Source organism: Scyliorhinus torazame, chromosome 19, assembly GCF_047496885.1.
Source record: "Scyliorhinus torazame isolate Kashiwa2021f chromosome 19, sScyTor2.1, whole genome shotgun sequence".
Classification (NCBI taxonomy): domain Eukaryota; kingdom Metazoa; phylum Chordata; class Chondrichthyes; order Carcharhiniformes; family Scyliorhinidae; genus Scyliorhinus; species Scyliorhinus torazame.
Genome location: NC_092725.1, coordinates 51,464,013 through 51,969,351, shown reverse-complemented (window position 1 = coordinate 51,969,351; position 505,339 = coordinate 51,464,013). Strand labels below are relative to the sequence as shown.

The window sequence follows — 505,339 nt, the reverse complement described above, 5'->3', positions numbered from 1 at the left end:
GCAGGTTGGTTGACCCATTTCCCACATTATAACAGCGACTACACTTCAAAAGTAACCAGTTTGCTGTAAAAATGCTCTGGGACATCTTGAAGTTTTGAAACGCTCCATATAATTCCCAGTCCTTGCTTTTATTTTATTGCATTGAGTGTCCATAGAATTACAATGGGTGGCACAGTGGTTAGCACTGCTGTCTCACAGCGCCAGGGGATCGGGTTTGATTCCAGCCTCGAGTGACTGTCTTTGTGGAGTTTGCACGTTCTCCCCGTATCTGCGTAGGTTTCCTCCGGGTGCTCCGGTTTCCTCCCACAGTCCAAAGATATGCAGGTTAGGTGGGTTGGCCATGCTAAATTGCCCCTAGTGTCCAAAAAGGTTAGTTGGGGTTGCGGGCATGTGTTGGGGGGGGGGGGGGTGAGCCTAGGTGGGGTGCCCCTTCGGAGGGTCAGTTCAGGCTCAGTTGGCTGAATGGCCGCCTTCTACCATGTAGGGATTCTATGACGACCAATATGTTATTTTCCTTTTTTCAAATACATTCTCGGTTTATGGGCATCGCTCCACAAGGGCAGCATTTATTTGCTCACCTCCGGTTGCTGTTGAGAAAGGGGTTGGTGAGGCCCACCTTGTTGAACTGCTGCAGTCCATGTGGTGAAAATGCTTCTGCAGTCAGGAGGGATGTTTCAGGCCTTTTTAAAATCCCAGCCTTGAAGGAACGGCTAGTCAATGACTAGTCAAGATCCAAATATGTTGTGTGACATGGATGCAAACTTGCTGGTGATGGCATGCACGTGGGCTGGCTGCCCTTGCCCTCCTAGGTGGCTGAGTTCAAAGGTTTGGAGGCTGTTTGTCCCGCTGCTTGAGATTTCTTGTCTACCTTTATTCAAAGGCCATTGTCATTACACCTCTCAAAGTGACCCATTGTTTAGTTGTGTGCCCCAGCGTCTGCTTCTTTGGCATTGTCAATTTATGCCTGATTATGCTCTTGTAAGGTTCTCGAGATATTTCCCATAGAATCCCTACAGTGCTGAAGGAGGCCATTCGGCCATCGAGTCTGCACCGAGCTGTCGAAAGAGCACCCTACCTAGACCCACTTCCAGCCCTATCCCCGTAACCCCACCTAACCTGCACATCTTTGGACAATAAGGGGCAATTTAACATGGCCGATCCACCTAACCTGTACGTCTTTAGACTGTGGGAAGAAACCGGAGCGCCTGGAGGAAACTCACGCAGACAAGGGGACAAAGTGCACACAGACAGTCACCTGAGGCCGGAATCGAACCCTGGCACTGTGAAGCAGCAGTGCTAACCACTGTGTCACTGTTAACTTTACCAAGTCAACATTAATGCTAGCTGTTACAATAAGATGACGCTACTGGTTTGTGGAAGTAGTTTATGGTGGGTCACATGACATCCATACTTCGATGGATGTCGCTGTTCCTTCAGTGGTCAAATTTCTGGAATTCCATTGCCGACGCCATTGTTGGAGTACCTTTACTACAACAAGCAGCCCTGCGCTACCTAACCAAAGACAACTGGGAATACACAATAAATTGAGTGAAGCCAACAGAACAGAAATTTACTTAAAAATAAAAATTGGTGTTGTGTCACTGAGGTAGGCATGTTACAATGAACCTGGCACATTGCAAGCTTCCTTCAATGCCTTAGGTTATTAGGAGAGCATATAACTCAACTATTCTCATCAGAAAGGTTCCAGGTTCTGTCCCTGGTGTGCATGATCACAAATAGGATGGTAGAGACAAAAAAAACTTCCATTTGTGTAGTTCCTCTCATAAACTCAGGACATCTGAAAATGATTTTCAGTCAGTTAAGTACTTTTGAAGTGTAGTCACTGTTGCCATAATGTAAACATGATAGGTAATTAAAGCAATGTAACACTGAACAGATCAGCGATTTGTAGCTCTTGACAGATAATCATTAGCTAGGACAACATGGAGAATTTCCCTGTCCTTGTGCCAATAGTAACCATGGGATTTCCTATCTCAATCCAAGAGCACAGACAGGGCCTTGGCCTCACGTATCCTCTGAAAGATCTCTGACTTCCCTTCAGTACTGAAGACAAGTACCATCCTGGATTAAAGTGCACTGCAATTGGCCTCAGTGATGGAGAAGAATTTGGAGTGGTAGGTAAAGAATCCAGTTGTCATGGTCAACATAGGTACCAACAACATAATTGGACTAAGAAAGAAGTTCTGCTGAGGGATTAGGAGATACTCGGGGGTAAATTAAAAGGCAGAAGCGCAAAAGTAATAATCCCTGGACCACTACCTGAGCCATAAGAAAATTGGCATAGAAGTAAATAGTATCAGAGTGGAATGTATGGTTCAAAGATTGGTAAGGGAGAAATGGGTTTTGATTAATGGGGCACTGATATTAGTATTGCGAAAAGGTGGAAACTGTACCATTGGGATGCCCTTCACCTGAGCTATGGACCAGTGTCTTGGTGAATCATATAACTGGGGCTGTAGTGTGGGCTTTAAACCAAATAGTGAGGGGAAGGGATCACGTGAGGGGTTTTGGAAGGATAAAGAGAAAGGACAAGGCAATTGTCCAGGGTCACAATACGGATATGGTAACCAGAGTATTAAAGAAAGGGACATACCATACAAACATAACAGTGCCATAGCAAGAGCAGGGGAAAAGGGTCAATATCTGAATGCACACAGCCTTTGTAACAAGGTGTATGATAGCACAAATAGAAATAAATGAGTATGACATGAAAACCATCACAAAAACATTTCAGAAGGACAGGTAGAAAGAAAAATGAGGTGAAGTTATTCTGTTAATAAAGTATGAGATCAGTATGGTAGTGAGAAATGGTTCAGATGATCAAAATGTAGAATCAGTAGGGTGGAGATAAGAACTAGCAAAGAAAATGAGTCACTGGCAGGCTATTTTAGACTTGGTACTGAAAAATGAGACAGTATCTCTTACTAACATGATAGAATTTCACATTCAGGGTGAGAAGGTGGGTCTAAAACTAGTGTCTTAAACCTAAATAAATGAAATTACAAGGGCATGAAGACAGAGTTGGTGAGACTGGGGAAATAGTTTAAAAGGTAAGATGGTAGAGAGCAATGGTAGACGTAAAGAGATATTTCATAACTCTTAACAAAGATATATTTGTTGGGAAAGAAAATATTGAAAGGGATGCACCTAAGGACACAATAAACATCCCAAGGATTGTCGAAAATATAGACCCAGAAGGGAGGGAAGAATGTGAAACAGTCAAGATCACTAGAGAGGAAAGTATTGGGAAAACCGATGGGACTAAAGCTGTCAAGTCCCTGAACCTGGTGGCCTGAAAACAAGATTCTTAAAAGAAGTGTTGCAGTGATAGTGAATGCATTGATTGTAATCTTCCAAAATTCCCGAGATGGTCTGAGTAGATTGAGAAACTGCAATTTCAAATGTTCATGCTATTTCATGAACATTTCTGTTCATGAAAGGAGGGAGATAGAAAGCAGGAAACTATAGACCAGTTAGCCTAAGATATAAAATTTGGAAAAGGTTAGATGAAAAATAATCCATTATTAAGAAGATTGGAGCAGAAATTTTAGAAAATCATAATATAATCACAAAGGGCTGACATGGTTTTGTGAAAACGAAATTGTGTTTGGCTTAGTGTTCTTTGAGGGTGCAACAAACAGGGTGGATAAAGAAGTACTAGTAGATGAAATGTGGTTGGATTTCCAAAAGGCATTCCATAAGATACCACATAAAAGGTTACTAACTACAGTTCTGCCAGGGCGATTCCTGTCATTGTAATCAAATAAAAACCGTGCTAATTTGGTTGCCAACAATGCTGCTCGTTGCTTTTTCATGCTGATTTTGAAAGTCTGCACTACCTGTCCATCTGGTCCATGTGACGACTGTTGCTAACTTTTGGTTGGTTCAATTGGCTCTGTTTTATAACCTTTGCTCTAGAGTCGCCAGGTATCTTTATGATACCACCACGAGGTTCAAGTTCAAGTAATGATCAATAACTCAACACACCAATTAGTAAGATTCAAATCAAAACACATTTATTGTACACAGTAAATCACTACTCATGCATAAATTCTACTTAATAAACTATCTCTATAACGAACAGGCCTATACTTAGCTTCGGACTGGCCCACCAGGGTCAGGTGAACAAATGGCCTTTCGTTCAGTTCCTGAGTCTATGGGATTCAAAAGCTGGCATGGACTGGTAGCTAGGAGCGCCCATCTCGTAGCGAGCGCTGACTTGAGACTTACTTGCTTGGAGGCAGCTTGGACAGGTCACTCTCACTGGTTGGTTCACGTTGCTGAGTGACCCTGCCAAAGAAGGACGATTTGAACTTGGGGGCTTTGCTTTATAGTCCCCAGGGGCTTTCTACCCTTCGGGGCGGACCCCGTACCTGGTTTCAAGTGATTGGACTTTGTTCCAATCACTTGGTTTGATTTTTCCAATGCTGGAGTGGTTCCATGATCGTTGGGCGGTCTTTGAGTGTCCGTTAACCTATTTTGTGTTGGCTCCTGCTGGCGCCGAGGAGTCTGGCTTGGCTTTGTTTACCTTAAAATATTTTGATTGTTCCCGGGGATCGCTCATTAATATGTAGATGGCTGCGACATTACTATGCAGATGGCTGCTGGTTTCAGTGCTGTCTGGTTCCTTACAGGTCTTAAAACACATGATTTCTGTATTTGCTAGTCTTTGCCTGTGTTGGCTGAACTTCCCTTCAGCCTTTGCGGTTCTCCATTTTAAGTCGGGAAGTGGCCAACTCAGGTAGCTACACGACGGGTGATTATGGTGCTGTTCTAGTATGTCTGATCATTTCATGAAGGCCTGAACCTTTCCACGGTGAAGGCCGTGCTATTGTTGGAAACCAGGAGTTCTGGTATGCCATGAGTGCAAAACTCTGTCGTATTTTCTCGATCAAACGTGAAAGGTTGTGGAGCCCACACACCCATGGCCTGCCTGGCCAGACCCCATGAGTGTAGGGAGGCTAAAGGAGGAAGTTTTGGGTTTTCCTGGCATGAATTTCATTGCTTCACCAAGTCTGTGATATCTGAATCAAAACTGGTTCACCAGACGTAACTCCTGGCGAGAATTTTCATTTTATAGACCCTATGGTGGCCATTATGTAGCTCCTGTAGGTTTGGGCGCCGTCTAGAGTGGGCGACAACTAGAATCATAGAATCATAGAATTTACAGTGCAGAAGGAGGCCATTCGGCCCGTCGAGTCTGCACCGGCTCTTGGAAAGAGCACCCTACCCAAGGTCAACACCTCCACCCTATCCCCATAACCCAGTAACCCCACCCAGCACTAAGAGCAATTTTGGACACTAGGGGCAATTTAGCATGACCAATCCACCTAACCCGCACATCCTTGGACTGTGGGAGGACACCGAAGCACCCGGAGGAAACCCACGCAGACACGGGGAGAATGTGCAGACCCAAGCTGGAATCGAACCTGGGACCCTGGAGCTGTGAAACAATTGTGCTAACCACTGTGCTACCGTGCTGCCCAACTCCGCACAGACAGTGACCCAAGCCGGGAATCGAACCTGGGACCCTGGAGCTGTGAAGCAATTGTGCTAACCACAATGCTACCGTGCTGCCCTATTCAGGACTCCCAAAGAATGATACTGTCGTCAACACTAAGTTCATCTTTCTTGGCCAGATAAGGTTTCATGTCACCGGAGAGTTGTCCTCGGATTCCACCGTTCAGGATCACGTGCTTCAGTTTTGACTGTGTTGGATCCTTTTGTGTCGAGGTCTTGATTTGCTTTTTAGACACTGGGAATGTCTCAAAGAAATTCAGAGTCATCGTGACCTCTTCTGACACCAACAAGGGAGCAGATGGGCAGTGGGAGGCAACTCAAGACATCTGAGTTAAGTATGCGTGTTCCAGGGCTGTTCTCTAAGAGACATTCATAAGCTGCAAGTGAAATGAAAATGAAAATGAAAATCGCTTGTTGTCACGAGTAGGCTTCAATGAAGTTACTGTGAAAAGCCCCTAGTCGCCACATTCCGGCGCCTGTTCGGGGAGGCTGGTATGGGAATTCAACCGTGCTGCTGGCCTGCCTTGGTCTGCTTTAAAAGCCAGCGATTTAGCCCAGTGAGCTAAACCAGCCCCCGGTTTAAACCAGCCCTAAACCAGCAGGGCCAAATGCGGTATGCGGGCGGAAGCAATAGGGAGGATTGTTTTATCCTCCTTAAAACATCCCAATCATGGCTTGTGGTTGATCACTATCACAAAACGCCTGCCATAGACATATTGGTGAAATCATTATAACCCAACATGACTGCCAAGCCCTCTTTCGTGATCTGAATGTACCTCCGCTCGACATCCCAGAGAGCCCTGGATGCATGGGCGATGGGTCTTTCTGTTCTGACTTTCCAGCGGAAAGTACCGCCCAAACCCATAAGGGATGCATCGCACATCAAGATGAGTTCCTCTTTGGGGTTGAAATGGGCCAATAGATTGGACGACATCAGCTGCCGTTTAACTTTTTCGAAGGCCTCCACATATGGCGCCTCCCAAGACCATTCCTGGTACTTTGCAGTAGGTGTGCAGTGAGGCAGGAAGGAATCTAAATACGGGATAAACGTCCCATAATAATTGACTAATTCCAAGAAGGATTTCAATCCCATGGTGTTTCTTGGAATTGGCCCAAACACTGTCCTCCACTAAGTGTAACCCATTTTTGTCCACCCGTTAACCCAATAGGTCACTTCCCTCTCTTGGAAAATGTATTTCTCCCTTTTTAGATGTACCCCTGCTTTTGAAAATCACCACAAGACCTCATCTTGGTTTACCAGGGGCTCTTGTTCTGAAGCCCCTGTGATCAGAACATCATCCAAATACACCGCCACTTTTGGAACCCTTGGAGTATGTTCTCCATGACCCATTGGAATATGCCCCATGCTGATGAGCCCCGGAAGGACAAGCGAGTACACTCATACAGGCCCTTATACGTATTGAGCGTGACATATTCGACTCGTCTAATTCGAGTTGAAGATAGGCATTGCTCATATCTAACTTGGTGAATGTCTGGCTACCTGCTAGTTTGGCATATTGTTCTTCTATTCACGGCATGGGCTACCTGTCCAGTTTTGACACTCGATTGTAAGCTTGTAATCCCTACAGAGGCAGACCAACCTGTCTGGTTTAAGGGACATACTTTGCGAATTGCACAAGTCTTATTATACCTCGATTTTCCTGGCGGCCACGCTCGGTTTCTACCTTCGTCAACAGGTAATAAGGAACCGGTTTGCTCTGAAATATTTAGGCGTAGCATCGGGGTCGACAGAAAATTTTGGCTCTGGCTCCTCTTATTTTCCCAAGGCTCTCTTGGAAGACTTCTGATAACCTTGTATAGTCCTCCAACACACAGTCTGAAAATCTTTAGCCAATTCAGCCTGATACACTGGAACCGATCTCTCCCCATAAGACTTACACAACGGTGAGTGGAAGCCGGGCTTACTGCTGCCTGTGGGTCATTGGGGCTATTTTAGTACCCTAAATCCATAAAGGTTCCCCCGTGTTGATGGCTAATCTGGCTCTAGTGTTTTCCAAGCTCAAGGGTTGGATACCAGTTTGGAGGCGATCAAATATCAGTTTTCCAATGATGGAGACAGCAGCCTCCATGTCCACCTCCATCTCTAATGGATGACCATTTACCATTATTGGGATAACCTTGGTCATGATGATACCGTTTAATTGCATTGTGTCTTCATCTGGGAGTGGGCATTCCTGCATGGAACAAGCCTGTGCTAACCTTGGCTTTTTCCCTTGAGTATTCAGAATAGTAGCACAGGTATTGCTGATTCCACACTAGGTTTACGAGCTTGTCAAAAGTTTTCGAGTCAAGGGCATCTGGGCTATTCAGGCTTTTTATCACACAATGTTGGGGCCCCACATGCTGTCAGCAGAATCACTTTCTGCTCTCCTCTCCCATAATGTTATTAATCTGGAAGAAGTATCGCTTATTGGATCAAGTCTTATCCATTAACGTCATAAGGTTCAAGTTTACCAAAGTGAAGTTGCTTGCATTCAACTCTGAAGGCTGTTTGTAAAAATATGTTTTTACTCCTCATCGCCAATGTAATAACTTCACCAAGGCCAGACTTCTAACAATAACACCCTTTATTAAAGTAACAAAAAGATCTGTAACCATGGTGTTCAACACTTACGTCCCAGCCCGGGGACCTACTGAGATGTTGGAACTGCGGGTTTGAAATCCCTGCCATGCATCTCCTATTGGCCAAACCTCCGCCCGCACAATAGGGGAATTTATATTCCACGAAGCCCACGGGGAGATCTATTGACAATCCCCCATGTCGTTCGTGGCCATTATGACAATCAGCTGGACGAGGTTATTAAGGGACTGGGAAGCATGCAAGCAGGGAAGACCCCAGGACCAGACGGGTTCCCGGTGGAGTATTACAGAAAATATGTGGACTTGTTGGCCCCGTTGATGGTGAGGACGTTCAATGAGGCCAGGAAAGGGGGGACTCTACCCCCGACGATGTCGGAGGCGACGATATCGTTAATTTTGAAGAGGGATAAAGATCCGTTGCAGTGCGGGTCCTATAGACCCATTTCATTGTTGAACGTGGACGCCAAATTGTTGGCAAAGGTACTGGCATCGAGGATAGAGGACTGTGTCCCGGGGATGGTGCACGAAGACCAGACAGGGTTCGTAAAAGGGAGACAACTGAATGTTAACGTGCGACGACTATTAGGGGTGATAATGATGCCCCCAGTGGAGGGGGAGGCAGAGATAGTGGCGGCAATGGACGCAGAGAAGGCATTTGATAGGGTGGAGTGGGAGTATTTATGGGAAGTGTTAAGGAGGTTTGGGTTTGGGAACGGGTTTATTAGCTGGGTTAGACTTCTTTATGGGGCTCCAACGGCAAGCGTAGTTACAGGTCGACATAGATCGGAGTATTTCCGACTATATAGGGGAACAAGACAGGGATGCCCGCTGTCTCCATTGTTGTTCGCGTTGGCAATTGAACCTCTGGCCATGGCGTTGAGGGACTCCAGGAAATGGAGAGGGGTGATTAGAGGGGGAGAAGAACACCGAGTCTCGTTATATGCGGATGACCTATTGTTATACGTGTCGGACCCAGCGGGGGGAATGATAGAGGTTATGCGAATTTTGAGGGGGTTCGGGGATTTCTCGGGGTATAGGCTAAACATGGGGAAGAGTGAATTATTTGTGATACATCCAGGGGACCAGAGTAGAGAGATAGAAGGCTTGCCTCTAAGGAAAGTGGAAAGAAACTTCCGATACCTGGGGATTCAGATCGCTAGGAGCTGGGGAACCTTGCACAGACTTAATCTGACACGGTTGGTAGAACAAATGGAGGAGGACTTCAAGAGGTGGGACATGCAACCTCTATCGCTGGCGGGCAGGGTGCAAGCAATTAAGATGATGGTCCTCCCGAGGTTCTTATTTGTATTTCAATGTCTCCCTATCCTAATCACTAAGACCTTTTTTAATAAAATAGACAGGAGCATCACGAGCTTCGTGTGGGCAGGGAAAGTTCCGAGAGTAAGGAGGGGGTTCCTTCAGCGTAGTAGGGACAGAGGAGGATTGGCACTACCGAACTTGGGCGATTACTATTGGGCCGCCAATGTGGCAATGATACGTAAATGGATGATGGAGGGTGAGGGAGCGGCGTGGGAAAGACTGGAGAGAAAGTCCTGTAAAGGGACGAGTTTAGAGGCGCTGGTGACGGCGCCGCTACCGATCTCACCTAAAAAGTTTACCACGAACCCGGTGGTGGCGGCAACATTAAATATCTGGGGACAGTGGAGGCGACAGAGAGGGGTGCGGGGAGCCCTGGTGGGGTCCCCAATCAGGAACAACCATAGGTTCGCCCCAGGAAGAATGGATGGAGGATTTCAGAGCTGGTTCCAGTTGGGAATTAGGAGGGTGGGAGATTTATTTATAGATGGGACTTTTGCGAGCTTGGGAGCATTGGAGGAAAAGTATAAGTTGCCCCGGGGAAATTTCTTGAGATATATGCAGGTGAGGGCATTTACTAGACAACAGGTGAGGGAATTTCCATTGCTCCCGACACAGGGGATACAGGACAGGGTGCTTTCAGGGGTGTGGGTCGGAGAGGGCAAGGTGTCAGAGATTTACCGAGAGATGAGGGAAGAGGGGGAGGAGTCGGTGGGCGAACTAAAAGGAAAGTGGGAAGAAGAACTAGGGGAGGAGATAGAGGAGGGTATGTGGGCTGATGCCCTAAGCAGGGTAAATTCCTCTTCCTCATGCGCCAGGCTTAGCCTGATTCAATTTAAGGTGCTACATAGAGCACACATAACGGGAGCAAGATTGAGCAGGTTCTTTGGAGTGGAGGACAAATGTGGGAGGTGTGGCGGGAGCCCGGCAAACCACGCACATATGTTTTGGGCATGCCCGGCACTGGAAGGGTATTGGAAGGGAGTGACGGGAGTGATTTCGCGGGTGGTGAGGGCCCGGGTCAAACCAGGCTGGGGGTTAGCTCTATTTGGAGTTGCGGAAGAGCCGGGAGTGCAGGAGGCGAAAGAGGCCGACGTTGTGGCCTTTGCGTCCCTAGTAGCCCGGCGCAGGATCCTACTCATGTGGAAGGAGGCGAAACCCCCCGGACTGGAGGCCTGGGTAAATGATATGGCGGGGTTCATTAAACTGGAGCAGATAAAGTTTGCCCTGAGAGGATCGGCTCAAGGGTTCACCAGGCGGTGGCAGCCATTTCTCGACTACCTAGGGGAACGTTAGAGGGAAGACAGATGACCAGCAGCAGCAACCCAGGGGGAGGGGGGGGGGGGGGGAGGGGGGGTTTAGTTTAGGTCAAAGATAAAGGGGTTTTGTTACTTGTGTATTGTTTAAAATTTCTGTATTGTTATTGTTGCGTTTGCTTTGTAAGAGGGGAAAAATTGTTGTTTGGGGAAAAATTTTCAATAAAACATTTATAAAAAAAAAAAAAAAAAAAAAATTATGACAATCAGCGTCGGTCATCTTGCGCGCTGGCGCATGTGCCACGGGACAGGTCATCTGGGGGCTCATTGAGCTTCCCAGGATGAAACACGATATTGTAATTATAGGTGGAGAGTTCGATTCTCCACCTCAAGATCTTATCATTCTTGATCTTGCCCCGCTGTGTGTTGTTGAACATAAAGGCTACCGACCAATGGTCGATCACGGGGGGAACCTCCTACCGGCCAGGTAGTGCCTCCAATGTCGCACAGCTTCCACAATGGCTTGAGCTTCCTTTTTGACAGAGGAGGTCGAATCTCGGAGGCGTTGAGGGTATGAGAAAAGAAAGCCACGGGCCTGACTGCCTGGTTAAGAGTAGCGGCCAGGTCGACGTCTGATGCATTGCTCTCCACCTGGGAGGGAATGGACTCGTGCATCGCGGCCTTGGTGATGTCTGCCTTGATGCGGCTGAAGGCCAGGCGGGCCTCAGTTGCCAGGGGAAAGATGATGGCTTTGATAAGTGGGCGGGCTTTGTCCGCATAGTTGGGGACCCACTGGGCATAATATGAGAAGAACCCCAGGCATCTCTTCAGGGCCTTGGGGCAGTGGGGAAGGGGGAGTTGCAGGAGGGGGCGCATGCGGTCGGGGCCGGGCCCTAGGACTCCGTTTTCCACGACATAGCCGAGGATGGCTAGTCGGGTTGTGCGGAAAACGCATTTCTCCTTGTTATAGGTGAGATTGAGGGCTTGGGCGGTTTGGAGGAGCTTCTGAAGGTTAGCGTCGTGGTCCTGCTGATCATGGCCACAGATGGTGACATTGTCCAAGTACGGGAACGTGGCCCGCAGCCCGTGCTGGTCAACCATTCGGTCCATCGTTTTTTGGAGGACCGAGACCCCATTGGTGACGCCGAAGGGGACCCTGAGGAAGTGGAAGAGGCGGCCGGCTGCCTCAAAGGCCGTGTAGTGGTGATCTTCCGGGCGGATCGGAAGCTGGTGGTATGCGGACTTCAGATCTACCGTGGAGAAAACCCGGTAGTGCGCAATCTGATTAACCATGCCCGCTATGCGGGGAAGGGGGTACGCATCGAGTTGCATGTACTGATTTATGGTCTGGCTGTAGTCTACAACTATCCGGTTCTTTTCCCCGGTCCTGACGACCACCACTTGGGCTCTCCAGGGGTTATTACTGGCCTCGATGACCCCCTCCCTCAAGAGCCGCTGGACCTCTGACTTGATAAAAGTCCTGTCCTGGGCAATGTACCAACTGCTCCAGGTGGCGACGGGTTTACAGTCGGAGGTGAGGTTCGCGAAGAGCGAGTGAGAGGCGACCTTAAGGGTCGCGAGGCTACATACGGTGAGAGGGGGTAGGGGTTCGCCAAACTTCAGGGTCAGGCTTCTGAGGTTGCACTGGAAATCCAGTCCTAACAAGAGAGGAGCACAGAGATGGGGAAGAACATAGAGTTTAAGATTGGCATACTTGGCGCCCTGTATTGCGAGGTTCACGACACAGTACCCCCGGATCGGCACTGAATGTGATCCGGAAGCAAGGGAGATTGTTTGAAACACGGGGGAAATCTGGAGGGAGCAGCACCTTACCGTGTCCGGATGGATGAAGCTCTCCATGCTCCCAAGTCGAACAGACAGGGCGTTTCGTGCTCATCAACCCGGACGGTCATCATGGAGTTCTTGAGGTGCTTGGGCCGTGACTGGCCGAGAGTGACCAGCTGTGGATAGCCGGCGTGGTCGGTGGTAGCGAGGGGGTCCCAAGATGGCAGCCAAGATGGCGGCCCAGTCGGTCGCACGTTTCAGGCGGCGTTGAAGATGGCAGCCAAGATGGCGGCCCCCATGAGTCGCTCATGGCAGGCTGGGTTGAAGATGGCGGCCAAGATGGCGGCCCCCATGAGTCGCACGTGTCGGGCGGAGTTAAAGATGGCGGCCCCCACGGATAGCACGAGGCGGATGTCACGTCAGAAGGGGGCGTTACCGGCAGGCACGCAGCCACGCTGCGGGGTCTGTGGGCCTGTGAGTCTGTGAGTCGGGCCTGCGATTTTGGAACTTTGGGTCGCGCCAAGCAGACTTTGGCAAAATGTCCTTTCTTGCCGCAGTCGCTGCAGGTCACGTTCCGAGCTGGGCAACGCTGCCTGGGGTGCTGGTTCTGACTGCAGAAATAGCAAGACGGCCCCCCCTACGTATTAAAGGTACATGTATATACAGATATCACTCATCACATTCACCCCCTGTTTAAAAAAATGCATAGTCCGTCGGGGGTGAAGTGGAATTTCAAGTTCAGTTTTTTGGGTGGTCTGATTGCCCGTGTCGACCTTCTCAGCTCCGGCGGTGGTGCGGCAGATACGGTCGTCCTCGGTGGTGGTATATCCGGGAGCACAGTTGTCTGAGCCTTTGCCCACGTTGGAGCAGGGGGGCATCTGGGGTGACTAGGGTGATTGGTGCCGGCGCTGGCTGGGGGGAGTTCCAAGCGAGTACCCTCAGGTCGCGTAGATATTCCTTCAGCGATTCCCCGGGGCGTTGACGATGTGTGGTGAGGAGATGCCGCGCGAACACTTCATTCACCGGCCTCACGTAATGTCGGCGTACGTGGTCGCGTCCTCGATTAGTACAGAGATTTTGTGGCTCACCCGGGCATGGAGGAGACTCAGCTTGTGTGCCTTGGTGACAGTGGGCGTGGAGGAGGCGGCGAGGTAGGCCTCAAAGCAGCGGAGCCAATGTGGGAAGATTCCTTTGGCTTCAGCTGCCTGTGGGTGGAGTTCCAGTCGATCAGGTTTGAGGGCGGCTTCCATTGCGATATCTTAGCTTATTAAATTGATGCGACCATCAATTCACACGAGATGATAAGTAGAAGGGATGAGATACCCTCAATTACGACTCAGGAGAGAAGTTTGATAATACAAAGGCTTTAGGAGGGGATGCGGCAGTTCCTGGACCAATTGAGGTTCCCGAAAGTGGAGGAGCGGGGGGTGGTAGGCCTGGGGGCACCGATTGGGGTGGACGAGGTTATTAAGGGACTGGGAAGCATGCAAGCGGGGAAGGCCCCAGGACCAGACGGGTTCCCGGTGGAGTATTACAGAAAATATGTGGACTTGTTGGCCCCGTTGATGGTGAGGACGTTCAATGAGGCCAGGAAAGGGGGGACTCTACCCCCGACGATGTCGGAGGCGACGATATCGCTAATTTTGAAGAGGGATAAAGATCCGTTGCAGTGCGGGTCCTATAGACCCATTTCATTGTTGAACGTGGACGCCAAATTGTTGGCAAAGGTACTGGCATCGAGGATAGAGGACTGTGTCCCGGGGGTGGTGCACGAAGACCAGACAGGGTTCGTAAAAGGGAGACAACTGAATGTTAACGTGCGACGACTATTAGGGGTGATAATGATGCCCCCAGTGGAGGGGGAGGCAGAGATAGTGGCGGCAATGGACGCAGAGAAGGCATTTGATAGGGTGGAGTGGGAGTATTTATGGGAAGTGTTAAGGAGGTTTGGGTTTGGGAACGGGTTTATTAGCTGGGTTAGACTTCTTTATGGGGCTCCAACGGCAAGCGTAGTTACAGGTCGACATAGATCGGAGTATTTCCGACTATATAGGGGAACAAGACAGGGATGCCCGCTGTCTCCAGTGTTGTTCGCGTTGGCAATTGAACCTCTGGCCATGGCGTTGAGAGACTCCAGGAAATGGAGAGGGGTGATTAGAGGGGGAGAAGAACACCGAGTCTCGTTATATGCGGATGACCTATTGTTATACGTGTCGGACCCAGCGGGGGGAATGATAGAGGTTATGTGAATTTTGAGGGGGTTCGGGGATTTCTCGGGGTATAGGCTAAACATGGGGAAGAGTGAATTATTTGTGATACATCCAGGGGACCAGAGTAGAGAGATAGAAGGCTTGCCTCTAAGGAAAGTGGAAAGAAACTTCCGATACCTGGGGATTCAGATCGCTAGGAGCTGGGGAACCTTGCACAGACTTAATCTGACACGGTTGGTAGAACAAATGGAGGAGGACTTCAAGAGGTGGGACATGCAGCCTCTATCGCTGGCGGGCAGGGTGCAAGCAATTAAGATGATGGTCCTCCCGAGGTTCTTATTTGTATTTCAATGTCTCCCTATACTAATCACTAAGACCTTTTTTAATAAAATAGACAGGAGCATCACGAGCTTCGTGTGGGCAGGGAAAGTTCCGAGAGTAAGGAGGGGGTTCCTTCAGCGTAGTAGGGACAGAGGAGGATTGGCACTACCGAACTTGGGCGATTACTATTGGGCCGCCAATGTGGCAATGATACGTAAATGGATGATGGAAGGTGAGGGAGCGGCGTGGGAAAGACTGGAGAGAAAGTCCTGTAAAGGGACGAGTTTAGAGGCGCTGGTGACGGCGCCGCTACCGATCTCACCTAAAAAGTTTACCACGAACCCGGTGGTGGCGGCAACATTGAATATCTGGGGACAGTGGAGGCGACAGAGAGGGGTGCGGGGAGCCCTGATGGGGTCCCCAATCAGGAACAACCATAGGTTCGCCCCAGGAAGAATGGATGGAGGATTTCAGAGCTGGTTCCAGTTGGGAATTAGGAGGGTGGGAGATTTATTTATAGATGGGACTTTTGCGAGCTTGGGAGCATTGGAGGAAAAGCATAAGTTGCCCCGGGGAAATTTCTTGAGATATATGCAGGTGAGGGCATTTACTAGACAACAGGTGAGGGAATTTCCGTTGCTCCCGACACAGGGGATACAGGACAGGGTGCTTTCAGGGGTGTGGGTCGGAGAGGGCAAGGTGTCAGAGATTTACCGAGAGATGAGGGAAGAGGGGGAGGAGTCGGTGGGCGAACTAAAAGGAAAGTGGGAAGAAGAACTAGGGAGGAGATAGAGGAGGGTATGTGGGCTGATGCCCTAAGCAGGGTAAATTCCTCTTCCTCATGCGCCAGGCTTAGCCTGATTCAATTTAAGGTGCTACATAGAGCACACATAACGGGAGCAAGATTGAGCAGGTTCTTTGGAGTGGAGGACAAATGTGGGAGGTGTGGCGGGAGCCCGGCAAACCACGCACATATGTTTTGGGCATGCCCGGCACTGGAAGGGTATTGGAAGGGAGTGACGGGAGTGATTTCGCGGGTGGTGAAGGCCCGGGTCAAACCAGGCTGGGGGTTAGCTCTATTTGGAGTTGCGGAAGAGCCGGGAGTGCAGGAGGCGAAAGAGGCCGACGTTGTGGCCTTTGCGTCCCTAGTAGCCCGGCGCAGGATCCTACTCATGTGGAAGGAGGCGAAACCCCCCGGACTGGAGGCCTGGGTAAATGATATGGCGGGGTTCATTAAACTGGAGCAGATAAAGTTTGCCCTGAGAGGATCGGCTCAAGGGTTCACCAGGCGGTGGCAGCCATTTCTCGACTACCTAGGGGAACGTGAGAGGGAAGACAGATGACCAGCAGCAGCAACCCAGGGGGAGGGGGGGGGGGAAGGGGGGGGTTTAGTTTAGGTCAAAGATAAAGGGGTTTTGTTACTTGTGTATTGTTTAAAATTTCTGTATTGTTATTGTTGCGTTTGCTTTGTAAGAGGGGAAAAATTGTTGTTTGGGAAAAAATTTTCAATAAAACATTTATAAAAAAAAACAAAGGCTTTAATTACCAGAGAACAAGACAGCTGCCGAGAAGTGTGCTCACTGTACGCTGCCTACTGAACGTAACCTTATATACAGCTTCCTGGGGAGCAGGGGGGGCATCTGGGGTGACTAGGGTGATTGGTGCCGGCGCTGGTTGGGGGGAGGGGGGCGCTATGGGGGCGGGACGCTGTCAGAGTTGACCGCTGGTGCGGGGAGGGGAGCGTCGGTGGAAGGAGGGGGCGTCGGTGGGCGAGCCAGCGGGTGCCAGGTCTCGCAGGAAAACGGTGTCCTGCCTGCCATCGGGGTGCTCGACGTAGGTGTATTGAGGGTTTGCGTGTAGTAGTTGGACCAGTGGATCTGTCTTTTGGCTCCTCATGTGCCTCCAGAGTAGAACTGGTGCCGGAGTCGTCAGCCAACGTGGAAGCGATGCCCCAGAGGTGGACTTCCTGGGGAAGACAAACAAACGGTTGTGAGGGTTCTCGTTCGTGGCCGTACAGAGGAGCGACCTATTGGAGTGTAGAGCATCGGGTAGGACCTCCTGCCAGCGGGCGATTGGGAGACTTCTTGACCATAGGGCTAGAAGAACAGCCTTCCAAACTGTCGCGTTCTCCCTCTCCACCCTGCACGTTTCCCCGTGGGTTATAACTGGTCATTCTGCTTGAGGCGATGCCCTTGTTGAGCAGATATCGACGCAGCTCATCGCTCATGAACGATGTACCCCGGTCGCTGTGGATATAAGCGGGGAAACCAAACAGCGTGAAGATGCTGTGCAGTGCCTTGATTACGGAGGCCGAGGTCACATCGGGGCAGGGGACAGCGAAGGGGAAGCGGGAGAATTCATCGATGACAGTGAGGAAATCACTGTAGCGGTTGGTGGACGGGAGGGGCCCTTTGAAGTCCACGCTTAGTCGCTCAAAGGGCCCAGAGGCCTTTACCAGGTGAGCCTAGTCTGGTCGATAGAAGTTTGGTTTGCACTCCGCACAGATCTGGCAAGCCTTGGTTATGGCCTTGACCTCCTCGGTGGAGTAAGGTAGGTGGCAGGATTTGATGAAATGGGCAAGCTGGGTGACCCCCGGGTGGCAGAGGTCGTCAGGGATGGCCCGCAGACGGTCTTTCTGCGCGTTGGCGCACGTGCCGCGGGAGAGGGCATCTGGGGATTCGTTGCGCTTTCCCGGACGATATGTAATATCATACGGGTAGGTGGAGAGTTCGATCCTCCACCTCAGAATTTTATCGTTCTTTACTTTGCCCCGTTGTGCGTTATCGAACATAAAGGCGACCGACCATTGGTTGGTGACGAGGGCGAACCTCCTACCGGCTTGGTAGTGCCTCCAGTGCCGCATGGCCTCCACTATGGCTTGTGCCTCCTTCTCGACTGCAGAGTGTCGAATTTCCGAGACGGTGAGGGTTCGGGAGAAGAACGCTACAGGTCTGCCCGCCTGGTTGAGGGTAGCAGCCAGGGCGACGTCTGATGCGTCGCTTTCTACCTGGAAGGGAATGGTTTTGTCCACCGAGTGCATGGCGGCCTTGATGATATTGGCCTTGATACGACTGAAGGCCGACTGAGCCTCAGCCGTCAGGGGAAAAGCCATGGTCTTAATGAGTGGACGGGCTTTGTCCGCATATCTGGGGACCCACTGGGCATAATAGGAAAATAGCCCCAGGCAGCGTTTGAGTGCCTTGAGGCTACGGGGAGGGAAAGTTCCTTAAGGGGGCGCATGGGGTCGGGGTCAGGCCCTAGGACCCTATTTTCCATGACGTAGCCGAGGATGGCTAGTCGGGTTGTGTGGAACACGCATTTCTCTTTATTGTATGTCAGATTGAGGGCCCGGGCGGTCTGGAGGAACTTCCTCAGGTTTTCATCATGGTCTTGCTGGTCATGGCCGCAGATGGTGACGTTGTCCAAGTACGGGTAAGTAGCCCGTAAGCCGTACTGGTCCACCATTTGATCCATTGCCCTTTGGAAAACGGAGACTCCGTTTGTGACACCAATAGGGACCCTGAGGAAGTGGAAGAGCCGACCGGCTGCTTCGAAGGCCGTATAGGGGCGGTCCTCTGGGTGGATCGGGAGTCGATGATAGGCCGATTTTAGGTCGACCGTGGAGAATACTCGATACTGGGCGATTTGGTTCACCATTTCTACTGTGCGGGGAAGTGGGTGCGCATCGAGTTGCGTAAAGCGGTTTATGGTCTGACTATAGTCCACCACCATACGTTGTTTTTCTCCGGAGCGGACTACCAGTACTTGTGCCCTCCAAGGGCTGTTGCTAGCCTCAAAGAACAAAGAAATGTACAGCACAGGAACAGGCCCTTCGGCCCTCCAAGCCCATGCTGACCATGCTGCCCAACTAAACTACAATCTTCTACACTTCCTGGGTCCGTATCCCTCTATTCCCATCCTATTCATGTATTTGTCAAGATGCCCCTTAAATGTCACTATCGTCCCTGCTTCCACCACCTCCTCCGGAAACGAGTTCCAGGCACCCACTACCCTCTGTGTCAAAAACTTGCCTCGTACATCTACTCTAAACCTTGCCCCTCTCACCTTAAACCTATGCCCCCGAGTAATTGACCCCTCTACCCCGGGGAAAAGCCTCTGACTATCCACCCTGTCTACCCTCATAATTTTGTAGACCTCTATCAGGTCGCCCCTCAACCTCCGTTGTTCCAGTGAGAACAAACCGAGTTTATTCAACTGCTCCTCATAGCTAATGCCCTCCATACCAGGCAACATCCTGGTAAATCTCTTCTGCACCCTCTCTAAAGCCTCCACATCCTTCTGGTAGTGTGGCGGCCAGAATTGAACACTATACTCCAAGTGTCGCCTAACTAAGGTTTTATGTAGCTGCAACATGACTTGCCAATTCTTATAGTCAATGCCCCGGCCAATGAAGGCAAGCATGCCGTATGCCTTCTTGACTACCTTCTCCACCTGTGTTGCCCCTTTCAGTGACCTGTGGACCTGTACACCTAGATCTCTCTGACTTTCAATACTCTTGAGGGTTCTACCATTCACTGTATATTCCCTACCTGCATTAGACCTTCCAAAATGCATTACCTCACATTTGTCTGGATTAAACTCCATCTGCCATCTCTCCGCCCAAGTCTCCAAACAATCTAAATCCTGCTGTATCCTCTGACAGTCCTCATCGCTATCCGCAATTCCACTAACCTTTGTGTCGTCTGCAAACCTACTAATCAGACCAGTTACATTTTCCTCCAAATCATTTATATATACTACAAACAGCAAAGGACCCAGCACTGATCCCTGCGGAACACCACTGGTCACAGCCCTCCAATTAGAAAAGCATCCTTCCATTGCTACTCTCTGCCTTCTATGACCTAGCCAGTTCTATATCCACCTTGCCAGCTCACCCCTGATCCCGTGTGACTTCACCTTTTGTACTAGTCTACCATGAGGGACGTTGTCAAAGGCCTTACTGAAGTCCATATAGACAACATCCACTGCCCTACCTGCATCAATCATCTTTGTGACCTCCTCGAAAAACTCCATCGAGTTAGTGAGACACGACCTCCCCTTCACAAAACCATGCTGCCTCTCACTAATACGTCCATTTGCTTCCAAATGGGAGTAAATCCTGTCTCGAAGAATTCTCTCCAGTAATTTCCCTACCACTGAAGTAAGGCTCACCGGCCTGTAGTTCCCTGGATTATCCTTGCTACCCTTCTTAAACAGAGGAACAACATTGGCTATTCTCCAGTTCTCCGGGACATCACCTGAAGACAGTGAGGATCCAAAGATTTCTGTCAAGGCCTCAGCAATTTCCTCTCCAGCCTCCTTCAGTATTCTGGGGTAGATCCCATCAGGCCCTGGGGACTTATCTACCTTAATATTTTTTAAGACACCCAACACCTCGTCCTTTTGGATCTCAATGTGACCCAGGCTATCTACATACCCTTCTCCAGACTCAACATCTGCCAATTCCTTCTCTTTGGTGAATACTGATGCAAAGTATTAATTTAGTACCTCGCCCATTTCCTCTGGCTCCACACATAGATTCCCTTGCCTATCCTTCAGTGGGCCAACCCTTTCCCTGGCTACCCTCTTGCTTTTTATGTACGTGTAAAAAGCCTTGGGATTTTCCTTAACCCTATTTGCCAATGACTTTTCATGACCCCTTCTAGCCCTCCTGACTCCTTGCTTAAGTTCCTTCCTACTTTCCTTATATTCCACACAGGCTTCGTCTGTTCCCAGCCTTTTAGCCCTGACAAATGCCTCCTTTTTCTTTTTGACGAGGCCTATAATATCTCTCGTCATCCAAGGTTCCCGAAAATTGCCGTATGTATCCTTCTTCCTCACAGGAACATGCCAGTCCTGAATTCCTTTCAACTGCCACTTGAAAGCCTCCCACATGTCAGATGTTGATTTGCCTTCAACATCCTCCCCCAATCTAGGTTCTTCAGTTCCCGCCTAATATTGTTATAATTAGCCTTCCCCCAATTTAGCACATTCATCCTAGGACCACTCTTATATTTGTCCACCAGCACTTTAAAACTTACTGAATTGTGGTCACTGTTCCCAAAATGCTCCCCTACTGAAACTTCTAGCACCTGGCCGGGCTCATCCCCCAATACCAGGTCCAGTACCGCCCCTTCCCTAGTTGGACTGTCTACATATTGTTTTAAGAAGCCCTCCTGGATGCTCCTTACAAACTCTGCCCCGTCTAAGCCCCTGGCACTAAGTGAGTCCCAGTCAATATTGGGGAAATTGAAGTCTCCCATCACCACAACCCTGTTGTTTTCACTCTTTTCCAAAATCAGTCTACCTATCTGCTCCTCTATCTCACGCTGGCTGTTGGGAGGCCTGTAGTAAACCCCCAACATTGTGACTGCACCCTTCTTATTTCTGATCTCTACCCATATAGCCTCACTGCCCTCTGAAGTGTCCTCCCGTAGTACAGCTGTGATATCCTCCCTAACCAGTAGCGCAACTCCGCCACCCCTTTTACATCCCCCCCTATCCTGCCTGAAACATCTAAATCCTGGAACGTTTAGCTGACAATTCTGTCCTTCCATCAACCAGGTCTCTGTAATGGCAACAACATCATAGTTCCAAGTACCTAATCCCAGCTCTAAATTCATCTGCCTTACCCGTAATACTTCTTGCATTAAAACATATGCACTTCAGGCCACCAGACCCGCTGTGTTCAGCAACTTCTCCCTGTCTGCTCTGCCTCAGAGCCACACTGTCCCTATTCCCTAGTTCTCCCTCAATGCTCTCACCTTCTGACCTTTGCTCCCGTGCCCACCACCCTGCCATACTAGTTTAAACCCTCCCGTGTGACCTAGCAAACCTCACGGCCAGGATATTTATGCCTCTCCAGTTTGGATGCAACCCGTCCTTCTTATATAGGTCACACCTGCCCCAGAAGAGCTCCCAGTGGTCCAGATAACGGAAACCCTCCCTCCTACACCAGCTGTTTAGCCACGTGCTTAGCTGCTCTATCTTCCTATTTCTAGCCTCACTGGAACGTGGCACAGGGAGTAATCCCGAGATTACAACCCTAGAGGTCCTGTCTTTTAACTTTCTGCCTAGCTCCCTGAACTCCTGCTGCAGGACCTCATGCCCCTTCCTGCCTATGTCGTTAGTACCAATATGTACAACGACCTCTGCCTGTTTGCCCTCCCCCTTCAGGATGCCCTCTACCCGTTTGGAGACATCCTGGACCCTGGCACCAGGGAGGCAACATTCCATCCTGGAGTCTCTTTCACGTCCACAGAAGCACCTATCTGTGCCCCTGACTATAGAGTCCCCTATTACTATTGCTCTTCTGCGCTTTGACCCTCCCTTCTGAACATCAGAGCCAGCCGTGGTGCCACTGCTCTGGCTGCTGCTGTTTTCTCCTGATAGGCTATCCCCCCCGACAGTATCCAAAGGGGTATACCTGTTCGAGAGGGGGACAACCACAGGGGATTCCTGCACTGACTGCCTGCCCTTTCTGGTGGTTACCCATTTCTCTGCCTGCACCTTGGGTGTGACCACATTTATATAACTGCTATCTCTGACTCTTTCCGCCACCTGCATGCTCCTAAGTGCATCCAATTGCTGCTCCAACCGAACCATGCGGTCTGTGAGGAGCTCCAGTTGGGTGCACTTTCTGCAGATGAAGCCATCCGGGACGCTGGAAGCCTCCCGGACCTGCCACATCTCACAGTCAGAGCACTGTACCCCTCTAACTGACATTGCGTCAATTAATTAGTAAATTAAAGTTAAAAGTTAAAAGTTTTTTTTAAAAGTTACTGTTAACTATCTGTTTCCTAGCACTAGATTTCTACTATAAATGTGAAAGCTAAATATAGTACTCTCTGATCTCTGGCTTAGATACCCCTCTAAATTATAATTAAGTCTATGACCCCTTCTTTTAGTAGCCGCTGAACCTCTGACTTGATGAAAGTCATGTCTTGGGCACACCTACTGCCAACTCCTGGTGGCGATGGCCTTACAGTCGGGGGTGAGGTTTGCAAAGAGCGGGGTGGTGCAACTTTGAGTGTCGCCAGGCTACATACTGTGAGCGGGGACAGGGGTCCGCAGAACTTCAGGGTCAGGCTTCGGTGGCTGCACTGAAAGCCCAGACCGAGCAGCAGGGGGGGCCCAGAGGTGAGGGAGGACATAAAGTTTAAAACGGGCGTATTTGGCGCCTTGGATAGCGAGGTTCGCAACACAATACTCCGTGATTTAAACCGAATGAGACCCAGATGCGAGGGCGATAGTTTGGGAGGCGGGATAGGTGCACAGGGAGCAGCGTCTTACCGTGTCTGGATGGATTCCGTGCTCCCGGAGTCAAAAAGGCAGGGGGTGTCGCGGCCATTGATTTGAACCTGCATCATTGAGTTTCGCAGGTGCTTCGGCCGAGATTGATCGAGCGTGATCGCTCCTAGTTGCGGGCAGTCAGAGTCCTCAGTTGAATCGGACTCGCAAAATGGCCGCCACCATCGGTCGCACGTTTTGAGTTTTGAAGATGGCTGCCGCCAAGATGGCCACCCCCATGACTCACACGAGGCTGATGACGCGTTGGAAGTAGGCGTGTACGGCTGCCGTGCGGCCACGTTGCGGGGCCTGTGGTCCCGGGAGTTCGATTTCTGGGCCCGATGAGACTTGTTTCTGGCCTTTGGGCCCAGTCAGGCAGACCTTCTCGAAGTGCCCCTTCTTTCCGCATTCGCCGCAGATAGCGGAGCGGGCCGGGCAACGCTGGCGTGAGTGCTGGCCTTGCCCACAGAAATAGCATTGGGGGGCCCCGGTGTGAGCGGGTCGCCGCGCGGCGCAGGCCTGAAGCGTGGCCGAGTCTGGAGGGGATCGAGAGGGGTTCGCAAGTTCCGCGGAGTACGTGCGGAGATTATGGCGGGCTGCTTCCAGGGAAGAGGCGAGCGTTACCGTGCCTTGGAGGTCCTTTGCTCCGTCTTCTAGGAGCCGCTGCCGGATGTACGTGGATCGGATACCGGACACGAAAGCATCACGAATATGTAAATTCATGTGGACTTCTGCCGTCACCTCTTTGTGGTCGCAGTTCCTGGCGAGCGCGGTGAATCTCTCCAAGTATTTATCTAGCATTTCCCCGGAGTGCTGGCGGCAGGCCGAGAGCAAATGTCTGGCGTGTACCTCGTTTATTGGCGTTAGGATTTCGACTGCCGTAGCTTTCTCGATCACGGAGGATAGTCGGTGGCCCACCCGGGCATGTGGTAAGCTCAGCTTGCGAGGTCCGTCAACTTCAGTCTCTGAGGAATTCAGATAGGCCTCAAAGCGCCGGAGCCAGTATTAAAAAATTTCAGTGGGTTCCGGCGACCGAGCGTCCAAATTGAGCTTCTTCGGCTTGACCCTCAATTCTCAATTACAACTCAGGAGAGGAGTTTGATAATACAAAGGCTTTAATTACCAGAGAACCAGACAGCTGCCGAGAAGTGTGCTCACTGCACGCTGCCTACTGAACGTAATCTTATATACAGCTTCCTGGGGGCGGAGTCCCCCAGGGTTCGAAACCCGGTCTTAAAGGGGCCTACGCATTAAAGGTACATGTATATATAGATATCATTCATCACAAGTGAACAGTGGTTTTAATAAGCTAGATCTGTGCCTGCCTGCGACTGCCCTGTACTGAGTGCCGCCTACAGGCTTATATACCAACCCCGAGGGGGCGGAGCCCACAGGGGCATCAACATAGTACAGTACAATACAGTGGTGAATTGCAGTAGCAATACGTGCACCATACAACACTGCCGCACTGAAGGAGTGCTGCATTGCTGACAGTGTGAAGTTAATCCAAGTGGACGTCAATGAATCCAGGGTGCCATTTCAAAGAAAGCTAGATGAGCTTTCCCATGCCTTGGCTAATTTTATCACTCAGTCAATATCACTTGGGGGAAAAAAAATGATCATTGTCTCGCTACTATTTGTGGAATCTTGCTGTGTAGGTGTGGTGAATGTATTCACCATAATGCATGCATGATACCATAACCTGTGACCTATGATCTGGAAGTGGTGATATGAACTGCTTCCAGGTACTGTACTGTAACCCCGGTATGGCTCCGCCTCTGGTTCCGCCCACACCGGGGCATATATAGGCCAGCCTCTTGTGAGCAGCATTCATCTGTACTACTGACCCTGGCTAGGCAAGTTTATGACTAATAAAGCCTTATGTTCACTCGCTCTCGCTGTCTCTCTGTGGATTGAAGGTACATCAGTGGGCAAGGCCTGCGAGGCCTGGATAGAGTGGACGTGGAGAGGATGTTTCCACTTGTAGGAGAAACTAGAACCAGAGGACACCATCTCAGACTAAAGGGATGTTCCTTTAAAGCAGAGATGAGGAGGAATTTCTTCAGCCAGAGGGCGGTGAATCTGTGGAACTCTTTGCCGCAGAAGGCTGTGGAGGCCAAATCACCATGTGTCTTTAAGGCAGAGACAGATAGGCTCTTGATTAATAAGGGGATCAGGGGTTATGGGGAGAAGGCAGGAGAATGGAGATGAGAAAATATCAGCCATGATTCAATGGCGGAGCAGACTCGATGGGCCGAGTGGCCTAATTCTGCTCCTATGTCGTATGGTCTTATGGTCCTATAATGTACACAATGGTCACCCCATTTCCTACATTACAACAGTAAAAACATCTTGGGTGGGATTTTCCGACCACGCCTGCCCGGCGACTGGAAATTCCCTCCTGAGGTCAATGGACCTTTACACGGTCCGGGTCCCGCCCGTGGTGATGTTGCGGCAGGCGGGGCGGAGGAATCCTACCTTTTAAAGTATTTCATTGACTTCAAAGGATTTTTGTGATGTCCAGAAGCTTTGAAAGATGAATTCTAAATACAAGGCTTTCTTATTTAGAAAATAAACGCAAAAAGCTTTGAAAAATAAATATGTTATATGCTCATACTTTGCTCTTGCTGGAAGGTGCTTTTCAACTCACTGGGAAAAGATGTGAACATTGGAAATGCTTTCAGCAAGAATGTGGGTTGGAATAAAGTGGGTGGCGGGTCATCCAAAATATTGTTCTGCTCCATCCCTCTCCTCCAGCTACAGGCTCCTTCCCGCTGGTGTAGAGTTCGCTGACAGCTTAGAATCTCTACAGAGCAGAAGGAGGCCATTCGGCTCATCGAGTCTGCACCAACTTTCTGAAAGAGTACCCCACCCAGGCCCAATTGCCTCACCTAACCCCATAATAACGGGCAATTTCAGAATGACCAAGCCACCTAACCCGCACATCTTTGGACTGTGGGAGGAAACTGGAGCACCTGGAAGGAGCCCACGGAGAGAATGTGCAAACTCCACACAGACGGTCACCCAAGTCCAGAATTGAACCCGGGTCGCTGGCACTAACCACGGTGCCACCCATGCTTGCAGATCTCCTCCAAGTAGCATTGCTTTGCTTTAGCCTGCACAGTCCGAACCAAAAAGGCCAGTTGCCCCATCAGTCATCAGAGCTTAGCCTGATCGCTTCTCACATGACCTTCCAGCAGGTGTCACTTGGTGGTGACAATTACAATTACACCCTGACATTATTTAACTCAACACAGACCAGGGATCAAATCTGAAATTTTTGGCGGGGCATTGTCCCATAGGATAGCTTGTATCGAATGCCTTACCTGAGTTCAGGACATCCAAAGACCTTTAAATTAGATTAGCCAAGGTACCAATACCTCACAGTTATCCAGTGGTGTAAAGTAGGCGATGCAATGACAGGTTTGCATTCTATGATGAATGTAAGTAATTGTTATAAATATTACATTTTATGTCTGTTGCAGTATTGTTATTAACAACCTGGGTTAAGGTATATATTTGTTGCAACAGTATTAATCAAGAACCTAGGTTTGCTGCAGTAATATTAGTCAAGAACCTAGGTTAGGGTATCCAGACTATGGCCGGGATTCTTCGACCCAGCTCCCCGGGGGGTGTTGCTAACTTTCTCCTCGGTTCAATTGCTCTGTTTTATTACCTTTGCTCTCGAGTCGCCAGGTATCTTTATGACACCGCCACGAGGTTCAAGTCCGAGTAATGATCAATAAACCAATAGATCGATCAGTAAGATTCAAATCAAAGCACATTTATTATACACAACAATCGCTACTCATGCACAAATTCTACGTCTAAGCTACTTCTACAACTAACAGGCCTATACTTAACTTCGGACTGGCCCACCAGGTCAGGGGAACAAATGGCCTTTCGTTCGGGTTCTGAGTCTGCGGGATTCGAAGTTGGTACGGATTGGTAGCTAGGAGCGCCTATCTCGTAGCGAGCGTTGAATTACTTACTTTGTTCGGCGGTCACTGCACCGGTCACGGTCAATGTTGGTTCGTGTTGCTGGGTGACCCGGGCAGGACGAAGAGGTGAAGAGAGCGATTTGAACTTGGGGCTTAACTCTTATAGTCCCCAGGGGCTTCCCGTCTTTCGGGGCGGACCCTGTACCTGGTCCCAAGTGATTGGACTTTGTCCCAATCGCTTGGTTCGATTTCTCCAATACTGGAGCGGTTCCCTGATGGATGGGTGGTCTTGAGTGCTCGTTCACCTCCTTTGTGGTGGCTCCTGCTGGTGCCGAGGAGTCTGGCTTTCCTTTGTGTGTCCATAAGACCATAAGACATAGGAGCGGAAGTAAGGCCATTCGGCCCATCGAGTCCACTCCACCATTCAATCATTGCTGATTTCAACTCCATTTACCCGCTCTCTCTCCATAGCCCTTAATTCCTCGAGAAATCAAGAATTTATCAGCTTCTGTCTTAAAGACATTCAACGTCCCGGCCTCCACCGCCCTCTGTGGCAATGAATTCCACAGACCCACCACTCCCTGGCTGAAGAAATTTCTCCTCATCTCTGTTCTAACGTGACTCCCTTTTATTCTAAGGCTGTGCCCCCGGGTCCTAGTCTCCCCTGCTAATGGAAACAACTTCCCTACGTCCACCCTATCTAAGCCATTCATTATCTTGTAAGTTTCTATTAGATCTCCCCTGAACCTCCTAAACTCCAATGAATATAATTCCAGGATCCTCAGACGTTCATCGTATGTTAGGCCTACCATTCCTGGGATCATCCGTGTGAATCTCCGCTGGACCCGCACCAGTGCCAGTATGTCCTTCCTGAGGTGTGGGGCCCAAAATTGCTCACAGTATTCTAAATGGGGCCTTACTAATGCTTTATAAAGCTTCAGAAGTACATCCCTGCTTTTATATTCCAAGCCTCTTGAGATAAATGACAACATTGCATTTGCTTTCTTAATTACGGACTCAACCTGCAAGTTTACCTTTAGAGAACCCTGGACTAGGACTCCCAAGTATGGGGAGTCCAAAATGTTACTTATTGTTCCCGGGGATTGCTCATCAGTATGTAGATGGCTGCTACATTGTTATGCTGATTGATGGTCGCTGATATCGATGTTGTCTAGCCTTTGCAGAGTTAAATACACAGCAAACCTGTACCTGCTGGTTTCTGTCTATGTTGGCTGACTTTCCCATCAGCCTTTGCCGTTCGCCATTTTAAATCGGGAGTTGGCCAATTTAGGTGGCTACAGGGGGAGGCACGAATCCTGCCCCGCTGCCCGGACACCGGCTGCCCTATTCTCTGCCGCTGTTTTTCGGGGGCCGGCGGGATTCCCGCTACGCCGGTCGGGGGCCATTGACAGCGCCCCCCCCCCCAGCGATTCTCCGGGCCCCGATGGGCCGAGTGGCCATAAAGTTTTGCCCAGTCCCACCGGCGTGAATTACCCACCTCACGCATGGCGTTCCCTGGCAGGTGAGTGTGCAGGGGTGGTCCTGGGGGGGGGGGGGGGGGGCAGGGGGGGGGGGGGATCCGACACCAGGGTGGGCCCCCACGGTGGCCTGTCCCGCGATCTGGGCCTACTGATCTGCGGCTGGGCCCCTGTAGGGCTCTGCCATATTGCCCAGGGTCCGGCGAGGAGAAGGGATCCCCCGGGCATGCGCGGAAATACGCCAGCCGGTCTGCGCATGCGCGGAAATACACCGGCCGGTCCGGGCATACGCAAGATCACTTCGACTGTTCCGCGCATGCGCAAACTCGTGCCGGCCTTTCGCCGCTGGCTGGAGCGGCACCAACCACTCCGGCGTCAACCTCGCCCCCGAAAAATTGGAGAATTCCTCACTTTCGGGAGCTGTTGACACCGGAGTGGTTGGCGCTGGTTTCCCTGCCGGCGTGGGGACATAGCCCCATTTTCAGAGAATCCCGCCCTATGTGTCAGCTAGAGCTGTAATTAAGGTGTCGTACTTGGATACAGATAAAGGGCTTTCTGTATAGCCCTTTATCATTTGGATGGTTTCCTGGGGTAAAGATAATTTGAGGGATTGTGTTTAGTTCTAGCTCAGCAGGTCACGGGACATCTTAGTGGGATACAGATTATTTAATTAATGTGAGGAGCCAGGTCTGTCTGTAGTTTGCAGTTTTGCCAAATGCTGTTAGGTTGATCAGAAGGGTCTGACAAGGCAGAAATGTACTAGATCTGCCCTTGAAAGTGTTTCTCTCCAAAAAGTCTACTCAGAGGACAACGAGTAAAATTGTTTTGTTAACTTTATTAATTAATTAATTTATTTATTTATTATTAACAATTTTCCAATTAAGAGGCAATTTAGTGTGGCCAATCAACCTATTCTGCACATCTTTGGGTTGTGGGGATGAGACCCATGCAAACACGGGGAGAATGTGCAAACCATACATGGAGAGTGACCTGGTGCTGGGATTGAACCCGGGTCCTCAGAGCCGTGAGGCAGCAGTGCGGCGCCACCGTACCGCCCTGTTAAATTTATTTATGAATGGCATTTGAAGTAGTGCGTTGCTTGGTTAGAACATTTATATTGAAGGTGCCAGGCATAATTAAGTTATTTATTTAAGAACTATTTATCTGATAATTGTAAAGCTATTTCTTTGAATTTGATATGGTTAATTCTGTGTTTAAATTAAAGTTTGTTTTAATGTAAAAGATGCATATTGGTCAGAGTCATCACTACTGGGGTGAAGTATCCTTTCCTCAAGTGTATCAAAACAGGTTACGACAAACAAACACCCCAGGAAACATGCTTCCCGACAATCAACTATACAGTCTGTACAAAGGCTTTGCCCTTTTTCACCCTCCCCCCTCCTCCCCTACGACGAACAGCTCCTCACACACCGTCACAAACATCCCCCACCTTTTCTCAAACCACTCTGCAGAGCCCCTTAAATCATACTTTATCTTCTCCAACCGCAGGAAGTCGTACAGGTCACACAAGCAAGCCACTACTCCCGGTGGCGATGCCGACCGCCACTTCAGTAAAATCCACCGCCGTGCAATCAGAGAGGCGAAGGCCATGACATCAGCCTTCCTCTTCTCCATGAGCTCCAGCTTCTCTGAAACCCCAAATATCACCACCAAAGGGTCCGGATCCACCTCCTTCCCTACTATCCTGGCTAAGACCGCGAACACTCCCGCCCACAATCTTCCCAATTTTTCTCAACCCCAAAACATGTGCACGTGATTCGCTGGCCCCCGCCCACACCCCTCACACTCATCTGCTACCCCCTGAAAGAACCCACTCATTCTCGCCTGAGTCATATGCATCCTGTGCACCACCTTAAACTGTATCAGGATCAACCTTGCACAAGAGGAGGTCCCATTTACCCTATGCAGTGCCTCACTCAATACTTCCCAATTGATCTCCCCTCCCAACGCCGCTTCCCATTTCTCCTTGATCGGCTCGCCTCCGTACTCCCCCAGCCATTTGCATATATCCCCAATTCTTCCCTCCCCTTACACATCCGGAAGTAGCAGTCGCTCCAGCAGGGTGTATCCTGGCAACCTAGGGAACCCCCTCCAGACCTTACGCGCAAAGTCCCTAACCTGCAGATACCTGAACTCACTCCCCCTCGGCAGCTCTACCCTCTCCCTTAGCTCCTCCAGACTGGCGAACCCTTCCTCCAAATACAAATCCCTCGCCTTGACCAGCCCCACTTCCCTCCAACTCCTGTATACCCTATCCATCCCCCGCGGCTCAAACCCATGATTCTCACACAGCGGCATTAACACCAACATCCTTTCCATTCTAAAATGCCTCCTCAACTGATTCCATATCTTCACCGTGGATTACACCACTGGGCTCCCTGAATACCCACTCGGAGCCATTGGCAATGGTGCTGTCACCATAGCCCTCAAACTAGACCCCTTACAAGATTCCTCCTCTATCCTAACCCACTTTACCCCTTCTCCTTCCCACCACCGCCGCACCTTGTCCACATTCACCGCCCAATAATTATGAAGCAGAATTGGCAATGCTAATCGCCGCCTGCTGCCTCTGTAGCAGAGTCCTCTCAACCCACGGCACCTTCCCCGCCCATACAAAGTCCGAAATGATCATGCCCAATTTCTGAAAAAAGGCCTTTCGTATAAAGTTCGGGAGAGCCTGAAAAATAAACATGAAACTCGGCAGAATATTCATTTTCACCAATTGGACTCTCCCCGCCAACGTCAACTGCAGTGTATCCCACCTCCTGAGATCCTCCCTGACTTCCTCCACCAGCTTCGTTAAGTCCCACTTATGAAGCCACATCCATTCCTCGCTACCTGAATCTTGAAATACCGAACCTATCCCTCGATACCGTAAATGGCAACCCCCCTAACTTAGCGCGCTATCCCTGCAAATTGTTGGGGTTTCTCGTCCAGTATCCTAACAATAATTGGGACCTGGTCCAGTATCCTAACCATTAATAAGACGACGTGACACCCATAGAAATGTAAGCGAGGAAGAATCAGCATTTTCAGGGAGGATAGAGAATGGTGGGGTTGAATGATTTAGGGGAGGTCCGATTGGCATGAACAGGAGAAGTCTTGGAAAAGTCACATTCGTTTTGTAGCACAGAAATTGCATATTGCTGAAAAGAGAAACATGGTGCTGAAGCTTTTCATTTTGCACTCATCAGAACAAATACAATATTGCCAAATTTCAAACCACCATAAAAATTTCTCCATGATATGGAGATGCCGGCATTGGACTGGGGTGGGCACAGTAAGAAATCTTACAACACCAGATTACAGTCTAACAGGTTCGTTTGGAATCACAAGCTTTCGGAGAGCAGCTCCTTCATCAGGTGAGTGACAATTTATACGACAGGAGAAAAGGATGTTGATTGTTTGGCAAGTCACTGTGACTGGCCGAGTCGTTGCCATGGAGAAAGCAACGAGGGATTATAGGCTCCTAATTTCCTGGGTAATTCATAAAACACACAATGCTTGAACATGTTCCTTTGTTTCCAGTGAACAGCTCTCTGTGTATGAATTTATGTTGCTTATAGCAGCGTACATAAGCAACATCATTCACATTATTCTCAATGTCATATTCATGATCAATGACACACTACAGCTCAAGGCTCATTGTAAACTGAGCACAAGTCTGCCATGTTATTAACATTCATTTCGTAACATCGAACTGAAAAACATCAACATTTTTATTTCTAACGGAGTGGCATCCGGTTGATACAAGTCATTGGGGCTAGGAGACGGTGAGCTATCTTGGGCCAAGTAGGTCACTGTTCAAAAGCTCCGGCTGTCCAGTGACTTCCCACGTTAGAGAGTGTCACATTCTCTCGTGGGCTTCATAGTAAGCACTGCTACTTTGATGAGCACATAACTCAGACACTGCAGCACCCGCAGCAAACTAAGCAAAAAGCTAATTTGAACTGAGGCCAGAAATACACATGACGAGAAATCCAAGAGCTCAAACTGAAAATCATTTAAAAAAAGAGTTTAAGGCCTTGTATCTGAATGCCCAAAGCATTTATAACAAAAGGGATGAATTGTTAGCTCAGGTAGAGATAAATATTGATGACTTGAGAAACATTACAAAGACATGGTTCAAAGGGCAGCATGGCGGCGCAGTGGTTAGCACTGCTGCCTGACAGCACCAGGGACCCAAGTTCGATTCCAGCCTTGGCCTCTGTGGAGTTCCCACTTTCCCCCCCGTGTCTGTGTGGGTTTCCTCCAGAGGCTCCAGTTTCCTCCCACAGTCCAAAGATGTGCAGGTTAGGTGGGGTTACGGAGATTGTGGGCCTAAGTAGGGTGGTCTTTCAGGGGGTCGTTACAGACTCGATGGGCTGAATGGCCTCCTCCTGCACTGTAAGGATTCTATGGATTCTAAATCATTGAAGTGAAGAATGAAACGTATAGAAGAAAGAGCTGTTCAATTTAAGAGGGGGAGAAGATAAAAATCAATCTGTGAGATATACACACACAATCTGAATTAAGCTGACAATACAATGAAAGTGTAGGATTCACTGAGCTGAGTGCTGAGCTGTTCTGGATAGAAAGACCCAGGCATAAGATGTACTGGGGAATTTAATATGGGTGTGGTATTGGTGAATTGGAGGCAGGGAAGTGCGACTTTAATTCTTGGGACTAATTTGCATTCCTCTGGTCAGCTGCCTGCTCAGAGTAGTATGAAGCGACAGCTGGCCAGCGGGTAGGAACATGGGGTTTGTGCAGCAGAAGGGTAGTTGATAAGAAGGTAAGGTGTGGGAAGTGGAGGGGAGGGGTGGTGTTTGGGTGTGTGGAATGGAAAGGAAAGGTTGGAGCCCTTGCTATAGAAGCTCCTTGTGGAAATTGCTAATATATTTTCTGCAATGAGATGCCCACATAATATTTCAGATGCAGTCTAACCTTGTCTAAACTGAAGGTCATTGTCAATGTCCAATTATTCAATGTCCTTTAGTGTGGCCTTCCCTGCCCTATACTCAAAAATCTATGTATATCTACACCACAAGATCTCTCTGTTCCTTTGCTCCGTTACAAATCTTACAGTTTAGTTTACTTTCACAGTTCTTTTTTCAAACACGTACTTCACATTTCTCGACACTGAACTATGCCATTAATATCTGCTCATATGGCTTAACATGTTTGTTTTACTGCACTCTTTGCTACACTAATTTGATGAATTGTCAAACTTTAACTATCCTTCCAACTTGCACCTAAAATCAAACTTTTTCCATAGATAGAAAAATATCTCTCGGGCATACTGCAACCTGTGAATCTAAAACAACCCCGCATCCGTTTAATATTACCTTCTGCACTGTTCTCCAACCATCCCTTCAATATCGTGTTCCTCATCTTTGTAACAAACCTTTTACGTGGCACCTTGTCAAACAGCTTATAAAGCCATATATCATTCGCCAGATTCCTTTATCTATAGACTGATTGCCTCCTGAAATTTAATTAAAATAGTCAAGCTTGATCTGCCCTTTACAAACACCATGCTTAGCTTTCCTCATAATCCCATTCTTTTCTAAGTATGCGCTTGTTTCATCTGTATTATGGGAGCTAGAAATTTACCCACAATCGATTGTTTCATTTTATTTTTGTTATTTAATCTTTCATGGGATCGAGGGGCGGCATGCTGGTGCAGTGGTTAGCACTGCGGCCTCACGGCGCCAAGAACCCCCACAACCCAAAGATGTGTAGGGCAGGTGGTTTGGCCACGCTAAATTGGCCCTTAATTGGGAAAAAAAGATTTGGGTACTTTAAATTTATTTAAAATTGTTTTTAAATCTTTCATGGGATCTGAACACACTGGCAAGGTCAGTATTTATTGCCCATTCCTAAATGCATTTGAAAAGCTGATGGTGAGCTGCCTACTTGAACCGCTACAGCAAGTACACCTTGTGTAGACCCCACTTGTCTTCTTTTACAAGGGTTCCTAGAAAATAATATTTGGTGATTTTGCTCTCTTTTCTCCATACTCCTTCACTATTCCAGGAATTCTTACTGTCAACTTTCAGTACCATGAGTTTTAACATAGTTTCATTTTGGATGTTTAGTTTTGATTATGTATCTTTCATGTCCTCCCCAGGTCCTACTTTCTGCTGCTTCTGTAAAAATGGAGACACCTTCTTCATTCTCTTCCATCTCAAATTGGCTTCTTGTCGGGCAGCACGGTAGCACAAGTGGATAGCACAGCGCCAGGGTCCCAGGTTCGATTCCCCGCTGGGTCACTGTCTGTGTGGCGTCTGCATGTTCTCCCCGTGTCTGCATGGGTTTCCTCCGGGTGCTCCGGTTTCCTCCAACAGTCCAAAGACGTGCAGGTTAGTTGGATTGGCCATGCTAAATTGCCCTTAGTGTCCATAAAGGTTAGGAGGGGTTATTGGGTTACGGGGATAGGGTGTAAGTGAGGGCTTAAGTGGGTCGGTACAGACTCGATGGGCTTAATGGCCTTCTTCTGCACTGTATGTTCTATGTTCTATGTTCTTACATTTCCAAGTAGCTTGCCTCATTCCTTGACAACCTGGTTTGTTGGGATTGTGAAAGTTCTATTTCCCTTGATCATGACGGGCAGATTTTATTCATCTTTTGAGCCTTCATATTCTTTCTGCTTTGTTTTTATAATTCTCCGTTATTATCTTCACAATGTTAACCACTTGCCTGTCTTTTTAAAACTAAATATTTGCTTAACTTTCTCTATTCATCTCTGGAACTCAAGTCTTCGACACATGTCCTTTGCTCCTATTTATGTATTTAACATGTCTTTCTTTAATTAATTTAAATATCTTGGACTGCTGTTTGACCCACCCATCTCTTTCCATTTTTTCAGGAAAAGGGCCTCTTTCATATAATTAATATGAGCTAATTTCTGCTCCAATCTCTTTTCCCAAAACATTTTCTGTCAGTTGGGCTTCATGCACAATACAAGTGCTTTTAATTTCTTCCCTTACCCATGGTCCTTGGCAAGTGCCTTTCAGTTTTGCTGATGTTCTTGGATTCCCTCAGGGATGGCCCTATGTCCAAAGTGTTCTTTTTAAGTTAGTTGACCTCAGTCAAGGCATCACTTGGTCGCAACAATGGACGTAAGTGTTCTTGAAGCTAGAGTAAAATGTTTTTTAAAAATCAGCCAAGTTTCCCAGTCTTCGTTTCATATTAGTTGTCAGGTTTTGGGTGTCGCGAGCAAGGAACTATAGCTTTTCTCCAGATTCCCTTGCGAAAATAGTATTGAACCTTCTTCTTAGACTTCTACAGCCCATTTGGTGAAGGTACTCCCATAGTGTGTTAAGTGGAGAGTTCCAGGAATTTGACCCCAAGAATAGTGAAATATGTCCAACTTGGGGTGGTGTGTGAACCATTGGAAAGCTTGGAGATGCAAACATCCAAAACATCTGCTGCCCTTATCCTTCTATGATGTGGAGATGCCGGCGTTGGACTGGGGTGAGCACAGTAAGAAGTCTTACAACACCAGGTTAAAGTCCAACCGGTTTGTTTCAAACACTAGCTTTCGGAGCACTGCAAGCTAGTGTTTGAAACAAACCTGTTGGACTTTAACCTGGTGTTGTCAGACTTCTTACTGTGCTTATCCTTCTAGTTTGTGGAGATGTCAGTTTTGGAAGATGAAACCTGAAGAAGCCTAAATGAACTGCTGCAGTCCATTGTGTGAATGATTCAGATTGATGGAGGGTGGATGGAGTGGTCGTTTAAGCTGGTGGATGAGCTGCCAATCAAGGTGAGTACTTTGTCCTGAATGATATCAAATTTCTTGTTGCAGTTTCATCTATCTAAGCGGAGAGTAATTCATCACATTTGCCTGGGTCACTATTCATATTTTACTGGGAAACGCATGTGCACAGTTGTGAAATGCCCCAATCTGAAGTCCCCTATACTGCCAGCCACTGCGGTTCACCATTGGCAAATGGCTACTTGGTGAACATGTGAGCACCCATCAATTTGATCCCAAGCATTGACAGTGCCTTCAGGAGAGAAAGCTAGAGAGACAGAGGAGAAACAAATGAGACTCACACTTGCTTGAATAGATTGGATAAGACGGAAAACCTCCATTGATTGATAGCTTAAAGGTTCAATTGTCTACCTGTTCAGAAAGCATTGCTCTTCTGCTCTACCCATTGCTAAAGGAACCACTCTGTCCTGTCTGATATATTGTATTTTCACATCAAGCCATTCAATGATTTTCTTTTCTTTTGCTTGACATTTAACTGTCTTCACATTTCAGGTAAGGGATAGAAAAAAACAATCCAAACAGATGTTTGCTGTCAGCCTCATCTGTTTGTTTATGTACTTATTTAAGTGAGGGAACTTTTGGAACCCAGTGTCAGCATCACGTACTCCCAGTTCACATACATCTAATTTAGATGCAGAGTAAAACTATCAGAAGAACACCTCCTACTGCAGAATTGCAGCATTTTCCATATCTGTCATCCTGAGCTTTATCTGAAAATTGCCAAAATAGTGCCGAGTAGTTTTGTGCCTGAGGACTGTGCCTATGAGAAACCAGGTGAAAGTACTTAGAAGTTGTTACCCAGCAACCACAGATGCATATATTTCTTAATTGGGACTTGAACCAAGTAATGGTTAGGAGGAGAAGTCCTGATTCACAGGTCCACATTCAATGATGCCTCCGCTGATTTCACTCTGACAGGCAACTGAACCTGGGGCTTTCTGCTCTGGTACAATGGAGCATATAGTGCCGGATGATTCCTCTGTAAATTGGCCATCATGGGGAGAACTCCAGAGAGCACAACTTTCAACTTTTCTTTTATTCGTTCATGGGAGGTGGGAGTAATTGGGCAAAGCTGTCATTTATTGCCCATCCCTAATTGCCCCTTGGACTCAGTGGTTTGCTCCAGCATTTCAGAGGGGCAGTTCAGAGTTAACCACATTGCTGTGGGTCTGGAGTCACATGTAGGCCAGACCAGGTAAGGAAGACAGATTTCTTGCTCTGAAGGACATTAGTGAACCAAATGGGTGTGTGAATAACCCTCACGAAGACCACAAGGGTTCACGCATTAGTCTCCCCATGGGGCTCGTGGAGTATGAGTTTCCATGGTAATGGCGGTGGCCCGTCCAGCTGAGCCCTTTGGTTGCCGTCCCAGACCCAAACTGGGAGTTCCAGTTACTCCCGGGCTGGGAAACCTGTGTTGTATACCGCAGGCCTGAACCGGGAGTTCCAGTTACTCCCGGGCTGGAAAACCTGTGTTGTATACCGCAGGCCTGAACCGGGATTTCCTGTTACTCCTGGTTTGGGAAACCTGTGTTGTATACCGCAGGCCCGAACCGGGATTTCCTGTTACTCCCGGTTTGGGAAACCTGTGTTGTATACCGCAGGCCTGAACCGGGATTTCCTGTTACTCCCGGTTTGGGAAACCTGTGTTGTATACCGCAGGCCCGAACCGGGAGTTCCTGTTACTCACAGGCTGGGAAACCTGTGTTGTATACCGTAGACCCGAACCGGGAGTTCCTGTTACTCCCGGGCTGGGAAACCTGTGTTGTATCCCGTAGGCCCGAACCGGGAGTTCCTGCTACTCCCGGGCTGGGAAACCCGTGTTGTATACCGCAGGCCCGAACCGGGAATTCCTGTTACTCCCGGGCTGGGAAACCTGTGTTGTATACCGCAGGCTCGAACTGGGAAATCCTGTTACTCCCGGGCTGGGAAACCTGTGTTGTATACCGCAGGCCCGAACCGGGAATTCCTGTTACTCCCGGGCTGGGAAACCTGTGTTGTATACCGCAGACCCGAACCGGGAGTTCCTGTTACTCACGGGCTGGGAAACCTGTGTTGTGTACCGCAGGCCCGAACCGGGAGTTCCTGTTACTCCCGGGTTGGGAAACCTGTATTGTATACCGCAGGCCCGAACCGGGAATTCCTGTTACTCCCGGGCTGGGAAACCTGTGTTGTATACCGCAGGCCCGAACCGGGAGTTCCTGTTACCCCCGGGCTGGGAAACCTGTGTTTTATACCGCAGACCCGAACCGGGAGTTCGTGTTACTCCCGGGCTGGGAAACCTGTGTTGTGTACCGCAGGCCCGAACCGGGAGTTCCTGTTACTCCCAGGTTGGGAAACCTGTGTTGTATACCGCAGGCCCGAACCGGGAGTTCCTGTTACTCCCGGGCTGGGAAACCTGTGTTGTATACCGCAGGCCTGAACCGGGAATTCCTGTTACTCCCGGGCTGGGAAACCTGTGTTGTATCCCGCAGGCCCGAACCGGGAGTTCCTGTTACTCCCGGGCTGGGAAACCTGTGTTGTATACCGCAGGTGCGACTTTACTTTTGAGATAAAATAAATTTAGTTGACCTTTATCTTCGTGCCTCCTGGATTTCTATAGGATTTTGACGACAATGGTCTTTCATTTCAGATTTTTATTGAAATCTTCATTTCACCATCTGCTGTGGGTGGGACTTAAACCCGGGTCCCCAGAGGGTTACCCTGGGTTTCTGGAATGCTCATCCCAGGGCAATAGCACTACGCCACCAATTTTTAATAATGGTTTTATTTTAACGTTGCAATTTAAGGGTAGGTGGGCTGTGGGTTTCCCAGAAGGAAAAAAACAGTTTTGACCAGTTCAAACATGAACTGGCCTGAACAGGTACGAATTCATGCTTCACTGATCTCAACTAGATTATAATGGAACTGGCATATCAACCGGCTCTTCAGTAATCCATTAGGGGCTCCCAGTTTCCGAGAGGCCACCAATATAGGCACCAGTACATCTCAGCCAATTGAAGCTGGTACTTATTGCACTCACTGTCAATTTTTTTCTTATTTTTTTTATAAATATTTTATTGAAAATTTTTGGTCAACCAACACAGTACATTGTGCATCCTTTACACAATATTATAACAACACAAATAACAATGACCTATTTTATAAACAAAAAATGAATAAATAATAAATAACAAAAATGAAAACTAACCCTAATTGGCAACTGCCTTATCACAAGTAACACTCTCCAAAAATATAATTTAACAGTCCAATATATAATTATCTGTCGCAACGACCTATACATATTATACAGTATATATTAACAACCCTGAGAGTCCTTCTGGTTCCTCCTCCCCCCCCCCGCCCCCCCACCCCCGCCCCCCCCCCCCCTCCTTCCCCCCCCGATCCTGGGCTGCTGCTGCTGCCTTCTTTTTTCCATTCCATCTATCTTTCTGCGAGGTATTCGACGAACGGTTGCCATCGCCTGGTGAACCCTTGAGCCGACCCCCTTAGAACGAACTTAATCCGCTCTAGCTTTATAAACCCTGCCATGTCATTTATCCAGGTCTCCACCCCCGGGGGCTTGGCTTCTTTCCCCATTAACAATATCCTGCGCCGGGCTACTAGGGACGCAAAGGCCAAAACATCGGCCTCTCTCGCCTCCTGCACTCCCGGCTCTTGTGCAACCCCAAATATAGCCAACCCCCAGCTTGGTTCGACCCGGACCCCCACTACTTTTGAAAGCACCTTTGTCACCCCCATCCAAAACCCCTGTAGTGCCGGGCATGACCAAAACATATGGGTATGATTCGCTGGGCTTCTCGAGCACCTTGCACACCTATCCTCCACCCCAAAAAATTTACTGAGCCGTGCTCCAGTCATATGAGCCCTGTGTAATACCTTAAACTGAATCAGGCTTAGCCTGGCATACGAGGACGACGAGTTTACCCTGCTTAGGGCATCTGCCCACAGCCCCTCCTCGATCTCCTCCCCCAGCTCTTCTTCCCATTTCCCTTTTAGTTCATCTACCTTCGTCTCCCCTTCGTCCCTCATTTCCCTATATATATCTGACACCTTACCATCCCCCACCCATGTCTTTGAGATCACTCTGTCCTGCACCTCTTGTGTCGGGAGCTGCGGGAATTCCCTCACCTGTTGCCTCGCAAAAGCCCTCAGTTGCATATACCTGAATGCATTCCCTTGGGGCAACCCATATTTCTCGGTCAGCGCTCCCAGACTCGCAAACTTCCCATCCACAAACAGATCTTTCAGTTGCGTTATTCCTGCTCTTTGCCACATTCCATATCCCCCATCCATTCCCCCCGGGGCAAACCTATGGTTGTTTCTTATCGGGGACCCCCCCAAGGCTCCAGTCTTTCCCCTATGCCGTCTCCACTGTCCCCAAATCTTCAGTGTAGCCACCACCACCGGGCTTGTGGTGTAGTTCCTCGGTGAGAACGGCAATGGGGCTGTCACCATAGCCTGTAGGCTAGTCCCCCTACAGGGCGCCCTCTCTAATCTCTTCCACGCCGCTCCCTCCTCCTCTCCCATCCACTTACTCACCATTGAAATATTAGCGGCCCAATAATACTCACTTAGGCTCGGTAGTGCCAGCCCCCCCCTATCCCTGCTACGCTGTAAAAATCCCTTCCTCACTCTCGGGGTCTTCCCGGCCCACACAATGCTCTTTTCAATCCTTTTAAAAAAAGCCTTCGTGATCACCACCGGGAGGCATTGAAACACAAAGAGGAATCTCGGGAGGACCACCATCTTAACCGCCTGCACCCTCCCTGCCAGTGACAGGGATACCATATCCCATCTCTTGAAATCCTCCTCCATTTGTTCCACCAACCGCGTTAAATTTAACCTATGCAATGTGCCCCAATTCTTGGCTATCTGGATCCCCAGGTAACGAAAGTCCCTTGTTACCTTCCTCAACGGTAGGTCCTCTATTTCTCTACTCTGCTCCCCTGGATGCACCACAAACAACTCACTTTTCCCCATGTTCAATTTATACCCTGAAAAATCCCCAAACTCCCCAAGTATCCGCATTATTTCTGGCATCCCCACCGCCGGGTCTGCCACGTATAGTAGCAAATCGTCCGCATACAAAGATACCTGGTGCTCTTCTCCTCCTCTAAGTACTCCCCTCCACTTCTTGGAACCCCTCAACGCTATCGCCAGGGGCTCAATCGCCAGTGCAAACAATAATGGGGACAGAGGGCATCCCTGCCTTGTCCCTCTGTGGAGCCGAAAATATGCAGATCCCCGTCCATTCGTGACCACGCTCGCCATCGGGGCCCTATACAACAGCTGCACCCATCTAACATACCCCTCTCCAAAACCAAATCTCCTCAACATCTCCCACAAATAAACCCACTCCACTCTATCAAATGCTTTCTCGGCATCCATCGCCACTACTATCTCAGTTTCCCCCTCTGGTGGGGCCATCATCATTACCCCTAACAGCCTCCGTATATTCGTGTTCAGCTGTCTCCCCTTCACAAACCCAGTTTGGTCCTCGTGGACCACCCCCGGGACACATTCCTCTATTCTCATTGCCATTACCTTGGCCAGGATCTTGGCATCTACATTTAGGAGGGAAAATAGGTCTATAGGACCCGCATTGTAGCGGGTCCTTTTCCTTCTTTAAGAGAAGCGATATCGTTGCTTCAGACATAGTCGGGGGCAGTTGTCCCCTTTCCTTTGCCTCATTAAAGGTCCTCGTCAATACCGGGGCGAGCAAGTCCACATATTTTCTATAGAATTCGACTGGGAATCCATCCGGTCCCGGGGTCTTTCCCGCCTGCATGCTCCTAATTCCTTTCACCACTTCTTCTACCTCGATCTGTGCTCCCAGTCCCACCCTTTCCTGCTCTTCCACCTTGGGAAATTCCAGCCGATCCAAGAAGCCCATCATTCTCTCCCTCCCATCCGGGGGTTGAGCTTCATATAACTTTTTATAAAATGTCTTGAACACTCCATTCACTCTCTCTTCTCCCCGCTCCATCTCTCCTTCCTCATCCCTCACTCCCCCTATTTCCCTCGCTGCTCCCCTTTTCCTCAATTGGTGTGCCAGCAACCTGCTCGCCTTCTCCCCATATTCGTACTGTACACCCTGTGCTTTCCTCCATTGTGCCTCTGCAGTGCCCGTAGTCAGCAAGTCAAATTCTACATGTAGCCTTTGCCTTTCCCTGTACAGTCCCTCCTCCGGTGCTTCCGCATATTGTCTGTCCACCCTCAAACGTTCTTGCAGCAACCGCTCCCGTTCCTTACTCTCCTGCTTCCCTTTATGTGCCCTTATTGATATCAGCACCCCTCTAACCACCGCCTTCAACGCCTCCCAGACCACTCCCACCTGGACCTCCCCATTATCATTGAGTTCCAAGTACTTTTCAATGCACCCCCTCACCCTTAGACACACCCCCTCATCTGCCATTAGTCCCATGTCCATTCTCCAGGGTGGGCGCCCTCCTGTTTCCTCCCCTATCTCCAAGTCTACCCAGTGTGGAGCGTGATCCGAAATGGCTATAGCCGTATACTCCGTTCCCCTCACCTTCGGGATCAACGCCCTTCCCAGCACAAAAAAGTCTATTCGCGAGTAGACTTTATGGACATAGGAGAAAAACGAGAACTCCTTACTCCTAGGTCTGCTAAATCTCCACGGGTCTACACCTCCCATCTGCTCCATAAAATCTTTAAGTACCTTGGCTGCTGCCGGCCTCTTTCCAGTCCTGGACTTCGATCTATCCAGCCCTGGTTCCAACACCGTATTAAAATCTCCCCCCATTATCAGCTTTCCCATCTCTAGGTCCGGAATGCGTCCTAGCATCCGCCTCATAAAATTGGCATCATCCCAGTTCGGGGCATATACGTTTACCAAAACCACCGTCTCCCCCTGTAGTTTGCCACTCACCATCACGTATCTGCCCCCGTTATCCTCCACTATAGTCTTTGCCTCGAACATTACCCGCTTCCCCACTAATATAGCCACCCCACTGTTTTTCGCATCTAGCCCCGAATGGAACACCTGCCCCACCCATCCTTTGCGTAGCCTAACCTGGTCTATCAGTTTCAGGTGCGTTTCCTGTAACATAACCACATCTGCCTTAAGTTTCTTAAGGTGTGCGAGTACCCGTGCCCTCTTTATCGGCCCGTTCAGCCCTCTCACGTTCCACGTGATCAGCCGGGTTGGGGAGCTTCCTACCCCCCCCCCCTTGTCGATTAGTCATCCCCTTTTTCCAGCTCCTCACCCGGTTCCCACGCAGCTGTATCTCCCCCAGGCGGTGCCCCCCCGCCCATCCCCTCCCATACCAGCTCCCCCCTCTCCCCAGCAGCAGCAACCCAGTAATTCCCCCCTCCCACCCCCCCCGCTAGATCCCCCGCTAGCGTAATTACTCCCCCCATGTTGCTCCCAGAAGTCAGCAAACTCTGGCCGACCTCGGCTTCCCCCCGCGACCTCGGCTCGCACCGTGCGACGCCCCCTCCTTCCTGCTTCTCTATTCCCGCCATGATTATCATAGCGCGGGAACCAAGCCCGCGCTTCTCCCTTGGCCCCGCCCCCAATGGCCAACGCCCCATCTCCTCCACCTTCCCTCCTCCCCCCATCACCACCTGTGGAAGAGAGAAAAGTTACCACATCGCAGGATTAGTACATAAAACTCCTCTTTCCCCCCTTTTTAACCCCCCTCTTCGCCCCCCACATTCGCCCCACCACTTTGTTCAAACGTTCTTTTTAATAACCTGCTCATTCCAGTTTTTCTTCCACAATAAAAGTCCACGCTTCATCCGCCGTCTCAAAGTAGTGGTGCCTCCCTCGATATGTGACCCACAATCTTGCCGGTTGCAGCATTCCAAATTTTATCTTCTTTTTATGAAGCACCGCCTTGGCCCGATTAAAGCTCGCCCTCCTTCTCGCCACCTCCGCACCCCAGTCTTGATAAACGCGGATCACCGCGTTCTCCCATTTACTGCTCCGAGTTTTCTTTGCCCATCTAAGGACCATTTCTCTATCCTTAAAGCAGAGGAATCTCACCACTATGGCTCTGGGAATTTCTCCTGCTCTCGGTCCTCACGCCATCACTCGGTATGCTCCCTCCACCTCCAACGGACCCGCCGGGGCCTCCGCTCCCATTAACGAGTGCAGCATCGTGCTCACATATGCCCCGATGTCCGCTCCCTCCGCACCTTCAGGAAGACCAAGAATCCTCAGGTTGTTCCTCCTTGCGTTGTTCTCCAGTGCCTCCAACCTTTCCACACATCGTTTCTGATGTGCCTCATGCGTCTCCGTCTTCACCACCAGGCCCTGTATGTCGTCCTCATTCTCGGCTGCCTTTGCCTTCACGACCCGAAGCTCCCGCTCCTGGGTCTTTTGTTCCTCCTTTAGCCCTTCAATCGCCTGTAGTATCGGGGCCAACAGCTCTTTCTTCATTTCCTTTTTGAGCTCTTCCACACAGCATTTCAAGAACTCTTGTTGTTCAGGGCCCCATGTTAAACTGCCACCTTCCGATGCCATCTTGGTTTTTGCTTGCCTTCCTTGCCGCTGTTCTAAAGGATCCACTGCAATCCGGCCACTTTCTCCTCCTTTTTTCATCCGTATCCAGGGGGGATTCCCTTCTGGTTTACCGCACAGTGTTTTTAGCCGTCAAAATTGCCGTTGGGGCTCCTATCAAGAGCCCAAAAGTCCGTTTCACTGGGAGCTACCGAAACGTGCGACTCAGCTGGTCATCGCCGCACCCGGAAGCCCTCACTGTCAATTTAGAAAGCACAAGTGAATATGCCGCTCTCTCAACCCTCTTTGTCCACCCCCCCGCCACATTCGCCAAACCGTCAAAGCACCCACCATCCCCTCAAAATAACTTACCCCCTCAAATGCCCAAGGGCATTTAAAAGTTTATTGGATAAACATATGGATGATAATGGTATAGTGTAGGTTAGATGGCTTTTGTTTCGGTGCAACATCGTGGGCCGAAGGGCCTGTACTGCGCTGTATTGTTCTATGTTCTATGTTCTATGTTCTAAAACCTCCTCCCTCAACATTCCACTACTACCTCACATCCTCCTACTCCCACACGCATATGACCCCGTAAGCTCAAAACCCTCTATACCCCTATCCCAACATCCTCTATCACCCCACCCACGATCTCCCCCACCCACATGCCCCCCTATCCCCTGACACTGTCATCTCCTCATATCCTCCAAGACCACTCGGCTCCCCACTACTGCATCAGCCCCCTAACCCCAGGAGGAACTTGATCAAGGTGTACAAAATTTTGAGAGACATAGATAGGGTAGATCGGATGAAAACTTTCCCCTTAGTAGGGGGTCAATAACCAGTGGCATATAGGTGGCACGGTGGCGCAGTGGTGAGCACTGTTGCCTCACGGTGCCGAGGATCCGGGTTCAATCCTAGCCACGGGTCCCTGTCCGCGTGGAGTTTGCACATTCTCCCGTGTCTGCATTGGTTGCACCCCCACAACCCAAAGATGTGCAGGGTAGGTGGATTGGCCACGCTAAATTGCCCCTTAATTGGAAGAAAAAAGAATTGGGCACTTGAAAAAAAATAGCCAATGGCATAGATTTACGTTAAGAGGCATGAGATTTTTTTTTTAAAAACAAACATTTTATTAAGGCATTTATGGTTTCATAACAACAAAAGATACAAATACAAATGTAAACATAATTCAGTGCGTAACGCCCCCTCCATCTCTCACTGTTACCGCCTAAGCTAAACAAAACTAACCTAACTCCCCCTGCCCCCCTTACTCCCTAACCCCCCCCCCCTTATTGAATCTGCTGACAGTTTTGTTTTCCCCGAAGAAGTCGATAAATGGCTGCCACCTCGGAACAAACCCTAATTTGATCCTCTCAGGGCGGACTTAATTTTGTCCAAGGCATGAGATTTTGAGAGGATTTGAGGAAAACTATTTCACCCAGAGGATGGGGAGAATCTGAAACTCTTTATCTGAGAAGGTGGTAGAGGCGGGAACCCTCACAACATTTAAGAAGCATTTAGATGAGCACCTGAAATGACATAGCATAAAAGGCTATGAACCAATTGCTGGCAAATTAGATTAGAATAGATAGGTGATGGGCTTAAGGGCCTCTTTTTGTGCTCTAAACATCTATGAGTCTAACCCGCCCCCCACTACACCTCGATACCTCCACGCACCCCCCCCACACCCACCCATTATAACCCCCCCTTCTACGCACCCACTACCCCTTAATCAATCATTGTCACCACCCATACATGAACCCTCCACCCCCATCCACACCACCCCCACACACACACTCTGTCCGTTTCGGGGGTCGACTGGAAACCAGAAGTGAGTTTTCCCGGCTGACCCAGCTTCGAAACGTGAACGGGAGCAGCGAGGACTCTTGTAGCGAGATGAGTATTGATGGGCAGGAGTAAATGGAAGTCGGGGGTGGGGGGGAGGAGAGTCCAGGGAGGTCAGGGGAGAGCCGAAGTCGAGAGAGGTTGGTGGGACTGGAGTTGAGGGAGATCGGGGCAGCGGGTGCTGAGGGAGGGCATGGTAGTGTAAATCAAGGGAGGTCGAGGGAGCGGAGTCAAGAGAGGCCAGGGGGAGCAGAAATCGAGGCAGGTTGGGTGGGTGGATGGGAACCAGAGTCGAGGATAATCCAGGGAAAAGGTAGTCGAGGGAGGTTTAGGGGGAAAGGAGTCGAGGGAGATTGGGGAGCAGGAGATCGAGGGAGATCAGGAGGAGCAGGAGTCAAGGATACTTGGGGGAGCCATGAGTTAAGGGAAAGTTAAAGCTAGTGAGAGGGTTAGAGAGCTGGAGAGTGAGATCAGAAAGAAGCCCTTAATCTGGCAGCAATGGTCGGACCCTTGGCCTGAAGGCTGGAGGGAGGGAGAGGGAATGAGTTTAGAGGAGCGAGGGACGGGGAGGGTTATGAGGCTCGAAGGAGAGAGGGCAGAGATTGGAGGCTGGTGGGAGAGAGGGTGAGAATTTGGAGGCTGGTGGAAGAGGAGGGCAGAGAGGTTGGGGTGAAGTGGGATGGGATCAGCTTGCTGTGGGGAGATACAAACTGGGGTTAATGGAAACAGGATTTTCATTACTCAGGAGAGAAGAGCTTGTTTTGACATTGATTTCTTAAATCTATCCAATCCATATCCCTTGCATCCACGAATGGCTAGTGCAGCAAAATTCGCTTGAGTCAGATTTCTGGAAGTGTGCAGGATTTTGACAATTAAAGAGGATATTAAAAAGTTTGATCCCAAGAGGCACCATGAGTGTCATGTGTACAAATAAGATGAGTCCAGGCGAGGTTTGGCGCCTCGGTTGACTGAAATTCAGGGAAGGTGAACCGGATGCAGGGTGATGTCTTTCATAGAGTATTGATTGGAGATAAAACTCAATGAAAAAGCTAAAACCTCGTGCTCACGTGCATTCCAAATTAGGTATGACTTTGAGACACATTGAGGTTTTCTTTCTTCATCTGCTGAGTCCCACAAAGGCTTCAAAGAGCAGAATCAACATGCGCCTGAAATCCCACGGGAACAGGCAGATTGTATACGGTCCTGTGAAAATCCAGAAGTTTTCCAAGATGTTTTAAGGAAGATAAAGGGAGCCATGGCCACAACCTATGTATCAGGTCTATCCAGTTCCATATGCCCTACTGTCAAAAGTGGACGACGAGCTCAGCCGGCTGGAGAACTTGGGGATTATTCACGCAGTTAGGTTCGCGGAATGGGCAGCACCGGTGTCCCAGTGCTGAAGCTGGACAAGGCTGTCCGCATGTGTGGCAATTATAAAATGATGATGAAAAAGATCTCCCGTTTGGACAGGTACCCAATGCTGCGCGTAGAGGATCTCGATGCAAAGTTGACTGGGGGTCATTTTTTCTCCAAGTAGGATATGAGCCACACATACCTCCCTTTTTTATGGCACTAACTGCTAGATTCTAGGAGGTAGGGTTTAAATGTCCGAAAGCTCCTTTGAAAGCAATGGAGAAAAGATAAGTATGTAAGGTAAGTGTGTAAGGGGATAAGATGGATAAGGTAAGTGGGTGGGGGGGGGGAGGGGGGGGGGGTCAGGTGGGGAAGGGTGTAAGGTGGCAGAGTGGCAGGTGGATAAGGTGGTCGGTGAGAATTGTGACAGGATTGTATGTGCGTAGGGTGGTCTGTGGGTAGGCTGGCAGGATGGCAGGTGGGTATGATGGTAGCTGGGTAAGGTGGAAGGGTGATAAGTGAGTAAGGTGGCAGCTAGATAGGTTGGCATGGTGGTAGGTGGGTATGATGATTAGTGGGTAGGGTGGCAGCTGGACAAGGTGATAGGTGGGTAGGATGGCAAGGTGGCAGGCAGGTAGTTCATCTTTCGGGACACATCCGATCTCTGACTATCTGAGCCGGTTTGAAGCATATAATCTAAGATGGCATTTCAAAGCAGCACTGAGGGAGAGCTGCACTGTCAGAGCTGCCATTATTTCAGTGACAATTTAAACCAAAGTTCGGCGGCTGGATTCTTTGTTCCGCCACGCCGCATTTCTGCCTCAACCCGCCGGCAGGATTCTCCGTTATGCCGGCCGCTCACTGGGGTTTCCCATTGTGGGGCAAACCCACGCCGTCGGGAAACCCCTGACCGCCGGCAAAACGGAGAATCCCGCCGGCGGGGAATCTCAGGAGTAAAGTACAGAGGAAAGGCTGTTCTGACCAATAATAATCCATGAACCAACACCACTATTCGCAATTAACCAGGTACATACTTGGGCAGCACGGTGGCACAGTGGGTACCTCACCACACTGAGGTCCCATGTTCGATCCCGGCTCTGGGTCACTGTCTGTGTGGAGTTTGCACATTCTCCTTGTGTTTGTGTGGGTTTTGCCCCCAAACCCAAAGATGTGCAGGGTAGGTGGATTGGCCACGCTAAATTGCCCCTCAATTGGGAAAAATGAATTGGGTACTCTAAATTTATATTTTAAAAAACAGGTACATCGTCATATTATTGGGGCTTGTGAGATTCTGCTGAACACAAATTGGCTGGTGTTTGTTCACAAAACGAGACTGCTTCCGCTTCAAAATATAACTCATTGGATGTGAAGCATTTTGAGGCATTGAAAGGAAGTGAAGGATGCCATATGGGATTTGGCCCCGTGTTTCACGACTATGTGAGGTTCCAGCTTCTCTGCCATTGGCTGAGTGGTCTGCTCCTTAATTTTTAGCTGCCCTTCTTTCCAACGATCTTGACCTTTGACACCTGGTACAGAGGAGAGTAGGCAGACCGGAGGACCTCCTCATCGCACTACTCCTGTGCTGGGCCAAGGGGGCCATCACCAGGTTCAGGCAGCGGGCAGGTTCCGCACCCTGAAGAGGGTCTCTGCCGGTACAATTCAGGCATTGAGGCTCTGGGGTGCAACATCACCCCTCAGAGTGTCATCTTTAACCTGTTTAGCTAAGTTTCCTTTAAGGGTTTTGTTTGTTTCGTTACAGTTTATCAGTGTTGCTTCTTTCAGAAGGGGTACTTAGCTTTTCATTACTGGCAATCTTCTGGTTGAATCAAAAGTGGAATAGATGAGGATTCTTATTTTTGATGTCTGGTCATTTATTTCATTATAAAAGTGGCAGCACAGAAAGAAAACATTTCATTTTATCGAATAAGGTCTCAGACATCCTGAGGTTAAAAACGGTGCTGTAGAATTTTTTTCATTTTAACATAAAATCTCCTTTATGAAGTCTTTAATTAGTATATTTAGGTCTATTTGTTGTCCAATCCTGTGATGTTGTCCCTATTCTTGTGGAAGGGTCACTTTTACATTTGTATTCTTCAAATCATTCTTGAGCACCACTAGCAAGCCCAGCTATCCAGTCCTTAATTACCCTTGAGAATGTGTAATGCTCTGCCTTCTCCGATAGAAAACATCTGAAAGAGTTACAGTGTAGTTCCTGGCAGAGAGCCTTGTGATTATTTTGTCCCCCCGTGTTAACCTTTGAGTTTAATATTCTATTGAGTGTTATCTTTAATACATCAGTTAATAAAAGTTGCCAAAGTCCCAAAGGCTGCTTTTTGAGGGGGAGAGCTGACCCCGGTGATTTTTCAAAATATAAATTTAGAGTACCCAATTATTTTTTCCAATTAAGGGGCCATTTATCATGGCCAATTCACCTACCTTGCACATCTTTGAGTTGTGGGGGTGAGACCCATGTAGGCATGGGGAGAATGTGCAAACTCCACACGGACAGTGGGGCCGGAATTGAACCTGGGTCCTAGGCAACAGTGCTAACTACTGTGCCACCACGCCGGAATCCGCGATTGTAATCTCTGACCACACGCCACATTATATGTGATGTTGGAGAAGGGCTGGGCCCAACGTCCCATTGGAGGCTGGATGTAGCTCTTCTCACCGATAAGGAATTCTACGCACAGATAGCCCAAGCCATCGACAGTTATGAACCTGCAGCCAGAATGGGTAGGTCTCACCCTCCATGATCTGGGAGACACTGAAGGCAGTGGTCAGGAGCAAAATCATAGCTTATAGAGCCCTCAGGGACAGGAAAGTAAGAGCAGCCAAGCAGCGGCTGATCAACTCCATACTGGAGTTGGATCGGCGGTACTCCACGGCCCCAACCCCACAGCTCCATGGAACGGCTGGTGGGGAGGAAAAAGCTGCAGATGGAATTTGATCTGCTCTCCACAAGGAGGACAGTCCACCAGCTCCACCAGGCACTGGGGGCCTTCTAAGAACAAGGCGACGAGGCCAGTCGCTTGCTGGCACACCAGCTGAGAAAACAGACAGCCACGTTAGGATGGTAGCGGACCCGAACGGGATTAACAAGGCCTTTTCAAACTTTTACCGAGGGCTATACACCTGCGAACCCCCGGAGGGGAACTCGGCGATGGAACATTTCCTCAACAAACTGGATATACCAGTGGTGGTGGAGGACGGGGAACAATAGGCTGGAAGCGCTGCTAGAGCTGGACGAAATCATGGAATGCATTAATTTTATGCAGTCAAAGAAAGCGCCGATGCCGGGTGTGTCCCCGATAATTTTATAAAATATTTGGAGCAGCGCTAGCCCCGCGCGTGCGGGAGATGTTCAACGACTCACTGTCAAAGGGAGCCCTGGCACCCACGCTGGTCCAGGCCTCGATATCACTGATCCCCAAAAAGGACAAAGACCAGACAGAGTGTAGATCATACAAACCCATCTCTCTCTTAAACACTGATGCAAAGGTCCTAGTGAAAGCACTGACGAGGCGCCGGGAAAACTGCCTACCAGAAGTGATCGTGGAAGACCGGGTTTGTCAAGGGCAGACATCTAACAGCGAACATCAGGCGCCTGCTGAATTTCACAATGACCCAATCTGGGGAACAGACACCAGAGGTGATCACCTCCCTGGGCGCGGAGAAAGCCTTTGATCGAGTATAATGGCGGTACCTCGTGGAGGTACTTGAACAGTTTGGGTTTGGAACAGGGTTCACCGTGTGGATGGAGCTCCCTCAATCTCTCCCTCAATGGCAGCAAACCCAAGGGGGAGGTCATTGACTTCTGGAAGCGAAGTTTGGTGGCACGGTGGCGCAGTGGTTAGCACTGCTGCCTCACGGTACTGAGGACCCAGGTTCGATCCTGGTCCTGGGTCACTGTCCGTGTAGAGTTTGCACATTCTCCCCGTGTCTGCGTGGGTCTCGCCCCCATAATCCAAAGATGTGCAGGGTAGGTGGACTGGGCACGCTAATTTGCCTCTTATTTGGAAAGAAATTTGGGCACTTTAAATTTTTGAGCTAAAAAAGGAAGCAAAGTGTTGTACATGACCCTGTCTGCATCAGTGGTGGATGGTTGACAGTTTCAAATTCCTAGGTGTAAACACCACCCACATCGACGTTATGACCAAGAAAGCACAACAGCGCCTATAACTCCTCAGAAAATTAAGGAAAGTCGGCATGTCCGCATTGACTCTTACCAATTTTTACAGATGCACCATAGAAAGCATCCTATCTGGCTGCATCACAGCCTGGTATGGCAACTGCTCGGCCCAGGACCATAAGAAACTACAGAGAGGTGTGAACACAGCCCAGTCCATCACAAAAATCACCTCCCCTTCATTGACCCTGTCTATACCTCCCGCTCCATTGGGAAAACGGCCAGCATAATCAAAAACCCCTCCCACCCAGGATATTCTCTCATCCAACCTCTTCCATTGGGCAGAAGATACAAAGGTCTAAGAACACGCACCAACAGATTCAAAACAGCTTTTTCCCGCTGTTGCCAAACTCTTGAATGGCCCTCTTATGGGCTGAACTGATCTCTCCACACATCTTCTCTCCAGTTGTAGCACCAGATTCCGTATGCTTCACCCGATGTCTATGCCTATGTATTAACATTGTGCATTTATCGTGTGTCCTGTGCTTTTCATGTATGGAGCGATGTCTGGACTTACGCAGAACAATTCTTTTCACTGTACCTCGGTACACCTGACAATAAATCTAAATGTAAGCTCCTGTACAACGCTACCACCGCGGGCTTACGGACGAACGCCACGAGCTCCGAATACATTCGGCTGCACAGGGGAACGAGGCAGGGGTGCCCACTGTCCCCGCTCCTGTTCGCATTGGCAATCAAACCACTGGCTATCGCCCTTAGATCCGTGGATTGGTGGATGGGCTTTCAGAGAGAGAGAGACAGAGAGCACAGAGCACAGCACTCTATGCAGATGATCTTCCCTTCTATGTGTCCAATGCCCTCGCCAGCATGGGAAAGATAACAGGACTCCCCAGGTAGTTCGGTGCCTTCTCTGATTACAAACTCAACCTGGGAAAGAGTGAAATCTTCCCGGTGAACCCCCGAGAGGGAGGAGCATTGTTGGAAGAACTACCCTTTGAAGCTAAACCAAGTTCAGGTACCAGGGGATCCATGTGGCCCACACCTGGATGAGGCTCCACAAATGGAATCTCTCCAGCCTGGTGGAGGAGGTGAAGTGGGATCTCCAAAGATGGGACTCACTCCCTTTTTCGCTAGTGGGAAGGGTACAGGCGGTCAAATTGAACGTGCTGCCAAGGTTCCTCTTCATATTCAGATCACTCCCGATCTTCATCCCCAAATCCTTCTTCATCGGGGCCTTTGTCTGTGTGGGAAGAGTCCCTAGGATATGCAAGACCATCTTACAGTGAGGACAACACGTGGGAGGCCTAGCCCTCCTATTCTACCACTAGCAGCAAACGTGGAGAGGATGAACGGGTGGCTAAGGGAAATGGAGGTGGGCTGGGTCCGAATGGAGGAAGCCTCCTGCATGGAGACCTCGCTCTGAGCGCTGACCACCACTCCACTCCCGGCCCCCCCACCCACTCACTCCAGGAGCCCAGTGCTATTGGCGACACTGAGGACATGGAACCAGTTAAGGCACCTTTTCAAGCTTTGGCGAGAAGTCCATGGAGGCTCCCATCTGCAACAACCATAGGTTCACACTGGCGAGAATAGACGCCACATTTGAGATGTGAAGGGAGGACAGAGGGACACTGAGAGTGAAGGACATGTATGTGGACGATTGATTGGAGACCCTGGGGAATTCTCAGAGAGGCTCCAATTCCCGAAAATGAATGAGCACAGGTACCTGCAGCTCCGCGACCTCCTCTGCACGGATCCAAAAAGTTCCCCCAGAGACCCGGACACACATTTCTAGACATAATGGTAAGGCTGGACTCATTAGGAGACGACAAATGTAGCAACATCTATAGACGACTCATAGTAAAGTTCAGGAGCCCACTGGGTGAGACCAGACGAAAATGGAAGGCGGGAGCTAGGCCTGGAGATGGGGGGAGGACTCTGGATCGTGGCAATTCACAGGATCAGCTCCACCACCTCCTGTACCGAGCTAAGCCTGATGCAGCTCAAGGTGATGCACAGAACGCACCCTACTAAGAGACGCATGAGCGGGTTCTTCCTGGAGGTAAAGGATAGGTGCGAGTGGAGTTGGGGGGGTCCGGCAACTACACCCACATGTTCTGGTCTTGCCCCAGGCTCTGGAAGTTCTGGATGGCCTTTTTTGAGGTTATCCAGAGTTGTGGGGGTCAGGATAGAGCCATGCCAATCTGTGGCGGTCTTCGGGGTGTCAGAGCATCTCGAGCTCTGGACTGGGAAGGGGACGGACGCCCTGGCCTTCGCCTCCATGCTCACCAGGCGGAGGCGTCTGCTAGGCTGGAGGTCAGCAGTGCCATGCAGGGCCGCGGAGTGGCTCTTAGACCTGGCCGAATTCCTGCAACTAGAAAAAAATTAATTCTCAATAAGGGGGTCAGAGGTGAGACTCCATGACACATGGAAGAAGTTCAAAAACTTCTTTACAGACCTGTTCACAACCAGAAACTAACTAATGTTGGGGGGGGAGGTGGGGTAGGGAGTAAGGGTGTAGATAGGAAAGAGGGGGAGAATAGGAAGGGGGGATAATAAGTAGGGGGGGGGTTGAAGGGGGCATCAGGAATACCGCTTGGATAAAAGGGAGCCCGCATATAGCAATGAAGGAATGGGGAGGGTGGCCATTCGCAGGAGGGGACACAGATCCCTCCCACAAGTGCCAAACAGGGAGGATGGATCAATCTAACCTCTCCCGAAAACACAAGGGGGAAACAGGACTTCCCTCCCCAGAAAAAAAGAATGTAATTATAAATTATAAACAATATAAATGAGGCCTGATAGTAATTGTAAAGTTGTGTGTAACTCGTATTACTAAACCTTAAGAGTCCCGATAAGAACGCTTCTAAAAAGCTATATGATACACACTAATGTAAATAATGTAGGGAAAAGATCCTTGCAAACCTTATTAATTACTACTGGGCGGCTAATATATTGATGGTAAGGAAATAGGTAGTGGGGGTGGGGTCGGTGTGGAAGCGAGTGGAGGTGGCATCTTGTAAGGGCACGAGTTTGAAAGTTTTGTTAACGACACCTCTGCTGTTCTCACTGGCTCGGTACTCCACAGGCCCTGTGGTAGTTGCAGCCCTGAGAGTGTAGGGGCAATGGAGGCAGCACATGAGACTGATGGGGCTGTCGGTGTGGTCACCGATCTGTGACAATCACCGCTTCGCTCCGGGAGAGGTTGGATGGGGGCTTCAGGAAGTGGCAGGGATAGAGAGATTTGGAGATCTCTTCATTGAGGAGAGGTTCCCGAGCCTGGAGGAGCTAGAGGAGGAGTTTGAGTTGCCAGGGGGAATGGGTTCCCATACCTGTAGGCACGGGACTTTGTTTGGAGGCAAGTCCTGAGCTTCCCTCACCTTCCACTAAGGGGACTACAGGATAAGATGATGTCTAAAACAGGGATTGGGGAGGAGAGGGTCTCAGAAATATACAAGGAACTGATGGAGTGGGAAGGGGACCCAATTGGGGAGTTCAAGAGGAAGTGGGAGGAAGAGCACGGAGGAGAGTTGGAAGTCGGTTTATGGGAGAAGTCTCTGAGGAGAGTCAATGCATCCTTGTTGTGTGCCAGGCTTAGCCTGATCCAGTTCAAGGTGGTCCACATGGCTCATATGACTGTGGCCCGGATGAGTAGGTTTTTTGAGGAGCTGGAGGACAGATATGGGGGAAGGCCTGCGAACTATGTACATATGTTTTGGGCGTGTCCAAGGCTGAGGGAATTTTGGCAGGGATTTTCAGATGTCATGTCAGAGGTCCTGGAAGGGAGGGTGACTCCAAGTCCAGAGGTGGCAATATTTGGAGTGTCGGAAGATCCGGGAGCCCGGGGGTGGGGGGGAGAGAGGCCGACGTTTTGGCCTTTGCCTCCCTGGTGGCCTGGAGACGGATTTTGCTGGGATGGGTGCTCCAAAGGCGGGGGTTTGGGTCAGTGACAGGGCAGGGTTTTTTAGGCTAGAGAAAATGAGGTTCGCCTTAAAGGGTTCATTAAAAGGGTTCGCTCGGAGGTGGCAGCCGTTCATCGACTTCTTCAAGGGGAATTGACCGTCAGAGGGGAAAGGGGAGGCATGGAAGTGATGAATACGGACAGGGCATCTAATGTATAGCTAGTTGGGGTTTAGGGCTAGGGGGAGTTGGGTATGTTATTATGGGGTTCTTTGCGTGTGTTGGATTTCTCTCTTATTTAAAATGTTGAAATTTTAAATGCCTCAATAAAATATTTTGGGGAAAGAAATGTAGGGTAAAGATAGAACTGGGACCACTGTCCATGATGCGGTGCTGGTGTTGGAGTTTGCAATTTCTCTCCACGTCTGTGTGGGTTTCCTCCAGGTGCTCCGGTTTCCTCCCATAGTTCAAAGTTGTGCAGGTTAGGTGAATTGGCCATGATAAATTGTCCCTAGGGGTCCAAAGGTTAGGTGGGGTTATGGGGATAGGGCGGGAGAGTGGGCCTGGGTAGGGTTGCTCCTTTGGAGGGTAGGTGCAGACCCGATGGGACAAATGGTCTCCTGCAATGTAAGGATTCTATGGATTCTAGGGAGCTTGAATTTGCACAATGAACATTTCAAACAGTTTTACAACCTGGGATGTGGGCCCGTACATGAACTTAGATTTATGAACCAAAGAGTGCTTTACAAAACCGATTTAACAAACCTTGTTTATGAAATTTTAACGGGTGCACTCCTATTGGGCCTGGGATTTACCTCTTATTTGCCATTTGAAAGAACTTCACTGTTGACAACTCTGTGACTTCACCATTACGTTTCACTGCATTTTCCCAGTTGAAAAACAGATAAAGCCTTTCTCAAAAGGGGTGGAAGCAAAAACCTTGTGTTCTGAATTTTTTGCTCTTACATCAAATAATCAGCAATCTCCTCATTTACAGAGGTGGCATGCGGCGCAGTGGTCAGCACTGCTGCCTCATGGCGCTGACGAGCCGGGTTCGAGTCCCGTCTCTGGGTCACTGTCCGTGTGGAGTTTGCAATTCTCCCCATGTCTGTGTGGGTTTCACCCCCACAACCCAAAGATGTGCAGGTTAGGTGGATTGGCCAGGCTAAATTGTCCCTTAATTGGGAAAAAAAATAATTGGGTACTCTAAATTTAAAAAAAAAATTGCCTCATTTACTTGAACCTCTCCTTTGTAAGACACAGAAATGGGGGTGGAGAGAGCTGTTATATAAAATATCACACTTTTACTTGTCTGCTATATATCTTTGTGATTTATGGTCAACCACTCAAAAAATAAAGACAGATGCCAACTGTGATCTAGTTCTGTACGGTCCCTTCGTATTGATTTTCCACTGACATTTGCAAAACAGGAAGAGGAATATTAATAATGCAGGGTTGCCAAGACTCACAATCTCATTAACGATTTATTGACTTTGTACCATGGCTTTAACAAGTGTGATTCACTAAGAGCCGGGATGGACATTTTCCCCTGCTCCCACCCACTTCTATTCCAAGTAATACTGTCATCAAAGCAATCGTCCAAATGTCAAATAAATCATTAACTAATTGATTGCTAATAGTCGTTTGGTAGTACAAGCTTGATGCTGAAATAGTGAGCATCAAAGGCATCCTGTGAGAGAGTAGTTATGCTGTATATCATGAAAGCTCATAAATGGGTCCAAGGTCATCACTTTTGGTCCTGAAAAGTGCCCAGTCCATCTCAGATTACACTGTAAGGGCTTGGAAATCTCAAATATCTGAGCAACAGTTGAAGCTAGATTGACATCCGACTATTATACTAGCCTTTTCATGGATTGCCACCTTGGCATGCCTGAGAGGGTTGAATGTTCCGTTGTTCCCAAGAGTAATGACGTCGGGAGTCTTAATCTCCTGGCAGGGTCACCCATGATGGTACGGTCGGATGGTGGGAGGAACCAGACAAAGCGCAATCTAAAACAAGTCCTCAAAGATGGATCAGGCGTAAGAGATTTGCACATTATCAACGGCTACAATGGCGGATGAACGCTACAGCAGTGGGGTAATCCCCAATCTTTGAGGCTCCCTTGTCACTGGAACTGGACCAACCTTCTGTCAAGTCCCGTGTACAAAAGCATACCCACGTTAAAAGGTGTCCCTCACCAGGCATTTCTCGAGAGGAAACCAGCACAAACCCCACGCGAACAAGCCCTGCGGCGATCTGCGAGAGGTGACGGCGACAGGACCATGAAATCTGGAATTCCCTAGCTTCGGACCAGCATGTAGGCAGTGGAGTTTGATTCATTTGTATCGCTCTTGGAATAGGAACAGGAGCAATTTCAACAGCGTTCTTCACGATTGGGAAACCCTCTTCAGGATCCACTCTGCTCATTCTGCACGGGGAAAGTGTTGGACAAGACGCCCTAAAAATAGTCTGCTCCATCACCAACCTGGCTGGCAAACTGCATCCAGCGGGCTCATCTACCTGCAGTCAGAAAATTAAAGTTAAATTGAGTTTTGGAATCTGGAATGTACAAACCCTCATGGAGAATGAGAAAAACAATTGACTGGAACGGAGAATTGCCCTTGTTGTCTGTGAATTTAGGCACTTCAACATTATGGGCGGTCAGGTAGCACAGTGGGTCGCACTGTTGCTTCACAGTGCCAGGGACCCGGGTTCAATTTCCACCTTGGGACACTTGTCTGTGTGGAGTTTGCACCTTCTCCCTGTGTCTGCGTGGGTTTCCTCCAGGTGCTCCAATTTCCTCCCACAAGTCCCGAAAGACGTGTTTGTTAGGTGAATTAGACATTCTGAATTCTTCCTCAGTATACCCGAACAGGCACCGGAGTGTGGCAACTCGGGGATTTTCACAGTAACTTCGCTGCAGTGTTAATGTAAGCCTACTTGTGACAATAATAAAGATTATTATTCACGGCATTACCCTGCAAGAAACCCGAAGAGCAGGCAAAGGGCAGCTAAGGAAAGGTGGAGATGGTTACACCTTTTTCTGGAGAGGAAAACCCAAGGATCAATCCAATATTCAAGGAATTCGTTTTGCCATCAAGAACAAACTCGTCAACTGACCTTCAGAGCTCCCTGTTGGTATCAACAAGTGCCTCACGACTCTGTCTACAACTTGACAAAACCCAGCAGGCATGGCCATAAGTGCTAACACCCCAACCCTTGATGTCAATGATGAGTCCAAAGAAGGCTTCTACTCCACCCTGGACACCATACACTCCAATATTCCTCAGGAATATAAGATCATCCTCCTTGGTAACTTCACTCCAGGGTTGGAACGGACTCCCAAATCTGGAAAGGACCCATCGGAAAGGAAGGAGTTAAGAATTGCAACTCCCAATGTGCAGACCACCAACTTGGCATCACTAACACACTGTCCCGGAGGCATCCATGATCAAAGCACTGGCACACGATAGACTTCATCATCGTCTGATTCCGAGGCCAAAAGGATGCCCTCATCACCAAGCCAATGACCAGTGCAAATGACTGCTGGACAGGCCACCGGCTCCTCCCCTCCTCTATGTCCATCAAACTCCACCAGAAGCAGTGGAAGATGAAGAAATAGCTTAGAAAAAAGATCAATGTTGAGTGGCTTCAAGAGCCAAGCATATTAGTGAATCTCCAATGATGTCTTCTCCAAAATCTCAAAAGAGTTCATTCTAATGGAATGCAGGAAAACTAGTCGAAAACAGCCATCAACTCAAAGCTGTGAAGAAACCATTGGCTACAAGACGAGGAAACACCAAGACTGGTTTGATCATCCTAGACCTCATCGACAAGAAGAGGAAAGCTTTCCCTTCCTGGCAAAATTACATCACCATTAAGGCAAAGAGGAGAAGTGATCAATAGCAAAGGTGGAGGTACAAAGAAGAAATGGGAAATTAAGGACCAATGGTGGACTGAGAAACCTAAGGTGCTGCATCTCCTCGCTAACAGCCGGGGCTTCTCAGTGCCACCAGGGCAGTATATGGACCCAATACCCTAAGCCTCAAACCGGTGTGGAGTTATGACAGAACCCTATTGAAAGACAGAGGAAACACTGGTCTTCAATGGAGAGTGCACTTCAAAGAACTCCTAAAACATGATACAACCATAGATGAGGATGTGTCTGAGGAAATCCACCAACTCCCCATCAAAGATCTTGGACTCCACCAAGCGTGGAAGATGTCGGAGCCGCCATTAAATAATAATAATAATCGGTTATTGTCACATGTAGGCTTCAATGAAGTTACTGTGAAAAGCCCCTAGTCGCCACATTCCGGCGCCTGTTCAGGGAGGCCGGTACGGGAATTGAACCCGCGCTGCTGGCCTTGTTCCGCATTACAAGCCAGCTATTTAGCCCAGTTGCTAAACCAGCCTCCATAACACATGAAGAATGGAAAAGCCGCAGGAGTGGGCAGGATCCCAGTGGAGATTTTCAAACTTGGAGGAGAAAAGATCACCCGTTGTCTCTACCAGTTATTGCTGGAAATCTGGGACATAGAAACGATTCCTGTTGACCTCAGGAATGCTGTTATTGTCACCATCTTCAAGAAAAGAGATAAAGCGGACTGTGGAACTATCGAGGAATCTCCTTACTTTCCATCACCGGGAAATCATTGCCTGAATCCTCGCTTGCTACCTTCTCCCATCTCTGAAGAAATCCTTTCAGAAGTCCAGTGTGGCGAGCTTCTTCTGGTGACGGCGGGCGGGAGGCAGCCGCACAATGGAGGGTTCCCGTTCGGGAATGGCATTTTTGGGGCTTTAAGCACGGTCACAGGGTTCACGGAGGCGGCAAAAGCAGGGAGAAGGCACAGAGGAGGCACAGTGAAGGCACAGTGAAGGAAAATGTCGAGGGTGAGCAAAACAACGGCCGTAAAAAAAACAGCTGAAGGTCCGTCGGGGAGTGGAAAGGTCACCACGGGGTCACCAAGGAAAATGGAGGCTGAAGCACCGGGGAGGCCGCATTGCTTACGGCTGAAGAAATAACTAAGGTGATGGCTGCGGAATTCGAAAGGCAGTTTACAAAATACATGGAGACAATGAGGAAGGAGATGAGGGAGGTTTTGAGTGTGTTGCTGGAGGAGGTGATTTCCCCGGTGACGACGGCGGTGGCGAGCACAGTAGCGGAGGTGCGGGAGCAAGGGGAGGCGCTGAAGGAAGTGGAGGAGACATTATTGCAGCACGGTGATCAACTTACCTCGATGGGGAAGGAGATGCGGAAGGAGATTAACAAGGATCTGCGAGGAAAACTGGAAGACCTGGAAAACAGATCCAGGCGACAGAATTTGAGGATTGTGGGGCTGCCCGAAAGAGTTGAAGGACCGAGGCCGACTGAGTATTTTGCCGCGATGCTGGCAAAACTATTGGGGGAGGGGGAGGATCCCTCCCGATATGAGCTGGATCGGGCTCACCAGTCGTGGAGTCCTGTACCAAAGGTGAGTGAGCCGCCAAGGGTAGTGACTCTGTGGTTCCAGAGGTACAGTGCGAAGAAGAAGGCCCTGTGCTGGGTCAAGCAGAAGCAGAAGCGTGTGGTGCAGTGGGCTGGAGCTGGTATCCGTGTATACCAGGGCTTTACGGTGGAGCTGGCGAGGAGGCGGGCTGCCTTCAACCGGGTGAAGAGGGCACTGTACATTAGCAAGGTGCAGTGTGGCATTGTATATCCAGCGAAACTTGGGGTGACTTACAAGCTCAAGGACTTTTATTTTGGAACAGCGGAAGCAGCGGAGGAGTTTGCGAAGGCAGAAGGACTGTGGCAGAACTGAGAAATTGAGAAATGGCCATGTGCCGATGTAACCTCAGGATTGTATTTTCTTCTTTTTTGTTTCACTGCGTGCGGGTGTAGAGACTAAAGGAGTCTATGTTGTATATATTTGGACAAGGGAAGTGATGGGACTTTCACTCGAAATGAGGGCTCTTTGGGGTGTAGGTGGATATGCGGGGTTTGTGTGCTAAAAGGGGATTTCTGGGCTTTCCTAGGGCCGGGCAAGGGGGAAAGGGACCCGGGCGGGGGCCTCCACGCTGGCCGGTTTAAGCCGGCCAGTGAACGGGAGTGAGGTGGGGGGAGGGGCTGTGGCCCCTGGCAGAACAGGATCCGAGTGGTCTAGCCGGGGTGGAAAGTTGGGGGGGGGAAGGAACCAAGGTCGGGGGGGGGGGGAGTTTTACAGGAGCAGTGGACGGGAGGAGTGGGTGGGGTGTAAAATTTGAAGGAAAATGTGAAAATGGAGAATAAAAACATTTTTTAAAAAAGAAGTCCAGTGTGGCTTTCGACCAAACTGTGGAACAGCGGACATGATTTTCACTGCTCAGCAACTTCAAAGAGAAATGCCAGAAGCACCATCAATCCCTCTATATGGCCTTCATGATCTGACCAATGCTTTTGACTCAGTCAATTGGGAAGTGCTATGGAAGACCCTACCAAAGAGAGATTCATGAACATCCTCCATGACAAGATGTTGGGGACAGTCCTCACCGATGAAAATAAGACAGAAACCATTGAGCTAAAGATGGGAGTTAAGCAGGGATGTGTGATTGCCCCTCACGTTTTTCTCCTTCTTCATTGCCACCATCCTTCATCTTGAGCAAGCTTTCCAGTGGAATGGGCATTATCTACAGGGTGGACGGAAAGCTTTTTAACCTCACCCGGTTGAAAATCCAAGAAGAAAATTACACTGAAGGGAAGGCAGCTGTTTTCGAATCATAGAATCATAGAATTTACAGTGCAGAAGGAGGCCATTCGGCCCATCGAGTCTGCACCGGCTCTTGGAAAGAGCACGCTACCCAAGGTCCACACCTCCGCCCTATCCCCATAACCCAGTAACCACACCCAACACTAAGGGCAATTTTGGACACTATGGGAAATTTAGCATGGCCAATCCACCTAACCTGCACATCTTTGGACTGTGGGAGGAAACCGGAGCACCCGGAGGAAACCCACGCACTCACGGGGAGGATGTGCAGACTCCGCACAGACAGTGACCCAAGCCGGAATCGCACCTGGGACCCTGGAGCTGTGAAGCATTTGTGCTATCCACAATGCTACCGTGCTGCGGAATGTGAGAAGGTTGTGAAATGTGATCATGTCTCAGGCGGAGGGAAAGGAACGGAGATGGTGGTGGCACTGGACAAAGTGAAAATGTTTAAAAGCCAGCTATTTAGCCCAGTGTGCTAAACCAGCCCCTGGCAGTATTGATGGCAGTATTGGAAAGATTTGGAATAGGGCTGAGATTTGCGATGTGGATACGACTGTTGTATAAGGAGCTAATGGCGAGTGTTTGCACTAATAATATGATTTGGGGTACTTTGCTCTGCACCGGGGTACGAGGTAGGGGCGTCCTATGTCCTCCCCTGATGTTTGCATTGGCTATAGAGCCTTTGGCCATTTTAAAGGGGGGGGGGCATAAGGTTCCTTAGAAGCTGATGATGTTACTGTTCAGTTCGGACTTGAGTACCTCGGTGGGGTGTATAATGGGGCTGCTCCAAAGATTTGGATCATTCTTGGGGTATAATTGAACCTAGACAAGAGCGGGTATTTCATCGTCTCCCAGTAGGGCAGGGATGGGGGGGCTGATATTTCGTCTGGGGCCAACCCACTTCAGGTACATCGTTCCAGTTTCAGCTGGACAAGCTAAATGGCAACCATTCGCTGAACCATTTCCTCAGAGTAATGCCTTGACAATCAGGGTCAAGCTGTCTGGTTTAAATTTCAAGCAAGCTCTGCAGTTAACTCTCACTTTTTTCCAAATCCCAGTAAAATTCAGTAATACTGGAGTTCCATTTTAAAGTATACAGGGCCAGTTTGGACAAGCTTTACTGATACCCATCATTTCCAAGTTTTACTTTTTCTAAATTTAGTATTACTTTGCAGCAAGTTAATCAGTGCCACCCAGTGTTCCTGGAGGTGCGCTCACCTGGGCGGGTGATTAACTGCGCGCAGTGCTCTGTGGGAGCTGTAGTCTCCCCTCCGATTGGACGCCAGCATTGGAGGGGGAGGGCGGACTACAACCCCCAGAGGGCCGAGCGCGCATTGCTACCGGGACCACCCTGGGCCGGCGGAGGAGGCTGCAGCTCTGAGGTGAGGGATTAACTCGAGCGAGGTGGTAGCCAGCAATATTCATCATTAAACTCTGATTCTAGCCCCGCTCTCCTTCGTTTAAAAAAAATGTTTTTATTCTTCCGCTCTCCTTCCTGACGCTCTGGCGCGAATCCTTCCTGGGTACTAGGTTACTGTCGCCATTGGGAGGTATTCCAGGTGAGGCAGGGATCTGTCTGAGGACTCGGAGGGGCGAGCATTTGAGTCCTGAGTGTACATTACCCGGAACTGGGTTACACAATCTCAGCTCCCTAACGTAGGTCATCAGAAGTTCATAAGAGATATTAGCAGAATTGGGCCATTTGGTCCCTCGAGTCTGCTCCACCATTCGATTAGTCTTGGAATGGGCACTGAGATGGGCATTTTGTCCACCGAGACATCATATCTCGAGCTCCACTCAGCCCTGACTGGGATATCTTCTATTACACTGTGATCAGCCATGATGTGGAGATGGACTGATGTGGCGTTGGACTGGAGTGAGGCACAGTAAGAAGTCTTACAACACCAGGTTAAAGTCCACTGCTCCTTCCTCAGCAGTGCTCCGAAAGCTAGTGATTTGAAACAAACCTGTTGGACTTTAACCTGGTGTTGTAAGACTTCTTACTGTGATCAGGGAAGAGAAGTCAAGGAAACCCCTGGCTGACTTTGCCCAGCCCCCTGTACCTGAGGGACACAGGCCGGTTGTTATGAGGTGCTTGTCTTTGGGATGAGATTTTAAAATAATAGAAATTTTACAAATTACCAGAGCTATCTATGAAGCCAGTTCTCCCAGTGTCAGTATCAACTTCCTGCCCCTGAACCAAAACCAAATCTTGGATGTCATTTGTGGAATCTTACTGCATACAACTTGTTATTGATTTAACACTAGGGACTGCATTCCAAAAGTGGTAAAACTCTGTTGCATGTTGTGGAAATGCGACCATTTCTTGTATCTAAGTACAATTTTTTTATATTCAGCTGCTCTTGTAGGTCAGGGATCAGCTAACTGGTAAATAGATATGTCAGCAAATCCATCGTTGCACGTCTTCCAAAGGTACAATGATTAACATTGGAGATGCTCAGAGGCAGGGAATGGAGGGGTCTCAGAAAGACGTTGGACTGAGGACCGAGATAGAGAGGAGGAAGGCAATTGGTAATCAAGAATGGGAATAGAGGTGGCATGTGGCACAGCTGGTTAGCATGGCTGCCAACGGTGTTGAGGACCTGGGTTCGAATCCCGGCCCTGGGTCACTGTTCTTGTGGAGTTTGCACATTCTCCCCATGTCTGCGCATGTTTCACCCCCACAACCCAAAGATGTGCTGGTTAGATGGATTGGCCATGCTAAATTGTCCCTTAATTAGAAAAACAAAATAATTGTGTACTCTAAATTTTTAAAAAAGCATGAGAATTATGGAATGGAGATATTGCCAGACTGGGAAGGAATGTAGATGAGTGAACACTGGGGAGATAAAAGAATGGAACTTTGTGTGACATAGGATACTGGCAGCAGATGGAGTCATAGTTAGGGAATTGTGGTAAAAATTGAAGATTTAACTGGAGGAAATTTCTGTTCAGCCAGTATTGGATTTCGTACATGCAATGTGACAAACTAAAATCAAAGGTAGTCAATGGGTCAAGAGAAGTGGTGGTGAGATAAATCTGGGTGTTGCCAGTATACATGTGGTACCTAATGTGCCTTTGGATTATGTTGCCAAGGGCAGCATTCAAGGGAAGGGGCCAAGTGTAGATTCTTCCAGGGATTCCAGAAGTAAAGGAGAGAAGCTTCTGAAGGTGATTCCCTGAATATGACTGGACAGATGGGAATTGAACCAAGTCAGGAAAATCCTATCTGGAGGGACAATTGAGAAGTACATAAACAGTAGCTGCACCTGGTAGAGAGGAGTGAGGAGGGAGTTTACCATGGCCACATTTACAAAGAATGCCAATTGTGACTTTGATCAAGGCTGTTTCAGTATTGTGGGTGGGTCAAAGATTTATTTGGAAGGATAATTATTGCAGCAGATTTGAAGGACAATGGAGCTGTAATTGAGGGAGAGGACTCATCTCAAAGACAAATATCTCTTAACAACTGACCTCGGTACCCCTTGGAGAGCAGAGGAAACGATTAACAACACCAGCTAACAAGAGGGCCAAGAAGGGAGGTTAGGTGGTCAACAGTTTGGCAGGGTTAGATTTGAGGATATGGATGTGGACAAGGTGAGCTTGGTTTTGGTGTGATAGGAGGTCAAAATGCAACTGGAGAAAAATGCAAGTTCAGGACTAGAGTGGGGGGAGCCTCGGCTGAAGTTTGGCCTGGTGGTCAGGGGAAGGGAGAGACACAGCAAAAGCAGCTAATCGGATGGTCATATAAATATTGTGGTTACAAGAGCTGGCCAGAGGCTCAGAATCGTGCAGTCCACCATCTACAAGGCACAACTCAGCAATGTGATGTAACACTCTCCACTTGCCTGGATGAGTGCAGCTCCGGCAACACTCTCAAAGCTCAACATTATCCATGAGAAAGCTTGATTGGTACCCCTTCCACAAACATTTACACCCTCCACCATTGACGCACGGTGGCAGTCGTGTGTACCATCTACAAGGTGCGCTGCAGGAATACCAAGGTTCCTTAGGCAGCACCTTCCAATCCCATGACTGTCATCTAGAAGGACAAAATTAGCAGATCCATGGAACACCACCACTTGGAGGCTTCCCTCCAACTCACTGTCCTAACTTTGAAATATATGAAAAAAAAAAAGAAAATTGCTTATTGTCACAAGTAGGCTTCAATGAAGTTACTGTGAAAAGCCCCTAGTCGCCACATTCCGGCGCCTGTTCGGGGAGGCTGGTACGGGAATTGAACCGTGCTGCTGGCCTGCTTGGTCTACTTTAAAAGCCAGTGATTTAGCCCAGTGTGCTAAACCAGCCCTTTTATATATCGCTGTTCCTTCATTGGCGTGGGGCCAAATTCCTGTATATCGCTCCTTAACAGCACTGTGAGTGTCCACCCCATATGGACTCCAGCGGTTCAAGAAGGCAGCTCACCATCACCTCAAGGGCAATTAAATGCTGGCCTAATCAGCGATGCCCAGATTCTGTAAAAGAATCAGATAAAATAATTTAAAATGTTATTTTTTTACTTTATTCTCTATTCTGATCCTATTTGATGCTTGCCTATGCTGTCTGTTCGGGTACATAGATTTTGTCGTTCTACTTTTCTACTTCCTTTTACCAATTTTGCATTCTTCGAATTTGAGCTCCCTCTCAGGTTCCCATTCCCCTGCCAATCTAGTTGAAAACCTCCTCAACAGTACTCTGAAATCTCCCTGTGAGGATTTTAATCCTGATCCTGTTACATTACAACCCGCCCATCTAGTATAGGGTCCTATCTGTCCCAGAACCTGTCCCGATGGCTCAGTGACCTGATGCCCTCCCTTTTTATTTAAAAAAAAAAAATGTTTTTATTAAGAATTGTTAGAGAAGCTGCCCCAGTAGATTTTGGAGGAACTGTTGCAAGAGTACTGTACCTGCGGCCAAAGGGTTTGCCCAAGGCAAGGTTTCCAGAATCGTCAGTACGCATACCGCCCAGGCTGCAAGCCAAAGCCACATTAGAACAGAGCCCTGCAAATCTACCGGCTTGAATAGGACAATCTAACGTAGTTTAACTGCATCACCATACCCAAAGTTGCCCCTATCAAAATTAAACTCCAGGTCAAAGGTCACCCCTTGGAAATGGAAGTTGACACAGGAGCCTCTGTCTCCATTGTAGGGAAACAGACCTTCAGGTGCCTCCGAGCTGGAATCATGCCTCTGTGCCTGGGGGCCATCAGGACCAGGTTGGCCACATAAACTGGGCAACCTCTAGGAATCGTAGGAACCACTGTGACCCCGGTCGCCCAAGGGCAACAGATGATCCGACTTCCCCTCATAGTTGTGAAGGAACAAGGACCCAGACTTCTGGGCAGAGATTGGCTGCAAAAAATCCAATTGAACTGGCAACAAATCTTCAAAATGAAAACCAGTGGCCTACATGATCATTGGGAAATATCCTGAGGTGTTTGAGGAGGGCCTTGGCGAACTTAAAGGAGCAAGGGCAAAAATCTACATTGACCCGGAGGGCATAACCGGTCCCCTGTGCCTTGCTTGCTAAGGTAGAGTGGTTAGCACTGTTGCTTCACAGCACCAGGGTCCCGTGTTCAATTCCCGGCTTGGGTCACTGTCTGGAGTCTGCACATTCTCCTCGTGTCTGAGTGGGTTTCCGCTGGGCATTCCGGTTTCCTCCCACAAGTACCGAAAGACTTGCTTGTTAGGTGAATTGGACATTCAAAATTCTCTCTCTATGTACCCGAGCAGGAGCAGTAGTGTGGTGACTGGGGGCTTTTCACAGTAACTTCATTGCAGTGTTAATGTAAGCCTCCTTATCACACTAATAAAGATCATTATAAGATTATTCTCTGGAGTGCCTTGGCATAATACGCCCGGTACAGTTTATTGAATGGACTGCGCCGGTGGTTCCAGTACTAAACCTAGACTGTCCCAGTACTAAAACTCGACAAGTCGGTCCACCTTTGCGAAGACTATACATTTAAAAAAAATAAAAATTTTTATTAAAGGTTTTCATAAAATATCAATAACAAAATGAGAAAGAAAAAAGAACCCAACAGGGTTAAGTACAAAACACAATCTAAAAAAGCAGCACCCCAAACCCCTCCCCCCGTACATAAATAATAAATTAACATTAACACCCCGACTTAAGACAACAGGTGTATACACCCCCTCAGACCCTTCCAGTGTAAATAACATAAACAAAAATAAAGTAAACCCCCCCCCCGCCCCCCCCCCCCCCCCGAGCTGCTGCTGCCATTGACCAATGTCTATCGTTCTGCCAGAAAGACTAAGAACGGTTGCCACCGCCTAAAGAACCCTTGTACCGACCCTCTCAAGGCGAATTTCACCCTCTCCAATTTAATGAACCCTGCCATATCGCTGATCCAGGATTCCACGCTTGGGGGCCTCGTATCTTTCCACTGAAGGAGAATCCTTCGCCGGGCTAGCAGGGACGCAAAGGCCAGAATTCCGGCTTTTTTCGCCTCCTGCACTCCCGGCTCCTCTGCCACCCCAAATATTGCGAGCCCCCAGCCCGGTTTGACCCTGGATCCTACCACCCTCGACACAGTCCTCGCTACGCCCTTCCAAAATTCCTCCAGCGCTGGGCATGCCCAGAACATATGGGTGTGATTTGCTGGGCTCCCTGGGCACCTAACACACCTGTCCTCACCCCCAAAGAACCTGCTCATCCTTGTCCCGGTCATGTGTGCCCTGTGCAGCACCTTAAACTGTATGAGGCTGAGTCGCGCGCATGAAGCGGAAGAGTTCACCCTCCCTAGGGCATCTGCCCATGTCCCCTCTTCGATCTGCGAAGACTATAAATTAACTGTCAATGAAGCCTACTGCCTTGACTGGTACCCCATGCCGTGTATCGAAAATCTCTATACAAAGCTGCCTGGGGCCACATGTTTACCAAGCTGGACATGAGCCATGTTGCCTCCAGCTGGAGCTTGATGTGGCATCCGGGAAGTTTGTCACCATCAACACCCACATGTATGAATACACCCGTCTGCCTTTTGAGGTCTCATTGGCACTCACCATTCTTCAGTGCGAAATGGAAAATATCCTTTGAGGGCTGCTGAGGGTGGCAGTGTCCCTAGATGACCAGGGACCAGGGATTAACCACAGACGCCACCGAGAAAGAACACCTGGCAAACGTGAATTAAGTCCTGAAATGATTCTCGCAGGAGAGGCGTCCGCCTCAAGTGGGAACATTGCATGTTTCAGGTGGGCGAGGTGACTTACTTCAGCTAACACGTCGACAAAAATGGCCTGCACTGAGAAGGCCAGAAAAGGGGCACCGACCCTGCGAAACTTGACGGAATTGAAGTTATTCCTAGGATTTATCAATTATTGTGGGAAATGTAACCTCCACCTATTCACCTTACTGGCCCCCTACACTCATTGCTGAAGGAAAACCACAAGTGGTTGTGGCAGATGCCACAGGACGAAACATTCAGAAAAGTGAAACAACAGCTGCTGTTGTCGAACATCTTGGTGCACTATTGTCCCACACGACCACTGGTACTAACATGCGATGTCTTTTCCTTTGGAGTAGCGACAGACCTCTCCTATCGGTGGAGCGATGGCATTGAGTGATCGATTGCATATGCATTACAAACCCTGGCAATGTGGAGCGGTGCTATGCACAAATCAAAAAAGAGGATCTGGCCGTGATAATCCAAGAAATTGCATTCATATGTCTATGGCTGACACTTTATGACCATAAACCCCTGCTGGGCCTTTTTAAGGAGGACATCCATGGATCGCTTTGGCTAGGATTCAGCTCTGGGCACTATTGTTGGCGGCGCATGAGTACTCTTTCAAGCGCCAGCCGGGTACACATATCGACAGTGCTGATGCCCTGAGTTGCCTACCGCTACCCACAAGCTGCCCCACCCCCCACCCCAAAAGAATACATTTATGGGCACCCTGCCATTGTCTGCCAGACAGATCCAGACATGGATCCAGAAAGACTCTATGCTGGTGAAGCTATGCCACATGGTGCTGGCCAAGAATTTGGCATGCAAAATGGTATCCGGTGGGGAGCCTGAGCGATTGTCCATTTCCCTGGCCAGGGCCAAATGTTGAAGGAGCTCCACAAGTGGTTACCCAGTGGTCATCCAAGATGAAGATGTTCTCAAAGAACTATGTGCTCGAAAATGTACTCGTGTGCCTGGGCTTGATTCTGACATTGAAATTTTGATGAAACCGTGCCTGTCATGTCAGGAAAATCAGAAGTTCCCACCATCGGCCTCGCTACACGCATGGGAATGGCCAGGGAGATGTCGGATCTGGGTGCGCGCGTGCTTCGTCGGGCTGTTTATGCGGTCAATGTTTTTAATCTTGGTCAAAGCCCATTCTAAATGGATGGACATCCATCGGATATCCCCCATGACTTCTAGTGCAATTCTAGAGAAACTTTTGGCAATCATTTTTCACTCTTGGATTACTGGAGGCGGTCTTGTCTGATATGGGGACCCCGTTCAACAACGTAGAGTTCCAGGCATTCACAAAGTACAATGGGATGAAGCACATTTGAACGGCGTCCTACCACCCATCTTATAATGGTCTGGCAGAGTGGGCAGTCCAAATGTTTAAAACTGTATGAAGAAACAGTTCATCAGCTCGCTCAACACCTCTTCAATTACAGGACCACAACACATGTCATGACGGGGATGCCATTGGCTGACGCCTCCGGATCAGGCTCAGTCTATTGTTTCCCAAACTAGGTGGGGAAAGTGGAATCACAACAGGAGGCTCAGAAAAAACATTATATCCGATGTTCCAGCAGGACTTTCAGGGCGGGAGATACCGTCTATATTCCCAATTTTGGAGACTGGTCGCCTTGGATCCTGGGAATGATAGTACAGAAGACTGTCTCTATGTTTTACAAGGTCAAGGTGAGGGAGCGGACCGTAAAACAGCACTTGGACCTTTTTCGGAGCAGGGAACCCTTGACTGCATTACCGGAGAAAGTTGGGTTGTTGAGTGTGTAATATTTCTGTACATGAGCAGGAATTTACCCAAAAGTTTAGACAATGAACCTTGTTCTTCGGTTACCTTTACAAATGTTTCGTCTGAACAAAACGTTCATCCAGTCCATTTATTGCAGGGTGATCAGGAACAGACTCCGGATATGTTGAATTCCGTTCTCCTTCAAGTAGTTTATGAACTCTTTTGAGATATGAACTGTGGTGCATTATCCCTCACCAGTTGTTCAGGGTAACCAAATCTCTTGAAGATTTCACCCAATCTCAATTGTTTTGTCCGATGATGTTGACTTCATGATGACAACTTCAGGCCATTTTGAGTGACTAGAATGACAAACATGCGTCCTTCCAACGGTCCGGTATAATTAACATGTACCTGTTGCCAGGCCTCTTCTGGCCATTCCCGTGGGTGGAACAGATGCAGGTTCCGCATTTTTGCATGAGACAAACACATTCCTGCCTTGGCACCAAAAATAGCTCCTGACTATCTCCTTCATCTTTACCACAGTAGCCTTTGTGTAATTGATTTAATACTCGTATTCTCAATAATTGTGGAATGATGACTCTCCTTCCCCAGAGGAGACAACTTGCCTGTACGGATAACCCGGTGGAATATGGCTTTAACTCCGGGTTTGCTCCGGAAATCCTCCCTCGAAGCATCAGGTCCATGACCGTTGACTACGGGATCGCTTTTGATATGCTTTTTAACTTTTCCTGCGGTTCCAGGACTGGTATTTACTTGCTCAAAGTAGAAAATGTTTCCACTAATGGTAGTCACGGGAGTCCATCTGTAGCCCCATGAAGGTTTGACTGACGATACTCGTATATGTATGTGCTGACAAGACTAAAGCCCACCTCTGCATTCTGCTCGCTGCCAGTGATGGAATTTCATTATGCAGTCCAAAGATCATTGTTCGTGGACGATGGTACGTCAATAAAGTGAATTTCCTCCCATACAGGAATTGGCAGAATCATTTTATTCCAAAAATGATTCCACAGGCTTCTTTTCTACATATGTGCAGAATTGCTTTCAGCTTCATTCAAGACCCTCGACACGAAGGCTATTTGCTTCTCCTTCACCTATGGTCATTATGTTGGATCCACTGCACCAACCCCATAAGGTGATGTCACAAGCCAGTTGCAGGGTAAATTTGGATCAAAATGTGTCCCCCCACCCCCCCATTTCTCAGTTTTATTTTGACACAGTAGATTGTGAAGGGATTCATGGAGTGCATGGGTTGGGGGGGGGGGGGGGGGGGCTGGTTTTGTGGGTGGGTGGACCCGTGGAGGTTTGGGAAGCCGAGGGCGAAGGAGTGCACAGGGTGTACTCTCGCATTGATTTTTTTTTGTGGTGTGTAAGACGTCATTGGCAGCGGTGGTTGACTCTGGGTACTCGGTATTCATGGTTTCAGACCACGCGCCGCATTGGGTGGACTTGCAAGTGGATCAGGCGGAGGGGGGCCCATCGTCTGCAGGGGAGACTGGACGTAGGGTTGTTAGCGGATGAGTAGGGATGTGAGCAGATGCGACCCTGCCATTTGGGGGTATGTGGAACTAAATGACAAGAGGTGAGGTCTCGGCTGCCACGCTGTGGGAGGCACTCAAGGCAATGATTAGTGGGGAGTTCAGATTGACCTGGGCACATAGGGAGAAGGAGGAGCAAGCAGAGATGGCAAGGCTGGTAGACTAGATTCTGCGGGTGGACAAGAGGTATTCAGTGGTCCCGGATGCAGGATTGTTGAAGGAGAGGCAGAAGGTTCGGGCTGGTATCCATGGGGAAAGCAGTAGAGCAGAGGGGTAGTGTACGAGTACGGGGAGAAGGCTAGTAGGATGCTGGCCCACCAACTCGGGAAGCAGGAGGCAGCATGGGAGAGTGGAAGGGTGAAGGACGGTAGGGGTGGAGTAATATTGGCCCCATGGGGAGTTGGCCCCATTTGAGGAGTTTTATAGGAGGCTTTATAAATCGGAGACCCCAGCGAGGAGGGTGGGGTGGGGGAGGAGGAGGCAATGCTGCGATTCCTGGAGTTCCCCAAGGTGGAGGAGGACACGGTAAAGGGGTTGGGAGGACCCATTGGACTGGTTGAGGTGATGGAGGGTATGGGGGCAATGCAGGCCCTGGACCCAGATGGTTATCCGGTAGAATTTTATTAAACATTTTTGGGTGACCTGGGGCCCCTGCTGGTATGGGCATTCAAATAGCCAGGGAGAATGGTGCGCTTTCCCCCTCCCCCCCTTATTTTGAAGAGGGAGAAGAATCTGGAGTAGTGTAGGTCCTGCTGGCCAATGTCACTGCTGAATGTAGACGCCAAGTTGTTGGCAAAGATCCTGGTCTCACAGATTGACGACTGTGTGCCGGGGGTGATGGGGAAGACCAGACGGGGTTTGTAAAGGGGATGCAACTGTCGGCTAACGTTAGGCATCTGTTGAATGTTATAAAGTTGCACTCGGAGGGACGGAATGTGGAGGTGGCGGTCGCTATAGATGCAGACAAGGCCTTTGATCAGGTAGAATGGGAATATTTGTGGGAGGTACTGGGGTGATTTGGGTTCGGGTAGGTGTTTGTCAACTGGGTCCGGTTGTTGTATTAGGCGTCGGCAGCATGTGTAAGGACGAACTGCGTGAGCTCGGGGTATTTTAGGCTGCATCATGGGATGAGGCCCACTCTTCCCATTACTATTTGCCTTGGCGATAGAGCCACTGGCAATGTCACTTAGAGCGTCAAGGGGTTTGCAGGGCACAGTGGGGGGTGTGGAGCATAGGGTCTCGCTACATGCAGACGATCTGTTGCTCTATACATCGGACCCATTGGAAGTATTGGAGGTATCGTGGAGATTTTGGTGGAATTCGGTTGGTTCAAGTTAAAGGTCTTTCCAATCCAGACGAGGGAGCAGGAGAGGAGGTTGGGTGAGCTGCCGTTTAAGGTAGGGGGGGCGAATTTCAGGTATCTGGGCATCCAGGAGGCACGGGGATGGGAGTAATTACATAAATTGAATTTGGCCCGGTTGATGAAGCAAATGAAGGGGGATTTTAAGAGGTGGTGGCATGTTCTCCTGTGTCATTGGCGGGGCAGGTGCAGTCCGTGAAGATGATGGTACTCCCGAAGGTTTTATCAGTGTTCCAGAACCGTCCAATTTTTATTTCAAATGCCTTCTTTGGGAAGGTCAATACATTGATCTCGGGGTTTGTGTGGGCGGGGAAAGGCCCTCCGGTGAAGAAGACACTGTTGGAGCGGGGACATGTTTGGTGGGGGGTGGGGGGGTGCTGGCCTTGTCAAACTTAATGAACTATTATTGGGCAGCAAATATAGCCATGGTAAGGGAGTGGGTAGTGGGGGAAGGGTTGGTATGGGAGCGGATGGAGGCAGCCACGTGTAAGGGCATTAGCTTGGGAACACTGTTGACGTCGCCTCTGCTGTTCTCGCTGGCCAGGTACTCCACAAGTCCGGTAATGGTGGCGTCCTGAGGGTGTGAGGACAGTGGCGGCAACACCTGAGGCTGGAGGAAGCCTTGGTTTGGGCTCCGATTTGTGGGAATTACAGGTTTGTTCTGGGGAGTGCTGGATGTGGGGTGACGGCGGGCGGTGATTGAGCGGTTTGTGACCTGATTGTGGGGGCAGCTTTTCGAGCTTACAGGCATTAATAGATAAGTATGAGCTGCCCAGAAGGTATGGGTTCCGGTTCTTACAGGTTCAGGGCGATGTGAGGAAACGGGTGCTATTCTTTAGATTCTAGATCTTACAGTGCAGAAGGAGGCCATTCGGCCCATCAAGTCTGCACCGGCCCAAGGAAAGATCACCCTACCTAAGCACACCTCCACCCTATCCTCGTAACCCAATAACCCCTCCTAACCTTTTTTGGACACTAAGGGCAATTTAGCATGGCCAATCCACCTAACCTGCACATTTTTGGACTGTGGGAGGAAACCGGAGCACCCGGAGAAAACCCATGCAGAGACGGGGAGAACGTGCAGACTCCGCAAAGACAGTGACCCAAGCCAGGAATCAAACCTGGTACCCTGGAGCTGTGAAGCAACTGTGCTACTGTGCTGCCTCCGGGGTTCCAGGACAAGCTGGTGTTGAAAGCAGTTGTTGGTGATGGCAGGGTGTCGGAGATTTAAAAAGAATTAATGGACTGGGAGGGCGCCCCGATAGGAGACGTTAAGTGGAAGTGGGAGGAAGAGCTGGTGAGGGAGCTGGAGGCTGGGTTATGGGAGGAGGCTCTGAGAAGGGTGAATGCATCCTCTTCGCACGTTAGGCTTAGCCTCACTCAATTTAAAGTAGTTCACCCGGCGCATAGGACGGTGGCCAGAATGAGCAGGTTTTTTGAGGGGGTGGAGGATAGGTATGGTCGGTGCGCGAGAGGGGCCCGCGAACCATGTCCACATGTTTTGCGCCTGTCCGAAGCTGGAGGGATTTTGGCAGAGATTCGCTGATGTGATGTCTGAGGTGCTTCGGGTGAAGATGCTCCCGAGTCCAGAAGTGGCCATTTTTGGGAGTGTCGGATGACCCGGGAGTTCAGGGGACGAGAGAAGCCCGGAGATGGATCTTGTTGGGATGGAGTGACTTGGGGCCGCCGAGCCCGGAGGTGTGGGTGAATTCCTTAGGTTGGAAAAAAATCGAATTTGCCTTGGGAGGGTTTGTGTTTCCTTGGCGATGGGAACTGTTTATCGATTTCTTCCAGGTAATTAAATCAGCAGGGGAGGGGGGATAGTGACTTTTCCTGTTCGTTCTCTTTTTGGTTTTGGTTGTGTTTGATGTATATATTTACACAAATGCCTCAATAAAAACATTTAAAAAAAAGATTTGGCCCATTGCTAATTGAGACAATGCTGATGCGGAAGTAATGCCAAATAGTGACCTTTTGTATCGAAATGACTCTTTGTGTGTCACAGTCATCAATAACTGTTTTTGATCCTTCAATGGACAGCACGGTATCACAAGTGGATAGCACTGTGGCTTCACAGCGCCAGGGTCCCAGGTTCCATTCCCTGCTAGGTCACTGTCTGTGCGGAGTCTGCATGTTCTCCCCGTGTCTGTGTGGGTTTCCTCCGGGTGCTCCGGTTTCCTCCCACAGACCAAAGACGTGCAGGTTAGGTAGATTAGCCATGATAAATTGCCCTTAGTGACCAAAAAAGGTTAGGAGGGGTTATTGGGTTACGGGGATAGGGTGGAAGTGAGGACTTAAGTGGGTCGGTGTAGAGTCAATGGGCCGAATGGCCTCCTTCTGCACTGTATGTTCTATGTTCTATGAATCCTGATCCGCGTTCATTTGAAGATCTGCTTGACTGATGTTATTTTACTGAAGTGTTGGCCTCCAGCCAATCCAGCGAGCAGTTCAACACTGGTCAGTCAGGGGCAGAGGGTACCGCTCTGCACACAGTACAGGGTTAGTAGTGACTTTTCACCACAAATGTGTACAGACCCATCTTTTTTTCATCATAGCCAATCACTTACACTAACGGGTGCAAGGCCTCCTGTCTGACCAGCCGTTCTAATTCTGCCTCTACCTTCCGTCTGATTGTGTACAGCATTGACCTAACCTTTAAGGATCTTGCCTTACTTTTTCCCTTGATCTTTAGCTTTACTGAGATATCATTCATGCCTCCCCGCTCACCGTTGAAGACAATGGCACGTTTATTCAAGATTTCAGGTTGGCCTGATTTAGAATCTGTCATGAGATTTACCTCGGCCCAATTTAATCTGATCTTTTCCAGCCAAGTTCTTTCCATTAGTGTCGGATAATTTCCTTTGACTATGTTCAAGGACAAATGTGCTGTCTGTACACTTAATTGCACTATTACATTAATACAGCCCCTCAATGGAACCATTTCTCCAGTGTAAGTTTTCAACAATATCTTCAAGGATTGCAGAGCAATATGTCAGAGCTTTTCTTACAAAGAACATTACAGTACAGGAACTGGCCCTTTGACCCACCAAGCCTACATCGATCCAGATTCCTTATTTCGATCTACTTATTGCCCAAATGATTTGTATCCCTCCATTCCCTGCCCGTTCTTGTGTCTATCAAGACACACCTTAAACATTGCTGTTGTGTCTGTGGTGATGTGCATCAATGTAAATACATGTAGGCTAGCTAGACACTAGAGGGAACACCAGAATCATCACGCACACACACTCAACCAATAGATCAGTTAGATAGGACACGAGCAATGGACATTCACGATATACACAGAGGTGACATAACCACAGGAGGGCATTACACCAACCTATACATAAAGGACACCACACACATGATCTGCCTCTTTCCAGTGGAGACAGTCAGTGAGTAGAGACACAGGATTGATTCAATATCACTCCCACCACGTGGATTGCAGCAACTGGTTAGTCAGTCTGGGTAGCAATATTAGGATTAGCATTTGTGTCGAACCCGAGTAATGGAAGTGTAAATAGTTTAATAAACGTGTTGAAGTTATCTCCACGTCTGAACCTTCCCTTGTCAAGTGCACCACAAGGAAGCCGCTTATGTTACACCTAGAACATAACAAATCAGTGTCTGCCTCCACCACCTCCATTAGCAATGCGTTCCAGGCACCCACCACCCTCTGCATGAAAAACTTTCCCCCGCACATCTACCGTAAACTTCCCCATCTCACCTTGAACCTGTGCCCCCTTGTAATTGAGTCTTCCATCCTGGGAAAAAGCTTCTGACTATTCACCCTGTCTAAACCTCTCATAATTTTGTCGACTGCAATCAGGTCTCCCCTCAGCATCAGTCTTTCCAACAAAAAGTTTATTCAATCTCCTCAAACCCTCCACACCAGGCAACATCCAGGTAATCCTTCTTTGTACTTGCACTCTCTCTAAAGCATCCTTCTGGTAGAGTGGCGACCAGAACTGCATGCAATATTCCAAATTTGGCCCAACTAAAGTTTTATACAACTGTAACATAAAGTCCCTGGCACCAGCGAGATGGCTGCCCCAGTGACCGCATCCATCTTCACTTGCTGAACGTCCAGTAATGGCGTGACCCAATATCTGTTTGTTGCATCAGCAGTAGCTAGTACATTTCATGACTGTTCATCTTCAGACTCTGAATTGAATTTCCCCTCGCGTCCTCTTTGTACCACGTGAGCACGTTTCCCTTGATTTAGCTTGCCATTTGTTTTATTCGGCACTTGCTTCCTGCAACTTTTGATGAAGCTTGCTTTTTCCAACAAGTGCATGCAATGTGGCCCTTTCTGCCTCAATTTCTTCACATAATGTTCACACCAACAATCTGCACCTGAGTGCCCTTTTTGCACACCTCGTAAGTGCGAGTCTGTGATTGTGTTCGAGTTTCAGCTGACATCTTGTGTATTCTTGTGCTTGAACTCAACTGTTCTCAACTCCGCTTCTTTGGCTGCTAATTCCATGGATAGAGCATCTTCCAAAGCTTTCTTTAAGGTAAGGTTGCTTTCAGTTAACAACCACCTTCGAATAGCTTCGCCCCTTAAATCACAGACAATCTATCTCTGATATCATTTAATGCATCCCTGAATTTGCAGTGTTCAGCCAGTCTTTTCAGGGTAGCTACAAACTGTGCAATCGATTCACCTTCTTGGCTGCGCTTACAAAACCTAAACCTTTCTGCGATGAATAAAGGTTTTGGTGAATAGAGGCCCTGAAAAATTTCCACTATTTTAAAAAATGTATTTGTGTCTGGCTTTTCTAAGAATGTTAAATATCCCCCCACCTCCCATTATGCTCAGGAATGTTGGGACTTTTATATCTGCTGCTATCTTGTTAGTTCGAACAAAATAGTCCAATCGTTCTGTATACGAGCTCCATAACTCTATGCATACGCAGGTCCTTCGTGAGAATAAAATGTACCATGAATTTTTAGCACTACCTTGTTTCCTTTCTCTCAGCCTGTTTCCGTTTGTGTTTTGCAACACTCCCAGCTCTAAATTTGTTGTTGTAAGGCAGCACGGTAGCATGGTGGTTAGCACAATTGCTTCACAGCTCCAGGGTCCCAGGTTCGATTCCCGGCTTGGTTCACTGTCTGTGCGGAGTCTGCACGTTCTCCCCGTGTGCGCGTGGGTTTCCTCCGGGTGCTCCGGTTTCCTCCCACAGTCCAAAGATGTGCAGGTTAGGTGGATTGGCCATGCTAAATTGCCCTTAAGCGTTCAAATTTGCCCTTAATGTTGGGTGGGGTTACTGGGTTATGGGGATAGGGTGGAGATGTGGGCTTGGGTCGGGTGCTCTTTCCAAGAGCCGGTGCAGACTCGATGGGCCGAATGGCCTCCTTCTGCACTGTAAATCCTATGCTACTCATGGGTTCCGCGTGCGTTTCGGGCAGAGCACGTGGCGGGCCTCTCTCCAAGGTTGTCTCCTTCAGATTTTTAGGTTTCTCCGGTGGCTGCAACTGTTGCTTGGCTCCCCCATCACCAGCTTTCATGTAGTGATAGTTCAATTGTGTATTATTTCTTCGGGTGCAGACAAACGCTGTACGCCTACCCTGTCACCAATTTTTGTGTGGTGGATTCAAGAGACTGGAAGCCTTGAAGTTTCGACCAAACCATAGAGCTTTATTGAGGAGATGTTAACACTACAGGCTGCGATGTTAGACTGACTGCCTGTTTGCCTGCGCAAACGGGCGATACGAGCGATGAGATGATGTCACGCAATCGTTCTCTTAGAGTGCTCCTGTTCAGCTGCAAGGTTGCTTGTGACGAAACGCGATGAATACACAACAAATTACCTCCATCATCAACATGTTGGAGCTACTATTGATCAGAAACATATCTCGTGACAATCACATAGATTTTGTAGCTACACGGGTAGGCTTGCTGTGCGCTGACGATGCATTTCGTACCGAGGAACACCTTCAGCTTTAAACAAAACTTCTACTTGTAGGTACTTGCAGCTGGAGCTTGTTAATTAGTTAATTGGATTAGGCCAGTTTTCAGAGACTAGATTCACAGTATAAAAGTGATCCCCTACAGTGCAGACTTTGTTTGCACTGAGTGCTGAATTTGGTGCATTTGAGTGCTGTAGTGAGAGTTTGGTGACTGAGGGAGTGCTGAATTTGGTGCATTTGAGTGCTATAGTGAGAGTTTGGTGACTGAAGGAGTTAGGTGAGGAGGGAGTAAGGTGCTCCTTTCATTTTGTTTCTTACATTTCCGCAAAGAGTGAGAAGGGAGCCAGGAGTGCAACTGACTGGGAGCAGAGTCGGAGGGTGGAGATCAGTTGGTCCACAGGGCAGCTATATTCTGTAAGGTAAGAGGGGATGGAGGCTAGGCCAGTTGCATGCTCCTCCTTTAGAATGTGGGTGGTGAGGGATACCACCGGTGTCCCCGCTGACTATACCTGGGGGAAGTGCACCCAACTCCAGCTCCTCCAAGACCGTGTTAGGGAACTGGAGCTGAAGCTGGATGAACTTCGGATCATCCGGGAGGCAGAGGGGGTGATAGAGAAGAGTTACAGTGAGGTAACCATACCCAAGGTACAGGACAAGAATAGCTGGGTTATAGTCAGGGGAAAAAAACCAAACAGGCAGACAGTGCAGGGATCCCTTATGGCCGTTCCCCTTCAAAACAAGTATACCGTTTTGGATGCTGTTGGGGGGGGATGATCTACTGGGGGAAGGGCCTAGCGGCCAGGTCTCTGGCACTGAGTCTGGCTCTGGGGTTCAGAAGGGAAGGGGGGAGAATAGAAAAGCAATAGTTGTAGGAGATTCAATGATTAGGGGAATAGATAGGAGATTCTGTGGTCGCGAGCGAGACTCCCGGAAGGTATGTTGCTTCCCGGGAGCCACGGCCAGGGATGTCTTGGATCGTGTCTTCAGGATCCTTAAGGGGGAGGGTGAGCAGCCAGAAGTCGTGGTGCACATTGGTACCAACGACGTCGGTAGGAAAAGGGGTGTGGAGGTAATAAACGAGTTTAGGGAGTTAGGCTGGAAGTTAAAAGCCAGGACAGACAGAGTTGTCATCTCTGGTTTGTTGCCGGTGCCACATGATAGCGAGGCTAGGAATAGGGGGAGAGTGCAGCTGAACACGTGGCTGCAGGAATGGTGTAGGAGGGAGGGCTTCAGGTATTTGGATAATTGGAGCGCATTCTGGGGAAGGTGGAACCTGTACAAGCAGGACGGGTTGCATCTGAACCAGAGAGGCACCAATATCCTGGGAGGGAGGTTTTCTAGTACTCTTCGGGAGGGTTTAAACTAATTTGTCAGGGGAATGGGATCCGGATTTGTAGTCCAGCAACTAAGGTAGCCGATATTCAGGACGCCAAAGCGTGTAATGAAGCAGTGGGGAAGGGAACACTGACACTGAGTACTTGCAGGCACGGAGATGGGTTGAAGTGTGTATACTTCAACGCAAGATTCATCAGGAATAAGGTGGGTGAACTGAAGGCATGGATCGGTACTTGGGACTACGATGTGGTGGCCATCACGGAAACTTGGATTGAAGAGGGGCAGAAATGGTTGTTGGAGGTCCCTGGTTATAGATGTTTCAATAAGATTAGGGAGGGTGGTAAAAGAGGTGGGGGGGGTGGTATTGTTAATTAGAGATAGTATAACAGCTGCAGAAAGGCAGTTCGAGGAGTATCAGCCTACTGAGGTAGTATGGGTTGAAGTCAGAAATAGGAAAGGAGCAGTCACCTTGTTAGGAGTTTTCTATAGGCCCCCCAATAGTAGCAGAGATGTGGAGGAACAGATTGGGAAACAGATTTTGGAAAGGTGCAGAAGTCACAGGGTGGTAATCATGGGTCTTTAACTTCCCAAACATTGAGTGGAAACTCTTTAGATCAAATAGTTTGGATGGGGTGGTGTTTGTGCAGTGTGTCCAGGAAGCTTTTCTAACACAGTATGTAGATTGTCCGACCAGAGGGGGGGGCAATATTGGATTTAGTACTTGGTAATGAATCAGGGCAAGTGATAGATTTGTTAGTGGGGGAGCATTTTGGAGATGGTGACCACAATTCTGTGACTTTCACTTTAGTAATGGAGAGGGATAGGTGCGTGCAACAGGGCAAGGTTTACAATTGGGGGAAGGGTAAATACGATGTTGTCAGACAAGAATTGAAGTGCATAAGTTGGGAACATAGGCTGTCAGGGAAGGACACAAGTGAAATGTGGAACTTGTTCAAGGAACAGGTACTATGTGTCCTTGATATGTATGTCCCTGTCAGGCAGGGAAGAGATGGTCGAGTGAGGGAACCATGGTTGACAAGAGAGGTTGAATGTCTTGTTAAGAGGAAAAAGGAGACTTATGTAAGGCTGAGGAAACAAGGTTCAGACAGGGCGTTGGAGGGATACAAGATAGCCAGGAGGGAACTGAAGAAAGGGATTAGGAGAGCTAAGAGAGGGCATGAACAATCTTTGGCGGGTAGGATCAAGGAAAACCCCAAGGCCTTTTACACATGTGTGAGAAATATGAGAATGACTAGAGCGAGGGTAGGTCCGATCAAGGACCGGAACGGGAGATTATGTATTGAGTCTGAAGAGATAGGAGAGGTCTTGAACGAGTACTTTTCTTCTGTATTTACAAATGAGAGGGGCCATATTGTTGGAGAGGACAGTGTGAAACAGACTGGTAAGCTTGAGGAAATACTTGTTAGGAAGGAAGATGTGTTGGGCATTTTGAAAAACTTAAGGATAGACAAGTCCCCCGGGCCTGACGGGATATATCCAAGGATTCTATGGGAAGCAAGAGATGAAATTGCAGAGCCGCTGGCAATGATCTTTTCATCCTCACTGTCAACAGGGGTGGTACCAGGGGATTGGAGAGCGGCGAATGTCGTGCCCCTGTTCAAAAAAGGGACTAGGGATAACCCTGGGAATTACAGGCCAGTTAGTCTTACTTCGGTGGTAGGCAAAGTCATGGAAAGGGTACTGAAGGATAGGATTTCTGAGCATCTGGAAAGACACTGCTTGATTAGGGATAGTCAGCACGGATTTGTGAGGGGTAGGTCTTGCCTTACAAGTCTTATTGAATTCTTTGAGGAGGTGACCAAGCATGTGGATGAAGGTAAAGCAGTGGATGTAGTGTCCATGGATTTTAGTAAGGCATTTGATAAGGTTCCCCATGGTAGGCTTCTGCAGAAAGTAAGGAGGCATGGAATAGTGGGAAATTGAAATTAAATGAAATGAAAATCGCTTATTGTCACAAGTAGGCTTCAAATGAAGTTACTGTGAAAATCCCCTAGTCGCCACATTCCGACGCCTGTTCGGGGAGTCTGTTACGGGAATCGAACCGTGCTGCTGGCCTGCCTTGGTCTGCTTTCAAAGCCAGCAATTTAGCTCAAATTTGGCCTGTTGGATAACGAACTGGCTAACCAATAGAAGTCAGAGAGTGATGGTGGATGGCAAATATTCAACCTGGATCCCAGTTACCAGTGGCATACCGCAGGGATCAGTTCTGGGTCCTCTGCTGTTTGTAATTTTCATTAATGACTTGGATGAGGGAGTTGAAGGGTGGGTCAGTAAATTTGCAGACGATACGAAGATTGGTGGAGTTGTGGATAGTGAGGAGGGCTGTTGTCGGCTGCAAAGAGACATAGATAGGATGCAGAGCTGGGCTGAGAAGTGGCAGATGGAGTTTAACCCTGAAAAGTGTGAGGTTGTCCATTTTGGAAGGACAAATATGAATGCGGAATACAGGATTAACGGTCGAGTTCTTGGCAATGTGGAGGAGCAGAGAGATCTTGGAGTCTATGTTCATACATCTTTGAAAATTGCCAATCAAGTGGATAGAGCTGTGAAGAAGGCATATGGTGTGCTGGCGTTCATTAACAGAGGGATTGAATTTAAGAGCCGTGAGGAGGTGATGCAGCTGTACAAAACTTTGGTAAGGCCACATTTGGAGTACTGTGTACAGTTCTGGTCGCCTCATTTTCGGAAGGATGTGGAAGCTTTGGAAAAGGTGCGAAGGAGATTTACAGGATGTTGCCTGGAATGGAGAGTGGGTCTTACGAGGAAAGGTTGAGGGTGCTAGGCCTTTTCTCATTAGAACGGAGAAGGATGAGGGGCGACTTGATAGACGTTTATAAGATGATCAGGGGAATAGATAGAGTAGACAGTCAGAGACTTTTTCCCCAGGTGGAACAAACCATTACAAGGGGACATAAATTTAAGGTGAAAGGTGGAAGATATAGGAGGGATATCAGAGGTAGGTTCTTTACCCAGAGAGTAGTGGGGGCATGGAATGCACTGCCTGTGGAAGTAGTTGAGTCGGAAACATTAGGGACCTTCAAGCAGCTATTGGATAGGTACATGATTTCGGCGGGAGCGGTGTGCAAGGGCCTTCTGGGAGGTAAGTTTTTACTTTAAAAACACTTACCTTTGCAGGAGCAGGCCTTTGGATTTCGATGGGAGCGGTGCGCAAGGGCCTTCTGTGAGGTAAGTTTTTACTTTAAAAACACTTACCTGGTCCCGTTTCTGTTCGACCCGCGGACTTCTGGGAAGGCCCCCCCCCCCCCCCCCCCCCCCCCCAGACCAATAAATTCTGGTGGAGAGGAAACCCGAGACACTACACGTGTAGTGTCTCCCACCCACCCTCCTCCTCGAACCTAATAATAAGACCCATTGGTGTGAGGTAAGTGCCATATTATTATATATATTTTTTAAAAAAATTATTTATTAACCAGATCTTGGTTGGAGGTTAGAAGGATGGCAGGGAAGGTAGTGCACAGTTCCTCCTGCAGGATGTTTGAGGTGAGGGATGCCGTTAGTGTCCCTGCTGATTTTACCTGCACAAAGTGCAGCCATCTCCAGCTCCTCCAAGACCGAGTTAGGGAACTGGAGCTGGAGTTGGATGAACTTCGGATCATTCGGGAGGCAGAGGGGGTCATAGATAGCAGCTTCAGGGAATTAGTTACACCAAAGATTGGAGATAGATGGGTAACTGTAAGAGGGACTGGGAAGAAGCAGTCAGTGCAGGGATCCCCTGCGGTCGTTCCCCTGAGAAACAAGTATACCGCTTTGGATACTTGTGGGGGGGATGACTTACCAGGGGTAAGCCATAGGGTACGGGCCTCTGGCACGGAGTCTGTCCCTGTTGCTCAGAAGGGAAGGGGGGAGAGGAGCAGAGCATTAGTAATTGGGTCTCGATAGTCAGGGGCACAGATAGGAGATTTTGTGGGAGCGAGAGAGACTCACGTTTGGTATGTTGCCTCCCAGGTGCAAGGGTACGTGATGTCTCGGATCGTGTTTTCCGGGTCCTTAAGGGGGAGGGGGAGCAGCCCCAAGTCGTGGTCCACATTGGCACTAACGACATAGGTAGGAAAGGGGACAAGGATGTCAGGCGGCGTTCAGGGAGCTAGGATGGAAGCTCAGAACGAGAACAAACAGAGTTGTTATCTCTGGGTTGTTGCCCGTGCCACGTGATAATGAGATGAGGAATAGGGAGAGAGAGCAATTAAACACGTGGCTACAGGGATGGTGCAGGCGGGAGGGATTCAGATTTCTGGATAACTGGGGCTCTTTCTGGGGAAGGGTTGACCTCTACAGACAGGATGGTCTACATCTGAACCTGACGGGCACAAATATCCTGGGGGGGAGATTTGTTAGTGCTCTTTGGGGGGGTTTAAACTAATACAGCAGGGGCATGGGAACCTGGATTGTAGTTTTAGGGTACAAGAGAATGAGAGTAGAGAGGTCAGGAGCACAGAATTCACTTCGCAGGAGGGGGCCAGTGTTCAGGTAGGTGGTTTGAAGGGTGTCTACATCAATGCCAGGAGTATATGAAATAAGGTAGGGGAACTGGCAGCATGGGTTGGTACCTGGGACTTCGATGTTGTGGCCATTTCGGAGACATGGATAGAGCAGGAATGGTTGTTGCAGGTTCCGGGGTTTAGGTGTTTTAGTAAGCTCAGAGAAGGAGGCAAAAGAGGGCGAGGTGTGGCGCTGCTAGTCAAAAACAGTATTACGGTGGCGGAGAGGATGCTAGATGGGGACTCATCTTCCGAGGTAGTATGGGCTGAGGTTAGAAACAGGAAAGGAGAGGTCACCCTGTTGGGAGTTTTCTATAGGCCTCCAAATAGTTCTAGGGATGTAGAGGAAAGGATGGCGAAGATGATTCTGGATAAGAGCGAACGTAACAGGGTAGTTATTATGGGAGACTTTAACTTTCCAAATATTGACTGGAAAAGACATAGTTCGAGCACATTAGATGGGTCGTTTTTTATACAATGTGTGCAGGAGCGTTTCCTGACACAATATGTTGACAGGCCAACAAGAGGAGAGGCCATATTGGATTTGGTTTTGGGTAATGAACCAGGCCAGGTGTTAGATTTGGAGGTAGGTGACCACTTTGGGGAGAGTGACCACAATTCGGTGACGTTTACGTTAGTGATGGAAAGGGATAAGTATACCCCGCAGGGCAAGAGTTATAGCTGGGGGAAGGGCAATAATGATGCCATTAGACATGACTTGGTTGGAGAAGTAGGCTGCAAGTGTTGGGCACACTAGATATGTGGAGCTTGTTTAAGGAACAGCTACTGCGTGTTCTTGATAAGTACGTACCGGTCAGGCAGGGAGGGAGGCGTCGAGCGAGGGAACCGTGGTTTACCAAAGAAGTGGAATCTCTTGTGAAGAGGAAGAAGGAGGCCTATGTGAAGATGAGGAGTGAAGTTTCAGTTGGGGCGCTTGATAGTTACAAGGTAGCGAGGAAGGATCTAAAGAGAGAGCTAAGACGAGCAAGGAGGGGACATGAGAAGTATTTGGCAGGTAGGATCAAGGAAAACCCAAAAGCTTTCTATAGGTATGTCAAGAATAAAAGAATGGCTAGGGTAAGAGTAGGGCCAGTCAAGGGCAGGGATGGGAAGTTGTGTGTGGAGTCTGAAGAGATAGGCGAGGTACTAAATGAATATTTTTTGTCAGTATTCACTCAGGAAAAAGATAATGTTGTGGAGGAGAATGCTGAGACCCAGGCTATTAGAATAGATGGCATTGAGGTACGTAGGGAAGAGGTGTTGGCAATTCTGGACAGGCTGAAAATAGATAAGTCCCCGGGTCCTGATGGGATTTATCCTCGGATTCTCTGGGAAGCCAGGGAAGAGATTGCTGGGCCTTTGGCTTTGATTTTTATGTCATCATTGGCTACAGGAATAGGGCCAGAGGACTGGAGGATAGCAAATGTGGTCCCTTTGTTCAAGAAGGGGAGTAGAGACAACCCCGGCAACTATAGACCGGTGAGCCTCACGTCTGTAGTGGGTAAAGTCTTGGAGGGGATTATAAGAGACAAGATTTATAATTATCTAGATAGGAATAATATGATCAGGGATAGTCAGCATGGCTTTGTGAAGGGTAGGTCATGCCTCACAAACTTTATCGAGTTCTTTGAGAAGGTGACTGAACAGGTAGACGAGGGTAGAGCAGTCGATGTGGTGTATATGGATTTCAGTAAAGCGTTTGATAAGGTTCCCCACGGTAGACTATTGCAGAAAATACGGAGGCTGGGGATTGAGGGTGAGTTAGAGAAGTGGATCAGAAATTGGCTAGCTGAAAGAAGACAGAGGGTGGTGGTTGATGGGAAATGTTCAGAATGGAGTTAAGTTACAAGTGGCGTACCACAAGGATCTGTTCTGGGGTCGTTGCTGTTTGTAATTTTTATTAATGACCTAGAGGAGGGCGCAGAAGGGTGGGTGAGTAAATTTGCAGACGACACTAAAGTCGGTGGTGTTGTCGACAGTACGGAAGGATGTAGCAGGTTACAGAGGGACATAGATAAGCTGCAGAGCTGGGCTGAGAGGTGGCAAATGGAGTTTAATGTAGAGAAGTGTGAGGTGATTCACTTTGGAAGGAATAACAGGAATGCGGAATATTTGGCTCATGGTAAAGTTCTTGGAAGTGTGGATGAGCAGAGGGATCTAGGTGACAATGTACATAGATCTCTGAAAGTTGCCACCCAGGTTGATAGGGTTGTGAAGAAGGCCTATGGAGTGTTGGCCTTTATTGGTAGAGGGATTGAGTTCCAGAGTCATGAGGTCATGTTGCAGCTGTACAAAACTCTGGTACGGCCGCATTTGGAGTATTGTGTACAGTTCTGGTCACCGCATTATAGGAAGGACGTGGAAGCTTTGGAGCGGGTGCAGAGGAGATTTACCAGGATGTTGCCTGGTATGGAGGGAAAATCTTATGAGGAAAGGCTGATGGACTTGAGGTTGTTTTCGTTGGAGAGAAGAAGGTTAAGAGGAGACTTAATAGAGGCATACAAAATGATCAGGGGGTTAGATACGGTGGACAGTAAGAGCTTTCTCCCGCGGATGGAAATGGCTGGCACGAGGGGACATAGCCTTAAACTGATGGGTAATAGATATAGGACAGAGGTCAGAGGTAGGTTCTTTACGCAAAGAGTGGTGAGGCCGTGGAATGCCCTACCTGCAACAGTAGTGAACTCGCCAACATTGAGGGCATTTAAAAGTTTATTGGATAAGCATATGGATGATAATGGCATAGTGTAGGTTAGATAGCTTTTGTTTTTTGACTTCCCATGTCGGTGCAACATCGTGGGCCGAAGGGCCTGTTCTGCGCTGTATCGTTCTATGTTCTATGGTGGCGGTGAGAGTGGAGCAGAACGAGGCGCTACACAAGAGGTGGGCGGGAAGACTCGAAGACCTGGAGAACAGGTCGAGGAGAAAGAATCTGTGAATCCTGGGTCTCCCTGAGGGAGTGGAGGGGGCTGATGCCTGGGCATACGCGAGCACGATGCTCGAGGCGACGATGGGCACGAAGGCCCCTTCGAGGCCGCTGGAGTTGGACGGGCACATCGGGTGCTGGCGAAGAAGCCCCAGGCAAATGAGCCGCCAAGGGCGATGGTGGTGAGGTTCCACCGGTTCACGGACAGAGAGTGGGTCCTGAGATGGGCCAAGAAGGAGCGGAGCAGTAAGTGGGACAATGCAGACATCCGAATATACCCGGACTGGAGCACGGAGGTTGCAAAGCGGAGAGCGGGTTTCAACCGGGCCAAAGCGGCGTTGTACCAGAAAGAAGTGAAATTCGGAATGCTGCAGCCAGCGCGACTGTGGGTCACATACAAGGGCCAACACTATTACTTCGAAACGCCTGAAGAGTGGACCTTTGTACAAGCCGAAAAGTTGGACTCTAACTGAGGGTTTGTGAGGGTGAGGGTGGGGGGGATGTTTTGGGGTTTGATGTGTGATGGTTGTTGTATATAGGGGGTCAATCACGCGCAGGAAATGTTACATGGGCTGGGGGAGAGAGACAGGAGCTGCGCCAGAGGGGGCGGAGCGGGCTTTGGAAAGGCGGGAAGGGGAACGAAGGAATGCATATGGATTGGGAGACTTCCATGCGGGGAGGTCAATGGGACGGCGGGGGAAGCCGGGTTCAGCAGGCGTCAGCTGACTTACGGGAGTGACATGGGGGGAGCAAAAAAGCTAGACAGGGGTCTAGCGGGGGGGAGGGGATGGGGGGAAGGGGGGGAAAAAGGGTTGCTGCTGCACTGGCCGAAAGGGAATGGGACACAGAAGAGGTGGTCGGGATGGGGGGGGCCCCCTGTGGGGGACTGGAGGGTGAGGGAGGCGTGGACACGGGACTGGCCCAGAAAAGGAGATGGCTAGTCGGCGCGGCGTGGGGTGGGGGGGGGGGGGCGAGAGCCCCTACAATCCGGCTGATAACGTGGAATGTGAGGGGCCTGAATGGGCCGGTGAAGAGGGCTCGAGTGTTCGCGCACTTAAAGGGACTGAAGGCGGACGTGGCCATGCTCCAAGAGACACACCTGAAGGTGGCGGACCAGGTCAGGCTAAGAAAGGGATGGGTAGGACAGGTATTCCACTCGGGACTGGACGCGAAGAATAGAGGGGTGGCAATATTGGTGGGCAAGCGGGTGTCATTTGAGGCCAAGACTATTGTAGCGGACAATGGAGGGCAATATGTAATGGTGAGCGGTAGGCTGCAAGGGACGTGGGTGGTGTTGGTAAACGTATACGCCCCGAACTGGGATGATGTAGGATTCATGAAGCGCATGTTGGGGCGCATTCCGGACCTGGGAGAAGACAGAGGGTATGGAAAGGGAGAGGTTAGTGGGGGAGATTTTGAGAGTGGACAGGAGATACGGAGAGGCCCCGGATGAAAGATTACTTGGGGAAAGACGACGGCTCCAGACGGAGTTTGACCTGTTGACCACAGGGAAGGCGGAGGCACAGTGGAGGAAAGCGCAGGGGGCGACCTACGAGTATGGGGAAAAGGCTAGTCGGATGCTGGCACACCAGCTCCGTAAGAGGATGGCAGCGAGAGAAATAGGGGGAGTCAAAGATGGAAGGGGAGCCACGGTTCGGAGTGCGACAAAAATAAACGAGGTATTCAAGGCCTTTTATGAAGAGCTGTACAGATCCCAGCCCCCAGCGGGGGAAGAGGGGATGAGACGATTCCTAGATCAGCTGAGATTCCCGAGGGTGGAGGAGCAAGAGGTGGTTTGGGGGCACCAATTGGGTTGGAGGAGCTGAGCAAGTGTTTGGGGAGCATGCAGGCGGGGAAGGCCCCGGGACCGGCCGGTTTCCCGGTCGAGTTCTACAGGAAGTACGCAGACCTGTTGGCCCTGCTACTGGTGAGGACCTTTAATGAGGCAAGAGAGGAGGGGACCCTGCCCCCGACAATGTCGGAAGCGACAATTTCTTTGATCCTAAAGCGGAACAAGGAACCACTGCAATGTGGATCGTACAGGCCGATCTCGCTCCTCAATGTGGATGCAAAGTTGCTGGCAAAAGTGCTGGCCACGAGGATCGAGGACTGTGTCCCGGGGGTAATCCATGAGGACCAGACGGGATTTGTAAAGGGCAGGCAACTAAACACCAATGTGCGGCGGCTCTTCAACGTGATAATGATGCCATCGGAGGAGGGAGAGTCGGAGATAGTGGCAGCTATGGACGCGGAGAAGGCCTTTGACCGAGTAGAGTGGGAGTACCTCTGGGAGGTGCTGCGTAGGTTTGGGTTCGGGGTAGGGCTTATCAATTGGGTTAAGCTCCTTTACAGCGCCCCGATGGTGAGTGTAGTGACGAACTGGCGGAGGTCGGAGTACTTTCGACTGTACCAAAGGACGAGGCAGGACTGCCCCTTGTCCCCCCTGTTGTTCGCATTGGCGATCGAACCATTGAGGGAGGGGGGTGGTCCGAGGGGGAGAAGAGCATCGGGTGTTGCTATATGCGGATGACCTGTTGCTGTACGTGGCCGATCCAATGGAGGGGATGGTGGAGGTCATGCAGAGTCTAAGGGAGTTTGGCGAGTTTTCGGGCTATAAGCTCAATGTAGGGAAGAGTGAGCTCTTTGTATTACAGGCGGGGGACCAAGAAAGAGGGATAGAGGACCTACCGCTGAGGGGGGTGGAGGGGAGCTTTCGGTATCTGGGGATCCAGATAGCCAGGAGTTGGGGGACCCTACATAAACTGAATCTGACGAGTTTGGTGGAGCAAATGGAGGAGGATTTCAAAAGATGGGACATGTTACCGCTCTCGCTGGCGGGTAGAGTGCAGTCGGTCAAAATGGTGGTCCTTCCGAGGTTTCTGTTTGTGTTTCAGTGCCTTCCCATCGTGATCACTAAGGCCTTTTTTCAGAGAGTAGGCAGGAGTATTATGGGGTTTGTGTGGGCGAATAAGACCCCGAGAGTAAGGAGAGGGTTCCTGGAACGCAGTAGGGACCGAGGAGGGTTGGCGCTGCCAAACCTGGGGAACTACTACTGGGCAGCAAATGTGGCGATGATCCGCAAGTGGGTTATGGAGGGAGAGGGGTCGGCATGGAAGAGGATGGAGATGGCGTCCTGTAAAGGAACGAGCGTGGGGGCGTTGGTGACGGCATCGCTGCTGCTCTCGCCGACAAAGTATACCACGAGCCCGGTGGTGGCGGCAACGCTAAGGATCTGGGGCCAGTGGCGATGGCACCGGGGCGCAATGGGAGCATCGGTGTGGTCCCCGATCAGGGGTAACCACCGGTTTGTCCCGGGGAAGATGGACGGGGGGGTCCAGAGCTGGCATCGGGCGGGGATTGGAAGAATGGGGGACCTGTTCATCGACGGGACGTTTGTGAGCCTAGGGGCACTGGAGGAGAAGTTTGAGTTACCCCCGGGAAATGCCTTTAGATATATGCAGGTGAGGGCTTTTGTGAGGCGACAGGTGAGGGAATTCCCGTTGCTCCCGGCACAAGAAGTTCAAGATAGGGTGATCTCGGGTGTATGGGTCGGGGAGGGCAAGGTGTCGGAAATACACCAGGAGTTGAAAGAAGAGGGGGAAGCGCTGGTAGAAGAGTTGAAGGGTAAATGGGAGGGGGAGCTGGGGAAGGAGATCGAGGAAGGTCTGTGGGCTGATGCCCTAGGTAAGGTTAATTCCTCCTCCTCGTGTGCCAGGCTCAGCCTGATACAATTTAAGGTGGTCCACAGAGCGCACTTGACGGGGGCGAGGCTGAGTAGGTTCTTTGGGGTAGAGGACAGATGTGGAAGGTGCTCAGGGAGCCCGGCGAACCATGTCCATATGTTTTGGTCATGCCCGGCACTGGAGGGGTTCTGGAGAGGAGTGGCGGGAGCAATATCTCAGGTGGTGAAAGTCCGGGTCAAGCCAAGCTGGGGGCTAGCAATATTTGGAGTAGTGGACGAACCGGGAGTGCAGGAAGCGAAAGAGGCCGGCATTCTGGCCTTTGCGTCCCTAGTAGCCCGGCGAAGGATCTTGCTAATGTGGAAGGAGGCGAAGCCCCCCAGCCTGGAGGCCTGGATAAATGATATGGCTGGGTTCATAAAGTCGAAGAGGATTAAGTTCGCCTTGAGAGGGTCTGCGCATGGGGTTCTACAGGCGGTGGCAACCGTTCCTAGACTATCTCGCGGAGCGTTAGAGGAAGGTCGGTCAGCAGCAGCAGCAACCTTGGGAGGGGGGAGGGAGGGTGGAGGGGACGTCCTGGGAGGGGGGGGAGGGGGCAGGGAAAGGGGGGACTGCCTGGGAGGGTGGATGAGCAAGAGATAACATGAAGAGTTGGGGAAACTGGCACGTACGGGTGAGGGCCAGTGTACAAAGCTGTGTAAATACATCATTTTGCCATGTATATATCTTGCTCTGCGCGATTTCTCGTTTTTTTTTCGTTTAGGGGGTAGGGGTTATTGTTTGTAAGGGAGAAAATTGTGTTAAAAACCTTTAATAAATATATTTTTTTAAAAAAAGGATAGGTACATGGATTATGGTAGAATGATATAGTGTAGATTAATTTGTTTTTAAGGGCAGCACGGTAGCATTGTGGATAGCACAATTGCTTCACAGCTCCAGGGTCCCAGGTTCGATTCCGGCTTGTGTCACTGTCTGTGCGGAGTCTGCACGTTCTCCCCGTGTGTGCGTGGGTTTCCTCCGGGTGCTCCGGTTTCCTCCCACAGTCCAAAGATGTGCAGGTTAGGTGGATTGGCCTTAGTGTCCAAAATTGCCCTTCGTGTTGGGTGGAGGTGTTGACTTTGGATAGGGTGCCCTGTCCAAGAGTCGGTGCAGACTTAATGGGCCGAACGGCCTCCTTCTGCACTGTAAATTCAATGATAATCTATGATTAATCTAGGACAAAGATTCGGCACAACATCGTGGGCCGAAGGGCCTGTTCTGTGCTGTATTTTTCTATGTTCTATATGTGCAAAGAGTTTGATTTGATTGTCAGTGTCAAGGAGACAAATGTTAATATTCAGGATGTTGATGTACTGCTATCTAACATCATTGACATGTGAGGTTCTTGATTGCTTCAATATCTGTGCTCCACAATCACCAGAAATCTGTCACTTGATGCTGAAATAAATACATGTTATAAAAGCTGTTGCTCTTTTGTCGAAGTTGAGTAAGAGAGTATTGAATGACAGAAACTTGACTGAAAACACCAAAATGTGGGTCTAGGAAGCCTGCATCCTGAGAATGCTTCACTACAGTGATGTGATCATAGGATAACATAGGTTGTGCAGGAAAAATGGCTGAAGAGTTTCCATCTTCGCTGTCACCGATGTGCAGGTTAGGTGGATTGGCCATGCTAAATTGCCCTTAGTGTCCAAAATTGCCCTTCGTGTTGGGTGGGATTACTTGGTTATGGGGATAGGGTGGAGGTGTTGACCTTGGGTGGGGTGCTCTTTCCAGGAGCCGGTGCAGACTCGATGGGCTGAATGGCCTCCTTTTGCACTGTACATGCTATGATTTCATGTTATCCTATCGACTGCCCTAAATATTTACCCCCTCTAGCACTGGTCCACTATGTACCTTTATCTACAAGATATACTGCAGCAACTCACCAACACTTACTCAACAGCATGCCCCAAACCCACAAACTACCACCCAGAAGGACAAAGTCAGCAGATGGATGGGAACACCACCTCCTCTAAGTCACATATGTTTCTGACTTGGAAATGAATCGCTGTTCCTTCACTGTTGCGTGTTCAGCTTCCTGGAACTCCCTGCCGAATGTCATTCTGAAGATACCTTATTCTCACTGAATACAGCAGTTGAAGAAGGCAGCTCATCACTATCTCCAGGGTAACATAGAATGGGCAATAAATCCTGCCTTTTCCAGCAACGCACTTCTCCCAAAAAGTCTTATCAACAGCAGGAACACTGGCTGAGGTTGGTTGGGTTGAATGACCAGTTTCTGAAGTCTATGTAAGATAATCCAAGTCCTTTAAAAAGTCAGAGAGGGAAAAATAAATTAATCAACGCTGATGAAGCTTCAGAGACGTTTTACGTTCCGTATAATATGTTCTTGTTGCTTCTTAGTGTTTCTGTCCCATTGTTAGGATGGAGGCAAGTCTGCCAGGAGTTCTATGAGAAGTTTTGGATGGCTTATCCAATAGCAACAACAACTTGCAGTGACATAGCACCATTAAATTGATACTGTATCCCAAGATACTTCACATTGAGTGTGATCAGATAAAAAGATAGACCCTGAGTCAAAGAAAGGGACATTAGGCAATGTGTCAAAAGTTTGGTGGAAGGGATAGGTTTGAAGGAGCATCTTAAAGATGTTTAGGGAGAGAATTACAAGAGCTAGTGGCCTAGGCATCTGCAGACATGGTGGGTGATAATGGGGCAAATGGAGGAGGGTAGACAAAAGGCCAGAATTGGAGTGGTGCAGGGGCCTCTGAGTTGTAGGAGAGTGGTTACAGAATAGGGCGAGGTCATGGAGGTTTGCTAGTGTCACACGGGAGGGTTGAAACTAGTATGGCAGGGGGTGGGTACCGAAGCAATAGGAGAACTAGGGAATAGGGCCAGTGTGGCTCTGAAGAAGAGCAGACAGAGAGATGTTGCTGAAAACAGCGGGTCTGGTGGCCTGACCTGCATAGGTTTTAATGCAAGACGAATTACGGGTAAGGCAGATGAACATAGAGCTTGGATTACTTGGAACTATGATGGTGTTGCCATTACAGAGACCTGGTTGAGGGAGGGACAGGGTTGGCAGCTAAACGTTCCAGGATTTAGATGTTTCAGGCGGCTTAGAGGGGAATGTAAAAGGTGTGGCGGAGTTGCGCTACTGGTTAGGGAGAATATCACAGCTGTATTACGGGAGGACACCTTGGAGGGCAGTGAGGCTATATGGTAGAGATCAGGAACAAGAAGGGTGCAGTCACAATGTTGGGGGTTTACTACAGGCCTCCCAACAGCCAGCGGGAGATAGAGGAGCAGATAGGTAGACAGATTTTGGAAACGAGTTAAAACAACAGGGTTCTTGTGATGGGAGACTTCAACTTCCCCAATATTGACTGGGACTCACTTCGTGCTAGGGGCCTGGACGGGGCAGAGTTTGTAAGGAGCATCCAGGAGGGCTTCTTAAAACAATATGTAGACAGTCCAACTAGGGAAGGGGTTGTACTGGACCTGATATTGGGGAATGAGCCCAGCCAGGTGGTAGAAGGTTCAGTAGGGGAGCATTTTGGGAACAGTGACCACAATTCAGTAAGTTTTAAAGTGCTGGTGGACAAGGATAAGAGTGGTCCTCGGGTGAATGTGCTAAATTGGGGGAAGGCTAATTATAACAATATTAGGCAGGAACTGAAGAACCTAGATTGGGGGAGGATGTTGAGGGTAAATCAACATCTGACATGTGGGAGGCTTTCAAATGTCAGTTGAATGGAATTCAGGACCGGCATGTTCCTGTGTGGAAGAAGGATAAATACGGCAGATTTTGTGATCCTTGGATAACGAGAGATATTGTAGGCCTCGTCAAAAAGAAAAAGGAGGCATTTGTCAGGGCTAGAAGGCTGGGAACAGACAAAACATGTATGGAATATAAGGAAAGTAGGAAGGAACTGAAGCAAGGAGTTAGGAGGGCTAGAAGAGGTCACGAAAAATCATTGGCAAATAGGGTTAAGGAAAATCCCAATGCTTTTTACACATAGATAAAAAGCAAGAGGGTAGCCAGGGAAAGGGTTGGCCCACTGAAGGATAGGCAAGGGAATCTATGTGTGGAGCCAGAGGAAATGGGCGAGGTACTAAATGAATACTTTGCATGAGTATTTGAGTCTGGAGAAGGGTGTGTAGATAGCCTGGGTCACATTGAGATCCAAAAAGACGAGGTGTTGAAAAATATTAAGGTAGATAAGTCCCCAGGGCCGGATGGGATCTACCCCAGAATAATGAAGGAGACAAGAGAAGAAATTGCTGAGGCCTTGACAGAAACCTTTGGATCCTCACTGTCTTCAGGTGATGTCCCGGAGGACTGGAGAATAGCCAATGTTGTTCCTTTATTTAAGAAGGGTAGCAAGGATAATCTAGGGAACTACAGGCCGGTGAGCCTTGCGTCAGTGGTAGGGAAATTACTGGAGAGAATTCTTCGAGACAGGATCTATCACATGGTTTTGTGAAGGGGAGGTCGTATCTCACTAACTTGATAGAGTTTTTCGAAGAGGTCACAAAGATGATTGATGCAGGTAGGACAGTGGATGTTGTCGATATGGACTTCAGTAAGGCCTTTGACAACGTCCCTCATGGTAGACTGGTACAAAAGGTGAAGTCACACGGTATCGGGGTGAGCTGGCAAGGTGGATACAGAACTGGCTAGGCCATGGAAGGCAGAGAGTAGCAATGGAAGGGTGCTTTCCTAATTAGAGGGCTGTGACTAGTGGTGTTCTGCAGGGATCAGTGCTGGGACCTTTGCTGTTTGTAGTATATATAAATGATTTGGAGGAAAATGTAACTGGTCTGTTCAGTAAGTTTGCAGACGACACAAAGGTTGGTGGAATTGCGGATAGCGATGAGAACTGTCAGAGGATACAGCAGGATTTGGATTGTTTGGAGACTTGGGCGGAGAGATGGCAGATGGAGTTTAATCCGGACAAATGTGAGGTAATGCATTTTGGAAGGTCTAATGCAGGTAGGGAATATACAGTGAATGGTAGAACCCTCAAGAGTATTGAAAGTCAGAGAGATCTAGGTGTACAGGTCCACAGGTTATTGAAAGGGGCAACACAGGTGGAGAAGGTAGTCAAGAAGGCATACGGCATGCTTGCCTTCATTGGCCGGGGCATTGAGTATAATAATTGGCAAGTCATGTTGCAGCTGTATAGAACCTTAGTTAGGCCACACTTGGAGTATAGTGTTCAATTCTGGTCGCCACACTATCAGATGGATGTGGAGGCTTTAGAGAGGGTGCAGAAGAGATTTACCAGGATGTTGCCTGGTATGGAGGGCACTAGCTATGAGGAGCGGTTGAATAAACTCGGTTTGTTCTCACTGGAACGACAGAGGTTGAGGGACGACCTGATAGAGGTCTACAAAATTATGAGGGGCATAGACAGGGTGGATAGTCAGAGGCTTTTCCCCAGGGTAGAGGGGTCAATTACTAGGGGGCATAGGTTTAAGGTGCGAGGGACAAGGTTTAGAGGAGATGTACGAGGCAAGTCTTTTACACAGAGGGTAGTGTGTGCCTGGAACACGCTGCCGGATGAGGTGGTGGAAGCAGGGACGATAGTGACTTTTAAGGGGCATCTTGACAAATACATGAATAGGATGGGAATAGAGAGATAAGGACCCAGGAAGATTTTAGTTTAGATGGGCAGCATGGTCGGCACGGGCTTGGAGGGCCAAAAGGCCTGTTCCTGTGCTGTACTTTTCTTTGTTCTTGTTCTATGGAGGGATTTGAACATGAGCGAGATAATTTTAAGATCGAGGGTTTGCCAAGGTTGGTCATGGAGCACCAGAGTGATGGGTAAGTGGAACCTGGTGAGAGTTAGGATCCATGTAGCAGAACTTGGTTGAGCTTGTGTTTGTGGAGAGTGAAAAATTGGAGGCTGGCCAGGAGAGCATTAGGAACTGGTCCATTCAGATATCAGGGCAGAGATAAAGAACTTGCCGTCAGGGTTCATTGACGGGAGTCTGTGACTGTCCACAGTAAATGAGTAGGAACACACTGCTTGATGCCATACACTGTAATCCTTGTGAGTGAGATCGCCATTGTGCTGTAGTCCCATTTCTGACTGTCACATCGATAAATGAATTCAATACTCGGTGGCCAGCAGATGTGACTTCTCTGGGTGGCATCCTCATAGGAGTGCCTTCAGTTACCAGTAAAAACTAATTTCAGTGTGAGTGCTTCAGATAGTGCGCAGAATCAGAAGATGATGCAGCTAAGGTAAAGCCACCTTATTATTCAGAACACCTTGAGATACACAGTTTTATTGGCGCTTTTATTATTGATCCCTTAGAAGTTGGTTTTACGTCTTCCGGTGGCGGCCAGGGAGTAAACGGTCGCACATTCAGCAGCTCTCGCCCTTCAGTGTTTTTTTTTTCAAGGTTTCTAAGCCGGATTTTTCGGGAAATTTCTCAACATAAGTTGATCAAAGGGAGAGGAAAAGGAGGTGACCCTCAATTTATGGAATCGTGTCCAAATAAGAGTCGAAAAAGAAGAAACCAAAAAGATGAGTGAAAGCAAGGCTCAGAGGGCACCGAGCACAATGGTAACGAGACAAAGGGTGTCCACGCCAGCTCACTGGTCGATGGAGCAATGGGGCGAGTACCTGGATGAGAAGTTCGACCGGCATCGTAAGGAGTGTGCAGAAGACGTGACCCAGGCGATAGCCTCGATTTAAGGAGGTGGTTGACCGGGTGGAGGAGAAAATGACGACCAAGGAATAGGAGTTTCAAAAGTTGCAGGAGCAGGCGACTGAAAGAGAGAAAGGGTCTACTGTAATGGCTTTGGAAATTAGCATACTCCACGACAGCCAGAAACGACTGCTGGATAAGGTAGAAGACCGGCGAACCGGCCTCGCACGCAAAATATCCGAATCATCGGGCTGCCAGAGGGAAAGGAGGGATCAGATGGGAGTACGTATGTGGGGAAGATGTTGCAGGAGATGGTTGGGGCTGATGTGTTTGACAAGCCGCTGGAGGTGGACCGGGCGCATAGGGTGCTCGTACGTAAGACCCAGGGTCGTGAGCCCCTGAGGGCCATGGTGGTGAGGCTACATCGATTCCTCGACAAGGAGCGTATCATGAAGTGGGCCAGGCAGACGAAATGCTGGGCCAGGCAGACAAAACGGTACATGTGGGAAGAATCAGAGATCCAGGTGTACCAACCTTGGGGACCAGAACTCGCAAAGAGGAGAGCAAGTTTCAACAAAGTTAAGGCGGCCCTGTTTGCGAAAGACATTAAGTTTGGACTACTGTACCCGACTCGTCTTTGGGTGATCTACGAGACCCGGGAGCTGTACTTTAACTCTCCAGAAGAGGTCGCTACTTTTATGAAGGACAATAATCTGGCTTGAGGACTTTTAAATTCAAACTGGTGGACTGAGTTTGGGGGAAGGGATAAAGTGGGGGGGGGGGGGGGGGGGGGAGAAAAATAGTTATGCGTTTTGTTTTGTCTGGTTTAAAATTTCACTCTTTCTAATTCTGTGAGTTAAGTCGCGATGTTCGGGAAGAAAAGGTTTTTTTTTCTTGTGTAATTTGATTTTGATTTATTGCTTTGTGTACTGAATTACAGAGGAAAAATACAGAGGATAAAACTTTTTAAGTTGCGACGGGGGGTTTTCTTTTCTGTAAGAAAGATGGTTGATTCTTGCATGCATAATTTTGCTTCAGCTGCTTGAAGCTTCTATTGTGTTTGATTCTGTTTGAAGGTGATGGGACTGATGAGAACCGGTTCAAGGGGGAGGGGGGGGTGGGCCCTGGGGGGGTGGGCCCTGTTGCCTGCGCATTGGGGAATGGTGTGTTTGCTTTTGGGGATTGCTGTTACTGTGTTGAGTGTATGTTTAGGGGAGATAAAACCTGCCATCTGTCAAATTCTATGACGCCAGAGGGTGGGAGCTGATGGGCTAGCTGGACAGCTAGTTCACGGGAGCAAAGTGGGGGGAGAGCTGAGGAAAGACGAAGTGGGGGAGAGAGGGGGGGTGATACTGCTGACGGGTAAGGGACAGCTAGGAGACAGGACATGGAGATCAGATGCCGGTCGCCGCCATTTCATTTCATTTTCAAGGGGGGAGTTGGCATAGGAAAGGTCATGGCTGATCGACGGGGGAGGGGGGGGTAAGGCCCCTCCCACTGACCAGACTGGTTACGTGGAATGTTCGTGAACTGAACGGGCCGGTTAAGAGAGCACGTGTGCTCACACACCTGAGACAGTTAAAAGCGGACGTGGCCATGTTACAGGAGACACACCTGAAGCTGGGAGACCAAATTAGATTAAAGATGGGATGGGTTGGGCAAGTGTTTCATTCAGGACTGGACTTTAAAACAAGGGGGGTGGCTATTCTGATTAACAAAAGGGTGACATTCGAGGTGGGAAGGATAGAGGCAGGCCTGGGAGGCAGATTTGTTATGGTTAGCGGGAAGCTAGAGGGAATGGCAGTGGTGCTGGTGAATATATATGCCCCAAACTGGGATGATGTCGTGTTTGTCAGGAAGGTGCTGGGAAAGATCCCATACCTTGACTCACACCGGCTGATCATGGGTGGTGACTATAATACGGTCCTGGACCCGAGATTGGACCGGTTGAGTGCTAGGACGGGGAAACTAACAGCAATGGCAAAGGAACTGCAAGGGTTCATGGAGCGCATGAGAGGGGTAGATCCCTGAAGATTTGAGAGACCAAAGAGCAGGGAATATTCATTCTACTCCCATGTACATAAGGCATACTCCAGGATAGATTTCTTCGTGCTAGGTAAAACACTGTTAGCAGGGGTTGAGGACACTTGAGTACTCAGCAATTGTGGTTTCAGATCACGCACCACACTGGATAGGCATACGGCAGACACGGGAATGTCCCAGCGCCCACAGTGGAGACTAGACTCGGGGCTGTTAGCGGATGAGGAGACCTGTGAGCGAGTGAGAGAGGCCATTCGGGGGTACATAAAGATCAATGACACGGGAGAGACTGCAGCTGGGGTGGTCTGGGAGGCACTGAAAGCAGTTATTAGAATGTATTTAGATTCAAGCCCACGGGGATAAAACTGAGCGGTCGGAGCTGCACAGGTTGGGAGGAGAATTCTTACAGGTGGACAGGAGATATTCGGAATCTCCAAACGAGGAGCTCCTGAAGGGGCGTCAGAGACTTCAAAGGGAGTTTGGGCTCCTTTCCACAGGTAAGGCGGAGGGTCAGCTGAGGAGGGTAAAAGGGGCAATATATGAACATGGGGAGAAAGCTAGCAGGATGCTGGCGCATCAGCTGAGGAAACAGGAGGCTTCGTGAGAAATAGGGAAAATAAAGGATATGAGGAGGAAGATGGTGACGCACCCGGGGACGGTGAATGAATGGAATTTTATAGCCAGCTATACAAGTTGGAACCCCCGGTTGGGGAGGAGGGCATGAATCAATTCCTGGGGAGGCTAGAGTTCCCGAAGGTAAATGAGGAGCTGGTGGAGGCCCTGGGGGCCCAGATTGTCTTGGGGAGGTGATAGATGGACTGGGGACGATGCAATCGGGTAAAACCTCGGGACCTGAATGATTCCCAGTGGAATTCTATGAGAAGTTCTCTGGGTTATTGGGGCTGCTCCTGGTTAAGGCTTTTAACGAGTCCAAGGAGCTGGGTTGGTAGTCAACTCCCCCCCCCCCCCCCCCCCACCCCCCCCTCCCACCCCCCCACACCCCCCCCCCCCCCCCCCCTCCCCCCCCACCCCTCCCCCCCTCCCCCCCCCCCCCCCCCCACACACACACACACACACACACACACACACACACACACACACAAACGTTACCACAGGCCACAGGCATCAATTTCTCTCATCCTGAAGCGAGGCAAGGATCCGGAGAGCCGTGGATCGTACAGGCCAATCTCCCTCTTGAATGTAGATGCCAAATTATTGGCAAAGATCCTGGCCACTCGAATAGAGGATTGTGTCCCGGAGATCATTGGGGAGGATCAGACGGGATTTGTAAAGGGCAGGCGCCTGACATCCAACACTAGACGGCTTTTAAATTTCATTATGATGCCAGCGGAGGGGCCCGAGGCTGAGGTGGTAGTCGCCATGGACGTGGAAAAGGCTTTCGACCGGGTGGAGTGGAAGTATCTATGGGATATTTTAGGCAAGTTTGAGTTTGGGCTGGGATTTGTGGAGTGGGTCCGGTTATTGAACCGGACCCCGGTGGAAAACGTAAGAACTAACCGAGTTTGGTCGGAATACTTCAGTCTATGTCGGGGGACAAGGCAGGGATGCCCGCTCTCCGCATTACTGTTTGCCCTTGCCATAGAACTCTTAGAAATGGCCCTAAGAGCAGCGAATGCCTGGCGGGGTATAGTCGGGGGGGGGGGGGGGGAGAAGCACAGGGTCTCTATGCAGACGATTTGCAGCTTTGTCACGGACCTGGTGGGGGGGCATGACCGGAATCATGGAGGTATTGGGGTGATTTTCAAGCTATAAGTTAAATATGGGAAAGAGCATGATCCAGGCACGGGGGCAGGAAAGGAGACTGAAGGAGCTACCTTCTAAAGTGGTTGGGAGAAGTTTTAGGTATCTGTGGATTCAAGTGGCCAAGGATTGGGATCAGCTTCACCAGTTAAATTTGGGCAAAGCAGTGGATCAGATGAGAAGGGATTTCCCTAGATGGGACATGCTCCCACTGATGCTGGCGCGGAGGGTTCAGATGGTGAAGATGACGGTCCTTCCGAGACTGCCTTTCTTTTATCAATGTCTCCCGAGGCTTTTTTCAGAAGTATGAATGCGGCGATATTGAGGTTTATATGGTCGGGTGAAAACCCCGAAAGTAAAGAGGGCACTCCTGGATCGGACCCGTGGAGAAGAGGGCTTGTCTCCCTCGAGCTTTATGAACTATTACTGGGCTGCCAATTTATCGATGGTCAGGAAGTGGGCAGTGAGGGAGGGGGTCGGTCTAGGAGCGGATGGAGGCAGCATCCTGCAAAGGTACGAGTCTGGAGGCTTTACTGCCTTTCTCGCCGGCCCGGTCCTCCACAAATCCGGTGGTGGTGGCAGCCCTAAGGGTGTGGGGGCAATGGAGGCAGCATATGAGACTGGAGTCAGTGTGGTCACCGATCTGTGACAATCACTGGTTTGCCCCGGGAGGGGGGCTGGATGGGGGCTTTAAGGTATGGCAGCAGGCAGGGATTGAGAGGTTTGGGGATCTATTCATCCAGGAGGGCTTTCCACAGTCCACAGAGCCCACATAACGGTAGTCCACTTGAGCAGGTTCTTCGAGGAGGTGGAGGACAGATGTGGACGGTGTGGGGTTAGCCCGGCCAACCACATTCATATGTTGTGGGCATGTCCGAAACGGAGAGAATTCTGGCAGGGATTTGCGGATGTTATGTCGGAAGTCCTGGAAGGTAGGGTAACTCCGAGTCCAGAATTGGCAATATTTAGGGTGTCGGGGGATCCGGGGGCAAAGGGGGGGAGGGAGGGAGGGCAATATCCTGGCCTTCTCCTCCCTGGTGGCCCGGAGACGGATCTTGCTGAGATGGAGGGACTCGGAGCCCCGAAGTCAGGAATGTGGGTCAGCGATATGGTAGGGTTTCTCAGTCTGGAGAATATCAAGTTCGCCCTGAGAGGATCAATACAGGGTTCGCCGGAGTTGGTAGCCGTTCATCGATTTCTTTCACAAAAATTGAACGTCAGCAGTAGGGGGGGGTGGGGGGCAAGGGGAAAGGGAAAAGTGGGAGGGAGAAAAACAGGAGGCATGGTAATGTTAAATAAGGACAGGGAATGCAGTATAGGGGCGGGAGAAGTGGGGGATTGTTTATTGTTCTTTTAGGGGGTATTTTGTGCATCGACCGGCGGGGCTGTTTTAGAAATGGCAACATGTTAAATTGTGAAAATTACAAATGCTTCAATAAAATAATTTCTATATAAAAAAAGTTTGTTTTACACTTCAATTTGTGATATTTTGCACAACTGAAGGGGTTTATTAAACTACTGCAGAAATCATTGGGAGTTTGCCAGCGGTTCAGAGTGGAATTGCATTTGGGTTTCTTTCCTGATCATTGTAATACTAGTCGCAGTCTTCAAAGAACCAAATTTATTGAATTCAGTTTCACAATTTTTCCAAGTGGGATTTGAACCCTCAAATGTCAGGTCACTCTTTTATTATTAGCTACTATTCAAATACTGGAAAAGATATGTCTCTAGGAAAGCCAGATTCAGAATAAATCAAGAGAATTGGAATCCTCGTTTACAGATTCTTTTATCACAGCAGAGGGCACTCCACTTCCAAAATATCAGTGCGGCTGCATTGCTTCTGTGTCTGGAGGTTGCAGGTTCAAACACTGCTCTAGTCTAACGTTGCGGGGCAGCACTAAGGGATTGTTGTCGGAGATGATGTTTTTCCAATGAGAGGTTAAGTCTGCCAATGCTGGTGAATGTTACAGATTCCATTGCAGTACTCAAAAGAAAACCAGTAAGTTCATGGGCAACATTCCTCTCTCAGTCACTGTGCTGGGACATTGCTGGCACAGTATTGCTACTGCATTCAGCTACGTAGCAACCATAGCATTTCAAAAGTAGTTCATTGTGCATTGAGCTCTTAGATAATTCAACTGATCCAGTGCCAGGTTTCTGAAACTACATTATTTATTATAAATAACAGCGTCCATGGAGCCCATGAGACCGTGCTGTAGCTGTGACGTGAAGAACATGGTCATATCTGAACTAGCTCAGTGAAAACTATATAACTTCCAAATAAAACTGTGTTCAATGTGTATTTCGTTACAATAAGAGAAAAGTGATCCATCAGACAAGATTGTTAATTCCCCATTGGCTAATTGTCTTTTTTATCTTGTTTACCATTGGATCTATCCACGTGGAATAGAAAAAAATCAATTGTTGCTTTTCATTTCCTCTTTAACCCTCTTCCCCTCCCATTCTTGTGGATTCTACTGCAAGTGAAGTTCCACAAGTAGCATCTGTCTTTTGACACCATCCTCAAATGGTCATTGTTAACTTGTGGGTCCTGACAGTGATTGTTGACCGATTATTTGACTATAGATGGCCTCACAACCCAATTCCCAACCCTGTTCCTCAACTGACACCTACTCCAAGAGGTCACTGGGTGGAGGCCGGTTGATTTTTCTTTGCTTAGCCCAGGGCATAGAGGCTTGTGTTGTACTATTCCTGACGATTGTATCTTAGAATCCAACACCGATCTTCTGATTTAAAAAGAACTGAAAATAGGGATGGTACTGGGAATCTGGGAAAACATCACCAAATCAGGCAGCATGTGTAAAGAAAGGAATAAATCATGACCAAAACTCCCACTTCTACATGCTTCACTAGTATCTCAAGATACTACATGTGAACATCTTAAAAGAAGGAACAGAGCAAGGGGAAGGGAACAGAAAGAAATTCTATGATGTTGGTGGTGATATATTAGCATGGTTAGAGAACTGGCTAACTAACAGGAAATAAAGAGTCGGGATAAATGGGTCATTTACAGGATGGTAAACTGAGGAGTGCCACAGGGATCGGAGTTGGAGCTTCAAGTATTTAAGATCTATAGTACATAGAACATAGAAAATACAGCACAGAACAGGCCCTTCGGCCCACGATGTTGTGCCGAACCTTTGTCCTAGATTAATCATAGATTATCATTGAATTTATAGTGCAGAAGGAGGCCATTCGGCCCTTTGAGTCTGCACCGGCTCTTGGAAAGAGCACCCTCCCCAAACTCAACACCTTCACCCAACACCAAGGGCAATTTGGACATTAAGGGCAATTTATCATTGGCCAATTCACCTAACCTGCACATCTTTGGATTGTGGGAGGAAACCGGAGCACCCGGAGGAAACCCACGCAGACACGGGGAGGACGTGCAGACTCCGCACAGTCAGTGACCCAAGCCGGAATCGAACCTGGGACCCTGGAGCTGTGAAGCAATTGTGCTATCCACAATGCTACCGTGCTGCCCTTGAGAACAAATAAATCTACACTATATCATTTAACCGTAATCCATGTACCTATCCAATAGCTGCTTGAAGGTCCCTAATGTTTCCGACTCAACTACTTCCACAGGCAGTGCATTCCATGCCCCCACTACTCTCTGGGTAAAGAACCTACCTCTGATATCCCTCCTATATCTTCCACCTTTCACCTTAAATTTATGTCCCCTTGTAATGGTTTGTTCCACCCGGGGAAAAAGTCTCTGACTGTCTACTCTATCTATTCCCCTGATCATCTTATAAACCTCTATCAAGTCGCCCCTCATCCTTCTCCGTTCTAATGAGAAAAGGCCTAGCACCCTCAACCTTTCCTCGTAAGACCTACTCTCCATTCCAGGCAACATCCTGGTAAATCTTCTTTGCACCTTTTCCAAAGCTTCCACATCCTTCCTAAAATGAGGCGACCAGAACTGTACACAGTACTCCAAATGTGGCCTTACCAAAGTTTTGTACAGCTGCATCATCACCTCACGGCTCTTAAATTCAATCCCTCTGTTAATGAACGCGAGCACACCATAGGCCTTCTTCACAGCTCTATCCACTTGAGTGGCAACTTTCAAAGATGTATGAACATAGACCCCAAGATCTCTCTGCTCCTCCACATTGCCAAGAACTCTACCGTTAACCCTGTATTCCGCATTCATATTTGTCCTTCCAAAATGGACAACCTCACACTTTTCAGGGTTAAACTCCATCTGCCACTTCTCAGCCCAGCTCTGCATCCTATCTATGTCTCTTTGCAGCCGACAACAGCCCTCCTTACTATCCACAACTCCACCAATCTTCGTATCATCTGCAAATTTACTGACCCACCCTTCAACTCCCTCATCCAAGTCATTAATGAAAATCACAAACAGCAGAGGACCCAGAACTGATCCCTGCGGTACGCCACTGGTAACTGGGATCCAGGCTGAATATTTGCCACCCACCACCACTCTCTGACTTCTATCGGTTAGCCAGTTTGTTATCCAACTGGCCAAATTTCCCACTATCCCATGCCTCCTTACTTTCTGCATAAGCCTACCATGGGGAACTTTATCAAATGCCTTACTAAAATCCATGTACACTACATCCACTGCTTTACCTTCATCCACATGCTTGGTCACCTCCTCAAAGAATTCAATAAGATTTGTAAGGCAAGACCTACCCCTCACAAATCCGTGCTGACTATCCCTAATCAAGCAGTGTCTTTCCAGTAATAGTAATGACTTGGATGAAGAGACTGACTGTATTGTAGCGAAATGTGCTGATGCGATAGTAGCTCAGGAAGTAAGTTGTTGGGAGAATACAAAGAGTCTGCTAAGGGATTCTGCTAGGTTAATTGATTGGGCAGATGGAGTATAATGTAGGAAAATGTGAGGTTACCCACTCTGGCAGAAAAACATGTCATGGGAGTGTCCCTTGAAGAAAGGTTTTTGTTCTATCACATGGCTTCATGGATGTCATTTTGTGGGTGGAGCTGAGCTGTGGCTGTGAGGTTTGGTCAGTTTCATTTTCAGTTTGACTGCTGTGGACTCAGAGGGAGAAAGAAGTATATTTTTCCTGTCTTTCTATGGTTTCATTTTGAAGTGTTGTTCCAGTAAAAAGAAATCATTGATTATAGCTACCTGCTTTGGGAACTTAAAAGATATAGCTTGCTTTCCAGGAGGAGTTAAATCTGCTGCTGAGATGGGATCAGAACCTTGGGGAAATCCAGTCTCATTCAGATGAGAATGCAGAGTTCTGAGTCATGCCCTTGAAAAGGGGTTTTTGGTTTATGGGATTTTCTGTTTGAATTGGAACAGTTAAGGGGGAATTCATTAAGTGTTATACATAGATTACTGTAGCTGTGTGGTGTCTTTATGTTTGTTATTGAATATATATATTAACTTTTAGAATAAAGCTAATAGTAATAATAATAGCTTATTGTCGCAAGCAGGCTTCAATGAAGTTACTGTGAAAAGCCCCTAGTCGCCACATTCCGGCGCCTGTTCAGGGAGGCCAGTACGGGAATTGAACCCGCGCTGCTGGCATGGTTCTGCATTGCAAGCCAGCTGTTTAGCCCACTGTGCTAAACCAGCCCCATAAACCAGCTTGTTTGGATTAAAGTGTCTAGCAATTTAGCCCTGTTCCTAAAAATGAATTGGGTACTCTAAAATTCTTTTAAAAATGTGTCTAGCAAGACTGATGAATCACACCTCAAGGAAAGGCTCTTGTGCTCATCCTAGCCAAATTCAACATAAAGGTCAGGTGGACTTCATAATATACTTTGGAGTTTCTAAGCCCTGGCCCAGAACAAACAATATTATTGTAAACAAAGAGGGACTGCAGAATGCTGCAATATAGAGGGATCTGGGTGTCCTTGCACATGAATCACAAAACGTCAGTATGTAGATACAGCAAGTAATCGAGTCTCCCCACCCAATCCAAAGACATGTAATCTTCTGAGAGAGGTGAAGGAACACCGAAACCCAGGTCAATTTGGGCAGTGGGAGAGTGATGAACAGACTGGAAAATTCTGCCTGACTGGTTGAGTGTTTCCAGTATTTTCTGTGTGTTTTAGCTTTTCAAATCACCAAGAAATCCTCTCCAATCCCCTTGGATGGTCAAATATAGTCCAAGAAACTATGCTGACCCGATTAACATTATCAGGAACTTCTCTTTTGTACAATATCTCCATCGCAGCTAGCAACAGGTCTGGCTTTCAGTTGAGGAATCCAGAGAATCTGTTGAATAAGGCTTTGTGCTTCATGTTTTTTTAATGTGATAGTAAGGCACTGCAGAATGACTGTGTGAAGCTATGGAGTTATGTCATCTATTTTATGCCAGCTAGCCACGAGGTGAATGACCAGTCAGTTTGTTTATAAGTTGAGGTAAAGATGCCAGAAGAACTCTTCTATATATTGTTATGGGATCATTAACATCCATCTGCACAGACGGACTGTTTTAATATCTGGCCCAAGCAAAATAAACTTTGCAAGTTACTTTTTCAGGCTGCCTTTAAGCACTGCGGTCAAAAGTCCAAAGGTTACGGATTCCTCTGTGCGTTTTACGTAGCTTGGTAAATGTACCCAGTCACTCTGTTCCAGCTGTAATTGATTAATGACAGAGTTGGATTTGGAGTAGAGTTCAGGAAAATATCATCGGGCGGAAGAATTAGATGTCGAGGTTTATTTTGAATTTGGCCTCTGCTGGTAATAGCTAAAGGTGTGGATGCTGATGATGCATGACAGCATTAAAAGAGGAAAATTAATATTACCACAATTGGTAGTTTTTTCTTTTGCTCTTCTGAAGACTGGATTTCCATGGAGTCTCCAGGAATTAAAAACTAATCCGTGGCAGCCATGTGTACCATCTACAAGATGCACTGCAGGAACTCGCCAAAGCTCCTTAGAGAGCACTTTCCAAACCCACTACCACCTAGGTTCCCCTCCAAGTCTCTCACCACCCTGACTTGGAAATGTATTGTCGCTCCTTCACTGTCGCTGGGGCAACATCCTGGAACTCCCTCCCTAACAGCACTGTGGGTGTTCTGACATCTCGAGGACTGCAGCGGTGCAAGAAGGCAACTCCCCTCCATCTTCTGAAGGGCAACTAGGGATCGGCAATAAAATGACGGCTTAACCAACATTGGAAGAAAAAAAATCACCAGGACCATGTTGTGTGAAAACATTGCGAAAGCTTTAAAATATCTGTGAACATGTTATGTTGGACATTGGAGATAAAGCAGTTTGACGAGCAGTCAAGAATCACCGAATTATTTTATGGAGATCTGTTAGCTTTACAGTTGGCACAGGAAGGCACGACACCATAATATTGGATGACCCGAGGTGTGAGGCTTCTCGATGGATCGCCACCTCGATGTGCAGCAATGATTTGCGGTTGCCAAGATCCCATGAGTGATGCCGTCAGGAGTTTCTTGCGCCTTGCAAGGCCACTCGTGGCAGCAAGGGGCAGCGAGATGTCAGACAAAGTGAAGTCCGAAAAGTTCTCAAAGGCAGAACAGGCCAAGGAGAACTGTGCTTCTCAATGGTTGCAACGGTTAAAGAAGGTTGCAGCGGCAAGGTGTTCCCGGTCATTATGGTTTGATCTGTCGCTGAAATTGGATCACTAACCTGTCAAGATCATGTGGACAATGTTGCCGCCCCAAGGTCCCCACATTAAATGAAGTCAATCACAGGCTTTTACCAGGGTCCGACTGCCAAATCCTGTGGCGATTGATAATTTGTGACAGGGACAGCTCTTTGAACCTGGGAGTCCCAAGACTTAAATGTGGGAGGCATGATTGGGAAATTGCAGACAACGCAAAACTTGGCCTTGTATTGACAGTGAAGAGGATAGCTATCAACTCCAGAATGATATCAGTGGTTTGGTAGAGTTGGCAGAAAAGTGGCAAATGGAATTCAATCCGGAAAAGTGTGAAGTAATGCATTTGGGGAGGGCAAACAAAGCAACGGAATACTCAATAAACGGGAAAATATTGGGAAGGGTTGAGGAAGTGAGAGATCTTGGGGATCATGTACAAAGGTCCTTGAAGGTGGCAGAACAGCTGAACAAGGTGGTTAAGAAAGCAAATTGAATGCTTTCCTTTATTGGGCAAGGTACTGAATGCAAAAGCAGGGATGTAATGATGGATCTGTATAAAACACTGGTTAGGCCACAGCTAGAGTTTTGTATACCACATTACAGGAAGGGCATCATTGCTCTGGAGAGAGTGCCGAGGCGATTTACATCTCTGAGGAGAGGTTAGATAGGCGAGGGTTGTTTCCCTGAGAATGGAGGAGGCTCTTTTATTTTAAATTTAGAATACCTAATTTTTTTTTTTTACAATTCGGGGGCAATTTAGCGTGGCCAATCCACCTAACCTGCACATCTTTAGGTTGTGGAGGTGAAACCCACGCAGACATGGGGAAAATGTGCAAACTCCACACGGACAGTGACCCAGGGCCGGGATTCGAACCCGCATCCTCAGCGCCGCAGTCCCAGTGCTATCCACTGAACGGAGGAGGCTAAGCGGTGACCTAATTGCGGTGTACAAAATTATGAGGGGCCTAAACAGGGTAGACAGGAAAGACCTGTTTTCCTTCGTTGAGGGGGTCAATTAGCAGGAGGCACAGATTTAAGATGATTGGTAGAAGGATGTGAGGGGACATGAGGAAAAATGTCTTCATCTAGAGGGTGGTGGGTGCCTGGAATTCACTGCCTCTGTTGGTGACTGAGGCTGAAAATGGTCAGCTCATTTAAAAGGTACCTGGATTTGTATTTGAAGTACCTGAAAGGCTATGCACTAAGTGCTGGAAAGCGAGATTAAAATGAGAAGCTGTTTTTGGGCCGGTGCAGACACGATGGGCTGAATGGCCTTTTTCTGCACTGTAACCTTTCTATGGTTCTGCCCATAGGTAATAGATGCATGAAGATCACTGGAGACTTGTGTTCCGATAAAGGTGTCCTTGGGCAGCAACACCTGTGCTTTAGTAGTTCTCTTCAGGATACTCTTTGTTCATTCCAAATTGTAGAATCCCTACAGTAGAGAAGGAGGCCATTTGGCCCATTGAATCTGCACCGACCCTTCAAAAAAGCACTCTACCTACATCCACTCTCCCATATCCCTGTAACCTAACCTGCACATCCCTGGACACTAAGGAGCAATTTATCATGGCCAATCCACCGAACCTGTACATCTTTGAACTGTAGGAGGAAACAGGAGCACCCAGAGGAAACACACACAGACACAGGGAGAACGTACAAACTCCACACAGACAGTGACCCAAGGCTGGAATTGAACCCCGGGTCCCTGGTGCTGTGAGGCAGCAGTGCTAACTGCTGTGCCGCACAAATGGAGAATGGTCTAGAAACGGTGCCCTAAAGTTAGGCAATCCGACTTTCTCCTGGCTAGAGATTACCACCTTTGCGGGAAAGAAACAAGAGAACATTCATGGATTAATCTCAATTCATAGAATTTCTACAGTGCACTGTAGGGAGTCTACGATTTGGAATGAACAAAGGGTATCCTGAAGAGAACTATAAAATCACAGGTGGTCCTGCCCAAGGACACCTCTATCTGAACACAAGTCTCCAACGACCTTATGCAACTATATTACCTGTGGGCGGAACCATATAAAGGTTAGAGTGCAGAAGCCATATGGTCCATTGAATCTGCACCGACCCTCCAAAAGAGCACTCTACCTCGGACAACTCCCCCACCCTATCCCCATAACTCTGTGCAGGGTTGACTGTGAAAAGGGCAGCACAGTGGTTAGCATTGCTGCTTCACAACGTCGAGGTCCCAGGTTCGATCCCGGCTCTGGGTCACTGTCTGTGGGGTTTGCACATTCTCCCCGTGTTTGTGTGGGTTTCGCCCCCACAACCCAACAATGTGCAGGTTAGGTAAATTGGCCACTCTAAATTGCCCTTTAATTGGAAAAAATTAATTGTATACTCTAAATTTATTTAAAAAAAAGAGTGGCTGTGAAAAGAAGAGCTGCTGTTGAGCTATCAAGACTCCAAATTAACATTGCTGCGCTCCAGGATGTCATGATATGCAGATAATATACAAACAGGCACAGACAGGCAGCTAATGAACACAGAGAACAGGACATGACCAATGAGCAGGCAGGACACTCAGGGGTGGTATCTCACTATAAAAGGCACAAGGCGCTCACACTCCGCCTCTTTCTACTGATGAACATCTACAGAGTGAGTCAGGGTGTATGTACGGTATCACACCTCCAGCACGTAGCTAAGAGCTAGTCTGGTTCAGTCAGACAGAGTAACCACACTTAGGTTAGCAGAGAGTCGAACTTGTAGAGAACTGTGCTAACTGCTACTGGTTCAATAAATCAGATTGAACTAACTTCAAGGTCTGGAGTATTTTTTGGTTAAAGCTGCATCCAGTTGCAGCCTGTGTTATCCCAGAGTACATAACACATCACAGGAGACCCATCTTCCTGATACCTGAAAGAATAAGTGGGGAGATACACCTACTGGGAGGGAAAGGTGGCAGCAACTCTCACATCTATGGAGTCTGTTTTGCTGTTCAGAATATGGCTTTGGATGCTCTGCCAGAATTCCCCAATCAAAGACGCCTAACATTTCACTTGCAGTGCAGCCATTATCAAATGCCGCCATCATCCGTGCTTACACCCTGATCATTGACTCTGATAAAGATGTTTAGGGGGAACAAGGTTATGAGGGGCATTTGGCCCATTGAGCATTGAGTCTGCATTCCAGAACAATGCGATCAAATAAAGTCAGCTGCACTAGACATTTGTGCGAGGCCCATTGACAAAGCAGGAAGATAAAGGATACCTGGGAAGAGAAAGCCTACGGGATTCGACAGTATGCTGATCATCATGACAGGGGAAGCTTCTTTGAAGGGCCATCATTTGGCTGAGAAAAAATGGATAAAATCCTTTCGTCCATAGGATGGTGTTTCTCCTCTGAAAGATGACACTGCCATCTGGAAAGAACATTTTGAACAACTCCTGAACCGTGAATCTTCAGTGGCAGCTAATACTCTCCAGGCCATCCCCCAGTACCTGTGGTAGAATCTACGGACAGCAAGCAAACAAACAAAAAGCCGATGGCCCGAATGGCATTCCAGCTGAGGTTTTCAAAGCTGGCTGTCTTCTCACATCAAACCTCCATGCACTCATCCTACAGTTTTGAGAAGAAAAAGAACTTGCACCTTCTCTCGCCCATTCCCTTCCCTCAGGAATACAACAATTGTACCTTCAAAAGTCTTCAAGAAGTTAGATAAATCATACAGTGAAAGCTGTCAAAGTACTTCCCTCTTGTTTGTTGCAGGGAAAATTGTGCATGCATTCTCCTGAATCACCAACTTCCAGTGGCCGAGGCAATCTTCCCAGAGACGGTGACTTTAGACGTTCCAGAGGACCCTCTGATATGGTCTTTATTGTTCGACAAATCTTATTTAAAAATGTGAAGAACAACATCAGGAGCTCTTCCTTGCATTCACCGATCAGATCAAAGCAATTGACTTAGTAAATTACAAGGCTTTGTGGAACAATTTGGTTTTCCAATCCTGCAATTGTTCCATGATGGACGCGAATGCCACTGCCTTGAGTGGGAGATCTGAAACCTGACACCTTTCCAATCCAGACTTGGGTCAAGCAAGGCTGGGTGATAGCTCCCATGCTATTTACAATCTAAAATAAGCAAAATATTGCGGATGCTGCAATCTGAAGTAAGAGCAGAGGATTCTGGAAAACTCAGCAGGTCTGGCAGCATCTATTAGGACAGAAAGCAGAGTTAACGTTTCAAGTCCTTTGACTCTTTATCAAAACTGAAGGGAGGAAGAATGTGTTCGAGCTTTAAGATACTGCAATGTGGGCGGCATGGTGTCAGTGGGTAGCACAGTGGTTAGCACTATTGTTTCATAGCTCCAGGGTCCCAGTTCGATTCCTGGCTTGGGTCACTGTCTGTGCGGAGTCTGCACGTTCTCCCTGTGTCTGTGTGCGTTTCCTCTCGATGTTCCGGTTTCCTCCCCCAAGTCCCGAAAGACGTGCTGTTAGGTGAATTGGATACTCTGAATCCTTCCTCTGTGTACCCGAACAGGTGCCGAAATGTGGTGACTCGGGCTTTTCACAGTAATTTTATTGCAGTGTTCATGTAAGCCTACTTGTGACAATAAAAATTATTTTTTTTAAAATTAACCAACTTTTAAGAACAAAAGACAGACGGTAGTATGTGTGTGTCCTCCATGTGCGTGTGTCCTCCGTGTGTGTCCTCCATCTGCGTGTGGGTCCTCCGTCTGCGTGTGGGTCCTCTGTTGGCAGTGCATTCCATGCACCCACCACTCTCTGTGTAAAGAACCTACCTCTGACAACTCCCCTATACCTTCCTCCAATCACCTTATAATTATGTCCCCTCGTGACAGCCATTTCCGCCCTGGGGAAAAGTCTCTGGTTATCCACTCTATCCATGCCTGTCATCACCTTGTACACCTCTATGAAGTCACCTGTCTTCCTTCTTCGCTCCAGTGAGAAAAGCCCAAGCTCCCTCAACCTTTCTTCATAAGCCCTCCAGTCCAGGCAGCATCCTGGTAAATCTCCTCTGCACCCTCTCCAAAGCATCCACATTCTTCCTATAATGAGGTGACCAGAACTGGACACCATATTCCAAGTGTGGTCGAACCAGGGTTTTATAAAGCTGCAGCAAAACCTCGTGGCTCTTAAACTCAATCCCCCTGTTAATGAAAGCCAACACACCATATGCCTTCATAACAGCCCTATCAACCTGGGTGGCAACTTTGAGGGATCTATGTACGTGGACCCCAAGATCCCTCTGTTTCTCCATACTTCCAAGAATCCTGCCTTTTTTTCCTGTATTCAGCATTCAAAATCGACCTTCCAAAATGAATCACTTCACATTTATCTAAGTTGAACTCCATCTGCCACTTTTCAGCCCAGCTCTGCAGCCTGCCAATGTCCTGTTGTAACCTGCAACAGCCCTCGACACTATCTATAACTCCACCAACCTTCGTGTCATTGACAAACTTACTAACCCACCCTTCCACTTCCTCATCCAACTCATTTATAAAAACCACAAAGAGCAGAGGTCCCAGAACAGATTCCTGCGGGACACCACTGGTCACCGACCTCCAGGCGGAATACTTTCCATCCACTACCTCTCACTCTTCTTTTGGCCAGCCAATTCAGTATCCAGACAGCCAACATTTCCTGTATCCCATGGCTCCTGAACTTTCTGAATGAAGCTACCATGGGGAACATTATCAAATGCCTTACTGAAATCCATATACACCACATCCACTGCCCGACCTTCATCAATGTGTATCGTCATATCCTCAAAGAATTCTGTGAGGCTTGTGAGGCATGATCTTTCCCCTCACAAAGCCATGCTGACTATCTTTAATCAAACTATGTTTTTCTTTTTTTTACATAAACATTTTATTGAAGGTATTTATGATTTTATAATAATAACAGAAGAAACAGTGTATATACAAATATAAATATAGTACAAAAGCCGTCTTCCTCCCTCATGGGTCCCACCTTTTCTAACACCCTACTCTAAACTAAACCAAATCCGCCCTCCTTCTGTTGACGGTTATTTTTCCTCAAAGAAGTCGACGAACGGCTGCCACCTCCGGACGAACCCTAACATTGACCCTCTCAGGGCGAACTTGATTTTCTCCAGACAGAGAAAGCTAGCCATGTCAGTTAGCCAGGCCTCCGACTTAGGGGGCTTTGAGTCCCTCCAAGCTAATAATATCCGTCTCCCGGCTACCAGAGAGGCAAAGGCTGGAACGTCTGCCTCTTTCTCCTCCTGGATTCCTGGGTTTTCTGACACTCCGAAAATTGCCATCTCTGGACTCAGTGCCACCCTTGTTTTCAACACCTTGGACATGACATCCGCAAACCCCTGCCAGAATCCCCTAAGCTTCGGACATGCCCAGAACATATGAACATGGTTCGCTGGTCCTCCCGCACACCTTGCACACCTATCTTCTACCCCAAAGAACCTGCTCACCTGGGCCACTGTCATGTGAGCCCACTGAACCACCTTGAACTGTATCAGGCTGAGCCTGGCACATGATGTGGAGGCGTTGACTCTGCTCAACATGTCCGCCCAGAGACCGTCCTTTATCTCTCCTCCTAACTCCTCTTCCCATTTGTGTTTCAGCTCCTCGGTCTGTGTTTCCTCTGACCCCATGAGTTCCTTATAAATGTCCGAAACCCTCCCTTCTCCCACCCGCATTCTGGAAACTACCCTATCCTGTATCCCCCTTAGTGGTAGGAGCGGGAAGGTTCTTCCGAACTTCATTAACTATTACTGGCCGGCGAATATAGCGATGGTCAGGAAGTGGGTAGTGAGGGAGGGGTCAGTGTGGGAGTGGGTGGAGTCGGCATCCTGTAACCTCATGAGTTTAAGGGCAGTGTTAACGGCACCTCTGCCGTTCTCGCCGGCTCGGTACTCCACAAGCCAGGTAGTAGTGGCAGCCATAGTGTGTGGGGACAGTGGCGGCAGCACATGGGTTCGGAAGGGGCGTTGGTGTAGGCACCGATATGCAATAACCACCAGTTCGTCCTAGGGGGGCTGGACGGGGACTTTCAGAGGTGGCAGTGGGCAGGGTTCGAGAGATTTGGGGATCTCTTTCTTGATGAGGGTTTTCCGCGTTTGGAGGAGTTGGAGGAGGAGTTTGAGTTGCCAGGTGGGAACGGGTTCCGGCACCTGCAACTGAGTGATTTTGTACGGAGGCAGGTTTCGAGCTTTCCACGCCTCACACAAAGGGGGTTACAGGATAAGGTGACGTCGAGAACAGGAGTTGGGGAGGGGAAGGTCTTGGAGATCTATAAGCAGCTGATGGAGTGGGAGGGAGCCCCGATAGGGGAGGTGATGAGAAAATGGAAAGAAGAGTTGGGGGTGGGGGGGGGAAAGAGTTGGAGTCTGGGTATGGGAGGAGGCCCTGTGGAGACTTAAGGCATCCTTGTCGTGTGCCATGCTCAGCCTGATGCAATTCCAGGTGGTCCACAGGGCTCATATGACTGTGGCCCGGATGAGCAGGTTCTTTGAGAAGGTGGAGGACAGGTGTGGACGATGTGGGGCAAGTCCTGCGAATCATGTACACATGTTCTGGGCGTGTCTGAGGCTGAGGGGCTTTTGGCATGGATTTGCAGACGTCATAGAACATAGAACGATACAGCGCAGTACAGGCCCTTCGGCCCACGATGTTGCACCAAAACAAAAGCCATCTAACCTACATTATGCCATTATCATCCATATGCTTATCCAATAAACTTTTAAATGTCCTCAATGTTGGTGAGTTCACTACTGTTGCAGGTAGGGCATTCCACGGCCTCACCACTCTTTACGTAAAGAACCTACCTCTGACCTCTGTCCTATATCTATTACCCCTCAGTTTAAAGCTATGTCCCCTCGTGCCAGCCATTTCCATCCGCGGGAGAAGGCTCTCACTGTCCACCCTATCTAACCCCCTGATCATTTTGTATGCCTCTATTAAGTCTCCTCTTAACCTTCTTCTCTCCAACGAAAACAACCTCAAGTCCATCAGCCTTTCCTCATAAGATTTTCCCTCCATACCAGGCAACATCCTGGTAAATCTCCTCTGCACCCACTCCAAAGCCGCCACGTCCTTCCTATATTGCGGTGACCAGAACTGTATGCAATACTCCAAATGCGGCCGTACCAGAGTTTTGTACATCTGCAACATGACCTCCTGACTCCGGAACTCAATCCCTCTACCAATAAAGGCCAACACTCCATAGGCCTTCTTCACAACCCTATCAACCTGGGTGGCAACTTTCAGGGATCTATGTACATGGACACCTAGATCCCTCTGCTCATCCACACTTCCAAGAACTTTACCATTAGCCAAATATTCCGCATTCCTGTTATTCCTTCCAAAGTGAATCACCTCACACTTCTCTACATTAAACTCCATTTGCCACCTCTCAGCCCAGCTCTGCAGCTTATCTATGTCCCTCTGTAACCTGCTACATCCTTCCACACAGTCGACAACACCACCGACTTTAGTGTCGTCTGCAAATTTACTCACCCACCCTTCTGCGCCTTCCTCTAGGTCATTTATAAAAATGACAAACAGCAACGGCCCCAGAACAGATCTTTGTGGTACGCCACTTGTAACTGAACTCCATTCTGAACATTTCCCATCAACCACCACCCTCTGTCTTCTTTCAGCTAGCCAATTTCTGATCCACATCTCTAAATCACCCTCAATCCCCAGCCTCCGTATTTTCTGCAATAGCCTACCGTGGGGAACCTTATCAAACGCTTTACTGAAATCCATATACACCACATCAACTGCTCTACCCTCGTCTACCTGTTCAGTCACCTTCTCAAAGAACTCGATAAGGTTTGTGAGGCATGACCTATCCTTCACAAAGCCATGCTGACTATCCCTGATCATATTATTCCTATCTAGATGATTATAAATCTTGTCTCTTATAATCCCCTCCAATACTTTACCCACTACAGACGTGAGGCTCACCGGTCTATAGTTGCCGGGGTTGTCTCTGCTCCCCTTTTTGAACAAAGGGACCACATTTGCTATCCTCCAGTCCTCTGGCACTATTCCTGTAGCCAGTGATGACATAAAAATCAAAGCCAAAGGTCCAGCAATCTCTTCCCTGGCCTCCCAGAGAATCCTAGGATAAATCCCATCAGGCCCCGGGGACTTATCTATTTTCAGCCTGTCCAGAATTGCCAACACCTTTTCCCTACGTACCTCAATGCCATCTATTCTAATAGCCTGGGTCTCAGCATTCTCCTCCACAACATTATCTTTTTCCTGAGTGAATACTGACGAAAAATATTCATTTAGTATCTCGCCTATCTCTTCAGACTCCACACACAACTTCCCATCCCTGTCCTTGACTGGTCCTACTCTTACCCTAGTCATTCGCTTATTCCTGACATACCTATAGAAAGCTTTTGGGTTTTCCTTGATCCTACCTGCCAAATACTTCTCATGTCCCCTCCTTGCTCGTCTTAGCTCTCTCTTTAGATCCTTCCTCGCTACCTTGTAACTATCCATCGCCCCAACTGAAACTTCACACCTCATCTTCACATAGGTCATGTCAAGAGGTCCTGCAAGGGACGATGGCCTCGAGTCCAGAGGTGGCGATCTTTGGAATGTCGGAAGACATGGGAGCCCAGGCGGGGGGAGAGGCCGACGTTTTGGCCTTTGGCCTGGAGATGGATATTACAGGGATGGAGGGACGTCCCCGAAGTCGGGGGTTTGGGTTAGCGACATGGTGGGTTTTCCTTGAATTGAATTTTCCTTGATGGGTTCGTTACAAGGGTTCGCTCGGATGTGGCAGACATTCATCGACTTCTTCGAGAAAAATTAGACTGTCAATGGGGGAGAGCGTGGGGTGGGCGGCTGCTGGGGTGGGGAAAAAGGGGAGGCAGGGAAGTGACGAATAAGGGTAGGAAAACTAATGGCGCGAGGGCAGGGAAGGGCTGGCGGTGTGTTTTTTATAAGCCATGTTGGTTGGGGATCTGTATTCGGCGGGGATGATGGTTATTTTGTTGTGGGTTCTGTCTTTGTTGGATGTTGTTGAAAAGTGTTAAAATTATAAATGCCTCAATAAAATATTTTCTGAAAGAAATCAAAGATCGACCGTCCTCTGGTGTCAGTATTAAATACCAACTGGATGGTAGTACAGGGCATCAAGCCTCATATTATCTTGAGTCCTAAGTAACGGGAGTTTGACCTTTTTTTCCCTCTGACATCCTAACGAATCAAGCATTGAATCTGGGGCCGTTGGTTCTGTGTTACCAATTGACTCTTCTGTAGATTAATCAAAAAGAGTAATTGGCAGTTTGCTCCCAGAAAAATCATTCTCCTGAATGCATTTATGAGAAAAAAGCTGCAACAATAAGCAGTCATCCAAAAACATTTCTCTCTGTTAATCAATTCTATCCTACATCCAGCTGTTAGAATAGAAAAAAACTTGTAACCTGAGCTAAGATATGATGGATAATTCTGCCGTTGCATCTTTTCAAACACTATTTTGATTCAACTGTGATGGCCATGGGGTCTAAGCTCACACAGAATAGGGTCATGGATCTGGATTGCACACAAAGAGGACATTTGGTCCATCATGCTTGTTCTAGCTCTTTGAAAAAGCTATCCAATTGTTCCCATTCGCTTGCCTACACCTTCCTCAGAGCCCTGAAAACATTTCCTTTTTCTGTATATAACTAATTCCCTTTAGGAAATTACTACGTATTGAATCAGCTTCCACCACCCTTTCAGGAAATGTATTCAAGATCATAACTAAAATAAATTCTCCCATCACCCCTCTTGTTTGTTTGCCAATGTTCTTAAATTTATGCGCTCCGAGTTGTCAGTGGAAAACAACTTTTCCTTATTTATGATGTCAAAACCTCTCATGATTTTGAACACACCCATTAAATCTCTCCATAATCTTGTCTGGCATAAAAGGAAACTCAATTTTCTGTAGTCCCTTTACAGGTCCTCATCCTGGTGCCACCCGAATAAATCGCCTCCGCGCCTTCTCTGCTAATAATCCATGTATGCACAATGAGCACATCTTGGCTGTGCCTACTCAATAGAGAATGTTTTCCTTCAGAGAGCCGGGGAAAAAAATCTTCCCTCAGTTCTGAGCTGTTTTGTCAAATCTGTTCTTCATAGTTAGTTGGTAAACATTACTGTGCCTGTTTACTTTCCTGGCCTATTGACCTGCGTGACAAACAAACTGCCTTGTTGCAAATTGCTCAATCAGTTCAGCATGTGGCACGATCTATTGCTTCTGTTTCTTCAGTATTACGCAGGATTCGAACAAACACCCTGAAGATGGAATCTTTGGCAGACCCGAGAGTTCCTGCTGCTTCGATGGAGCTCACTGCGACAACAGTTTCTGTTGGATTATTCATGGTCTTCCTTGGCCTTCTGTATTGGTAAGTAGTTTAAATGTTTTCATTTTATTTGAGATTTTCATTGCAGCGCAGCTTTCTTGTTCATAAGAATTAGCTTTGCATGTGTGACATACAGTGTCAGTATCATTCGAGAATCTGGTCATCCATCTCACTCTAAAATGCACTGAAGTCACAAAGTGTGAGCTCACCAGTACAGGTCAGTTCACACTGTGTGAAGATCAAGTTTCGAAAGTTTCCCCAGGTAGATGATCTGAGTTCCTTTTGCATGTAGAAGTGTACCGCAGTGTGATGCGATGTTCTTAATAACAAAAGAGAGTCACAGACCTACCAGCAAGTAGACGTTTGCAAATGTGAACTTGTGCACTAGCACAGTGATGTTGGGCAGAGTGACCGGCTCAACCATTCGTGGGATAGTCTCCAATCTGGTGTCAGAGTACCTAATTGTGCAGACACTGGTCTCACCTTTTCTTGTGGTGTAATTACTCCTGTATTTAATTTCCTCCTGTTTTCACACCCTTTGTCATTTTATAAGCCATCTGCAACGCTACCGCCCTGTCCCCAAGACATTGTGTGAGTAGCCATGAAGCAATGGACAAAGGAGCCCTATAAGGCTCAACAGTCTGCTCCCCTGCTCCCAGTGCCCACCCATCCCGGATTAGGAAATGCTGAACCTCCATTCTGCATTTCTTGGCTGAGAATGCGGGCTGAGGTTAAGAACTCACATTGTGTGGGATCGTGGTTGCAAGCTGGGCCCAGGACATTTTTTCTGGCACTGTGAATTGGAGCAGTGACTTGGTTCACCACCACATTGCCTGAGCATCTTTAGACATCAAGATGACATCCCTTTCCATATGGAAATCCAGATGACCAGGTTAATAACTGACTGCGCTGTAAACAAATTTTTCATCACTCTGGTTCAGTAGTTCCTTTCATCAATTTCCCCTGCCTTTTTGTACTCTGTACATCATCCAATAGGACCTAGAGTATTTAAGTAATGTATTTAATTCTCTATTCATCTCCCACTTTACAGCTAGGCCTAATTGTTGAATGCCAGCAAGCTGTTGGGAGTGCATTCCATCCAACTCGAGCTATTCTGTTCACATCAAAACACACATCAAAACAGTGGTATCTAACATTTGAGCCCAGCCTTGTAAAAAGAGAAAAATGCCCATTGTTTACTGGGAGAGTGAGGATTGGTGAAGAAAATGTTAATAATATCCATGCCGGCTGGTGAAGCAGAAGCCAAGACTGAGTCATCGAGGTCTATAGACCAGAAAAGGCCCTTTGGTCCATTGCATCTGCGCTGGTGAAAAATAACCATCTAACTATTCTAATCCAGAACTTTTCTTTGTTGAGAGAATTTGTTGACTTTGTTCAGTCTCACAGCTCTCTCCCTACCCCACCCAGTGTGCTCAAAATACTTAATCAAGCAATGCCCTTCACCTGTGTAACATAACAATACAACTAACCTGACATTAATAGAAAGGAGGAGAGCGATTGAAAGTATTATAAAGCTGTGTAGCAAAGATGTGTTACAGAGTGAGAGAGAAGCCAAGAGATGGGGGGAGAAATCAAGACAGATATTTTGAAATAAAAATAAAAATACTGTTACCTGCCAGCTTGCATCAGTGATAACACTAGCCTCTGAGTCAGAGTCAAATTATACTATGGAACCTTGAGAGCACAGCCTAGGCTGAGACATCTGTACAGTAACGAGGGAGTCAGCACTATTTCTTAGGTGACCCGGTAAACCAAGATCCCGTTTGCATGATTTTTGGGCATAAAAGACCAAAAATTTGTTCAGATTAAAGTTGCCAGCTGTGATTTAAATGTATTCCTGGAGATTTTATCACATGACTTGCCCATACGTTACAGTTATTTGTCAGTCTACGCATCCATCTTTGTGACGTAATGCCTTCCTATTCCAATTGGAAAACAAAAATATTCATTACCCATTTGCTTGACTGCCAGATTTTGGGGGGGGGGGGGGGGTGAGTATACTTGGCGGCTTTGTCAATATTTATCTCTCACCAACAGCACCAAGAGAAGATTATCTTTTCACTTATCTCAGATTTTTTTGTGTGGCAATTAGCTATGCGCATTTGCTCTGCTGCAGTGACCCTGCTTCCAAACAACTCTGTAAAGAGTTTTGGGACCTTCCTGAGGCCTTGTGTAAGCGAGAGTTTCCTTTTCCCTCCACACTGCTGAACTAATTTCCATAATATCATTTGGGTTCCCCCATTTGCGTTACATATTGGATATGGTGCTGCCTGATTAAAATCACATGCACATTCACAACCTCACCATTTTACCAGACATGAGCTTGTCTGTGGGCTGAGCTCTTAATTTTGAGTTTTAATAATGAGTACATTAGTAACCAGGATTTTATCTGGCGCTGCTTTCATAAAACTCAAAGCGCAGAAGGAGGTTATTCAGCCCATGTCTGTGCTGGCTCTTTGAAAGACCTATCCAATTAGTGCCAGCACCATGCTCTTTCTCCATAATCCTGCAAATACTACCTTTTCAATGCTTTATCCAGTTCCGCCATTGAAAGTTAATATTGGATCTGCTTCCACTCCCTTTCAGGTAGTCCAATCCAAACCATAGGGCCTTTTCTGCGCTGTATACCTCTATGACTCTGTCTTGGCTTCTGCTTCACCAGTCTGCATGGATATTGTTATCACTTGCTTCACCAATCCTTGCTCTCCCAGTAAACAATGGGCGTTTTTCTCTTCTTATAGGGTTGGGATCAAATGTTAAAGATACCCCTGTTTTGACATGTGATTTGAGGTGAATAAGACAGATACATCTAAAAAAAAAAGTCTCCTTATCTTCCTTCTGGTTCTTTTGCTAATTATGTAAATCTGTATCCACTGTTAAGCTCCGAAGGTAACTCTATAATAAGAGTTCTTCGACTCCTAAGTTTGTGTTCACCAATCACATCAAAATCTCAGTGCCATCTGTATCCCCTTTATATTTGGTACAATCTATTAAGCAATTAAAACTCCAATTCCAACTTAAGTACGAGGGACCACCTTAGCAACCTCTATTCAACATCCTGACAGTGGGAACAGTTTCTCCTTATTTACTCTATCAAAACACTGAATGGCCTGAACGTTTTGTCCGTTTGGCCTGGATGTGAAACGTGTTTCCAGCTAGCCCCGGAATGCGATTTTGAGCTGGCTTGCAAATTAGCGGGCATCCAGCATGAAATATTCTCTGCGAAAGGCTGAACGCTTCCAGGGAGGGTGGGAATAGAGCAGTCGGCGAGAAAATAAACTGCATGGACTGGTGCGTCCAACGTGCTCCCTCGGGGGGACAACCACTGCAGAATTGTCTCTGACAGCTGCAGGTTTAAAAAATATATGTCGACTTCCGGTTGTGGCTATGCCTAGGTAGGTCGCACGGTTGGCAGCTCCCGCCCATAACGGACTTTTGGGCCCTTTTTAAGGAGCTCCAGCGGCACTTTGACGACGATTCCCGGTGTGGGAAGGAAACAATGAGGGTCCCCCAGTGCTGTATGGAATGGACCAGGAGTGGGGCTGTTAAAAAAGTGGCTTTGGAGAAGAGAGGAGAACGGGCGTGAAAAAGCAAGATGGCGGCTGGCGGGGATCAGGCAGCGTGGGCCCAGTGGTCACGGGAGCAGCAGGAGTTTTTAAGAAGCTGCTTTGTTGATTTAAAGGCGGAGATGCTGGCCCCTATGAACGCGTTGATTGAAAGGTTGATGGAGACCCAGAAGATGCAGGGGACGGCGATCAACGAGGTGCAGCAGAAGGCATCTGATAATGAGGTTGAGAGTCTGGGCCTGGCGGTTAGAGTGGAGGCGCACGAGGCGCTGCACAAAAAATGGCAGGAGAAGCTGGAGGACCTGGAGAATAGGTCAAGGAGGCAGAACCTGCGGATTCTGGGTCTCCCTGAAGGCGTGGAGGGGTCGGATGTTGGGGCGTATGTGACCACGATGCTGGGTACGCTGATAGGCGCGGGGGCTTTCCCGCGGTCCCTGGAGCTGGATGGGGTGCACAGAATCCTGGCGAGGAGGCCGAGGGCGAGCTATGGTGGTAAGGTGCCACCGCTTCACCGACAAGAAGTGTGTCCTGCGATGGGCGAAGAAGGAGCGGAGCAGCAGGTGGGAGAACACCGAGATCCGTATTTATCAGGACTGGAATGCAGAGCTGGCCAAGAAGCATGTGGGATTCAACCGGGCCAAGGCGGTCCTCCACAGAAAGGGGGTGCTGTTCGGGCTGTTGCAACCGGCGAGGCTGTGGGTTACATATCAGGACCGGCAAATCAACATCTGACATGTGGGAGGCTTTCAAGTGTCAGTTGAAAAGAATACAGGACAGGCATGTTCCTGTGAGGAAGAAAGATAAATACGGCAATTTTCGGGAACCTTGGATGACGAGTGATATTGTAGGCCTCGTCAAAAAGAAAAAGGAGGCATTTGTCAGGGCTAAAAGGCTGGGAACAGACGAAGCCTGTGTGGCATATAAGGAAAGTAGGAAGGAACTTAAGCAAGGAGTCAGGAGGGCTAGAAGGGGTCATGAAAAGTCATTGGCAAATAGGGTTAAGGAAAATCCCAAGGCTTTTTACACGTACATAAAAAGCAAGAGGGTAGCCAGGGAAAGGGTTGGCCCACTGAAGGATAGGCAAGGGAATCTATGTGTGGAGCCAGAGGAAATGGGCGAGGTACTAAATGAATACTTTGCATCAGTATTCACCAAAGAGAAGGAATTGGTAGATGTTGAGTCTGGAGAAGGGGGTGTAGATAGCCTGGGTCACATTGTGATCCAAAAAGACGAGGTGTTGGGTGTCTTAAAAAATATTAAGGTAGATAAGTCCCCAGGGCCTGATGGGATCTACCCCAGAATACTGAAGGAGGCTGGAGAGGAAATTGCTGAGGCCTTGACAGAAATCTTTGGATCCTCGCTGTCTTCAGGGGATGTCCCGGAGGACTGGAGAATAGCCAATGTTGTTCCTCTGTTTAAGAAGGGTAGCAAGGATAATCCCGGGAACTACAGGCCGGTGAGCCTTACTTCAGTGGTAGGGAAATTACTGGAGAGAATTCTTCGAGACAGGATCTACTCCCATTTGGAAGCAAATGGACGTATTAGTGAGAGGCAGCACGGTTTTGTGAAGGGGAGGTCGTGTCTCACTAACTTGATAGAGTTTTTCGAGGAGGTCACTAAGATGATTGATGCAGGTAGGGCAGTGGATGTTGTCTATATGGACTTCAGTAAGGCCTTTGACAAGGTCCCTCATGGTAGACTAGTACAAAAGGTGAAGTCACGACTTCCGGGTGCGGCGATGACCAGCTGAGTCGCACGTTTCGGCAGCTCCCTGTGAAACGGACTTTTGGGCTCTTGATAGGAGCCCCAACGGCAATTTTGACGGCTAAAAACACTGTGCGGTAAACCAGAAGGGAATCCCCCCTGGATACGGATGGAAAAAGGAGGAGAGAGTGGCCAGATTGCAGTGGATCCTTTAGAACAGCGGCAAGGAAGGCAAGCAAAAACCAAGATGGCGTCGGAAGGTGGCAGTTTAACATGGGGCCCTGAACAACAAGAGTTCTTGAAATGCTGTGTGGAAGAGATCAAAAAGGAAATGAAGAAAGAGCTGTTGGCCCCGATACTACAGGCGATCGAAGGGCTAAAGGAGGAACAAAAGACCCAGGAACGGGAGCTTCGGGTCGTGAAGGCAAAGGCAGCCGAGAATGAGGACGATATACAGGGCCTGGTGGTGAAGACGGAGACGCAGGAGGCACATCAGAAACGATGTGTGGAAAGGTTGGAGGCACTGGAAAACAACGCAAGGAGGAACAACCTGAGGATTCTTGGTCTTCCTGAAGGTGTGGAGGGAGCGGACGTCGGGGCATATGTGAGCACGATGCTGCACTCGTTAATGGGAGCGGAGGCCCCGGCGGGTCCGTTGGAGGTGGAGGGAGCATACCGAGTGATGGCGCGAGGACCGAGAGCAGGAGAAATTCCCAGAGCCATAGTGGTGAGATTCCTCCGTTTTAAGGATAGAGAAATGGTCCTTAGATGGGCGAAGAAAACTCGGAGCAGTAAATGGGAGAACGCAGTGATCCGCGTTTATCAAGACTGGAGTGCGGAGGTGGCGAGAAGGAGGGCGAGCTTTAATCGGGCCAAGGCGGTGCTTCATAAAAAGAAGATAAAATTTGGAATGCTGCAACCGGCAAGACTGTGGGTCACATATCGAGGGAGGCACCACTACTTTGAGACGGCGGATGAAGCGTGGACTTTTATTGTGGAAGAAAAACTGGAAGGAGCGGGTTATTAAAAAGAACGTTTGAACAAAGTGGTGGGGCGAATGTGGGGGGCGAAGAGGGGGGTTAAAAAGGGGGGAAAGAGGAGTTTTATGTACTAATCCTGCGATGTGGTAACTTTTCTCTCTTCCACAGGTGGTGATGGGGGGAGGAGGGAAGGTGGAGGAGATGGTGCGTTGGCCATTGGGGGCGGGGCCAAGGGAGAAGCGCGGGCTTGGTTCCCGCGCTATGATAATTATGGCGGGAATAGAGAAGCAGGAAGGAGGGGGCGTCGCACGGTGCGAGCCGAGGTCACGGGGGGAAGCCGAGGTCAGCCAGAGTTTTCTGACTTCTGGGAGCAACATGGGGGGAGTAATTACGCTAGCGGGGGATCTAGCGGGGGGGGGGGTGGGAGGGGGGAATTACTGGGTTGCTGCTGCTGGGGAGAGGGGGGAGCTGGTATGGGAGAGGATGGGCGAGGGGGCACCGCCTGGGGGAGATACAGCTGCGTGGGAACCGGGTGAGGAGCTGGAAAAAGGTGATGGCTAATCGACAAGGGGGGGGGGGGGGTAGGAAGCCCCCCAACTCGGCTGATCACGTGGAACGTGAGAGGGCTGAACGGGCCGATAAAGAGGGCACGGGTACTCGCACACCTTAAGAAACTTAAGGCAGATGTGGTTATGTTACAGGAAACGCACCTGAAACTGATAGACCAGGTTAGACTACGCAAAGGATGGGTGGGGCAGGTGTTCCATTCGGGGCTAGATGCGAAAAACAGGGGGGTGGCTATATTAGTGGGGAAGCGGGTAATGTTCGAGGCAAAGACTATAGTGGCGGATAACGGGGGCAGATACGTGATGGTGAGTGGCAAACTACAGGGGGAGACGGTGGTTTTGGTAAACGTATATGCCCCGAACTGGGATGATGCCAATTTTATGAGGCGGATACTAGGACGCATCCCGGACCTAGAGACGGGAAAGCTGATAATGGGGGGAGATTTTAATACGGTATTGGAACCAGGGCTGGATAGGTCGAAGTCCAGGACTGGAAGGAGGCCGGCAGCAGCCAAGGTACTTAAAGATTTTATGGAGCAGATGGGAGGTGTAGACCCGTGGAGATTTAGCAGACCTAGGAGTAAGGAGTTCTCGTTTTTCTCCTATGGCCATAAAGTCTACTCGCGAATAGACTTTTTTGTGCTGGGTAGGGCATTGATCCCGAAGGTGAGGGGAACGGAGTATACGGCTATAGCCATTTCGGATCACGCTCCACACTGGGTGGACTTGGAGATAGGGGAGGAAACAGGAGGGCGCCCACCCTGGAGAATGGACATGGGACTAATGGCAGATGAGGGGGTGTGTCTAAGGGTGAGGGGGTGCATTGAAAAGTACTTGGAACTCAATGATAATGGGGAGGTCCAGGTGGGAGTGGTCTGGGAGGCGTTGAAGGCGGTGGTTAGAGGGGAGCTGATATCAATAAGGGCACATAAAGGGAAGCAGGAGAGTAAGGAACGGGAGCGGTTGCTGCAAGAACTTTTGAGGGTGGACAGACAATATGCGGAAGCACCGGAGGAGGGACTTTACAGGGAAAGGCAAAGGCTACATGTAGAATTTGACTTGCTGACTACAGGCACTGCAGAGGCACAATGGAGGAAGGCACAGGGTGTACAGTACGAATATGGGGAGAAGGCGAGCAGGTTGCTGGCACACCAATTGAGGAAAAGGGGAGCAGCGAGGGAAATAGGGGGAGTGAGGGATGAGGAAGGAGAGATGGAGCGGGGAGCGGAGAGAGTGAATGGAGTGTTCAAGACATTTTATAAAAAATTATATGAAGCTCAACCCCCGGATGGGAGGGAGAGAATGATGGGCTTCTTGGATCGGCTGGAATTTCCCAAGGTGGAAGAGCAGGAAAGGGTGGGACTGGGTGCACAGATCGAGGTAGAAGAAGTGGTGAAAGGAATTAGGAGCATGCAGGCGGGAAAAGCCCCGGGACCGGATGGATTCCCAGTCGAATTCTATAGAAAATATGTGGACTTGCTCGCCCCGGTACTGACGAGGACCTTTAATGAGGCAAAGGAAAGGGGACAACTGCCCCCGACTATGTCTGAAGCAACGATATCGCTTCTCTTAAAGAAGGAAAAGGACCCGCTACAATGCAGGTCCTATAGACCTATTTCCCTCCTAAATGTAGATGCCAAGGTCCTGGCCAAGGTAATGGCAATGAGAATAGAGGAATGTGTCCCGGGGGTGGTCCACGAGGACCAAACTGGGTTTGTGAAGGGGAGACAGCTGAACACGAATATACGGAGGTTGTTAGGGGTAATGATGATGGCCCCACCAGAGGGAGAAACGGAGATAGTAGTGGCGATGGATGCCGAGAAAGCATTTGATAGAGTGGAGTGGGATTATTTGTGGGAGGCGTTGAGGAGATTTGGTTTTGGAGAGGGGTATGTTAGATGGGTGCAGCTGTTGTATAGGGCCTCAGTGGCGAGCGTGGTCACGAAAGGACGGGGATCTGCATATTTTCGGCTCCATAGAGGGCCAAGGCAGGGATGCCCTCTGTCCCCATTATTGTTTGCACTGGCGATTGAGCCCCTGGCGATAGCGTTGAGGGGTTCCAAGAAGTGGAGGGGAGTACTTAGGGGAGGAGAAGAGCACCGGGTATCTTTGTATGCGGACGATTTGCTACTATACGTGGCGGACCCGGCGGAGGGGATGCCAGAAATAATGCGGATACTTGGGGAGTTTGGGGATTTTTCAGGGTATAAATTGAACATGGGGAAAAGTGAGTTGTTTGTGGTGCATCCAGGGGAGCAGAGTAGAGAAATAGAGGATCTACCGTTGAGGAAGGTAACAAGGGACTTTCGTTACCTGGGGATCCAGATAGCTAAGAATTGGGGCACATTGCATAGGTTAAATTTAACGCGGTTGGTGGAACAGATGGAGGAGGATTTCAAGAGATGGGATATGGTATCCCTGTCAATGGCAGGGAGGGTGCAGGCGGTTAAGATGGTGGTCCTCCCGAGATTCCTCTTTGTGTTTCAGTGCCTCCCGGTGGTGATCACGAAGGCTTTTTTAAAAAGGATTGAAAAGAGCATCATGGGTTTTGTGTGGGCCGGGAAGACCCCGAGAGTGAGGAAGGGATTCTTACAGCGTAGCAGGGATAGGGGGGGGCTGGCACTACCGAGCCTAAGTGAGTATTATTGGGCCGCTAATATTTCAATGGTGAGTAAGTGGATGGGAGAGGAGGAGGGAGCGGCGTGGAAGAGATTAGAGAGGGCGTCCTGTAGGGGGACTAGCCTCCAGGCTATGGTGACAGCCCCATTGCCGTTCTCATCGAGGAACTACACCACAAGCCCGGTGGTGGTGGCTACACTGAAGATTTGGAGACAGTGGAGACGGCATAGGGGAAAGACTGGAGCCTTGGGGGGTCCCCGATAAGAAACAACCATAGGTTTGCCCCGGGGGGAATGGATGGGGGATATGGAATGTGGCAAAGAGCAGGAATAACGCAACTGAAAGATCTGTTTGTGGATGGGAAGTTCGCGAGTCTGGGAGCGCTGACCGAGAAATATGGGTTGCCTCAAGGGAATGCATTCAGGTATATGCAACTGAGGGCTTTTGCGAGGCAACAGGTGAGGGAATTCCCGCAGCTCCCGACACAAGAGGTGCAGGACAGAGTGATCTCAAAGACATGGGTGGGGGATGGTAAGGTGTCAGATATATATAGGGAAATGAGGGACGAAGGGGAGACTATGGTAGATGAACTAAAAGGGAAATGGGAAGAAGAGCTGGGGGAGGAGATCGAGGAGGGGCTGTGGGCAGATGCCCTAAGCAGGGTAAACTCGTCGTCCTCGTGTGCCAGGCTAAGCCTGATTCAGTTTAAGGTATTACACAGGGCACATATGACTGGAGCACGGCTCAGTAAATTTTTTGGGGTGGAGGATAGGTGTGCGAGGTGCTCGAGAAGCCCAGCGAATCATACCCATATGTTTTGGTCATGCCCGGCACTACAGGGGTTTTGGATGGGGGTGACAAAGGTGCTTTCGAAAGTAGTAGGAGTCCGGGTCGAACCAAGCTGGGGGTTGGCTATATTTGGGGTTGCACAAGAGCCGGGAGTGCAGGTGGCGAGAGAGGCCGATGTTTTGGCCTTTGCGTCCCTAGTAGCCCGGCGCAGGATATTGCTAATGTGGAAGGAAGCCAAGCCCCCGGGGGTGGAGACCTGGATAAATGACATGGCGGGGTTTATAAAGCTAGAGCGGATTAAGTTCGTCCTAAGGGGGTCGGCTCAAGGGTTCACCAGGCGGTGGCAACCGTTCGTCGAATACCTCGCAGAAAGATAGACGGAATGGGAAAAAGAAGGCAGCAGCAGCAGCCCAGGATCGGGGGGGGGGGGGGGGGGGGTGGTGGGGGGGGAGGAGGAACCAGAAGGACTCTCAGGGTTGTTAATATATACTGTATAGTATGTATAGGTCATTGCTACAGATAATTATATATTGGACTGTTAAATTATATTTTTGGAGAGTGTTACTTGTGACAAGGCAGTTGCCAATTAGGGCTAGTTTTTATTTTTGTTATTTATTATTTATTCATTTTTTGTTTATAAAATAGGTCATTGTTATTTGTGTTGTTATAATATTGTGTAAAGGATGCACAATGTACTGTGTTGGTTGACCAAAAATTTTCAATAAAATATTTAATAAAAAAAAAAGGTGAAGTCACACGGGATCAGGGGTGAACTGGCAAGGTGGATACAGAACTGGCTAGGCCATAGAAGGCAGAGGGTAGCAATGGAGGGATGCTTTTCTAATTGGAGGGCTGTGACCAGTGGTGTTCCACAGGGATCAGTGCTGGGACCTTTGCTCTTTGTAGTATATATAAATGATTTGGAGGAAAATGCAACTGGTCTGATTAGTAAGTTTGCAGACGACACAAAGATTGGTGGAATTGTGGATAGCGATGAGGACTGTCTGAGGATACAGCAGGATTTAGATTGTCTGGAGACTTGGGCGGAGAGATGGCAGATGGAGTTTAATCCGGACAAATGTGAGGTAATGCATTTTGGAAGGGCTAATGCAGGCAGGGAATATACAGTGAATGGTAGAACCCTCAAGAGTATTGAAAGTCAGAGAGATCTAGGTGTACAGGTCCACAGGTCATTGAAAGGGGCAACACAGGTGGAGAAGGTAGTCAAGAAGGCATACGGCATGCTTGCCTTCATTGGCCGGGGCATTGAGTATAAGAATTGGCAAGTCATGTTGCAGCTGTATAGAACCTTAGTTAGGCCACACTTGGAGTATAGTGTTCAATTCTGGTCGCCACACTACCAGAAGGATGTGGAGTTTTAGAGAGGGTGCAGAAGAGATTTACCAGAATGTTGCCTGGTATGGAGGGCATAAGCTATGAGGAGCGATTGAATAAACTCGGTTTGTTCTCACTGGAACGAAGGAGGTTGAGGGGCGACCTGATAGAGGTATACAAAATTATGAGGGGCATAGACAGAGTGGATAGTCAGAGGCTTTTCCCCAGGGTAGAGGGGTCAATTACTAGGGGGCATAGGTTTAAGGTGAGAGGGGCAAGGTTTAGAGTAGATGTACGAGGCAAGTTTTTTTACGCAGAGGGTAGTGGGTGCCTGGAACTCACTACCGGAGGAGGTAGTGGAAGCAGGGACGATAGGGACATTTAAGGGGCATCTTGACAAATATATGAATAGGATGGGAATAGAAGGATACGGACCCAGGAAGTGTAGAAGATTGTAGTTTAGTCGGGCAGTATGGTCGGCACGGGCTTGGAGGGCCGAAGGGCCTGTTCCTGTGCTGTACATTTCTTTGTTCTTTGTTCTTTGGCACCACTATTTCGACACGCCGGACGAGGCGTGGACTTTCATCAAGAATGAGAAGCTGGACTTGAGTTAATGGACTGCAGTATGTTGTGAGGGTTGTTGGTGGGGGGAGGGGGAAGTGTTATGTTGGGGTTTTCCCCGTGTTTTCTTGTGTTTTTGTGGCCCCTTTGCCCTGGGTCCTCGAATCTTTGGGCGAGGTCGCAGTTGGGAAGAGCTGCGTCACAGGAGGTGGGGTTGGCCCAGACAGGGAGCGCGGTTTACCCGTGAAATGGTGGGGGTGGCACCTGAAGCTGGGGGTTTGAGTGTACGGTACTTTGTTTTGTTTTTCTTTCTCTGTTCACACGGGATGTAGGGGGGGGACTCTCTCTCTACCCAACTTAGGTGGGTGGGGGGGGGCGGGGTTGGAGATTTGTAAGGGGAATCCACAGGGGGATTGGAGGTGGAGGCAGGAGTGGCCGGGGTCAGCATGAGTCAGCTGACTTACGGGAGTGCAATGGGGGTGAGGGGGGGGTGTGGGTAGGGGGGGGCGTTAAGCGGATGCTTGACGGGGGGAGGGGGTTAAGGGGGGTGCTGGGATGCTGCTGTGCTGACTGAGGAATCGATGTTAAAGGGGAGAGTCGGGGCTGGGAGCTTCCACCTGGGGGGCTGGAGGGTGCGGGAGGCGCGGGCACGTGGCTGGCCTAAAAAAGGAGATAGCTAGTCGGGGGGGGGGGGGGGTGGGGTGGGTGGGGGAGGGGTGGGAGGGGGGTGGGAGGGGAGGGGGAGGGGGAGGGGGGGAGGAGGGAGGGGAGAGGGAGTGGGGGGGGGGGAGTGGGAGGGGGGGCTGGTTTGGGCGGTGGATGGTTTTCATTTGTAAAGGGCAGATACCCCACCTTGTTTTGTTAAATGGTTAAGTTGTTTTCTGTTTTATTGCCATGTTTTCTTTTCGTTGTTTTTCTTTTTGTAGTGGTTTGTAAAAATTATTGAAAAATTTTGAATTTAAAAAAAAATATATATATATATGTTAATGTTAAAAATTATACCATGAGTGTCGAGGCAGCACAAACACACGCAAACCTCAGTCCCAAGACACAATTGTTAATTTTATTTGAGCTGTTACCTTTCACCTGGCCCTGGATCGGGGTTGCGGCTAAAACATAAAGTCTGCCTGGCCAATCGGCCCACACACAATCGTAAAGGCAGATGGGCCATATCTTTTTATTAAAACAGTAAAAAATATATACAAGGCCAAACGGTACAAACGCCTATTTTGTGTTCAGAGACAGGGTACCCTCCCCTCAGTACCAACGTACGGGGAAGGGTATGGGATACTCTTGTTATTAAAACAGTTCACAACAAAGTTATACAAAAAACAAACGGTGCAAGCACTAAACCTTGCGGCAGAGAGACCAGATACCCTTGCATGTAAAATCCCAGACTGCTGCGTTAATTTAATTTAAATTGGCTTGATTATTGGGCACACTTCTGACTCGCACATGCATGCACGTGCCTCCAATCAAAATATTGCGCAAGAACGTGATGATTCGAGATGCACCCCTGATGTCTTCTGCAATTTTACACAATTCGGGGCCGGTGCAGATCCGAACGTTTTACATAAAGTTCTGACCTTGAAATTTTCAAGTGGGATATAAAATCCCCTTCAAACTTTGAAGTTACCAATAATTTACCTGTATTTACAGATAAAAATACCTCCTTTTATTGTTCCCATCCTTATCTTGGTGCAATGTGACAAGCTTATTGCATGCAGAAAGGCAAATAAACTGAAGGATTACGTAGGTGAGGGAGGGAATTACTTTCCTACAAGGCGAACAACAACAGTCGGATCCTACTGTTTCTCCACAAAGTGCAATGAAATTATCTGATTGACTGGAGAATTCTTCCCACCCCTAACATTTCTTCTCCTCCCCCCCCCAAGCCCCCATCTCACTTTGATAATAGCAACAGGCACATAATAGAGAATTGTATCTTTTGGTGTTGGTTGAGGAAAGAATCTTTTTAGGATTAAGTGAGCACTCACTGGTCTTTGAAAATCTGTCATGACATCTTAAATGAAATGAAATGAAAAGAAATGAAAATCACTTATTGCCACAAGTAGGCTTCAAATGAAGTTACTGTGAAAAGCCCCTAGTCGCCACATTCCGGCGCCTGTTCGGGAAGGCTGGGATGGGAATTGAACCGTGCTGCTGGCCTGCCTTGGTCTGCTTTAAAAGCCAGCGATTTAGCCCTGTGCTAATATCGCCTCAGTAGTGAACGGGACCTTAGTTCAGTATCTCTTTCGAAAGGCAGCTCTTCCATCAATGTCGCAGTTCATCAGAGTGTCAGCCTAGGCTGTAGCCCTAAATTTCCTTGTGGGTTCCACCAGACTTTCTGCTATAACTGTTGGTAGTTGGTGGGGTGCCCTGGAAACAGACTCTGGAAGTTCCTACTCAAATTGTAAGTAATGGATTCGTAAAAGAAACAATGATACAAAATGGGCAAAGACTCGTTATGCTGAGAGTTCTTACTTCCCTGGCCATGGAGTAACATTGAAGGTAAGTGACAGTGAATTTTCAGCCACTTTTACATTCCATCTCATTTTCATTGAAATTTTCTTAAGACCCCACCCAGCAAGTGACTGGGTTTGCGGTTTATCATGGAGTGCAGTACAAAGACGCTGTGGCAGGCTAACTTGGATAACCTTTGAAAATGAGCAAAGGGATGCTATGTTGGACTAACTCATGCCCTTGATTGCATTGCACATAGCACATCTACTCCAAATTGCCTGCTTATTTGAATGATCTCTGGGTCCAGCCAGCACCAACGGTGCTTTTCATTAGCTGGGCATGTAAACAAGGGGCCAATGTTGTGAATGGCTAGCACCACTTAGCTTTAAGAAGTACTCCTTAAAGCTAGCCTGCAAATGTAAATGTTGCCACAGTCCCAGAGGGCCATTGGCTGCTCTCCCCTTTTGAGAGCTGACTGGTGGTGATTTTACTTGAGGGTCACCATGCCTCAGGCGAGGGCAAGGTTGAGAAGGCGGGTCTCCATGAATAACGTGAGCCAGTACGGGAACTGAATCTGCGCTGTTGGTGTTACTTTGCACCACTAACCCGCCATCCAACCAGCTAAGCTAACCGACCTTCTGCACCCCATAAATGGAAGGTGCATTGTGACTGAAGCAGGCACTGAGAGTTGTGGCTTTGGTTGGAGTTATCATTTTGTCAATGACGACAGGTTCCAACCAGGGAAAAAACGAGGAATGACACAACAGGCGGTGAGGGATCCACCAGTATTTGGGACATCGAATGGAGGTCTTGATGGCCGAGGTGGAACGGAACATATATGTTTCATATGTGCAGTAGGGCGGCAAGAAGCCTCCAGATACACTTGTCAAAAGGTAGTAAGAGCAGATAGCGAGGAAGGTCAATGCCAGGAGTGAAGTCCCCAAGGACCTGGATACAATGTTGGAAAAAATTAAATGACCTCACATGAGTGATCCAGGTCAGTGAATGCATCTTGAATGCATATCCTACCAACTGTAGCCTCAGCCACTACTCGGATCAGCAACCCTCCCACTGTGAACATCTGGATTGCAATGTGAAAAGGGGCTTTCAGGGCAGACCGCTGTCCAGTCTGTCTGTTACTATTGTTTAATATGGAGTAGCAATTTTGGGGGAGTAGCAGTGATCCCTTGAAGCATGACCCTGTTGTCCTCAAGAAGGCAGGATTCACCCTGGCATTTGCCAGTGTCCTAGCTGGTGCCCAGACTGCTGCCCATACCAGATGCTGCTGTTCTTCCAGGTCTTCTAGGCTCAAAGCTGCTCAAAGGCATTCTCCAAGACCATCTACAATCTACCTTACTAAAAATCAGCAGCCTTCCACCAGCAATGCTGCAACCATTGGATGTGCATTGGGACACGCGAAGGAACAGGCAACGAGAACAAGGGGAATGTACAAGGATCTTTATTTTGTGGCAGCTTTTATTTTTTGCATTGCGGCCAAGGGGACGATGTGAAGGTTAGTTACAGCCTCTGGAACCTGCCCGCCATCGTTAATTGGATGGCAGAAATGGAGGTAGTCTCTGACGGCCAGTGCAGTGTCTGACCCATATACTCGAACCATAACACTCCGCTCCATGTCTCGGGTATAAGATTTTAGTTAACTCTGACTAAGGCTTAATCACAAAATATCAACTTTTTTCAACTTTGGTTCAGAGGCTGCCTGACCTTCCCTTGTTATATTACTGGATATGACATGGGAACCCTCGTGTCACTGTGCTGTGACACCTCAGTCAAAATGAGGTGGAAACGCCAAGGTCAGGTGATAGGAGCTAATCATACTAAACACTCTGTTGGTTTTAGAACAGGCTATCATCGTTGGCCAGTATGGGGATCGAATCCACGACCTTGAGTGTTATTAGCACTATACTGTTGTCAAGTCGATATTGTGTGCTAATTGACTTCATGACCTGACTGCTCTGCATACTTATAGTTGTTTACTCCGCCTGTGGCAATTTGGTATCCGATGTGATTCAGCGCACAAGTATTCAGGTGCTGTGGATGCTATTTCAGAACTATTAAGACCACATGTAGTGCCCAAGAAACTAGTGCTTCACGAAGTCCATTTCTCTCCCTTAACTCCTAACAAATGGTAATTCTCACTTATTTAGCACAACCAAGTGGTGGTAATCAGCTGGCCCATTGTATTAGTACAGAGCTCGTTTTCATTCTCTTCAGAAGAGCTTGACTTACCTTGGTTCTCTGACTTGCTCACAAGTTGCAACTTCAATTGGATAAATTCAAAATCCGTCCCTGAAATTACCCAACAATCTGTCCACAACTTTCTGCAACAGTAGTTTCCTTCCTCTCCCCTCATTATCGTTGATGCAACATGTCTCAGATTTGATGAGCAAAATATGCTCAGGATGTGTACCTGAAACAATCAAGTCCAAGAGATGGCTTTTAAAAACTACAAGAGAAACTGCCTTTTGAAATACACAAGTGCGTTGAAATATTTCCATGGTGATGAAGACACACGGGAGACAAAGGAAGCACAAACTGCACCACCACTTCTGCCAAAAATATTTACAACATCCTTACTAAAGTTCTATGCATCAGCATCTGACAGAAACTAAACACCAGGTGCAACCCGAGAAAAGAAAACCCATCAACTGGGAAATAAAGAAAATGGAGGAGTACAAGGAAAATGAAACCTTTCATTTTCTCTGCTCCCTTTAAGGTGCCAGCTCCCAGCTTGAATATCAGTCATATGTTATTGTCAATTGTCCAATTTCAAAGGTTGTGTCCCCTATTCCATATTGGAAAGAAATAAGCACCCTTCTTTGCAAGCCAGCAGTCAGTTTGTTAAATAAGACCAACCTCCTCAAAGCCAGCTGTTTAATATGAGACTTCAGTGACCTGGCTTTGAAGAGGTTGGTCTTATTTAACAAACCTGGTTGTAGACTTTATGCAAATTGTATATTTTGCGACTGCTTTGAGATTAAATGGAGCAGAACATCTGGTGCAGAAGAGGCATCTGCCTGAGTGCACACGGCTATTCAAAATGTATCCTCCAAACAGGAAGACAAGGCTCCAGGCTGAATATATGGCTGTTGAAGTCGGCAACTCTGGTTTAGCATCAAAAGATAATAGCAAACAGAGTAGGTAACCAAAAATAGCACAATTGTCACGGGAACTAACATAACACTCAGGAAGAGCAGTCATTCAGGAAGCAACTCAGAATTTTGGTTCTGATCAGTCTTAATCATACTATTTATAAACATCTGCTTCATACAGTCCAGAGAAGCTGACTTGCCCATCTGTTTGTTCTATTTGGCTTCTGTGAGGCCATTGGACAGATTTAAATGGACAAATTGCACACATGATAGAGGGATGATCTGATCAAGGTGTTTAGATAGAGTTTTAAAAATATATATTTTTATTGGAAGATTTTTCATTTATAATGGTTATTGCATAATACAATATAGCCAAAACCCTGCCAACCATATAAATCCCATTCAAAATAAAATGAAACCCTCTTCTGCCTACTTTTTCCTTTTAGTTTAGAGTACCAATAATTGTTTTTCAAATTAAGGGGCAATTTAGTATGGCCAATCCACCTAGCCTGCACATCTTTGTTTGTGGGGGTGAGACCCACGCAGACACACGAAGTCCAGAGAGACAGTGACACAGAGCACAGTTGCTTCACAGCTCCAGGGTCCCAGGTTCGATTCCCGGCTTGGGTCACGATCTGTGCGGAGTCTGTACATTCTCCTCATGTCTGCATGGGTTTCCTCGGGTGCTCCGGTTTCCGCCCACAGTCCAAAAATGTGCAGGTTAAGTGGATTGGCTATGCTAAATTGTCCTTGGTGTCCAAAAAATGTTAGGTGGGGTGCTCTTTCCAAGGGCCGGTGCAGACTCGATGGGCCGAATGGCCTATAATTCTATGACCTGGGGCCAGGATCGAACCTGGGTCCTCAGTGCCGTGAGGCAGCAGTGCCAGCCACTGCACTACTGTGCCGCCCACCCCTCTTCTATCTAATAAACTAAAACTAAACTAACAAACCACCCCCCCAACAACTATTGACGGTGACTAACTCTTTAAAGAAGGAAATGAATGGTTGCCGACTCGGGTAGAACCCCATAACTGACCCTCTGACGATATACTTGATCTTCACATGCAAAAATTCCATGAGGTTACCAACCACACCGGGGTGCTGGACTTCCATCCCAGCAGAACTCTCCTCCAGGCTATTAATGAGGAAAAGGCGATGATATCCGCCTTCATCCCAGGTATATCCCACACTCCAACAATGGCCATCAAAGGACAAGGCTCCAGATGGACGTTAAGAATCGCTGACATGGTGTTAAAAGAAGGCGACCCAAAAGCTTACCAGCTTGGGATACGATCAGAAAATATGGGCGTGATTGGCCGGCCCCTGAGAATACCACTCACTCTTGTCTTCCACACCCCCTCCCGGAAAGAAACCACTCTGCCTTAGTTAGGCGAACACTATGTATCACCGTAAGCTGGATCAGGCTGAGCCGTGCCCAGGAGGACGTGAAGTTTACCCTGTGAAGGGCTTCACTCCACCCTTCCTCATCCAAAAGAGATCCCAATTCCCCCTCCCACATCGTCTTCACCCCATCCACCAGGGCCAACTCCGCTGACAGGATCTGCCCACAGATACCTGAAATACTCCCCCACCAGACTCTGCTAAAGATGGACTCTTCCTCACCAGGGACAACGGCGGTGCCATGGGAAATGACGGAAAGGCCTTTTGCACAAAATTACAAATCTGGAGGTATCTGAACAAATGGCAAACTGCCCCTCCACTAATAAATCCCCAAATATCTGAAGACCCTTCTCCACTACCCCACCCCATGACCTAAACGTCAAGTCTAAACTCGACAGCGCAAATAGGTGGTTATCACAGATTAGGGCCAGCAATAATCTAAGCCTAAAACGCTGCTTAAATTGCTTCCATATCCTTAGAGTGGACACCACCCCTGGATTCGAAGAATACCTCACTGGGGAAAACGGCGACGAGGCTGTTACCAGCGTAGCTTGATTAGAGCCCTTGCACAAGCTTCCCTCCATCTATCCCCATAAGGAATTCGGATCACTGAACCACCCCAGCACCTTATTGACCACTCAGTAATAAAAAAAAGCAAATTGGGCAGTGCTAGACCACCCCCACAACTGAAGAAATGCCCTACGAATCCTTGAGGTCTACCAACTTATTAACCCAATGAAAAAGGATTTCGCCTGAAAAGTGGGGAGACACTGAAAAATAAATAAAAATCTCATGAGTATATTCATTCTAATAGTCTCGACCCAGCCCAGTAAGGGCAGGAGAAGATTATCTCACTTTTGCAAGTCGGACTTAACAATAATAATAATAAACTTTATTATCACAAGTCGGCTTATATTGACACTGCAATGAAGTTACTGTGAAAATCCCCTAGTCGCCACACTCTGGTACACAGAGGGTACACAGAGGGAGAATTCTGAATGTCCAATTCACCTAACAAGTACGTCTTTTGGGACTTGTGGGAGGAAACCGGAGCACCTGGAGGAAACCCACGCAGACATGGGGAGAACGTGCAGATTCTGCACAGATAGTGACCCAAGCAGGGATCGAACCTGGGACCCTGGCGCTGTGAAGAAACAGTGCTAACCACTGTGCTACCATGCGCCTGGCATGATGAAAAGTTAACTCCCCTCCCTGGGGGATTGGCTGGACGTACTCGTTTTTCTCCAGATTCATCTTGTACCTCGAGAAGGAGCCAAAGCTCCTCAGTAGCTTCATTGTTTCATCAATAGTGGAGACTGGATCCGTAATATAAAGCAGCAGGTTGTCTATGTATAAAGACATCCTTTGCTCCCTCCCCGCCTTATCACCTTCCATTTACTGGAAGATCTCAACACAATGGCCAAAGTCTCAATTGCAAAAACAAACCAGAGCAGAGACAGTCGACACCCTGTCTTATACTTCTATTCAATAAAAAGTAACCCAAACTCAAGGCATTGGTATGGCATCTGCTACAGATGGAATCTTCCTCAGCAGGGACGTTGAAGGTGACATGGGAAATGACGGAAAGGCCTTTTGCACAAAATTACAAATCTGGAGGTGCCTGAATAAATTTGTCCCAGATGGTTGAAACTTGCCAACAGTTCCTCCAGACTGACATACTGTCCCTCCACGAATAAATCCCCAAATCGCTCAAGACTCTTTTCCACCCATGGCCTAAACATCAAGTCTAAACTCAACGGCACAAATAGGCGGTTATCACTGATTGGGGCCAGCAATGACATGGATCTAAGCCTAAAACGCTGCTTAAGTTGCTAAGGGCCATGGGGGCCCTATATAATAACCGAACCCACAAAATGAACTGTTGCCCAAATCAAACCAACAAAGGATCTCAAAAAGGTACCCCTACTCCAATCGTCACCGTCCCCACTTAACTCCTGCCCCTTTAATTCCACCCTGCACCCCGACCATGTCATATTTCACCCCCACCCACCCCGACGCCAAGGAACAAACATGGACAAAACTCACTGTAACAAATAAAAATGCAGGGGCTGACATTTCAGAATTCTTAGGAAGGAAGCATGTTGAAAAGCAGGTGATTTGGGATCCGTATTTTGTCAACTCCTGTTTGACCACCCAATCCTGATAGGTTACCAGATGTCCTCAATTACTTCTTGTGAGAAAATTGTGCTCAAATTTTGAGTTCAAATGATGAGCTTGAACACGCGGGGGAGGGGAATGAAAAGCTCTGCAATCAGTTCTGGAATACATATTAGGTTAACTTTCAAAAAACAACGACATCTGGAATGACAACAAGCTCTAATCCGTGATCGAATATTCCGCTCCCCATGCCATCTGTTCGTGGCATTACTCTGACCCCTGAACCACAGGCAAAGTGCTGTAGCCTGGATAACCCTGCATTGCCTTTATCTGGCAGGAAATATTTCTCATTGAAGCTGTGGATGTGCAGAATCATCTTTGTTGTGTGGCAAAATTAAGTGCGTTTTTAAGCAGACTTCCTCTTAAAGTGATTGGTGCTTTACCCTACTCTCACACAGTTACTGATTGTAATCGTTCATCAAGTCAATGAAGTATTTCCCTTTAGCTGTACTCAGTACAGTGGCATAGTGGTTATATTACTGGACAAGTAATCCAGAGGCTTGAACTTGGATTCAGATTTGGATTCAGAGACGTTGTTTAAATCCCACCATGGCAGATGGGGAATTTAAACTGAGTTACTTAAATAATTATGGAATTAAAAGTCAGTAAATATCCATAATTGTGACTATGAAATCACAGGATTGCCCTAAGAACCCATCTCGTTCACGAATGTCCTTAAGGAAAGGACATTTGCCGTCCTTCCCTGGTGTGGCCCACATGTGATTCCAGACCCACTGCAATGTGGCTGACAATCGTATGTCCCCTGAAATGCCCTGCAAACCGTTCAGTTATTTTAAACCTCTAAAAAGCCTAAAATGGGTAAGAATGGATGGACCACCCTGCACTGACCTAAGCACTGACAACTTGACAAAGACGCACATTACCTAGTCGAGCCTGCAAAGTGCTCCTCACTAGCATCTGTCGAATTGTGCCAAAGCTGGCACAGTAGTCCCACAGCCCAGACAAGCAACAGCCTGACATAGTCATATTCACAGAATTGTACCTTACAGACAAAGCACGAGACTTTGGTATGCCTTGTCTCACTGGCAGGACAGACACATGAGAGGTGTAAGTATAGTGGTGTTCAGTCTGGACGGGGCAAGGGAATCCTCAACATTGATTCCAGACCCCATGAGACCTCATGGTGTCAGGTAAACATGGGCAAGAAACCTCCAGCTGATTACCACTTGCAACCCTCCCTTAGCTGCTGAATCAGCACTCATCCATATTCCATATTGAATACTACTTGGAAGGTGCACTGAGGGTAACAATGGCATAAAATGAACTTCTATCCATCACAAGCTTGGCTCAGTAATACCACTATTGATCGGGGCCACCCAAATCCTGAGGGACATATCTGCCAGAAGACTTGTGTTCCAGAACTAACTGCACCCCTAACGTTGCTGTTCCAGTACAGTTGGCATCTACCCAACATTGCCCTGGTATGCCTTGTGTGACTAATTCCTGCATCATTAGTCTACTCTCAATTGTTAGCAAAATAATGGAAAGTGTTATCAAGTGTAACTTGATAGCACTGCCGGTCATCTCAATCCCAGCACATTGCTGCAGGAGTTCTTCAGGGCAGTGTCCCTCGTCACAACCATCTTAAGCTGCTTCATACATTTCCTTCCCTCTGTCACAAGGTCAGAAATGGGGATGTTTGCTGAAGATAGGCCAATGTTCAGTACCATTCGCAATTCCTCTGATAATGAAACAGTCGGTGAGTGCACACAGCGAGGTCTGGGCAGCATTCGGGCTTGAGCTGATAAGTGGTGTGCCATCCAAGTGTCAGGCAATGACCATGGTCTACTGGCCTTGGAAAGAATGCGTAGGTTTGCCAGATAATAGCTGAACACTTCGGTGGAATTACGAGGAGAAATTAAGCGACCCATTTCTTGGAAGTTAGAAAGTTAAGGGTAAATATTTTCAAGATATCATGGGGAACAGATAAAGAAAATATCTCCACAAGTTAGAAAGTCTAGAAAAGGGTGCCATGGGGTAAAAATTAGATTCAGACTTTCAGGTGTGAAATTAAGAAATACTTCTGTATACCAGCGCCCGTTGTGGCGCTTGGAGGTGGGGCTGTTGGCGGACGAGGAGGTGAGCGAGCGGGTCCGAGGAAGCATAGAGAGATACCTGGAGGCCAACGATAATGGGGAGGTCCGAGTGGGGATGGTCTGGGAGGCGCTGAAGGCGGTGGTTAGGGGAGAGCTGATCTTCATTCGGGCCCACGAGGAGAGAGCAGAGGAAGAGGGAGAGGCTGGTGGGTGAGATGGTGAGGGTAGACAGGAGGTACGCGGAGGTGCCGGAGGAGGGACTGTTGAGGGAGAGGCGTAGCCTCCAGGCTGAATTCGACCTGTTGACCACCAGGAAGGCGGAGGCGCAGTGGAGGAAGGCCCAGGGGGCGATTTATGAGTATGGGGAAAAGGCAAGTCAGATGCTGGCGCATCAGCTTCGGGAGCGGGACGCAGCTAGGGAGATCAGGGGAGTTAAGGATAGGGGAGGGAGTGTGGTGCGGAGTGGGGTTGGCATCAATGGGGTCTTCAGGGACTTTTATGAGGAACTGTATCGGTCCGAACCCCCACTGGAGGAGGGAGGGATGGGCCGCTTTCTGGACCAACTGAGGTTCCCGAAGGTGGAGGAGGGACTGGTGGCGGAATTAGGGGCCCTGATTGGGCTGGAGGAGCTGGCCAAAGGGATAGGGAGCATGCAGGCGGGGAAGGCACCGGGGCAGGACGGTTACCCGGTCGAATTTTACAAAACATATGTGGACCTGTTGGACCCATTACTGGTTAGAACCTTCAATGAGGCAAGGGAGGGGGGGGGGCTTTGCCCCCGACGATGTCCTGGGCACTGATTTTCTTGATCCTGAAGCGGGACAAGGATCCCCTGCAGTCTAGGTCTTACAGGCCGAATTTTGTTGTTAAATGTAGATGCCAAGGTGCTGGCGAAGGTCTTAGCCACGAGAATTGAGGATTGGGTGCCGCAGGTCATCCACGAAGACCAGGCGGGGTTTGTGAAGGGGAGGCAGTTGAACGATAATGTGCAGAAGCTCCTGAGCGTTATTACGATGCCGGCAAGGGAGGGGGAGGCGGAGGTAGTGGTGGCGATGGACGCTGAGAAGGCCTTCGATAGGGTAGAGTGGGAATACTTGTGGGAGGTGCTGAAGAGGTTTGGGTTTGGGGAGGGGTTCGTCAGGTGGGTTAGGCTGTTGTACGAGGTCCCGATGGTGAGTATGGCCACGAACAAGAGGAGGTATGAGTACTGTGGTAGTCAGTGTAGAGGTATTACGGTACCTAGTAATGCTGGAACATCATTGGTAGATATTGTATGTTTCCCATTGGTCAAGCAGTATGGTAGCTCCACCCTGCGAGGTGGGGTATAAGAGCCCGTGCCGCCCCAGCAGCCTTCTGTGTAATACCTCTACACAGACTACCACATTCACCCCCTGTTAAAAAAAGAGTCCGGCGGGGGTGGTGGCTTGGTATTACAACATGGTAACGTGGTAGAAGTTATAGTTATGGAGGAACCGTAATACCTCCGTACAGCGTTTTGTCTTATTGTCGTAACTATTTACAATTTCACAATTAACTATATACACTTTAAAATGAAGCAATCAGTCAATCGGGGGCCCTGGTCATCCTCTGTGATCGTCGAAGCTTTGGTGGTGACGCCGGTGGAGGCTCGGGCGTCTGTGACTCTGGGAGCGTGGCCTCGATCTCTAGACGGCGCTGGTGGGGAAGCCAATTGACCTGGGTGCGTCTGCGGGGTGCGTCGGTGGGCAGGGGGGCCTAGACAGGGCTGGCGGAAGAACCGATCCTCCTGGGAAGGGGGCGGCTGTAAGGTGCAGACCCTTGTGGCTGAGGTGGTCGTGGGGATCCGGCGGGCGCCAGGTTTCGTAGGGAGACCGTATCTTGTCGGCCGTCGGGGTACGCCACGTAGGCGTACTGTGGGTTAGCGTGGAGAAGATGGACCCTCTCGACCAACGGGTCCGACTTGTGTGCCCGCACGTGTTTTCGGAGGAGGATGGGTCCGGGAGCTGCCAGCCAGGTTGGGAGCGAGGTCCCAGAGGAGGACTTCCTGGGGAACACAAGGAGACGTTTGTGAGGTGTTTGGTTGGTCGTGGTACAAAGCAGTGACTGGATGGAGTGTAGGGCATCCGGGAAGACTCCCTGCCAGTGGGAGACTGGGAGATTCCTGGACCGTAGGGCCAGTAGGACGGTCTTCCAGACCGTTGCGTTCTCCCGCTCTTCCTGTCCATTACCTCGGGGGTTGTAACTGGTCGTCCTGCTCGAGGCGACAGTGGGTACTACTGCGCCGCCAATGCGGTGATGGTGCGCAAGTGGGTGATGGAGGGGGAGGGACGGAATGGAAGAGGCTGGAGATGGCGTCTTGAGAGGGCACGAGTCTGGAGGCGCTGGCAACGGCGCCGCTGCCGCTCCCTCCAATGAGGTATACCACGAGCCGGTGGTGGCGGCTACCTTCAAAATTTGGGGGCAATGGAGGCAGCACAGGGGGGAAGTGGGGACCTCAGTGTGGACCCCGATACGGGGGAACCGCCGGTTTGTCCCAGGGAGAATAGATGGAGGGTTTTCAGGGTGGGACAGGGCAGGGATAAGAAGGTTGGAGTACCTGTTTGTGGATGGGAAGTTCGCGAGCCTGGGTGAGCTGGAGGAGAAATACGGGCTCCACCCGGGAAACACCTTTAGGTATCTACAGGTAAGGGCGTTTGCCAGGCGGCAAGTGGTGGAATTCCCACTGATGCCGTAACGCACAGTACAGGACAGGGTGCTCTCGGGGGTGTGGGTTGGAGAGGGGAAGATCTTGGCTACATACCAGGTGATGCAGGAGGAGGAGTCCTCGGTGGAGGAGCTGAAAGGTAAGTGGGAGAAGAAGTTGGGGGAGGAAATCGAGGAGGGGACGTGGGCAGATGCCCTAGGGAGGGTGAACTCTTCCTCTTCGTGCGCGAGGCTCAGCCTCATACAGTTTAAGGTGCTGCACAGGGCACACATGACCGGGACAAGGATGAGACGATTTTTTGGGGGTGAGGACAGGTGTGTTAGGTGCTCAGGGAGCCCAGCAACCACACCCATATGTTCTGGGCATGCCCAGCGCTGGAGGAATTTTGGAAGGGCGTAGCAAGGACGGTGTCGAGGGTGTTAGGATCCAGGGTCAAACCGGGCTGGGGGCTCGCAATATTTGGGGTTGCAGAGGAGCCGGCAGTGCAGGAAGCGAAAGAGGCCGGTATTCTGGCCTTTGCGTCCCTGGTAGCCCGGCAAAGGATTCTTCTTCAGTGGAAGGATGCGAGGCCCCCAAGCATGGAATCCTGGATCAACGATATGGCGGGGTTTATTAAATTGGAGAGGGTGAAATTTGCCTTAAGGGGATCGGTGCAAGGGTTCTTCAGGCGGTGGCAACCGTTCTTAGATTTCCTGGCGGAGGGGTAGACAATGGTCAGCAGCAGCAACCTGGTGGGGGGGGTGGGTTCTATTTTATTTTTGTTTGTCTACGCTGGGGGATCTGAGGGGGTGTATATATTTGCTATGTTTGCTATGTTTCGGCGGGTGTTAATATATTATTTATGTATAGGGGGGAGGGGGGCACTGGGTTGTTTTGTTTTGTATTTAATTCTATTGGGTTCCTTTTACATTTTGTTGTTGATATTTTGTGAAAACTTTAATAAAAATTATTTTAAAAAAAGAAAGAAATACTTCTGTATGAAAATGTTGTAGACGATTGGAAGACTTTTTTCATAGAATTTACAGTGCAGAAGGAGGCCATTCAGCCCATCGAGTCTGCAGCGGCTCTTGGAAAGAGCACCCTACCCAAGATCCACACCTCCACCCTATCCCCATAACCCAGTAACCCCACCCAACACTAAGGGCAATTTTTGACACTAAGGGCAATTTATCATGGCCAATCCACCTAACCTGCACATCTTTGGACTGTGGGAGGAAACCGGAGCACCCGGAGGAAACACACGCACACACGGGGAGGATGTGCAGACTCCGCACAGACAGTGACCCAAGCCGGAATCGAACCTGGGACCTTGGAGCTGTGAAGCAATTGTGCTATCCACACTGCTACCGTGCTGCCCTTTTTGGTCAATGACTTGATGCTGTTTTACTCCTGAGATTGATAGATTTCTGTCAACCAAAGGTACTCAGGCATATGGGCAAATGTGGGTATATGGATTTGGGTCGCAGATCAGTCATGACCTTAATTACATAATATAGAGCATACAGTGCAGAAGGAGGCCATTTGGCCCATCGAGTCTGCACCGACCCACTTAAGCCCGCACTTCCACCCTATCCCCGTAACCCAAAAACCCTTCCTCACCTTTTTTTGGAAACTAAGGGCAATTTAGAATGCCAATCTACCTAACCTGCACGTCTTTGGACTGTGGAAGGAAACCGGAGAACCAGGAGGAAACCCATGCAGGCACGGGGAGAACATGTAGACTCCGCAGACAGTGACCCAGCAGGAAATCGAACCTAGGACCCTGGCACTGTGAAGCCACAGTGCTAACTGTCATAATATACACCAGTATATTATGGTGCAGACACACACTGATGGACATGCAGTGGGACCAATCAGTATACACAACACCGCAGCCAATCACCAATGAGAGCACACGCACTATAAAGACAGGGGACAGGAGGGTTCCCGCTGATTCTAGTAGCAGCCAGCTCGGAGCACAGAGCTCACAGCCTGCAACACAGACATTCACCATGTGCTGAGTGCATCAACTGGTTAGGACTACGCAAGGGTCAATAGTTAAAGCTGGTATTGCATTTATCCACATTTCAAGTATGTTAATATAGTTAACCTTATAATAAAATAGAGTTGCACCACTTCCAGTGTTGGTGACCTGTTTGTGATCCAGAACACCCAACACATCATGGGACAAGGAGTGGTTGCATACTAGCACTTCTGAGACCCACCTGCAACTAATCAGCATTCCGGCCACCTGAAGTATGGAGAACATCAACCCGCTGCTCCGCATCGCCGGCAATCTCGGGGTCAATTGGAAGATTTATAAACAGCGCTTCCAGCTCTTCCTCGAAGCCACAGACAGGGAGAACGCCTCGGACACCAGGAGGATTGCTCTGTTCCTCTCCACGAGCGAGCAACATGCCATCCACATCTTCAACTCCCTCACATTCGCAGACGACGAGGACAAGACAAAGTACAAGACGGTTCTCCTCAAATTCGATACCCACTTCAGCATAGAGGTCAATGAAAGCTTCAAAAAATACCTGTTCCACAGCGCTGGCAGGGTAAGGATGAGCCTTTCCAATCCTTTTTAACACACCTCCGCATCCTTGCGCAGTCCTGTGGCTACGGGCCCACCTCCGACTCCATGGTACGCGACCAGATCGTATTTGGTGTTCTGTCGGACCCCCTGCGTCAGCAGCTCCTCAAAATTAAGCAACTCACCCTAGCGACTGTCATCGAGACCTGTGTCCTGCATGAAAATGCCAGCAGCCGGTACTCCCACATACAGGCGGCTGAAACGGCGCGGCAAGGTCCCCACGAGGCGTACCGGGCCCAAACAATTGAACGCCTCCAAGGCTGCAGCCTGAATGAGGGCAGCCATTTTGCGCGCCTTTCGCGCCTGCCCGCGCTTGTACGTGCCAAACGAGGGGACGGTGACGTGGAGGAACGTGATGCGCAGGCGCGAACCACGCAGGACCGCACCGCGCGTGCGCGGTGGCACAACGAGCATACTGACGTCACGACGTGCGGCAACTGTGGCTCCGCCCATTTAAAGCGGCAATGTCCTGCAAAATCGCGACAGTGCCTCCGATGTGGCAGACTAGGCCACTATGCTGCCTGCTGTCGAGCAGCTCGCTTCAGCCAGCCTCGCAGGAACGTTCGGGCAATTCAACCCACGTTCACCGAGTCCGATTCCGATTTCCTGCAGATCAGTGACACCGAGGACCCGAGGGAGCCTTTTTGAGTCGCTGTTATAACAAAGAACAGGCTGTCCCCGAATCAAAACCACCAGCTGCTGTCGGTGCACAGCATTGATCCAGACGACGAGTGGTGTGCCACCCTAACGATCAACTGATCCCAGATACGATTCCGCCTGGACACTGGTGCTTCCGCTAATCTCCTAGCGTGGTCAGACTTTCAGACCCTTGGGGTTAAACCAGCCATTCTTCCGTCGACCTGCCAACTAGTGGACTACAATGACAACGTCATTCCTACTACCGGTTCATGCCAACTCGAAGTGATGCACAACTCGCGAAAAGCCATCCTTTCCTTCGAGATCGTGGGCTCCTCGAAGGACTCTGCTAGGCGCACAGGCGTGCAAACTCCTAAACCTCGTTCAACGAGTACACTCTCTCCAGAGGACACGTCTGCCTTCCAGGATGCGGACTTCAGGGCGCAACTCAATGCCATCATCGACCAGCACCACGACGTTTTCAAAGGCATGGGCACGCTTCCATACACTTACAAAATCCTGCTCAAACAAGACGCCATGCCTGTGGTTCATGCACCTTGCAGAGTCCCAGCACCCCTCAAGGACCGCCTCAAGCAGCAGCTGCAGGACCTCCAGGACCAAGGAGTGCTCTCCAGAGTGACGGAACCAACCGACTGGGTCAGTTCCATGGTGTGCGTAAAGAAGCCTTCCGGCGAGCTCCGGATCTGCATTGACCCAAAGGATCTGAATCGCAACATAATGAGGGAGCATTACCCTATCCCCAAGCGCGCGGAGATCACGTGCGAGATGGCTCGGGCCAACATCTTCACCAAACTTGACGCCGCAAAAGGATTCTGGCAAATTCAACTAGACAGGTCCAGCAGAAAGCTGTGTACCTTTAATACCCCGTTTGGCAGATACTGCTACAACAGGATGCCGTTTGGGATTATATCAGCATCAGAAGTATTTCACCGGATCATGGAGCAAATGATGGAGGGCATTGAGGGTGTGCGCGTCTATGTTGACGACATCATCATTTGGTCCATATCAGTCACATGCAGGAGCATATCAGTCGCCTCCAGCGTGTTTTCAAACGAATACGGGACCAAGGCCTTCGCCTCAACTGAGCCAAATGTTCCTTCGGCCAGACGGAACTCAAGTTCCTAGGGGACCACATCTCCCGGTTGGGTGTGCGGCCGGATGCGGACAAGGTGGCAGCCATCACGGCAATGCAGAAGCCAGCGGATAAGAAGGCGGTCCTCCGATTTTTGGCCATGGTCAACTTCCTGGGGAAGTTCATCACCAATCTCGCCTCCCATACCACAGCTCACCGGAATCTGGTCAGGAAGACGACAGACTTCCAATGGCTTCCCGCCCACAAGCGCGAATGGGAGGAGCTTAAGACCAAGCTTACTACGGCCCCGGTATAGGCATTTTTTGATCCCACGAAGGAAACAAAAATTTCAACGGATGCCAGCCAATCCGGCATTGGGGCGGTGCTCCTGCAACGCGTGGGGCCTTATCATGGGCCCCCGTTGCATATGCATCACGTGCCATGACCCCCCACGGAACAGCGCTACGCGCAGATCGAAAAGGAGTGCCTGGGCCTGTTGACTGGGGTTGACAAATTTCATGATTACGTGTACGGCCTACCCCAATTCACTGTCGAGACCGACCATCGCCCGCTGGTCAACATTATACAAAAAGACCGGAATGATATGACCCCTCGCCTCCAGCGCATTCTGCTTAAACTCCGGCGGTACGATTTCCAGCTCCTATACACCCCGGGCAAGGACCTGATCATAGCCGACGCTCTGTCCAGGGCAGTCAACACCCCGTGTGACCTAGAGGGGTTCGTCTGCCAGGTTGATGCCCATGTGGCCTTCACGGCCTCCAATCTGCTGGCCGCGGATGAACGCCTTATCCACATTCGCCGCGAGACTGTGGCTGACCCCCTACTACAGCGTGTCATGCGCCACATGATGGATGGGTGGCTCAAGGGCCAATGCCCGCAGTTCTACAATATCAGAGACGATCTGGCAGTAGTCGATGGTGTCCTCCTGAAGCTGGACCGCATCGTGATCCCGCACAGCATGCGGCAGCTCGTTTTGGAACAGCTACACGAGGGCCATATTGGCGTGGAGAAGTGCCGACGGAGGGCCCGAGAGGCTGTGTACTGGCCCGGCATCAATGAGGACATCACCAACACAGTGCTCAACTGCCCCACCTGTCAGGGGTTCCAGCCGGCCCAACCACGTGAGACCCTACAGCCCCATGAGTTGGTCACGTCCCCTTGGTCTAAGGTAGGCGTTGACCTGTTCCATGCGCTCGGCAGGGACTATGTTCTGATTGTAGACTATTTTTCGAACTACCCGTAGGTCGTACGCCTGCACGACATCACATCATCGGCGGTCATCCGTACCTGCAAGGAGACCTTTGCTCGTTACGGCATCCCACTCACTGTGATGTCGGACAATGGCCCCTGCTTCGCGAGCCAGGAATGGTCCAACTTTGCCAGCAGGTACAATTTTGTGCATGTGACATCCGGTCCCCTGCACCCCCAATCCAATGGCAAAGCGGAAAAGTGCGTCCACATCGTCAAACGGCTCCTCTGCAAGGCTGCCGTTGCAGGATCCGACTTCTACCTCGCTTTGCTGGCCTATCGTTCGGCCCCACTCTCCACGGGCCTGTCGCCAGCCCAGCTGCTCATGGGTCGCACCCTGAGGACGACGGTGCCGTCTATTCACGTCCCAGACCTCGACCATGTTCCGGTCCTTCAGCGGATGCAACAGTCTCGCGCACAACACAAGGCGGCGCATGATGCTCAGGCGACTGATCTACCTGCTCTGGCGCCGGATGACAACATTCACATCCATCTTCCGGAGGGTGGCTGGTCTGCAACTGCTGTGGTTCTTCGGCAGGTGTCTGCCCGCTTGTTCCTGGTTCCTCTGCCGGATGGCTCCATTTGCCGCCGCAATCGGCCCTTCGTCTCTTTCCACGCTAGCTACGTGATCCTCCACCGGTGCCACGCCCTCCTGTTGTCCCCAGCCTGGACTATGTGGAGATTACGAATACTCTGCATCCTCCTCACTCTGCCGTGGCCCAGCCCGTTCCTCAGCTGATGGCTCCTGACCCACCCTTGAGGCAGTCAACCAGAATTCGTGGCCCACCTCAGACTTGACTTATGAGTTTTACAATGTTGGACTCTTTGATCTGTTCTGTTATCCTGTTTCATCGTTCCAGTAGTTTGTATATAATGTTCATTTCGTTGTTGGTGTGACACCCTATTTCTCTGCACCAGTCACCTTCCCGTGTAAATAGATTAGCCTCATGTACATAGTCATGTAAATAACACGCACACACATAGTCAGGTACATTCCCTACACAATATTTATTGTCACACAGGCACATGTTCTTTATATCAAAGGGGGGATGGTGCAGACACACACACACACACTGATGGACATGCAATGGGACCAATCAGCATACACAACACCGCAGCCAATCACCAGTGAGAGCACACGCACTATAAAGACAGGGGACAGGAGAGTTCCCGCTGATTCTAGTAGCAGCCAGCTCGGAGCACAGAGCTCACAGCCTGCAACACAGACATTCACCATGTGTTGAGTGCATCACCTGGTTAGGACTAGGCAAGGGTCAACAGTTAAAGCTGGTATTGCATTTACCCACAGTTCAAGTATGTTAATATAGTTAACCTTATAATAAAATAGAGTTGCACCACTTCCAGTGTTGGTGACCTGTTTGTGATCCAGAATTCCCAACATATCACTAACCACTATGCTACCGTGCTGCCTTGGTGAATTGAATGGTGAAACAGGTTTGAGGGGCTAAATGATCCACTCATGTTCCTGTGCTCCTAACTCCAAAAAGAGAACCTCACCACCGCCCATTGATTTTCAACATTGAGTCTTTCTCCATCATTATTCTGGGGTTGATGATTGACTAGAAGCTTAACTGGACCAGCCACATAAATGCTGTGGCTATAATAGCAGGTCAGAGACTGGGTGTACAATGGCACATAACCGATCTCCTGACATTTCAAACCCTTTTCACCATCTGCAGTGCACAAGCCAGGAGTGTCATGGAATACTCGCCACTTCCAGGATGGGTGCAGCTCTGTCAACATTCAAGATGCTGAACCAGACAAAGCAAACACTCCATCCACTGCCGAAACCATTCACTCACTGATTCACCGGTACCCAATGGCAGCAGTGTGTATCATACACAAGATGCACTGCAGCAACCCACCAAGGCTTCTTTGACAGCACCTTCCAAACATACAGCCTGTACTGCCTAGAAGGACAAGAGTTGCAAGGGCATGGAAACACCGCCAAGTGGAATTGTTCAAATCACAAACCACCCTGTCTTGGAAAAATATTATCTTTCTTCATTGTCAATGGCTTAGAGTCCTCCCTCGCAGCACTCCCTCACAGCACCCCCCCCCCCCCCACCCCCCCCCCCCACCCCCCCCCCCCCCACCACCCCCTCCCCTCAAGTGAGGCTGTGGCATTGTGGCAGTCGCTGGATTAATAATCCGGAGACCCAGGGTAATTATCTGGGGACCAAGGTTTGAATCCCACCACGGCAGGCGGTGGAAGTTAAACTCGCTAAAATATCTGGAATTAAAAGTCTAATGTCGATTGTCGTAAAAACCCATCTGGTTCACTAATGTCCTTCAGGGAAGGAAATCTGCCATCCTTATCTGTCTGGCCTACATGTGGCTCCAGACCCACAGCAATGTGGTTGACTCTCAAATGGCCTAGCAAGTCACTCAGTGGTATTCAACCGCTCTGAAAACGCAAAGAAGTAATGAAACCGGAAGGACTACCCGGCATCGGCCCAGGCACTGAAAATGACAACAGTAAACCCAACACTGTTGACCCTACAAAGTCCTCCTTACTAAGATTGCCAAAGTTGTCTCACAGACTAGACAAGCAACAGCCTGACATAGTTATACTCATAGAATCATACCTTACCTTAAGGATGGCACAGTGGTTAGCATTGCTGCCTCACAGCGTCTCGGACCGGGGTTCAATTCCAGCATTGGGTGACTGTCTATGTGGAGTTTGCACATTCTCCCCGTGCCTGCGTGGGTTTCCTCCATTTGCTTTGGTTTCCTCCCACAGTCTAAAGATGTGCAAGGATGGGTGGATTGTCTCCAGGAATGTGCGGGTTAGGTGGGGTTACAGGGATACGGCAGGGTAGTGGGCTTAGATAGGTAGGTGCTCTTTCAGACGGTGGTTGTAGACTCGATGGACCAAATGGCCTCCATCAAGGTGGCAGCTGAACATCACTGTCTCAATGATGATAAATGCTGGCTTTGCCAGTCTCGTCCACATCCAAGAGCAATTTAAAAAGAAGATTTGTCATGATATAGGGCTTTCTCTACGACAGGATGTGCTAAAGTGCTTTACAGCAATGAAGTATTTTTGAAGTGTCATCACTGTTAAAATGTAAGCAATTGAAGCAGCCAATTTACATAAAGTAAGGTGGCGCAGTGGTTAGCACTGCTGCCTCATGGCACCGAGGTCCCAGGTTCGATCCCGGCTCTGGGTCACTGTCCGTGTGGAGTTTGCACATTCTCCCCGTGTGTGCATAGGTCTCACCCCCACAACCCAAAGGTGTGCAGTGTAGGTGGATTAGCCACGTTAAATTACTCCTTAATTGGTAAAAAAGAATTGAGTATTCTAAAATTAAAATTTTTGTTTTACATACAGCAAGGCCCCAAATACTGCAACGTGATAATCCGTTTTAGTGGTGTTGGTTGACGGATAAATATTGGTCAGGACACTGGGATAGCATTTCTGCTGTTCTTCGATTAATGCTGTGGAATTTCTAATGTGGACTTAAGAAGGCAAGTGGGGCTTTGGTTCAACATTTCAAGGAAAAGACGGGGGCGGGATTCTCCGTCCCACCAGGCCTGTTTTCCTACGCCGCGCGCCTTCGCGGCAGCGGGATTCTCCGTTCCCGCAGCTGGCCAAAGTTCCCGCAGCTGGCCAATGGGGTTTCCCATTATGGGCCACCTCACGCCCTCGGGAAACATGAGGGTTGCCGGCAGGGTGGAGGATCCTGCCGATGGAGAATCCCGCAGAGGTGCTCTGATGGTACAGCACTCTCTTAGTACTGCATTGATGCCAGCCTATATTGTGTGTTCGAAGCTCTGGGGTGAAGCCCCAGCTGATGTGGGTAATTCCTCATAGTCTCTCCAACAGGTCAAATTGTCCACAAATCGCAGTCAGCAAAGTCAATGATTTTAAATTGCTTTAGTGTTAGTGTTTAAATTCTGATGATGGGAACCTACTGCTTGAAACCCCTCAGATCTTCTGAGTTTGGGAAGCTGATGGCATCCGACTATGCAGGTGAGACTGGGGAGTTAGAATCTCAAACTGCAAAGGGCTGGATGGATTTCCCTCCTCCTTGGCTGCATCAATTCCATTCTTGTTTTGAATTGCCCTATGCCAACTTGTCTCTTCGTAGGGAATACAGAGCACCTTGTTACCTGCCATATATCAGCTCAAACCTCTGGATGTTATCTAGGCCCTTATGTAACATAGAATAGGCAGTGTGGTAGCACAAGTGGTTATCACTGTTGCTTCACAGCTCCAGGGTCCCAGGTTTGATTCCCGGCTTGGGTCACTGTCTGTGCGGAGTCTGTACGTTCTCCCTGTGTCTGCATGGGTTTCCTGCGGGTGCTATGGTTTCCTCCCACAGTCCAAAGATGTGCAGGTTAGGTGCAGCTCCTCCTCCCATTTTCCCTTCAGCTCCTCTACCATTGTCTCCCCCTCGTCTCTCATTTCCCTATATATATCTGACACCCTACCATCACCCACCCATGCCCCCGAAATCACTCTGTCCTAGATCTCCTGCGCCGGGAGCTGCGGAAATTCCCTCGCCTGTTGCCTCACAAATGTCCTCACTTGCATATAGCGAAATGCATTCCCAGGTGGCAACCCATATTTTTCTGTCAGTGCTCCCAGACTCGCGAACGTCCCGTCTAAGAACAAGTCCTTCAATTACGCAATTCCTGCTCGCTGCCAAGATTTAAATCCCCCATCTATCCTTCCCGGGACGTACCTATGGTTGTTCCTTATCGGGGACCACACTGAGGCACCCGTCACTCCCTTATGTCGTCTCCACTGCCCCCAAATTTTCAGAGTTGCCACTACCACTGGGTGTGTGGTGTATTTTTTCGGGGAGAACGGCAACGGCGCCGTCGCCAGTGCTTTTAGGCTAGTTCCCCTACAGGACGCCATCTCCAGTCTTTTCCACGCCGCTCCTTCCCCTTCCTTCATCCACTTACATATCATTGACACGTTGGCGGCCCAATAATAATCACTTAGACTCGGCAGTGCCAATCCCCCTCTTTCCCTACTGCGCTGCAGGAACCCCCTCTTTACTCTTGAGGTCTTTCCAGCCCACACAAAGCTCATAATACTCTTGTCCACCTTCTTAAAAAAGGCCTTTGTAATCAGTACAGGGAGGCATTGGAACACAAAAAGAAACCTTGGAAGGACCACCATTTTAACCGCCTGCACCCTGCCCGCCAATGACAGTGGCGCCATGTCCCACCTCCTAAAGTCCTCTTCCATCTGCTCTACCAGTCGTGCCAAGTTAAGCTTATGCAAGGTTCCCCAGTTCCTGGCCACCTGGATCCCTAAATACCGGAAATCCCTTGTTACCCTCCTCAACGGTAAATCGTCTATTCCCCTGCCCTGTTCCCTGGGATGCATCACAAACAGTTCACTCTTCCCCATATTCAATTTATATCCTGAAAATTCTCCAAACTCCCTGAGTGTCTGCATTATCTCAGGCATCCCCTCCACTGGGTCCGTGACATACAACAACAAATCATCCGCGTATAATGACACCCGATGCTCTTCTCCTCCTCTAAGTACCCCCCTCCACTTCCTAGAGCCCCTCAGCGCTATGGCCAGTGGCTCAATTGCCAACGCAAACAGTAACGGGGACAGGGGACATCCCTGTCTTGTACCCCTATATAGTCGGAAGTGGTCAGATCGTTGCCTATTTGTAATCACACTTGCCACCGGGGCCCTGTACAGGAGCTGAACCCATCTAATGAACCCCTCTCCAAATCCAAATCTCCTCAGTACTTCCCACAGGTAGCCCACTCCACTCTATCAAATGCTTTCTCTGCATCCATCGCCACCCACTATCTCCGCCTCCCCCTCCGGTGGGGGCATCATCATCACCCCCAGCAGCCTCCATATATTAACATTCAATTGCCTCCCTTTAACAAACCCCGTTTGATCATCATGCACCACCCCAGGGACACAGTCCTCTATCCTCATCGTCATCACCTTGGCCAAAAGCTTGGCATCTACGTTCAAGAGGGGAATAGGCCTGTATGACCCGCACTGCAGCGGGTCTTTGTCTCTTTTCAGGATCAGCGATATCGTTGCCTCCGACATCGTCGGGGGTAATGTCCCCCTTTCCCTAGCCTCATTAAAGGTTCTCGTCAGAAGTGGGGCCAGCAGGTCCACGTATTTCTTATAGAACTCCACCGGGAGCCCATCCGGTCCCGGGGCCTTCCCTGCCTGCATGTTCCCAATTCCTTTTACCACCTCCTCCACCTCAATCTGCGCTCCCAGTCCTGTCATCTCCTGTTCCTCAACCTTCGGGAACTCCAGCTGGTCTAGGAAACGCATCATTCCCTCTTTCCCTTCCGGGGGTTGAGCCTTATATAGCCTCTCGTAAAATACCTTAAACATCCCGTTCACCCTCTCCGCTCCCCGTTCCATCTTTCCCTCCTCGTCTCTAACCCCTCCGATCTCTCTCGCCGCCCCCCTCTTCCTTAGTTGTTGGGCCAGCAGCCGCCTCGCCTTCTCTCCATATTCATACTGCACTCCCTGTGCCTTCCTCCATTGTGCCTCCGCCTTACCCGTGGTCAACAAGTCAAAGTCCGTGTGCAATCTCCGTCTTTCCCTGTATAGCCCTTCATCTGGAGCCTCCGCATATTGTCTATCCACCCTCAAAATCTCCCTCAACAATCTCTCCCTTTCTTTACCCTCTTGTTTCCCCTTATGGGCCCTTAGGGAGATCAGCTCCCCTCTAACCACCGCCTTCAGCGCCTCCCAGACCACTCCCACCTGGACTTCTCCGTCTTCATTCATCTCTAGGTACCTTTCAATACATCCCCTCACCCTTACACATACCCCCTCGTCCGCCAACAGTCCCATATCTAATCTCCAGAGTGGGCGCTGTTCCTTTTCCTCTCCTACTTCCAGATCTACCCAATGTGGGGCATGATCTGAAATGGCTATAGCCGAATACTCCGTTCCTGCCACCTTCAGGATCAGCGTCCTTCCCAGGACAAAGAAGTCTATCCGGGAGTACACTTTGTGGACATGGGAGAAGAAGGAAAACTCTTTACTCCTTGGCCTAGTAAATCTCCAGGGATCCACTCCTCCCATCTGCTCCATAAAGCCCTTAAGCACCTTGGCCGCTGCCGGCCTCCTCCCGGTCCTAGATCTGGACCGGTCCAGCCCTGGGTCCAGCACCGTGTTGACGTCCCCCCCCATTACCAACTTTCCCATCTCCAGGTCCGGGATGCGCCCCAATATACGCTTCATAAAGTTCGCGTCATCCCAGTTCGGGGCATATACATTCACCAGCACCACCGCCTCACCTTGCAATCTGCCACTCACCATTACGTATCTACCCCCACTGTCCGCCACTATGGTCTTCGCCTCAAACAATACCCGTTTCCCCACCAGTATTGCCACCCCTCTATTTTTCGCATCCAAGCCCGAGTGGAATACCTGTCCCACCCATCCTTTTCTTAATCTGACCTGATCCGCTAATTTCAGGTGCGTCTCCTGAAGCATGACCACGTCTGCCTTTAGCTTCTTTAGGTGCGCAAGTACCCTTGCCCTCTTAATCGGCCCATTCAACCCTCTCACGTTCCACGTGATCAACCGGGTTTGGGGGCTCTTTACCCCCCCCTCGTCGACTAGCCATCCCCTTTTTTAGACCAGCTCCTCACCCGGTTCCCACGCACCCGCTTATCCCCCCGTCCTGACCATCCCATCCCGTAACAGCCCTTCCCCTTAGCAGCAGCAACCCAGCCTCAGCTCCCATTAAGGTTTGGAGCATCATGCTCACATACGCCCCAACGTCCGCTCCCTCTGCCCCTTCGGGAAGACCCAAGATTCTTAAGTTCTTCCTCCTCGAGCTATTTTCCAGGGCTTCCAGTCTCTCCATACACCTCTTATGCAGTGCCTCGTGCGTCTCCGTCTTCACCACCAAGCCCTGTATCTCGTCCTCATTTTCGGCAGCTTTTGCCTTCACTCCACGGAGCTCCATCTCTTGGGTCTTCTGCGCCTCCTTCAACCCCTCAATTGCCTGCAGCATCGGCGCCAGCACCTCCTTCTTGAGCTCCTCCACACATCGCCGGAGGAACTCCTGCTGTTCCAGGCCCCAAACCAACTGGCCTCCCTCCGCCGCCATCTTGCTTCTCACTTCCCTTTTTTGCCGCTGCTCCAGAGGATCCTCCGCAATCTGGCCACTATTATCTCTTCTGTCCATTCACATCCAGGGGACTCCCTTCTATGTCGCCTCACAGTGGGTTTAGCCTTCGAAAATTGCCGTTGGGGCTCCCGATATGAGCCCAAATGTCCGTTAATACGGGAGGTGCCGAAACGTGCGACTTAGCTGGTCATCGCCGCACCCGGAAGTCTAATTCTTGATCTTATAATGGGAAGGTTATTGATGGAACAACAGAAGATAGATGGGCCAAGGAGACTTCTCTGAGGAGCTTTAGCAGAAATGTCTGGGGCTGAATGGTAACATCCTCTTCCAGATGCCATGCCGTGTTGGGGGCCATGGACTTGAATTGGATTAGTCCATGATTATGTTTGGTTTGCAGTGGTTTGCTGTTGTCTTCTGGAGTATGGCTGACCAGGAAATGCTCCCACTCTTACTTGGCCACAGATATGAACACCCTTCTGTGGCCATCAAGTCCTGAAGTGGGACTGGAACCCAGAGGCTCTGGCCCAGGGGTTGGGCACTACTACTGTACCACAAGACCTACTTTGATAACCATAACTACCTTCCTTTGTGTCAAGCATGATCACATCGACTGGAGGGTTTTCCCTTTTACATTGGTTGGGGCTATACTTGGTCAGATGCTGTTTGATCTCGCTTCCTAGTCGGGATTAAGACTTGAATTACGTCGGGAACGATGCTCCTGGCAGAATCTGAACTGAGCATCAGTAAGGTGGTCATTGGTAAGTTGGTGCCATTGGATGGCATTGTTGATGGTTCCTCATCATTTTACTGATAGAAGAAGGCTCATAAGTCATTAATAGGCTGGGTTAGATTTCTCTTTTTTTATTGTGCATAATTATCAGCTCCGCAGAGACCAGGAGAAAAGTTCCATTGAATTATTCACCATACCATTTTTGACTGAATCATCAACTAAAATGTCAGTCTCCCTCTTCGAGATGTAAAACACTGCTTCAACCTCTGCACTAAGCAAGCACATACATTTATTTAGTGGCTTGTTACATTCTCAGGACGTCCCAGTGCACACTTTTGTTGCTAATTGGGCAAACAAAGAAGCCACCTTTGACGAACCTCACCCAGGAATAGACACGTGCTTATGTTTTTGACTGGGACTAATGGCTCTATGCTTCTGGGTTGCTTCCTGGGAATACCTGGTCTTCCAGCATATGTGATACTTGCTGACCCTTACACATCTCAGGGAAGAGCATGGTGTAGCATGAACTAGGAATGTCCTCACCTGTAGCACATGTTTGCTTGATCAGACTTCCCATTTGTACTTTTGCTTCTTTGTCCTGTTGGCCCTGACGGTAGCTTTGACAGTTCTGTTGGCTGCTGACATTTTCCTCTCCGTATCACCAACTAACTGCTGTTGCTTTCTCAGCTGGCTGGTTTCTAACTGCTGCCTTTTTTTATTTTCACAGTTTCTTTCCTGCATTGATTCATTCACACTTTTAAAGTCAGGGTAAAGGCTGAAGCCTTTCATCTTGTAGATCAAGCACAATGTGAACACAAAACATGCGTCCTGTGTTGTACCGTATTTGGAATGCTCGACTGCAACGCACCATTACCAATCCATCTTAAATCTTTCCACAGCGGCCTTCTAGAATACAGACAGTTTACGGCAGCGAAACAGGCCATTCGGCCCAACTGGTCTGTGTTAGAACATAGAACATAGAACAATACAGCGCAGTACAGGCCCTTCGGCCCACGATGTTGCACCGAAACAAAAGCCATCTAACCTACACTATGCCATTATCATCCATATGTTTATCCAATAAACTTTTAAATGCCCTCAATGTTGGCGAGTTCACTACTGTAGCAGGTAGGGCATTCCACGGCCTCACTACTCTTTGCGTAAAGAACCTACCTCTGACCTCTGTCCTATATCTATTACCCCTCAGTTTAAAGCTATGTCCCCTCGTGCCAGCCATATCCATCCGCGGGAGAAGGCTCTCACTGTCCACCCTATCCAACCCCCTGATCATTTTGTATGCCTCTATTAAGTCTCCTCTTAACCTTCTTCTCTCCAACGAAAACAACCTCAAGTCCATCAGCCTTTCCTCATAAGATTTTCCCTCCATACCAGGCAACATCCTGGTAAATCTCCTCTGCACCCACTCCAAAGCCTCCACGTCCTTCCTATAATGCGGTGACCAGAACTGTACGCAATACTCCAAATGCGGCCGTACCAGAGTTCTGTACAGCTGCAACATGACCTCCCGACTCCGGAACTCAATCCCTCTACCAATAAAGGCCAACACTCCATAGGCCTTCTTCACAACCCTATCAACCTGGGTGGCAACTTTCAGGGATCTATGTACATGGACACCTAGATCCCTCTGCTCATCCACACTTTCAAGAACTTTACCATTAGCCAAATATTCCGCATTCCTGTTATTCCTTCCAAAGTGAATCACCTCACACTTCTCTACATTAAACTCCATTTGCCACCTCTCAGCCCAGCTCTGCAGCTTATCTATATCCCTCTGTAATCTGCTACGTCCTTCCACACTATCGACAACACCACCGACTTTAGTATCGTCTGCAAATTTACTCACCCACCCTTCTGCGCCTTCCTCTAGGTCATTGATAAAAATGACAAACAGCAACGGCCCCAGAACAGATCCTTGTGGTACTCCACTTGTGACTGTACTCCATTCTGAACATTTCCCATCAACCACCACCCTCTGTCTTCTTTCAGCTAGCCAATTTCTGATCCACATCTCTAAATCACCCTCAATCTCCAGCCTCCGTATTTTTTGCAATAGCCTACCGTGGGGAACCTTATCAAACGCTTTGCTGAAATCCATATACACCACATCAACTGCTCTACCCTCGTCTACCTGTTCAGTCACCTTCTCAAAGAACTCAATAAGGTTTGTGAGGCATGACCTACCCTTCACAAAGCCATGCTGACTATCCCTGATCATATTATTCCTATCTAGATGATTATAAATCTTGTCTCTTATAATCCCCTCCAAGACTTTACCCACTACAGACGTGAGGCTCACCGGTCTATAGTTGCCGGGGTTGTCTCTGCTCCCCTTTTTGAACAAAGGGACCACATTTGCTGTCCTCCAGTCCTCTGGCACTATTCCTGTAGCCAATGATGACATAAAAATCAAAGCCAAAGGTCCAGCAATCTCTTCCCTGGCCTCCCAGAGAATCCTAGGATAAATCCCATCAGGTCCCGGGGACTTATCTATTTTCAGCCTGTCCAGAATTGCCAACACCTCTTCCCTACGTACCTCAATGCCATCTATTCTATTAGCCTGGGGCTCAGCATTCTCCTCCACAACATTATCTTTTTCCTGAGTGAATACTGATGAAAAATATTCATTTAGTATCTCGCCTATCTCTTCAGACTCCACACACAATTTCCCACCCCTGTCCTTGACTGGTCCTACTCTTTCCCTAGTCATTCGCTTATTCCTGACATACCTATAGAAAGCTTTTGGGTTTTCCTTGATCCTTCCTGCCAAATACTTCTCATGTCCCCTCCTTGCTCGTCTTAGCTCTCTCTTTAGATCCTTCCTCGCTACCTTGTAACTATCCATTGCCCCAACCAAAACTTCACACCTCATCTTCACATAGGCCTCCTTCTTCCTCTTAACAAGAGATTCCACTTCCTTGGTAAACCACGGTTCCCTCGCTCGACGCCTTCCTCCCTGTCTGACCGGTACATACTTATCAAGAACACGCAGTAGCTGATCCTTGAACAAGCCCCACTTATCCAGTGTGCCCAACACTTGCAGCCAACTTCTCCACCTTATCCCCCCAAGTCACGTCTAATGGCATCATAATTTCCCTTCCCCCAGCTATAACTCTTGCCCTGCGGTGTATACTTATCCCTTTCCATCATTAACGTAAACGTCACCGAATTGTGGTCACTGTCCCCAAAGTGCTCTCCTACCTCCAAATCCAACACCTGGCCTGGTTCATTACCCAAAACCAAATCCAACGTGGCCTCGCCTCTTGTTGGCCTGTCAACATATTGTTTCAGGAAACCCTCCTGCACACACTGTACAAAAAACGACCCATCTATTGTACTCGAACTATATCTTTTCCAGTCAATATTTGGAAAGTTAAAGTCTCCCATAATAACTACCCTGTTACTTTCGCTCTTATCCAGAATCATCTTCGCCATCCTTTCCTCTACATCCCTAGAACTATTAGGAGGCCTATAAAAAACTCCCAACAGGGTGACCTCTCCTTTCCTGTTTCTAACTTCAGCCCATACTACCTCGGAAGAAGAGTCCCCATCTAGCATCCTCTCCGCCACCGTAATACTGCTCTTGACTAGCAGCGCCACACCTCCCCCTCTTTTGCCTGAGCTTACTAAAACACCTAAACCCCAGAACCTGCAACATCCATTCCTGTCCCTGCTCTATCCATGTCTCCGAAATGGCCACAACATCGAAGTCCCAGGTACCAACCCATGCTGCCAGTTCCCCTACCTTGTTTCGTATACTCCTGGCATTGAAGTAGACACACTTCAAACCACCTACCTGAACACTGGCCCCCTCCTGCAACGTCAAATCTGTGCTCCTGACCTCTATACTCTCATTCTCCCTTACCCTAAAACTACAATCCAGGTTCCTATGCCCCTGCTGCACTAGTTTAAACCCCCCCAAAGAGCACTAACAAATCTCCCCCCCAGGATATTTGTGCCCCTCAGGTTCAGATGTAGACCATCCTGTCTGTAGAGGTCCCACCTTCCCCAGAAAGAGCCCCAGTTATCCAGAAATCTGAATCCCTCGCGCCTGCACCATCCCTGTAGCCACGTGTTTAAATGCTCTCTCTCCCTATTCCTCATCTCACTATCACGTGGCACGGCAACAACCCAGAGATAACAACTCTGTTTGTTTTAGTTCTGAGCTTCCATCCTAGCTCCCTGAAATCCTGACATCCTTGTCCCCTTTCCTACCTATGTCGTTAGTGCCAATGTGGACCACGACTTGGGGCTGCTCCCCCTCCCCCCTAAGGACCCGGAAAACACGATCCGAGACATCACGTACCCTTGCACCTGGGAGGCAACATACCAAACGTGAGTCTCTCACGCTCCCACAAAATCTCCTATCTGTGCCCCTGACTATAGAGTCCCCAATTACTAATGCTCTGCTCCTCTCCCCCCTTCCCTTCTGAGCAACAGGGACAGACTCCGTGCCAGAGGCCCGTACCCCATGGCTTACCCCTGGTAAGTCATCCCCCCCACAAGTATCCAAAGCGGTATACTTGTTTCTCAGTGGAACGACCGCAGGGGATCCCTGCACTGACTGCTTTTTCCCAGTCCCTCTTACAGTTACCCACCTATCTCCAATCTTTGGTGTAACTAATTCCCTGAAGCTGCTATCTATGACCCCTTCTGCCTCCCGAATGATCCAAAGTTCTTCCAACTCCAGCTCCAGTTCCCTAACTCGGTCTTGGAGGAGCTGGAGATGGCAGCACTTCCTGCAGGTAAAATCAGCAGGGACACTAACTGCATCCCTCACCTCAAACATCCTGCAGGAGGAACATTGCACTCCCTTCCCTGCCATTCCTCTAACTTTCTACCAAGATCTGGCTAACAACTAAATTAAATTTTTTATAAAAAATAATAATAATAAAATATGGTACTTACCTCAGACCAATGGGTTTTATTATTAGGTTAGAGGAGGAGGGCGGGTGGGAGACACTACACGTGTAGTGTCTCGGGTTTCATCTCCACCAGAATTTATTGGTGAGGGTCTTCCCAGACGTCCGCGGGTCGACTTCCTGTTCCCGCCTAAACCACTAATTTAAAAAAAAAAAATTGCCAGCTCCACTCCTGCCAAAATCGACTGGCCTGCCCCTGCAAAGACAAGTGCTTTTAAAGGACAGACTTACCTCCCAGCAACCACTTCCGCACTGCTCCCGCTGAAATTGACTCACCAGCTGTTCTCCCGCCGAAATCGACTGGCCTGCCCCTGCAAAGACAAGTGCTTTTAAAGGACAGACTTACCTCCCAGCAACCACTTCCGCACTGCTCCCGCTGAAACTGACTCACCAGCTGTTCTCCCGCCGAAATCGACTGGCCTGCCCCTGCAAAGACAAGTGCTTTTAAAGGACAGACTTACCTCCCAGCAACCACTTCCGCACTGCTCCCGCTGAAACTGACTCACCAGCTGTTCTCCCGCCGAAATCGACTGACCTGCCCCTGCAAAGACAAGTGCTTTTAAAGGACAGACTTACCTCCCAGCAACCACTTCCGCACTGCTCCCGCTGAAACTGACTCACCAGCTGTTTTCCCGCCGAAATCGACTGGCCTGCCCCTGCAAAGACAAGTGCTTTTAAAGGACAGACTTACCTCCCAGCAACCACTTCCGCACTGCTCCCGCTGAAACTGACTCACCAGCTGTTCTCACGCCGAAATCGACTGGCCTGCCCCTGCAAAGACAAGTGCTTTTAAAGGACAGACTTACCTCCCAGCAACCACTTCCGCACTGCTCCCGCTGAATCTGACTCACCAGCTGTTCTCACGCCGAAATCGACTGGCCTGCCCCTGCAAAGACAAGTGCTTTTAAAGGACAGACTTACCTCCCAGCAACCACTTCCGCACTGCTCCTGCTGAAACTGACTCACCAGCTGATTCTCCCGCCGAAATCGACTGGCCTGCCCCTGCAAAGACAAGTGCTTTTAAAGGACAGACTTACCTCCCAGCAACCACTTCCGCACTGCTCCCGCTGAAACTGACTCACCAGCTGTTTTCCCGCCGAAATCGACTGGCCTGCCCCTGCAAAGACAAGTGCTTTTAAAGGACAGACTTACCTCCCAGCAACCACTTTCGCACTGCTCCCGCTGAAACTGACTCACCAGCTGTTCTCACGCCGAAATCGACTGGCCTGCCCCTGCAAAGACAAGTGCTTTTAAAGGACAGACTTACCTCCCAGCAACCACTTCCGCACTGCTCCCGCTGAAACTGATTCACCAGCTGTTCTCCCGCCGAAATCGACTGGCCTGCCCCTGCAAAGACAAGTGCTTTTAAAGGACAGACTTACCTCCCAGCAACCACTTCCGCACTGCTCCCGCTGAAACTGACTCACCAGCTGTTCTCCCGCCGAAATCGACTGGCCTGCCCCTGCAAAGACAAGTGCTTTTAAAGGACAGACTTACCTCCCAGCAACCACTTCCGCACTGCTCCCGCTGAAACTGACTCACCAGCTGTTCTCCCGCCGAAATCGACTGCAACTGTATTGGTGTTTCTCCCGCACACAACCATGGTCTCCCAACTTTCTCTCAGCTTAAATGAGCAGACAATATCTTCTGCTTGATGCCGCTATCTTTAACAAATGATGAACCTCCTCAGCATTTTTCCGTATTCACAGGCAGCTTTTCCATAATCCTCAAATGTTTGAGTAAGCTTAGCACAATCTTCGGGGTTTTTGAAATTCAATTTGTTTGAGAACTTAATTATGTTTCTATTGGCTTTTTTCTTAAGGAGTAGCATAACAACATTCATTAGCCAGGATATTCAAACTGGAATAACACATATAATGCCCCCTCAAAATCTTTATGGATACTCGTGCCTGAAAGATAATCCCATTTGGTTGAGGTAATGGAGGACACCTATGGAACTGTTACTCAGCAGGAATTGTTTTTGAGAGAAAGGATGAAAGTTGGCCAGAGTGGTATTGTGATACTTCCTTTAATGTTATGCTATTCCTGACAGGTACTCAGTGTCACCGTTCTCTAAATTGAAAAGGATTGGAATCAAGCACCCAAAGCCATTTCCTTTCGTAGGCAACATGTTTCTCTTCCAAAAGGTAAGACCCAAAGAGAAGTTTTACAAAGGCGCATTTGTGGTTGTGGAGGGAAGGAAAGCTTAAATGTTGGCTAACAAAGTTAGCTCTTGGGAGATATACAAGAGAATAAGTGGAATAGGAAAGGTAAATCTGGTGAAGTACGCCAAGTTAAACCACAATTGCAGGACAAAGTATGATCCAAGAAGAGGATGTCGGGTCCAATTGAAAAAGGGCAGTTTCAGGAAACACATGACACGATATCCATGGAATCCCTACAGTGCAGAAGGACACCATTTGGCCCATCATGTCTGCACTGACCCTAACACCGTGACCTCGCAGCGACCCCACCAAACCTGTACATCTTTGGGCACCAGGGGGCAATTTTAGCATGACCAATCCACCTAACCCGCACATTACAATGAGCGATTAACATCTGCGAATTTGGCTTTTCCGGTGACGCCGGGTGCAGCTTTAAAAGATGGTTCAGCGCCTAACGTAGGTTGACCTACAACACCGCTTCCAACAAGAAATGATTGTCTCGCACACCCGGTAACTGCATCGTGTTCCTGTATACCAAGAAGGTCGGCAAAGCACTAAAGTCCGCATGTGGCATCTGTCCTGGTAGACTCCGTGGTATTCGGGCTGTTCGACCCAAGGTCCTAATGAGATTGTCAAAGACCAAGAAGCATGTCAGTCGAGCTTATGGTGGATCCATGTGTGCCAAGCGTGTACGTGACAGAATTAAGCGTGCATTCCTTATTGAGGAGCAGAAGATCGTGGTCAAGCTGCTGAAGTCCCAAGCACAAAGCCAGAAATCAAAGTGAACCATCTAGTTCCAAACATGGAAGTAAAAAACTAATTGGAAAAAAAAATATCTGTGACTTTGAAAGCAAAAACTCTAATCATTCAAGATGTAATTGGATGTGATGGGATGCCTTGGTCAGATTAGCTTGATGGCTGATGGTAACCCTCATCATTTCTGATTCAAATACATCTAATTTATTCATTAATTTCCATCATACCAGTGAGGTGGTTGGCTCAGATTGTCTTTCTGTAGTTTTCTGTACTAATGATCTCCCGATTTAAAAATGTAGCTTTGTTGCCGAATAACTTAAAAGTTAATTTGTGCCGATATTTGGATGTCTAGTTTCCGACCAAGTCAAATCCAGGATAGATACAGTCAATTTGCAGACAAAGTAAAGGAACAAGACTCAAGTGAAGGGTAGCTCCAAGGCAGAAATGAGAAGAAATGATAAATCAGAAGCAGAAATTAGATTAGGCCAAGATCTGTCCGTGTGGAGTTGGCACATTCTCCCCCTGCCTGCGTGGGTTTCACTCCCGACAACCCAAAGATGTGCAGGTTAGGTGGATTGGCCACGCTAATTGGAAAAAAAAAATAATTGGGTGCTCTAAAATTATTTAAAAAAAGGTTAGGCCAAGATTTGTTTCATAAGAATATTGGCTGTAGGTGGAATGCCACATTTTGAAGACCTGCAGAAAAGTTATTTTGAGAAAGAAACATTATATGCAGTCTTACTTTTATTAGGGTAAGGACCTAGAAAAGAGGAGTAGGAACATGTCGGACAGTGTATTTGTGGCATAGATTGAATTTTGAAGATAGATTACTCATGTTGCTGGACCACCAAGATATGACAGCTGATCCACAGTATTCCCCAGGCTAAGAGAGACCAGAAAACTAATTTGGCATTACTGGAAGCTGAGATTTTAAGATGCTTATTTCCAGATGACCGTTCATTTTAGTGCATGTTTCCCGAGCGACTCCTCACAGTGAATCAGTGTGTTTTCCAGCCAGCCTTGATTGTTTTTAATTTGTTGCTGGGGCAACCGGCAATTGTGTGAAAAGGAGCCAAATCAATAATCTCATACGACTTCCAGAACAGCTTACCCCATGTTGAATACATTTTTACCGAGTCAGAAGTGGCTTGCCTGCATTCACTGGGCAGGTGAGTTGCCACAGTACTCCCAAAATCTGAGGAGGAGTATCACTCTGATTTAGTTCTGATGTCAAGACATTTCTGAATGTCCCTGAGCATTTTACATTTATTTATTGCTTTTCTTGGTTAAGAATCCATTGTAGATAGCGTAGCCAAGGACTCTCAGTTCCTACACACTACTCAATCATTCTTATTTTAAGAGATAGGGGAAGTACATCAAGTTAAAAGCATGCTCTCATTTTAAGGAAGAATGCAAGAAATGTTGTTTGACTGTTTCAATAACTTTCTGAGCTTCAGGGAGACCAGGCTTCTTCCCCTGCAGGTTACTTCAAGATGTTAGCGGTGAAAAGTGTTGTGTGTTGTCTCCTTTGGAAGTGACTTCAGATAAGACTAGAGCAGGTTCAAAGTTGAGAGACATTGTTGCAGCTGTTGACTGGGTTCTGTCCATACCCTGCCAACCATGCACTGTCGAAGGTTCTCAGGCTGTATGGAGTGGTGATGTCATGCAAAGATGCGTGGCGGGGAATGAGGCCTTATTTCAGTAGACTTTTGTGCAGCTCAGGAAATTAGCATTTTAGCAGGAGAAGAAAGGTAAAACAAAATTATCGGGACAATGTCTCTGCCTGGTAAAAATGGGTGGTGTTGTGATCACTGCTACGCTCACCAGGCATTACAGCTGGGCATCTGGAGCCACTCCTCTGAGTCAAACGGCCCCAATTGACATGCTGGCTCTGACCTGGTCAGACTGCGCACTACGCAAGCTCTGAATAGCATCCAGTGGTGATGTGGCCAAAAGGGACCCGAACTGTGGAGTACTCTTTGTTTGTGTGGCACCAGGACTAGCATGGATACCCTCCTGTCCCCAAAGACCGAGGCCAGGCTGCTTTCCCTCCGGCTCTCTCTCCAGCCCCCAGAAACCAACCTTCCCCCTGCCTGAAATTGTATGGTCCAATGCAAATGTGGCTTGGTCCTTGAGATTAACCTGGGATTCTGACTGGGCTTCTGAGTTGCTGTCAGGGAAATTCCACAGGTTGGCTGCCAATGCAAGTGATCCTGTTCCCCTCCACAATTTACACAGTGATACTTCATTTTTTTTTTAGATGCAATATCGGGTCACCTTTACTTCATTCATCCTTCCCACAGCCTATGGTGAGTGAATAAGTGTCCTTGAGTGAGCATACACTGAATGCCCAGAGGAACGAAGTTGGTTTAGGCCTGTTTATTGGCCATGGGATCAGTAACCTCTTCAATAAGTGTGTTGCTGACCAGAGGCCAAAGGCTCATCCCAGATCGGGGATCAGGTTTCATGGACGAGAAGCTCCAGACCAATTCAGGCTTGCTTGACATTAGCCGAGGCCCCTTTGGGACAGACCTGAGGTGGGGGAAATGGGGAGTGGAGGGTGGCCGATGGTGGTACGGCGATAGGAGGGAAACGGGAGGGGATGTGGTGTGAGTTCAGTTCGGCAGTGACTCTCAGTGTTGCTGTGGACCAAGAATATTGCTGCTTTAAAATGAACAAATTTACTGTTTTGTTGGTCATCTCCAGCGGCCCCGTTAAGGCGGTCTGTGGTTAGGCCATAGAGAAATCTGGAAAGCTAACTCGGACATGCCTGTCTGAATGCTCCAATTTCAGAGATGATGGGACTTGAACAGGCCTTAGGCCCCAATTGGCATTGGCATGTGGAGGAGACCTAATCCCTATCTGAGGTGGCCCAGGAGATCTACACATCACCTGGCCCAGTATACTATTAAATGTACTTCTGGTACCAATAGGGGTCGGGATAGAACTCCTGGAATTGGGAAATTCCTCCCAAACTCAGCTTTACGCTCACCCCACAAAATGAAAATTGGTGCAGGGTCCAAATTTGCCCCCAGAATATTCCAGGAGAGCAAAAGTTCAATAACACCAATTGGACCATATAACAGAAGAGCAGTAAAGTGTTGTGCGATCATATTTCAGAAAATTCACGAGATATTTGTTGTCTTCGGTACTTGATTTACTGACGTTTAAGAATCCAGAGTTCACATTTCCTGCTCGCCTCTCAATGACTTTTACAAGAGATGTTTGTATTCCAGATTCTTTGCTATCAGCCCATTGCTTGTACGTGCTAGAGGTAAAGATTGCTGAGCTACGATGGTTTTGGGAAATAGTGGTTTTGATTTATAAACTAAACCATTTGCATAAGCAATGGGTAATAACTGTTTAACGGCCAGAATTTATTTTCCTACTCTTGAGGAGCCATTCAACTCCTCAAGCCTATTCCACCATTCTGTTAAATCATGTCTAATCTGTTCATTTGCTGGCCTTCACTCCATTTCCCTTATACCATTGCCTGACTAAAATGCACAGTTGATAAATGATTTCTGTAGCTGAGTGATATGGACCAGAGAGTTCCAGGTTTGATCCTGTTTGCCACACTGAATTAGCTGGACAGACAGTGTGGGGGACTCTCCCCAGGCAAATACTGCACGGGGCTCTACTTGGGCGGGCGGACAGTGAGCAGGGCTCTCCATAAGTGGGCGGACAGTGCGCGGGTCTCTCCCCGGACAGGGGGACAGTGCATGGGGCTCACCCTAGGTGGGTGGACAGTGCGTGGGTTCTACCTGTGATGGCAGACAGTGCACGGCCCTCTCCCCGGGGTGGCGGGACTCTACCCGGGCGGGCGGACTGTTTACGGTGCTTTCCCCGGGTGGGCGGACAGAAGGCGAGGCTCTGCCTGGGCGGGCGGACAGTGGGCGGGGCTCTGCCCAGGCGAGCAGACAGTATGGGGGGCTCTCCAGGGGTGGGCAGACAGCAGGCGGGGCACTCCCCAGTCGGGCGGACAGAAGGTGGGACTCTGCCCGGCGGGCGGACAGTGGGCGGGGCTCTCCCTGGGCGGGCGGACTGTTTGTGGGGCTCTGCCCGGGCGGGCGGGCGACTGTTTGTGGGGCTCTCCACAGGTGGGCGGACAGTGGGCGTGGCTTTCCCCGGGCGGGCGACTGTTTGCGAGGCTCTCCACGGATGGACGGACAGTGGGCGCGGCTTTCCCCGGGCGAGCGGACAGTGGGCGGGGCTTTCCCTGGGCGGGCGGACAGTGGGCGGGGCTTTCCCCGGGTGGATGGGCTGTTTGTGGGGCTTTTCCCGGGCGGGAGGACAGGGCTCTCCCCGGGCGGGCGAGCTGTTTGCGGGGCTCTTCCCGGGTGGGCGGACAGGGCTCTCCCTGGGCGGGTGGACTGTTAGCGGGGCTCTACCCGGACAGGCGAACAGTGTGGGGGGCTCTCCGAACAGAAGGTAGGGCTCTGCCCGGGCGGGAAGGCAGTGTGCAGGGCTCTGCGCAGGCTGGCGGACAGAAGGCAGGGCTCTACCCGGGTAGGCGGACAATGTGCAGGGCTCTCCCCGGGAGGGTGGACAATTTTCCAGACTCTCGCTGGGCGGGCGGACAGAAGGCAGGGCTCTGCCCAGGTGGGCGGACAGTTGGCATGGCTCTCCCCAGGCAGGCAGACAGTGGGCATGTTTCTCGGGCGGGCAGACAGTGGGCATGGCTCTCCCCAGGCAGGCAGACAGTGGGCATGGCTCTCGGGCGGGCAGACAGTGGGCATGGCTCTCCCCAGGCAGGTAGACAGTGGGCATTGCCCTCCCCGGGCGGGCAGACAGTGGGCATGGCTCCCCTCGGGCGGGCAGACAGTGTGAAGGGCGGACCCCAGACAGGCGGACATTGGGCGGGGCTCAACCTGGGTGGCCGGATTGTGGGCGGTGCCCTGCCCGGGCGGCGGACAGTGTGCAGGGCTGTCCCCTGGCGAACGGATCGTACGCTGGGCTGTCCTTCGGTGGGCGGACAGTGGTCGGGGCTCTCCCGGGCGGGAAGACAGAGTGCGGGGCTCTCCCCGGGCGGGCGGACAATGTGCGGGTGTCTCTCCCCGGGCGGGCGGACAATGAGCGGGGCTGTCCCCTGGTGAGCGGACAATGTGCGGGTGTCTCTCTCCCGGCGGGCGGACAGTATGCTGGGTTGTCCCTGGGCGGGTGGACTGCATGCGGGTGTCTCCCCCCGGGCGGGCGGACAGTGTCAGGGACTCTCCCAGGGCGGGCGGATAGTGTGCGAGACTCTTGAAGGACAGGCGGACAATGCGTTGGGCTGTGCCCGATGGACGCACAGCACACGGAGCTGTCCCTGGGCGGGTGGGCAGTGCTCGCGGATGTCCCCGGACGGGTTCTCCCCAGGAGGGCGGTCAGTGCACCCTGTGCGGGTGGACAGTGAGCGGGGATCATCCCGTAAGCACATCCTGGGTCTCCCTGCCAGTGCAAGATTTTAATTTTCACGATTTGAACTCATTAGCTGAATCTTTCTGGCCTATCAGCTGTTGGCAATCACTGGTTAAAATGAAGATCAGGATTTGAAAAGGAAGGATAAGGGCCAGAGTGACTCTGTCTATGCCAGGTAACCTAAACCTGTGATAAAAAACTTGAATATTGCTGTGAAGAGAGATATATTACTGAAGCTTTTTGTCTTGCACTCATCAGGACAGATAGTTTCAAAAAAACGTAGCAATTTATACTGCAAGAGAGAAGGTTGCTGATTGGTTGGCAAGTAGACTCTGATTGGCCGCCGCATTACCATTGAGAAAGCAACAGGAAACTAAAGGCTCCAAAGCTCATGGGTCATGCAAAAAAGGCACAAGTTTTGAACATATTCCTTTTGTTTGCAAAGAATGGGTCTCTGTGTATCAATATTGCTTACATTAAGCGTAAACGAGCCACGATATGAGCTTGACTGATTATCTTAAATTGGTGGTTAGTGTAGCTATTAGCGTGCTCAGAATTGTTCAGCAAGTGCTGCCCAATCACAGTTAACAGAATTTGTTTTGCGTTTTGATATATGTGGGTTCATTGATTAAGAATAATAATTGCTGATTGTCACAAGTAGGCTTCAATGAAGTTACTGTGAAAAGCCCCTAATCGCCACATTCCGGCGCCTGTTCGGGGAGGCCGGTACGGGATGGCCGGTATGGTCTGTACTCTGTTTATTACAAACATCTGGAGGAACCATGCTTTTGATTTGATTTGCCAATCGCTAGGATATATGGCCGACATACCTGACATTGTACTGTCACTGTAATTTATCCATGATGTCGTTCAATTGTGTGGTAAACAGAATGTCCTTTTGGGCTGACGGTAGCATCCTGTTATTGGAAAATACCCCTCGAGTAGCCATTGCATAGTAACAGCGTAAAATGAATTGTTTAACCTGCTATTCAAATTTTTGAGATACTTTGTTTTTCCAAGGTAATTTGAGGTAGACCGGGCACTTTGCAGGTCCGGACATGACGGCCTTTAGCTCGTTTGGGAGTTTGCAGGAGCATCAGCAGCTTGCCTCTCTTTTCAGTGACACAGAAGCAAAGTTATTATGTCATTTTGCAGCCTCAGCAGCTGGTCCATTCCTGCTGAAAGTTGGTTTGATTTAGTGTGCAATTGGCAGTTTGGGCTCGCCTTGCATCTCAATGAAAAGATCACTTTCTTGACGCCTCTTGAGCTAGACAGCCTTCTCTTTGTTTGGCTGTCACTGCCTAGCCTATATATAGCACTTCAAGCTTTCCCCTACCCCCACCTCACCTCCCTCCGCCCCCCCACTCCGTGTGCAAAATCCCAGGAAAATGGAGCACGGATGTGTGGGATCATTGTCCACAGATGCAACGAGTCCAAGCGTTTATTTTTTAGCTGTTCAATGCCTGACGAGGCGGATTAAACCATTTGCGGCAGTTTTCATTGTGTAACAGGTGACATTGCAGCTCCCCCCAGCTCCCCTGCCATCCACTCCCCTCGATGAAGTGCGTGGCATTCATTCCCTTTGTACAAATGAATGTTCTGTGCTAGAATATGAAGCCATTATCACTGTGATACATTACCCAGAACAGTCTTAAGTGGTTTAGCAACCAGGCCTCTTGTCGCTTCTGCACAACAAAACACCTGCTGTTGAGTCTTCACAATAAATCACGATAAAAGGAGCATGAGACACATCTTGTGAACAGCTACACTTGTGAAGACAGAATTTCAGTTGATCAAGTCCTCTGTTTCGATTTCCAAAATTATTTAGTGTCTTCAATATTATGAAGGGGTTTCGTAAGGGAGGCTTAGAAAAGATGTTTCCATTTGTGGTATGGAAGGGAACAGAATGCTGAGTAAATATTAAGGTAGTCATTAATAAATTCAGTTGTTGATTCAGGAGAAATGTTTTTACCCTGAGAGTGGTTGGAATGTGAAATTCGGAATCAAATAGAATGTTTAAGGCAATAGCATTGATGCATTTAAAGACAAACAAGAGGTGGAAAGATGCAGGAAGTTATGCTGATGGGGTTAGATGATGAGGGCTGGGGAACAAATGATGACATAAATTGGTTGATTCTGTTTTGTAAGATCTCTGTAATTCCCCGATCTGCGCAATACGGGATATATGTGTACAGTAGCTCATTCATATTTTAGAGGACAAGAACAAATAAAAACCCACATGGCTCATTTATCAGTGCAACCTTGGAAAACCACCACAGTTTGGTTGCACAAAAAAAAAGTACCGTGCCAAATCCCGCATTATAAATAATCATCAGTTTTCCTTCACCACCTTCAGACGGCATTAAGCAGGTAGCCCCAGTTGTGGCTTGGCATTCAAAAATAAAAACAGCGGAGGCGATCATCTGAGCCGATGTTGGTCAACAAGGCACCCGTACAGGAGTCAATTCCTGACAGTCCCGTGTGTCAAAACAGCAATGCTCTGTTTACGAACCCATGAATTGGGGTTTGAAATTGTTTTTGTTTGGTGGGCATTTTGAGGAGGTCTGGATGAAAGCCTGAACATAGGATCATTTCCAGTATTTTGCTGGCACAGCTACGACTCATGGCTAGCGGTCTGGCAGTGAACATTAAATATACTTACAGGTCCACAAGATCTGCTTGCCAGCCTCCTTGCTCTCCACTCCCAGAATGCAGTGATGTCTGCTCGGGGTGCAGCTTTAAGAAGTGCTGGTTTGCCTCTGCTACCTTGCTTAATTGGACATTCTTCGCATGCGCTCTCTGGGCTGTTTGACTCGGGAGGCCATTACAGCTCAGCTCAATCATGGTATGGTCGACATTTGCTCATCCACTGTTTCTAGTATAAGAACATTAAATTCCATCCGCCTGCCTTGGTTCTATAACCCTTAATTCCCATAGCTAACAAAAATCAATCAATCGCAGTTTTGAAATTTTCAGCTAACCCCCAGGCTCAGCAGCTTTTCAGGGGAGAGTGTTCCAGATTTCCACCACCTGGTTCTAAAGTTGAGGTTGTGCCCCTTGCTCTGTGTTGTGTTTGGTCTTCTATGCTTTGCTAAGGAATCCACCAAACACGTAGACTTGTCCAAACCAGGATCTTTATTGAATCGCACATGGTAAGACAGCGATCTGTTGCAGAACATGTTATCATGGAGTTTCTTTGTACTACACCGAGCACAACTGCTCACCTGTATTTCTTGCTACCATCTCCTATTGGAGGCCGCACACCATCCAACAATGATATTGCTTACAGGCATATCACCACACTCTGGACTCCACCAGAGGAAACTGTTTGCTGCAATGCCGGCCACGGCTCCGTTGGTGGAACTTTTGCCTCTTGAGCCACGAGGTTCTGGGTTGAAGTCCCACCCCAGGGCTTGAATACAAAAAACAAATAAGATGTTAAACTGAGACTCCATCTGGCTGCATGGGTGGGTATAAAAGATCACACGGTGCTTTTACAATGAATAGCAGGGAGGTTATTCCTGGTTATTCATAAATCAGCATCAGAAAAGCAGGCTATCTGCTCATTATCTTATTATGATGCGGAGATGCCGGCGTTGGACTGGGGTGAGCACAGTAAGAAGTCTTACAACACCAGGTTAAAGTCCAACAGGTTTGTTTCAAACACTAGCTTTCAGAGCACTGCTCCTTCCTCAGGTGAATGACATTCACCTGAGGAAGGAGCATTGCTCCGAAAGCTAGTGTTTGAAACAAACCTGTTGGACTTTAACCTGATGTTGTAAGAATTCTTACCATTACCTTATTGCTATTTGTGGGAGATTGTTGTGTGTAAAATGACTGCTATGTTTCCTGTATTATGACAGTGACTACACTTTAAATAGTGCTTCATTGGCTGCACAGCACTTTAAGATGCCTGGTGGTTGTGAAAAATGCGGTATAAATGCAAGCCTGTCTTTCTTTTTATTCTGTCAAATCTTATAACTACCTTGAACGTCTTGATTGGATTATCCCTTAATCTCCTGCACCCAAGGGAGCACAAATCTAATTTGCAACCTGTAACTTTTAGGATTGGGATCATTCTGTAAATTATGCCAATCCTTCAGGTAATGTATTGTAATGAGTTAGTAGCAAAAAGGGCGTCTCCAGGGAAAGGTGATGCACAACACAGGACTGTGATGTACACAGCATAATGACTTGCATCCAGCTGCCAATGTGTGTTCAGGTAGTTGGTGCCATCTGGAAGAATGTTTGGGATTGTAGGCCTGGCTGAGGGGTGGAAAAAATATATCAGAACTGCAAAATGTAAGCATGTGGACATCAAGCGAAGGCAGGTTTGGGTTTAGCTGTGATAGAATTGCTGCAGTGCAGAAGGAGACCTTTCGGCCCATGGAATCTGCACTGACCCTCTGAAAGCGCATCCTAGATAGGCCCACTCCCCCGCCCTATCCACGTAACCCAGTAATCCGACCTAACCTTTTGGACACTAAGGGGCAATTTAGCAATGGCCAATCCACCTGACCTCCACATCATTGGATTGTGGGCGGAAAGTAGAGCACCCGGAGGAAACCTGCGAAGACACTGGGAGAATGTGCAAACTCCACACAGACAGTCACCCAAGGCCGGAATTGAACTCTGGTCCCTGGTGCTGTGAGGCAGCAGTGCTAACCACCGTGCTGTGAGGGACACCCACCAGAATCAACTGGTGGGTGTCCATGCCCGGGAACGCCGCCACCATCCTCTTCATAAAGCCTACATCGTCCCAATTTGGTGCGTAAAGAATCGCCAAAACCCTCCTGATCTACCACCTTCTCTATCTGGTACTGGATTCTTTCTTTATCAGAACTGCAACCCCCTCACCCTACTATCAAAGCCCAAATGGAACAGTGACTTACCCACCCTTTATGGAGCCTTACCTGGTCCTTCACTCGCAAGTGGTCCTTAACTGACCTGCAACAGCACCACATCGGCTTTCAAACTCTTCAAGTGCGCAAAACCCTTTACCTGTTTCACCAGACATCATATCCCTCGGGCATTCCATGTCACCAATTGGATTGGGAGCCTCAGCCATTATCCTTCTGGAGGATGTTCCCACCCCTTCCCCCAATTTCCACATCCCAGGGCCCATACAAGATGACACCTTACCCCACCCAATGGGTGGTCCAGCCACTTCCGACTCGCTAGCTAACCAAAGCTTGCTCGTGTGGGCACCCCGCCACCAGAGACCCCCAACTCAAACAAAGGAATCAAAACCTCTCCACCCCACCCATCAACCCTGCCACCTGAAAATACCAAAACTCCCACCAAAGGACTGGCCCCTGAATTCCCCCCCCTCCCTTCCCAGCTACCCGTGAAGAAAATAAGGGCATTAGAACAGCTAGGCAAACAAAAACATACACATTTATCAAAACATTTGCATCCCACCAGTCCCAACCCAGCTCCAATGTCTCTCGTCCACCATAATCAGCGAAGTCAGAGTCCTTCCGCTTTCTCCGCCGTCTCGGAATAATGGTCTTTCCCATTATGTGTGACCCTCGCCTTCGCCGGGTAGACCACCCTGAAGTGCACTCCACTCTTATACAGTGCCGCCTTTGCTTTATGATGGCAGCTCTCCTTTTCGCCATATCCACCATGAGATCGTGGTAAATTCAAATCACAGTGCATTCCCACTTCGCCTCCCACTTCTACTTGGTCCACCTCAACACCTTCTCCTTCGCCTGGTAACTATAAAAGCACGATTACCCACCTTGGCGGCTGATTCACCCGCGGTTTCAACTGGACAGATCGATGGGCCCTATCCAACTTCATTGAGGGGGGGCATTTTCCTCCTCCCCATCAATCTCAGCATCTCTGCTATAACCTCTGTTGGCTTTGGGCTCTCCGGCAGCCCCACAATCTCTACCTCCGAGACTGGTTCTCAAGGTCCTCTACCGTTGTTCTCAGGCCCCTATTCTGATCTTCCATGTTGGTCATTTCAGCTTCAAGCGAGACAAGCTGGTCACTGAGCCTCGACAATGCCTCCTCCACCCCTTTCAATCCTCGCCTTGCTCCTGCACTGCCTCCAACTTTCTTCTTAGCTTCTCCCTTATTGGGCCAGCAAGTCCTCCACTGAATGCTTGTGGGACTCCAGCATCTCCCTCACTTGCCTCTCAAAGTGTTTATTGAACTGCCATTCAAACTCTGCTGCCATCACTGTCAATGTATCCAAAGTTATATAGGCGGCCCCTCCCGGCCCACTCGCATCCGCCAGCTTCCCTGCCCAAGCACCCTTCATTGTGCTTGAACCTCCTGGCAGACTAGCGCTCGAATCCTTCCTGCCCTGATTTTAACCGCAGGTTCTTGGCCATCCTCCACCAACTACTCTCGACAGGGGAAACTTTTCGTGCAAATTTCCCCACAAAAAATGGATGGAAAAGTCAGGAGCAACCCAATGTGCGACCTCCCCTGCAATAAGTCCACGGAGGCAGAAGTCCCTTCACCAGAATTCCTTTTATTTACAAAACCAACAGCAGAACAACCAAGTGCATCCAGCTCCTGTCTATACTGGGAGTGCAGAGGATCTGACACTCCCTGTTATATACAGAGAAAGGGGTTCCCTGATTGGGTCACTAATCAGGGAACTCATATTCTAATTGACCAATCTCAAAGGCCTGGTCTAAGTCATTACATCCTCCTACATGCCGCCACCGGAAGTCCTCTTTACCACATTTTCTTAATACAGAACGTCCTTTGACTTGGGTCCCAGTAACCCCAAAGTTCCAAACACTGATGGGTTTACAGTCAATTAAAAATAAACCCTCTTGGTGGATTAATGATGCAGATCGGGCATATCTGCCATCATATGAATACATAAATCTGATGGGCGCAGGAAAAGACCAGTTAGTCCATGAAGCCACATCCCAAAGTCATGTTGGTGAGAGCTGCTATTGTATAAAGAGTCAAAGGTTCTGCTGCTTTTCCATAAACACCTTCAATTTACTTCAACAGACTTTGCACAAAACTCTATCTTCACATCACCTGACACAAAGGCCACCCACCTGAAGCCCCTTTACATATCAGTGTCAATTATTGGATACTTAACATAAATGAGACAACTAATTGGAATGTCTCTTAACCCATTACTTAACAAGAGCATCAATATTAAACAGTTCCTTTCTCTACCAGTAGAACTTAAATCATAGAATAATAGAATTTACAGTGTTGAAGGAGTCCATTTGGCCCATTTAGTCTGCACTGACCGTGGAAAGAGCACTTAGCACAGTGGGGTAAATCGCTGGCTAAATCGCTGGCTTGTAATGCAGAACACAGCCAGCTGCATGGTTCAATTCCCGTACCGGCCTCCCCGAACAGGCGCCAGAATGTGGCGACTAGGGGCTTTTCACAGTAACTTCATTGAAGCCTACTTATGACAATAAGCGATTATTATTATTATTACTTAAGCCCACGCCTACTCCCTATTTTGTAACCCAGTAACCCCACCGAACCTTTTGAACATTAAGGGGCAATTTAGCATGGCTTATCCACCTAACCTGCACATCTTTGGACAATGGGAGGAAACTGGAACAGCCGGAGGAAACCCACGCAGACACAGGGAGAAAGGGCAAACTCCACACAGACAGTCACCCGAGGCCGGAATTGAACCCAGGACCCTGGAGCTGTGAGGCAGCAGTGCGAACCACTGTGCCACCGTGCTGTGAGGGATACTGACAATTGTTATATACAGGGTGGAGGCCATCATGGAAGTCGTTAGAGAAATTTAAGTCTTAAGGTGGAAACCTGGAATGAAGAACTTGTCGTATGAGGAAGGTTTGAGGACTCTGGGTCTGTACCTGTTGGAGTTTAGAAGGATGAGGGGGATCTTATTGAAACTTACAGGATACTGCGAGGCCTGGATAGAGTGGATGTGGAGAGGATGTTTCAACTTGTAGGAAAAACTAGAACCAGAGGACACCATCTCAGACTAAAGGGACCATCCTTTAACACAGAGATGAGGAGGAATTTCTTCAGCCAGAGGGTGGTGAATCTGTGGAACTCTATACTGCAGAAGGCTGTGGAGGCCAAATCACTGAGTGTCTTTAAGACAGAGATTAATAAGGGGATCAGGGGTTATGGGGAGAAGGCAGGAGAATAGGGATGAGAAAATATCAGCCATGATTGAATGGCGGCGCAGACTCGATGGGCCAAGTGGCCTAATTCTGCTCCTATGCCTTATGGTCTTATGGTCTAAGGTGATGAGGGATTCAGAGCTCAGGAAGTCTCTTGTGTAATATTATATCAGTGGGACTAAGCAATCGATGTGATGGAAAGGAACATGAGGTTTGAAACCCAGCTGAATCAAACAAGACAGCTGTGTTTAACACAGTCTACTTCAGCCTGAACTAATGGCCAGGTTGACCGATGCAATCTGCAGCAAGGAAGTGGAGTTTCCAGGCTGACCAAAGCTGATGGTTTTGCTCCTTCTAATGTTCAGTTGCATATGCGGAGCGAGCTTCCAGCACCAAAGATGTGAAAGCACCTGGCGCAGGTGATTGATCATATTACCGACAGGCCCAAGCAGCTGCCATATCAGTCATATTTATAGGACTATCTCATGATCCAGTAGAACTGGAATGCTGGACCAGCACCACCCCTAGAGTCAGACACCGACTCCACCAAATAAACCTCTCCTCTCCAACTGAACGACTCTTAAACGTAACTCACTTTGGGAAGTAGAAGGCACACACCATATAACTAAATAAGGAGGACCCATTAGTGCAAACTATATGGAACTGTAGAAAATCAGGGACAAGAACAATTTGGTTGACTGATGCCGGAATATATTCTGGCCGTCTTATTTTTCTGGGGTGTGCTGAAAGTTATTGGAGAGAAATCATGTGGCAATGGTAGAGCTACAAAATATTGTAAAGTATTTGCAGCACAGAAACAGGCCTTTCAACCCAGCAGATCCATGCAGGTGTTCATGATCCACATGGGCCTCCTCCCTCCCCTAATCATCAGACTCCAGCAGTGTAGTCTTTCTCCCTCATGTGTTGTTAAACTTCCCTTTGAACCCATCTATACTATTTACCTCAACTGCTCCATGTGGTTGTGAGTTGTAAATTCTAACCACACTTTTGACAAGAGATCTTTCCTGAATTCCCTGTTGTGTTTTGTTAGTGACGATCTTATATTTATAGGCAAAGGTTCAGGTTTTGTCTGCAAGTGGAAACAGTTCTACAACTACCCTATCAAACCCTTGAGAGCTCTGTCAACTCACTCTCCCTATTCATGAGAAAAGAGCTCCAGCCTGTTCAGTCTTTCCTGGTAGGTATAACTTTACTATCTTGTTTGGACTTTCTCCAGTGCCTTTATCATTGTTTAAAAATACAATTTGAAGACCAGAACTGTTTGCAATACTCCCAAGTGTAGAAACTCTGTAACAGGATTTGACAGAATGTTCTGCAAACTTGACCTTGCATTAAGTAATGTGTTATTTTCCAGTTGCAACAGGTCAGGACTTGACTAAGTGAACGACCAAAGTCTGGTGATGGGAAGTGGGGAAACCACAGCTCATAGTTTACATGGGAACCACCTCTGTGGACAGCTGAAGAATGATGACCACACAAAAGAAGCTTCAGTAGTTAAGAGAAAGATTGAACCAAAAGACTGTGGAAGCAATCATTTCAGGATAACAGCCCATGCCAAGGGGGAGGCAGGTTAGGCAGATCATTTCATGGCTCAACACATGGGGTTGTAGGAGCAGTATATAAAGTCTTGGCTCGCTTGCCCACCTCTTGGGAAAGGGAATGCTTTTGTGACTATGATATTTGAAAGTAAAAGTAAAGTCACCAAAGTCCCAGATGACCATAGGCTGCTTTCCCCTTTGACAGGGAGAGCTGAGTGGTGGTGAATTCTCCCTCCCCTTAACCAAATGAGAGAACTTCTCTGCATCTGCACAATACTCGGTTGGCCTCAGGGCCCCCCACTGCCTTCGGCAAACCCACCACTCTGAGATTCAGGCGCCTTGATCTGTTCTCCAGACCTTCAACTTTAGCCTTCAGGCTCTTATTACTCTCCGCCACGAGCAGCATTTTACTTCCAACGAGGCAAGCTGATCCTCGTGCCTCGACAAGGCCTCCTCCATGCCCCTCAGAGGAACCCCTTGTTCATTCACAGATTTGACAGTCTTGCCCAGTTGCTCTTGTAACAGGCCTAACATCTCCATGATGGTGGCTTTGAACAACTCTTTAATCTCCTTTTCTTTTCATTGAAATTGCCCATTCATCTGTTTTCCAAACATCTCCAACTCCTGCAACATCACCCCCGCCAGCTTGTCTAACGTGATGGATGCAGCCGCCTCCGCCATCCTTCCTCCCTCGGATTCCTTTGTCGGGCTACCAGCTGGGGGTTTCTTTCCCATGGCCTTTCATGCTGAGGCTTTTGACATTCCTCTGTCAACTATCCGTTTGCCAACTCGTACCGGCTGATCATGGGTGGTGGCTTTAATACGGTCCTGGACCCGAGATTGGACTGGTCGAGTGCTAGGTCGGGAAAACTATCAGTAACTTGCAAAGGAACTGCGGGGGTTCATGGAGCGCATGGGAGGGGTAGATCCATGGAGGTTTGAGAGCCCAAGGAGCAAGGAATATTCATTCTACTCCCATGTACATAAGGCGTACTCCAGGATAGATTTCTTCGTGCTAGATAAATCACTGTTAACAGGGGTTGAGGACACTGAGTACTCAGTAATTGTGGTTACAGATCACGCACCACACTGGATAGACCTACGGGCAGACACGGGAATGCCCCAGCGCCCACAGTGGAGACTAGATTCAGGGCTGTTAGCGGATGAGGAGATCTGTGAGTGAGCGCGAGAGGCCATTCGGGGGTACATAAAGATCAATGACACGGGAGAGATTGCGGCTGGCGTGGACTGGGAGGCACTGAAAGCAGTTAATACCACAAACAAACAAAGAACAAAGAAAATTACAGCACAGGAACAGGCCTTCGGCCCTCCCAGCCTGTGCCGATCCAGATCCTTTATCTAAACCTGTTGCCTATTTAGCAAGGATCTACTTCCCTCTGTTCCCCGCCCGTTCATATATCTGTCTAGATGCATCTTAAATTATGCTATCGTACCCGCTTCTACCACCTCCGCTAGCAAAGCGTTCCAGGCACCCATCACCCACTGCGTAAAAAACATTTCACGCACATTTCCCTTAAATTTTCCCCCTCTCACCTTGAAATCGTGACCCCTTGTAATTGACACCCCCACTCTTGGAAAAAGCTTGTGCTATCCACCCTGTCCATACCTCTCATAATTTTGTAGACCTCAATCAGGTCCCCCCTCAACCTCGTTCTTTCCAACTAAACAATCCTTTTTTTTATAAAAATAATTTTTATTGAGGTTTTCACAAAATATCAACAACAGAATGAAAAAGGAACCCAATAGAATTAAATACAGAACAAAATAAAACAACCCCCGTGTCCCCTCCCCCTATACATAAATAATAAATTAACACCCCGAATTAACACAAAGCAAACATAGCAAATATATACACCCCCTCATCCCCCAGTGTAGACAAACAAAAATAAAATAGAACCCCCCCTCCCCCCCCAGGCTGCTGCTGCTGCTGACCATTGTCTACCGTCAAGAATGGTTGCCACCGCCTGAAGAACCCTTGTACCGATCCCCTTCAGGTGAATTTCACCCTCTCCAATTTAATAAACCCCGCCATATCGTTGATCCAGGATTCCACGCTTGGGGGCCTCGCATCCTTCCACTGAAGAAGAATCCTCCGCCGGGCTACCAGGGACGCAAAGGCCAGAATACCGGCCTCCTTCGCCTCCTGCACTCCCGGCTCCCCTGCAACCCCAAATATTGTGAGCCCCCAGCCCGGTTTGACATTGGATCCTACCACCCCTGACACCGTCCTCGCTACGCCCTTCCAAAATTCCTCCAGCGCTGGGCATGCCCAGAACATATGGGTGTGATTTGCTGGGCTCCCTGAGCACCTAACACACCTGTCCTCACCCTCAAAGAACCGGCTCATCCTTGTCCCGGTCATGTGTGCCCTGTGCAGCACCTTAAACTGTATGAGGCTGAGCCTCGCGCACGAAGAGGAAGAGTTCACCCTCCCAAGGGCATCTGCCCACGTCCCCTCGTCGATCTCTCCCAACTCCTCCCACTTCCCATCCACAAACAGGTCCCCCAACCTTCTTATCCCTGCCCTATGCCACCCCGAAAACCCTCCATCTATACTCCCTGGGACAAACCGGTGGTTCCTCCGTATTGGGGTCCACACCAAGGCCCCAACTTCCCCCCTGTGCCGCCTCCACTGCCCCCAGATTTTGAGGGTAGCCGCCACTACCGGGCTCGTGGTATACCTCATTGGAGGGAATGTCAGCGGCGCTGTTGCCAGCACCTCCAGACTCGTACCCTCACAAGACGTGGTTAGGCCACAAATTAACCAAAGTCCTATACAACTGTAACATGACTTGTACTCAATACCCCGTCCGATGAAGGCAAGCATACTGTATGCCTTCTTGACCACTCTATCGATCTGCGTTGCCACCTTCAGGATACAATGGACCTTAACTCCCAGATCTCTGTACATGAATTTTCCCCAGGATTCTTCCATTGACCGTATAGTCCGCTCTTGAATTGGATCTTCCAAAATGTATCACCTCGCATTTACCTGGATTGAACGCCATTTCTCTGCCCAACTCTCCAATCTATCTATATTTTGTTGTATTCTCTGACAGTCCCCCTCACTATTTGCAACTCCACCAATCTTAGTATCATCTGCAAACTTGCTAATCAGACCACCTATACCTTCGTCCAGATCATTTATGTATATCAGAAACAACAGTGGTCCGAGCACGGATCCCTGTGGAACACCACTAGTCACCTTTCTCCATTTTGAGACACTCCCTTCCACCACTACTCTCTGTCTCCTGTTGCCCAGCCAGTTCTTTATCCATCTAGCTAGTACACCCTCCACCCCATGCGACTTCACTTTTTCCATCAACCTCCCATGGGAAACTTTATCAAACGCCTTACTGAAGTCCATGTATATGACATCTACAGCCCTTCCCTCATCAATTAACTTTGTCACTTCCTCAAAGAATTATATTAGGTTTGTAAGGCATGACCTCCCCTGCACAAAACCATGCTGCCTATCACTGATAAGTCTATTTTCTTCCAAATGTGAATAGATCCTATCCCTCAGTATCTTCTCCAACAGTTTGCATACCACTGACGTCAAGCTCACAGGTCTATAATTCCCTGTATTATCCCTGCTACCCTTCTTAAACAAAGGGACAACATTAGCAATTCTCCAGTCCTCCGGGACCTCACCCGTGCTCAAGGATGCTGCAAAGATATCTGTTACGGCCCCAGCTATTTCGTCCCTCGCTTCCCTCAGTAACCTGGGATAGATCCCATCCGGACCTGGGGACTTGTCCACCTTAATGCCTTTTAGAATACCCAAAACTTCTTTCCTTATGCTGACTTGACCTAGAGTATTCAAACATCCATCCCTAACCTTAACATCTGTCATGTCCCTCTCGTTGGTGAATACCGATGCAAAGTACTCATTAAGAATCTCACCCACTTCCTCTGACTCCACGCGTAAATTCCCTCTTTTGTCTTTGAGTGGGCCAATCCTTTCTCTAGTTACCCTCTTGCTCTTTATATACGAATAAAAGGCTTTGGGATAGAGGGGAATGTATTTTGATTCGAGCCCACAGGGGTAAAATTGAGCGGTTGGAGCTGGACAGGTTGGTAGGAGAAATCTTACAGGTGGGCAGGAGATATTCAGAGTCTCCAAATGAGGAGCTCCTGAAGGAGCGTCAGAGACTTCAAATGGAGTTTGGACTCTTTTCCACAGGTAAGGTGGGGGGTCAGCTGAGGAGGGTAAAAGGGGCAATATATGAGCATGGGGAGAAAGCTAGCAGGATGCTGGCGCATCAGCTGAGGAAACAGGAGACGGCGCGAGAAATAGGGAAAATTAAAGGATATGAGGGGGAAGATGGTGACGGACCCGGGGGTGGTGAATGAAGTGTTCCCGGAATTTTATAGCCAGCTATATGAGTCGGAACTCCCGGTTGGGGAGGAGGGCATGAATCAATTCCCGGGGAGGCTAGAGTTCCCGAAGGTAAATGAGGAGCTGATGGAGGCCCTGGGGGGCCTGATTGGGCTTGGGGAGGTGATAGATGGACTCGGGGCGATGCAATCGGGTAAAGCCCCAGGACCTGACGAATTCCCTGTGGAATTTTATAAGAAGTTCTCTGGGTTACCGATGCGACCATCAATTCACTGAGAGACACATTGAGAAGTAAACCGTGGTTTTAATCAGCTTACAATGGAGCCTGCCTGTGACCGGTACAACAATGAATGCGGCCCCGCAGGTCAGCTGCATTTATAGTTCCTGTAAGGGGCGGAGCCGTGGGCGAGCCCGTACATGCCCCGACATATCCCCCTGTGGGTGAAGTCGTACAGTGGCCCATAGGTGGAGCCCACAGGGTTAAACACATAACGTCACGATACAGCAGCAACATGATATCACAGTGCACTGGTGAATTAACAGTAGTTCCATTCACCACATTCACCCCCTGTTTAAAAAATGAAGCAGGCGGGGGTGACGGGTTTACAGATTCAGTCGGTCTGGTGCCCGGATTGTACGTTGTGACTGCCGAAGCACTGGGGTTGCAGCCGTTTCGGGTGGCTGTGGAGCTGGGCCCGGAGCAGGCACAGGCGTGGACTCCTGGAGCGGCTCTTCCGGAGCTTCATTCCTGTGGACCGGTGCGGCGGGTGGGAGGGAGCGCGAGAACCATATCGGGGTAGGGGCGCTGAATATGGGAGGTTGGATAGGGGTAGGGGTGCTGAACATGGGAGGTTGGACGGGACCTAGTGTGGGGGATACAGTAGTGGTCGTGGTGTCGGAGTCTGCGGGTGCCAGGTCCCGGAGGGAGACGGTATCCTGCCGGCCGTCGGGGTGTCTGATATACGCATAGTGTGGGTTGGAGTGCAGGAGGTGGACCCTCTCTACCAGGGGTTCGGTCTTATGGCTCCGAACATGTTTTCGGGGGAGGACTGGACCCGGTGTCATCAGCCAGGGCTGAAGCTAAGGCCCCTGAGGTAGCTCCCCTAGGGAAAACGAACAAGCGGTCATGAGGGGTCTGGTTTGTGGCCGTGCAAAGGAGGGACCTAATAGAGTGGAGCGCATCGGGGAGGACCTCCTGCCAGTGAGAAACCGGGAGATTCCTGGAACGTAGGGTCAGTAGGACGGTCTTCCAGACCGTCGCGTTCTCCTTCTCCACCTGCCCGTTTCTCTTGGGGTTATAGCTGGTAGTCCTGCTCGAGGTGATGCCCTTACTGAGCAGGTATTGACGCAGTTCGTCGCTCATGAACGATGAACCCCTGTCGCTGTGGACATAGCTGGGGAAACCGAACAGGGTGAAGACACTATGCAGGGCTTTGATGACTGTGGGAGTGGTCATATCGGGGCAGGGAATAGCGAACGGAAAACGGGAGAACTCATCTCTGATGTTCAGGAAGTACGTGTTGCGATTATTAGAGGTTAGGGGCCCTTTGAAATCGATACTAAGGCGTTTATCAGGTGGGCCATATCTGGTCGATAGAAGTGCGGTTTACACTCCGCACAGATTTGGCAGTCTCTGGTTACAGCTTTGACCTCCTCGCTGGAGTAGGGCAGGTTGCGGGCCTTGATGTAGTGGGCAAGCCGGGTGACCCCCGGGTGGCAGAGGTCATCGTGGATAGCACGTAATCGGTCATCTTGCATGCTGGCGCACGTGCCGCGGGTCAGGGCATCTGGGGGCTCGTTGAGCTTCCCAGGACGATATACTATATCGTAGTTATAGGTGGAAAGTTCGATCCTCCACCTCAAGATCTTGTCATTCCTGATCTTGCCCCGCTGCGTATTGTCAAACATAAAGGCAACCGATCGTTGGTCGGTGATGAGGGTAAACCTCCTACCAGCGAGGTAGTGCCTCCAGTGCCGTACGGCTTCCATGATGGCTTGGGCTTCTTTTTCGACCGAGGAGTGTCGAATTTCAGAGATGGTGAGGGTGCGGGAAAAGAACGCTACCGGTCTGCCTGCTTGGTTCAGTGGCGGCGAGAGCGACCTCTGAGGCATCGCTCTCCACCTGGAAGGGGGCGGACTCGTCCACCGCGCGCATTGCAGCTTTGGCGATGTCCGCCTTGATGCAGTTGAAGGCCTGGCGAGCCTTGGCTGCCAGTGGAAAAATGGTGGCCTTAAATAGTGGGCGGGCTTTGTCCGCATACTGGGGGACCCACTGGGCTTAATTGGAGAAAAATCCAAGGCACCTCTTCAGGGCCTTGGGGCAGTGAGGGAAAGGGAATTGGAGGAGAGGGCGCATACTGTCAGGGTCGGGGACTCGGACCCCGTTTTCCACGACGTAGCCGAGGATGGCTAGCCTGGTTGTGCGGAAAACGCATTTCTCCTTGTTGTAGGTGAGATTGAGTTTTTGGGCGGTTTGGAGAAATCGGTGGAGGTTGACGTCGTGGTCCTGCTGATCATGGCCACAGATGGTTGTTAAACGTTTTAGTTACCGTTGTATGAAGAGTCAGAGGTCCTGTTCCTTCTCAGCAAACATCATTTATTTCACTTCCACAGCCTCTGCACAAAACTCCCAACAACACACCACCTGACACAAGGGCCACCTGAAGCCCCTTTATATATCAGTGTCAATCATTGGATACTTAACATAAATGAGACAACTAATTGCAATGTCTCTTCATGCATTACTTAACTCTTAACCCATTACTTAATAATGGTTACATTGTCTAAGTATGGAAACGTGGCCCGCAGCCCATACTGGTCCACCATTCGGCCCATTGCTCGTTGGAACACCAAAACCCCGTTTGTGACGCCAAAGGGGACCCGGAGGAAATGGAAAAGGTGGCCATCTGCCTCAAACGCCGTGTAGTGGCGGTCCTCCGGGCGGATTGGGAGCTGGTGATATGCAGACTTCAGATCTACCATCGAGAACATGCGGTAGTGCGCAATCTGATTTACCATGTCTGCAATCTGGGGAAGGGGGTACGCATCGAGTTGCGTAAAGCGGTTAATGGTCTGGCTGTAATCAACCACCATCCGGAACTTTTCCTCGGTCTTGACGACCACCACCTGAGCTCTCCACGGGCTATTGCTGGCTTCTATGACCCCTTCCCGCAAGAGACGCTGGACCTCGGACCTAATGAACGTCCTGTCCTGCATACTATACCGCCTGCTTCTGGTGGCTATTGGCTTACAATCGGCAGTGAGGTTCGCAAAGAGGGGGGGAGGGTCGATTTTTAAGGTCGCGAGGCTGCATATGGTGAGCCCCCCGCATTTAAAAGTTAGGCTCCTGAGGTTGCACTGAAAATCGAGTCCTAAGAGGAGAGGAGTGCAGAGGTCTGGGAGCACATATAGTTTAAAATGAGCGTACTCAGCGCCCTGGATCGTTAGGATTGCAGTAGTGCACCGTTGGATTTGCACCGAGTGCGACCCAGAGGCAAGGGAGATAGTTTGTCGTGTTGGGAGTATTGGGAGCGAACAACGTCTTACCATGTCCGGGTGAATGAAGCTCTCTGTGCTCCCGGAGTCGAAAAGGCAAGGTGTCTCGTACCCGTTTACCCGGACGGCCATCATGAAGCTCCGGAGGTGCTTCGGTCGCGACTGGCCCAGGGTGACCGTATTGAGCTGGGGCTAGCTGGCGGCGTGAACGGAGGTGTTGGGGCGGCCCCGTGATGGCTGCTGTCCATGTCGTTCGTACATCTCGGGCGGTGTAGCAGATGGCGGCCAAGATGGCGGCCCCCGTTGGTCAAGCGTGGCGGGCGGTGAGGATGATGGCGTCCAAGATGGCGGCCCCCATGGATCACACGTGGCCGGCCGCGTGGGGGAGGATGGCCAAGCTGGCGGCCCCCATGAGTCGCACGTGTTGTGTGGAGGCGGAGTCGGCAGAGCAGGGCAGCACGGTAGCATTGTGGATAGCACAATTGCTTCACAGCTCCAGGGTCCCAGGTTCGATTCCGGCTTGGGTCACTGTCTGTGCGGAGTCTGCACATCCTCCCCGTGTGTGCGTGGGTTTCCTCCGGGTGCTCCGGTTTCCTCCCACAGTCCAAAGATGTGCGGGTTAGTTGGATTGGCCATGATAAATTGCCCTTAGTGTCCAAAATTGCCCTTAGTGTTGGGTGGGGTTACTGGGTTATGGGGATAGTGTGTAGGCGTTAACCTTGGGTAGGGTGCTCTTTCCAAGAGCCGCTGCAGACTCGATGGGCCGAATGGCCTCCTTCTGCACTGTAAATTCTATGACACGCTGCCACTTTGCGGGGTCTGCGGGTCTGTGGATCGGGTCTGTGAGTTTGCGTTTTTAGACCTGGCCAGGCAGACCTTGGCGAAGTGTCCTTTTCGCCCGCAGTTACTACAGTTCGCGTTGCGGGCCGGGCACTGCTGTCAGGGGTGTTGGGACTGGCCGCAAAAATAGCAGGACAGCCCCCCATGATGGGTGGGCGGCCGCGCGGCACAAGCCTGGGGTAGTCTCTGGTCGGGTGGCCCACGAGGGGGTCGCGTGGTCGGCGGGGAACACAGTAAGTCTCTGAAGCACGACCTCCAGAGAGGTAGCTAGTGTTACCGTGTCCTCCAGGTCCTGGGCCCCTTTTTCGAGCAGTCGCTGTCTTACATAGTTCGATCGGACTCCCGCCACGTAAACGTCTCGGATAGCGAGCTCCATATGCTGAGGGGCCGTAATGGCCTGGTAGTTACAGTTGCGCACGAGGGCTTTGAGGTCGCGTAGTTAGTCCTAGCGACTCCCCGGGGTGCTGGCAGCGAGTGGTGAAGATGTGTCGCGCGTAGACCCCGTTCACGGGCCGTCCATATATGCGTTTGAGAAGTGCGAGGGCCTCTGTATTGGACGCGGCGCCGTCGAGCTGGACAGAAATACGATGGCTCACCCGTGCGTGGAGAAGACTCAGTTTCTGCTCGTCCGTGACGGATGGCGTAGACGACGCGGCGAGATAGGCCTTGAAGCATCGAAGCCAGTGCGAAAAAATTTCTCTCGCCTCCGCGGCCTGTGGATCGAGTTCCAGTCTATCAGGTTTGAGGGCTGATTCCATAGTAGTATTTTAAGCTGATTAAATTGATGCGAACATCAATTCACTGAGAGACACGTTGATAAGTAAACCGGGGTTTTAATCAGCTTAGAATGGAGCCTGCCTGTGACCGGTACAACAATGAATGCGGCCCCGCAGATCAGCTGCCTTTATACTTCCTGTAAGGGGTGGAGCCATGGGCGAGCCCGTACATGCCCCGACACATCCCCCTGTGGGTGAAGCCGTACAATGGCCCATAGGTGGAGCCCACAGGGTTAAACACACAACGTCATGATACAGCAGCAACATGATATCACAGTGCACTGGTGAATTAACAGTAGTTCCATTCACCACAGTTACTGGGGCCGCTCCTGGTTAAGGCGCTTAACGAGTCCAAGGAGCTGGAAGCACTCTCCCCAACATTATCACAGGCATCAATTTCTCTCATCCTGAAGCGAGACAAGGATCTGGACAGCTGTAGATCGTACAGGCCAATCGCCCTCTTGAATGGAGCTGCCAAATTAGTGGCAAAGATCTTGGCCACTCGTATAGAGAATTGTGTCCCGGAGATAATTGCGGAGGATCAGGCGGGATTTATAACGGGCAGGCGTCTGACATCCAACATTAGACGGCTTCTTCATGTAATCATGATAAGAAGTCTGATAACGCCAGGTTAAAGTCCAACAGGTTTGTTTCAAATCACTAGCTTTCAGAGCACTGCTCCTTCCTCAGGTGAATGAAAAGGTAGGTTCCAGAAACATACATATCGACAAAGTCAAAGATGCAAGACGATACTTTGAATGTGAGCATTTGCAGGTAATTAAGTCTTTACAGATCCAGAGAGAAGGGTAACCCCAGGTTAAAGAGGTATGAATTGTCTCAAGCCAGGACAGTTGGTAGGATTTCGCAAGCCCAGGCCAGATGGTTGGGGGGGGGGGGGGGGGGGTGTGAATGTAATGCGACATGAGTCCTGAATCCAAGGTCCCGGTTGAGGCCATAGAGTATGTTATTGTACCGGGCCCCATTGGCAAACGTAAGAACTAACAGAGTTCTGTCGGAATACTTTAGTCTATGTTGGGGGGGCAAGGCAGGGATGCCCGCTCTCCTCATTACTGTTTGCCCTGGCCATAGAACCCTTAGCAATGGTCCTGAGAGCAGCGAATGCCTGGTGGGGTATAGTGAGGGGTGTGGGGTGGAACACAGGGTCTCTCTCTTGGCGGACGAATTGCTGCTTTATGTCACGGACCCGGTGGGGGGATGACCGGAATCATGGAGGTATTAGGAGAATTTGGGCGATTTTCAGGCTATAAGTTAAATATGGGAAAGAGCGAGATGTTCGTGATCCAGGCACGGGGGCAGTAAAGGAGACTGAAGGAGTTACCTTTTAAAGTGGTTGGGAGAAGTTTTAGGTATCTGGGGATTCAAGTGGCCAAGGATTGGGGCAGCTTCACAAGTTAAATTTGGGCAAAGCAGTGGGTCAAATGAGAAGGGATTTCTGTAGATGGGACATGCTCCCACTGACACTGGCAGGGAAGGTTCAGACAGTGAAGATGACGGTCCTTCCAAGACTGCTTTCCTTTTTTCACTATCTCCTGATTTTTGTCCCAAAGGCTTTTTTCAGAAGTATGAACTTCCGGTGGCGTTCGGGAACGGAGCGGCCGCAGCAATGAGGCTCTCGCAGGTCCACGAAATCATGGCTTTTTTCGGGGCTTTTCTCGGCGGGTTTTTTAAACAATTAAACTCCCGCGAAATCGGCCCGCATCCCTCGCCCTGCCCAGGCGTCAAAGCTCCGTTCCACGGAGCTGAAGAGAAAAAAAAGAGGAGAGACTGGTCGCGGTCGGCGGAGTAGCTCCATGTGGAGGAGGAGTGGGGATAGCAACAAGAAACAGTCTGAAAGTCGGAGCACGGAGAGGAAAAGACAAAAAAAATATATAATTTTTTTATTCAACTTTTTTTTCCCTCTCCTAAAGTTTAAACAACTTTTTATAAAAAAAACTTTCTTAAAAAAAAAATTCCTTTTTATATTAAAAAAAATTGTTTTTTGGGGGAAAAAAAAGGAATTTATTTTTTGCACCAAAACTCACGAAAAAAAGAGAAAGGCACATAACAGAAATATGCCTGAAAATAATAATAAATCAGGGGGACGGCGAGATGTATGGAGCAGCAGCGAAGGAAAAAAGCAGGAGCTGCGGCCGAGCAGGCAGACGGCCACACGAGGCGAGGCGGAGGCTCAGTCGAACCAGGAAGCGGAAAAGCTGGTGAGTCGAGCAGCGGAGCAGGAACAGGTCGCGGCGACCAACCCCCCCCCCCCCCCCCCCCCCCCCCCCCCCCCCCCCGCCCCCTCCGGCACGGGGGAGGAATGGAGAAGCGTGCTGAAAACGGAAATAAACGCCATAAAGGAGGAGATAAACACGGAGATAAACGCCATGAGGGAGGCACTCAGGACAGAGCTCCACACAATGATGAAGAGATGCTGGTGGAAACAACGGACAAGATTCAGCGAACCATCGATGGCCTGGAAAGGAAGGTGGAGGCGCAGGAGAAAACGATTCAGGAATTGGGGAGGGCCGCCTCGGACCGGAGCGACAGGCTGGTAACTCAGGAAACCGAGGTTAAAAAGGCTGGTAATGACCCAGGGGAGCCTAAGAGGGAAAGTGGAGGACCAGGAAAATAGGTCCAGAATGTAAAAATAGTGGGTCTACCAGATGGGATGGAGGGCAGAGATCCAACAGGCTACGTCACTCAAATGCTGGGCAAGCTAGTGGGAAGGGAGAAATTTCCAAACCCCCCAGAAATCGACAGGTCGCTTCGACCCAGGCCCAAAGCTGGGGAGCAGCCCAGAGCGATTATCGTGAAGCTGCACAGGTTCCAAGACAGGGAAGAAAATCCTAAAGTGGGCCCGGCAGACGAAATCGAGCACGTGGGAAGGGAAGATCATAAGGGTGTGCCAGGACATTGGGGCGGACCTGGCCAAAAGAAGGGCTGAATTCAACAGGGCCAAATCAGCTCTCTACAAAGGTAATGTGAAATTTGGAATGTTATTCCCGGCCAAACTCTGGGTAACATTTGAGGGGAAGGAGCTGTTTTTTAACACCCCAGTGGCAGCGGAGTTCGTTAGAGTGAACAAACTGGGGAAGGGACAGCCGCAACGGCCATCATGAAAGTGACAGGGATGGAAAAGAAAGGAAGAATCGGAACAAAGAACGGAGGGCAGCCCGCAAACAGAGACAATACGATCATGAACTGTGCACATGTGTTTGGTGTACTGCGCGGGACTGTGCTGACTCATTCCGTCTCTCAATGCAATGGGGGGGAGCGAAGCAAGGTAAATGAGGGTGAGAAAAGCGGACAGGAGGGCGAGACAAGGGCTAGCAAAAGGAAGGTAAAACAGGACCAGAGCAGGGCAAGTACTGGGAGGGGCGCCACCGTGCTAGCGAGGAGGGCCAACACGGGAGGGCAGGAAGAAAGGAGGGCCGCGGCGCGCCTCTCAGGGGAGAGGGAGCGCCTGGCACAAAGAGAGGGGGGTGGCAGGGCAGAAGGGGTGGAAGAACACAGGGGGGTAAAGAGGGACAGGGACTATGGGGGGCGAGAGGTGTTGGGGGGAGAGCGCAGAACAAAAGAGAAGCAAAGAGAAGGGCGAGGTAGATAAGCAGCACAAACACAGGCCTCAGCGGGCATGGAGCAGCGCGAGGAACCAAGATGGTGCCACAAACAGCCACTTGGGAGGGCTTCAGGGCGAAGGGAGATCCTGGAGTGCAGGGGTGCAGCCACGTGGCGTACACATATCTGGCGGCCATGTTGGGTGCCCCCTGGACAAAAGGAAAGCCTGGAGCCCTGGGGCCTGACCTCATGGTGAGAGTGGCGACTGCGGCCAATTTGGACGGCCCCCTAACGAAGGGAAACCCCGGAGTGCAGAGACGAGTCCACCAAGTAAGTATGGATGATCCCACAGGACCGGGGGGTCGAACACCTTCCACCAGGATTGTTACCTGGATCGTAAGGGGACTCAACGGCCCGGTGAAAAGATCCAGAGTCTTCACCCACCTAAGAAGCCTAAAAGCAGACATAATCTACCTACAAGAGACGCACCTGAGGGAGAAGGACCGACTGCTGGTAAGAAAGGGCTGGGTGGGACAAACATATCACTCATGCTACGGGACGAGGGCTAGGGGAGTAGCAATATTAATTAGCAAGAGAACGAGGTTTATGGAATCCAAGACAGCTATGGACCCAGTAGGACCGTACGTCATGGTCAGCGGTGTCCTGGAAGGGCACCGTACGGTAAATGGATACACTCCCAACTGGGACGACACAGATTTCATAAAGAAGACCATGGCAGAAATCCCCGACCTTGACACACACCGCCTGATCATGGGGAGCCACTTCAACTGTGTACAGGACCCACTGACCGACCGATCAAACCCCAGAGCAGGGAAAAAGACTGGCATGGGAACTAGGGCCTTCATGGAACAGATGGGGGCGGTGGACCCATGGAGGTTCCTGCACCCGGGAGAGAAGGAATTTTCATACTTCTCACAACTACACAAGGTATACACCTGTATCGACTTCTTTGCAGTGGGGAAATCGGTGCTTCCAGGGATCACGGGAACGGAGTACTTTGTGATCGTTATCTCTGACCACGCTCCACACTATGTGGATGTGAGGTTGGAGACAGGCCGGGCCCAGCGCCCCACGTGGAGGCTGGGCATGGACCTCCTGGCCGATAAGGCCTTCTGTCAAAAAACATCGCGGGCCATAGGCGACTACGTGAGTAACAACCAAAACAGGGCGGTCTCAACCTCCACGTTCTGGGAGGCACTGAAGGCCGTCATCAGAGGAGAGATCATAGCCTACAAGGCAAGCAGAGATAGGGAAGAGAGGGTGGCCAGGCAACAACTGGTGGACTCCATATTGGAAGTTGACAGAAAATACTCCGAGGGGGAGGGAGGCCAATATCCTGGCCTTCTCCTCCCTGGTGGCCCGGAGACGGATCTTGCTGAGATGGAGGGACTCGGAGCCCCGAAGTCAGGAATGTGGGTCAGCTATATGGTAGGGTTTCTCAGTCTGGAGAAAATCAAGTTCGCCCTGAGAGGATCAATACAGGGTTCGCCGGAGTTGGCAGCCGTTCATCGATTTCTTTAACAAAAATTGAACGTCAGCAGTAAGGGGGGAAAGGGAAAGTACGGGGTGGGGGGGAGGAAAACAGGAGTTAAATAAGGACAGGGAACTGAGTATACGGGTAATTGGGGACAGGGCGGGAGAAGTGGGGGACTTGGTTTATTGTTTGTTGTTCTTTTAGGGGGTATTTTGTGCGTCGACCGGCAGGGTTGTTTTAGAAATGTCAACATATGTTAAATTGTGAAAATTACAAATGCATCAATAAAATATTTTCTAAAAAAAAACTATCCGTTTGCCACGCCAACCTGCTGGGTTGGAAAACACAATCTCCCGAAAAACTGGGCAAAAGGGATCAAAGCTTTGGCAGGAGCCACCTTTCGTGCGACTTGCTCTCACATGTCGTCACCGAAAGTTGAGTGAAACTTCAACAACACTAAAGCTTGACACCAAAGTAGACAAAGTAGCCCACTTGATTGGCACCCCATCCACTACATCCTCACCACCGTTGCACAGTGGCAATAGTGTATACCTACTAGACGATGCACTGCAGCAGCTCACCAAAGCTCCTTCAAAAGCACCTTCCAAAACTTGACCACTGCCACCGAGAAGGAAAAGGACTGCAGATGCATGGGAGCGCAACCAACTGCTAGTTCTCCCCCAAGTGAGACACCATCAGGACTTTGAATTATATAGTTAGACCACACTTGGAATATTGTGTCCAGTTCCGGTCGTCACATTATTGGAAGGATGTGGATGCTTTGGAGCGGGTACAGAGGAGATTTACCAGGATACTGCCTGGACTGGAGGGCATGTCTTATGAAGAAAGGTTGAGGGAACTAGGGCTTTTCTCACTCAAGCGAAGAAGGCAGAGAGGTGACTTGATAGAGGTGTACAAGGTGATGAGAGGCATGGATAGAGTGGATAGCCAGAGACTTTTCCCCGGGGTGGAAATGGCTGTCACGAGGGGCATAATTTTAAGGTGATTGGAGGAAGGTATAGGGGAGATGTTAGAGGTAGGTTCTTTACACAGAGAGTGGTGGGTGTGTGGAATGCACTGCCAGCAGAGGTGGTGGAGTCAGAGTCATTAGGGACATTTAAGCAACTCTTGGACAGGCACATGGACAGCAGTAAATTGAAGGGGTGTAGGTTAGGTTGATCTTAGATTTGGATAAATGGTCAGCACAACATCGTGGGCTGAAGGGCCTGTACTGTGCTGTACTGTTCTATGCTCTATATATATATATCACTGTTCCTTCACTGTTGTTGGGTCAAAGTCTTGGAACTCTGTTCCTGTCAGCGGAGTTAAATGAGTTGAGTTCTTCAGACCCTATGAAACTTTAACAAAACGTCTTTTAATGCCACATGCATGCAGGAGAGCTAAAACTCGGCCACTGTAACTGCAGCTTGGTCCAAGTCACTCTGCCCCAAAAAGCTGGTTTACACATCTTAGACGTTTTGGATGGTACAGACTGATTCAAAGGAATACAAAGTGATTCAAAGTACTACAATACAACCGATTGTCAGTACCGTCAGTTTGACTAGGTTACAGTCATTCTCCAGATTAGATGGCGCGTATACATTGTCTGACATACTTCACTTCTAATCGTTCGGTGGACACATCTTGTCCATCTGCTTTGCAATACAAAGGAATCTCTTTGAGAGACTATGGGCGAAATTCTCCGTTATCGGCGGAAACTCCGCCGATCGGCGCAAAAAACGGCGCAAATCCCACTTGCGTCACGTCATAAAAATGGGCCGATAGTCTGCGGCCCGAAATGGGCTAGCAGCGACGTAACGGGATCCGCGCTTGCGCAGTGGTTCACGCCGTGCAGCGTCATACGCGCTGCACGGCGTGACGGCTCATAAGGCCGCGCAGCTCCCCCCCACCCGACCGGAACACCCGACCGCAACACCCGACTTGATGGCTGGCCGTCGCTCAGCCCCGAGGTTCGAGTCACGCGATGTGGAGGCGCTCCTGGACGCGGTGGAGCAGAGGAGGGACGCCCTGTATCCCGGGCACGGCCGCAGAGTTGCCCCACGCCACAGCCGGCGTCTGTGGAGGGAGGTGGCAGAGGCCGTCACCGCTGTGGCCCTAACACCACGGACAGGCACCCAGTGCCACAAGAAGGTGAACGACCTCGTCAGAGCAGGCAGGGTGAGCCTCCCCCATATCCCCCATATCCCCCCTCCCCCATATCCCTCCTCCCCCATATCCCCCATATCCCCCCTCCCCCATATCCCCCCTCCCCCATATCCCCCATATCCCCCCTCCCCCATATCCCCCCTCCCCATATCCCCCATATTCCCCCCTCCCCATATCCCCCCTCCCCCATATCCCCCATATCCCCCATATCCCCCCTCCCCCATATCCCCCCGCCCCCATATCCCCCATATCCCCCCTCCCCCATATCCCCCCCTCCCCCATATCCCCCCTCCCCCATATCCCCCATATCCCCAAGTGAATCCAGCCCTAACCTTAACCTCTGCAATGCACGCGCAACCGATGGCATGCATTCATATACCTGCCTAACACTGTTGCCTTTTACCCCTGCCACCACCCCCCCCCCCCACAGGAGAAGCGCGCACACAACAGTAGGGAGCATGTGAGGACTGGAGGAGGGCCCGCTGATGAGAGGCCACTGACCGTACACGAGGAAAGGGCCCTGGAACTGGCTGGCGGACCTGAGGACCGGGAGGTTGCTGATGCAGAGGTCGGGGCCCCACGAGCAAGTGAGCCACCAACAGCCCGTCCCCATATCCCCCCTCCCCTATATCCCCCTCCCCCGTATCACCTGATCACTGCCTGATGTCTAACCATGCATGCTTCATTGTGTATCGCAGGACCAAACGTCCAGGCACCCATCCCCGCAGATGCAGACCGCCCGCAGGATGCCCCTCGGAGACCACAGGAGACGGAGAGACCCGCACCCTCCAGCATGCGACGCCCGCAGGATGCCCCTCGGAGACCACGGGAGACGGAGAGACCCGCACCCTCCAGCATGCGACGCCCGCAGGATGCCCCTCGGAGACCACAGGAGACGGAGAGACCCGCACCCTCCAGCATGCGACGCCCGCAGGATGCCCCTCGGAGACCACGGGAGACGGAGAGACCCGCACCCTCCAGCATGCGACGCCCGCAGGATGCCCCTCGCACACCATGGGAGACGGAGAGACCTGGAGCAACAGGGAGACGACACCCCCGTCACGTGCGGGAGCGACCACCCAGCGATGAGGGGGGCAGCCACAGGTCCCCGTCACATCCGAGCCAGGACACCACTACCCAGGACACCACTATCCAGGACACCCCTACCCGGGACACCACTACTCAGGACACCCCTACCCGGGACAGCACTACCCGGGACAGCACTACCCGGGACAGCACTACCCAGGACACCCCTACCCGGGAAGACGAAATACCGGACAGTGACTCAGAGTGGATGGGTGGAGACGAACCCCCACCCCAAAGTGCCATGGACTCAGAGTGGGACGAAGAGCACGACACAACGCCACTGCTGTCACCAACACCCTCCACCATCGCAGAAACACTCACCACGGTTGGGCACTTTAGTGATGAGGCGTCTGGTACACTCACTGGTGCGCACAACACAGCCATCCCGGTACAGCAGGTGGAGGTAGGAGCAGCAGAGGGACCGGGCGGTCGGAGGGCAGCCCAGGCCAAGCGAACATCTGCCGCCCGGATGGATCCCGGGTTCCTGCAGTTACCACACCCACACATAGATCCGATGCAACCACCGACACGGAGACGAGCGAATAGGGTGACGGGTGGCTTGCGGCGGCTGCGGTCGCAGGTGGAGGAGTCCACCCGCGTCCAGGAGCTGGGAGTGGTCCCGGTCATGCGTGCCACCCAGGCTGACACCGCACGGGTGGCGTCCGCGGTGGAGGCAATGGGTGCGACGGTGTCAGACATGGGGAACGGTTTGCGAGGCCTGGGGCCTTCCGTGCAGGCGGCGTCTGTGGCCCAGGAAATGGCTGCCCTCTCACAGGAGGCCATGAGCCAGCGCCAGATGGCAGAGGCGCTCAACGCCATAGCCCAGTCTCAGCAGGCCATGGCCCAGTCTCAGCAGGCCATAGCCCAGTCTCTGCAGGCCATGGCCCAGTCTCTGCAGGCCATGGCCCAGTCTCAGCAGGCCATCGCTGAGGGCATCGGCGCCAGTGGCCATGTGCGAGCTGGCGTCGCACTGTCGCAGACAGGGTTCGACAACCCCCTGGGCTCCATGGCTGCAAACCTGCAGACCCCTGTCGATACCAGCACGGGCCTCCAGGACTGGCAGCGCCAGATGTCGGGGGCGCGTCGGATGGCCAGTCCGTTCGCATCCCCCACCCATGTAGAGGCCTGGGGGCCATCGGGCACCCCGAGGGAGGAGGAGGTGGTGTGGTCCATCCCGGCTCCCTCTGTAGGGGAGGTCCCGGTACACCGCGACACCTCGGACTCCCCCCCTTCCGTCCCAGGTGCATCGGGTGGGCAACGGGCAGGACAGGCTGGCAGCTCGCCATCCCAGTCGCCCGGGCCGCAGGCTGGCCCAGCTAGGCCAGGACGCCTCAGGAAACGGCCGCCAAAGGGATCCGGTGTCAGAGGGCAGGAATCACAGGAGTCCACCTCCAGTTCTGCTGTACCGCCTGGGGAACCACGTAGACGTAGTCAAAGGGCCCGTAAGGCCAAACAGTTAGACACTGAGTAAGTTGGCACGGGTGCAGGGCACAGATGAGTTTTAGGGGCTAGGGCACGTGCATGAACTCCTTTGGTTATTAAAGTCAATGTTACACCTACCGAAGCTGCCTTTGTGCTCTGTCCAAAGTGTGCGGGCGTGTCATGTACGTTGAGCGCAAGTGTGTGTGTGACGGGTGGTCTTACCTCAGCCCCAGGTGAGTCTGCCCCCTTCCCCCTGGGCCGCCATCAACATCCCCCGGGCAGAGGACGGGACCGTGCGCTGCAGTGTCACAGCCGCATGCAGGGATGGTACGGGTGGATGGTGGTACTGTGGCCATGGGTCAGACATAGTCCAACGATGTAGAGCCAGGAGCTCATCGGAGGCGGGTTGTCATCATCCTCCATGGCCTGTGATAGACACGCGTCCACCCGCAACTGGGTGAGCCCGGCCCGTTGTGCCGCCGGTGGATCGGCAATTGGGGGTGGGGGGGTGGTGTGCATGCGGGTGGGGTGTGTGGGGTTGGGGAGGGGGGTGAGGGTGCTGGGTGGGTGGATGGGTGGGGGGTGTGGGTGGTCGGCTGTTGTCATGGTGTGCGGTCTGTGGCCATACTACCCGATTCCCACGCCCATCTAGTCAGTGAAGCGGGCGTCTATCAGTCTGTCCCGTGCCCGCTGGGCCAGCCGGTAACGGTGGACAGCCACCCGCCTGTGTCTACCCCGTCTGCCCTGACCATTGCCCCCATCCCCCTCATCTGGGGAGGACTGGGCCTCTTCCTGCTGCTCCTCCACTCCGCCCTCCTCTGCCTGCGGCACATCGCCCCTCTGCTGGGCTATGTTGTGCAGGACGCAGCACACCACAATGATGCGGCCGACCCTATCTGACCGATACTGGAGGGCGCCCCAGAGAGGTCCAGGCACCTGAAACGCATCTTCAGCACGCCAAAGCACCTCTCGATCACTCCCCTTGTCGCTACATGGGCATCATTGTAGCGGTTCTCCGCCTCATTGCGTGGCCTCCGTATAGGCGTCATCAGCCACGATCGCAATGGGTAGCCCCTGTCGCCCAGCAACCAGCTCCTCAGCCGGGGATGGCGTCCCTCGTACATGCCGGGGATGGATGACCGCGACAACACGAATGAGTCGTGTACACTGCCTGGGTGACGGGCGCAGACGTGCAGGATCATCATGCGGTGGTCGCAGACCACCTGTACGTTCATTGAATAGGTCCCCTTCCTATTAGTGAACACGGCCCTGTTCTCTGCAGGTGGCCGCATGGCGACGTGCATCCCATCGATCGCGCCCTGGACCATGGGGAACCCGGCAACGGCAGAGAAGCCCACGGCCCGGGCATCTTGGCTGGCCCGGTCCACGGGGAAGCGGATGTAGCGGTGCGCCATGGCATAAAGGGCATCTGTCACTGCCCGGATGCACCGATGCACCGATGTCTGCGATATGCCGGACAGGTCCCCACTCGGTGCCTGGAATGACCCCGTTGCATAAAAGTTCAGGGCCACCGTAACCTTGACGGACACGGGGAGAGGGTGTCCCCCGCCAGTGCCACGCGGTGACAGGTGTGCCAGCAGGTGGCAGATGTGTGCCACGGTTTCCCGGCTCATCCGGAGTCTCCTCCTGCATTCCCGGTCCGTGAGGTCCTGGTATGACTGCCGGGGCCGGTACACACGGGCCGCCCTCGGGTGCCTCCGTTGCCGTGGGGCCACGACGTCCTCCTCCCCCTCCTCATCCTGTCGGTCAGGTGTCCCTCCAGCCTGGGTGGCTGCCGCCTGCCCCTCTGCGGCAGCCTGCGCCGCCTCTCTGGCACGCTCCTCCTCCTCATCCAGGGCAACATAGACATGAGCGGCTGCCACCACGGCGGCCAACATCGCTGGATGGTCTGAAAACATGACGGCCTGGTGGGGGGGAGGGGAACGACGACATGTCATCATTGCCCATATCCCCTCCTCCCCCCAGCCAGGTGGCATGGACCGCATGGGTCCAACTGTTGGAGGCTGGCACCTGGCCAGGTGGACCAACTCATTTACCCTCCCATCACCCACCCCGGCACGGACCCCCTCCCCAACCCCCAACCTCCACCCCAGCACGGACCCCCCCCCCAACCTCCACCCCGGCACGGACCCCCTCCCAAACCCCAACCTCCACCCCAGCACGGACCGCCCCCCAACCTCCACCCCGGCACGGACCCCCTCCCCAACCTCCACCCCAGCACGGACCCCCCCCCCAACCTCCACCCCGGCACGGCCCCCCTCCCCAACCTCCACCCCAGCACGGACCCCCCCCCCCCCCAACCTCCACCCCGGCACGGACCCCAACCCAACCTCCACCCCGGCACGGACCCCCTCCCCAACCTCCACCCCGGCACGGACCCCCTCCCCAACCTCCACCCCAGCACGGACCCCCCCCCCCAACCTCCAGCCCGGCACGGACCCCCTCCCCAACCTCCACCCCAGCACGGACCCCCCCAACCTCCACTCCGGCACGGACCCCCTCCCCAACCTCCACCCCGGCACGGACCCCCTCCCCAACCCCCAACCTCCACCCCGGCACGGACCCCCTCCCCAACCTCCACCCCGGCACGGACCCCCTCCCCAACCCCCAACCTCCACCCCAGCACGGACCCCCCCTACCTCCACCCTGGCACGGACCCCCTCCCCAACCTCCACCCCAGCACGGACCCCCCCCCCAACCTCCACCCCGGCACGGACCCCCTCCACAACCCCCAACCTCCACCCCGGCACGGACCCCCTCCCAGCACTCCCCCGGAGCCCAGCCTACTCTAACCCCCCCCCGCCGCACACACACACAAGCCGAGACACACCTCTCCTCACGCAATCAGACTGCGGCCACGCCATTTCCTGCCCAGAGCCAACCCCCCAGGCCGTCACTCACCTCCTCGCTGGTCGGCGTGAGCCTGGAGCACCGGGTCACGCCGATGAAAAGGAGGTTTGATTCACGTCGACGTGAACGGTCATCACGTCGACGGGACTTCGGCCCATCCGGAAGGGAGAATATCGGCAGGCCGAAAATCGGCTGCCTTGCGCAGACCCGTGACATTCTCCGCGGCAGCGGCGCCATTAACGCCCTGCCGACTTTTCTCCCTTCGGAGACTTCGGCGGGGGCGGGGGCGTGATTCACGGCGGCCAATGGCCATTCTCCGACCCGGCGGGGGGTCGGAGAATGACGCCCTATAAGTCAGAAATGAGGTGCCCTATTTCCCTGATACCTGTATACGGGTGGGTGCAGAATGCCCTTTTCAGACATGCTGGAGCCAGGCTGAACATTTCCGATTTGTCCCTATTGCTGAGGCTTGGAAATGTGTTACCTGAGATATGCCTGCGTGCAGTATGCAAATTTATGTTTGTCCGCATTTTGGGTTTTAGAGATTTTCAGGTCAACCCTTTCAAGGCATTCCCTTCCCTGCTGTCCCATGTGTACCTCAGGGGCGACATTCTCCGACCCCCCGCCAGGTCGGAGAATCGCCGGGGGCTGGCGTGAATCCCGCCCCCGCCGGTTGCCGAAGTCTCCGGCACCGGATATTCGGCGGGGGCGGGAATCGCGCCGGTTGGCGGGCCCCCCCGCTCGATTCTCCGGCCCGGATGGGCCGAAGTCCCATCGATAAATTGCCTGTCCCGCCAGCGTAAATTAAACCACCTACCTTACCGGCGGGACAAGGCGGCGCGGGCGGGCTCCGGGGTCCTGGGGGGGCGTGGGCCGATCTGGCCCCGGGGGGTGCCCCCATGGTGGCCTAGCCCGCGATCGGGGCCCACCAATCCGCGGGCGGGCCTGTGCCGTGGGGGCACTCTTTCCCTTCCGCCTCCGCCACGGTCTCCACCATGGCGGATGTGGAAGAGACTCCCTCCACTGCGCATGCGTGGGAAACTGTCAGCGGCCGCTAACGCTCCCGCGCATGCGCCGCCCGGAGATGTCATTTCCGCGCCAGCTGGCGGGGCAACAAAGGCCGTTTCCGCCAGCTGGTGGGGCGGAAATTCCTCCGGCGTCGGCCTAGCCCCTCAATGTTGGGGCTCGGCCCCCAAAGATGCGGAGCATTCCGCACCTTTGGGGCGGCGCGATGCCCGTCTGATTGGCGCCGTTTTGGGCGCCAGTCGGCGGACATCGCGCCGTTTCCGGAGAAGTTCGCCCCAGATTCTCCATTTTCCCTACTACAGTTCCTAACAGCACTATGGGTGTAAGAAGACGACTCATCATCTCCTTCTCGAGGGCAATTAGGGATATGCAATAAAGACTGCACTAGCCAGTGACACCCTTATCCTGTGAAAGAATTAAAAATATATTTGATTTCACCATATTTAATCCATTCTGTGAGCTATACCCAGGATCTGCAAGGTTTCCCGCTCATTTGGGATGTACAGAATGAATATTAGAGTACCCTCTCTATGTATGTTCACTGTTGTTGTGGGACATCAAGCAATGACTTGATATCCCATTTCTACATTACAGATCCATTCAAAAAAACTCTATGCCTATTCCCCCTTCCTTCCTAGCTAAGGAAGAGGATGAGTGGGTACCTATCTGTGGTAATGTTTGCCTAAAGGGCAATAGGGAAAGAGCTTTACTCTTTAGGTAAGAGTGAAACTTTTGTGGGTCTTGCTGTGCTAAAATTGGCTACCATGTTTTTATGTTGCTGTGAGGAAGGAAGTTGGAATAGGCCCCCTCAGGTCACCCAAAAATTTCTGTCATCCGCAAGGGTTTCCCTCCCAACATTGTACAGTCGCTGTGCAGCTGCAACAGAGATCTACTTAAAAGTGTGCGTAAGATTCCCTGGCAGCTTCCATCATCTTTTCATCCTGTGGTCCTTGGCATCCTTGTGTCTTGAAGCAGACTTGACTTGATAGCTCTCTGCTGGGAGACGAGGGGTACCCAGCTGATGCCACCAGTGAGGAATGCAACCAGGGATGCCCAGGAGGGATGCAGTGAAATCTGCATGACAACCAGATGTGCCAGTCAGCATGCTGAAGGCGTGTTTCAGAATCCTTGTCAGATCTAGAGGTGTTCTTTGGTACATAGCAACCGGGGTCTCCAGAATCGTTGCAGAGTGATGTGCTCTGCACAGTATTGCACAGCAGTAAGATTTGGACCATCAGAAGGGGAAAGATTCAGAGTACAGAGCATCTTCAGAGGAGGGGGGGAAGAAGAAAATTATGCAGTCAGTGCACCAGCATCAGCCAACAATCTTTCTTGTATAGACTACAGTTAAAAGAAGAGAGAGGCAATACTTCAAGAATGAGAATCTTTGCTTCAAATCTTCCATAAAACTGGAGTGTGGCAGTAATTGGAAGAGTTGAAAAATTTCCCAATAGTCCCTCAATTGAGGAACTCTGCAAGATAATTTCTCATTGTTCCCCGAATTAATCCTTTAAAAATGCCTTTTAGAGTTCTGGTTTAATAATTAATGTTTTAAAAATCAAGCAATTGATCACTGCCTTTCCCTATCCGAGTTAAAGTAAAACAGAACATTTCCTCATGCTCAAAGAAGATTGGTCTCAGGGGTAGAATCGAATTACTAGATCCAGTTTAGCACTATACAGCTTTTCAGCTTGAACTATTGATTATTGTTTGATAGCCAGCACTGCTTACATTCCGTTCTTGTTATAGAGGAGTCCGAAGATGTGCGGGTTAGGAGGCGTTAAGGGGATAGGGTGGCGAAGTGGGCCGAGGTAGGGTACTCTTTCGGAGGGTCACTACAGACTCAATGGGCCGAATATCCTCCTTCCTCTGCACTGTCTATGAGTTGGCAACTCCTAATGACACAAGTCTGACTATGAAAAGAAAGATTTGCATTGATGTAGTAAAGAGATTTGCATTGATGTAGCATCTTCCACAACCTCCGGAGTACTTTGAAGTGCCATCACTATTGTGCGATAGGAAAACATGGTAGCCAATTTTAGCACAGCAAGACCCACAAAAGCAGGGGGAATAATGACCAGATAATCTGTTCAGTGACATTGGTTGAGCAATAAATACTGGCCAGGATGCCAGGGATAACTCCCATGCTATTCTTTGAATCGGGTCTTGGGATTGTTTACATCCACCTGATGGGACAGATTGGGCCCAGTTTAATTTATTATCTGAAAGACAGCACCTCCAACAGTGTAACACTCCCTCATTTTATTTATTTAACCCACCCCCACCATGTTAATCTATTTGGAATTTCATTATTCTTATGCCTCAGCGGGTGTTATCTTCAGAGTCAGAAAGTTGTGGGTTCATGTCCTCCGGAGACTCGAGCACAACATCTCCAATGCTGTACTGAGAGAGTGCTGTACTGTTATTCCTGACGTCCATCGGATAAGGTGTTTAACCGAGGATGAAGTGTTTTGTTGCTTCTAAACAATTAAGAATGCGAAACACACGCATCTGCTTCTGAGCTGAGCATCCTCTGAAAAACCGGGAGTCTTTCATGTTTTTCCCTTCAAAACAAAGAAGCAGCTGGGACTTTGTTTTTAGCACACTCGATTGGTAGATTTTTTTATACGGCGCTTCATTTTAACTAAAATGTTCTTTTACAAAAGCATAACCAGCACAGAGACCGAAGGTCGAATATTCTCATCTGGAAGCAGGTTGATACGGAGGCAGGGCAGAGGAACCAAATGGCTACCAAACAATCTGGTCAAAAATGTTCCACCTTCTTTTCGAGCTATTTTTAGCAGCATTTGAAAGGCCATGGGCCTCTGAACAGACTCATATTTATTATAAGACATATTAAAGTTGCTCAGACTTCAATAAAACGCCTAACGTCAGATGCAATAACATTTACAGAAGATGCCCAGGAACCCTCAGCCCAGAGAGAAGGTGTGCATGGGATCTGAGATGGGTCTGAAGGCAGGAAAAGTTTGTTGAAGCTCAGGGGAATGCGCGCAATTGGCTGAAAGGGTCCACTGCGTGGGCTGAGAAGTTGCAGGAGCTCATCAGGTCAGAGGAGAAGAGGCAGTGGTGAGCTGCATTCCACCTGAGAGACTGGCCATCGTCTCGGCAGAAACGGGGCATTGGGTCACTGAACCAGGCTTTTTGGTAATCAGCTCGTGTCACAACAAAGTTTTTTCAGGGAGCCGTTATTGCGAGTGACAATCTGATCTAGCAGAGATTTAGGTGATTAACTTTGAGGCCTGAGGGGCTAGCCGTATGGTTGTGAATGCTTCAGGCATGCACTGGCACAGGAAAGACCAGCATGGACCCAGCAAATACAATCTTACCTGCACAGAAATGGATTATTACTGGAGATTCCATTGTCACTGCTGAGAAACTAATGTTTTGTTTGCACATTTTTACTCATTGTTCAGCACACAAAGTTAATAAAATCATAGTTGCCATGATAATCAAGATAATAAAAAGGTTTATTTACAAAGGAGACCTTATTTACGAATGAAATGCAACATCTATAGAACACCACACTGGTCCACTTAGTGCATTGACTGACACCGTGTACTTATAGGGTGCGATTTAACGGAAAGGGGGCTGGTTTAGCACAGTGGGCTAAACAGCTGGCTTGTAATGCAGAACAAGGCCAGCAGCACGGGTTCAATTCCCGTACCGGCCTCCCCGAACAGGCGCCGGAATGTGGCGACTAGGGGCTTTTCACAGTAACTTCATTGAAGCCTACTTGTGACAATAAGCGATTATTGTTAAAGGTTTATGGGCATGATCCACCTGAATGGAACAGAGCCCCAAAACGTGTAATTGGCTGGGAGTTTCCTGGCGCTTGGAGCACCGAGAAACACCACGCTATCGAACGGCCATTCAGGTAGATCGGGGCCTCAGCGGAGAGCGCGTGGCCGAGGCAGCACTTAGTCCTGTTTTCTGCATTGATGAGATTCACTTGCTGGAACTTCTCAGTGTAGGGAGAGATTGGGTCGCCATTTTTAAATGCTGTCCTGATCTCACAACCCCTGAACACCCCCCCCCCCCCACCTCCCTCCCCCCGCACCCATGCAGGGCACCCAGGGCCGATCCCCACCAAAAATTCCAGCTTGACACCATGGCAGTGCCATCCTGGCACGCTGGTTGTGCCCCTGCCAGTTGGCAGTGCCACTTGAGCATCGTGGCAGTGCCATCTGGGCATCTTGGCAGTGACAGGTTGACATCAAGTTGGCATTGCCAAGTGTTCCCAGGTGACACCAGGAACACCAGAGTGGTGTCCTGCCCAGAGGACAAGCACCTGGGGGGCCTTTGATCCAGGTACAACCTGTTTCTGCTACAAATACAATGATTTTTTTCAAAGATTATAACTGTTACATCTCCTGATTCCCATAAGTTTTCAATAATCACACTTCTGGACTCAAACATCTGGAGCTTCATGTGCAGTTCTCCATGTGGCTGGTGGACTGATATGTTGTTGCTTGGCGCATGACTGCCATGCAGCAGTGAATGTGGCATCCTGGATGTACATTCACATAACAAATTAGTTCTTAACTCCTCACAAATAATATTGCAATATAACTAACCAAAACACTTCACATCATAGAATTTCATAGAATTTACAGTGCAGAAGGAAGCCATTTGGCCCATCGAGTCTGCACCGGCTCTTGGAAAGAGCACCCTACCCAAGGTCAACACCTCCACCCTATCCCCTTAACCCAGTAACCCCACCCAACACTAAGGGCAATTTATCATGGCCAATCCACCTAACCTTTACATCTTTGGACTGTGGGAGGAAACCGGAGCACCCGGAGGAAACCCACGCACACACGGGGAGGATGTGCAGACTCCGCACAGACAGTGACCCAAGCCACATATTCTGACTTGTTACTTTTGATGCTCTCGTATGAAATTTCTGGCAGGAACTTCTGGGCAACACAGTAGCATAGTGGTTAGCACAGTTGCTTCACAGCTCCAGGGTCCCAGGTTTGATTCCCGGCTTGGGTCACTATCTGTGTGGAGTCTGCACATTCTCCCCGTGTCTGCGTGGGTTTCCTCCAGGTGCTCCGGTTTCCTCCCACAGTCCAAAGATGTGCGGGTTAGGTGGATTGGCCATGCTAAATTGCCCATAGCGTCCAAAACCCCCAAATTGCCCTTCGTGTTGGGTGGGGTTACTGGGTTATGAGGATAGGGTGGAGGTGTGGACCTTGGGTAGGGTGCTCTTTCCAAGAGCCGGTGCAGTCTCGATGGGCCGAATGGCCTCCTTCTGCACTGTAAATTCTATGATCTATGATCTATGATGTGGCGATGCTGGCGTTGGACTGTTTGTTGTAAGACTTCTTACTGAGAGTATGTGGTCAGAGGGATTTGTTGCGTGTTAAGTTGTGCTGATGAGTGCATTACCAAAGCACTTCTGCTTAAGTGAGTTTGTGTTGTGGATGTGTTTCAAACACGTACACATTTCAAAAGCTTTGACAAATCTGTTTTTACCGTAATATTCATATTTTACTGGCTGCTGGCATGCGGTCTGGGAGCAGTGGCAGCCAATAAATTCTCTGGAGCCAGGTCGGATCAGCATTCCCGCCCATTAGCTTATTTGAATGATGGCAGAACTGGAAGTGGACCGACGTCTTGCTCCATGGGGTCAGGCTGCCGGTTTACATAATTGAAGGACCCACTTTAGGATGCTGTTTGTTCCCCAATGGCGGGGTGACCTCCTGCTGCATTGGGAGTCTGCCAGCAAAATGGAGGCGGCTTCCTTGCCATCTAGCCAGGGTGGCAAGGAAAGGCTCCATGGGCCAAAGAAGGGATTGTGGGCAAGGAAGGCAGCACCTGAGACCCCCACAACCTCCCTGGAGGGATTAATCCTCAAATTCTTGGCTTGTGAATATGTAACTAACCTCTCCAAGGTTCCGGGGCTCCTGCATTCCTCAGCAGTGACCACCTCTATCTGCCGCTGCTGGCCCTGTGATTGGGCCAGCAGCATGAGGAGCCCACCACCTGCTGTCCTGAATTGGACAGGAGGCATATAGCCTGTTCATTAGCCTGTGGTAAATGTGAAAGGGGGGTGCTGCTGCCGACAGCTGCAGGCTTCGGATCTGTCTTTTTTCACCCTGACACTGGGTTCCCAGGGCTCCTTGTAAAGTTCAGCCCAAGGAGTCAGTAAAAAAAAGAAACTGGAAGACTAAAATTGCAGTGAAACTGCGCAAATATATTTTTTAATTGATCAGGCTCGGAAGGGGTTTGCGTGTCTGCTCAAAATGTAGACTTTATGCACTATCCTGTCATTCTGAAGTGTGCAGAACTGCCTGTATGATGGAATATTTAATAGAGTTCACACAGTTACTTTAGGTCCAGCAACGACCCATCAGTGTCACGCGCTGAGCAGACATGCTCCTTGCAGCTTGCCTTTTCAGGTTTTCACTATAAATAGTCCAACTTCTCTTTTTGTGCAGACTGGATCCATTTTTTTATTTTTTACGGAGTTACTGTATCCTGGTTGTTCTTTGTATTGCTGCTTCATAAAGGAAATTAGAAATTTTGCATACAGTTGAGTCGGCACGGAAATCATATGGGAACAAAACCAATTAATCCATACTGGTCTAAACCTGACATTCATATTGTGCATGCGGATCACACTTTGCACCTTTATCTCGCCGTCACTGCTGCTGAAATGATTATCTGTGTTATTATCCTCTCTGAAATTGACTTTGCAGCCTCAAAACCTTTCCTGTCTCCACGAGTTCCACCATATTCAGACTTCAATGTCCTCCCCCGCACAAAATTCTGTGCTCCCTTTACCCCCACCTTACCAAAGCACATTCCTCCTCACGTGTCAATGAACTGACTTTAAGGATCTCATGGTTGATTTCAGAACTCTCCAGAGCCTTGCCACCCCCTGGCATAACCCCCTCCTTCAGCAATATGACAGCTGCAAATGCCCTCCACTGCTCTGACGTCTGATTCCTTCTCATTTCAGAGTGCCTGTAATAACCTGCACAGGACTCATTCACCTGGGGATGATTGTTCCCCTGTTCAATTGGACTGAGTTAACCCAGCACTAGCATAAAAGGCAGGCAGCTGTAGAGCCAGCTAAAAAGGAATGAGAACCCGGTGAAAGGGAACCGGGCCCTGTGCATGTATGATGCTGTTGCTGAAATAAAGGACTTTTAAGAAGCTCGTTGGACTCCCCTGGCTTTATCACATTGGCGACGATGATGAATTGGAGCTGTCGGCGTGCTGCTTGTTCGGCTTAGCTACCTCCCGGGATTTTTTTTTTTAAAAAGAGTGGACGACGGTACCGAGTTTGTTTTTGAGGTTTTTTTTAGAGCCTCTAATGTCATGGAAGGCGAGAGCCGGGTTGAGTTTTTTTTGCTGCCAGCTTGTGAAGTGTGTCCGCTGGGAGTGATCTGGAGTCTGATGTGTCCGGCAGTACCAGATGCGGTGTAATTCTGGTGTTGGTCGCGTAGCGTTTTGTCCATCTCTGTCTGCTGTTGTTTCCTGATGCTGGCAGAGTGGTTCACCGGGGAGTCCATTCTCGAGTTGCCACCGCTGTTTTGGAACGCCATTCTGGTCGTGAGTGCAGCGTTGTGTTTGGAAGACTGCTCTGCGGCAGCTTGGACTGTGGGATTAGCAACAGTGATGTTTTGCCTGCGACCTGACAGTCATTGTACGACTGCAGGTTTTGTGCCTGGTGACTCTGGTGTGGAGTTGACTGGACATTCTATATGTGGCTTCTGGTCCTGTGGAAGCTTGCACGGAACCGTGCTGTTTTTTTTATTTGCGCTGTGGGTTTATTTGCCTGTGTACTGTAAGAATGTCGGGGCGACAGCTCCCTGGGCATTTTGGTAGGTGTTTTATTTTTTTGGGTAGAATTTAGAGTGCCCAATATGAAAAATTAAGGGGCGTTTGGAGTTGCGGGACGTTGAGGTGGGCGTTGTCTAATGTCCCCCCCCCCTCTGTGGCTGGAAGGCATGCCACGCCGATTGGGCCTTGGGTTGATGGGTCTGATGCTGTGGCGCGCGCTGCCCCCGGGTTCGGCTGTTGGCAGCTTCGCCCCCTGTGTGACTGGTGAGGGTGTTGGGCCGGACGTAATGCTTGGTGGAGTACACGCCTGCCTGTCCTGCTTCCCCGTTCGATGGAGCCTTATCCGAACCAATTTTTTGGAGGGTTTGTTGTCTGGTCACTGTGGGGTTTGCACCCGTTTGGTCCTCTCCTATCTATTCCTCCTAAATGGCCGTCCTTGTGAGGGGTTTCGGGCTTTGGGGGGGGAGGGGTGTAATAACCTGCACAGGACTCATCCACCTGGGGATGATTGTTCCCCGTGTTCAATTGGACTGAGTTAACCCAGCACTAGCATAAAAGGCAGGCAGCTGTAGAGCCAGCTAAAAAGGAATGAGGACCCAGTGAAAGGAAACCGGGCCCTGTGCATGTATGATGCTGTTGCTGAAATAAAGGACTTTTAAGAAGCTCGTTGGACTCCCCTGGCTTTATCACAGTGCCCTTTGTTTTAGCCACTGTGGTTGTACACTTCGCAATTTTGTCCTTGCTTTCTGCCATCACTGTTTAGCACTTACCCCTGAGTTAGAAGGCCTTGAGTATAAATCTCATTGAAGAGACTCAAAATCTAGGCTCAAGCTCTAGCACAGTCCGAGGGTGTGCTACACTGTTGGAGGGGCTGACTTTCGGATAAGATGTTAAATTGAGACATCTTTAGAATTCTCATGGTACTACTTTGATAGAGTGCAGGGGAGTTACCCCCGGCATCCTGGCTAGTATTTACCCTCACCCAACACCACAAAAACTGGTAATCTGTTATTACCTCTTTGCTGTTTGTGGGAACTTGCTGTGTAAATCGACTGCCATGTTTCCAATACTGATTGCGCGTCAAAAGTAATTAATTTGCTGTGGGGTACAATAGGATGTCCTGTGGACTTGAAAAATGCTATACAAATAAAATTCTTTTAAACCTCCAAGTCTTAACACTGAATTCCTTAGGTTCTGTAGACTGAATTTAATATATCTATGGTAGGTTTTTTAACTGCCCCTCCTCTTTGTGATTGAACTTGCTGTTGTTATGTGCTAATACATTTCCCCTTCCCAGGTACCAATGACATTGTGCATTGTTTTGTTTCCCCATTGGCTCACAAAAGATAAGTAATCTGTAACCTCATAGAAGCAAAAATAGAAAAGCAAAAAGATACCTCAGAAGAAAATGGCTCCATGATCACCAGTGTCTAGGAGTTATTGTCGAGTGTTCCCGGAGATATTGGAATAGATGCCAATTATGCATGACTTTTGCAGCATGTTTCCTACTGCAATGACTCATAACTGGAAGCAATGGCGCTGCATTCCAAAAATCACAGAACTTCCCATCATATGCGTTGGTGAGATTGCAAAGGAGTTGGCACCTGTTGAGGTTGAGAGGCTTCAGGAAGAGGATTGAAACAAGCCAATGTCATTGCCATCCATGGACATTCATGAGGAGTCGCGGCATTCACCAGTAATTGATGAAACCTGAACAGCCTTCAATAATACAAATTTGACCATGAGATTGCAAGTCAGAACATCGACCCACTTACTACTCCAAATAAAATGTGTTGGGGATTCAGTATCTTAGAGGCAGGTACAATAGCCATTTAAATGTTTCTCGAGGAACTTCGGCTCAGGGTTGACGAGCTGGAGCCTGAGCTTCGGACTCTGTGACACATCAGGGATGGGGAGAGTTACCTGGACATTAGAACATAGAACACAGAACATTACAGTGCAGTACAGGCCCTTCGGCCCTCGATGTTGCGCCGACCTGTGAAACCAATCTAAAGCCCATCTACACTATTCCCTTATCATCCATATGTTTATCCAATGACCATTTAAATGCCCTTAATGTTGACAAGTCCACTACTGTTGCAGGCAGGGCATTCCACGCCCTTACTACTCTCTGAGTAAAGAACCTACCTCTGACAACTGTCCTATATCTATCCCCCCTCAATTTAAAGCTATGTCCCCTCGTGCTAGCCATCACCATCCGAGGAAAAAGGGTCCACCCTATCTAATCCTCTAATCATCTTGTATGCCTCAATTAAGTCACCTCTTAACCTTCTTCTCTCTAACAAAAACAGCCTTAAGTCCCTCAGCCTTCCCTCATTAGATCTTCCCTCCATACCAGGCAACATCCTGGTAAATCTCCTCTGCACCCTTTCCAATGCTTCCACATCCTTCCTATAATGCGGCGACCAGAACTGCACGCAATACTCCAAATGCGGCCCCACCAGAGTTTTGTACAGCTGCAACATGACCTCATGGCTCCTAAACTCAATCCCTCTACCAATAAAAGCTAACACACCGTATGCCTTCTTAACAACCCTATCAACCTGGGTGGCAACTTTCAGGGATTTATGTACATGGACACCGAGGTCTCTCTGCTCATCCACACTACCAAGAATCTTACCATTAGCCCAGTACTCTGTATTCCTGTTACTCCTTCCAAAATGAATCACCTCACATTTTTCTGCATTAAACCCCATTTGCCACCTCTCAGCCCAGCTCTGCAGCTTATCTATGTCCCTCTGTATTTCAAGAGGCAGCCACACCTCTTCCATTAACTGTCTTGAATTCGGCCAGCGGTCAGGGACAGGAGGGTGATACTATGTGAGGTAGGCAGAGGGATCCAGGAGGTAGGGTTGCAGGAGGCTCAGCCCTTGTCCTTGTCCCAACGGGTTCGAGGTTTTGCTCGCTACATGAACGAGAGTGGGGACTTTAGCCTACTGTGCTAAACCAGCCCCAGGATTTGGTGTGTAATGAGGAAGGATTAATTAATGACTTCTCAATTAAGAAGCCTCATGGAAGAGTGATCATAGCATGATTGAATTTCAAATTCAGCTTGAGGGTGATAAACTAGAGTCACACACTTGCATTTTGGAGTTAAACAAAGGCTACATAGGCATGAGGACAGATTTGGCCTTTGTGGATCGGGCATGAAGACTAAAAGATAGGACAGTTGATGAACAGTAGCAGTTGTTTAAAGAGATATTTAATTCCTTCCAGCTAAAATATATTCCAGCTAGGAAGAGAGATTGTAAGAGGGGTAAAACATCCATAGCTAAGCAAGGATGTTAAACATAAAGACAAAACCTAAGGCATACCATATTGCAAAGGCCAGTGGCAGGCTGGAAGATTAGGTGCTTTTAAAGATCAGCAAAAGGTTACTAAACTAGTTATAAAAAGAGCAAAGGTAAATTATGAAAGAAAACCAGTGGAAGAAAAAGGATAGCAAAAGCTTCTGTAAGTATTTAAAAGGAAAGAGAGTAGCAAAATTGAATGTTGGTCCCTTGGAGGATCAGACTGGAAGCTAATAGTGGGGAACAGACAATGTCGGAAATGCTCAATCAATATTTTTCTTCAGTTTTCACGATTAAGGACACTAGTACCATCCCTATAGTAACAGGTAATAGAAAGTGAGGAACTCAGAACAATCATCACCCACAGGAAAAAAGTACTGAACAAACTATTGGGATTGAAGGCAAACAAGTCCCCAGGGCCTGATGGCATCCTACGGTCTTAAAGGGAGTGGTAACAGAGATTGTGGATCAGTTGGTTATAATATTCCAAATTTCCCTGGATGAGGGAAAGGTTCCAGTGGATTTGGAAAAATGCTAATTCAAATCCTTATTCCAAAAGGGAGGGAGGCAGAAAGTAGGAAACTATAGACCATTTAGTTTAACATCTGTCATTGGAAAATTGGTAGAATCCATTATTAAGGAAATAACAACATGACATTTGGTCAAGTCAAAATGCAATTTATCAGAGTCAGCATGGTTTTATGAAGGGCAAATCATGATTGACTAATTTGCTAGTGTTCTTTGAAGATGTAACAACCCAAGTGGATAATAGGGATCCTTAGATGTATATCTGAACCTCCAGAAAGCACTTGATAAGGTGCTGCACAAAAGGTTAATGCACAAGTTAAGATCACATGGAGTTATGGGTCATTTGTGAGCTTGGATAGAAGACAAAGAGTCCAGATGAATTAGTCTTTTTCTGGTTGGCAAGATGTAACTATTGGAGTGCCACGGTTTGTTCCTCGGGCTCGAACTATTTACAATATATATTAATGGCTTAGATGCAGAGATCAAAGGCAATAAAGCCAAATTTGTAGATGACACTAAAATAGGTGGGATGATAGTAAGTTACAATGAGGAAATAAGAAATTTACAAATAGATATTTAGATAGGTTAGTTGAGTGGGCCAAAATTTGGCAGATAAGAGTTTAACGCTGATAAGTGTGAGGTTGTCCATTTTGATCAGAAAAATGGAAAGGCATTATCTAAATGGAGAGAAACATTGGAGTGCTTCGGTGCAGAGGGATCGGTGTCCTCATGCATGAATAGCAGAAAACTGGTAGGCGGGTACAGTAGGTAACAAGGAAGGCAAATGGAATTTTGGCATTTGTAGCTAAAGGAATGGAGTATAAAAGTAGGGACGTGCTGCAGCAACTGTACCAACATTGGTGAGACCGCACCCGGTGTACTGTGTACAGATTTGGTCATCTTATTTCAGGAGGGATGTAGTTGCATTGGAGGTAGTTCAGAGGCATTGATTCCAGAGATGAGGGGCATGTCTTATGAACAGAGATTCAGCAGTTTAGGCCTGTACTCCCTTGACTTTAGAAGAATGAGAGGAGACCTGTTTGAGGTGTATAAGATGATAAAAGTTATTGACGTAGAGCGGGTGCTTCCTCTTGTGGGGCGATCTAGAACGGGAGGTCATGGTTTTAGGATAAGGGGTAGCAGATTTGAAACAGAGATGAGGCGAAATTACTTCTCTCAAAGGGTCGTAATCTGTGGAATTCATTACCCAGAGTAAGATGGATGGCGGAACATTGAGTAAATTTAAGTTTAAGGAGGCGAAAGACAAATTTTAAATTAGTAATGAGTTGAAGGGTTATGGAGAGCGGGCGGAAAGTGGAGATGAGGCCAATATGACATCAGCCATGATGGTATTAAATGGCAGAGCAGGCTCGAGGGGCTGAATTAGCCTAATCATGCTCCTTGTTCTTATGTAAATAAAAGTATTAACCCTGAGCACATTAATTCTCCCAAGTAGAGCTTGTTCTTTGAATCGGGAGTTTATGGGCTCAAGCCCCACCATAAACTTGAGCACATGACCTTCACTGATCTTTCGTTGTTGGAGGTCCTGTCTTTTAGATGATACCCATCTACCCCTTCAGGATGTTTCATGATGCTATTGAAAGAACAGTGGCATCCTCTTAGTGTCCTTTCCACCAATTATTCTTCATCCAATACTACACTGTTATAACCCCAATGGAGGTCCCAGATCAGGACCATACGATTTCCCATGACCTCCCCGAAATCTGAACGTCCCCTTTTAAGGCAGGTAGGACTCCCCCTTTAAGGGGGCAGAGTTTCCCCTTTACAACGAGAGCACCAGCTGTATAAAACCCCCGGCCTAGCTGCAAGTCAGGAAAGGAAACCCTGAGGGGAGTGGGGGAATATTGTGACTGTATTGGAATATACTTTGTTCTTTAATTTCCACCATCGTCTGTACGTTCTGCTTATCGCGGATTCAACACCCATAAAGCAAGTTAACTTCTCACTCATTTTTGATTGTTGGATTTTATTGGCAGGATAGCACAGTGATTACACTTCAATTCACTGGCTGCAAAACACTTGGTGACATCTGAGGTTGTGAAAGCACAACCTGACTTTAAAGTTCTTCCATTTCTCCCAATATAATATAGGTAGGAACTAGTTGCATGAAGATATATTAAAATAGAATGTAAATTAATCAGCGGGGATTAATTAAACCACTGCTGTGGTTTAATTTACTTTTCACCAAGTAAAATACATGCAAAAAGAATGCTTGTGACAAGCCGCCTAAGTTGGCGATTCTGTAGTACTGCTGTTTGTGTTCTTTGGAAAAATCTTTCTCTACCTCTCTCCTGAATCATCAACTATTGAGGGGAACCTCATTTGTATAAGGTTGCATGTATTTAAAGGGATTCCCAGCTCTATGTTCCCCCAGAACAGGAATTCCCATCACGACAGCTTCAGTTCTGCAAAACTTAAAACTGTTGAGGTGAATCCTGGGGCCGCAAAGGTCAGTGTAGGCCCTGGGAAGGAGAGGGACATGCCAGGAGGCTGTGCCGGGGCAGATCCTCTGGGGAGCCCCATTGTGAGGGGGGGGGGGGTGAGTTCTCTTTGGGGTTCCCTTATGCATTGGGGGAGGCTCTGATGTTTGTGATGGGGTGGGGGCTCCTCTGTGTCCTTCGTGGTAGGGGTGGGAGAGGAAGTCTACTTCAGATGCAGATCGGGATCCCCTTTAAAGATGGCACTCAATCAGGTCCCGCCTCCCCAGAATGATAGCACGCACCACGTCCTCCAGATTCTCTCTGCACTGTATATCAGAGAATCTTGAGAGAAAGTGCGGCTGGAGAGCCGGCTTTCTTCCTGGAACTGACACTCTGAAAAATTATGGGAAGATTCTGCCCAGCAATTGCCCAAAGAATATTGGGCCAAGGAGAGCATCGGAGCTGAAGTAAATCTGTTCCTTATCCAATATTCATATATGCGCACTGTATTGACTGGTTACTCTGTCTGTATCTTTGAGGAGATCAGTAAATTGTGATCTGGAGTAGGAACCCAGGCTGATTACTATGCTCACTGGCATACGGCAATGATGCCATTCATATCACCATTATACTAACTGCTCTGCTCAGCTAACTCACCGTAGTCCCAAGTTAGAATCTGGACTCCCTGCTCAGTTTGACTCGATTACATTTTACCATCTGAATTATTGAAGAAATTAGTGGTGTGATTATTAGGCTCATTTTTTTGCTAATTTACATATTTAAATTATCTTTGTTTCCAACTAGGGTTTTTTTGAGGGGCACCAAGAGTTGGTCCAGAAGTATGGCCGAGTTTGTGGGTGAGTAGATTATTACTGCCTGAAACTTTTATCATTGCACTGACCTCCCAGATAAAAAGGGAGAAACTAACCAGGAATAACTTCTTTAACCAGAGTGGTTAGAATGAGAATATAAGAAATAGGAACAGGAGTAGGCCATTCGGCCCTTCATGTCTGCTTCGCCATTCAGTAAGTTCATGGCTGACCTGATCGTGGTCTCAACTCCACTTTCCTGCCTGCCCCATAACCCTTGATTCCCTTGTAAAAGGAGAGTAAAAGAGCGCGAGGAGGGCGGCGGGAACACAGAGTAAAAGAGCGCGAGTGTCGCTCGGCAACTTACCTTCATAGGAACTCCAGGAGCAGCCGTGAATTTGCGGGAGCAGTGCCCGGAGGGTGGAGCGGTTCTCAGGGCAGAATCGAAGGTACATTCTGTTAAGTAGCGGAGCGGAGACGAGTGGTTGGACAGACAGCATCGTGGGAAGGTAAACGGTGAATCTGAGGTTTAGACTGGGGAGAAACTGAAGAGTGACGTCACAGGAGCTGTGATTAGATTGGCCAAGAAGGGACCTGCAGGCAAGTAGTGGTGACTGGTAAGTAGTTTTTCTTTTCATTTGTCTATTTTTTTTTGTGTATTTTGACATTGTAGTTGTATAAGTTAACCCAAGGTTTAAGACATGGCAGGAGATCCCAGACCCGTGTCATGCTCCACATGTGCGATGTGGGAGTTCAGGGACACGTCCACTGACCCTGGCCCCTTCAAGTGCAAGAAGTGTGTCCAGCTGCAGCTCCTGTTAGACCGCTTGACGGCTCTGGAGCTGCGGGTGGCCTCACTTTGGAGCATCCACGATGCTGGGGACGTCGTGGATAGCACGTTCGCTGAGTTGGTCACACCGCAGGTGAAAGTTACTGCGGGAGATAGAAAATGGGTGACCAAAAGACAGAGCAAGTGTGGGAAAGCAGTGCAGGTGTCCCCTACAGACATCTCTCTACAAAACAGATATACCGATTTGGATACTGTTGAGGGAGATGGCTCGCCAGGGGAAGGCAGCAGCAGACAGGTTCATGGCACCGTGGCTGGCTCTGCTGCGCAGGTGGGCAGGAAGAAGAATGGCAGAGCTATAGTGATATGGGATTCAATCGTAAGGGGAATAGACAGGTGGTTCTGCGGACACAATCAAGACTCCAGGATGGTTTGTTGCCTCCCTGGTGCAAGGGTCAAGGATGTCTCAGAGCGGCTGAAAGACATTCTGTGTGGGGGGGTGGGGTGGGGGGGTGAACAGCCAGCTGATGTGGTGCATATAGGCACCAACCATATAGGTAGAAAATGGGATGAGGTTTGGTTTAGGAAAGGGATTGGGTTACAGGGTGTTGTTGCTAGGGGGTGAGGGGGTGTGAATGTTCTGCTGGCGAGTGAGGGGCTTGGGCTGAGGGACAGAGAGGAGGTCGGGAGGGGGGCTGCCTGGGGATGGACCGGTGGAGGCACGGACCGCAGGCTGGTGGCGGGCTGGGAGTGGGTGGGGGGGGGGGGGCGCAATGAGCCCCCCCAACTAGGCTGATCACCTGGAATGTTCGAGGGTTAAATGGGCCGGTCAAAAGGGCACGTGTGTTCGCGCATCTTAGGGGATTGAAGGCGGATGTGGTGATGTTGCAGGAGACGCACCTTAGAGTAACGGACCAGGTTAGACTGAGGAAAGGTTGGGTCAGTCAGGTCTTTCACTTGGGACTAGATTCAAAGACTAGAGGGGTCGCGATCCTGATCAATAGGCAGGTGGTGTTTGAGGCGGGTAGAATAGTCTCGCACATGGGAGGTCGGCATATTACGGTCAGTGGGAAACTGGAGGGGGTGCAGGTGGTATTAGTGAATGTATATGTGCCAAATTGGGATGATGTGGAGTTTATAAAGAGGATGCTGGGGTATATACCAGACCTGGACTCGCACATGGGAGGGGACTTCAATACAGTTATGGACCCGGGCTTAGACCGGTCAAGCTCAAACACGGGCAGGGTGCCAGCAATGGCAAAGGATCTAAAAGGGTTAATGGAGCTGATGGGGGTGGGGTTTGTGGGGGGGGGGGGGGGGGGGCGGTGGTGGTGGTGGTGGGAGGGGGGGGGTGGATCCATGGAGGTTTGGGCAGCCGAGGGCGAAGGAGTTCTCCTACTCACACGTGCATAAAGTGTACTCCCGGATTGATTTCTTTATTTTGAGCAGGGTCTTTCTGGCTGGGGTAGCGGACACGGGGTATTCGGCGATCACAATCTCAGACCATACACCGCACTGGGTTGACCTGCAGGTTAGTAAAGACAGTATTCAGCGCCCGCACTGGAGGTTAGATGTGAAACTTTTGGCGGATGAAGGGGTGTGCGAGCAGCTGAGGAAATGCATTCAGGGCTACCTGCAGGTCAATGACACGGGGGAAACTTCGGCAGCGGTGGTTTGGAAAGCACTGAAGGCGGTGGTAAGTGGGAGCTGATCTCGATCCGGGCTCATAAGGAGAAGGTTGACAGGGCAGAGACGGACTGACTGGTAAAGGAGATATTACAGATCGATAGGAGGTATGCGGAGACCCCAGAGGCAGGGCTCCTGAGGGAACGGCAGAGACTACAGGCGGAGTTTAGCTTGCTGACCACAGGGAGGACGGTGGAGCAGCTGAGAAAGGCGAGGGGGGTGAGTTATGAACATGGGGAGAAGGCCAACAGAATGCTTGCACAGCAGCTTAGGAAGAGCGAGCAGCTAGGGAGATAGGGAAAGTAAAGGACGGTGAGGGGAACCTGGTTGGTGATTCGGTAGGGGTGAATAAGGCGTTTAGAGATTTTTACAGCAGGCTGTACAGGTCGGAACCCCCTACGGGGCCGGAGGGGATGAGGCGCTTCTCGGAGGGGCTGAATTTCCCAACGGTGGACGGAGAGTGGGTAGAAGGGCTGGGGGCCCCAATTGGGCTGGACGAGATAGTGGAGGGCTTGTAGGCCATGCAGGCGGGTAAGGCCCCGGATCCGGACGGGTACCCAGTGGTGTTCTATAAAAAGTTCTCGGGTATACTGGGGCCAGTGTTGTTGAGGATGTTCAATGAGGCAAGGGAAAGAGGGGTGCTGCCCCAGACGATGTCACAGGCAATGATTTCGCTGATTCTTAAGCGGGACAAGAACCCGGAGCTGTGTGGGTCCTACAGGCCGATCTCCCTGCTGAATGTGGATGCCAAGTTGCAGGCCAAAATCTTATCCTCCAGGATTGAGGACTGTGTTCCGGACGTTATTGGGGAGGACCAGACGGTGTTTGTTGAGGGTAGGCAGTTGGCGGCCAATGTAAGAAGGCTGTTGAATGTGATCATGATGCCCCCGGAAGGTAGGGAGGTTGAGGTAGTGATCGCAATGGATGCAGAAAAGGCTTTTGATCGGGTAGAATGGGACTATCTGTGGGAGGTACGGGGACGGTTCGGATTTGGGCGGGGCTTTATTGACTGGGTCAGGTTACTGTATCAGGCTCCGGTGGCAAGTGTGCGGACGAACAGGACAACTTCAGACTACTTTAGACTGCACCGGGGGACGAGACAGGGATGCCCCCTCTCCCCACTGTTGTTTGAACTGGCTACAGAGCCATTGGCAATCGCTCTGAGAGCTTCAAGGGGCTGGAGGGGACTGAGCCAGGGAGGTTGTGGGGGGGTGGGGGGGGGGGCTTGGAGCACAGGGAGCTGCTGTTTAGGTCAGTAGGGGGTAGTTTTAGGTACCTGGGCATCCAAATGGTGCGGGAATGGGACCGGCTGCATAAATTGAATCTGGCCCGGCTAGTGGACCAAAGGAAGGATGATTTCCGGAGATGGGTCGCGCTCCCATTGTCGCTGGCCGGGAGGGTACAAACGGTGAAAATGACGGTCCTCCCGAGGTTCCTATTTGTATTCCAATGTCTCCCCATTTTTATTCCGCAGTCCTTTATTAAGCGGGTCAACAGGGTGATCTTGGGCTTCGTCTGGGTGGCCAAGACCCGCAGGTAAGGAAGGTAATGCTTAAGCGGAGCCAGGGAGCGGGCGGGCTGGCGCTGCCAAATTTGAGCAATTATTACTGGGCAGCTAACATAGCCATGATCAGGAAGTGGGTGGTGGGGGAGGGGTTAGCGTGGGAGGGGTCAGCGTGGGTGCGTATGGAGGCGGCTTCTTGTAAGGGCACCAGTCTGGGGGCGTTGGTAACTGCGCCACTGCCGCTGGCGCGGTACTCCACCGGCCCCATGGCGGTGGCAGCCCTGAGAGTTTGGGGCCAGTGGATGCGGCATGTGGGAGCAGTGGGAGCATCGGTCTGGGCCCCAATTAGTGAGAACCACCGGTTTGCCCCAGGGAGTATGGATAGGGGGGTTCCAGGTATGGCGGAGAGCGGGGATTGAGAGGATGGGGGATGAGTTCATAGAGGGGGCTTTCCGAGTATGAGGGTGCTGGAAAAAATGTTTGGGCTGGCGAGGGGAAACAAATTCAGATACTTGCAGGTGCCGGACTTCCTTCGTAAACAGATGGCAACCTTCCTGCTCCTACCGCTGAATGGGATTCAGGACAGGGTAATTTCCAGAGGGTGGGTAGGGGAGGGGAGCGTTTCGGACAACAATAAGGAGCTTATGGGGTCGGAGGAGACGCAGACCGAGGAACTGAAGCGTAAGTGGGAGGAGGAGCTGGGAGGTGAGATAGAGGATGGTTTATGGGCAGACGCGTTGAGTAGAGTCAACGCGTCTGCAACATGTGCCAGGCTCAGCCTGATTCAATTTAAGATTGTGCACCGGGCTCACATGACAGTGGCCCGGATGAGTGGATTCTTTGGGATGGAGGACAGATGCACAAAATGCGCGGGAGGACCAGCGAACCATGTCCATATGTTTCGGACATGTCCAAACCTTCGGGGATTTTGGCAGAGGTTTGCGGACGTCATGTCCAAGGTTTTAAAAACAAGGGTGGCGCTGAGTCCAGAGGTGGCGATTTTCGGGGTGTCGGAAGATCCGGGAATCCAGGAGGAGAAAGAGGCAGATGTTCTGGCTTTTGCTTCCCCGGCAGCCCGGAGATGGAAACTATTGGCATGGAGGAACCCAAAGCCCCCGAAGTCGGAGACCTGGCTATCGGACATGGCTAGCTTTCTCTGTAAGGAGAAAATTAAGTTTCCCTTGAGAGGTTCACTGTTAGGGTTCACCCGGAGGTGGCAACCGTTCGTCGACTTCCTTGCAGAAAGTTAATCATCAGCAGCCGGGGGTGGGGGGGGGGGGGGGGGGGGGGGGAGTAGTTTAGGTTAGAGTAGGGGGGTAATAGGGGTGGGACCTGTACGAAAGGTAAACTGTTTTTGCACTATGTTTATGGTTTCATGTATCTTGTCTATTTTGTTGTTGTTTCTATACCAAAAACACCTCAATAAAATGTTTATGCAAAAAAGAAAATGGGTGAGGTCCTACAAGCTGAATTCAGGGAGTTAGGAGTTAAACTTAAAAAGTAGGACCTCAAAGGTAGTAATCTCAGGATTGCTACCAGTACCACGAGCTAGTCAGAATCGGAATGTCAGGGTAGATAGGATGAATGCATGGCTCGAGAGATGGTGCAAGAGGGAGGGATTCAAATTCCTGGGGCATTGGAACCGGTGTTGGGGGATCAGTATAAACTGGACGGTCTGCACTTGGGAAGGACTGGAACCAATGTCCTTGTGGGGGGGGGTTTGCTAGTGCTGTTGGGAAGGGTTTAAACTAATGTGGCAGGGGGGTGGGAACCGATGCAGGAAGTCGGAGGGAAGTAAAACAGGGACAGAAACAAAAGGCATTAAGGGGGAAAGTGTAAGGCAGAGAAGCCATAGTCAAAAATCAAAAAAGGCCACAGTACAGAGTACAGTGACTGAGGAGTACTACTAAGAGGAATAAAACAGGAAGTAAAAACATAAATGGAAAATGAAGCAGCGGGTTATTACATGATGATATGGGTTAAACGATAAGGAAAATTAGGAGAAAAGTTAAAAGGAAAATTAACTTAGGAGAAGTTACAGTTAGAGGTGTTAAGATTCAAAACAGAGGTATAAAAGCCAACATAAGGGTACTTTACCTGAATGCTCGTAGTATTCGGAATAAGGTAAATGAGTTGATGGCGCATAGTGGGTGACTATGATTTAGTGGCCATTACTGAAACATGGTTAAAGGATGGTCACGACTGGGAGTTAAATATCCAAGGGTATCAAACTATTCGGAAGGACAGAGTGGAGGGTAAGGGAGGTGGTGTAGCTCTGTTATTTAAGGATGACATCCGGGCAGTAGTGAGGGATGACATTGGTGCTATGGAGGATAAGGTTGAATCCATTTGGGTGGAAATCCGGAATAGTAAGGCAAAAAAGTCACTGATAGGAGTAGTCTATAGGCCACCAAATAGTAACATTCTGGTGGGGCAGGCAATAAACAAAGAAATAACTGATGTATGTAGAAATGGTACAGCATTTACCATGGGGGATTTTAATCTGCATATCGATTGGTTTAACCAGGTCGGTCAAGGCAGCCTTGAGGAGGAGTTTATAGAATGTATCCGCGATAGTTTCCTAGAACAGTATGTAATGGAACCTATGAGAGAACAAGCAGTCGCAGATCTGGTCCTGTGTTATGAGACAGGATTGATTAATGAGCTCATAGTTAGGGATCCTCTTGGAAGGAGCGATCACAATATGGTGGAATGTAAAATACAGATGGAGGGTGAGAAGGTAAAATCAAACACTAGTGTTTTGTGCTTAAACAAAGGAGATTACAATGGGATAGAGAAGAGCTGGCTAAGGTAGACTGGGATCAAAGGCTTTATGGTGAAACAGTTGAGGAACAGTGGAGAACCTTCCAAACGATTTTTCACAGTGTTCAGCAAAAGTTTATACCAAGAAAAAGGAAGGACGGTAGAAAGAGGGAAAATCGACTGTGGATATCTAAGGAAAATAGGGAGAGTATCACATTGAAGGAAAAAGCATACGAAGTGGCAAAGATTAGTGGGAGACTAGAGGATTGGGGAATCTTTAGGGTGCAACAGAATGCTACTAAAAAGCTATAAATAAGAGTAAGATAGATTATGAGAGTAAACTTGCTCAGAATATAAAAACAGATAGTAAAAGTTTCTACAAATATATATTTGGGGTGTCGGACCAGCCAGGGTTGGAAACGGGTGCGGAGGCAGATGTTGTAGCCTTCATCTTGTTGATCGCCTGAAGGCGGATCCTGATGGGTTGGAGAGCAACCTCTCCACCCTGTGCCCTGGCGTGGTGGGGGGACCTGTTGGAATTCTTGACTCTTGAGAAGGTCAAGTTTGAACTGAGGGGAAGGATGGAGGGGTTCTACAATTCATGGGCATTATTCATCATGCACTTTCAAGAACTGGATAAAATCGAACATTAGGTTGGGGGGTGGGGGGGGGGGGGGGCGGTGGGTGGAAGAGTTGGGGGAAGGGGGGCGGTGTGTGTTAATGGTGACTATGGGTGATTCCTGATTCCTTTTTGTCATTTGTTTATGTGAACATGCGGGCTAATGTTTGGGGTTTGGTGGGAGGATGGGATTGTTGTTATTGATATGTGGATTTACATATTTGTTACTGATTATTGTTTATTGATGGTGGATGTAAATTTGGGAGAAAATGTGAAAAAGGAGGAGAATAAAAAATATTTAAAAAAAATATATAAAAACAAAAAAAAGTGGCTACGGTAAATATTGGTCCTTTAGAGGATGAGAAGGGAGATTTAATGGGAGATGAGGAAATGGCTGAGGAACTGAACAGGTTTCTTGGGTCGGTCTTCACAGTGGAAGACACAAGTAACATGCCAGTGACTGATGGATATGAGGCTATGACAGGTGAGGACCTTGAGACGATTGTTATCACTAAGGAGGTAGTGATGGGCAGCTAATGGGGCTCAAGGTAGACAGGTCTCCTGGCCCTGATGGAATGCATCCCAGGGTAGTAAAAGAGATCGCTAGGGAAATTGCAAATGCACTTGTGATAATTTACCAGAATTCACTAGACTCTGGGTCGTCACGGCGGATTGGAAATGAGCAAACCTGACACCACTGTTTAACAAAGGAGGTAGGCCGAAAGCAGGTTAGCTTAACTTCGGTAGTAGGGAAGATGCTGGAATCTGTCATCAAGGAAGAAATAGCGAGGCATCTGGATGGAAATTGTCCCATTGGACAGACGCAGCATGGGTTCATAAAGAGCAAGTCGCGCCTAACTAATTTAGTGGAATGTTTTGAGGACATTACCAGTGCTGTAGACAACTGGGGGCGAATGGATGTGGTATATCTGGATTTCCAGAAAGCTTTTGGCAAGGTGCCACACAAAAGGTTGCTGCATAAGATAAAGATGCATGGCTTTTAAGGTAAAGTAGTAGCATGGATAGAGGATTGGTTAATTAATAGAAAGCAAAGAGTGGGGATTAATAGTGTTTCTCTGATTGGCAATCAGTAGCTCGTGGTGTCCCGCAGGGACTGGTTTTGGGCCCACAATTGTTCACAATTTACATAGATGATTTGGAGTTGGGCACCAAGGGCAATGTGTCCGAGTTTGCAGACGACACTAAGATGAGTGGTAAAGCAAAAACTGCAGAGGATACTGGAAGTCTGCAGAAGGATTTGGATAGTTTAAGTGAATGGCAGATGGAATACAATGTTGCCAAATTTGAGGTTATCCATTTTGGTAGGAATAACAGCAAAAGGGATTATTATTTAATTGATAAAATATTAAAACATGCTGTGCAGAGGGACCTGGGTGTCCTAATTTATGAGTCGCAAAAAGTTGGATTATCGGTGCAACAGGTGATTAAGAAGGCGAATGGAGTTTTGACCTTCATTGCGAGAGGGATGGAGTTTAAGACTAGGGAGGTTATGCTGCAATTGTATCAGGTGTTAGTGAGGCCACACCTGGAGTATTGTGTTCAGTTTTGGTCTCCTTAACCTGAGAAAGGACATACTGGCGTTGGAGGGTATGCAGAGGAGATTCACTAGGTTAATCCCAGAGTTGAGGGGGTTGGATTACGAAGAGAGGTTGAGTAGACTGGGACTCTATTCGTTGGAATTGAGACGGATACGGGGGAATCTTATAGAAACATATAAAATTATGATGGAAGAGATAGGATAGATGCGGGAAAGTTGTTTCCACTGGCGGGTGAAAGCAGAACTAGGGGGCATATCTTCAAAGTAAGGGGAAGTAGATTTAGGACTGAGTTTAGGAGGAACGAATCTGTGGAATTCCCTGCCCAGTGAAGCAGTTGAGGCTCTTTGATTAAATGTTTTCAAGATCCAGATAGATAGTTTTTTGAAGAATTAAGGGTTATGGTGTTCGGGCGGGAAAGTGAAACTGAGTCCACAAAAGATCAGCCTTGATCTCATTGAATGGCGGAGCAGGCTCGAGGGGCCAGGTGGCCTACTCCTGCTCCTAGTTCTTCTGTTCTTGTAGCTTAGCGATCGATCCAACTCCAGTCTTGAGTTTTTCAATAACTCAGCCTCCACTGCTCTGTGGGGAGGTAAACAAACCTCTGAGAGAACAAATTCTTTCTCAACTCAATCTTAAATGGGAAATCCCTTTAGTGGAACTCACCACTACAAGGAGTATTTGACATGAATAGTATGGATGCATTTAAGGATAAACTAAGTAAGTACACAAGAAAGGAAGGAAGAGAAGGATATAATAATGGGGTGAGATAAAGAAGAGTTGGCGGAAGCTCATGTGGCGCATTAACACTGGCATAGATCAGTTGGTCAAATGGACTCTTACTATGCTGTAAAATTCCATGTAATGCTGATTAACTATCTCCTGTCTTGACTTGAACTTGTAATTACTGTCAGCTTTTATATATAGAAATGTAAGCAGTTTTAAATGTTCAGTTCCATTACAGGCTCCTAAGGGAGCTAGGAATTCTGTTTCTGAAAACCTCTATGGTTGCTACTCAGAAACCATACCATAGCAAGGAGTGGAAACATCTATTAATGTAAGGACTTACTCAAAATGTTTGCGGTGAGATGGGCAGAGTATTGAGGAGGATTATTTTCTTTATATTCCTTCATTCTTTATATTCGTTCATGGTATGTGGGTGTTGCTGACTACGCCAGCATTTATTGCCTATCCCCAGTTGCACTTGATAAGATGATGATGAACTGACTTCTTCAACGGCTGAGGCCATGTGGTGTAGTTACACCCCCAATGTTGTCAGGGTGAGAGTCCTAAGATTTTGACCCAGCAGCAGTGAAGGAACGGTGATATATTTTCAAGTCAGGACAGTATGTAGGGGAACTTGCAGGTTCTGGTGTTTCTGTTGCCCTTGTCCATGTATCTGTGATGTGGAGATGCCGGCGTTGGACTGGGGTGAGCACAGTACGAAGTCTTACAACACCAGGTTAAAGTCCAACAGGTTTGTTTCGATGTCACTAGCTTTCAGAGCGCTGCTCCTTCCTCAGGTGAATGCAGAGGTCTGTTCCAGAAACACATATATAGACAAATTCAAAGATGCCAGACAATGCTCGGAATGTGAGCATTAGCAGGTGATTAAATCTTTACAGATCCAGAGATGGGGTAACCCCAGGTTAAAGAGGTGTGAATTGTATCAAGCCAGGACAGTTGGTAGGATTTTGCAGGCCAGATGGTGGGGGATGAATGTAATGCGACATGAATCCCAGGTCCTGGTTGAGGCCGCACTCATGTGTGCGGAACTTGGCTATCAGTTTCTGCTCGGCGATTCTGCGTTGTCGCGGGTCCTGAAGGCCGCCTTGGAGAACGCTTACCCGGAGATCAGAGGCTGAATGCCCTTGACTGCTGAAGTGTTCCCTGACTGGAAGGGAACATTCCTGCCTGGTGATTGTTGCGCGATGTCCGTTCATTCGTTGTCGCAGCGTCTGCATGGTCTCGCCAATGTACCACGCTTCGGGACATCCTTTCCTGCAGGTAGACATGAGGTAGACAACGTTGGCCAAGTCGCACGATTATGTACCGCGTACCTGGTGGGTGGTGTTCTCACGTGTAATAGTGGTATCCATGTCGATGATCTGGCACGTCTTGCAGAGATTGCCATGACAGGGTTGTGTGGTGTCGTGGTCACTGTTCTGAAGACTGGGTAGTTTGCTGCAAACAATGGTTCGTTTGAGGTTGCGCGGTTGTTTGAAGGCAAGTAGTGGGGGTGTGGGGATGACCTTGGCAAGATGTTCATCGTCATCAATGACGTGTTGAAGGCTGTGAAGAAGATGACGTAGTTTCTCCGCTCCGGGGAAATACTGGACGACGAAGGGTATTCTGTTGTGTCCCATGTTTGTCTTCTGAGGAGGTCGGTCCGGTTTTTCGCTGTGGCGCGTTGGAACTGTCGATCGATGAGTCGAGTGCCATATCCCGTTCGTACGAGGGCATCTTTCGACGTCTGTAGATGTCTGTTACGCTCCTCCTCGTCTGAGCACATCCTGTGTATACGGAGTGCTTGTCCATAGGGGATGGCTTCTTTAATGTGTTTAGGGTGGAAGCTGGAGAAGTGGAGCATCATGAGGTTATCCGTGGGTTTGCGGTAAAGCGAAGTGCTGAGGTGACCGTCCTTGATGGAGACGACTGTGTCCAAGAATGCAACTGATTTTGGAGAGTAGTCCATGGTGAGTCTGATGGTCGGATGGATCTTATTAATGTCATCGTGTAGTCGTTTCAGTGATTCTTCGCCGTGGGTCCAAAGGAAAGAAATGTCATCGATGTATCTGGTGTATAACGTCGGTTGAAGGTCCTGTGCGGTGAGTAGGTCCTGTTCAAACTTGCGCATGAAGATGTTGGCGTATTGGGGTGCGAATTTGGTCCCCATGGCTGTTCCGTGCATCTGGATGAAGAACTTGTTGTCGAAGGTGAAGACGTTGTGATCCAGAATGAAGCGGATGAGTTGCAGAATTGCGTCTGGAGATTGGCAGTTGTCGGTGTTGAGTACTGAGGCTGTTGCAGCAATGCCGTCGTCATGGGGGATGCTGGTGTAGAGTGCCGAGACGTCCATTGTGACGAGGAATGTTCCTGGTTCAACTGGTCCATGGGTGCTGAGTTTCTGTAGGAAGTCCGTCGTGTCGCGACAGAAGCTGGGTGTACCTTGTACGATGGGTTTCAAGATGCCCTCGATGTAGCCAGAGAGGTTCTCACACAGGGTCCCATTGCCTGAAACGATAGGGCGGCCTGGTGTGTTGGCCTTATGTATTTTCGGGAGGCAGTAGAGATCTCCAATGCGGGGAGTACGTGGGATGAAAGCACGTAGGGTGCTCTGAAGATCTGGATCCAAGGTCTTGATCAGTCTGTTAAGTTGGCGGATGTGTTCCTTGGTCGGATCGGCGGGTAACTGTCTGTAATGTTCTTGGTTGTTCAGTTGTCGGTATACTTCTTTGCAGTAGTCCGTTCTGTTCAGTACGACAGTGGCCCCCCCTTTGTCTGCTGGTTTGATGACGATGCTGCGGTTGGTCTTGAGAGCGCGGATGGCATTGCGTTGTGCTTGGGTGACGTTCGGGGCTGTCTTGTGAATGCGACTGATGAATCTGGCATTGACGCGGCTCCTGACGGCTTGAGCATACATGTCGAGTCTAAGGCAGCGGCCTTCCGGAGGGGTCCAATTCGACTCTTTCCTCTTCGGTTGCTGCACCGCAGATCTCTCGGTCTGCTGTTCCGGTTCATTGGTAGTCTGCTTGGGTTCGCAGTTGGCCTCTTGGGGTCTGTGGAAGAATTCCCGGAGCCTCATTCGCCTGATGAATTCCTCCGTGTCTGCCGCGAGACTGATGGGGTCCATTTTGGTGGTGGTGCAGAAATTGAGCCCTCTGCTGAGAACTTCGATTTCGTCTGGTTGAAGGGTGTAGTCTGACAAGTTGACAATAGATTTCCCTGTATTGTTTTCTACTGTGACACCGGGGGTGGCTTGGTTGCTGCTGGTGGTGATGCCAAGTTTCTCAAGCTTTCTGTTCTTGGTGTGCATATAGGTGGCATAGTATTGTTGTCTCATCTGTTTGGCGGTGTTCCGCAGCTGGTCTGCTGCATCCTGAGTGCAAGTTGAGAATATGGCCTCTATCTTGGTTTCCAGGTTACGTCGTCTGCTGTAGAGCTGGCGGACGAGATGGTTGAGGAGTGTGAGAGAGGTGCGACCAAAGTCTCTCAGCGAAGTCTGTGTTGTAGGTCGACTTGAGTGGGTTTGTGATCTGTAGCCCTTTCGGGATCTTGTCTGCTTTCTTGCATCTTTGTCGAAACTTAATGTCAGTGTCTATATGCGCGATCTTCCTGGAGATCCTCTCCACTTTGAGCCGGCAGTTTGCGGTGTCGATGGTAGCCATGATGTGGAGATGCCGGCGTTGGACTGGGGTGAGCACAGTACGAAGTCTTACAACACCAGGTTAAAGTGTTAAAGCATCCGATAGGATGCTTTCCAAGGTGCATCTGTAAAACCTGGCTTGATACAATTCACACCTCTTTAACCTGGGGTTACCCCATCTCTGGATCTGTAAAGATTTAATCACCTGCTAATGCTCACATTCCGAGCATTGTCTGGCATCTTTGAATTTGTCTATATATGTGTTTCTGGAACAGACCTCTGCATGTATCTGTTGCCCTTGTCCTTCTCGATGGTAGCAGATTCGGATTTTGTTTATTGTCATGTGTACCAAGGTACCGTGAAAAGTATTTTTCTGCGAGCAGCTCAACAGATTATTAAGTACTAAAATGAAAAAGAAATAAAAGAAAATACATAATAGGGCAACACAAGGCACACAATGTAACTACACAACACCGGCATCGGGTGAAGCATACAGGGGTGTAGTGTTAATGAGGTCAGTTCATAAGAGGGTGGTTTAGGAGTCTGGTAACAGCGGGGAAGAAACTGTTTTTGAGTCTGTTCATGCGTGTTCTCAGACTTTTGTATCTCCTGCCAGTTGGAAGAGTGAGTAAGCTGGGTGGGAGGGGTCTCTGATTATGCTGCCCGTTTTCCCCAGGCAGCGGGAGGTGTCGACGGAGTCAATGGATGGGAGGCAGATTTGTGTGATGGACTGGGCTGTGTTTCCGACTCTCTGAAGTTTGTTGCGGTCTTGGGCCGCGCAGTTGCCATACCAGGCTGTGACGCAGCCCGATAGGATGCTTTCCAAGGTGCATCTGTAAAAGTTGGGCATGCCGAATTTCCTTAGTTTCCTGAGGAAGTATAGGCGCTTTTGTGCTTTCTTGGTAGTAGCGTCGACGTGGGTGGACCAGGACAGATTTTTGGAGATATGTACCCCTGGAATTTGAACCTGCTAACCATCTCCACGTGGCCCCGTTGTTGCTGACCCGCGTGTGCACAGTACTTTGCTGTCTGAAGTCAATGACCAGCTCTTTAGTTTTGCTGGCATTGCGGGATAGATTGTTGTCATTGCACCACTCCACTAGGTTCTCAATCTCCCTCCTGTATTCTGACTCGTCGTTATTCGAGATCCGGCGCACTATGGTCGTATCACCAGCAGACTTGTAGATGGAGTTGGAACCAAATGTTGCCACGCAGTCGTGTGTGTACAGGGAGTATAGTAGGGGGCTAAGTACGCAGCCTTGCGGGGCCCTGGTATTGAGGACTATTGTGGAGGAGGTGTTGTTTATTCTTACTGATTGTGGTCTGTGGGTCAGAAAGTCGAGGATCCAGTTGCACAATGAGGAGCCAAGTCCTAGGTTTTGGAGCTTTGATATGAGCTTGGCTGGGATTATGGTGTTGAACCCAGAGTTGTAGTCAATAAATAGGAGTCTGGTGTCAGAGTCCTTGTTGTCGAAATGCTCTAGGGATGAGTGTAGCGCCAGGGAGATGGCGTCTGCTGTGGACCGGTTGCGGCGTTATGCAAATTGCAGTGGATTAAGGCGTTCTTGGAGTATTGAGGTGATGCGCTTTATGTCCAACCTCTTGAAGCACTTCATTACGATTGAAGTCAGGGCCACCGGACGGTAGTCATTGAGGCATGTTGCCTGGTTCTACTTTGGCACCGGTATGATGGTGGTCTTCTTGAAGCAGGTGGGGACCTCGGAGCGGCGCAGTAACAGGTTAAACATGTCCCCGAATACCTCTGCCAGCTGGTCCGCGCAGGCTCTGAGTGCACGACCAGGGATCCCGTCTGGACCCGTCGCCTTCCGAGGGTTCACTTTCAGGAAAGCCGATCTGACTTCGGAAGCTGTGATGGTGGGTGTGGGTGTATAATGGGCTGCTGTGGCACTCAACAGCGGATCGTTGGTGTCCTGCTCGAACCGAGCATAGAACACATTGAGTTCATCGGGGAGGGATGCGCTGCTGCTGGAGATACTGCTTGGCTTCGCTTTGTAGCCCGTTATGTTGTTTAGGCCGTGCCACAACCGCCGTGAGTCTGTAACGCTAGTCTGTGACTCCGGCTTGGTCTGATATTCTCTCTTGGCATATCGGATGTCTTTGCGGAGGTCATACCTGGATTTCTTGTTTAGGTCATGGTCGCCTGACTTGAACGCCTCAGACCTGTCCTTCAGTAGGGAGTCAATCTCGCGATTGAGCGTAGTTTCTGGTTGGGGAACGTACGTACTGCTTTCTTTGGCACGCAGTCGTCCACACATTTCCTGATGAAGTCTGTGACGGTGGTGGCATACTCATTTAAGTTGGTCGCTGAGCTCTTAAATATGGACCAGTGCACTGTCTCCAAGCAGTCACGTAGGAGCTCTTCTGTTTCCTCGGACCAGCACTCTCAACCTTCTCAGCTGGATTCTCCCGCTTGAGTTTCTGCTTGTACGTCGGAATAAGGAGCACCGTCTTATGGTCTGATTTCTCAAAGTGCGATCGGGGGATGGAACGGTAGGTGCCCTTGATTTTTGAGTAGCAGTGGTCAAGAGTGTTGTTGCCCCTGGTGGGATAGGAGATGTGCTGGTGGAATTTTGGCAGTACACTCTTGAGGTTGGCCTTGTTTATGTTCCTGGCCACGGTGAACAAGGCCTCCGGGTGTTCTGTTTCGTAATTGTTCATAACTGTGTAAGAACTGTGTAGCAGTTGTTGGGTTTGGAAGGTTTTGTCCAAGAAGTCTTCGTAAGTTCTTGCAGTGCACCTTATAGATGGTGCACACTGTTGACACTGTGTGTCTGTGGTGGAGGGATTGAATGTTTAAGTTTTAAAAAAAAAAAAAAAATGTATTCTCCTTTTTCACATTTTCTCCTAAATTTACATCCAACAATAAATAATAATCAGTAACGAATGTAATGTCAATCCCCATATCAATAACAACGATCCCATCCTCCCACCAAACCCCAGACATTAGCCCGTATGTTAACATAAACAAATGACAAAAAGGAATCAGGAATCACCCATAGTCACCATTAACACATACTGTCCCTCTTCCCCCAACCTTCCCAGCACCCCCCTAATGTTCGATGTGATCCAATTCGCGAAAGTGCGTAATGAATAACGCCCATGAATTGTAGAACCCCTCCATCCTTCCCCTCAGTTCAAATTTGACCTTTTCAAGCATCAAGAACATAGAACAAAGAACATAGAAAAATACAGCACAGAACAGGCCCTTCGGCCCACGATGTTGTGCCGAACCTTTGACCTAGATTAATCATAGATTATCATAGAATTTACAGTGCAGAAGGAGGCCATTCGGCCCATCGAGTTTGCACCGGGTCCTGGAAAGAGCACACAACCGAAGGTCAACACCTCCACCCTATCCCCGCAACCCCACCCAACACTAAGGGCAATTTTGGACACTAAGGGCAGTTTATCACGGCCAATCCACCTAACCTGCACATCTTTGGACTGTGGGAGGAAACCGGAGCACCCGGAGAATTCCAGCATGTCCCCACGCCACGCCAGGGCACAGGGTGGAGAGGTTGATCTCCACCCTAACAGGATCCGCCTCGGGCGATTAACGAGGTCAACATCTGTCTCCACGCCCGTTTCCAACCCGGCTGGTCCGACACCCCGAATATGGCCTCCCAAGGGCCCGGGTCCAGTTTCACGTGCAACACCTTAGAGATTACCCTAAACACCTCCTTCCTGTAATCCTCCAGCTTTGGAAAGGACCAAAACATATGAACGTGGTTTGCGGGGTCTTCCCCACCCCCGCAACGTGGGGACCAAAACATATGAACGTGGTTTGCGGGGTCTTCCCCACCACACACATCTTCTACCCCCTCAAAGAGCCGGCTCATCCTCGCCCTTGTACGGTGCGCTCTATACACCACCTTCAGCTGTATCAACCCCAACCTCGCACACGAGGTGGAGGCGTTCACCCTCCGGAGCAGTGAGGTGGAGGTGTTCTCCCTCCGGAGCAAGAGGGATTGAATGCTTGTGGTGCGGTGTCAATAAAGTGGGCTGCTTTGTCCTGGATGGTGTTGAGCTTCTTGAGTGTTGTTGGAGCTGCTCATCCATTCTAATGGAGACTATTCCATTACACTCCTGCCTTGTGCCTTGCAGATGATGGACAGGCTTTTTTTGGGGGGGGGGGGGGGGGGGGGGCGGGCGCGGTGTCAGGTGTAAATTACTCACTGCAAGATTCCTAGCCTCTGACCTGCTCTTGTAACCACAGTTTTTGGCCAGTCCAGTTCAGTTTCTGATGAAAACGACTGAGAATCTGGCAAGGCCCTTCTTGATTAATAAGGGGATCAGGGGTTATGGGGAGAAGGCAGGAGAATGAGGATGAGCAATATATCAGCCATGATTGAATGGCGGAGCAGACGCGATGAGCCTCATTCTGCTCCTATGTCTTATGGTCTTAAGGCTGAGGATGTGGATGACTTGTCAGAATTAATAACAAGACTTCATTAATGTTTTTCTTTCCCATTTCCGATCCACCAATCTAATTGACAGCCTGACAAACAGGGGAAGGAGCACAAGCAGCAGGATGCCACTTTCAGGCACCCTTGAGCTTGGGGCCAGGCAATCAGGAGGGAAGATGGCTGGGAAGAGGGCATTGGAGCTGCCGTGGCGGGTTACCAAGCTCAGGGAGGAGAAGGGGTATCTGAACAGTGGGGAGAAAGATAATCAGGCCGCAGGGAAAGGGAGACGGTACCAAGACTGCAGTGAGAGGGCATCCGGGCTGGAGACAGTGAGAGAGGCCACCAGCGCTGGTGGAGAGGGAGAGGGCATTGGGATTGGAGGAGGAAAGATTGGCTCAAGGACTAGAAAGGGAACAACTGAACCAAGTTTGATACTCAAAACATACATTGAGTGGTGTTGATAGAGTAAAGCATGAACATTCCGCCCAAACTGCTCTCAGTGTGAAGATGTTGATCATTGCTTAGTTGAACACTTCTAAATTAGCGAATTTGACCAGACTTGCCTGATCTGTGAAAACTAAACAGATGTCTGAAATGAGTCTGACAAATTTGAAGTCATGACTCTCAGTATAACACAATGTGTTCGCAAATAAAGCACCCACTGAGAACGGGGGAGCTTAAGGAAAATTTATTTCTACTACAGAGAGATGCAAGAACATGAAATTATTTCCCATAGGATGTGTTTTGAGACAGACACCATTGCATCTTTTAAGAGAGCATCAAACATTAAAGGATAAAATGATTTGGAGTATTGGGAGAGAATGGAGCAGTGGGATTATGGAGCAGTGGGATTAACATTTTGCTGTAACTAAGAGCCAATGCAGACACACTCGGCCGAATTCTCACATTCCCTGGTGTGATGTTGTGGAGCTGAATAACTTGAAAACAACCTTTTCATGGATATTGTCTGATGTATATCACAGGCTGACAACATTGGTCGGACAACAACGCGCGCCAGATTTCTAGAGGTCCTGCAGCTGAGAGAGATCCCTGGCCCTGCCTTTCTACTGAGCGCTGATCAATCTCTTTTAGATTGTTTGAACTTTTAACCTGGCTACATTCACTCTGGGATTTAGCTGTATTCTGAGGATCTTGACAAAGTCTAGGCAATCTGGAGTGTTACTGTCAGCCTCAGTGAGCACAGGGATGGAGATGGTAAAATTGGGTGAGGTTCTTGCTCCCAATTGCTGTAGAAGTGGCACTTGTGAATGTTGGGTGAGAACAGTTTGGACTTTGCTGCGACATACCCTTCAAGGCTAATAAACTAACAGCACTCTTCCATTTCTGAAGAATTACTACTTAAGTGAGGCCGCCAGCAGGATTCACTGAAAACAAAAGTGTCAACCTGTTCTGACTTCTTCCCCTTTTGCTGTGCTGCGGATGCTGAGGTCAACTGCAGCATCCAAAGTCAGTTGCTGCCCTTGAGGAGATTGATTCAAGATTCCCAGACGTATCTCAGGAACCTGGGAATAACACCATTTCTACCATTGTCTTGACAGCCATGGAGGTGCTCAAAGATGGTCTTGAAACTGACATCACTAGGATGATCCTGATGTAGCAAGTGAGATTTAACTCAAGGTTAGACAGAATGAAAGCGTCCTGGTGTAATAGATCAATTTATTGTGCTACCTTTTATTGCAAATAGGGATGTGCGAGTGACTTTGAATTAACAGAGTCAAAGTCTAATGGTCTTTCCTCACAAGAATACCCACTGAAATCGGACCAAAGCTGCCTGCGAGAAAGCTGGCTCAATTTGGTTGAGCTAATTAGATAAGAGCTGTTAAGCATTGGCGGGTGTTGGATGCTGTTCGGTTGGGTCTTAATGAAGTCTTTATAGCCTTAAATTGACTAACTGCATGTATTTATTAACTACAAGAACCATGTACATATATACAGTAAAGGGTTCAAGCTAACAGCTGTCTCCATGCTTGCTTGTTCAACACCAGACTGACCCCTAGATGTGGGTCATGTGTTCTCTTACATCCCAGTGCGGGGGGATACTGTACTCAGTCCCACGTTAATCCTAAAACAAGAACAGAGGACATTGGAAAAACTCAGCAGGTCTGTCCGCATCTATCAGGAGAGAAACAGAGTTAACTTTTCGCGTCATGGACCCTTCATCGGAGCTGAAAAGAGGGAGAATGTTAGAACAAAAGAAACTATAACAAAAAGTAGCAACTTTAAGAACAAACAACAGATGGCCTGATGTGAGAGGGGTTTCATAGAACCCTAACAGTGCAGAAGAAGGCCATCTGACCTTCCGAAAGAACACCCTACCTAAGCCCATGCCCCACCCTCTTCCCATAAACCAGTACCCCACCTAAGCTTTTGGACACTTGGGGACAATTTCACACTAACCTGCACATCTTTGGACTGTGAGAGGAAACCGGAGCACCCTGAGGAAACCCATGCAGACACGGGGAGAAAGTGCAAACTCCACACAGTCAGTGACCCAAGGCCGGAATTGAACCCAGGTCCCTTGCGCTGTCAAAAAGCAGTGCTAACCATTGTGCCACCGGTGTTTTGTATTGTGGCATTACATGTCGGGAATATTTTTTAAAAGATAAAAAAGGAGGGGTTTAAGATGGAGGAGAAAGGGCAAAATCTAAAGTTGCCGAACTAAACGTTGAGCCTTGAGGGCTACAACATGCCCAATCGGAAGATGAGATGTTGCTCCTCCAGCTTGTGCTGGGCTTCACTGGAGCATTGCAGCAGGCCAAGGATGGACATGTGGACATGAGAGCGAGGTGCTAAGTTAGAAACATATCCACATGTCTGTCCTTGACCTGCTGCAATGCTCCTCAATGGTGCTCTCAGTGGAGAAATCGCTTTTAACATCTGCCTCAAATGGGAGACACCTTATTTTGAAACTGTGCCTTGTAGTCCTGCATTCCCTCACAAGAGGAAGCATTTAGCATATACAACATGTCGAGCTCCCTCAGAGTCCTCTATGTTTCGGGAAGATCGCCTCTCATTTTTCTAAATTCCAATGTCTATACATCCAACCTTCTGACTCTTTCCTTATAAATCCTCAACCCAGCAACCAGTCTACTGAATCTTCTCTGAACTGTTTCCAATGCAGGTATGTCATTCCTTAAGTAATGTGACCACAACTGTATATAGGATACAGTCTCACCAATGCCCTGTACATTTTTAGTAAGGTTTCCCTACTTTTCTATTCCATTCTCATTATAATATACCATTTACCCTCCTTTTTAAAATGTTTTATTTTATTCCAAACTTAAAGGTTACAAAACATTCGGGGAGCGAACTCCCAAACACGCCACGATACAGTTTGTACAATTTTTTCCCCTTTTCAAACCCCCCCCCCCCCCCCCCGACCTCCCATCTCCCGAGACAAACAACTCCTCAAACAGTGCCTCAAAGCCCTCCGCTAAACCACATAATTCGTATTTAATCTTTTCCAGCTGAAGAAAGTCATATAGGTCATGCAGCAAGGCTGCCACTGTGAAACCCCGAGTGGAATGCCTGACCCACCCATCCCTTTCTTAGCCTAACCTGGACCTTCTCGCGGAGGTGCATCTCCTGCAGAAAAACCACCTCCGCTTTTAAACTGATGAGGTACGCACAAACCCGAGATCTTTTCACCGGTATATTGCGCCCTCGCATGTTGCATGTTATCAGTCTTACTGGGGGCTTGCACCTCCCTTTCCCCTCTCCCACCCGCCATCCTCCCTTTCGGCTCTACACTGATGCACGATCAATTGCACACAGACTAAAGTTGGGTACAGCTGTGGCTTTATTACAGTCAGATGCGTGGCCTCCTGCTGCAGCTGGCGAAATGGCAGGGCACTGGAGGTCATGCATATTTATACAGTTCTCCGTGGGCGGAGCCAGCCGGCAGGAGCTACCGGCGAACCTGTAGTGCAGGTCCTACCTTACATCTCCTATTACAGTGGTTCACCACATACACCAGGTAATTTCACCCTTTACCTGGCCCATATTTTTTCTCCGGCCCTGACCATGTTTCTTCTCCAACCTCGTTGCGTCAAATCCCACCCCCCCCCCCGGCCCCTCCTCTCTCGGCCTTCTCTCCCACCTCACTTCCTTTTACTTGCATTACCTGCCACGTGGCAACTCCTGCTCAAAGGCTCCTCCTACTAATCCCCTCACCCCTCCCCACCCTCACCTCGCTGTTCTGTAAAGAAGGCTCCCCGCAGACTGCACCTCCCCCACCCAAACAAAGGCTTATCTCGAACCACAGGTCACCTTCCCCGAAGACAAACAAAAAGAAAAAACATAGCTGCAGGCAGCAGGAGGAGGGTGGGGACAGCCGTCCCCTACAAACTTTTCAGCCATGCCACCCTTTGTCGATGCAACAGAAAAAAAAAGAAAAACCCTCCACATCGGAGGAAAAGAAAAAATCGCCTCCTCCCTCCAACCCCCACTCTACCTGTATTCTCCTTTCTCCAAAGTGCCAACACCTCCGTCTCCCCAAATTGATCAGTTCTCCCCCAGTTTATGCTTCTTGATAAAGTCATTGGCCGCTTCTGGGCCAAAATAGTATTCCCAGCCTTCGAAGCCACCCATAGTTTCGCCGGGTAGAGCACCCCAAACCTGACTTGCCATAGATAAAGCACTACCTTGGGCCGGTTGAACCCCGCATGCGGTTTTGCCAGTTCAGCTCCAATGTCTTGGTATTTTCGCTCTCAAATTTGCTTCTCCCTGGCCCATTGCAGAATGATCTCTTTCTCCACAGAAACTTGCGGGGTCTCACGATCACCACCCGTGACGGCTCCCCAGCTCTTGGCTTCTGCCTCAGAGACCTGTGCGCTCTGTCCACCTCAAGGGCCTTGTCCAGCACCCTCTCTGCCACCAGCCCTGCCAGCATCCTCGAAACGTACCTCGTGGCACTTGCATCTTCCACCCCTTCAGGCAGGCCCACTATTCGCAGATTCTGCCTTCTCGGCCTGTTTTCCTGAACCTCCACCGTTGCTCTCAGCGTCTTACAAATGTTTCCAAAGAACCCCATCTCCGCCTCCGGTGCCACCACTTATCGCTGTGTTCCAAGATCACCCTCTCAATCTCTCGGATCTGCAACCCCTGTGCCTCCAAGCATTTTTCCACGCACTCCATTGAGCCCTTCAAGGGTACCACAGCCCCTTCGATGGCCTTCAATTGATCCTTCTGCGCCTCCTTCCTCTGCTGGCGGAACTCTTCCTGAATAAAGGCCATCAACTGTTCCATCTGGGGCTTTGCTACTTGCAATGATCCTTCCTCCTCCGCCATCTTTCCACCAGCTGCTGTGCCACAGGCCTCTTCCAACCCCTTGACCAGGTCTTCACCTCCTTCTGCCGGGTTTGGTAACCAGCAGATGTGCCACTCTGGAGGGAACTTCTCCTCCGACCCTCAGTTACACCTTTCCGTCGAAGTTACACCCCATTTTGGGTAAAAAGAGCTCTTTTTTACACTTTCAAGAAGGAGCGACCACTCACACCATGGCCGCCGAAAGACTTCTATTTCTCTTCCTAAATCCTTCCTGTACCTGCATGCTGACTTTGATGATTCATATACAATGACAGCCAGATCCCTCTGTATTGCAGCGTTTTACAGTCTCCCTCCATTGAAATAATATCCTGCTGTTCTATTCTTACTACCAATGGGGGCAACCTCACATTTTCCCACATTATCTCCACCTGCCAAATATTTGCCAACTCACTTACCTTGTCTACAAAAGGGGATTGTGTCCTTGTCCCCATCTCCCCATCGGAGATCCCTTCAAAGGTAATCTTCACACCCCCAACCCCCCACCCACTTCCTCTGACCCTCCCCTGATGATCTTAGCCTTGCACCCCCCCCCCCCCCCCCCCCCCAACGCCAAGGCCTGCCAACCTGGCCCCAGCGAGATCCCAGACTTATCTTTGAGTCTGTTCCTTTGCTGCCTGCCTCCTTCTGCAGAATGGATAGATAATAATGGATCCCACCATTTTCCCAATGATAGATGTTAGGCTGACCGTTTCCTGCTTTCTGGCTCCCTCCTCTCTTAAACTGGCACCTTTCCAGAATCGGGGAAGTTTTGATGATTATAAACCAATGCATCCACTATCTCTACAGCAGCTTCTTTTAAGACCCTAGACTGTAAGCCTTTGAGTCCTGCGGGCTTATTGTCAACCTTTAGTCTCAGTGGTCATCCAATACCTTCTTTCTAGTGATTTTGATTGTTTTAAGTTTCTTCCTCCCTTTTGCCACTTGACTTTCTCCTATTATTATTGAGATTTATTTAGTACCTCATACTGTGAAGACAGATGAAAATACTGTTCAACGGTTCTGTCATTTCCTTGTCTCCCATTATTAATTCATCAGTCTTAGCTTCGATGGGATGAATGTTTACTTTAGCTATTCTCTTCCTTTTAGGTTTCTTGCTAGTTTCTTCTCGGATTCTAATTCATCCTGTCATTTTTAGTCATCCTTTTCTGTTTTCCCAAATGTTCCCAATCTTCTGGCCTATCACTAATCTTTGCAGCATTGTATGTGTCTTTTTTAATTTGATGCCACCTTTAACTCATTTCATTGTCCATGAATGATTCATCAACTTGTAGTGCCTTTCTTTATGAATAGTATATATTTTTGTTAATTATTATGAAATATCTCCTTAAATGTCAGTCGCTGTTCATCTACTGTTATGACTTGAAACCTATTTTCTCAGTCCACTTTCTACAAATGCACAGGGCATTGATGAGACCACACCTCGAGGGAGTATGCCTTATGGGAAGTGGGCGGGAAAGTGGAGTTAAGCCACAATAAGATCAGCCACGAACTTATTGAATCCGGTGCACACTGTAGGGACCAAATGGCCTACTCCTGCTACTGTTTCTTGTGATCTGATAACCAACTATCTTAACATTATAGCAATTGATTTTATTTAAGTTTATGACAGTTTCAGACCCAGGTTTCTCACCCTCAAACTGAATGTAAAATGCCATCATTGTGATCACTCTTTCCTGGAGGATCCTTTACTGTGAAATCATTAAATAATCCTGCCTCATTTCACATTACCAGGTCTAAAATCGCCAGTTCCCTGGTTGATTCCGGAATGCATTGTTCTAAGAAACTATCTCAAATATGCTCTATGAATTCATTCTCAAAACTACCTTTGCCAATTTGATTTGTCCAATATATATGAAAATTGACATCACCCATAATTATTCCTGTATCCTTCTTACAAGCCCTCATTATTTCCTGATTTATACTCTGTCCTACATTCTAGATACTATGAGGTACTCCCACCGGTGATTTATTTCCCTTGCTACTTCTTATCTCCACCCAAACTGATTCTATATTATGACCTTCTGAGGCAAGATCATTGCTGACTGTGATATTGATCTCATCCTTTATTAACAGAGCCATCCCACCTCCTTTTCCTTTCTTCCTGTCATTCTGAAATGTCTAATACCTTTAAATATTCAGTTCCCAGCCTTGGTCACCTTGCAACCAATTCTCTCTGATGGCTACTGTCTCATTTGTGCCATCAATTGTCTTGTTACAAATGCTGTATATTTGAATAAAGAGCCTTTAGTTATGTCTTTTTACTATCTTTTGCCTATTCTGACCCTATTTACTGGTGTACTGTTATGTTTGTATACTTTGTCCCTTCCTGTCACAATCTGTTTACCATTACCCACATTGTTAGTCCGCACTATTGCCTTCTCCTTTTTCATTAACTTTCTAAATTTTGCTTCAGCTGAATCCTCCCTTCCAATATTTAGTCTGAAGTCTTCTTTAGAGTCTGTTTGCCTTTCAGTTGGATTGGGCAGGCATAGCAGTGGATACATCGGGCAGCCATTGGTAGGAGCTTGGGGATAAGGTAGATGAAACTGCCAGGGATGCATCCAACCAGAGCTGGCAACCCCAGGCAGCTGGCTGGTTCTAGACTTCAGTCAGACCAAAACATATTACAAAATCAAGATGGTGAGAAAAACTTGGAGTAGAAAGGCACATAACACTTAAGAAGCTCACCAAAATACTTTGACAAAGGATTGCAAGAATCTGGAAATTATTTGCCGAAATGATTTGGTTGAAATACTGTTTAATGTGTAGCGTAAGTGCTGTGCTGCATCAACAACAACATGAATTTATATTGCATCTTTAACATAGTAATTGTGCCAAGATGCTTCACAGAGGCGTTGTCAAACAAAATTTGACACTGAGACACATTTGGAGGCATTAGGTCAGGTGTCAAAAGCTTGGGCAAAGAGTTAAGTTTTAGATTAGGTTTAGAGTTAGATTTATTGTCACGTGTACTGAGGTGCAGTGAAAAATATTGTTCTGCGTACAGTCCAGGCAGTTGGTTCCATAAATGAAAAACATAGAACATATGATAAATACATAATGTAAATACATAGACATGGGCATTGGGTGAAGCATACCGACTGTAGTACTACACAGTGGAGAAGATGCGTGGAGAGGTCAGTTCAGTCCATAAGAGGGTCATTCAAGAGTCTGGTAACAGCAGTGAAGAAGCTGTTTTTGAATCTGTTAGTGCGTGTTCTCAGTCTTCTGCCCAATGGAAGAGATTGGAACAGAGAATAACCCGGGTGGGAGGGATCTTTGATTATGCTGCCCGCTTTCCCAAGGCAGTGGGAGGTATAGACAGGGTCAATTGATGAGAGGCGGGTTTGTGTGATGGACTGGGCTGTGTTCACGACTCTCTGTAGTTTCTTACTGTCTTGGGCCAAGCAGTTGCCATACTAAGCTGTGGTACAGCCAGATGGGATGCTTTCTATGGTGCACCTGTAAAAATTGGTGAGTCAATGTGGACATGTCGTATTTCCTTCGTTTCCTGAGGAAGTATAGGCGCTTTGTGCTTTTTGGTCGTTGCTTCGACATGGGTGGACCAGGACAGATTGGTGGTGATGTGTACACCTAGAAATTTGAAGAGTGTGTATACCTAGGAATTTGAACCATATCCACCTCGGCATCATTGGTGTGGACAGGGGTGTGTACAACAGTTCAACAGTTCACTTCCTGAAGTCAATGACCAGCTCCTTAGTTTTGCTGACATTGAGGAAGAGATTGTTGTCATTGCACCATGCCACTAGGTTCTCTATCTCCCTCCTGCATCTTAAAGAAAGAAAGAGAGGTGGAATGTTTTAGGAGGGAGTTCCAGAGCTTAGGGCCTTGACAGCTAAAGGCATAACTACCAATGGTAAAATGTTTAAAATCAAGGATGTTCTACTTTAGAGATGCTTCTCCTGGTAGAAGCTATTTTTTGTGAAGAGCACAAGTGGAGCGCTGAGAGATCAGTCCATTTGAGAAGAAAACAGGAAATGTGATACTTTCTTCAATGGAAAGCAGACTAGTTTGAACACAAACTTTTTCTTAGTTGTTTTGTGACTACATGAAAGCAGTATACCATTAATCTCCACTCTTTTCATTCGTTCTTGCTGCCACATTCACTAATTATGAGTTTGATACATGAGGTGCTTTGCATGGGAAAGTTGGACCTCTGTCCAGTTTATTTTGTTCTTTGCTTTTTTATTTTGCTTGTAACTCGGGGATCTTATCCAGTGGAATAATAATTCAGTCCACCATGGCTTTCCAGCCCAGATTTACCTGCACAGCCACCAGAAAGGGGTCGTGGGGGAGGGAGTGTGTTGGAGGAAATCATGAATTCAGCCCAGGGGTAACTCAAACCTGTGACTTGAAGTTACTGCCCTCAATTAAGCAAGTGTTAATCTGCCCACCAAATAAATTGGCTTTGGGAAACAAGGATCTAGGAAAGGAAAAAAAACCAATTAATTGCCTCTGACATTACAAACATTAATCGTGGTCCGTATCACTCCAGTAGGTGATGGATTCCCCATTCTTGACCTTACCCTCTTCTATTAGTGAGAGCAGGTTCTGTGACAAACAGCCTGAGATGTGGTGCCTATAGGGAGTGGGGGAAATAAAACTGGCTGAAGCAACTTTATTGTACAGCTTTTATGCAATGTGAAATGTGATCACTGGGATAGCTAAGGACATTTGATACCCAGAGTGTTTAAACCATCCCAGTGTTTACTTGTGCAGAAATATCAACACAGCACTGATTGCCTGTACTTACTACAAGTTATCTTGAGGGGTCAAGAGCAAGGCGTTGTAGATAAATGTGAGTGATTTAAAACAAAGAGTTATGAGGCTGTCGAATTCTCTTCCAACGTTAGTGGTTGAGGCAGAAATTATGTTAACATTTAATATTAGATTGGATAGGTGGACGAAGAAATGGGGTGGATAAGTGTGATTGGCACTGTCTGCTCACAAGAAGCCTAGGTTTCGGCGTGGACTGGTTGGGCTGTATTTTTAATTCATCCGATGTGGACATAGTTTGTGAGATCAGCATTTATTGCTCATCGCATGTTGCCCTTTAAGGGTGATAGTGAGTTTCTATCTTGCACCACTGCAGTCCATCTCTGCTGTTAGCGAAGGAGTGCCAATGACAGTGAAAGAATGGTGATATATTTCCAAGTTAGGATTGGTGTATAACTTGGAGGAGATGTTGAAGGTGAAGGTATTTCCATACACCTCCTGCTCTAATTATTCTAACTGGTAAGAGTTCTTGTGTTAGGAAGTTGGTGTCAAGGGAACCGTGATGTGTTCTTGCAATACATCCCGTACGTGGTAGACACAGCTGCTCTGTGCTCCAGTGGTCGAGGGAATGCATATTTATGGTGGTAGGTGGGGTGTCAATCAAGTGGACTGCCTTGTCCTGGATGGTGTTGAGATCTTGAGTGTTACTGGAGCTTCACTCATCCAGGCAAGGGGAGTATTCCATCACACTTCTGAATTGTGCCTTGTAGATGGTGAACAGGTTTTGGGGAGTCAGGAGGTGACTTGCTAGAGAATTATTAACCTCTGGCCTGCTTTTGTAACTACAGCATTTTATGTGGCTAGTCCAGTTAATTTTCTGGTCAATGGTAACCCCCAGTATGTTGATTGTGGGGGGATTCAGAAATGTTAATGCCATTGAATTTCATGTGGTGATGGCTGGGTTGTCTCTAGTTGCAGATGATCATTGTCTGACACTTGTGTGATGTCAGTGTTGCCACTTGTCACTCATTAGCCCAAGCCTGGATGTTATCCAGGTATTGCTGCTTGCAGATAGAGACTGCTTCATTGAGGAGTTGAAAATGAAACTTAAGACTGCAATCAACAGCAAAAAAAATTCCACTTACGATGGAAGGGAGGTTATTAATGAAGCAGCTATAGATGGTTGGGCCTAAGGCATTGCCCCGAGGAACCCCTGCAGTGATGTCCTGGGACTGAGATGCTTGGCCTCCGATTGCCACATACATCTTCCCTTGTGCTCGGTTATGGCTCCGCCAGTGGAGTGTTCTCCCCCTGATTCCCGTTGATATCAATTCGTGCGTGGGCCGCACGGTGGCGCAGTAGTTAGCACTGCTGCCTCACGGCACCGAGGTCCCAGGTTCGATCCCGGCTCTGGGTCACTGTCCATGTGGAGTTTGCACATTCTCCCTGTGTTTGCGTGGGTTTCGCACCCACAACCCAAAGATGTGCAGGGTAGGTGCATTGGCCACACTAAATTGCCCCTTAATTGGCAAAAATGAATTGGGTATTCTAAAATTTTTTTTTTTTTAATTTTAAATGTTTTTTTTTTTACTGGGTGCTTGTTGTGACACTCGGTCAAGTAGTGCCTTAATGTCCAGGGCAGTCACACTCTTCTCACCTCTTGAGTTCAGCTCTTTTCTCCATGTTTGGACCAAGGCTGTATTGTAATGAATAATGAATTCATTCCATTGTAATGAAGTCAGGAGCCAAGCATTGGTGAGCAGGTTATTGGTAAGTGCCACTCAATTTCCATTGTACCTCAAACTTGGGTCAACTAGCGTTACGGACAAAACACTCAACTCTCAAATTATCGGACATTAATTTCCTTTATTGTACTTTACCAAGTTACCCCCAAAATATCAAAACACCACCATAAAGGGTATCAGAAGCTCTGTTACACAGTATCAAAACTCTGTTCTATAAAAGATATCAAAACTCTCAACTTGGACCTAAATACTACCAGTTAAGAGGTGAGATGATCAAGCTCCCTTTTGGTGGATCGTGATGTCCTCCTCCCTGGGGGTCCCAGGAAGGACCCAGGGCTCTGCTTCATACGATGGTTATTTCTGCAGGTTATCGGTTCAGAAGTCTCTTTGTCTCTCATTTTTATACATGATGTGGAGATGCCGGCGTTGGATGCCACCAACCACGTACCCACAGGGCAGCACTAATCAATCAATTTTCTTTCTGGTCACAATGCTCAAAGAGTCAAGGAGTCATGACTCTCTCAGGGGCCATAATTCTCTCAGGAACACAACACGCTGGGGCCTGTGTTTAATCACTGTCTGTCCAAGGCAGAGCGACAGCCATTGTCCAATTAGCTCCTGTTCTCACTCCCAGACTTCACATCCTGGGCGGGATTCTCCCCCCCCACCCACGCCGGGTGGAAGAATCGCCGGGGCGCTGCGCGTGTCCCGCCAGGCCGCCCCAACGCCCGCACGTGATTCTCCCAACCCCCCCTCCCCCAACCGGTGCGGCGAGAATCACGGCTGGCCGCTGGGAGAATCGCCGCTCACCGTTTGCAACGGGCTGGTCGCTGCCGGCGGGAACAGCACGGGAACGCTGCGGGGGCGGCCTGTGGGGGAGGGGGGCGGGGGCCTCAAAAAGGGTCTGGCCCGCGATCGGCGGGCCGGCCTCTCTGAAGGAGGACCTCCTTTCCTCCACTGCCCTGCAAGATCCATCCGACTTCTTCTTGCGGGGCGGTCTCGGGGAGAATGGCAACCGCGCATGCGCAGGTTGGCGCCGGCCACTCCGCTCATGCGAGGGTGATGTCATTTACGCGGCGCCGCTTTTATGCGGCGCCAAGGCCCGGCGTGCATAAATGACGTGACGCCGCTCCTAGCCCCCCCCGGGGGCGGGAGAATAGGGGGCGACATTCTCCGACCCCCCCGCCGGGTCGGAGAATCGCCGGGGGCTGGCGTGAATCCCGCCCCTGCTGGTTGCCGAAGTCTCCGGCACCAGAGATTCGGCGGGGGCGGGAATCTCGCCGCGCCGGTTGGCGGGCCCCCCCGCTCGATTCTCCGGTCCGGATGGGCAGAAGTCCCGCCGATAAATTGCCTGTCCCGCCGGCGTAAATTAAATCACCTACCTTACCGGCGGGACAAGGCGGCGTGGGAGGACTCCGGGGTCCTGGGGGGGGCGCGGGGCGATCTGACCCCGGGGGGGTGCCCCCACGGGGGCCTGGCCCGCGATCGGGGCCCACCGATCCGCGGGCGGGCCTGTGCCGTGGGGGCACTCTTTCCCTTCTGCCTCCGCCACGGTCTCCACCATGGCGGAGGTGGAAGAGACTCCCTCCACTGCGAATGCGTGGGAAACTGTCAGCGGCCGCTGACGCTCCCGCGCATGCGCCGCCCGGAGATGTCATTTCTGCGCCAGCTGGCAGGGCAACAAAGGCCGTTTCCGCCATCTGGCGGGGCGGAAATTCCTCCGCCGTCGGCCTAGCCCCTCAATGTTGGGGCTCGGCCCCCAAAGATGCGGAGCATTCCGCACCATTGGGGCGGCGCGATGCCCGTCTGATTGGCGCCGTTTTGGGCGCCAGTCGGCGGACATCGCGCCGTTTCCGGAGAATTTCGCCCAGGGCCTGGGAGCGGGTTCCGACGCCGGAGTGAAACACTCCGGCTTCGGGACTTAGTCTCCCGATGGGAGAATTGCTGTTCTTCACTGCAGGCCCCCACTGCTTATGCTGATACAGAGCTAGCCTTTTAATCTTCAGGCTTTGCTGCCATCTTCATTTTGCTGGTGTCTTTGTGAATACCCATCAGGCTACACCATCACTTTGCTGATGATCGAGAGTAGACTGACAAGGTGGTATTTGGCTGAATCAGATTTGTCTGGCTTTTTGTGGATTGACCTACTTGGATTATCCACTTTGCAAGGTAATCGCCAATGTTGTAGTTGTACTGGAACAGCTCGGAGAGAGGAGAGGCGCGGTTCCCCTCGTGTTCCTGTGCTCTGACGGGCTCCATTTGACTGGTTGGAGTTGCAAGGATTTATGCATTAATGTTGCCAGTGGCTTTTGCACTTGGGCCTCTCGAACAGTCACAACTCTGGATGAAATTTGAATTGTGGAATCCACCATCTATAAATTAGGGTATGGGTTTGGGTGGTAGTAAGAATATCACCCCCGCGCACCAATATAAAAGTATTCCAGCCATCATAAGGCCTTGGCTCATGGGCACCACTCTTGCAAAAGTCATGGGCTGGACTAAATGCAGCCCGGTGCAGCAGGAACCATAGCAGCAAGGCACACATACCGGTGGGAGAGGCCCCATGTCAGTTTGCAGTGACAAAACTTACCCTGATGAAGTCAGAGGGCGGAAGGGGCTGGTGCAGGATTCCCAGCTGCCATCGGCGGGATGCCAATTAGTCTGATTATTGAGCTAATTGACACCCAATATTCATGAGCTCATAGCAAATCAGGAATGGCTCCGGAAATTAAATGCATGGCTTTCCCATGCCCCCTGAAAGCCAGCCAGCAAAGCCTATCAGGTTTACCAGAGGCATTCCCCAGGGTGGGAAAGCCTGTCCCCTGCCATTGCCGCTTCCACCCTTCCCCACTTCTTCCACGTCCCCACTCTGCCATCTCTATCCGGTCCTCACTCACCCTTGCTCTGGGGTCCCTCTGCGATCCTGGTCCTCTGGTGAGTGCATTGTCGGCAACTGCCACCCCTCCAGCTATTGAGCAGTCGAGCTCTTGGCGGGCAGGACTTTCCCCCGACATGGTCCTGAATCCCAGGGAAGGCCCAATAGTGGAACATTAAATACCTGAATACCATCAGGCCTTCCCCATGGAACTAATTGTGGGTCCACACAGGTTCTGGGTGGCACAGTGGTTAGCACTGCTGCCTCTCAGCGGCAGGGACCCGGGTTCAAATCTGGTTTCGGGTGACTGTGTGGAGTTTGCATGTTCTCCCCGTGTCTGCGTGGGTTTCCTCCGGGTGCTCCGGTTTCCTCCCACAGTCCAAAGATGTGCAGGTTAGGTGGATTGGCCATGCTAAATTGCCCCATAGCGTTCAGGGATCTGCAGGTTAGGTTACGGGGAGTTCGCCTGGATAGGGTGCTCTTTCAGAGGGTCAGTGCAGGCTCAATGGGCCAAATGGCCTCCTTCTGCACGGCAGGGATTCTATGGTTCTCTGAATGGTCGGCGACACCCCCATAAATCCAGCTCCATATAGTCAAGACCGACTCCAGAAACCTGAGCACATATTGCAGGCTAACAATTCCAGTGTAAAACTGAGGGTGCACTACAGCACCAGACATTCCGCCTTTCAGATAAGACTTTAAACTCAAGCCCCATCTGCCCTCACAGGTGAATGTATAAGATACTGTGACACTATTCAAAGATGGGTAAGGGAGCTTTCTGTTGTGTCCTGGTCAATATTTAACCCATAGCCACATTACTAAAAAGCAGATTAATGTTTTGTTGCTTTGTAAGTTTGCTGTGTGAGATTTGGCTGCAGTGTTTCCTACATGAAATGAAATGAAAATCGCTTATTGTCATAAGTAGGCTTCAATGAAGTTACTGTGAAAAGCCCCTAGTCGCCACATTCCGGCTCCTGTTCGGGGAGGCTGTTACGGGAATTGAACCGTGCTGCTGGCCTGCCTTGGTCTGCATTCGAAGCCAGCGATTTAGCCCTGTGCTAAACAGCCCCATGATTGCTCATCAAAAGTAATTCATGCAATGTGAAGTGCTTTGGGATGTCTGAGTCCCTGAAAAGGCACTATAGAAATGCAAGTCCTCGCTATTCTTTCATTATTCAAAATAAGCAGGCAAATTATAATTACACATCTACAACACTGGAGTACTCTAACCAAGCTCCCAGAGGTGACATCGGCACACAGTACGTGCTCACAACTTCATCTGAAACACACACTCGCCATCTAGTGGCCACACACGCCACACACACTCACAGACACAGCTGAAATTGATACATCATGCAGCAGAAGATTGCAGCAACCACCTCAATTAATAACGGGGCAATAGCTTTCCCAGAAGATGCCTTCAGCAGGAACATGGTTGTCAGGATCTAGCTGCGAGACAAAGAAGACATGAATGAACTTGCAAAGTTCTTGCTTTTCTCCTTTTTACGTTTGAGATGCATCATAAATTCAGCACACATTACGACAAATAGATGAAGATTTCTTTGGTGGGTGGTGTTTTTAAGCCCACATCGATAAGATGGTGGTGGGCATTCTTTATTATCGTTTCAGATACTCTATGTGGTTTGCTCAGGCATTCTGGAGACAAGTAAGGGCTGTCCATATTGGTGCGTGACTGGGGTCACATATAACCCAGACTGTGAAAACGGCGGCAGGTTTTCTTCCCTAATGGGGACAGTTGAATTTTAAGACAATCCGACAGCTTCCTGCTCACCTTTACTGCCACCAGCTTTTTAAATCCAAGTTTAGATTTTTTTAAAGTTCACTTTGTCAAACTGCAAAAGTAGTGTTCTCTGAATTATTTCCCTCGTAGACCAAAACACACCAACAGAACAGTAAAGATGTTCACCATTGCAATGTGATAGTCACTCTTACACACAAAGAGGTTTCAGGATTAATCCCCAGTCTCTGACAATTTGTGATCACTTACTGCTGCTTGCAAATGAGCGTTTAATATGGATTCTCGAGAAAATGTAAAATGTCACTGAGGACATGATTTGTTTTGGCTGTCTGCCCTCCAGATACATGAGGGCTCATACATAGGGAGGGAGGTGTAAATAGAATATGTTTGTTTAACTCCTACTAGCATGGTATATGACACAGACACATCTGCACACAGAGAAAGACAGCACATAATCCTCCTCTCTATTCACTTTGGTGCTTGGCAGGACAATGACACTGGGCCTATCATGCTCCAATCCGCTCCCCGGAATGCTTACAGCTCTGTTGTCATCATGACCAGTGGATTTTTGTCCTGATTTATTCATAATCGTCAACAAGAAATCTGAAAAGGGCAATGCGTCTATTGTGTGCAATCAAAACTGTGACAGTGGAGGTCAGGCAACTGCTGTTGTTTGTATAAAATATCTTTCAAACTCGATTTGATTTAAGCTGTATTGTTTGTGCAGACAGTATGTGTTATGTTGGTCATTTGCAGCGTTACACAGTAACATTTCAGTGTTCGGTTGGGCGTCACAATGCTTTTGATGTAGTGCAGGTAATTTATTATCGGACAGGAATTATTTTATTGCTTACGAGAGCAGTAGATACAGCAGTGGTGAGCAGCAGTTCAAGAAGGCAGCTCACCACCATCTTCTCAAGGGCAATTGGGGATGGGCACTAAATGCTGGCCTAGCCAGCAACACCCACATCCTGTGAAAAAATAAACATAATACAGTAGAGGAAACTATCAGCAGCAACAATGACCTAACATTATGGCATTATTTCCCCAATGTGATGGATTTCAAACTTCAGCCAACTATTCAGAGAAGCATCAAATGGAAATGGACACAGGTGATTGAGGAGTCTGCTGACGAGTCAAGGGCCTTTAAACAATAAGTTGCAGAAGGTCATTTGCATTTATATAGCACCTTTCCTGACCTCTGGACCAAAGTGCACAATCATAGAATCCCTACAGTGCAGAAGGAAGCCATTCGGCCCATCGAATGCACCAACCCTTGGAAAGAGCACCCTACTTAAGCCCACGCCTCTACCCTAGCCCCGTAACTCAGTCACCCCACCTAACCTTTTGGACATTAATGGGCAATTTAGCATGGCTAATCCACCTAACCTGCACATCTTTGGACTGTGGGAGGAAACTGGAGCACCTGGAGGAAACCCACGCAGACACAAGGAGAAATCCTCTGCTTCAGAGCTAAGAGCGGTCCCATTGAGCTACGACTGACATCTAAGGTACAGAACAAGGGAATGGCTTACTCTTCCCACTCAAAGGGAAGGTGTTTGGAGAATGGGAGGATTGGATAAACAGATATTAGCGAAGTGAAACTGATGCGATGTGTAGAAAAGGTGATGCACATGCTTTGGAGATGAAAGGCACAATATATCAATGGAATCTCTCTAATAATATTCTCGTCTTATTTATGGTGCAACGTTACCACTTAATTTCCCCGATGGTGCTGACTGCTTCCTCCGGTACGGTTCCTCACGTGGTCGCTCTTCAAATATGCAGCAGGTTGACAATGATGGGAAACGAGACGGGGGACATTAGGGCTGAAGCCAGTGATGATGTGATGTTACCAATATTTACATGTGAATATTACGGGATAAAAATTTAAAGTGGAAGCTCGGGCTGATTTTAACCTCCGTTTCCAAGCGGAGCATCTCAGCACAGACCAAGGATCTTGCTGTTTACTAACTTCCTCAATGACTTGATGAAGAGTTTGTTTTGTGTGTTTTAAAGTTTTGCACAATAACCTCCACTTATCTAGCACCTTTAATATGGATAGACAAATCTCAAGGATCTTCATAGGAGCATGATGAGACAAAATGTGGCACTAGCTCAAAGAAGGAGACATTAGTACAAGAATGCAAAATCTTGAACAAAGACAAAAGTTTTTGTTCAACCTTCTTTTCCTTTGCATTTTTCCGACCGCAAGAGTCTTTTTTTTTCATCGTTCTGACTCTTGTTTAAACACAACAATGAGCACAAGACATTGCTGTGTGTTTCCCTTTCTCCTACCTCTCGCTCAGTATGACCGGGAACCATTCCAGCTACCCCATTAATCAGCTTATCAGCTATGACTACTCACTACATCAACAGGTCCCCCATTGTCAGACAGAATTTCCACCCAGCTTTTCGTGTGAGTACTGGCACTATTGAACAAATGCCTTTGTTCCTTTCCTGCTTTTGGATTTTTGGCATCAGACTGATTGTGCATTCAACAGTAAAATTAATTCTTCCGATGGTATAAGATGTCATTCACCATATCTGAGCTGTGGGGTTGACAGATGCGGAATGGACAACCTCTGAGTGATGATGAATGATATCCATCCGCAAACCTCCCCTTCACCCTGTTCAGATTCTGATTTTCGGATGTGTCAAACTTCCAGCACCTGCTGCTTTGCTTTTTATCTGGTTAGCATTAGGCTTTGTATGGAACTGTCATTTTCCTTTCATGTTCGACCAAGCCAGCAAGGGTCAACATGACACAGGACTGTTCTCCGAGAGCGTAGCACAATTGAGTAAATGATAGGTTAAGATATTCCTTTCAGATGGTTTCAATCCCTACAAAACCATGTCTTCACTATTTTAAAGAAAAACAGAAATCTGGGGAATGAATCAAGATCGTGGACGCGATTCTCCGACCCCCCACTGGGTCGGAGAATCGCTGGGGGCTGGCGTGAATCCCGCCACCGCCGTGTCCCGAATTCTCTGCCACCAGAGATTCGGCGGGGTCGGGAATCATGCCGCGCCGGTCAGCGGGCCCACCCCCAGCGATTCTCTGGCCCGCGATGGGCCAAAGTCCCGCCGCTGTCAACCCTCTCTCGCCGGCGTGGATTAAACCTCCTTTTGAACGGCGGGACAAGGCGGCACGGGCAGGCTCCGGGGTCCTGGGGGGGGGGGGGGGGCGTGGGGCGATCTGGCCCCGGGGGGTGCCCCCACGGTGGCCTGGCCCGCGATCGGGGCCCACCGATCCGCGGGCGGGCCTGTGCTGTGGGGGCACTCTTTTTCTTCTGCCTTCACCATGGTCTTCACTATGGCAGAGGCGGAAGAGACCCCCTCCCCTGCGCATGCGCGGGGATGACGTCAGCAGCCGCTGATGCTCCCGTGCATGCGTCGCCCGGCGAAGACCTTTCGGCGCCGGCTGGCGTGGCGCCAAAGGCCTTTCCCGCCAGCTGGTGGAGCGGAAACCACTCCGGCGTGGTCCTAGCCCCTCAAGGTGAGGGCTTGGCCCCGAAAGGTGCGGAGACTGGGGCGGCCCGATGCCGGAGTGGTTCCCGCCACTCCATTACGCCGGAACCCCCCCGTCCCGCCGGGTAGGGGAGAATCCCGCCCCATGAGTGAGACACAAATTGAGGTTCAAGTAAAAGAGATTTATTGCAAACTTTCGGGGTCCAAAAGCTTTTAGATTACAGGAGGAAAGACTTGGAGAAGAATAAGTTAAAACGGCAGACGGTGTAATGAATCCTAATTTCAACTCGCTGTGAATAACAGTATTTGTATGCGAAGACTCTTAATAATTCGAATTAATTTTGTGTTTAGGCTGTTACATTTCCTCAAATATTTGTCTGCTGTGTTGGACTGTTGAACCAGAATAGTACAATAAATGTTTACATAGATAAGTAATTCTGTTGGCACATGGGTACGGCATTATGGTCCTTTGAACTTCAAACAGAAGGCTGCTTGAAGATTACCACGATGATTGATGGTCGCTGCGAAAACATTACCCTTTTATAGCAAATATGAAGGAATAGGTTGTCTGGGGAGGCCTGCGGCTCATGAATATTGAGCACAGTACGAAGTCTTACAACACCAGGTTAAAGTCCAACAGGTTTGTTTCGATGTCACTAGCTTTCGGAGCGCTGCTCCTTCCTCAGGTGAATGAAGAGGTCTGTTCCAGAAACACATATATAGACAAATTCAAAGATGCCAAACAATGCTAGGAATGCGAGCATTATTGGCATCTTTGAATTTGTCTATATATGTGTTTCTGGAACAGACCTCTTCATTCACCTGAGGAAGGAGCAGCGCTCCGAAAGCTAGTGACATCGAAACAAACCTGTTGGACTTTATCCTGGTGTTGTAAGACTTCGTACTGTGCTCACCCCAGTCCAACGCCGGCATCTCCACATCATGAATATTGAGGCATCCGTTGTAGGTTTTAAGGATCCCTTTTACTTGAACGGAAGGTTTTCTTCTTAAAAATTGCCATTTATTGTTATAATATTTAATCCTGCTGTGGTGATGCTCACAGACGTTCATTTTATTCTGACCATCAGACCGAGTGCAGAATTTTTTGCCGGCAGGGTGAGGTAGTAGAGCTCACCTCTCCTCTTACCTCAGTTGGTCACACTCTTGCAATCTGAGACAAAGATTTATGGATTCAAGTCCCACATCAGAGACTTGTGACCATAACCCAAGCTGGCACTCAAATGCTGAGCTGTTGGAGCTACCATTTTCTGGATGGCATAGTCCTCTTGGGGAGGCAGTGGCGCAGTCCCTGGGTTAGTAATTCAGAGACCCTGGGGACCTGGGTTCAAATCCTGCCATGGCGGATAAATATCTGGAATTAAAAGTCTATGATGATCATGAAAGCGTTGTCAATTGTTATAAAAACCCATCTAGTTCACTAATCCCCTTGAGGGAAGGAAATCTGCTGTCGTTACCTGGTCTGACCTACATGTGAGTCCAGATGCACAGCAATGTAGTTGACACTCGAATGTCTGTAAAAATGAATGAAAAAAAAAGAAAATTAAGGCTGGGCATTATCTCTCAGGTGGATGGAAAAGATCCCATGGCTCTATTTGATCAGGAGCCCCGGGCAATATTTCCTTTACTAATATTACTGAATTGTTTGGTCATTATTAAATTGGGGAGCTTTTTTGGTGTAGAATGGCCCTACATTATATCAGTTATACTCCTTAAAAGCTTAAAAGGACTTCCTTGACCGTAATGTGCTTTGGGATGTCCTGAGTTGATAAAAGGCGCTATATCAGTGTAAGTATTTTTCCATAGCCCCGCCATTAACTAAGATCATGGTTGATCTGATTGAAATGAAAATCGCTTATTGTCACAAGTAGGCTTCAAATGAAATGACTGTGAAAAGCCCCTTGTCACCACATTCCGGCGCCTGTTTGGGCAGAGTTGCCCCATATTTGTAGCTCAGACACCACCCTTGGGTTTGCTGAGTACCTTGTGACGCTGTTACCAATGCCCCAAACTTGTCTCCCAACATGACCCAGACTCCAGCTGAACCCAGAGAGCTCCCGGGTCCCCGCACCATCCCATAACCTTCTCCTTGTTGGCTGCCCAATTAGTACCACAAATTTTGCAGCGCTAGACCCCCTGCCTGTCTCTCCTTCTGGAGGACCCCACTTCGAATCCTCGGGGCCATACCCACCCAAATGAAGCCGAAATAAGCTACCAGACCATTCGGAATAACGACTTGGGCAGGAACACCGGGAGACGCTGAAATAAAAATAAAAATCTTGGTAAGGTGTTCATCTTAACCCATTGGACCCAGCCCACCAACGATAATGGGAGACTATTCCCTCTCTACAAGTGCACCTTAACTCTACTCACCAGGCTTGTATAATTCAGCCTCTGAAGCCGTTCCCAATCCATCACCACCCGGACCTCTAAGTATCGCAAACTAGTCCCCACTAACCGAAAGGCAACCCCCTTAATCTACCCCCCCGTCCCGATGCACTGACCACAAAATATTCATTCTTTCCTATGTTCAACTTGTAACCGGAGGAGACACCAAAGCTCTGCAAAATACCCATACTATTCCCTGTAGACAACTCTGGGTCTCTAATGTATAGCAGGAAATCATCTGCATATAATGACACCCTATGTTCCACCGACCTTTAATGACCCACTCCATGCATTTGAGGCTCTCAAAGCAATGGCCAATGGCACAATTGCCAACGCAAACAACAAGAGAGACATCAGACACCCCTGAGTCGCATTCAGATGCAACCAAAAAGACCCGGAGGTCATTGTGTTGGTGTAAACACTAGCAAATTGGACTGCATACTGCAATCGCATCCATGATTCTATGCATCATGGGGTCCAGGGTCTATCGCATCCTTCTGCACTGTAAATTCTATGAATGACACAACCTGTCCAAACCTAATCTTCTCCAACACCGTGAAAAGGTACCTCCAATCCACCCGGTCAAACGCCTCCTCCAGGGGAAGTAGTGGCATAGTGGCACTGTTGCTGAACTAGTAATCCCGAGACCCAGAGTCATGCTCTGGGGATACGGGTTCAAATCCCGCCATGGCAGATGGTGAAATTTGAATTCAATAAAAAAACCTTTGTCAATTGTCCTAAAAACCCATCTGGTTCATTAATGTCCTTTAGAACAAGAACAAAGAACAAAGAAAAATTACAGCACAGGAACAGGCCCTTCTGCCTTCCAAGCCTGTGCCGATCCAGATCCTCTATCTAAAACTGTCGCCTATTTTCTCAGGATCTGTATCCCTCTGCTCCCTGCCCATTCATGTATCTGTCTAGATACATCTTAAATGGCACTATCGTGCCCGCCTCTACCACCTTCGCCGGCAATGCGTTCCAGGCACCCACCCCTCTGCGTAAAGAACTTTTCACGTATATCTCCCTGAAACTTTTCCCCTCTCACCTTGAACTCGTGACCCCTAGTAATTGAGTCCCCACTCTGGGGAAAAAGCTTCTTGCTATCCACCCTGTCTATACCTCTCATGATTTTGTAGACCTCAATGAGGTCCCCCCATAACCTCCGTCTTTCTAATGAAAATAATCCTAATCTACTCAACCTCTCTTCATAGCTAGCGCCCTCCATACCAGGCAACATCCTGGTGAACTTCCTCTGCACCCTCTCCAAAGCATCCATATCCCCATATCCTTTTGGTAATGTGGCGACCAGAACTGTACGCAGTATTCCAAATGTTGCCGAACCAAAGTCTTATACAACTGACCTTTGGATGAAGGAATGCATGCCGTATGCCTTCTTGACCACTCTATCGACCTGCGCAGCCATCTTTAGGGTACAATGGACCTGAACCCAGATTGCTCTGTACATCAATTTTCCCCAGGGCTTCTTCATTTACCGTATAGTTTGCTCTTGAATTGGATCTTCCAAAATGCATCGCCTCGCATTTGCCCAGATTGAACTCCATCTGACATTTCTCTGCCCAACTCTCCAATCTGTCTATATTCTGCTGTATTCTCTGACAATCCCCTTCACTATCTGCTACTCCACCAATCTTAGTGTCATCTGCAAACTTGCTAATCAGACCACCTATACCTTCCTCTAGATCATTTATGTATATCACAAACAACAGTGGTCCCAGCACGGATCCCTGTGGAACACCACTGGTCACAGTTCTCTATTTTGAGGAACTCCCTTCCATTACTACTCTCTGTCTCCTGTTGCCCAGCCAGTTCTTTATTCATCTAGCTAGTACACCGTGGACCCCATGAGACTTCACTTTCTCCATCAGCCTACCACGGGGAACCTTATCAAACGCCTTACTGAAGTCCATCTATATGACATCTATAGCCCTTCCCTCATCAATCAACTTTGTCACTTCCTCAAAGAATTCTATTAAGTTGGTAAGACATGACCTTCCCTGCACAAAACCATGTTACCTATCACTGACAAGCCCATTTTTTTCCAAATGGGAATAGATCCTATCCCTCAGTATCTTCTCCAGCAGCTTCCCTACCACTGACGTCAGGTTCACCGGTCTATAACTACCTGGATTATCCCTGCTACCCTTCTTAAACAAGGGGACAACATTAGCAATTCTCCAGTCCTCCGGTACCTCACCCATGTTCAAGGATGCTGCAAAGATATCTGTTAAGGCCCCAGCTATTTCCTCTCTCACTTCTCTCAGTAACCTGGGATAGATCCCATCCGGACCTGTGGACTAGTCCACCCTGATGCCTTTTAGAATACTCAACACATCTTCCCTCCTTACGCCGACTTGACCTAAAGTAATCAAACATCTATCCCTAACCTCAACATCCGTCATGTCCCTCTCCTCGGTGAATACCGATGCAAAGTACTCGTTAAGAATCTCACCCATTTTCTCTGACTCCACGCATAACTTTCCTCCTTTGTCCTTGAGTGGGCCAACCCTTTCTCTTGTTGCCCTCTTGCTCCTTATATATGAATAAAAGGCTTTGGGATTTTCCTTAACCCTGTTTGCTGAAGATATTTCATGACCCAAGGGCAGCACGGTAGCATTGTGGATAGCACAATTGCTTCACAGCTCCAAGGTCCCAGGTTCGATTCCGGCTTGGGTCACTCTCTGTGCAGAGTCTGCACATCCTCCCCGTGTGTGCGTGGGTTTCCTCCGGGTGCTCCGGTTTCCTCCCACAGTCCAAAGATGTGCAGGTTAGGTGGATTGGCCATTCTAAATTGCCCTTCGTGTCCAAAATTGCCCTTAGTGTTGGGTGGGGTTACTGGGTTATGGGGATAGAATGGAGGTGTGGATCTTGGGTAGGGTGCTCTTTCCAAGAGCCGGTGCAGACTCGATGGGCTGAATGGCCTCCTTCTGCACTGTAAATTCTATGAAATCTATAAATTCTATGGCCCCTTTTAGCCCTCTTGATTCCTCGTTTCAGATTGGTCCTACATTCCCTATATTCTTCCAATGCTTTGTCTGTCTTCAGTCACCTAGACCTTATGTATGCTTTCTTTTTCCTCTTAGCTAGTCTCGCAATTTCACCTGTCATCCATGGTTCCCTAATCTTGCCATTTCTATCCCTCATTTTCACAGGGACATGTCTGTCCTGCACTCGAATCAACCTCTCTTTAAAAGCCTCCCACATATCAAATGTGGATTTACCTTCAAACAGCTGTGAGTGAAAAGTGTATAGTTGATTGTTGGGAAGTATGTTTCCGGGGTGTTTATTTGCTGTAACCTGCTTTGATACATATTTGTAATAAAATACATTTAAAAAAAAAAGTAATCAGTAACCAATGTACGAACCTATCATTCCAACAACATTAAACCACACATAAATTAACTAACGTTCAACAGTATCCAAAGCAACGTACTTTGAAGTCACTGTCTAATGCATGAAACAACATGCTAATGTAAAGTTTTTCCATGTGAAGCACAGACTAAAGTAAAGCCACAGATCTCGGGCAAAATTCTCCGGAAACGGCGCGATGTCCGCCGACTGGCGCCCAAAACAGTGCAAATCAGACGGGCATCGCGCCACCCCAAAGGTGCGGAATGTTCCGCATCTTTGGGGGGCCGAGCCCCAACATTGAGGGGCTAGGCCGGCGCCGGAGGAATTTCCGCCCCTCCAGCTGGCGGAAAAGGCCTTTGGTGCCCCGCCAGCTGGCGCGGAAATGACATCTCCGGGCGGCGCATGCGTGGGAGCGTCAGCGGCCGCTGACGGCATTCCCGCGCATGCGCAGTGGAGGGAGTCTCTTCTGCCTACGCCATGGTGGAGACCGTGGCGGAGGTGGAAGGGAAAGAGTGCCCCCACGGCACAGGCCCGCCCGCGGATCGGTGGGCCCCGATCGCGGGCCAGGCCACCATGGGGGCACCCCCCAGGGCCAGATCGCCCCGCGCCCCCCACAGGACCCCGGAGCCTGCCCGCGCTGCCTTATCCCGCTGGTAAGGTAGGTGGTTTAATTTACGCCGGTGGGACAGGCATTTTAGCGGCGGGACTTCGGCCCATCCGGGCCGGAGAATCGAGCGGGGGGGCCCGCCAACCGGCGCGATTCCCGCCCCCGCCGAATATCCGGTGCCGGAGACTTCGGCAACCGGCGGGGGCGGGATTCACGCCAGCCCCCGGCGATTCTCCGACCCGGCGGGGGGTCGGAGAATTTCGCCCCTCATCTCTGAGCTTTACAGATCAGTAAGGTGCTGAATCTGTTAGGTTAGCTGATTTCACCGTGGCAGAACTAGTTTAGTGAAGGGTAAGTGGTTCGCGTTATAAAGGGGACGTTAACTGGGAGTGTGCATTCAGATGTCAGGTAAGGGGATGATTTTACTGAACTGTCATTGCTTGCCTACCTTCTTCATCAGGTCTGATTTCTGCATTGAGGAGACTTAGATGAGGTAAAGGAGACGAAAGGCTTGATTCAACTAGATGGGAACAGAGTCCCATAGCGTTTAGCCGAAGGTTTCCCGGAGCTCGCAGCCATTTTTAAATGGTGTCCTGATCTCCGAGGCCCCTGAAACAATCCCTGAACCTTCAAGCCCCAATGCACTGTGGGAGGTTCCTGGCCCCGCTCCCACATTCCCCCAATATCCACTTAGGGCACCTCAGCCCAATCGCGCATGTGTCAAAAATGCCAACCTGGTGCCAAGGCATGCAGCTGGGGGCCTTTGATGCCTTGGGAGACACCCATGAGTGCCGTTCTGCTGGTGCCCGTTTCTGGTGGCAGTGCTGAACAGCACTCGCTCGAGGTCTCCGTGGCAAAGCGGATGAATCCCAAAGCATCAGTTACCTCGGGAATCAATACATTAGTGTGAGACTAGCTGTCTCGTTCTAATATGCAGAACTGTTAAAATGTGATTTAGTTCACAATGGGCAGGACTAACATTGCAATGTCTTGCGAGATCGTGTTGGCTCTCGCGAGGTATTGTGAGCCGGGTAGATCCTGGGAGCAAGGTCTCTCGCCTTTCATCGACCATGCCGTGCCAAGGCGATCTGCTTTTCAGGCACAGCCTGGCCATTGATCGCGCCCGAAGTTGTCAAGTACCTTCAGAAAAGGAAAAAAAACTGGAAGAGAGAATGGGAAGCAGCTATCAAAGAGAAACTCTTCATGGAGAGCGCAAGTCATTTTTCTGATTTGCAGCAATATCTCATGTAAACTGAAACATTTCTTTATTTTCCCTTTAGAGGCAATTAGTCCAAGTTTGGGAAAGATAACACATGTGGTATTTGAGTTTCCAGAGAAAATCTGTTTGGTAATCAACTGGATAATTTGTCATCGTAATGAGATTTAATTAGCTAATTCATTTCTATGTTCTCTCTCCTTTTACATGTGCTCAATATCTCATACTAATAGTGATGGTTGCACTTCTTGAACAATTTTAACCAATATATGTAAAATAGTGCCTCATGCTTCTTTTCCAGACAGGAACCATGCATTCGAACTGTTGGGAAGTCTCTTTTCCAGTTAGTGTAATTTTCATCTTCATTTACAAATGAGGTCCAGGAGTATATTTGTATGATGTGTTTCCTACTTTAACTATAGGCGGGATTCTCTCGCAATTGGCGGGGTGGCGGCTGGAAGTTGCGGAATCCTCCGCTCATCCGGGGACTAGGCCGGCGCTGGACGGGTTGGCGCTGCGCCAACCGGCACCGAAGGGCCGCCGCCGGCTGGCGCGTGTTGGCGCATGCGCAGGAATGCCAACGTGTTCTGGCGCATGCGCAGAACTGCCGGCATGTTTCCAGCGCATGTGCAGGGGGTTTCTTCTCCGCGCCAGCCATGGCGGAGCCTTACAGAGGCCGTCTCGGAGGGAAAGAGTGCCCCCATGGCACAGGCCCGCCCGCAGATCAGTGGGCCCCGATCCCGGGCCAGGCCACCATGGGGGCCCTCCCCGGGGCCGGATCCCCCCGAATCCCACCTGAAGACCCCCGTTAGACGGCCGACAAGCCAGGTCCCACCGGGATGGACCATGTCGGCTGGACTGGTCGAAAATAGGCGGCCACTTGGCCCATCAGGGCCCGGGGAATTGGCAACAACCCCCGACTGGAGAATTCGGCAGCCGGCATCGGAGCGGCGGGGCGGGATTCACGCCGCCGCCCCCCCCCCCCCCCCCCCCCCAGCGATTCTCCGACCCGGAGAATCCCGCCTCATATGCCTCTTATACACACTGAATAGCTGAACCTTTAATACTTGCCTGTACTAGACTTAAATAGACTCTAATGGGACTTTTTGCTGTGTTAAAGATGCTTCATAAATATATGTTAATCTTGTTGTATATTCTGATTTTACCCATTATGGGAAGTTTAGAGGCCGTAATAGTGGGGGTGATTCTCCAATATTGGGCCCAAGTGTTCGCGCCGTCGTGAATGCCGTCACGTTTCACGACGGCGCGAACCGCCCCGGTTACGTCTGGCGCTGGAGCGGTTCACGCTGCTCCAGCCTCCTTTCGCAGTGCCAAATGGGCGCCGCGCCAACCCGCGCATGCGCAGTTGGGTCAGCTCAATCTTGCGCATGCGCAGTTAGGTCGCCAGACCCCATCGGAGGGAGGCCAGACCCCATCGGAGGCCCCCCCCGGTGAAGGAGCTGCCCCCCCACCCCTCACCCCCTCCACAGGCCGCCCCCTGACCGTTCGCGCAGAGTTCCCGCCGGCAGCAACCAGGGGTGAACGGCGCCAGTGGGAATCTGTCGAATCGGCGCGGCCGCTCGGCCCATACGGGCCGGAGAATCGGCAGCCCCGCCAATTCCAGCGGCCGGCGCCACGCCAAACGCGCCGGCACAAATGGCGTCGATTCTCCGCACCTCGGAGAATCGTGTGCCGGCGTCGGGGCGTAGTGGTTACGCCGATTCTCCGGCCCTGCGCAGGGCTCAGAGAATCGCCCCCAGTGTACCTTTATGGGTATGGCAAGACACAAGGAACCAGATTCCATTTCTGCTGCCTACTAAGTTCACTAATCATAGCTAGGGCAATAACGGGTGTGCTTTAAATAGTTTCCATGCTCCTGAACTGCAAAGGTAAACAGACAAATGCATCAGTCAGAGTCAATGTATTAATTAACAATGAAAAGTAGAAACTCAGGTGAAGTATCAGAAGGCTCCATTAGGAGCCTGGGTGTAAAATTAAAGTACCAGCATTACATTGAGGTGTACACAATACTTACAGATATTCCACTGTGGAGTTCTTCATGGGTATTAATCCCAAATTCAGACCCCATTCTGTGCTGAGTCAGTCCCCATAGTAGCAGTATCAGGGTCACTGTAGCTCACCTCAGAATACCTGAGCTGGGGAGAGATAAAACTATCATCCTTATTGGAGTGTGTGATTATGTGTGGGTGGGTGTGTATGTGGATGTATGTGTCGGTGTGTGTCTGTTGGGGGTGGGGTTTGGGGGTGTGTGTGGGTAGGTTTATGTGGTGTATGTGGGATTTGTGGGAGTGGGTGTATGGGATGTGTGCGTGTGGAAGGGGCATGTGTGTGGGGATGTGTGTCTGTGGTTCTGAGTGTGTGCGCGGTGTGAGTGTTTGCAGATGTGTGTTTGTTTTGCGTGTAGTTTGCGTGTGTGTGGCTGTGAATGTATGTGTGGGGAGGTGTGTGTGGTTTGTGTGATTGTGAGTGTGTTGGGGGATGTACATTGTGGGGATGTGTATTTGTGTGTGTAGGGATGTGTGTGTGGTTTGTGCGGGGTGTGTGTGGTTTGTGCGGGGTGTGTGTGGTTTGTGCGGGGTGTGTGTGGTTTGTGCGTGGTGTGTGTGGTTTGTGCGTGGTGTGTGTGGTTTGTGCGTGGTGTGTGTGGTTTGTGCGTGGTTTGTGCATGGTGTGTGTGGTTTGTGCGGGGTGTGTGTGGTTTGTGCGGGGTGTGTGTGGTTTGTACGGGGTGTGTGTGGTTTGTGCAGGGTGTGTGTGGTTTGTGCGGGGTGTGTGGGGTTCGTGCGGGTTGTGTGTGGTTCGTGCGGGTTGTGTGTGGTTCGTGCGGGGTGTGTGTGGTTTGTGCGGGGTGTGTGTGGTTTGTGCGGGGTGTGTGTGGTTTGTGCGGGGTGTGTGGTTCGTGCGGGGTGTGTGTGGTTCGTGCGGGGTGTGTGTGGTTTGTGCGGGGTGTGTGTGGTTTGTGCGGGGTGTGTGTGGTTTGTGCCGGGTCTGTGTGGTTTGTGCGGGGTGTGTGTGGTTTGTGCGGGGTGTGTGTGGTTTGTGCGGGGTGTGTGTGGTTTGTGCGGGGTGTGTGTGGTTTGTGCGGGGTGTGTGTGGTTTGTGCGGGGTGTGTGTGGTTTGTGCGGGGTGTGTGTGGTTTGTGCGGGGTGTGTGTGGTTTGTGCGGGGTGTGTGTGGTTTGTGCGGGGTGTGTGTGGTTTGTGCGGGGTGTGTGTGGTTTGTGCGTGGTGTGTGTGGTTCGTGCGTGGTGTGTGTGGTTTGTGCGTGGTGTGTGTGGTTTGTGCGTGGTGTGTGTGGTTTGTGCGGGGTGTGTGGTTTGTGCGGGGTGTGTGGTTTGTGCGTGGTGTGTGGTTTGTGCGTGGTGTGTGGTTTGTGCGGGGTGTGTGTGGTTTGTGCGGGGTGTGTGGTTTGTGCGGGGTGTATGTGGTTTGTGCGGGGTGCGTGTGGTTTGTGCGGGGTGCGTGTGGTTTGTGCGGGGTGCGTGTGGTTTGTGCGGGGTGCGTGTGGTTTCTGCGGGGTGTGTGTGGTTTGTGCGGGGTGTGTGTGGTTTGTGCGGGGTGTGTGTGGTTTGTGCGGGGTGTGTGTGGTTTGTGCGGGGTGTGTGTGGTTTGTGCGGGGTGTGTGTGGTTTGTGCGGGGTGTGTGTGTGGGTGGGGGGGTGCGGTTTTGGGTATTAGTGTGGTGGGGGGGTGTGGCTGTGAGTGTTTCTGTGTGAGTGGGGTGTGTGGTGGGGTTGTGTGGGTGGAGGATGTGTGTGTGGGGTTGTGTGTGTGTGTTGGGGGGATGTGTGTGTGTGTGTGTGTGTATGTATGTGTGTGGAGGATGAAATAATAATCATTAGTGTCGCAGGTAGGCTTACATTACACTGCAATGAAGTTACTGTGAAAATCCCCTAGTCGCCACACTCCGACGCCTGTTCGGGTACACAGAGGGAGAATTCAGAATGTCCAATTCACTTAAGACATGTCTTTCGGGACTTGTGAGAGGAAACCGGACCACCTGGAGGAAACCCACGCAGACACTGGGAGAACATGCAGACAGTGACCCAAGCCGGGAATCGAACCCCCGGGTCCCCGGTGCTGTGAAGCAACAGTGCTAACCATTGTGCAGCCATGCCTGTGTATCGGTGGGGGGGTTTTGTGTGTAGTTGTGAGTGTGATGTGTGTGGGGGTGGCATGTGTGTGTGTGGGGTTTTTTTTGTGTTTGTGGTGTGGTTGTGAGTGTGATATGTGTGGGGTGGCGGAGGGGTGTGTGTGTGAGTGAGTTTGTCGATTTAAAAAAATAAACTGTTTTGAAAATTAATGCACATTTTAATTTGCATGAAATGCCAGCGTGTCAGTGGAGGGAATAGCTTTCTGGAGGAACTGCCGCCTGATCTTAATATACAGAGTTGACAAGTAAACAGTTACTTTGTCCTCTGGGATTATGAGTGCAACCAGATTACTGTTCTTCCATCTGCATTGTACGGCATCTGGCTTCTTTATCAACCCACATTCTCTATGCCACATGAAAGACACTTGGACCTCAATGATATGCATTTTATAGTAAGAAGTCTTACAACACCAGGTTGAAGTCCCAACAGGTTTGTTTCAAATCACGAGCTTTTGGAGCACTGCTCCTTCCTCAGGTGAATCTGGGGATTTCGGAGCTGACTCCGAAAGATAGTGAATTGAAACAAACCTGTTGGACTTTAACCTGCTGTTGTCAGACTTCTTATTGTGCTCACCCCAGTCCAACGCCGGCATCTCCACATCATGTATTTTATAGATTTAAATTTTGCCCTGTTTTCAGATTTTCTCATTCCTTGACTGATTCTGCCTGCAAGGATTCTCTGCATGCCATTCCCTACCTGGACTGTTAAATGCTGTTAAATTAATTCTCAGGTTTTGGGTGTCACTCAAGTCCAAAATGTATTACCTTATCCCTCACTGCTCTTGAGAAGGTGGTGGTGAACTGCCTTCATGAACCTGCAGTCTGTGTGGTGAAGGAACTCTGACAGTATTGTTAGGGAGGGAGCGCCAGAATTGTTACCCAGTGATGATGAAGGAAACAGTGATATATTTCTGAGTCAGGGTGGGAACATGAAAGGGAAATTGCAGGTGATGGCTTTCCCATGCACCTGCTGCCCTTGTCCTTCTGGATAGTGGAGGTCACTGTGTTGGGAGGGGCTGTTAAAGTGCCCTTTGCAAAGTGTAACAGTGCATTTTGTAGATGGTGCACACTGCAACTAGGGTGTGTTAATGTGGAGGATGGAATGGGTGTGCAAGTTGACGATATGCACTGTGTCAGAAAGTTTTAGCGGGGATTAAGCTCCCAGAGGTTGACTGGTAAAGGCATTGATGTGGTTCTGAGCCATTGAAGGAGAGAGGTCCCAAGTTCTGTGACAAAACTAACAGAGACTCAGAGCGGTTCACTTGCCTACCTCTGTATCAGGCAATGAAGTTTCTTAGGAAAGAGTGGGAAAAAACTATTGTAAAAAGAATCTGAATTGGGAATTGGGAGGGTTGGGGGGGGATTAGAATTGTATTGTTCTATTATGACTGGTAATTTATTTCCTGTTACATCTACATTATTGACACACATCTGACTGCATGGATAACTGAAGTAGTGAAAAGATTTGCTTGCAAATAGTGGTCCATTCTCTGGAAAATGTTCCTTTCATATGTTTCAGTTACTACTTTGGACGGCGTGCAACCATGCTAATTGCTGAGCCTGAAATGCTGAAGCAGATTCTGGTGAAGGATTTCAGCAACTTTGTCAACAGAATGGTGAGTGACATTGAATCCACCTGCAGAGCAAAAGACAGAAAGAATTGGCTGTTCCTCCTATAGAGCTAGGTGCAACCTCAAACAAAATCAAGATGAGAATTGGTGATTTTGCCCCTTGAAACCTAGTACCGTAACTCTCCTATTCTCGCCTTCAGTGACAATTTCCATATATTGGTATTTTTGCATTGACAGCCCACAAGGCAGATTATGCCAAACAGTCACTCTGATCAAGAACGTCCTGCAAGTTCCTCTCTGCTCCAAAATATGTGTCATTCTAGAACATTTGGGCAACCTGATGCCTTGCAATATATACGTACTTGTTGAGCTCTCGACGTGACCTTTTTAAAAAATATATTTTTATTCAATTTTAGCAAATTTTCAATAAAACCTCCTCCCGTACAATAAAAAAGAAGCGCATAAAACACACAGATCAATGGTGTACGGGCCGGAGAGTGGAGCTGAGTCCACAAAGATCAGCCATGATCTCATTAAATGGCGGAGCAGGCTCGAGGGGCCAGATGGCCTACTCCTGTTCCTTGTTCTTATGTTCCGCTAGAAAGTCTAGGAACGGTTGCCACTGCCTGAAGAACACTTGCACAGACCCTCGCAAGGCAAACCTTACCCTCTCCAATTTAATGAACCCTGTCATTACACTGATCCAGGCTTCTACGCTTGGGGGCCTCGCATCCTTCCACTGTAGCAGAATCCTCCGCCGGGCTACCAGGGATGCAAAGGCCAGAATACCGGCCTCTTTCGCCTCCTGCACTCCCGGCTCGTCCGATACCCCAAATAATGCTAACCCCCAACTCGTCTTGACCCGGGTGTTCACCACCTTAGACACAGTCCTCGCAAAGCCCCACCAAAACCCATCCAGCGCCGGACACGTGGTTTGCTGGGCTCCCCGAGCACCTCACACACATGTCCTCTACCCCAAAAAACCTACTCAACCTCGCCCCTGTCATATGCGCTCAGTGAAGAACCTTAAATTGTATAAGGCTAAGCCTGGCACACGAGGAGGAAGAATTAACCCTACCCAGGGCATCAGCCCACAGACCCTCATCTATCTCCTCCCCAAGCTCCTCCTCCCATTTACCCTTCAGCTCCTCCACCGAGGTCTCCTCCTCTTCCTGCATCTCCTGATAGACCGCCGAGACCTTGCCTTCTCCAACCCACATCCCCGAGAGCACGCCATCTTGAATCTTACGTGCTGGAAGCAGCGGAAATTCCCTCACCTGCCATCTCACGAACACCCTCACCTGCATGTACCCAAAGGCGTTTCCGGGGGGCAGCCCAAATCTTTCCTCCAGCGCCCCAAGGCTCGCAAATGTCCCATCTATAAACAGGTCCCCCATTCATAAGAACATAAGAGCTAGGAGCAGGAGTAGGCCATCTGGCCCCTCGAGCCTGCTCCACCATTCACTGAGATCATGGCTGATCTTTTGTGGACTCAGCTCCACTTTCCGGCCCGAACACCATAACCCTTAATCCCTTTATTCTTCAAAAAATGATCTATCTTTATCTTAAAAACATTTAATGAAGGAGCCTCTACTGCTTCACTGGGCAAGGAATTCCATAGATTCACAACCCTTTGGGTGAAGAAGTTCAGCCTAAACTCAGTCCTAAATCTACTTCCCCTTATTTTGAGGTTATGCCCCCTAGTTCTGTTTTCACCTGCCAGTGGAAACAACCTTCCCACATCTATCCTATCTATTCCCTTCATAATTTTATATGTTTCTATAAGATCTCCCCTCATCCTTCCAAATTCCAACGAGTACAGTCCCAATCTACTCAACCTCTCCTCGTAATCCAACCCCTTCAGCTCTGGGATTAACCTAGTGAATCTCCTCTGCACACCCTCCAGTGCCAGTACGTCCTTTCTCAAGTAAGGAGACCAAAACTGAACACAATACTCCAGGTGTGGCCTCACTAACATCTTATACAATTGCAGCATAACCTCCCTAGTCTTAAACTCCATCCCTCTAGCAACAAAGGACAAAATTCCATTTGCCTTCTTAATCACCTGTTGCACCTGTAAACCAACTTTTTGACTCATGCTCTAGCACACCCAGGTCTCTCTGCACAGCAGCATGTTTTAATATTTTATCATTTAAATAATAATCCCTTTTGCTGTTATTCCTACCAAAATGGATAACCTCACATTTGTCAACATTGTATTCCATCTGCCAGACCCTAGTCCATTCACTTAGCCTATCCAAATCCCTCTGCAGACTTCCAGTATCCTCTGCACTTTTTGCTTTACCACTCATCTTAGTGTCGTCTGCAAACTTGGACACATTGCCCTTGGTCCCCAACTCCAAATCATCTATGTAACTTGTGAACAATTGTGGGCCCAACACTGATCCCTGAGGGACACCACTAGCTACTGATTGCCAACCAGAGAAACACCCATTAATCCCCACTCTTTGCTTTCTATTAATTAACCAATCCTCTATCCATGCTACTACTTTCCCCTTAATGCCATGCATCTTTATCTTATGCAGCAACCTTTTGTGTGGCACCTTGTCAAAGGCTTTCTGGAAATCCAGATATACCACATCCATTGGCTCCCCGTTATCTACCGCACTGGTAATGTCGTCAGAAAATTCCACAAAATTGGTTAGGCACGACCTGCCCTTTATGAACCCATGCTGCGTCTGCCCAATGGGACAATTTCCATCCAGATGCCTCGCTATTTCTTCCTTGATGATAGATTCCAGCATCTTCCCTACTACCGAAGTTAAGCTCACTGGCCTATAATTACCCGCTTTCTGCCTAACTCCTTTTTTAAACAGTGGTGTCACGTTTGCTAATTTCCAATCCGCCGGGACCACCCCAGAGTCTAGTGAATTTTGGTAAATTATCACCAGTGCATTTGCAATTTCCCTAGCCATCACTTTTAGCACTCTGCCCTCTTTTAATTCCTGCCCGATGCCAGCTCAGAAACCCCATCCATTCTCCCCGGGATGAACCGATGCTTCTCTCGGATTGGGCACCAAACCGAGGCCTCTACCCCACCCCTGTGGCGCCTCCACTGCCCCCAAATTTTCAGAGTCGCCGCCACCACCGGACTCGTGGTGTACCTTGTTGGCGGGAGCGGCAGCTGTGCCGTCACCAGCGCTCTCAGACTCATGCCCACACAGGATGCCATTTCCAGCCTCTTTCACGCCGCCCCCTCCCCCTCCATTACCCACTTACGGATCATCGCCACATTGGCAGCCCAGTAGTACCCACATAGATTGTGCAATGCTAGCCCTCCTCTGTCCCTGCTACCCTCCAGAAACACCCTTTTTACCCTCGGGGTCTTATTCGCCTACACGAATCCCATGATGCTCCTGCTGACCCGTTTAAAAAAGGCCTTCGGGATCAGGATGGGAAGGCAGTGGAACACAAAGAGGAACCTCGGAAGGACCGTCATTTTCACCGACTGCGCTCTACCCGCCAACGACAGTGGCAACATATCCCACCTTTTAAACTCTTCCTTCATCTGCTCCACCAGCTGCGTCAAATTGAGCTTGTGCAGGGCCCCCCAACTCCTAGCCACCTTGATCCCCAGGTACCGAAAGCTCCTTTCCGCCGTCTTCAGCGGAAGCTCGTCTATCTCCCTTCCCTGGTCCCCTGGGTGTATCACGAAGAGCTCATTCTTCCCTACGTTAAGCTTATATCCGGAAAAGTCCCCGAACTCCCTGAGGATCCGCATAACCTCCGGCATCCCCTCCACTGGGTCCGCTACATACAATAACAGGTCATCGGCATACAGCGACACCCAGTGTTCCTCTCCCCCCCCGAACCAGTCCCCTCTAGTTCCTGGACTCCCTCAGTGCCATGGCCAAAGGCTTAATTGCCAGTGCGAACAACAAGTGGGATAGGGGGCACCCCTGCCTCGTCCCCCGGTACAGCCGAACGTATTCCGACCTCCGCTGGTTCGTGGCCACACTCGCCACCGGGGCTTCATAAAGTAGCCTAACCCAACTGATGAACCCCTCCCCGAACCCAAACCTCCTCAGCACTTCCCAAAGATATTCCCACTCCACCCTATCGAAGGCCTTCACCGCATCCATAGCCGCCACTACCTCCGTTTCCCCCTCCACTGCAGGCATCATAATTACGTTGAGCCTCTACACATTGGTGTTCAAATGCCTACCCTTCACAAATCCCATCTGGTCCTCGTGAATCACCCCCGGGACATAGTCCTCAATTCTGGTAGCCAGCACCTTCGCCAACAACTTTGCGTCGACGTTGAGGAGCGAGATCGGCCTGTACGACCCACACTGTAATGGGTCCTTGTCCCGCTTCAGGATCAGCGAGATCAGCGCCCTGGACATTGTCGCGGACAGGGCCCCCCCCTCCCTCGCCTCATTGAAAGTCCTCACTAGTAGTGGGCCCAACAGGTCCATGTACTTCCGGTAGACTTCCACCGAGAACCCATCCGGCACCGGGGCCTTCCCTGCCTGCATGCTCCCCAGCCCTTAACCAGCTCCTCCAGCCCAATCGGTGCCCCAAGCCCAACCTCCTGCTCCTCCTCCACCCTCGGGAACCTCAGCCGATCCAAAAATCGGCGCATCTTCCCCTTCCCACTGCACTCCGCACCGTGTTCCCCTCTCTATCCCTAACTCCCCCAATCTCCCTCGATGCCTCCCGCTTCCGAAGCTGATGTGCCAACCTCTGGCTCGCCTTCTCCCCATATTCGTACACCCCCCACTTGCGTTTTCCTCCACTGCATCTCTGCCTTCCTGGTAGTCAACAAGTCAAATTCGGCCTGGAGGTTTCGTCACTCCTTGAGTAATCCCTCCTCGGGGACCTCTGCATTCCTCCTATCACCCTTAATATCTCCCCCACCAAACTCTCCCTCTCTCTCCTCTCCTTCCTCTCCTTATGGGCCCTAGTGGAGATTAGCTCTCCCCTGACCACCGCCTTCAGCGCCTCCCAGACCACCCACACCTGCACCTCCCCATTGTCGTTAGCCTCTAAATATCTTTCAATGCACCCCCAGATCCGCCCGCTCACCTCCTCATCCGCCAACAGTCCCCCATCGAGGCGCCACAGCGGGCGCTGGTCCCTCTCCTCCCCCAACTCCAGCTCCACCCGATGCAGGGCATGATCTAAGATAGCTATGGCCGAATATTCCGTGCCCTCCACTCTCGGGATTAGTGCCCTACTCATAATGAAGAAATCTATCCGGGAGTAGGCTTTATGGACGTGGGGAAAAAAAGGAAAATTCCCTGGCTCCCGGCCTGGCAAACCTCCTTGGGTTCACTCCCCCCATCTGGTCCATAAACCCTCTAACCCCCTTGGCCGCCGCAGGCCTCTTACCCGTCCTGGACCTGGAGCGGTCCAATGCTGGGTCCAAAACCGTGTTGAAGTCCCCCCCCCCCCCCCCCCATTATCAAACTCCCTGTCTCCAGGTCCGGAATCCGACCCAACATGCGCCTCATGAATCCGGCATTGTCCCAATTCGGGGCGTATACATTCACTAGTACCACCCGCACCCCCTGCAGCTTACCACTCACCATCACATACCTACCTCCATTGTCTGCCACGATGTTCAGTGCCTCAAACGACACCCGCTTCCCCTCCAAGATCGCCACCACTCGATTCTTTGCGTCCAACCCCGAGTGGACAACCTGCCCTACCCACCCCTTTCTCAGCCTAACCTGATCTGCCACCTTCAAATGCGTCTCCTGGAGCATAACCACATCTGCCTTCAGTCCCTTCAGGTGCGCGGACACACGGGCCCTCTTGACCGGCCCGTTCAGGCCTCTCACATTCCAAGTTATCAGCCGGATCAGGGGGCTTCTCTCTCTCTCGCGGGATTTTATCCTCTCGCCGCTTGTCAATGGGATTTCCCTTTGTAACCGCCCCCCCCCAAGCTGTCGGGAAAACTACTAGTGGGGGTGCGCTGCCGGCGGGAAAAGTGAATTGCTACGAATTCCGGCCTTAGCATAGGGTCTGAAAATGTATTGGCCATTAAAAGCCAGGGAAATTTTGATAACTGTCCTGAAAGTCATCTGCCTTCCAAATGAAATGCTTCAGGGAACCATTACTGGAAATTCCCGCTATTTATTGACCAATATAATCTGCAGTCTGAACAATGGACTTCTGTGCTGTAAGGAGACATAGTCGGCAAAACTGCAACTGTGCACGAGCAAAGAAACTGCCATACCTTCTCTTGCATGCAATGCATCCTGCATAAGTTTAAATCAAATACATGGCGAACTTTAGTTTCAAAGCTTTGCCTAAAATAATTATTTCCAGTGCAGCAGCAGTAGTGAAGCGAGTTAGTGGCCAATACCTTCGCATCTGAACCATGTCAACGTGGAGCCGGCATGCTCCACAACGACCTAGCCCGCAGCCAAAAAATGCTGCAGGGCTGATTAACGAGGGCTGAGTGAGGCTTCCTCTTTGGGCCAGAAGTCAGATTGGCTGGCAGCTCCGTCAGTCCGGGCAGCGCCATTAAGGCGACAGTGACAGCTGCCAGGACTGCTGGTGAAGAGAGTACCCCAGGCCTTGTATCCCCAGAGCAGGTAAGTCTGGGGCCTTGGGACAGGAGATTTGGTTAGCTTGGGGAGAGGGGGGTGGGGAGGGGAGCAGTGGGTTTAAGGGAGGGAGCGAGAAGTTTCAACCTGGGGGGTACCCCATGATCGGCAGAAGACAGTCTCGCAGGAGCAACCCTCTTCCTGCCCATTAAACATTTAAGTTTAAAAATCGGGCTTCCAACTTTCATCCTGCTGCCCATGCCAAATGCTTTATGGTGTGGGTCAATTGGCTTGATAACATCCCATTTTAATTACCCCATTGCGGGGAGGACATAAAATTCAGCCCCTGGTTTTGAGTACAGGGGTGCATGCCTGAACATCAGGTGACTGGAGGATGAAGCCCGTTGTGAGGCCCACCACAGTTAAACAGTCAACCAACATACATCCAAGTATTTCTTTGGGGAAATCTCAGAGCGGGCTTCTGGCTGTGGGCAATGGACCCCAGGAGTCCACACATTCAAAAAAGGAACACATTTTAAATATAAGTATTTTACCCGGAGGGCTATATTTTGGCCACTAGGATGTGCTTGTAAAAATGGCCTCAAGAACCCTGAGATGCTTAACTGATAAATTATTCTTCTTTCTTTCAGAAAGTAGTCTTTTCCAGCAAGCCACTAATTGACAGCCTTTTGTTCCTACAAGATGCAGATTGGAAAAATGTCCGCAGTGTCTTGACACCAACTTTCAGTAGTGCAAAGATGAGAGAAGTATGAATCAGTCTGTGCTTTAAAGTCTTGCCATTAACACATTTATATTTTATAAATCAATAATTAACTCATTACACTTCAAATTTTTTGTTGAGTTTATCTTTCTGATATTAAGTTTTTGTGCTCATTAAGTTAACCGATGTTAATGTGAGAAATTTGAGGGAGGTAGTGGGTATGGTAGTATAATGGCAATGCAATCCCGGAGAACTGGACAAATAGTCTAGGGGCTTTTCACAGTAACTTCATTGCAGTGTTAATGTAAATCTACTTGTGACAATAAAGATTATTATTATTAAATAATCCAGAGAACGCCAGTTCAAATCCTACCACAGTAGTTTCAAACATTTCATTCAGTGTAAATAATCTGGAAATAGAAGGCTGGTGTCACTTGAAGTGACCATGGAGCTGTCGGGTTGTTGGAAAAATCCAACTAGTTCATTAAAACTCTTTTGGGTTGTCTTTTACCCATTATTGCACAGATGTGACGCGAATCCCGCATAAACATGGTTAATTCTTAACTGCCCTTAATAAACCGCTCAATTGCAATGTTGGTCTTGCCAGCAATATCCTGCTTTAATGAAACAAAAGAATCTCCGCATCGGGAGATTGATACCAGTGCAAGTGGAGACAGTGTGAAAGAAGGGACAGTCGGGAGATTGAAAACTGCGAGAGGAGAGGCAGTCGGTAGATTGAAAATAACGCGAGAGGATAGGCAGTCAGGAGATTGAAAACAGCGAGAGGAGAGGCAGTCCAGAGATTGAAAACAGTGCGAGAGGAGAGGCAGTCGGGAGATTGAAAACAGCGAGAGGAGAGGCAGTCCAGAGATTGAAAACTGCGAGAGGAGAGGCAGTCGGGAGATTGAAAACTGCGAGAGGAGAGGCAGTCAGGAGATTGAAAACAGAGCGAGGGGACAGGCAGTCGGGAGATTGAAAACAGCGAGAGGCGAGGCAGTCGGGAGATTGAAAACAGCGAGAGGAGAGACAGTCCAGAGATGGAAAACAGCGCGAGAGGAGAGGCAGTCGGGAGATTGAAAACAGCGAGAGGAGAGGCAGTCCAGAGATTGAAAACAGCGCGAGAGGAGAGGCAGTCGGGAGATTGAAAACTGTGAGAGGAGAGGCAGTCAGGAGATTGAAAACAGAGCGAGGGGACAGGCAGTCAGGAGATTGAAAACAGCGCGTGAGGAGAGGCAATCGGGAGATTGAAATCAGCGCGAGAGGAGAGGCAGTCGGGAGATTGTAAACTGCGAGTGGAGAGGCAGTCGGAAGATTGAAAACAGCACGAGAGGAGAGGCAGTCGGGAGATTGAAAACCGAGCGAGAGGAGAGCCAGTCGGGATATTGAAAATAGCACGAGAGGAGGGGCAGTCGGACGATTGAAAACAGCGCGAGAGGAGAGGCAGTCGGGAGATTGAAAACAGAGCGAGAGGAGAGGCAGTCGGGAGATTGAAAACAGGGCGAGGGGAGAGGCAGGCGGGAGATTGAAAACAGAGCGAGAGGAGAGGAAGTAGGGAGATTGAAAACAGCGAGAGGAGAGGCAGTCAGGAGATTGAAAACAGAGCGAGGGGACAGGCAGTCAGGAGATTGAAAACAGCGCGTGAGGAGAGGCAATCGGGAGATTGAAAACAGCGCGAGAGGAGAGGCAGTCGGGAGATTGTAAACTGCGAGTGGAGAGGCAGTCGGAAGATTGAAAACAGCACGAGAGGAGAGGCAGTCGGGAGATTGAAAACAGGGCGAGGGGAGAGGCAGGCGGGATATTGAAAATAGCACGAGAGGAGAGGCAGTCGGACGATTGAAAACAGCGCGAGAGGAGAGGCAGTCGGGAGATTCAAAACAGAGCGAGAGGAGAGGCAGTCGGGAGATTGAAAACAGGGCGAGGGGAGAGGCAGGCGGGAGATTGAAAACAGAGCGAGAGGAGAGGAAGTAGGGAGATTGAAAACAGCGAGAGGAGAGGCAGTCGGGAGATTGAAAACAGAGCGAGAGGAGAGGCAGTCGGGAGATTGAAAACATCGCGAGGGGAGAGGCAGTCGGGAGATTGAAAACAGAGCGAGAGGAGAGGAAGTAGGGAGATTGAAAACAGCGAGAGGAGAGGCAGTCAGAAGATTGAAAACAGCACGAGAGGAGAGGCAGTCGGGAGATTAAAAACAGAGCGAGGGGACAGGCAGTCGGGAGATTGAAAACAGCGCAAGAGGAGAGGCAGTCGGGAGATTGAAAACAGCGCGAGGGGAGAGGCAGACAGCAGATTGAAAACAGTGAGAGGAGAGAGGCAGGCAGGAGATTGAAAACAGCGAGAGGAGAGGCAGTCGGGAGATTGAAAACAGCACGAGAGGAGAGGCAGTCGGACGATTGAAAACAGCGCGAGAGGAGAGGCAGTCAGGAGATTGAAAACAGAGCGAGGGGAGAGGCAGTCGGGAGATTGAAAACAGCGCGAGGGGAGAGGCAGGCGGGAGATTGAAAACAGCGAGAGGAGAGGCAGTCGGGAGATTGAAAACAGCACGAGAGGAGAGGCAGTCGGACGATTGAAAACAGCGCGAGAGGAGATGCAGTCGGGAGATTGAAAACAGCGCGAGGGGAGAGGCAGGCGGGTGATTGAAAACAGTGAGAGGAGAGGCAGTCGGACGATTAAAACAGCGCGAGGGGAGAGGCAGTCGGGAGATTGAAAACAGAGCGAGGGGAGAGGCAGTCGGGAGATTGAAAACAGCGCGAGGGGAGAGGCAGTCGGAAGATTGAAAACAGCGAGGGGACAGGCAGTCGGGAGATTGAAAACAGCGCGAGAGGAGAGCCAGTCGGGATATTGAAATCAGAGCGAGAGGAGAGGCAGTCGGGAGATTGAAAACAGCGAGAGGAGAGGCAGTCGGGAGATTTAAAACAGCGCGAGGGGAGAGACAGTCGTAAGATTGAAAACAGGGCGAGGGGAGAGGCAATCGGGAGATTGAAAACAGCGCAAGCGGAGAGGCAATCGGGAGATTGAAAACAGAGCGAGAGGAGAGGCAGTTGGGAGAATGAAAACAGCGAGAGGGGAGAGGCAGGCGGGAGATTGAAAACAGAGCGAGAGGAGAGGAAGTAGGGAGATTGAAAACAGCGAGAGGAGAGGCAGTCGGGAGATTGAAAACAGAGCGAGAGGAGAGGCAGTCGGGAGATTGAAAACCGAGCGAGGGGAGAGGCAGTCGGGAGATTGAAAACAGCGACAGGAGAGGCAGTCGGGAGATTGAAAACAGAGCGAGAGGAGAGGCAGTCGGGAGATTGAAAACCGAGCGAGAGGAGAGGCAGTCGGGAGATTGAAAACAGCGAGAGGGGAGAGGCAGGCGGGAGATTGAAAACAGAGCGAGAGGAGAGGAAGTAGGGAGATTGAAAACAGCGAGAGGAGAGGCAGTCGGGAGATTGAAAACAGAGCGAGAGGAGAGGCAGTCGGGAGATTGAAAACAGGGCGAGGGGAGAGGCAGGCGGGAGATTGAAAACAGAGCGAGAGGAGAGGAAGTAGGGAGATTGAAAACAGCGAGAGGAGAGGCAGTCGGGAGATTGAAAACAGAGCGAGAGGAGAGGCAGTCGGGAGATTGAAGACATCGCGAGGGGAGAGGCAGTCGGGAGATTGAAAACAGAGCGAGAGGAGAGGAAGTAGGGAGATTGAAAACAGCGAGAGGAGAGGCAGTCGGGAGATTGAAAACAGAGCGAGAGGAGAGGCAGTCGGGAGATTGAAAACAGCGCGAGGGGAGAGGCAGTCGGGAGATTGAAAACAGAGCGAGAGGAGAGGAAGTAGGGAGATTGAAAACAGCGAGAGGGGAGAGGCAGGCGGGAGATTGAAAACAGAGCGAGAGGAGAGGAAGTAGGGAGATTGAAAACAGCGAGAGGGGAGAGGCAGGCGGGAGATTGAAAACAGCGAGAGGAGAGGCAGTCGGGAGATTGAAAACAGAGCGAGAGGAGAGGCAGTCGGGAGATTGAAGACATCGCGAGGGGAGAGGCAGTCGGGAGATTGAAAACAGAGCGAGAGGAGAGGAAGTAGGGAGATTGAAAACAGCGAGAGGAGAGGCAGTCAGAAGATTGAAAACAGCACGAGAGGAGAGGCAGTCGGGAGATTAAAAACAGAGCGAGGGGACAGGCAGTCGGGAGATTGAAAACAGAGCGAGGGGAGAGGCAGACAGCAGATTGAAAACAGTGAGAGGAGAGAGGCAGGCAGGAGATTGAAAACAGCGAGAGGAGAGGCAGTCGGGAGATTGAAAACAGCGCAAGAGGAGAGGCAGTCGGGAGATTGAAAACAGCGCGAGGGGAGAGGCAGACAGCAGATTGAAAACAGTGAGAGGAGAGAGGCAGGCAGGAGATTGAAAACAGCGAGAGGAGAGGCAGTCGGGAGATTGAAAACAGCACGAGAGGAGAGGCAGTCGGACGATTGAAAACAGCGCGAGAGGAGAGGCAGTCAGGAGATTGAAAACAGAGCGAGGGGAGAGGCAGTTGGGAGATTGAAAACAGCGCGAGGTGAGAGGCAGGCGGGAGATTGAAAACAGCGAGAGGAGAGGCAGTCGGGAGATTGAAAACAGTACGAGAGGAGAGGCAGTCGGACGATTGAAAACAGCGAGAGAGGAGATGCAGTCGGGAGATTGAAAACAGTGCGAGGGGAGAGGCAGGCGGGAGATTGAAAACAGCGAGAGGAGAGGCAGTCGGACGATTAAAACAGCGCGAGGGGAGAGGCAGTCGGGAGATTGAAAACAGAGCGAGGGAGAGGCAGTTGGGAGAATGAAAACAGAGTGAGAGTAGAGGCAGTCGGAAGATTGAAAACAGCGAGGGGACAGGCAGTCGGGAGATTGAAAACAGCGCGAGAAGAGAGCCAGTCGGGATATTGAAATCAGAGCGAGAGGAGAGGCAGTCGGGAGATTGAAAACAGCGAGAGGAGAGGCAGTCGGGAGATTTAAAACAGCGCGAGGGGAGAGACAGTCGTAAGATTGAAAACAGGGCGAGGGGAGAGGCAATCGGGAGATTGAAAACAGCGCAAGCGGAGAGGCAATCGGGAGATTGAAAACAGCGCGAGAGGAGAGGCAGTCGGGAGATTGTAAACTGCGAGTGGAGAGGCAGTCGGAAGATTGAAAACAGCACGAGAGTAGAGGCAGTCGGAAGATTGAAAACAGCGAGGGGAGAGGCAGTCGGGAGATTGAAAACAGAGCGAGAGGAGAGGCAGTCGGGAGATTGAAAACAGCGCGAGGGGAGAGGCAGGCGGCAGATTGAAAACAGAGCGAGAGGAGAGGAAGGAGGGAGATTGAAAATAGCACGAGAGGAGAGGCAGTCGGACGATTGAAAACAGCGCGAGAGGAGAGGCAGTCGAGAGATTGAAAACAGAGCGAGAGGAGAGGCAGTCGGGAGATTGAAAACAGCGCGAGGGGAGAGGCAGGCGGCAGATTGAAAACAGAGCGAGAGGAGAGGAAGTAGGGAGATTGAAAACAGCGAGAGGAGAGGCAGTCGGGAGATTGAAAACAGAGCGAGAGGAGAGGCAGTCGGGAGATTGAAAACAGTGCGAGGGGAGAGGCAGTCGGGAGATTGAAAACAGAACGAGAGGAGAGGAAGTAGGGAGATTGAAAACAGCGAGAAGAGAGGCAGTCAGAAGATTGAAAACAGCACGAGAGGAGAGGCAGTCGGGAGATTAAAAACAGAGCGAGGGGACAGGCAGTCGGGAGATTGAAAACAGCGCAAGAGGAGAGGCAGTCGGGAGATTGAAAACAGCGCGAGGGGAGAGGCAGACAGCAGTTTGAAAACAGTGAGAGGAGAGAGGCAGGCAGGAGATTGAAAACAGCGAGAGGAGAGGCAGTCGGGAGATTGAAAACAGCACGAGAGGAGAGGCAGTCGGACGATTGAAAACAGCGCGAGAGGAGAGGCAGTCAGGAGATTGACAACAGAGCGAGGGGAGAGGCAGTCGGGAGATTGAAAACATCGCGAGGGGAGAGGCAGGCGGGAGATTGAAAACAGCGAGACGAGAGGCAGTCGGGAGATTGAAAACAGCACGAGAGGAGAGGCAGTCGGACGATTGAAAACAGCGCGAGAGGAGAGGCAGTCGGGAGATTGAAAACAGAGCGAGAGGAGATGCAGTCGGGAGATTGAAAACAGCGCGAGGGGAGAGGCAGGCGTGAGATTGAAAACAGCGAGAGGAGAGGCAGTCGGACGATTAAAACAGCGCGAGGGGAGAGGCAGTCGGGAGATTGAAAACAGAGCGAGAGGAGAGGCAGTCGGAAGATTGAAAACAGCACGAGAGGCGAGGCTGTCGGGAGAATAAAAACAGAGCGAGGGGACAGGCAGTCGGGAGATTGAAAACAGTGCGAGAGGAGAGGCAGTCGGGAGATTGAAAACCGTGCGAGAGGCGAGGCAGTCGGGAGATTGAAAACAGCGCGAGAGGAGAGGCAGTCGGGAGATTGAAAACAGCTCGAGAGGAGAGGCAGTTGGGAGATTGAAAACAGCGAGAGGAGAGGCAGTCGGAAGATTGAAAACAGCATGAGAGGAGAGGCTGTCGGGAGATGAAAAACAGAGCGAGGGGACAGGCAGTCGGGAGATTGAAAACAGCGCGAGAGGAGAGCCAGTCGGGAGATTGAAAACAGCGCGAGGGGAGAGGCAGGCAGGAGATTGAAAACAGCGAGAGGAGAGGCAGTCGGACGAATAAAACAGCGCGAGGGGAGAGGCAGTCGGGAGATTGAAAACAGAGCGAGAGGAGAGGCAGTCGGGAGATTTAAAACAGCGCGAGGGGAGAGACAGTCGTAAGATTGAAAACAGGGCGAGGGGAGAGGCAATCGGGACATTGAAAACAGCACAAGCGGAGAGGCAATCGGGAGATTGAAAACAGCGCGAGAGGAGAGGCAGTAGGGAGATTTTAAACTGCGAGTGGAGAGGCAGTCGGAAGATTGAAAACAGCACGAGAGGAGAGGCAGTCGGGAGATTGAAAACCGAGCGAGAGGAGAGCCAGTCGGGATATTGAAAATAGCACGAGAGGAGAGGCAGTCGGACGATTGAAAACAGCGCGAGAGGGGAGGCAGTCGGGAGATTGAAAACAGAGCGAGAGGAGAGGCAGTCGGGAGATTGAAAACAGCGCGAGGGGAGGGGCAGGTGGGAGATTGAAAACAGAGCGAGAGGAGAGGAAGTAGGGAGATTGAAAACAGCGCGAGAGGAGAGGCAGTCGGGAGATTGAAAACAGCTCGAGGGGAGAGGCAGTCGGGAGATTGAAAACAGAGCGAGAGGAGAGGCAGTCGGGAGATTGAAAACATCGCGAGGGGAGAGGCAGTCGGGAGATTGAAAACAGAGCGAGGGGAGAGGCAGACAGCAGATTGAAAACAGTGAGAGGAGAGAGGCAGGCAGGAGATTGAAAACAGCGAGAGGAGAGGCAGTCGGGAGATTGAAAACAGCACGAGAGGAGAGGCAGTCGGACGATTGAAAACAGCGCGAGAGGAGAGGCAGTCAGGAGATTGAAAACAGAGCGAGGGGAGAGGCAGTCGGGAGATTGAAAACAGCGCGAGGGGAGAGGCAGGCGGGAGATTGAAAACAGCGAGAGGAGAGGCAGTCGGGAGATTGAAAACAGCACGAGAGGAGAGGCAGTCGGACGATTGAAAACAGCGCGAGAGGAGATGCAGTCGGGAGATTGAAAACAGCGCGAGGGGAGAGGCAGGCGGGAGATTGAAAACAGCGAGAGGAGAGGCAGTCGGACGATTAAAACAGCGCGAGGGGAGAGGCAGTCGGGAGATTGAAAACAGAGCGAGGGGAGAGGCAGTTGGGAGAATGAAAACAGAGTGAGAGTAGAGGCAGTCGGAAGATTGAAAACAGCGAGGGGACAGGCAGTCGGGAGATTGAAAACAGCGCGAGAGGAGAGCCAGTCGGGATATTGAAATCAGAGCGAGAGGAGAGGCAGTCGGGAGATTGAAAACAGCGAGAGGAGAGGCAGTCGGGAGATTTAAAACAGCGCGAGGGGAGAGACAGTCGTAAGATTGAAAACAGGGCGAGGGGAGAGGCAATCGGGAGATTGAAAACAGCGCAAGCGGAGAGGCAATCGGGAGATTGAAAACAGCGCGAGAGGAGAGGCAGTCGGGAGATTGTAAACTGCGAGTGGAGAGGCAGTCGGAAGATTGAAAACAGCACGAGAGGAGAGGCAGTCGGGAGATTGAAAACCGAGCGAGGGGAGAGGCAGTCGGGAGATTGAAAACAGAGCGAGAGGAGAGGAAGTAGGGAGATTGAAAACAGCGAGAGGAGAGGCAGTCAGAAGATTGAAAACAGCACGAGAGGAGAGGCAGTCGGGAGATTAAAAACAGAGCGAGGGGACAGGCAGTCGGGAGATTGAAAACAGCGCAAGAAGAGAGGCAGTCGGGAGATTGAAAACAGCGCGAGGAGAGGCAGTCGGGAGATTGAAAACAGCACGAGAGGAGAGGCAGTCGGACGATTGAAAACAGCGCGAGAGGAGAGGCAGTCAGGAGATTGAAAACAGAGCGAGGGGACAGGCAGTCGGGAGATTGAAAACATCGCGAGAGGAGAGGCAGTCGGGAGATTGAAAACCGTGCGAGAGGCGAGGCAGTCGGGAGATTGAAAGCAGCGCGAGAGGAGAGGCAGTCGGGAGATTGAAAACAGCTCGAGAGGAGAGGCAGTTGGGAGATTGAAAACAGCGAGAGGAGTGGCAGTCGGAAGATTGAAAACAGCACGAGAGGAGAGGCTGTCGGGAGATGAAAAACAGAGCGAGGGGACAGGCAGTCGGGAGATTGAAAACAGCGCGAGAGGAGAGCCAGTCGGGAGATTGAAAACAGCGCGAGGGGAGAGGCAGGCAGGAGATTGAAAATAGCGAGAGGAGAGGCAGTCGGACGAATAAAACAGCGCGAGGGGAGAGGCAGTCGGGAGATTGAAAACAGAGCGTGAGGAGAGAAAGTAGGGAGATTGAAAACAGCGAGAGGAGAGGCAGTCGGAAGATTGAAAACAGCACGAGTGGAGGGGCAGTCGGGAGATTAAAAACAGAGCGAGGGGACAGGCAGTCGGGAGACTGAAAACTGCGCGAGAGGAGAGGCAGTCGGGAGATTGAAAACAGTGCGAGAGGAGAGGCAGTCGGGAGATTGAAAACAGTGCGAGAGGCGTGGCAGTCGGGAGATTGAAAACAGCGCGAGAGGAGAGGCAGTCGGGAGATTGAAAACAGCGCGAGGGGACAGGCAGTCGGGAGATTGAAAACAGCGCGTGAGGAGAGGCAGTCGGGAGATTGAAATCAGAGCGAGAGGAGAGGCCGTCGGGAGATTGAAAACAGAGCGAGAGGAGAGGCAGTCGGGAGATTGAAAACAGCGCGAGGGGAGAGGCAGGCGGGAGATTGAAAACAGAGCGAGAGGAGAGGAAGTAGGGAGATTGAAAACAGCGCGAGGGGAGAGGCAGTCGGGAGATTGAAAACAGAGCGAGAGGAGAGGCAGTCGGGAGATTGAAAACATCGCGAGGGGAGAGGCAGTTGGGAGATTGAAAACAGAGCGAGAGGAGAGGAAGTAGGGAGATTGAAAACAGCGAGAGGAGAGGCAGTCAGAAGATTGAAAACAGCACGAGAGGAGAGGCAGTCGGGAGATTAAAAACAGAGCGAGGGGACAGGCAGTCGAGAGATTGAAAACAGCGCAAGAGGAGAGGCAGTCGGGAGATTGAAAACAGCGCGAGGGGAGAGGCAGGCGGGAGATTGAAAACAGCGAGAGGAGAGGCAGTCGGGAGATTGAAAACAGCACGAGAGGAGAGGCAGTCGGACGATTGAAAACAGCGCGAGAGGAGATGCAGTCGGGAGATTGAAAACAGCGCGAGGAGAGGCAGTCGGGAGATTGAAAACAGCACGAGAGGAGAGGCAGTCGGACGATTGAAAACAGCGCGAGAGGAGAGGCAGTCAGGAGATTGAACACAGAGCAAGGGGAGAGGCAGTCGGGAGATTGAAAACAGCGCGAGGGGGAGGCAGGCGGGAGATTGAAAACAGCGAGAGGAGAGGCAGTCGGACGATTAAAACAGCGCGAGGGGAGAGGCAGTCGGGAGATTGAAAACAGAGCGAGAGGCGAGGTAGTAGGGAGATTGAAAACAGCGAGAGAGGCAGTCGGAAGATTGAAAACAGCACGAGAGGAGAGGCTGTCGGGAGATTAAAAACAGAGCGAGGGGACAGGCAGTCGGGAGATTGAAAACAGAGCGAGAGGAGAGGCAGTCGGGAGATTGAAAACAGCGCGAGGGGAGAGGCAGGCGGGAGATTGAAAACAGAGCGAGAGGAGAGGAAGTAGGGAGATTGAAAACAGCGCGAGGGGAGAGGCAGTCTGGAGATTGAAAACAGAGCGAGAGGAGAGGCAGTCGGGAGATTGAAAACATCGCGAGGGGAGAGGCAGTCGGGAGATTGAAAACAGAGCGAGAGGAGAGGAAGTAGGGAGATTGAAAACAGCGAGAGGAGAGGCAGTCAGAAGATTGAAAACAGCACGAGAGGAGAGGCAGTCGGGGGATTAAAAACAGAGCGAGGGGACAGGCAGTCGGGAGATTGAAAACAGCGCAAGAGGAGAGGCAGTCGGGAGATTGAAAACAGCGCGAGGGGAGAGGCAGACAGCAGATTGAAAACAGTGAGAGGAGAGAGGCAGGCAGGAGATTGAAAACAGCGAGAGGAGAGGCAGTCGGGAGATTGAAAACCGCACGAGAGGAGAGGAAGTCGGACGATTGAAAACAGCGCGAGAGGAGAGGCAGTAATGAGACTGAAAACAGAGCGAGGGGACAGGCAGTCGGGAGATTGAAAACAGCGCGAGGGGAGAGGCAGGCGGGAGATTGAAAACAGCGAGAGGAGAGGCAGTCTGGAGATTGAAAACAGCACGAGAGGAGAGGCAGTCGGATGATTGAAAACAGCGCGAGAGGAGAGGAAGTAGGGAGATTGAAAACAGCGCGAGGGGAGAGGCAGTCGGGAGATTGAAAACAGAGCGAGAGGAGAGGCAGTCGGGAGATTGAAAACATCGCGAGGGGAGAGGCAGTCGGGAGATTGAAAACAGAGCGAGAGGAGAGGAAGTAGGGAGATTGAAAACAGCGAGAGGAGAGGCAGTCAGAAGATTGAAAACAGAGCGAGAGGAGAGGCAGTCGGGAGATTAAAAACAGAGCGAGGGGACAGGCAGTCGGGAGATTGAAAACAGCGCAAGAGGAGAGGCAGTCGGGAGATTGAAAACAGCGCGAGGAGAGAGGCAGGCAGGAGATTGAAAACAGCGAGAGGAGAGGCAGTCGGGAGATTGAAAACAGCACGAGAGGAGAGGCAGTCGGACGAATGAAAACAGCGCGAGAGGAGAGGCAGTAATGAGACTGAAAACAGAGCGAGGGGAGAGGCAGTCGGGAGATTGAAAACAGCGCGAGGGGAGAGGCAGGCGGGAGATTGAAAACAGCGAGAGGAGAGGCAGTCGGCAGATTGAAAACAGCACGAGAGGAGAGGCAGTCGGACGATTGAAAACAGCGCGAGAGGAGAGGCAGTCGGAAGATTGAAAACAGCACGAGAGGCGAGGCTGTCGGGAGAATAAAAACAGAGCGAGGGGACAGGCAGTCGGGAGATTGAAAACAGTGCGAGAGGAGAGGCAGTCGGGAGATTGAAAACCGTGCGAGAGGCGAGGCAGTCGGGAGATTGAAAACAGCGCGAGAGGAGAGGCAGTCGGGAGATTGAAAACAGCTCGAGAGGAGAGGCAGTTGGGAGATTGAAAACAGCGAGAGGAGAGGCAGTCGGAAGATTGAAAACAGCATGAGAGGAGAGGCTGTCGGGAGATGAAAAACAGAGCGAGGGGACAGGCAGTCGGGAGATTGAAAACAGCGCGAGAGGAGAGCCAGTCGGGAGATTGAAAACAGCGCGAGGGGAGAGGCAGGCAGGAGATTGAAAACAGCGAGAGGAGAGGCAGTCGGACGAATAAAACAGCGCGAGGGGAGAGGCAGTCGGGAGATTGAAAACAGAGCGAGATGAGAGGCAGTCGGGAGATTTAAAACAGCGCGAGGGGAGAGACAGTCGTAAGATTGAAAACAGGGCGAGGGGAGAGGCAATCGGGACATTGAAAACAGCACAAGCGGAGAGGCAATCGGGAGATTGAAAACAGCGCGAGAGGAGAGGCAGTAGGGAGATTTTAAACTGCGAGTGGAGAGGCAGTCGGAAGATTGAAAACAGCACGAGAGGAGAGGCAGTCGGGAGATTGAAAACCGAGCGAGAGGAGAGCCAGTCGGGATATTGAAAATAGCACGAGAGGAGAGGCAGTCGGACGATTGAAAACAGCGCGAGAGGGGAGGCAGTCGGGAGATTGAAAACAGAGCGAGAGGAGAGGCAGTCGGGAGATTGAAAACAGCGCGAGGGGAGGGGCAGGTGGGAGATTGAAAACAGAGCGAGAGGAGAGGAAGTAGGGAGATTGAAAACAGCGCGAGAGGAGAGGCAGTCGGGAGATTGAAAACAGCTCGAGGGGAGAGGCAGTCGGGAGATTGAAAACAGAGCGAGAGGAGAGGCAGTCGGGAGATTGAAAACATCGCGAGGGGAGAGGCAGTCGGGAGATTGAAAACAGAGCGAGGGGAGAGGCAGACAGCAGATTGAAAACAGTGAGAGGAGAGAGGCAGGCAGGAGATTGAAAACAGCGAGAGGAGAGGCAGTCGGACGATTGAAAACAGCGCGAGAGGAGAGGCAGTCAGGAGATTGAAAACAGAGCGAGGGGAGAGGCAGTCGGGAGATTGAAAACAGCGCGAGGGGAGAGGCAGGCGGGAGATTGAAAACAGCGAGAGGTGAGGCAGTCGGGAGATTGAAAACAGCACGAGAGGAGAGGCAGTCGGACGATTGAAAACAGCGCGAGAGGAGATGCAGTCGGGAGATTGAAAACAGCGCGAGGGGAGAGGCAGGCGGGAGATTGAAAACAGCGAGAGGAGAGGCAGTCGGACGATTAAAACAGCGCGAGGGGAGAGGCAGTCGGGAGATTGAAAACAGAGCGAGGGGAGAGGCAGTTGGGAGAATGAAAACAGAGTGAGAGTAGAGGCAGTCGGAAGATTGAAAACAGCGAGGGGACAGGCAGTCGGGAGATTGAAAACAGCGCGAGAGGAGAGCCAGTCGGGATATTGAAATCAGAGCGAGAGGAGAGGCAGTCGGGAGATTGAAAACAGCGAGAGGAGAGGCAGTCGGGAGATTTAAAACAGCGCGAGGGGAGAGACAGTCGTAAGATTGAAAACAGGGCGAGGGGAGAGGCAATCGGGAGATTGAAAACAGCGCAAGCGGAGAGGCAATCGGGAGATTGAAAACAGAGCGAGAGGAGAGGAAGTAGGGAGATTGAAAACAGCGAGAGGAGAGGCAGTCAGAAGATTGAAAACAGCACGAGAGGAGAGGCAGTCGGGAGATTAAAAACAGAGCGAGGGGACAGGCAGTCGGGAGATTGAAAACAGCGCAAGAAGAGAGGCAGTCGGGAGATTGAAAACAGCGCGAGGAGAGGCAGTCGGGAGATTGAAAACAGCACGAGAGGAGAGGCAGTCGGACGATTGAAAACAGCGCGAGAGGAGAGGCAGTCAGGAGATTGAAAACAGAGCGAGGGGAGAGGCAGTCGGACGATTGAAAACAGCGCGAGAGGAGAGGCAGTCAGGAGATTGAAAACAGCGAGAGGAGAGGCAGTCGGGAGATTGAAAACAGCACGAGAGGAGAGGCAGTCGGACGATTGAAAACAGCGCGAGAGGAGAGGCAGTCAGGAGATTGAAAACAGAGCAAGGGGAGAGGCAGTCGGGAGATTGAAAACAGCGCGAGGGGAGAGGCAGGCGGCAGATTGAAAACAGCGAGAGGAGAGGCAGTCGGGAGATTGAAAACAGCACGAGAGGAGAGGCAGTCGGACGATTGAAAACAGCGCGAGAGGAGAGGCAGTCGGGAGATTGAAAACAGAGCGAGAGGAGATGCAGTCGGGAGATTGAAAACAGCGCGAGGGGAGAGGCAGGCGGGAGATTGAAAACAGCGAGAGGAGAGGCAGTCGGACGATTAAAACAGCGCGAGGGGAGAGGCAGTCGGGAGATTGAAAACAGAGCGAGAGGCGAGGCAGTAGGGAGATTGAAAACAGCGAGAGGAGAAGCAGTCGGAAGATTGAAAACAGCACGAGAGGAGAGGCTGTCGGGAGATTAAAAACAGAGCGAGGGGACAGGCAGTCGGGAGATTGAAAACATCGCGAGAGGAGAGGCAGTCGGGAGATTGAAAACCGTGCGAGAGGCGAGGCAGTCGGGAGATTGAAAGCAGCGCGAGAGGAGAGGCAGTCGGGAGATTGAAAACAGCTCGAGAGGAGAGGCAGTTGGGAGATTGAAAACAGCGAGAGGAGTGGCAGTCGGAAGATTGAAAACAGCACGAGAGGAGAGGCTGTCGGGAGATGAAAAACAGAGCGAGGGGACAGGCAGTCGGGAGATTGAAAACAGCGCGAGAGGAGAGCCAGTCGGGAGATTGAAAACAGCGCGAGGGGAGAGGCAGGCAGGAGATTGAAAATAGCGAGAGGAGAGGCAGTCGGACGAATAAAACAGCGCGAGGGGAGAGGCAGTCGGGAGATTGAAAACAGAGCGTGAGGAGAGAAAGTAGGGAGATTGAAAACAGCGAGAGGAGAGGCAGTCGGAAGATTGAAAACAGCACGAGTGGAGGGGCAGTCGGGAGATTAAAAACAGAGCGAGGGGACAGGCAGTCGGGAGACTGAAAACTGCGCGAGAGGAGAGGCAGTCGGGAGATTGAAAACAGTGCGAGAGGAGAGGCAGTCGGGAGATTGAAAACAGTGCGAGAGGCGTGGCAGTCGGGAGATTGAAAACAGCGCGAGAGGAGAGGCAGTCGGGAGATTGAAAACAGCGCGAGGGGACAGGCAGTCGGGAGATTGAAAACAGCGCGTGAGGAGAGGCAGTCGGGAGATTGAAATCAGAGCGAGAGGAGAGGCCGTCGGGAGATTGAAAACAGAGCGAGAGGAGAGGCAGTCGGGAGATTGAAAACAGCGCGAGGGGAGAGGCAGGCGGGAGATTGAAAACAGAGCGAGAGGAGAGGAAGTAGGGAGATTGAAAACAGCGCGAGGGGAGAGGCAGTCGGGAGATTGAAAACAGAGCGAGAGGAGAGGCAGTCGGGAGATTGAAAACATCGCGAGGGGAGAGGCAGTTGGGAGATTGAAAACAGAGCGAGAGGAGAGGAAGTAGGGAGATTGAAAACAGCGAGAGGAGAGGCAGTCAGAAGATTGAAAACAGCACGAGAGGAGAGGCAGTCGGGAGATTAAAAACAGAGCGAGGGGACAGGCAGTCGAGAGATTGAAAACAGCGCAAGAGGAGAGGCAGTCGGGAGATTGAAAACAGCGCGAGGGGAGAGGCAGACAGCAGATTGAAAACAGTGAGAGGAGAGAGGCAGGCAGGAGATTGAAAACAGCGAGAGGAGAGGCAGTCGGGAGATTGAAAACAGCACGAGAGGAGAGGCAGTCGGACGATTGAAAACAGCGCGAGAGGAGAGGCAGTCAGGAGATTGAAAACAGAGCGAGGGGAGAGGCAGTCGGGAGATTGAAAACAGCGCGAGGGGAGAGGCAGGCGGGAGATTGAAAACAGCGAGAGGAGAGGCAGTCGGGAGATTGAAAACAGCACGAGAGGAGAGGCAGTCGGACGATTGAAAACAGCGCGAGAGGAGATGCAGTCGGGAGATTGAAAACAGCGCGAGGAGAGGCAGTCGGGAGATTGAAAACAGCACGAGAGGCGAGGCAGTCGGACGATTGAAAACAGCGCGAGAGGAGAGGCAGTCAGGAGATTGAAAACAGAGCGAGAGGAGAGGCAGTCGGACGATTGAAAACAGCGCGAGAGGAGAGGCAGTCAGGAGATTGAAATCAGAGCGAGGGGAGAGGCAGTCGGACGATTGAAAACAGGGCAAGAGGAGAGGCAGTCAGGAGATTGAAAACAGCGAGAGGAGAGGCAGTCGGGAGATTGAAAACAGCACGAGAGGAGAGGCAGTCGGACGATTGAAAACAGCGCGAGAGGAGAGGCAGTCAGGAGATTGAAAACAGAGCAAGGGGAGAGGCAGTCGGGAGATTGAAAACAGCGCGAGGGGGAGGCAGGCGGGAGATTGAAAACAGCGAGAGGAGAGGCAGTCGAGAGATTGAAAACAGCACGAGAGGAGAGGCAGTCGGACGATTGAAAACAGCGCGAGAGGAGAGGCAGTCGGGAGATTGAAAACAGAGCGAGAGGAGATGCAGTCGGGAGATTGAAAACAGCGCGAGGGGAGAGGCAGGCGGGAGATTGAAAACAGCGAGAGGAGAAGCAGTCGGACGATTAAAACAGCGCGAGGGGAGAGGCAGTCGGGAGATTGAAAACAGAGCGAGAGGCGAGGTAGTAGGGAGATTGAAAACAGCGAGAGAGGCAGTCGGAAGATTGAAAACAGCACGAGAGGAGAGGCTGTCGGGAGATTAAAAACAGAGCGAGGGGACAGGCAGTCGGGAGATTGAAAACGGAGCGAGAGGAGAGGCAGTCGGGAGATTGAAAACAGCGCGAGGGGAGAGGCAGGCGGGAGATTGAAAACAGAGCGAGAGGAGAGGAAGTAGGGAGATTGAAAACAGCGCGAGGGGAGAGGCAGTCTGGAGATTGAAAACAGAGCGAGAGGAGAGGCAGTCGGGAGATTGAAAACATCGCGAGGGGAGAGGCAGTCGGGAGATTGAAAACAGAGCGAGAGGAGAGGAAGTAGGGAGATTGAAAACAGCGAGAGGAGAGGCAGTCAGAAGATTGAAAACAGCACGAGAGGAGAGGCAGTCGGGGGATTAAAAACAGAGCGAGGGGACAGGCAGTCGGGAGATTGAAAACAGCGCGAGGGGAGAGGCAGACAGCAGATTGAAAACAGTGAGAGGAGAGAGGCAGGCAGGAGATTGAAAACAGCGAGAGGAGAGGCAGTCGGGAGATTGAAAACCGCACGAGAGGAGAGGAAGTCGGACGATTGAAAACAGCGCGAGAGGAGAGGCAGTAATGAGACTGAAAACAGAGCGAGGGGAGAGGCAGGCGGGAGATTGAAAACAGCGAGAGGAGAGGCAGTCTGGAGATTGAAAACAGCACGAGAGGAGAGGCAGTCGGATGATTGAAAACAGCGCGAGAGGAGAGGAAGTAGGGAGATTGAAAACAGCGCGAGGGGAGAGGCAGTCGGGAGATTGAAAACAGAGCGAGAGGAGAGGCAGTCGGGAGATTGAAAACATCGCGAGGGGAGAGGCAGTCGGGAGATTGAAAACAGAGCGAGAGGAGAGGAAGTAGGGAGATTGAAAACAGCGAGAGGAGAGGCAGTCAGAAGATTGAAAACAGAGCGAGAGGAGAGGCAGTCGGGAGATTAAAAACAGAGCGAGGGGACAGGCAGTCGGGAGATTGAAAACAGCGCAAGAGGAGAGGCAGTCGGGAGATTGAAAACAGCGCGAGAGGAGAGGCAGTAATGAGACTGAAAACAGAGCGAGGGGAGAGGCAGTCGGGAGATTGAAAACAGCGCGAGGGGAGAGGCAGGCGGGAGATTGAAAACAGCGAGAGGAGAGGCAGTCGGGAGATTGAAAACAGCACGAGAGGAGAGGCAGTCGGACGAATGAAAACAGCGCGAGAGGAGAGGCAGTAATGAGACTGAAAACAGAGCGAGGGGAGAGGCAGTCGGGAGATTGAAAACAGCGCGAGGGGAGAGGCAGGCGGGAGATTGAAAACAGCGAGAGGAGAGGCAGTCGGGAGATTGAAAACAGCACGAGAGGAGAGGCAGTCGGACGATTGAAAACAGCGCGAGAGGAGATGCAGTCGGGAGATTGAAAACAGCGCTTGGGGAGAGGCAGGCGGGAGATTGAAAACAGCGAGAGGAGAGGCAGTCGGACGATTAAAACAGCACGAGAGGAGAGGCAGTCGGGAGATTGAAAACAGAGTGAGAGTAGAGGCAGTCGGGATATTGAAATCAGAGCGAGAGGAGAGGCAGTCGGGAGATTGAAAACAGCGAGAGGAGAGGCAGTCGGGAGATTTAAAACAGCGCGAGGGGAGAGACAGTCGTAAGATTGAAAACAGGGCGAGGGGAGAGGCAATCGGGAGATTGAAAACAGCGCAAGCGGAGAGGCAATCGGGAGATTGAAAACAGCGCGAGAGGAGAGGCAGTCGGGAGATTGTAAACTGCGAGTGGAGAGGTAGTCGGAAGATTGAAAACAGCACGAGAGGAGAGGCAGTCGGGAGATTGAAAACAGCGAGAGGAGAGGCAGTCAGAAGATTGAAAACAGCACGAGAGGAGAGGCAGTCGGGAGATTAAAAACAGCGCGAGAGGAGAGGCAGTCGGGAGATTGAAAACAGAGCGAGAGGAGATGCAGTCGGGAGATTGAAAACAGCGCGAGGGGAGAGGCAGTCAGGAGATTGAAAACAGAGCGAGGGGAGAGGCAGTCGGACGATTGAAAACAGCGCGAGAGGAGAGGCAGTCAGGAGATTGAAATCAGCGAGAGGAGAGGCAGTTGGGAGATTGAAAACAGCACGAGAGGAGAGGCAGTCGGACGATTGAAAACAGCGCGAGAGGAGAGGCAGTCAGGAGATTGAAAACAGAGCAAGGGGAGAGGCAGTCGTGAGATTGAAAACAGCGCGAGGGGAGAGGCAGTCGGGAGATTGAAAACAGCACGAGAGGAGAGGCAGTCGGACGATTGAAAACAGCGCGAGAGGAGAGGCAGTCGGGAGATTGAAAACAGAGCGAGAGGAGATGCAGTCGGGAGATTGAAAACAGCGCGAGGGGAGAGGCAGGCGGGAGATTGAAAACAGCGAGAGGAGAGGCAGTCGGACGATTAAAACAGCGCGAGGGGAGAGGTAGTCGGGAGATTGAAAACAGAGCGAGAGGCGAGGCAGTAGGGAGATTGAAAACAGCGAGAGGAGAGGCAGTCGGAAGATTGAAAACAGCACGAGAGGAGAGGCTGTCGGGAGATTAAAAACAGAGCGAGGGGACAGGCAGTCGGGAGATTGAAAACATCGCGAGAGGAGAGGCAGTCGGGAGATTGAAAACCGTGCGAGAGGCGAGGCAGTCGGGAGATTGAAAACAGCGCGAGCGGAGTGGCAGTCGGGAGATTGAAAACAGCACGAGAGGAGAGGCTGTCGGGAGATTATAAACAGAGCGAGGGGACAGGCAGTCGGACGATTGAAAACAGGGCAAGAGGAGAGGCAGTCAGGAGATTGAAAACAGCGAGAGGAGAGGCAGTCGGGAGATTGAGAACAGCACGAGAGGAGAGGCAGTCGGACGATTGAAAACAGCGCGAGAGGAGAGGCAGTCAGGAGATTGAAAACAGAGCAAGGGGAGAGGCAGTCGGGAGATTGAAAACAGCGCGAGGGGAGAGGCAGGCGGGAGATTGAAAACAGCGAGAGGAGAGGCAGTTGGGAGATTGAAAACAGAGCGAGAGGAGAGGCAGTCGGGAGATTGAAAACAGCGCGAGGGGAGAGGCAGTCGGGAGATTGAAAACAGCGCGAGGGGAGAGGCAGTCGGGAGATTGAAAACAGAGCGAGAGGAGAGGCAGTCGGGAGATTGAAAACAGCGCGAGGGGAGAGGCAGTCGGGAGATTGAAAACAGAGCGAGAGGAGAGGCAGTCGGGAGATTGAAAACAGCGCGAGGGGAGAGGCAGGCGGGAGATTGAAAACAGAGCGAGAGGAGAGGAAGTAGGGAGATTGAAAACAGCGAGAGGAGAGGCAGTCAGAAGATTGAAAACAGCACGAGACGAGAGGCAGTCGGGAGATTGAAAACAGCGCAAGAGGAGAGGCAGTCGGGAGATTGAAAACAGCGCGAGCGGAGAGGCAGACAGCAGATTGAAAACAGTGAGAGGAGAGAGGCAGGCAGGAGATTGAGAACAGCGAGAGGAGAGGCAGTCGGGAGATTGAAAACAGCACGAGAGGAGAGGCAGTCGGACGATTGAAAACAGCGCGAGAGGAGACGCAGTCAGGAGATTGAAAACAGAGCGAGGGGAGAGGCAGTCGGGAGATTGAAAACAGCGCGAGGGGAGAGGCAGGCGGGAGATTGAAAACAGCGAGAGGAGAGGCAGTCGGGAGATTTAAAACAGCACGAGAGGAGAGGCAGTCGGGATATTGAAAACAGAGCGAGAGGAGAGGAAGTAGGGAGATTGAAAACAGCGAGAGGAGAGGCAGTTGGGAGATTGAAAACAGAGCGAGAGGAGAGGCAGTCGGGAGATTGAAAACAGCGCGAGGGGAGAGGCAGTCGGGAGATTGAAAACAGCGCTAGAGGAGAGGCAGTCGGGAGATTGAAAACAGCGCGAGTGGAGAGGCAGACAGCAGATTGAAAACAGTGAGAGGAGAGAGGCAGGCAGGAGATTGAAAACAGCGAGAGGAGAGGCAGTCGGGAGATTGAAAACAGAGCGAGGGGAGAGGCAGTCGGGAGATTGAAAACAGCGCGAGGGGAGAGGCAGTCGGGAGATTGAAAACAGTGAGAGGAGAGAGGCAGGCAGGAGATTGAAAACAGCGAGAGGAGAGGCAGTCGGACGATTGAAAACAGCGCGAGAGGAGAGGCAGTCAGGAGATTGAAAACAGAGCGAGGGGAGAGGCAGGCGGGAGATTGAAAACAGCGAGAGGAGAGGCAGTCAGGAGATTGAAAACAGAGCGAGAGGAGAGGCAGGCGGGAGATTGAAAACAGAGCGAGAGGAGAGGCAGGCGGGAGATTGAAAACAGCGAGAGGAGAGGCAGTCGGGAGATTGAAAACAGCACGAGAGGAGAGGCAGTCGGACGATTGAAAACAGCGCGAGAGGAGATGCAGTCGGGAGATTGAAAACAGCGCGAGGGGAGAGGCAGGCGGGAGATTGAAAACAGCGAGAGGAGAGGAAGTAGGGAGATTGAAAACAGCGAGAGGAGAGGCAGTCAGAAGATTGAAAACAACACGAGAGGAGAGGCAGTAGGGAGATTAAAAACAGAGCGAGGGGACAGGCAGTCGGGAGATTTAAAACAGCGCAAGAGGAGAGGCAGTCGGGAGATTGAAAACAGCGAGAGGAGAGGCAGTCGGGAGATTGAAAACAGCACGAGAGGAGAGGCAGTCGGACGATTGAAAACAGCGCGAGAGGAGAGGCAGTCAGGAGATTGAAAACAGAGCGAGGGGAGAGGCAGTCGGGAGATTGAAAACAGCGCGAGGGGAGAGGCAGTCAGGAGATTGAAAACAGCGAGGGGACAGGCAGTCGGGAGATTGAAAACAGAGCGAGGGGAGAGGCAGGCGGGAGATTGAAAACAGCGCGTGAGGAGAGGCAGGCGGGAGATTGAAAACAGCACGAGAGGAGAGGCAGTCGGGATATTGAAAACAGCACGAGAGGAGAGGCAGTCGGACGATTGAAAACAGCGCGAGGGGAGAGGCAGGCGGGAGATTGAAAACAGCGAGAGGAGAGACAGTCGGACGATTAAAACAGCGCGAGAGGCGAGGCAGTAGGGAGATTGAAAACAGCGAGAGGAGAGGCAGTCGGAAGATTGAAAACAGCACGAGAGCAGAGGCAGTCGGGAGATTGAAAACAGCGCGAGGAGAGAGGCAGGCAGGAGATTGAAAACAGCGAGAGGAGAGGCAGTCGGGAGATTGAAAACAGCACGAGAGGAGAGGCAGTCGGACGATTGAAAACAGCGCGAGAGGAGATGCAGTCGGGAGATTGAAAACAGCGCTTGGGGAGAGGCAGGCGGGAGATTGAAAACAGCGAGAGGAGAGGCAGTCGGACGATTAAAACAGCGCGAGAGGCGAGGCAGTAGGGAGATTGAAAACAGCGAGAGGAGAGGCAGTCGGAATTGAAAACAGCACGAGAGCAGAGGCAGTCAGAAGATTGAAAACAGAGCGAGAGGAGAGGCAGTCGGGAGATTAAAAACAGAGCGAGGGGACAGGCAGTCGGGAGATTGAAAACAGCGCAAGAGGAGAGGCAGTCGGGAGATTGAAAACAGCGCGAGGAGAGAGGCAGGCAGGAGATTGAAAACAGCGAGAGGAGAGGCAGTCGGGAGATTGAAAACAGCACGAGAGGAGAGGCAGTCGGACGATTGAAAACAGCGCGAGAGGAGATGCAGTCGAGAGATTGAAAACAGCGCTTGGGGAGAGGCAGGCGGGAGATTGAAAACAGCGAGAGGAGAGGCAGTCGGACGATTAAAACAGCACGAGAGGAGAGGCAGTCGGGAGATTGAAAACAGAGTGAGAGTAGAGGCAGTCGGGATATTGAAATCAGAGCGAGAGGAGAGGCAGTCGGGAGATTGAAAACAGCGAGAGGAGAGGCAGTCGGGAGATTTAAAACAGCGCGAGGGGAGAGACAGTCGTCAGATTGAAAACCGGGCGAGGGGAGAGGCAATCGGGAGATTGAAAACAGCGCAAGCGGAGAGGCAATCGGGAGATTGAAAACAGCGCGAGAGGAGAGGCAGTCGGGAGATTGTAAACTGCGAGTGGAGAGGTAGTCGGAAGATTGAAAACAGCACGAGAGGAGAGGCAGTCGGGAGATTGAAAACAGCGAGAGGAGAGGCAGTCAGAAGATTGAAAACAGCACGAGAGGAGAGGCAGTCGGGAGATTAAAAACAGCGCGAGAGGAGAGGCAGTCGGGAGATTGAAAACAGAGCGAGAGGAGATGCAGTCGGGAGATTGAAAACAGCGCGAGGGGAGAGGCAGTCAGGAGATTGAAAACAGAGCGAGGGGAGAGGCAGTCGGACGATTGAAAACAGCGCGAGAGGAGAGGCAGTCAGGAGATTGAAATCAGCGAGAGGAGAGGCAGTCGGGAGATTGAAAACAGCACGAGAGGAGAGGCAGTCGGACGATTGAAAACAGCGCGAGAGGAGAGGCAGTCAGGAGATTGAAAACAGAGCAAGGGGAGAGGCAGTCGTGAGATTGAAAACAGCGCGAGGGGAGAGGCAGTCGGGAGATTGAAAACAGCACGAGAGGAGAGGCAGTCGGACGATTGAAAACAGCGCGAGAGTAGAGGCAGTCGGGAGATTGAAAACAGAGCGAGAGGAGAGGCAGTCAGGAGATTGAAAACAGAGCGAGGGGAGAGGCAGGCGGGAGATTGAAAACAGCGAGAGGAGAGGCAGTCAGGAGATTGAAAACAGAGCGAGAGGAGAGGCAGGCGGGAGATTGAAAACAGAGCGAGAGGAGAGGCAGGCGGGAGATTGAAAACAGCGAGAGGAGAGGCAGTCGGGAGATTGAAAACAGCACGAGAGGAGAGGCAGTCGGACGATTGAAAACAGCGCGAGAGGAGATGCAGTCGGGAGATTGAAAACAGCGCGAGGGGAGAGGCAGGCGGGAGATTGAAAACAGCGAGAGGAGAGGAAGTAGGGAGATTGAAAACAGCGAGAGGAGAGGCAGTCAGAAGATTGAAAACAACACGAGAGGAGAGGCAGTAGGGAGATTAAAAACAGAGCGAGGGGACAGGCAGTCGGGAGATTGAAAACAGCGCAAGAGGAGAGGCAGTCGTGAGATTGAAAACAGCGCGAGGGGAGAGGCAGACAGCAGATTGAAAACAGCGAGAGGAGAGGCAGTCGGGAGATTGAAAACAGCACGAGAGGAGAGGCAGTCGGACGATTGAAAACAGCGCGAGAGGAGAGGCAGTCGGGAGATTGAAAACAGCGCGAGGGGAGAGGCAGTCAGGAGATTGAAAACAGAGCGAGGGGAGAGGCAGTCGGGAGATTGAAAACAGCGCGAGGGGAGAGGCAGTCAGGAGATTGAAAACAGCGAGGGGACAGGCAGTCGGGAGATTGAAAACAGAGCGAGGGGAGAGGCAGGCGGGAGATTGAAAACAGCGCGTGAGGAGAGGCAGGCGGGAGATTGAAAACAGCACGAGAGGAGAGGCAGTCGGGATATTGAAAACAGCACGAGAGGAGAGGCAGTCGGACGATTGAAAACAGCGCGAGGGGAGAGGCAGGCGGGAGATTGAAAACAGCGAGAGGAGAGACAGTCGGACGATTAAAACAGCGCGAGAGGCGAGGCAGTAGGGAGATTGAAAACAGCGAGAGGAGAGGCAGTCGGAAGATTGAAAACAGCACGAGAGCAGAGGCTGTCGGGAGATTAAAAACAGAGCGAGGGGACAGGCAGTCGGGAGATTGAAAACAGCGCGAGAGGAGAGGCAGTCGGGAGATTGAAAACAGCGCGAGAGGAGAGGCATTCGGGAGATTGAAAACAGCTCGAGAGGAGAGGCAGTTGGGAGATTGAAAACAGCGCGAGGGGAGAGACAGTCGTGAGATTGAAAACTGAGCGAGAGGAGAGGAAGTAGGGAGATTGAAAACAGCGAGAGGAGAGGCAGTTGGGAGATTGAAAACAGAGCGAGAGGAGAGGCAGTCGGGAGATTGAAAACAGCGCGAGGGGAGAGGCAGTCGGGAGATTGAAAACAGAGCGAGAGGAGAGGAAGTAGGGAGATTGAAAACAGCGCGAGGGGAGAGGCAGACAGCAGATTGAAAACAGTGAGAGGAGAGAGGCAGGCAGGAGATTGAAAACAGCGAGAGGAGAGGCAGTCGGGAGATTGAAAACAGCACCAGAGGAGAGGCAGTCGGACGATTGAAAACAGCGCGAGAGGAGAGGCAGTCAGGAGATTGAAAACAGAGCGAGGGGAGAGGCAGTCGGGAGATTGAAAACAGCGCGAGGGGAGAGGCAGGCGGGAGATTGAAAACAGCGAGAGGAGAGGCAGTCGGGAGATTGAAAACAGCACGAGAGGAGAGGCAGTCGGACGATTGAAAACAGCGCGAGAGGAGATGCAGTCGGGAGATTGAAAACAGCGCGAGGGGAGAGGCAGTCGGGAGATTGAAAACAGTGAGAGGAGAGAGGCAGGCAGGAGATTGAAAACAGCGAGAGGAGAGGCAGTCGGACGATTGAAAACAGCGCGAGAGGAGAGGCAGTCAGGAGATTGAAAACAGAGCGAGGGGAGAGGCAGGCGGGAGATTGAAAACAGCGAGAGGAGAGGCAGTCAGGAGATTGAAAACAGAGCGAGAGGAGAGGCAGGCGGGAGATTGAAAACAGAGCGAGAGGAGAGGCAGGCGGGAGATTGAAAACAGCGAGAGGAGAGGCAGTCGGGAGATTGAAAACAGCACGAGAGGAGAGGCAGTCGGACGATTGAAAACAGCGCGAGAGGAGATGCAGTCGGGAGATTGAAAACAGCGCGAGGGGAGAGGCAGGCGGGAGATTGAAAACAGCGAGAGGAGAGGAAGTAGGGAGATTGAAAACAGCGAGAGGAGAGGCAGTCAGAAGATTGAAAACAACACGAGAGGAGAGGCAGTAGGGAGATTAAAAACAGAGCGAGGGGACAGGCAGTCGGGAGATTGAAAACAGCTCGAGAGGAGAGGCAGTCGGGAGATTGAAAACAGCGCGAGAGGAGAGGCAGTCAGGAGATTGAAAACAGAGCGAGGGGAGAGGCAGTCGGGAGATTGAAAACAGCGCGAGAGGAGAGGCAGTCAGGAGATTGAAAACAGAGCGAGGGGAGAGGCAGTCGGGAGATTGAAAACAGCGCGAGGGGAGAGGCAGTCAGGAGATTGAAAACAGCGAGGGGACAGGCAGTCGGGAGATTGAAAACAGAGCGAGGGGAGAGGCAGGCGGGAGATTGAAAACAGCGCGTGAGGAGAGGCAGGCGGGAGATTGAAAACAGCACGAGAGGAGAGGCAGTCGGGATATTGAAAACAGCACGAGAGGAGAGGCAGTCGGACGATTGAAAACAGCGCGAGGGGAGAGGCAGGCGGGAGATTGAAAACAGCGAGAGGAGAGACAGTCGGACGATTAAAACAGCGCGAGAGGCGAGGCAGTAGGGAGATTGAAAACAGCGAGAGGAGAGGCAGTCGGAAGATTGAAAACAGCACGAGAGCAGAGGCAGTCAGAAGATTGAAAACAGAGCGAGAGGAGAGGCAGTCGGGAGATTGAAAACAGCGCAAGAGGAGAGGCAGTCGGGAGATTGAAAACAGCGCGAGGAGAGAGGCAGGCAGGAGATTGAAAACAGCGAGAGGAGAGGCAGTCGGGAGATTGAAAACAGCACGAGAGGAGAGGCAGTCGGACGATTGAAAACAGCGCGAGAGGAGATGCAGTCGGGAGATTGAAAACAGCGCTTGGGGAGAGGCAGGCGGGAGATTGAAAACAGCGAGAGGAGAGGCAGTCGGACGATTAAAACAGCGCGAGAGGCGAGGCAGTAGGGAGATTGAAAACAGCGAGAGGAGAGGCAGTCGGAATTGAAAACAGCACGAGAGCAGAGGCAGTCAGAAGATTGAAAACAGAGCGAGAGGAGAGGCAGTCGGGAGATTGAAAACAGCGCGAGGAGAGAGGCAGGCAGGAGATTGAAAACAGCGAGAGGAGAGGCAGTCGGGAGATTGAAAACAGCACGAGAGGAGAGGCAGTCGGACGATTGAAAACAGCGCGAGAGGAGATGCAGTCGGGAGATTGAAAACAGCGCTTGGGGAGAGGCAGGCGGGAGATTGAAAACAGCGAGAGGAGAGGCAGTCGGACGATTAAAACAGCACGAGAGGAGAGGCAGTCGGGAGATTGAAAACAGAGTGAGAGTAGAGGCAGTCGGGATATTGAAATCAGAGCGAGAGGAGAGGCAGTCGGGAGATTGAAAACAGCGAGAGGAGAGGCAGTCGGGAGATTTAAAACAGCGCGAGGGGAGAGACAGTCGTCAGATTGAAAACCGGGCGAGGGGAGAGGCAATCGGGAGATTGAAAACAGCGCAAGCGGAGAGGCAATCGGGAGATTGAAAACAGCGCGAGAGGAGAGGCAGTCGGGAGATTGTAAACTGCGAGTGGAGAGGTAGTCGGAAGATTGAAAACAGCACGAGAGGAGAGGCAGTCGGGAGATTGAAAACAGCGAGAGGAGAGGCAGTCAGAAGATTGAAAACAGCACGAGAGGAGAGGCAGTCGGGAGATTAAAAACAGCGCGAGAGGAGAGGCAGTCGGGAGATTGAAAACAGAGCGAGAGGAGATGCAGTCGGGAGATTGAAAACAGCGCGAGGGGAGAGGCAGTCAGGAGATTGAAAACAGAGCGAGGGGAGAGGCAGTCGGACGATTGAAAACAGCGCGAGAGGAGAGGCAGTCAGGAGATTGAAATCAGCGAGAGGAGAGGCAGTCGGGAGATTGAAAACAGCACGAGAGGAGAGGCAGTCGGACGATTGAAAACAGCGCGAGAGGAGAGGCAGTCAGGAGATTGAAAACAGAGCAAGGGGAGAGGCAGTCGTGAGATTGAAAACAGCGCGAGGGGAGAGGCAGTCGGGAGATTGAAAACAGCACGAGAGGAGAGGCAGTCGGACGATTGAAAACAGCGCGAGAGTAGAGGCAGTCGGGAGATTGAAAACAGAGCGAGAGGAGAGGCAGTCAGGAGATTGAAAACAGAGCGAGGGGAGAGGCAGGCGGGAGATTGAAAACAGCGAGAGGAGAGGCAGTCAGGAGATTGAAAACAGAGCGAGAGGAGAGGCAGGCGGGAGATTGAAAACAGAGCGAGAGGAGAGGCAGGCGGGAGATTGAAAACAGCGAGAGGAGAGGCAGTCGGGAGATTGAAAACAGCACGAGAGGAGAGGCAGTCGGACGATTGAAAACAGCGCGAGAGGAGATGCAGTCGGGAGATTGAAAACAGCGCGAGGGGAGAGGCAGGCGGGAGATTGAAAACAGCGAGAGGAGAGGAAGTAGGGAGATTGAAAACAGCGAGAGGAGAGGCAGTCAGAAGATTGAAAACAACACGAGAGGAGAGGCAGTAGGGAGATTAAAAACAGAGCGAGGGGACAGGCAGTCGGGAGATTGAAAACAGCGCAAGAGGAGAGGCAGTCGTGAGATTGAAAACAGCGCGAGGGGAGAGGCAGACAGCAGATTGAAAACAGCGAGAGGAGAGGCAGTCGGGAGATTGAAAACAGCACGAGAGGAGAGGCAGTCGGACGATTGAAAACAGCGCGAGAGGAGAGGCAGTCAGGAGATTGAAAACAGAGCGAGGGGAGAGGCAGTCGGGAGATTGAAAACAGCGCGAGGGGAGAGGCAGTCAGGAGATTGAAAACAGCGAGGGGACAGGCAGTCGGGAGATTGAAAACAGAGCGAGGGGAGAGGCAGGCGGGAGATTGAAAACAGCGCGTGAGGAGAGGCAGGCGGGAGATTGAAAACAGCACGAGAGGAGAGGCAGTCGGGATATTGAAAACAGCACGAGAGGAGAGGCAGTCGGACGATTGAAAACAGCGCGAGGGGAGAGGCAGGCGGGAGATTGAAAACAGCGAGAGGAGAGACAGTCGGACGATTAAAACAGCGCGAGAGGCGAGGCAGTAGGGAGATTGAAAACAGCGAGAGGAGAGGCAGTCGGAAGATTGAAAACAGCACGAGAGCAGAGGCTGTCGGGAGATTAAAAACAGAGCGAGGGGACAGGCAGTCGGGAGATTGAAAACAGCGCGAGAGGAGAGGCAGTCGGGAGATTGAAAACAGCGCGAGAGGAGAGGCATTCGGGAGATTGAAAACAGCTCGAGAGGAGAGGCAGTTGGGAGATTGAAAACAGCGCGAGGGGAGAGACAGTCGTGAGATTGAAAACTGAGCGAGAGGAGAGGAAGTAGGGAGATTGAAAACAGCGAGAGGAGAGGCAGTTGGGAGATTGAAAACAGAGCGAGAGGAGAGGCAGTCGGGAGATTGAAAACAGCGCGAGGGGAGAGGCAGTCGGGAGATTGAAAACAGAGCGAGAGGAGAGGAAGTAGGGAGATTGAAAACAGCGCGAGGGGAGAGGCAGACAGCAGATTGAAAACAGTGAGAGGAGAGAGGCAGGCAGGAGATTGAAAACAGCGAGAGGAGAGGCAGTCGGGAGATTGAAAACAGCACCAGAGGAGAGGCAGTCGGACGATTGAAAACAGCGCGAGAGGAGAGGCAGTCGGACGATTAAAACAGCGCGAGGGAAGAGGCAGTCGGGAGATTGAAAACAGCGCGAGGGGAGAGGCAGGCGGGAGATTGAAAACAGCGAGAGGAGAGGCAGTCGGGAGATTGAAAACAGCACGAGGGGAGGCAGTCGGACGATTGAAAACAGCGCGAGAGGAGATGCAGTCGGGAGATTGAAAACAGCGCGAGGGGAGAGGCAGGCGGGAGATTGAAAACAGCGAGAGGAGAGGCAGTCGGACGATTAAAACAGCGCGAGGGGAGAGGCAGTCGGGAGATTGAAAACAGAGCGAGGGGAGAGGCAGTTGCGAGAATGAAAACAGAGTGAGAGTAGAGGCAGTCGGAAGATTGAAAACAGCGAGGGGACAGGCAGTCGGGAGATTGAAAAAAGCGCGAGGGGAGAGATAGTCGTAAGAGTGAAAACAGGGCGAGGGGAGAGGCAATCGGGAGATTGAAAACAGCACAAGCGGAGAGGCAATCGGGAGATTGAAAACAGCGCGAGAGGAGAGGCAGTCGGGAGATTGTAAACTGCGAGTGGAGAGACAGTCGGAAGATTGAAAACCGAGCGAGGGGAGAGGCAGTCGGGAGATTGAAAACAGAGCGAGAGGAGAGAAAGTAGGGAGATTGAAAACAGCGAGAGGAGAGGCAGTTGGGAGATTTAAAACAGCGCGAGGGGAGAGATAGTCGTAAGATTGAAAACAGGGCGAGGGGAGAGGCAATCGGGAGATTGAAAACAGCGCAAGCGGAGAGGCAATCGGGAGATTGAAAACAGCGCGAGAGGAGAGGCAGTCGGGAGATTGAAAACAGCGCGAGGGGAGAGGCAGTCAGGAGATTGAAAACAGAGCGAGGGGAGAGGCAGTCGGACGATTGAAAACAGCGCGAGAGGAGAGGCAGTCAGGAGATTGAAATCAGCGAGAGGAGAGGCAGTCGGGAGATTGAAAACAGCACGAGAGGAGAGGCAGTCGGACGATTGAAAACAGCGCGAGAGGAGAGGCAGTCAGGAGATTGAAAACAGAGCAAGGGGAGAGGCAGTCGTGAGATTGAAAACAGCGCGAGGGGAGAGGCAGTCGGGAGATTGAAAACAGCACGAGAGGAGAGGCAGTCGGACGATTGAAAACAGCGCGAGAGTAGAGGCAGTCGGGAGATTGAAAACAGAGCGAGAGGAGAGGCAGTCAGGAGATTGAAAACAGAGCGAGGGGAGAGGCAGGCGGGAGATTGAAAACAGCGAGAGGAGAGGCAGTCAGGAGATTGAAAACAGAGCGAGAGGAGAGGCAGGCGGGAGATTGAAAACAGAGCGAGAGGAGAGGCAGGCGGGAGATTGAAAACAGCGAGAGGAGAGGCAGTCGGGAGATTGAAAACAGCACGAGAGGAGAGGCAGTCGGACGATTGAAAACAGCGCGAGAGGAGATGCAGTCGGGAGATTGAAAACAGCGCGAGGGGAGAGGCAGGCGGGAGATTGAAAACAGCGAGAGGAGAGGAAGTAGGGAGATTGAAAACAGCGAGAGGAGAGGCAGTCAGAAGATTGAAAACAACACGAGAGGAGAGGCAGTAGGGTGATTAAAAACAGAGCGAGGGGACAGGCAGTCGGGAGATTGAAAACAGCGCAAGAGGAGAGGCAGTCGTGAGATTGAAAACAGCGCGAGGGGAGAGGCAGACAGCAGATTGAAAACAGCGAGAGGAGAGGCAGTCGGGAGATTGAAAACAGCACGAGAGGAGAGGCAGTCGGACGATTGAAAACAGCGCGAGAGGAGAGGCAGTCAGGAGATTGAAAACAGAGCGAGGGGAGAGGCAGTCGGGAGATTGAAAACAGCGCGAGGGGAGAGGCAGTCAGGAGATTGAAAACAGCGAGGGGACAGGCAGTCGGGAGATTGAAAACAGAGCGAGGGGAGAGGCAGGCGGGAGATTGAAAACAGCGCGTGAGGAGAGGCAGGCGGGAGATTGAAAACAGCACGAGAGGAGAGGCAGTCGGGATATTAAAAACAGCACGAGAGGAGAGGCAGTCGGACGATTGAAAACAGCGCGAGGGGAGAGGCAGGCGGGAGATTGAAAACAGCGAGAGGAGAGACAGTCGGACGATTAAAACAGCGCGAGAGGCGAGGCAGTAGGGAGATTGAAAACAGCGAGAGGAGAGGCAGTCGGAAGATTGAAAACAGCACGAGAGCAGAGGCTGTCGGGAGATTAAAAACAGAGCGAGGGGACAGGCAGTCGGGAGATTGAAAACAGCGCGAGAGGAGAGGCAGTCGGGAGATTGAAAACAGCGCGAGAGGAGAGGCATTCGGGAGATTGAAAACAGCTCGAGAGGAGAGGCAGTTGGGAGATTGAAAACAGCGCGAGGGGAGAGACAGTCGTGAGATTGAAAACTGAGCGAGAGGAGAGGAAGTAGGGAGATTGAAAACAGCGAGAGGAGAGGCAGTTGGGAGATTGAAAACAGAGCGAGAGGAGAGGCAGTCGGGAGATTGAAAACAGCGCGAGGGGAGAGGCAGTCGGGAGATTGAAAACAGAGCGAGAGGAGAGGAAGTAGGGAGATTGAAAACAGCGCGAGGGGAGAGGCAGACAGCAGATTGAAAACAGTGAGAGGAGAGAGGCAGGCAGGAGATTGAAAACAGCGAGAGGAGAGGCAGTCGGGAGATTGAAAACAGCACCAGAGGAGAGGCAGTCGGACGATTGAAAACAGCGCGAGAGGAGAGGCAGTCGGACGATTAAAACAGCGCGAGGGGAGAGGCAGTCGGGAGATTGAAAACAGCGCGAGGGGAGAGGCAGGCGGGAGATTGAAAACAGCGAGAGGAGAGGCAGTCGGGAGATTGAAAACAGCACGAGGGGAGGCAGTCGGACGATTGAAAACAGCGCGAGAGGAGATGCAGTCGGGAGATTGAAAACAGCGCGAGGGGAGAGGCAGGCGGGAGATTGAAAACAGCGAGAGGAGAGGCAGTCGGACGATTAAAACAGCGCGAGGGGAGAGGCAGTCGGGAGATTGAAAACAGAGCGAGGGGAGAGGCAGTTGCGAGAATGAAAACAGAGTGAGAGTAGAGGCAGTCGGAAGATTGAAAACAGCGAGGGGACAGGCAGTCGGGAGATTGAAAACAGCGCGAGGGGAGAGATAGTCGTAAGAGTGAAAACAGGGCGAGGGGAGAGGCAATCGGGAGATTGAAAACAGCACAAGCGGAGAGGCAATCGGGAGATTGAAAACAGCGCGAGAGGAGAGGCAGTCGGGAGATTGTAAACTGCGAGTGGAGAGACAGTCGGAAGATTGAAAACCGAGCGAGGGGAGAGGCAGTCGGGAGATTGAAAACAGAGCGAGAGGAGAGAAAGTAGGGAGATTGAAAACAGCGAGAGGAGAGGCAGTTGGGAGATTTAAAACAGCGCGAGGGGAGAGATAGTCGTAAGATTGAAAACAGGGCGAGGGGAGAGGCAATCGGGAGATTGAAAACAGCGCAAGCGGAGAGGCAATCGGGAGATTGAAAACAGCGCGAGAGGAGAGGCAGTCGGGAGATTGAAAACAGCGAGAGGAGAGGCAGTCAGAAGATTGAAAATTGCACGAGAGGAGAGGCAGTCGGGAGATTAAAAACAGAGCGAGGGGACAGGCAGTCGGACGATTGAAAACAGCGCGAGAGGAGAGGCAGTCAGGAGATTGAAAACAGCGAGAGGAGATGCAGTCGGGAGATTGAAAACAGCACGAGAGGAGAGGCAGTCGGACGATTGAAAACAGCGCGAGAGGAGAGGCAGTCGGGAGATTGAAAACAGAGCGAGAGGAGATGCAGTCGGGAGATTGAAAACAGCGCGAGGGGAGAGGCAGGCGGGAGATTGAAAACAGCGAGAGGAGAGGCAGTCGGACGATTAAAACAGCGCGAGGGGAGAGGCAGTCGGGAGATTGAAAACAGAGCGAGAGGCGAGGCAGTAGGGAGATTGAAAACAGCGAGAGGAGAGGCAGTCGGAAGATTGAAAACAGCACGAGAGGAGAGGCTGTCGGGAGATTAAAAACAGAGCGAGGGGACAGGCAGTCGGGAGATTGAAAACATCGCGAGAGGAGAGGCAGTCGGGAGATTGAAAACTGTGCGAGAGGAGAGGCAGTCGGTAGATTGAAAACAGCTCGAGAGGAGAGGCAGTTGGGAGATTGAAAACAGCGAGAGGAGTGGTAGTCGGAAGATTGAAAACAGCGCGAGATGAGAGCCAGTCGGGAGATTGAAAACAGCGCGAGGGGAGAGGCAGGCAGGAGATTGAAAATAGCGAGAGGAGAGGCAGTCGGACGAATAAAACAGCGCGAGGGGAGAGGCAGTCGGGAGATTGAAAACAGAGCGAGAGGAGAGAAAGTAGGGAGATTGAAAACAGCGAGAGGAGAGGCAGTCGGAAGATTGAAAACAGCACGAGTGGAGGGGCAGTCGGGAGATTAAAAACAGAGCGAGAGGACAGGCAGTCGGGAGATTGAAAACAGCGCAAGAGGAGAGGCAGTCGGGAGATTGAAAGCAGCGCGAGGGGAGAGGCAGACAGCAGATTGAAAACAGTGAGAGGAGAGAGGCAGGCAGGAGATTGAAAACAGCGAGAGGAGAGGCAGTCGGGAGATTGAAAACAGCACGAGAGGAGAGGCAGTCGGGAGATTGAAAACAGAGCGAGGGGAGAGGCAGGCAGGAGATTGAAAACAGCGAGAGGAGAGGCAGTCGGGAGATTGAAAACAGAGCGAGGGGAGAGGCAGTCGGGAGATTGAAAACAGCGCGAGGGGAGAGGCAGGCGGGAGATTGAAAACAGCGAGAGGAGAGGCAGTCGGGAGATTGAAAACAGCACGAGAGGAGAGGCAGTTGGACGATTCAAAACAGCGCGAGAGGAGATGCAGTCGGGAGATTGAAAACAGCGCGAGGGGAGAGGCAGTCAGAAGATTGAAAACAACACGAGAGGAGAGGCAGTCGGGAGATTAAAAACAGAGCGAGGGGACAGGCAGTCGGGAGATTGAAAACAGCGCGAGAGGAGCGGCAGTCGGGAGATTGAAAACAGTGCGAGAGGCGAGGCAGTCGGGAGATTGAAAACAGCGCGAGAGGAGAGGCATTCGGGAGATTGAAAACAGCTCGAGAGGAGAGCCAGTTGGGAGATTGAAAACAGCGCGAGGGGAGAGACAGTCGTGAGATTGAAAACAGAGCGAGAGGAGAGGAAGTAGGGAGATTGAAAACAGCGAGAGGAGAGGCAGTTGGGAGATTGAAAACAGAGCGAGAGGAGAGGCAGTCGGGAGATTGAAAACAGCGCGAGGGGAGAGGCAGTCGGGAGATTGAAAACAGAGCGAGAGGAGAGGAAGTAGGGAGATTGAAAACAGCGAGAGGAGAGGCAGTCAGAAGATTGAAAACAGCACGAGAGGAGAGGCAGTCGGGAGATTGAAAACAATGCGAGAGGCGAGGCAGTCGGGAGATTGAAAACAGAGCGAGGGGACAGGCAGTCGGGAGATTGAAAACAGAGCGAGTGGAGAGGCAGTCGGAAGATTGAAAACAGCACGAGAGAAGAGGCAGTCGGGAGATTGAAAATAGCGAGAGGAGAGGCAGTCGGACGAATAAAACAGCGCGAGGGGAGAGGCAGTCGGGAGATTGAAAACAGAGCGAGAGGAGAGAAAGTAGGGAGATTGAAAACAGCGAGAGGAGAGGCAGTCGGAAGATTGAAAACAGCACGAGAGGAGAGGCAGTCGGACGATTGAAAACAGCGCGAGAGGAGAGGCAGTCGGGAGATTGAAAACAGAGCGAGAGGAGATGCAGTCGGGAGATTGAAAACAGCGCGAGGGGAGAGGCAGGCGGGAGATTGAAAACAGCGAGAGGAGAGGCAGTCGGACGATTAAAACAGCGCGAGGGGAGAGGCAGTCGGGAGATTGAAAACAGAGCGAGAGGCGAGGCAGTAGGGAGATTGAAAACAGCGAGAGGAGAGGCAGTCGGAAGATTGAAAACAGCACGAGAGGAGAGGCTGTCGGAAGATTAAAAACAGAGCGAGGGGACAGGCAGTCGGGAGATTGAAAACATCGCGAGAGGAGAGGCAGTCGGGAGATTGAAAACTGTGCGAGAGGAGAGGCAGTCGGTAGATTGAAAACAGCTCGAGAGGAGAGGCAGTTGGGAGATTGAAAACAGCGAGAGGAGTGGTAGTCGGAAGATTGAAAACAGCGCGAGATGAGAGCCAGTCGGGAGATTGAAAACAGCGCGAGGGGAGAGGCAGGCAGGAGATTGAAAATAGCGAGAGGAGAGGCAGTCGGACGAATAAAACAGCGCGAGGGGAGAGGCAGTCGGGAGATTGAAAACAGAGCGAGAGGAGAGAAAGTAGGGAGATTGAAAACAGCGAGAGGAGAGGCAGTCGGAAGATTGAAAACAGCACGAGTGGAGGGGCAGTCGGGAGATTAAAAACAGAGCGAGAGGACAGGCAGTCGGGAGATTGAAAACAGCGCAAGAGGAGAGGCAGTCGGGAGATTGAAAACAGCGCGAGGGGAGAGGCAGACAGCAGATTGAAAACAGTGAGAGGAGAGAGGCAGGCAGGAGATTGAAAACAGCGAGAGGAGAGGCAGTCGGGAGATTGAAAACAGCACGAGAGGAGAGGCAGTCGGGAGATTGAAAACAGAGCGAGGGGAGAGGCAGGCGGGAGATTGAAAACAGCGAGAGGAGAGGCAGTCGGGAGATTGAAAACAGAGCGAGGGGAGAGGCAGTCGGGAGATTGAAAACAGCGCGAGGGGAGAGGCAGGCGGGAGATTGAAAACAGCGAGAGGAGAGGCAGTCGGGAGATTGAAAACAGCACGAGAGGAGAGGCAGTTGGACGATTCAAAACAGCGCGAGAGGAGATGCAGTCGGGAGATTGAAAACAGCGCGAGGGGAGAGGCAGTCAGAAGATTGAAAACAACACGAGAGGAGAGGCAGTCGGGAGATTAAAAACAGAGCGAGGGGACAGGCAGTCGGGAGATTGAAAACAGCGCGAGAGGAGCGGCAGTCGGGAGATTGAAAACAGTGCGAGAGGCGAGGCAGTCGGGAGATTGAAAACAGCGCGAGAGGAGAGGCATTCGGGAGATTGAAAACAGCTCGAGAGGAGAGCCAGTTGGGAGATTGAAAACAGCGCGAGGGGAGAGACAGTCGTGAGATTGAAAACAGAGCGAGAGGAGAGGAAGTAGGGAGATTGAAAACAGCGAGAGGAGAGGCAGTTGGGAGATTGAAAACAGAGCGAGAGGAGAGGCAGTCGGGAGATTGAAAACAGCGCGAGGGGAGAGGCAGTCGGGAGATTGAAAACAGAGCGAGAGGAGAGGAAGTAGGGAGATTGAAAACAGCGAGAGGAGAGGCAGTCAGAAGATTGAAAACAGCACGAGAGGAGAGGCAGTCGGGAGATTGAAAACAGTGCGAGAGGAGAGGCAGTCGGAAGATTGAAAACAGCACGAGAGAAGAGGCAGTCGGGAGATTGAAAACAGCGAGAGGAGAGGCAGTCAGAAGATTGAAAACAGAGCGAGGGGACAGGCAGTCGGGAGATTGAAAACAGAGCGAGTGGAGAGGCAGTCGGAAGATTGAAAACAGCACGAGAGAAGAGGCAGTCGGGAGATTGAAAACCGAGCGTGGGGAGAGGCAGTTGGGAGAATGAAAACAGAGCGAGAGTAGAGGCAGTCGGAAGATTGAAAACAGCGAGGGGACAGGCAGTGTGGAGATTGAAAACAGCGAGAGGAGAGGCAGTCGGGAGATTGAAAACAGCACGAGAGGAGAGGCAGTCGGGAGATTGAAAACAGCACGAGAGGAGAGGCCGTCGGACGATTGAAAACAGCGCGAGAGGAGAGGAAGTCGGGAGATTGAAAACAGCGCGAGAGGAGAGGCAGTCGGAAGATTGAAAACAGCACGAGAGGAGAGGCTGTCGGGAGATTAAAAACAGAGCGAGGGGACAGGCAGTCGGGAGATTGAAAACATCGCGAGAGGAGAGGCAGTCGGGAGATTGAAAACAGAGCGAGAGGAGATGCAGTCGGGAGATTGAAAACAGCGCGAGGGGAGAGGCAGGCGGGAGATTGAAAACAGCGAGAGGAGAGGCAGTCGGACGATTAAAACAGCGCGAGGGGAGAGGCAGTCGGGAGATTGAAAACAGAGCGAGAGGCGAGGCAGTAGGGAGATTGAAAACAGCGAGAGGAGAGGCAGTCGGAAGATTGAAAACAGCACGAGAGGAGAGGCTGTCGGGAGATTAAAAACAGAGCGAGGGGACAGGCAGTCGGGAGATTGAAAACATCGCGAGAGGAGAGGCAGTCGGGAGATTGAAAACTGTGCGAGAGGAGAGGCAGTCGGTAGATTGAAAACAGCTCGAGAGGAGAGGCAGTTGGGAGATTGAAAACAGCGAGAGGAGTGGTAGTCGGAAGATTGAAAACAGCGCGAGATGAGAGCCAGTCGGGAGATTGAAAACAGCGCGAGGGGAGAGGCAGGCAGGAGATTGAAAATAGCGAGAGGAGAGGCAGTCGGACGAATAAAACAGCGCGAGGGGAGAGGCAGTCGGGAGATTGAAAACAGAGCGAGAGGAGAGAAAGTAGGGAGATTGAAAACAGCGAGAGGAGAGGCAGTCGGAAGATTGAAAACAGCACGAGTGGAGGGGCAGTCGGGAGATTAAAAACAGAGCGAGAGGACAGGCAGTCGGGAGATTGAAAACAGCGCAAGAGGAGAGGCAGTCGGGAGATTGAAAACAGCGCGAGGGGAGAGGCAGACAGCAGATTGAAAACAGTGAGAGGAGAGAGGCAGGCAGGAGATTGAAAACAGCGAGAGGAGAGGCAGTCGGGAGATTGAAAACAGCACGAGAGGAGAGGCAGTCGGGAGATTGAAAACAGAGCGAGGGGAGAGGCAGGCGGGAGATTGAAAACAGCGAGAGGAGAGGCAGTCGGGAGATTGAAAACAGAGCGAGGGGAGAGGCAGTCGGGAGATTGAAAACAGCGCGAGGGGAGAGGCAGGCGGGAGATTGAAAACAGCGAGAGGAGAGGCAGTCGGGAGATTGAAAACAGCACGAGAGGAGAGGCAGTTGGACGATTCAAAACAGCGCGAGAGGAGATGCAGTCGGGAGATTGAAAACAGCGCGAGGGGAGAGGCAGTCAGAAGATTGAAAACAACACGAGAGGAGAGGCAGTCGGGAGATTAAAAACAGAGCGAGGGGACAGGCAGTCGGGAGATTGAAAACAGCGCGAGAGGAGCGGCAGTCGGGAGATTGAAAACAGTGCGAGAGGCGAGGCAGTCGGGAGATTGAAAACAGCGCGAGAGGAGAGGCATTCGGGAGATTGAAAACAGCTCGAGAGGAGAGCCAGTTGGGAGATTGAAAACAGCGCGAGGGGAGAGACAGTCGTGAGATTGAAAACAGAGCGAGAGGAGAGGAAGTAGGGAGATTGAAAACAGCGAGAGGAGAGGCAGTTGGGAGATTGAAAACAGAGCGAGAGGAGAGGCAGTCGGGAGATTGAAAACAGCGCGAGGGGAGAGGCAGTCGGGAGATTGAAAACAGAGCGAGAGGAGAGGAAGTAGGGAGATTGAAAACAGCGAGAGGAGAGGCAGTCAGAAGATTGAAAACAGCACGAGAGGAGAGGCAGTCGGGAGATTGAAAACAGTGCGAGAGGAGAGGCAGTCGGAAGATTGAAAACAGCACGAGAGAAGAGGCAGTCGGGAGATTGAAAACAGCGAGAGGAGAGGCAGTCAGAAGATTGAAAACAGAGCGAGGGGACAGGCAGTCGGGAGATTGAAAACAGAGCGAGTGGAGAGGCAGTCGGAAGATTGAAAACAGCACGAGAGAAGAGGCAGTCGGGAGATTGAAAACCGAGCGTGGGGAGAGGCAGTTGGGAGAATGAAAACAGAGCGAGAGTAGAGGCAGTCGGAAGATTGAAAACAGCGAGGGGACAGGCAGTGTGGAGATTGAAAACAGCGAGAGGAGAGGCAGTCGGGAGATTGAAAACAGCACGAGAGGAGAGGCAGTCGGGAGATTGAAAACAGCACGAGAGGAGAGGCCGTCGGACGATTGAAAACAGCGCGAGAGGAGAGGAAGTCGGGAGATTGAAAACAGCGCGAGAGGAGAGGCAGTCGGAAGATTGAAAACAGCACGAGAGAAGAGGCAGTCGGGAGATTGAAAACCGAGCGTGGGGAGAGGCAGTTGGGAGAATGAAAACAGAGCGAGAGTAGAGGCAGTCGGAAGATTGAAAACAGCGAGGGGACAGGCAGTGAGGAGATTGAAAACAGCGAGAGGAGAGGCAGTCGGAAGATTGAAAACAGCGAGGGGACAGGCAGTGAGGAGATTGAAAACAGCGAGAGGAGAGGCCGTCGGACGATTGAAAACAGCGCGAGAGGAGAGGAAGTCGGGAGATTGAAAACAGCGCGAGGGGAGAGGCAGGCGGGAGATTGAAAACAGCGAGGGGAGAGACAGTCGGACGATTAAAACAGCGCAAGGGGAGAGGCAGTCGGGAGATTGAAAACCGAGCGAGGGGAGAGGCAGTAGGGAGATTGAAAACAGCGAGAGGAGAGGCAGTCGGAAGATTGAAAACAGCGCGAGGGGAGAGGCAGTCGGGAGATTGAAAACAGCGCGAGAGGAGAGGCAGTCGGGAGATTGAAAACAGTGCGAGAGGCGAGGCAGCCGGGAGATTGAAAACAGAGCGAGAGGAGAGGCAGTTGGGAGATTGAAAACAGAGCGAGGGGAGAGGCAGTCGGGAGATTGAAAACAGCGCGAGGGGAGAGGCAGGCGGGAGATTGAAAACAGCTCGAGAGGAGAGGCAGTTGGGAGATTGAAAACAGCGCGAGGGGAGAGACAGGCGGGAGATTGAAAACAGAGCGAGAGGAGAGGCAGTTGGGAGATTGAAAACAGCGCGAGGGGAGAGACAGGCGGGAGATTGAAAACAGAGCGAGAGGAGAGGCAGTTGGGAGATTGAAAACAGAGCGAGAGGAGAGGAAGTAGGGAGATTGAAAACAGCGAGAGGAGAGGCAGTTGTGAGATTGAAAACAGAGCGAGAGGAGAGGCAGTCGGGAGATTGAAAACAGAGCGAGAGGAGAGGAAGTAGGGAGATTGAAAACAGCGCGAGGGGAGAGGCAGTTGTGAGATTGAAAACAGAGCGAGGGGAGAGGCAGTCGGGAGATTGAAAACAGAGCGAGAGGAGAGGAAGTAGGGAGATTGAAAACAGCGAGAGGAGAGGCAGTCAGAAGATTAAAAACAGAGCGAGGGGACAGGCAGTCGGGAGATTGAAAACAGCGCAAGAGGAGAGGCAGTCGGGAGATTGAAAACAGCGCGAGTGGAGAGGCAGACAGCAGATTGAAAACAGTGAGAGGAGAGAGGCAGGCAGGAGATTGAAAACAGCGAGAGGAGAGGCAGTCGGGAGATTGAAAACAGCACGAGAGGAGAGGCAGTCGGGAGATTGAAAACAGCACGAGAGGAGAGATAGTCGGACGATTGAAAACAGAGCGAGAGGAGAGGCAGTCAGGAGATTGAAAACAGAGCGAGGGGAGAGGCAGTCGGGAGATTGAAAACAGCGCGAGGGGAGAGGCAGGCGGGAGATTGAAAACAGCGAGAGGAGAGGCAGTCGGGAGATTGAAAACAGCACGAGAGGAGAGGCAGTCGGACGATTGAAAACAGCGCGAGAGGAGATGCAGTCGGGAGATTGAAAACAGCGCGAGGGGAGAGGCAGGCGGGAGATTGAAAACAGCGAGAGGAGAGGAAGTAGGGAGATTGAAAACAGCGAGAGGAGAGGCAGTCAGAAGATTGAAAACAACACGAGAGGAGAGGCAGTCGGGAGATTAAAAACAGAGCGAGGGGACAGGCAGTCGGGAGATTGAAAACAGCGCAAGAGGAGAGGCAGTCGGGAGATTGAAAACAGCGCGAGGGGAGAGGCAGACAGCAGATTGAAAACAGTGAGAGGAGAGAGGCAGGCAGGAGATTGAAAACAGCGAGAGGAGAGGCAGTCGGGAGATTGAAAACAGCACGAGAGGAGAGGCAGTCGGGAGATTGAAAACAGAGCGAGGGGAGAGGCAGGCGGGAGATTGAAAACAGCGAGAGGAGAGGCAGTCGGGAGATTGAAAACAGCACGAGAGGAGAGGCAGTCGGACGATTGAAAACAGCGCGAGAGGAGAGGCAGTCAGGAGATTGAAAACAGAGCGAGGGGAGAGGCAGTCGGGAGATTGAAAACAGCGCGAGAGGAGAGGCAGTCGGACGATTGAAAACAGCGCGAGAGGAGAGGCAGGCAAGAGATTGAAAACAGCGAGAGGAGAGGCAGTCGGGATATTGAAAACAGCACGAGAGGAGAGGCAGTCGGACGATTGAAAACAGCGCGAGAGGAGAGGAAGTCGGGAGATTGAAAACAGCGCGAGGAGAGACAGTCGGACGATTAAAACAGCGCGAGGGGAGAGGCAGTAGGGAGATTGAAAACAGCGAGAGGAGAGGCAGTCGGGAGATTGAAAACAGCACAAGAGGAGAGGCAGCAGGGAGATTGAAAACAGCGAGAGGAGAGGCAGTCGGAAGATTGAAAACAGCACGAGAGCAGAGGCTGTCGGGAGATTAAAAACAGAGCGAGGGGACAGGCAGTCGGGAGATTGAAAACAGCGCGAGAGGAGAGGCTGTCGGGAGATTGAATACAGTGCGAGAGGCGAGGCAGTCGGGAGATTGAAAACAGCGCGAGAGGAGAGGCATTCGGGAGATTGAAAACAGCTCGAGAGGAGAGGCAGTTGGGAGATTGAAAACAGCGCGAGGGGAGAGACAGTCGTGAGATTGAAAACCGAGCGAGAGGAGAGGAAGTAGGGAGATTGAAAACAGCGAGAGGAGAGGCAGTTGGGAGATTGAAAACAGCGCGAGGGGAGAGGCAGTCGGGAGATTGAAAACAGAGCGAGAGGAGAGGAAGTAGGGAGATTGAAAACAGCGCGAGGGGAGAGGCAGACAGCAGATTGAAAACAGTGAGAGGAGAGAGGCAGGCAGGAGATTGAAAACAGCGAGAGGAGAGGCAGTCGGACGATTGAAAACAGCGCGAGAGGAGAGGCAGTAATGAGACTGAAAACAGAGCGAGGGGAGAGGCAGTCGGGAGATTGAAAACAGCGCGAGGGGAGAGGCAGGCGGGAGATTGAAAACAGCGAGAGGAGAGGCAGTCGGGAGATTGAAAACAGCACGAGGGGAGGCAGTCGGACGATTGAAAACAGCGCGAGAGGAGATGCAGTCGGGAGATTGAAAACAGCGCGAGGGGAGAGGCAGGCGGGAGATTGAAAACAGCGAGAGGAGAGGCAGTCGGACGATTAAAACAGCGCGAGGGGAGAGGCAGTCGGGAGATTGAAAACAGAGCGAGGGGAGAGGCAGTTGGGAGAATGAAAACAGAGTGAGAGTAGAGGCAGTCGGAAGATTGAAAACAGCGAGGGGACAGGCAGTCGGGAGATTGAAAACAGCGCGAGGAGAGCCAGTCGGGATATTGAAATCAGAGCGAGAGGAGAGGCAGTCGGGAGATTGAAAACAGCGCGAGGGGAGAGGCAGTCGGAAGATTGAAAACAGCGAGGGGACAGGCAGTCGGGAGATTGAAAACAGCGCGACAGGAGAGCCAGTCGGGATATTGAAATCAGAGCGAGAGGAGAGGCAGTCGGGAGATTGAAAACAGCGCGAGGGGAGAGGCAGTCGGAAGATTGAAAACAGCGAGGGGACAGGCAGTCGGGAGATTGAAAACAGCGCGACAGGAGAGCCAGTCGGGATATTGAAATCAGAGCGAGAGGAGAGGCAGTCGGGAGATTGAAAACAGCGAGAGGAGAGGCAGTTGGGAGATTTAAAACAGCGCGAGGGGAGTGATAGTCGTAAGATTGAAAACAGGGCGAGGGGAGAGGCAATCGGGAGATTGAAAACAGCGCAAGCGGAGAGGCAATCGGGAGATTGAAAACAGCGCGAGAGGAGAGGCAGTCGGGAGATTGTAAACTGCGAGTGGAGAGACAGTCGGAAGATTGAAAACAGCACGAGAGGAGAGGCAGTCGGGAGATTGAAAACCGAGCGAGAGGAGAGGAAGTAGGGAGATTGAAAACAGCGAGAGGAGAGGCAGTCAGAAGATTGAAAACAGCACGAGAGGAGAGGCAGTCGGGAGATTGAAAACAGAGCGAGAGGAGAGGCAGTCGGGAGATTGAAAACAGCGCGAGGGGAGAGGCAGTCGGGAGATTGAAAACAGAGCGAGAGGAGAGGAAGTAGGGAGATTGAAAACAGCGAGAGGAGAGGCAGTCAGAAGATTGAAAACAGCACGAGAGCAGAGGCAGTCGGACGATTGAAAACAGTGCGAGAGGAGAGGCAGTCGGGAGATTAAAAACAGAGCGAGGGGACAGGCAGTCGGGAGATTGAAAACAGCGCAAGAGGAGAGGCAGTCGGGAGATTGAAAACAGCGCGAGGAGAGGCAGTCGGGAGATTGAAAACAGCACGAGAGGAGAGGCAGTCGGACGATTGAAAACAGCGCGAGAGGAGAGGCAGTCAGGAGATTGAAAACAGAGCGAGGGGAGAGGCAGTCGGACGATTGAAAACAGCGCGAGAGGAGAGGCAGTCAGGAGATTGAAAACAGCGAGAGGAGATGCAGTCGGGAGATTGAAAACAGCACGAGAGGAGAGGCAGTCGGACGATTGAAAACAGCGCGAGAGGAGAGGCAGTCGGGAGATTGAAAACAGAGCGAGAGGAGATGCAGTCGGGAGATTGAAAACAGCGCGAGGGGAGAGGCAGGCGGGAGATTGAAAACAGCGAGAGGAGAGGCAGTCGGACGATTAAAACAGCGCGAGGGGAGAGGCAGTCGGGAGATTGAAAACAGAGCGAGAGGCGAGGCAGTAGGGAGATTGAAAACAGCGAGAGGAGAGGCAGTCGGAAGATTGAAAACAGCACGAGAGGAGAGGCTGTCGGGAGATTAAAAACAGAGCGAGGGGACAGGCAGTCGGGAGATTGAAAACATCGCGAGAGGAGAGGCAGTCGGGAGATTGAAAACTGTGCGAGAGGAGACGCAGTCGGTAGATTGAAAACAGCTCGAGAGGAGAAGCAGTTGGGAGATTGAAAACAGCGAGAGGAGTGGCAGTCAGAAGATTGAAAACAGCGCGAGATGAGAGCCAGTCGGGAGATTGAAAACAGCGCGAGGGGAGAGGCAGGCAGGAGATTAAAAATAGCGAGAGGAGAGGCAGTCGGACGAATAAAACAGCGCGAGGGGAGAGGCAGTCGGGAGATTGAAAACAGAGCGAGAGGAGAGAAAGTAGGGAGATTGAAAACAGCGAGAGGAGAGGCAGTCGGAAGATTGAAAACAGCACGAGTGGAGGGGCAGTCGGGAGATTAAAAACAGAGCGAGGGGACAGGCAGTCGGGAGACTGAAAACTGCGCGAGAGGAGAGGCAGTCGGGAGATTGAAAACAGTGCGAGAGGAGAGGCAGTCGGGAGATTGAAAACAGTGCGAGAGGCGAGGCAGTCGGGAGATTGAAAACAGCGCGAGAGGAGAGGCAGTCGGGAGATTGAAAACAGTGCGAGGGGACAGGCAGTCGGAAGATTGAAAACAGCGCGTGAGGAGAGCCAGTCGGGAGATTGAAATCAGAGCGAGAGGAGAGGCAGTCGGGAGATTGAAAACAGCGAGAGGAGAGGCAGTCGGGAGATTTAAAACAGCGCGAGGGGAGAGACAGTCGTAAGATTGAAAACAGGGCGAGGGGAGAGGCAATCGGGAGATTGAAAATAGCGCATGGGGAGAGGCAATCGGGAGATTGAAAACTGCGAGTGGAGAGGCAGTCGGAAGATTGAAAACAGCACGAGAGGAGAGGCAGTCGGGAGATTGAAAACCGAGCGTGGGGAGAGGCAGTTGGGAGAATGAAAACAGAGCGAGAGTAGAGGCAGTCGGAAGATTGAAAACAGCGAGGGGACAGGCAGTGTGGAGACTGAAAACAGCACGAGAGGAGATGCAGTCGGGATATTGAAAACAGCACGAGAGGAGAGGCAATCGGACGATTGAAAACAGCGCGAGAGGAGAGGAAGTCGGGAGATTGAAAACAGCGCGAGGGGAGAGGCAGGCGGGAGATTGAAAACAGCGAGAGGAGAGACAGTCGGACCATTAAAACAGCGCGAGAGGCGAGGCAGTAGGGAGATTGAAAACAGCGAGAGGAGAGGCAGTCGGAAGATTGAAAACAGCACGAGAGCAGAGGCTGTCGGGAGATTAAAAACAGAGCGAGGGGACAGGCAGTCGGGAGATTGAAAACAGCGCGAGAGGAGAGGCAGTCGGGAGATTTAAAACAGTGCGAGAGGCGAGGCAGTCGGGAGATTGAAAACAGCGCGAGAGGAGAGGCATTCGGGAGATTGAAAACAGCTCGAGAGGAGAGGCAATTGGGAGATTGAAAACAGCGAGAGGAGAGGCAGTCGGAAGATTGAAAACAGCACGAGAGGAGAGGCTGTCGGGAGATTAAAAACAGAGCGAGGGGACAGGCAGTCGGGAGATTGAAAACAGCGCGAGAGGAGAGGCAGTCGGGAGATTGAAAACAGCTCGAGAGGAGAGGCATTTGGGAGATTGAAAACAGCGAGAGGAGAGGCAGTCGGGAGATTTAAAACAGCGCGAGGGGAGAGATAGTCGGACGATTGAAAACAGCGCGAGAGGATAGGCAGTCGGGAGATTGAAAACAGAGCGAGAGGAGAGGCAGTCGGGAGATTGAAAACAGCGCGAGTGGAGAGGCAGGCTGGTGATTGAAAACAGCGAGAGGAGAGGCAATCGGATGATTAAAACAGCGCGAGGGGAGAGGCAGTCGGGAGATTAAAAACAGAGCGAGGGGACAGGCAGTCGGGAGATTGAAAACAGTGCGAGAGGAGAGGCAGCGTGAGATTGAAAACAGTGCGAGAGGCGAGGCAGTCGGGAGATTGAAAACAGAGCGAGAGGAGAGGCAGTCGGGAGATTGAAAACAGCGCGAGGGGAGAGGCAGTCAGAAGATTGAAAACAACACGAGAGGAGAGGCAGTCGGGAGATTAAAAACAGAGCGAGGGGACAGGCAGTCGGGAGATTGAAAACAGTGCGAGAGGAGAGGCAGCGTGAGATTGAAAACAGTGCGAGAGGAGAGGCAGTCGGGAGATTGAAAACTGCGCGAGGGGACAGGCAGTCGGGAGATTGAAAACAGCGCGTGAGGAGAGGCAGTCGGGAGATTGAAAACAGTGCGAGAGGCGAGGCAGTCGGGAGATTGAAAACAGCGCGAGAGGAGAGGCAGTCGGGAGATTGAAAACAGCGCGAGGGGACAGGCAGTCGGGAGATTGAAAACAGCGCGTGAGGAGAGGCAGTCGGGAGATTGAAACCAGCGAGAGGAGAGGCAGTCGGGAGATTTAAAACAGCGCGAGGGGAGAGACAGTCGTAAGATCGAAAACAGGGCGAGGGGAGAGGCAATCGGGAGATTGAAAATAGCGCATGGGGAGAGGCAATCGGGAGATTGAAAACTGCGAGTGGAGAGGCAGTCGGAAGATTGAAAGCAGCACGAGAGGAGAGGCAGTCGGGAGATTGAAAACCGAGCGTGGGGAGAGGCAGTTGGGAGAATGAAAACAGAGCGAGAGTAGAGGCAGTCGGAAGATTGAAAACAGCGAGGGGACAGGCAGTCGGACGATTGAAAACAGCGCGAGGAGAGACAGTCGGACGATTAAAACAGCGCGAGGGGAGAGGCAGTCGGGAGATTGAAAATAGAGCGAGAGGCGAGGCAGTAGGGAGATTGAAAACAGCGAGAGGAGAGGCAGTCGGAAGATTGAAAACAGCACGAGAGCAGAGGCTGTCGGGAGATTAAAAACAGAGCAAGGGGACAGGCAGTCGGGAGATTGAAAACAGCGCGAGAGGAGAGGCAGTCGGGAGATTGAAAACAGTGCGAGAGGCGAGGCAGTCGGGAGATTGAAAACAGCGCGAGAGGAGAGGCATTCGGGAGATTGAAAACAGCTCGAGAGGAGAGGCAGTTGGGAGATTGAAAACAGCGAGAGGAGAGGCAGTCGGAAGATTGAAAACAGCACGAGAGGCGAGGCTGTCGGGAGATTAAAAACAGAGCGAGGGGACAGGCAGTCGGGAGATTGAAAACAGCGCGAGAGGAGAGGCAGTCGGGAGATTGAAAACAGCTCGAGAGGAGAGATAGTCGGACGATTGAAAACAGCGCGAGAGAATAGGCAGTCGGGAGATTGAAAACAGCGCGAGTGGAGAGGCAGGCTGGTGATTGAAAACAGCGAGAGGAGAGGCAGTCGGATGATTAAAACAGCGCGAGGGGAGAGGCAGTCGGGAGATTGAAAACAGAGCGAGAGGAGAGGCAGCAGGGAGATTGAAAACAGCGAGAGGAGAGGCAGTCGGAAGATTGAAAACAGCACGAGAGGAGAGGCAGTCCGGAGATTAAAAACAGAGCGAGGGGACAGGCAGTCGGGAGATTGAAAACAGTGCGAGAGGAGAGGCAGCGGGAGATTGAAAGCAGTGCGAGAGGCGAGGCAGTCAGGAGATTGAAAACAGCGCGAGAGGAGAGACAGTCGGGAGATTGAAAACAGCGCGAGGGGACAGGCAGTCGGGAGATTGAAAACAGCGCGTGAGGAGAGGCAGTCGGGAGATTGAAATCAGAGCGAGAGGAGAGGCAGTCGGACGATTAAAAAAGCGCGAGGGGAGATGCAGTCGGGAGATTGAAACAGCGAGAGGAGAGGCAGTCGGACGATTAAAACAGCGCGAGGGGAGAGGCAGTCGGAAGATTGAAAACAGCGAGTGGACAGGCAGTCGGGAGATTGAAAACAGCGTGAGAGGAGAGCCAGTCGGGATATTGAAATCAGAGCGAGAGGAGAGGCAGTCGGGAGATTGAAAACAGCGAGAGGAGAGGCAGTCGGGAGATTGAAAACAGCGCAAGGGGAGAGACAGTCGTAAGATTGAAAACAGGGCCAGGGGAGAGGCAATCGGGAGATTGAAAACAGCGCAAGCGGAGAGGCAATCGGGAGATTGAAAACAGCGCGAGAGGAGAGGCAGTCGGGAGATTGTAAACTGCGAGTGGAGAGGCAGTCGGAAGATTGAAAACAGCACGAGAGGAGAGGCAGTCGGGAGATTGAAAACCGAGCGAGGGGAGAGGCAGTTGGGAGAATGAAAACAGAGCGAGAGTAGAGGCAGTCGGAAGATTGAAAACAGCAAGGGGACAGGCAGTCGGGAGATTGAAAACAGCACGAGAGGAGAGGCAATCGGACGATTGAAAACAGCGCGAGAGGAGAGGAAGTCGGGAGATTGAAAACAGCGCGAGGGGAGAGGCAGGCGGGAGATTGAAAACAGCGAGAGGAGAGACAGTCGGACGATTAAAACAGCGCGAGAGGCGAGGCAGTAGGGAGATTGAAAACAGCGAGAGGAGAGGCAGTCGGAAGATTGAAAACAGCACGAGAGCAGAGGCTGTCGGGAGATTAAAAACAGAGCGAGGGGACAGGCAGTCGGGAGATTGATAACACTGCGAGAGGCGAGGCACTCGGGAGATTGAAAACAGCGCGAGAGGAGAGGCATTCGGGAGATTGAAAACAGCTCGAGAGGAGAGGCAGTCGGGAGATTGAAAACAGCTCGAGAGGAGAGGCATTTGGGAGATTGAAAACAGCGAGAGGAGAGGCAGTCAGGAGATTTAAAACAGCGCGAGGGGAGAGAGAGTCGGACGATTGAAAACAGCGCGAGAGGATAGGCAGTCGGGAGATTGAAACAGAGCGAGAGGAGAGGCAGTCGGGAGATTGAAAACAGCGCGAGTGGAGAGGAAGGCTGGTGATTGAAAACAGCGAGAGGAGAGGCAGTCGGATGATTAAAACAGCGCGAGGGGAGAGGCAGTCGGGAGATTGAAAACAGAGCGAGAGGAGAGGCAGCAGGGAGATTGAAAACAGCGAGAGGAGAGGCATTCGGAAGATTGAAAACAGCACGAGAGGAGAGGCAGTCGGGAGATTGAAAACAGTGCGAGAGGCGAGGCAGTCAGGAGATTGAAAACAGCGCGAGAGGAGAGACAGTCGGGAGATTGAAAACAGCGCGAGGGGACAGGCAGTCGGGAGATTGAAAACAGCGCGTGAGGAGAGGCAGTCGGGAGATTGAAATCAGAGCGAGAGGAGAGGCAGTCGGACGATTAAAAAAACGCGAGGGGAGATGCAGTCGGGAGATTGAAAACAGCGAGAGTAGAGGCAGTCGGAAGATTGAAAACAGCGCGAGGGGACAGGCAGTAGGGAGATTGAAAACAGCGCGAGAGGAGAGCCAGTCGGGATATTGAAATCAGAGCGAGAGGAGAGGCAGTCGGGAGGTTGAAAACAGCGAGAGGAGAGGCACAGACACAGACACACAGAATTTACAGTGCAGAAGGAGGCCATTCGGCCCATCGAGTCTGCACCGGCTCTCGGATAGAGCACCCTACCCAAGCCCACACGTCCACCCTATTCCCTTAACCCAGTAACCCCACCAAACACTAAGGGCAATTTTGGAGACTAAGGGCAATTTAGCATGGCCAATCCACCTAACCTGCACGTCTTTGGACTGTGGGAGGAAACCGGAGCACCCGGAGGAAACCCACGCAGACACGGGGAGAACGTGCAGACTCCTCACAGACAGTGACCCAGCAGGGAGATTTAAAACAGCGCGAGGGGAGAGACAGTCGGGAGATTGAAAACAGGGCGAGGGGAGAGGCAATCGGGAAATTGAAAACAGCGCAAGCGGAGAGGCAATCGGGAGATTGAAAACAGCGCGAGAGGAGAGGCAGTCGGGAGATTGTAAACTGCGAGTGGAGAGGCAGTCGGAAGATTGAAAACAGCACGAGAGGAGAGGCAGTCGGGAGATTGAAAACCGAGCGAGGGGAGAGGCAGTTGGGAGAATGAAAACAGCGAGAGTAGAGGCAGTCGGAAGATTGAAAACAGCGCGAGGGGACAGGCAGTCGGAAGATTGAAAACAGCGCGAGAGGAGAGCCAGTCGGGAGATTGAAAACAGAGCGAGAGGAGAGGCAGTCGGGAGATTGAAAACAGCGCGAGTTGAGAGGCAGGCGGGAGATTGAAAACAGAGCGAGAGGAGAGGCAGGCGGGAGATTGAAAACAGCGCGAGGGGAGAGGCAGTCGGGAGATTGAAAACAGAGCGAGAGGAGAGGAAGTAGTGAGATTGAAAACAGCGAGAGGAGAGGCAGTCAGAAGATTGAAAACAGCACGAGAGGAGAGGCAGTCGGGAGATGAAAAACAGAGCGAGGGGACTGGCAGTCGGGAGATTGAAAACAGCGCAAGAGGAGAGGCAGTCGGGAGATTGAAAACAGCGCGAGGGGAGAGGCAGACAGCAGATTGAAAACAGTGAGAGGAGAGAGGCAGGCAGGAGATTGAAAACAGCGAGAGAAGAGGCAGTCGGGAGATTGAAAACAGCACGAGAGGAGAGGCAGTCGGACGATTGAAAACAGCGCGAGAGGAGGTGCAGTCAGGAGATTGAAAACAGAGCGAGGGGAGAGGCAGTCGGGAGATTGAAAACAGCGCGAGGGGAGAGGCAGGCGGGAGATTGAAAACAGCGAGACGAGAGGCAGTCGGGAGATTGAAAACAGCACGAGAGGAGAGGCAGTCGGACGATTGAAAACAGCGCGAGAGGAGAGGCAGTCGGGAGATTGAAAACAGAGCGAGAGGAGATGCAGTCGGGAGATTGAAAACAGCGCGAGGGGAGAGGCAGGCGGGAGATTGAAAACAGCGACAGGAGAGGCAGTCGGGAGATTGAAAACAGCGCGAGAGGAGAGGCAGGCGGGAGATTGAAAACAGCGCGAGGGGAGAGGCAGGCGGGAGATTGAAAACAGCGACAGGAGAGGCAGGCGGGAGATTGAAAACAGCGCGAGGGGAGAGGCAGGCGGGAGATTGAAAACAGCGACAGGAGAGGCAGTCGGGAGATTGAAAACAGAGCGAGAGGAGATGCAGTCGGGAGATTGAAAACAGCGCGAGGGGAGAGGCAGGCGGGAGATTGAAAACAGCGACAGGAGAGGCAGTCGGGAGATTGAAAACAGCGCGAGAGGAGATGCAGTCGGGAGATTGAAAACAGCGCGAGGGGAGAGGCAGGCGGGAGATTGAAAACAGCGAGAGGAGAGGCAGTCGGGAGATTGAAAACAACGCGAGAGGAGAGGCTGTCGGGAGATGAAAAACAGAGCGAGGGGACAGGCAGTCTGGAGATTGAAAACAGCGCGAGAGGAGAGGCTGTCGGGAGATTGAAAACAGCGCGAGGGGAGAGGCAGGCAGGAGATTGAAAATAGCGAGAGGAGAGGCAGTCGGACGAATAAAACAGCGCGAGGGGAGAGGCAGTCGGGAAATTGAATACAGAGCGAGAGGAGAGAAAGTAGGGAGATTGAAAACAGCGAGAGGAGAGGCAGTCGGAAGATTGAAAACAGCACGAGTGGAGAGGCAGTCGGGAGATTAAAACCAGAGCGAGGGGACAGGCAGTCTGGAGACTGAAAACTGCGCGAGAGGAGAGGCAGTCTGGAGATTGAAAACAGTGCGAGAGGAGAGGCAGTCGGGAGATTGAAAACAGTGCGAGAGGCGAGGCAGTCGGGAGATTGAAAACAGCGCGAGAGGAGAGGCAGTCGGGAGATTGAAAACAGCGCGAGGGGACAGGCAGTCGGGAGATTGAAAACAGCGCGTGAGGAGAGGCAGTCGGGCGATTGAAATCAGAGCGAGAGGAGAGGCAGTCGGGAGATTGAAAACAGCGAGAGGAGAGGCAGTCGGGAGATTTAAAACAGCGCGAGGGGAGAGACAGTCGTAAGATTGAAAACAGGGCGAGGGGAGAGGCAATCGGGAGATTGAAAAGAGCGCATGGGGAGAGGCAATCGGGAGATTGAAAACTGCGAGTGGAGAGGCAGTCGGAAGATTGAAAACAGCACGAGAGGAGAGGCAGTCGGGAGATTGAAAACCAAGCGTGGGGAGAGGCAGTTGGGAGAATGAAAACAGAGCGAGAGTAGATGCAGTCGGGAGATTGAAAACAGCACGAGAGGAGAGGCAGTCGGGAGATTGAAAACAGCGCGAGAGGAGAGGCAGTCGGACGATTGAAAACAGCGCGAGAGGAGAGGAAGTCGGGAGATTGAAAACAGCGCGAGGGGAGAGGCAGGCGGGAGATTGAAAACAGCGAGAGGAGAGGCAGTCGGAAGATTGAAAACAGCACGAGAGCAGAGGCTGTCGGGAGATTAAAAACAGAGCGAGGGGACAGGCAGTCGGGAGATTGAAAACAGCGCGAGAGGAGAGGCAGTCGGGAGATTGAAAACAGTGCGAGAGGCGAGGCAGTCGGGAGATTGAAAACAGCGCGAGAGGAGAGGCATTCGGGAGATTGAAAACAGCTTGAGAGGAGAGGCAGTTGGGAGATTGAAAACAGCGAGAGGAGAGGCAGTCGGAAGATTGAAAACAGCACGAGAGGAGAGGCTGTCGGGAGATTAAAAACAGAGCGAGGGGACAGGCAGTCGGGAGATTGAAAACAGCGCGAGAGGAGAGGCAGTCGGGAGATTGAAAACAGCTCGAGAGGAGAGGCATTTGGGAGATTGAAAACAGCGAGAGGAGAGGCAGTCGGGAGATTTAAAACAGCGCGAGGGGAGAGATAGTCGGACGATTGAAAACAGCGCGAGAGGATAGGCAGTCGGGAGATTGAAAACAGAGCGAGAGGAGAGGCAGTCGGGAGATTGAAAACAGCGCGAGTGGAGAGGCAGGCTGGTGATTGAAAACAGCGAGAGGAGAGGGAGTCGGATGATTAAAACAGCGCGAGGGGCGAGGCAGTTGGGAGATTGAAAACAGAGCGAGAGGAGAGGCAGCAGGGAGATTGAAAACAGCGAGAGGAGAGGCAGTCGGAAGATTGAAAACAGCACGAGAGGAGAGGCAGTCGGGAGATTGAAAACAGTGCGAGAGGCGAGGCAGTCGGGAGATTGAAAACAGAGCGAGAGGAGAGGCAGTCGGACGATTAAAAAAGCGCGAGGGGAGATGCAGTCGGGAGATTGAAAACAGAGCGAGAGGAGAGGCAGTAGGGAGATTAAAAACAGAGCGAGGGGACAGGCAGTCGGGAGATTGAAAACAGCGCGTGAGGAGAGGCAGTCGGGAGATTGAAATCAGAGCGAGAGGAGAGGCAGTCGGACGATTAAAAAAGCGCGAGGGGAGATGCAGTCGGGAGATTGAAAACAGAGCGAGAGGAGAGGCAGTCGGGAGATTGAAAACAGCGCGAGGGGACAGGCAGTCGGGAGATTGAAAACAGCGCGTGAGGAGAGGCAGTCGGGAGATTGAAATCAGAGCGAGAGGAGAGGCAGTCGGACGATTAAAAAAGCGCGAGGGGAGATGCAGTCGGGAGATTGAAAACAGAGCGAGAGGAGAGGCAGTAGGGAGATTAAAAACAGAGCGAGGGGACAGGCAGTCGGGAGATTGAAAACAGCGCGAGAGGAGAGGCAGTCCGGAGATTGAAAACAGTGCGAGAGGCGAGGCAGTCGGGAGATTGAAAACAGAGCGAGAGGAAAGGCAGTCGGGAGATTGAAAACCGAGCGAGAGGAGAGGCAGTCGGGAGATTGAAAACAGCGCGAGAGGAGAGGCAGTTGGGAGATTGAAAACAGCGAGAGGAGAGGCAGTCGGGAGATTTAAAACAGCACGTGAGGAGAGGCAGGCAGGATATTGAAAACAGCGAGAGGAGAGGCAGTCGGACGATTAAAACAGCGCGAGGGGATAGGCAGTCGGGAGATTGAAAACAGCGAGAGGAGAGGCAGTCGGAAGATTGAAAACAGCGCGAGAGGAGAGGCAGTCGGGAGATTAAAAACAGAGCGAGGGGATTGGCAGTCGGGAGATTGAAAACAGTGCGAGAGGAGAGGCAGTCGGGAGATTGAAAACAGTGCGAGAGGCGAGGCAGTCAGGAGATTGAAAACAGCGCGAGAGGAGAGGCAGTCGGGAGATTGAAAACAGCGCGAGGGGACAGGCAGTGGGGAGATTGAAAACAGCGCGTGAGGAGAGGCAGTCGGGAGATTGAAATCAAAGCGAGAGGAGAGGCAGTCGGGAGATTTAAAACAGCGCGAGGGGAGAGACGGTCGTAAGATTGAAAACAGCGTGAGGGGCTAGGCAATCGGGAGATTGAAAACAGCGCTAGAGGAGAGGCATTCGGGAGGTTGAAAACTGCGAGTGGAGAGGTTTTCGGAAGATTGAAAATAGCACGAGAGGAGAGGCAGTCGGGAGATTGAAAACCGAGCGAGGGGAGATGCAGTCGGGAGATTGAAAACAGAGCGAGAGGAGAGGCAGTTGGGAGATTGAAAACAGCACGAGAGGAGAGGCAGTCGGGAGATTGAAAACCGAGCGAGGGGAGATGCAGTCGGGAGAATGTAAACAGCGAGAGGAGAGGCTGTCGGGAGATTGAAAACGCGCGAGGGGAGAGGCAGGCGGGAGATTGAAAACAGCGAGAGGAGAGGCTGTCGGGAGATTGAAAACGCGCGAGGGGAGAGGCAGTCGGGAGATTGAAAACAGTGAGAGGAGAGGCAGTCGGGAGATTGAAACAGCGCGAGGGGAGAGGCAGTCAGGAGATTGAAAACAGAGCGAGAGGAGAGGCATTCGGGAGATTGAAAACAGCTTGAGAGGAGAGGCAGTTGGGAGATTGAAAACAGCGAGAGGAGAGGCAGTCGGAAGATTGAAAACAGCACGAGAGGAGAGGCTGTCGGGAGATTAAAAATAGAGCGAGGGGACAGGCAGTCGGGAGATTGAAAACAGCGCGAGAGGAGAGGCAGTCGGGAGATTGAAAACAGCTCGAGAGGAGAGGCATTTGGGAGATTGAAAACAGCGAGAGGAGAGGCAGTCGGGAGATTTAAAACAGTGCGAGGGGAGAGATAGTCGGACGATTGAAAACAGCGCGAGAGGATAGGCAGTCGGGAGATTGAAAACAGAGCGAGAGGAGAGGCAGTCGGGAGATTGAAAACAGCGCGAGTGGAGAGGCAGGCTGGTGATTGAAAACAGCGAGAGGAGAGGGAGTCGGATGATTAAAACAGCGCGAGGGGCGAGGCAGTTGGGAGATTGAAAACAGAGCGAGAGGAGAGGCAGCAGGGAGATTGAAAACAGCGAGAGGAGAGGCAGTCGGAAGATTGAAAACAGCACGAGAGGAGAGGCAGTCGGGAGATTGAAAACAGTGCGAGAGGCGAGGCAGTCGGGAGATTGAAAACAGAGCGAGAGGAAAGGCAGTCGGGAGATTGAAAACCGAGCGAGAGGAGAGGCAGTCGGGAGATTGAAAACAGCGCGAGGGGACAGGCAGTCGGGAGATTGAAAACAGCGCGTGAGGAGAGGCAGTCGGGAGATTGAAATCAGAGCGAGAGGAGAGGCAGTCGGACGATTAAAAAAGCGCGAGGGGAGAAGCAGTCGGGACATTGAAAACAGAGCGAGAGGAGAGGCAGTAGGGAGATTAAAAACAGAGCGAGGGGACAGGCAGTCGGGAGATTGAAAACAGCGCGAGAGGAGTGGCAGTCCGGAGATTGAAAACAGTGCGAGAGGCGAGGCAGTCGGGAGATTGAAAACAGAGCGAGAGGAAAGGCAGTCGGGAGATTGAAAACCGTGCGAGAGGAGAGGCAGTCGGGAGATTGAAAACAGCGCGAGAGGAGAGGCAGTTGGGAGATTGAAAGCAGCGAGAGGAGAGGCAGTCGGGAGATTTAAAACAGCACGTGAGGAGAGGCAGGCAGGATATTGAAAACAGCGAGAGGAGAGGCAGTCGGACGATTAAAACAGCGCGAGGGGATAGGCAGTCGGGAGATTGAAAACAGCGAGAGGAGAGGCAGTCGGAAGATTGAAAACAGCGCGAGAGGAGAGGCAGTCGGGAGATTAAAAACAGAGCGAGGGGATTGGCAGTCGGGAGATTGAAAACAGTGCGAGAGGAGAGGCAGTCGGGAGATTGAAAACAGTGCGAGAGGCGAGGCAGTCAGGAGATTGAAAACAGCGCGAGAGGAGAGGCAGTCGGGAGATTGAAAACAGCGCGAGGGGACAGGCAGTGGGGAGATTGAAAACAGCGCGTGAGGAGAGGCAGTCGGGAGATTGAAATCAAAGCGAGAGGAGAGGCAGTCGGGAGATTTAAAACAGCGCGAGGGGAGAGACGGTCGTAAGATTGAAAACAGCGTGAGGGGCTAGGCAATCGGGAGATTGAAAACAGCGCTAGAGGAGAGGCATTCGGGAGGTTGAAAACTGCGAGTGGAGAGGTTTTCGGAAGATTGAAAATAGCACGAGAGGAGAGGCAGTCGGGAGATTGAAAACCGAGCGAGGGGAGATGCAGTCGGGAGATTGAAAACAGAGCGAGAGGAGAGGCAGTCGGGAGATTGAAAACAGCACGAGAGGAGAGGCAGTCGGGAGATTGAAAACCGAGCGAGGGGAGATGCAGTCGGGAGAATGTAAACAGCGAGAGGAGAGGCTGTCGGGAGATTGAAAACAGCAAGAGGAGAGGCTGTCGGGAGATTGAAAACGCGCGAGGGGAGAGGCAGGCGGGAGATTGAAAACAGCGAGAGGAGAGGCTGTCGGGAGATTGAAAACGCGCGAGGGGAGAGGCAGTCGGGAGATTGAAAACAGTGAGAGGAGAGGCAGTCGGGAGATTGAAACAGCGCGAGGGGAGAGGCAGTCAGGAGATTGAAAACAGAGCGAGAGGAGAGGCATTCGGGAGATTGAAAACAGCTTGAGTGGAGAGGCAGTTGGGAGATTGAAAACAGCGAGAGGAGAGGCAGTCGGAAGATTGAAAACAGCACGAGAGGAGAGGCTGTCGGGAGATTAAAAATAGAGCGAGGGGACAGGCAGTCGGGAGATTGAAAACAGCGCGAGAGGAGAGGCAGTCGGGAGATTGAAAACAGCTCGAGAGGAGAGGCATTTGGGAGATTGAAAACAGCGAGAGGAGAGGCAGTCGGGAGATTTAAAACAGTGCGAGGGGAGAGATAGTCGGACGATTGAAAACAGCGCGAGAGGATAGGCAGTCGGGAGATTGAAAACAGAGCGAGAGGAGAGGCAGTCGGGAGATTGAAAACAGCGCGAGTGGAGAGGCAGGCTGGTGATTGAAAACAGCGAGAGGAGAGGGAGTCGGATGATTAAAACAGCGCGAGGGGCGAGGCAGTTGGGAGATTGAAAACAGAGCGAGAGGAGAGGCAGCAGGGAGATTGAAAACAGCGAGAGGAGAGGCAGTCGGAAGATTGAAAACAGCACGAGAGGAGAGGCAGTCGGGAGATTGAAAACAGTGCGAGAGGCGAGGCAGTCGGGAGATTGAAAACAGAGCGAGAGGAAAGGCAGTCGGGAGATTGAAAACCGAGCGAGAGGAGAGGCAGTCGGGAGATTGAAAACAGCGCGAGGGGACAGGCAGTCGGGAGATTGAAAACAGCGCGTGAGGAGAGGCAGTCGGGAGATTGAAATCAGAGCGAGAGGAGAGGCAGTCGGACGATTAAAAAAGCGCGAGGGGAGATGCAGTCGGGACATTGAAAACAGAGCGAGAGGAGAGGCAGTAGGGAGATTAAAAACAGAGCGAGGGGACAGGCAGTCGGGAGATTGAAAACAGCGCGAGAGGAGAGGCAGTCCGGAGATTGAAAACAGTGCGAGAGGCGAGGCAGTCGGGAGATTGAAAACAGAGCGAGAGGAAAGGCAGTCGGGAGATTGAAAACCGTGCGAGAGGAGAGGCAGTCGGGAGATTGAAAACAGCGCGAGAGGAGAGGCAGTTGGGAGATTGAAAACAGCGAGAGGAGAGGCAGTCGGGAGATTTAAAACAGCACGTGAGGAGAGGCAGGCAGGATATTGAAAACAGCGAGAGGAGAGGCAGTCGGACGATTAAAACAGCGCGAGGGGATAGGCAGTCGGGAGATTGAAAACAGCGAGAGGAGAGGCAGTCGGAAGATTGAAAACAGCGCGAGAGGAGAGGCAGTCGGGAGATTAAAAACAGAGCGAGGGGATTGGCAGTCGGGAGATTGAAAACAGTGCGAGAGGAGAGGCAGTCGGGAGATTGAAAACAGTGCGAGAGGCGAGGCAGTCAGGAGATTGAAAACAGCGCGAGAGGAGAGGCAGTCGGGAGATTGAAAACAGCGCGAGGGGACAGGCAGTGGGGAGATTGAAAACAGCGCGTGAGGAGAGGCAGTCGGGAGATTGAAATCAAAGCGAGAGGAGAGGCAGTCGGGAGATTTAAAACAGCGCGAGGGGAGAGACGGTCGTAAGATTGAAAACAGCGTGAGGGGCTAGGCAATCGGGAGATTGAAAACAGCGCTAGAGGAGAGGCATTCGGGAGGTTGAAAACTGCGAGTGGAGAGGTTTTCGGAAGATTGAAAATAGCACGAGAGGAGAGGCAGTCGGGAGATTGAAAACCGAGCGAGGGGAGATGCAGTCGGGAGAATGTAAACAGCGAGGGGACAGGCAGTCGGGAGATTGAAAACAGCGCGAGAGGAGAGGCAGTCGGGAGATTGAAAACAGCACGAGGGGAGAGGCAGGCGGGAGATTGAAAACAGCGAGAGGAGAGGCTGTCGGGAGATTGAAAACAGCAAGAGGAGAGGCTGTCGGGAGATTGAAAACGCGCGAGGGGAGAGGCAGGCGGGAGATTGAAAACAGCGAGAGGAGAGGCTGTCGGGAGATTGAAAACAGTGAGAGGAGAGGCAGTCGGGAGATTGAAACAGCGCGAGGGGAGAGGCAGTCAGGAGATTGAAAACAGAGCGAGAGGAGAGGCAGTAGGGAGATTGAAAACAGCGAGATGAGAGGCAGTCGGAAGATTGAAAACAAAGCGAGGGGAGAGGCAGTAGGGAGATTGAAAACAGCGAGAGGAGAGGCAGTCGGAAGATTGAAAACAGCACGAGAGGAGAGGCAGTCGGGAGATTGAAAACAGTGCGAGAGGCGAGGCAGTCGGGAGATTGAAAACAGAGCGAGAGGAAAGTCGGTCGGGAGATTGAAAACAGAGCGAGAGGAGAGGCAGTCGGGAGATTGAAAACAGTGCGAGAGGCGAGGCAGTCGGGAGATTGAAAACAGCGCGAGAGGAGAGGCAGTCGGGAGATTGAAAACAGCACGAGAGGAGAGGCAGTCGGGAGATTGAAAACAGCGCGAGAGGAGAGGCAGTCGGGAGATTGAAAACAGCGCGAGGGGACAGGCAGTCGGGAGATTGAAAACAGCGCGAGAGGAGAGGCAGTCGGGAGATTGAAATCAGAGCGAGAGGAGAGGCAGTCGGGAAATTGAAAACAGCGAGAGGAGAGGCAGTCGGGACATTGAAAACAGCACGAGGGGAGAGGCAGTCGGGAGATTGAAAACAGCGAGAGGAGAGGCAGTCGGGAAATTTAAAACAGCGCGAAGGGAGAGACAGTCGTAAGATTGAAAACAGCGCGAGGGGAGAGGCAATCGGGAGATTGAAAACAGCGCGAGGGGAGAGGCAATCGGGAGATTGAAAACAGAGCGAGAGGAGAGGCAGTCGGGAGATTGAAAACTGCGAGTGGAGAGGCAGTCGGAAGATTGAAAACAGCACGAGAGGAGAGGCAGGCAGGAGATTGAAAACAGCGCAAGAGGACTTCCGGTGGGTGCCATGGAGGGAGTGGTCGCCCACAGGACAGCTCCGACTCGAAGTCGTTGATTTGAGCTATTTACCTGTAAGCGGGCAAAAGTGTAATTGAAGGTGTGGAGGAGTGGCTTCCCCCCGTGACTGGCATGACTGCTGGTTATGAGACCCAGCTGAAGAAGGTTTATAACCTGGCCAAGGAACTGCAGGAAACCTGTGGCGCAGTGGCATTGGGAAGATGGCGGAGGGGGAAGGGGTGTCGCAAGTTGGAAAACCCCAGATGGAGCAGTTGATGGTGTTTTTTAAAGAGGAGTTCCAGCAGCAGCAAAAGGAGATGCAGGAAGATCGGTCGAAGGCCATCGAAGGAGCAGTCGAACCCTTGGCAGGATCGATGGAGAGAGTGGAGGCACAGGGATCACAGATCCGGAGATGGAGAAGGTGGTGACGGACCACAGTGATCGGGTGATGGCATTGGGGCATAGGTGGGGCGCCTGGGGACCGTTGCAAGTTGCTAAGGGCAAAGGTAGGGGAGCAGGAGAACAGCTCCAGAACGCAGAACGTGCGTATCGTTGGCTTGCCTGAGGGTGTGGAGGCACGTGTGCCACGAGATATGTCTCAGGGATTCTGGTGAAGCTGGTGGCGGAGGGGGTGCTGGACAAAGCCCCGGGTGTGGATAGGGCACACAGGTCCCTAAGGCAGAAGCTGAGAGCGGGAGAGCTGCCACGCGATGATTGTGAGGCTTCATAAGTTTGTGGAGAAGGAGAAGATCCTGTGGTGGGCCAGGGAACAGTGGAACTGCAAATGGGAGGGGAGCCAAGTCCGAATCTATCAGGACTTTGGAGCGGAGCTGTCGAAAAGGCGCGCCGGGTTCAACAAGGCCACAGTGGTTCTATACCGAAGGCAGATCTGGTTTGGGATACTGTACCTGGCAAAACTGTGGGTGACTTTTGAAGGCCGGGAATACTATTTTGAAACCCCAGAGGAGGCCAATGACTTAATCAGAGACTATAAACTGGGCAGAACTGAACGTTGCTGGGAGATGGAGGAGCTGGAACAACAGAGATCGGAAGATGTGGGTAGCGTGGGAGCCGCAGGGTGGGGGGCTTTTTCTCGGGTGTGCTGATTTTGCCTTTGTGATTGTTTGCTCAGGGGAAATAATGCGATGTTTTTCTTTTTGGAAAGGGTGACCTGTGGTTTTGGTTCTGTGTTTGTTTGTGTGGGGGAGCATGGGGACCAGAGGGAGCCGTTTGCACAGACCATGGGGGGAGGGGAAAGGGGTAGATAGGAGGAGACTTCGGGCAGGGGCTGCCACGCTGGCAGGTAATGCTGGTGAACGGAAGTGAGGTGGGGAAGGTGGCCGCGAGGGTTGTCCAAGTGGGGGAGGGGTTGGGGTTGGGGGGAGGGGAGGGGGCATGCAATGTAGCAGTCTAGGAGTAGGAGTGGGGTCATGGGTGGGGAGGGGGGCCATCTTGGATGGACTCGGTTTAGGGAGAAATTAAAGGAGGCAGAATTGGAAGGGGAGGATGACGGATAGTAGATGAGAGTGGAGGTGCAGGCCTCTCACATGGGGCGGGATTCTCCGGGAATCGGCGGGGCGGGCAGAAACGGCGCAGTGGAGTGGCGGGAACCACTCCGGCGCGGGCCACCCTAAAGGTGCGGAATCCTCCGCACCTTCAAGGGCTAGGCTGGCACCAGAGTGGTTTGTGTCCTGCCGGCCGGCGCGGAAGGCCTTTGGCGCCACGCCAGCCGGGGCCGAAGGGACTCCGCCGGCCAGCGCGGGTCTGCGCATGCTGATGTCATCCCCGTGCATGCGCAGGGGAAGGTTCACCTTCGCGCCGGCCATCGCGGAGGCTTACACTGCCGGCGCATACGAATAGAGTGCCACCATGGCACAGGTCCGCCTGCGGATCGGTGGGCTCCGATCGCGGGCTAGGCGACCGTGGGGGCACCCCCCGGGGCCAGATCGCCCCGCGCCCCCCCCCCGAGGACCCCGGAGCCCTCCCGCGCCGCCAGGTCCCGCCGGTAAGGGACCAACTCCAATTTACGCCGGCGGGAAGGTGAACCTTCCCCTGCGCATGCACGGGGATGACATCAGCATGCGCAGACCCGCGCTGGCCTGCATAGAACGGGCGGGACTTCGACCCATCACGGGATGGAGAATTGCCGGGGGGGCCCGCCTGCCGGCGGTGCGCGATTCCCGCCCCTGCCAAATCTCTGCCGCCGGAAAATTCGGCAGCCGGCGGGGGCGGGATTCACGCTGCCTCCCGCCGATTCTCCGACCCGGCGGGGGGTCGGAGAATCCCGCCCACGGTTCGTAACCTTGAACATATGGGGACTGAATGGGCCGATGAAGAGGGCTTGGGCTTTCGCGCACTTGAAGAACTTGAAGGTGAGGGTGGTCTTTCTGCAGTAGTCACATCTCCGGGTGAAGGACCAGGTTAGGTTGAGAAAGGAATGGGTGGGTCAGGTGTTGCACTTGGGGATTGATTCAAAGTCGCGGGGGGAGTGGTCATCCTGCTGAGCAAAAGGAAGGGCTTTGTAGGGGCCAAGGAAGTGCAGGACCCGGGGCGGAGCGGGGGGGGGGGGTGGGTGGGCGGGGGGGGGGGGGAGGGGGAGGTACATGCAGTAAGTGGGGAATTGGACGGGGTGCCGGTGGTGTTAGTGAATGTTTATGCACTTGACGCACGATCAATGACCACTAAAACGAGGTTGTAGACCAACTGAAGGCTTTAATAAGCTAGATGTTTCCCCCAGCAGCTCAGGTACAAAATGAAGGCTGCTGGGGCGGCACAGGGAGCTATCATACATTCTAACCAATAGAAAGCATACAGTTTCCACCAATGGTGCTTTAGCCTATCAAGTACCGTAATACCTATAATACCACATTCACCCCCTGTTAAAAAAGAGTCCGGCGGAGGTGGTGGCCTGAAACTACAAAACATGGCAACGTGGTATAATTAGTTATGGAGGTGCCGTAATACCTCCGTACAGTGTTTATTAACTATCTACAAAACTGATAGCTATGTACATTTAATGGTTTATATTTACAGTTTACAATTAAAATGAAGCAATCAGTCGATCGGGAGCCCTGGTCGTCTTCTGTGATCGTCGGAGCTTCGGTGGTGACTCCGGTGGAGTTTCGGGCGTCTGTGACTCGGGGAGCGTGGCTTCGATCTCCATGGCAGCTTCGGCACCCCTAGACGGCGCTGGTGGGGAAAACGGTTGACCTGGGAAGGGAGCACCTGCGGGGGGCGTCGGTAGGTGGTGGGGCCTAGACGGGGCGTACTGGGGGTTAGCATGGAGCAGATGGACCTTCTCGACCAACGGGTCCGACTTGTGCGCCCGCACGTGTTTTCGGAGCAGGTTGGGTCCGGGTGCTTTCAGCCAGGTCGGGAGCGAGGTCCCAGAGGAGGACTTCCTAGGGAAGACAAGGAGACGTTCGTGGGGTGTCTGATTGGTGGTCGTACAAAGCAGTGACCGGATGGAGTGGAGGGCAACCGGGAGGACTTCCTGCCAGCGGGAGACTGGGAGGTTCCTGGACCGTAGGGCCAGTAGGACGGTCTTCCAGACCTTTCCGTTCTCCCTCTCTACCTATCCGTTACCCCGGGGGTTGTAACTGGTCGTCCTTGCTCGAGTCGATGCCCTTGCTGAGCAGGAATTGACGCAGTTCGTCACTCATAAAGGAGGACCCCTATCACTGTGTCTGTCAGCGGGGAACCTGAACAATGCAAAGATGCTATGGAGGGCCTTGATGATGGTGGTTGATGTCATGTCGGAGCAGGGGAATGGCGATTGGGAACTGGGAGTACTCATCAATCACGTTCAGGAAGTATGTGTTGCGGTCGGTGGAGGGGAGGGGTTCTTTGAAGTCCATGCTGAGGCGTTCAAAGGGATGGGAAGCCTTTATCAGGTGCGCTTTCTCTGGTCGGTAGAAATGCGGTTTGCACTCCACGCAGATTTTGCAGTCCCTGGTGGCTGTCCTGACCTCCTCGATGGAGTAGGGCAGGTTGCGGGTCTTGACAAAATGGAAAAAGCGAGCGACCCCCGGGTGGCAGAGGTCCTCGTGGTGGGCTCGGAGGCGGTCCACTTGTGCGGTGGCACATGTGCCGCGGGACGGGGCGTCAGGAGGCTCGTTTAGTTTCCCGGGACAATACAAAATCTCGTAGTTGTAGGCGGAGAGTTCGATCCTCCACCGCAAGATCTTGTCGTTTTTTATCTTGCCCTGCTGTGCATTATCAAACATGAAAGCAACCAACCGTTGGTCCGTGAGTAGAGTGAATCTCCTGCCGGCCAAGTAATGCCTCCAATGTCGCACAGCTTCTACTATGTCCTGGGCCTCCTTTTCAACTGAGGAGTGGCGGATTTCGGAAGCATGGAGGGTACGAGAGAAGACGGTCACGGGTCTGGCCGCTTGGTTGAGGGTGGCCGCCAGAGCTACATCGGACGCATCGCTCTCGACCTGGAGGGGGAGGGACTCGTCGATGGCGTGCATCGTGGCCTTTGCAATGTCTGCTTTGATGCGGCTGAAGGCCTGGCGGGCCTCTATTGACAGGGGAAAAGCTGTGGATTGGATCAGGGGACGGGCCTTGTCCGCTTAGTTGGGGACCCACTGGGCGTAGTAGCTAAAAAATCCTGGGCAATGTTTCAGGGCCTTGGAGAAGTGAGGGAGGGGGAACTTCATAAGGGGGCGCATGCATTCAGGGTCGGGGCCTATAACTCCATTTCGCACTACGTAGCCGAGGATGGCAAGGCGGTCAGTGCTAAACACGCATTTATCCTTGTTGTATGTAAGGCTAAGGATTTTAGCGGTCTGGAAAAATTTTCGGAGGTTGGTGTCGTGGTCCTGCTGGTCATGGCCGCAGATGGTGACATTATCGAGATACGGGAATGTTGCCCGTTAACCGTACCGGTCAACCATTCGGTCCATCTCGCGCTGGAAGACCGAGACCCCGTTGGTGACACCGAATGTCGATTTCAGCGGGAGCGGTGGGCAAGTGATTTCTGGGAGGTAAGTGTATCCTTTAAAAACTCTTACCTTCACAGGAACAAGCCAGTCGATTTCAGCGGGAGCGGTGGGCAAGTGATTTCTGGGAGGTAAGTGTATCCTTTAAAAACTCTTACCTTCACAGGAACAGGCCAGTCGATTTCAGCGGGAGCGGTGGGCAAGTGATTTCTGGGAGGTAAGTGTATCCTTTAAAAACTCTTACCTTCACAGGAACAGGCCAGTCGATTTCAGCGGGAGCGGTGGGCAAGTGATTTCTGGGAGGTAAGTGTATCCTTTAAAAACTCTTACCTTCACAGGAACAGGCCAGTCGATTTCAGCGGGAGCGGTGGGCAAGTGATTTCTGGGAGGTAAGTGTCTCCTTTTAAAAAAAACACTTCTTTTCTGGGTTTTTCTTTCGACCCGCGGACTTCTGGGAAGACCCCCCTCCCCCTAACCAATAGATTCTGGTGGAGAGGAAACCCGAGACACTACACTCCTCCTCAAACCTAATAATAAGACCCATTGGTGTGAGGTAAGTGCCATATTATATTATTATATTATATTATTAGCATTGTGCAGGTCAAGGTTCGGAGGTGGAGGAGCAGTCTCTGTCAGGGAGAGAACCTGAGAACATCTAAGACACTCGGAAGGTAAGAAGGTAAGTAAGTGATTTTTACTCATTTTTACTTTTATACCTTTTTCAAATTGTGTGTGTCGGGGAAAACTGAAGTGACATCACAGAAAAGCTGTGACCTGAGTGGCTGGTTGGGAATCTACACTTAATTTAAAAAATTAAGCATTGGTAACTAATTAAACATAATTACTTAATTATAATTTAGAGGGGTATCTAAGCCAGAGATCGGAGAGTACTATATTTAGCTTTCGCATTTCTATTAGAAATCTAGTGCTAGGAAACAGATAGTTAGCAGTAACTTTGAAATTTAAAAAAATATATATATTTAAAAAAAAAATTAAATTTTAATTAATAGACGCAATGTCAGTTAGAGGGGTGCAGTGCTCTGACTGTGAGATGTGGCAGGTCCGGGAGGCTTCCAGCGTCCCAGATGGCTTCATCTGCAGAAAGTGCACCCAACTGGAGCTCCTCACAGACCGCATGGTTCGGTTGGAGCAGCAATTGGATGCACTTAGGAGCATGCAGGTGGCAGAAAGCGTCATAGATCGCAGTTATGTAAATGTGGTCACACCCAAGGTGCAGGCAGAGAAATGGGTGACCACCAGAAAGGGCAGGCAGTCAGTGCAGGAATCCCCTGTGGTTGTCCCCCTCTCAAACAGTATACCCCTTTGGACACTGTCGGGGGGGATAGCCTATCAGGGGAAAACAGCAGCAGCCAGAGCAGTGGCACCACGGTTGGCTCTGATGTTCAGAAGGGAGGGTCAAAGCGCAGAAGAGCAATAGTAATAGGGGACTCTATAGTCAGGGGCACAGATAGGCGCTTCTGTGGACGTGAAAGAGACTCCAGGATGGTATGTTGCCTCCCTGGTGCCAGGGTCCAGGATGTCTCCGAACGGGTAGAGGGCATCCTGAAGGGGGAGGGCAAACAGGCAGAGGTCGTTGTACATATTGGTACTAACGACATAGGCAGGAAGGGGCATGAGGTCCTGCAGCAGGAGTTCAGGGAGCTAGGCAGAAAGTTAAAAGACAGGACCTCTAGGGTTGTAATCTCGGGATTACTCCCTGTGCCACGTTCCAGTGAGGCTAGAAATAGGAAGATAGAGCAGCTAAGCATGTGGCTAAACAGCTGGTGTAGGAGGGAGGGTTTCCGTTATCTGGACCACTGGGAGCTCTTCCGGGGCAGGTGTGACCTATATAAGAAGGACGGGTTGCATCTAAACTGGAGAGGCATAAATCTCCTGGCCGCGAGGTTTGCTAGTGTCACACGGGAGGGTTTAAACTAGTATGGCAGGGGGGTGGCACGGGAGCAATAGGTCAGAAGGTGAGAGCATTGAGGGAGAACTAGGGAATAGGGACAGTGGGGCTCTGAGGCAGAGCAGACAGTGAGAAGTTGCTGAACACAGCGGGTCTGGTGGCCTGACGTGCATATGTTTTAATGCAAGAAGTATTACGGGTAAGGCAGATGAGCTTAGAGCTTGGATTAGTACTTGGAACTATGATATTGTTGCCATTACAGAGACCTGGTTGAGGGAAGGGCAGGATTGGCAGCTAAACGGTCCAGGATTTAGATGGGGATAGAGGGGGATGTAAAAGGGGTGGCGGAGTTGCGCTACTGGTTCGGGAGAATATCACAGCTGTACTGCGGGAGGACACCTCAGAGGGCAGTGAGGCTATATGGGTAGAGATCAGGAATAAGAAGGGTGCAGTCACAATGTTGGGGGTTTACTACAGGCCTCCCAACAGCCAGCGGGAGATAGAGGAGCAGATAGGTAGACAGATTTTGGAAAAGAGTAAAAACAACAGGGTTGTGGTGATGGGAGACTTAAACTTCCCCAATATTGACTGGGACTCACTTTGTGCCAGGGGCTTAGATGGGACGGAGTTTGTAAGGAGCATCCAGGAGGGCTTCTTAAAACAATATGTAGACAGTCCAACTAGGGAAGGGGCGGTACTGGACCTGGTATTGGGGAATGAGCCCGGCAAGGTGGTAGATGTTTCAGTAGGGGAGCATTTCGGTAACAGTGACCACAATTCAGTAAGTTTTAAAGTACTGGTGGACAAGGATAAGAGTGGTCCTAGGATGAATGTGCTAAATTGGGGGAAGGCTAATTATAACAATATTAGGCGGGAGCTGAAGAACATAGATTGGGGGCGGATGTTTGAGGGCAAATCAACATCTGACATGTGGGAGGCTTTCAAGTGTCAGTTGAAAGGAATTCAGGACCGGCATGTTCCTGTGAGGAAGAAGGATAAATACGGCAATTTTCGGGAACCTTGGATAACGAGAGATATTGTAGGCCTCGTCAAAAAGAAAAAGGAGGCATTTGTCAGGGCTAAAAGGCTGGGAACAGACGAAGCCTGCGTGGAATATAAGGAAAGTAGGAAGGAACTTAAGCAAGGAGTCAGGAGGGCTAGAAGGGGTCACGAAAAGTCATTGGCAAATAGGGTTAAGGAAAATCCCAAGGCTTTTTACACGTACATAAAAAGCAAGAGGGTAGCCAGGGAAAGGGTTGGCCCACTGAAGGATAGGCAAGGGAATCTATGTGTGGAGCCAGAGGAAATGGGCAAGGTACTAAATGAATACTTTGCATCAGTATTCACCAAAGAGAAGAAATTGGTAGATGTTGAGTCTGGAGAAGGGTGTGTAGATAGCCTGGGTCACATTGAGATCCAAAAAGACGAGGTGTTGGGTGTCTTAAAAAATATTAAGGTAGATACGTCCCCAGGGCCTGATGGGATCTACCCCAGAATACTGAAGGAGGCTGGAGAGGAAATTGCTGAGGCCTTGACAGAAATCTTTGGATCCTCACTGTCTCCAGGGGATGTCCCGGAGGACTGGAGAATAGCCAATGTTGTTCCTCTGTTTAAGAAGGGTAGCAAGGATAATCCAGGGAACTACAGGCCGGTGAGCCATACTTCAGTGGTAGGGAAATTACTGGAGAGAATTCTTCGAGACAGGATCTACTCCCATTTGGAAGCAAATGGACGTATTAGTGAGAGGCAGCATGGTTTTGTGAAGGGGAGGTCGTGTCTCACTAACTTGATAGAGTTTTTCGAGGAGGTCACTAAGATGATGGATGCAGGTAGGGCAGTGGATGTTGTCTATATGGACTTCAGTAAGGCCTTTGACAAGGTCCCTCATGGTAGACTAGTACAAAAGGTGAAGTCACACGGGATCAGGGGTGAGCTGGCAAGGTGGATACAGAACTGGCTAGGTCATAGAAGGCAGAGAGCAGCAATGGAAGGATGCTTTTCTAATTGGAGGGCTGTGACCAGTGGTGTTCCACAGGGATCAGTGCTGGGACCTTTGCTCTTTGTAGTATATATAAATGATTTGGAGGAAAATGTAACTGGTCTGATTAGTAAGTTTGCAGACGACACAAAGGTTGGTGGAATTGCGGATAGCAATGAGGACTGTCAGAGGATACAGCAGGATTTAGATTATTTGGAGACTTGGGCGGAGAGATGGCAGATGGAGTTTAATCCGGACAAATGTGAGGTAATGCATTTTGGAAGGTCTAATGCAGGTAGGGAATATACAGTGAATGGTAGAACCCTCAAGAGTATTGAAAGTCAGAGAGATCTCGGAGTACAGGTCCACAGGTCATTGAAAGGGGCAACACAGGTGGAGAAGGTAGTCAAGAAGGCATACGGCATGCTTGCCTTCATTGGCCGGGTCATTGAGTATAAGAATTGGCAAGTCATGTTGCAGCTGTATAGAACCTTAGTTAGGCCACACTTGGAGTATAGTGTTCAATTCTGGTCGCCACACTACCAGAAGGATGTGGAGGCTTTAGAGTCGGTGCCGAAGAGAAAGGCTGGGAATGGTGGATCCGTGGAGGTTTAGGAACCCGGGGGAAAGGGAGTACTCCTTCTGCACATGTATGAGGTGTACACCAGAATTGACTTTTTTGTAGTGAGCCGAGCGGTGTTGGTGGGGAATTGTGATCTCAGACCATGCGTCACACTGGTTGGGGGTCAGGCTTAGCTTGAGGCAGGAGAAGAGGCTGAGATGGAGGTTAGACCCGGTGCTTTTGGTGGACAAGGGGTTCTGTGAGAATGTGCAGTCGGTGATCAGAGACTATGTTGATTTGAATCAGAATGGGGAGGTATTAGCGTCCACATTCTGGGAGGCATTGAAGGCGGTGGTTCGGGGGAGGTCATCCCGTTCAAGGCGCACAGAGATAGGAGAAGGAGGAAGGAGTATGGACGGTTGTTGGATGAATTAGTTGAGGTGGACAGGAAATATTCGAGTACCCCCACCAAGGAGTGGTTGGTGGAGAGAAAGAAGTTACAGGGGCAGTTCGATAGGGTGACGACGGGGAAGGCAGTGAGACAGCTATGGAGGACGAGTGGGTGCAGTATGAATATGAAGAGAAGGTGAGCCATATGCTAGCCCAGCAGCTACGGAGCAGGCCGCATCCAGGGAAATCCTGAGGGTATGGACAGGGAAGGAAGAGGTAGTGTCGGACCAGGGAAGACTACCGAGGCATTCAGGGAGTACTATGAGAAGTTATATAGGGCTGATCAGGTGGTGAGGAAGGGGATATGGGGCAGTTTTTAGATGAGCTTGAATACCAAAAGCTGGATTCGGAGAGGAGACAGGCGCTGGAGGAGCCGCTAGGGCTGAGCGAGGTGATGGAGAGCATAAAAAGGATGAAATCGGGGAAGGCACTGAGGCTGACGGTCACCCGGAGGAGTTCTATAAGGAGTTCGCAACGGAGTTGGCACCACATTTGTCGGGAATGTTTAGCGAAGCGCTGGAGAAGGGGGAGCTGCTGGAGACACTGACCCAAGCGTCAATCATGCTAATCTCGAAGAAGGGGAAGGATCCGTTGGAGTGTGGGTCATACATGCCCATATTATTGTTGAACACAGATGTGAAAATGTTGGCGAAGTTAGTGGCAGGGAGGATGGACAGATGCGTTCCAGGGGTGATCGTAGAAGACCAAACGGGTTTCATGAAAGACAGGCAACTTTGCAGTAACATTAGGCGGTTATTAAATGTGACCATGACCTTGTCGAAGATTCGGGTACCAGAGGTAGTAGTCTCTATGGACGTGGAGAAAGCTTTCGATCAGATGGAGTGGTGGTATCTGTTTGAGGGTTTGGGAAAGTTTGGGTTTGGGCCGAGATTTGTGGTGTTGGTGCATCTGCTATATGTGGCCCCGGTGGCAAGTGTATGGACAAACAAGATGAGTTTTCGGAGCTTCGGGGTACATAGGGGAACAATGCAGGGGTGTCCGCTGTCACCCCTGCTGTTCGCGCTGGCTATAGAGCTCTTGGTGATGGCCCTTAGGGGGTCAGTAGCGTGGCAGGCGATTGTGAGGGGGAGTAGGGAATACCCGAATGTCGCTGTACGCAGACGACCTGCTGCTGTTGGTATCGGACCCATTGGAGAGTATGGGGAGAATTATGGACATATTAGAGAAGTTTTGGGCCTTCTCGGGCTAATGTCAGAAAGAGTGAGGTGTTTCCGCTGAATGTGGCGGGTCGGGGAGCCAGTCTTGGGGTGTTGCCATTTAGGATAACCAGGGACAGGTTTAGGTATTTGGGGGTTCAGGTGATGGGGGAGTGGGCGACGATGCACAAATTGAACCTGACAAAGTTGGTGGAGGAGACTAGGGAGGACATTAGGAGATGGGGTACGTTACACTTGACAGTGGGAAGGGACCAGGCAACAAAAATGAACGTTCTGCCAAGGTTCCTGTTTGTATTCCAGATCCTCCCCATCTTCATTCCGAGGGCATTTTTCCAGAAACTGGATGTAACGATTTCGGAATTTATATGGGCCTCGGTGTAGTCCTCTTTTGGAAGGTTGGTGCTGCACTGGAGAATGGTTATGGAATCTATGGAGAGATGGTCGGGAGATTGATAGTAACGCAAGAGGAGAGGCAGTCAGGAGGTATAAAGCAATGCAAAAGAAGAGGCAGTCGGAAGATTAAAAACAGTGCGAGAGGAGACTTGATGGACAGAATGGCCTACTTCTGCCCCCACATCTTATGGTCAACAAGCACTCTTGCACAGCACAGTTAATTTGCAGAGTAAAGGCTCCTATGAAAACTCTTTCATTTGGAGAGGGATTGTTACTTCCTGCTGTGGCACTATATTGTCTTCCCAAACAATTTCAAGATACAGTTGAAAAGCAATGGTATTAGATCACATTCAAGTTTTGTCAAAATTGTTTCAAGGCAAAGTAACCCACAGATCTCTCACACACACACACACACATTTAGTTGTACCCCACAGAATAACTGCAAACCTCTGCTCTTGAAGTTCAGTCACTGCTGGTCCTCAAGCTTCCATTCTGGAAGGTATCAGTGGGGTATCACAAACTGCAATGGGCTGAATAGCCAGCTAATTTCATGGTGTGACATGTTACTGCTCATAGCTGTGGCAACAGGAAAGGTGAGTTATCCAATTTTCCAATTTTCAATATTTTCTTGCAAGAATAAGTGTATGGAAAATCTCCCAACGTTCCAAATTATTCCTGCACTTAATTCCAAGAGTAAAGAACCAGCCATACCCAAATATATTGCGGATTTTAGATTATTAGCTGACTTCCAGTGGCATTGTTCACATTGAACTGGAAGTTACGTTATTACAAGGGGAAATTGCTGGGGTATCTAAGTGCGGGGAGCATTAACTATTCCGTTGAAAGTATTTATCAGAAATTTGAGAGTACTTGTGATGCAATTTGTAAAAATAATAGTGAAATCATTATTTCTGCATATTTCGAGAGAGAGAAGGGAGCTAATGTTTTGAGTATGGATGACGCTTTGTCAAAGCTGATGCTGTCTGACCTGCTGCGATTGTCCAGTATTTTCTGTTTTTGTTTCAGATTTCAGCATCCCCAGTAATTTGCTTTTATTTCTGTATATTTGTTCCCCTCACAGAAATAAATCTATGCAGCATGGGGAGGCACCCTTTCCTTTTTATAGTGTGTCAACTTTTATATTGAATTCTATGTATAATGTAAAACTTACAGCCAAACTATTATCTTTTTTAATCAAATCTCTCTGACAAGGTTCAGCATACATAAACAAACTTAAGAATGTGCCTCTAAACTAAAGTAATACAAGTCCTTCCAGAATGTTTTTGCTGTGTTATATTAACTGAATTATTATTGGGTTGTTTTTAAGTTCACAGATAACGGACGAGATTATCTCTTGTTTCCTCTCTCGCCCCACCCCTAAATCTGGCTCAAACGTCGGGGGGATCCCACGCAGCAGAGGACAACTGCCCCACAAGCACCTAATGCCCAATTGGACCGGAGGTGGAATTTCTGCCCCTCAAGGGTGGGAAATGCTGCCTGAGAGAGCTGCCTTGCCAATCAGAAGTAGGCAGCTCTCCAGTACCAGCAGCGCCACCAGCAATGGTGGCCAGTGCCGGTACTGCATTTGAGGCTTGAGGAGACATTCATTAGAACATTAGAACATTACACCGCAGTACAGGCCCTTCGGCCCTCAATGTTGCACCGACCTGTGAAACCACTCTAAAGCCCATCTACATTATTCCCTTATCATCCATATGCCTATCCAATGACCATTTGAATGCCCTTAGTGTTGGCGAGTCCGCTACTGTTGCAGGCAGGGCATTCCACACCCGTACTACTCTCTGAGTAAAGAACCTACCTCTGACATCTGTCCTATATCTATCTCCCCTCAATTTAAAACTATGTCCCCTCGTGCTAGACATCACCATCCGAGGAGAAAGGCTCTCACTGTCCACCCTATCCAATTCTCTGATCATCTTGTATGCCTCAATTAAGTCACCTCTTAACCTTCTTCTCTCTAACGAAAACAGCCTCAAGTCCCTCAGCCTTTCCTCATAAGATCTTCCCTCCATACCAGGCAACATTCTGGTAAATCTCCTCTGCACCCTTTCCAATGCTTCCACATCCTTCCTATAATGCGGCGACCAGAATTGCACACAATACTCCAAATGCGGCCGCATCAGAGTTTTGTACAGCTGCAACATGACCTCATGGCTCCGAAACCCAATCCCTCTGCCAATAAAAGCTAACACACCATACGCCTTCTTAACAACTCTCTCAACCTGGGTGGCAACTTTCAGGATTCTATGTACATGGACACCGAGATCTCTCTGCTCATCCACACTGCCAAGAATCTTACCATTAGCCCAGTACTCTGTCTTCCTGTTATTCCTTCCAAAATGAATCACCTCACACTTTTCTGCATTAAACTCCATTTGCCACCTCTCAGCCCAGCGCTGCAGCTTATCTATGTCCCTCTGTAACTTGTAACATCCTTCCGCACTGTCCACAACTCCGCCGACTTTAGTGTCATCTGCAAATTTACTCACCCATCCTTCTACGCCCTCCTCCAGGTCATTTATAAAAGTTACAAACAGCAGTGGCCCCAAAACAGATCCTTATGGTACACCACTAGTAACTGGACTCCAGTCTGAACATTTCCCATCAACCACCCTTTGTCTTCTTCCAGCTAGCCAATTTCTGATTCAAACTGCTAAATCACCCTGAATCCCATGCCTCCGTATATTCTGCAGTAGCCTACCGTGGGGAACCTTATCAAACGCTTTACTGAAATCTATATACACCACATCAACTGCTTAACCCTCATCCACCTGTTTGGTCACCTTCTCAAAGAACTCAATAAGGTTTGTGAGGCACGACCTACCCTTCACAAAACAGTGTTGACTATCTCTAATCAAATTATTCCTTTCCAGATGATTATACATCCTATCTCTTATAAACCTTTCCAAGATTGTGCCCACAACAGAAGTAAGGCTCACTGGTCTATAGTTACCAGGGTTGTCTCTACTTCCCTTCTTGAACAAGGGGACAATATTTGCTATCCTCCAGTCTTCTGCCACTATTCCTGTAGACAAATATGACTTAAAGATCAAAGCCAAAGGCTCAGCAATCTCCTCCCTAGCTTCCCAGAGAATCCTAGGATAAATCCCACCCGGCCCAGAGGACTTATCTATTTTCACACTTTCCAGAATTGCTAACACCTCCTCCTTATGAACCTCAAGCCCTTCTAGTCTAGTAGCCTGAATCTCAGTATTCTCCTCGAGAACATTATCTTTTTCTTGTGTGAATACTGACGAAAAATATTCATTTAGCACCTCTCCTATCTCCTCGGACTCCACGCACAACTTCCCGCTACTGTCCTTGACTGGCCCTACTCTTACCCTAGTCATTCTTTTATTCCTGACATATCTATATATCTATATCTATAGAAAGCCTTTGGGTTATCCTTGATCCTATCTGCCAAAGACTTCTCATGTCCCCTCCTGGCTCTTCTTAGCTCTCTCTTTAGGTCCTTCCTAGCTAACTTGTAACTCTCGAGCGCCCTAACTGAACCTTCATGTCTCATTGTTACATAAGCCTCATTCTTCCTCTTGACAAGTGTTTCGACTGCTTTAGTAAACCACGGTTCCCTTGCTCGACCACTTCCTCCCTGCCTGACAGGTATATACTTATCAAGGACACGCAGTAGCTGTTCCTTGAACAAGCTCCACATTTCCATTGTGCCCATCCCCTGCAGTTTTCCTCTCCATCCGATGCATCCTAAGTCTTGCCTCATCGCATCATAATTGCCTTTCCCCCAGATATAACCCTTGCCCTGCGGTATATACCTATCCCTTTCCATCACTAAAGTAAACGTAATTGAATTGTGGTCACTATCACCAAAGTGCTCACCTACCTCCAAATCTAACCTGGTTCATTACCCAGTACCAAATCCAAAATGGCCTCACCTCTCGTTGGCCTACCTACATACTGTGTCAGGAAACCCTCTTGCACATATTGGACAAAAACGGACCCATCTAAAGTACTCGAACTATAGCGTTTCCAGTCAATATTTGGAAAGTTAAAGTCCCCCATACCAACTACCCTGTTGCTTTCGCTCCTACCCAGAAGCATCTTTGCAATCTTTTCCTCTACATCTCTGGAACTTTTCGGAGGCCTATAGAAAACCCCTAACAGGGTGACCTCTCCTTTCCTGTTTCTAACCTCAGCCCATACTACCTCAGTAGACGAGTCCTCATCAAACGTCCTTTCTGCCACCGTAATACTGTCCTTGACTAACAATGCTACCCCTCCCCCTCTTTTACCACCTTCCCTGAGCTTACTGAAATATCTAAACCCCGGCACCTGCAACAACCATTCCTGTCGCTGCTTTATCCATTTCTCCGAAATGGCCACAACATCGAAGTCCCATGTACCAACCCATGCCGCAAGTTCACCCACCTTATTCCGGATGCTCCTGGCATTGAAGAAGACACACTTTAAACCCCTTCCTGCCTGCCGGTACACTCCTGCAACTTTGAAACCTTACTCATGACCTCACTACTCTCAACCTACTGTATACTGGAGCTACAATTCAGGTTCCCAAGCCCCTGCTGAACTAGTTTAAACCCTCCCAAAGAGCATTAGCAAATTTCCCCCCCAGGATATTGGTCCCCCTCTGGTCCAGGTGTAGACCATCCCGTTTGTAGAAGTCCCACCGACCCCAGAATGAGCCCCAATTATCCAGAAATCTGAAACCCTCCCTCCTGCACCATCCCTGTAGCCACGTGTTCAACTCCTCTCTCTCCCTATTCCTCGTCGCGCTAGCACGTGGCACGGGTAACAACCCAGATATAATAACTCTGTTTGTCCTAGATCTAAGTTTCCACCCTAGCTCCCTGAATTCCTGCCTTACATCCCTATCCCTACCCATGTCGTTGGTACCTATGTGGACCACGACTTGGGGCTGCTCCCCCTCCCCCTTAAGGATCCCGAAAACACGATCCGAGACATCACGGACCCTGGCACCTGGGAGGCAACATTAGTGGATCAGAAATTGATAAGTGTTTGGGGGCCATACTGGCAAGAAAATCTTGGGCTCCAGTGCTCCTGATTCTGGCTCCTTATCCCACCTCACATTTCCTTTAGCACTTCCCCCTCACATCCGTTGGTGCTCAGAATTGTGAACCATGTTAACAGTGGGGTCTAACTGTTTTATACAGGTTTAGCAAAGTTTCTTGGCTATTGTACTCTATGCCTCTATAAAATCCACCGAAAGCTCAAGTTTCAGTATGATAGACTTTATACTACAAGTTTGTCAGACAATTCCACACAGCTTGGTCATTCATTTTAAGCTTCTTTGAGCCTGGCCTAATGCAATATCCGGACATCAACATCCAAAAGACTTGAACCTCAAGCATTGCCAACAGCAATCCTGTGCACACATGTGAATATCTTGAGCTGACAGTAACATATTTTATTGGGGCACTTTCAGGTTTAAAAATGTCAAAAACCTTCCAGTAAATTGGCACCAACCAACTCACCTGCAATAATGTGCTATTTCTATCTACACAAGTGGACCTTGTTCACAGAAAAATTACACATTGCATTTAGTGATAAATATTTTCTCATTTTAAATTGAAACTAACCACACTTACAAATTCCCGGCATGGGGCACTTAATAGAAGAGCAAAGTACTGCAGATGCTGGAATCTGAACAGAAAATGCTGCAAATACTCAGCAGGCCTGGCAGCATCGACAGAGAGAGAAACTGAATCAATGCTTCAGGTCCACGATCTGCATTATTAGTTCTGATGAACGGCAGCTGACCTCCGATTCTCTCTGCCCGGATTCCCACCAGATTTGCTGAGCATTTACAATACTTCCTGTTTCTATTGCAGCAAAAATAAGCCTTTTTTCCAGTCCTCCAAAAAGCAATCAGACGTCCTGTGAGCTTCTCATTCCCCTCCAGCAAGAAACCCAGCAGCAGCTGCTTGTGTCCTGGCACTAGGCTAAATGTGAAATTTTAAAAAAATTAAGGGATGAAGAAAACAGAAATAAAAATGTCAAAGCAATAAATTGATCATTTAAAAATGAGTAGTTAATAAAAATGACTTTAAAAGGTGCCAAGCAGCAAAGCTAAATAAGAAAACTGTTTTTGCCTTTCCACTTAAGCAGAGCTGGCGAGAGATGACGAGGCCACAAGACCTGGTCACCAGAGAAATTGGGACACACACTTTGTCACACACACTCTCTAACACATACTCTGTCACATTTGCGCACACATTCACTCACATCCACACACACTCTCACACATTCTCTCACTCTTTCACACACACTCATTCACTCACTCATTGTCTCACTAACTCATTGTCTCTCTCTCTCACTCTGTCTCACTCACTGTCTCACTTACTGATTTTCTCACTCACTGTCTCATTCACCATCACTCTCACACTGTCACTCACTCACTCACCTGGACTCACATTCACTCACCTGGACTCACTCACTCACCTGGACCCACTCAACTGGACACATTTACTCACTCACTCACCTGGACTCACTCACTCACCTGGACTCACTCACTCGGACTCACTCACTCACTCACCTGGACTCACGCACTCACTCACCTGGACCCACTCATTCACTCACCTAGACCCACTCACTCAGTCACCTGGACTCACTCACTCACCTGGACTCATTCACTCACTCACTCACTCACCTGGACTCACTTACTCACCTGGACTCACTCACTCACCTGGACTCACTCACTCGCTCACTTGGACTCACTCACTCACCTGGACTCACTCACTCACCTGGACTCACTCACCTAGACTCACTCACTCACTCGGACTCACTCACTCACTCACCTGACTCACTCACTTACTCACCTGGACTCACTCACTCACCTGGACTCACGCACTCACTCACTCACCTGGAATCACTCACCTGGACTCACTCACTCACTCACCTGGACTCACACACACTCACCTGGACTATCACTGTTTGCAGCTTTAGTGGAAAAGCCCAAACTTATCAGGTTTCTCTTCCTAACTCTGCCTCCTCATCCTTCATAGTATCTTGGTGAACATACAAGGCCGCTTTTCTATTACATTTATATCCTTTCTATTTAAGGATACTGAAAACTACACAGTCTATGTCCTCCTACACTCTTTCATAACCAGCACTTACACACCCCTGGGGATCTGGAGATTTTCTCACTAACGAAGCATTTGGAACAGCTGTAAAGGTGGCAAGACCCACTTCCTCTCGGTCCTGTCTAACACTCGAGCTACCCTGGGACTATTACTACAACCGCCGCCAGTCCTAGCCTTCCTGACCCACTCTGTCATCTTCACTGCTGTCATCCTTTAGTGGGCCAGCACCTGCACGGGAGGGCAGGAGCGCGACAGGGTGGACTACATTAGCTACAATGCATCCGGGCTACAAAACAAATGGCCACGTGGACTCGTGCTCTTGTTCCAATAACCGCTTGTACTACAGAACATTGTCCCAGAGCGGAGTGCTCACCGCGTTCTTGTCTGCACACACATTGAGGCAAGCAGGAAGCCATGTGAGAGAAGGGGGTGCGGTGATGTCCAAGCCTGGGCCCCCAAAGGCGCATGCCCTGGTGATTAGTGCCATGTACACCCCCTCCCCTTTGCCCTGCTGGCAGGCGTCTGAAAGTGGGGGATGGAGGCCAGTGAGACATTGAGTAAGACATGTGGGGTGGGAAACCTGGAAGTATAGCTTTGGGGGAACTCTCCGATGAACACAGGAAGCCCGTCAAGGACGGACAAGACCACTTGCTACCAGCCCGTGCAGAGAGACCTGCCCAGCTAGGTGCTTGACGCGGGCATCACTCACCGCTGATTAAGTCCTCGCGGTGGCAGGATGAGGTCCTTGAGTATGCATTGGTCATTCACTTAAGGGTCTCAATTGTCATTGGCATGCTGGCAGCCTGACACCACCTCTGCCACTGGCAACATTGCAGTGGGGACAGGGGTGAATGGGACGGGCAGGCCAGGCTTCCCACTGAATTTTACATGCATTCCCGTCTTCAAATCCACTGGCGTTAGAATAGAATTCAGCTCAAACATAACTACTAAGAAGTGCAACTGATATGATTATTAGAAAATCAAATGATAAAACAACGCAATTTAAAAGTGCAAAGTCTCTTTCATCACACTGTTTGCTAAATAAAGGATCCCTTGAAGAGAGCAGTCTACATAGGTTTTATTTGAGAAATATGTAAGAATTTAATATTTTACTATTGTTTTATGTAAAAACGCAGCTTTTGGTTCTTTCCACTGCTCCGAATGATTCCAGACATTAATCATAAGAGTCTTTCTTCAAGATGCAGGCACCAAGGCTGACCATGATAGTTCTGGGAATTCCTGTGAACGCAACCACCAATCTTCTCAGAGAGCTATAGGTCTCCTCCGAAAAACGTTGTTAGGCACATTTTAAAAATAGCCTCTTTTGTATTGGTAATATTTAATTTTTTAAAAATACCAATTCTCCAGGATATAATTACTTTAGTTTCCTGTTTTCAGCACTAAATTGCACTCAGAAGTCACTAAAACAAAGTATTTGGTGTTACTTCATTAGTTCCCTTTCTTTATTTGTAGCTCTTGCTGATTTGATTTGATTTGATGCAGTATTAATGAGTAAAGCATTTGAGCCATTAGGTGCAAGTATCTTCCATGGAATGCACATCAAGGGATGTCTGAGGTATGATATCCTTAACAAAAGATTTATCTCTGTACATTGATGGCTGTCCTCATGTTATTGCAGGTACATATCCCTATCAGACCTCTGTGAGAATTTGCATTTATATAGCACCTTTTGCATTCTCAGGACGTCCCAAAGTGCCTTATGTTCAATGAACGCTCAGTGGACTAAACAACCAGCCTCTGACCCTCACTTCATTGCTCACTATCGTTGTAATCATGGAAGTTTAGCTTTCTGATTTCCATCATTTTTTGGGTGATCAAGAGTAGACTGATGAGGCGGTAATTGGCTGGGTTGGATTTGTCCTGCTTTTTGTGTACAGGCTATACCTAGGCAATTTTACACATTGCTGGGTAGATACCAGTATTGTAGCTATACTGGAACAGCCTAGCTAGGGGCATGTATGCCTGCTGTTGTTCCTGACATGCCCTCCTGCTGTTCCTGACATGCTCAGCTCACCAGTGCAGGAACGCCACTCTTGGATTGGGTCACCATTTTTAAAGGCAGCCCCGATCTTTAGACCCCCCTCTGCGCCCCCACCATGGCCTCATGACCCCCCCCCCCCCCCTAGATCCCCCAACATACTCTTACGGGGTCCTATTGCCCCATCTCACATCACCTCTTATTTGCATGTCCCACCAGGCCCTGGCATGGGCAACCTGGCACCCTGGCATTTTGGCACTGCCAGCCTTGCAGTGCCAGATAGCAGTGCCAAGGTGTAACAGTGCTAGGGTGCCACCTGCCTAGTCCCCGACTACCCGGGGGCCTCAACTCCCCAGCAAACCCTCCCCAAGGTGCCATCACGACTGGTTCAAGATTTTGTGAATCAGTACCAAACGGCGCATGGCTGAGGCCTCACTGGGGATGCTAGTGAATCCTGCGCCCTGGGTGAATTACACAAATGTATATTTAAATGAGCTTAATGGCTCATTTAAATATGTGCGCCTGGATCTTGCCCAGAGAAAGCGAGATCCAGATGAGTTGCCTGGATTCTCTCAAACACATGCATGTTTTTAATATTATGTATAATTCGAAGACACATAATATACTAACCATGTCATTTACAGTGTATTTCACAAGCTGTTCAGCCAACATCGCTGTCTTCCAACATAGCTTTTCACAGTGAGACTGCAGTTACTTTATTATTCACTGAATTCGCCTTGCCCTATTTCCACCGAGCCAAGAGTAATTCCTTTTTTAAACTGTCAATTGATAAACATTTTTGTTCTTTTCCACAAAACTGCAGTGAAGGTTACCAATTTCATTTACATGGCTTGGCAACAGCAATAGGACAATGAAGCTATCATCTTTTCTCATAAAGTGGGGGGGGGGGGAAATTCCTTGTCAAGATCAGTTTAAAGCTTGTCACCTATTGAAGTGATGAAGGACACAGGAGCTATTGTGAGAAGCACCATTCCTCACCATGTCAGAGGAGATGAGCAGTTTTGTAAAGATTGCGTTCATATTTAAAAACCCTCGGAAGGAAAATATAGGGAGGCTCGTCATGTTATTCAAGCAGACTATTCTTATGTCAGTGCTTCAGCAACAAGGCAGCCAGCAGTTTCCTGGCAACCATGTGGGACTAGTTGGTCAGTTATTCATTTACAGCCTGTCATTCCCAGACTGTAATTAGAAAAATGCTGTGCGTAATCCAGCTTGTGAGTCTGAGAAAGAAATTATCCCAGTTTCTTGCAAGTATTCAAGATAATCCGATTTTAAAAAAAAAGGTGTTTATTACATGGGAACACTATGTTGGCAACTGCTCCAAACCAACCATACTGCTTAATTTGCTCTGAAAGTAATCCTTTGCTTTCACATCACTGTGCCACAACTGCAGATAGATACCTTAATGGCAGTTCGCATGTCGGACCAGAGCCAAGCAGAATAAACTCCTGCCTTTTTTATTGTTTCAGGAAAATGCAAGGTCGGGGTTGTCCGAAGAACAACCTTCAAGAACCTCATTGCCTCACAGTGCCAGGGACCTGGGTTCAACTCTGAACTCGGATGACTGTCTGTGTGAAGTTTGTACATTCTCCCTGTGTCTGCATGGGTTTCCTCCGGGTTCTCCGGTTTCCTCCTGCGGACCAAATATGTGCAGGTTAGGTGGATTGGCCGTGCTAAATTACCCCTTAGTGTCCAAACGTTTAGGTGAGGTTACTGAGTTATGGGGATAGGGTGGGTGGGCCTAGGCAGGGCGTTCTTTCAGAGGGTCAGTGCAGACTAAATGGGTGAAATGGCCTCCTTCTCCAGTGTTGCGATTCTATAAATGTGTGGTAACGTGGCCCCTTTAAGGTTGCAGGCTTCACAGAACACATGACCAACTCAGGGTCAATTGCATGTGAACCCCGGTCAATGGGAGTGGGAGCCCTCTTCTCCTTTGGGAACATGGAAGAAGGATGTAAGTCGCCCCATAAGAACAGGCACAACAGTCACAGGGCTGACACTAAAGCTGCCGCCTTTGGGGTTACATTGAGTACTCTGGAGTGAGGGTTGCCACTGCCAAGCTTACGCCTCTTGACAGAGCTGCACCTATTCCTTTCATGGCAAATGCTGCAGCCGCACACGATTGGCACTGACATGGTGGTCTCTCCCTCTCCAGCAACCACACCCTCACACTTTTTCGGTTGCTGACCCTTAAGGGAACCAATATGTGTGGTATTCACCTTGCAGAGGGGGAAAGGTAGTTGATGGGTTTGTGTGTCACTGCAGCCATGTTCTCCAGATGAACCCACGGCTGCATGAGCATGGTCTGGCTTGGTTAGGCATGGAAACCTCCACCCTCTTTCCCCAGGAAATGGGACCCTCCGTCTAGCCTTATTAGCCTGGAGGAGAACATTCAGGGAATCAACACTGAATCTGGGATCCTTCTTCTGCCGTGTGCCCCTTTCCTCAGGCCTTCAATGCATCTGCCTTGCTAACCTGTTAATCCGCTCCTAATGGCAGGGCTGCATTGTTCGCTGGGAGCCTCGAGGGGGAAAGTTTGAGGCAGGTGTGGAGGGGATGTCTGAAGTGGTATTCGGTGATGGCATCAGCACTTGTGACTTCGTCAGATGATGTTACTGCTGTTGCCTTAGTCTCCGCCTTCAGCTGGTGAAGGGTCAGTCACTCTTCCTGCTGATGTTTAATTTGCCATCTGGCACAGGATTCCGCCAAGAATGGGGATCGGAGGGCGAGTTGCAGCACCACCGCCAGAACAAAGAACAAGAACAAAGAAAAATTACAACACAGGAACAGGCCCTCCGGCCCTCCAAGCCTGTGCCGATCCAGATCCTCTATCTAAAACTGTTGCCTATTTTCTAAGGATCTGTGTTCCTCTGCTCCCTGCCCATTCATGTATCTGTCTCGATACATCTTAAATGATGCTATCGTGCCCGCCTCTACCAATGCGTTCCAGGCACCCACCACCCTCTGCGTAAAGAACTTTCCACGCATATCTCCCTTAAACTTTTCCTCTCTCACCTTGAACTCGTGACCCCTAGTAATTGAGTCCCCCACTCTGGGAAAAAACTTCTTGCTATCCACCCTGTCTATACCTCTCATGATTTTGTAGACCTCAATGCGGCCCCCCCTCAACCTCCGTCTTTCTAATGAAAATAATCCTAATCTACTCAACCTCTCTTCATAGCTAGCACCCTCCAAAGCAGGCAACATCCTGGTGAACCTCCTCTGCACCTTCTCCAAAGCATCCACATCCTTTTGGTAATGTGGCGACCAGAACTGTACGCAATATTCCAAATGTGGCCGAACCAAAGTCTTATACAACTGTAACATGACCTGCCAACTCTTGTACTCAATACCCCTTCCGATGAAGGAAAGCATGCTGTATGCCTTCTTGACCACTCGATCGACCTGCGCAACCACCTTCAGGGTACAATGGACCTGACCCAGATCTCTCTGTACATTAATTTTCCCCAGGGCTTTTTCATTTACCGTATAGTTCGCTCTTGAATTGGATCTTCCAAAATGCATCACCTCGCATTTGCCCGGATTTGTTCTTTTCGAGGATTGTAGTTTAGTCGGGCAGCATGGTCGGCACGGGCTTGGAGGGCCGAAGGGCCTGTTCCTGTGCTGTACTTTTCTTTGTTCTTTGTTCTTTAATGAGTCTACCAAATCTAGTCCTTTTGAACTCATTTTTGGTCATGAGGTAAGAGGACCACTTAAATTGATTAAGGAAAAATTGGTGGGTGAGAAATCGTAAATTACACTATTGGACTACAGGCCAAATTTTAGGGAACGATTAAATAGAGCAGGTGAATTGGCTAGACAACATTTGAAAGATGCACAAAATGTGATGAAACTGGTAGCGGACAAGAAATCCAAAGTTCGTAGTTTTGTCAGTGGGGATAAAGTTTTAGTGTTGTTACCAGTGGTAGGTGAGCCTTTAAAAGCTAGGTTTTGTGGACCGTATCAGATTGAAAGGAAATTAAGTGAGGTGAATTATGTGGTAAAAACACCAGATAGAAGGAAGGCTCACTGAGTGTGTCATGTGAATATGCTTAAAAGGTACTTTGAAAGGGAAGGAGAGAAAAAGGAGGTATTAATCATAGATTATCATAGAATTTACAGTGCAGAAGGAGGCCATTCGGCCCATCGAGTCTGCACCGGCTCTTGAAAAGAGCACCCTACCCAAGGTCAACAGCGCCACCCTATCCCCATAACCCAGTAATCCCACCCAACACTAAGGGCAATTTTGGACACTAAGGGCAATTTATCATGGCCAGTCCACCTAACCTGCACATCTTTGGACTGTGGGAGGAAACCGGAGCATCCGGAGGAAACCCACGCACACACGGGGAGGATGTGCAGACTCCGTACAGACAGTGAACCAAGCCGGAATCAAACCTGGGACCCTGGAGCTGTGAAGCAATTGTGCTATCCACAAGGCTACCGTGCTGCCCCTTAAATGATAAATGATTCTAAGAATCAAGAATCAATAGAATAAATGATTCTAACTCAAAGTGACGAACCAAATCCAGATGACTGTGAATTTGACATACCTCAAATTAAATTGGAAAATGAGGAGGTTCTTAAAAATTGGGATGAATTGTTAAGTTACCTTCCAGAGGAAAAATGAACTGACCTGAAAGAGTTATTGATATCACATGTAAATGTTGGTTGTAGAGATAAATTGGAAGTACTAAAATGGCTATACATGATGTAGATGTGGGAAATGCTGTTCCTATCAAACAACATCCATATGGACTTAATCCTTTAAAATTGGCACGGGTTAACAGAGAGATTGAGAGTATGCTGAAGAATGGAATAATTGAAGATGGTTGGAGCCAATGGAGCTCACCCATAGTGATGGTACCTAAACCAGACGGTACCCAACGGTTGTGTGTGGACTATCGAAAGGTGAATGCAGTTACAAGAACGGACTCTTATCCTGTCCCGTGTTTGAAGGACTGCATTGAGAAATTGGGACAATCTGCCTTCATTTACAACTTCCAGACATGGAAAGAACATTTAAAACATTGTATGGAGTTCTTCGATCGACTTCAGGCGGCGGGTTTGGTGATGAACCTAGCCGAAAGTGAATTTGGTGAAGCCCAAATCACTTTCCTTGCGGAGTTTCAGATACCCTCAAGATGAAGGGAAATAATGTGATTTCTTAGCATGAGTGGATTTGATCGAACAGTTGTGCAAACGTTTTGTGGCGTGATTACTCCACTGATGGAATTGCTGAAGTAACGTAAAAAAAGTTCAATGGACAGCAGACTTTCAACAGGCATTTGACTGCCTGAAAGCTGTGATCACCAATGCTCCTGTATTGGAGAATTGCAAGGGATTCTGTGGTCAGATTGAACTAAAGTATCTGATTCTAAAGAGAAAGGCCGAGGAGTAGAGGAATGGCTGGTTCGTGCAGAGACTTTGTTCAAAGAGACTGTCAATCGAGAAGGATTTCGGTTGGAGGAAGAAGAACAAAGAAAAATGGACTATATTATTATGCCTGTTTGCGTGTGGTTTTTTAAAAAAACGAAAAGGATTATTTACTGTGTACATTTCTTAGTGGATGGTGCAAAAGTGAAAAATGAAACCATCTTGAAGTTGATGGTTTTTGTTTTTTTCTTGGGGGGTGGTGTCATGTGAGAGTGCCTTTAAGAAATGGATGTTTACGCAATGTACCTTTTAAGAAATGCAGTGATGTCAGAGTGTGGGTGGAGCTGGGTTTTAGCTCAGCCATTTTGCAGATTTTAGTTTTCAGTTTTGAGGAAAAGAGCTTGGGTGTGTCTTTGTTTGCAGTGAGCTGGATCTGCTGTGATCTCTGCCATGAAAGACTATCCCTGGATCATTTGGGTGATTTAAACTCATAATAGTAATGCCTTTAACCTGATGTGTTTCTGTGTAAAGGTGTTAAGCCTCTTGGATGTTGAAAGGAATAACTGAAGGATTATTTAGTGTTGTTTTATTTTGGGGGTTATCTTTGAAGTAAGGGGTGTTAAGTGATCCAATGTTTATTTAAAAGGTTAAGTTGAGTTCATGGAATAAACATTGTTTTTTATTTAAAAACCCACGTGTCCATAATTGTAATACCACACCTGGTGAACAAGCCGTGTGCTTCAAAAGCAACAATGCATTAAAGGGGAGGATGGTTGAATTCCATGATACATTGTGGGGTTCTGAAAACGCCTCTCCCATAACAATTGGGGGCTCGAGGGGGATAAAAGTCTATCTATTGGGTTGGCTTTTGTGAACTTAAAGACAGTGAAGGATTGTTGCTTTTCCGGTGTGGTATTTTAGTTTAAGTGTGTTGTGGACAATGGCTCTTTCAGAGGCTCAGACATTTTTGGGGGTGGAGACTGTCACATGCAGTACCTTACGGACAGAGACTAAAAGCATAGAACATAGAACATACGGTGCAGAAGGAGGCCATTTGGCCCATCGAGTCTGCACCGACCCACTTAAGCCCTCACTTCCACCTTATCCCCATAACCCAATAACCCCTCCTCACCTTTTTGCTCGCTAAGGGCAATTTATCATGGCCAATCCATCTAACCTGCACGTCTTTGGACTGTGGGAGGAAACCGGAGCACCCGAAGGAAACTCATGCAGACACGGGGAGAATGGGCAGACTCCGCACAGACAGTGACCCAGCGGAGAATTGAACCTGGGACCCCAGCGCTATGAAGCCAAAGTGCTATCCACTTGTGCTACCGTACTGCCCTAAAATGTAGAAAATGTGATAGAGTTACGCACAAAGAGGTACCACACATAGCCGTGGTTTAATGACAACATAATCTATTTTTTGTGATGTTGCGTGAGGGATAAATATTAGTCAGTACACCAAGAGAACTCCATGCTCTTGAAATATTGCTATGGGATCTTTTACATCAACTCGAAAGACCATAAGAAATAGGAAGAGTCGATCATTCAGCCCTTTGAGCCTGCTCCACCATTTAATAAGATTATGGTTGATCTAACACTCAACTACCTCTACTTTCCTGCCTTATCTCCGTCACTCTTAACTCCCCTACTGATTAAAAACCTGTTGATTTCAACCTTGAAAATGTCCAAGGACTCACCCCCCACAGCTTCTTGGGATAAAGAATTCCAAAGGTTCACCAGTCTGACAGAAGGCATTCTTCCTCAAATCGTCTTGAATGAGCCCCTTATTCTGCGACTGTACCCTCTGGCCGCACACTCGCTCATGAGTGAAAACATCCTCCCAACATTTAACCTGTCTAAGCCCCAAAGAATCTTATATGTTTCAATCATATCACCTCTCATTCTGCTGACCTCCAAGGAGTACAGACCGAACCTGTTTAATCATTCCTCATATCGTACTCCCTCCATACCTGGGATCATCCATGCAAACCTCCTCTGTACTGCCCCAATGGCAATATATCTTTTATTTAATAAGGGGGTCAAAACTGTACACAGTATTCTAAATGTGACCTCACTAGTACCTTGTACAATTGCAGCAACACCTCTATGTTTATACTCCAGCCTCCTTGAAATTAAAACCAGCCAATAGAAGGCATTTGAGAGAGAGAACCTCCAGCAGTGCGGCACTTCATCAATGCTGCGCTGAAGTGTCAATTCGGATTATGAGTTGAAGTCTCTGGAGTGGAGCGATTCCCCTGAGAATGGGAGGTTTGGAACCACACTGCACCATTCCAATTACACTGAGCGATGCTGGTGTGATAAAGGTTGGCTCAGTGTTTACACTGTTGATGTTTCCCTTGTGGTTTTGTGCGAAAGAAATAAAATTGTATCAGTAAGAAAAGAAAAAAAAATCCAGGAGAGCATTTAGGAAAAGTAAAATTCCAGAGTGATTTAAGCTTTTGTTCTCTATTTATTGCAGGATTAAGGGACCACATATTCTCTCTTGCATGTTTGATTTCTGTTCCAACCATACAGATGTAGTTTATAAAGCAATAGATATTCTCCCATAATTGTATGAACTAATTTCCTTTCAGATGTGTCCATTAATTAACCAGGCTACTGACATGCTAATGGAAAATCTGAAGACTCATGCAGACTCTGGCAATGGTTTTGACATCCACCGGTAAGCAGCAGGCATCAATTAATACTGGCTGTGCATCCCTGAAGGTTGGGTGTCAAAGATGGGCAGACATCTATTAAAAGTATTCGGGCTGGATTCTTCGGTCGCCAACACCGAAATCACGTTCTGCGATCGGCCGGAGAATCAAAGTTCCCGACCAAATCGGGGCGGCACCACTGTCACGACATTGCCTGAGGCCCGCACCTCGATGCTCCGCCCCTGACTGGCCAAGTTCCCGACAGCACAGGACATCCGTCGGGAACTTGGCGTGACAGCTGCGGACTAAGTCCAGTGCCACCACAGTCAGCGGAGGGACTTCATCAGGGGCTGGGGCACTGTGGGGGAGTGGTCCAGGGTGCGCGAGCCGGCCGAAGGGTGGGACTATTTCGCGGGCCGAGCCCGCGATAGGCCGCCAGCATTTAACAGGGCCCGGCCGCTGCAGACCGCCGCCATGCGCAGCTACGGACCCAGCAATTCTCCAGGCCGTATTGGCAGCTAGTGTCCGGGTGCTCTATGCTGCCTTTCTGCTAGCCCCCAGCAAAACGGGGAATCGGCCGTTTTACACCATTTTTTATGCCGTAAAACGCCAGCATTCCTACGCCGGCGTGGGGACAGAGCCTCAGAATCGGAGAATCCAGCGGTTCAAGTTTGTTCTGTCATGAGAAGGAGGCCATCCTCTCAGAAAACCTGCATGTCCAACATTATTTTCCCAAAAAAACTAATCATTGTGAAAAATTATGACAACGATTCAAGGTATATGGGCGTACCTTCTGCAGATTTAATTGATTACAGTTGGGACATAGGAAGACATTTGTACAACGTATTAATTATGCAGCAAATTAATTCTTTCTATGGCATCTCCCAAACCCACAACCTACACCACCTGCTGGTAGCAGGTCCATGAGAAAGTTGCAAGTTCGAATCACGCACCATCCTAAGTTGGAAATATATAGTGCCAACCTGTGCCGAGGCATATCCCTCTCCCCCGGGGGCTATACTTACCTTTGTACACCTGGAGGGATCCCCTCGACTGTTTCTCATTCTGCCAAACCTGTTTTAAATGTTGGCAAGTTATGAATATTTAATGAGGAGGGACCATGTGGCACAGAGGCCCGTTAATAATGTGCTGGATTCTCCGCCACCGGTAGAGGAGTTCCCGTTGCGGCGGAGAATCCAGCATCGGACAGAAAACATGATTGGCGGTGATCCCGTTCCAATACTCCGATTCCCTGCTGGTGTTGGGTACGAGGTATGCATCACACGCCAGTGGGAGTATACAAATGGGTCATTAAGTTTCTATTTGCATAATATAATCAGGCCGGGCACCATGATCATGGTGCCCCCGTGTTTCTCTGGTCCACTGAGCAGCCCAGGACAGAGGAGGTGAAAAAAAATCACGACTGTAAAACTCACCTGTGCAATATGCCTACTGTCTCCGGCAGAGGAAGCAGCACCTGTCAATTCCAGGAAAGAGAAAACCAGTTAGCTGGGTTTGATCCCTTTCAGATCTTTGATCTGCAAGCCTTTTATTAATTTCTCTGTGAAATTGTCTTCACTGGGTTGTGATTGACAGCTTCCACACACACCCAGCTGCATTGTTTCATTCATTTCCCTTCATGCTTGTGTGGCTTTGAAGTAGTCAGCTGTGAAACTAACCACAATGTTTGTAAATATTTATTATGATTGACGGTCCTGGACCACATCAAAGACAGTTAAGTGCTTTCTGTTAGTCTCCACAAGGAGTATGCGGTGACCATTCCTACCGATACTGTCATGGACAGATGAATCTGTGGCAAGCAGGTTGGTGAGGATGACGCCTTTTATGGTTTTCCCTCTGTTGCAGACCCAGTCGAGCAGTTATGTCCTTTAGAACTTGGTCAACTTAGTACTGAGCCACTCTTGATGATGGACATTGAAGTCCCCACCCAGAGTATATTCCGTGCATTCACCACCCTCAGTGCTTCCTCCAAGTGGTGTTCAACATGGAGGAATACTAATTCATCAGCTTAGGGTGGACAATATGTGGTAATCAACAGGAGGTTTCTTTGCCCATGTTTGACCTGAAGCCATAAGACCTCATGTGGTCTGGAGACAATTTGGAGGACTCCCTCCCTATATCACTATGCAGCCACCTCTGCTGGGTTTGTGCTGCCGGTGGGATAGGAAATACAGGGATGGTGATAATGGTGTCTGGGACGTTATGATTCCGTGAGTATAACAGGCTGTTGCTTGACCAGTCTATGAGACAACTCTTCCCCCAGATGTTAATAAGGAGGACTTTGCAGGGTCGACAGGGCTGGGTTTGCTGTTTTCATTTCCAGTGCCTAGATCTTTGCCGGGTGATCTGATGGTTTCTTTTCCTTTTTATTGACTTTTAGCAGTTTGATACAAGTGGCTTGCTGGTCCACTTCAGAGTGCATTTCAAAGTCAATCACATTGCTGTGGATCTGGGGTCACATTTGGCCAGACTATGTTAGGATGGCAGATTTCCTTCCCTTTTTAAAAATAAATTTAGAGTACCCAATTCATTTTTTCCAATTAAGGGACAATTTGGCGTGGCCAATTCACCTACCCTGAACATCTTTGGGTTGTGGGGGCAAAACCCACGCAAACACGGGGAGAATGTGCAAACTCCACACGGACAGTGACCCAGAGCCGGGATCGAACCTGGGACCTCGACGCCGTGCGCCACCGTGCTGCCCTCAGATTTACTTCCCTAAAGGGCATAAGTGATCCAGCTGGGTTCTTTTTTTACGACAGTTGACAATGGTTTCATTAGACATTTAATTCCAGATAGTTATTGGATTCAATTGCCACCACCTGCCGTGACAAGATTTGAACCCGGGTCTCCAGAATATTATCATGGGTCTCTGGATCACCAGTCCAGTGACAATACCACTATACCACTATGCATCCCTTATGTTCCTTCGAGGACTGATCATTGATTAATAATTGTATGTGACAGGGTGCCGGATGAGTTCAGCCATTTTAGTGCTGAGCTGATCCTGCGGCAGTTTTTAGGCAGGTACGTTTTGTGGCTCACTTACAATTTCAGTACTTCATACAAAATTGGATCATAAGGTTGCCCTGTGGCTGATGTTGGTTCTATCTCCCCACAGGTACTATGGTTGCTTTTCCATGGATGTTGTTGCCAGTGTTGCATTTGGTACACAAGTGGACTCCCAGAAGAACCCAGAAGATCCGTTTGTCAAGCATGCAAAGATGGTCTTTAACATAGATTTCTTCAAACCCCTTATTTTCCTCAGCAGTAAGTTTTACCACTTTTATTGTTCTCCTCGTCTGTTTCACCCTTTCAGCCATATTAACCTGACGAGTAATCAAGAGGTCTGGACCAAGATTCAGAGAAGGTTAGGTTATAACTCACAAGGACTGTGAATTGAATTCAATTTCAACATTTGAAAATAAAGCTGTGGTTTACATACGAACAAGGAGCAGGAAAAGGCCATTCAGCCCCTCCAACCCTGCTCTGCCCTTTAATAAGATCATGGCTGATCTGATAGCAACCTCAAATCTGCATCTCACCTACCCCCGATAACCTAGACCTTACCAAGAATCTATCCACCTCTGCCTTAAAAATACTCAAAGACTCTGCTTCCACCACCTTCTCAGGAAGAGAGTTCCAAAGACTCATGGCCCTTTGGGTGAAAAAACTTTACCTGATCTCCATTTAAAATGGGAAACCCCTTACTTTTAAACAATGACCTTTAGTTCTAAGTTCTCCCACAGGAGAAACCACCTTCTCCATATCCTCCCTGTCAAACCCTCTCAGGATCTTTTCCTTCAATCAAGTCGAGTGGGCAGCACGGTAGCATTGTGGATAGCACAATTGCTTCACAGCTCCAGGGTCCCAGGTTCGATTCCCGGCTTGGGTCACTGTCTGTGCGGAGTCTGCACGCTCTCCCCGTGTGTGCGTGGGTTTCCTCTGGGTGCTCCGGTTTCCTCCCACAGTCCAAAGATGTGCGGGTTATGTGGATTGGCCATGCTAATTTATCCTTGGTGTCTAAAATTGCCCTTAGTGTTGGGTGGGGATACTGGGTAATGGGGATAGGGTGGAGGTGTGGGCTTGAGTAGGGTGCTCTTTCCAAGAGCCAGTGTAGACTCGATGGGCCAAATGGCCTCCTTCTGCACTGTAAATTCTATGATTTTTACACTTCTAAACTCCAGCGGATCCAAGCCTAGCCTGTCCAACCTTTCCTCCTAAGACACCCCACCCAATCCTGCTGTTAGTCTTGTAACTAGTCTGAACTACTTCCAATGTATTTACATCCCCCCTCGTTAAATAATGTTTCATCAACAAGAACAAGCTGAAGCCAAGTGTCGACAGCGAAAGGAGCGCATGGCAATCTGGGCATCCCACCCCACCCACTCCTCCAACTACCCTCTGCTCCAACTGTGACAGAGCCTGTAGATCGCGCATTGGACTCCTCAGTCGCTTGAGAACTCATTTTAAGTGTGGAAGCAAGTCATTCTTGACTCCGAGGGACTGCTAAGAAGAAGACTCAGTACACCAAATGTGGTCTATACAGCTAAAGCATAATCTCTCTACTTCTGTATTCAATTTCCCTCGCAATAAACAATAACATTATGTTAGCTTTCCTAATTACATTCTGCAGCTACACACTAGCCTTTTATGATTAATGCACTCGGAAACCCAGATTCCTCTGCCCCTCAGAGCTCAGCAATCTCTCACCATTTGGATAATATGCTGCTTTTTTCTTGTTCCTGCTAAAATTGACAATTTCAAATTTTACTCCATTTGCCACATCTTTGCCACTCACTTCACCTATCATATCCCTTTGAAGCCTCCTTATGTCTTCTTCGAAACTTACTTTCCTACTTATAGAATTTACAGTGCAGAAGGAGGCCATTCGGCCCATTGAGTCTGCATCGACCCTTGGAAAGAGCACCCCACGTAAGCTTAAGCCCACGCCTCCACCCTATCCCCGTAACCCAGCAACACCACCTAACCTTTTTGGACACTAAGGGCAATTTACCGTGGCCAATCCACCTAACCTGCACATCTTTATCTTTGTATCATCAGCAAATTTGACAAACATCCCTTCAAATCCATTAATCCAAGTCATTTATATAAATTGTAAACAGTTTAGGTTCCAGTACTGGTCTCTGTGTCACAACACTGTTATATTTAACCAACCTGTAAACGACCCTTTATCCCTACTCTCTGCATCTTGTTAGCTAGCCAATCTTCTGTTCATGCCAAAATGTTACCCTCAATAACATGAGTTTTTATTTTCTGCAGTAACCTTTGATGTGGCACTTCATCAGATGCCTTCCAAGAATCTAAATACAGTACATCCACCAGTCCCCCTTATCCACCCCACAGGTTACTTCCTCTAAAGAACTCCAATAAGTTGGTTAAACATAATTTAATTTGCACAAACTATGTTGACTCTGCCTGATTACCTTGAGCTTATCCAAGTGCCCTTGAGCTTATCCAAGTGCTAATATTAGCTTCCAACATTTTCCCCTGACATAAAAGCTAATTGGCCTGTAGTTTCCTGCTTTCTGTCTCCCTATTTGAAAAATGGAGTTACATTTACTTTCTTCTAATCTAATAGAACCGTCCCTGAATCGACAAAGTTTTGGAAAGTTAAAAACCAATGCACAAGCTATCGCACTGGACACTTCTTTTAAGTCCATCAGGACCTGGGGACTTGTCAGCCTGTAGCCCTAACAATCTACTCGGTACCACTTCTCTGGTGACAGTAATTTTCCTGAATTCCTCCCTGCCTTTCATTTTCTGGTTTATAGCTGCTTATGGGATGTTACTTCTATTGTGAAGACTACTGCAAAAGACTACCCGAAGATGAGTCTCTTGTAGAAACACCCCATCTGCCCCCAAACCCTTGTCGTCTTCACTGGCTCCCACTAGCCCCACATGTTGCAGGTGATGAACCTTGTTGGGGATCCCCCCCCCCGTCCCCTTGAGTCAGCCATCAGCACCGTGAATTAACATACCTGCCCAAATTCCTGGATCCCTGGCCCACCTAAGATGGCCACCTGCCGCCACCTGAAGGTAAGACAAAGAAAAAGCCTTGGACACTGTTGGCACTCCCTTCCCCCCACCACTCATCCCCATCCCCACTATCTCCGCCCCTCCTTCCCGGTCCGCAGAGTGCCTGGCGCCCAATCTGCCCCATCCCCCCACCACAAATAGTTGGGCCAATTGTAACTTTTGTGAGGGCCACGAAGAACCCAGCACAAGTTTTAAGGATACAAAGTAATAACATTTATTTACAATAACATATATATATAACAGCAGCAGCAACTTCCCTCGCTGCACACTCCATCCTGCTGGTTCCAAATTGGCCAGCTTTATTTATACATGGAGTTTACTAATGGTTTCTCTGCCCCCCCCCCCTCATTGGGAAAGCTCATACTCCCACAGGATTGTGGGATTGTTGTTAGTCCCCACCCAATGGTAAGCAGGCAGGTTATAACATCCCATCCTCATCACCAGTTTTGTGAGGGCCACGAAGAATCCAGCACGAGTTTTAAGGATCCAAAGTAATAACATTTATTTACAATAACATATATATATAACAGCAGCAGCAATTTCCCTTGATGCACGCTCCTTCCTGCTGGTTCCAAACTGGCCAGCTTTATTTATACATGGAGTTTACTAATGGTTTCTCTGCCCCCCTCATTGGGCAAGCTCATATTCCTACAGAACTGTGGGATTGTCATTAGTCCCCAGCCAATGGTAAGCAGGCAGGTTATAACAGTAACCCACCTGAACAGGCCCAACAGACCACAGCCTCTCTCTTTCCCTCCCCCCTACCCACCCCCCTCCCACTCAGCTCCATTTACTAGCCTCCCCTCTCCTCATCACCAGCAAAGTGACCCCCAGCCAAGGCCCTCCTTCAATATCCTCTCAAAAACAACAACCACCCATCCCTTCTGGCCCAAACTCCCCACCAACACGCCCAAACCATACCATCATTAACCACTGGATAAAGTTCTGCGTACAGTTCTGGTCACCGCATTATAGGATGGACGTGCAGGCTTTGGAGCGGGTGCAGAGGAGATTTACCAGGATGTTGCCTGGTATGGAGGGAAAATCTTATGAGGAAAGGCTGATGGACTTGAGGTTGTTTTCGTTGGAGAGAAGAAGGTTAAGAGGAGACTTAATAGAGGCATACAAAATGATCAGGGGGTTAGATAGGGTGGACAGTGAGAGCCTTCTCCCGCGGATGGAAATGGCTGGCACGAGGGGACATAGCTTTAAACTGAGGGGTAATAGATATAGGTCAGAGGTAGGTTCTTTACGCAAAGAGTAGTGAGGCCGTGGAATGCCCTACCTGCAACAGTAGTGAACTCGCCAACATTGAGGGCATTTAAAAGTTTATTGGATAAACATATGGATGATAATGGCATAGTGTAGGTTAGATGGCTTTTGTTTTGGTGCAACATCGTGGGCCGAAGGGCCTGTACTGCACTGTATCGTTCTATGTTCTATGTTCTAAAAGCAAATTACTGCGGATGCTGGAATCTGAAACCAAAGAGAAAATGCTGGATAATCTCAGCAGGTCTGGTAGCATCTGTAGGGAGAGAAAAGAGCTAACGTTTCGAGTCCAGATGGCCCTTTGTCAAAGCTAAGAGACATAGAAAGTGGAAGATATTTATATTGTGGGGTGAGGGAATGAAAGATGAGTCATAGCCTCAAAAACCAAGGGAAAAGAGTGATAATAGCCTCAGAAACCAAGGGAAAATAGTGCTAACAGCAGTCCCCAGAGAGAATAAAAGGTGTGAAAGGCCAAACAGCAGTGAAACTAAAGTCAGAGTGTAAGCTGTACATCTTTGGACTGTGGGAGGGAAACGGAACATCCGGAGCCCACGCAGACATGGGTAGGAAGTGCAAACTCCACACAGAGTTGCTGTGAGGCAGCAACGCTATCCACTGTGTCACCGTGCCGCCCAAAAAACCTGCCAGTGGTGCTTTAGGACAACGACAAATCTTCCCTTCGGAGCCACGCATTAATCCCTCTAATCTGATTTGTCCGATGCCAATTTGCGCGTGACTCAGGTAATAATCCAGAAATCTTTGAGGCTCTGCTTCTTAATTTGGTACCCAGGTCCACAAACGGACTATGCAAACCTCCTGTTTTGTCCTAAATATGTTGTTGGATCTACATGGTCCACGACGACTGAGTCCTTCCCTGTCCTCTGCATGTTATTCTCCAACCCCTTTTTTGCAAAGCATGGTGTCAATCCCTCTGACTACACTATCCCCTACAACCACTACATTTCTTTTTGCTGCCCCCACTAGAATGGTTTCCTGTACCATGGTGCCATAGTCAATGAACCCACTCTTATCCAAACAAGCTGAAAAAAACCTCAAACCTGTTGGACAATTGTAAAGACTGAGGCTCCTGTGCTCCTGCCCTCTGAGTCCCCTTAATTGCCCCACTCCCAGTCACACTCTGTCTCTGACCACTGACCAAATCAGAAGACCCTGTCCTAAGAGGTGTGACTGTTTCCTGCTACAAAGAATCCAGGTAAGGTTTCCCCTCTCTGATGCATCGCATCTGTAGTTCAGTCTTCAACACAAACTCTCGGCTCGAAGCTGCTCGAACTACAAATACTTATTGGAGTCGTGTTTGCCCTGGATCAAACTGGCATTCGGGAACTCCCACATGCTGCAGTTGTGACATGTGACCTGTCCTGCTATTCTTAATGTGCTCCAATTTACTATTTCATTATTTTCTTCAATTACATATATTACTTTTGTTTTTATATATTTTATCAGCCTTACCACCAATTGCTAGACTATTTTGAACCTTAGGAATAGACCACAGTCACTTACCAGATACTCACCAAATAACTAACTGTAGCAGAGTAAGACCACTTCTGAAGGCGGAGAAAATTGAAAAGCGAAAAGAGAAAAGCACCTCTTTCCCTTCCTTAGATAACTCCCTTAATTCCAACTCCCAGCACTTTTTTCTAAGTTGCACTTTGTGTGGTGATACACCACTGTACCTCCCTACCATTGTACATAGTATATACTAGTTGTGCGTAACGTGGCCCTGTAATACTGTGTATTGTACTGTAACTCTGCAGAGGTTCGGTCACTGGTAGGTAACCCGACCTGGCCACGGAGAGCTCCGCCTTAGCCACTCCCCCGGGAGTCAGTATAAGAACCTCTTCTGGGACAGGCCCCATTCTGTCTGGGGTCGTCTGTGTCGGGTAAGCCTCCCATGTAGTATATTAAATTGATGAAATTGATGCACTAAGCGTCAAGAACCACAAAGACATGTGAGACTTTAACTCAGGCTTTAATATACTACATGGGAGGCTTACCCGACACAGACGACCCCAGACAGAATGGGGCCTGTCCCAGAAGAGGTTCTTATACTGACTCCCGGGGGAGTGGCTAAGGCGGAGCTCTCCGTGGCCAGGTCGGGTTACCTACCAGTGACCGAACCTCTGCAGAGTTACAGTACAATACACAGTATTACAGGGCCACGTTACGCACAACTATTATATACTATGTACAATGGTAGGGAGGTACAGTGGTGTATCACCACACTTTGTGCAGTAAACCTCACCCTAAAGCATCTCTGTCCACCCATACACCAAATTCCCAAATATACCCACTCAGTTCCTGTCTCACTCAGGCCGAAGTGTCCCCTCACTGCTATAAAGCACAATGAGGAAGCTGTTGGATTGTCGTAGAACTCCTATTAGCTCACTAATATAGAAAGGAAAACTACGGTCCTTACACAATCTTGCCTATATGTAGCTGCAGTCCACACCGACATGCCCTGCCTTATAAATTGCTTATGAGAGCAAAACTCAGCATTTTAGATGTCCAAAAGGCCTCCAAAGCACCGGGCATGTATTCAACCGTAACCAAAAGAATCTCCTCGAACCATTGGCATCAAGGTTTACAGGCTGGGAAAGGATGACAACTGGAATCTGGAACTCAAAGGATGTGTGTACCTCAAAAATAATCCTGTCACCAACCCGAGAATGACAGTTTCAAGGTGATCTGTGGCTCCTGGCACTCTACTCCAAGAATATCACATTTGCTTCTCTTCACCCTCTTTCCCCTGCCTCGCACCAATCCTAGCCCCAGCTCACTGAGCTATGTGTTTTGGAGTGCAGAGAGCAAGCCTGCAAAACTGCAAGAAATGCAACTGAACATCAAGGCACTATGGATTTTGATATGTTGCAAAAAATGTTTTTCAAATATCATTAAAAGCTCTCAGGGTTCGACTGCTGCTCACTGTGATCTCTAAAACTTATATGCTCACAGTTTCTATGACATTTAGTGACAGCCTCACTTGTCATTGTTTGTAGGTAGTTGTGTACAAAGCTACGAGACCCCCCCCCTTTATTACTTCCCTTTCTCTTCTAAAAGTGATGACTTGCTTTGGATTCAGTTCTAAGATTACTAACTCCCACGAGCACTGTAACCCAGCAGAGTCAACACCTTGACGGAGCTGGGAAAGAGGGGTGATGAATTGAGGGTGGGTCGAGTGGGGAAAGAAGTCCCTGGCATGATGATATTGTTATGGGCGAGATTTTAGAAAACCCCAAAGTGTATCATGGAGTTCACCTGACCCACAACTTTTAATAGATTGTGTTATGGGGAGCACAGGGCCCACTCTACAGGTGTGGTACAGCAGAAATGGAAAAGTATTTTTTAAAGCAAAACAATGTTTATTCCATGAACTCAAGTTAACCTTTTTAAGCATGTAGTGAACATCTTAGCAACCATCAATTCAAATACAACCGCCAAAGAATACAACACTAAGTAATCCTTAATAACTTCCCAAACAACATCCAGAAGACTTTAAAAAAAAGCCTTTAAGCAGAAGCACATCAGGTTAAAGTCACTACTGAGAGCAGTTATTAGTTTTAAATTACCAAAGGATCGATTTACAGTCTTTGTATTACAGAGAGAGAGATTCATATACCTTCTGGCTGTGACTGCAGCTATTCAGCTCTGAAAATGAAACTAAAACACACCCTGCAGCAAACAGCCTAAAACAAAAGTAAAAAGCTGACAGACAGCCCAGCTCCACCCACACTCTGACATCACTGCAGTAATAAACACCCATTTCTTAAAGGTACTCTCACTACAGATATTTATATACTCACGCATTTATAAACACCCATTTCTTAAATATACTCTTACATGACAATATTTCTTCCATTTCAGTAATATTTCCCTCAATTATGATGCCTGTGCGGCACTTGATGCCCCGAACACCCATAAGCCAGGTGAATGCGTTCTTCATCGGAGTGATTAAAGACATTATAGCACAGAGGGATCAACAGCCTTCAGATAAGGTAATCTCCCATTGTGCAAATTTCCAACGTTCTCACTTATTATCTGCTCATGTACTCTTTCAGGCTTATTTTGCAGTCTTTGGTTACCATTCCCTGTATAGTGGAATTCTGTTTTGCGAGAGGTGGCCAGTCCAATATCTTTTCACTTCTCTGTCTTGTGCTCAAAAGCAATACTCACCAGAAGATAGAAACAGCGGGACGTCATTCTGCTCCTTGAGCATGTTCTGCCATTCAATTAGATCATGGCTGATCTGTACGTTGAATCAATTTCCTGCCTTGAAGCCGTATCCTTAATATTCTTAACAAATAAATATCGATCAATCTCAGTTTTGCTATGTTCAGTTAACCCAAGCGTCCACATCTTTTTAAAAGGAGAGAGGGCCAGATTTCCACTGCCTTTTGTCTGACAAAATGTCTCCTTACCTCACCCCACAACAACATATGCCTAATTTTAAGGGTGTACCCGTTGTTCTGAGCTCACCTGCCAGAAGAAATAGTCCCTACCCTTTAATCATCTTAAAAAGCTCTTTTAGATCAAGGGAATCCAGAAGCCTGGTCCATGTAACCCACCCTCATAATGTAACTCTTTTTGGTCTGGTGTTACTTTGTTGAACCTGAACAGCACACGCTTTGAGAGTCACATGTCCTTCCTGAGTTAAGGTGTCCAGAGCTGAAAGTCCTGCTCTAAATAATATTTGATCAGAGATTTATGCAATTGTAGCATTGCTTTCTTTATGTATATTCTTGAGATGCAGGCTTCATTGGCTAGGTCAGCATTTATTACCCATTTCACATTGCCATGGAGAAGGCAGAGATGAGCTGGCTTATTGAACTACTGTAGCCCGTGTGACATGGGTCCACCCACAGTGCTGCTAAGGAGGGACGTCCAAGATTTTGACCCAACAACAATGAAGGGAAAAAGCAGTAGTGCTAGCTCAATAAATAATTTTAAATATGAGATCAATAGATGAGATAAGGGGTGAAGACAGTTCATAGAATCATAGAATTTACAGTGCAGAAGGAGGCCATTCGGCCCATCAGGTCTGCACAGGACCTTGGAAAGAGCACCCTACTTAAACCCATGCCTCCACCCTATCCCCGTAACCTAGTAACCCCACCCAACCTTTTGGACACCAAGGGACAATTTAGCATGGCCAATCCACCTAACCTGTACATCTTTGGACAGTTATAGCTAATGAGGTAGATGACTTTGGTAAAAGTCATGATTTGGGGTCAGAACCTCAGCTCAGGGTCAGATAGGACACTGAGGTTGCAAACAGGCTGCCAGTCTCGGGCAATGGTCAAGGAGATGATAGAGTTGGTGGCCAGATCATGGAGTTTCTGGCAGGGACAGACCCCACTGTTCTATATTTTCAATAATGGTATTATTGTCATGATCTCCGTGGAGGAACTCTAAACACAAAATAACCAAATTTACCGAATGACATCTCCCAAATGAAAGGATTGGCAACAAGATTTCACTTTTTGTAACATTTACTTGTAGAGAAATCTGAATCAACACAAATGAAACATGAGTTAACAGGTAAATTATAGTTCAGATAAAACAGGTAAATTTCATTTTAAACAACCCATACAATAGAGGTGTGCCTTACACAACCACAAGGATTCTCCTTCAGCATGTATAACATTATGTAGCTATACAGTTCCACAGTATTTTGTTCTTTATTCCCACGGAACGTCAGGAGTCCGATCCAACAACAGTTTTCAACCCAGAGTTTCACGGGTACGATTATCATCAACAAAGCACACTTTTACAAACCACTCTCCCGCTGATCATGACAGTCCGAATGGTGTAGCTTTCCAGAATTTCTTCACAACAAACCAACCACTAACACCCTCGTTCATGGTTTGACGACTTCTTGGAAAACACCTGCTCTTTAGCATCTCTAAGCTATTAACTCAGCTTTCTAGCTTTTAGAACTTTTTAGTCAGCTCATATAGTACGTCCAGTACCATGGGTCTGGTTTAGCCCAGGGCTAAAGAGCTGGCTTTAAAAGCAGACCATGGCAGGCCAGCAGCGCGGTTCAATTCCTGTACCAGTCTCCCCGGACAAGCGCCGGAATGTGGCGACGAGGGGCTTTTCACAGTAACTTCATTTGAAGCCTACTTGTGACAATAAGCAATTTTCATTTCATTTCATTCAATAGGTCCTGTCTCCTTTTCTGCCGAACAGAAAAACTGACCTCTTCCCAAGAGCTATCTCCTTTAGAATCCTGGGGTGTAGTCCATCCGGTCCAGGATGGGCCGCATATTCAAGCCTGCCCTCTGCACCGCCTGGGAGGAGGTGGCAGGGGCAGTCAGTGCAGCCAGCCTCACCAGGAGGAGACAGCTTGTGATCCTGAGAGATGGGTGTCACTGGTGAGGCCTCTGCCCTAAGAGGGGCAGTGTGCCAGGAAGGGTTCCTAAGACCACAGTGCAGATGTTCTATGGTTGAGGTGAGCTTTGCTAATTCCCTGCTTCCTCTGCTCTGGTGCTGCGCTTCTGAGGGTTGCCAGCACCTGGGGGGGCGTATGATTGAGCATGGTCAAGCCTATCCCCTTGATGATACCGTTGGGGTAGATGGGTTTGCAAAGAGCGGCCTGTGTGGGCTCCCACATCACCAGACATTCAACATTTACAGGACACAGTGAGCAGCCAGGAGTTGTAAGTAGCAACAGAAAGGTGCATTTAAAACACATACTGCAGCAGTGGCAGTCTCTGCCAGGCCACCCGATCCTGAAGGGGACACTCTTGAGTCCACTGACTTGGCACCAAGTCATTCCCTACTCCTCCCCAGATCCAGGCAGCCATTCCCCAGCAGGTCCAGCAATTTTTGAGATTCTTTTTATCCTCTCGCTCCCCCTCAACAGCCGTGGCGCCCAGTCCCTGCTTGTGAATACTTGCACCAATTCGCGTCTGCGTGACCTCCGCCTGAGAAGGCTGAGCATTGCAGAGGGGTGGAGCATGATTAGTCCAAAGCACTAATGAGATTTCAATCCATGCAAATTATGGTTTAGACACAAAGGGGCAATTTAGTATGGCCAATCCACCTAACCTGCACATGTTTGGAACAAAGGCAGCGACTGAAGCACTTCTCTGCACACCTGAGGCAGTAGACCTCATTAAATTACAAACAAGACCTGAATAGCCCTTGGCTAAATTAGCTGCCCAGATTCTGCACCAAATATGTAGTTGCCACACATTATTAGGTATTGCGTACACTAAGCCATTAACAGGCCTCTGATCATGGAGTGGTGAGCTTCCTTTTTTTTAACTCATTCATTCATGGAATGTGGGCATCACTGGCTAGGCCAGCATTTATTGCCCATCCCTAATTTCCCTTGAGACAGTGGTGATGAGTTGAAGCGCTGCAGTCCATGTGGTTTAGGTACACCCAAAGTGTTGCTGAAGAGGGAGTTCCAGGGTTTTGACCCAGTGACAGTGAAGGAGCGGTAGCACAGTGGTTAGCACTGTTGCTTCACAGCTCCAGGGTCCCAGGCTTGGGTCACTGCCTGTGTGGAGTCTGCACATTCTCCCCTTGCCTGCGTAGGATTCCTACGGGTGCTCCAGTTTCCTCTCACAAGTCCCAAAAGACGTGCTTGTTAGGTGAATTGGACATTCTGGGTGCTATTCTCACCCCCCACGCCGGGTGGGAGAATCGCCGGGGCGCCGTGTGAATCGCGCCGCCCCGACCCCCGCACGTGATTCTCCCACCCCCCCCAGAAACCAGCGGAGCACGATTCGCACCGGGCCGCTCGGAGAACCGGCGAGCGGCGATTCTCCGGCCGATGGGCCGAGCGGCCGCTATGACACGAAAGTTCCCGGCGGCGCCGTCCACCCCTGGTCGCTGCCGGCGGGAACTCTGCAGGAACGCTGGGGGGGCGGCCTGTGAGGGGGGGGGGGGAGGGGGTCTCCTTCACCGGGGTGGCCTCCGATGGGGTCTGGCCCGCAATCGGGGCCCACCAATTGGCGGCCGGCCTCTCCCCCCCCAGGCCTACCTCCTTCCGTGCACGGCCCCAGATCACCGGCTCCATGTTGGTGAGGGGCCGGCGTGTGTAAGACGTTCCCCGCGCATGTGCAGGATGGCGCGGCCCAACTGCGCATGCGCAGGATTGGGCTGCCCCAACTGCGCATGCGCGGGTTGGCGCGGGCGCCGCGTAAGGACGCTGGAGCGACATGAAACGCTCCAGCGCCGTGCTGGTCCCCTGTGGGAGCCAGAATAGGTTGTGTCCGAGCCCTGTTTGCGCTGTCGTGAAACGCGACGGCGTTCACGACGGCGCGAACACTTGGCCTCAATATCGGAGAATCGCCCCCTCTAAATTTCCGGTGTATGGCGATTAGGGGCTTTTCACACTAACCTCATTGTAGTGTTAATGCAAGCCTACTTGTGACACTAATAAAGATTATAGATTATATTTCCAAGTCGGGATGGTGAATGACTTGGTAAGAAAGTTCCAGGTGATGGTATTCCCATGTATCTGCTGTCTTTGTCGTTCTAGATGGTAGCTGCCGTGGGTTTGGAAGGTAATGTCTAAAGAACCTTGGTCAGTTCCTGCAGTGTATTATTATGGGTCAGGGTTTAGAGAACCCCAAAGTGTATCATGGAGTTTACCTGACCCACAACTTTTAATAGGTTGTGGTATGGGGAGCACACGGCCCACTCTACAGGTGTGGTACTTCAGAAATGGAGAAGTTATTTTTGAAAGCAATGTTTATTCTATGAACTCAAGTTAACCTTTTTAAAATATACAGTGAATATCTTAGCAACCATTATTTCAAAGATAACCCCCAAAGAATACAACACTAAGTAATCCTTTAAGCTGTCCTTTTAACATCCAAAAGACTTAACAACCTTTAAACAGAAGCACATCAGGATTTACATTCAATACTGAAAACATTTAAATTTCTGAATTCACCAAATGATCACGAGATAGTCCTTCATGGCAGAGAGATCAACAGTACAGCTGCTTTGGCTGACTTCAGCTGCAACACACTGAAAAATCAAACCAAAAAGACAGACACATCCGAGCTTTTCTCAAAGTGAAACTAAAAAGCAGAACCAGAGCTCAGCTCCACCCACACTCTGACATCACTGCAGTTACATGAGCAGCCAAACATTTCTTAAAGCGACATTCTCATGACAGTATCTTGTAGAGTTTACACACTGCTGCTACTGTGCACAAGTGGTGGAGAGAATTAATGTTTATGGATGGGGCACCAATCAAGCGGACAATGAAATCCTGGATGGTGTTGAGCTTCTTGAGTGTTATTGGAGCTGCACTCTTCCAGGCAAGTGCAAAGTATTCCATTACACTCTTGACTTGTGCCTTCTTAATTTTGCACAGGCTTTGGGGAGTCAGGAAATGAATTACTTGCCGTAGGGTTCCTCGCCTCTGACCTCTTGTAGCCACAATATTTTTATGGCTAGTCCAGTTCAGTTTCTGGTCAGTGGTAACCCCAAGATGTTGATTGTGGGGGATTCAGCAAAGGTAATGACATTAAATGTCAAGAGGCGACCTTTGATTCTCTCTTGTTGGAGATGGTCACTGTGTGTGCATTTGTGTGGCGCAAATTGAACTTGCCGCTTGTCTGCCCAAGCCTGGATATTGTGCCGGCCTTGCTGTGTTTTGACATGAACTGCTTCAGTATCTGAGGAGTTGTGACTGGTGCTGAACATTGTGCAATCATCTGCCAACAACTCCACTTTATGATAGAAGGAAGGTCATTCATGAAGCAGCTGAGGATTTGGTTGTAAGACACTATCCTGAGGGCCTCTGAACTGATGTCTTGGAACCGCAATGACTGATCTCCAACACACACACAACGATCTTCCTTTGTGCTGGGATTCACTCCAACTAGGAGAGAGCTTTTCCCTGATTCGCATTGACTCCAGTTTTGCGATGGCTCCTTGATGTCATGCTCGGTCAAATGCCTTGATTTCAAGGGCAGTCACTCTCAAGTTGCCTCTGGATTTCAGGGAAATTCAAATCCCTGATCTACCAAACTCCTGGATGCAGCACTCCTGGGAGGAAGCCCCTGATTATAGGAAATTCCCTGGGCATTGCAGGGGGACTCTGACAGCACCTGCACTGTTACCCAACTACTTTGGTTCACATTCTCATTCCAGTGAATGTTGACCGTACTATAGGAGAGCAATTCAGCCTTGAGGCACTGACATCTTTTATTATATCAGTAGGAACTGCGATTAATAAATGAGATGAGAACAGTCTGGAAGGAAATTACTTCCATCCTTTCAGAAAAATTAACATTACATTTTTTTTGTAAGAATATTGGTGCGAATTTGTATTTCCTGCTGTGCTGGGAATGGAACACATTCCACTTCTGCCTCCTGGCATCAGCATCAATCAGGTCAACTAAAGCACAGAAAAATGTAGTCTAATCCCACTCTGTCTCAACAATGTGGCTCACATTGAGCTTTCTCCTTTCTCCCACCCTCATCTTGTGCCTCAATGTGACACAGTTTAATTTGCGCAGCAACCAGCTGTGGCCTCTTGAGTGTGGGGAGTTTTGTGCTGTTGGGGCCCTCTCCACTGGCCTGTGCATTAAGAGTGCTCAAGCTGATATCACCTTTGACCATCAGAAACTTGTCCTTTCCATTCCATCAAAACCTACGAGAAAGGCAAATGTAATATTGAACTTTACCTCAAAGATCTGCAGGATCAGGGAGAGATTTGAAGGAAGGCGGCGTTTGTTGGGAGTTTTCCCCTTACCCGAGCTGGGGATAGGGGAGGAAGAGGGCCTGGCCGTATTGAGGCCCCCTCCAGAATTTCTTTGGGAGGACGAGGGAACGTGAAAACGCTCCCAAGCTGGACTGGAGCGGCCACAATGGGGCGAAAGAGACTGAGCCCGAGGCGCTGCACCGCCCCCCGGATCCGGCCCTCAGCCTGGCCGAGCGCCTGTGCCCGGTTTGCCAGGAAATGCTGGCGGTGCCAGTGACACCAGCATGCTGACACTCACAGTGCCTGGGCTGCTTCCAGCAGATGGCGGAGATCGGTTGGGCTGGCTTGCTGGCTGGCGAGAGCCGCTGGGAAGGTCGGGACCGGTTCGGCGGCGGCGAGGCCGTAGCCCTGATGGTACATTACAGGGAGAGGTCGTTGGAAGCTATGCGAATCGGGGCAAAGAGTGAGTGAAGAGATCGGAGACCTGCTTGAGCATTTCTCTAAACAACAGTACCGAGCCAAGGAGGCTAACTACAAGGGAATCGGACCAGCTCTTCCTCTTCCTGACTGAACATCGGGCACAAAAAAAAACAACAGGTTGCAGCTGGATTTTAAAAATGTTTTAAAATTTTCTGCAAGGTGGCGTCGGAGTGTGGCGGCTCTCTGCGAGCTCCCCCCTGCAGACCTCTTCCTCCATCTTTTATAACTGTTGGAATTCTTTGAAGATGTAACCGGTACAGTTGTCAAGTGGGAGCCAGTCGATGTGGTTTATTTAGTATATTTAGACTTTCAAAAGGCATTTGACAAAGTCCCGCATAAGAGATTATTGTGCAAAATTAAGGCGCATGGGATTGGGGAAGTGTATTCAGGTGGATAGAAATATGGTTGGCAGAGAGGAAACGAAGAGGAGGAATTAATGTGTCCTTTTCAAATTGGCAGGCAGTAACCAGTGGGGTGCCACAGGGATCGGTGCTGGGACCCCAGCTATTCACAATATATATTAATGATTTGGATGAGGGGACAAAATATAACATCTGAAAGTTTGCAGATGACACCAAGTTAGGTGGGAGAGTGAACTGTGACGAGGATGCAGGGATCCGACAGCATGATCTGGACAGGTTGGGCGAGTGGGCAAATCAATGCTAGATGCAGTATAATTTGGATAAGTGTGAGGTTATTCACTTTGGAAGCAAAAACAGGAAGGCAGATTACTACCTCAATGGTTGTAAATTGGGGGAGGGGCGTGTGCAGCAGGACCTGGGTGTCCTTGTGCACCATTCGCTGAAGGTAAGCATGCAGGTGCAGTAGGCGGTAATGGGATATTGGCCTCCATTGCAAGAAGTTTCAAGTATAGAAGCAGGGATGTGCTGCTGCAATTGTACAGGGCCTTGGTGAGGCCACACCTGGAGTATTGTGTGCAGTTTTGGTCTCCTTCTCTGAGGAAGGGTGTTCTTGCTCTCTCTCTCTCTCTCTCTCTCTCTCTCTCGAGTGCAGCGAAGGTTTACCAGACTGATTCCAGGGATGGCGGGACTGTCATATGAGGAGAGATTGACTAGGTTGGGATTGTTCTCGCTGGAGTTCAGAAGAATGAGGGGGGATCTCTTAGAGACTTAGAAAATTCTAACAGGACTAGACAGGGTAGATGCAGATAAGATGTTACCAATGATAGGTGTGTCCAGAACCAGGGGTCACAGTCTGAGGATTCAGGTAAACCCTTTCAGACAGAGATGAAGAGACATTTCTTCACACAAAGAGTGGTGAGCCTGTGGAATTCATTACCACAGGAAGTAGTTGATGCTAAAACATTGAATATATTCAAGAGGCGGCTGGATATAGCACTTGGGGAGAATGGGATCAAAGGCTATGGAGAGAAAGCAGGATTAGGCTATTGAGTTGGATGATCAGCCATGATTGTGATGAATGGCGACTTTTACAGGTGGAGTTCATAGAATTTACAGTGCAGAAGGAGGCCATTCGGCCCATCGAGTCTACACCGGCTCTTGGAAAGAGCACCCTATCCGAGGTCCACACCTCTACCCTATCCCCATAACCCAGTAACCCCACCCAACACTACTGGCAATTTTGGACACTAAGGGCAATTTATCATGGCCAATCCACCTAACCTGCACATCTTTGGACTGTGGGAGGAAACCGGAGCACCCGGAGGAAACCCACGCACACACGGGGAGGATGTGCAGACTCCGCACAGACAGTGACCCAAGCCGGAATCGAACCTGGGACCCTGGAGCTGTGAAGCAATTGTGCTATCCACAATGCTACCGTGCTGCCTGAGTTGACCACAGGGAAAGCAGTGGAACAGTTGAGGAAGGCAAGGGGGGCGGTCTATGAGTACAGGGAAAAAGCAAGCAGAATGTTGGCGCACCAGCTCAGGAAAAGAGAGGCAGCCAGGGAGATAGGTGGAGTAAAGAGTAGAGACGCTAATACTGTCCTGGACCCAGCGGTGTGAACGAGGTGTTTAAGGACTTTTATAGTAAATTATATGAGTTGGAGCCCCCGGCTCGGGTGGAGGGGATGAGGCAGTTTCCATATCAATTGAGGTTCCCGAGGGTGGAGGAGGGGCTGGGAGCCCCAATTGAGATTGAGGAAATAATCAAGGGGCTGGAGGGCATGCAGTCGGGCAAGGCCCCCGGGGCCTGACGGCTACCCGGTGGAATTCTATAAGTTGTTTTCAGAGATATTGAGCCTACTGCTGGTGAGGACATTTAACGATGCAAGAGAGAAGGGAGTTCTCCCCTAAACAATGTCGCAGGCCTCGATTTCATTGATCCTGAACCGGGAGAAGGATCTGGATCAATGCGCATCATACAGGCTGATTTCTCTGCTGAATGTGAATGCGAAACTGCTGGCTAAGATACTGGCCACAAGGATAGAGGACTGTGTCCCGAAGGTGTCAGGGGAAGACTAGCATGAATTTGTTAAGGGCAGGCAACTCAAGGCCAATGTTCGAAGGCTTCTAAATGTTATTATGATGCCCTCAGAAGGAGAGGAGGCGGAGGTGGTGGTAGCGATGGATGCAGAGAAGGCTTTTGATCGGGAATTACCTGTGGGAGGCGCTGGGAAGGTTTGGGTTTGGTGAGGGCTTTATTGACTGGGTGCGGTTGCTCTATCAGGCACCAGTAGCAAGTGCGTACGAACCAGCTGAGGTCGGGGTATTTTAACCTATACCGAGGGACGAGGCAAGGGTGCCCCCTCTCCCCGTTACCGTTTGCTCTGGCCATAGAGCCATTGGCCATGGCGTTAAGAGTCTCTAGGAACTGGAAAGGGCTGGTTCAGAGGGGGTGGAGCACCGGGTCTCGCTCTACGCAGATGACCTGCTCTTGTACATTTCAGACCCGTTGGAGGGGATGGGGGAAGTAATGCGAATCTTGGGGTAATTTGGCAATTTTTCGGGGTATAAATTGAACATGGGGAAAAGCGAGATGTTTACGATCCAGGCAAGAGGACAGGAGAAGAGACTGGGAGAGCTGCCGCTTAGAATGGTAGGGACGAGCTTTCGATATCTGGGAATCCAGATGGCCTGGGAATGGGAGGCACTGCACAAGTTAAACCTAGCCCGGTAGGTAGAACAAGTGGAAGGGGTCCCTCTATCACTGGCGGGGACGGTACAGACCGTGAAAATGACAGTCCTCCCCAGATTTCTGTTTGTCTTTCAGTGCCTCCTCATCTGCATCCCTAAGGCCTTTTCCAAGCGGGTTAATAAGATTATTTTGGGCTTTGTGTGGGCGAGTAAAACCCCACGAGTGGAGAAAGTGTTGCTGGAGCACAGTCAGGGGGAGGGTGGGTTGGCGTTGCCGAACTTCTGCAATTACTACTGGGCAGCTAATATAGCCATGATTAGGAAGTGGGTAGTGGGGGAGGGGTCGGCATGGGAGCGGATGGAGGCGGCGTCATGTAAAGATACCAGTTTGGGAGCACTGGCAACGGCACCTCTGCCGTTCACGCCGGCCCGATACTCCACAAGTCCGGTGGTAGTGGCGGCTCTGAGGATCTGGGGGCAGTGCAGGAGATATAAGAGAGTGGAGGGAGCATCGATTTGGACCCCGATTTATAATAACCACAGGTTTGTACCGGGTAGGCTAGATGGCGGGTTCCGGAGTTGGCCGAAGGCAGGAATTGGAAGGATGGGGGATCTATTTATAGACGGGAGCTTTCCCAGCTTGAAAGCCTTGGAGGATAAATTTAAATTGCCAGCAGGGAATGGTTTTAGGTATTTGCAGGTGCGAGACTCCCTGAGAAAACAGGTGCCGGCCTTTCCGCTACTGCCACCACGGAGGATACAGGATAGAGTAGTTTCCAGTACCTGGATGGGAGAGGGGAAGGTATCGGATATTTACCAGGAGCAAGTTTGAGGACGAGCTGGGAGGTGAGATTGAGGCGGGTCTTTGGGCGGATGCCCTAAGCAGGGTTAATACCTCCTCACCATGCGCCATACTTAGCCTGATACAATTTAAGGTAGTCCACTGGGCATACATGACAGCGGCTAAGATGAGTAAGTTCTTCAGGGTTGAGGATAGGCGTGCGAGGTGCGCGGGAAGCCCAGCAAATCATGTCCACGTGTTTTGGGCATGCCCGAAGCTTAGAGGGTTTTGGCAGGATTTTGCTAAGGCAATGTCCACGGTACTAAAAACACGGGTGGTGCCGAGTCCGGAGGTAGCGATCTTTGGAGTGTCAGAAGATCCAGGAGTTCAGGGGCCTCCCTGGTAGCCCGGAGACGGATCTTATTAATTTGGAGGGACTCGAAGCCCCCAAGTGTAGAGACCTGGGTTAGTGACATGGCTGGGTTTCTCAGTCTTGAGAAAATAAAGTTCGCCTTAAGAGGGTCAATGGGTTCACCCGGAGGTGGCAGCCGTTTGTCGACTTTCTCGGGGAAAATTAAAATGTCAGCAGAAGCAGTATTCCAAGTGGGGGGGGGAGGGGTGGATTGTTGTTGTATGGTTGAGGTGTCTGAAGATTGGGCTGGGGGGGAAATGTTTATTTTACCATGTTGATGTCATTGTTTATGTTCCTGTTATAAACATTTTCAAATACCTCAATAAAATATTTTTTAAAAATAAAATTATTATAGCATGTTCAATAATTATTAATTATTATAGCATGTTCTATAATTATTAATTATAGCATGTTCAATAATTATTAATTATTATAGTATGTTCTATAATTATTAATTATTATAGTATGTTCTATAATTATTAATTATTATAGCATGTTCTCTGTGTTTATGTATGGAACGATATGCCAGGACTGTAAGCAGAACATTACTTTTCACTGTACCTTGGTACATGTGACAATAAATACATCAAATCTAATCAAATCAGTGGCACAGTGGTAATATCACTTGACTGCTAATCCAGTAGCCTTGTTTAATACTCTGGGAACATGAGTTCAAGCCTCATCACAGCAGCTGGTGGAATTTGAATTCAGTTAGTAAACCCTGGAACTAAAAAGCTGGACTTTGTGATGGTGACCATGAAACTATCATTTATTGTTATAAAACACCCATCTGGTTCACTGATGCCCTTTGGGGAGGGGAATCTTGCCTCCTTACCCAGTCTGGCCTACATGTGACTCCAGAATCACAGCCATGTCGTTGACTCTTAACTGCCCTCTGAAATGGCTGAGCACGCCACTCAGTTCAAGGGCAGTTCGGGATAGGCACAAACGGTGGCCTTACTGGTGACACCCACATCACAGAATAAAAAGGACTCCTCAGATACTGAAGCTGTCTGTGCCCACAGGCAACAAGACCTGGACAACATTCAGGCTATGGCTGATAAGTAACAAATTACATTAGTACCATAGAATTGCCAGGCAATGACCATCTCTAACAAGAAAGAATCTAAACATCTCCCCTTGATGGCCTCACTATCACTGAATACCCCACCATTAACCTCTTGGCAGTTACCATTGATGATAAACTTAACTTGGATCAGCCACATAAATACTGTGGCCACAAGGGCAGGTCAGGGGTTGGGAAGTCTGCAGAGAGTGACTCACCTCCTGACTCTCCAAATCCTGTTCACCATTGACAAGTCAAGAATGTGATGGAATACTCCCCATTTGCATGGATGAGTGCAGCTCCAGCAAGACGTTTAACACCAATCAAGCCAAAACAGCCCGACTGATTGACACCACACCCACCCCTTCCACGACAGCAGTAACTCGCCAAATCTCCTTCAACATGAGCTTTTCCAAACCCGCAACTTCTAATATCTAGAAGCATAAGGGTAGTATGTTCTCCTCCCAAGTCACACATAATAAAAATAATCTCCAGCCCTTTCCTCGACCCTGGTACTCGGCAGGCACCAGAAAGTTCAGGATTCATGCTTTCGGCCGCAGAGAACAGCATCTATCCCCCTAACTACACTGTCCCGTAGTATCACTTTCTTTTTTAACTCCCCACACGAATGACTCCCTGTGCCATGGTGCTGTGGTCAGTTGGCTGATCCTCCCTCCTGTCATTCATACAGCTTATCTCTAGAAAAGGGGAACATTCTAATATAGCAATGTGTTATTTCCATTTTCCGTGTTCAATTAATCGATTTTCACTTTGATGCAGCTAATAACTGCAAGAGTGCTACAAGAAGTTCTGTTAGCATTTAGGACATTTAAGACAAAGGATGTAATTGCAGGGATATGGAGGACTTTCCATCGTCGACTGCAGCTGTCAGGTGTCAAATGAGCTTCTTTCCTGTCTATCCCCAACAAGGCTCTTCAAACTCATCCTCAGAGGAGCCCCCCATGACCCCACAACCAAACAATGTGACTTTTTTACACGAGTCATCTCTATGTCAGGTGTAACTCAGCCAGCAACATTCATCCCTGGGTCAGAGATAGGGAGAAAGCCCTGTTCCAGAGACCTGAACATTGAATCTCTGCTGACACTCATGGGTAGGATGTTACAATCCCGATCCAGACCCGAACAGTCGCTAGAATACTGGACAGAAACCCCAATCTTTTATTTTAATTTTGTAAAACTGTAAGAAAATGATACCTTGCTCCAGGAGTGATTCCATGCAAAATAGGGATATGATATATTAAAACAAACTTTATTACTAAAACCGTGTTAAAATATATTTAACATTACACAAGAAAATAGTTTACAATTATCCATTAAACAATGCTAATCAATACAGTGACACAATAACCCTTAATGCTATCTTTATTTCCACTCAAACAACAAAACATCTCAGAGCCCCTATCCACTTTCAAATACAGTTAGCACTCAGGAATTCGTGCTGTTCAGAGATGCTTTGAATACTCCACTTTCAGAAAGAGAGATCTTTTGAGCCTGCTTTAAATAAAAAGACCTAACACCCTGTCAGCACGATGCAGAATCTTTGGCTGTATTTCTTCAGAAAACCTTCTCAGCTCACCTTCCAGCCAAAAACTAAAACAGAACCTCAATATGACTGCTTCAACCCTGGCTCCTCCCATTCTCTACATCATAATACTAAACTGAACACAATGTCTTTAATGAACTAATCAGCAGGGAACCCTCTTAATATAAATAAAAATCCATTCGCCCAAACTTTTTACGATGCTTTAATTGCATCTCTGGCTCCAAAAAGACTAGCTGTCTTGCAATTCAGCATTTTTAAAAACACTACTTACATGCACACATTAACCCAGGCATTTAACCCTTACTGCTCAAAATACATATAACACAATGGGTGTGATTTAACTGGGGGAAAAATTAGTCCTGTTTTGGGCACGTTTAGCCTGCATCGCCGACAATGACCCTGCTATTAAACTGGACTTTCCTTTTGCCTCGGCGGCGAATGCCCTGCCGTGACCGCCCTTAACTTCATTTCTAAATGCCGCCATTTTTAAATGCCACCCCGATCTCTTGACCTTCTTCCCCCCAGGTGGCAATGCCAAGGTGCCAGGCTGGCAGTGTCAAGATGCCTGGGTGACAGCAGGAGTGCCAGAATACCACCTTGCCCAAAACCCAACCACCCAGGGACTTCCAATTACCTGGGAGGCCATCCCATGTGCAGTTCTGCCTGGTCCACGCTTATGTGGACCACAGCTAAACGGCGTCATGGCGAGTTTTCCCAGATGTGAGCATTTGTTTCCAGGCCTTTGAAGAAACCGGCGCGAACATATATATGTGAGCCCAACTGCTCACTGAAATATGTAAATCCAGATCACGCCCAGTGAGAGCGAGATCCAGATCACAATGTCATGCGAGAGCATTTTGGATCTCATGAGGCATTCCGAGAGTCACAAATCTCACAACATATAGCAGCCTCGACACGTTACCGAGTCGACCGTGATGAGGCTGTTCGATCGTGCCCAATATATCTGAAATTCCTACATGCATAAGGGGTATAGGAACAAGGCTAGGCTGTTCCAAGCTTTAGTCCTGATCTGCCATTAAGTTAATCACAACTCAATCCACCCATATTGGCTGCATATTCTTCAGTAGCCTCAGTAGTAAAATTCTGTCGATCTCAGAATTCAAATGTTCAATTGAGCTAGCACCTACTGATGAAGGAACTATGCTCCAAAACCTAGTGATTCCAAATAAACCTGTTGGACTTTAACTTGGTGTTGTAAGACTTCTTATTGTGCTCTTTATGGGGCAGAGTTCCACATTTATGCTACCTTTTGTGTGAAGGCGTTTTTCCTAAACTCTCTTTTGAATGGCCTGATCTTGACTTGAAGGTTATCATCCCTTGCCCTACACTCCCACCAGCAGAAATTCCTTTCAAAATACTAAAAACTTCAATCAAATCATCCCTTAACCTTCTGTAACTTTTTATGTGGGACTGGGGGAGTGCTGAACTGTCAAAATTGCCCTCTTGGAGATGACGTGTCAACTGAGGTTATGTGTTTTTCCCTTTTAAGGGACCCCAGTGTGGAAAGAACAATAAGGCAGTTCTGCCCATTGTCCTGGACAACATTTAACCCTGAAACACATCATCTGGTCATCAGCTCATTGCCCCAATTTCCATATTACAATAATGCATAAATGTCACAAGTACTTTATCGGCTATAACGGGCTTCATGACATTATTAGGTTGTGAAAGGTACTGTATAAAGGCAAGGTTTTTCTTTTTTTCGGATGGAGAATGATAATTTAGCATCATTAAGTGCTCAAGATACTTATCAAACTCTCTTATTGGGCCTGACAGCAGAATTAAACCTGCTAATCTGAGCACCCAAACAATAAGAAATTGTACTTGTGTATTTGGTTGGAAGATTATTTTGTGGTTCAATATGTCACCAAGGTTGAGAACAATCTGGTTCAGCATAAGACGGTTGCCAGGGAGGGAGAAGGGATCGGTGGCTAGGAAATGGAGTTCATAGAACATCGAACACTACAGCGCAGTACAGGCCCTTCGGCCCTCGATGTTGCGCCGACCTGTGAAACCACTCTAAAGCCCATCTACACTATTCCCTTATCGTCCATATGTCTATCCAATGACCATTTGAATGCCCTTAGTGTTGGTGAGTCCACTACTGTTGCAGGCAGGGCATTCCACGCCCTTACTACTCTCTGAGTAAAGAACCTACCTCTGACATCTGTCTTATATCTATCTCCCCTCAATTTAAAGCTATGTCCTCTCGTGCTAGACATCACCATCCGAGGAAGAAGGCTCTCACTGTCCAACCTATCCAATCCTCTGATCATCTTGTATGCCTCAATTAAGTCACCTCTTCACCTTCTTCTCTCTAACGAAAACAGCCTCAAGTCCCTCAGCCTTCCCTCATAAGATCTTCCCTCCATACCAGGCAACATTCTGGTAAATCACCTCTGCACCCTTTCCAATGCTTCCACATCCTTCCTATAATGCGGCGACCAGAACTGCACGCAATACTCTAAATGTGGCCGCACCAGAGTTTTGTACAGCTGCAACATGACCTTGTGGCTCTCAAACTCAATCCCTCTTTCAATGTTCCTCAATGTAAAATCCATGACATGTGACCACTCGGAAACGATGACTGTAAGGAACTCTAATATTTATTCTACCTGTTACACTCCCCAAAGGGTCTCCCGTTCCCGGCCCACATTTGGGCTGGGGTATTTATGTCCCAGAGCCCCCTGGATTAAGGGGGTAGCTCTGCATCCACCCCCTTCATCTAGGTAGATCGTATTCAGGTGAGGTCCTAGGGAATCTGAAATTGCAGACCCTTGGCTTCCTGTCGGGATATAACACTCAACTAGATCCCGATCATCTTTATTGAACCATTTCCTTGCCTGAGGCCTGACTTCCAATAAATAGAGTTTCCGAAAGAAAGGAATTCCAAGAAGAGTTGTGGAAGACTCTTTGAGTCGTGCTAAAAAGATTTAACAAATTTAATAGAGTGAGTACCTCTTTTAGAGAATTAGCTCGGGCACGATATGCTGAATGGCCTCCAGGCTCTCAAATTCTATGATGCTGCAAATTCTCAGCGACCGTGTGGGATTGGATAATGGTGCCCTCCACAGTCAAATAGTCTTCCAACAGCTTTAGAAGTGGGCTGACAAATAAAGAATTACTGCTTGGATGAGGTAACAGATAATTGGCACCAATGATACACACCAGTTTGAATTGGAAACCGGAGAGAAGAAAAACATCAATAGCTTCAATTTTGAGCATTATCAAGGTGGCATTTTTAATAGTGATTTAATAATTCTATCTGAGGCAATTTTACATTTCAAAGTGATGAATGTTTTATCATTTAAATGGCAGCTGGATGCTCAGTCATTAATTCTGTCTCTTTGATATTACCGTCTGATGATTTTCAGATGTGGTCTTAATTTATATTTGATGGTAATTTTTCATAAAAAGGAACCTTATCGTTTCCTAGTTACCACACAATCGTAAGAACATTACAGGGGACAAGATCTAAAGTCTACTTGATAGGAAAAAATTATTTGTTCCTTTGCCTGTTTTGTACATTACAGCTTTTACTGGAGTACTGGTTAAAGGGAGACTGATCACTCACCACTTGGCAAAGTAGTTTATTCTTCACTCGGATACCTAGATAATGAGTGTGGGCGGTGTTCAACCACACTTGAGGGAGCGGAGCGCATGGGATAGAGGGAGGGAACCAAATCCAATCCTGTACAAGTGCACACTCCAGACTGGTTGTGACAACTGGACAGTTCATCTCTCCTTGCTCCAGGACCAAGGCAAGTCCCGACATCAGCTCAGTCAGCTGGGACCAAGAACGACTGTCAGGATTTCAGCTGCTCTCTGTATTAACCCCCTGAGCCAACTGGAGCCTCTGGATCTGACTTTCTAATGTTGCAATGTTAAAATTATTGGTTGAATCACATGTGCTTTTAACCCAATCCCCTCTCACTCAAACCCATTGCCTTTTCAAATAACAGGTTATTAGCAGGTGGAGAGAGCCAGGTATGTGTAAACTTAGTGACTCGCACAGGAGTAAACATTAGCCGTTCCTTATCATAAACATCAATTAAAATAGAAAACCTTTCGTCTTTCCAGACTGTCATTGTTTCTACAACCAGCTACAGGACTGACTTGCTGCAACATTTCTGAGAGTCGTATCTTAATGTAATCAAATCTATCCTAACCTCACTCCATAGAATCCCTACAGTGCAGAAGGAGGCCATTCGGCCCATCAAATCCGCTCCAACCCTCTGAAAGAGCACCCTACCTAGGCCTGCTCCCCATCCCCATCCCCATAACTCCATCACCCCATCTAAACTTGGGAAACTAAGGGGCAACGGATTATGACCAATTCACCTAACCTGCAAATCTTTGGACTGAGGGATGAAACTAGAGCATCCGGAGGAAACCCACACAGACACTGGGAGAACGGGTAAACGCCACACATTCACTGAAGGCCGGAATCGAACCCAGGTCGTTGGCGTTGCGGGGCAGTACTGCTAACCATTGTGCCACCGTGCCGCCCACACGAATCACAGAATTATTGGTCGTCTATTCCACTGTATATAATCACTTTCAGGTGGGTCTGCGCTGATGGAGAGTGGGGATGACAGCTGTGATGCCTCGATAGTGGCAATCTCGCAGCTCTCCTCCGAGGTGTTTTCTTGGCAGGCCGGGGGGAGGAGGTGGGGGCATCCTGGATGAGCCGCCACCATCAGATGGAGATCCTGCGGGAGAATGGACATGTGGTCAGTGAGAGGGAAGGATCATTACGTCTGGCATGAACAACTCACTTGTGACAGGTCATCTGGGCAGGGGCCGGTAGATCCTCGCCTTTGCGGCACAGGCCAATCTAGATGTTGGTGACCACTCTGTCCTCGGTCACCCCCTACGACCTCCAGGGTCCTTTCATCCTCAGGTCTGGCACCCTGCCGCCTGCCTGGAACCTCTCCATCTGTTATGGGCCAACTTCTCCTCATGCATTGCGGTGGGGTGGCGCAGTATGACGGGAGAATAGGATGGGCATCGCTGCAGGGCCTGGGTTGGGTGTGCGAAGGTGGGGGTCGTGCCAAACGATGGGTCATCGGGGTGGGGGGTGGCAGGCGGGACCGGTGCCAAGGGGTTGCTGCCAACTCACCCGTGCGGCTCGATGAATGTCGTTGTGCACTGGGTGGCGGTCCTCCTGGTTACCTTCTCCGAACTGGTAACTGCTGCCACTGCCTCCCAGGTGGCACTGGCTGACCAGTGACTGACCCTACCACCCCCTCAGGAGAATAGGGTGACCCGTCCAAACTCCACCACGTCCAACAGTCTGGCCAGGCAGCTTCTCCGAAACCTGGAGCGGGACTGCGAGGTGGCATGGCTGCATTCTGTCTGGGATTTACTCGGAATGATCGGTTTAAGAGCTGCTCCCCCTCGATAGCGGGAAGCTGGCGGGTGAGATCCAGACAAATCAGCTGGCAGGACAGCAGTAGGGCAGCATGGTAGCACAGTGGGTAGCACTGTTGCTTCACAGCTCCAAGGTCCCAGGTTCGATTCCCGGCTTGGGTCACTGCCTATGCGGAATCTGCACGTTCTCCCGTGTCTGCGTGAGTTTCCTCCGGGTGCTCCGGTTTCCTCCCACAAGTCCCAAAAGACGGACTGTTAGGTAATTTGGACATTCCGAATTCTCCCTCTGTGTACCGTATCTGAACAGGCGCCGGAATGTGGCGACTAGGGGCTTTTCACAGTAACTTAATTGCAGTGTTAATGTAAACCTACTTGTGACAATAAAGATTATTATTATTATTTATGACGCAAAATCCATGGGGCATCATTACCGGCCCTAATTGGCATTAGATACCTGTCGCGGTCTCGCCGGGTCAGCTGTCAGAAAGCACCCGACAATTTTCATTCACTACCGCACTTAGTGAAATGAAGAAAATGAAATGAAAATCACTTATTGTCACAAGTAGGCTTCAAATGAAGTTACTGTGAAAAGCCCCGAGTCGCCACATTCCGGTGCCTGTTCGGGGAGGCTGGTACGGGAATTAAACAGTACTGCTGGCCTAGCCTTGGTCTGCTTTAAAAGCCAGCTATTTAGCCCTGTGCTAAACCTAGTGCTTCTCCAGTTAATAATCTTTATTCGTGTCACAAGTAGGCTTACATTAACAATGCAGTGAAGTCACTGTGAAAAGCCCCTAGTCACACACTCCGGTGCCTTTTCAGGAACACTGAGGGAGAATTTGGAATGTCCAAATCACCTAGCAAGCATGTCTTTTGGGACTTGTGAGAGGAAACTGGAGCGCGCGGAGGAAACCCAAGCAGACACGGGGAGAAGGCGCAGACTCCGCACAGACTTTTTGACCCAAGCCAGGAATCGAACCTGGCACCCTGGCGCTTTGAAGCAACAGTGCTAACCTTGGATCGTGCCCATAGGACCAGACTGAATTGCTTTCATACCCCAGCTACAAAACTATATGCAATATTCACCAAAGCTGAACCAGACATATACTTGCCCGTCTAATTATTAGAAGGACCTTAAAAGGTGCCTCACTCAACTAACTCCGGCTCATTTAATCTAAGCAGATTTGATGGGATGAAATACAGATTTTTCCTTCTCTAGTTCTGATGATGAAACTCAATGAGTTTCCTCTTTCGCTCAAGAGTCCACCTTTGTGCAAGTGTCTAAACAGTGAAAGTTAGCGAGATGCTAACCTTTGGCTATGAGGCTAGTCTGGTCCTCACCCAATCGTGTCCACACGTGTGCTCTTCTCACCTGGAAACTTGGAATAATGAGGAGGAATAGGAATCCTGAGGCCGGGGCAGCCAGAGCCCAGTCGTAGTGTCGGAAATTGTTGTCCCAGCTCAGCCACCTTGCACCAGGTCGGACTGAGCTGGGACCAACTGGTAGCCATTTATTGGTGTCACAGTAGATTCTGTGTTCATTCATCAGGTCAGCAGGGAATACCTAGACCCCGAGGATTGCTAAAAGACACTGGGCTGGTTTCACCGTTTTTGAGACTAAGTGTTGATGCCAGCGGAGGATGTGTGAAGTTTTATGACAAACAAGTCAGTGCAACACCTGCACTGATCCAGCAACTTCAAATGGGCTAGTATCGGCGCCACGTGGAACACAATTCCTGGAAAAACGGTGCCGGATTTGTCAGGTCCGTAATTGGCACTCATGAGGCTCACAAGCTGCAGCCGCACTTAAACAGTCCTTTCCCCAAAACACTGCACGGTGGCGCAGTGGGTTAGCACTGCTACCTCACGGCATCAAGGTCCCAGGTTCAAGCCCGGCCCTGGGTCACTGTCCGTGTGAAATTTGCACATTCTCCGCGTTTTTGCATGGGTTTCGCCCCCACAACCCAAAAGATGTGCAGGGTAGGTGGATTGGCCACGCTAAATTGCCCCTTAATTGAAAAAATGAATTGGGTACTCTAAATTTATATTAAAAAAAAGATGTCTGCAAGGAGAGCAACATCACGGCTCGTGGCCATGGAGCACAGAGAAGGGATCATCTCCGTCTGGGACTGCACATCACGCCCCCCTCCTAGTCGGTGAACCTGGAGGTGATCAGAGAGTCCAGTGCATGATGGCCCTGGCGCATGTGTTGAGCGGCCTCGCCTGCCTGCCTGGGCCCCGAGTCCTGATCATCGTCTCCCTCCCCTGCATCCTCCTTGTCAGACAAGGCCTGCCCTCCCGCCTCATCCTCCTCCACTCCTCCAACACATCACCCCTCTGCTGTGTGATGCTGTGGAAGATGCAGCAGGCCGGCATCGCTGCCGGGGTATCCGGGCTCAATCCACATCGAAATGGATGTATTGATCCGCCTGGGCATTTAGGGCCTCTGTGACAGCGCGGATGCACCTGTGCACCGAGCTCTGTGAGATCCCAGACAGGCCACTCGGCGACGGCAAGGACTCCATCGCGTAGAGGTTCAGAACGACCATCACCTTGAGGTGTCCTCCCCCATACCCCTGCGGTGCCAGCTGTACCATCATCTGGCAGATGTGTTGCACTGTCTCTCTGCTCAGCTGGAGTCTCCCGACGACCTGTCCGGTCCGGCAGGTCCTCGAATGACAGGCGCTGCCGGTACACACGAGGCATCAGGCGGCACCTCCTCTTCCTTGGCCTGTGCGGCGGCCACCTGCCCCTCTGCAGCCTGTTTTGCTGCTGCCCGCTCTGCTGCTGCCTGCTCTGCTACTGCAGCCTCTGCCTCCACTTCGAGTGGCTCCTGCTCATATAGCCGCAGGGCATCTCGCAGAGCTGCAACGACCACCAGGGCGGCCACCATTGCTGGTCGAACTCCAATCCCATTGTCTGCAGTTGGTGAAAGGCCAACATGTTAGCCTGATGCATACTCCCGTGCCCAACCAGGTTCCCTGGGCTACCCGGTGACACCGGTTGGCACTGCGGGCTCCTGCTCATCATGTCCACCCCCCCCCCCCCCTCCCCATACCCTCACCCCTGTCCCGTTGGGTGTCCGGCACCGTGGGGGCCCCTGGTCCTAACGCCCGTCCCTGATGCCAGTGATACCATTGGCTGGCACTGCCCTCACTGGAAGCTGCCGTGTGTGTGGCCCTGGGTGCTCTGCTGGTGGGTGGTTGGACGGGGTATTTGGGGCCATGAGGGGGTGGGTGCGCTCTGGCAGCAGGGGTGGGGTGCGGTTTGGGGGGTGGGCGTACCCTAACGGCCGGTGTCACTGTGTAGAATCAGGAGCAAAGGTGGGCGGTCAGTGGGTGCGCAGCAAGATGGCCGCCATAATGGCGGTGGCTGCCTGAGACCACAAGTGAACCGCGTCGTCGGGAACTCTGCCCATTGGAGACGGTGACTCGCGGAGGCCCCAGAGAATAAAAGATCAGGCCTGCTAATGATATGCCAACGGTGTTTAACCATGGCGAGCGACGCATTTATGCCATTTTCGGGGTGCCAGAGGATCCCGATTTGGGGTCAAACTGGCGCCTACCGCGATTTTGCCGTCAGAGGCTATTCTCCGCCCAATTGCATTTCGCGATTTCAGCGTCCGCCAACGGTGAATGATTGCCCATTTATTTTACAGCACAGCATCAGGCCATTCAACCCAACTAGTCCATGCCGGTGTTTAAGTTGATCAGATCTCCTCTTCTGAAACATTAACCTGATTTGTTCCTTCACAGATACTCATGGGTCTGCTGTGTATTTCCAATATTTCAAGCCTTGTACCCAGTGCAGATCTGTTTATCCAAATGCATCAACATCCTTCACAAAGAGGTAGCTCAAAACATTGCAGTGCATGAGATGTGCAGTAGTGTTAATGAATCGGCACTTGTGTTTTACAGAGGCGCAGAGATTTCCTGCAGCTCATGCTCGATGCTCGGATATCCACCGAATTCACCCCAGTGGAGAAGTTCGACATTGCCAATTCCAACGGTCAAATTGAGGAGTCACCCGCGACGCAGAAGGCAAATCACACGGCCACAGAAAATCCACCCAAAGTCCAGAAGAGGATCCTTACCCTGGATAAAATTGTAGGGCAGGCGTTCATTTTCTTTGCGGCAGGATATGAAACCACCAGCAGCACTTTGGCCTTCACCTCTTTCTTGCTTGCTACCCATCCTGAGAGCCAGGAGTTGCTGCTGAAGGAAGTGGATGAATTCTTTGAGTCTCACGTAAGTTATGTTTGACGTTTCAGTCTGCCCTTAAGCTATTTCAGATCCCCACCGGTGTTGACGGTGCGTTCAGCTGCCTAGGCCCTGAACCCAGGAATTCCCTCCCCAAATCTTTCCACCTCTCTGACTCTTGCCTCCTTTAAAGTGTCACAAATTGTCTCATTGTGTTCCTGTGAAACACCTCAAGACATTTTACTATGTTTTTATGCCAATCTATTGTGGATAGCACAATTGCTTCACAGCTCCAGGGTCCCAGGTTCGATTCCGGCTTGGGTCACTGTCTGTGCGGAGTCTGCACATCCTCCCCGTGTGTGCGTGGGTTTCCTCCGGGTGCTCCGGTTTCCTCCCACAGTCCAAAGATGTGCAGGTTAGGTGGATTGGCCATGATAAATTGCCCTTAGTGTCCAAAATTGCCAGTAGTGTTGGGTGGGGTTACTGGGTTATGGGGATAGGGTAGAGGTGTGGACCTCGGATAGGGTGCTCTTTCCAAGAGCCGGTGCAGACTCGATGGGCCGAATGGCCTCCTACTGCACTGTAAATTCTATGAAATCCATGAAATCTATATTTAGTTCATCCTGGATGATTTTTCCAATGTCTACATTTTATGCCGGGGGATCTTTTGCACCCACCCAAAAGAGCAGATGAGGACTTGGATTAATGCACCTTCGACAGTGCAGCACTGGAGTGTCGGCCTATACCTTGTGCTCAGTTGGAGCCCCAAGACCTTGGAGTTTTGGAGCTTCCATATTGGAAGTTAGTTCTGTTTTAGTCTACAAATTGGATGTAAATATTCCATCTTCCAGGATGAGACACTTTATATCCTCCAATGACTGACTGTCATACATTCTTTTGATCTGATTAGTAAGTGTGCGGATGACACTAAGATTGCAGAAGTTGCGGATAGGATGAAGATTGTCAGAGAATACTTTCTCCCCGTGTCTGGGTTGGTTTCCTCTGGGTGCTCCGGTTTCCTCCCACAGTCCAAAAGCGTGCAGGTTGGGTGGATTGGACATGCTGAATTGCCCTTCGTGTCCAAAAAGGTTAGGAGGGGTTATTGGTTTATGGGGATAGGGTGAAGGCTTAAGTGGGTCGGTGCAGACTCGATGGGCCGAATGACCTCCTTCTGCACTGTATGTTCTATGTTCTAAGTGAGGTGGTTGAGGCAGATACGTTAGCGGCCTTTAAGGCTTATCTGGATAGACACATGAACAGACGGGGTATAGAAGGATACAGGCATTTGGTCGAGATAGGACACGTGATTAGCGCAGGCTTGTAAGGCCGAAGGGCCTGTTCCTGTGCTGTATTGTTCTTTGTTCTTTCTTTGACATGGATGTTCTTTTCAATTCAGGCTAATTCAACAGACTCTCCTTGTATTAATGTTTGGTGGCAGCTATTAATGCCTCTTGGTTCAGTGCCCCTTTTGAATTCCACAATCCTTTTGCCCCTCATTGGTGAGTGTCTACGCTCCAAATCCTGGAATTCTCTCTCTTAAACCTTTCTGCCATTTAACATCATTCCCCAATACCCTCCTTAGAAACTATCTCTTTAACCAAGATTTTAGTCACGCCTTCTTAATGCCTCACTCCTGTGAAGAACCTTCAAATGTTTTCTTTCATTAGATGCGCAATATAAATGCAATTTGTTTTTATATTGTGAGAGATCACAGCAAAGGACATAACTGGAGATTGAGCTATCAAAAAGGGACAGGTTTATTCCCACTTTCCTTCTTAAAAATCCCTTTGAATCTCCCCATCCCCAGATTTCCGAATGCATCAGTGCATCATAAAACAAATAGCCTGTATTGCATGCAAAACAAAAGGATGTCTTAAATAGAATAGAATTTAATTTGACCATTATGTCCTTGGTCAAATGAAGTCGCACTAAATAACAAACCATAAATGGTAATCATTGGCATAGACTTGATGGGCTGAATGGCTACCTTCTGTGCTGTAGACGACTCTACTGGAAGTAATGCTTCATAACACCTACCCGCTCCCAGTCAGTCATCCAATTTAAAACCTCTTTTGAAACAGAAGCATCGTCTGCTTCAAAGAGAACTTGCAACAAGAAATATAAAGAGTGTGTGTTTTTCACTGGTATTATTGCAGATTGCTGGCTCATGGGCAGCTGGTGAAACTTGTTTGGAAAAGATCTCTCCAGATCAACTATTCCCTCTGCCAAAGTAGCATACCCTAGAGTCCCTTAATCATATTAAGCTGACACTTTTAAAGTTGCACAGGCTGCATTTTAACTTTTCATTTATTTTAATATCTGTCAAATGGACAAGAACTCAATATGCCAATGTTTTGAAGAAAGACGACCCTCTGTCATAATGCTGCATTGCTTGGGTCAAGTACATAATGCTGAATTGGGACTGACTCATTTCATGTGGCAAATGAAGCCCTCATTTTGACATCAGTTGTCCTCTATTCTTTCCTCCCCCCCCCCTCCTCCTTTGAAGGTGTTGGCTGTTATTCCAAGGACACTGGCAGATCTGGATACCTCACTTGAGTGGCCAATTTTCAATGTGCAAACCTAACCAATTAAACATTCAGAAGGGATACAGTTATCACCATTAAAGCCCAGTGTCGCCTATCTCATTTCAAAGAAAGGGCCAGTCAGTATCACAACAGAACAATCTTTCTGGCTGATACCTCCTTTTCCTGAGCTCAGGGGCTCCGAGGACATCTGCACTGCCTGGCTCATCACCCACTAAATATCCATTCAGTAAAAGCATTATTTCCCAGCTGTCATGTCGATCATGTTGACATTCCCCAGAAACTGACGGAACTCTGACCAGTAGTAATTGACTGTTGTATTGTATCTGAGTCAGTTTCCTTCTGAACGGAAAATAGCTTTATAGGTCACTTACATGTTGGGAATGAAAATGCACCAATTCACACCTTCACCTGCAGATCCCTGTGTGGACAGCGATGTGTATATCCTGAAACATTTTTGTGATCATTCCATGACCGAGCAGATGAAGATTAGATTAACATAGAGAGCTTTCCTTAATAGTGGAGTTGATGCAGGAAACTTGCAATTGAGCCACACCCCGAGCAATGGATTTGATGTCCTGACTCACCTGGGGCAGTGGTTGGAATGTCACTCCATGATAGTTTTGTAGGCTGAAACTGATGAATTCATTACCTGAGGTGAATCAATGGTTAATCTCCATTCCCTACCAGGCTCTCATTAACAGATCAATATGCAGCTAGATAGAGCAAATGTAAAGAGGGCAGGATTGGACTAGGTGCTAATGGCATTCCACTTCCATCGAATGTCATACACCATAATTGCTCATGATTTAGACTAACACATAAAGAATGACTAATTGAGTGAAATACCAAAGGAAGACCAGAAACTGTACTTGATCCCAACAAGACTCAACATAGAATCATAGAATTACATTGCAGAAGGAGGCCATTTGGCCCATCGAGTCTGCATCGCCCTTGGAAAGAATACCCTACTTAAGCCCACACCTCCACCCTATCCCCGTAACTCCACCGAACCTTTTTGGACACCAAGGGCAATAAGCATGGCCAATCCACCAAACCTGTACATCTTTGGACTGTAGGAGGAAACCGGAGCACCCGGAGGAAACCCATGCAGACGCAGGGAGAACGTGCAGACTCCGCACAGAATGTGACCCAAGCTGAGAATCGAACCTGTGACCCTGGAACTGTGAAGCAACAGTGCTAACCACTGTGCTACCTTGCCCCCCCATAACATCTTCAGAAGGAGATAGGGGTGGGTCACATGGGGTGGGGGGGGGGGGAATTGAAGGGGGTGCTGTGGGATGAAGGCTTGGTAAACTGCAGCAAAGGTGTTTGGGAAGTTGGAGTCTGTAATCACCAAACTCACTCTCCTCTCATTGTATCTGCAAACGCTTGTACCACTTGTTAAAAATAGCTGCTGCACCTATCCGCTGCAGAGTTTGTTGTTTTCCACAGCAGCTGCCAGAAATAAACCAACTCCCATGACACATGTTGAGGGATCCACAATTAAGTCCAACCTGAAGTTAGGGCACTGGTGACTGAAGCATGAATGATACTGCCCAACGCGCGGGAAAGCTGCAACAACCGGCTGTTGCATACAAAGGAGGGGGGAGGATGGAAACACCTCAGGTAATTAATTCATCAGTTTCAGCCGACAGAACTAACGTGGCAATTGCAAAATGTTTGTCAGAGAAGTTGAGAATTCCAATCTGAGAATGCAATTATTCTCCCAGCTGGTCACCAAGTGAGTGAATGAGCTTTAAACAAAAACTGGGGCATAAAAACAGGCCACTTATCCTAATTAGCCTATACCAGTGTTTGTATTCTCCAGGAGCCTCCTCCCAGTCTATTTAACTCTTCCCACTTGCCCTTGTATCCCTTCAATCTCTTTTCTCTCAAGTATTTATCAGGTCTTTCCTTATATATGTGAACACTAACTCCACTGCATAGCCAGGATTTTACGGTGCAGCACTGGCCTTGTCCACGGGCCAGAGAGATGGGCACAACTCCACGTTGTCTGTTTTATGCCCATCAGACAATAGCCATCAGGACTCCTGTCTCCTTAAAGGTTGAAATCCCACTACCAAAAGCTAACCACCATGGGCTACAAGGTGACCAATCAGATGGCCCACCACCCTGAGCCTGCAAGGAAGCCACCTATTTCACCCCATGTAACAGATGGCCCACCTGCCACTGGTAAAATGCCAGAGATGACATCTGTTATGAAATGCTTCAAGCGGCTAGTCATGAGCCGGATCACTGCCAGCCTCCCAGACGGTCCCGATCCGTTGCAGTTCGCCTATCACCACATCAGATGCTATCTCCCTGGCTCTATAATCAACTCTCGAACACCTCGATTACAAGGAAACCTACGTGAGACTACTGTTCATAGACTACAGCTCCGCCTTCAACACCATTATCCCGACAAGACTTATAACCAAACTCTGCAATCTTGGACTTGACCCCTTCATGTGCCGCTGGATCCTTGACTTCCTCACCAACAGACCGCAATCTGTCAGGATAGGCAACAGCACCTTCTCCACAATAGTCCTCAACACCGGGGCCCTGCAAGGATGTGTGCTCAGTCCTCTACTGTACTCCCTATTCACACATGACTGTGTGGCAAGATTTAACTCCAACTCAATCTATAAGTTTGCGAATGATACGACTGTGGTCGATCGTATCTCAAACAACGACTAATCAGACTACAGAAAACAACCTCTCTCTAAATGTCGGAAAGACCAAGGAACTGATCATCGACTTCAGGAAGCGTAGCACGACACGCACCCCCGTCTGCATCAATGGCTCCGAAGTGGAGATGGTTGATAGCTTTAAGTTCCTGGGGGGTCACCATCATCAACAGTCTGTCCTGGTCCACTCACATTGATGCAACAGTCAAGAAAGCCAAACAACGTCTCTACTTCCTGTAGAAGCTAAAGAAATTTGGCATGTCTGCACCGACTCTCACAAACGTCTACAGATGTGCCATAGGGAGCATCCTATCCAGCTGCATCACAGCGTGGTATGGCAACTGCTCGGCCCAAGATCGCAGGAAACTGCAGAGTGGTAAATTCAGCACAACGCATCACACAAGCTTGCCACCCGCACATTGATTCTGTATACACCTCCCGAGGCTGCCTCAGGAAGGCAGACAGCAATATCAGAGACCCCTCCCACCAAGGCATTGCCTTCTTCCAGACCCTTCCAACAGGCAGAAGATACAGAAGTCTGAAGACCCGCACATCCAGACATAGGAACAGCTTCTTCCCCACAGCTACAAGACTCCTCAACGACTCCCCCTCGGACTGATCTGTTCCCTGTAAGAGCACTATTCATGACGTCTTATGCTGCTCTTGCTCATGTATTTGCTTTGTTTGACCACTTGTTCCGCACTGTAACCAATCACTGTTTGTCGATGTACCAGTTGTCAATGTACTCTGTCGATTATTCTTTTTTGTCTAATATGTATGTACTGTGTACGTTCCCTTGACTGCAGAAAAATACTTTTCACGGTACTCCGGTACATGTGACAATAAATTAAATTAAATCAAATCAAACGGCAGGAAGAGGCCCTTCACTAACCCTTAATTAGCAGTTATGGCCCTCAATTAACCTCTGAGTAGGAGGGCCGCCTACGACTTTTTCCTACTGCTGGTAAAATGACAGCGGTGGTAGGAAGATGATGAGAACACCACACCATAATTTCCCACCCATTTTATTTCTATTCTCCCTCCTCAGGCTGCTTCTTGAGGACCTGTAAAATCGTGGCCCATTTGTCATTAAGGGCAGGATCTTCCATTCCTGCCGAAGGTGATCCCCCTCGGCGGGTTCCCCAGTGATGGAATGGGCGCGCCGTGCAAAACGGGTGTTCATCAGCGGGACCGGAAGACTGTCTGGTTAGCACTGCTGCATCACAGCGCCGGGGATGACCTAAGTTCAATTCTGGCCTTGGGTTGACTGTGGAGTTTGCACATTCTCCCCATGTCTGCATGGGTTTCCTCCCACAGTCCAAAGATTGCAGGTTAGGTGGATTGGCTTTGCTAAATTATCCCTTAGTGTCCAACGGTTAGGTGGGGTTATGCGGATAAGGCAGGGGATGGGCCTAAGTAGGGTGCTCTTCCAGAGAATCTGTGCAGACTTGATGGGCCGAATGGCCTCCTTCTGTGCTGGAGGGATTCTATCCTGCCGGCAGCCAACAGCGAGCCACCTCGGCCGCTGGAAACATATCACGGGAGGGCTGGAAAATCCTGCCCCAAATTCACAGTCTTGCCCCTCCCGTCTGTAAAAGAATGGTCTTAAATTCTTTGTTTGATCTGTTGGTGACTGTCTTTTACTTATGGCTTCTTGTTCCGGACTTCTGGCCTGCTGAAATATTTCCGAGAACCAACAAGATGTAGCAGTATTAGATGCAGTAATGGCTAATGAGCCAGGTTTAGTTAACACCCTAATGGTGTATGAACATTAGTCTAATAACGATCATAATGTGAGTAAGCTCGACATGGTGTTTGAAAGTGAGGAAAGATTTTGGACATAGTTAAGGCTGACTTCAATGGAATGAGCCAGACTGTCCACAGTCCAGGCAAATCTGTTAATGCCGTAATCAAAATGTTAGAAAATCAGTGTGGGTATGAAAAAAAGAATGCCCCTGAAGGAAAAGAGTTGTACTTATCAAAAAAGACAGCCATAGACAACTAAAGAGTTAAGAGGCAACATAAAATTAAAAGAAAAAGAATACAAAATGGTAAACAAAAAGGCTGAGATCCTGGTGAAAGGGACAGAGACAACAAGCAGTGAAAGGTGACAAAAGCAGATCGAAATAGCTACAAAATGGGAGTATGAAAGAAAACTCGCGTGATATCCAAAATCAACACAAGATATTTTAACTATTATATTCGGAAAAAGATGATGATCAGAGGTAATGCTAGTTCCTTGAAAACTGATAATGCTGATGTTCTCAATTAAAATAATGACTCGTGGACATTCTGAATGCAGCTGGGTAGGGCAAATGTAGAGAGGGCAGGGCTTTGCATCAGTACTATGTAGGGGAAGAGGCCAGCATGTATCCCAATGTTGCTCGTTTTAGCCTTAGTTTAATTGCTCTTGTTCTATCACCTTTGCTCTTGAGTCGCCAGGTATCTTTCTGATACCGCCACGTGGTTCAAGTCCAAGTAATGATCAATAATCCAACACACCGCTTAGTAAGAGTTAAATCAACACACATTTATTATATACAGTAATCAATACTTATACATTAATTCTACTTCTAAGCTACTTCCTACAACTAACAGGCCAATACTTAACTTTGGAAATGGCCCACCAGGTCAGGGAAACGAATGGCCTTTCATATGGGTTCTGAGCCTGCGGGATTCAAAGCTGGTACAGGTCGATAGCCAGGAGCGCCTATCTCGTAGCGAGCGTTGAAGTAAGACTTACGATTTTAGCGGCTGTTGCAGAAGGTCAGCAGAAGGGCCTTGAAGGATGGAGAGAGTAGAAGAAAGGTCGATTTGAACTTGGACTCTATTCTTATAGTCCCCAGGCTCTTCCCGCCTTTCGGGGCGGATCCTGTACCTGGTTCCAAAGGACTTCCACTTGGTTCGAAATTCTCCAATGCTGGAGCGATTCCTTGATCGATGGGCGGTTTTGGGGTGGTCATTCACCTCTCTTTGTGTAGGCTCCAGCTGGCGCCGAAAAGTCTGGGTTGGCTTTGTGTGTCTAATTTGTTGCACATTGTTCCCGGGGATTGCTAATTTATATTCAGATGGCTGGTGTGTTGTTATGTTGATGGCTGCAGGTATCGATTCTGTCTGGCCTCCCCAGAGGCGAATACACAGTTTTACCTGCAGCTGCCTGTTTGAGTCCTGTTGGCTGATTTTCCCATCAGCCTCCCTCTTCCGTTTGCCATTTTAAATCGGGGTTTGGCCATTCTAATCGGGAGTTAGCCATTTTAACTGGCTACACCATGGAAACAATAATTGAGATGAGAAACAGGTACGCAACAAAACTAACATATGCAAGATAACAGTGATGGAGAAATGTTGATTTTAAATTAAGGGGAATTTAACGTGGCCAATCCACCTACCCTGCACCTCTTTTTGGGTTGTGGGGATGAGACCCACGCAGACATGGGGAGAATATGCAAACTCCACACGGAAACTCACCCGGGGCTGGGACCGAACCCATGTCCTTGGCGCCATGAGGCAGCAGTACTAACCACTGAGCCATCGTGCCGCCTGGAGAAATTGATGGCATGAAAGAACGTCAAATCGCCAGGATCGGATAGTTTCCATCCTAGAGGTTTGAAAGAAGTAGGTGAGAATATTACAGATGCTCTAACTATAATCTTCCAAAATTCGCTTGATTCTGGAACTGTTTCTTTAGACTAGAAATTGCACGTGTCAGAAAAGTGTTGAAGAAAGGTGAGAGAGGGAAATAAGACAATTATAGACCGTTAGGCCAACGTCTGTTTTCTGAAAAATGCTAGTGTCTATAATTAAGGATAGGGGGCTGGATTCTCCGATCCTGCGGCTATGTCCGCAGGATCTGTCTGGTCTTACGACCAGAAAGTCGGCGCCGCCCCAGCACCAATCCTCCATCTGGTGGGGGGGATAGCATCGCAAAAAAGGTGCACCCCCGATTCCAGCGTAAACGTGGATTCTCCGGCCGATTGGCGAACGCGATTTCGGAGTCAGCGATCGGAGAATCCCGCCGAGGGTGACTGAACACCTTGAATACCTTCGGCTGATCAGAGAGAACTGATATGGATTTGTAAAGGGTAGGTCATACCTGATGTATCTGATCAAAGTTTTTCAGGATGTGACTGAAGTAGTGGTCAGGGAAATGTTGATGCATATTATTTATATGAACTTCGAAAAGGCATTGGATAATGTTTCTCATAAAAGACTGATAACTAAAATTGAAGCTCATAGAATTGAAGGCAATCTATTGACCAGGTTAGGAAATTGGCCAAGCGGCAGGAGACAGTGAGCAGGGATAATAGATAGGCAGTTAAATTGGCAGGATGTGATAAATGGTATGGCACAAGGGTGGCACGGTAGCACAGTGATTAGCACTGTTGCTTCACAGTGCCAGGGACCCGGTTCGATTCCCGGCTTGGGTCACTGTCTGCGTGGGTTTCGTCCGGGTGCTCCACTTTCCTCCCATAAGTCCCGTAAGTCGTGCTTGTTCGGTGAATTGGACATTCTGAATTCTCCCTCAGTGTACCCAAACAGCCGCCGGAGTGTGGCGACTAGGGGATTTTCACAGTAACTTCATTGCAGTGATACTGTAAGCCTACTTGCGACACTACTAAACATTATTACAAGGATTTGTGTTAATCATAAGACCAGAAAAATAGGAGCAGGAGTAAACCAAATGGCCCTGGGGATCTGCTTTGCTATTCAGCAATATTATAGCTGCTTTGATTCTGGCTTTAACTTTCTTTTCATGTACTTAATGATCTGTTTGTTGAGCTGCTTGCAGAAAAATACTTTTCACTGTATCTCGGTACACGTGACAATAAACAAATCCAATCCAAAACACAGCATTAGGCAGGATCTGGAGTGTTGACTGGGCGAGGCTGTTTGAGGGAAAATCAACATCCGGCATATGGGTGGCTTTCAGATGTCAGTTGATTAGAATTCAAGACTGGCATGTACCTGTGAGGATGAAAGGTAAGGATAGCTAGTATAGGGAACCCTGGATAATGAGGGATATTATGAACCTTGTCAAATAAAAAGGAAGCATTCGTAAGGGCTAAAAGGCTCAGGAACGATGAAGTCCTTGAAGAATATAAAGCAAATCGGAAAGAACTTAAGGTAGGAGTTAGGAAGGCTAAAACAGGTCATGAAATGTTGTTGGCAAACAGGATTAAGGAAAATCCTACGGTGTTTTATACCTACGTAAAGAGCAAGAGGGTAGCCAGAGAAAGAGTTGGTCCATTCAAGGACATTGGAGGGAATCTATGTATGGAACCAGAGGAAATGGGAGAGATACTAAATGAATACTTTGCCTCAGTATTCACCAAAGAGAAGGATTTGGTGGATGAGGAGTATAGGGTAGAGTGTGTAGATATTCTGAGTCATGTTGATATGATTTAGCACAGTGGGCCAAGACAGCTGGCTTGTAATGCAGAACAAGACCAGCAGCGCGGTTCGATTCCCGTTCCAGCCTCCCTGAACAGGCGCCGGAATGTGGCGACTAGGGGCTTTTCACAGTTACTTCATTAAAGCCTACTTGTGACAATAAGCGATTATATTATATTATATTATATTAATAAAGAGGAGGTGTTGGGCATATTAAAAAGCATTAAAGTGGATAAGTCCCCTGGGTCTGATGGGACCTACCCCAGAATACCGCGGGGGGCAAGGTAGGAAATTGCTGGGGCCTTGACTGTAATCTGTGTATCCTCATTGGCTACAGGTGAAGTTCCAGAGGACTGAAGAGTAGCCAATGTTGTTCCATTGTTTAAGAAGGGATAATTCAGGAAATTATAGGCCGGTGAGCCTTTTGTCAGTGGTAGAGAAATTATTGGAAAAGATTCTTAGAGGTAGGATTTACTCACATTTGGAAACAAATGGATGTATTAGTGATGGACAGCATAGTTTTATGAAGGTGAGGTCGTGTCTCACTAATTTGATTGAGTTTTTCGAGGAAGTGACAAAGATGATAGATGAGGGAAAGGCAGTAGATGTTGTGTACATGGATTTCAGTAAAGCCTTTACAAAGGCTTGTACAAAAGGTGAAGTCCCATGGGATCAGAGGAGAGCTGGCAAGTTGGATACAGAACTGGCTTGAGCACAGAGGGTAGCAGTAGATGCGTGCTTTTCTGAATGGAAGGCTGTGACTAGCGGTGTTCCACAGGGACCTGTTCTGGGGCCTTTGTTGTTTGTGGTGTATATAAATGATTTGGAAGAAAATGTATCTGGTCTGATTAGTAAGTTCGCAGACGACACAAAAATTGGTGGCGTTGTGGATAGTGAAGAAGATTATCAGAGAATACAGCAGGATATAAACTGATTGGAGTCTTGGTCAGAGAAATGGCAGATGAGGGGCGGGATTCTCCAGGAATCGGCGGGGCGGGCAGAAACGGCGCAGTGGAGTGGCGGGAACCACGCCAGCGTCGGGCCACCCCAAAGGTGCGGAGTCCTCCACACCTTCAGGGGCTAGGCCGGCGCCGGAGCGTTTTGTGCCCTGCCAGCAGGCGTGGACGGCCTTTGGTGCCGCGCCAGCCTGGGCCGAAGGGACTCCGCCGGCCGGCGCGGGTCCGCGCATGCGCGGGAGCGTCAGCGTCTGCTGACGTCATCCCCGCGCATGCGCACATGGAGTCACTTCCGCATCGGGATGACCACAGCCTCCAGTGCGGAAGGAATAGAGTGCCCCCACGGCACAGGCCGGCCCGCGGATTGGTGGGCCCCATCTTCCGGGTTTCTATAGACTCTGGAACTGTCTCTGCAGATTGGAGGGTAGCTCACGTCACTCCGATATTCAAAAAGGGAGGTAGAGAGAAAGCAGGGAATTATAGACCAGTAAGCCTAACATCGGTAGTGGGGAAAATGCTTGTCCATTATCAAGGACTTTATAGCGGAACATTTAGAAAGCAATGGCAGGATCAGTCAGAATCCACATGGATTTATGAAGGGGAAATCATGCTTGACAAATCTGTTGGAATTCTTTGAAGAGGTAACCAGTACAGTCGACAAGGGGGAGCCAGTCGATGTGGTATATTTGGACTTTCAGAAGGCGTTTGACAAAGTCCCGCATAAGAGATTATTGTGAAAAATTAAAGCTCATGGGATTGGGGAAAATGTATTAAGGTGACTAGAAAACTAGTTGGCGGAGAGGAAACAAAGAGTAGGGATTAATGGGTGATGCACGATCAATGGCCACTAAAGCAAGGTTGTAGTCCAACTGAAGGCTTTAATAAGTTAGATGTTTCCCCCAGCAGCTCAGGTACAGAATGAAGGCTGCAGGGGCGGCACGGCTCTTATACCCCGCCCAGCAGGGCGGAGCTACCATACATCCTAACCAATAGAAAGCATACAGTTTCCACCAATGGTGCGCCAGCTTATCAGGTACCGTAATACCTATAATACCACATTCACCCCCTGTTAAAAAAGAGTCCAGCGGGGGTGGTGGCCTGATAGTACAAACATAGCAACGTGGTAGAATTAGTTATGGAGGTACCATAATACCTCCGTACAGTGTTTTGTAACTATTTACATTTCTGATAGCTATGTACATTTGATGATTTACTTTTACAGTTTACAATTTAAAATGGAGCAATCAGTTTACAATTTAAAATGAAGCAATCAGTCGATCGGGTGTCCTGGTCGTCCTCTGTGATCGGCGGAGGCTCGGGCATCTGTGACTCGGGGAGCGTGGCTTCGATCACCATGGCAGCTTCGGCACCCATAGACGGCGCTGGTGGGGAAAACGGTTGACCTGGGAAGGGAGCGCCTGCGGGAGCGTTGGTGGGTGGGGGTGGCCTAGACGGGGCCGGCGGAAGGACCGATCCTCCTGTAAGATGCCCCGGTGGAGGGGAGGGTGGGACTGGTGGCTGGGGTGGGTCTGGGGCTCCAGGCCTCATAGGGAGACCATATCTTGTCGGCCATCGGGTACGCCACGTAGGTGTACTGGGGGTTAGCATGGAACAGATGGACCCTCTCGACCAAAAGGTCCGACTTGTGCGCCCGCACGTGTTTTCGGAGCAGGATGGGTCCGTGTGCTGCCAGCCAGGTCGGGAGCGAGGTCCCAGAGGAGGACTTCCTGGGGAAGACCAGGAGACGTTCATGAGGTGTCTGGTTGGTGGTCGTACAAAGCAGTGACTGGATGGAGTGGAGGGCATCCGGGAGGACCTCCTGCCAGCGGGAGACTGGGAGGTTCCTGGACCGTAGGGCCAGTAGGACGGTCTTCCAGACCATTCCGTTCTCCCTTTCTACCTGGCCGTTACCCCGGGGGCTGTAACTGGTCGTCCTGCTTGAGGCGATGCCCTTGCTGAGCAGGAATTGACGCAGTTCGTCGCTCATAAAGGAGGACCCCCTATCACTATGTATGTAAGCGGGGAACCCGAACAGTGCAAAGATGCTATGGAGGGCCTTAATGACGGTGATTGTGGTCATGTAGGGGCAGGGGATGGCGAATGGGAACCGGGAGTACTCGTCAATCATGTTCAGGAAGTACGTGTTGCGGTCGGTGGAGGGGAGGGGGCCTTTGAAATCCATGCTGAGGCGTTCAAAGGGACGGGAAGCCTTTATCAGATGCGCTTTCTCTGGTCGGTAGAAGTGCGGTTTGCACTCCGCGCAGATTTGGCAGTCCCTGGTGGCTGTCCTGACCTCCTCGATGGAGTAGGGCAGTTGCGGGTCTTGACAAAATGGAAAAAGCAAGTGACCCCCGGGTGGCAGAGGTCCTCGTGGAGGGCTCGGAGGCGGTCCACTTGTGCGGTGGCACATGTGCCGTGGGACAGGGCGTCAGGAGGCTCATTTAGCTTCCCGGGACGATACAAGATCTCGTAGTTGTAGGTGGAGAGTTTGATCCTCCACCGCAAGATCTTGTCCTGCTGTGCATTATCAAACATGAAAGCAACCGACCGTTGGTCCGTGAGGAGAGTGAATCTCCTGCCGGCCAGGTAATGCCTCCAATGTCGCACAGCTTCTACTATGGCCTGGGCCCCCTTTTCGACTGAGGAGTGGCGGATTTCGGAAGCATGGAGGGTACGAGAGAAGAAGGCCACCGGTCTGCCCGCTTGGTTGAGGGTGGCCGCCAGAGCTACACCGGACGCATTGCTCTCGACCTGGAATGGGAGGGACCCGTCGATGGCATGCATCATGGCCTTTGCAATGTCTGCTTTGATGCGGCTGAAGGCCTGGCGGGCCTCTATCGACAGGGGAAAAGCTGTGGATTGGATCAGGGGACGTGCCTTGTCCGCATAGTTGGGGACTCACTGGGCGTAGTAGCTGAAAAACCCGAGGCAACGCTTCAGGGCCTTGGAGCAATGAGGGAGGGGGTACTCCATAAGGGGGCGCATGCGTTCAGGGTCGGGGCCTATAACTCCATTTTGCACTATGTAGCCGAGGATGGCTAGGCGGTCGATGCTAAACACGCATTTATCCTTGTTGTATGTAAGGTTAAGGATTTTTGCGGTCTGGAGGAATTTTAGGAGGTTGGTGCCGTGGTCCTGCTGATCATGGCCGCAGATGGTGACATTATCGAGATAAGGGCATGTTGCCCGTTAACCGTACCGGTCAACCATTCGGCCCATCTCGCGCTGGAAGACCGTGACCCCGTTGGTGACACCGAAGGGAACCCTTAAGTAGTGGTAGAGCCGCCCATCTGCCTCGAAGGCAGTGTATTTGCGGTCACTAGTGCGGATGGGGAGCTTGTGGTAGGCGGACTTGAGATCCACCGTGGAGAAGACCTTATAATGCACGATCCTGTTTACCAGGTCGGATATGCGGGGGAGAGGGTACGCGTCCAGCTGCGTAAACCTGTTGATAGTCTGACTGTAGTCGATGACCATCCTATGTTTCTCCCCGGTCTTTACCGCCACTACTTGAGCTCTCCAGGGGCTGTTACTGGCTTCAATGACCCCTTCCCTCAGTAGCCTTTGGACCTCTGACCTGGTAAAGATCCAGTCCTGGGCACTGTATCGTCTGCTCCTGGTGGCGACAGATTTGCAATCCGGGGTGAGGTTCGCAAACAGGGAAGGCGGGTCGACCTTAAGTGTCACGAGGCCGCAGACAGTAAGGGGGGGTATAGGGCCGCCGAATTTGAAGGTTAGACTTTGGAGGTTACACTGGAAGTCTAAACCCAGGAGTGTAGCCGCGCAGAGGTGGGGAAGGACGTAGAGACGGACATTTTTGAACTCCCTTCCCTGGACTGTGAGGTTTGCTACAGCAAACCCCTTTATCTCCACTGAGTGTGAACCGGAGGCCAGGGAGATTTTTTGATTTACGGGGTAGATGAGGAGAGAACAGCGCCTTACCATGTCGGGGTGTATGAAGCTCTCCGTGCTCCCAGAGTCGATTACGCAGGACGTCTCGTGCCCATTGATAAATACGGTCGTTGTAGCAGTTGAGTGTTCGAGGCCGGGACTGATCCAGGGTCACCGAGGTGTGGTAGTATGCATTAGGGGTCATGTGGGACTGTGAAGCCGTGATGTCATTGGCTGACAGATCCCGGGTCCTGGTTGGACGTTGACCTCTAGCTCCGCCCTGAAGGCGGAGTATAAGTACCAGGAGTCCTCCCCCGCAGGCAGTCTACTACTGAACTGCGGGGGAACAGTCACGCTTAATAAAGCCTCATCGACTTCACTCTATTCGTCTCTCGGAATCTTTGTGCGCTACAATTTATTAAGCGTGACTAAAGGACTATGGAGCTCAGGATCATCCCGGAATGCCTGAGGATCAGCCCCCACGCAGTGAACGCAGCAGCAGCTTTCAAGCACTGGCAGACTTGTTTCGAGGCCTACCTCAGAACGGCCACCGGCCGGGTCACAGAAGACCAAAAACTACAGGTCCTTCACTCGAGGTTAAGCACGGAGATTTTCTCCCTCATCGAAGACGCAGAGGATTTCCAGACGGCGTTCGCAGCACTAAAAAGTCTCTATGTTCGCCCAGTAAACCAGATCTACGCTCGCTATCAACTCGCAACGAGACGGCAAAGTCCCGGAGAATCGATAGATGAATTCTACGCCGCGCTACTAATTTTGGGACGGGCCTGCAGCTGCCCGCCGGTGAAAGCAAATGAACACACGGACATGTTAATGCGCGATGCTTTTGTGGCAGGTATGAACTCCTCCCAAATCCGCCAAAGACTTCTAGAAAAAGAGTCGCTAGGACTCTCAGAGGCACGGGCCCTAGCAGCCTCCCTAGACGTGGCCGCGTGAAATACCCGCGCCTACGGCCCCGACCGCGTGGCAGCCCATTGGGCTCCGTACGCACCCGTCGCGACAAACCCACCCCCCCCCCCGGACACCCCACAGGCTTGCGCGGTTCAAACACCAAGTCGCACCGGGGAAGCCCGCTGCTATTTCTGCGGCCAGGCGAAACACCCCCGGCAGCACTGCCCGGCCCGCGCAGCGATCTGTAAGAGCTGCGGGAAAAAGGGCCATTTCGCGGCTGTGTGCCGGTCCCCGCGAGGTCGCCGCTGTCCCGGGAGAACAGGGAGCCCTGCACGCCGTTTACGCTCCCCAACCCCCCCAGCGCCCCATGTATGACCCGCCGGCCCTACCACTCTGGGTCCCGACCACCGCTCTCCCCGGAGAACAGGGAGCCCTGCACGCCGTTTACGCTCCCAACCCCCCCCCCCCCCCCCCCCCCCCCCCCGCGCCCCATGTATGACCCGCCGGCGCTACCACTTTGGGTCCCGGCCACCGCTGTCCCCAGGGAAGAGGGAGCCCTGCGCGTTCCTAACGCTTCCCAACCCCCCCAGCGCCCCATGTGCGACCCGCAGGCGCCGCCATTTTGGGTCCCGGCCACCACGAGGGGAGGAAGGGCGCCGCCATCTTGGACCACCCCAGCCATGTGCGATGCATGGGGCAGCCATCTTGTTCACCCCCGACGCCATCTTGGACGGCAACAACGGACCCCAGTGTCGACGGCTCCACGGGGTTCGAAGAAGACGCTCAACCTTTACAACCACGTCTGGCTTCAAAGACGCTCGACCAAGCACGGCCCCGGACGCTCCAGACGACGACGACAACGGTGCTGATAAACGGGCACGAGGCACCATGCCTGGTCGACTCCGGGAGCACGGAGAGCTTTATCCACCCCGACACGGTAAGACGCTGTTCTTTGACCATCCGTCCCAGCGCACAAAAGATTTCCCTAACTGCAGGATCCCACTCCGTACAGATCAAAGGCTTCTGCATAGTTACCCTAACGGTGCAAGGGAGGGAGTTCAAAAACTACAGGCTCTACGTCCTTCCCCAACTCTGCGCCCCCACATTACTGGGATTAGACTTCCAGTGCAATCTACAGAGCCTAACCTTCAAATTCGGCGGCCCAATACCCCCACTCACTATCTGCGGCCTTGCAACCCTCAAGGTGTAACCCCCATCCTTGTTTGCAAACCTCACCCCGGATTGCAAACCCGTCGCCACTAGGAGCAGACCTTCATTCGGTCCGAAGTCCAGCGGCTACTAAAGGAAGGCATAATCCAGGCCAGCAATAGTCCCTGGAGAGCACAGGTGGTAGTAGTAAAGACAGGGGAGAAGCAAAGGATGGTCATAGACTATAGCCAGACCATCAACAGGTACACACAACTAGACGCGTACCCTCTCCCCCGCATATCCGACATGGTCAATCGGATTGCCCAATATAAGGTCTTCTCCACCGTGGACCTCAAGTCCGCCTACCATCAGCTCCCCATCCGCCCAAGTGACCGCAAGTACACAGCCTTCGAGGCAGACGGGCGATTATACCATTTCCTAAGGGTCCCATTTGGCGTCACAAACGGGGTCTCGGTCTTCCAACGAGAGATGGACCGAATGGTTGATCAACACGGGTTACGGGCCACGTTCCCGTATCTTGACAATGTAACCATCTGCGGCCACGATCAGCAGGACCACGACGCCAACCTCCAAAAATTCCTCCAGACCGCTAAAGCCTTGAACCTCACGTACAACGAGGACAAGTGCGTTTTTAGCACAAACCGGCTAGCCATCCTGGGCTACGTAGTGCGCAATGGGATAATAGGCCCCGACCCCGAACGTATGCGCGCCCTCATGGAATTTCCCCTCCCGCACTGCTCAAAAGCCCTAAAACGCTGCCTGGGGTTCTTTTCATACTACGCCCAGTGGGTCCCCCAGTACGCAGACAAGGCCCGCCCCCTAATACAGACCACGACCTTCCCTCTGTCGACAGAGGCTTGCCAGGCCTTCAGCCGCATCAAAGCGGATATCGCAAAGGCCACGATGCGCGCCATCGACGAGTCCCTCCCCTTCCAGGTCGAGAGTGACGCCTCCGACGTAGCTCTAGCGGCCACCCTTAACCAAGCGGGCAGACCCATGGCCTTTTTCTCCCGAACCCTCCACGCTTCAGAAATCCGCCACTCCTCAGTGGAAAAGGAAGCCCAAGCCATAGTGGAAGCGGTGCGACATTGGAGGCATTACCTGGCCGGCAGGAGATTCACTCTCCTCACGGACCAACGGTCGGTAGCCTTCATGTTCGATAATGCACAGTGGGGCAAAATCAAAAACGACAAGATCTTAAGGTGGAGGATCGAGCTCTCCACCTTCAACTACGAGATCTTGTATCGTCCCGGAAAGCTGAACGAGCCGTCCGATGCCCTATCCCGCGGCACATGTGCCAACGCACAAATTAACCGCCTCCAAACCCTCCACGAGGACCTCTGCCACCCGGGGGTCACTCGGTTCTACCACTTTATGAAGTCCCGCAACCTCCCATACTCTTTAGAGGAGGTCCGTACAGTCACAAGGAACTGCCACATCTGCGCAGAGTGCAAACCGCATTTTTTCAGGCCGGATGGTGCGCACCTGATTAAGGCTTCCCGCCCCTTTGAACGCCTTAGTCTGGATTTCAAAGGACCCCTCCCCTCCACCGACCGCAACATATACTTCCTTAATGTGGTGGATGAGTACTCCCGCTTCCCATTCGCCATCCCCTGCTCTGACATGACTGCGGCCACAGTCATTAAAGCCCTGAACACCATATTCACACTGTTCGGTTGCCCCGCATACGTCCACAGCGACAGAGGGTCCTCTTTCATGAGTGACGAGCTGCGCCAGTTCCTGCTCAGCAACGGTATAGCCTCGAGCAGGACGACCAGCTACAACCCCCGGGGGAACGGGCAAGTAGAGAGGGAGAACGGCACGGTCTGGAAGACCGTCCTACTGGCCCTACGGTCCAGGGACCTCCCAGTTTCACGGTGGCAGGAGGTCCTCCCGGACGCCCTCCACTCCATCCGGTCTTGTAGTGCTTGTACAGAGAAGTACTCATCCACTTCTCTGTACAAGCACTAACCAAACGCCTCATGTGCGCCTCCTTGTATTCCCCAGGAAGTCCTCCCCTGGAACGTCGCTGCCGACCTGGCTGGCGGCCCCAGGACCCATCTTGCTCCGAAAACATGTGCGGGCGCACAAGTCGGACCCGTTGGTCGAAAGGGTTCACCTCCTTCACGCGAACCCGCAGTACGCTTACGTGGAGTACCCCGACGGCCGACAGGACACGGTCTCCCTGCGAGATCTGGCGCCCGCCGGCAACACACACACACCCCCGACACAAATCACCCCCTTCCTGCCACCGCCGCACCCCGCGACCGCCCCCTTCCCAGGAGGGTCGGTCCACCTCCCAGGCCCGACCAGGAGTGAAGCCCAAGCTGAAACCGTCAGGCTCCCGGAGACGACAACACCGGAACAAGCACCACCACCACCACCGGGGCCGAGGCGATCGACACGGACGACCAGACCGCCCGACCGACTCGTGGCGTCGATCTAACACTACAATATGTGGACTTTTAACGAGAACATTTTGTCTTTTTTTTCCTGACGATTACTGTAAATAGTTTGAAACAAAAAAAACCTTGTACATACTGTAATAACATGCAAAAGTTTTCCTCCCAGGACCAGCCTTGTAAACCCTTACCACCATGCGAAGCATCACCCCGCCGGTAACAAGGGGTGAATGTGGTAGTATGCATTAGGGGTCATGTGGGACTGTGAAGCCGTGATGTCATTGGCTGACAGATCCCGGGTCCTGGTTGGACGTTGACCTCTAGCTCCGCCCTGAAGGCGGAGTATAAGTACCAGGAGTCCTCCCCCGCAGGCAGTCTACTACTGAACTGCGGGGGAACAGTCACGCTTAATAAAGCCTCATCGACTTCACTCTATTCGTCTCTCGGAGTCTTTGTGCGCTACACGAGGCTAATCGCAGCAGTTGAGAGTTCTCCGGGCAGTGCGTGGTCAGCCGAGCTGGGGTCCTGGGGGTTCATCCAAGCTGGCAGCTCCCATTGGTCGCACATGGCTGGGGATGGACAAAATGGCAGCGCCCATCCCTCCAACGTGGCGCCCGCGGAACAAGATGGCAGTGCCCGGGGTCCGCACTTAGTCCTGGAATAGGAAGATGGAGGCGACCGCTAGCCGCACGGGGACCGTGGAGAAGTTTGTGGTTGCGGTCCGCATTCGCCGCCAGAGACCGTGGCAACCGCACGGGCCTGGCATACCCCCACGAAATGGCCCTTTTTGCCGCATCCCTTGCAGGTGGATGCGCGGGCCGGGCAGCGCTGGCGGGGGTTTTGCCTACCCGCAAAAGTAGCAGCGGGGCCCCCCGGGGTTGCCAGGCCGCCTTGCAGCGCAGGCCTGTGTGGGGATGGGGAAGTCTCGGGGTCGGCCGCGGAGCGGTTCCACGCTGCCCAGGGGGCAGCCGCGCAGTCGGGAACGTAAGCGCGAGAGTTCCTGGAGGCCACGTCCAGGGAGCCTGCAAGGGCCCGTACCTCCCTGAGACCCAGAGTGTCTTTTTCTAACAGTCGCTGGCGGATTTGTCAGGATAGCATACTTGCCATGAAAGCGTCCCGGACTAAGAGTTCAGTGTGTTCGCTCGCCGAAACTTGCGGCCAACTGCAGTTTCTCCCCAACACCAGGAGTGCACGGTAGAATTCTTCCAGCGATTCCCCAGTGGTTTGTCGCCTTGTTGCAAGCAGGTGCCGGGCGTAGACCTGGTTTACCGGGCGAATATAGTGTCCTGTTAGCAGCTCTATTGCTGCATCAAAGTCTTCCGTTTCCTCGATGAGGGTGTAAATCTCCGGGCTCGCCCTTGAGTGCAGGACTTGCAGTTTCTGCTCTCCCGTGGGTGTGTTTTCGGCCGTCCCGAGATACCCTTTAAAGCACGGCAGCCAGTGCTTGAAGATTGCCGCTGATTTCGCCACGTGGGGGCTGAGTTGCAGACACTCCGGCTTGATTCGGAGCTCCATCCTTTCTTCTTAAAAACTAGCTTATTAAATTGATGCACGATCAATGACCACTAAAGCGAGGTTGTAGTCCAACTAAAGGCTTTAATAAGCTAAATGTTTCCCCCAGCAGCTCAGGTACAGAATGAAGGCTGCAAAGGCGGCACGGGCCTAGCAGGGCGGAGCTATCATACATCCTAACCAATAGAAAGCATACAGTTTCCACCAATGGTGCTCCAGCTTATCAGGTACCGTAATACCTATAATACCACAATGGGTTCTTTTCAAATTGGCAGGCAGTAACAAGTGGGGTACCACAGGGATCGCAAAATATATTAATGATTTGGATGAGGGAACAAAATATAACATCTCAAAGTTTGCAGATGATACCAAATTCGGCGGGAGGGTGAATTGTGACGAGGATGCAGGGATCCGACAGCAAGATCTGGACAGGTTGGGCGAGTGGGCAAACCAATGGCAGATGCAGTATAATTATGGATAAGTGTGAGGTTATTCATTTTTGAAGCAAAAACAGGAAGGCAGATTACTATCTGAATGGTTGTAAATTGGGAGAGGGGAGTGTGCAGCGGGACCTGGGTGTCCTTGTGCACCATTTGCTGAAGGTAAGCATGCAGGTGCAGCAGACGGTAAAGAAGGCTAATGGTATGATGGCCTTCATTGCAAGAGGTTTTGAGTATAGAAGCAGGGATGTGTTGCTGCAATGTACAGTGCCTTGGTGAGGCCACACTTGGAGTATTGTGTGAAGTTTTGGTCTCCTTCTCTGAGGAAGGATGTTCAGCAAAGGTTTACCAAACTGATTCCAGGGATGGCGGGACTGTCATACGAGGAGAGATTGACTAGGTTGGGATTATTCTTGCTGGAGTTCAGAAGAATGAGGGGGGATCTCATCGAGACTCATAAAATTCTAACAGGACTAGACGGGTAGGTGTAGGGAAGATGTTACCAATGATGGGTCTGTGCAGAACCAGGAGTCACAGCCTGAGGATTCAGGATAAATCATTTCGGACAGAGATAAGGAGACACATCTTCACACAAAGAGTGGTGAGCCTGTGGAATTCATTACCACAGGAAGTGGTTGATGCTAAAACTTTGAATATATTCAAAAGGTGGCTTGATATAGCACTTGGGGAGAATGGGATCAAAGGCTATGGGGAGAAAGCAGGATTAGGCTATTGAGTTGGATGATCAGCCATGATCGTGATGAATGGCGGAGCAGGCTCGAAGGGCCAAAAGGCCTCCTCCTGCTCCTATTTTCTATGTATCTATGTATAAGATTATGAGTGGCATGGACAGAGTGGACAGTCAGATGCTCTTTCCTAGGGTAGCTGAGTCAAGTAAGGGGACAAGGTTTAAAGTGCGTGGGGAAAAGTTTAGAACAGATGTGCGAGACAAGTATTTTTACACAGAGGGTGGTAAACACATGGAACGTGCTGCCTGGGGAGGTGATGGGAGCAGGTACGATAGCAGCATTTAAGGGGCATCTAGACAAATATGTGAATAGGGTGGGAATGGAAGGATACGGACTCTGTAAGTGCATACGGTTTTAGTTTAGGCAGGTACCATGGTCGGCGCAGGCTTGGAGGGCCTGTGCTGTTTTCTTTGTTCCACGGGCTTCGATTCTGCTAACAAGTTTATGATGTAACAATTTCTGAAACACCTTTTGAAAATCTGCATACATACCATTAACCACATTACACTCATCAAGCCTCGTTTTTTCATCAACACCAGTCAGCTTTAATCTGCCATTGGAGTTAAAATGTTTCCAGCTAATATACTGTGCTGAGGCAATTACTGGCACATAATTTGCTGTGTGATTAAGCACCAAGTCCTGATTGAAAAAACGTATAGATTGCACCAAAATAGCAATGTCAAAATGCACCTATAAATGATTAAAAACTCCTGGTTTTAAAAAATAAATGCAAGTTCTTGGTTTGATGAGAAGATCTTTTAAATTGCAAGACAGATAGTGTATTTCCAAGACTTGATAAAGATAAATGGCTTGAAAGAGATTTTGCCATAAATTATAGATTCAGGCTGTAGATCAGCACATGCCTGAATTGCTTATCTACTGCAAACAATAAAGTTCCTTTTCATATCAACAATTTTATCCATCCGCTTCAGTGAGCAATAAAAAGCTAGGTTACTTTGGTGCCTCGCCAAGTGTGAGTTGCAGTAGGCTAGCTTCTTAGGATATACATTTATTCATACCAACATTAAGAGAGAAACAAAATCACTAGCCCAATTAGGGACATACAAAATTACTAGAGGACTGGATCCATCTGGTTCCTTTCCTGCCAGCCTGCCAGTTGCATGATAAAATAATGATGCAGTTGTTGACTAATCATAGCAACAATATTGAAATTCCCCAAGGTGCTTCATGGAATTGTAAAATGAAGTGTGACACAAAATCACATAAAGAGATACTAGGTCCGATCACCAAGAGCTTAGTTAAAGAGGTAGACTTTAAGAAGGGCCTTCAAGGAGGAAAGCAAGGTAGCGAGCGGAGTGGTGTAGGGAGGGAATTTCAGGTCTTGGGGCAAAGGCACGGTGGAGCAATTAAAATTGGCGATGCAAAAGAGACCAGTATTTGAGGAACACAGATACCTTGGAGGGGTGGGGATGGAGTATATTATATAGTAAGGGAGGGTGAAGGCCATGGAGGGATTGCAAAGCAAGGGCGAGAATTTTAAAATCAAGGCAGATCAGCAAGCATAGAGGTGATAGGGGAACAAGATCTGCTGCAAGTTAAGACAAAGGCTGCAAGGTTTTGGAAAGTTCACAGAGGTTAGAATGTGGGAGATCGGTGCATTGAAATAATCAAGTCTAGAGTGATGAAGGCATGAATGAAGATTTCAGCAGCAGATGAGCTGAGACAGGGCGACTCACCAGAGATGGAAATTGGTGGCCTTTAGTGACAAGAATGGGGCGGAATTCTCTGATAATGGGGCTATGTCCCCACGGCCGTGGGAAAACGGGCGCAAATCAATCTGGACTTTCCTGGAGATTCTCCTACCTGCAGGGCCCCGGGGTAGTCCTCGCAGCTCCGGCTGCCGATACAGGGCCCTGCACTTCCGGCCAGGGGTCCGCACCTGCACGTGACAGGCTCCGCTCAACATGGCGGACTCACACCGTGGGCCGGCCCGACAATATAGGCCCCCCCCCCCGAGATCGCGCATGCCTGCCAATCGGTGGCCCCCGATCGCGATCCCGGCTGTCCTGGAGCCCCACCTCCCCCCCGGTAACGGCACGCCCATCACCAGGACAGAGCTGCGGACTCCGAACTCCCGCCAGCTGGAACCATGAGCGAACAACAATGGCGGGATCTCGGCCAGTTGTTGGCAGAGGATCGCGGCGGGGGGCTCTTTTAATGGCCCACGACAGATGCCGCGTTGACTGCCGCGTTGACGCGCACGATTGAAGGTCCCCGGAGAATCGCGGGAGCGGCATCGGACCCGATCGTGGGTCTGACGCCCATTCTCAGCCCCCGCGCCAAGCGCGATTTCGGCCCGGAGGCTCGGCGAATCCCGCCCATGAAGTCAGAAGCTCAGCCTGGGATCAAATATGACACCAAAGTTGCAAACAGACTGTTGCCAGGGAGAGGGATGGAGTCGATAGCTGGGGATTGGGGTTTTGAGCGGGGACTAAAATCAATGGCTTTGGTTCTTCCCAATATTTAATTGAAGGGAAGTTCTGGTCATCCAGTATTGAATGTTGAATAAAAATTCTGATAACTTTGTGACAGTGGAGGATTCGAGAGAGGTGGTAGAGAGCTAGAGCAAGGGGTTATCAACCGACAGAAAACTAACACTGCACCTTTGTCTATGTTGCCGAGAGGCAGCATGTAGATGAGAAACAGGAGGCCAAGGATAGATCCTTGGGTGACACCAGAGATTACATTGTGGCAGTAAAGCCATTGCAAATTATTCTCTGGTTCTGATTGAATAGGTGAACGTCCCAGGTTCGATCCCGGCTCTGGGTCACTGTCTGTGTGGAGTTTGCACATTCTCCCCGTGTTTGCGTGGATTTCGCTCCCACAACCCAAAAAGATGTACAGGGTAGGTGGATTGGCCACACTAAATTGCCCCTTAATTGGAAAATATGAATTGGGTACTCTAAATTTTTGATTTAAAAATGAGTGAATAGATGAGAATGGAACCAGGTGAGAGTAGTCCTACTCATCTGGTTGAGAGTGGAGAGACGTTGGAAGAAGGACAGTGTGACCAACTATGTCAAAGGCTGCAGACCGATCGAGAAGAAAAAGGAGGGATAGCTTACCTGACAATGAATCTCTTGATTATACTTGAGGTAACGTGGGGAGGGAAGCATTAGTTTAGAAGTTAGGGTGGACGAATCAGGATGAACTGAGGAGGATGCTGGAGGCAACTAGGCAACAGGCCTTGGGACTCTGGACTATACTCAAGGTTTAAAAATAAAGATTAAAATGTGAAATATCTCTCCAGCCCCCCACATACTCCATCAATGCCACCTCATGCATATTTTCCACCCATGGTCTTTTACACCCCTATGCCGAATATTACTTCCCCACCGCCTCTCATGGTCTTTTTTAGCTCCTATGCCAATTTAGTGCCATTTCATGCCAACCCCTGCCCACCAACCTTTGATACCAGTATCCAGTACCCAGTATCCACCATGGGGAGCCCACAGGGCCAATGCAGAGATGAGAACAAAAATCTATAAGATAAGGTTTTAAGGCCAGAAGTTTACGTTGCTTGGGCAGATGCACACCGGACCTGAAAGCAGATAAAATCACGCAAAAAGACGTTGGGTGCGCGTTCTGATGTCATCGCGCACCTGCGGAATATTCAGGTCTGCAGGAGCGCGGGAAACTCGGAAGCCCATGCGCCAACAATCAAACAGGCAATTTAAGGAGCTAATTGAACACAATTTTACTTGGCCCGTTTGCTTTTATGGTTGACGGGTGGATTGATTGGCCAGGCACCCTTTATGTTTTAGCTTCAACCTCGATTCAGGGTGGGTTGACTGTCCGGGTTGAAATAAAGATAAAAGAAAGTTGTCTGGGAATGAGGTTTGTGCTGGAATGTGCCACCCGGACACTCCTTGCATAGTTTTTCCATCACTATATATTTTCTTACAGGTCTGCAGCTCCCTGAGACGGCTCTTCAGAGGCTGTCCCCATGAGGGAGCACATTAGAAGCGCCAGCCTGCACCCACTTTTCTTAGTGCTTGCCATCTTCCCGCCCGCCCCAGTAACGCTGAACCTTTTCCAGTGTGTATTTCACCTGCTAGTTGTCCAGCCAGCATGAAATATTCATACCCGACTATGGCCAGAAGCACATTATGCATCCGCTTCAGGGTCCGAGTGCATACATTCAATGGACAAATAATTCAGGCCCAAGTGTCTATCGAAGACTTCACTAAAAACGCCCTCATTCAAATAAATCCATTTACAACACTTACATTCCTTCAACTAATAAAGCCTTATAGGAACAAGCTCTTTATTTAAGTTCACAATCCCTTATAACAGCGTTGCCCAATCTTGGTTCCCCAAGGGGTCTGTGTGACTCATTCACAGGTTTTGCTGTACGCCTGGCCGTTTGAAATTTTTAAAAAGCTGTCCTTCCAGCTGGACCAATTGGGCGGCCCGGTGGCACAGTGGTTAGCACTGGTGCCTCACAGTTCCAGGGACCCGGGTTCAATTCCGGCCTCGGGTGACTTGTCTGTGTGGAGTTTGCACGTTCTCCTCGTGCCTGTGTGGGTTTTCTCCGGGTTTCCTCTCACAGTCCAAAGATGTGCAGGTTACCTGGATTGACAATGCTAAATTGCCCTTAGTGTCCAAAAGGATAGGTCAGGTACAGGGATACGGGGATAGGGTGGAGGCGTGAGCTTGAGTAGGGTGCTCTTTCCAAGGCTGGTGCAGACGCGAAGGGCCGAATGGCCTGCACTGTAAATTCTATGATTCTATGAAAGCTCTTTTTTCACTTTGTTGGTCACTGATAGGCACACTAGTCAGCCTATCAGCAATGTGCTGAGAAGCTGATCTCTGATTGGATGAGTTGGAAATAGAAATAAATTCAATCAGCGGCAAAGTCACGACGCTATCATGACTGATTTTGGAAAGCAAAGGTGAATTGATTGCAGTCGATATGTGTCAGGAAACCCAAGGGAAAATCTAGCGTAGACCTGGTATTCGTAATAAAAGGTTCAACAAAAATGGTGTTCTCTATTAACTCATCATTGTCATCTTTCAGACCACCCCTGATTACAACAATGTGCAGAACTTACCATATTTGGACATGGTCATCTCGGAGTCTCTACGCATGTACCCACCTGGAGTCAGGTAAAAAAAAAAAAACATGGGGCGTTAAAAAAAACCCATGGGGGCGGGATTGTCCGTTAGCCGATGCCGGGAATAGCTTCCGAAGCCCAAATAGTGGCAGGCGGCGGTTTGATGCCAAATTCCGATTCTCCATCACCTTGAAAACGTTTCATTGCATTTCACACTGCGCGTACTTTAAACAGTTTGCATATCATTAGTGGACCCACTCGCGATTCTCCGCGTCCAATGGGCCGAGTTTCCGAAGCGTGGTCCACTTGTGCTTTCAAAAATCATGAACCTGACGTGGCGGCTGCTGAGAGAGTGTACGGACAGTGTCCATCATCGCCATAGTTTGCCGACAGTCATGCCGCTGGCTGGGGGGCTTCTGCCAGGGCCGGGGGGAATAGTGGAGGGTGGCCTCAAGGTGGGCTGTGGGTTTGGGATGGACCCACACGGAGCACCATTGCCGCGGCCGGCAAGGCAGGCATGCAGCTGCGTGCACCGATAACAGCCCACTTTAAACCGAGTGCCAGGGGTTGTATAGATGTCCTCCCCCCCAGAGCACCCCACTGGGTGCCCTCTGGCCCCAACCGACCCATCAGCTGTATGGGCGATCTCCAGCACAATCAGTGCCATCTTTTTGGCTTCGATTTTTTTTCTTGAAATATTTTTATTCAAATTTTTAACATATTTTCAACAAACCCCCCCTTACAGAAATAAGAAAAAACAAAGAACACATAAATAAACATCTTCTCACTATGTCACTTATTCCCCCAATATACAAGCCCCATTAAACGATAATAAACACAGTAGTAAACACCAAGTACCCCCCTTCCCACCCCCCCTAACCCCCCTCCGGGTTGCTGCTGCTGCTGACCACCTCCTAACGCTCCGCTAGAACGTCTCGGAACGGTTGCCACCGCCTGAAGAACCCTTGCACAGATCCTCTTAAGGCAAATTTTACCCTCTCCATAAAAAATAAACCCTGCCATGTCGCTGATCCAGGCTTCCACGCTTAGGGGCCTCGCATCCTTCCACTGTAGCAGAATCCTCCGCCGGGCTACCAGGGACGCAAAGGCCAGAATATCGGCCTCTTTCGCCTCCTGCACTCCCGGCTCGTCCGATACCCCAAATAGTGCGAGCCCCCAACTCGGCTTAACCCGGGTGTTTTCCACCTTAGACACCGTTCTCGCAGCGCCCCTCCAGAACTCATCCAGCGCTGGGCACGCCCAGAACATGTGGGCATGATTTGCTTGGCTCCCCGAACACCTCACACACCTGTCCTCCACTCCAAAAAACCGACTCAGCCTTGCCCCCGTCATGTGCGCCCTGTGCAGAACCTTAAATTGTATCAGGCTAAACCTGGCGCAAGAGGAGAAAGAATGTACCCTACCCAGGGCGTCCGCCCACGGACCCTCGTCTATCTCCTCCCCCAGCTCCTCCTCCCATTTACATTTCAGCTCCTCCACCGAGGCCTCCTCCTCCTCCTGCATCTCCTGGTAGATCGGCGAGACCTTGCCTTCTCCAACCCACACCCCCGAGAGCACCCTATCCTGGATCCTACGTGCTGGCAGCAGCGGAAATTCCCTCATCTGGCGTCTTACAAATGCCCTTACCTGCATGTACCTGAAGGCATTTCCAGGGGGGAGCCTGAATTTTTCCTCCAGCGCCCCAAGGCTCGTAAACATCCCATCTATAAACAGGTCCCCCATCCTTCTAATACCTGCCCTGTGCCAGCTCAGGAACCCCCATCCATTCTCCCCGGGACAAACCGATGGTTCTTTCGGATCGGGGACCACACCGAAGCCGCTGCCTCCCCCTGTGTCGTCTCCACTGCCCCCAAATTTTGAGGGTCGCCGCCACCGCTGGACCCGTGGTGTACCTTGTCGGCGGGAGTGGCAGTGATAAAAAAGGCCTTAGGGATCAAGATGGGGAGGCACTGGAATATAAAAAGGAACCTCGGGAACACCGTCATCTTCACCGACTGTACCCTACCCGCCAGGGAGAGTGGCAGCATATCCCACTTTTTAAACTCCTCCTCCATCTGCTCCACCAGTCTCGTCAAGTTGAGCTTGTGTAGGGCCCCCCAGCTCCAGGCTACTTGGATCCCTAGGTACTGAAAACTCCTTTCCGCCCTCTTCAGTGGAAGCTCGTCTATCCCCCTTCCCTAGTCCGCGCACCAGCCCCCTCCAGTTCCTGGACTCCCTCAAAGCCATCGCCAAAGGTTCGATTGCAGGGGGTATAGGGGGCACCCCTGCCTCGTCCCCCGGTACAGCCAAAAGTATACCGACCTCCTCCGATTTGTGGCCACACTCGCCACCGGGGCTTCGTACAGTAACCTAACCCAACTAACGAACCCCTCCCAGATCCCGAACCTCCTCAACACTTCCCACGGGTACCCCCACTCCACCCTATCGAAGGCCTTTTCCGTATCCATAGCCGCCACTATCTCCGCTTCCCCCTCCACTGCAGGCATCATGATTACATTTAGGAGCCTCCGCACATTGGTGTTTAGCTGCCTTCCCTTCACGAAACCCGTCTGGTCCTCGTGGATCACCCCCGGAACACAGTCCTCAATTCTGGTAGCCAACACCTTTGCTAACAGCTTCGCATCCACGTTGAGGATCGAGATTGGCCTATACGACCCGCACTGTAAAGGGCCCTTGTCCCGCTTCAAGATCAGCGAGATCAGCGCCCTAGACATCATCGGGGGCAGGGCCCCCCCCTCCCTCGCTTCATTGAAAGTCCTCACTAGTAGTGGGCCCAACAAGTCCATATACTTCCTGTAAAATTCCACCGGGAACCCATCTGGCCCCGGTGCCTTCCCTGCCTGCATGCTCCCCAGCCCCTTAGTCAGCTCCTCCAGCCCTACCGGTGCCCCAAGCCCCGCCACCTGCCCCTCCTATACCCTCAGGAACCTCAGCCGGTACCAGAAAATGACACATCCCCCCTCCTCTGTCGGGGGCTCAGACCTATACAGCCCCTCATAGAAGTCTCTAAATACCCCATTTATTCCCACCGCACTCCGCACCATGTTCCCCCCTTTATCCCTAATTCACCCAATCTCCCTCGCTGCCTCCCACTTCCGAAGCTGGTGTGCCAGCATCCGGCTAGCCTTCTCCCCGTATTCATACACTGCCCCTTGTGCTTTCCTCCACTGCACCTCCGCTTTCTTGGTAGTCAACAGTTCGAACTCGGTCTGGAGGCTTCGTCACTCCTTGAGTAGTCCCTCCTCGGGGACCTCTGCATACCTCCTATCTACCCTTAAAATCTCCCCCACCAACCTCTCCCTCTCTCTCCTCTCCTTCCCCTCCTTGTGGGCCCTAGTGGAGATTAGCTCTCCCCTAATCACCACCTTCAGCGCCTCCCAGACCACCCCTACCTGCACCTCCCCATTATTGTTCACCTCTCGGTATCTTTCAATGCACCCCCGGATCCGCCCGTTCACCTCCTCATCCGCCAGCAAACCCACCTCCAGGCGCCACAGCGGGCGCTGGTCCCTCTCCTCCCCTAGCTCGAGTTCCACCCAGTGCGGGACATGGTCTGAGATGGCTATGGCCGAATACTCCGTGTCCTCCACCATCGGGATCAGCGCCCTGCTCAAAACGAAGAAGCCAATCCGGGAGTAGGCTTTATGGACGTGGGAAAAGAAAGAGAATTCCCTGGCCCCCGGCCTAACAAACCTCCATGGGTCCACTCCTCCCATCTGGTCCATAAACCCCCTCAACACCTTGGCTGCCGCCGGCCTCTTACCCATCCTGGATCTAGAGCGGTCCAATGCTGTATCCAATACCGTATTAAAGTCCCCGTCCCCCCATTATCAAGCTCCCTGCCTCCAGGTCCGGAATCCGGCCCAACATCCGCCGCATAAATCCGGCATCGTCCCAATTCGGGGCATACACATTCACCAAGACCACCCGCATCCCCTGCAGCTTACCGCTCACCTCCATTGTCTGCCATGATGCTCAGCGCCTCAAACGGCACCCGCTTCCCCACCAAAATCGCCACCCCTCGATTCTTTGCGTCCAACCCCGAGTTGAAAACCTGCCCTACCCACCCCTTTCTCAGCCTAACCTGGTCTGCCACCCTCACATGCGTCTCCTGGAGCATGACCACGTCTGCCTTCAGTCCCTTCAGGTGCGCGAACACACGGGCCCTCTTGACCGGCCCGTTCAGGCCTCTCACATTCCAAGTTATCAGCCGGATCAGGGGGCTGCCTGCCCCCCCACCTGCCGATTAGCCATCTCCCTTTCTAGGCCAGCCGCGTGCCCGCGCCTCCCGCACTCTCCTTTCCCCCCAGCGGCAGACCGCCGCCCCGACTCTCTCTTCAGGCTCCACTCCCCTTTGGCCAATGCAGCAGCAACCCAGTTCCCCCCCCTCCTCCCCCCCAGCTAGGTCCCCCCCAAGCTGCGTTGCTCCCCCCATAGCACTCCCTTAAGTCAGCTGACCCCGGCCGCTCCCGCCACTCCATCGACCCCCACAGTGTGAGAATCTCCCCCTTCCTCCTGTCCATCAGCGGGTGCTCCTCTCCAGCACCACCCCTCCCCCTAACCCCACCCCCTTCCTTCCCTAGCACGGGGGAGAAAACGTGCTTTCCACAAAGCCGGCCCCGCCCCCTCAGGCACAGCTCCCTTTCGCGGCCTGATCCCAGCTCCCCCACCTCGGGCCTCCCCTCTCCCCTCCCCCCAATGGGGCCCACTCTTCCAACCACTGACGCCCACACTCTCACCAAACCCCCACTATGAACCATTTCACCCTCCCCCACCCAGCACCCAAAAAACCCCACTATCAAACAGAACAGAACATCCCCCCCCAAAACACAACAATCACATCAATCCCCTCTCAACATCCCCTCGCAACCGACCCTCAATCCGAGTCCAACATTTTCGGCCTGGATAAAGGTCCACGCCTCCTCCGGCAACTCGAAGTAGTGGTGGCGGTCCTTGAAAGTGACCCACAGTAGTGCCGGCGCAACATTCCAAATTTCACCCCCTTCCGATGCAGAGCCGTCTTAGCCCGATTGTACCCGGCCTTCTTCTTGGCCACCTCCGCGCTCCAGTCCTGGTATATCCGGACCTCTGCATTCTCCCACCTGCTGCTCCGCTCCTTCTTTGCCCACCTTAGGACACACTCCCTGTCCACGAAGCGGTGGAACCGCACCAGCACCGCCCGCGGCGGCCCGTTGGGCTTGGGCCTCCTTGCCAGGACTCGGTGGGCCCCCTCCAGCTCCAGGGGCCCAGGGAAGGCCTCCGCGCCAATCAACGTGTTCAGCATCGTGACCACGTATGCTCCAACATCCGACCCCTCCACTCCCCCTGGGAAACCCAGAATCCACAGGTTCTTCCTCCTCGACCGGTTCTCCATATCCTCGAACTTCTCCTGCCATTTCTTATGCATCGCCTCATGCGCCTCTACCTTCACCGCCAGGCCCAAGATCTCGTCCTCGTTCTCCGAGGCCTTTTGCCGCACCTCCCGGATCGCCGCCCCTTGGGCCTCTGGGTCTCGAGCAGCTTGTCTATCGAAGCCTTCATCGGCTCCAACAGCTCTGCCTTCAATTCCGTGAAGGAGCGCTGGAGAAACTCCTGCGACCACTGCGCCCACGCTGCCTGGTCTCCACCCGCCGCCATCTTGATTTTCCTCCCTCGCACTTTTCGCTGCTCCAAAACGACTTTTCTCACCGCTCCACTCCTGGTCCAATCCATACAGTGCCAGGGAAATGTTACTAACACATTCCCACACTGGGAACCGTCGAACAAATTCCGCTGGGGGCCCTAAAAAGAGACCAAAAGTCCGTTTCTGTCGGAAGCTGCCGAACATGCGACTTAGCTCCGCATAGCCGCAACCGGAAGTCCCTTTTTTTCTTCGATAAGTGTGTGTGGGGAGTGTGCGTCTGCAGCTTGTCAGCCTCCCGAGTGTCAATCACGGACCCGGCCAATACCGCACCGTTTTTCATGGGAATGGACTGTGTTCCACTCGGCGCCAGTGCTGGCCCCTCAATGGTAGCCGAATCGGACAAGGTGCGGCGCCGATTTTTCTGTCGTAAAAGTCCACGGATTCTCCATTGGCGACACTTAGTCTCAGAAATGGAGAAGTCCGCCCATGATTCTTGAAACTTATACGAGATTATCGTGAACAGGGGGTAAAACCCTCCTAAAACGTGGACACTTTTGTTTTATATTACAAACTTTTCCATTGAATTTTGTACAGGCAGGATTTCCCAATAGGTTGTCTGGTTAAGGCAGTTTCTTCATAGTAAGGCTGTGTCAGACATATCAAGTCAATGTTCTGATAGAAAATAAGAAAACAACATTGAACCCTAAAGGAAGTATTACAGGCACAGGCATCTCATGGTATGCTGCACTGTTTACTGTGTTATTTTTAAATCTACAGGTTCGGAGCTTACCTTTAAGTTGTTTCGATAAAGCTGTTTCCCCATCCCTGTTCTTTCCATTGCTTCCTCTTGGGCTAGTAACCTTAGCCCTGTCCTTGATTTATTTTGCGTATAAAGCAAACAGTGAGACCTGCAATAGACACTCAATTTAAAATGAGAAAAACTAGCTCCTCTGCTACAGTAATCTTTGAAAGAGCTATTCAATTAGTACCACTCGTCTGCTCGCTCCCCATACCCATGCAAATTTTAATCCTTCAAGTATCTATTTTCCTTTTTAAAGTTACTGATCAATCTGCGTCCATCAGCCCTTGCAGCACATTCTTTGTCATAATTCCCTGTACAAAATTAAAAACACGTCATTGCCACTCTGGTTCTTTCACCAATTAACTTAATTCCATGGCCTTTTGTTAATAACCCTCCTGCAGAAACTGCTTTTCCCTTATCAAAATTCCTTCTATCTTTGAACGCCTCTATCAAATTTTCTCTGCTCTAAGGACAACAATCCCAGTTTCTCCACTCCTTTCACATAAGTGAAGCAGCTCATAAAGTGTGGTTAAAATGAAAGCCCAGTCTGCTATGACCCCAAGCACCAACCAAAGTAGTACAAAATCACAGACCCGAAGGTCAAAATATGATACTTGTCCTATGCTGAGCTGAGCTGATATCACCTTCAGAGGCCCTTGCAGTGAGGAAATGGGAATGGGAGAAAAATGCACCCTGGTTTCCCACTCCTGGTTGCTATCCAGTCACCTCTGGTAGAAAGTGCCTGTGTGTCTATGAAGAGCTTCTGATGCTCACATACCCAAGCCAGACATTAGTGCCTTCAGGAAAGGAGAGGTGAAAACTGGTCAAAGTGACAGAAGCTGGTCTTCGCCCTCCTGGGAGGGAATCTTGGAGTGCAAAGACGATAACTGACAAAGATTATTATACGTGTTGTCATTGGTTGTAAAGGGCAGAGATGAAATAACTAGCACTTGTGTTGGTCTGCTGCAGATTTGGCCGTGTGTGTGAAAAGGACTGCTGGGTGAAAGGACACTTCATTCCAGCAGGGATGATCATAGAAGTTCCTGTCGGTGTCCTTCACTATGATCCCGAATACTGGCGGGAACCAGAGAAATTTAAACCAGAAAGGTATGTGAAAACCAACGACCATAATCTATATAATGCCTTTAGCACAGTAAAATGACCCAAGACACTTCACAAACATGTTATTAAAATTGACTCTGGACCAGGTAAGTAGATATTAAAGACAGATGACCAAGCCCATAGGGCACGATTCTCCACTCCCGCGCCGGCTGGGAGAATCGCCTGGGCCGGCAAAATTTCCCGGGACGCCGGTCCGACGCCCTCCCGCGATTCTCCCAAGCGGCGGGAACGGCCCGGTTGAGTTTCGCAGGCCGGAGAATCGCCGGAGACACCGAAAATGGCGATTCTCCGGCATCCCCGCTATTCTCAGGCCCGGATGGGCCGAGCGGCCAGGCCACACCTGGTCGCTGCAGTCGTGAGCGGTGCGTGAACGCTGGGGGGGGGGCGGCCTGCGGGGGGGCGAGGGGGGATCCTGCACCGGGGGGTACCTCAGATGTGGGGTGGCCCGCGATCGGTGCCCACCGATCGTCGGGCCGTCCTCTCTGAAGGAGGATCTCCTTCCTTCCGCGGCCCTGCAAGATCCGTCAGACATCTTCTTGCGGGGCGGACTTAGAGAGGACGGCAACCACGCATGCGCGGATGACGCCCGTTATGCGGCACCGGCCGCGTCATCTATGCGGCGCCGCTTTTACGCGGGCGACAAGGCCTGGCGCGTGTAGATGACGCAGCCCCGATCCTAGCCCATTGTCAGGGCCTGAATCGGTCGGGATCGGGGCCGTTTCGCGCCGTCGTGAACCTCGACGGCGTTCACGACGGCGCGGCCACTTCGGCGTGGGTGTGGAGAATCCCGCCCATAGTGTGATGAATTAGGAATTTTAGATATATTGTATGATAAATATTTGGTGAACTAAGGGTAAAAGCCTGGGTTAGAGTGTGTTTGACTGCTGAAATCATGTTTTAAAAGAATCTTGGTTTGAAAGACAACAAAACTTGAGGTACAAATAACCATTGTATAAAGATTGGGCTAATGCAGTTTGATTTTGATTAAGGGGATTCTCTGGGAAGTTAATTAATTTTAAACTTGGTGAAATGATGTCATTGCTGGGTGCAACTGAGGCGTCAGGTCTTTTGAGAAAGCATTTTCAGTTCAGTTCTGATCTGGCTGAAGCGGTGTGCTCAGTGAAACAGTTCTGCTCCTGTGACAGTTAGTTAAAAGAGAACAGTATTTAAAGCAGTATTATAGAGGACAAGTGGGGAGCTGAAACAAGCCAGTTGAAACAGCATTTGAAAATAATAGTCATAATAATAATCTTTATTAGTGTCACAAGTAGGCTTACATTAACACTGCAATCAAGTTACTGTGAAAATCCCCTAGTCGCCACACTCCGGCGGCTGTTTGGGAACACAGAGGGAGAATTCAGAATGTCCAAATCACCTAACAAGCACGCCTTTCAGGACTTGTGGGAGGAAACCGGAGCACCCGGAGGAAAGCCACGCAGTCACAGAGAGAACGCAGACGCCACACAGACAGTGACCCAAACCGGGAATCGAACCCAGTTCCCTGGTGCTGTGAAGCAACAGTGCTAACCACTGTGCTACCGTGCCGTACACCGAGAGTTTCTGCATGGGTCTGACATGAGCCAGATCTTTTCTGTAAAGCAGTGTTAAGAGATCTCTTTCTCAAACAATAACTCTGCACAGCAAGTATTCCTCTGTGCAAATTGGTATTTAAGGTGGATTGAGAGCTATGATGGTTTATTTTCTTGCTGTTTAAGTGGGAGTAAAGATAGCAATTAAGGGTATTGTTATCACTATTGAATAGTATTGTTTAAGGGATAAAGGGGTAATTGTAAGATAGTTTCTGGTGTGATGTTAAAGTTTATTTTAAAATACCATATACCTATTTCTTCATACAACACTTCTCACAGTCTTACAAAATTAAAATAAAATAATAGGGTTTCCGTACATTATCCTAGCCACTGTTGGGGTCTGGTCTGGGATTGTAATAATGGTCAAAAAAATCAGAGGTAAGGAGTATTTTCAGCACTGAAAGGTTGCACAGACTCATATTGTACCAGCAAAAAGACAAGGAATATTCATAAAAATATTAGCTTTGGGCATAAAGCCATCCACTTTAATTATATGTTCGTTGACTTAGCTGGTAATGTTTTTTTCTCAAAATGTTGTTGTCTCAGCTCGAAATATTCCTGAAGTCCAGCCTTGAGGTAGACTGTAATTTTACCCAGCTAATTGCAGAACCATGGACATCCATTCTCCAGTAATAAGACTTCGCAAGTACTGTGAAACCTGTAGTTACTGATACTCCACAAAGCAGACACCTCAAAATAAAGGAAAGAAGGAACTTCTGGTGGCGGCCGTGTGCTGAATGGTCGTGCACAAGGTAGTTCCTGCTTAAAGGTTTCGGTTTTGGCCCTTTCTGCCCGAGTAATGGGCTCTTTGGTCAGAACCTTTGTGGAATAAGTGGTGGAGAGTGAATTCACCTTCGAGGTGGAATGTCACCGGGTTATTGCAACCGCAGAGGTCGAATAAGGCAACGGTGTTGGGGTGGAAGGTCTGCATGGCGCAGTTACGCAGTTACAGAAGACATGGCAGAGGTTGGGGCGTCACCTTGGTCCACCCCATTGCCAGTGGAGCAATTGGTGGGGGATGATTAAAAGAGAGCTTCAGCAGCATCGGCTAGAGATGCAGGAGGATTGGTCGAGGGCAATTGAGGGTGCAGTTTCCCCTCTTTGCAAAGCCATGGAGGGGTTGGAGAAGCATCTGGAGTCGCAAGGTCCGACGATCCAAGAGATGGAAAGGGCGGCACCGGACAACAGTGAGCGAATTGTGGTGTTGGGGGCGGCAATGCTGGGTGCGGCCCGAAAGTAGCTGAAAACAAGGGTGGATGACCAGGAGAATCGGTCCGGGGGCAGAATCTGCGTATTGCAAGCCTGCAGGAGGGGGTGGAGGGAGCGAGTGCCACGGCCTATGTGGCGAAGAATTAGCGAAGTTGGTGGATGGCGGAGTCTGTGAGAAGGCCCCGGAGGTATGTCAGGCACATCGATCATTAAGGCAGAGACCAAGAGCATGGGAATCACCAAGGGCGATGATAGTAAGGATGCAATGATTCTAGGTGAAGGCGTAGATCTTGAGGTGGGAGAGGACAACGAGAGACTGTACTTTGGAGGGCCAGAGGTTCCGAATATACCAAGAGATTGGTGCCAATCTAGCCAAGCGGCGGGCAGGCTTTAGGGGCTGGTTTAGCACAGTGGGCTAAACAGCTAACTTGTAATGCAGAACAAGGCCAGCAGCGTGGGTTCAATTCCCGTCCGGCCTCCCTGAACAGGCGCCGGAATGTGGCAACTAGGGGCTTTTCACAGCAATTTCATTGAAGCTACTTGTGACAATAAGCGATTATCATTATTATTAATCAGGCCAAGGCGGTGCTCTTCCGAAATAAGGTTCAGTTCAGGTATCTAGATATGGGTCAGAAAGTCGCCATTCATCACAATCATGGCTGATCATCCAACTCAATAGCCTAATCCTGCTTTCTCTCCATAGCCTTTGATCCCATTCTCCCCAAGTGCTATATCCAGCTGCTTCTTGAATATATTCAAAGTTTTAGCATCAACTACTTCCTGTGGTAATTAATTCCACAGGCTCACCACTCTTTGTGTGAAGAAATGTCTCCTTATCTCTGTCCGAAATGGTTTACCCTGAATCCTCAGGCTATGACCCTTGGTTCTGGACACACCCATCATTGGTAACATCTTCCCTGCATCTACCCATTCTAGTCCTGTTAGAATTTTATAAGTCTCAATGAGATCCCCTTCATTCTTCTGAACTCCAGCGAAAACCTAGTCAATCTCTCCTTTTATGACAGTCCCGCCATCCCTGGAATCAGTCTGGTAAATCTTCGCTACACTCCCTCGAGAGCAAGAACAACCTTCCTCAGAGAAGGAGACCACTTGCTGATAAAGTCTGTGATGGTCATTGCATACTTGTTTAGGTTGAGTTCTTAAATATGGACCAGTCTATTGACTCCAAGCAATCATGTAGGAGCTCTTCTGTGGTAAGGGTAGGCAGGGAACATTGAGTCTCGTTGTATGCAGATGGCTTGTTTCTATTTATTTGGAACCCATTGGATTGTATGGATAGGATTATGGGTATATTGGAAGAATTTCAGGCCACAAATTGAATATGACCAAAAATGAAGTGTTTCCGGTGAATGCCCTGGGAGAGGGATAAGAACAAAGAACACAGAAAATTACAGCACAAGAACAGGCTCTTTGGCCCTCCCAGCCTGCGCCGATCCAGACCCTTTATCTAAACCTGTCTTCTATTTTCCAAGGATCTACTTCCCTCTGTTCCCCGCCCGTTCATATATCTGTCTAGATGCATCTTGAATGATGCTATCATGCCCGCCTCTACCACCTCCGCTGGCAAAGCGTTCCAGGCACCCACCACCCTCTGCGTAAAAAACTTTCCACGCACATATCCCTTAAACTTTCCCCCTCGTGCCTTGAAATCGTGACCCCTTGTAATTGACACCCCACTCTTGGAAAAAGCTTGTTGCTATCCACCCTGTCCATAGCTCTCATAATTTTGTAGATCTCAATCAGGTCCCCCCTCAACCTTCTTCATAGCTAGCACCCTCCATACCAAGCAACATCCTGGTGAACCTTCTCTGCACCCTCTCTAAAGCATCCACATCCTTCTGGTAATGTGACGACCAGAACTGCACGCAGTATTCCAAATGTGACCTAACCAAAGTCCTATACAACTGTAACATGACCTGCCGACTCTTGTACTCAATATCCCATCCGATGAAGGCAAGCATGCTGTATGCCTTCTTGACCACGCTACTGACCTGCGTTGCCACCTTCAGGGTACAATGGACCTGAACTGCCAGATCTCTCTGTACATCAATTTTCCCCAGGGCTTTTCCATTGACCGTATAGTCAGCTCTTGAATTAGATCTTCCAAAATGCATCACCTCGTATTTGCCTGGATTGAACTCCCATCTGCCATTTCTCTGCCCAACTCTCCAATCTATCTATATTTTGCTGTATTCTCTGACAGTCCTCCTCACTATCTGCAACTCCACCAATCTTAGTATCATCTTCAAACTTGCTAATCAGACCACCTATACCTTCATCCAGATCATTTATGTATATCAGAAACAACAGTGGTCCGAGCACGGATCCCTGTGGAACACCACTAGTCACCTTTCTCCATTTTGAGACACTCCCTTCCACCACTACTCTCTGTCTCCTGTTGCCCAGCCAGTTCTTTATCCATCTAGCTAGTACACCCTGAACCCTATACGACTTCACTTTTTCCATCAACCTGCCATGGGAAACTTTATCAAACGCCTTACTGAAGTCCATGTATATGACATCTACAGCCCTTCCCTCATCAATTAACTTTGTCACTTCCTCAAAGAATTCCATTACGTTTGTAAGACATGACCTTTCCTGCACAAAACCATGCTGCCTATCACTGATAAGTCTATTTTCTTCCAAATGTGAATAGATCCCATCCCTCAGTATCTTCTCCAACAGTTTGCCTACCACTGACATCAAGCTCACAGATCTATAATTCCCTAGATTATCCCTGCTACCCTTCTTAAACAAAGGGACAACATTAGCAATTCTCCAGTCCTCCGGGACCTCATCCGTGCTCAAGGATGCTGCAAAGATATCTGTTAAGGCCCCAGCTATTTCATCCCTCGCTTCCCTCAGTAACCTGGGATAGATCCCATCCGGATCTGGGGACTTGTCCACCTTAATGCCTTTTAGAATACCCAAAACTTCCCCCTTCCTTATGCCGACTTGACCTAGAGTATTTAAACACCCATCCCTAGCCTCAACATCCGTCATGTCCTTCTCCTTGGTGAATACCGATGCAAAGTACTCATTAAGAATCTCACCTATTTCCTCTGACTCCACGCATAAATTCCCTCTTTTGTCTTTGAATGGACCAATCCTTTCTCTAGTTACCCTCTTGCTCCTTAGATACGAATAAAAGGCTTTGGGATTTTCCTTAACCCTGTTAGCCAAAGATATTTCATGACCCCTTTTAGCCCTCTTTATTGTGCGTTTGAGATTTGTCCTACTTTCCCGATATTCCTCCAAAACTTCATCAGATTTAAGTCGCCTAGATCTTATGTATGCATCCTTTTTCATCTTAGCTAGTCTCACAATTCCACCCGTCGTCCATGGTTCCCTAATCTTGCCATTTCTCTCCCTCATTTTCACAGGGACATGTCTGTCCTGCACTCTAATCAACCTTTCCTTAAAAGATTCCCACATTTCAAATGTGGATTTACCCTTAAACAGCTGCTTCCAATCCACATTCCCTAGCTCCTGCCGAATTTTGTTATACTTGGCCTTTCCCCAATTTAGCACTCTTTCTTTAGGACCACTCTCGTCTTTGTCCATGAGTATTCTAAAACTTACGGAATTGTGATCGCTATTCCCAAAGTAATCACCGACTGAAACTTCAACCACCTGGCCGGGATCATTCCCCAATACCAGGTCCAGTATGGCCCCTTCCCGAGTTGGACTATTTACATACTGCTCTAAAAAACTCTCCTGGATGCTCCTTACAAATTCTGCTCCATCTACGCCTCCAACACTACATGAGTACCATTCAATGTTGGGGAAGTTAAAATCTCCCAGCACGACCACCCTATTGCTCCTACATTTTTCTATAATCTGTCTACATATTTGTACCTCTATTTCACGCTCGCTTTTGGGAGGCCTGCAGTAAAGTCCCCACAATGTTACTGCACCCTTCCTATTTCTTAGCTCTACCCATATTGCCTCAGTGCTCAAATCCTCCATCGTGCCCTCCTTAATCACAGCTGTGATATCATCTCTAACCAGTAATCCAACTCCTCCACTCCTTTTACCTACCTCTCTGTCCCTCCTGAAGCATCTATACCCTGGGATATTTAGTTGCCAGTCTTGCCCTTCCCTCAACCAAATCTCAGTAATACCAATAACATCATATTCCCAGGTACTAATCCAAGCCCTAAGTTCATCTGCCTTACCTGCTACACTACAATGCTCGCATTGAAACAAATGCACCTCAGACCACCTGTCCCTTTGCATTCATCATCTCTTCCCTGTCTACTCTTCCCCTGAGTCACATTGAGTTTATTATCCTTATATACCTTACTGGCTTTAGTTGCTGCCTCTTTACTGACCTCTAACTTCCTAATCTGGGGCAAAATTCTCCGGAAACGGCACGATGTCCGCCGACTGGCGCCCAAAACGGCGCCAATCAGACGGGCATCGCGCTCCGCATCTTTGGGGGCCGAGCCCTAACCTTGAGGGGCTAGGCCCGCGCCGGACGAATTTCCGCCCCTCCAGCTGGCGGAAAAGGCCTTTGGTGCCCCGCCAGCTGGCGCGGAAATGACATCTCCGGGCGGCGCATGCGTGGGAGCGTTAGCGGCCGCTGACGGCATTCCCGCGCATGCGCATTGGAGGGAGTCTCTTCTGCCTCCGCCATGGTGGAGACCGTGGCGGAGGCGGAAGGGAAAGAGTGCCCCCACGGCACAGGCTCGCCCGCGGATCGGTGGGCCCCGATCGCGGGCCAGGCCACCGTGGGGGCACCCCCCGGGGCCAGATCGCCCCGCGCCCCCCCAGGACCCCGGAGCCCGCCTGCGCCGCCTTGTCCCGCCGGTAAGGTAGGTGGTTTAATCTACGCCGGTGGGACAGGCATTTTAGCGGCAGGACTTCGGCCCATCTAGGCCGGAGAATCGCGGAGGGGGGGCCCGCGAACCGGCGCGGCGCGATTCCCGCCCCCGCCGAATATCCGGTGCCGGAGAATTCGGCAACCGGCAGGGGTGGGATTCACGCCAAACCCCGGCGATTCTCCGACCCGGCGGGGGGTCGGAGAATCTCGCCCCTGGTTCTCATCCCCCTGCCATATTAGTTTAAAACCTCCCGAACAGTGTTAACGAAAGCACCCCCTAGGACATTGGTTCCAGTCCTGCCCAGGTGTAGACCATCCGATTTGTAATGGTCCCACCGCCCCCAGAATCGGTTCCAATGTCCCAAAAATCTGAACCCCTCCCTCCTGCACCATCTCTCAAGCCACGTATTCATTCTGACTATTCTTGAACTTCTACTCTGACTGTCTTGTGGCACTGATAGCAATCCTGAGATTACTACCTTTGAGGTCCTACTTTTTAACTTATCTCCTAACTCCCTAAATTCTGATTGTAGGACCACATCCCGTTTTTTACCTATATCGTTGGTGCCTATATGCACCACGACAACTGGCTGTTCACCCTCCCCCTTCAGTATGTCCTGCAGCCAATCTGAGACATCCCTGACCCGTGCACGCGGGAGGCAACATACCATTCGGGTGTCTCGTTTTTGACCACAGATGGATTTGAGTGACCTACCATTAAGCTGGCTCGGAGTAGGTTCAGGTATCTAGATATTCAGGTGGCTCATGACTGGGCCACGATGTATAAATGGAATCCGACTGGCTTGGTGGAGGGGGATCGAAAGAGGTGGGATGCTCTCCCAATTTAATTAGCTGGGCGGGTGCAGACAGTCAAGATGAGCATTCAACCAAGATTTATTTTTGTGTTTCAGCCCCTCCCGATATTCCTGGAGGGGGTGGCGGGGGAATTTCAGATATATACAGGATATATATGAGTCTTTGTGCAGAAGGAGGTTCCCTCAATTACCGGAGCACACTCTGTTGGAAAGGTTGTTATCTCCAGGTAAGCTGGAAGGCAGGACGATCGAGGAGGTAAAGCGGAAATGGGAGGAGGAGCTGGGCATGGAGTTGGGATGAGGGATGTGGAGTGAGATTATGCACCAGGTCAGTGCAGCATCATCCTGTGCCATGATGAGCTTGGTACAGTTCAAGGTGGTGCATAGGGCTCACATGACGCAGGCACAGAGGAGTGGATTCTTTGCAGAGGTAGAGGATAAGTGCAAGAGATTTGGAGGGGGGCCGGCCAACCATGTCCACATGTTTTTGCCATGTCCACGATTGGTGGGGTTCTAGGGCTTGATATTTGAAACATTGTCGAAAATTGTAGGGGTGGAGATCTCACCGGGCCCTCTGGCGATCTTCGGGTTATCAGAACTGCCGGAGCTGTTGGAGGGGAGGGGGGTTGATGTCGTGGCTTTTGCCTCGCTGATCGCCTGGCGGTGAATTCTATTGGATTGGAGGTCGGTGGAGCCACAGAGGGTGTCGGCATGGTTGGGGGATGTTGGAGAATTCCTTCAGCTGTAGAAGATTAAGTTGGGGCTTCGAGGGAGGGTTCTGAGTGAGATGGAGTCTGTTCATGTCCCTGTTTGAGGACCGGTTCATCAGCGGGGGGTGAGAAAAAAATCAAATTGTGGGGTTGTTACGTTTCTATTTGATTATGTGTTTATGGTTGTGTATGCCCTGGCTTGAATAAAAACATATATTTTTTAAATAAAGGAAAGAAAGACTCATTTATACAGTGCCTTTCACAACCCAAAACACACCACGAGATTACTAGAATTGCTGAGGAGTAGCAGTGGCTCCAATCAACCCGATCCTGCGATTTTATCTTGGGATGACAGCATTTTCCCTCCTCTCACTGTCACTCCCGCCAGTGACCTTGCTTCATGCCCCTCAGCCAGACTGGCTGGAGTGTTGCCACCCATGCCAAGAAGGTGCAGACCTAAATTAGGCCTTCTTGGGTCAGAACTACTCCAGGGCATCCTGTAACGGTAGCACAGTGGTTAGCACTGTTGATTCACAGTGGCAGGGATCCAAGTTCGATTCCCGGCTTGTGTCACTGTCTGTACAGAGTCTGCATGTTCTCCCCGTGTCTGCGTGGGTTTCCTCCGGGTGCTCCGGTTTCCTCCCACAGGTCCCGAAAGACGCGCTTATTCGGTGATTTGGACATTCTGAATTCTCCCTCCGTGTACCTTAACAGGCACCGGAGTGTGGCGAGAAGGGATTTTCACAGTAACTTCATTGCAGTGTTAATGTAAGCCTACTTGTGACACTGATAAAGATGATTATTGTAAAGCTATCTGCAGCCTTCCCCAATGAAAGTCAGTGGGCAGGATTCTCCGACCCCCCCGCCAGGTCGGAGAATCGCTGGGGGGGGGGGGTGGCATAAATCCCGCCCCCAGATGGGCCGAACCCGTTGGCGTAAATCAAAACACCTTTTTAACGGCGTCAACCAGTGCTGATGGTTGACGCCGACCAGCGTGGAGGTAGGTCACGGCCTGGGGGGTGGCCTCAGGAGAGGTGATGGCATGGCCGCAGTCTGTGTGAGTGGGGGAGAGGTGTGTGTGGGTGTGTGTGCGGCGGGAGAGGTGGGGAGGGGTGGGCTTCGGGGGAGTGCCGGGGACGGGGGGGGGGTGAGTGCCGGGCACGGGGGGTGAGTGCCAGGGAGGGGGGGGTGAGTGCTGGTGAGGGGGGTGGGGGGTGATGAGTTCTGGGGACGGGGGGGTGAGTGCCGGGGATGGGGGGTGAGTGCCGGGGAGGGGGGGGGGGTGAGTGCCGGTGACGGGGGGGATGAGTGCCGGGTACGGGGGGGGGTGAGTTCCGGGGACGGGGGGGGTGAGTGCCGGGTACGGGGGGATGAGTGCCGGCTATGGGGGGATGAGTGCCGGGTACAGGGGGATGAGTGCCGGGTACGGGGGGGAAGAGTGCCGGGTACGGGAGGGAAGAGTGCCGGCTACGGGGGGGATGAGTGCCGGCTACGGGGGGGATGAGTGCCGGCTACGGGGGGGATGAGTGCCGGGTACGGGGGGGTGAGTGCCGGGTATGGGGGGGATGAGTGCCGGGTACGGTGGGATGAGTGCCGGGTACGGGGGGATGAGTGCCGGGTACGGGGGGGGTTGAGTGCTGGGTACGGGGGTTAAGTGCCGGGTACGGGGGGGGTGGGTGCCGGGGACGGGGTGGTGAGTGCCTGGGAGTGGGGTGGTGAGTGCCGGCGAGGGGGATGGGGGGGGGATGAGTGCTGGGGACGGGGGGGTGAGTGCCGGGGACGGGGGGGGGGGGGGGTGCGAGGGCCCGACAGGACGAGGAGGGGGAGGAGGACGTTGCGGCGCCACGGCAATGGAGGCACCCGAGGAGGCCCCGTGTGTAACGGCCCCGGTTGTCGTACCAGGACCTCACAGACCGGGAATGCAGAAGAAGACTCCGGATGAGCCGGGAAACCGTGGCACACATCTGCCACATGCTGGCACACCTGGCACTGGGGGGGGGGGAACACCTTCTCCCCGTGTCCGTCAAGGTTACGGTGGCCCTGAACGTTTATGCCACGGGGTCATTCCAGACGCCAGGTGGGGACCTGTCCGGCATCTCGCAGACATCGGTGCACCGGTGCATTTGGGCAGTGATGGACGCCCTATATGCCATTGCGGACCATTACATCCGCTTCCCTGTGGACCGGGCTAGCCAGGATGCCCGGGCCGTGGGCTTCTCTGCCGTGGCCGGGTTTCCCATGGTCCAGGGCGCGATCGATGGGATGCACGTCGCCGTGTGGTCAGCTGCAGATAACCGGGGCGTGTTCACCACAGGAAGGGGACCTATTCCATGAACATCCAGGTGGTCTGCGATCACCGCATGATTATCCTGCACATCTGCGCCCAGTACCCAGGAAGTGTAATGACTCATACGTGTTGTCGCGGTCTTACATCCCCGGCATGCACGAGGGACGCCACCCCCGGCTGAGGGGCTGGTTGCTGGGCGACAGGGGCTACCCATTGCGATCGTGGTTGATGACGCCTATACAGAGGCCACAGAATGATGCGGAGAACCGCTACAATGATGCCCATGCAGCGACAAGGGGAGGGATAGAGAGGTGCTTTGGCGTGCTCAAAATGCGTTTCAGGTGCCTGGACCTGTCTGGGGGCACCCTCCAGTATGCGTCAGATAGGGTCGGCCGCATCATTGTGGTGTGCTGCGTCCTGCACAACATAACCCAGCAGAGGGGCGATGTTCCGTAGGCAGAGGAGGGCGGAGTGGAGGAGCAGCAGAAAGAGGCGCAGTCCTCCCCAGATGAGGGGGATGGGGGCAATGGTCAGGGCAGACGGGCTAGACATGGGCGGGTGGCTGTCCACCGTTACCGGCTGGGCCAGCGGCCACGGGACAGGCAGATAGCCGCCCACTTCACTGACTAGGGGGTGTGGGAATCGGCGAGTATGGCCACATAACCGCACACTATGGCAACACCCGAGCACCCTCACCCCCCTACCCATCCACCCACCCAGCACCCTCACCCCCCCCCCCCCCCAACCACACCCACCCCACCCCGCATGCACACCACCTCTCCATTGCAGATCCACCTGCGGCACGGCGGCCGGGCTCTCACGGGCGCCGGTGGAAGCGTGTCTATTGCAGGCCATGGAGGATGATGACAACTTGCTCTTCATCATTGGACGATGTTTGACCCATGGCCACAGTACCACCATCCACCCGGACCATCCCTGCATGTGGCTGTGACACTGCAGCGCACTGTCCCGTCCTCTGCCCGGGGGGATGGTGAGGGCGGCCCAGTGGGGAGGGGGCAGACTCACCTGAGGCCGACGTAAGACCACCCCTCACACACACACTGGCGCTCAATGTACATGACACCCCCGCACACTTCGGACAGAGCACAAAGGCAGCTTCTGTAGGTGTTAAAGTGATTTTAATAACAAACAGTGCATATATGTGCCCTAGCCCCTAAAACTCATCTGTGCCCTGCACCCGTGCCAGCTTACTCAGTGTCTAATTGTTTGGCCTTACGGGCCCTTTGACTACGCCTAGGTGGTTCCCCAGATGGTACAGCAGAACTGGAGGTGGCCTCCTGCGATTACTGCCCTCTGACTCCTGCCCTTTGGCGGCCGTTTCCTGGGACGTCCTGGCTTAGATGGGCCAGGTTGCGGCCCGGACGACTGGGATGGCGAGCTGCTAGCCTGTCCTGCCCGTTGCCCACCCGATGCACCTGGGACGGAAGGGGGGGGGGGGGGAGTACAAGGTGCTGCAGTGTTCCTGGACCTCCCCTACAGGGAGACCAGGGACGGGCGCCAGCAACTCCTCCTCCCTCGGGGTGCCCAATGGCCCCCAGGCCTCTACATGGGTCGGGGGTGTGAACGGACCGGCCATCCGACGCCCCTCCGACACCTGGCGCTGCCAGTCCTGGAGCCCAGTGCTGGTATCGACAGGGGTCTGCAGGTTTGCAGCCATGGACCTCAGGGAGTTGGCCATCCCTGTCTGTGACTGTGCGACGCCGACTAGCACATGGGCAATGGCGCCGATGCCTTCAGCGATGGCCTGCTGAGACTGGGCCAGGGCCTGCAGGGATTGGGCCATTGCCTGCTGAGACTGGGCCATGGCCTGCTGAGACTGGGCCACGGCATTGAGCGCCTCTGCCATCTGCCGCTGGCGCTGGCTCATGGCCTCCTGTGAGAGGGCAACCATGTCCTGGGCCACTGACGCCGCCTGCACGGAAAGCCCCAGGCCTTGCAAACCGCTCCCCATGTCTGACACCGTCGCACCCATTGCCTCCACCGCAGATGCCACCCGTGCGGTGTCGGCCTGGGCGGCACGCATGACCGGCACCACTCCCAGCTCCTGGACGCGGGTGCACTACTCCACCTGCGACTGCAGCCGCTGCAAGCCGGCCGTCACCCTCTTCGCTCGTCCCAGGTTCGGTGGTTGCATCGGGGCTATGGGTGGGTGTGGTAACTCCAGGAACCCGGGATCCATCTGGGCGGCAGATGTTTGCTTGCGCCAGGATGCCCTCCGACCTCCCGGCCCCTCTGCTGCTCCTACCTCCACCTGCTGTACCTGTACGGCTGTGTTGTGCGCACCAGTGAGTGTACCAGATGCCTCATCACTAAAGTGCCCAACCGATGTGAGTGTCTCTGCAACGGTGGAGGGTGTTGGAGACAGCAGTGGCGTTGTGTCATGCACATTGTCCGACTCTGAGTCCATGGTACTTTGGGGTGGCGATTCGTCTCCACCCATCCACTCTGTGTCACTGTCCGGTATTTCGGTGTCCTGGGTAGGGGTGTCCTGGGTAGGGGTGTCCTGGTTAGGGGTCTCCTGGGTAGGGGTGTCCTGGGTAGGGGTCTCCGGGGTCGGGGTGTCCTGGGTAGGGCTGTCCTGGGTAGGGCTGTCCTGGGTAGTGGTTTTGTGGCTCGGCTGCGACGGGGGCCTGTGGCTGCCCTCCTCGTCGCTGGGTGGCACATGCCTGCGTCGCCGCACCCGCACGAGACGGGGGCGTCGTCTCCCTATTGCTCCAGGTATCTCCGTCTCCCGTGGTCGCCATGGGGCATCCTGCAGGCGTCACATGCCAGAGGGTCCGGGTCTCTCCGTATCCCGTGGTCACCCTGGGGCATCCTGCGGGTGTCGCGTCCAAGAGGGTCCGGGTCTCTCCGTATCCCGTGGTCGCCCTGGGGCATCCTGCGGGTGTCGCGTCCAAGAGGGTCCGGGTCTCTCCGTATCCCATGGTCGCCCTGGGGCATCCTGTCGGGCGGTCGGCATCTGCGGGGATGGATGCCTTGACGTTTGCTCCTGCGATACACAATGAAGCATGCATGGTTAGACCCGCAGGCGGTGATCAGGTGATATGGGCGAGGGGGGATATGGGGGAGAGGGGATATTGGGGATATGGGGGAAGGGGGATATGGGGAGGGAGGATATGGGGGAAGGGGGATATGGGGGAAGGGAGATGTGGGGATATGGGGGAGAGGAGATATGGGGAGGGGGATATGGGGAGGAGGGATATGGGGACGGGCTGTCGGTGGCTCACTTGCTGGTGGGCCCCCGACCTCTGCATCGGCAACCTCCCAGTCCTCAGGTCCACCAGCCAGTTCCAGGGCCCTTTCTTCATGTACGGTGAATGGCCTCTCATCAGCTGGGCCCCCTCCAGTCCTCTCATGCTCCCTATTGTTGTGTGCGCACTTCTCCTGTGGGTGGCGGATGGGTGGTAGGGGTAAAGGGCAGCAGTGTCAGACAGGTATATGAATGCACGCCATCGGTTGCGCGTATAGTGCAGAGGTTAGGGTTAGGGTTGGTTTCACCTGGGGGTGTGCCGCACATCGGGCAGGGGGTGGGGGGACTCACCCTGGCTGCCCTGACGAGGTCGTTCACCTTCTTGTGGCACTGGGTACCTTTCCATGGTGTCAGAGCCACAGCGCTGACGGGCTCTGCCACCTCCCTCCACAGACGCCGGCTAAGGCGTGGGGCGACCCTGTGGCCTTGTCTGGGGTACAGGGACCCTCCTCTCCTCCACTGCGTCCAGGAGCGCCTCGATGTCGCGGTCCTGGAACCTCGGGGCTGCGCGGCAGGCGGCCATCTTGTCGCATCTACCGGGGTGGGGTGGGCGCGTCTTTTGAGCCGTCACGCCATGCAGCATTAATGACGGCGTCACCGTCCACGTAGGGTGAAACCATCGCGAATGGCGTCACGCCGCTGCTAGCCCATTCGGGGACAGAGAATTTGCGTTGTTTGGGGGGCCTGACGCCGGAGTGATCCGCTCCGTTTTTGTCGCCGGGTCCCGGACATCGCGCCAGTTTTCGGAGAATCCCGCCCAGTAGTTTCCACAGCCATGCTGCAATTGTTTAGGAGCACTAGGCAAAGACACCCATAAGAAAGACACTAAATGGAGGCCACAAAGGTGATTAGTTAACATTTGTATGCTGTATGGCAGGATTTAATTTATAAACATGATGTGGAATGTTAATTTTGTGGGATTTTATTTCTCCACCAATACCAACAGAACACTGTGATCGTCAGTTACAGAGGGAAGGTACGTTGTGTGACTGTTGGTGAATGGGAGGGGTTGGGATTACTGATATGAGTTGATGAACCGTTCATGGATAACCCAACCAAAAGGGGTTGTGTTGATTGACTCTTTCATTGCTCTTCCTCCTGGTCCTTAGCTGTTCACTGTTTGTCGTCAGCCTCCTCTCAATTCAAGGATAACATCTACTCAGGATCACGGGTCTCTGCTCTAGATCTTCTTGTGATTGAACAGGCCGATTTCTGACCCTCAAATCTTGGGCATATACTTGGGCCTGATGTCCCAGGAGTTAATAGGATTGCTGCCTTTTGTTTCCTTCTCTACTGCTTTCTGTTGCTTCATTCAGGCGTTTGCACTCAAAAATGTGAAGCAGTTTTATGGACAAGTCGTAGCTGATGTGTTGGGTACTCTGCTACACAGACGAACCAACACGGTTGCGAATGGTAGAACTCAGTTTTATTGCTAACATTTATTTACAGTAGTAAACTGGTTACTGAGGTTCGAACATAACCCTAGAATCTGTGGACCTATTCCTAATACTATCTTGTAGTGGCACTCAGCACATGGTGGATGTCTGAGTGGCTTGCTATGAGCTCTGTGCCCTGAGCTGTGTCCTGCTGGAATGCTCAGGAAGTGTCGTGTTCCCTGTTTTGTATTGTGTATGCTCTTGCCTGTGATTGGCTGTGGTGTTGTGTGTGTGTTGATTGGTCCGTTGATCTGTCCATCAGTATGTATGTGCTATGATGTTTACCTGAATATCATGACATCCCCCTTTTGTACAAGAACATGTGCCTATGTGGTTATAAATTGAGATGTGTACTGAGTGCAGCTGAATATGCCTGTGTGCAACATCTACAGCATGTACATGGGGCTAAACTATATACAAGGGGCAATGTCGGGTGCGACATAACAACGAGGTTGTACCATTAACAAAGAACGGGGAAATGTTGAATGACAAAAACAAACTCCTGTAACGACAAGGAAGAACAGAAACATATTAACACACTGGTATTATGAGTTCAATGTACAAACAGGCTCATAAGTCAAGTCTAGTAGGTGGGCGACGAATTCGGGTTGACCGCCTCAAGGGTGGGTCTGGATCCACCGGCTGAGGAATGGGCCTGGCCACGGGCAATGACGGAAGGGGCATGGCGACAGGAAGCTCCACAAAGTTGATATCAGGAACAACGGGAGGGAGCGGTGTCGGTGTAAGTTCCCGTAGCGAGCGTGGAAGTAGGCGAAGAGCCCGGCGATTGTGCCTACGAATGGATCCGTCAGGCATGCGAACCAGGAACAAGCAGGGAGCCACGCGTCGGAGAACTTCGGCAGGTGCTGACCAGCCACCTTCTGGTAGGTGGATGCGGACGTTGTCTCCAGGCGCCAGGGCGGGAAGATCAGTTGCCCGTGTGTCATATGCCATCTTCTGGCGAACGTGCTGCTGTTGCATTCTGTGTCGTACCGGAGCATGGTTGGTTGTGGGTACCAGAATGAATGGCACAGTGGTCCTGAGGGTGCGACCCATCAACAGCTGGGCTGGTGAGAGCCAGTGGCTAGTGGGGCCGAGAGATAGGCCAGCAGGGCTAGGCAGAAATCCGATCCGGCAGCAGCAGCCTTGCAGAGGAGCCGCTTGACGATGTGAACTTCTCCGCCTTTCCATTGGACTGGGGGTGCAGAGGGCTGGACGTCATGTGTGTGAAGCCATACGAAGCAGCAAAGGACGACCATTCCTGGCTGGCAAAACAGGGCCCATTTTCCGACATGACAGTAATCGGAATGCCGTGGCGAGCAAAGGTGTCTTTGCAGGCCCTTATGACAGCGGACGATGTTAAATCGTGCAGGCGTATGACCTCTGGAAAGTTGGAAAAGTAATCAATGACGATTACATAGTCCCTGCCAAGCGCGTGAAAAAGGTCCACACCCACCTTCGCCCAGGGGGACGTCACCAGCTCATGGGGCTGAAGCGTCTCAGGAGGCTGCGCCGGTTGAAACCTTTGGCAGGTGGGGCAGTTGAGCACCATATTGGCAATGTCATCACTGATGCCCAGCCAGTATACCGGCTCTCGGGCCCTCCGTCTGCACTCTTGACCCCCAGTTGGCCTTTGTGTAGTTGGTCGAGGACCAGCGTGTGCATGCTGTGTGGAATCACAATCCGGTCCAGCTTTAGAAGGACACCATCAATGACGGCCAAGTCGTCTCGGACATTGTAGAACTGCGGGCACTGCCCTTTGAGCCACCCTCCCGTCATGTGTCGCATCACCCGTTGTAGAAGGGGGTCAGCCGCCGTTTCCCGGTGAATACGGGTCAGACTGGAGTCGTCTGCTGGCAGATTTGCCGATGTGAAGGCCACCTGCGCTTCGACCTGACAGACGAACCCCTCCGAATCGGGCGGTGTGCTCACTGCTCTGTATAGGGCATCCGCAATGATAAGGTCCTTTCCCGGGGTGTAGACCACTTGGAAGTCATACCTCCTGAGTTTAAGTAGGATGCGCTGGAGGCGAGGGGTCATCTTGTTCAGGTCCTTATTTATGATGCTGACCAGGTGGCGATGGTCAGTCTCAACGGTATACTGGGGGAGACCATACACGTAGTCATGGAACTTGTCTATTCCGGTCAGCAAACCCAGGCATTCCTTTTCGACCTGCGCGTAGCGCTGTTCTGTGGGGGGTCATGGCCCGCGAGGCATAGGCGACCGGGGCCCATGACGCAGTGTCATCCCGCTATAGGAGTACCGCCCCAATGCCGGACTGGCTGGCATCAGTCGAACTTTTAGTGTCCCGAGATGTGTAAAAAAACGCCAATACCGGGGCTGTGGTGAGCTTAATTTTGAGCCCCTCCCATTCCTTCTGGTGTGTGGGCAGCCACTGGAACTCCGTGGACTTCTTGACGAGGTGGCGCAGAGCCGTCGTGTGGGAGGCAAGGTTGGGAATGAACTTCCCCAGGAAGTTGACAATGCCAAGGAAGCGTAGCACTGCTTTCTTGTCTGTCGGCTGCGGCATGGCTGTAATGGCGCTTACCTTGTCTGCACCCGGACGGACCCCTGACCGGGAAATGTGGTCCCCCAGGAACTTCAGCTCGGTTTGACCGAAAGAACACTTGGCTCGGTTGAGGCGCAGGCCGTTTTCTGGTATGCGCGCAAAGACGCGCTGGAGATGATTGATGTGCTCCTATGGTGTGGTGGACCAGATGATGGCGTTGTCCACGTAGACGCGCACCCCTTCGATGCCTCCATCACCTGCTCCATGATCCTGTGAAAGACCTCGGATGCCGAGATGATGCCAAATGGCATTCTGTTATAGCACAACCTGCCAAAAGGGGTGTTGAAGGTGCACAGCTTTCGGCTGGACTGGTCCAGTTGGATCTGCCAAAAACCCTTCGAGGCATCCAGTTTTGTGAAGATTTTAGACCGGGCCATTTCGCTCGTCATCTCTTCCCGTTTGGGTATGGGGTAGTGTTCCCTCATTATGTTGTTGTTGAGGTCTTTTGGATCAATGCAGATCCGGAGCTCGCCGGAGGGCTTCTTAATACACACCATGGAGCTGACCCATGGCGTGGGCTCCGTGACCCGGGATAGCACCCCTTGGTCCTGGAGGTCCTGCAGCTGCTGCTTGAGGCGGTCTTTGAGTGGCGCCGGGACCCTGCGAGGTGCGTGAATGACCGGGGTGGCGTCCGGTTTGAGCCAAATTCTGTAGGTGTACGGCAGTGTTCCCATGCCCTCGAATGCCTCCTGGTTGTGGGCGAGGAGCGATTGGAGCTGTGCCCTGAATTCTGCATCGGGAAGTCAGATATGCCTTCTGGAGACAGAGTGTGGACTCGTTGCACGAGGTGGAGAACCTTGCATGCCTGTGCGCCTAGCAGGGAGTCCTTTGATGATCCGACTATCTCGAATGAGAGCGTGGCCGTGTGTGTGTTGTGTGTCACCTGGAGCTGGCAGGATCCCATAGCCGGGATAACGTTCCCATTGTAGTCGACCATCTTGCAACGGGATGGCCGAATTGGTGGTCTGACCTTCATGGCGTAGAAGGCTTTACCATGCTGTGAGGTTGGCGGAGGCGCCAGTGTCCAGACGGAATGTTATCGGTGATCGGTTGACCGTTAGGGTGGCACACCATTCATCACCCGGATTGACAGTGTTCACTTGCAACAGCTGGTGGGTCCTGGCTGGAGATATCCGGTTCCCATCAATGGCCGCAACACGGAAGGCGTCCCGGTCCTATGTGTCACTGGTCTGGATATCGTCTGGGCACAACTCGTAGTAAGGAGTCTGAATGGTCCGCACGTCCCTGCGAGGTTGTCGGAATTGGGGAACATTGGCAGGTTGAGCTGCTCGACAGCAGGCAGCGTAGTGGCCCATCTTCCCACAGCAGAGGCATTGTCGGTTTCTTGCGGGACATTGCCGCTTTAAATGTGCGGCTCCGCAGTTGCCGCACGTCGTGTCATCATGGCATTCGTTGCGCCACCGCGCATGCGCAGTTCGGTCTTGCGTCGAGCGCGCCTGCGCATCACGTCCCTCAGTGTCGATGTCGTTTTTGGTGCGCACAAACACGGGAGGCCTCGAAAAGCGCGCAAAATGACTGCCCTCGTCCGGGCCGCGGGCCGGGAGGAACTCGATCGCCTGGACCCGTTCGGCCTCGTAGGATGCCTGCCTCGCCGACCCGGCCGCGTAGGACCCCTGCCGTGCCGATTCGGCCGCCTGAAATTGGGAGTAGCGGCTAGTCGCGTTTTCATGCAGGACACAGGCTTCGATTGCGGAGGCTAGGGTGAGGCCTTTAATTTTTAAGAGCTGCTGGCGTATGGTGCCCGAGGTGACCCTAAAAACGATCTGGTCCCGAATCATGGAATCGGAGGCGGTCTCGCAACCGCAGGACTGCGCGAGGATACGGAGATGCGTAAGGAAGGATTGAAAGGGCTCATCCTTACCCTGCAGGCGTTGCTGGAAGAGATACCTCTTGAAGCTCTCGTTGACCTCAATGTTGAAGTGTTGGTCGAGTTTGAGAAGGACCGTCTTGTACTTGGTCTTGTCCTCATCTTCCGCGAACACCAGGGAGTTGTAGACCTGGATGGCGTGTTGACCTGCCGTGGAGAGGAGGATGGCGATCTTTCTGGTGTCCGAAGCGCTCTCCTTTTCGTTGGCTTCCAGGAAGAGCTGGAAGCGCTGTTTGAACAGCTTCCAATTAACGCCGAGGTTTCCAGCGACTTGTAGCGGCAGTAGTGTGCTGATGGTGTCCATGGCGCAGGATGGCAGATTCCGGAGGATCCGTAGGTAGGTCCCACAGTTACTCCTCGTACTATGATGTGTTGGGTATTCTGCTACACAGACGAACCAACACGGTTGCGAATGGTACAACTCAGTTTTATTGCTAACATTTATATACAGTGGTAAACTGGTTACTGAGGTTCGATCATAACCCTAGAATCTGTGAACCTATTCCTAATACTATCTTGTAGTGGCACTCAGCACACGGTGGATGTCTGAGTGGCTTGCTATGAGCTCTGTGCCCTGAGCTGTCTCCTGCTGGAATGCTCAGGAAGTGTCGTGTTCCCTGTTTTGTACTGTGTATGCTCTTGCCTGTGATTGGCTGTGGTGTTGTGTGTGTGTTGATTGGTCCGTTGATCTGTCCATCGGTATGTATGTTTACCTGAATATCATGACAGTTGCTGTTCTGAAAGATTGTTCGCAAACTCCTCTCAATCTTTAATGTTGATGCTATTCTGCTTCAAGGAGAGTTTCAAAGTATCTTTGAAGCATTTTCTTTGTCCTTACTGGAATGTTGCCTATTTGACAGTTGAGAAAATAGGACCTGGCGGGGGAAACATTTTTAGACCATCTCAAAACCGTTTTCAGTCCATTTAAGTTGATTTTTGCAGGACCCTTGCTTGAATGCTTGTGAAGCTGGCTTTAAGCAGGATACTAGTGTTTGTTTTGACGGTCTTCCCTTTGAATCTGGAGCTGATGAAATTTCTCCTGCGCTCTTTTATGCATTGCTGATACAAAGTCCAGGTCTCACTGCAGCATGGAAGTGTGGTGACAAGAGAACTCTTGGTGATTTGTCTTTGCTGTTAAATACTTGCTGTCATCGTTTGTAGAATGCTGAGCTGGCACAGCTGATCCGGTTTAGGATCTCCTCATCTATGGCAGCCTTTTCAGAGGGAGGTGGCTGCCAAGGTATGGGAAGTATTCAACATATTCCAGAGTCACCCCTTCAACAAGTGTGGAAGGTGTAATATTTGGCTGATCAGACGAGGTTTGATACACGAGTTTTGTTTTAGCAACATTCGAAGAGTTTTTTGAATTCAGAATTGACGAGATTGAGAGTGGCTTGCAAATATGGTGCAAAGACTTTGTAGTTATCTGCAAACTGTGAATCATGTACATCTATGGTGGTCAGTTTGTTTTGGCATGGAGGTGACTGAAGTTAAAGAGTTTTCCATCTCAATGGTAATTCATACTCACTCCAGATGAGGTGAAAAGCCGAATAGTTTTCTAAACTCCAGTGGATATAGGCCCAGCCTGACCAATCTTTCCTCTTAAGATAACCTCCCTATCCCAGGTATCAGTGAACGTTTCTGAACTGCTTCTAACTCATTTATATCCTTACTTCAATAAGGAGACCAAAACTGTACATAGTAGTCTAAATGGGGTCTCACCAACACCTGTAGCAAAACATCCCTACTCTTATATTCATAGAATCCATAGAATCCCTATGGTGCAGAAGGAGGCTATTTGGCCCATCAAGTCAGCATCGACCCTCTGAAAGAGCACCCTACCTAGGCCCACTCCCCCGTCCTATCCCTGTAACTCCACCTAACCAGCACATCTTTGAACGCTAAGGAACAATTTTAGCATGGTCTATTCACCTACACATCTTTGGACTGTGGGAGGAAAGCGGAGCACCCAGAGGAAACCCATGCAGACACGGGAAGAATGTGCAAACTCCACACAGTCACCCAATGCTAGAATTGAACCCAGGTCCCTGGCGCTGTGAGGCACCAGTGCTAACCACTGTGTCACACACAGACATATGTCAGAAATGGGAATCGAACCTACATCTCCAGTTGGAGATCAGAACACCCAGTTTATCGTGGAAGGACTTAACTCCTTGAGTCTGGCTGGTGCCTCAGACCACTCGGCCATCCTGACACCCATATTCTATTCCCCTTGCAATATTTGACAACATTCCATTTGCTTTCCTAATCACTTGCTGTGTCTGCATACTGACATGTACCAGGACATCCAAATTTTTTGTACCTCTGAGTTCTGCAATCTCACTCCTTTTAAATAATGCTTTTTTTCTCTATTCTTCCTGCCGAGATGGACAAATTCGCATTTTCCAATGTAGGAAAATACTCTTTATCTGCTAATTTTTCCCCCTTTGAATTTGCTGATGACACAAAGATAGGTAGGAATGTAAGTTGTGAAGAGGACGTAAGAATTCTGCAAAGGGATATTGGTACATTATGCGACATGGGCAGAAATATGGCAGACTGAGGATAATGTCGGAAAATGTGAACTTGTCACTTTACCAGGAAGAATAGAGAAGCAGCATTTTTACTGAAACATATATGATCCTGAGGGGACTTGGGAGGGTGGATTCCCCTTGTGGAACAGACTAGAACTAGGGGGCATAATTTAAAAATAAGGGGTCTCCTATTTAAGACGGAGATGAGAAGAAGGTTTATCTTTCAGAGGGTTATGAATCTTTGGAACCATCTTCCATAATGAATGGCAGAGACAGGATCAATTAATATTTTTAAGGCAGAGGTATATAGATTCTTGACTAGCAAGGGAATCGAAGGTGGGTTAGCCCTGTTGCCTCACGGCGCCGAGGTCCCAGGTTCGATCCCGGCTCTGGGTCACTGTCTGCGTGGAGTTTGTACTTCTCCCCTTGTTTGTGTGGGTTTCGCCCCCACAACTCAAAAAAGAAAGATGTGCAAGGTAGGTGGATTGAACACTCTAAATTGCCCCTTAATTGGAAAAAAAATGAATTGGGTACACTAAATTTATTTTTGAAAAATGAAGTGAAATAAAATGGTGACTGTCATGACACGTGAAGCACTTTCCAAGCCACCATATATAGACCAAAATCAAATCGACAGGATCCCCCACTTCCACTGGATGTTGTCTATCTTCTTAAGAACAGCAATGTCACTCTTCATCTCTGGAAAGAGCATTTTTATCAACTCCCCACCCGTGAATCCCATGGTGGCAATTTGACACTCTCCAGTACAGCCCAGTGGCAGGATCTAAGATTGAGCCACTATCAATGGGAGACCTGCAACAAGCAACCACATGGATGACAATTAAGAAGCTCTGTGAACCCACTGGAATTCAAATCTGGTGGGTTTCTGCCGACTTCAATACTCCATGCACTCATTCACTGGATTTGGAAAGTTAAAAGAATTTTTTTAATTTTAATTTAGTGTACCCAATTCATTTTTTTCCAATTGAGGGGCAATTTAGCGTGGCCAATCCACCTAGCCTGCACATCTTTGGGTTGTGGGGTCAAACATGGGGAGAATGTGCAAACTCCACATGGACAGTGACCCAGAGCCGGGATCGAACCTTGGCGCCGTGAGGCTGCAGGGCTAATCCACTGCGTCACCATGCTGCCCAGAAAAAAGAATATTGACCACATATGTCAGTTGCACCATGTGCATTCCAATCACTCAAGTGTGTGACTTCACTGCACTTACATCTCTTTGGTGTGACCAATATTTACAAACGTTGGGGTTTCACCACTTAGGTCATTGAAGCCTGAAGGGTCAGTGGATCAAGCCTGAATGGATCAAAGCTGCAGATGGTTTTTACTAGCTGTCAATCACAGAACATTATAAAGCTATCAATGGCCTGTAGACAGTGAATCTGTGGGAACCAGATACAGGGGTCCCTGGGGGAGGGTGGCCTTTCCCCTATTACAAGGATCCCTGTGGGGGGTGGGGTGTTCCCCTATTAGTGGTCTCTGAGGGAGGGGGGGCGATTGGGTTACCCCCCCCCCCCCGTACCTGTGGGCAGCGCAGCCACCTAGGCAATCTGGGGGTGGGAGGCTGCCATGTGGTGGGAGGTCGGGCCGATTTGTTGGGGGGGGGGAAACGAGTTGGAGCCGGTTTGCGGTGGGGGGGGGGGTCAGGGCCTCTTTGCGATGTGGGGGTTTCGGGGTTAGGGCCGGTTTGCAGTGTGGAGGGGGGACCTCGCTATCATGGCGGCTCGATATTGTGACCCCCCACCCCCCGGAATCCCTCGTATTTCACCCCATGCATAAATTTGCATGGCAAGGAATACGGAATTGCTTCCTGCTTTACGATAGCAGGAGAACATAGGGCAGGTTTCTCCATTCTCCGATGCCGATTTCATAATCGCCGATCGGTCGGAGAATCCCTTTTTACGATGGAATCGGGGTCGCTGCCTGTTTTCACATGCTCCCTCATGCAATATAGCATCATCGTGGTGCATGCCACATGCCATTGGGATGGCCTCAGGACCTTACCCGTGGCCATCCCTGATGGGCCGAGTTCCCAACCGCGCGGGGGATGTGAGGTCTCAGCGGTCGGGAACCCGGCATGGCGGCTGCGGACTGTGTCCAGCGCCGCCAGAGTCAGGCGGGAGCCGTGCTGTTGGCAGGGGGCTGCGGCGAGGGGTGGGGGGACTGATGGGGGGTGGCAAGAGAGTGTCCAGGGGGTCACTATCACGGCCGTGCTGCAGGTCGTCGCCGTGTGCACGTTCGGCCATGGACCTGACAATTCCGGCCGGTGTTGTCGTGGTGCGGCTGCTAGCTGCTCACCAGTCGGAGGCCTATTCTTTTGACGCAAAACGCCACGGATCCTCCAGACAAAGCCGTAAAATCGGAGAATCCAGCCCATAGTCATTCAAACGGAGAATCCTGGCCAAATTATTTTCGTGCATATCTACACACGCATGTGCGAAGACCACATTGGACTCATCTGTGACCCGCTCCAGATTTGACTAGTTTGGTAGCAACATAGGTTCACATCCGAGCAGTGCTCACAAGAAAACCACTGGTATCTATGACACCAACCCTCAGAGAATGTCATAGAGTCTTCAGAAAAGGAAGGGGAAAGATTGAAATGAAGTGGTGTTGAATTTGATTAGCTTACTGTCAGCAAGTTAAAATGTGTAAACAGGAAGGTTTCAATGTTGAAAAATGCTGGTTGCTTTGAAGTATAAATGGTTAAAGCCTCTGTCTTTGCATCTACTTGCGATGAAGAAGCAACATAAGAATAAATGGTTAAACGAGAAACAAATGTTTTAGCTGCAGGAAAACAAACATGAATATCAATTGAGTAGTCTACAGGGAGTAATTGTTTTTCTTGCTTAACATTTATGCAGTGGTGTGGTCTCATCATGCATCCTCTGGGGAAAGTTGTACTCCTCATCTGTCCAGCTCTTTTACAACATCCATTCTTCCGCTTTTATCAGTCCTGTCATTCTTCAATGCCTGTGTTGTTTTAACACTTAAAAAAAAACATTTTGCCTCCACAGAATTTAATCCATTGATGGATGTTTTCATTAATTTGCACTGGGCATGGATTCAAAAATGATCCGAAGATGGCAGTGCTGGCCAGGAACAAATAAAATTAGCAATTTGTTTCTACTTTAAATCGGAGGAAAGCACATTGGGCCAGATCTTGCCTGAGTGGGCATCTCACAGCGTACCTCATCGTTTCGACGTTTTCCTGTCAGCGTGAACAATCTTTTTTCAGCTGATAATGGTGCAGTGAACACACTGGGGCACTCGGGACCTGAATAAAATGTGGCACATGCAGTGCGTCTCCTTAACCAGTGAAATTCAACTGTTGGGAAAGAAACAGAGGAATGATGGAGCTGAAAAGTGAATTAGATTCAAATCGGGTATATAGAAATAAGAGAGAGAGAGAAGAATTGGATTAAGAGAAATAAAAATGTGTTGTGCATGGAGAGAGAGATGGTGGGATACATTTTCCCCTTTTGCCTCACCTCTGGGATGTGTTTTAAAGCCTTTGCGTGTTGCGGCTTTCAGTAGTAAATGCGAAGCGGCATACTGGCACAGTGGTTAGCACTGCTGCCACACAGCGCCAAGGACCCGGGTTCAATTCTGATGTCGGTGACTGTCTGGGCGGAGTCAGCACATTCTCCCCGTGTCTGCGCAGGTTTCCTCCCACAGTACAAAGAAGTGCAGGTTAGCTGGATTGATAAATTGATCCCAAGTGTCCAAAGATGCGCAGATTAGGTGGGTTATGGGGTCACAAGGGGGGGGGGGTGGTTAGGACGGGGAAGGGTGCTCTCTCAGAGGGTCGGTGCAGACTCAATGGGTTCTGCACTGTAGGAATTCCATGAACATAGAACATACAGTGCAGAAGGAGGCCATTCGGTCCATCGAGTCTGTACCGACCCACTTAAACCCTCACTAACCCCATAGCCTAATAACCCCTCCTAAGCATTTTGGACACTAAGCGCAATTTAGCATGGCCAATCCGCCTAACCTGCACGTCTTTGGACTGTGGGAGGAAACCGGAGCACCCGGAGGAATAGAACATGCAGACTCCGCACAGACAGTGACCCAGTGGGGAATCGAACCTGGGACCCTGGCGCTGTGAAGCCACAGTGCTATCCACTTGTGCTACCGTGCTGCCCGTGGAATCAGGATTTCGGATGAGTTAAAAATCTGAGGGCGGTATGTGGCACAGTGACTAGCACTGGGACTATGGCGAGAAGATCCGGGTTCGAATCCCAGCCCTGGTCACTATCCGTGTGGAGTTTGCACATTCTCCCCGTGTCTGCGTGAGTTTCACCCCCACAACCCAAAGATGTGCAATTTAGGTGGATTGACCACTCTAAATTGTCCCTTCATTGGAAAAGAAAAATAATTGGCTACTCTAAATTTATTAAAAAAAGAAGTTAAAAATCTGAAGAAAAGATAACATTTACTCGCACAGCTCCCCAAAATGTAAATGCAACGAAAGACACTCACTCATGCATTTGCACACACGTGCACGCATAAAGAAGGATTCAAGAGGAAAAGCACAGGTTCAGATTTAAATCCTTTAAGATGCACGCATTGAACAATGGTTCTCTCATGTAGTTCTTTGGATGACTAGAAGGTGGAAGCCTCTGGACATTCGGACCAAGTTGTAGCCAAGCTTCTGTCGAGACTAATCTTTGCAGGTGGAAATGAGTAGTTCTCTCTCTCTCTCTTTCTCTTGCACTGCATGGGCCGACTGCTTCAGCTCGGATTATATTAGTCTTGCTCGAGGAATGCTCCCTTTTGTCCTGTTAGGACTCCAGGCTCACTTGCTGGGCTGACTTGCAGAGGAATAAGATCTGGCAAGTTTGAGTGTCTCCTGTTGTCCACACAATGGGGGAGAGATAGATAACCATAAACACACCAGCTATGATTAACTCAAAGGAAGACTTTCATCCTCATTGCACTGAGAGATCTGGCAGTAATTGGCTGTTAAATCTTTTCCTTTGGGCTGGTAAAGATGCTCACTTTGCATTTTGTCGAAAACTCACAGATATATTGGCCTGAATTTTGCACTTGTCGTGCAAGCCTGATCGGTGAGCCTGGAAGTGACCGCAGTGCCCCCTTCCACCCGTGAATAAAGCACCGACTCCATTTTATACTGGATGGCCAAATAAAGTCTGACCAATGTGAAACGTGGCAGGACACTGTTGTAGCCCTGCTGGTGAGGGAGGAGTGTAGTAGGCGCAGGGTCCATTGATGACCCGCATCAAGTTTAAAACGAGCCCAGGCAACTCTCTGAGAACTATCTGGAGTTGTGAAGGAGAAATGTTTGTGAAGGATGTGCTGTCCTTGCACTGAGACAGAAGCCAAGCCTTGGCATTCCATTTGAAGGAGCACTAAATCAATGCCTTCCTAATGTCGCTGCTACCCTGAAGATTCTTCAGGTAATGGTAAGATTCTTGGCAGTGTGGATGAGCAGAGAGATCTCGGTGTCCATGTACATAGATCCCTGAAAGTTGCCACTCAGGTTGAGAGGGTTGTTAAGAAGGCGTACGGTGTGTTAGCTTTTATTGGTAGAGGGATTGAGTTTCGGAGCCATGAGGTCATGTTGCAGCTATACAACACTCTGGTGCGGCCACATTTAGAGTATTGCGTGCAATTCTGGTCACCGCATTATAGGAAAGATGTGGAAGCATTGGAAAGGGTGCAGAGGAGATTTACCAGAATGTTGCCTGGTATGGAGGGAAGATCTTATGAAGAAAGGCTGAGGGACTTGAGGCTGTTTTCGTTAGAGAGAAGAAGGTTAAGAGGTGACTTAATTGAGGCATACAAGATGATTAGAGGATTGGATAGGGTGGACAGTGAGAGCCTTTTTCCTCGGATGGTAATGTCTAGCACGAGGGAGACATAGCTTTAAATTGAGGGGAGATAGATAGAAGACAGACGTCAGAGGTAGGTTCTTTACTCAGAGAGTAGTAAGGGTGTGGAATGCCCTGCCTGCAACAGTAGTGGACTCGCCAACACTAAGGGCATTCAAATGGTCATTGGTTAGACATATGGACGATAAGGGAATAGTGTAAATGGGCTTCAGAGTGGTTTCACAGGTCGGCGCAACATCGAGGGCTGAAGGGCCTGTACTGCGCTGTAATGTTCTATGTTCTATGATTCATCAAGACTGCCTGTTCTCTCCATCTCCCTGGCTGGACTCCTCATCAGACCCATCTGTGTAATCTGCGTCTGATGTGAGTGGTGCTCCTCGGTGTCTTCATCTTTGAGTGGGTTCCCTCCCCCACTTGCCAGTGCCAGATTGCACAGAGCGCAGCATACCATGATGATAATCGACACTCGCAATGGAGCGTAGTCCAGGGACCTCTCCGCTCAATGGTCCAGGCAGTGGAACCTCATCTTCAGTAGCCCTATTGTCCTTAAGACCACCGCCCTTGTGGAGGCAGGACTCGGATTGTATCTCTTTTTCACCTCGGACTTAGGGTGCTTAAGTGGCATCACGAGCCACCTTTTCAATGAATAGATACGCTTTGTCACCCAGCAAACAACTATCCAGCCAAGTTGCAGCCATGAACCCTAGGAGTGTATACATCATGGGAGCTTCTAGAGTACCTCGCACAGACTTGCTGAATCTGTGGTCACATAATACCTGGACGTTCATGGAGTGGCAACACTTTTTTATCCAATTAAGGGGCAATTTAGCGTGACCAATCCACCTACTCTGCACATCTTTGGGTTGGTGGGAGTGAGACCCACGCAGACACAGGGAGAATGTGCAAACTCCACACAGACAGTGACCCGGGGCCGAGATCGAACCCAGGTCCTCGGCGCTGTGAGGCAGTAGTGCTAACCACTGCACAACCACGCCGTCCGTCAGTAACACTTTCTATTCACAAAGGCACCTGGCCTTGATAGCCACTCTGGATGAAGGCATAGTCAGTGATATCTGTGAAACCTCTGGCTCGTTCAGCCTGGCTGACTCGCTCCATCAAGTAGTGGATGAATGAGAAGACCCATCTGAATAGAGCATCAGTTACGACCTTGGCGCAGCAATGGACAGCTGATTTGGATACTCCACACAGATCCACCATTGACCCCTGGAATGGGCAGAAATGCTGCAACAGAATTACCAGAACAAAGCAAATATCTCACAAGAAACCAGAGGAAAGGGCCTGAAATCTCAACAGTAATTACTGCAAACTCCCACCTGAGCTCCTGACAACTCACACAGACTGTGCTCCTCACACTTATATCCCACTCTGGGATGAGAAAGGTGAAAAACCGGATGGCTGTCTGCCCATGCGCCAACCTGAAAATCACACAGGCAACGCAGAATTCTAGTCCTTCGGGCCTGTTTAATTGTCGGTAGGAGTGTAGCCAACTCCCACTTGCACCCACCGACCGCAATATCGCACATGTGTGCAATGACGTCGGGAAGTGTGCCTGACGCTCTTTTGCACAATTTCATGAACTTCCAGGTTGGGTGCGCACCAGCCCGATCAACGGAAAATTCTGGCCATTGACTCTGTCTGTTCAGTAAACACAAACAGAAGTCACCTCATTTTCTGTCAAACATTTAAGATGTCCATCTTAAGACGCACAGTGTCCACATTTTCAAATTAATTTCAAAAAGTCCCCCGCATAAAGTTCATGGCCGGGATCTTCCGGGTCTACCAAAGTCAATGGCTATTTGTGTTGCTTGCCAACCACGCCGTCGGTTAACTCTCAGACGTGGGGTGGGGGGGGCAGGGGTCTCCTTCGGCGGGATTGGAAGACCCTGGGCTGGATTCTCCGCAGCCCCGTGACGAAATCGCGTTCAGCGCGGAGGCGGAGATCCCCGTTTACGCGGAAATCGTAGCCGGTCTCCGGAGAATCGCTCGCGCGCGGATTACGCGGCGCGGCTGGGGGACTATTGACAGAGGTCTCCCCCACGATTCTTCGCGCAAAACTAGCCGAGTTCCCGACGGCATGGTTCTAACCACGTATTGCCCGTCGGGAACCTCGGGTGGCGGCTGCGGACTCGGTCCACAGCCGCCCTGGTGGGGGGGCGAGGGGATCGAGCACCGGGGGAGGCCTCATGAGTGGCCAGGGCAGCGATCGGGTAGCTCGGATCCGTGGTCGCGCGCAATCTTGGGGACGAGGCCTACATTCTCGATGTCGGTCCAAGTCTGCCATTGCAGACACGGCGCGGCCGTTGCAGGCTGCCACCGTGCGCATGCACGGACTCATGACCGGAAATGCAGGGGCCTGTATCCGCAGCTGAAGCTGCGAAAAGCACTCCGGAGCCCTGTCAGCCCCTGCAAGATATGAGAATGTCTGTAGATTTCTCTGGGGAAAGTCAAGAGTGAAATGCCAGCATTTTTACCCTGGCGTGGGGACATAGCCCCATTTTTGGAGAATCCAGCCCCCTGGCAGCGGGGAGGGCCGGAAAATCCCACCCATATCTTGAAAGTGAGGAACATAACATCTTCACTGGGCATGACAAAAGAAAGAAATTTTAAATGAGAGATTAATTGGAATTGTATTAATGATTATTGTGACATTTAAAAGGTATTTAGGCTGTTAGGTTCCAGTCCTAACTTTCTGAGGCGCATTTAACAGGCAATTAATATGCAAATCCTGCAGGTTCTTAAAAAATAACAGTGAGGCTAAGGGTGAGATGTAATTTGTACAAAACCAACAGCAAGCAGCATTAATTGACCAGAAAGTTCTCAAGATTTGCAATTCATGGCATCGCTCATCTTGATTGTCTGAACTTGCAGGCCTATTTGCATGTTAATAAAGGCAGAAAACATTCACGCTGTTATTTTTTTAAAGCAAGATGCAGTCTAGTAAAATGCTCTGCAAGCTGAACCAGTTGGAGTTATGATGGGACGGAGATGGTGTTCAACAGCAGAGGAGGAGACCCTAGACTTTAGCATCACTGCAGGAACAGCTCTGGGTCAGCACTCTAGCTGTTCGAACCTGTCATCAAAGTGAAGGGGTCTCGAATTTGGCTGACACTGGTTTTCAACTTTCTAACGGACCTTTCAAACATTGAGCAGGGTGGCCGGAATTCTCCGTCCGATCATGCCGGCGGGATTCTCCAGTCCTGCTGCAGTGGAGTTTTGGCTGAGCGCCGAATTCTCCCGTCTTGCTGGCAGCGATGTCAGGGCGAACTCTGATCAGAGAACCCTGTCTGTTTTTTATTTGTTTCCCCGATAGTTGGCCGTCAGTGTCTTTCTGTCTCAGTCCGTGCCTCTTTTACAGCTGTCTCCATTTTTCCCTACCCAGAAAGCGCGGGGGAGAAAACAATGCCTTTCTGATTGCCTGAAACAATTTCAGAATTCAACTCACAATTGTTCTTTATTGAGACTGATGTGTTGGGTGTTCTGGATCACATACAGGTCACCAACACTTGAAATAGTGCAACACTATTTTATTGAATCATTAACTGTTTAAACATACTTTAACCTGGGGTTACCCCATCTCTGGATCTGTAAAGATTTAATCACCTGCTAATGCTCGCATTCCAAGCATTGTTTGGCATCTTTGAATTTGTCTATATATGTGTTTCTGGAACAGACCTCTTCATTCACCTGAGGAAGGAGCAGCGCTCCGAAAGCTAGTGACATCGAAACAAACCTGTTGGACTTTAACCTGGTGTTGTAAGACTTCATACTGTGCTCACCCCAGTCCAACGCCGGCATCTCCACATCATGTTTAAACATACTCAGACTGTGGGTTAATACGATACTACCTTTAACTAAAGACCTTTGCCTTATTCTAACCAGTCGATGCACTCAGCACACGGTGAATGTCTGTGTTGCAGGCTGTGAGCTCTGTCCTAGCTAGCTGCAACTCGAATGAGCGGGAACTCTGATGCCCCCTGTCTTTATAGTGCATGTGCCCTCACTGGTGATTGGCTGCGGTGTTGTGTGTGTTGATTGGTCCCACTGTGTGTCCATCAGTGTGTGTCTGCATCATGATATACTGGTGTATATTATGACATCCCCCTTTTTATAAAAAATATACCTGCGTGGCAATAAATAGTGTGTGGTGAATGTTCCTGACTATGTTGTGCAAAATATTTACAGGACTATGTACATGAAAACTAAGCTATTTACATGGGAAGGTGTCTGGTGCAGAAAAACAGTATGTCACAAGAATAACGAGATGACCACTATATACAAACCACTTGAACGATTAAACGGAAGAACAGAACAAATCAGAAAGTCCATCAGTCAACAAAGTTCACAAATTAAGTCTCTGAGGTGGGCAACGAATTCTGGTTGACCGCCTCAAGGGTGGGTCGGAAGCCGCCGGCTGAGGAGCGGGCTGGACTGCGTCAGAGTGAGGAGGAAGCAGAGTGACCGGAATCTCTGCATAGTCCAGGTCAGGGTCAAAAGAGGGCGTGGCAATGGTGGAGGATCATGTAGCGAGCGCGGAACGAGACGAAGGGCACATCGATTGTGGAGCCATCCGGTAGACGAACTAGGAACGAGCGGGGTGCCACCTGCCGAAAAAGCACAGCGGTTGCAGACCAGCCACCATCTGGAAGATGGATGCGGATGTTGTCATCTGGAGCCAGAGCAGGGAGATCAGCTGCACGGGAGTCATGAGCCGCCTTGTGCTGTGCCCGAGACAGCTGCATTCGTTGAAGGACCGGAACGTGGTCGAGGTCTGGGACATGAATGAACGGCACCGTCGTCCTCGGTGCGACCCATGAGCAGCTGGGCTGGTGACAGGCCAGTGGGCAGTGGGGCCGAGCAATAGGCCAGCAGGGCGAGGTAGAAATCGGACCCAGCATCGGCAGCCTTGCAGAGGAGCCGTTTGACTATGTGGACGCCCTTCTCCGCTTTGCCGTTGGATTGGGGGTACAGGGGACTGGATGTCACATGCACAAAGTTGTACCTCCTGGCAAAGGTGGACCATTTCTGGCTTGCGAAGCAGGGGCCATTGTCCGACATCACAGTGAGTGGGATGCCGTGTCGAGCAAAGGTGTCCTGACAGGCACGGATGACCGCAGACGATGTTATGTCGTGTAAACGTACCACCTCCGGGTAGTTTGAAAAGTAGGCTACAATCAGGACATGGAACAAGTCGATGCCCATGTTGGTCCAAGGGGACGTGACCAACTCATGGGGCTGTAGGGTCTTACGTAGTTGGGCTGGCTGGCAGCGCTGACAAGTGGGGCAGTTGAGCACTGTGTTGGCGATGTCGTCATTGATGCCGGGCCAGTACACTGCCTCTCGGGCCCGTCGGCGGCACTTTTCCACGCCAAGATGGCCCTCGTGTAGCTGTTCCAGGATGTGCTGGCGCATGCTGTGCGGGATCACGATGCGTTCCAGTTTCAGGATTATGCCATCTACTACCGCCAGATCATCTCTGACGTTATAGACCTGCGGGCATTGGCCCTTGAGCCACCCGTCTGTTAGGTGGCGCATGACACGCTGTAGCAAAGGGTCAGCCGCCGTCTCGCGGTGAATTTGGACGAGGCGTTCATCCGTGGCAGGTAGATATGAGGCCACAAATGCCACATGGGCATCAACTTGGCAGACGAATCCCGCTGGGTCACACGGAATGTTGACTGCCCTGGAGAGAGCGTCGGCAATGATGAGATCTTTGCCTGCGGTGTATACCAGCTGGAAGTCGTATCGTCGGAGCTTGAGCAGAATACGCTGGAGGCGAGGCGAGGCCTCATGTCGTTCAAGTCTTTCTGTATTATATTGACCAGCGGGCGATGGTTGTTGTCGACGGTGAATTGAGGAAGGCCGTACACATAATCGTGAAACTTGACGACACCGGACAGAAGGCCCAGGCACTCCATTTCTATCTGCGCATCGCGCTGTTCCGTGGGAGCCATGGCGCATGACGCATATGCAACGGGGGCCCATGATGAGGCCACATCGCGTTGCAGGAGCACTGCCCCAATGCCAGATTGGCTGGCATCGGTCAAAGTTTTTGTCTCTATTTCGCTGGATCAAAGAAGGCTAAGACTGGGGCCGTGGTGAGTTTGGTTTCGAGTTCTCTCCATTCGCGCTCGTGGGCAGGAAGCCATTGGAAGTCTGTCGTCTTCCTGACCAGGTTCCTGAGAGCCGTGGTATGAGAGGCGAGGTTAGGGATGAACTTCCCTAAAAAGTTGACCATGCCCAGAAATCGGAGGACCGCCTTCTTGTCCTCTGGCGTTTTCATGGCTGTGATAGCAGCCACCTTGTCCACATCTGGCCGCACACCCAACTGGGAGATATGGTCCCCTAGGAATTTGAGTTCCGTCTGGCCAAACGAGCATTTGACTCTGTTGAGGCGTAGGCCCTGCTCACGTATGAGTTTGAACATGCGCTGGAGGTGACTGACATGCTCCTGCGGGGGGGTAGACCAAATGATTATGTCGTCAGATGTGAACACCTTTAATGCCTTCCATCATTTGTTCCATGATCGTGTGGAACACTTCTGAAGCCGATATGATCCCAAACGGCATCCTGTTGTAACAATACCTGCCAACTCAAAAACAGCTTCTTCCCCACTGTCACCAGACTCCTAAATGACCCTCTTATGGACTGATTTCATACAGCATACGCTGTATGCTTCATCCGATGCCAGTGCTTTTGTAGTTACATTGTATATGTTGTGTTGCCCTATTATGTATTTTCTTTATTTCCCTTTTCTTCTCATGTACTTAATGATCTGTTGAGCTGCTCGCAGAAAAATACTTTTCACTGTACCTCGGTACGCGTGACAATAAACAAATCCAATCCAATCCAATCCAAAGGGGGTATTAAAGGTACACAGTTTCCTGCTGGATTTGTCGAGCTGGATTTGCCAGAATACTTTCGAGGCGTCGAGTTTGGTGAAGAGCTTGGCGCGAGCCATCTCGCATGTGATCTCTTCGTGCTTGGGAATTGGATAATGCTCCCTCATGATATTGCGATTCAGATCCTTGGGATCAATGCAAATTCTCAGCTCGCCAGAAGGCTTTTTTACACACCCCATGGAACTGACCCAGTTGGTTGGTTCAGTAACTCTGGAGATCACTCCTTGGTCCTGGAGGCCCTGGAGCTGCTGTTTAAGGCTGTCCTTAAGGGGTGCTGGGACTCTGCGAGGTGCATGCACCACAGGCGTGGCGTTCTGTTTGAGTAGGATCTTGTAAGTATATGGGAGCATGCCCATGCCTTCGAAGACGTCATTGCTGGTCGATGATGGCGTCGAGTTGCGCCCTGGAGTCAGCGTCCTGGAAGGCAGACGTTTCATCAGGAGAGAGAGAGTGAACTCTCTGAACGAGGTTCAACAACTTGCATGCCTGTGCGCCAAGCAGGGAGTCCTTTGAGGAGCCCATGATCTCGAAAGGAAGGATGGCTTTGCGTGACCTGTGCGTCACTTCAAGTTGGCACAAGCCGCTAGCAGGAATGACGTTGCCATTATAATCCAATAGCTGGCAGGCTGATGGAAGGATGGCTGGTTTGACATGAAGGCTTTGGAAATCAGACCACGCCATGAGATTGGCGGAGGCACCAGTGTCCAGGCGGAATCGTATTTGGGACCCGTTGACCGTCAGGGTGGCACACCACTCATCGTCTGGATCGATGCTGTATACCGACAGCGGCTGGTGTCTTTGCTTCGGGAACAACCTGTTTTTCGTTACGACACCGACTCGAAAAGGCGCCTTCGGGTCCTTGGTGTCACTGCTGTGTGGGAGGTCCCCTTCGGGCTTGGTGACCGTGGGTTGAATTGCCCGAACATTCCTGCGAGGCTGGCTGAAGCGATATGAATTGGCAAGCTGAGCTGCTCAACAGAAGGCAGCATAGTGACCAAGTCAGCCACATTGTAGGCATTGTCGAGATTTTGCGGGGCATTGCCGCTTTAAATGGGCAGAGCCACAGTTGCCACACGTTGTGACGTCAGCACGTTCGCTGCGCCACCGTGCATGGGCGGTGCGGTCGTGCATGGTGCGCACCTGCGCATTACGTTCCTCAACGTCGCTGTCCCCTCGTTTGGTGCATACAACGCTGGAGTCCGTGAAAAGCGCGTGAAATGGCCGCCCTCATCCAGTCTGAGGCCCTGGCGGTGCTCAATCACTTGGACACTTTCCACCTCGTGGGGACCTTGCCACGCCGTTTCAGGCGCTTGTATATGGGAATACCGACTCGTGGCGTTTTCATGTAAGACACAGGTCTCGATGGCAGTCGCTAGGGTGAGTTTCTTTACTTTGAGGAGTTGCTGACGTAGGGGGTCCAACTGAACACCGAAAACGATCTGGGCGCGTATCATGGAGTCGGAGGTGGGCCCGTAGTTGCAAGACTGCGCATGGATGCGGTGGTGCGTGAGAAAGGATTGGAAAGGTTCATCCTTACCCTGCAAACGCTGCTGGATCACGGAGCGTTCGAAACTTTCATTCACCTCTACGCTGCAGTGAGTGTCAAACTTGAGGAGGACCGTCTTATCTTTGTTTTATCTTCATCATCCGCAACGGTGAGAGAGTTGAAAATGTGGATGGCATGGTCCCCGGCCGTGGAGAGGAGAAGAGCAATCTTTCTGGTATCCGAGGTGCCCTCCCTGCCTGTGGCTTCGAGGAAGAGCTGGAAGCGCTGTTTTAAAATCTTCCAGTTGGCCCCGAGGTTGCCGGCGATGCAAGCTGATGTTGTCCATGTTGCAGGATGATGGAATACTGGCGGAAGGCAGATCACTTGCAGTAGGTCTAAGAAGTGCTAATATCCCACCACCCCTGGTATCATGATGTGTTGGGTGTTCTGGATCACATACAGGTCACCAACAGGTGAAATAGTGCAACACTATTTTATTGAATCATTAACTGTTTAAACATACTCAGACTGTGGGTTAATATACTAGCTTTAACTAAAGACCTTTGCCTTGTTCTAACCAGTCGATGCACTCAGCACATGGTGAATGTCTATGTTGCAGGCTGTGAGATCTGTCCTCCTAGCTAGCTGCAACTCGGATGAGCGGGAACTCTGATGCCCCCTGTCTTTATAGTGCATGTGCTCTCACTGGTGATTGGCTGCGGTGTTGTGTGTGTTGATTGGTCCCACTGTGTGTCCATCAGTGTGTGTCAGCACCATGATATACTGGTGTATATTATGACAGAGACAAAGATGTCCACCATGATGGAAATGGATCTGTTATGCTCTCGCACAGAGCCTCTTTTTAGAAAACTGCTTTTAAATAGTTTTTGTATCAAGTTACATCAGAGGGAGGATTCAGGTGGGAGGTGGTTCGGTCCTGGGTGGGATTGGGGGGGCGGATGTTAGGTTAGGTCAGAGGAGGTCGGGGAAATGAGAGTCGGGCCTGTGGGTTGGGAGGGAATACTGTGTGGGCTGGGAGTGGAGTGGGGATGAATCCCATGGGGGTCGGGGAGTGGTTGGGAAGTGGAGGGTGATTATTTGGCCGGGGGGGGGTGAATGGGAAGCCCCTGCGGGGACAGGGGTGGCCCATGTGATAGTTACGCAGAAGCTAGAAGAGATTTTATTTCTGCTAACATTTCTGATTAATTATTAGCGTAACTCTGGCAAGATCCTCATAAGTTAGCGATTGGAATACCTTTGTTGGATGGCTCCCAGCGCATCGCAATTGTCCGGGGGAAGTCAGCATAAATTCTTACCAGGAAACCTTTGAGAGGGAACCACAGCGCAACGTTTGAGTCAGCATGCCCTCCTCAACCTCAATCTGCAGTGCAGCTAGAAAGAGCAGGGGCGGCAGGGGCGGCAGGAGCAGCGCTCTGACAGAGCACCTGATCTTTCTAGGAAGCTCTTCAGAAGGAAGAGACAGCCTCTTTTAAAAAACTGTGGTTCTAAAGAACGGCTGCTCAAAAGAAGAAGTACTTCAGAGTTAAAGGACCCCTGTAGACCTATAAAAATAAAAACAGTAACACATAGAAAAAAGGAGCAGGAGGAGGTCATTCAGCCCTTCAAACCTGCTCCGCCATTCATTATGACCGTGGCTGATCATCAAGTTCAATACCCCGATCCCGCCTTCCCCCCCATATATCTTGATCCCTTTACCCCCAAGAGCTATATCTAATTCCTTCTTGAAATTACACAATGCTTTCACCTCAACTACTTTCAGTGGCAGTGAATTCCACAGATTCACCACTCGTTGGGTGAAGAAATTTCTCCTCACCTCATTCCGAAAAGGTTTACCCCTTATCCTCAAACTGTGACCCCTAGTTCTGAACTCCCCTACCATCGGGAACATTCTTTCTGAATCTACCCTGTCTAATCCTGTTAGAATTTTGAACGTTTCTATGGGATCCCCTCTCACTCTTCTAAACTCGAATGAATATAATCCTTTTTTAAAAAAAATGTTTTATTAGGGTATTTGCAAGTTTTTATAATAATAACAATAACAGCGACATAAACATGGTACAATAAACATTTCCACCCCCATCACAAACTTCACACATCCCAACCATAAAACAACAATCCGGCCCTCTTCTGGAATTCCCTCCTTGGGAATTCTGCTTCTGCTGACATTTTAATTTTCCCCGAGAAAGTCGACGAACGGCTGCCACCTCCGGGTGAACCCTAACATTGACCCTCTTAAGGCGAACATTATTTTCTCGAGACTGAGAAACCCAGCCATGTCACTAACCCAGGTCTCTGCACTCAGGGGCTTCGAGTCCCTCCACATTAATAAGATCCGTCTCCGGGCTACCAGGAAGGCAAAGGCCCCTGAACTCCCAGCTCTTCCGACACTCCAAAGCTCGCCACCTCCGGACTCAGCACCACCCGTGTTTTGAGTACCATGGGCATTGCCTTAGCGAAACCCTGCCAAAACCCTCTAAGGTTCGGGCATGCCCAAAACATGTGGACATGATTTGATGGTCTTCCCGCGCACCTCGCACACCTGTCCTCTACCCCGAAAAACTTGCTCATCCGTGCCACCGTCATGTGTGCCCGGTGGACTACCTTGAACTGTATCAGACTACGCCTGGCACATGATGAGGATGTATTAACCCTGCTTAGGGCATCCGCCCACAGACCCGCGCCTATCTCTCCTCCTAGCTCGTCTTCCCACTTGCACTTAAGCTCCTCCACCCGAGTTTCCTCCAATTCCAAAAGTTTCTGGTAAATATCTGATACCTTCCCCTCTCCCACCCAGGTACTGGCGACTACTCTGTCCTGTATTCCCCGTGGCTGCAGCAGCGGGAAGGCCGGAACCTGCCTTCTCAAGAAGTCTCGCACCTGCAAATACCTCAACCCATTCCCTGCTAGCAATTCAAATTTGTCCTCCAAGGCTTTCAAGCTGGGGAAGCTCCGTCTATAAATAGATCCCCCATCCTCCTAATTCCTGCCCTTTGCCATCTCCGGAACCCACCATCCAGCCTACCCGGTACAAACTGATGATTATTATAAATCGGGGTCCAACCCAATGCTCCCTCCACTCTCTTATATCTCCTCCATTGCCCCCAGATTCTCAGAGCCACCACCACCACCGGTCATATGGAGTATCGGGCCGGCGTGAACGGAAGAGGTGCTGATATCAGTGCTCCCAGACTGGTGTTTTTACATGACGCCACCCCCATCCGCTCCCACACCGACCCCTCCCCGCTACCCACTTCCTAATCATGGCTATATTAGCCGGCCAGTAGTAATTGCAAAAGTTCGGCAGCGCCCCCCCCCTCCCCCCGGACTGCGCTCCAGCAACACTTTCTTCACTCGCGAGGTTTTACCCACCCACACAAATCCTGCAATAACCTTATTCACCCGCATGAAAAAGACCCTCGGGATGAAGCTGGGGAGGCACTGAAAGACAAACAGAAATCTGGGGAGGACAATCATCTTCACAGTCTGTACCCTCCCCACCAGTGACAGCGGGAGCATGTCCCATCTCTTAAAGCCCTCTTTCATTTGTTCCACGAGCCAGGATAGGACTTGTGCAGTGCCTCCCATTCCCGGGCCACCTGGGTTCCCAGATATCGAAAGATCCTTCCTACCATTCTAAACGGCAGCTCTCCCAGTCTCTTCTCCTGCCCTCTCGCCTGTATCACGAATATCTCGCTTTTCCCCATGTTCAATTTATACCCCCAAAAATTACCAAATTACCCAAGGATCCGCATAACTTCCCCATCCCCTCCAACGGGTCTGAAATGTACAAGAGGTCATCTGCATAACGCGAGACCCGGTGCCCGAACCAGCCCTTTCTAGTTCCTAGAGGCTTTTAACGCCATGGCCAATGGCTCTATGGCCAGAGCAAACAGTAACGGGGAGAGGGGGCACTCTTGACTCGTCCCTCGGTGTAGTTTAAAATACCCTGACCTCAGCCGGTTTGTACGCACACTCACTACTGGTGCCTGATAGAGCAACCGCACCCAGTCAATGAAACCCTCACCAAACACAAACATTCCCAGCGCCTCCCACAGGTAATCCCACTCCACTCGATCAAAAGCCTTCTCCGCATCCATCGCTACCGCCACCTCCATCTCCCCTCCTTTTGAGGGCATCATAATAACATTTAAAAGCCTTCGACCATTGGCCGTGAGTTGCCTGCCCTTTACAAATCCCATCTGGTCTTCCCCTATCACCCCCGGGACAATCCTCTATCCTTGTGGCCAGTATCTTAGCCAGCGGTTTGACGTCCACATTCAGTAGAGAAATTGGCCTGTATGACCCGCATTGCTCCGGATCCTTCTCCCGTTTCAGGATCAATGAAATCGAGGCCTGCGACATTGTTGGGGGGAGGACCCCCTTCTCTCTTGCTTCATTAAATGTCCGTACCAGCAGTGGGCTCAATATCTCTGAAAAACTCTCATAGAATTCCACCGGGTAGCCGTCTGGCCCTGGGGCCTTGCCCGACTGCATGCTCTCCAGCCCCTCAATTATTTCCTCAATTTCAATTGGGGCTCCCTGCCCTTCCCCTAGAACCTCACCTACCATCCGGAACCTCAACTGACCCAAAACCTGGCTCATCCCCTCCACCCCAGCCAGAGGTTCCGACTCATATAATTTGCTGTAAAAGTCCTTAAACACCTCATTTACCCCCACTGGGTCCAGGACCATAATCCCACCTCGATTCTTCACTCTCCGTATCTCCCTGGCCGCCTCCCTTTTTCTGAGCTGGTGCGTTAACATTTTGCTTACCTTTTCCCCATACTCATAAATGCCTTCCCATACTTGCCTTCCTCAGCTGTTCCACCGCTTTCCCTGTAGTCAACAGCCCAAACTCCGCCTGTAACCTCCGCCGCTCCCTCAGTAGCCCTGCGACCGGGGCCTCCGAGTATCTCTTGTCCACTTGGAGTATCTCCTCAACTAACCTGTCCCTGTCAGCCCGTTCCACCTTTTCTCTGTTGGCCCGTATCGACATTAATTCCCCTCCGACTACTGCCTTCAAAGCTTCCCAAACCGTTGCTGCAGAGACCTCCCACGTATCATTTGTTTCCAGCTAGTTTTGGATGGACTTGCTCACCCGCCCACAGATCGCTTTTTCTGCTAACAACCCCATATCCAGTCTACACAGCGGGCGTTGTCCTCTCTACAAACTAACCTGTAGATCCACCCAATGTGGGGCATGATCCGACACTGCGATTGCCGAGTACTCAGTATCCACCACCCCCGGTATTAGAGCCCTACTCAGAACAAAAACGTCGATACGAGAGTATACCTTGTGGACATGTGAGAAAAAAAAAACTCCTTCGCCCTTGGCCGTGCAAACCTCCATGGGTCTACTCCCCCATCTGTTCCATAAACCCCTTCAATTATTTTGCCGCGGCTGGCACCCTCCCTGTCCTGCATTTTGACTGATCCAATTCCGGATCAATGACTGTGTTAAAATCTCCCCCATGATCAAGTTATGTGACTCTAAGTCTCGGGTCTTACCTAACACCCGCCTCATCAATTCCCAATTCGGGGCATATACGTTCACGAGTACCATCCGCACCCCCTCCAGCTTCCCACTCACCATTATGTACCTACCCCCCCGTGTCTGACACAAATCTCCCTGCCTCGAATGCCACCCGTTTGTTGATCAAGATCGCTACCCCCCTGGTCTTTGAGTCCAGACCTGAGTGGAATGCTTGGCCAACCCACCCCTTTCTGAATATCCTCTGGTCTATAGCCTTTAGATGTGTCTCTTGTAACATTGCCACGTCTGCCTTCAGCCCCCTCAAATGCGCAAACACGCGAGCCCTCTTGACTGGCCCATTCAACCCTCTAACATTCCATGTAATCAGCCTGGTCGGGGGGCTTTTGCCATCGAAACAGCCCCTTATTGCATGATAACACTACTTATTCAAACCAGCACAAAAGTGATTGTCAACAAATCGGCACTACAATACTCTCCAAGGATTCAGAATCTTTAGTTCACATCCAGTCTTTTTTCCTTGATGAAAGTCAATACACCGTCTAGTGTTTTGAAGTAAAAATCCCGTGTGACCCGCAGACAGGCTGGGTACAACGTCCTGAACTTCACCCCTTCTTAAAGAGATCCGCTTTTGCCCGTTTAAACCCAGCTCGCCTCTTGGCCAAATCCGCGCCCAGGTTTTGATAACTGCGCAGCTCACAATTCTCCCCACCTGCTGCTCCGTTCTTTCTTGGCCCACCGCAGAATGTGTTTCCATGTCCAGGAATCGGTGAAAGCGTACCACCATCGCCCTCGGCGGTTTGTTCGCTCGGGGCTTCTTCGCGAGGGCTCTGTGCGCTCTATCCACTTCCAGGGGCCGAGGGAACGCCTCAGCCCCCATCAACTTCTCCAGCATGTTCGTCACACAAGCCCTCGCATCCGATCCCTCACTGCCTTCAGGGAGGCCGACGATTCTCAGGTTCTGCCTCCTGGACCTGTTCTCCAGGTCCTCCAGCTTCTCCTGCATTCTTTTCTGGCGGTCGTTCATCATCTCCACCTTGGTCTCCAGCATGGTTAGGTATTCCTCGTTCTTGGACACCTTTTTCTCCACCTCCTGGATCGCACATCCGTGGGTCTCTTAATTCTGCACCACCTGATCAATCGAAGCCTTGATCGGGTCCAGCGTGCCCTTCTGAAGCTTGGCGAAGCAATCTTCAAAAAACTTCACCAGCTGCTCCGTCGACCACTGTGCCTTCTCCCCGCGTTGCCAGCTCTGTTTGCGTCTTCCTGGTAGAACTTTGTCTTCTCACACGGCCACTTATGGTCCAATTCTCCATACACTGGAGGGGGATTTCTCCTTACTGTCACTCTTCACCGATTTACCCAATAAAATCCGGGGGAAAATGGGAGAAAAAGGTCCAAAAGTCCATCACAGGCGGGAGCTATCAAATGTGCGACCTACTCCTCCATGGCCGCCACTGGAAGCGCCAATAAATATAATCCTAACCGACATAGTCTCTCCTCATATGACAGTCCCACCATCCCAGGAATCAGCCTGGTAAACCTTCGCTGCACTCCCTCCATAGCAAGAATATCCTTCCTCAGATAAGGACACGAAAACTGCGCACAATACTCCAGGTGTGGCCTCACCAACACCCTATACAATTGTAGTAAAACATGCCTATTCCTATACTCAAATCCTCTCGCTATGAAGGCCAACATACCATTTGCCTTCTTTACTACCTGCTGTACTTGCGCGCCTACTTTCAGTGACTGATACACAAGGACATCAAGGTCTCACAGAGTATCCACCTCTCTCAATTTACACCCATTCAAAGTAATCTGCCCTCCTATTTTTGCGACCAAAGTGGACAACCTCACATTTACACATTATACTGCACCTGCCATGCAAGTGCCCACTCACTCAGCCTGTCCAAAACCGGCTGAAGCATCTCTGCATCCTCCTCACAGCTCACCCTCCACCCAACTTTGTATTGTCTGCAGATTTGGAGATACTACATTTAGTTCCCACATCCAAATCATTAATATAGAATGTGAACAGTTGGGGTCCTAGCACAGGTGATTCAAATAGGTTTATTTATAACCAAAAGAAAAGGCTGCAATGCAGCGTACAGCACATAGGTTCCAATCCGGGCCGGCTTTTAAGGGTTGTCTCTATGAGCCCCAGCTGATGGGTCTGTGCCCATCAGCGGGGAGAACTCGCATTCCACAAGCCCCACGAGGAGATAATCGGGTCATCCCTCTGGGCCTTGTGAGGGTTATCACAAAATTCTAGAAACCTTTTCTTTGACTGTGCTTCATTCTCCCCTTCCCCCACTCGAAGCTACCCTGCTGCTTGGTGCTCATTGTCATCTGATGAACTGTTCAATGCCCAGTCGCTTCAGGGACATCCTCCAAGAAGCGGAGTCTGCACATTGCAACCTTCTTTTCGCCCCCAGGGTGGTCTGAATTTACTAAACTGCCAGCATGTTTCCCAAGACTAAGGGTGTGCTCCATGCAGACGATTCCAGAGGAAAGTAAGTTGAGGAGGCTCGCTGTCTTTCCTTAAATGTTTCCTTGTACCACACACTTTCCTTTTCTTTCGGTACCAGCTGTGGCCCAATGGCCTGTGCACTTGCTTCTGAGTCAAATGATTGTGGGTTCAAGACCCATTCTTATCGCAATACTCCCACACTTAGTCACATTTTTGGAGACTGGGGTCAAATCCACTGAGAAAATGATGTGCGGCAAGCGCCATTTTTAAAGCCCCATCTTTAGAGGGCTCTCCGATCTCAAAGTGAGAGAGCAGCATCAGCCCTCCCCCCGCAAGATCACTGGATTCGGGGCCCTCCCAAAGGTCCTCCCTTCAAGTTCCATCCTCTTCTAGCCGGTATCAGGCCCCATCCCACCACCAATCGCCCGCACTAGCACCCAGCCCCCCCCCCCCCCCAAGTAAGAGACACCCTGTTATGGGGTCACCAGATGCCCTCCCCCCACTTTATGCCCTCCCTCCCCTTCTTCATGGCCCCCCTTCCAACCCCCTTTCATGGCCACACACCCTTGACAGTGCCTCTTGGCACCCTGGCAGTGCCCTGACCTCCAGTGGCCTCCGAGGCCCCTGGCACGGTCATCATATCTGGTCTCCATCAATGGGCACCAGTAGTGTTTCCGCTGGCTGCACAATGCGTCGGTAGGGGCAGAGAATCCCGGGAAACTCCAGCTTGAAATGGACTGAGCATATTTGAATGCTTATTTAAATATGCTCATCTGGCTCATGCCCCACAATTCAATCCAACCTTTATAATGGCCCAGGACAGAACAGACAACCATCATATGATTACAAGGCTACAAATAGAGTGGCGTTGTTACTACACATAAAGGTAAAACTCAGAGACCTCAAACCTCGGAGCCTGGGTCTCCCATGGAGAATCACAAAAAGAGCAAAGACTGAGAAATAAAAACCCGAGATACCAGTCGCCACCCACCCGGGTAAAACAGCCAAAGTGGTAGACCCACATCAGGAGAAAAGACTAACTCGACCCAAAGGAAGAGTCAAGTAAACGCATTTCTCATCAGGACACCACGCAGGGGGCCCTAAAAGGATTAATGCACGGATGCTCAAAAACAAAATGAAAAGAAAAGTATTTTTTAAGAACCCTGAAACTGATTAGCTCTAACTGGAGGGGCTTTCCTCAATCATAGCGAGGACAAACTGACCCTTCCAACTCCAGCCTTCCAGCCCCCACCCTGCTCCAGCTCTGCTCACCTTCCTTTCTACATTTAGTATAAAGACTTTGCACAGATACCAATTTCAACATTCATGATATGAACTGGTTAAGTCAGGATAACCAGCGGTGCAGGCCAACTCACTAAACAGGAAATAGATTGACAACATAAAAGCAGGCAGCAACTCGATCGACAGGGAACAAAGTCCAGGGTAACAACTGAAATGCAGGACAGTCCTCAGGATAAAGAGTTCTTCACTGGTGCATGAAGAAAGCAAAAATCAAGGATGAGGCAGGATCAGGATCAATGAGCACTCCTCAGGGTCTCTCAAGAATTCCATCAGTCGAAGCACGAGATATCATTACTTCCACCATTCCCTCTCACCAGAATCTGGTTGGTTACCAACCTAAACTCCGTCAGAGGGGGGATGACTCGACCAGCTGGTCACCTGCAACCCTCAAGACTAACATCTTAGGACAAACAGGACCAGTGGTCAGAAGGCCAAACCGACCCCTGGCCTCAAAGATAGGATTAAATATGTGCCATTGAATTCAGGCGGGTTCCCACCAGGGACAGTGCTCTCCCCACTGCCAGCGCGTCCTTGTGCACCTCCATCAGCTCCACAAAAACACCCACAACTCTTGGAAGTGGACCCCAATGACCTGCACCGCAGAGCCGAGACTTTCAGCAAAAACAAGAACAGCGACTTTGATTGTCCGCTCCTTCAGCCAACGGCATTTTCCGTTCCCGCTGCAATGAATGGAGATTTGGCTGAGCGCCATATTCTCCGTCCACACTGGCAGAGGTAGCGAGGTGGACTCACCACGGAGAATCCCGCCCACATTCCGTTGGTAGCCATCATCTGCCGATGCACACCGAACCATCAGGCGGGAGCCCACTCAAAAGCAACTATGCCACTAAAGGCAGGGCTCCATGCCAACTTCCTTTAGCCGCCACGAACGTTCTGGGCAGGATTCTCCCTTTGGGAGACTGGCTGGATTCTCCGCCCCACCCCGCCACATTTCTGTTTCACCCCGCTGACAGGATGCTCCATTACGCCGGCTGGTCAATGGGGTTTCCCATTGTGGGGCAGCCCCATGCCGTTGGAAAACCACCGGGCAGCCGGCAAAAGGAGCATCCCACCGGTGGAGAATCCAGCCCTATGTCCTCCCGGCAGAACCTCTGGTTTGCTTTGGGGATAGAATGGGTGACAAGAGCAATTCTCTCTCTCTTGCTATGCAAATGTATGCATGGCAGGGAGAGCAAGGGATTCTGTTCCGAATCCCGCTGTCAGGCTGCCATTTTGAGTGGGCGGCCTGATACCGAGGTCCAACAGGTGGTCCACCCTCTTCCCCCCATATTCAAAATACTGCACCCTCCTGCTGACAATTAGTGGCATCCCTTTCTCCCTCCCCCAACCATGGGAATTGCTGGGTCACCCCCCCCCCCCCCACCCTCCCCCACAGCACGTACGCGGGAGGGTGGATGGCCTCCTGCCACAGCAGGACCCCCCCCCCCCCCAGTCAGAGCTCCCCCATATCAGACCCACCACATCAGAGCGCCCCCCCCCCCCCCCCCACCCGCCCCTCCCATCAATCTCCTCTGCCTGGAAGCTAAAGAGCAGTTCAGGTAGAATTAGTGAAAATCACTGGGCCGGATTCTTCCACCCTGTCCATACCAGGGTTGCCACGGGCGGGACGTGGACCATGTAAAGATCCATTGACCTCCGGCGGGAATTTCCTGTCATCGGGTGGGCGCAGCCAGAGATTCCCACCAGCGCTTTTTCAGTCACCTGTACCATACACCTGCTGCTTTAGATAGAGGTGTAGAAAACAGCAGCTGTTACTTCATAAAAAGCCAAAGCCACATCACCAGTCTTTAAGCCCCCTCAGATCCTTTGCTGTAAGTGCTTTCATTTCCTCTTTTTCTCAACAGAAAGCACTTAACTGCTTTTGTGTGGCCAGGAGCTGTCAATCAAAGCTAGATGCTTATAAACATTGAGATTAGGTTCAAAGCAAGCTGGGCAGCATTGCGGCGCAGTGGTTAGCACTGCTGCCTCGCAGCACTGAGGACCCTACCGGGTCACTGTCTGTGTGGAGTTTTCCCACTGTCTACGTGGGTCTCGCCTCCACAACCCAAATATGTGCAGGGCAGGTGGATTGGCCATGCTAAATTGCCCCTTAATTAGAAAAAAATAATTGGGTAATCTAAATTTTTATTAAAAAAGGTTCGAAGCAAGCTACTTGAGGTGCATTCAACTGTGAAGAGAACGCTTGTGCAAGGATGAGCCTGATACAGTTTAAGGTGGTGCACAGAGTGCTTATGACTTGGGCGAGAATGAGTGGGTTCTTTCAGGGGGTAGCAGCTGAGTGTGAGAGCTGTGGGCGGGGCCAGTGAATCACATGCACATGTTTTGGCGTTGCAAAAAATTGGGAAGATTCTGGGCGGGGGTGTTCGCAATCTTAGCCAGGATAGTGGAGGAGAGAGTAGACCCGGACCCTTTGGTGGCGATGTCTGGGGTTTCAGAGAAGCTGGAGCTCACGGAGAGGAGGAAGGCTGATGTCGTGGCCTTCGCCTCTCTGATTGCACGGCGACAAATGTTGCTGGAGTGGCGGTCGGCATCGCCACCGGGGGTAGCAGCATGGTTGGGTGACCTGTATGACTCTTGCGTTTAGAGAAGATAAAGTATGAGTTAAGGGGCTCAACAAGGGGGTTTGAGAAAAGGTGGGGGATGTTTGTGACCGTATTTGAGAAGCTGTTTGTCGCAAGGAGGTGGGGGAGGGGGGGGGTGGCGGTTTGGAGGGTGAAAATTGAAAAATCTGTACAGACTGTGTAGTTGACTGTTGGGAAGTATGTTTCCTGGGTGTTTATTTGCTGTAACCTTTTGATATATGTTTGTAATAAAATACAGAAAAAACAAGTGTGAAGAGAAATGAAAATAAACAATCCAGACATATGGCTGGAAGGTACTACCACGTCAATTACAGCTTACTAAAAACTTTAAATGTGAATAGAAGCCTTGAAAATCAAAGGATCTGAGGGGTGAAGGGTTAAAATCCTGGGTTAGAGTGTATTTGACTGCTGAAATCCTAAAAAGACGTTTAGGTTGAAAGACAACAAAGCTTTTAGGAGCCAGAGATGTAATGAACCAACATAAAAAGCTTGGGCTAATGCAATTTTGTTTTGTTTTAGGGAATTCCCTGGAGAGTTCATTAGTTTTCAGCTTGGTGAGATAATATCATTGCTGGGTGCAGCTGAGACATCAGGCATTTTGAGAAAGCATTTTCATTTCAGTTCTGTTCCTGATTAAGCTGGAACCTCAAGTCAGTTTGTGTTCTCTGCAGTTCAGTTGAAAAGAGATTTGGTCTTTAAAATAGTGCAGACTTGTCTGAGGACAAGGGGGAAGCTGAAACAAGCCAGTTGAAACAGCTTTTGAAGACATACAGCCAGAATTTCCGACAGGAGTCAGGGGCAAAATTCTCCCCCAACGGCGCGAAGTCCGCCGACTGGCGCCAAAGACGGCGCCAATCAGACGGGCATCGCGCCGGCCCAAAGGTGCGGAATGCTCCGCATCTTTGGCGGCCTAGCCCCAACATTGAGGGGCTAGGCCGACGCCGGAGGGATTTCCGCCCCGCCAGCTGGCGGAAATGGCGTTTGTTGCCCCGCCAGCTGGCGCGGAAATGCGGCGCATGCGTGGGAACGTCAGCGGCCGCTGTCAGTTTCCCGCGCATGCGCAGTGGGGAGAGTCTCTTCCGCCTCCGCCATGGTGGAGGCCGTAGTGGAGGCGGAAGGGAAAGAGTGCCCCCACGGCACAGGCCGCCCGCGGATCGGTGGGCCCCGATCGCGGGCCAGGCCACCGTGGGGGCACCCCCCGGGGTCAGATCGCCCCATGCCCCCCCCCCAGGACCCCGGAGCCCGCCCACGCCGCCTGGTCCCGCCGGTAAATACCAGGTTTGATTTACGGTGGCGGGACAGGCAATTTCTGGGCGGGACTTCGGCCCATCCGGGCCGGAGAATCCAGCGGGGGGTCCCGCCAACCGGCGCGGCCCGATTCCCGCCCCCGCCCAATCTCCGGGAGCGGAGACTTCGGCGGGGGCGGGAGCGGGATTCACGGCGGCCAACGGCCATTCTCTGACCCGGCGGGGGGGTCGGAGAATGACGCCCCAGATCTTTTCAGCAAAGCAGTGTCAAAAGATCTCTTCCTCAAAAAATATCTCTGTAAAGCAAGCATTCCTCTGTGCCATTGTTATTTAAGGTGGATTGAGAAGTTTTGAGAGCTGGTTTATTTTCTTGTTGCTTAAGTGGGAATAAAGATAGCAATTAAGGGTATTGCATTCACTGTATTGAGTAGTATTGTTCAAGGGGTAATTGTAAGCTATTTTCTTGTGTAATGGTAAAGATATTTCAATACTGTTTTAGTAAAAAGTTTGTTTTAATATACCATATCCCAATTTTGAGTGAAATCACTCCTGGAGCGAGGTATCCTTTCCTCACAGTCTTACAAAATTAAAATAAAATATTGGGGTTTCTGACCAGTATCCTAGCCACTGTTGGGGTCTGGTCTGGGATTGTAACAGGGGGTCTCTGGTGGGGGGAGGGGGGGGGGCTGGGGATAGGGGGCGAAAGATTTGCATTGTTGGGGGGGGGGGCGGGGGCCATTTGATGGACTTTGGGGCACCTACGTTAAAAACACCCCCCCATTCCCCCCGTGTTTGCATGGGTCTCACCCCCACACCCCAAAGATGTGCAAGGTAGATGAATTGGCCACGCTAAATTGGAAAACAAAAATTGGATACTTTAAATTTACATTTAAAACATATTACCCTCTTTGCCCACCGCGAGGTTCATCGCATCAGGGCCACGCTGGCAAATATTTGCACCAATCCTGCCCGTATGAACATCACGGAGGCCTAGAGAATCTGCGTTAATAGGATGTATATGGATTCACATGACCCATTCACAACCTCCCGCTGCCGTGGGGCGCGGACCTTGATACCGCTGCCAGCAGGGGACCAGAGCAGCGCAATGGGCTGGCGGCGATGCTGTTTTCTGCCCGACATAATACCCCACCCCCTCGGTTTTATATTTCATAAAAGTCGGGTTGGATGGGATTCTGATCCTGCACTGATTTCAAGAGGAGATTCTGTCGCTACACTCCCTCAGTCACACTCGGATGCCTAAGCTGAGGAACTTTGAGGGGCCAAGATTAGTTCCTGTTAACTGAAGTCTAAACATCGAAGCAGTTTTGTGTTCAGTATAGTGATCCCAGTTATACATCACGCTCCTCTCCTACTCCAATTAAATTCATGTCATCGGCTTTTTAATGTGCTTTATTATCAGATTCACTCCAGAGATGAAAGCAGAGCGCCATCCTTTTGTGTACCTGCCCTTTGGTGCTGGACCCAGAAACTGTATCGGAATGAGACTTGCACTGTTGCAAGCCAAGATTGCACTCGTGCGCATTCTGTCAAAGTACAGCTTCCAGACCTGCCCTGAAACCCAGGTATAGAATTCATAGCTCTGAAGAAGAGTTATACGGACTCGAAATGTTAAATCTGTTTGTCTCCCACAGACACTGCCTGACCTGCTTTTTCCAACATTTTCTGTTTCTTTATTAAATAGCTTTTAGCTCTGTTCTAGGATTCAACTGGGCTTTGTTGTTTCAATAGTAGAGAGATAGGTACTCGAGTTCTATATGCAGAGTCTTTACTTACAGATTCATTGGAGGAAATCATAGTGCACAGCCAGCACATGGGGTGAAAATTATGAGCTTCAGGATGAGGGGATTGTATGTTTCAGAGCCTAGACACTGACCTTTCATTGGCCACGACAGGTTAGACACTGGCCTTTCACTGGATGCAGGGCTTTAAACACTGGCTTGTCATTAGATGTTGGAGATTAAACACACTCCGTTTAATGAGTTAGCCTTTCACAAGTGCAGGGGTTAGACACTGGCTCACTGGCTGCAGTGACTTAAACAATGACCTTGACACTGGACTTTCATTGGGTTAGTCACTGACTGCAGTGGGCTAGATAAACACTGACCTTTTATGAGGTTATGGAGGTTAATAATTTATCACCTCTATCGGAGAGATCACAGGGCAGTTGGACACATTGTTGAGATGGGACAGACGGAGAAGGGATTGTTCCCTGCATCTAACTGTGCTGTACCTAACCTGTGCATGTTTGATGCTGAAGCAGAGTGCCTGAAGTGGATGTCAGCATTAATTTATCAAGTACAGGAAAGAGCACTTAAAAGAGAACATGGAGACCGAATGATTGAATTAAAATTACACATAAATTCAATATTTGCAGTAAAAGCAAGGTGTAAGAAACTTAAATCTTCAGCCTGGAATAAATTATTAATGACAGCTTCATCTCGCTGAGAAAAAAAAACTTACTTCAAATTGCTTGCCTACCATAAAATATTAACAGCTTAATCTTCTTTGGGGTATTGTGTTCGGCCAGTCAGCAGCGGTAAGAGGAGGTACGACTCTCAAAATATTCTGGGAGAGGGTCACAGTGTGAAATTGCTTTCCAGGTTCTTCCACATGTCAAGAGGTGTGAGCTTCGGAGGGAGAGTGGCGGTCCTGATGTGTACACCCTCACTGTTAGGGCAAAGCCTGTTTCAATATGTGTAGTTCGCTGCAGATGTCTGTATGTGAATAATTCATAATGAGCATGCCGTGTAACTCTACAGCAATTACACCTTTGTTTTCAAGGGAATATATGTCTTTTGCATTGCTGCCCAGCTTGAAGATATAAAGAACAACCTCAAATTTGGCAGGAGCAATCCTCCTCTCTGCACCTATCTTCTTCTCTCTTTCAGTTTCAAGTGGAGGGCAGGGAAACAGAACAAGGTGCTGGAGTTCCCTGGCATTGGCAAGTGTGAGGTTGCTCTCATCTAGCTCTCACTCACCAGGCTCCTGCCAATTCAATCACATCGGCTTGCACCCAAGCCGACCAACTTGGCGATGCCATAGGCTAAAGGGTAACTTCCAAGTGGCCCGGAAAGAGTTTTGTACCCTGCTTTGGAAACAATAAGCAGACAAAGAATGGCCTTAAACCTTCTGAGATTGCACAGCCTTACAGCTTGCCTGTGCTACAACCTTTGACCCTTCATCAAATTACATCTCCGCCCAGGTTTATCAGGACTCGCATTAACTTGCAGGTTTACACGCCAAAGAGCCTCAGGTGAAGCCCACCACTGATAGCTTACGTCTGTGTGTTCCACTGGCTGCAAGGCTACTTAGAGGGGGAAGGTGCCTTGGGGTTTAACCATCAGTGAGCACCACCAGGTGGCATTCTGCCCAGTTTACCTATTGATGGAAGCCAAGTAGAGGACCATGTTTGTGTGTAACATGTTCAAACGATTTACAATTCTATCAGTGACTTGGGTGAAGGGATTGAACGTCTGATTTCTAAATTTGCTGATGACAGAAATATAGATACAAATTAAGTTATGAAGAAGATGCAAGGAGTCTGCAAAGAGAAATAGGTGGATTAAGCGATTGAGCAAAGGTTTGATAGATGGCAAATGTAGAAAAATATGAATTTGTCCACTTTGGCAGGAAACATAGAAAAGCAGTGTATTATTTAAATGGAGAGAGATAACAGAACTCTGAGGAACAGAGGGATCTGGGTGTCCGCGCACATAAATCGCAAAAAGTTAGTATTTGGGTACAGCAAGTGATTAGGAAGGCAAATGGGACGTTTCGCCTTTGGTGAGACCACATCTGGATACTGTGTAGAGTTCTGGGCCGGGATTCTCCGAGCACGGGTCGGAGAATCGCTGGGGAGGGAGGGGGGGGGAGGCGCGAAAATGCTGCCACGCCACCCCGACGGCGGGCCGCCGAATCTCTGGCGACCGGAGAATCGGCGCCAATCGCCCCCGCGCGGTCGCCGTGGCGCTGGCCGGGCGTCATTGAAAACGGCCCCTGCAGCAATCCCCCGTGCTCAACGGGCCGAGTGTCCGCTGAGTCCCGCCAGCGTGGTTTACATATGGTTCCACCCGGCGTGACCTCAGGGTTCTGGCTGCGGAGGGCGTCCTGGTGGGGGGGGGGGCGGGGGCATCCGACTCCGGGGAGGCCTCCACGGTGGCCAGGCCCGCGATCGGGAGCTACCGATCGGCGGGCGCGCTCATTCTGGGGTGGGCTTATGTTCCTCCACGCCGGGCCCCTGTAGGTCTCCGCCATGTTGCACAGGGGCCAGCAGCCTCGCACATGCGCCGGCGCGGAGACTGCCATCGCGCGGACCCGTGCAGGCCATGACATGCATGGGCAGTCTCGCGCCGGCCGTATAGGGCCGGCTTTCGGCACGGGAGCACCCACAGCCCTCCAGCGCCAGTCTAGCCCCCGAGGAAGTGGAGAATGACTGGACCAGGAGTCCCGTTGACGCCGGCATCGCTCACGCCGGTTTTGACGCTGGCGTTGACACTTGGCTGGGATTTTGGAGAATCCCGGCTCTTGTCTCCTTATTTAAGGAAGGATGTAAATGCATTGGAAGTAGTTCAGAGAAGGTACACATGACTGATAGCTGAGATGGTGTTTCACCTTCTGAGGAAAGGTTGGACAGGCTGGGCCTGTATCCACTGGAGTTTAGAAGAATTGAGAGGTGATCTTATTGAAACATTTAAGATCCTGAGGAGACTTGAAAGGGCAGATGCTGAAAGGATATTTTGCCTTGTGAGAGAGACAAGAGATGAGGAGAAATTGTTTCTCTTGGAGGGTTGCGATTCTCTGGAACTTTCTTCCCCAGAGTGTAGTGGAGGCAGCATCATTAAATATTTTTAAGATCGAGGTAGATGACCAATGAGGAAGTCAAAGGTTATCGGGGTAGATGGAATGTGGAGTTGAGGCCACAATCTGATCAGCCATGATCCCATTGAATGGTGGAGCCGGCTCGTATGGCTGAATGATCCACTCCTGCTCCTAATTTGTACCTCTGTACGGATGTTTTTGCATAAAACAATTCCTCTACCATTGGCAAAGGAATCAGGGACAAGATGAGGAGAATTTTTTTATTGTAGTGATTTCTTCTTATCTGGAAATGTACTTGGAAAGATATGCGAGGCTCTGGGGGAAAGGGCAGGGCACTTGGCAGGGCACTGGAACACAGAGCAAGCAGGGGTACACAGTGGATCGAATTGTCTCTTTCTGTATGTTTCTGTCCTTTTCTTTTAAAAACTTACAACCTTACTAATTTTGTGGGTCTCACTTGGCTCCCCGGATAGGGTCCGAGCTGGACTCATCCACTTCCTGGCCCCTGGTGCTCAGCCTGCAATTAGTCATCACTTGCTCTTTTCAGGTTCCGATGCAGATAAAATCGTCGGGCACTCTTGGACCGAAAGAGGGAGTGTTCCTCAAAATTGTGCCTAGAGAGCGTGAAACTCGTGGGCAGTGAGCCAATTGTCCCAGCAGCCTTACATAACCAATGAATGTGACTGATGATCAAGACTTCTTGATGATGAACCGATGTGGGCAGCCTTTAATGGAGTTCTGGACTTTGGTGGAAATGGGAGACGCAAGTGCTCCTAATTATGAATTTGCTTAATGCTCAATTAGCATAGTTTGAATTGATTTAGGTTAGATTCAGAAAATAATGCACTGCGATTAAAGATTAATATAGAAAATACCAAACACCAGCAGACTGGAGAAAATGCTGTAACGTACAAAATATAATAATGGATGTTTAATGTGATGATCTGACATTAAAATAAATCCCCTATCTTTGAATCCTGTCTTAAATCACTTGAGTTCTTATGACATTTCTTTTGTGTCTTTCATAACCTCAGGAAGTCCCCAAGCACTTTGGTGTCAACAAAGTACTTTCGCAGGGGAGTGACATGGTTGTAATGTAGGAAAAACGGCAGCTAATTTGCACGTAGCAAAATTCCACAAACAGTAATGTTGCAAATTACTGCATCAATAAAAACCTCTTGTCATCTCACCACTGGTCCCTTTGCCTATTATCGTAAACAATCTAAACACACAGAACTGAAGTTCAGACACTCCAAATTTCCCTCCAAGATTGATGGAATTATCCAGCCATTTGCTGACTCGTTCTCTTAGCCGCTCCACATTTGCCTTATCATCTTTAGTTCTCTTATTTTGCCTGCGTTGGACCAGAGCACCCTCGAGCACTCTTCAAATTGAATGTTCAATAAAATATATGCATCAGCCAGCTTTCTTTTAAAAACAAGCTTTGTAGTCTCAAACACCATTATGAAGGTAAACCACATGCAAATGAAACGTTTTTCGAAGATAGCTGAAGTACCAAAACGATAACCGAAGAAAATCTTGGTTTGTGCTTAGAATGCAAACACGGATACAGTCCAGACCAAGGCCAAGATTCAGGCAGGCAAGGTGTAAATATCCTGTCCAAATCCGACAAGACAAAACTTAACCCCGGTGCTGTCAAGGACAGCGTTGCAGCCATGTTACAAAGTGACTGGCACATCTATCAACCCACACAGCTATCAAGAAATGGCCAGAGCCTCCCCAATATTAATTTTCTGCCAAGTTACTTCCTTCCCATTGTACCGGGATAACAAACCTTTTTGCCAAACACAGTCTGCATAAATTCAAAACTATCTGACTTCATTGCACACACCCCCTAGCACAAAGAGCAGCTTACCTCCACTCCATTTCGTGACCTGCTTCGCCCTGCCCAGTCATGACTTCTTGGTTTCACCTCTGAAGAAACCCAAGTGGAACCAAACTCTTGGGAGACTAATTTTATTTCACAAAATTGATTTGTTTTTTTTACGCATTGTGCTGCCAGGGCCGTTACATTTTCACTGGAGCACAAAAACAAAGACATTTGTTGCAAAAAATTGATATCAGTTTTCTTTGTTAGTCTCCAGGAATGATTGCATTGGGAATTTCAGTAGCACAGTGAAAGTTCAAGGCTTTCCATCGCCCTCGGCTTTCATAGCAACGATTTAGCTTCAAACTGACTGTCCAGTGTAGTTCTGGATTCCTCCCACTAGTCCTACTGAGCATGTCTGCACGGCATAAAGCAGCAACACACTGGATTTATGTTTCCAACCAGGAGGACTCCCAGATCACAACATGCAAACCGTACAGGCACAAAATTTACCTCTCCATTGTTATCACACATTTCAATCTCTTTGACTGTTTTTTGTACAACATTCACTCGTTGACCATAATGGTCCATTTTCAGCTGGAGCAATTTGACTGTTTCAGCATACTCCTTCAGAACCTAGGCTGGTGCCCATTTACGTCAATTCTCAATCTAGCCATAAAGTTTGTGGAATAATAGAATGGTTACAGCACGGAAGGAAGCTATTTGGCCTATTATCATAGATCATAGATTATCATAGAATTTACAGTGCAGAAGGAGGCCATTCGGCCCATCGAGTCTGCACCGGCTCTTGGAAAGAGCACCCTACCCAAGGTCAACACCTCCACCCTATCCCCATAACCCAGTAACTCCACCCAACACTAAGGGCAATTTTGGACACTAAGAGCAATTTATCATGGCCAATCCACCTAACCTGCACATCTTTGGACTGTGGGAGGAAACCGGAGCACCCGGAGGAAACCCACGCACACACGGGGAGGATGTGCAGACTCCGCACAGACAGTGACCCAAGCCGGAATCGAACCTGGGACCCTGGAGCTGTGAAGCAATTGTGCTATCCACAATGCTACTGTGCTGCCCCCATTGTGGCCATGCCAGCTCTCTTGTAGAGCAGCTCAGCTGGTTGCTGAGTTTGATGGGCTGGTCGGTTAAAGACTTGTATTTCTATGGCCTCAGGACACCCCAAAGTACTTTTAATAAAACGTAGTTACTGTGCAATGTAGGAAAAATTGCAGCCAATTTGTACATGGCAAGATCCTACAAATAGGAGATAATGAGCACATCATTTATTTCAGAGAGGTGGCTTGAGGGACTAGGGAGAACCCTCCTGCTCTTCTTCCAATAGTTGCTGTGAGAATTTTCATCTAAAGGTTAGCACCTGTAATTGTGCAGCGTACCCTCAGTACTGCACTGAAGTGTCAGTTCAGATTATCTGTTGAAGGAGCCACTGAGTCCCTAGAGTGCAGAAGGAGGCTAATTAAGTCTGCACTGACTTTCCTAAAGAGCACTCTAACTAGGCCGACTCCCCCACCCTAACACAGAATCCCATAACCCACCTAACCTTTGGACATGGAGAGACAAGTTATCATGGCCAATCCACCTAACCTGCACATCTTTGGACTGTGGGCGGACACCGGAGCACCCGGAGGAAACCCACGCAGACACGGGGAGAACGTGAAAACTCCACACAATCACCCAAGGCTGGAATTGAACTGGGTCTCTGGTGCCATGAGGCAGCAGTGCTAACCACTGAGCCACCATGCCACCCTGGAATGGGACTTGAACCATCAACCTTGTGACTGGCGAGGGTGCTGCCAACTGAGCCACAATTTACATTTAATGAAAAACCTGAGAAAATGGGAGGAGAGAACTGTTAGCTGCCTTGCATCCCCACCTGTCCTAAGTCCCAGGAAATGAGGTGATTAACATATTTTTGGGGAAAGGCACCAGGAAGACAGTGCTGCAGCAGGGGCACGTTCCCAGTGGGGCGAGGAATTGTTAGCACCTCAGAACGGTGAGCCACAGTCCTGCTGAGGCTGGAGACAAAATAATTTATTCCCTCCTCTCATCATCCAGCTCTGAAATTCTGCTCGGTGAGGCGCACGTGGTCCCCAGTGCAGCTTAGACACCTGCTTTCCATGTTGACAGCCCACCCACCGGGAATCTGAGGAACGCTCCCAGGAATGAGAGACAGACAGAGGGAGCATCTATCCCAACTCAAAACTGATCTCCTGACATGAAAAGCTAGTCCCTGTGGAGAATGAAGTTTTCGATCTGGGCTATTTAATGGTACAGTGGAAAACATGGGCAACTATGGGAACGATTGGGGAACTGTGGGAATATTGGGGAACTCTGGGAACACGCTGTGTCTGTGCCAGCTGGAAAACAGCCATCCAGCCTAATCCTATTTTCCAGCTCTCTATCTGCTCTCCTGTAGGCTGCGGCACTTCAAATGCACATTAAATAGGTTTTAAGACGAGGGAATCATCTGTGGGAGCCATGTTACCCTACGTTCCAGCAAAAAAACACATTAAGAACAAGATCCTGAGCCTTTGGGCGAGAAAGTTCCAGAATTTTATGAGAGAAATAAATACACGTCAAAACTTGTAGCTTAGGGGAGAAAGGGAAATAAGGTCAATAGTTTATAGGTGCTAAGCAAGAATCAACCATGGAAACATCAATGAAACAGTGCAATAAATCTAAATTTTAACAGAGTGGATAGTAGGAAGACCAACATCACCATCTGCTGGTAGATATTCAGCATTACACCAAGCAAAAAAACCAAAATCACCAACAGGTCACGATTTAAAGGGGATTCCCTGAAGGGAATAACATCTTCTGCGTCTTACTCATCCTGAACGTCACTTTAGTAATTTGGCTTCCCATTTCCACCATAAGAATTAAGAACAGGAATCAGCAAGAATTGGCCATTTAACTTTGATCAGGATTGATTATCGACCATAACGTCAGCTTTTTGCACTATTCCCATATCCTTCAATTTCTGGGTAGCCAAAAATTCTTGACTCTATTCCGTGGCCGCTTTCGCAGGAGCCCTGAGGTAGAGAATTCTAAAGATTTACAACCCTTTGAGTGAAGAAAGTTCTGCCCAGCTCAGTCCAAAATGGTTGACCTCTTATCCTGACACTGCCCTAGACTCTCCGATCAGGACAAACATCCTCCCAGCATCTATCCTGTGTTAAGATTCCGGACCAGACTGCAACAGCTGCTAGGGTTCTGAACAGAATCACCGATATTTTATTTTAATTTTGTAAGGACTGTGAGGAAAGGATGACGAATGTGATATAAAATAGTTACTTTAGAGATACTAGTTAATGTAATGTAGAAATAAGCCACTTTGATTCTGGCAGTTAGGGACAAAGGGGTTTGAGACCGCATGGAAAAAGCAGGAAGAGGTGTGTCTATGAGAGTGATGCTGCATTGATAGGGGCCAGAGAAAGGGATAATTAGTGAGCCAATCAGAATAGATCGAACAGGTCAGGAGGGACATAGGCTGACCTATGTCCGTCGAGTATGTGAAACTTGATACCATTTGAATTGATTTTGCAGAGATCCCTTTGTCTTTTAGTTCAGTCGTTTTCTGGGGTGTAAGAGGCTGGATGTCTCTTACGTTTCTGTAAGATGATTTAAGCTTGCAAGCTAAATAAATAACTTCTTTTTACGTGCGAATCCATCTCAACTTTTATTGAGGCCAGACTGACAGAGAACGAAATTTGGGGATCAACAAGGATACCTTGCTCCAGGAATGATTGTATGAAGAAATAGGGATATGGTATATTAAAACAAACTTTATTACTACCACAGTATTAGAATATCTTTAACATCACACCAGAAAATAACTTACAATTACCCCCTTAAATAATGCTACTCAATACAGTGTCACATTAACCCTTAACTGTTATATTTATTCCCAGTCAAGCAACAAAACCATCTCAGCTCTCAATCCACTGTTAAATACAATTAGCATGCAGGATACCTACTTTACAGAGATGGCGGGATACTCTACTTTGAGGGAGAGAGATCTTTTGTAACTGCTTTAAAGAAAAGACCAGAATCCTGTCAGAACCGTGCAGAAACACTGGCTGTATTTCTTCAGAAGCTGTTTCTCAGCTTGTTTCAGCTCACCTTCTAATCACACAGTTCTGAACTGCTTGAAAATAGATTACTAATCTGGGGCGAAATTCTCCGGAAACGGCGCGATGTCCACCGACTGGCGCCCAAAACGGCGCCAATCAGACGGGCATCACGCCGCCCCAAAGGTGCGGAATGCTCCGCATCTTTGGGGGCCGAGCCCCAACATTGAGGGGCTAGGCCGACGCCGGAGGAATTTCCGCCCCGCCAGCTGGCGGAAACGGCCTTTGCTGCCCCGCCAGCTGGCGCAGAAATGACATCTGCGTCCCAATATTGACTGGGACTCACTTAGTGCCAGGGGCTTAGACGAGGCGGAGTTTGTAAGAAGCATCCAGGAGGGCTTCTTAAAACAATATGTAGACAGTCCAACTAGGGAAGGGGCGGTACTGGACCTGGTATTGGGGAATGAGCCTGGCCAGGTGGTAGATGTTTCAGTAGGGGAGCATTTCGGTAACAGTGACCACAATTCAGTAAGTTTTAAAGTACTGGTGGACAAGGATAAGAGTGGTCCGAGGATGAATGTGCTAAATTGGGGGAAGGCTAATTATAACAATATTAGGCGGGAACTGAAGAACATAGATTGGGGGCGGATGTTTGAGGGCAAATCAACATCTGACATGTGGGAGGCTTCCAAGTGGCAGTTGAAAGGAATACAGGACCGGCATGTTCCTGTGAGGAAGAAAGATAAATACGGCAATTTTCGGGAACCTTGGATGACGAGTGATATTGTAGGCCTCGTCAAAAAGAAAAAGGAGGCATTTGTCAGGGCTAAAAGGCTGGGAATAGACGAAGCCTGCGTGGAATATAAGGAAAGTAGGAAGGAACTTAAGCAAGGAGTCAGGAGGGCTAGAAGGGGTCACGAAAAGTCATTGGCAAATAGGGTTAAGGAAAATCCCAAGGCTTTTTACACGTACATAAAAAGCAAGAGGGTAGCCAGGGAAAGGGTTGGCCCACTGAAGGATAGGCAAGGGAATCTATGTGTGGAGCCAGAGGAAATGGGCGAGGTACTAAATGAATACTTTGCATCAGTATTCACCAAAGAGAAGGAATTGGTAGATGTTGAGTCTGGAGAAGGGGGTGTAGATAGCCTGGGTCACATTGTGATCCAAAAAGACGAGGTGTTGGGTGTCTTAAAAAATATTAAGGTAGATAAGTCCCCAGGGCCTGATGGGATCTACCCCAGAATACTGAAGGAGGCTGGAGAGGAAATTGCTGAGGCCTTGACAGAAATCTTTGGATCCTCACTGTCTTCAGGGGATGTCCCAGAGGACTGCAGAATAGCCAATGTTGTTCCTCTGTTTAAGAAGGGTAGCAAGGATAATCCCGGGAACTACAGGCCGGTGAGCCTTACTTCAGTGGTAGGGAAATTACTGGAGAGAATTCTTTGAGACAGGGTCTACTCCCATTTGGAAGCAAATGGACGTATTAGTGAGAGGCAGCACGGTTTTGTGAAGGGGAGGTCGTGTCTCACTAACTTGATAGAGTTTTTCGAGGAGGTCACTAAGATGATTGATGCAGGTAGGGCAGTAGATGTTGTCTATATGGACTTCAGTAAGGCCTTTGACAAGGTCCCTCATGGTAGACTAGTACAAAAGGTGAAGTCACACGGGATCAGGGGTGAGCTGGCAAGGTGGATACAGAACTGGCTAGGCCATAGAAGGCAGAGAGTAGCAATGGAGGGATGCTTTTCTAATTGGAGGGCTGTGACCAGTGGTGTTCCACAGGGATCAGTGCTGGGACCTTTGCTCTTTGTAGTATATATAAATGATTTGGAGGAAAATGTAACTGGTCTGATTAGTAAGTTTGCAGACGACACAAAGGTTGGTGGAATTGCGGATAGCGATGAGGACTGTCGGAGGATACAGCAGGATTTAGATTGTCTGGAGACTTGGGCGGAGAGATGGCAGATGGAGTTTAATCCGGACAAATGTGAGGTAATGCATTTTGGAAGGTCTAATGCAGGTAGGGAATATACAGTGAATGGTAGAACCCTCAAGAGTATTGAAAGTCAAAGAGATCTAGGAGTACAGGTCCACAGGTCATTGAAAGGGGCAACACAGGTGGAGAAGGTAGTCAAGAAGGCATACGGCATGCTTGCCTTCATTGGCCGGGGCATTGAGTATAAGAATTGGCAAGTCATGTTGCAGCTGTATAGAACCTTAGTTAGGCCACACTTGGAGTATAGTGTTCAATTCTGGTCGCCACACTACCAGAAGGATGTGGAGGCTTTAGAGAGGGTGCAGAAGAGATTTACCAGAATGTTGCCTGGTATGGAGGGCATTAGCTATGAGGAGCGATTGAATAAACTCGGTTTGTTCTCACTGGAACGAAGGAGGTTGAGGGGAGACCTGATAGAGGTATACAAAATTATGAGGGGCATAGACAGAGTGGATAGTCAGAGGCTTTTCCCCAGGGTAGAGGGGTCAATTACTAGGGGGCATAGGTTTAAGGTGAGAGGGGCAATGTTTAGAGTAGATGTACGAGGCAAGTTTTTACGCAGAGGGTAGTGGGTGCCTGGAACTCGCTACCGGAGGAGGTAGTGGAAGCAGGGACGATAGGGACATTTAAGGGGCATCTTGACAAATATATGAATAGGATGGGAATAGAGGGATACGGACCCAGGAAGTGTAGAAGATTGTAGTTTAGTCGGGCAGCATGGTCGGCATGGGCTTGGAGGGCCGAAGGGCCTGTTCCTGTGCTGTACATTTCTTTGTTCTTTGTATCTCCGGGCGGCGCATGTGCGGGAGCGTCAGTGGCCACTGACAGTTTCCCACACATGCGCAGTGGAGGGAGTCTCTTCCACCTCCGCCATGGTGGAGACCGTGGCGGAGGCGGAAGGGAAAGAGTGCCCCCACGGCACAGGCCCGCCCGCGGATCGGTGGGTCCCGATCGCCAGGCCACCGTGGGGGCACCCCCCCGGGGTCAGATCGCCCCGCGCCCCCCCCCCCAGGACCTCAGAGCCCGCCCACGCCGCCTTGTCCCGCCGGTAAGGTAGGTGATTTAATTTACGCCGGCGGGACAGGCAATTGATCGGCGGGATTTGGGCCCATCCGGGCCGGAGAATCGAGCGGTCCTCATCGCTATCCGCAATTGGGGCCCGCCAACCAGCGCGGCGCGATTCCCGCCCCCGCCGAATATCCGGTGCCGGAGACTTTGGCAACCGGCGGGGGCGGGATTCACGCCAGCCCCCGGTGATTATCCGACCCTGGGTGGGGGTCGGAGAATGTCGCCCCTGTCTACAGACACATCTTTATCTGAACTACAGACGGAGCAGATGCTTGACTTCTGGTCACATCTCCATCTAAAACTCAATTCAACTGCTTTTCTGCAAAATGCCTGATACCTTAGCTCCTTTCCATTAATCACATCATTTTAACAAGCTGAAATTGGATTAACTCCGTAGGGAACTCCCTTAATCCAAACAAAACTCAATTTGCCCAAGCTTTTTACGATGCCTTAATTGCATCTCTGGCTCCTTTTGAATAAGGATTCTTTAAATAAAACACTGCAGCCGTCATACACACACTAACCCAGGCTCTTAACCCTTACTGCACTAGACCCCTATAATACAAGACACCTGAAATTCCTACATTCATCATATCTGTCAAACCTTTTAAGAAATTTTAAATGTCTCAATTCGATCATGTCTAATTCTTCTCAACTCCGGGGCGTACAGCTCTGTGAAGCTTCCTTTCACTCCCTTTGACAATCCTTCAGTAATCTTCCACCCATCAG

At 50.0% G+C, this 505,339-nt stretch overlaps 1 protein-coding gene and 1 pseudogene across 11 annotated transcripts; both read left to right on the top strand.

Annotated features, from left to right (window-relative positions):
• Positions 1-33,515: 33,515 nt before the first annotated feature.
• Positions 33,516-496,584, top strand: tbxas1 (thromboxane A synthase 1 (platelet)). 11 transcript variants are annotated; one of them, XM_072484269.1, is made up of 15 exons: positions 33,516-33,534; positions 122,505-122,640; positions 170,054-170,147; positions 223,980-224,032; positions 269,531-269,572; positions 274,920-275,016; positions 282,140-282,256; positions 369,836-369,924; positions 373,041-373,189; positions 381,131-381,261; positions 404,611-404,940; positions 432,590-432,678; positions 440,042-440,179; positions 492,191-492,353; positions 496,157-496,584. In XM_072484269.1, exons 2-15 carry the CDS (start codon positions 122,537-122,539, stop codon positions 496,250-496,252), a joined length of 1,692 nt encoding a protein of 563 aa, XP_072340370.1. In that variant the 5' UTR covers positions 33,516-33,534; positions 122,505-122,536; the 3' UTR covers positions 496,253-496,584. The 11 variants fall into 11 exon arrangements, with proteins under 11 accessions (XP_072340370.1, XP_072340366.1, XP_072340373.1 ...); XM_072484263.1 differs by lacking the exon at positions 33,516-33,534 and adding an exon at positions 35,038-35,104; XM_072484267.1 differs by lacking the exon at positions 33,516-33,534 and adding an exon at positions 36,490-36,510.
• Positions 170,605-170,955, top strand: LOC140395909 (large ribosomal subunit protein eL34-like; annotated as a pseudogene).
• Positions 496,585-505,339: the final 8,755 nt, after the last annotated feature.

What these genes read in the sequence shown, in the direction of transcription:
- tbxas1 (XM_072484263.1), top strand. Translation starts at nt 35,053, where the DNA reads ATGGGTTTCCTCCGGGTGCTCCGGTTTCCTCCAACAGTCCAAAGACGT. An exon ending in AACAGTCCAAAGACGTGCAG is followed by an intron (nt 35,105 to 122,504) that starts GTTAGTTGGATT and finishes CTGTTTCTTCAG; the next exon opens with TATTACGCAGGATTCGAACA. An exon ending in AATGGTTTTGACATCCACCG is followed by an intron (nt 369,925 to 373,040) that starts GTAAGCAGCAGG and finishes ATCTCCCCACAG; the next exon opens with GTACTATGGTTGCTTTTCCA.